Genomic DNA, 474,408 nt, shown 5'->3' with positions numbered 1-474,408 from the left:
GCTGGAGTGCAATGGCACAATCTCAGCTCACTGCAGCCTCTGCCTCCTGATTTCAAGCAATTCTCCTGCCTCAGCCTCCCAGGTAGCTGGGATTACTGGCATGCGCCACCACGCCCAGCTAATTTTGTAGTTTTAGTAGAGACGGGGTTTCTCCATATTGGTCAGGCTGGTCTTGAACTCCCAATCTCAGGTGATCCACCTGCCTCAGCCTCCCAAAGTGCTGGGATTATAGGTGTGAGCCAACACGTCCAGCCCAAGCTATAAGACTTTAACAGTGTTCTCAAATGCAGTTTTCTAATAGCTTTGAAAATTGTAACATTGGAATAGAGAAAAAATGTACAGGACTCGTAAAGAACTGACATGTTCACGAATATTAAGCAAAATGAATTAACTAAATGGACTGCACTCAGAAAGTTAAAGCAACCTTTTGACTTTTGCTTAGAATATTTCTGATCTTTGTTTTGTTTTTCAGCATCAAGGAAACTTATTTTGAACTATTTATGGTCTTTAATAATTGAGTAAGTTATACTCCTGTGAACAAAATTTGGAGCATGTTTGTTTCTCTCTGCCTGGTTCCTCTAGAATTTGGAAACTATCTGTGTGTTTGGCAACTATATTGCCAAACAACTTACGGTGATATAGTTGTTTGCATCAGTGCAATAAGAATCCATTTTTATTTTTTGACAGGCCACAATTGGAAAAATTGGTTATTTTATCCAGGCTTTGACTGGAAGGGTATGCTTCCCTTTAAGGAGTCAACCTCTACCTGCAGAGCTGATAAAAGCCCCATGGGGAGAACTGGCCTCATACCTTGTTTACACAGTCCTAAGTTTCCCTAGTGTGTGACAACAGACCCCAGGATACATTGTCAGGGTATGTACCCCAGACAATGTAGCTGCTTCACCAGTATATAAACTCCTAGGATCAAGGTTAAAGGGAACACTTGACCTCCAAAGTGCCCACTTTGGTCTCTTCCAAGCGTACTTTTCTTTCTTTCCTCCTCTAAAACTTTTTCATAAACTTCCACTCCTGCTCTGAAACTTGCCTCAGTCTCTTTTTCTATCTTGTGCCCCTCTGTCAAATTCTTTCTTTTGAAGAGGCAAGAATTTAGGTTCTGCATACTCGTTTGGATTTGCTTCCAGTAACTTGGATATTCACTACTCCTAACAATACTGGATCCTAGATCCCCAAAAGAGAAATGCTACAGAACAAGACAAATAAATGATTTCTTTTTGTTGTTGTTATTCTGAGACAGAGTCTCACTCTGTCACCTAGGCTGACGTGCAGTGGCACAACCTCTGCTCACTGCAACCTCCACCTCCCAAGTTCAAGCAATTTTTCTGCCTCAGCCTCCCAAGCAGCTGAGACTACAGGTGTGTGCCACCACGCCTGGCTAATTTTTTGTATTTTTAGTAGAGACACGGTTTCACTGTGTTCACTATGTTGGTCTCAAACTCCTGGTCTCAAGTGATCCACCTGTCTCGGTCTCCCAAAGTGCTGGAATTACAGAGGTGAGCCACCACGCCTAGCCAGAGCAATGGTTTTACTTTGCATTTCACTGGGATTACAGAGGTGAGCCACCACGCCTAGCCAGAGCAATGGTTTTACTTTGCATTTCACTGGGATTACAGAGGTGAGCCACCGCGCCTAGCCAGAGCAATGGTTTTACTTTGCATTTCACTGCAAAGCAACCCAAAGCCGATCAGCCCATTTTGTGATCAGCCCAGCTCCATGGGAGTCTTATCTCTCAGTAGGAGGTGGGGACATTTCCATACTTTCTACATGGCCAAGAGCATGCTTCTCTGATCAAAACATGCAAAGAGCTGAGTATTTCCCCATAACTGCCATTTGCCATCCCCAAAAATATATTTAGCCTTAGATTTTGAGAGGGATCTATGTGCTTTCAATTCCTGGGGTTTCATGAGGAAAACAAGTTTTTCCCATAACAGGGTCTGTGGCATCTCCTCTGTTTTTCCCCAGGGGTCCCAGGCTGTTAGAAGTTATGTTAGCTCTCCTCATGTGTGCATCAAGAGTGGTGAGAAGACAAAATGGAGAAATACAATTCAGTTGACTGAAAAGAAAAAACAAAACTTTTTTTTCCAGAAAAATAAGAATCAAGAAGAGGAAGAACTATAAAGGCCTTTTAAATATACTATGGTTTGACTATCTGCTTTTAACTAAGCTGACTTTTAACCAAATATCTTATTATGAAACTCTAGCCAGAACAAACAGCAAATATTTCTGGCTCTTGAACAAAGGTAAACTTTTCCTTTCAGAGAAAGGAAAATTCAAAATGGGAAGTCAAAAGTTGTTTATGGAGAAGAAGAGAATCAATAAGTGGCAAAACTCACACCAGATATCAAACCAAAAAGACTGATTCCCTAAGCCAGGAATTGAACCCTGACTGCCATTGTAAAAAGACAAAGCCTTACATGCTAAGCGACAGCATTGGGTGGTTTCATTGTTCTTCCCACAAGGAGCCTAGAGCAGTCAATTTTGAGCTTGCAATGGTTTTTAAATTTTCAAGATAATTTTTAGAGCTAACCATGATACCAACCCCAAAATTCCTGTTCCCTGGATGGCAAAGACCAAGAGAAAGTATGGCCATGTGGTTACAAGGTCAAGCTCCTACAGACATAAAACAAGTTGAGGGGGAAACCTCATCCAGTTTTGTTGTTTGTTTTGGAGACCTGCAGCAAAGTTTGTCACTGACCAGGCTAACTTGAACAGCAAGTTTATGGGGGTTCTAGGCCTGCATTCTATCACATGATATCACTTCTTATGACAGAACAATGCAGAAAGACAAATTCAAAGCACAAAGTACACCAGATTTGCCACAGCTTAAGACTAGCCTCGTGAATCCTTTGTTTTCATTAATTACAACTTTGTAGAGGAGACAGTGATTTTTGCCATTCCTACAACTAGTTTGCATAGAGAGAGAGAGGCCAGAAGTCTGACTGGTAAGAAATTCTTACCCTTTTGCCAGCATGTCAGGCTTCTGGGTTTCCTTTCCCTGAGCAGCCCTAGCCACCCTGCTTACTGCACGACAGCCCTGGGGGCCAATCCACATTACAAAGGAAACTTAACTTTTTTCCATTTCATGAAACCATAGGCAACACCTCTCAATTTTGCAAGATGGTGCCCAGAACTTGCATGGGGTTACCAAATAAACATTTTCCATTCTGGTCAGAGCAAAATTCATGTGACAAAACAGACATTAGCCACTCTGCTTAGCACCAGATATTGAACTGTCAAGGCTCAAACTTGTCCCTGGTTCGGCCCTGTCATCTTTGATCCATTCAAAGTTGATTATAGACGTTTCAACATGTGATCTCTGGGCAAGATGGTTGCTCTGAGTAACAGAAAAGAGAGGAAAGAGGAAGGAGAAAGAGAGAGAAAAGTGTTGCCTGTGCTGAGGTGAGGAAGGCTAGGAACTCAGGGAGGCCAGAGAAAGGCCAACCCCTTGCAGTGACACTGAATCAAATGTTCAGGCAGCCACTTGTCAGTCACGAAGTGATCTCTTAAAGCAGTCCCATGTTCCTGTACACACCTAATCCTGTCACCCACAGCCATCAGCAAAGAGTGCAATGCAGATTAAATTCAAAGAGATTAGTGGTTAACATTCTGTAGTGCCAAATCCATTTTTAACCATGAGAGACTTTACTGAGAGGCACCTCTAACCCCCTAAATCTTAGGAGGGACTCTAATCTTCCTAAGTTGGGCCTCAAACCCAATCCTATCCTTTACCGAGGTAAAATGTACCTCACTGCTTACCCAAAGTCAGCCAATTGGTGCCACAGTCTATTTCCTTTGGATGGGGATAGTAACTAAACCAAAAGTTTAGCAGATTTAAAATTTTAAATCAGTTAGTTGCTTAGGCTTTTTATTTACCTTTTGTAAAGTCTTCATTTATTTTTATTTTTAATTTTTGAGATGGAGTCTCACTCTGTCACCCAGGTTGGAGTACAGTGGCATGAACTTGGCTCACTGCAACCTCCACCCCCTGGGTTCAAGTGATTCTCCTGCCTCAGCCTCCCAGGTAGCTGGGACTGCAGGTGCCCGCCATCATGCCTGGTTGATTTTTGTATTTTTAGTAGAGATGGGATTTCGCCATATTGGCCAGGCTGGTCTCAAACTCCTGACCTCAGGTGATCCACCTACCTTGGCCTCCCAAAGTGCTGGGATTACAGGTGTGAGTCACTGCACCCAGCCTCATACAATTTTAAATGAAAATACTGATTTTTTTAAAGAAGCTTCTGTACATCAATAGGCATCCCTAGATGAGACTAATTTGGGAGCCCTTATTTTCAAATTCATTTCAGTACAGTGTTGTTTATTTGGAATGTTCCACTGTAAGTTATCTTTAGTAATATTTTGCCATTTCTGTAAAACTTTGCTGCTTCCAGAGAATAATACTTATGCATGTTTAAGCTGGAAGGAACTCAGTTCTTCAGAAATTAAGGATCTTGGCAGGTGTGTTGGCTCATGCCTGTAATCCCAGCATTTTGGGAGGCTGAGGTAGGTAAATAAATTGAAGCCAGGAGTTCAAGACCAGCCTGGCCAACATGGCAAAATCCATGTCTCCTCTAAAAATACAAAAATTAGCCTAGTGTTGTTTCACACTCCTGTAATCCCATCTACTTGGGAGGCTGACGCATGAGAATCTGTTGAACCCAGGAGGTGAAGTTTGCAGTGAGCCAAGATCATGCCACTGCACTCCAGCCTGGGTGATGAAGTGAGACTCTGTCTCAAAAAGCAAAACAAAACAAAACAAAACAACAACAACAAAAAAAAACTGAGAAAAAGAAATTAAGGATCTCATTTTTACCTCAAATATTGGCCTTGCTCTCAGGTTCCCTTGATCAACTTAGACAATAATTTTTTTTCTACATAATCGCACATGAAAAATGAAACAAATGTGTAGTACACAAAAGTCCATGAGAATTTCCAAAAGCCAAATTTTACATCCCCCGCAACATTGCCATTTACTACCAGTTTCTTTCTGACCCAGTTAGATGTAAGAGGCCTGTAACTGGATCCAAGATGATTAATTCCAGATCTAATCTGATCCTGAACTAAGTCCAGTTTCTGTCACAACTTCCAAATCCAGACTGAATCAGAAACTTGCTCAAAGAAACTCAGTTCAAAACAAATCCGTGGAGCTTCAGCATCTGAGAGAGACCTTACCATGATCCTCAACTACTCTGAGAGAGAAACTAACACAATGGGTCCAGCAGGTACCTTGCTTGGTCACTCAGCACTCCTGGGAGTCTCATTAGAGGCTCTCCTTCAGATCCCACTTCTGACACCATCTGATGAAAGAAAAACTTCAGCCAAATTAAATTTAAAGACATTTAATTGAACAATAAACAATTTGTGAATTAGGCAGTCTCTTGACCCAGAGTAGGCCCAAAGACTCCAGCACAGCCATGTGGTGAAAAAGATTTATTGACAGAAAAAGGAAAGTGATGTACAGAAAATGAAAGTGAGGAGCAGAAACAGCTGGACTGGTCACACCACTGCACTCCAGCCTGGGCGAAAGAGCAAGACTCCGTCTCAAAAACAAACAAACAAACAAAACAACAACAACAACAACAAAAAGAAACAGCTGGATTGGTTATAGCTCAGTGTTTGCCTTATTTGAACATGGTTTGAACAGTTGGCTACATTTGATTGGCAGAAACTCTGTGATTGACACAAGTGTAGGGTACAGTCTGTTTACACCTCCACTTGCAGCAGTTCATGATGTGCAGTAAAACCCTAAGGCCAAACTTAAAATATGTAAGGAGACAGCTTTAGGCTAAACTTGATTTAACAGTAGTGAACTATCACTTCCACACGACACATATAAGAATAGACCTATCACAGGCATGCAGAATACAAATGGCAGGTCCAAAAGATATTTAATTGCCTTGTTTTTTTAAAAAAATTCCTCTCTTACTTTAGATAATTAAAAGTTACAAGAGCCAACGAAAGATGAAGGCCTTTTCGAAAGAGAAAGACCTGAACTTTTGAGATATTAATCTGAAGACTTTCAAAGAGACAGATTATAGAATTTAAAAATTAAAAACGGCACAAGACAGGGATGCCCTCTCTCACCACTCCTATTCAACATAGTGCTGGAAGTTCTGGCCAGGGCAATCAGGCAGGAGAAGGAAATAAAGGGTATTCAATTAGGAAAAGAGGAAGTCAAATTGTCCCTGTTTGCAGATGACATGATTGTATATCTAGAAAACCCCATCGTCTCAGCCCAAAATCTCCTTAAGCTGATTAGCAACTTCAGCAAAGTCTCAGGATACAAAATCAATGTACAAAAATCACAAGCATTCGTGTACACCAATAACAGACAAACAGAGAGCCAAATCATGAGTGAACTCCCATTCACAATTGCTTCAAAGAGAATAAAATACCTAGAAATCCAACTTACAAGGGATGTAAAGGACCTCTTCAAGGAGAACTACAAACCACTGCTCAATGAAATAAAAGAGGATACAAACAAATGGAAGAACATTCCATGCTCATGGGTTGGAAGAATCAATATCGTGAAAATGGCCATACTATCCAAGGTAATTTATAGATTCAATGCCATCCCCATCAAGCTACCAATGACTTTCTTCACAGAATTGGAAAAAACTACTTTAAAGTTCATATGGAACCAAAAAAGAGCCCTCATCGCCAAGTCAATCCTAAGCCAAAAGAACAAAGCTGGAGGCATCACCCTACCTGACTTCAAGCTATACTACAAGGCTACAGTAACCAAAACAGCATGGTACTGGTGCCACAACAGAGACATAGATCAATGGAACAGAACAGAGCCCTCAGAAATGATGCTGCATATCTACAACTATCTGATCTTTGACAAACCTGACAAAAACAAGCAATGGGGAAAGGATTCCCTATTTAATAAATGGTGCTGGGAAAACTGGCTAGCCATATGTAGAAAGCTGAAACTGGATCCCTTCCTTACACCTTATACAAAAATTAATTCAAGATGGATTAAAGACTTAAATGTTAGACCTAAAACCATTAAAATCCTACAAGAAAACCTAGGCAATACCATTCAGGACATAGGCGTGGGCAAGGACTTCATGTCTGAAACACCAAAAGCAATGGCAACAAAAGCCAAAATTGACAAATGGGATCTAATTAAACTAAAGAGCTTCTGCACAGCAAAAGAAACTACCATCAGAGCGAACAGGCAACCTACAGAATGGCAGAAAATTTTTGCAACCTACTCATCTGACAAAGGGCTAATATCCAGAATCTACAATGAACTCAAACATATTTACAAGAAAAAAACAAACAACCCCATCAAAAAGTGGGCAAAGGACATGAACAGACACTTCTCAAAAGAAGACATTTATGCAGCCAAAAAACACATGAAGAAATGCTCCTCATCACTGGCCATCAGAGAAATGCAAATCAAAACCACAGTGAGATACCATCTCACACCAGTTAGAATGGCCATCATTAAAAAATCAGGAAACAACAGGTGCTGGAGAGGATGTGGAGAAATAGGAACACTTTTACACTGTTGGTGGGACTGTAAACTAGTTCAACCATTGTGGAAGTCAGTGTGGCGATTCCTCAGGGATCTAGAACTAGAAATACCATTTGACCCAGCCATCCCATTACTGGGTATATACCCAAAGGACTATAAATCATGCTGCTATAAAGACACATGCACACGTATGTTTATTGCGGCACTATTCACAATAGCAAAGAGTTGGAACCAACCCAAATGTCCAACAATGATAGACTGGATTAAGAAAATGTGGCACATATACACCATGGAATACTATGCAGCCATAAAAAAGGATGAGTTCATATCCTTTGTAGGGACATGGATGAAACTGGAAAACATCATTCTCAGTAAACTATCGCAAGGACAAAAAACCAAACACCACATGTTCTCACTCATAGGTGGGAATTGAACAATGAGAACTCATGGACACAGGAAGGGGAACATCACACTCCGGGGACTGTTGTGGGGTTGGGGGAGGGGGGAGGGACAGCATTAGGAGATATACCTAATGCTAAATGACGAGTTAATGGGTGCAGGAAATCAACGTGGCACATGGATACATATGTAACAAACCTGCACATTGTGCACATGTACCCTAAAACCTAAAGTATAATAAAAAAAAATAAAAAAAATAAAAAAATAAATAAAAATTAAAAACCTCTTGTATTAAGTCAATATTTTAATAAAATCTTGTTTTAACCAATTATTTAATTTTGTATTAGCATATTTTAAAATACCTAAGTTCAATTTTTAAAAACTATTATAATTTTCTGTAATTAAAACCAATTAATCACATAATACTTTTATAAGTTCCCTTTTTACTAACCTTATTACAACTTAGACCATTCACAACATACTTGGACCTTCTGGCTTGTCCTAAATATTTCACTTTCTTAAACAACCCCGTCATTTTATTTTAGAACAAAAATTCACTATGCAAGATTCTTTCTCATATAAAATTACTTTCCTTTTTGCCTTAACTACCAAAAATACCTCTTTATAATTTCCTTTACATCTCTTATTTCCTGCTTCCTTTTACCTTGTTTTATACATAACCTTTAAATAAGCTTTGAATTAAATAAACATATTGAACTTTTATAAGAACATTAAGAAAAGGTTTTCTGCTGGGCACGGTGGCTCACACCTGTAATCCCAGCACTTTGGGAGGCCTAGGTGGGCGGATCATGAGGTCAGGAGATCAAAACCATCCTGGCTAACATGGTGAAAACCCATCTCTACTAAAAATGCAAAAAAAAAAATTAGCCGGGTGTGGTGGCAGGTGCCTGTAGTCCCAGCTACTCAGGAGGCTGAGGCAGGAGAATGGTGTGAACCTGGGAGGCGGAGGTTACTTTTTTTCACTTAGCAGTGTTTTGAAGATCATTTAGGTTGATATGTGGACATTTAGTTCAGTAATCTCATTGCTGCCTAAGGAACCAGTTTGTCCTGACAGCACTGCAGGCCCCAAGGAACCCTTAGAGCATTATCTGTAAAGTCAGATGTTTGTGGGCCCCACAGCAGGTTAACTGGGTGGAGATGCAGGTAGTTGCAGCCATATAGCAATGCAGGACATGTTGCAAGATGACCAAATTCTTCAAGAGAGGCCAGGAATCAGGATTTTTGCAAGAAATCTTCTGATTTTTTGAATGTTGGAAGAACTGAAGGCCAAACAAAATATTTCTGCAAGCTCAATTTAACCATTTCCTGACCTTCACATTAAAACATTTGAATCAGAGAATGAGATCAGATTTGTGTTTCAAAAATTAAAGAAAAGATGGACTAGAATAGAACAGAGGAATCCAAAGATCATGAGTTGAGGTATAAATATGATTGAATTGAAGGGCCTATGGGCCATTAAGGTGAAGATTATTGGAAACACAGACCTATCTTCCTGAAAATGTTGTGAGGAATGGGGATTTTTTATGACATGAATCATTATTACATAGATTTGGGCATACTGTGATTCAAGTTATAATGTATAAATTGGCCGGGTACAGTGGCTCATGCTTGTAATCCCAACACTTTGGGAGGCTGACATGGGTGGATCACCTGAGGTCAGGAGTTTGAGATCAGCCAGACCAATATGGTGAAACCCCATCTCTACTAAAAAAAAAAAAAAAAATTTGCTGGGTGTGGTGGCATGCACCTGTAGTCCCAGCTACTCGGGAGGCTGAGACAGGAGAATTGCTTGAACCCAGGAGGCAAAGGTTGCAGTAAGCTGAGATTGCGCCACTGCACTCCAGTCTGGGTGACAGAGTGAGACTCTGCCTCAAAAATAATAATAATAATAATAATGTATAAGTCATAATGTTGACATTTTAAATATATTTAAAATATTATTTTATACATTAGTTCTTTCATTTAACAAAACATATCAGTAAAATTCTTACTCATAACTTTGCACGAGTGAAGTTCTATGCTTAGACACTTGGCACATTTTCTTTTGTAGTAGTTAAACTGTGGTTTGGTGTCAGACTACTAAGTTAAAATCTCTGAATTATTGGCTGTCTGTATATCCTTGGATAAGTTAGTTAATCTATCTTTGTTTTGGTTTTATCATCTGTAAAAAAAAGCTCTTTTATAAGCTGACTTCTCAGGCCAGCACAGTCACTCACACCTGTAATCCCAGCACTTTGGGAGGCTAAGGCGGGCGGATGTAGGCGGATCATTTGAGGTCAGGAGTTTGAGACCAACCTGGTCAACATGGTGAAACACCATCTCTACTAAAAATACACACACACACACATACACAAATTAGCCAGGTGTGGTGGCGCATACCTGTGGTCCCAGCTACTTGGGAGGCTGAGGCAGGAGAATTGCTTCAACCCAGGAAGCAGAGGTTGCAGCGAGCCGAGATCACTCCATTGCACTCCAGCCTGGGTGACAGAGCGAGATCCTGTCTTAAGAAAAAAAAATTAGGCTGGGCACAGTGGCTCAAGCCTGTAATCCCAGCACTTTGGGAGGCCAAGATAGGCAGATCACCTGAGGTCAGGAGTTTGAGACCAGCTTGGCCAACATGGCGAAACCCCGTCTCTACTAAAACTACAAAAATTAGCTTGCGCCGCTGTACTCCAGCCTGGGCAACAGAGCGAGACATCATCTCAAAAAAAAAAAAAAAAAAAAGTTACTTCTCATGGGACTAGCATAAAGACAGATATATAGACCAATGGAATAAAATAGAGTCTGAAAATAAACCCTTGCATGTAAGGTCAGATGACTTTCAACAAGGTACCAAGACCATTCAATGGGGTAAGAACAGTCTTTTCAACACATGAGGCTGGGAAAACTGAATATCCACATGCAAAAGAATGAAGCTGGACCTCTACTTGACACCATATACAGAAATTAAGTCAGGCCGGGTGGATTGGCTCACACCTGTAATCCCAGAAATTTGGTAGGCTGAGGCGGGTGGATGGCTCGAGCTCAGGAATTCGAGACCATCCTGGGAAACATGGCAAAACTCCATTTCCACACACACATGCACACACACACACACACAAATTAGCCAGGCATGGTGGTGTTCACCTGTAGTCCCAGCAACTCTTGAGGCTGAGGTGGGAAGATCGCTTGAGCCAGGGAGGCGGAGGTTGCAGTGAGCTGAGTTTGTGCCACTGCTCTCCAGCCTGGTTGACAGAATGACACCCTGTCTCAAAAAGAAAAAAAAAAAAGTCAAAGTGAACCAAATACCTAAATTTAAGGGTTCAAACTATAAAACTCTAAGAAGAAAACATAAAGTAAAAACTTCATGACATAGGATTCTACAATAATTTTTTAGATAAGACATGAAAAGCACAGGCAGCAGCAACAAAAATAGATAAATTACCCCGTCTCTATTAAGAAAAAATACAAAAAATTAGCCAGGCATGGTGTCGGGTGCCTATAGTCCCAGCTACTCAGGAGGCTGAGGCAGGAGAATGTTGTGAACCCGGAAGGCGGAGCTTGCAGTTAGCCGAGATCATGCCACTGCACTCCAGCCTGGGCAATAGAGCAAGACTCCATCTTAAAAAAAAAAAAAATAGGTAAATTGAACTACATGATAATTTAAGACTTGTGCATCAAAGAACACTATCAACAGAAAAGACAACCTATGGAATGAGAGAAAATATTTGCAAATCATGTGTCTGGTAAGGGGTTACTATCCAGAATACATAAAGAACTCTCACAACTTAACAACAAAAAACAAACCAGAGTAAAAAACGGTCAAATAACTTCAATAGACATTTCTTCAATAATGACCAATAAACACATGAAAAGATGCTCAACACTACTAATTATTAGAGAAATGCAAATTGAAACCACAATGAGTTACCACTTCACTCCCATTAGGATGGCTACTATATAGATAAACAACAATGACAACAACAAAAACAAAACAGAAAATGACAAACATTGACATGGATGTGGAGAAATTGGAACCCATGTACATTGCTGGTGGGAAGGTAAAATGGAGAAGCTATTGTAGAAAACACTATGGTGCTTCCTCAAAAAATTAAACATAGAATTACCGTATGATCCAGCAATTCTACTTTTAGGTGTATACCCAAAAAAGGGAAAGTAAGAATTCAAACAGATATTTGTGTCTGTTCATAGTAGCAGCATTATTCACAACAGCCAAAATGTGGAAACAACCCAAGTGTCCACTGACAATGAATAGAGAGATGAAATGTGGCACATACATGCAACAGAATATTATTCAAGGAATTAAAGCCTTTAATTTTTTTATTTTTATTTTTTTTTTTTATTAGAGACAGAGTCTTGCTCTGTCAAACGGGCTGGAGTGCAGTGGAAGAATCATGGCTCACTGGAACGTCGACCTCCTCGGCTTAGGCAATCTACCAGCCTCAGCCTCCTGAGTAGCTGGGACTAGAGGTGTGCACCACCACTTCCAGCTAATTTTTACATTTTTCTTTTGTAGAGACAGGGTTTTGCTATGTTGACCAGGCTGGTTTTGAACTTCTGACAGGTGGATCACTTGAGGCCAGGAGTTTGAGACCATCTTGGAAAACATGGCAAAACCCTGTCTCTACTAAAAATACAGAAAATGAGCCAGACGTGGAGGTGCATGGCTGTGGTCCCAGCTACTTGGAAGGCTGAGGCACAAGAATTGCTTGAACCCAGGAGTCATAGGTTACAGTGAGCTGAGATCGCACCACTGCAGTCCAGCCTGGGCAATGGAGCAAGACTCTGTCTCAAAAAAAAAAAAAAAAAGAAAAAGCAAAAGCAAAAAAAAAAGTTGAAATGTTCTTATTCAGGTAAAGAAATTCCAGAGGGAATCCCTCTCTGTGCTTGGGGCTGGAGGAACAAGAGACGGTTAGAAGGACTTTGATTCTGAAGCAGCTTCTAAGATCTTCTAATTTCTTTTGATTCAAAAGTGCTCAACTCCTTCCTTCCTTCCTTCCTTCCTTCCTTCCTTCCTTCCTTCCTTCCTTCCTTCCTTCCTTCCTTCCTTCCTTCCTTCCTTCTTTCTTTCTTTCTTTCTTTCTTTCTTTCTTTCTTTCTTTCTTTCTTTCTTTCTTTCTTTCTTTCTTTTCCCTCTCTGGCCCACGCTGCAATCTACTCGGCTTGCTGCTGCCCACGCCGCGGACTGCCTGGGACTGCCAGCGCGCGCCACCTTTTCTGCCTGCCTTTTCTCCTTTCCCTGCAGGCACGCGTTCGCCATCTTGGCCACGCTGGTCGCCAGCTCCTCACGCCGAGTGCTCGGCCCGCCTCAGCCTCCTGAGGTACTGGGACTGCAGACGGAGTCTCGCTCACCCAGTGCTCAGTGTTGCCCGGGCTGGAGTGCGGTGGCGTGGTCTGGCCTCGCGGCAGCCCCCGCCCCCCAGCCGCCTACCTTGGCCTACCAGGGTGCTGGGATTGCAGCCCCTGCCCGGCCGCCGCCCCATCTGGGAGGTGGGGAGCGCCTCTGCCCGGCCACCCCGTCTGGGAAGTGAGGAGCGCCTCTGCCCGGCCGCCCCGTCTGGGAAGTGAGGAGCGCCTCTGCCCGGCCACCCCGTCTGGGAAGTGAGGAGCGCCTCTGCCCGGCCACCCACCGTCTGGGAAGTGAGGAGCGCCTCTGCCCGGCCACCCACCGTCTGGGAAGTGAGGAGCGCCTCTGCCCGGCCACCCACCGTCTGGGAAGTGAGGAGCGCCTCTGCCCGGCCGCCCCGTCTGGGAAGTGAGGAGCGCCTCTGCCCGGCCGCCCCGTCTGGGAAGTGAGGAGCGCCTCTGCCCGGCCGCCCCGTCTGGGAAGTGAGGAGCGCCTCTGCCCGGCCGCCCCGTCTGGGAAGTGAGGAGCGCCTCTGCCCGGCCACCCACCGTCTGGGAAGTGAGGAGCGCCTCTGCCCGGCCACCCACCGTCTGGGAAGTGAGGAGCGCCTCTGCCCGGCCACCCACCGTCTGGGAAGTGAGGAGCGCCTCTGCCCGGCCACCCCGTCTGGGAAGTGAGGAGCGCCTCTGCCCAGCCACCCATCGTCTGGGAAGTGAGGAGCGCCTCTGCCCGGCCACCCATCGTCTGGGAAGTGAGGAGCACCTCTGCCCGGCCGCCCCGTCCGGGAAGAAGTGAGGAACGCCTCTGCCCGGCCGCCCCGTCCGGGAAGAAGTGAGGAGCGCCTCTGCCCGGCCGCCCCGTCCGGGAAGAAGTGAGGAGCGCCTCTGCCCGGCCGCCCCGTCTGGGAAGTGAGGAGCGCCTCTGCCCGGCCACCCATCGTCTGGGAAGTGAGGAGCGCCTCTGCCCGGCCACCCCGTCTGGGAAGTGAGGAGCGCCTCTGCCCGGCCACCCATCGTCTGGGAAGTGAGGAGCGCCTCTGCCCGGCCGCCCCGTCTGGGAAGTGAGGAGCGCCTCTGCCCGGCCGCCCCGTCTGGGAAGTGAGGAGCGCCTCTGCCCGGCCACCCATCATCTGGGAGGTGAGGATCGTCTCTGCCCGGCCACCCATCGTCTGGGAAGTGAGGAGCGCCTCTGCCCGGCCACCCCGTCTGGGAAGTGAGGAGCGCCTCTGCCCGGCCGCCCCGTCTGGGAAGTGAGGAGCGCCTCTGCCCGGCCACCCATCATCTGGGAGGTGAGGATCGCCTCTGCCCGGCCACCCATCGTCTGGGAAGTGAGGAGCGCCTCTGCCCGGCCACCCATCGTCTGGGAAGTGAGGAGCGCCTCTGCCCGGCCACCTATCGTCTGGGAAGAAGTGAGGAGCGTCTCTGCCTGGCCGCCCCGTCTGGGAAGTGAGGAGCTCCTCTGCCCGGCCGCCCCGTGTCTGGGTAGAAGTGAGGAGCTCCTCTGCCTGGCCGCTCCGTCTGGGAGGTCTACCACGGAGGCCAGAAGCAATGTGGGGGCTGGACGTGGTGGCTCACGCCTGTGGTCCCGGCACTCTGGGGGGTGAGGCGGGTTGATCACTTCGGGCTAGGAGTTCGAGACCAGTCTGGCCAACTTGGCGAAACATGAAGAATACAACAGACAAACCAACCAACCAACTCAGTGACAACAAAACAGGTCTACCCTGGAGTCATACTCTAATTTTTTCTATTTTCCTCCCTTTCTGATCCTTTATCCCACTTTCTTTTTCTTCCTCTTCCTTCTCCCTCTTCTTTGTCAAATAGAGGATTGAGTTATTATCACTGATCCATATAAAGTCCCTCTCTCATTTATTTTAACTCCCACCCCCCATTTCTATTCCCCGACTTCCCATGTGCAACCTTCCTAATATGTTTGATACGCATCTTTTTGTTTGTATGTATTTTTAGAAAATGTTTATTGTTTTTGTATGCAAAAAAAATTAATAATAAAAAAAAAAGTGCTCAACATACCAAAGCACCTGTGTTAGTCTGTTTTCACACTGCTATAAAGAAATACCTGAGAATGGGCAATTTATAAAGAGGTTCAGTTGACTCACAGTTCCAAATGGCTGAGAGGCCTCAGGAAACTTACAATCATGGTGGAAGGCAAAGGGGAAGCAAGGCAGGTTTTATATGGTGGCACGAGAGAGAGAGCGAGCACAGGGGAAACTGCCACTTTTGAACCATTAGATCTCCTGAGAACTCACGCACTATCTGAGAAAAGCAGGCAGGAAACCGCCCCCATGATCCAATCACCTCCCATCAGGTCCCTCCCTCAACACGTGGAGATTACAATTCGAGATGAGACTTGGGTGGGGACACAAAGCCAAACCATATCAGCACCATACTTTAGAATATTGTTTTATGAGTCCCGTACAATGGTCTAGAATTGGTGGAAACAGCAAGGCAAGGATTTTAAGAAGGATTTTTGTGTGTGTGTGTGATGGAGTCTTGCTCTGTCGCCCAGGCTGGAGTGCAGTGGTGTGATCTCGGCTCACTGCAACCTCTGCCTCCTGGGCTCAAGCAATTCTCCTGCCTCAGCTTCCCTAGTAGCTGGGATTACAGGCACCTGCCATCATGCCTGGCTAATTTTTGTATTTTTGTAGAGACGGGGTTTTACCATGTTGGCCAGGCTGGGCTTGAACTCCTGACCTCAGGCAATCCACCCACCTCAGCCTCCCAAAGTGCTGGGATTACAAGTGTGAGCCACCATGCCCGGCCTTAAGAAGGATTTAAAGAATACTTTTTCAAAAAATAACTTTGAGATGTAACTCACATACCATACAATTCACCCATCTACAGTATACAATTCAGTGGTTTTTAGTATATCCACAGAGTTGGGCAACAATCGCTATAATAAATTTGAGAACGTATTTTTCATGCCAAAAAGAAATCCCCTATATATTTGCAGTCACTCCCCCTTTACCCAAACCCTTCCCACGACCACTACCACTAGGCAGCCGCCAATCTACTTTCTTTCTTTTTTTTTTTTTGGATGGAGTTTCACTCTTGTTGCCCAGGCTGGAGTGCAATGGTGCGGTCTCAGCTCACTGCAACCTCTCCTTCCTGGATTCAAGTGATTATCCTGCCTCAGCCTCCTGAGTAGCTGGGATTACAGGTGTGTGCCACCATGCCCAGCTAATTTTTTTGTATTTTTAGTCGAGACGGGGTTTCACCATGTTGGCCAGACTGGTCTCAAACTCCTGACCTCAGGCGATCTGCCCACCTCAGCCTCCCAAAGTGTTGGGATTACAGCTGTGAGCCAACACATCTGGCCCTACTTTCTTTTTTAAATTAGAGACAGGGTCTAGCTATTTTGCTCTGGTTGGTCTCGAAGTTCTGGACTCAAGTGATTCTCGCACCTCAGCCTCCCAAGTAGCTGGGATTACAGGCGTGCACCTCTGCACACAATATATGGTCCTTTGTGGCTGGCTTCTTTCACTTAGCATAATGTTTTCATGGTCCATGCATGTTATATTATGTATCAGCACTTTATTCTTTTTTATTGCAAAATAATATAATTCAAAGAATTGTAAGGTGCAGGCTGTCTATTGATGCTTTTTTGATGCTTTCTGTTGAAGAGTTGATGGGTCTTTTGAGAAATTCCTGTAATGCAGAATCTAACCATTTGCTTGGGCAAGTCAGAAAAAGTATGAAATGCTAATAAAGTCAGTGAAGTAGCAGTCTTTTTTTTTCCTGTAGACCTCCTCTGTGCTCAGCAGAGTCTTTTTATCGTAGGCAGTCCAGTATGGTTTTGGTTCTCAGTGATCAGGCTGACGGAAAGAAGAGAGGATTGCTGTTCTCAGCATTCACTTCATAGGACTAATGCAAATAAAATATTTAAAATAGTGCCTGAAATATATAAATTACTGAGTAAATGTAAATAGTTATTACTATCCATATCTAACATTGAAAGGGAAATTTCTTTTGATGTGCTTTTTGATGTGTAGAGGCATAGCTGAAAACTAAAATGAGCCTGTGTTCAAACCTTTACTGAAATAAATGTTTACCCTCTCAATTTAACTGAGAAGGTTTGCAGTGCACTGGAAAAAGTCAAGGTCTAGAAGTGCTCCTTCTTCTTTTACCAGAAACAGAAAGTTAATAGTGTTAAAAGATGTTAAACAAAAATTATAGGAGGCTATCATTTTGGACTAAATTCCTCCACTAGGCCCCGGTAGACAAAACTAAAAATTAAAATGAAGTCATCTAAGCTCGCCAAACCAAAACTGACTTGTTATTTGGTCTTTAGAGAAACCAGGAGAAAAAAATTACAGACTAGTTTCCCAACAGGCCAGTTTCATTTAAAAAAATAAAATTTAAAAAAATTCTTGAGTTTATACTGGAGGAGAACCACCAGCAAAAGGCCAGTTTCCAGTTTCCATCTTCAGTACGCATGATAATGAAGTTCTCTGTGTGTTTTTGTTTTTGTTTTGTTTTATTTTGTTTTTTTTGAGACGGAGTTTCGCTCTTGTTGCCCAGGCCGGAGTGCAATGGCGTGATCTCAGCTCACCGCAACCTCTGCCTCCCGGGTTCAATAGATTCTCCTCCCTCAGCCTCCGAGTAGCTGGGATTACTGGCATGCGCCACCACGCCTGGCTAATTTTGTATTTTTAGTAGAAACGGGGTTTCTCCATGTTGGTCAGGATGGTCTTGATCTCCCGACCTCAGGTGATCCACCTGCCTCGGCCTCCCAAAGTGTTGGGATTACAGGCATGAGGCATTGTGCCCGGCCCCCTCTGTCTTAATTTTTACAAAAAAGAGTAAAGTGAAGTAACCTGATGTTAACCAGTCAATTATCTTTCTCTTTTGTCTCCCTGTCCCTGCCTTACAAGGAAAGTAACTTTGAAATGACCACTCCCCCCTTTTTTTTTTGAGACGGAGTCTCGCTCTGTTGCCCAGGCTGGAGTGCAGTGGTGCAATCTCCACTCACTACAAGCTCTGCCTCCCGGGTTCAGGCCATTCTACTGCCTCAGCCTCCCGAGTAGCTGGGACTACAGGCAGCCGCTACCACGCACGGCTAATTTTTTATATTTTTTAGTAGAGACGGGGGTTTCACTGTGTTAGCCAGGATGGTCTTGATATCCTGACCTCATGATCTGCCTGCCTCGGCCTCCCAAAGTGCTGGGATTACAGGCGTGAGCCACTGCACCTGGCCCTTTTTTTTTTTAATTTAGACAGAGTCTTGCTTTGTCACCAGGCTGGAGTGCAGTGGTGTGATCTCGGCTCACTTCAACCTCTACCTTCCACGTTCAAACGATTCTCCTGCCTCAGCCTCCTCAGTAGCTGGGACCACAGGCGTGAGACACCAGGACCAGCTAATTTATTGTATTTTTAGTAGTGATGGGGTTTCACCATGTTGGCCAAGATGGTCTCCATCTCTTGACCTCGTGATCCACCTGCCTTGGCCTCCCAAAGGGCTGAGATTACAAGCGTGAGCCAGCGCACTGGGCCTTGATCTTTGTTTTTGCTTTCTTCCGCCCTTTATTCTGTCTATAAAGTGAACCTCCTCTGCTCGACTCATTGGAACATTTATTCTACTTTATGGACTAATGTGTTGTCTGATTATAGAATTGCATACACCTAATTGAGATCTTTAAATTTGTTGTAATTTTCTCTCTTGACAAGAATAAATTTCAAAGAAGGTAAAATTGAACTATTGTACAGATAGTGAGGAACTCATTATGAAAAACAAAAGACATTCCTATCATTTAGGAAATGCCAAGAGTTTTGAGAGTTCTGTGCCAGGAGCTGGTGACAGAGACCGCATGTATCTGATACCTCACGTTTGCTCCAAACAATGGCTTGTTTTCCACTGAAGAAACCCAATTAGTCTCTTTTGCCTATTCCAAGATTTCTTCCATATGCTAACATAACTTATTTATTTATTTATTTTTGAGACAGAGTCTTGCTGTGTTGCCCAGGCTGGAGTGCAGTGGTGCAATCTTGGTTCACTGCAGCCTCTGCCTCCCAGGTTCAAGCAATTCTCCTGCCTCAGCCTCCCAGATATCTGGGATTACAGGCACGTGCCACCATGCTGGGCTAACTTTTGTATTTTAGTAGAGACGGGGTTTGAGGTTTCCCCACGTTGGCCAAACTGGTCTCGAACTCCTGACCTCAGGTGATCTGCCCACCTTGGCCTCCCAAAGTGTTGGGATTATAGGCGTGAGCCACCACGTCTGGCCTAGAACTTATATTTATTATTGTCCCCATTTAGATATGATGAAGTTGAAGCCAAAAAGTAATTGCTTCCCCAGGACAAATGGTATGATGTTGGGGGATTTCCCCCTCCATGAATGTTTAGGAAAGCAATCTCCCTTATCCCGCCCTTTATCTTGACAACATCCAGGAAATTAAAGAAGCAATACATTCATGGCAGAATTAAAAATAAAGGTTCTGGACTGAATTTGCTGAGCCCAAGAATTGGAAAAGGCTTAAAGGAATTTCTCGTTAGTTAATTACAGATTCAGGCTAATAGGCTTCATCTGACTTTTCATGTTAAGCTATTAGAGCCTTTAGAGTTCAATAATTTGCTGAGACCTAAATACGCCCTTTTAATTTTTTATTTTCAGTTTTTCAAAACAGCTTCGTTGAGATATAATTCACATTCTATACATTTCACCCACTAAAAGTGTATAATTCAGGCCAGGCACAGTGGTTCACTCTTGTAATCCCAGCACTTTGGAAAGCAGAAGGATTCCTTGAAGCCAGCAGTTTAAGACTGGCCTAGGTAACATAGTTAGACCCTGTTTCCACAAACAATAAAAAAAAAAAAAAAATTTAATGTATAATTCAATGGTTTTTGGCATATTCAAAGAGTTGTGCAATTATCACTATGATCTAGTTTTATTTTATTTTTAAAAATATGCATAAATACCTTTAATGATCTAATTTTAGATCATGTTTTTTGCCCCCAAAATAAACTGTGTTTCAAATAAAGGAAACTGTGTTTCAAAAATGGTGTTCTACAACTATGTGAGACAAACCAGTAACAACAAAAACTGTATATTTTAAAAAGAAGAAATAAATAATTTGATTTTGGAATTGTGAATGATTTTTCTTATTTACTTTATTTTATTTTTTATTTTGGAGACAAAGTTTTGCTTTTGTAGCCGAGGCTGGAGTGCAATAGCGTGATCTCGGCTCACTGCAACCTCTGCCTCCTGGGTTCAAGCGATTCTCCTGAGTAGCTGGGATTACAGGCATGTGCCACCACGCCCAACTAATTTTTGTGTTATTAGTAGCGACGGGGTTTCACCATTTTGGCCAGGCTGGTCTCAAACTCCTGACTTCAGATGATCCGCCTGTCTTGGCCTCCCAAAGTGCTGGGATTACAGGCGTGAGCCACCGTGCCTGGCTACTTTATTTTTTAATTGTACACTAACATATATTTGTTTATATTTGAGAAAAACGAACTGAGTTTAAAAAAAAAAAATGTGGCGTGGCCTAAGATAGTCTACCCAGGAAGAAACTCCAGCAGGAGAAAAGCAGTTTCTCTGACAAGATATCCCAATGAGGAGGCAGCAGGGCATGCCTTGCATTTTGCCAGTTTCCTTAATAGACAAAGAGCACAAATGTATTCGTGTATTTATGTATTAACATGATGCTCACAATGCGGTGTCTATGTGGACCCCATACTAGGCAAAACAATGGACTTGAACTAGTGCCAGGCACCTCTCTTCCTAGGTTTAGGGGAAGGAGAACTTGAATAGATGCAGCAGGATTTGGTTCAAGGTCCAGCCTGGAGATACCAGAGCGAACAAGATCCCTTTTGCAGGATCTCCTGGGCTAAGACCAACTCTGTCCCTCCCCTCCCTTTTTTTTTTTTTTTTTACTTTCCCTAGGAGCAATTTAGTTTCCCTTTCTCTTTTGGTAGATAAAAGCTGCCTGTGGGAATGCAGCAGCTCTTCCTAGTAACCATGAGAACCTTATTGGCATGGCAACCTGGCAGCCATAAGAAAGGCAGCTGGGGGGGCGGAGGGAAGGGAAGAGGGGGGAAGTAGTCCTTAGGAATAGGGGAGGGGGAAGCAGCCTTCCTTCCTGCAGAGGAGAGAAAAAGGAGGAAAGGAGGGCAGCTGGCCCCAAGGAGAATCCCCTGATGAGTTCAAACCTCACTCCTTAATTCAGCTGAGGTGGGCCTTAGAGCAGGGCTGGGAGCCAAATGTGGAACTAAGATCTAAACCCATTGATATTTTTCTGTTCTGAAGTATAACTCAGGAACACCAAGAAAAGAGTAGGGGCTGGAGGCACAGAGTAAAGGATCCTACAACACGTGTGCAGATTCTGACGTCAAGCTTTGGTTGCAGGCAAAATACCACCCAGAGCTTTTTTGGGCTCTGGAGCCCAATAACCTTTTATTAAAGATATCTAGGGACAAGGACATTTCCAAGCAGCACCTAAAGCAAGAAAAAAAAATCTTTGCAATAATGTTGAGAATGTCTGGGAATATAGTAAAAGCAGAAACAAACAAATGAAGGAACCAAGAAACCCTCAGAAAAATAAAAAGATTATTTTAAACTGAAAACATTTGAGCTACAGCAGATGCAGATAGAAATCATATCTGGACTTCCCTGATCTGACTAAAGTAGAGCCTCCCAAAATACAACTGCCATTAACTCCCCTTCAGGTTTGGGAGAATCCCCAGATTTGGTCTAATTCAGCTTCCAGCCAGGAAGAAGACTGTACATTAGCATCAGAATAAAAAAGCCCAATAGAGTCTTCCATACATTCCCACTGAAACCTTAACCACCATTCCCTTTTGTTAAACTGGTGCAGTCACACGTACCCCCGGCTATTTTTGCCAGGGATTACCCTTTACTGAGTACTCCCCCATGCATGCGTAAATAATCCTTGTCTTTTCTTCTGTGGATCTGTCTATCATCAATTAATTTGCAGTCCCCCAAGCCCCAAACACACACTACAACCTAGTTGGTGGAAGAAAAGACTTTCTTCCAACACAAACAAAAACCCATTAGGGAAAAATAACTATTGCAGAAGGAGTGAGCAGCAGGGTGGTTAGCAGAGCCCTGCCAGTACTTGTTTTAGACTCAGCTAAAATCCTTGTCAGCAATTTTTTTTTTTTTTTTTTTTTTTTGCATTGGAGTCTCGCTCTGTCACCCAGGCTGGAGTGCAGTGGTGCAGTCTCGGCTCACTGCATCCTCTGCCTCCCGGGTTCAAGCGATTCTCCTGCCTCAGCCTCCGAGTAGCTGGGATTACAGGCACCCGCTGCCACGCCCAGCTAATTTTTGTATTTTTAGTAGAGACAGGGTTTCACCATGTTGGTCAGGCTGGTCTCGAGCTCCTGACCTCTGATAATCTGTTCGCCTCGGCCTCCCAAAGTGCTGGGATTACAGGCGTGAGCCCCAGCACCCGGCTCATTCTTGTTTTTTTTGACAAACATAGTGGGAACGTGGCTATCCTGAACTTTGGAGTCAGATGCCTCTCTGGGTTAGAACTCCTGCCTTGCCCCTTCTTAGCTGTGTCAGCCTTGAACAAATTATCCCATCCCTGAGAGTCCGTTTTCTCATTTTCCCAAACAAAGGGTAATCATACATACTTTATAAGGTCATTGTGCAAATAAAATGAGATGAAAAGCTTAATAAACAGTGTTGTTAGGTAAAGCTCCTTACATAGTAAGCACATAAATGGCTGCTCTTGTTACACTGCTTGCTCTTTAGAAATGGATCTGTTTGGGTAGTTCTGTGGCATCACCTGAGATCTGACTAAGCTTTTGTTTGCTTATTTGTTTAAGATGCATTGACTTTTTAAAAATCACACCTTTACTGAGATATAATCACATACCATAAAATTTACCATTTCATTTATTATTTAGAGACAGGGTCTTGTTCTGCTGTGCAGGCTAGAGTGCAGTGGTGTGATCATAACTCACTGCAGCCTCTACCCCTTAGGCTCAAGTGATCCTCCTGCCTTAGTCTCCCAAGTAGCTGGGGCCACAGGCGTGTGCCACCCTACCCAGCTAATTAAAAAAAAAAACTTGTTTGTAGAGATGAGGTCTTGCTATGTTGGCCAGTCTGGTCTTAAACTCCAGGATTCAAGCAATCTTCCTGCTTTGGCATTCCAAAGTGCTAGGATTATAAGCATGAGCCACAGCATCCAGCCACCCTTTTTCTTTTTTTTTTTTTTTTTTGAGACGGAGTCTCGCTCTATTGCCCAGGCTGGAGTGCAGTGGCGCAATCTCGGCTCACTGCAAGCTCTGCCTCCCGGGTTCACGCCATTCTCCTGCCTCAGCCTCTCCGAGTAGCTGGGACTACAGGCGCCCGCCACCACACCCGGCTAATTTTTTTGTATTTTTAGTAGAGACGGGGTTTCACCGTGGTCTCGATCTCCTGACCTCATGATCCGCCCGCCTCGGCCTCCCAAAGTGCTGGGATTACAAGCGTGAGCCACTGCGCCTGGCCCAGCCACCCTTTTTCTTTTTTTTGAGATGGAGTTTTGCTCTTGTTGCCCAGGCTGGAGTGCAAGGGCGCAATCTTGGCTCACCACAACCTCCGCCTCCCAGGTTCAAGCGATTCTCCTGTCTCATCCTCCCAAATAGCTGGGATTACAGGCATGTGCCACCCCATCTGGCTAATTTTGTATTTTTAGTAGAGACAGGGTTTCTCCATGTTGGTCAGGCTGGTCTTGAACTCCCAGCCTCAGGTGATCCGCCTGCCTCGGCCTCCCAAAGTGCTGAGATTACAGGCGTGAGCCACCACACCCAGCTAGCCACCCTTTTAAAGTACACAATTCAGTGGCTTTTAGTATAGGCACAGAGTTGTGCAACAATCACTTAACTACTTACTTTTACTATCTACCACAATTTAATTTTAGTGCATTTTCATCATCCTGCCTGCCCCCGCCCCTGCCAAACTAAAGAAATCACACATCCATTAGCAGTCACTCTCCACGGCCCCTGGCAACCACCAATCTACTTTATGTTTCTATTGTGAAAAGAAATTACATTTTGAGACCCCAAAGTCATTTAGCCAAAAGGAAAAGTCGAAAATCAGATATGCATTTGTGTCTGGTAGGCCTGCACCTGTAAAGATAACCTATCAATTTGCATGCCATAGTGACGTTTTAACAGCTCACTGGGAATTTCCTTATGGGCAAAATATGGGGAAATTCCCAGTGAGCTGTTAAAATGTCACTATGGCAATGCAAATTGTTAGGTCATCTTTACAGGTGCAGGCCTTCCAGACACAAATGAATATCTGATTTTTCCCCTACCCCATTTTGTCTGTGTTATCTTATGTAAAATGCAGATTCCCCACATTTTTCCTCTGCCCCTTTTGCTTATGTGAAAACTGTGTGCTTCTCAATATCCCACCCTTTCCCCCTTAAATTTGGAGCCTCAAAATCATCTTCAGAGAAAGGCATAGACCTGTCTCCAGGATGCGTCCTTAACTTTGGCAAATAAATCTCCTAAAATGATTGAGACTTGTCTCATCATTTTCTTCAACTGACACTATGTAGATATTTCATGTACATGAAATTATGTAACATGTGCCTTTCTGTGTCTGCTATCTTTCACTCAACATAATGCTTTCAAGCTTATCTATGTTGTAGCATTGTATCAGTATTTTGTTCTTTTTATGGCTGAATAACATTTCATTGCATGGATATACCACAATTTGTTTATCCATTTATTCCTTGATGGACATTTGGGTTTGTAGGAATGAAAGGAACTTTCCTTCCACCCTCTAAAGGCTTGATAATCTCTGGAATAAACTTGACAGTAGACAGATTAACAGGAGAAAAGGCATACAAATTTATTACATGCATATGTATAGGAGTTCCACAAAATATGAGACACAAAGGAGGGCCAGATGGTTGAAGCTTAAATAGCATTGTGAGCTACAGAAAAAATTAGCTTGGCACGGTGGCTCACACCTGTAATCCTAGCACTTTGGGAGGCTGAGGTGGGAGGATGGCTTGAGCCCAGTAGTTCCAGATCAGCCTGGCCAATGTGGCAAAACCCTATCTCTACCCAAAATGCAAAACTTAGCTGGGTGTGGTGGCATGCCCCTGTAGTCCCAGCTACTCAGGTGGCTGAGGAAGGAGGATCACTTGAACCAGGGAGATCAAGGCTGCAGTGAGTACAGTGAGCTGTAATTGCACCCACTGCACCCCAACCTAGGCAACAGAGTGAGACCCTGTCTCAAAAAAAAAAAAAAAAAGTATTAGAAGCTTAGAGACTCCTGGAGGGTGGTGGCATCAAGCTATGGGGGAGTGAGGGGAGGAAGAGCACTGCAAGCAAAGGCTGTCTTATTATGCGGAAGAAGTCTCTCAGATAGCTCTCAGAAGCACAGGTGAAAACCCTGTCTGGGCATGATGTCCTAGATGTGGAGACATTTAGTCTCCTCTCTTATAGATCATGTAGATTCCAGGGAGTGGGTTCATGACACTTCATTTCTTCTGGAGGGACTTCTCTTATTCAGATAAAGGAAATGTCAGAGAAAGTGCTTCCCTATCTTTGGGAGAAAAAGAGAATCAAGTGGCCGGGCGCGGTGGCTCATGCCTGTAATCCTAGCACTTTGGGAGGCCGAGGCGGGTGGATCATGAGGTCAGGAGATCGAGACCATCCTGGCTAACATGGTGAAACCTCGTTTCTACTAAAAGTACAAACAAATTAGCTGGGCATGGTGGCAGGCGCCTGTAGTCCCACCTACTCTGGAGGCTGAGGCAGGAGAATGGCCTGAACCCAGGAGGCAGAGCTTGAAGTGAGCCGAGACTGCACCACTGTACTCCAGCCTGGGCTACAGAGCAAGACTCCATCTCAAAAAAAAAAAAAAAAAAAAAAAGAAAAAGAAAAAGAGAATCAAGAGATAGTAAGCAGGGAAAGGTCAGAGAGACCTTAGTTCTGAGGCCCCTTCCTTTTAAAAATTTTTTTTTTGCTTTTTTTTTTTTGTTATCGCTGTTTTTGTTGTTGTTGTTTGTTTTTTTGAGACAGGATCTCGCTCTGTCACCCAGGCTGGAGTGCGGTGGTACCATTACAGCTCACTGCAGCTTCACCCTCCCAGGCTCAAATGATTCTCCCACCTCAGCCCCCCAGGTAGCTGGGACCACAGGCATGTGCCACCATGTCCAGCTAATTTTTCAATTATTTTGTAGAGACAGGATCTCACTGTGTAGCCCAGGCTGGTCTGAGGCTCCTCGGCTCAAACAGTTCTTCCCACCTTGGCCTCCCAAAATGCTAGGATTACAGGTGTGAGCCATTGTACTCTGCCAGAGGCTGCTTCTTTAGTTCAAAGTACTCAGCATTTCAAAATGTCATGTTTTCTGACCCCCAAAAGGTTGTTTCAACTTTTTTGGTTATGTTGAATAAAGCTGCTATGTACATTTGTGTACACGTTTTTGTATGTATGTATTGATCAAGTTTTATTTAATGATTTATCAGGCCTCATGGCCTACATGATATGATCAGGTAAAGGAATGGGAAATATAAAAGAACAGCTGATGCTCTTTTGTTCTTGTGTTTCCAACTGGAGTGGTGAGCCACTCTCACCACCTCTAGTTTCTTTTTCTTAACCTACTTTGCAAGCCACTCTCATGTCCTGTGTCAGTTGGGGTGTGAGTTTTCATCCAAATTGGCGAGCCACTCTCGCTGCCCCAGCCCCTCTGGGTCAGATTGATAGTCACACCCCTGGAGACGATCAGGCTCCCCTTCTGGCCTTATGGGACAGGTCCTGCCTTGGGACTCAATACTTTACCGCGGTTCCTGAAGCGCGCTGTTTCTGGAATTGTCCTGTAGCCTCTCAAGTTTTGTTGTGCTGCTGGTTAGGGGTACCGGGTCACAGGAGAGCTGATTTCCTTTCTGGGCTGAAGTTCTCCTGGCAGCGCCTGGGGTCACAGGTTTCCTTTGACCTGGAGCTCCAGCCCCACAGGCAAAGGAGACAGTAAATCTGCCATCTCCACTCCTCCTGGCTGGCTCTCCAAGAAATGTTGTGGGACACAGAGGACTAGAGAGACTAGTATGGGTGAATACAGGAGGATATTTATTTTAAGGTACGCACTGGCTTAGCTTTTTAGATGTAAATCCACTGAGCCACTGTGTACCTTAAAATAAATATCCTCTTGTATTCACTCGTACTAGTCTCTCTAGTACTCTGCGTCCCGCAACAATTACTTCTTTAGAAATTTTCTGCTGGCTACACCTTCCTTTTTCTTCCTCCTATTTTCTTTTCTTTTCTTTTTTTTTTTTTTTTTGAGACAGAGTCTTGCTCTGTCACCCAAGCTGGAGTGCAGTGGGGCGATCTCGGCTCACTGCAAACTCTGCCTCCTGGTTTCAAGCAATTCTCCTGCCTTAGCTTCCTGAGTAGCTGGGACTGCAGGTGGCCGCCACCATGCCCAGCTAATTTTTATATTTTTAGTAGAGACGGGTTTTCACCATATTGGCCAGGTTAGTTCGAATTCCTGACCTTGTGATCCACCTGCCTCAGCCTCCCAAAATGCTGGGATTATAGGCGTGAGCCACTGTACTGGCCTCTTACTCCTATTTTCACTCTCCCTATAGAGCAGTTGGTTTCAGGGGATATCCAGATGTGACACTCTGAATGCTCACAGAAGATACTCTTAAAGTGTGGAGGAAAGGGAGAAGAAAGACAACAGCACATAAAATCAGACTTATTATTCAAAAATAATTAAAATATCATTTAGAAACATTCTTTCTTTCCTTTTTTTTTTTTTTAGATGGAGTCTTGCTCTTGTCACCCAGGCTGGAATGCAATGGCATGATCTCAGCTCACTGCAACCTCTGCCTCCTGGGTTCAGGCAATTCTCTGCCTCAGCTTCCCGAGTAGCTGGAATTACAGGCGCCTGCCACCACACCTGGCTAATTTTAGTATTTTTAGTAAAGATGGGATTTCACCACATTGGCCAGGCTGGTCTCAAACTCCTGACCTCAGGCGATCCACCCGCCTCGGCCTCCCAAAGTGCTGGGATTACAGGTGTGAGCCACTGTGCCCAGCCAGGAACATTGTTTTAAACTTTTTTTTTTTTTTTTTTTTTTTTAATTAACACAGGGTCTCACTCTATCGCCCAGGAGGGAGTACAGTGGTGTGATCTCAGCTCACTGCAACCTCTCCCTCCCAGGCTCAAGTGATCCTACCACCTTGGCCTCCTGAGTAGCTGGAACTACAGGTGTGCACCACCACACTCAGCTAATTCTTGTATTCTTTTTGTAGAGATGGGGTTTTGCCATGTCACTCAGGCTGATCTCAAATTCCTGAGCTTAAGTGATACACCCGCCTTGGCCTCCCAAAGTGTTGGGATTACAGGCGTGAGCCAGTGCACCTGGCCATGTTTCAAACTTTTTTACTGAGACAGAATATATATACTAAAAAGTACACAACTTAATTAATTATCACTGACACAAATTATTTGGGAATTGCATATCTCCACCAAGGTAAGGATAGGTAAAGGGTTACCAGTGCTAGGGCTCAGAAAATGATACTCCAAAATATGAAGCTTTGGCAGGCTGAGTGCTTTGAACAAAGGAGATTGAAAGGTCTTAGAAATAAGACTTAGAATAAAGCTCTCTCTGCAAACTTCTCCTTCCCTCTTTTCCCTTAGGAAGTACAGTGAGAGGTCATCTCTGAAATTCCTTTATCTGGCCAGGCGTGGTGGTTCACACCAGTAATCCCAGCACTTTGGGAGGCTGAGATGGGTGGATCACCTGAGGTCAGGAGTTCGAGACCAGCCTGGCCAACATGGTGAAACCCCCATCTCTCCTAAAAATACAAAAATTAGCTGGGTGTGGTGGCAGGTGCCTGTAACCTCACCTACTCAGGAAGTTGAGGCAGGAGAATTGCTTGAATCCAGGAGGCGGAGGTTTCAGTGAGCCGAGATCGGGACATTGCACTACAGCCTGGGCGACAAGAGCAAAACTCTGTCTCAAACAAAAACAAAAACAAACAAACAAAACGGCTGGGTGTGGTGGCTCACACCTGTAATCCCAGCACTTTGGGAGGCTGAGACAGGTCGATCATAAGGTCAGGAGTTCAAGACCAGTTTGGCCAACATGGTGAAACCCTGTCTCTACTAAAAATACAAAAATTAGCAGGGTGTGATGGCAGGCGCCTGTAATCTCACCTACTCAGGAGGCTGAGGCAGAGAATTGCTTGAACCAGACAGGTGGCGGTTGCAGTGAGCTGAGATCGTGCAACTGCACTCCAGCATGGGCAACAGAGTGAGACTGTGTCTCAAAAAAAAAAGAAATTCCCTTATCTGACTGAGGGGAGTTCATCCAGAAGGAATGCAACTGTCTTGGACCCTCTTCCTGGGATTTACATTAACTAGAGAAGATTAACTTGTATTGAAGGCAAGAAAGGTAAAACTTTCTATGCCCAGGACACCATCCTTTGACAGACTTTTCACCAATTCCTTCCACTTGTTCTTCCAAGGGCTAATCTGAGATATTTTATCTGCATAATAAGATAGCCTTTGTTCTCAGTACAGTTCTGCCACCAACCTTCCTGTAACTTGTTGACACTTTCACAAAGCCCAGCAGAGCTTTGTACTAGGCTATGGTCTGCTCTTTGGGCCCACTCAGTGCTCCTAAAAACTCATTTCTTCTTCCTCTAAAATTGCCTACATTCCTCTCTTCCCTCTCCCCTATGAAGAGGGTATTTAAGCTTCAACCATCTGGCCCTTCTTTGAATCTCATATTTTGTGGCTCCCATGCACAGTTATGCATTAATGAATTTGTATGCTTTTTTTCCCCTGTTAATATGTCTATTATTTCAGCAGAATTAAGGACTCAAACATTCAGAGGGGGAGGAAATAATTTTCTTTACCCCTACACCAGATAAAATAGAGATACAGCCTGCCAAGTTATATTTGAATTACATATAAACAATGAGTAATTTTTAGTATGAATCTGTCCTATGCAATATTTGTGTGATATTTATTTAAAAAAATTACTCATCACTTATCTGAAATTCAAATTTAACAGGGTGTCCCATATTTCTATTTGGCAAACCCAGCATCTGGAATGGGAAATTAAAGAATATCCAATGGATATAAGTCATGAACTTTTTCTTTTTATGACTAAGTAGCAATTGAGGTTTGGTTAGAGAAAATTTCTGAATAAAATGGAATTGAAGTTAATTCATAGATTTCACTTTCTTTGCTTTCTATCTAGGATTTTGTATAACTAAGTATTGTTTTATCTCACATTCTCACAATATCCCTATGAAATATATAGGAGTCTACAAATTGGAAAACAAAGGCAAAGATATTAAAAAACAATGTATGATACCTGAATGAATTTGGGGTCAATTTAAACAAAATTGGGGCAGTTTGGGGATCCGTTTTTAAAGAAAAGAGTTTAGATTCATGAAACTTATAACCAGGAAAGGATTTTATTGTAAGCCCTTTATATTATACCAGAGGAAACTGAGGTTTAGAAAACCTAAGTAATTTTCCCTGGTCACAAAGCTAGCTAATGGTAAAGTTGACACTTAAGTCCGAAACTCCTGACTCCTAGCCTATGGAGCTTTTCCCAGTTACCAAGGTCACGTATTCTTCTCCCTCTTCTCCCTGATCTTTAGTTTTCCTCTCTTTTAATGCACTAGATATTAGATCTGCCATAATCACACAATTATGTGGAACACTAAACTGGGAATTCTTTCTGGTCTTGCAAGTAGTAAGGACCTGGATTACTTAATGTGGATCAATTTTTTTCTGTTCTAAACAAGTTTACAAAAGGATTTAAGAATAATTTCTATTCATTTCTTTTAGCTATAAACAAAGGTGCCACTATCAGACTTTGGGATAATCTTTTCTTTTCTAATAGGTCATGAATGAGCTTTCTTTGATTTATACATTTTGCATTGCATTCACGTCCAACCACTATACCCAAAGAACAAATTCTTACCCTGGAAAGAATCTGGATTTATTTGACTCTGCCAGTCTACAAAATCAGCTGACTTTGATCATAGATGCCAAGCCTCTCAAAGCTTTTGGTTTTATGTTCATTCTCTGCCCAGTGGCTTTTCTAAGACAGTGGTAAGCACTCCATAGTTCACTTCTCATGTGCCCCTGAGTATCTGATCAATATCCAACAATGAATTTTTTTTCTCTCATAGCTTTCCAAAACCCAGTTTCAATGCCATACCATGTCAAGAGTTTTTCAGGATATCATTTCCTCTATGTAGTCTTTTTTTTTTTTTGATATGGATTCTTGCTCCGTCACCCAGGCTGGAGTGCAGTGGTGCAATCTCGGTTCACTGCAACCTCCACCTCTTGGGCTCAAGCGATTCTCCTGTCTCAGCCTACCAAGTAGCTGAGATTACAGGTGCCCACGACCACACCCAGCTAATTTTTGTATTTTTAGTAGAGACGGGTTTTCACTATGTTGGCCAGGATGGTCTCAAACTCCTGACCTTAGGTGATCTGCCCTCCTCAGCCTCAGAAAGTGTTGGGATTACAGGTGTGAGCCACCACACCTGGCCATTTCCTCTATATATTCTTTTTTTCTTTTTCTTTTTGAGATGGAGTCTCGTTCTGTTGCCCAGGCTGGAGTGCAATGGCGCGACCTTGGCTCACTGCAACCTCCGCCTCCCGAGTTCAAGCAATTCTCCTGCCTCAGCCTCCTGAGTAGCTGGGATTACAGGCATGTGCCACCATGCCTGGCTAATTTTTTTTTGTATTTTTAGTAGAGACGGGGTTTCACCATATTGGCCAGGCTGGTCTCAAACTGCTGACCTTGTGATCCACCCACCTCGGCCTCCCAAAGTGCTGGGATTACAGGCATGAGCCACTGTGCCCAGCCCTTCCTTTGTATATTCTTAAGGGAGCTGTTGAAGAAAAAATTATTCAATGATGCTTGTTTTTTTTTTTTTTTTTGAGACGGAATCTAGCTCTGTGGCCCAGGCTGGAGTGCAGTGGCGCAATCTTGGCTCACTGCAAGTTCTGCCTCCCGGGTTCACGCCATTCTCCTGCCTCAGCTTCCCAAGTAGCTGGGACTACAGGTGCCCGCCACCACGCCCAGCTAATATTTTTTGTATTTTTAGTAGAGACGGGGTTTCACCATGTTAGCCAGGATGGTCTCAATCTCCTGACCTCGTGATCTACCCGCCTTGGCCTCCCAAAGTGCTGGGATTACAGGTGTGAGCCACCACGCCCGGCCTCAATGATACTTGTTAAAGCACAGTAAAGTAAACTTTATTGAGGACCACTGCAATAAGCATAGGGACCACTGCAATTGGATTCTGCAGTGGGGGACAGAGATTGGGCTCAACTCTGAAACAGATGGACAAATGGGAATTTATAGCCAAAAACAGGACAAGGATCAGTGGATGAAAAATTGCTAGGTGGAAACATCAGGGATAAGGAGGATTCTGGCTAAAGCAACCTAACAGGATTTTTGCTGAAGATAGGCCAGGGTGGTCAGACATCACCTGGGAGATGGTAGAGGATGAGGACCCTGATCAGATATTGGGAGTAGAGGGTTCTTGCTAAACTTTCTTCACACGGTTCTTGCTGAAACTGGATTTTATAAGGAAGTGCATAGATCGACCTAGGGGAAGGTTCAGGAGCCCGACTAAAGATTGGTCAAGCAAAGAATCTTTGTCTCTTTGTCAGAGCAACCTGGCTCAGCACACCTCTTCTTTGGGACTTGGTGTTGCGTGTTGTTAGGCTCTCACCTTGTAGAATGTGACAACTAGAAGAGATTGGCTTATTTAAATCTTGGCTAAGTAAGACTTTGGGGAAAATGTGGGTTCTTTGCTCATCATGTTCACAGGGTTGAAAATGCAGTCATGGCTTAAAGTTGAGGCCTTAAAGAGGACAGAGGTGGCCCTGGGCAGTATTTGCATGGCTTGCTGGGCCCTGGGGTTTGCTGGTAGTGAAGTGATTTTTATGTGGCTGGACTGGTACAGTGAAATGCTAATGTTCTTTGGCATTTCTGTTTCCTCAAGGTCATTTCTGAATCACAATGATTACCAGGGCATCCTGGGGATAGCAGAAAATAGAGAAGATTAGTCTGAGATGGAGAGGAGTGGGAGTCAGTCCTCAGGGGTTTGCAGAGATAAAGTCCCTGCTTGAACTGGGGGGTCTTAAGAAGAATAAAAATCTAACTTAAAAGTGAGCTCACAGAGCTGAGCCATCTCAAGAGTGCTGCCCTCTGCCCCCTACCATGGCACTGTCGACTGGGCTCTATTTCCTATAGAGAGTAAGAGACAATAATAGCCTATGCCTTCCCTTATTCACCCAGGGCATATGCTGATCTGTGCTGATGAATCACTTGGTAGCCACAGGGAATTGAAGATTAATGATATGTTTGTTTGTTTGTTTTTCCTGGGCCACTGTAGATCTAAAAGCTTCCCACAGTGGGGACCTCATTTTCTATTCCTATTAAAATCTGTGGTTCTCCTTTCTTTTTTCTTTTTTCTATTGAACAGCCAGATTCCAGAGGGTCTCCTTTTTTGAAATATCCAGTTCTCTTCTTGTGTAGAAAAAACAATTGTCAACATATTTGCACTTATGGGAATTTCCAGTTCCTTCTTTTCTTCCTTCCTCTTTCTCATATATATATATATATATATATATATATATATATATATATTTTATTTATTTTTAAAAACTTTTTATAGAGATGCAGTCTCACTGTGTTGCCCAGGCTGGTATCAAACTCCTGGGCTGAAGCAATCCTCCTGTCTCGGCCTCGCAAAGTGCTGGGACTACAGGCATGAGCCACCACCCCTGGCCCTTTCTACCTCTTTTTCTTTTTGACAAGGTGCACTTATGGGAATTTCCAGTTTGTCCCTCCACTCCTTTCTCCTCTCCTCCATTCCCCTCTACTCCCAGCCTCCCCTCCCCGCCAACTCCCGCGCCAAGCCTTCCTTTCCTATTCAAAGACAAGGTCTCACTATGTTGCCCAAGCTGGAGTGGAGCTGGCATTCACAGGTAAGATCATAGCACACTGCAGCCTCAAACTACTGGGCTGAAGCAGTCTTCCCACCTCAGCCTGAAATTTCCAGTATCTTGAGTGATCTCATTCATTTACTCTATTTGTCAACTAGTTTGTGTATTTTGTGTTTTTATCAGGTAACAGAGGTGAGCATTCTGAAATTTATAATTATTCTTGGAGTTGATTTATTGTCCATTTTTATACTACTGCCCATTCTCTTTGATAGTAATATGATATTGTTCTTAGTGCATGTGGTAGGGAGTAATTACCTGCCGACTGGGTGGCTATGAATAGATTTTGAATCTTGGGGGAATATTCCATTTCCCTTGTGGAAACAAATCAGGGAGTTTAAGCAACCCTGGATATTAAGGATGGAAATGAATACAGGCTTGAATTAAGTGTTAGAGTTTGAGAACTACCAGTGATGGAAAAGCAGAGCAGTCTTAAAATGTTGGTAGGTATGAGCTCATCTTTATTTGCTGCACTGTGATTGACACAGGTTTTCAATAAAGCCTCGGCAGCTCATTTCCAGAGTCTCATGGAAAACTGGCTTCATCAAGAAGGATCTTTCTAAGGAAGATCAAATAGAATAACCACAATACATAGCACACTATCACCGAATTTCTAATCTTAAAAAGCCATTTCCAGACTTGAAAGCCATTTTTTAAAAAGGGTCTAGGTGACCCTATGAGGTAAATTTTCTCATCACTATAGGTGTGTTTCTATCCTCCCAGTCTGGGAGGGATATTGGTTTCCGCATCAGGTTGGTGATCAGGCTAGATGAGCTTTAAATACTCCATATGTTCTAAGGTTCTCTGATTCTATTATCAAGTTAATCAGAATGCCTTGAAATCAGCCCCTAGAGTGGTATTGATGGGATTCCTGGAATGATTTACTCTGTATCCCCAAAAAGCAGCAGTTTGTAGCTATGACTCAGCCTTAGTTTTGCTTGTGTGTGTGTGTGTGTATGTGTGTGTGTGTGTGTTTTAGACAAGATCTCATTTTTTTGTCCAGGCTTCTTTCTCTCTTTCTTTCCTTTTCTTTTTTTGGTAGAGACGGGGTCTTATTTTGTTGCCCTTTCTGGTTTCCAACTCCTGGCTTCAAGCAATCCTCCTGCCTCAGCCTCCCAAAGTGCTAGGGTTACATGGCACCAGTCCTCAGTTTTCCTTACTTAGCAAATAGTAGCTTGTTCCATTATTAGGCACTAACTAGATTCAAGGCACTCAGCTTGTATCTAAGGGTTTCAACACTCACAAAAACCCCAGCAAAAGAAAATATTAGAGAAGTTAACTCAGAAACCTAGCTAATGACTGTGGAATCAAGGTTTAAACCTAGTTATTCAGACCCCAGAGCCCAAATCTCCTTTTGCATGTTTTGGTTCATTCATTTGACAAACATTTACTCAATGTCCACTATCTTTTATTTCAATGCCTAAGTCATGCTGTCAAATAATCAGCTTCTCTGTGGATGTGGATTTTTTCTTTTTTTTATGTGTACACTTTCCCTTAGTATATTTTATTTATTTATTTATTTATTTATTTATTTATTTATTTATTTAATTTTGAGATGGAGTTTCACTCTGTCACCCAGGTTGGAGTGCAGTGGTGCAATTTCAGCTCACTTCAGTGTCCACTTCTCAGGCTCAAACAATCCTCCCGTCTCGGCCTCCCGAGTAGCTGGTACCACAGGTGTGCAACACCATGCCCAGCTAACTTTTTATTTTTATTTTTGGTAGAGACGAGGTTTTACCATGTTGCCCAGGCTAGTCTCGAACTCCTGAGCTCAGAAGATCCACCAGCCTTGACCTCCCAAAGTGCTGGGATTACAGGGGTGAGCCATCACATCCAGCTAGGTATTTATTTTTGAGACAGTGTCTGGCTCTGTGTCTCAGGCTGGAGTGCAGTGGAGCCATCTCAGCTCATTGCAACCTCCGCCTCTGAGGGCTTCAGTGATCCTCCCACCTTAGCCTCCAAAGTAGTTGGGACTACAGGAGTGTACCACCATGCCTGGCTAATTTTTACTTTTTAATTTTTAGTAGAGATGAGGTTTCACCATGGTGCTCAGGCTGGTCTCAAACTCCTGGGCTTAAGTGATCCTCCCTCCTCGACCTCCCAAGGTGCAGGGATTACAGGCATGAGCCACTGCACCCAGCTGAAACTTTGTAAAGCTCTAGAAACTTTTAGTATGTATAGAAATAAAATTGGACTAAGTCTGATTGAAGGGATAGGGAGGTGGGAATAGTTCTATCAGCTCTAAGGAGGATCCCTGAAACCCCTAATAACACACAGTCAGCACTTACTGAGCACATATTATATGCTAGGTCATGTGCCAGTGCATGAGTTATTTTCTTCATTGCTGCATCCTTAATTTTGGCAAGTGCTTTGTACACAGGAGGTATTAAAGTATGTTGAATATTGAATTACATCCTTAACTCTTTCTAGGGTTCCGTACTAGTTTTTTAGGACTGCCTTAACAATGACACCAAATAATTAGATTTCAAGACCACCCTAATCTAGTATGGTCTCGTTTTAACTAATTACATCTGCAAAGGCCCTATTTCCAAATAAAGTCATATACTGAAGTTTGGGGTGGATGTGTGTTTTTGGGGAACATTATCTATCCCAATACAATCTACCCTGTGGCTCCCCCAAAGTTCATGTCTACTCCTCATGCAAAATATATCGATCCCATCCCAACATTCTGGTTTTTTTTGTTTTGTTTTGTTTTGTTTTTGTTTTTGTTTTTAAGACAGGAGTCTCGCTCTGTTGTCCAGGCTGGAGTGCAGCAGCTCAATCTTAGCTCACTGCAACCTCTGCCTCCCAGGTTCAAGCAATTCTCCTGCCTCAGCCTCCCGAGTAGCTGGGATTACAGGCACACACCACCACACCAGGCTAGTTTTTTATATTTTTGGTAGGGACAGGGTTTCACCATGTTGGCCAGGCTGGTCTCGAACTCCTGACCTCAGGTGATCTGCCCATCTTGGCCTCCCACAGTGCTGGGATTACAGGTGTGAGCCACAGTACCTGGTCACATCCCAACATTCCTAAGGTTTAACCCGTTCCAGCATTAGCTCTAAATCTAAATCTCATCTCTTACAAATATAAAATCTAAAAGTTCCAAATCTCATCATTTAAATCAGGTATGGGTGAAACTCTAGGTGTGATACATTCTGGGGCAAAATTCCTCTCCCATTGTGGACCTGTGAAGTTAGAAATCAAATGATCTGTTTCCAAAATACAGTGGTAGAGCAGACATTGGATGGACATTCCCCTTGCAGAAGGGAGAAAATGAGAGCTGGGCACAGTGGCTCTTGCCTATAATCTTAGCTCTTTGGGAGGCTGATGTGGGAGGATCCCTTGAGGCTAAGAGTTTGAGACCAGCCTGGGCAACATAGTGAGACCCCATTTCTACAAAAAAAATTTAAAAAACATTTTTGAAAGAGAGAGAAAATGGAAGGAAAACAGGGGGGGGTCATTAGTCCAAAGCAAGCTTGTAGAACAGCAGGGGAAGTTCCATTAGGTTTCAAGGCCTGAGAAAAAATCCCTTGTGGTTTGATGCTCCATCCTCTGGATCCAGGGCAGTGGGCCCCATCCTAAGAGTTATTCTTTCTTTTTCTTGAAGGATAACCCATGTTTGCTGCCAAGAACATGCATCAGCCTATTTTTTGCCTGTGGAATTTCAGAGGTCTATGACTTGTCCTTCATTTTATCTCTGTCCTTTTCATTCTAGGCTGACAGTGTTTCTGTTGGTATAAAATTCTCAGAACCCATGTTGGTCTCCTCTGTAACTCGCTACTTAGGAGTGAAAGGGATCCACACCATCATTCCTCCTTGCATTTTACTATAAGCAGCAAGGAGAAACCTGGCCAAATCTCCTACACTTTGCCTGGAAATCTCAGCTAAATATACAAGTTCATTGCTTACAAGTTCTACTTGCCTTCCAAGAGCAGGACAAAATTCAGCCAAGTTCTCTGCCACTCTATAACACAGTTTGTCTTTTGTTCAGTTTCTAACAACAGTTCCTCATTTCCATCTTAGACCTTCCCAGAATCACCTTTAACATTCATATTCCTATTTTGTTATAATAATATATGTATCCTCTATGACCATAGAAACTTTCTCTACAGTCTCCTCACTTCTGAAGCCTCACTAAAATTGCCCTTAATATTCATAATTCTACCAACAGTCTCTTTGGGGCAATATAGGCTTTTTCTGTCATGTGTCTCAAACTTCTTCCAGCCTCTTTGCATTACCATGTGCCAAAGGCACTTCCACATTTTTAAGTATTTGTTGCAATAGCACCCTACTTTCTACTACCAAAATTTGTATTAGTTTCCTAGGCCTGCCATAACAACTGATCTTTAAATAGAAATTTATGGTTTCATGGTTCTAGAGGCTGGAAGTCCAAAATCAAGCTGTCAGCAGGGCCATGCTACCTACTGAAAGTCCTGGGGAAGAATCTTTTGTTGCCTCATTCTAGCTTTGGGTGGTTCCTGGCAAACCTTGGTGTCATTTGGCTTGTACCTGAATTACTGCAGTCTCTGCCTCCTTTCCTGCGCATGCTCTCCTTTCTTTTTTTTTTTTTTTTTTTTTTTTTGACATAGTCTTGATCTGTTATCTGGGCTGGAGTACAGTGGCACGATCTCAGCTTACTGTAACCTATGTCTCCTGGGTTCAAGCAATTCTCTTTCCTCTGCCTCCCAAGTAGCTGGGATTATAGGTGTGTGACACCACACCCTGCTAATTTTTTTTTTTATTATTTTTAGTAGAGATGGGGTTTCACCATGTTGTCCAGGCTGGTCTTGAACTCCCGACCACAGTTGATCTATCACCTCCCAAAGTGCTGGGATTACAGGCGTGAGCCACCACGCCCAGCCTCCTCTCCTCTTCTTATAAGGACACCAGTCATTGGATTTAGGGCCTACCCGAATCTAGTATTACCTCATCATAACTAATTACATCTGTAAAAGTCACATTCTGAGGTTCTGAGTAGACACAAATTTTAGGAAAACACCATTCAATCCACTGCAGGTTCTAAGCAGCAGAGTTTGGAAATCAACATACTAAACATGGAACCTCTTGAAAGCATGCCTTCATTTTTGGCTCCCCAGCTTCTAGCCTAGTTCATGGAATGCAATCAATGTTTGCTGGAATTTGTACACCGATGTTGACAGCAGCATTTTTTTTATTCTTTCTTTCTCACTCTAATTCCATGACAGATTAGTAGTATTATTCACAATAGTCAAAAGGTGGACACAATCCAAATGTCCATGGGCAGATGAATAGATAAACAAAATGTAGTATATACATACCATGGAATATTATTTACCTTAAAAAGAAAGGAAATTCTGACATTGTTGCAACATAGATGAACCTTGAAAACATTGTGCTAAGTGAAATAAGTCAGATACAAAAAACAAATATTGTATAATTACACTTATGTGAGGTACTTAGAATAGTTAAATTCTTAGAGACAAAATTAGTATAGTGGTTACCAGGGCCTGGGGAAGGGAGTACTGGGGAGTTAGTGTTTAATGGATACAGAGTTTCTGTTTGGATAACAAAATTTCTGTAGATGAATAGTGGTGGTTGTTACACAACAATGTGAATGTGTTTAATACCAGTGAATTGTACATTTAAAAATGGTTAAAATAGTAATTTTTATGTTATATATATCTTACTACAATAAAATAACTGTTTGCTGGAAGAATAACTGGGCTCATGTTGAAGGATTTCTCATCCCAGGTACCTAGCCTAGGCTACCTGTCCTCAGCTTTCAGTTTCTTCATAGCCTCACAAAAATACAACAGAATCCACTAATTGGTTACTTATTATATGCTAGGCACTGTGCTAAGCATTTTGCATGCATTATATTACTTAATATGCATGACAACAACCTTGTAGTAGATATTGGCATCCAACAGCAGATATTGGCATCTCCATTTTACAGATGAGAAAACTGAGGTACAGAGAGGATAACTAACAAGGTCACCAGCTCAAGACCAAGTTCTTTATCACTTTCAGTACTTCACAAGCTTCTCTCAAACCTGTTTGTCCCATGCTCTGAAGATCTAGACAAAAGATGGCTTCAAATTAGCCAAGACATATATATATATATACGTATACCTATATATGTATACATACGTATACATATATACACATATATATTATTATATATACACACATATTTATGGGACATATATACATATGTATGACATATATATGTGTGTGTATACATATGTACACACATACAGACATATAATGCCTTCTAATAAACCTGGAAGTACTTTACTTATATTCACTCCTTTAATCCCACAGCAGGCCACAATAGAGTGGGGCACTATTATTTTCTTTTTTTTTTGACTTGGAGTCTTGCTCTGTCGCCCAGGCTGGAGTGCAGTGGTACAATCTCGGCTCACTGCAAGCTCTGCCTCCCGGGTTCATGCCATTCTCCTGCCTCAGCCTCCCAAGTAGCTGGGACTACAGGCGCCCGCCACCACGCCTGGCTAATTTTTTGTATTTTTGGTGGAGATGGGGTTTCACTGTGTTAGCCAGGACTGTCTCGATCTCCTGACCTCGTGATCCGCCCGCCTCAGCCCCCCAAAGTGCTGGGATTACAGGCGTGAGCCACCGCGCCTGGCAGGCACTATTATTTTCTTCATGTTACAGATGAGGAAATGAGCCACAGGGAAGTTAACTAACCCAAGGTCACAGAACTGGGCACGATCCCAAGAAAGGAGATTTAGGGATCTTTTAACCAGCTACTCTTTGTGATTTATTTATTTATTTTTGAGACAAGGTCTTGCTGTCACCCAGGCTGGAGTGCAGCTTCAACCTCTTGGGCCCAAGCGATCCTCCCACCTCATCCTCCAGAGTAGCTGGGGCTACCAGGATGGGCCACCATGCCTGGCTAATTTTTTTTTAATAGAGATGGGGTCTCACTATGTTGCCTAGTCTGGTCTTGAACTCCTGGCCTCAAGTGATCCTCCTGCCTCAGCTTTCCAACATGTTGGGATTACAGGTGTCAGCCACCGTGCCTGGCCTTATGATTTCTTACAGGAAGACATCCTCTGTCTATTGCTCCCACAAAGGCAAATAGGCCAACTCTTCTTCTCATCTCATTGGGACATTATTCCTCTTTCCATCCTTCTCATGGTTGAAATGTCTGTGGAATGAATGCATAAACGAGCAAAAGAGAAGCTCCCTGCCCCTTCCAGTTGAAGTCCTCAGTTCAGCCCAGAGGTACTTTGCCATCAGACAAAAGTACTTGGGGTTTTCCAAGCCGACATGCTTTTTCCAGTGCCTTCCTTCGATAATTACAGTTCTTGTGCTCTTAGTTGTGTGTATTTATGAATTATTAGACTTTTATTGACAACTTCCATAAGCACAGGCCTATGCACAGTAGACAAGATAAATTAATAATTTTTCACAAGACTCCAGGGACCCTTCTTATTTCAGCCTCTTGAATTTTCCTGTATTATCTCAAGTCTTCCTGGGCCTGAAATCTTCTCACTCAGATTTTTCAGCTGGATCCGGCTCCCACCCAGCATCTTTGGGCGAGAAAAGCTCTCCTGCCGGCATCCTCACTTTTGGCTTGAGGTCTGAACCCAGTTGGGGCTGGGAGACGTCGCTGGGCCTACCCGCCTCAGCCTCCAGTAGAGGAGAATGGGAAACTCAGAAAGTCCAAGAGGGCCTTTGAGTGTGTCTGCCGGCATCCGCCAGCAGCCATCGCCTGCATTTTATCCAGAAGCTGGTGTCAGGCCCTGCGAGGTATCCATATTGGAAGTTATTGCACGCTTTCATCTTGGAGCTTCTGAATATTCATGAGGGAAGCAGAAAGGCCAATGTTAAAGAGGAGAGAAACAGAAATGCATAAATATTAATAAAGGCAGGCCCACGTGCTCGGAGGAAGGTTATGAATGTTAACGAGGGGATGACGTCCAGCTCCCGCGCGTGCCAGTTGGGCGAGTGCCCGAGCGCGGGCGCGCCCCCGGAGCCCGGGCACGAGCGCGGGGAGGGGGTGGGGTGGAGGCGGGAGCGGAGCCGGGCGCCGCCGGAGCTGCGGGGGGAGCGCTCGCTGGCTGGCTGGCTCTCCGCTGCGCTGCGCTGCGCTCCGGCCGCTCCCGCGGCCCGTGGATGGGGGTGTCCGGCTGAGCCCCGGGATCCGCCTCCCTCCGCCAGGACCCGCACAGGTGCCGTCGCGGGGGTCGACATTAGTTAGGACCCGACCCACTGCTGGGGGTGGGGTCTGGTGGGGGTGGTAAGGAGGCCCCGGGATTCTCTGACAGGACAGTCTGGGGTCGCCGCAGCTCCCCTCACCTTGTCCCATCCTGGGATTGGAAAGGAACAACAGGAGGCCGTCGCCTTCCTGCCCAGCCCTTCAGGGAGCGCAGCTGGGACGCCGCGCCAGGCCCTGGAGATGCGGGATGATGGGCACTTCCAGTATCATCTCAGCATCGGCCCTCCAGCCAGGCCTGGTGTGTGTGTGTGTGTGTGTCCGCGTGTGTGTGCCCGCGTGTGTGCGCGCGTGTGAAGGCAGGCGGCGAGGTATGGGGGCTGGGGAAGGAAGGGAACGCCGCCCGATCGCGCTGGGGCAGTGGGTTGGTACCTCGTCCTGGGACCGTTATCTGGTCCAGTCGCCGTAAACGCCCCAAGATCATCTTTGTCCCTAAAAACTTACCCCCGACCCCGCTCGTGCCCCTCCCCAGAGTGCGGAGCCTTCCCCAGACCGGGCATTCCTGTAGTGTCAGAACCGCTGGCAGCGGCCGCAGACGCCGGGAGAGCGATTATTTTACTACAGACGGACGGGAAAAGGGACCGGGGCGGCTGCGCGGTGGCGGGGCGCGCTGCCGTCGGGTGGGCCCCGGGCTCTGGAGCGCGGGGAGCCGTGTTTGACGGCGTCGAGGGGGTATCACAGCCCGCTATTCTTCCCTTTTGCCTATCCCTTCCCTCCCCGCTGCTAGACATCCCCGACTCCCATCCCTCTCCCGTGTCCGGGCTTGTTTGGCCAGAAGGGCAGTGGAGTGTGTATGCGGCCTGCACGGGATGAGTCCGGCTTCCTCAGAGTGCCAGCCATTGTGCTGCCTGGAGGATCCTTTCTTTACCCCATCGGACTGGGGGGAGGAGGAGGATCTGAGATGGAGGTGAATGGAGCAGCGGGAGGAGGAGGAGGGGAGCAAGCAGAACCGCGAAGGGGTTGCTGATCCATATGCAACGAAATACTTTTTCTGTCAAAATGTGCACAAACATGCACACTGGGTGGGTTCTGCGGAGGAGCAGTGGGAAATCTGAAGGTGGATCAGTGCAGGGTAGGTTTTAGGGACGGATATGAGGGACGAGGCACGGAATCAATTGATCTATGGAGCAAGTGATTGGAAGAAGGAGATGGAATGGGGCTTGTGTGGAGGTGCCGAGGCCCAGCGGGGTTAGCGTGGTGAAATCTCCACCGCTCCGCTCCACTCGGGTCAGCTCAGCAAAGCAGGGACTAAGCATTTGTACCGCAGCCCCGAGATGCAGCGAGTGCATCATTATGCTGCAAGGAAACGTTTATGCGTTTCCTACTGGGTCTCTGTTAAGCCCCGTGAGTGTCTTTTCTTTTCCAAATTACACCGTCTATTGGGAGTGAAAATAAATGGAATAGATTGTAGGACAATCAAACTATAGTCCTGCGCTCTGTTCTGTGGTAAAGAGAAAAAGAAAAGGTGACCCTCCCATGGTTCCTTCTTTCTGCCATTTTCATATATGTATGTATTTATTTTTGATCTTGGAAGTCTAAAGGGAATAAGCTATCACTTGTATTAATCCTACTTTAAGGAAAAGAAGGCTCCTACACGAGCTATGAATGAGGATGGCGCAAGCGTGCCAGGATGGAGGATAAGGTTGTTGCAGACATTTTAGTTGAAGGATGAAAGCATTCCGTGAAGAGAGGAGGGCGAAAGAAAGTGGGCTAAAGGAAGGAAGGCAGGGTCACCATCTAAGGAAGTGCTGCTAGCCCCAATCCACTGAGCCCTCCTGGAGGCTATAGTGGGGCCAGTCAGAACGCCTGACTTTCATCTCCTGTGCCACAGCCTGAGGTCTTTCCACAAATGCTGGATTCAGTTTGGGTGTTGAGTGACTAGTTTCCCAGCACTGGCTTTCACTTTAACTTCATCTCCAGATGGTCATTCATGCAGCACTTCTTGGCTCTTGGATAATGAGTTGACAAAAAACAATCAGTCTATATTATGGACTGTTTCAAATGAGCATGTGTCTGAGCCCTAGAGCTGTGATATTCATTTCGTCTTTTATAATTTTCTAGATGAATCCATTTTCTCTACACTCTGCCTGGGCTGAGGATAGGTGCTTTCAGCACACTCTTCCTGTTGCCAACACTCAAAACTCAGTCTTAGTCCTAGATTCTAGTTGGATTGGCCTCTTGTTGCTGGTTAATCATATAGACTGTGTCATTTCAAATCAGAAACCCCACTGGTGTCACCATCTGGTTCTGCCCTGTCATTCCCAGAGAAAAGAACAAATTTAAAGGCAGTGAACAAATGAATTGAAAAAAGAAGCCTTAGTAAAAAAGATGCTAAAATTCTTTCAGCAATAGTTCTCTTGTTTGATAAGCATATTGAAGCATTGCACAGAGAATATGATGGTAGGGATAATTTTTCTTTTACTTGAAGCACTCCCACATCACATTTCTTTCTTTTCTTTTCTTTTCTTTTTTTTTTTTTTTGAGATGGAGTTTCGCTCTTGTTGCCCAGGCTGGAGTGCAATGGCATGACCTCCGCTCACTGCAACCTCCGCCTCTTGGGCTCAAGCGATTCTCCTGCCTCAGCCTCCCAAGTAGCTGGGATTACAGGCACCTGCCACCATGCCCAGCTAATTTTTTTTTGTATTTTTAGTAGAGACAGGGTTTTGCCGTGTTGGCCAGGCTGGTCTTGAACTCCTGATCTCAAGTGATCCACGCACCTCGGCCTCCCAAAGTGCTGGGATTACAGGCATGAGCCACCGTGCCCAGCCCCCACATCACATTTCTATGTAAGTAAGCTATCCTGGTTTTCCTAGAATTATTTTTAACTTTTTTTTTTTTTTTTTTTTTTAAAGATAGGGTCTCACTTTGTCACCCAGGCTGGCATACAGTAGTGTGATCATAGCTCACTATAGCTTCAAAATCATGGGCTCACTCAACCAATCCTCCTGCCTCAGCCTCTCCAGTTGTTGGGATTACAGGTGTGAGCCACCGTGCCCAGCTTTGATTTTTCTAGAATGATTGATATTTATTGGATGCTTTCTATATTCTGCACATTGTGCTTAACACTTCAAAGATGATCTCATTTAGTCCAAAAAGTAATCTTCAAGGGAAGCACTGTTTTAAACTCCATTTTATAGATGATGAAATTGAGGCACAGTGAGGCTGATAACTTGCCCAAAGTCTCCCAGCTACGAGTGACAGGACCAGGACAGGAATCCGAAGCCTATGCTCTTAGCCATCACAGAGTACTGCCTTAATCAACATGAATCCCTGGGCTGTAAAACCTTTTTTACTGTCTACTGCATTCTGCCATCTTTTCTAATCTCACTTTTTTGTTGCTCAGGGATTCTTAATCTTTTTTGCACTATGACCTCCTTTGGTGGTGTGGAGAAGCCTGTGGGCTCCTTCTCCAAATAATGTTTTTAAATGCATAAAATAAAATACTTAGTCTTGTAAAGGAAACCAATTTCATTGAAATATAGTTACCTTCAAAGAGCCCACAGGGGTCTATGAACTGAAGATGAAGAACCCCTGACTGGCAATTACTTGTGTTTGCTTTAGAGCTGTGTTGTCCATTTCAGTAGCCACAGGCCACATTTGGCTGTTGAGCACTTGAAATGTGGCTAGTCCAAAGTGAGATGTACTGTAAATGGAAAATATACACTGGATTTCAAAGGACTTAGTATAAAAAAAGAATAAAAACTACCTCATTAGTTTTTTTGTGGATTACATTTTGAAATGGTAACACTTTGGATATATTGTATTAAATAAACACATTATTTCAATCAAAATGATTAATTAAATTATTGATTTATTAAAAATAACTCCTAAAGATGTTAACTCTATACCAACACCTTCCTCATAACAAATGAGGAAATCAGGACCAACGATGCTTGTCACTCAGCCAGCCATTGGCATATTTGTTGGCTCTTGAGTCTGTCTTCTTTCCAAGATATGGTACTACTTGTATATATTTTTGTATTCAAAGGTCCTATCATGTTGCCTTTGCAAACTGTAAATGCTCCAAATATGTTTTAAAGCAATGGTAATCAACTTGATCCCAGCAAAATCCCGGTACAAACTGGCAGTGTCCTTGCCTGGCATGTCCTTTGCCTTGCTTATTTAGAGTTTTAGTTTTGTAGGTAGAGATGGAGAATGGGCACTCTTAGGGCAAAATCCATGAATTTGGCTGTCTGGTTCTCCTCAGGAAGCGCCTCCAATTTGAGCACCTAACTATATCAATAACCCTATAGACCAAAGAGAAAAGCTTGGTTGCCTTTCTGTTGAGCATGTAGAGAAGGGTATGATAGTCAGCAATGCTTGTGCTGCCTGAAACTGAAAATGGAAAACTGTATGTGGGAGATAGATCATTTTTTCAAGGAGCACACATTGATTGACTGCCTAGCCGCAGGATAGGCAGTGTATATTTGGAGCCAGGGAAGATATCCAGAGGATTTCTGTGTCCTTGAGGAATTTAAGTTAAAATTGAATGGGGCCCAGATGTACACACAGATGGATAAATCACAGTTGGAAGCAGTGTATGAAGATGGCCTGATGAGGAGTAGAGGTCCCACAGTTGGTGGGAATTAAAGGGAGGTCTGTGTGTGCAGCGTTCCAGGGTGCAGTGCTCAAAATGGTTATGGAGTATGGCTTTGGAGCACATGGGTAGTTGGGTCTGTTTCTTACAGGATACAGGATAATAGATCATTTAGTATATTCCTCTGCTCCTAGGCATATGCTCTATGTGTGGGAAAACCTCGGGTGCTTGTCTGGGCACGGTGGCTCATGCCTGTAATCCCAGCACTTTGGGAGGCTGAGGCAAGTAGATCACCTGAGGTCAGAAGTTCGAGACCAGCCTGGCCAACATGGTAAAACCCCATCTCTACTAATAATACAAAAATTAGCTGGGTGTGGTGGCACACACAGCTACTTGGGAGGCCAAGGCATGAGGATTGGTTGAACCCAGAGGTGTAGGTTGCAGTGAGCTGAGATCACACCACTGCACTCCAGCCTGGGCCACAGAGTGAAGCTATGTCTCAAAAACAAAACAAAACAAAACAAAACAAAAACAACTCAGGCATTTATTGGAAAGTCTCTATTGATGTTTTATTAGTTTTTTAAAAAAAATAAAAAATAGAGATGGGACCTTACTATGTTGCCCAGGCTGGTCTTGAACTCCTGAGTGAGCTCAAATGATCCTCCCACCTCAACCTCCCAAAGTGCTGGGATTACAGGCATAAGCCACCACATCCAGGGAATGTTTTATTAGTTTCTATTATTTATTGATAAGGGTAGTGATATCTAGGTACACAAACCCTTATCCAAAACCCCTGGGGCCAGGCATTTTGAATTCAGATTATTTCAGATTTTGTAAGGTAGTAATAGAGTGTACATTCTGCATTTCATCCAGTGGGATCTGGGATAGCAATCTTTGTAATTAAAAAGTTAATATTTCTGCAGCAAAACACACAAAATGGGATAAATTAAAGCCATGAGCAGCTTTATATTCATGTTGGTCATGTTTAGTTGCCAGATGAGTTTAGATCATGTCACATTTTGCTGCCAAACAAGTCATGGAGAATTTTCAGCTTTCAGATCACATAGTTAAGGATGTGGATCTGTGGTAATAGTAATAGTAATAAAAATAATAATACTAAAACACCAACACAAAGTATTCAACAATATTGGGACTTATTATCTTCCAGGCACTGTTTTAAGCACTCACCTGTGTTTACTCCTTTAGTCTTCTAACAGCCCTTTGAGGTGGGTTCAGCATTATATCTGTCTTGAGAAGAATAAGAAGCATAGAGCAGTTAATCACTTGCCCAAGGTCACAGCTGGTAGGACAGAACAGAATGCAAACCCAGACGATCTTGTCCAGGAGCTTCGTACTTAACCAGTGCCTTGTTTTTTGGAGTAGGGAATTGGAAGCAGGTGTGTCTCTAAAGTTTATTATTTAGATTAGCCTGGTCTAAACTCATATTATGCTGTTCATTTCTTTTAGATAAACTCATCCTGAAAGTCGCTGTTGTTCTCCTGCTGAGCAAGAATGGAGGCCCCACTGGTGAGTCTGGATGAAGAGTTTGAGGACCTTCGACCCTGCTGCTCGGAGGACCCGGAGGAGAAGCCCCGGTGTTTCTATGGTTCATCTCCCCACCATCTCGAGGACCCCTCCCTCTCCGAGCTTGAGAATTTTTCTTCTGAAATAATCAGCTTCAAGTCCATGGAGGACCTCGTGAATGAATTTGATGAGAAGCTCAATGTCTGCTTTCGGAACTACAACGCCAAGACCGAGAACCTAGCTCCCGTGAAGAACCAGTTACAGATCCAAGAGGAGGAGGAGACCCTTCAGGACGAGGAGTAAGAAGTCTTAATTGCCCTCTCCTGCTTCAGTCGAGAGCCCTGTAGTCCTTGTCTCCTTGACATAGTGCTAGTTTCTGTCTATAGGTTTACGGCCTATTACTTTCATTTTCGTGTTGCCAGTGGAGCAGTGCCCTGGTACTTGCTGTCATAGCTCTATATATGTCCCTTTACAGTCCCCTGTGGAGAACTTTCTTAAATTGAAACCTTAGAGGAATGAAGGTTTTCCTAGATACAAAATGGAATTTCAGGAGCACGGTAAATTTCAGGGTCTGTCTATCTTAAGCTTTCTCTATATCAGTGGAAATCCAGCGAGATATTAGAAATAAAGGCCAGAAAAAATTAATTAACCATGATGGATGAATCTATGTTATTGGACTAATTTGCTTCAAGAAACACCAGAATTTTGAAAATCCCGAATTTTTGACAGCCCCTCAGGCCTGGAGAGTTATCTACAGATGTTAGGATATGTCCACATAAGAAAGCATCTACACTGAACTGAGGGCACAGGGGGCTACCCTGGACAAAGTAAAGGTGGAAACTAGGTGATGTGGCCTTTGAGTATGCAGATTCCTTGTATCACTTGCTAGCTAATTTCCAGGGTCTTAATAGTAGTCAAGAAAAGGGATCTGAGAAAAGTACTCTTTCAGGAGGGACTAGAAAGAGAAGGGGGTGATATGTTACACAAATTAAAGAAGGATGTTTTAGGCATTTAGTAAAAATTCAGTGGTTCCCCGCTATCCTCGGGGGATGTATTTTTTTTTTGAGATGGAGTTTCGTTCTATCGCCCAGGCTGGAGTGCAATGGCACGATTTCAGCTCACTGCAACCTCCACCTCCCAGGTTCAAGCAATTCTCCTGCCTCAGCCTCCTGAGTAGCTGGGACTACAGGTGTGCGCCACCACGCCTGACTAATTTTTGTATTTTGAGTAGAGATGGTGTTTCACCATGTTGCCCAGGCTGGTCTCGAACTCCTGACCTCGTGATCTGCCCGCTTTGGCCTCCCAAAGTGCTGGGATTACAGGTGTGAGTCACCACGCCTGGCCCATGGTGGGGGATATGTTTTAAGACCCCCAGTTAATGCCTGAAACCGCTGCTAGTACCAAACCCTAATGTTTTTTCCTGTATGTACGTACATATGATAAAGTTCAGTTTATAAGTTAGGCACAGTAAGAGACTAACAACAGCTCACAGCAAAATAGAGCAATTATAACAATATATTGTAATAAAAATTATGTGAATGTGGTCTCTCTTTCTCTCTCTTTCAAAATATTTCATTGTACTGTACAGCAGATAACCGAGCCCTGGGAAAGCAAAACCACAGATAAGGGGGGACTACTGTCTACATGAGTTCCCTGCAGAGATACAATATGCATCCATTGTTCCTTAGCTATCACACAAGAAATGTCAAAGGTCAGGGAAGTCTGAAGCACCTGTGCTTTTTTTTTCCCTTTTTGTGGATTTGAGTGGGAAGAATGGCCCACAGATAATGGGGTAAGAGGCATGTCCTAGAGGATTGGAACCTGACAGTATTTGGGAGAGGGTTGCTTATTTGATGACTACTGTAAGACTCTACCTCTACACGTAGAGGGGCCAAATATCTGTCTTATTCACTCTTACAGCCCCACTGTCTAATACAGTGCAATAAGCAAATAATATTTTTGAATGAAATATTGAATATTGAATAAACTAGATGAGTGATAATAGCTAGTAGCCTTGTATGTACATGTAATATATTTCTAAGCCCACACCATTTCCTTCTTTTCTTTTTAATTAATGCTGGCAGGAATGTATGATCACAGAGAACATTTCATTCTGCTGACTAGTCCTACAGCTGTGGGCTATGTGTTTAAATTTTAAGTTTCAAACAGATTCTTTTTAGATTCTGAGCCTGTTATCTGCTCAACATCTATAAGTCAAAAAAGAATGGCTCTGGGGCTTATTATGCAGAATATTTTTTCATTCGAGCGCACCAGCCAATGAACTAGAAACACAAAGACTATGAATTCTAATTTTGGTACTCTCTCTAACTCGCTGTGTGACCTTAGGCAAGTCACTTAACCCTGGTTGACTGTGTAGGTCCTCATCTATGAAACCTCCAGAGCTCAATCTTGATGAAGTGAGGCTAAGGACTTGTAAAGAACCTAATTTCTTACCTCACCCAGGATGTGCTCTGAAAGTGACATTTCAAGATGCGTCCCATTCCTTTTGCTTCCAACAAATCATTTCCCCCCATCAAAACCCCTCCTCTGCCTCATTAAGGATGAAGGCCCAATGAGCAGATTCTTACTGTCTTGTAGCACATTAGAAGAGGCTACTCAATGTTAATTACCATCACATGGGATTATTGGCCTTCTCAGCCTGATTTTTCTGACTTGACTGCCTCAGTTAAAAGACCAAAGATTGAATAATTCCTTCGAGATAAAGTATAATTTGGGGACAGTGTAGAGGGAGGAAGCTGGGAAGAGAAAAATTAACACAACACTTTCTGGGCATTCAGTTCTAACCCCTCTTTATAATTAAAAGTAAAAATCAGAATTCTGTTACACACTTTGTTTTATAGACACCATCCAGGTATTTCAGCTGTGAAATTATGGCTAAGTAAAGGAACAGGGTGATTTAATATCTCACCTGACTACACTTCTCCTGAACGTAGCGCTAATGTTATTGTTATAAACTTGTTCAGGTTTAGTATTTAGAGGGCTGTTTCATCCACAAATGAGTTAAAATTGCTGTGGATGGGTTGGAGGTAAATAATAGAAGCTTAAAACAAAAGCAGGGAAATACATGGTTAAACTGCCTTCTTAAAGACAGCACAAATCATAGAGCAAATGTAGTGATTCCCTTAGAAGCTTTCTTTAGTCTTCATTTGGAACTATTTAGCCAAGAAGGGAGTTGGCTAAGATTTATCAACTTATCTCTGATTTGTCAGGGCATGGAAGTTCTAGGCATTAAAGGAGAGTCAGATTTGAATACACATTTTTTGGTTTTGAATTCAAGAAATATCCCAGAATCTCTTCTTTGTGTATATGTGACCACCCTCTTCCTTTGCCATAAGAGATTGGGCCTGGGGGTCAGAGCCTCTTAGGGGCCACTACAAAATGGAAATGGATGGCCCTCAGCTTACCTCCTATGTCATTGGGGATCCCTATCAGCCCTCTTACGAGTACCCTGAAGACAGAGGGGCTAACCATGCAATGGCTGTTTCTTCAGATAGAATTGTTACAGGTGATGTTAAAAATAAAGTGCACACAATAAACTGCCTGTCATCAGATATACTACATGTTGAAGACAAGTAAATACCAAATAATCAGCTAGGGAAAACTACACATAATTGTGATTTTTAGAAAATTTAATTCTCTTTTTAGAGGTTATAGAAAGCAGATATAGTATTGATTCTATTTAAACATTTGAGGACATCTAGAAATTTGAGCAAACGCATTAATGTGCTGCTAATAATTTCTACTTTCTTTCTTTCTTTTTTTTTTTTTTTGAGACAGAGTCTCACTCTGTCGCCCAGGCTGGAGTGCAGTGGCGTGATCTCGGCTCGCTGCAACCTCCGCTTCCTGGTTTCAAGCAATTCTCCTGCCTCAGCCTCCCGAGTAGCTGGGATTACAGGCGAACGCCGCCACGCTGGACTAATTTTTTTTTGTATTTTAGTAGACATGGGGTTTCGCCATGTTGTCCAAGCTGGTCTCGAACTCCTGAGCTCAGGCAATCTGCCTGCCTCACCCTCCCAAAGTGCTAGGATTATAGGCGTGAGCCACCACGCCTGGCCACTAATTTCTACTTTCTAAACATAAAGTGCAAAAGTGTACTCAAATTAATACACATTTGGGTGTGGATATCGGCATGACTGCACACCGGAAAAACACTAGACAAGGGAAGTAGCCAGGCTTGAGGGAAATGTCAGCAAATTAGAATTCTAATAAGCCCTTTAAGCCGCCTGCCATATTGTCAGAAATAGGTATATAAGGGTTTGCATGTGCGTCAGGACTGAGAGAGCCCTGATGGCTATGTTGCCAGTTCCAGGCCCTGGAGCTCTTTGTACATGTGTCCTGGCACCCCCCAGTCTCCACCCTCCTCCACTGGGTTTGCTCTTACTCTGCCAGCAGGCCTTTCCCAAAGCCCCTGCTCTCTGTGGCGAAAGATACTTAAGTCAATTCTACAGGCACCTAAGCCCAAGCTATAAAATATGCATCTGAAAAAGCCTTTTCTGTTATACAGGGATGGAGAGAGCAAATTGAATCTCAGGTGTCATGGCAGCATAATGATAGGAACTGACGCAACCTGTTTAATCTTAGTTCTCTGATGAATGATAGAGGAGATAGCTTTCAAAGTCTTCTTTCCCCAAGGTAAGAGTAAATAGCAGGATGCTTCTCAGGGAAGTAAAACTTTACAGTCCACCTCCGAATACTCACAAAAGGGGCGATGCACACTCCCAAGAACCCTGCTTATGATGGGATATATGATGGGATAGACAGCACTTCCCTTTCTCTTCCTCACAGAAAGCTGTTTCCCCCCGCCCTGGCTGCATCGGCTCCTCTGTTGCTGAGGCTGCCAGCGTCTGCCTGTGCCTTCCTTGTGCCCTTCCCTGGGCTGGAGATCTACATAGAAAGTGGCCATGCACCCCTGCTATCTTTGTCATTCCTCCTTCTGTAGATCCATGAAAACACAATGTTCGGGATCATGGTACTCATGGGTTTCTCACACAAAGCAAGTTTCTTTTTTTTTTTCTTTTCTTTTTTTCTTTTTCAAGATGGAGTTTCACTCTTGTTGCCCAGGGTGGAGTGCAATGGCGCCATCTCGGCTCACTGCAACCTCTGCCTCCCGGGTTCAAGCGATTCTCCTGCCTCAGCCTCCCAAGTAGCTGAGATTACAGGTGTGTGCCACCACGCCCAGCTAATTTTCATGCAGAGCCAGTTTCTAAACTGCTCTCCTAGGTTATAATTAGGAACTTGGTATATTATTCTGATGCCCATGCCGATGCCAATTACATAATTCATAAAGACTTGGAATTGTTAAGTGGTTAGGAATATGGGCTCTGTAGTTGTGCTGCCTGAGTTCAAATCCCACTTTTACCATTACTGGCAGTGTGAGCTGAGACAAGTGAATTAACTTCACTATGTCTCAATTTTTTTCTCCTTAGCATCTGCCTTGTACAATTGTTGTGAAGAATGAATGAATTAATCCATGCTTAGAATCCGGTTTAGAGTACTACCTGGCTCATAGTAAGTGCTCAGCAAGTGTTGAATGCCATTGTTATTGTTAAATGGGCACTGGGTAAGTATGGAAAGGGTATGCAACTGATTATAAAGAGATGAAAGCTGCTTTATCTTAAAGCTTGTTTATAAACTTCAAAGGATAAAAAGTATGTCAGCAAGGAAAAAGGAAACCTGGACAAAATATGAAAGAGAATGAGGATGGCTTGAAATCCTGAGAAGATATAAGTTTAGGGAATTGTTGCTAAAAATGTAGAATCAGAAGATAAAATTCAAAGCTTATCAGCAAAGGCTCAGAGGAGAAAAGCAGGCACTCTAAATGATCCCGAGAGAGCCCCTGCTTATCACTTTAAGGATGTAAATAGTCTCAAGGTTATTGGAAAGTGTGTAGTTCGTTAAAGTTCTCAGCTTCCCTCTAGCCTGGGAGAGATACAAAAGGCTCCTGCCTATTTTGGGCTTTGCTGAATTTCATTTCTGCAGGCACTTCCTGCAGGGATGAATCTGAAGGTCAGTGCCTGTATGCATGTTCATTCTTGCAGCACAGAATGTAATGCAGTGATGTAAAGAGTAGTCCTACAGTGACCTTTCCAGCGGGTGTGGTGCCTTGGAGTTTTGTCTTGGAGAAAGCAAATCCTATTTGCTTCTTGGCTCTAGAATGCTAATGGCACTTGGATTTAGAATTAGCCTGGATTAATGCAGCTCTAATAGTGCCTGATGGAGATTAGGATATCACCCATGGTTTAAGAAGTCTGCTCTGAAATCCTGCTGAGTAGATGGCTAATGAGTACTTGATGAGTTCTCTTCAAAGTGTTTTCTTGTAACGGTAGGAAAATAATGAATAAGCAGATGCCTCAAGCACTGCCATTAAATGGTGTTTTCTTGGGTTCCTTTTATTTGTTCCATCACCAATTATATGCATTGTGCACTAAGAAAGTCTTTTTGCTTTTACACCCATATATCACGTCGCATTCCTGATATAAACAAAATCAGGAATGTGATGTGATATATGGGCATTTTGTTTAGTTAATAGTGCCCTCATTACTTTCTGATTTCAGGTGTCTGTGCGCTGGTGTATATATACATACTTGCTTATTTTTGAAATCTTGCTCTCACAGGTATCATTTGTGTTTGACATGCAGAGGCACCCGAAGGAGAGTGTAGCATAGAGCCCTAATTTATCATTATCTGATATTTCAGTGGTTTTATTTTTTTTTTTTTGAGACAGTGTCTTGCTCTGTCACCCAGGCTGTAGAGCAGTGACATAATCATGGCTCACTGAAGCCTCGACTTCCTAAGGTTCTTCCCACGGATCAGGCTATCCTCCCACTTCAAGCCTCTCAAGTAGCTGGGACTACAGGCCCATGCCACCATGCCCGGTTAATTTTTGTATTTTTTGTAGAGACAGGGTTTCACCATGTCGGCCAGTCTCGTCTCGAACTCCTGGAGTCAAGCAATCTGCCCATCTTTGCCTTCCAAAGTGCTGGGATTTCAGGTGTGAGCCATCGTGCCCGGCCTCATTAATATTAATTCAGGCGCCATTGGCTTCCATGGCGGTCATTGTCTTAAGGGCTTTGTTTACTGATTTACGTTAATCTCTTGGTGTTGAATAATTTATGTATCTTCCTGACGTGTGTTTGTGACTTTGAAATTTTCCTCAACCTCCCTCCTCTTTTTTTGTAAGAAATCTTTCTGAAATAAGTTAAGGAATAAGAATTGTAGAAATCCTTTCTTATAATGTACATATCAGAACTTTAAAAAGAAATGTAATAAATGTAGCTCCATCTTTCCCCACTAAAAACAAATTGTGTAGACAGAGGTGTATTTGTTGGTTTCTTTTATATACAGTATTTACCTTAGAGTGTCCGTGATGTTGGAATGATATAATGCAGGATTTAGATTCTACATTGCTAGAGGGCAGGATCTTGCAACCCGTGGGTTCGATAGAACATTTTGGATAGTAAGTAAGCACTCACTATATTGGCATTATTCCCTTACCTACATTAGATGTCAAGGAGGGAATTCCTGATCATTTAGATTGTAGGCCTCTGAAACTGAAACGGTTATAAACTAGATAATGATTCTGATCTTAATGAGATTTGGCCAGAAAAACTGCCCAAATTTCTCTGTCTCTGTGTTCCTCTCTCTCTCTCTCCCTTTCTCTGTCTCTCTCTCTCTGCCCATAGGAAAAGAAACATGGGCATCTCTTAGATTCAGAAACATGAGCTATTTGGATGAGGGGCAGATTTATTTTCAGAGCCAGAGGCGGTTTGATTATAGACGCTGCCATTTGTATCTCAATGGTAGGAAATTCCTCTTCCCTCAAGCAAACACCTTTCACACTGAAGCCCCTGGCCAGGCTCCATGCACTTTCTCCCCTGGATGTGCCTCTGATTCAGTTTTTAAGCTGCTTTGCCCCTGCATGCTGGAAGGCAGATGATCTCAGCCTGGCACACACAGAAGCCTCTCTCCTTTCCCGGCCCAGCTCTTCCTTCCTCCAGGCGGGGCCAGGCCACAGATGTGTGTTAATGAGAGCTTCTCTTTGTTTACAGGGTTTGGGATGCTCTGACAGACAATTACATCCCTTCACTCTCAGAAGACTGGAGGGATCCAAACATCGAGGCTCTGAATGGCAACTGCTCTGACACTGAGGTACCTCTCCGGGGCCCCTGGTTTAGCAGGGCTTGAGAAGATGTGGAATCCAGTTAGAAAAAACATTCAGTAACTCAATAGTCTTCCTCAAAATTGTTGATGGAGGCTCATGCCTGTAATCTCAGCTTTGGGAGACCGTGGTGGGTGATTGCTTGAGTTCAGTAATGTAAGACCAGCCTGGGCCACGTGGTGAAACCCCCGTCTCTACCAAAAATACAAAAAATTAGCCAGGCATGGTGGCGCATGCTTGTGGTCCCAGCTACTCAGGAGACTGAGGTGGGAGGATTGCTTGAGCCTAGGAGGCGGAGGTTGTAGTGAGACAAGATCATGCCACTGCCCTCCAACCTGAATGACAGAGTGAGACCCCATCTCAATTAAAAAAAAAGTATTGTTGGGAAGGAGGAGTTGTGGAGGAGGGTGAAAAATAAGGAAGACATCCAATATATCCGAAATGATAGGAATGGTCATCTATAGAAAAGCAGAAACACAGATCACTTCTATTAGGTTGGTGCAAAAGTAATTGTGGTTTTTGCCATTACTTTCCTTTTTTTTTGTTCTTTTTTTTTTTTTGAGATGGAGTCTTGCTCTGTTGCCCAGGCTGGAGTGCAGTGGTGCGATCTCGGTTCACTGCAACCTTTGCCTCCTGGGTTCAAGGAAGTCTCCTGCCTCAGCATCCCAAGTAGCTGGGACTACAGGTGCATGCCACTATGCCTGGCTAATTTTTTGTATTTTTAGTAGAGATGCGGTTTCACCGTGTTAGCCAGGTTGGTCTTGATCTCCTGACCTCGTGATCTGCCGGCCTTGGCCTTCCAAAGTGCTGGGATTACAGGCGTGAGCCACCACGCCCGGCCTGCCATTACTGTCAATATTTCTAACCTGTGTACTACAACATGAAAAATAAAGTGGCCTGAAATAAGAGGAGGAAACTGTCATGGGCTTCTCTTGGGTTCAAACAATGATGGTTTAAAAAAATTAGGTTTTCCCATCTTAAATGGACAGTTCAGGCCCACAAAAACAGTGCTGAGAACAAGTGCTGACGGATCTTGCACTTGACAATGGCCAGAGGTGGGGCCCAGATATTAGCAATGTGGCCACACAATGGGGAAGAAGTCTCTCTTTTTTTTTCAGACAGGGTCTCACTCTGTCGCCTAGGCTGGAGTGCAGTGGCGCAATCTCGGCTCACTATAGCCTTGACCTCCTTCAAAGGATAAAAAGTATGTCAGCAAGGAAAAAGGAAACCTAGACAAAATATGAAAGAGAATGAGGATGGCTTGAAATCCTGAGAAGATATAAGTTTAGGGAATTGTTGCTAAAAATGTAGAATCAGAAGATAAAATTCAAAGCTTATCAGCAAAGGCTCAGAGGAGAAAAGCGGGCACTCTAAATGATCCCAAGAATCAAGTGATTCTCCAGTCTTACCCACCACCCCCTCCCTGAGTAGCTGGGACTACAGGCGTACGCCACCATGCCCAGCTAATTTTTGTATTTTTTGTAGAGATGGGATTTTGCCATGTAACCAAGGCTGGTTTCAAACTCCTGAGCTCAAGCAATCCACCCAACTCGGACTCTCAAAGTGTTGGGATTACAGGCGTGAGCCACCATGCTGGCCTAGAATTGTTTATGAAACTCAACCAAGCGGACGTTTATGTGTCTGGACCAGAGTCACACTCCATGAGTTACTGACTCCAAGGAAGAAAGTAGCCTAGGGGCTTCTGAAAAATAAAGGTGATATTTATTTTGAGTTGATTTGCAAAGGCCATAAAGGGGGTGACCTTTCAGAAGATCCAAATTGCCCCTCCTATCTGAATCTACATATGGAATGGTTTCTTAGTCAGTTTGGGCTGCTATAACAGGATACGTTAGACTAAGTAATTTATAAACAACAGAAGTTGATTTTCACAGCTCTGGTGGCAGGGAAGTCCAAGATCGAGGCACTGGCAGATTCAGTATCTGGTGAGGACCTGCTTTCTGGTTCACAGACGGCACCTTCTCATTGTGTCCCCACATGGTAGAAGGATCTAAAGTGCTCCCTTGGGCCTCTTTTAGAAAGATACTTGTGGGCATCCCACCTCCATGATATCGTCACCTCCACAAGGTCTCACTGTCTAATACCATCACTTTGGGCAATAGGATTTTAGCATATAAATTTGGGGGGCGGGACATAAACATTCAGAGCACAGCAAAAGATAAAATCATTTAATGGCTCTATGTTAAAAGCCAATTTCTGCCTCACTTGGTTTTCTAGTTTCAGCTGTGAAGGAAAATTTGACAATTTATCGTCAGGAAGGGCTGTCACAGCCCTGCAGGCTCAGCAAGTGATAGAGTTGGATGGGTCTAATCTTTCTAAGTGTTTCAGAATTGAGTCCAAGTAAAAGAGCAAGAAACAGATTCCCCTTACTCGGCAATATATTTGTAGATTATTGCTCAAAATAGCACAGCAAAGAGATCAGCAGTTGACTGATTTGTTGAAAATGTAGCCATATATATCCTCCTCCATTTTTCTAGTAATTAGCAATCTAAGGTACTCAAAACCTCAAGGCTTCATTGACGGGAGCAAGTGAGATGATGACTTTGAGACTAAGATTTCCTGCAAGCCTCCTCAGCACAGACATAGGAGGCCGTGTCTCAGGTCCTGTTTTGAACTCTCGGCTGTGCATTTTCTCTTGTAATGCTTACAGGTATGGTGCTTAGTACTTACCCAAACCGCAAAGGAGATGGAGGCAATAATGGAATAAATCTAGTTACTGAAATTAAATCAGGTCCATCATGGTACAAAAGGCAGATTTTGCTTTGTTATCTCTTTTGACACCTTTCCAACTAATTTTGTGGATTAAGCCAAAGGATATATAAGATAGCCTGCCCTTCAAAAGGGCTTTAATTTATCCTCATTTCCAGATTTCCCTCAAGAGGGTTAATAGTTCAGGGCAAACTGAATGACCCTGAGAAGGATGATCTTCAGCTCTGTTCCTTGTAGTATTTCTTCTGTCTAACCCGTGGGAAATGGACAGGGTAGCAAAAGTAGATGGATTAAGGCTGTTTTATTTCATCCTCTTTTATTATCTGGATTAATTACAGTAGGAGCTCCATTAACTGCCCTAAATTTAAACGATTTACCAGATTAACCAGTGCTCTGTATTCCTTCTGTAAAACATACGACCAAAAGTGCTTGGCATGCTGAATGTGCACAGCTGTGAGGCTTCTCTCTAGTGAGCCCTCATACCTCCAATTAAGTGGTCCATTTAAAAAATTTTTTTTTAATTTTTTTGAGACGGTGTCTCTCTCTGTTGCCCAGGCTGGAGTGCAATGGCGCGATCTTGGCTCACTGCAAACTCTGCCTCCCAGGTTCAAGCAATTCTCCTGCCTCAGTTTCCTGAGTAGCTGGGATTACAGGCACCCGCCATCATGCTCAGCTAATTTTTGTATTTTTATAGAGATGGGGTTTCACTATGTTGCCCAGGCTGGTCTTGAACTCCCAACCTCAGGTGATCCACCCGCCTTGGCCTCCCAAAGTTCTGGGATTATAGGTGTGAGCTGCCACACCTGGCCAAGTGGTCCATTTTTAAGAATCAGTTGTTCCCAAACCTGTTTGTGCTGTCCTTGTGACTGCACTAAGAAATTTAATTAAATTTTGTACCAACTATTGAATTGTGACTGCAAAGAGTGTCATTTTTCGTTAAAATCAAAGTAACACATCTACATAGTTTAAAAAGTTAATTAACGCTTTGAAAGTAATGCACTGTAAGTACAAAACAACACCCAAAACAGTAGACCCCTGCCTTCTTGTCTTTCCCTACTCCATAGAGGCAACTGCTTACATTTCTTTCAGCTGACTTTTTTTTTTGCATATAGCTCCAGTTTTATAGTGGGGCCATGTGGGGCCACATGGGGAAGCTCCAGTGTCCCCTGGAGGCAGAAGGAGCCAGGCGAGAGCCAGGCCAGTGCCTCAGGAATGGCAAGATGAGGTAAACAGTTTAGGACTGGCTAGTTTGAGTAATTTCTGCAAGCTGTAAACACTAGGGATGGTCCTTAGTGGCTAGTGCCCTACCCTGGGATGACTAAGGAAGAGGACTCTGCCTCCTGGGATGTAGAGGTCAGGTAGAGGGGGCACGGCTCGGCTTTGGTTAGTTTGCATATAGAAGGCTTGCTGAGCCCTTTGCTACCTCTAAGAATTGGCTAATTTTTTTTTTTTTTTTTTTTTTTTTGTGACGGAGTCACACTCTGTCACCCAGGCTGGAGTGCAGTGGCAAGATCTCGGCTCACTGCAACATCCACCTCCCAGGTTCAAGTAATTCTCCTGCCCCACCCTCCCAAGTAGCTGGGATTACAGGAATGCGCCATGACACCCAGCTAATTTTTTTTTTTTTTTGTATTTTTGGTAGAAATAGGGTTTTGCATGTTGGCCAGGCTAGTCTTGAACTCCTGATCTCAAGTGAGCCGCCTGCCTTGGCCTCCCAAAGGGCTGGGATTACAGGTATGAGGCACTGCACCCAGCCAGAATTGGCTAATCTTGAAGGTACAGTCTATCCCCACCAGAAAGATCTTTAAAATGTTAAAAATCATAATTTTCAGAAAATTAAAAACTATAAATAACACAATGCTTAAAGAAATCAGATACTGTATTGTGTCAATTCCATGTTTTTTTCTTGAAAACATCCCAGTTAGTACCTTTCATCTTTCTGCTACGAACTGGTCTGGTCATTTGCTAGATCAGCTGCACAACTGCTGTCCAGAGAACGTCCTTCCCTTCATGCTGGGGATTCTTTTGTCTTCCTCTCCTGTCATCTGGTTACCATATTTTAAAAATCTTTCTAGATACAGTTCCTTGTTTTGGTGAAAAAAGCAACAACAAACCAAACTATTCAGCATATTTTTGAGAAAGGGGTACAGAGGAAATGGTTTTTAGGATATATAAGAATATTATTATTTAGCATTCTGAGGGCTTTGTTCTCTTCTAGCATTAGGTCGTGTTGAGAAACCCTAAATCTTTTCTGATTCCCAGTCCTTCTTTTTTGGCTGACTCTGTTCTCCATCTTTAGATTCCTGCTCCTTTATTATATGACTTTTTTGGTTCTCTCTGGAAGCTTTTAGGATGTTCTTTTCCTTTCTCATTTGAAATTTTACAACAATGTGCTTTAGAATGAAGTTTTTTTTTTTTCCTTCATTATGTTATCCTCAGTGAATCCTTTCAACCTAGAAGCTCATGACTTTAAATTGTGACGTTTTCTTATTATTTTTTCTGAAGATTTGTTATTTCTGTTTACTGCCTCTGTGGAGATGATTATATAGCTTTTCTCCTTTATGATGTTAATGTGGCGAATTTCATAAATTAATTTTCAAATGTCGACTCAACCATGCATTCTTGAGATATACACAACTTCATCATGATGTATTATCATTTTATTTTATTTTGTTTTTACCCCCAGATCTTTATTGAAAGGTAATGGCATATAATGAACTGCACGTATTAAAGTGAGCAATTTGGTAAATTTTGACATCTGCATGTGTCTGTAAAACCATCACCACAATCGAAATATTCAACATATTCATCATCCCCCTCTCACTGCCCAGTCTCTGGGCGACCACTTATCTGCTTTCTGTCATTGTAGATTAATTTTCATTTTCTAGAATTTTGCATGAATGGAATATGCAATATGTACATTTTCTTTTGTCTGGCTTATTAAACTCAGTGTAATTAGATATTCATCCATGTTTTTAAGTATAGCAACAGTTCATTTCTTTTTATTGTTGAGTAGTATTCTGTTGTATGGATATATCACCAGTGGCTTATTCATTCGCTTATAGATGAACAGTTTTTTTTTTCTACTTTTTGCATATCTCAAATGAAGCTGCTGTGAACATTCTTCTGTAGGTCTTTGTGTGAACATATGCTTCCATTTCTCTTGGATAAAAACCTATGTGTGGAATGGCTGAGTCATATGGTAGGTGTATGTTCAACTTTTTTTTTTTTAGCTTTTATTTTAAGTTCAGGGGTACATGTGCAGGTTTGTTACATATGTAAATTTGTGTCATGGGGGTTTGTTGTACAGATTATTTCATCACCCAGGTGTTAAACCTAGTATCCATTCGTTATTTTTCCTGATCCTCTCCCTCCTCCCACCCTTCATCCTCCAGTAGGGCCCAGTGTGTATTGTTCCCTTCTGTGTGTCCATTTGTTCTCATCATTTAACTCCCATGTCTAAATTTTTAAGGAACTACCAAACTGTTTCCCAGTTTGAGAGCTGTAATTGTCCCATATTCTCACTAACACTTGTTATGGACAATCTTTAAAATGTAGACATCTTCATGGGTAGTAACAAAATTGATACCTTATTTCAGTTCTAATTTGCTTTTCTCTAGTGACATAGAATATTGAGCATCTTTTCAAGTGGTTATTTACAGTGTGTGTGTGTGTGTGTGTGTGTGTGTGTGTGTATTTTTGAGACAGGGTCTTGCTGTGTTACCCAGTCTGGAGGGCAGTGGCTCAATCTCAGCTCACAGCAACCTGCACCTCCCAGGCTCAAGCAATCTTCCCACCTCAGCTCCCCAAGTAGCTGGGACCACAGGTGCACACCTCCACACCCAGATAATTTTTGTATTTTTAGTAAAGATGAGATTTCACCATGTTGCCTAGGATGGTCTTGAATTCCTGAGCTCAAGTGATCCACCTGCCTCGGCCTCCCAAAGTGCTGGGATTACAGGCGTGACTGTGCCCGGCCTGTATGTTTTCTTTGGTGAAATGCCTCTTCAAATCTTTTGTGCATTTTCTTAGTACATTGTTTGTGTTCTTGGTATTGAGTTGTAAGAGTTTCTTTTTTTCTTTGAGTCAGAGTCTTGCTCTGTCACCCAGGCTGGAGTGCAGTGGTGCAATCTCAGCTCACTGCAACCTCTGCCTCCCAGGTTCAAGCGATTCTCCTGCCTTAGCCTTCTGAGTAGCTGGGATTACAGATGCACACCACCATGGCTGGCTAATTTTTGTATTTTTAGTAGAGACGGGGTTTCACCATGTTGGTCAGGCTAGTCTCGAACTCCTGACCTTGTGATCCGCCTGCCTCGGCCTCCCAAAGTGCTGGGATTACAGGCATGAGCCACCATGCTTGGCCACAAAAGTTTCTTATAAATTCTAGATAAAAGTTATTTGTTGAATATATGTTTTACAGATATTTTCTCCTAGTCCATAGGTTGCCTTTTAATTTTCTTAACATTATCTTTTGAAGAGCAAATGTTTTTTAAATGTGATGAAGGCGGCTGTGGTGGCTCACGCCTGTAATCCCAGCATTTTGGGAGACTGAGGTGGGCAGATCGCTTGAGGCCAGGAGTTAAAGACCAGACTGGGCAACATAGTGAGATCCCCTCTCAAAAACAAAAATTAGGCCGGGCGTGGTAGCTCATGCCTGTAATCCCAGCACTTTGGGAGGCCGAGGCGGGTGGATCACGAGGTCAGGAGATTGAGACCATGCTGGCTAACATGGTGAAACCCTGTCTCTACAAAAATACACACACACACACAAAAAAATTAGCCTGGCATGGTGGCACATGCCTGTAATCCCAGCTACTAAGGAGGCTGAAGCAAGAGAATTGCTTGAACCCGGGAGGCGGAAGTTGCAGTGGGCTGAGATCGCACCATTGCACTCCAGTCTGGGCAACAGAGTGAGACTCCATCTCAAAAAAAAAAAAAAAAAGGAAAATTAAATGTGATGAAGTCCAATGTATTGATATTTTCCTTTGTATACTTTGTGTTTATGTTGTATTTAAGAAATCTTTGTTAAACCCAAGGTCACTAAGATTTTTTTCTTAAGTTTTCTTCTAGAAGTTTTATAATTTTAGCTCTTGTATTTAGGTCTATGATCCATCTCAAATTAGTTTCTTTCTTTCTTTCTTTCTTTTTGAAATGGAGTCTTGCTCTGTTGCCCAGGCTGGAGTGCAGTGACTCAATATTGGCTCACTGAAGCCTCCACCTCCCAGGTTCAAGTGATTCTTCTGTCTCTGCCTCCTCAATAGCTGGGATTACAGGTGCCCACAACCATGCCCAGCTAATTTTTGTATTTTTAGTAGAGATGGGGTTCTACTATTTTGGCCAGACTGGTCTTGAACTCCTGACCTCAAGTGATCCACCCGTCTTGGCCTCCCAAAGTGCTGGGATTACAGGTACGAGCCACTGTGCCCAGCCTTCAAATTAGTTTTGTACATAGTGTGAGGTCAGGGTCAGGTCTCATTTTTTTAAATTTTTGATATAAAGTCTTGCTGTTTCCCAGGTTGGTCTTGAGCTCCTTGGCTCAAGCCATCCTCCTGCTTCAGCCTCCCAAATTGCTGGGACTACCGAGGCACTCCACAGTGCTGGGCTTCAAGGTTTATTTTTCTGCATATGGCTATTCAATTATTCCAGTACCATTCATTGAAAATCTTATCCCTTCCCCATTAAATTGTTTTGGCATCTTTGTTGAAAATCAATTGATCACGTATGTGTGGATCTACTTCCAAATTCTTTATTCTGTTTCAATGATATATATATACATGTGTCTTTTTTTATCATCCCTAATTTATTTTAAAATGTGTCTATCTTTATGCCAATCCCACACTGTATTGATCACTGTAGCTTTATGGTAAGTCTTGAAATAAAGTAGTATAAGTTCTCCAACTGTGTCCTTTTTTTTCTTTCCAAATTTGTTTTAGTTATTTTAGGTTCTTTACATTTCCATATAAATCTTGGAATTAGTGGATGAATTTTTGCAAAAAATCTTGCTGGAAATTTGACTTTGATTGTGTAGAATCTACAGACCAATTTATATATGTAGATCAATTTATCATGTTAATGTGATGAATTACATTAATTGATTTTCAAATATTAAACCAGCATTTTATTTTAAAATAAACTCCACTTAGTTACGATATGTTATCTTTTTTATATAATGTGGGATTTGATTTGCCAATATTTTATTAAATATTTTTGCATCATGTTCTTTTTCTGAAATTTTATTTTGTTCGAATGTCATAAAATAAGTTGGAAATTATCCTCTCTATCTCTACTTTGTGAAAGAATTTGTATTACATTGGTATTATTTCTTCCTTGAATGTCTGATAGACTATACTAGTGAAAGCATCTGGACCTAGGGTTTTCTCTGTGGAAGATTTTCGGTTACAAGTTCAATTTTACTGAGTCAGGTTTGATAAGTTACATTTCTCAAGGAATTTATCTATTTAATCATTGAATGCATTGACCATGCATTTGTTTATAATTTTGTTTTGTTATTGAAAATGTCTGTAAGATTTGTAGTGATGTTCCCTTTTTTATTCCTGACATTGTTAATTTGTGTTCTCTCTCCCTCCACCCCTCTCTCACTCTCTCTTGTCAGCTGGTCTGTGGGATTATCACCTTTATTAATCTTTTCAGAGAACCACTTTTTATTTCTTTGATTTCCTTTATTGTTTGTTAACTTTTTAGTTTATTGATTCCCTCTCTTAGCTTTATTATTTCCTTCCTTCTACTTAGTAGGGGTTTAATTTGCCCTCATTTTTTTAGCTTCTTAAGGCAGGAAATTTGATTATATTTTAAACTTAAAAAAAAACTTAAAGCTATAAAATTCCTTTTAAGCACTGTTTTAGCTGAATTCTAATATTTTGATTGGGTATGTTTTCATCATTCAATTAAAAACATAGTTTCTAATTTTTTCTTGCAATTTCTTCTTTAACCCATAGGTTATTCGGAAGTTTGCCGCTTAATTTCAAAGTGATTGGGAGATTTTATAGCTATCTTGTTAAAAATTGATTTCTAATTTAATTTTGTCAGAGAACATACTTTGTATGACTTAAATCTTTTAAAATACGTTAAGACTGATTTAGGGTCCAGCATATGGTACATCTTAGTGAATGTAATATGTGTCATTGGAAATGATGCGCATTCTGCAATTGTTGGTTGCAATGTGCTATAAATGTCAACTAGGTTAACTAGGTTGATAGTATTGTTGAATTCCTCTGTGTTCCAAATGATATTTTTTGTCTGTTTATTCTATCAATTAATGAGAAAGGTTTATTAAAATCTCCAACCATTATTGTGCATTTCTTTCTATTTCTTCAGTTCTGTTGATTTTTGTTTTATATATTTTGAAGCTCTGAGTACATCTCCCTGATGAGTTGATCCTTTTATCCTTATGAAATATCAGTCTTTCTCTGTAATACTTATTTTAAAATCTACTTTGTCTGATACGAATGTAGCCACTCAAGCTTTCTTATGCATACTGTTTGCAAAGTGTGTGTGTGTGTGTTTGTGTGTGTGTGTGTGTATCTATCTCAATCCTTTTAGTTTCTGCCTATCTCTGTCTTTTTATTTAAAGTGTGTTTTTGCAGGTAGCATATAGTTGGATCTTGTTTTTATATTCAGTCTGACAATTTATGCTTCTTGATTATTGTGTTTAGTTTATGTGCATAGTGTGTAGTCCATTGACATTTGGCATAATATTGATAATTTGTGTTGAAGTGTATTGTCTTCATTTCTGATTGTCCCATCTAGTTTTGTTGCTGTTTTGTTGTTCCTCTGTTCCACACTTTTTGTCTTCTTTTGGGTTAATCAAATATTCTTTGGCTTTCCATCTTATGTCTTCTGTTGGATTTTTATCTATACCTCGTCGTATTTTTTTTTCGTGGTTTCGCTAGGGATTACACTATACATTATTAAGTTATCATAGTCCATTTAGAATTAATATTGTGCACTTTACATAAAATGTAAAACACTTGTCACAGTATAAAGTCTATTCCTTCCATCTTTTGTGCTATAATTGTCATATATTTTATTTCAATCTACATTATATATTCCACAACACAAAGTTATTATTTTTGCTTTAGACAGTTAGTTGTCTTTTAAGAAAATCAAAAGAAGGAAAAAAAAGATACTTTAAAAATATTTACCTACATATTTATCATTTCTGGCGTTCCTTATTTTTTCCTGAAGATTCTGATTTTCTATCATTTCCTTTCAACCCAAAATACGTTTTATAGCATTTCTTTTAGTGTAGAGCCACAGGTGACAGATTCCTTCAGCTTTCATTTATTTATTTCATTTATTTCATGTTTTTCCCTTCTTTCAAAACACACAGGCTTGCACTGCCTGTGTCCAGTGCCTGAAAACAATTGGCTCATAGATTTTGTCCAGCTTGTAGTTGTTTATGGTAGGAGGGGTAAGTCCAATACTAGTTACTCTGTCATGGCTGAAAGGGGCCATCTCTTCTGTTTTTCCTTTCTAGAATTCCTTTTATTCAAGTATTGGACTTCTGAAGCTGATCTTCTGAATATTTCCCCCCCACCCCCATATTCTATCTGCTTATTTTCTTTCACTCTCCAGGGGACTTCCTCAGCCTTCAGCTCGATGGAAAAGTCTAAATTTTCTATCATACCTTTAATTTCTAAGAGCCCTTTCCAGTTTTTACAAAATTTGTGTGTTTTTTAAAATTTTTTTTGGTCTTACTAAGTGTACATCTTTGTAGTTTTTAAATTAATTCTGATAAATAGGACACATTTGGGGGAAGCAAGGTGTTCTGTTATCCTTCTGAAGGCAGGTGTAGCAGTTTCTTAGAAGAGGTTTCTTCTGCTCTCTCTCTTGCTTTTGATTTCCCTCCTCTATACATTTTTGTCTTTCATGTTGGGGGTTATTCTCAAATGTCTGGCAATCCTTGAGCATCTTTTCATATTTAAAAGTGAGGCTTTATGGCCAGGCATGGTAGCTTACACCTATAATCCCAGGACTTTGGGAGGACAAGGCAGGAGGATCCCTTGAGCCTAGGAGTTTGTGAACAGCCCCATCTCTACAAGTCTACCAAAAAAAAAAAAAAAATGCAAAAAGGTAGCCAGGCATGGTGGATGGAGTGCACTTGTAGTCCCAACTACTTGGGAGGCCGAGGCAGGAGGATTACGTGAGTCCAGGATTTTCAAGACCAGCCTGGCCAACATAGTGAGACCCTGTCTCTACAAAAAGTAAAAAAAAAAAAGCATTAGCCGGGCCTGGTGGCATGCACCTGTAGTCCCAGCTACTTGGGAGGCTGAGGCTAGAGAATTGCTTGAGCTTAGGAGTTTGAGGCTACAGTGAGCTATGATTACACCATTGCACACCAGCCTGTGCAACAGAGCAAGCCCCTGTCTCTAAAAACATTAATTAAAAAAGAAAGTGGCTGGTGATAGCTCATGCCTGTAATCTCAACACTTTAGGAGGCCGAGGCGGGTGGATTGGTTGAACTTAGGAGTTTGAGACCAGCCTAGGAAACATGGCAAGTCCCCCATCTCTACAAAAAATACAAAAATTAGCTGGGCATGGTGGCATACGTCAGTAGTCCCAATTATTCAGGAGGCTGAGGTGGGAGGATTGCTTGAGCCCGGGAGGCAGAGGTTGCAGTGAGCTGAGATGGAGCCACTCCCCTTCAGCCTAGGTGACAGAGTGAAACCCTTGAAAAAAAAAAGTGAGGCCCTAGAAGGCTATGGGGTCAGGGCTTGTTTCCTGCTGGATCACAGTGCCAGTAAGGACCTATGCGTCTTGTTCAGAGATCTTGACAGTTGGCATGTATTTGTAGACTTATAGTATCCATAGAGAGGTGTCCTCCAATGGCTTGACGGACAGAATAAACCAGCTGCCAGTGTCCTTGGAGCCTAATCAGGGAAGGAGGCCAGAGGTCTGTCTGGTGAGTCATTCTGTAGAGTCTTACATCCTCTCTCTGTTTTCGGTAAGAACCCTCACCCTCACTTTTAGGTGGCCTGGTGCTCTGAGTCCAGAGCCTCCAGTTCAACCTGCTCAGAGTGAAGTCTACAGTCCTTTTGAGCTGAAAGGATGCAGTTCCCTTTCTATCGGGGTTGGAAGAAGACACTTCCACTATGTCGGGGTCTCACTATTCTTGATGAAGAATACCAGCAAATCTTCCTTACATAGCCCCACCATGCTGCCCCTCAGGGGTCTGCAATTCCTAAGCCATTCAGCATCTGCTGTGTGACCCCCTTTACCTTGGGCAGCCTCCTCTCGCCAAGTTTAACCCTGCTGAGCCTGCTAGGCCGGCGTCTGTTTTCTGGCATTTCTCTTGCTGTTGTCTTTTCTCCTGTTCACGTTGTCCCTTTTGGGTTATTCTTTTTTCATCCCTTGACTCTCATTTTAGTAGGGTTTGAGGAGGAAGGGCTGATAAATGTGTGCCCAATCTCCTGTGTACCCACCTTCTACTATAAAGAAATGGAAACAGGAAATCATTTTAAAAATTATGTTATGGGCTGGGTGTGGTGGCTCGCACCTGTAAGCACAGCACTTTGGGAGGCTGAAGTAGGAAGATCACTTGAGCCTAGGAGTTAGAAGCCAGCCTGGGTAAAGATAAAGAGGGAGTATTGGACTTAATCTTTACAAAAAAATGAAAAAGTTTGCCATGAGTGGGGGTGTGCATCTGTGTTCCTAGCTACTTGGGAGGCTGAGGTGGAAGAATTGCCTGAGCCCGGGAAGGGAAGGCTGCAGTGGACTTTGATCATTGATCATGTCATTGGACTCCAGCATGGGTGATATTGTGAGACTCTGTTTAAAAAAAAAAAAAAAGAAAGTTATTATGTGGATGATGCAAGAGAGACTGTGGAACTCTACTCAGAGTTTCCTTGTAAGCTTGGTCCTACACTAGGAACTTGGTGAATAAATAAATGTACATTTACATTTTTAGGTCAAAATAATTTGCTTGAGTTGATATGTCTGTAGGAGTCATTATTATTATTTTTTTCACAATTTACCACTTTTATTGGGGCTTTCAATTAAGCAATCTATTCTATTCCTGTGATGTAAAACACAGTTTCCTTTTACCTTATAACCTTTATTTGATAGCAGACAGTGGTTGTCTGGATAAGAGGAAATTGGAAGTCCAGGATAGTGAATTATGTCTTCCATATTTTTGAGACAGGATCTCACTATGTCACGTAGGCTACAGTACAGTGGCAACAGTCATGGCTTACTGCAGCCTCCACCTCCCTGGCTCAAGCAATCCTCCCACCTCAGTCTCCTGAGTAGCTGGGACTACAGGTATGCACCACCATGCCTGGCTAATTTTGTTCATTTTTTTTGTAGAGACAGAGTTTCACTATGTTGCCCAAGCTAGGCTCAAGTGACCCTCCCACCCTGGCCTCCCAAATTGCTGAGATTACAGGCATGAGATACCATGCCCAGTCACATCTTCCTCTTTTCCAGGTGACTAAATAGCTAAGTTACCTGTGGAAGTGGACTGAATCTAGATGATAGTACTGCTCTCAGTCCTCTCTTTTTCAATTGTTCATTAATTCTTTCAACAAATATGTGTTGGCTGCATGCCCTAGTGCATCTCCCTATGGGAATGCACAACCATTGACTTAATCCACACAGATGTTTCCTGGTTGTTCGTAAGCATAAAAGGGACATAGTTACCAGGCACAGTGGCTCACACCTGTAATCCCACTTGGGAGGCTGAGGTGGGAGGATTGCTTGAGGCCAGGAGTTTGAGACCAGCCTGGGCAACACAGTGAGACCCCTATCTCTAAAAAAATTCAAAACAAAAAAAATCTTAGTCAAGTGTGGTGGCACCTGCCTGTAGTCCCAGCTGCTTGGGAGGCTGAGGCAGGAGGATCACTCGAGCAAAGGAGTTAGAGGCTGCAGTGAACCATGATTGTGCCACTGCATTCCAGCTTGTGTGACACAGCGAGACCCTGTGTCTAAAAAAAAAAAAAATGGGACACAGTTGTGGTGAATTTCTTTTTTTTTTTTTACTTTTTGTCTGAAGATAAAAATGTATCTTTGTTCTCTTAATTTTTGTCAAGGGGGCAACCACTCATGTCAAACAATAGTGGTAAGGGGAGGAAAATATTATGCAAAGGGCTAAATATGCTGTAAAAATTACCTTTTCTATGAATGGGGTCATTTGAAACACTTTAATAAAATAAACTGGTTAATAGTCAGTATTGGAATCAAGGACTCCACATAATTTTAATCATCATTCAGAATATTTTACTGTGCAGCAAGATTTAGCAATGTTATAGGCCTCAGGGAAGGTTTTCTGTATTTCTTTTCAAGTTTCAAGCTTTCACGTTATAGTCCTGGAGGCACACTCTTCCCAAAAGCAGGAGGAAGAAACAGCTTGCTGAATAGTATGGCCAGACCCCTTTCTGGATTCAAATCTTCTCAATTCTGGGAAGAAGTCATTTGGAAGAGTGACTTTTCTTGGAAGAGCATAGTTCAGTTCAGTAGCATCCAAACAGCTAGCAAGTTTTTTTTTTTTTTTTTTTTTTTTTTTTAGGCAGGATCTCACTTTGTCATCCAGGCTGGAGTGCAGTGGCATAATCACGGCTCACTGCAGCCTCTATCTCCATGGCTCAATTGATCCTCCCACATCAGCCTCCTGAGTAGTTGGGACTACAGATGTGCCATCATGCCTGACTAATTTTTCTATTTTTTGTAGAGATGGAGTCTCGCCATGTTGCCCAGGTTGGTCTCGAACTCCTGGACTCAAGCAATCCTCTCATCTCGGCCTCCCAAAGTGCTGGGATTACAGGTGTGAGCCACCACACCTGGTAACAACTAGCAGTTTTAGCTGACAAAGAAATTCAGCCCTAAATGACCTGGCCTGAAGTTATTTTTGACATGTAGCTTCCCCACTGCTGCACAAGGGACTAAAGGAACTCTCTACCACAATTTCTATGTCAGTGTCTTATGCTAGAATTAAGAGTATTTATATGCACAAGGGCTGTCATTTTTCAAAAACCTTTCTTTCTTCCTCTTTCGTTGTTTCCCCTCCAGCTCTCCACCCTGTGCACAACATACTGTCCTGGTCAAGGAGGGGAGGGAGGGAGTCTGTAAACAGTGCTCGTAAAGAGGCAAGGGCTTGTGAAGTGATGGATGCTGTTGGAACAGAGCAAAGTCTGGCAGGATGGACAGAAAATGTGGGAACCAGGCCTAGGGAGGGTGGAAAGGGTGAGAGGATCAGAATCAAATGCTGGAGAGGGAGGTGAAGAGGCTGGGGCACGACGGAGGTGGGGAAGCCCAAGGTTTAGGGGGTAACCCGCACATAGAGGGAAGGAGCCAGGGTTTTCTTGGCAGTATTTTGTGTCTGCCTCTCCTTTTATTTTATTTTTTAGTGGCAGACTTCTGAGAGATAGGAAAATAAGGGATGAGTATGGTTCCCATAATAGTAGGAACTCACAGTACCTTTCATAAGCTTATAATTGATTTTCCCATCTCTGTTTTCCCAAGCCTGACAATTCAGACCTGGAGGCTTTGTGCCTGAGAGGGGGAGGGGAGAGAAGCTCTACTAGTGCATCATTCCGGCCACAGCCCAGGCTTATTAGCATTTGAGCAGCATGAAGGATCTATCCCTAGAAGCTTCCTTCCTGCCTTCTTCCTGGAACTCCCCAAGGAGTGAGGACCTTGGGGAGGGAGGAGATGGTGTAGTTGAAAGAAGCAATATTAACAGTCAGAGAGTTAAACCCAGTAAAATCAGCCACATTTCAGAAAATGTAAACATGCCATTTTTATATAGACTTAGTGCCCACCACCCCCTACCCCCTGCCAAATCCTGGTTATAGACTAACAGTTGCTGTTAGATGCTTATGAAAAATAACCCCATTTCCCAGGACGAGCCTAGCTTGGGCTCACACTAACTTGGGCTGGGTTCGTATTGATACATTTCTTCCTTTTTCTCCCCTAATTTTTGTCTAGAGGAAAAAATGTATCTTCGTTCTCTTAATTTTGGGCTAATTTCTACTGCAGGATTTTCTGGCCTGAAGAAAGTTCTTCCATATGAGTGTAGTTGTGAACAAAGTGTAGCTCCAGGAGTTTTGTTCTGCATAGTGGGGAGTGGTGGAAACCATGAGGCCCCCGCAGGTGGTGGACTTGGCAGAGAGAGGAGCATATGGATTTGACAGCGGAAATAGATGTCACCATCTGGTACCCGGGCCCTTCAGATGATTCCATTACCTCCCTGTTCTACCCCATATCTAGGTTGAGTGCGGATGGCATTTGAGATATATTTGCTTAATTTTTTTCTTTTTTAATGACATAGTCCTGGTTTTAAGCAAATGGAGATAAAAGGTGATGTGCTCTGTTAGGGATGTCTGCCAAGGCAAAGCTCACAGAAGACGAGAGAAGTTTCTGAGGATAGACTACCTCTGACATTATTGCTTGGGTTGGAGCTGGGCTGTTTCCTGTCAGAAAAGGCAGAATACAAGCCCCAGGGAAGGGGCCAATCAGTGTGCCAGCTACTGGAGCGCAAGGAGGATTCATTCCTGGATGAGAGATGACTCAGCAGAAAGATTTCCTAGAGACACCTCCTGCCTCTCCCTTGGATGACGTTCAAATCAGACTTCTAGACATACAGCTTGTTAGGTGTTTAGTGATTAATTTTTGTGTGGGACTTGAATGTAAATGCTAGACTATGGCAGTTTGGGATATGGTCAGTTAAGCCAGATATGCTTTGAGTATCTTGTTAGATTGAAACATCTAGAATTTTGATGGCTGTGAACTTTGAGAATCTTACTTGGGATTATGGAATTATAGAGACACAGGGCAAATGAGATAAATGGGGTTCTCTTTCGTAGTTTTGTTGTTTAGTTCATGTGGTCAGGTTATTCAGTGGCATGTCCCATGTAGATTTCTTACATCTGCCATCAGCTATGACATCACACCTGGATTCCAGTAACAGGATGGTATTTCATCAAATTCTGAAAGTCATCATTATTTGGACTAGAACAACCTATTCCTTAAAATGCCTAGTAAGACAAAATCTGGAAACAACCCCCCAGGTTGGAACTCCTTAACAAAATCAGGGCACCTTTGCTGCAGTTGGTTGCAGTGTCACTTACCTGGACAAGGTGCCTTGTTCACCCCAGGATGACCTGTCTGTGGGTTAAAAAACGGTGCTGTTTCCTTTGAGTCAGAATGGTGCTGGCCACTCCCCTATCGTCTTTTCCTGCCAAGTTGGATTCAGTGCTGCATGCTGGATTTCTGGCATGCTGGAGTTAGTGATGGGGCAAAGATATGTTTGGAATTGGATGAAACTCTGGACACCTCTTCAGCTCCACTGTTTAGACAGCAGCTGGCTGGAGTGGCCTCCCAGTCAGTATCATCCATTCTCGAAACTAGAGGCAATCCCACTTCTTCCGATGGTTACCCAGGATTCTGTTTCCCCACCTCCTCTCCAGATCCATGAGAAAGAAGAGGAAGAGTTCAATGAGAAGAGTGAAAATGATTCTGGTATCAACGAAGAGCCTCTGCTAACAGCAGATCAGGTATGAGAATCTCTCCAGGTTATTGGGACCTTTTGTTCTTTTGATGGAGAAAAGGTTCAAGAGAACACAGTTGCCACATCCATTTAAGGCAGAAGAAAGATATGTGGTCATGTGGTGCCTGTGCTCATGACTCAGAGTATTTTTTGTTTCTTTTTTTCTTTATACATATATATTTTTGAGACGGAGACTTGCTCTGTCGCCCAGGCTGGAGTGCAGTGGCGTGATCTTGGCTCACTGCAACCTCTGCCTCCCAGGTTCAAGTGATTCTCCTGCCTCAGCCTCCCGAGTAGCTGGGATTACAGGCATGCACCACCATGCCTGGCTAATTTTTATAAAAAATTTTTTGGTAGAGATGTGGTTTTACCATGTTGGCCAGGCTGGTCTCAAACTCCTAACCTCAAGTGATCTGCCCACCTCAACCTCCCAAAGTGCTGGGATTATAGGCATGAGCCACCGTGCCTGGCCTTTTTTTTTTTTTTTCATTTTGAGACAGGGTCTCACTTTGTCACCCAGGCCGGAGTGCAGTGGCACAGTCAGGGTTCACTGTAGCCTCAACCTCCTTAGCTCAAGTGATCCTCCTGCCTCAGGCCCCTAAGTAGCTGGGACTATAGGCATGCACCACTATGCCCAGCTAATTTTTTGTACTTTTAGTGGAGATGAGGTTTCACCATGCTGCCCAGGCTAGTCTCAAACTCCTGGACTCAAGCAATCCACCTGCCTTGGCCTCCCAAAGTCCTGGGATTACAGGCATGAGCCACGGTGCCTGTCCAACTCAGATTATTTTTGATAAGAGATTTCATTTCTCTTTCTGCATCAGGTTGCCCACCTGCAGTGAACATGAATGACACTCTTGACACTTGGGATAGTTGGGGTCAGTCTCTGACAGGAGCCAGAGACAGGCATAGTGTTTAGTAGCTATAATCCTGCTAAGCCTTCTTATTGAAATTCATTGTACTTGGAGTCAAGACACTTAAACAAGGGTCCCAAATACCTGTTTTTCCAAAAAGAGAAGTGACAGATGAGGCTTTTGTGTGATGGATATTTTCTTACATTTCATAGAACACTCAAAATTTTGGGCCTTCCGAAAGGAGTCTTAGAGCCACTTTGACTTTGTGAAAAAAGATAGAGTGCTTCACATTCAATTGAGATCATCATAGCTTTAATAATTTATTACTTAGAGAGGATAATGTTCAGTTTCTGGATTCCTTATTCAATGTTTTAGTCAACAAATATTTATGGGTGCTTACTTTGAGCTAAACACTACACAAGTTTCCACAAAGTCTTTCTGCAAAGCTCCACTGGCAGCCTTCAGTGCCAGAAAGTGCTTTTTAGCAGCAATGGTGCTTTTTCATATCTGTGATAAAAAGGTGGGAATTGAAACGTGAGGATGAGGAGACTGAAGAGAAGGAGATTTTTAAAAATAGGGGCTAATAGCTATTCTTGTGACTTGTAGGAGGAACTACAATTGAATGATATGAACTCAATTATAACTACTCATAGAGAAAAGGACATTCAGCCATAAGACCCTGACAGGGACTTGTGTCATTTGGTTGCATTCTGTAATATGGCTTTCAGTAGTCAAAGACTGGGTATTTCCTAAGTTTGTGAGTAGAGGTGAGAAGGTTTGGGAATAAGAATGGAAATTATTCTAAAGGAGGAGACCCTGAAGTCCCTTGCCTTTGGTCCAGCCCACTGTGAAGAAACCACCTCAAACATTACAATGCTGGCCTCGGTGACTTAGTCCATCCGTGGAGAACAGACAAAGGTGAAGGCTGTGACAAAGCTCATCTAAAGACCTGCTTTCAGCAGCAGTCTTCTTTATTTGTAAATAACTAATGTACAAAGTAATTCACTCTTTTTTTTTTTTTTTGAAACAGGATCTGGCTCTGTTGCCCAGGCTGGAGTCCAGTGGCCCAATCTCAGTTCACTACAACCTCCGCCTCCTGGGCTCATGCCATCCTGCCACCTCAGCCCCCCAAGTAGCGTGGACTACAGACACATGTCACCACAACTGGCTAATTTTTCTGTTTGTTGCAGAGATGGGGGTCTCACCATGTTGCTCAGGCTGGTCTTGAACTCCTGAGCTCAAATTATCCACCTGCATCGGCTTCCCAAAGTGCTGGGATTACAGGCATGAGACACCATGCCCAGCTAGTAATTCACTCTTGTTCCTTTTGGCAGATATCTAATTTTCCCTCCACTTCTGGGAGCTGGCTCCTGTCAATAGTCTAGATTAGAGCTGGGGTTCTCATCTATTTGCTGTTCTCTAGACTCCACCTATCCTTCTATTATTTCATTATCTCTATTTTCATTGTTGCTGGGCAGCTTCAGTTCCTGTCTAGGTGAATTCTGGAGAAATAGCTGTTTTCCTCCCCATTTTGTGTTGTTCTAGGAGCACGCTGTTTTTTACAGTCACATGTATTATGACAATTAATGGACTGGGTTTTGTGTTAAAGTCGGGTGAATGAAATATTTTCCCACTTAGGAATAGCTCAGCAAATTGAAGTAAATGTTCCCTTCCAGGCAGCTCTGCCTTGCTTCCTGAAAGAGTAGCTTATTTCCAATAAGTCATTTATCTAAATGGAGCTCTTGGAAGAGGTTTTACATTAAAGAGTGCCTTACATTAAAGAAAGAGTGTATGCAAGCCTTTGGTTGGAACTATTTTTATTATTCAGTATTTATTTAAAAACAATATTGCTTTAGAAATTTCCAGATAGCTAATTAGAAACATCCTTAAGTGATTAAAATTCAAGCCAGAATTCCCCTCTAGCAGAGAACAGAGTTAGCACTCTCTCATGTACCTTCTTCAGGTAATTGAGGAGATTGAGGAAATGATGCAGAACTCCCCAGACCCTGAGGAAGAAGAGGAGGTTCTGGAAGAAGAGGATGGAGGAGAAACTTCCTCCCAGGCAGACTCGGTCCTCCTGCAGGAGATGCAGGCGTTGACACAGACCTTCAACAACAACTGGTCCTACGAAGGTGAGGGCCCTGGGCGCTGGGCTGGTGGAGGAGTAAGCACCTGCTCGGGGCCAGGCTCTGGGCTGTGTGCTTTGTACATGGCTAACAGAACCCTGACTGCCTCAGAGCAGAGCCTTGCAGATCCAGGTGGTCAGCAATACCTTTCTTACTCAGCATCAGGAGAGAAGTTTGCATTTTTGAGAAAAGAATAAAGTAGTTGAGCAAAATTTAAATGTTAAAACTAACCAAAGAACAAGACTAAGGCAGAATAAGCAGAAGAAATCTGAACTACTATATAGAAGCAATGAATGATGCTACCAAAAAATCAATGAAAAAAAAGGTAATAGTAACAGCTCATATTTTTGAAGTGCTTTCTATGCACCAGACCTTATTCTAAGACTTTCTATCTTTCTTTTTTTTTTTTTTTTGAGACAGAGTCTCTCTCTGTCTGTCACCTAGGCTGGAGTGCAGTGGCATGGTCTTAGCTCACTGCAACCTCCACCTCCCAGGTTGAAGTGATTCTCAAGCCTCAGCCTCCTGAGAAGTTGGGACTATGGGCACATGCCACCACACCCTGCTAATTTTTGTATTTTTGTAGAGACGAGGTTTCACCATGTTGGCAAGGCTGGTCTCAAACTCCTGGCCTCAAGTGATCTGCCTGCCTCAGCCTCCCAAAGTGCTGGGATTACAAGTGTGAGCCACTGCTCCTGGCCGTATTCTAAGACTTTCTATGCCTAATCTCATTTCATCTTCACACCAACCCCAGTTGGATCAAGCTAACTGAGTCTTTCAGAGATTACATGACTTGTCCAAGGCCACTGTTAGGGAAATATGATTAGAAATGAGATTTCCTTCCTGTTCAGAAAACCTCTCCACAAAGACAGATGAGAAAGAAAACTATTTTATTACTATTTTTATTTATTTATTTATTTTTTAGAGAAAGAATCTCGCTCTGTCACCCAGGCTGGAGTGCAGTGGCATGATCTTGGCTCACTGCAGCCTCTGCCTCCCAGCTTCGCGCGATTCTCCTGCCTCAGCCTTCCGAGTAGCCGGGATTACAGGCATGCATCACCATGCCCAGCTAATTTTTGTATTTTTAGTAGAGACAGGGTTTCTCCATGTTGGCCAGGTTGGTCTCAAACTCCTGACCTCAGGTGATCCGCCCCTCTCAGCCTCCCAAAGTGCTGGCATTACAGGCGTGAGCCACCATGCCCAGCCTAGAAAACTATTTTATCATTGAATAAGCATTAAACCAGGATGGGAGCCACATCACAGATAACTCTCTAAAGAGACTGCAAAGACAGAAAGCAGTTTCACTCTTGTGTAGCTAAGTGGATAAATGGAACCCATTATATTGAGTAGGTTTTACAATTTGGAGTCAGAAGGGAGTAAGGCCCCCCTGCTCGGAACAATGAGAGATGATTATGTTTCTTTTTCTTTTCTTTCTTTCCTTCTTTTTTTTTTTTTTGAGACATAGTCTTGCTCTGTTGCCCAGGCTGGAGTGCAGTGGCATGATCTCTGCTCACTGCAACCTCCGCCTCCCGGGTTCAAACAGTTCTCCTGCCTCATCCTCCCAAGTAGTTGGGATTACAGGCATGTGCCACTAGGCCTGGCTACTAATTTTTGTATTCTTAGTAGAGATGAGGTTTCACCATTTTGGCCAAGGTGGTCTCGAACTCTTGACCTCATGATCTAACTGCCTCGGCCCCCCAAAGTGCTAGGATTACAGGCATGAGCCACTGCGCCCGGCCCGATTATTATATTTCAAAGCAGTAACCCCCAGGCCCTTGAAGAAACCATCCTGAATTATAAGAATGATAAGAGGCTTATTTAGCCATGACAATAATTTAATGTAAATGTAACATACGTTTATTTTAAAGATTTAATCTAAATCTTTGAGAGATTGAAAAGGATAGGTAGAAGAAATTCTGAAAGAAAAGGGAGGTGGGGGAGAGGAAAAGTCTCTTCCCTTATTTTCAACAGGGAGAATCAAGCCTCTAATTTAAAATTTGTATTTGCGCTTAGTCCATGCAGAAATCATAAGGGGTGAAGCCAACATTTGAAGCCAGGTAGGTTAACTCCGAGGCCATCCTCTTAACTCTCTGACACAGGTTTATAGTAATTATGACTGTGCACAAGAAACGGCTGGGTGAAGCATGAAATGAAAAAGTGTAACACAGCAAAGGCAGAACAATTCACCAGCCGTAGGGTATCAAATGCCCATGCTGCAGAAGGGGCTCCATCCTAGGAGTCAATACACCCGTGGGGAGATGAGAACTTAGAAACGGGGGGGGAGAAGGTGGGTTGGTCAGGGTTCAAAGGTCAACCGCGGGTTAGAAGTGGTGAAAGCAGAGGCAGAATCTGGAGGCCTGCATCCTGCAAGTCAGACTTTGGCTCTGAATAGCAGCGGCAGGAGGTGGCCGGCAGAGAGTCCACTCGGTGCTGAACTGGACTTGGCTGCCTCGTTGCATTCCCGACTGCCCTTGTCAGGCCTTTCCCAGCCACACAAAGGTCCCAAAGATAGACGGCGTTCAGCAAAAGACTTGTAAAAACAGCTGAAAGGCAGAGTGAAATGGCAAAAAAACAGAAGGGGGAGAGGGCAGCTCCAAAGAGCAGAATAAGGGGAAAGCCCAACCAAGTCAGCAAATATCCGGGCGAAGCAGAAACAAAGAGGAAGAGGAAAATGGATTCTGAGGTGAAAGTGAAGGACATCATTAGACGCTGTACATTTAAAAATAACTAAAAGAGTGTAATTGGATTGTTTGTGACATAAAGGAAAAATGCCTTAGGGAGTGGATACCTCATTCTCCATGATGTGATTATTACGCATTGCATGTCTGTATCGAAACATCTCATGTGCCCCATAAACACATACACCCACTATGTACCCGCAAAAATTAAAAATTAAAAATCAGTCAATCAATCAATTCTTCCTCCCCTGCCACAAAAAGATACCATTAGATGGAGACACATTTAAAAAGATGTTTCCCAAGTATATTTTATTTTTTCAAATATTTTTTCAAATAATATATATGTGTGTGTGTGTGTGTGTGTATATATATACATATATATATATATATATATATATATATTTTTTTTTTTTTTTTTAAGTAGAAACAGAGTTTCACCATGTTGGCCAGGCTGGTCTCAAACTCCTGGCCTCAGGTGACCCACCCACCTCAACCTCTCAGAGTACTGGGATTCCAGGTGTGAGCCACTGCACCTGGCCTAAAAATTTTTTTAAGTGTTTAAAAGAATTTTTAATCAGAAAATGCTTAAAAGATATAAAGTTTTTATTTATTTATTTATTTATTTTTATTTTAAGATAGAGTTTTGCTCTTGTTGCCCAGGCTAGAGTGCAGTGGCGTGATCTCTACTCACTGCAACCTCTGCCTCTCAGGTTCAAGCAGTTCTCCTGCCTCACCCTCCCGAATAGCTGGAATTATAGTCAGGCACCACCATGCCTGGCTAATTTTGTATTTTTAGTAGAGGCAGGGTTTCACCATGCTGGCCAGGCTGGTTTCAAACTCCTGACTTCAGGTGATCCGCCCATCTCGGCCTTCCAATATGCTGGGATTACAGGCATGAGCCACCGCTCCTGGCCTAAAGTGTATAAAGTTTTAAAGCATGATTTAGACCTGTATACAAGTATAATCTCAACTATGAAAATATATAATATGTAAACAGAAAAATTTGGAATAAAATATCCAAATCTATTTTAAATGAAAGAAGTCTTGGGAGACTTCTTAAAGTTATATGTTTCCCATGATCTCAGCTTCCCTTTTCTTTCCTCTGAGGGTAGCTGACTGCCGTATGCTGACCCGCTAGGCATTATTTTTTCGTGCATAGTCGCCAGTCTTCCAGGTTTCACATATTTTTGAATACATGTGCTGCGACACAGGAATAGAGATGTAAAGAAGGGCTCAGATGGTCGGCTTTTTTGTTGTTGTTGCCGTATGCTATATCTTGATCAGTTCTTGGGAATAAGCACCAACGTCTCTATTGCTCTTCAGTATGGATGACAAAAACCTCCCTCCCATCACTTTTCCATCCCCAATTCTTGACCCATTTCACACAAGGAATCTTATGGACACAGATAGAAAATAGAAGGAACAAAGGATCTGTCTGTCCATCCCCATTTTTGAGAATAGAGTCCACAGACTTCCTTGTGGGCTGTTTCTTCTTCCTCCTTTGTTTCCTGAGAGGGATGTTCTCTTCTGCAGTCAGTACACAGGCTCCTGCCTTCCTGGCGTGCCCCTAGATTGTGAAGGTCTTTCTTGGATCTTTAAGGAGTTGGAAGGGGGCTCCTCGGAGGGGCAGTCCCATCTTGATTGGTGGTGGCCCCAGGAGCCTCCCCAGCGGGCTCTGGTGTGGATGCAGGTGTTATGCGGGAGACGGTCTTCCCCTGCAGGGCTGAGGCACATGTCTGGGTCTGAGCTGACCGAGCTGCTGGACCAGGTGGAGGGTGCCATCCGCGACTTCTCGGAGGAGCTGGTGCAGCAGCTGGCCCGCCGGGACGAGCTGGAGTTTGAGAAGGAAGTGAAGAACTCCTTTATCACGGTGCTTATTGAGGTTCAGAACAAGCAGAAGGAGCAGCGAGAACTGATGAAAAAGAGGCGGAAAGAGAAAGGGCTGAGCCTGCAAAGCAGCCGGATAGAGAAGGGAAACCAGATGCCTCTTAAGGTAGGTGAACAACCAGGCGGAAGACTGGCTGCCTCCAACCTCCAACCCTGCCCGTTTCAGTGCCCTACCAACCCTGCAGGGGACTCATCAACGTTTACTGAGCAGTGGTGGTGAGCAGCACACTGTGACAGACAGGGGGTCGGAAAGGGGGAAGATATCACCTGTCTCCTCCACTCCCCCAAAGCACTCACAGTCTAACCCAGGAAGACAGTGTGTAAACATCAGGAAATAATTGAATTTGGCTTGTGTTCTCTGTAGGCAAGACCTTAAAGAAAGTGGAGTGAGGGCATTTCGTGTTGGGAGTCTTGAGATGGGCCTTGGAATTCTGGGTCCAAATCCCTCCTCGTGTCCCAGGTTCCAGTCCTGACTGGTCTCTTTAGGGTGTGCTAAGGTGTTTCAATGATTGAAAATGATCAGATGCCTTATTATTATTATTATTATTTTTTGAGACAGGGTCTCACTCTTTTGCCCAGGCTGGAGTGCAGTGGTACCATCTCGGCTCACTGCAACCTCTGCCTCCTGGGCTCAAGCGATTCTCCTATCTCAGCCTCCCTAGTAGCTGAGATTACAGGTTCATGCCACCACTCCCAGATTATTTTTGTATTTTTAGTAGAGATGGGGTTTCACCATGTTGGCCAGGCTGGTCTCAAACTCCTGACCTCAGGTGATTTGCCCATCTTGGCCTCCCAAAGTGTTGGGGTTACGGGTGTGAGCCACCACACCTGGCCCCAGATGCCTTACTGTTCTATTGACAAGATGCCCAAACCCGTGGTTCTCATGGTTCATTTTTTTTTTTTTTTTTTTGGTGAGATGGAGTCTCACTCTGTTGCCCAGGCTGGAGTGCAGTGGTGCGATCTTGGTTCACTGCAACCTCTGCTTCCCGGGTTCAAGCGATTCTCCTGCCTCAACCTCCTGAGTCGCCGGGATTACAGGTTCATGCCACCATGCCTGGCTAATTTTTGTATTTTTAGTAGAGACGGGGTTTCACCATGTTGATCAGGCTGGTCTCAAACTCCTCACCTTGTGATCTGCCCGCTTCAGCCTCCCAAAGTGCTGGGATTACAGGTGTGAGCCACTGCGCCTGGCCGCTTATGGTTCTTAATCAGGGGAGCTCAGTAGAATTATCTAAGGAGCTTTTTCAAAATGCCTTTCCCTAGGCACTATCACAGACCTATGGAATTAGTTCTCTGCATGTACATTTTGAAAAAAACTTCCCCCATCAGGACAGTTGCTTTAAGATAGGCTTTTCTGATAGCTGAACATTTTGTTTTCCCCTAAGATCTTTGCATCATGGTTCATCTAAGTTTGACTGAACTGCTTTATTTTTCTATTTGCATGATGGAGGATAAAAGGAGGAAAACCGGGGGATGCAGAGGGGTCTTGTAGCCCTGAGGGATTTACTAAGATAAGAGTTCTTGAGACTCTGTTTATTCTTGCAAAGCTCAGGCTTCAATTCTGGCCTGTCTCTGTAAGCCAATGTCTTACACTTACTGTCTAGTCACAGAACCCTGGGGCATTATCTGGGACAGCCTGGTAGCTGAGAGGTCCCTGGGTGTGGTGACGATGGAGCAAGAAGCATTTGCCCTTCTTGAGTGTCTCTCCCCCCCACAGCGCTTCAGCATGGAAGGCATCTCCAACATTCTGCAGAGTGGCATCCGCCAGACCTTTGGCTCCTCAGGAACTGACAAACAGGTACGCGCAGTCTCCCTGCTCCAAGCTCTCTTCCTAGACTCCTGCAGCTTGGCCTCCCCAACAACGCAGGGGACAGTGACTCACCAGAATTATCCCAGCATTTATTTAGGGGGCTAGGGGTCCTAACACTTTCTTCTCCTCTTAAGGAGGAACAGAGAATATCTTTTTAAAAGGCAAACTTTTTTTTTTGAGCTCTAGTGTTCTAGGACATGGGCAAGACTTAAAATTCAACACTGCTCGTAGGTCTAAGAATTAAGTTGTTTTAAGGATGAAATGCATTAAAAGGGAGTCCATTTGATGATGGATCCCATCCTGGAGTTTAATTAACTTTCCACCACACTGGATCATCCACCAAGCCATTCCCACTAAGACTGCCTCTGCAGCTGCCCAGCTCTGGTTGTAACCCATGCTGTGGCTTTTTGTTGGCTCAGTAATTTCCCTGTGACATAGCTTGCATTTCTGGTTATTAAGACAGCATTCACAACTTTTATCAAGCGCCTGCTATGTGCTAAGCTCTGTTGTTAGGCCCTCAGGTGCAAAGGTGAAAAGTCCTGACCCCTGTCCTCATGGAGTGTATAATCTAATAGACATGGCTGGCACGTGAACAGAAAGTTTGAGATGGTGGAATGAGTGCACGTGAAAGTATATATGTTTTAAACATATTTGTAGCTGAATTCTAAGTGCTAGAATTCTAGAACTCTAGATTTCTAGAGATTCTAGAGAAGGGGAAGAGATTTTAGCAGCACTGATCACAGTCTTCTTGTTTTATGGCAGTGAGAACTATGGCCCGGAGATTCAAGGCATTTTTCCAAAGCCACCCACACTGTCAGTGGCAGAGCCAAGACTAAAATGTGAGCTTCTGGCCGGGCGCGGTGGCTCACGCCTGTAATCCCAGCACTTTGGGAGGCTGAGGCGGGCAAATCACCCAAGGTCAGGAGTTCGAGACCAGCCTGGCCAACACGGTGAAACCTCATCTCTACTAAAAATACAAAAACTAGCCAGGCGTGCTGGCAGGCACCTGTAATCCCAGCTACTTGGGAGGCTGAGGCAGGAGAATCGCTTAAACCCGGGAGGTGGAGGTTGCAGTGAGCCGAGATCACGCCACTGCACTCCAGCCTGGGTGACGGAGCGAGACTCCGTCTCAAAAAAAAAGTGAGCTTCTTAGCTTTGTTCTAGAGCTCTGGCACTCACCACCTCAGGCTTCCTTGAGACTCCTTTGACAGCCCACTAGGCCCTGATGCTGGTTTTGTTGTAGGAGCACCTGACATCCAGCAGAGGGAGCAAATCTGACATCAGAGACCCCGGGTGGGGTTGAGGTTCTTTTGCGTATCTTTTTTGACAAAAGAGAAACAATTCCTTCCCAAATTGCACTGCAAAGAATAAGAAAATATAATCCCCTTGGAGATATTCTCTGCTCTCAGTCTGAAGGAGAAAAAGCTCCCCAGGATTCCTAAATAACAGAGAAGTTTGTAGTGTAGGAAGAATCTAGAAGTTGGGATGGAGAGAAGTTTTCCTGCCTAAATGTGGGAAAGTCCTACTTTTAAAGAGACATCCCCTAAAGATGGGGAAGAAGTTCTGAAACAGTGATGTACCAGTGACCATGAATGTTTCAGAGAAGGTCAGATTCGCAGAGTGTGTGTCTTAGAGAAAGGCTAAATCTCAACCCAGAGGAAGCATGTCTTCTGTCTCAAGCCCCCTGCGTGCTGTTTGTCTTGCAGTATCTGAACACAGTCATTCCTTACGAGAAGAAAGCCTCTCCTCCCTCAGTGGAAGACCTGCAGATGCTGACAAACAGTGAGTTCCTCTTGTTCTCAGCCAGATCAGGGCCTCCTTTTTCTCCCTTCCTGCCTATACGTTGTACCTCCGTGTCGCAGGCCCGAGACTCCTCAAAGCAGGTTTAGATGGGCCAAAATACCCTCCAAATTACTGCGTCACATCCTCCTGCACAGTGTAAAATTAAAATATTCTGCAGTGATAATCAGAGCTGTCTTTTCTTTCTCCTGGTTCCCATAAGGGAAGAGGCCTGCTGGGAAAAAAAAAATGAGCTGGTGAAAGAGGTTGGGGTGTTGTTGCAGGGGACTTTTTTGTTTTCCCCTGTAGTTCTCATCCTCTGCCTCCCTGCTTTCTCTCTCCCTGCAACTTGAGGTTGCCTGGTCGGCACTTGTGCCCCTTGAAGCAGGGCGCCCGGTCTGTGGGTCTGGCTCTATTTTTAATGAGAAGCAAGGTTTCTTGGGTGGGGTAAGGCTGACTGGAAAAAATAGAGTCTAGCTTTCCTTCCAGGAAGTGACTGCCTCCTCTCCTCCACTTTGCCCTATTGTCAAATATTAATAAACATTCTGAGCTATGAGGGAAAACAGTGTGCAACAAAGAGCCTTTTGTAGACAGTAACTGTTTATATACATCAAACGGTACGACCCCCAAAGGGCTGGGGGGCACATGGTGTTAGCCATCAGTGTCAGCTTGGCCCTCTTAGGACGAGAAAAATCCTAGGCTGAGATGTGGTGACAGGCCCAGAGGATCACGAGGGAAATTCCATTTCCTTGGCAACCGTGCCCTGCAGAGAGTGACAGCTAACGAGGCCCCGCCCACTGCAGCCTGTTCTGGTGGGAAGGGGCCAGTGCGGGGCTACTGGATACCCCAGGGGAAGGGAAGTTGAGCTTCTGTTCAGCTGAGGAGGATGGATACCTGCTGGGCCCTGGTGCTGAAGGTGACCAAACGTTTCATTTTTTTATCAATTTGGAGAATGAAAGCAGGAGGTTCTGGCAAACAGAGATCCTGCCTACATCATGCCTACATCAATAGACACTGTGTCCTTGAGAATCAGGAATTTTAAAATCAAAGTGCAGTGACTTGTCCTTAACTCATTGTAAACTCCTTTATTTGCATAAATATGCACTAAGTTTTTTTTTTAAGGGAGAAAATAGAGATGAACTGACATTTATAGATGTTTGTGTTTTCACACAAGTTACATTTGGAAAGTAATTTGGACAAATTATGAAGGTTGATATATGTAAAGTATTCTATCATAGCTCAAAAAAATAAATAGCTATTAATTTGTTGCAGATACCCATTCAGGAATTCAGTGTGAAATCTTTTCATTTTAATTAAGAACCAGACTTTTTTCTATTTTGAGTGGTTTTGTTTACATTTTTTAAGTTCATTAAAAAAATTATAGCTAGAGTGTATCCATCATTTAGACTACTTTGGAAATAAGGAAAAGCAAACAAAGAAGAATAAATAACTCATTGTCCATTCCACTATGGTTACTATTTTGGTGCTTTTCAGCCATAATATTTTGTATCTTTTCTATATAGTTGAGATTATACTGGCTATAAAATTTTGTGTCATGATTTTAGTCACATTAGTTAACACTTTGTTAATGTTCTTTTTATGGCTATCTCTTCTATCATGTGGATATACTACGTTCCAACATTTTATTGCTTTTAGAAAAAAAACTGCCATCTTTTCTGAATACCAATTCTCCTGTAGGTTATGAAGCCTTTCTTTTTTGGCAGATCCTCATATGAATTTGTGAACAATGCCTCTTCTCTCTTCTACTCTTTGAACTAAGTACATAGGCCAAAGACAAGCTCCTGCGACTAGCCAATCCTTGTAAATTTTAGATTTTGGAGATTAATTTAAATATGTATTGGCGAGAGCAATTATTGTATCTTTACGTGATCTTTGTGGTGTGGCATTTAGTCTGCTTATGCTCAGTTGCAAAGTATTCTTGACAACTAAGCTGAAATGAAAGCATGTCTAAAAAGACAGAAAAAAATAAAACAGGCCGAGTACGGTGGCTCACGCCTGTAATCTCAGCACTTTGGGAGGCCGAGGCGGGTGGATCACCTGAGGTCAGGAGTTCGAGACCAGCCTGGCCAACATGGTGAAACCCCCGTCTCTACTAAAAATACAAAAAATTAGCCAGATGTGTGGTGCACGCCTGTAATCCCAGCTACTTGGGAGGCGGAGGCAGGAGAATCGCTTGAACCTGGGAGGTGGAGGTTGCAGTGAGCCGAGATCGCACCATTGCACCCCAGCCTGGATGACAAGAGTGAAACTCCATCTCAAAAAGAACCCCAAAAAACCCAGAAGAAACCAGGACCCCCTAGAATCCACTTAAGCTGAGATGAATACATGTCTAAGGATACAGAAGAAATAAAACAGAAACAAACCAACCCCTCAGTGGCCTCAGGTTGAGTCTCTTTTTCTGGACCTGGCCACTGACTCATGCCACCATTGGATTTTCTTCCTCACTCACTCCTAATTCTTGGATTCAAGTTTCATTACCCTATCTTGAAACTAGGCAAGGTAATCAATGGAGGACAAGGATATCGAAATGAAGTGGGAATCCCACTGTTGCAGCTGCCTCCTGACTCTAGCTATCAGTGCCAGTTGATCTTTAGTGTTTTCTCGGCTTACAAAAGTAATACATGCTCATTGAGAAAAGCCAGACCCCACAGAAATGCAGCATAGAAAAGAACATCCCCTATTGTCTTACACTCAGAGATAACCACTTAATAGTTTCATGTATTATTATTCTAGATTTTTTTTCTATGAACATTAGCATTTAATTGTAAAGTTAATACATGTTCTGTAACCTTCTTTCTTCACTGATGACTATGTCTTGTACATCTAGCTCTCTCTTATTTTTCTTTTCTTCCTCTTTTTTTTTTTGTAGAGACAGAGTCTTGCTATGTTGTCCAGGCTGGTCTTTTTCTTGTTTTTGAGACAGTCTCACTCTGTTGCTCAGGTTGGAATGCAGTGGCATGATCATAGGTCACTTTGGGAGGCCAAGTGGGGAAGATTGCTTGAGCCCAGGAGTTCAAGACCAGCCTGGGCAACATGGCAAGACCTCATCTTTACTAAAAAAAAAAAAAAAAAGAATTAGCTGGGCATGGTGGCATGTGCCTGTAAGTCTCAGCTACTTGGGAGGCTGAGAGGGGGAGGATTACTTGAACCCAGGAGTTTGAGGCTGTAGTGAGCTGAGAACACGCCACTGCACTTCAGCCTGTGTGACAGGGCGAGATCCTGTCTCAAAAAGAAAAAAGAAAAGAAAGTCACCAATAGGTCCACTACCTAGAGACAAACACTGTGGCTCTTGCTGTGTTCTCCTCTATCACCATGTGCAGGTTTGTTACAGGGGTATATTGCATGATGCCTCTCAAGTAGTTTGGACTACAGGTATGTGCCACCATGCCCAGCTATCTTTTTTTTTTTATTTAGAAATGAGGTTCTGCCATGTTGCCCAGGCTGGTCTTGAACTCCTGGGCTCAAGGTCTGGGTTACGACTGAACCTAAACCTGTCACCCAGGTAGTGAACGTAGTACCGGCTAGGTAGTTTTTTAGCCCTTGCCCCCGAAATGCTGACCCTTGATAGAGGCTTCTAGACTTTTGCTCAATAGTCAATAAATGTCTGGTTCCTTTGAATCATTTCTCTCTCACTCTGGGCCGGTGGGTCATGTGGCCCTAGAAATAAGCCTCATGACCAGATGGTATCTTAGCTCCTCTCTCTCTCCTTTCCTAGTTCTCTTTGCCATGAAGGAGGATAATGAGAAGGTGCCTACTTTGCTAACGGACTACATTTTAAAAGGTAAGAGCAGCCCCAGGCTTCCTGGAGCAGAAGGGGTTCTCTGGAGCTCCTGCTCCAGTTAGGGAACCTTCCCAGCTTACCCATGCCAGACCAGACCAGGCAGGGGCCAGGGAAATCAGGGACAATTGTGAGGCTTTGCAGTAATAGGTTTTGCCTTTGGGTGTTGCCGGGAGGCGGCAGGAGGAGATTCCATCACCCCCGAGTCACCAGAGTGACTTTCCTTGGAGCGTCAAACCAACAAAGGACTTATTGTGAAAATTCTGCAGAGTTTGGGCTACTTAGTATTTAGCTGGGAAAAACAAAGCCTGATGATAATTTAATACTTTTCAAGCACTTGAAAGGAAGCTGGAGACATAATTGACTACACCCTTTCATAACTTTTTAACCTTTTCTTATGGAAACTGGTTGTACATACAAGAGTAGAGGAAATGGCATAGTACACTCTCAGGTACTGAAGAGCCGGCATCAACAGTTATTAAGTCCCGGCCAGACTTATTTCATTTACGCCTCTACCCAACTTCCCGTCCCATGTTATTTTAAAGCAAATCTCTGTCATAGTTTTTCATTCATAACCATTTCAGTATGCATTTCTAAAACATAGGAACTCTTGAGGAAAACATAGCCACAATACCATTTCACAACTAAAAAAAATTAAGAGTTTCTTTTTTTTTTTGAGATGGAGTCTCTCTCTGTCACCCAGTCTGGAGTTCAATGGTGCGATCTCAGCTCACTGCAACCTCTGCCTCCTGGATTCAAGCAATTCTCCTGCCTCAGCCTCCTAAGTAGCTGGGATTACAGGCGCCTGCCACCATGCTCAGCTAATTTTTGTATTTTTAGTAGAGACGGGGTTTCACCATGTTGGCCAGGCTGGTCTCAAACTCCTGACTTCAGGTGATCCACTCGCCTTGGCCTCCCAAAGTGCTGGGATTACAGGCATGAGCCACTGTGCCCAGCCAAGAGTTTCTTAGTACTGACTATCTAATCAGTATTCCTTGTTTTTCCCATAAAGTATTTTTCAGTTTATTTGTTTGAATCAGGGGCCAATAAAGATCAGTATGTTGCAATTAGATAATAATATGTCTCTTACATCTCTTTGATGTATATAGGTTCCCCTTTTCTTTCTCTCTTCCGTTTCTTGAAATGCATTTGTTGGAGAAACTAGGTTGTTTGTGCCATAGAATTTCCTCATTGTGGATTTTTGCTAATTTCATCCCCATGGTGTAATTTAATATGTTCTCCTGTCTTCTTTATCGCCTGTGAACTGATAAAAATGGAAGCCTGATCAGATTCAGCTTCAGATTTTTTGATAAGCACTACATTATAGGTGGTTATAGGTTTCCAGACTTCCATGGGGTGACATATATTGTCTGATTGTCTTTCTTTTTGTGATGTTAATAGTCATTGAGGATTGCTCACTGTCTAGATCTATTATTTTATTGTTTTTTGTCCTGCATGCACACAAAACTATGTACAGTTGCAGAGGGACCATATTTGTGGGACCTATAGTTAAGAAATCCTGAGATATATTGTTTCTATAAGGAACAGAAGGACTAACCTTAAATTTCAGCAGGAGGAACTTAGAGTAAACATTAAAAATAACTTGCCCAGCCTGGGCTACATGGTGAGACCTCGTCTCAATTAAAAAAAAAAAAATCAGCCAGGTGTAGTGGTGCGCGCCTGTAGTCCCAACTACTCAGGAGGCTGAGGTGAGAGAATTACTTGAACCCAGGAGCTGAGACTGCAGCGGGGGCTGTGATCACACCACTGCACTCCAGCCTGGGTGACACAGCAAGACCCTGTCTCAAAAAAAAAAAAAACACACACACACACACACAACAAAACAACAACAACAACAACAACAAAACACAAAAAACCGTAGAAAGGGTTTGTGACTCAAAGATTTTAAAAGAGCAGCACATTTCTCAAAGGAAGTTCTCAAAGGAGGATTATAGAAACAGGTTATATACATTTGGTAGTCTGAGGGCTCGACTTTACCCCTCATGATCCACTGAAATGTCAATGAATTTGTACAAGTAATTAATATTTACTAAGCACTTGCCACATGCCTCTCAACAACCCTGTGGGGTAGGCACAGGTACATTCTATTGTATTGATGAAACAAGCATGGAAAGGTGAAGTTAATCTCCCTAAGGTCACGTAGTTAGTAATGGCTGGATCCAGGATTTGAACTCAGGCCCTGGAGACTACACGCTTAGTTATTATAGCCAGCAACCACCTGCCATTGTCTCTCCCTTATTCGAGGCACTAAGTGGGGCTGTCGCCACTCAGGAGCTGGTGTGACTGCTCTCAGCTAGGGTTATCCTGGGCTCAGAGGCCCCGACCTGCAGCTGTGTTCTGACCACTCTCCCCTCCTCTCTTCTCGTTGCAGTGCTCTGCCCTACCTAACCTTGCCCTTTGGAGCAGCCTCGCTGCAGGAGGTCACTGAGCAAGAGTCATTCCATCACAGGGACTGCATGACACCACGTAACCTCCGACATGTATTTAAACGTGTATAGCTTAACCAGGATTAAACATGAGCAAGCGCGCGGGGTCCTTTGCCGTTGGCTTCTAGTGCTAGTAATCATTGGATGCATGATGGGGCAGGGCCGGTGATGGTGCCTCCTCCTTGCTGGTGTCAGGAGAGGGGAAGGCAGCCGCTTTCACCACTCATTATGTAGTCTGGCTCCAGCCCTCAAAAACAGCTTATACTCTAAGACTAATTTTGAAATAAAACCTTCATTTAATTAATATTCTTCATGTGCTTTGGAGTGTGATGTCCATTAGCCCTCTGCTCCAGACTCTAGAGATGGGCTGTATAGCATTCTTCACACGCTGGCCTGTGGCCTGTGGCAGCCAGTGCTGTGTTTAGGGACCGGGCGCATGCCCTGTTGTGGGTCGTGGTGGGATCCTGGGACACAGTGGGGCTGCATATGGTATAGGCAGAAGGAGACCCTCTGCGACCTCAGTTTTTGCTGCTCAGCCACGTTCAAGGGAGCTGCACCAGGGGCTGCAGAAAGGAGCTGGTCAGAGTGGGTGTGAGACCGGGGTGAGAGTGTGCAATTAGCAGATAGAAAGTGGGCCTCATGGAGGAGCCACACAGCTGCAGACCTGCTGGTGGGATGGCCAGGCTGGCCCTGGAGACCTTCCCCAGGCCCTCCACGGGGACGTGGAGGCTCAGGGCCTGCGGGGAGTGAGCTCTGCTGGGCTTTCCCAATGTAGGGGACTGCAACTTGTTTCCTGTACTTGACGAGACCACCACTCCCCGTTTGTCCCCAACGACCCCTGGCAACAGTGTCCTTTGACTTTGCAGTGCTGTCCCCCGCCCTTCCCACAGCCCTCCATGAACAGCAGCTCTGACTCCTCGCACTGTCTCCAGCATTGATGGCAGGCAGCTGCCAGCCTTGACCAACCAGCAGGCGAAGGTCTCCTCGTATCCCGGATGCTGGATCCATCTCACCACAATCTGAATTCTGTTGGCTTCCATCTTCTGGCTTGAAAGACATTGAGCCTGCCAATTCCCATATCCTCCTCTGAAAGCAAAAACTTGTACTGGGCACTTGTAGCCTGCACTGGCTTCATCGTGCATTAGCACACATCACAGCACCCCCACGTGTAAACAGGTACTAGTATGATCCTGATTTTGCAGAGGAGGAAACCAAGCAGCAGAGATGTTCAGTAGCTCGCCCAGGGCCGTGTAGGAAGTGGTAGAGTCAGGCTGGCATTTAGGTTTCTTATCCAGTGAGACATCCACTGATTCCCAGGAGTTTAGTGTCTGCTTGAACTAAGCATGCCACAGAGAAAGCCATACTTTATCACATCAACAGCTCCACAGAAGGCCACAGAATCCATCTAAGGGACACAGAAGGCATTCCCAGTGCCCTGCCTCCCTTCCTGGGCCTCTGCTTTTGTTTTCTTTTTTTTTGAGATGGAGTTTGACTCTTGTTGCTCAGGCTGGAGTACAATGGTGCGATCTCAGCTTGCCGCAAACTCTGCCTCCCACGTTCAAGCGATTCTCCTGCCTCAGTCTCCCGAGTAGCTGGGATTACAGGCATGCAGCACCACACCCAGCTAATTTTATATTTTTAGTAGAGATGAGGTTTCTACATGTTGGTCAGGCTGGTCTCGAACTCCCAACCTCAGGTGATCTGCCCTCCTCGGCTTCCCAAAGTGCTGGGATTATAGGCATGAGTCACCGTGCCTAGCTGGGCCTCTGCTTTTCCAGAAGCAGAACACTAGCAATCTTAGCTCGGGGTGACGGAGACTCATCCCACCCGGAAAACTGCTGCAATGCCTAAAGCTCTAGTCCAGGCATCTGCCCAGAGCAGAGCTTCTCCATAGATAGAGCCCTGGCTGCCACAGGAGCATGGAAGTGACCACTAGTCCTGTGACAAAAGGGCATGGATTCAGTTCTGCAGTTCACTGGTGCTAAGGCTGAACATGCCCGGGGTCATTAGTGGTGTGAGGTCATTAGCAAGTTTAGCACTCTGCCGGTGACGGGGTTTTTCACCAGCCTCAGCAAAGGGGAAGCAGCGAATTCCTGAGAGCTTTTCTTTCTGCCTTGGATTTGTCAGATCTGGGTCAGCCACTCCTTTCCCCCAATTTATCCTGCCAGCAGGTGTCTGAAGCGGCAGAGACAAGCTAATCAAAGCTGCTGGCAGTTAAAAATAAATCTCGAGTGTCAGGGATACGCTCTGGCTAGGAGGAGGTGAGCAGGGCAGGCTGAAAACAGTGGCTCCTCCTTTCTCTCTTGTTTGTCTGTCTATCTGGAGTTTAAGGGGAATATGAAATCAATTCCTCATGGTTTTACATTGCCCTTCCCTGTGTTCTTCCTACTCAAAGTGTGCTTTCCAGGCCAGCAGCACTGACCGCACTTAGAAGCTTGTTAGAAATGCAAAATCTCAGGCCCCACATCAGGCCTACTGAGTCAGAATTTGCATTTTAACAAGGTCTCCCTTTAAAAGGGAGGCAGCTCTTCTCTTAAAAGGAGTCTGGGTTTTGTGCCTTGAGTTCGAATGCAGCTCTACTACATATTACGCTAAATCTCCCTGCAACTTGTATTTGCATCAAGGATTGGAGAAGCTCTGCCCCAGGTTTTCAGAGTTGCTGAATCCTTGACTCTTCAATGCTGAACCTGGGGAATGTGTGGATCATGTGATTATCAGGTGAACCCAATTGTCTTCCCTCAGCTTTTCCCTCTTCTGGTCTTTCTGGATTGTAGAAACCTCAGGGAAAAGTCCCAAGAATTAACTGATTTTCAGGCCCGAGTCAATCTTGACTGCAAAACTCAAGTCCCGTCTAGGATGTCCGCACTCAGCAAAGTGTATCAGAGAGCCAAGGTCTGCAGGGAGCCCTCCAAGGTAGGTCAGAGGTCTGCCTGGCAAATACAGCCTATAAATAAGGTAAGTTCCCGTCAATTAAAGGATTTTGCTAGGCCTAGTCTGGTCAAGTTCTGGTAAGAAAACTCCACCATAGGGCCGGGCGTGGTGGCTCATGCCTGTAATCCCAGAACTTTGGGAGGCCGAGGTGGGCAGATCACCTGAGGTCAGGAGTTTGAGACCAGCCTGGCCAACTTGGTGAAACCCCCTCTCTACTAAAAATACAAAAATTAGCCAGCTATGGTGGTGCACACCTGTAGTCCCAGCTTACTTGGGAGGCTGAGGCAGGAGAATCACTTGAACCCAGGAGGCAGAAGTTGTAATGAGCTGAGATTGTGCCACTGCACTCCAGCGTGGGTGACAGAGCAAGACTTTATCTCAAAAGAACAAACAAACAAAAAAAAACACCATGGCACCAGAGGCCAGCCTTTATTTATGTGTAATTGAAACAAATGATCATGCGGGAAAAACTATTTTTCAAATGGAATATTCCAACAGTCTCTATCCTTTCATCCTACTTCAGGAGACCAATGTGATACTTCAGAAAGAAAACCCAAAGGGAGCATTTTGTGACCCTAAGTTTGTGGGACAAATTGGATTTTTAAAGTTAAATGAACCCTTTTCATACTTGCTGGACTAATGTCTGGAGAATGACTGTCTTCCACTGGTGGTCAGGGAAGAATGGATGGAGACCGTTAATGAGAAGAACTGGTCCTCCAGGTGTCTTAGGGTTAATTATAACCCAAGTCTTAATGGACTTCACCGAGTCCATGGCCAAGCCTCTTTTGAGCACCCACTATGTCCCAGGCACTCCCACCACAGCCCAGTCACTTAGAGGTTTAGGGGGCTCACCAGAGGTCAAAGGCAAAAAGCACCCCAGGACGCCCAGCTTTCTTTGCAGCAGAAGCAAGTAATGGGGAGTGGCAGCCTCGCTTCCAGGGAAGCCAGGAGAGGTGACTCTCATCACCCAGTCAGCCTCCGTAATTAGTATGCGTGGAGAGGAAAGTAATTAAATGCTACTCTTGGAGAAGAGATACTTGCATTCTTGATGGCGCCTGATTATTTATTTCCTTGAGAGGATGAGAGAATGGTCGTTAGGGTTTCTGTCTGAGCCTGAGGTTTGCTCTCTTCCCTTCATCGGGGAAGGGAAGCCGAGGCCACTCTGCTCGCTGGAAAAGTGCTTTGGTTTCTTACTAATGCCTTTCTTCTAAAAGAACAATGAGCCACCTTAGCCCACAGCCCAGCAGCTCTGCACCCCGCCCAAGCCCTCATGCATATTCATCCTGCTTCAAAGAGCACAGCATGGAATATGCAAATTAGCCAGGCAGGAGCTGGTTGGCATTTTGATAATAGCTTTGTCTGAAAAACCCCAGAGACACATGCACATCTAGTTTCTCTCTTTCTCCCTTTCTCTTTTCTCTACCCCTGTGTCCTGCTTCTCACTCTCTTCCACTCCCAGCCTCCCAGAGAACAGGAAAATGAATCACAGAACCAAAGAAGCAAGTTATGGAGGAGCCCGGTGTCGCTATTCCAGTCCAATGTATTTCCACTCCTGCCTCTCCTCTCTCCTCCTTCAACAGAGTCATTTTATTTTTTCCTACCAAAGTGTTGCCTGATCTGACAACATCCCAAGGTTTCCGGCTTGTCCTATGCTCTCCGTTGACTCCCCTGACTCTTGCCTGGGGACCCATTCTACGCCTGTCCCAGGGATTAACTTCCTTCCCTGTGTCTTTCTTCTTCCATCTTCCAATCTGTTTTGCCCTTACTCTCAGCAGTCAAGGCTAAGAAACTAAGAACCTAAGAACCTAGCCTTGCCTTCCAAGCAAGAAAGGAAAGGAATCAGCTGCACAGATCAGGAGAGAAGGTCTGGATATCAGCTGTCAGCACTGACAGGTCACTGGGACTCAACATGTCCTGACACACACCAATTTCCAAAACACATCTGCACAACCATCACCAACAGTGCGGACGGCGATGCTACTGCCCCCTCCTTTATCCCAGCAGCAGCGTCTCCTTCATGACTTGCTTCCTGACCCCCTCCCATAGCAGAGTACTTGAATAGTATGAAGAGGATTTCCTTAAGTTCAGATGACATGAGTCCTGCTCCTCCCCGAAATGCAGATGGTCAAGTCAGGAGCTGGTGGGTGACAGAGTAGGCGCTCTGCTGTGGGAGAAGCAGGCTGGGGTTTGAAGCCCACATCCCTGGATGCTGTTTCATCCGCGACCTTAGAGGAGAAAGGCATAGGCAGGTGCAGGGATACAAGCACCTCTTGGGATTTGAGGACAGAGGGGGCCTCTCTCCTTGACTCCAAAGGCCAGCCTGGGTCAGCCAATGATTGGGGAGGCAGCTTATCTCCTAAAAGTAGCATGGGCTTTGTGCCTTGAGTTCAAATCCAGCTCTAGATACATATTAAGCTAAATAATTTTTTAGAAAATTACTTAATTTCTCTGAGCCTTGGTTTCCTCATTTAAAAAATGGGAATACTAATATTAATAATACTAGTAATTCTCCCACAGTTGTTTTAAATAATCTTTAGTGCTCAATGAAATGTGACTTTTATTTTTTCCTAGTAAACTTTGAAAACCATAGAGAAAGTGCTGGTTCTGTTGCCTCTTTAGCCTTGGGGATGTGACCATTTTTTCAATTCAACAGGCACAAAAAACCCAAAAACAAAATCAAAACAAGACAAATACAGCCTGTTGCCCTAAAACGAGCTTTTTTTTTTTTTTTTTTTTTTTTTTCTGAGACGGGGTTTTGGAGTTTCGCTTGTCGCCCAGGCTGGAGTGCAATGGTGTGATCTCGGCTCACTGCAACCTCCGCCTCCAGGGTTCAAGTGATTCTCCTGCTTCAGCCTCTTGAGTAAGTGGGATTACAGCTGCTCGCTACCACGCCCTGCTAATTTTTAAAATATTTTTAGTAGAGACGGGGTTTCATCATGTTGGCCAGGCTGGTTTCGATCTCCTGACCTCAAGTGATCCACCAGCCTCGGCCTCCCAAAGTGCTGGGATTACAGGCATGAGCCACCATGCCCGGCCTAAAACCAGCTTTATACCTACGCTTTATGCTCATTAAATCCTGCTTAGTGGTAGCCCAGGGAGACCTGGTACTTGTGGATTCTGGAACTAGCGGCCTCCAAGTACATCTGGACAAGAAGACAAAGTGAAGAGGCAAGAGTGGGAGTGTATTCTGGCTTCTCAGCAGGTTCATTCAAGGGAAGGGGTGGAGGAGGGATAGTGAAAAGTCACATTTATTTTTGAGCTTAGAGAACAGACTCTATTTCCACTGGCAAAGAGATGGGTGGGTTCACAGAAGAGAAACACACAGACCACTGCAGACACGCTCAGGGAAGCCTCCTGTGCTTTAGGGATAGGCAAGACAGGTGGGAACATGAGGATTAGTTGAAGAGGTTGGAGAAAGGTCCTGTAGATCTCCTGAACTGCTGCTCCTACAAATTCCATAAGCCCTGAAGACCGCAAGTATGCAGTCTGGAGGGTTCCTACATATTCCCTCTGTCTGCAGAAGGCAGAGCTCAGATCACCGGGTGGAAGTTGGAGGGATCAGTTGGCTCTGTGTAACAATTTGGACTTCTTTGCCCTGGGAGGTAGTGGGCAGTGTAAGGTAAACAGAAATGACTTTTTTTTTTTTTTTTTTGAGACAGGGTTTTGCTCTGTCATCCAGGCTGGAGTGCAGTGATCATGGCTCACTGCAGCCTCAGCCTCCCGGGCTTAAGCAGTCCTCTCACCTCAGCCTCCTGGGTAGCTGGGACTACAGGCATGGGCAACCATGCCTGGCTATATATATTTTTACTTTTATTTTTGTAGATATGGTGGGGGGTCGGGTCTCACTATGTTGCCTAGGTTGGTCTCAAACTCCTGGGCTCAAGCAGTCCTCCTGCCTCGGCTTCCTAAAGTGCTGGGATTACAGGTGTGACCCACTGTGCCTGGCCAGGAGATGACAATTTAGTGTTCCGTGGGCAAGGTTCCTATATGACATGGGTGAGTTAGGATTACTGGCCCATAGTACCCTTTTCAGGGCTGAGAAATGATTTTTTTTTTTTTTTTAACTCTAGGCTTGGATTCTTGTTAAGACACAAATTCAGCTGAGACGAGCAATACTGAGAGCATCAGGTGTTTTCCGCTCAGAGCGACTCACTGCCGGTCCTTTTGTGGAATCAGGTTGAAAATCTCTGGGGTGCTATTAAAAATGCACCTCCCTGTGCCCCACCCTGTGAGTTTCTGATTCAGTAGATGGAGAATAGAACTTGGGCACCTGTAACTAAAGCTTGCTCAGCAATTCTACAGTGCACTCCAGCTGAGAAGCCCTGGGTTAGGGGTTGGAGGAGAGATGAAGACACCATTGGGTTGGGAGGTGGGGAAGATTCCCTCATAACAGAGCAGTTATTTAATATTTCACCTCCTTCCAAAATGTGTCCCCACATGATTCACAGTGTTCTCCAGTCGAAAAGGGAGCAAGACGTGTGAAGCTGTCTGGCTGTTGGAAGCTAGGCAATGATGTCAGTGTCAGCTTCTCCAGCAGGGTGGGTGGCTTCCAAGGAGAGCAGCTGCATTCCCAGGAGAAGCTGAGAAGCTGCTAAGCTGTCATACACAAGACTAGAGTTTCATAGACTATCAGTTGAAGGGGCTCCTAGTGCCGTCTCCTCTAATCCCCTCAATATGCAAGTGAGGGAAGTTGCTTCAGATGGTCCCTGTGTGTAAGGGAAAGTTACGGGCAGAATCTTAACTTCATCCAGGGGAGCCCAGTGTTCTTTCCTGTGCAAAGGGGTCAGGGAAGGTCCACAGATGGGCAGAGCTGGCCTTAAATGAATTTGGTAGAATAAAAATTTTGCAATACATCAGTGGAAACAGCTAGAATTTCTAGAACCTAGAAGTTCACAGGAATAACAGGTGGATGTGAGGTATACACACCTGTAGTAGATTCTCTGAATAATAAGATGAGAAAAATGTGAAAATGAAAAGGTATAATGAGATACACATAACTGAAGGGAATTGTCTTAAATGGCTGATTGTAATGAGATGTACATAAATTGTAAGGCTTGTAATGAAATGAAAAAAATCATATTCTTGCCTGATAATACTGGGTGTAATGTCTATACCAGAAATAAGTTGTCTCAGTGCGCTGAGTGTAATGAGATGCACATAATTTTAAAGAGCGTAATGAGATGAAAAATAAATCAAACACTTGTCTTAAAATGAAAGATGTACTAAGATGCACACACCTGAAGGGCATTGTCCTAAATGGGTTCGATTTAATGAGATGCATTTAATTTGCAAAGGGGCTAAATGAGATTGGCCCAGAGAGAGGCTGAGAAATAAAAAGTATAAGATACGCTGGAAAGTGGTATAATAAAATCTGCCTCATCTGTGGGATGCAAATAAGGTGCCAAAGTGGAAATGGAGCGTGTGAGGTGACCACCATTCTGTCAGTCTTTGGTGATCGGTCCCTTGGTCTGTGATGCTCTGCAAAGTTCATCATCCTTTGTCCCTCGTAGGTTACCAGGCACATAGTGGGCACCTGGGAATTTGTATTGAATGAATCACTGGCTTGAGGGTGGTAGTGTATCTGACTAAAGGAAGTTAAAGGAGCAGCTATAAAGCAAGGAGCTTCAAGAGACAATTGAAAATTCTTTTCTTTTTTTTTAAATTTTTATTTTTGAGACAGAGTCTCACTCTGTTGCCCAGGCTGGAGTGCAGTGGCGCTATCTCGGCTCACTGCAACTTCTGCCTCCCGAGTTCAAGCGATTCTCATGCCCCAGCCTCCCGAGTAGCTGGGACTACAGGTGCGTGCCACCACATTTGAGTAATTTTTTTATTTTTAGTAGAGACAGGGTTTCACCATGTTGGCCAGGCTGGTCTCAAACTCCTGACCTCAAGTGATCTGCCTGCCTCAGCTCCCAAAGTGCTGGGCATGAGCCACTGTGCCTGGCCGACAATTGAGAACTATTTTCTGAGAGCATTGTTCCTCCAAGTCTTTGGGCATCTTGCCTATAGCTATCTGGGGCAAACACCGGTTGTGGAACCTTCATTGTATCTATAACAAGCAACCCTGGTGATTTTTATGCCTCTAGCCTCATTGTTGCCTGGGGAGGCAGGGTAGGCAGAAAATGTATGAGTGAAGAGATCTGGATACGAGACACAGGTATACTTTGCAATGAAAGGTAGGAGTACCTTTATGCCCACAAACAAATACATTCTCTCCAATATTTTGTACCAAAGGCAGGGCCCTCCCTCTTGGACTATCTTGTTTTCTTACTCTTTTTTTTTTTTTTTTTTTGAGATGGAGTCTCGCCCTGTCACCCAGGCTGGAGTGCAGTGGCATGATCTCGGCTCACTGCAACCTCCGTCTCCCGGGTTCAAACGATTCTCCTGCCTCAGCCTCTACGCTCAGCTAATTTTTGCATTTTTAGCAGAGACGGGCTTTCACCATGTTGGCCAGGCTGGTCTCGAACTCCTGACCTCATGATCCACCCGCCTCGGCCTCCCAAAGTGCTGGGATTACAGGCGTGAGCCACCGCGCCTGGCCCTTCTTACTCTTGATGGACTAATGAGTAGAGATAAATATTTCCCTTCTTAAAAACAACCACTTAGATATTGCAGCAAAAGGGGGTTAAAAAAAGGGGCATGGGGGAAGCTTAACTAAGCTACCAGCCACCCAAATAGTGACAGCCAATAGTAAATGGGCAATGAACCCTCAGCCTCAGTGTTGGGGAGACCACAGGGGCTGCAAATGTCCTGATGACACAGAGAACGTGCCTTAGGGGGCAGCAGTTAATTCAACTACACTCAATCATGGCCAAGTGGGATTATATAGGTCCCAAGTTGCCTGATTGCCCGATTTTTCAGGAGAAGCCAGGAATCTGATTTTTTAATGTGTAACCTTCTTTTAAATGTTGGCACACAATTTTTAAAAAACAATATATGGCTCAAAACAGGACTGAAAATTGCGCTTAACCCGAACCTCACAGTGGAGCTGAAAGCTTCCTGCTTTGCAACTCTGAATGAAGAAGTTTGAGATCTCTGTGGTAAGGATGAGATCATAGTTATAGCCATTACAAGGATGCTAAGAGCACTCTTTCAGTCTCAATCTTTTTCTTTTTTCTCACGTATATTCATTTTAAAATAGTAGAGAATAGCGGGCGGGTGGGGGGTCTCACTATGTTTCCCAGACTGGTCTTAAAATCCTGGGCTCAGTGATCCTTCCACCTTGGACAACCAAAGTGTTGGGATTACAGGTGTGAGCCACCGCACCTGGCTCAGTCTCAGTTGTTTCTAGTAGAAGGTAAAGAACTCCGTCCTTGTTAGCCACAGGTGTATCCTTGTAAAACAGTGCCTGGGACAGAGTCAGGGCTCGATAAATGCGTGCTGAGATAATGAATGACTCATCAGGAATGAATTGAGAAGGCTGCAGTGTGGTGGTCACGCCCTCCTGGAGCCCCATGCAAGGCAGGAGAGGGGATCCTCGGTCAAGGAAGCTGAACTCTGGCCACCAATTCCCGTGAGCAGGATCTCTGAACTTGAAAGGTCTTTCCTGATGGGTCGGGGGGTGAGGGGCAGAAGACAGTCTGAGAGTTGCCAGAGCCCTGATATCAGAGTTCTACTTTGAGGTAAAGGAAACCTTCCCCTACCCCTCACACTGTCATCCATCTCTTGTATTTCCACAGGGATTATGGCGTGTCTTTTCCTTGGGTTGGGTAGCATTTGGGTCATGCACAGAGACAGGTTGTTGGCTCCTAAAAACACAGCTGCCTACATCTCAAGTGATTTCAGAAGCCCCTTTTCAGCCGGGAGTGGTGGCTCATGCCTGTAACCTCAGAACTTTGAGATGCTGAGGCAGGCAGATCTCTTGAGCTCAGGAGTTGGAGACCAGCCTGGGCAACATGACAAAACCCTATCTCTGCAAAAACAAAACAGAACAAAAAATTAGCTGGGCCTTGTGGTGCATGCCAGTAGTCCCAGCTACTCAGGAGGCCAGGGCAGGATAATCACTTGAGGCTGGGAGGCGGAGGTTGCAGTGAGCCAAAATTGTGCCGTGGTACTCCGGCCTGGGTGTTGGGAGTGAAACCCTGTCTCAAAAATAACTAAATAATAATAATAATTTTAAAAGGCTGGGCGCAGTGGCTCACGCCTGTAATCCCAGCACTTTCAGAGGCCGAGGCAGGTGAATCACCTGAGGTCTGGTGTTTGAGACCAGCTTGACCAACATGGAGAAACCCCGTCTCTACTAAAAATACAAAATTAGCAGGGTGTGTTGATTCAAGCTTGTAATCCTAGCTACTTGGGAGGCTGAGGCAGGAGAATGGCTTGAACCCGGGAGGCAGAGGTTGCGGTGAGCCGAGATCGTGCCATTGCACTCCAGCCTGGGCAACAAGAGCAAAACTCCGTCTCAAAAAAAAAAAAAAAAAACCCACTTTCAGCTGGCAGCGTGGTTGAAAAGATGGCTGGCAGAACTTGATAGAAAAACTTAGCGGGGGGAGTGCAGGACAGGCTACTCCGCAATTTCTTTAGAATAGTGTTCCCTGAAGTGTGTTTTGTGGAATATTGGTATAACTTGAATAGATATTACTTGAAAAAAAGGGAGGTGAAGCAAATCTGGGAACAATTGAAACAAAGTTAAACAGGTTTCTCTCCTGTAGGACTTTTCAGAGAGCCTTTAGTATAATAATGTGCGTGATGAAGCTCTACTAACAAAACAGAATACGCAGTTAATCTTAGGCTAATTTGGGCATGGATTTTTTTTTTTTTGGTAGCGTGTCTTTCAACAGTGTGTTCCTTAGAAACCACTGCCTTCCCAGCTCTGGAAGTGAGGTTCCAATCATCTTGTAGTTCTTAAGATTTTCTCCCTCTGCCCAGAGAGGCGGGGTTTCTGTAGAGTTTGCAGAACTCTCCCCAGGTGTGCGGAGGGGGAGGGAGGTTGGGCTCCCTGAGGGCAGTGATGCAGGGAACTCCACCAGAGCTGGTCGGAGCCCACTTTGCCTGTGTAATCAACCACTGGCTTCCCTATCTTCCACCTGGCCATGGGGTGATCCGCCAGTACGTGCAAACTCTCCAGCATTCCTGAACGTGAACAAGGCACTCCCCTTCTGCTTCTAAACAGATGCCACAGACCTCTCAGCAAGTGCGGCTAAGGAAGGTACCCTCACGTCTGGAGGTGACAAGAAGGCCTGCCTCTCACTTCTGTGGGGAGATCAGCTGCCCCTGAGTTTCTTCTTGCCTGGGGGATTATGGTGCTGACCCCTGGGATTCAAGGGTAGGCTCCCTGCTGGACACAGCTCCAGGGTGAAAGGCGGCAGCCAAGACTCTCTCTCCCGCTGCCTGGGACTTTCACCTGCTGATTGGGAAACAGTGGGCGCTCAAGGCTGGGTGTGGGGCCGTGGTGGCACCAGCTTCAATCATGAAATCCCTCGTGGGCCGAGGATGGAGATGGGAAAGCAGAAGGCTTTGAGGGAGGTGGAGTATGGTGGACAAGAGCGACCAGATTCATAGCTTCCGCTGCTGTGGGGAAAGCTGTCAGGAGAGGGCAGTGCAGAGCTTCCTTGCCTTCTCTCCCTAGCTCTGCCTTCCCACTGGCCGCACACAAGGTGAGTGTGCTGCACTTGGCTCTTCCTCCCCAGACAGGGCAGCTGAGCTCACGCAGGACGCACATCTACCTTGTCCCCTTCCCTGGGTAGTCAGGTGTGTACTGAGGCCTCCAAATTTTGTCTGGCCTCGGGTCCCATAAAAAGAGCAAAGGATTGCCACAGCAACCACAGAAAGAGAATTGTGCACCAGGGTTACGGTAGGTAATAAGATTTACTGAAAACGTCTCGGCCACATTCAGTACTGGTTTGGTGGATACATCAGAAGGAGGCTGCATAACATTAGGCAGGTGGAGGGGCTGGGAGGAAGAGATGTGGGCACCTGTGTGCCAGTGTGTCCGTGCTGGGGGACGCCTGTCCAGGTGGTGAGTGGAACGGTGTGTGTGTGTGTCTGTGTGCGCATGTTAACAAGAAAAACGAACCAGAAAAGGAAATGCATTTTATCCCACTGCACATTGCAAAAGTCTCACGCCGAAAAAAGCTAGACTTTCCTCTATGTATGGCATCAAAAGGGAGTAAAAAATGATTGGATCACCCAGATTATAAATAAGGTTATTTGTTTCTCAAAAATCCCTATTAAAACATTAAATATCAGCTCTTTTGGGGGAGAAATACATTCATTTCAGGGAGACCTTGGAAGAGTGACCATCCTTTTGCTCTACCCCAACCAGGTGGAGGAGGGGAAGCCCCAGAGGGCCCCGAGGGTCCCCTCCAGTTGAGCCAGGTAGCCACTCACATCCTGCCACGGAAGGAGATGGCTAATGCACAATTTACAAATGAAACTGCACGTCCATTAAATTAAACCCAATGGAAAACACGTGTGACCTGTCCTGTCATTCACAGCCATGGGGTGAGAGGGAACGGGAGAAGAGGGTGCCAACCAAGGGGGTCTGGAAGGTGGGTGGGAGGGTATGTGTTAGGGTGGACAGTGGAGAGCCTCCTCCTCCTTCCAGGAGCCCCAGTTCCTCCAGGGCTGTGGACAGCAGGGTTAGAACAGCAGGGTGGGTGGGGTGGGCATCCCCGCAGGCTCTTGGGTGCCATTCTCTGGGCCCTCCCCCACATTTAGGATTTTGATGGGAAGAGGGATATAGCACCTTCTCCAACCCCTGTCTTCCCACTGGACTAGATGCTTTCCAATGTTTCTTCTGCCTTCCCTGAAGGACAGAATGAAGAAAGGAAGCTGGAGGCTGATGGAGCCAGCCTGGGAGCAGAGGGATGGCCGTGGCGACCTGCGGGGTGGAAAGAGTCCCAGATAACCTGGTTTCACCTTCTCTGAAGGTCTATGGAGGGCGTGGAGCACTGAGGGTGGGAACATCTAGGGTAAAACACCATTGTCCTGTTGTTACAGGAGCTAAGTTCTGTGACCACCTAGGGACAGCTGTGGCCTCAAAGTCACCTTGATATGACTCCTAGCCCAGGGTCTGCCATCTCCTTGGCTCCTGGAGTCAACCCAGAAGGGACTCCTCTTAACCTCCCACAGGTTGAGCCCACCAGCTTACAATTTGTTTCCAGGACAGAGTGAAGGGCACTGTGGCTCCCATCCCTCTCTCCCATGTCCATGGTTGCTGTGTGCAGAGACAGGGCCTTGGAGGGATAAGCAGTGGATTCCACCCCATTCTGATCTGCAAGATGTGATGCCTCAGGCCCCCCCACTCCTCTGGCCACTGGTTATGCTTTGGGGCTCCCTCCTGCCCTTGAATGTCTGTCAAAGGAGCTGAGAACCTTCTGGGGATGAAACTCAGTCCCCCTTTGTCTCTCCCCTTCCTTCTAAGTCTGCCCCCGGGCAAAGGCCCACTCTGCGAACAGCACCAATCTGCCTCACAGTGCAGGGCTTGTAAACAATTCAAGTCCTTCCGTGGGTGGGGGCCATGGGTGCCATCTGTCCTCAGGGATTTGGTGAGACCAGATCTCACTCCTGTCTTTCCATACAGGCTGCTCGACTGGCCCCGCCAAACAGAGTCCTCCGCAGTTCCAGGGAAGTGGGGCTGGGGTCCTCATTGAAACTTGGTGGTTGGGAAGGAACAGGTGTCTCCTCTGCCTTTCTTCAAGCTACTGATTTGGGGAAGCTAGGGCCCAACTCCCTCGGTGCTTCCTGCCCATGTCCCCTTCCCCCCCACCCTGAAGGCCTCCCGGCGACACTCCTCTCCTGCTCGGTGATCAGTGCCATCTGGGCTGCCCGACTACTCCAGGGAGTCACTGTGTTCCAAGCCCAGGTCGCTGACATTCGTTGTCTGCAGCTCATCGACCTCCTCCTCCAGCTCCTCCTCCTCCTCCTCTTCCATCTCATCCTCATCCTCTTCTTCTGTCCCATCCAGTGAGTCATCGTGTGCAGCCATCATAGCCTGCTGCATGGCCATGGTGGCATTGTCTGAGGACAGGGACTGCAGGTTGTCCAAGTTGATGGAACCTGCGAGAGAAAGCAAGGGTCAGGACGGGGCAGGGGCTGCCGGTCAGGGCCAGCACCTCTGTGCTGGACAGGGTTTAATGGACTGGCTCATAGAGCAGTGAACTCGTTTTTAGGGCTGTCCAAGCCTGAGCTGGACAATGCCCTGGTATGAAGTCTCCCATCCATTCACTAGTCAGCTACTCCCTGCCCCGCCTCAGGAAGCAGCACTCCCAGCCACCATTCACTGCGCATTTTCTTTATGTGTTGGCCACTTTTGACTTTCTAACAATTCTGTAAGGCAGGTATTATTATCCCCATTCTGTCTCAGACAGTTAAGTCATTAGCTCAAGATGACATTGTCAGTGATGACAGAGCTGGAATTTTCTCCCAGGTTGGTCTAGCCCCCTAAATCTGTTTTTTTTTTCCCCATCATAACCCATAAGATGATGGCTCATCACAAAGGAACCTGTGTGCAACCACACACATACACGTGTGCATGAGGTTCTGTGTGCACACACGCACACCTACGCTCCACTCCCCATACAGAGCTATCTTCATGTGCCAAGCTATAAAATGCCTGGCTCATTGAATTATTCATTGTGCACTAGGCGACTGGCAATTAGAAAAGTGTATATGGAGGGTGTGATGGAGAGGCTGGGAAAACAGAGCTCTTCCTGGCCTCTGTTCACGAGCCAGCTGCCTGCCTTGATATTTATAGATGGCCTTTGCTCCTGAGGAGCTGTGCAGATACTGACTGGTGCTAAGGAACTCAGATGGGTGCGGACATGGGGGGTTCTGCTGAGCAGTCACTGACTTGCGTGACCACCACCTCCCGCTTTTCTTTGTGAGAGTGCATCTGGTCTGTTAAATTATGTACAAAAACATCCCCTTCTTTAGGGCTTTGGGGAGGGATAATCACTGTGACAGAGCAGCGATGGGAGCCCACGTAAGGAGATAGCCCTTGAATCTTTGCACAGCTTGACCTGAAGAAGCTCCAGGAGCACCCCCAACCCTTGTCTAGGGTGCACTCAGCCCCAGTTCTTACCATCGGGGTTTGTCCCTGGGGCAACGCCCTGCTGCTGCAGCACCCCTGCAGCGATGGAGTTGGGCCAGAATCTTTGGGTGGGCCGGTGCTGAGACTTGATCTTCTTGGCTTTGGGGGCAGGATCTGGGTTACTGGCATCAAGCATGGGCTGCAGGATGCGCCTCCGGGCATTGATGAACCTGCCCAGAGGTAAAGTGGAGACCTGGTTAGTCATCGGCCTGCATGGCCTTGGGGTGGGGGCAGGGACGGTGAAGCTGCCTTCAGACTCCATTACACAGAGCAGACCGGGGTTCCCATCCCGGATGTAAAGGTCCAGCAGGAAGAAGGGCCCTGGGTATTGAGAAGTTCATGAAATTTCCTGGGGCTTGGTAACTGCAAAGTTGTATGGGAAGAATGCATGGGGGGTCAGAAATCCCTGATCAAGACCTTCCAGGTTGAACAGAGCGGGGGAGCATGGTAGTCATAGGCACTAACCTCTGACTTCTCTCCAGAGAGCCAAGGGCTCGGATCAGGGCCCTCAACTCTGGGGTCTACTTCCATCCAGCCAGACCTTGCTCTCTGAGCTCCCCTGACAGCCCAGCCAGGCACAGAGACTGGGAAAGCCGAGATCCCTGTGGGGTCAGAATGGCTACTCCTCCTCCCTCTCCCCACTCCCAGCTTTGCAGCAAGTTTTAGTCTCAGTTCACATGGGGGTGGGGTAGACCAGATGACCACTGGCCTCCAGTGCACAGCTGCGGGCAATCCTGTCTGTCTCTGAAGTGCAGGTGGGCTGGGTGCTCAGGTGTGCGTGGGTTTGCTATTCCTCAAGAAGCGTCCAGGGATGTGCCTGACACAATGTCCCAGCAGAGGGCGCTGACAAGCTGCAGATGAAGCCACAGGTGCCAGTGTTGATTCTTGCTTTCTGCTTCTAGCCTAAATGCGGGGACTGGCATGGTAGCGGGGCTGAGATTGAGGCAGATCCTGGCATTCGAGTCTCTTTTCCCTGCTACACATTCCCCTGCCCAGAAGGTGGCCCCTGGATCTGGGAGCCTGTGTGCAGGTGATGCAAACTCACCAGTTGTTTACTTGCAGGAGGGTGAGGTTGGTCTGGGCTGCGATCTGCCTCTTCTCGTCCTCCGTGGGGTAGGGGTGCTGAAACAAGAGGTGGAGGCTAGTGAGGGCTGGGCACATGCTGATCTGGCCCCCCTGAGAGGCTGTGCCCACGCCATCGGCACTATCCTGGGCCAGGCAGCCTGAGTGGTTTGGGAACTAAAATTGGGGAAGTGTCATGTTTGCTCCCCACAGAGAATGGACCTAGGGCTTGGAGGAAGGCTGCCCCATGCCCAGGACTCCACATCCCAGGCTGGCCAGCCCTCAGCAGATCCCCCACAATGGGGAGCCAGGGAGGTTTCCCAAGACCAAGATTGCCCTCAGTACTGACAGCTTCCAAGGCACATCTTTCTCACTTGATCCTCACTGCCGCCCCCAGCAGACAGGGCAGGCATTGTCAGTGTTAGGGTTTCCAATGGCCTCAAATGCCCGTAGAAGGTGGTAAGCGGGGTGAATGGATCAATTTAACTGATATTTACTGAATATCTACTATGTGCCCAGATTTATGCTAGGCATTGCTAGGAGACAGAAGAGTACTACTTGTATAGTGCTTTATAACCTGTAAAATGCTTTCATGCATTTTGTTCATTAAAAAATCATCATTTAATAAAGCACATTATTAAAACTCTGAAAGGTAGGCAGGTTAGGTATTGTTATTCCCACTTTGCAGATGAAGAGATGGAATGACTTCTCCAGTGTCCCCCAGATGGTAGCACCAGCTCAGGTCTTCTGATTTGGGTCCAGTCTTTCTTCCATTGCTTCACGATGCCACTTTACAGGACTGAGTGGAGGTGAGAAAGAGAGCAGGGCAGGTGTCTCTCAGTCCCCCGCACGCGCATGCTGCAGCCCGTGCACTGACTACACATCTGTCTCCCTCTCTCAGACTGTGCTTCATGACGGCACCGGGATACTGAATGTATCCCCAGTGCCTTCCACATACAAATGACATACAAATGCCTGCTGAGGGAAGGAAAGCAAAAACACAGCACTCGATGCTGTGGTTTGGGTGATGAGCACTGCTGAGAAGGAGGAGAGAAATAGGTGCGGCCAGAGTGGCGGGGAAGACTGAACAAGTCACATTAAAGAATGGGAAGGCTCTGGGTGGCAGTGGGAAGAGAGTCCTGAGCCCCACTGGGAGGGAGGCCACATGATGGCTGAGTCGATGCATCCCTAGGACTTGTTCAGGCCACAGCCCAGTGCCTGGCACCCAGCAGGCGTGCAATTAAGGTGTGGCGAACGTCTGAATACGTCAGAGTTTTGTCCTGGAAGCTAGAGGAGGTTTGGGGGCTCTTATGGCAGAAGATCAAGCCATCCAGCATCCTCAGGCTAAAATCATTCCTTTTGATTGGAGTGGTATTAGAAAGTGGTGCTTGAGCTGTCTGAGGTCCCCGAGATAGGAGGTCTCAAAATCTGGCTCTATTATGACTAGCTATGAAATCTCAGGCATGTCACTTAACTACACATCATCAAGTCATCTAACAAATAAATGAAATTATACTTGTAAAATGCTCAATAAAAGGTACCAATACTGTTATTATCAGGGGCTGTTACAAGGTGCTTAAAACTTTCTGAGGGAAAAGGTTGTGGTCAGCAGCCTTGGTGGTACTCGCATTATCAGTGGAAAAGGAGGAGCAGCCTCTCCCCTACCTTAGCATCCCCCAGATGAAGCGATCAGGACCATGTGTTGCTTTAATTCAAACCTCTGACCCTGACCACCATGCCAAGGCAGCTGGGACTTGTGATTCATACAATATTAAGATTCTAACAAGAAAGATGGCACATCAGCATTACAGGAGCCAATTTTTATTCTAATTGGGAAGGAGTAGAGGGAGGATGGGAGGAGAGAGTGCAGACGGCCCCAGGGGGCAGAGAGGCAGGGACTGTGGGAGCTCTGACACCTTCTGGGGCTAAGCCCTAGTGCCTGGCTCCAACCTCCCTATTTGTGGGAAAGAGCCAAGCAGCCTCCCTGTCCATAGCCAGCCGGTCTGTAGACAAAATGCAGCAAAAATATGGTGATTTTTTGGCCTTCTGGGGTACAAGGGCCTTTCATGCCTCCATGCCTGCGCACGTGCTGGCCCTCCTCTGGAGGGCACTTCCTCCTGCCTGTCCTCACGTGCGTTTCTGAGCTTCCGTGGGGGCCTACCACAGATCACAGCCTCTGCAAGGCCCTTCCCGACTCCCTGAGGCAAAGCTGGTCACCGTGGCCTCTGAATGATTGCTTTTCGCCCACTAGATGGCAAGATATGTGTCCCCCACTAGGCCATGAGCTTCTCTCAGGCAGGGACCCCATCTTATTAGACATTGTTTATTTCCAGTGTGCAGACAGGCAAAGAGGCCAGTGTTGAAGGATTGTGTAGGGAACTGAGGAATGAACTAGCATGATAAGGAGATGCAGACTTGTTTCTTGAGCAGAGCTAGTGGCCGTGCTGGCTGTGCCGGTTCACCAGCCCACAACTGTTCGGCATCTGCTGCATCCTGGGTGCTGGCAAGCAAAAGGTATCTGAAGTTAAGAACTCACAGACTAGATGGAAGGAAAAAAAGGAAAAAGCCTCTCTATTGATGGGAAGTCTGTGCTAAGTACCCCTCTGGTGACAAAAGAAGAAAGTCCTTAGGGAAGGGGATTTCAGTTGGACTTTGAAGAATGGCAAAGCCATTCTAGTAGAGGAGAGGATGCTATTCCAGGCAGGAGCCTTGCACTAGGACTTAGATTTAAGGCAGTGGGATGAAAGGTTCTTCTACTGTTAACAGCCTCCAGAGAAGGAAATCCTCCAGCCTTCCTTGTAAGAATAATGTTTGCTGTCTCTAAGGAGGCTTCTGTTGTCGGGCCCCCATTCTGAGAGAATGTCACAAATACACAGATTAACAGGCTCCAGTCCAGTGGGGAGCTATGAGAAGCAGTGCCACCCAAAACTGGCTGGTTGCTGTCTTATGAATGAGGATAGAAAGCCCCTAAGCACCCCCCGGTGCAAGTCCTCACCACCTATCCCTCCTGGAACCAATATCTCAGGACGCACGCTGTGGGGGCTGTAGGGTAAGTAGCAGCGTTTAGCAGCTTTGGGGACAGGTGTGTCAGCCAGAACATTCCTGGCACCACATCTGAGTGGTCATGGGAGCAGTCCAGCTTGTACACGCCTCAGACCACATGATTCCTGAGGACAGAGTCAAAATAGTTCTGGCCTCTGGACAGACCACGATTGGGTCAGCGCTACTTTTAGCACAACTGGCCAGGCTTGGGGCCAAGGACGGGAAGAAGAATCAAATGAGATCACGGCAAACCATCAAGCCACAGTGGCTGCTCTCTGATCATTATTGGAGGGAACTCCCTGGAGTTGGAAGAGAAGGGCCCAGACAGTAGCTCTCTGGAAGCAGACAATCCTTCCTTGAAAAAGAAGTATATACAGCTCATGAAAAGCAAGGAAAAAAGAAAAAGAGGTACAGAACAGACTAGAAGATGACAGAGCCTTCTCAGGGACAGCTGGAGCCTCACACGACTGGGCAGTGCTGCCAGGGAGTAAAGGACCTTCAGAGATGGGATCAAGTCCTGACCCACCCCTTAGCACTGTGTGACCTTGGCACACGCAAGTGACCTTTGTTTTATGTCTTCCATCCTTAGATGGAAATAGCAAAACAGAGACTACCTCTTGGATGTGGGGATGATTTAATGAGATGGTGCAGGGTAAGCCTGGGCGATGCACTGAAGCCTCCCGGCATCATCTAGTTGAATACTCAAGGACTCTAGAGAAGGGAATTATGGTATTTACACCAAGTAGGTGTCTCACGGCACTGTAGTTGCCACCAGGAAGTTCCTCTGGAATCTGACCTCAACTCTTTCCCACCTCTCTGATACCTCCCTTTATAGCCCCATAACGTAACTCTCCTCTGGACTAAACTGACGCCAAAAGCATCTTCCAATTGAAAGACTGAGTTCTGCCCAGGGGCTGGTTCAGGAGGAAGCTAAGCCAGCTCTGATTCACACGTCCCTGGACATTTCTCTCATGCATAGCCCATTGGCAATTGTCGTTCCACCTCCTAGCCACGTAGATCTCACCACGAGGTGAGCCAGGTCACCAAGGGACACAGCAGACGGGAAGCCGCGGCCTGTCAGTGTCAATGGACATTGAGCTGCTGGTGGGGCGGGGCATGGAGCCTGATGCGGATCAGCGAGCTTCCATTCGCTTTCCTGCCATCAGCAGCGCTGCACCAGAGCCCACCACACGCTTTTCCCCTTCCTCTCCCTCTTGACAGCTGTGGGGCCATGGGCTGCTGCCAGCCACCACTCGGGGGTGGTTCCACTTTAGGAGGGCCGGAGACCCAGAGGAAGGCAGCCAGGATAGTGGGGGCCCCAAAACGACCACATTCCATCACATCTAAGAGGCCACTGATGGTGGGATGTACCCAATTTCAGAGATGTTAAAACGGAAAAAAAAAAAAAAAAGCCTTTTAGAATAAAGAGAAGCACAATAAGTCACCCAAGAAACTTCTCTTTCTGTAGTCATTGCCCTTGTTCAGGCTTTCCGTTCTTTTATTTTTGCTCTCGTTTTTATCCCTGCTCCCCTTAAAACTGTGAACACTCAGAAAAGTACGAAGAAAAGCAAACACTCATGTAACCACCCCCCAGGTCAAAAAAATAGGACACGACCAGCACCCCACTAACCCCTCCTGTCCCCCCAAACACCTCTCCAAAGATCTCCTGACTCTTACAGTAACCACTTTCTTGCTTTTCTTTATAGTTTTGCTATCTGTGTTACATCCTAAACATGATGGCCTAGTTGACATCAGGTTTTTGAACCTGACGTAAATGGAATCATTCATGCACGCTGGCTCTGTTTAACTGTAATTGTTCATTTTAATCACAGTGTAGTTTTCCACTGTGAAAATACACTGTTGTCCCATTCTTTACCTTCCTGCAATCTCAAAACTCTGCAATCTCAAATTTCTTTCCCTCTGGTTTCTGTGTCAATCTATCCTTCACAATGCCAGCAAGATGGGTCCTTCTTAACCTCCTCCCCATCCCCATCCCTGATAAGTGAAGCCCTCTCGGATGCCCCTTCTATGAGCTCTGAGCGCTTGCCCTATCTAGGGTTCTTCCTACTACAAGGGCTTTGGATCTGCGTAGTTACCCGTCACCCCAAGGGGCAGGCTGCAAGTGTTTTGAGAAAGGGACCATGTCTTTCTTTTCAACCCTACCTCACTAGCACCAAGGAAAAATGTGTGGCATGTAGTAAGTGTTCAGTACGCGTCTATTGAATGAACGAACACGGGGCCTTCGGAGTAACTGGTACTTCTCACCATTTCCTGTGGGCATCTGCTGGTTAAAGGTGAGTGGGGAAAGCACCAGTGATCGGACCCCTCAGGAGCTCCACCTAGAGGCAGGTTGCTCTACTTACTAATAATGCTGCTTTTTCAATTATTGTTGAACGTATATTCAGGGAGGATGTGGAAGAGAAAAAGGGGAGTACATAAGAGTCCATTAAAGCACACTGGTCACCTCTCTAAAGAAGACTTGGAGGCAGTACTGTTAGAAGTAGGTGAGAACACGGACTCTAGAGTCAGACTGCCCAGGTTTGAATCCTTGTCTTGTCTCTAACCAGCGTGAGACCTTGGGCAAATTATTAGTTTCTTCTTCTGTAAAATGGGAGAAATAATTCCATCTGCTTCAAGGTTGTTATAAGAATTAAATGTGTATATATGTATATATGTATGTGTATATATATGTGTGTGTGTAGCTAAACTGATCAGTACCAGTAAGTGAGTTAATATATGAAAGCTATTTAGAACAGTGCTTAGTGTACTCTGAGTGTTTGTTAAATAAATAACAAATAAAATAAATCTGTGGCTTGACGCATGTGGCTGTGTCTCTGAAGAAGCCACAGGTTGTTTCCTGGCAGATGGCAGGAGCCTCCCAGCAGCCCCTTCTGTGAGCGTACAAATACACTCATTTTTTCGAATGGGGTTTATTTCCTGCATGCCCCAGCCCGTGTACTATGATGGGGACATTTTATCCTAACCTGGGTCTTAAGCTTCTTGGGGAATGCTGTGAGGTTGTAAATCTCCTGCAGCCATTTTTCAGGTGGGCTCTCTTAGAGCCGCAGCCCTCTGGGGTGTCCTGGGGCTCAGTGCAACCCAGGAGTCTCCTGCACACCTTCCCTTTTCAGCTCCTCCATGCAGCCCTGCAGCCGACTTGCCTGTTGTCGACAAGGCTCAGTCTTGGATGGAGAAGCATCAATCCAATTCTTCCTTCCCTGGGGACTCACTGCCAGTGGGGCACACACCCTGGGACAGCGCTACATCAGGGGATGCCTCCGACAGTCAGACATCACTCCTGGGAAGTTGGAGGGCAGCTTCTCTCTAGATCCTTACAGTGAAGGATGGGTGGAGAAAACACTCTCGCCCCACAGGCAGGAGTCTGAGGTCTAAGATTTCTCCGGGACAAAGAGAGAAATGTAACCAAGAACCCAGCTGGCCTGACCTCCTTCCTCCTGGTAGCCTTACACTAAAGGCAGGCACAGATGCCTGAACAGCACCTAGAATGAAAACAGTCGTGGCTGGGGTAAGGGGCCACAGTGTTCCCAGGCTTCAAGAGTGAGAATAAGGAGTGAAGAGGATTTGATGACCACAACAACTTGGAGCGAGGGGTCACTCCCTTTGGCCAGTACGAATCATAGTGGCATTGATGATTATCTAAGAGATAATTGGCATCCAAAATGACCCCTCCTTTTTCTCTTCCTACCCAATCCTAAATCCTAGCCATCCTTCATAAGGCCCAGCCCAAATGCCAGCTTCTCCAACCAAACCCTGTTAACCAACATCTCAAGATTACACAGAGCTCTCAGGGTCTCTGTGTCCAGCTTCTCCCACAGGGCAGGAGCCCTTTACACTTGCCCTTTCCGGCCAGCATACCCCAATAAGATATAAGTGTGCAGACAGCGATGTCCTCAGCCCCCGGTGTGGTTTGCAGAGTCTGGAGCAGCAAGGGCTCCCCAGCTGGTCTCCGGGCATAAGCAGCCTAGTGGGTTTACTATCATTTTCTATGCATGCTGACATAAAAACAACTGTGAGACGCTGGCCTGCAAGGCCACCATCGCTCAGTGCAGAGCCCTTTGCTCTGATGGGTCGGAAGGCCTTTTGCTGAACACATGGCCATCCGCCAGACACTGTGTTTTCTAACTATTATCAATCCTATTCATCATAGGTAGCATTTCTATCTCCATTTTGTAAAGAGGAAAGCAATATCAAGAAGTTCATTAACCTGTTCCAGATCACACAGTAAGTAAAATTAGAACTTGGACCAACTTCAAGCCTATCTGCCTCCAAAGCCCTTGCTCCTTGCGCTACACTACGCTGCCACAAAGGAACAGGCTGCCCAAGTCTTCTTTTCTGCTGGCAAAATATCCCCAGACCCCTCAGCCGCTCCTCACGTGACATGCTTCCTGTTAGAGTTACTGGAACAAACATCTCCCCATCCTGCCTGCCCCCTCTGAAGATGGTTGTCAAAGAACCTTTTGCAACCTGATTCTAGGGCCTGGACACGTTCTTCTGGCTCTTGAGCCACCAAGTGTCCGTGCTTGTGTCACAGCACTTGATTACATCATGGGTTGACCTCTCCTGGCTTATGTCTATCATTTATTTCCCCAATTACACGATCAACCCCCTTAGTGCTGAAATCACGTCTCATACCTGAAATTTGGGTGTTCGTGAAGAGATATGTTATTTGGAACTTAGATCATGTTTTTTTCATAGACAGAAGTTATTCTAAAAACAGGCAGTTTTCCTGCCTAATCCTAAAAGCCACTTTGATTAAAGATCTGTGTTCAAGTGGGGAGGGGTCCATGGGCTTCAGGAAGGACAGGCGAGAGACTGCTGTCTGCTTTCAGGGTCAGAACTAGACTGGGGAAGACTCCATGATTGATGCATGTGAACCTTCAGCGTCTCCTTTTTGTGCCCTATTGACACGATGCCCCAGTTGCTTTTCTCAGAAGCCCCTGCGTTGTGTCACCCTACAATCAGCATGATGAATCTCAGGCCTTTGGGCCCCCCGACTTCAGGGTCAAATGCCCTGAAACTATGTTCACGATTATCTAAATAAGCTTTCATCAGATCCTCAAAAGATAGAGAGGCTTAGAGAGGTTGAGAGAAATTGCTAGAAACTTCTCCTCTGGCACCCCATTCTGGCTTGGCTCCTTAAAACCCTGTTAGAAAGTGTTCTAACCTTCATCTTCTACCATCAACAAGCACTAGCATTCTTCCTATTCTTTTTTTTTTTTTTTTTTTGAGATGGAGTCTTGCTCTGTCACCCAGGCTGGAGTGCAGTGGCACAATCTCAGCTCACTGCAAGCTCCACCTCCCAGGTTCACGCCATTCTCCTGCCTCAGCCACTGAGTAGCTGGGACTACAGGTGCCCGCCACCACACCCGGCTAAGTTTTTGTATTTTTAGTAGAGACGGGGTTTCGTCGTGTTAGCCAGGATAGTCTCAATCTCCTGACCTCGTGATCTGCCCACCTCGGCCTCCCAAAGTGCTGGGATTACAGGCGTGAGCCACCGCATCTGGCCCCCGCACCCTTTTTTTTTTAACAAAAAACTCAGCTTTTTTGGGGGAAAGGTGGGGGGGAACAGGGTCTTACTCTGTTGTCCAGGCTGGAGTGCAGTGGCACAAGCAGGGCTCACTGCAGCCTTGACCTCCTGGGCTCAAATGATCCTCCTACCTCAGGCCCACGAATAGCTGGGACTACAGGTACCCACCACCATGCCTGGCTATTTTTTTGTATTTTTAGTAGAGACGGGGTTTTGCCATGTTGCCCAGGCTGGTCTCGAACTCTTAGACTCAGGCTATCCACCCACCTCAGCCTCCCAAAGTGCTGGCATGATTACAGGTGTGAGCCACTGCACCTTGCTTTTTTTTTTTAATTTTTTCTTTTTTAAACAGATGAGGTCTCGCTATGTTGCTCAGGCTGGTCTCGAACTCCCAGGCTCAAGCCATCCTCCCGCCTTGGCCTCCTGAAGTGCTGGGATTACCACTGTGCCTGGCCCCATTCTACCCCTGAAGCTGATCTTAGCTGAGTAGGAATAAGTAAAGCAAGCTTTTGAACTAATTCATATTAAGATGTGAGTAAATGATGGCCTCACAGCCTTTCATAGTCATTGCTTTTTACAGGGATTGGATAGTTTAAAATGGGTCTCTAATAGTGGAATTTCATTAAAAAATTAATCCTTAATATGTATGCAAGTGGAATTTCAGACACTATGAGGAAGTTAAAGGAAAAGGTAGCAGACAAGATATTCTGGAACAAAAATGGGCCTCCCTAAACCATTTTTTTGTTTTTTTTTTCAGGGGTTCTTGCTTTCCTCCACAGGTTCCCCAAAAGTTTTGTAGTTTCTCTCAGCATTTTTCAAGGCAAGGCCAATTATGGGAACTCCCAAGGTGAGACTGGAGGCATTTGTAGCAGTAGCGGTGCCTGTATCGGGACAGAGAACCTTCATGCCCATTTGCTTATTCTATTCTCACAACAACCTATGAGCTGGATATTGCAGCTCCTGTTTTACAGCAGGGGAAACGGAGGCTTAGCGAGGTCAATCACCCAAGCTTGCCAAGCTAGGTAGAAGGGGTGGTGAAAACTCAACCCAGGTCCTGCCCCAGGTGCCATGTCCTTTCACAGGCTATGTGGTCTCTAAGAAACATTGCCATTCCTATGTCAGGTGTGTGGATGGGTCCTGTAGGTGGGCCTTTGACAGGGATACAGCTAGATGCAGTCAACCCCCAGCATCCGTGGGGGACTGTTTCCAGGACCCCTGGTGAATATCAAAATTCATGGCTGCTCGAGTCCCTGATATAACATGGTATAGTATTTGCATATAACCTACAAACATCCTCCCATATACTTTAAAACATTTCCAGATTACCTACAATAACGAATACAATGTAAATGCTACATAAATAGTTATTATACTGTGTTTAGGAAATAATGACAAGAAAAAAGGCGATACATGTTCAGGACAGATGCAACCATCCACTTAAAAATATATTTTCAATCCAAGGTTGGTTGAATCCAGGGATTCAGAACCCATAGACACAGAGGGCTGACTTTAATCCCTTCAAGACTTAACGCAATGCTCTGCGCAGGGGAGGTAGCGAGGCATGCAAAGGATGTGGAGTGACCAAAGGCACCACCGAGGCACAGAGGCAACTGGCTGTGCTTCACCTCCACGTGGCCTCCTTGTCCAGGAGCTCTGTGCAGTGCACATGCTCTTCCTGGGGTGCAGCCGCTCTGCCTCCCCACAGCCAGAATGAGCCTGGCATGTGAGTTTCTCAGGTTGGGGGAAGGATAGCCGGGCATCTGACAAAGTCTAAGAGAACAACAGGCACAGAATCATGCAGAATATACCCGTCATGGCAGCAGGACTTATGAGCCAAGAAGTGAAAGCAACCCCAAAGTCCATCAACTGATAAATAAACAAAATGTGGTACATCTGTACCATGGAATATTCTTCAACCACAACATGGAATGAAATACTGATACATTGTCTTAAGTAAAAGAAGTTAGACATGAGAATCCCACAATTCCATTTATGTGAAATGTCCAGAATAGGCAAACGCATAGAGGCAGAAAGTGAATTTGTGGTTTCCAGGGGCTGGGGAGTGATGGCTAATGGGTACAGCCCTTCTTTTTGGGGTGATGAAAATATTCTGGAATTAGATGGTGGTGATAATTGCACAACTCTGTAAAGATATTAAAAGCCACTGAATTTCAGTTTAAAAGGGTACATTTTATGGTACGTGAATTATGTTTCGATTTAAAAAGTCACACAGAGAAGGCCCTGGGTGTTCTTTGTGCACTCAGCTTTTGTGACCACAGCAGAGTTCACAGGAGGGCCCTGAGAAATATGTTGCCTTCTTCGAGTGTCAGTTTTGTCACTGGTAAAATGAGGCGAATCGTATTACCTCCTCCTAGGGTGGTTGTGTGGGTTAAATGAGATGATGCGTTAAAGTGTTTAGTGCAGAACCTGGCACGCTGCAGTGGTCAATGCAGAAGCGGCTCCTCTGGTGGATGGCAGGGCCTGCTGGGGCCTGGTCTCTAGGACCTCCCCGCACACAGAGCATATTCTGAAAAGCTGCTCATGTGCTTGGCTGGCAGCAGCACAGACAGATGTCATATTTTGGGATGGAAAGGAGCAGAATCACATGGCAGGTCAGGAAGACTCCAGGATCTGGAGCAGAAGGGATGGAGTAGAAGCTAGGGACGGGGAACAGTGCCTACCTCTCCACCCTCCAAGAGGAGGACTGTCTGCCATGGGCTCTCGGCTGACCTGAGTCTGCTATGGAATGATCGCTTCCGGCAGGAGTGTGGCCTCTTGCAGCCAAATGCAAGAGCAAGAAAATGCCACCGGATTCTTCAGGGACTCAGAGGCGAGCAGCTAACGGATGAAACCATCCCAATCTCCCTGCAGCCTAACAGCAAAAAGGCTCTGGGATTTCACCTCCATCTCAGGAGCCTTCTATCATCTGAATACTTTTCTGCAGAACGGTAGAAATGACAAGAAGCCCCAGACATAAGACAAAGGGAACCGAAGAATACAAACTTATACCCCACGGAAAGAAGACAACAGGAACAACCAGTATTTACTACAGATGTTCTCACAACCAATCCCTATTTAGCGAAGTTTGTGGATTAATCAATGCTGTCTCCACTTCTTCTGTAAATCATTAGAACTGCTGTCCCCAGCACTCTGAATGCTTGAGATGAGTAGGCTGTTTTGTAGAATGTCTGTTAGCCACACTATCTGCTTATCTGAAAGTCAGCAGTGCTCGTATGCAGACTGGTTTATGCCAATTCTATGTATTATTAATGAAGTATGTGAATTTCTGTAATGTAACAAACTCTTCTGTAAGCCAATGAAATATGAGTGCAAAAAGAGTCGCTGTTGATAGGTAGAAAGCTTTCAAAAGTCTTGAGGCCCAAATTTGCTTACAAATGCTGAATAGTTAAGATCAGATGAGACAAACATAAAGGATTGGAATACATAATAAAAATCTGGAAAGATCTTGTGGACAGATTAGTTCCCAAACGTCAAAGTTGTGATTCCACTTTCTATTGAGGTGGAATTTATAGATGTTACAGCATAGGAGAGGTTTATGCAAGCAAGATGACTGACAGTCAGAAAAAGACCTTAGTCCTGTATCAAAAGATTAGCAAATGAATGTACACGGTATGTCCATCTTTTAAATTAAAGTATCTCTTTTGAATGGTTGTTTCTTTTTTAAACTAATTTTTTCAATCAACAACAAATCAGTTGTCCCAACTGCCCTGGATGTGAGAACATCGATGGTATATTTAGGTCTGTCCTTACTTCATACCCTTTCTGCTCTTCTTTCCTAAAGCTGAGCAGCTCCTATCGGCCTGACACAGTGTCTCCCTAGAGTTGCGTTTTTCAAGAATTAGTCTCAGAGTTGTTCCTCAGAGCAACAGTGAAAACACCAAGGGGGATAAAAAGTGTTCACATAAGTTTGGGAGAAACTTTGAACCTTACCCCTCTTGCAAATTCACCATGCCCCTTCGTCCTGTAAGAATAAAAAAAATACACTATGGCAGGCCAAGGTGGGTAGATCACTTGAGGTTGAGTTCGAGACCAGACTGGCCAACATGGTAAAACCCCACCTCTACTAAAAATATAAAAATTAGCCAAGCGTGGTGGTAGACGCCTGTAATCCCAGCTACATGAGAAGCTGAGGCAGGAGAATCGCTTGAACTTGAACTTGAACCAGGAGAGTTATTCCAACCCCTCCTCTCCAAATTAGCTTCCTCATCTGGAAACTGTACGTGTTCAGACTACACAGACTAGTCAGTGCTTTCAAAATGTACTCACTCAGCAAACCACTGGGGCAGCCCCACGCCCCCAGAGGCAAGGGAACACTTTCGGGGAGATGCCGAGCTCCGGCTCTCGTCTCTCACTAGAAGGTAATCCTTCCAGTCTCTTGGGTGCACAGGAAGGTCCAGCACTTCCAAATCAGAGCCCCCAAGACCCAGTCAGTCTTCTGCTGCCACTAAAGTCTGACTAAAGTGAGCCAAGATCGTGCCACTGCATTCCAGCCTGGGCAACAGAGTGAGACTCTGTACCCCACCACCAAAAAAAAAAAAAAAAAAAAAGCCAAACTTTGTATAACTCAGATTGGCCCAAACTTATTTCACCATGGAACCTCTTTTGGGGTGCAAGACCTCATAAATCCTGTAAAGCTCCATACCTTGGGAATTAATGCTGTAGGGGTCCTAGAAAAACAGAATGTATGATTCTTATTTCCGAGAAATTTACAACAGAGTCAGAGATGCAAGAGAGGTACACACAACTATCCAAAGAACGGGCAAATCACTGTACTGTCCGTTACTCTTAGGGTCAAATGATAGTAAAATCAGTAGGTGTTATAGATGAAAACAACAAATCAGCCATCTACCTCTGATTAATATTCACAGATTTTGGGTCTTCAGCCTCCAAAACTTGCTCTTGGTCCATTGTTCTAAAAAATTCAAAGGGAACTTATTTCTTAAGTGCTATGTGCTAGGCCTGGCTCTTTATATACGTTTTCTCATTGAATTTTCACAATCATGGGAAATAAGTATTACCTTTTTTTTTTTTCAAAGAAATAGAATCAGCGTAATCACACTGCTAGTGGGAGAGCCTCAATTCATGCCTCGATCTGTCTAGCTTCAAATCCTGTCTTCTTTCTACTGCGCCTAGTTATGAAGAGCCTTTATAGCCTCTTTCCCGAAGCAGCTGAGGTTTGGGGAGGGTGTGTCCACATGTGCATGGCTGTGTGGCCCAGGTGTGGCCTGCCAAGGACAGCTGGGTCTGCTTGTTTCCCTAGAGCAGCCTAGACTTCTCATTCTCTTCCTCCCCCTCAGTCCCAAAGTTCTGAGCTCTGACTTTAGAGGACCAGTGGCCACTCCCCTTGCCTCTCTAGAGGCCACTGTGATGAACTGGGGGAGGACTCTGCCAATGTTAAGCGCGTCATGAATGGCACCTGCACCTGTGCATACTGCCAGGCTGGAGAGGGCAACAGGGGTAGGTGGGAAAGTGTGGCAGAAAGCCCCTCCTCATGCATTTCAGCAAGTCCTCTACCCCATCCCTTGGTGCTTTCTGTAGACGCCAGCCTGGGTCCTGCCTCATTCTGTGCTCAGCTACTACCTCCTCTCTTCTCCATCTCCCCTTCCTCTGCCTTCCCAAGTCTGGGTGGAAGTGACCATGGAGTGGAAAGACAGGACCCTGGGCTCTGCAGGGAGGTTCACAAGGAAGGAGATGAGAGGGCGGGGCATGAACTGAGGTCCCAGGTGAGAGGCCAGGCACGACCAGGAGGGACAGAGATGGGTGACCCTCCAGTCTCAGGCTAACAACTCCCAGGGGTAAGTTGCAAGTGGGGAGTGGAAAGTAGTGAAGGGGAAGGCCACAGATAGGGTGATGGGAGTCAGTGGGCAGGTGCTGGCCTGGACACCTGGGCTCCTGGGTGGGGGAATCTGCCTTGCAACTTCCTCTCTCTCCTCTTGCCTTTCTCCCCCTTCAGAAGTGAGGTTGTAGGTATGTTCACAACAGTCTTCGAAAATGCATGGGGGTGGAAGATGGGGAAGGAAACGGAGCATTTATTAAGCCATTCAGTGTGCCAGGGTCCTGGCAATCTTTCATTACTTCATCACAGTCTTCCTAAGAGGCGAGCGTGACCAAATTGCAGGGTAAAAGGTAACACTGAGATTTGAACCCAGGTTCAGCTGCCTCAAAAGCCCATAAGCTTTCTAGCATACCTGTGACCCTGCATCGTATGTCACCCACCACAACGAATGGAGCCAGATTTAGCTCCACTAGCAGTTGGGAGAGGGCGGTGCTTTCATTTCGGTTGTGCCAGGTCAGTGCACAGAAGACGCGTCCTTCCCTAGGGAGCCCCTCCTCCCACAGGTAGTTCTGGGAGCTGTGGCATGGACACTGGACCCACAGGTCACTGAGTCCATCTGAGCGCCCTGGCTCTCAGGCAATTTGGAAAACCAGAAAGGCAAGAGACCTGGGCATTCCCCCTGTGCACTCCAGCCACTGAATCAGAGCTGCTCCTTAGAGGCACGAGGCTGGACCTGCTGCGGGGCCTCTGGCCTCATCACCTAGGCATAGGGGTCCCTCCAGCCTCCTCTCCTCACCTTAACGCCAGCATTCCAGCCCCTCCTCGCCAAATTAGCTTTCTCATCTGGAAACTGTAGCTGTTCAGACTAGTCAGTGCTTTCAAAATGTACTCACTCAGCAAACCACTGGGGCAGCCCCACACCCCCAGAGGCGAGGGACCACGTTTGGGGAGATGCCGAGCTCCGGCTCTCGTCTCTCGCTAGGAGGTAATCCTTCCAGTCTCTTGGGTGCACAGGAAGGTCCAGCACTTCCAAATCAGAGCCCCCAAGACCCAGTCAGTCTTCTGCTGCCACTAAAGCCTGAGAACCACTGAGGCCTGGTCTCCATGGCTTCTGCAGGCTCTCCCATTTCAGATAAAGGGCTGTTGATGGACTCATTAGCCCACGGCCCATTTGATTTTTCTCCTCCCTGGAGAAGGATTTCCTCTTCCTCCTGGGTCTTCCCACAGTTCTCCAGCCAATGGATCCTCAGTCCCTTGGAATTTGTCTTGTATCTGTGTCTGTCTGTCCTGACATGCCAGGGCAGGAGCTCGTAGACTAATGGAAGCCCACCTGTGGTCGCAGCATCTACCTCCCCATCCCAGAACACACACACACCAGCGCATACACACTCAGCACAGTCACTGGCCTTTATTTACTGCCACAGCCCTTGAAAGTGGTGTTAGGAGATTGCAATTTTGAGTCTTTCCTGACATTCCACCAAAGGCTTGTCTTTTGCAACTAATGCTGCACACAAACACACAGCAACCATCACACATATGCACTCTATTACACTCCACTGTAACTCAAGGTAGTGTGCCATTTTATAAAAGGAGCTGCTGCAGCTTATGAAAGAAATAGTGCTGTGTCCTGGAGCTGAGCTGTGACATGAGGAGCCAGGATTCCAGCCTTGGCGCCCATCTCCACCACAGAGCGCTTGGCTCGCCCAGCGGGGAGGACTCAGGAGTCCTGGCAGAGTCAACACGTTCTTCATGGGAGAGGGGCACGGTGAGCGTGGCTGCGGCAGGGGGAGGGCTCTGGACCAGAAACCAGCCACTCCCCCCCGTGACCCTCTCTCTGTTCATGAAACAGTGTGACACACTTGCCCAGTACTTGAGCATGCGCTTGTCCCCGTTACCCCATGTGTTGCCACATTTTTCCAGATAGCAACAGCAGCAGGTACTAGAGAAGGTCTCCAGCTTTAGGCCCCACCTGAGCCCCCCTGGCCTGGTGTCCAGATATCATTCCTATCAGAGAGTTCTCCCCGAGGCCGCGCCCTCTATCTGTGGGTTTGGAGCCGACAGCAGAGTCTGGTACCCACACGGTGGGTTATTCATACCCCATGCCGTGACTCCACACCCCCAAGACACACACACTCACCATGAGATGCTGGAAGAGCCAAGAACGCATTATATTGGTGGCATGCTTGGGCAACACTCCTCGTTTGTTCTTGGACTTCTTATCCTCATTGTCCAGGAGGGAGGTGAGGTCAAGGTTAACCTTCAGGGCACGTGGAGAGAAAATCAGCATCAGCAGCCTGTGAGGCCAGCGGCTGGGGACCTGTTGCCACAGCGACGGCAGGCTCTGCTGCCAGCCCCTTTCCCGGCTCATTCCTAGGGCCCTGGGGAGGTCACCTTTCCCTCTCACCCCACGCCAGCCCCTCAGAGAGTGGAGGTGAGGCTTGGGTGATGGGAGAAGGGAAGAAGGACAAGGAGGAAGAGATGGGGAAGGGGGAGAGGGAGGGAGGGAGGGAGAGAGAGAGAGAGAGCGAGAGAGAGAGAGAGAGAGAGAAAGACAGAGGAAACAGGGCCATGCAGAGAGAACAGTAGAAGATATGAATTTGCCATAAGCTGTCAAGTAGTTATCAGCATTTCTGTGGTAATTTTCAGTTTGCAAAGCACTTTCCTATCCATTGTCGTGGTTCATTCTCACAGCAGCCCTGTAGGTTGGCTAGGCTGTGTGCAGTTGCTATTAATCCCCCTTTTATCAATAAGAAGTCTGAGGCTCAGAGAGGTTAGGTGACTTATCCGAGAACCCAGAGTTAATGTCAGATCCCAGACTCTGACTTCCAATCTTTCTACTCTTCCTTTGTGTGTGCACTCTCTACCACTGAGGGACACAGCGGCTCAGTCTGCAGACAGGAATAGGAAGTGCAGGATCCTTTGATGTAACCCCAGGAGGGAGGCAGCAAAATCCCAGGAGTTGATAAAACCTTTCCAAGACCCAGCTTCTTATCTGTAAAGTAGGGGTAATGATACTTCCTAGAGGATGATGAGGATTCAATGAGTCACTCGTGTAAACTGCCTGGCAGATAAGAAGCGATTACAGGTGCCCTAGCCCACACCATGCACATGTGCACACACCTACACACACTCACCTGTGTGTTCTGGATCTGGATGGCTCCCTGGGGGATTGCTTGGGTGACCACCTGACCCTGGGAGGTTACCATGGTAACCGGTTGGTATAAGGCTCCACCTGAGGAGACAACCAGTTTTGGGGTCCCCTGCCATGGGAGTGGGTAGGAGCAAGGGCAAGCAGGGTTCCCAGTTCATTTGGCACTCACGTGTAAAGACCCTCTACTTTGGAGCCCTTGGGTAGCGAGCTACGGCTCTTCTGCTTTATGGGTGGGTGGGGGATAGTATCTAGGGCCTAGGGCAGAGCCTCTGGTGGGAGGTGCTTCCGGAAAGGGACAACAGCCTTACTTGGTCCCCTCAGGGGCTCATGAGATTTTGACCCAAATTTGTTCTAAGCCATCACAATTGGGTCTTGGTGCTAACCGTCTATAAACTTACAGAAAACTTTAGTCAAGAAACTGAGCTGGGAGCCCCTCCCTCGGTGGAGGACAACCCCCACCCCTGGAACCACCTCGGGGCCACCCTTTCTCCTCCCAGGGAATTCCCACAATCCCCCTTCCCGGTCTTTGCACCGACCTGACACGACTTGTGAGTTGACGGTTGTCATGGCGATGTTGCCCTGCTGCAGCGCTGAGGCTGGGACCACAATCCCCTGGGGATTACTGGAGACTGCAGACATGGAATTGGGGGAATTCTGCAGGAGGTCCTGGCAGTGAGGGAGGCGTGGTTTGTGACAAGGACACTGAGAGCTTAGACCCTACAGCCCCAGAGTCCTCTTCTGTCCTTTCCCCTTCCTGCCTGCCCCCCTCCCTCCTTCTAGCTCCTCCCCAGACCCAGGTCCAGAAGGCAATTCTCTTGGTTTCCTAGAAAGAGTGAATAAGAGGGCTCAATTAAAAAAAAAAAAACCCAAAAGAGTCACCCATTTAACCATTCCATTACCCTGAAAACCTAAGGCACAAATTATCTGATAACCCCATGGTCTCCTCCTTGGCTATACTTTGAAATCTCCAGTAATGATGCTTGGGTTCCAATCTCAGAGAGTCTCGTTTAATTGGTCAGGAGTGTGTCCTGGGCTCTGGATTTTTTCTTGATCAGATCCATCATATTCAATGGGCTGTGGGTTATTAAAAGCTCCCCAGGTGATTCCACTGTCAGCCGGGTCTGAGAAACTGGCTTCACCTGGTCGGCACCTGCTCATCCTTCAGCCACACTTGTCTCCTGATGCTTTCCCGTCCCCCGGCTCCTCTCCACCCACCTCCATCACAGGCCTGTCACACTAGGCTGCACACACAGAGCAGCCTCCAGTTCTCACCTTTGTATCCTTAGCACCTAGCTCAGGATACTAAAATGCATGTTAAATAAGCAAATGAAAGCCGCCCTAGCCTTCCCATAACCTTTCTTCTAAGGGTGTCTCATATGAGCCTCAGCCACCTTTGGCACATGGCATCGATTCTGTTCTCTTCCTCAGGCTCCCCACAGGATTCCACTGGAAACAGACTCTCGTCTCCCCACACTGCCGACCAGCACAGAACCTTTGCCGCTTTTCTTTGCGTTAGCCCAGGCAGGTAAGACATGTTTTCCTGGCCCTCCGCTCCCCTCACCATTCCCGGTTAACAGCTGGGTAAAGAAGTCCTTGGACTTGCTGTGGAGCCCTCCCTGCTCTCTGGAGAGCCTGCACTGGGAGGCTGGGTGCTTGGAGAGAATTTGTGAGGAAGGAATAGGATGTGGGAGAGGTTAGGGTCTCTAGGTTTGGAGAAGACAAAAAAGGCAGCGAGTGAAGTGTGGGGGCCTCAGGAGGCCAGCCTGGGTCTCTTAGCTCCTCCTAGCCACGGTTCCTCATCTGAAGACAGGGCTTGAACCAGTCAACAGGGCCAATGGCCATTTAGGTGACATTCCCACGCTCAAATGCTGGAATCGTAAGGCGTGAACTGCAAGGATTTAGAGACAGGTAAATGGTCAAGGAAATAGACAAAATGGGGGGAAAAAGAAGGCCCCAGCTTCCCAGTTTTTGTTTTAGGGCGTGAAGAAGCTTGGGTCTTCAGCCTCCAGGGCAAGTCTAGGGTTTTGAGCCCAGAAATCTGTGTTTGGAGGAAACCTCGAGCCAGTGACTGCCTACCTGTAGCAACAGACGAAGGGAAAGTGTTACAGCCCAGGGGACAGCCATGGCGAATCTCCTCCCAGACCCTGACAACACAGAAACTGGCAGAGCCTGTCAGGAAGTGGAAGTCGGCACTGATTTATACATCTCACTCGATTCAGCTGATTAAATCCCCCTTGGCGTCTCCTCCAGAGCTGCCTTTTTTACTCTCCTGGGTTGTCTCTGGCCCAAGAGCTGGAGGAGTACTGCCTATAAATAAGCAGCGCCAGGAGGAGAGGAGCCAAGCACGCCCTCCTCCCACCCACCTGCCGCACACACGGGCCTCCTGGTCTAGCTCCTCCGGGTGGGTGGGGCGATGGAGGCCTTGCTTCTATTCTGAGCTCACCTCTGCTGCTGTGACCTTGGGAAACAGAGGGGGCAGCTCTTGCCCTGGCTTCCCCTTCCTGGGGCCCCGCGGGAGCCTCGAAGCCCCTGAAGTTTATACTTTGAGCAGAGCTCTTGGCCTTCCTGTTCCTGCAGTCGCGGTCTAGAATGGAGTCTGCCATGCAGAAGCCTAGAAACTGGAAGAGCCCCTGGAAGCCACACATTTCCCCTCCCTGAAGTACAAATAAGGCACTGAGGTTTAGAGATGGCCAGGACTTCCCAAGGCCACACAGCCGGTTAGCAGCCAGAGGACCAGAACACAGATCTCCTTCACCCACAAATGCCCCCTACACAGGTTCTGGGCTGCAAATGCTCCTTGAATCCTGCGGGTCAACCAATCATCATTGCAGGCAAGGTGAACAGATAAAAACTAAAACTCGGAAGTCCAGAAGCAGCGTGGGCACTGGAGGAAAGGCAATCACGTCACCACCCTTCTGTGGGCCTCATCTCCTTATGTATACAGTGCATGTGACACCAGGACCCTCAACACCTGGGTTTTCAGTGATGAGACTGCTCTGAGTTTGAGTTCTCCTTGTTTCAACATCCCAGCCTGCCATTCTCATGGCATGTAAACCGTGCTGACACTATATTTGAAGCTGACGCAAACTCGGAAGGTAAATTTACTTTTTTTTTTTTTTTTTTGAGACAGGGTAGAGAGTCTTGCTATGTTGCCCAGGCTTGTCTCAAACTTCTGGGGTCATGTAACCCTCCCACCTGAGCCTCCTGAGTCATTGGGATTACAGGTGTGAGCCACCACACCAGGCTTGAAGGTAAATTTAATGGGGGAGTGGGTACCTCCATGCCATTCACCTTAAAACCAGTGGAAGTGACTTATCAATCTCTTGTTTGGAATCACCCATGCTAGCTTGTGCCTCTTCTGGTAGGGATATTTGAGAATTTCAAACATAAAAGGTTGTCCCAGACTTTCTTCACCCCCCAAAAAGTACCCAACAAGGTTAGAAAAATACAAGCAAAGTCAGTAAAATAAATACAAGATGTGTCCCTTGGGATTCGACCAACACACATTGTTTCCTAGCCAAAGGCAGAAGGTGAGCCACCACCTGGATGCTTCGTCTGCTTACTCAGACCCTGGCTGCTTCTCCACCTTGTGGCTTGGATACCCTCCATGCCAATTTACCCAGTTTGGGTAACTAAAGGCAATTTATGCATTGGATCAGAGCCTTCTATTTCCTACCCTGCTCTCCCTTCTCTGGGTCTTTGGCTGGAAGGTGCTGAGAGGCAGCCAGATTCTATCAGTGAAGGAATAAAATAAAAACCTTCAGAGATAGAGTCCAAGGGCAGGGCTGGGACTGGCAACGTTTTAGGTGGGGCAGGGAAGAGGAAGCAAAATTTTGGCATCCCGGAGGTCTGGGGAAATGATATTCATCCCTTACATCTGTAAACATGAGCTGCTTCACAAACCTGCCTTGAGCGTGTTTTTTTTTTTGTTTTTTTGTTTTTTTTTGTTTGTTTGTTTTAAGACATAGGTTCTCAGGGCCACTGGATCAAGACCCTCACCCATCATCTAGCAATCTATATTTTTAAAAACCTCCTTGTGATGGTCCCAAAAATCAGATGGGTCTGAAAACGACCCATTTACCATATACACTGAGTATTAGCATTCTTTCACCACGCTATTCCATTTTAATGTCACCATCACCCCATGGGGTCAGCAGGACAGACTGTCCTATTTGCCTGAAGAGAGATTGAGGTCCAGAGAGGATGGAAGTGACTTCCCAGAGTCAAGTAAGTGTGCCTCCAGCCTAAGGCCTCTGGCTCTGAGTGTAGGACAAGTGCTCACACAGAGAGGATATGTGCTTCCGGGTCAGACAGACAGGCTCCAATGCAAGCACAGTGCCTGGCACATTTAGCCATCCAATAGTTTATTTCCCACTTCCCTTGGCTAAGGTCACTCAACTAGGGAGTGGCACAGTTGGGATTTAAAAACCTGTCCTAGAAGCCTTCAAGTCACTTGAGTTCTTTACTTAGCAACCGAAGGGGTTCAGCTGGGGTTGCGCACGCAGGCAGAGTTGTGCAAACCTTGCTACATGTCTCCCTGTCTGAGATGTTCCCGGGCAATGGTCTAGTCCCAGGATCCTAAGCATCATCTCTGACTAGCCCCACAACTCCACTTGGCTGCGATTTCCAGTCGAGGCTTAGTCTCTAGCGCTGTAGAATGGAGACAAGGGGGCTCTGACTCTCTTTTCTGAGGGAGGAACTTCCAGAGCAGCAGTGGGAACCCCGTGGGGAGTGTATGTTAGCTAAGCGCACGGTATTATTAGCTTTTTGACAGCTTCCCCTCAGGACTTATCAGACTCCAAACGCAGGTAGGTGCCACTGTGTCTAGACACACAGTTGCTCCCCTCTAGGCTCCTTAGCACCCAGATGGAGGTGAGAAGAGCGTTTGGTACGGTTCTAGTTACGTTTTTCAGCACCCAAAGCCTCACATCCCTGCTGGAATTATCCAGGAACCTGGGGATGACAGCTGGTTATCCAGCCCAAGAATTCTGTTTGTTTTGTTCCACTAGGAACACAGCCGTGGTGTCCCCAAGCCTCTGGGAACTGCCTGAAGCCTGGGAATCAGATGAAAACCAACACGCTGGGCTCCACGGGCACCCCCGGAAGTGGTCCCACTCCTGTTCCTTGTGTGCTGTTGATTGAGACTCAGAAGCAAAGAGCCTCTCAGGAGGGGCAGAGCAAGGCAGGGCTTTGGTTTTGGAATGGCAGAGTTTGGAATGGCAGAGAACTGGTGCCTTCCGAGCACTATCCTCTGGGCCAGCTGCAACACGCTGGAACTGCAGCTGCCACTCATTCTTCACAGACCTCAGTGGTCACCAGGGGAGTTTTACTCCAAATTGCATTTGGAACAGCAGAAAGATGACTTGTTCCAAAGGAAGGCCTTACTAAGAAACGATGAGAAGCTGTGGAATGACTTTTGGAAGTGGGGGCTGCAGAGGGCCACATGAATGGACAGTGGTCTGACGTCAGCCCAGGAAGAGCTGTCTGTCCCTGTGAGCCACTGTGCTTCATTGTTAACAGAGAAAGGGCTTGAGCTGCCCTGGGAGACTCAAGGAAGACTTCATTTCCACTCAAGGAAGGAATTCCTGGAAGAAACCAGAACGGGACAAAGACATGAAGGAGTGAAGGAAATAAATGACAGAAAAGTTTCTGTTTAAGCTGTTTCGAAATAGATGGAATTTTTATCTTACTTGGATGCCTGTGAAACAGGGGAATGAACGGGATGGCCTGGCAAAGATCCTTCCAGCTGAGGATTGTAAAAGAGCCAATGCCATTTCCTAAGGATTGTGTGGGAGGGTGAGGGACGGTGAGTCGGTGGCCGGAGTGGGGTGCAGTGTGGAGCCAGCCCCAGCCACCTGCCATCCTCCCCCTGGCCACTAGAGGTCTCTGCTGATCCACTGGCTCAGACCACACTCACCAAAGCCTCCCAGAAGGCCCGCGCTGGCGGCTCCCCTGCCTGGGCTGGGGGCGGGTGGGGCTCGGTTCTGAATGTCTCCTTTCCGCTGGAAAGCTTGTCCTGACCTCCCCAGGGCACAGCCGCGGCCCGTCCTCTGGACTCTTCAAAGCCTCCCATCTGCCTTACATACTGGACACAACAGAATGGTTCTCTCTAATGCAGGCGTCCTCTTTCCCTAGCTTGGTGGCAGTCTTTTTGAGAGAAGGAGGGGTCTTTCTCTGAATTCCCAGAAACTGCTTAGCATAATGTTAAGTGCATGGTACATGCTAGATACATGTGTGGTCTGACTTTGGCCTAAGGCTGTGGGTGTATTCCTGTGTGTGGTGGGATGTGTGTGTGTGGGATGTGTGTGAGTGTGTGTATGTGATGTGTGTGTTTGTGTGTGCCTGTGCAAATGTGCCTTAGGAGGGTGGAAAGGTTGTCCTTGTCCCCAGACACCCTTTCCCGGCAGCATCCCTCCGTTATGGCAGAGCCAGGGCCCTGTCTTAGACCAAGAAAAGCCAGATTCCCACACTCGGGAAAGCCAAGCACATGTAAACAAGCCACCTAATCCTGTTCTTGTTCCACTCCTGTTGGGGGCCTTGGTCTCAAGGGAAAGGCAGCTCTGGCCTGTGGGGACAAGCAGCAGCTGCTGCTCTTAAGGAACATTCCTTCTCAGGCGGGAGAAGCGCTCAGGTTTCACTAGCCTGGCAGCAAAGGCCACCTTCTGGTCTCCGGGCTCCATGGCTGCAGGGCTAGGGGTGAGGAACCGGCAGAAGAGACAGCTTTAATGCCTGTGACAGGCAGTGTGGCTCATTTTATCCCACTTCAGTCTAGGGATGCCCCTGTCCATCTAAGTAGTGATCTTTCCAGGGCAGATCGCCCCCCTACCCCAGCCCCATCCAGTCTTCTCCCTGGTCCTGTCCTCAGGATGCTTAGCCACTGGGCAGAACCTCTAGGGTCCTGGCTGAGGTGATGGCCCCCTACCCCTTCGGCCCCCTGCCAATCTGGAAAATCCAAAATTCCTTGGAGGTCAATAGGCGAGTGCCACCCTTCCCAGGTAGGGATGTATTGATTAGCCCCCTTCCTCTTCTGCTGGGGAGGTGTAGAGCTGCAGAGTTGCATCTGGCAGCTGGGCCTAGCATCTCAGAATGTCCTCAACTTTGCACCTCTCATTTCCCTACTTCCAGTCTACTAGCAAATCCAAATCCTTGCTTCGTAGCAATTGGCTTCTTCCTCTGTAGTCCCTAACCCCCTGACCAATAGCTAGGTAGGGTCATCCCTCCCCACCCAGGTCCCAGGACCCCTGATTCTTCTCCCCATGTGTCACAAAAACATATCCCCATGTAGCAAGAAGAACATGGACTCTGGAATAGCCCATCCTGGACTCCACCACTTGCTAGGTGTGTGACTTTGAGCCAGGGTCTTCACTTCTCTCAGCTTCTCTTTTCTTGGATGTAAAATGGAGAAAATCATGTGTACCTTGCAGCCTGTCATGTAGAGTAAATTAGATAATCTGTGGAAGGCACCTAGTACACACCATGTTTGAGACAGAGGGGAGCTTAATAAATGGTCACCATCTCCCCTCTTCTGCCAGCTCTTCTTGCACCAATACAAGATGTGGCTAATCAATTGATTTCTCTCCAGCGTGTCTCCAGCCCTGACCCTGTTGCCTACATTTTCCACTACGTTTAAAGTCTTTAGCAGTCGGCCACCACTATCAGCCCCCAAACAGAACTCCCACACATTTGGCTTCAAGGTACTCCATCATTACACTTGGAGACCTGGGACTGTGTCACATCCATTTTTATATCCCCAGAACTCAGTAGGCTCCAGAGGTGCCTGAATGGATGCAGGATGCATGAATGAATGAGCCCCCTCCACCCCATCTCCTCTCTAGGGATTCTGATTGGCTCTCTCTGTTTCTCGCCTTCTTCCAGACTTCTTGCGATTTTGGAAACACTCACCTTTATAAAGATTGCCAAATAGGCTACCAACTCTCACCAAGCCTGCCTGAAATGCCACCTCATCCAGGAAGCCCTCCCAAGGCCAATGAATCTGTAACTTCTCCAATCACAATGGGCAAAGTCCTCCTGTTGGCCTCTCCACTCTGTCCTGAGGTTTGTTTATCCTATTGTGGTGCAGGAACAAACTGTCCATGAAGGTGTGAGGGCTGGGTCTGGGACTTGGTCCCTCTCTGAGGAAGGATGAAGGATGCTGAGTAGAGACTGGGGCAACCTCAAGCCACATGTGTGGATCGCCCAGTCCAGAATCCCTGCCTGCAGCTCCTCTCCCCATCTCTTTGGCTGCTCCTTTCCTCTATACTCTTGACCCCGAGCATTTCACGGCTGACATGATTTATCTAGATCCTCATTGCGATTCATGGCTCTCTCTCCCTGAGACTGGGAGCTCCTCTTGGACAATGGCTTGTGCCTGTTCTCACAGGACCTAGCACAGTACATACAGTGAGTGCCCCCCAAATGCTTGGCAATTGAATGAGAACCATGATTCAATCCAATTTGCCTGCAATAGAGCAGAGGCTTAAATCTCCACAGAGAAAAAAGGATGAATTTCAGGTCAAACTAATACTTGAGTGAGGTGGGAGTTAAGGTCTCTCTAGTGGAATGGTTCCATTTGTGCCCTCTAGGAAGGACAAGAGAACCCAGAGTCGGGTCTAGAACCAGTCTCCTTACAGAGGATGCCCCCCACCAAGAAACCTGGGCTCTGAGGAGTAGGAAGCCTAGGTGTCATTGGGTGCCTGCAGCACAGGATGGGTTCCTAGGGAGGGGGAAAATCTAGCTGTGGCCCAGGTCTTTGAAAGTCTGCTTTAGTCCCCTGCTTGGTAGAACAGTCTCCCTTACTTCCCGTCTCCACTCTGCCCAGCAGAGAAGACTCACACAGAGGAATCGAAGGCTGAGCAGGAAAACGCTCAATCCATCGATCTGGATGGAGGACACGGCATAGCATCTGGGAGTGGGGGTACCAAGTTGAAAACAAAAATGTCTCCCGCTTTGCAACACAAGGCTGGATGATTAGCACACAGGGAAAACCATGAGCCAGCAGTTTGCAACAAAGCTGGCAGGCGGCTGGAATGTTGATCCAGAGGATCATGTTCCAGAGGGGAGACACCCCTCCCCAGGCCAGGCTGGTGCTCAGTGAGGCTATTTCAGGCCGGGGGGATTAAGGGTGAACCATGACGACTGCATGTGCCTGCGTGTGCACACACATACACACACACACACACTCACAAGCTCCTTTTCTCTCTCCTCTCCCATAGAGGCTCCTGCGTCTTGAACCCAAGACCTGCCTCCTGCACTGAAAGTCTCTGGTCCCCGATTCTTAGCAGCCCCGGGGCCTCTCCTTCCTGGGAGAACCCATGCAAGCCCCGCCCCTACCTTAGGGCAACAATGACAGGGCCCTGTCCTGGGAAGGCTTAAGAGATGTGTGAGTGTGTAGGTGGGCCAAGGGATGGCCAGAGAAGGCAGGAGAGCAGGTTACAAAGCTCCTGCCATAGCCTGTGTGTAATTACAGTATTTACCCCCGAAGCCTGAGCAAAGCAGGCAGTGGCAGTCAGAGAAAATGCAGGGGCAAGTTGGAGTAATACAATAGGAGCAGCACATAGCACATCCTCCTGACTTTCCTGCCTCCTCGTACCCTGGCTGCGCACTGAGCCACATCCATTGTCCTTTCACTTGCTTTCACTCTTGCTGCCATTCCTCTCTCCATCTGTCCTTCTGCCCCGTCGTTCTCTGTATCATCTCCCTTTTCCTGCGTTTGTGTGCCTCCCTGTCTCTCTCTGTTGCTCTTTTCCTCCAATTCTTCAGCCTGTCTCTGCCTCCCTCCTGAATGTTGACCCTGCATATTTGGCTTTCTTTCCCTTTATTTTTCTTCCTATTTCTCCTTTCCTCCTTTGGCTTCCCCTTGCCCCTGCCCCCCCCAATTTTCTTTCTCTCATTCCATTATTTCTTTCAGTAAATACTTTCCGGCCATCTATCTTGCACAAGACCTTGTGGTAGCCACTGCTGGGGTCACAGGGAGAGTACACGAGGAATCTGAATCGATGAGTCTACTTCAAGAGAGTATCAGCAGGCAGAGGCTGGGAATGGCTGTTTTTGGTCTATAATAAGGTGATTGGGTGATTTCAAACATGTAAAATACTGTCACAGCTCAAAAAGTGTTATCTGGGATAGGAGATGACATGAACACAAGCATCTATAATATAAAGTCAGAGCGACTTGTGCCATATTGATGGCTCAGCAAACTCCAGCGGTTAGTGGAGGGCAGGAAGCGTCCATTCTGGATGGGGCGTCAGGGAGTCCTTCTGGGTGAGCAGCCTTGTTCCCACCCTTGGGGAAGAAGCTGGGTTTGGTTATGCAGAGATGATGGGGTTGGGAGGGAGGTCTCACCCGAACAGACAGGCATGGAATGATGGTTACAGCACCCCGAACAGTCAGATTGGCCCAGCCAGGAAGGCTGAAGCCTGACCTAGGAGGGCCTTGAATGTCAGGTGAACAGATGTGAAAGCCCTCCCTTCCACCCCCAGGGGCATGGCAAGCAGGGTTTCTGAGCAGGAGAATGACAAGAGCAAAGTTAGAAAGATGAATCCAGCAGCAGAAGCTTAAGAGATGCGTGGGTGTGCAGGTGGGCTGAGGGATGGCCCGGAGAGCAGGTTAGGAAGCTCCTGCTGTAGCCTATGTGTAATCACCGTATTTACCCCGAAGCCAGAACAAAGCAGGTGGTGGCAGTCAGAGAAAATGCAGGGACAAGTTGGAGTAATACCAAGTAGGAATACCTCACTAAGTGTCTTTTCTCTTAGTGCCTCGCTGGCATCCCCCCTCCCCCACACCCACGCCCAGTTGTCTGTTTCCTCTTTCCCAGCTGATCAATGGCCTTTCTGCAGTGGCCACCCCGGGGCCAGCTTGACTTCCAGGCAGAGATCTGATGCTTCCAGTGATAGGAATCAAAATTCCTCCCTCTTCCCTCAAACTCAGAAGGCTGAGTGCTGGGATTCTCCAGGGGGACTGATTTTTGCAGGTGACAGCATCTCTGAGACCTTAACCATCCAGAGCCCACGTTATCCTTTTCTGCAAACCCCACTTCTCCAGTGACCCTGTTTCTGCAAACTGACTTGTCAGTCTCAGACCTCCAACCCTGCGGGGGCTGAGGTGGCTGCTAAGCCCTCTGCCTCTCCTTCCTTCCCCCACTACCCTGGTGCACCCCCAGCTCCAGAGCTCGAGGTGGAGTTGGAGGGCCCAGGAGGGGAAATCCAGTGCCTCTCCAAGGACCTGATTACTTCCAAAGACTCGTGCTAATTTTCTGATATGATCCTCACATCTCTGTGAGGCACTAAATCCTCATTACTTTTCCTGACCGATGCATTCTAATTAGATCAACACTTAAAAAAAATTCACAATAGCCACAGGATGGCTTTCCATCTCATTAACTCCTCACTTATTATTTTCATGAAAATTACTGATAAAAATGTGCATCTCCATTTGGCGAGGCCTCACAGCCTGCTCAGCTCCTATCTTGCATCTCTCCCATCACCGGGACTGTGCAGCGTCACCATGGTAACCCACAATAATAGAAACTAATAAATTACAAACGAGATGCTCGTTGAGCAATTATTGTCCTCTTTTATGCAAGTTTCTTGCTAATTTTGATCATAAGGGAAAGTACAATAAGACTCTGAAGGAATGAGTCTATTTCAAGAGAATATTAGCAGGCAGAAGCCCGGGCGGGTGTTTTTAGATCTGTAATAAAGTGACTTGGTGATTTCAAGCGAGAGGAAGAGGAAGTAAACTTCTTGCCCTATGTCCTGGGCAGTACTCACTACTGAGTCGCACAAAGAGCCCACTGGGGTGGGTTGGATGTGATACCGAGTGTATCTTTTGTGCTTGTTGTCAAAATGTGCAAAGTGAGGCTGGCCTTCTAGAAGTCAGCCTGTCCCCTCCCCTGACTCCACCAATCTGGGGAGACAGAGTACATGGGTGGTTCCTTAGGGGTCTAGGGACAAAAATGGCACAGCCTTTCTTTGGTACTACTTCCAGCACCTCTCGGCACTCACTCCTAGAAAGTTTACCTGCATCCCCATGCCTGATTGTTTAACGAGAAGAGGCTACGGAGGACTCCTTGGGGACTCTTCAGGTGTCTTCCAGGACTCAGGGGCTCAGTGGAAGGAGAACAAAGTCTCAAGCCTGTGGCTTATGCAGATGCCTGTGAGTTGGGTGGGAAGGTATTGCCAGGCAGCGTTCTCCGTTTGTAGGTTTGGGGAAAATATGCCGCCCTGGAGGGGAAAGCCCATTCTTGCCCAAAGCGTGTAGTCAGCATTTCTGCATTTCCCAGGTCTCAGGAAGGAGGTGGCAGGGGAACCTGGGAACAGGGTGGTTTGAGGTGACATTGACCATGGCCCTGAACCTTAGGGGGACAGAGATGCCAGAGTAGCGTGAGTGCCTGGAGAATGATTAGGGAGCAGCAGGCCCATGGGAAGCTGGCTTCACCCATTAGGTGGGCAGGATTCAGGGAATGACTGCTTTCCCCAGATGCCCTTTCCCAGAAACGCAGATGGCTCAGCAAGCCGCAGCCTCTTAAGAAGCCTGTGGGGCTGGGATATCTGAGCCCAGTCCCAGCTCATCCTCCAGGAGAGCTTTCCATCTCCTTAGCTCTGGTGCCCACTCTGGGGGATACTTTGGGCCAGGAAGCCAGGAATGGTTTTGGACATTGTCCCTCTCCGATCTGGTCATTTTCAAGGGAATACTAATGCCCTGGCAGGGCAGGGTGTGTGTAAAAAAGGGATGGGATGACCTAACAGATATGAAGAGGAGTGCATCAGAGGAGGGCCCTCATGGCAAAGGAACCCAGTGGGTCTAACCCAATGAAGGTCACCAGGGGACCTTCCTCCACGCCTGGCTCCAGAGCTGGGCTTAGGAGCCTGGCTTAAGAGATGGGACCCAGCTCTGGGTGTTACCTGTGAGTGGAGGTTGATGGAGGGCTGGTTGGGGGAGTAGGGCCCCCCTAGATCATTCCTGAGCAGGTTATCACTGTGCATCTTGGTTTTGAGGCAGGTGATGTAACGGTTACAAAAGTCCTTGCAGAGTTCATTGACTTTCTCCAGCTCCAGCAGGTGGATTCTCAGGACCTGGATTGCCTTCACCATCTGCGGAGAGGGAGGAGAGGTGAGCCCAGGTGTCTGCATCCTATTCCCCTCACTGCCTGGACCCCCAGCCCCCAGCACCCCAGGGGAGGGGAGCCTACACCCTGCCCTAGCTCATGCTTCCTACACTTGATCTTGGCCAAAAGGCCCAGAAGTGGTGGGCGGTGCCTTCTCATCCCCTTGACTTCAGTTCTAATGATGGCTCTCTGCTAATTATTCCTTTGCTCTGAGCCCTCTGTTATCACAGCTGTTCTTGAGGCAGTTGTGATATTCTGAGAACAGCATTGGCCTTAGCGATGGAAGGCCAGGTCCAAGCCCCGGGCCTGTCATTTACTATCTGTGTGAGCTTGGGCAAGTTGCTCAAGCTCTCTGTGCCTTAGTGGCTAACAAATGGGGATAATTATATTCTCCCTGACAAGTTTACAGGTTTGTTGCGAGTGTTGTATGAGGGCGTATACACGGTAGCACATTGTGAGGTGTGAAGGACCAGGCAAGCATGAAGAAGACGGAGATCAGAATTTCTTATAAGTGCCTCTAGAGCTCAGGGACTGTCTATTCTTAAACAAGCATTCTGAGTGCCTCATGGGATACCGGTTACCTTGTGGACACTCTGTGGATACTCGCTGACGGACTGAATAATCCAGCATGACTTAGCTGGGCACCAGCTACCTCACTGTCTGCTGTGGCCTTTTCCATGCCCTTTGGATTGCTGTATGGGAGCCTGCTGCCTCTTCAAATGGACATTCTTAACCTTTTCATGGCAAGAAGCTATTTTGCAATTGAAGCTTTGCTCTTTACTGCTGTTATTATCATAAAAAGAAAATACTATGGAAGGTATGGAAAGCAGGGTGAAAAAAACCTGTCTTTGATCCAATTGCCCTACAGAATGATGATTTTTTTCCCACACGCATATATTTTAACATAGTTTCAATAACCTTATGCATGCAATTTTGTTTTCTGTTTTTTCCCTCTAGTTTAGCAAATCTGTTTTTCTAAGTGCCAGAATTGTTTTCTCTATCCTCTCTTCTAGACTATGAGCTTTGAGAAGAAAGGGGTGATGTCTAATTTGCTCACCATATTATCTTCAGCACCAACACATATGGATATGGAGTAAACATTTGCTGAATGGATGAAAGTTATTGAGTAAATGTATTTTTAAATGTTGCATATTATTTCATGTATGTGCCATACTTAACCAGTCCCCTATTAGGTATTTAGATTACTTCTAATTTTTCAATTTTATAAAAAATGTTACAGTGAATATTTTCTAAGCTTATAGGTTTTTTTTTATAAAAAATGTTTCTGCATTATTTCTTTAGGATGAATTCCCAGAACTGACAGGAAAAAAAGCTATGAATGTTCTTGTGGATTATGATAAATATTGCCAAATTGCTTTTCAATAGGGGGTTGTTCAAATGGTGCTAGAACAATTAGACATCCATATGCAACAAAAACTGAATCTTGATTTAAACCTCATACCGTAGATGAGATTAACTCAAAATGGATCAAAGACATAAATGTAAGACATAAAACTATAAACCTCTTAAAAAAAACAGGAAAAAATCTTCAGGATCTAGGGTGAGGCAAAGAGATCTTAGAGTTGACACCAAAAGCATGATCCAGGCCAGGCACAGTGGCTCATGCCTGTAATCCCAGCATTTTGGGACATCGAGGCAGGAGGATCACTTGAGGTCAGGAGTTTGAGACCAACCTGGCCAACATGGCGAAACCCCATATCTACTAAAAATACAAAAATTAGCCAGTGGTGGTTGTGCATGCCTGAAGTCCCAGCTACTTGGGAGGCTGAGGCAGGAAAATCGCTTGAACCTAGGAGGTGGACATTACAGTGGGCCGAGATCGAGCCACTGCACTCCAGCTTGTGCGACAGAACGCAACTCTGTCTCAAAAAAAAAAAAAAAAAAAAAAAAAAAAGATGATCCAGTGAGGAACTGGACCTTGTCAAAATTAAAAATGTTTACTCTTCAAAAGACCTTGTGAAGATGAAAAGACTACATACTGGAGGAGAATATTTGCAAACCAAAAATCTGACAAAGGACTTGTATCTAGGATATATGAAGAACCCTCAAAACAAAACAGTAAAATAACAAGCAACCCAATTAGAACATGGTCATAAGACATGATTAGACATTTCACTGAAGAGGATATACAGATGGCAAATAAGCACATGAAAAGATATTCAATGTCATTAGTCACTAGGGAAATGCAAATTAAAACCGCAATGAGATATCACTACACACCTATTGGTATGGTTAAAATAAAAGAAATAAATATGACAACACCAAATGCTGGTGAGGAACTGGAGACTAGAACACTCAGACATTGCTGGTAAGAGTGTAAAATGGTACAGCCACTCTGGAAAACAGTATGACAATTTCTTACAAAACTAAATATGTGCGCACTATATGACCCAGCAATTGTACTCTTGGGCATTTATCCCAGAGAAATAAAAACCTATGTTCTTACAAAAACCTGTATACAAATTGTTCAAAGCAGCTTTACTTCTAATAGTCAAAAATGGGAAACAACTCAAATGTACTTCAATGGGTGAGTGGATGAAGAAACTGTAATTCATCCATATCATGGAATATAACTCAGCAATAAAAAAGAATGAGCTATTGATATGCCCAACAATGTGGATAGATTGCAAGGGAATTTTGCTGAGAGACAAAAGCCAGTCTCAAAGGATTATATACTATATGATGCCATTTACATAACATTTTTGAAATGACAAAATTATAGAGATGGAAGACAGATTAGTGGTTGACAGCGGTGGAGTGGAGGAGGGAGGAAGGAACTGTTCTGTACCTTGCTATAACAATGTTTATGTAGATCTAAGTATATGATAAAATTGCACAGAACTAATTACATGTACACACACACACACACACACACGAGGGCATGTAAAACTGGTGAAATCTGAATACAGTTGGTGGATTGTTCCTGGCTGTGAAATTGTGCTATGGTTATACAAGATGTGAATCAGGAGCTCTCTGTATGAGTTCTTATAACTGCATGTGAATCTACATTTATATCAAAATTAAAAGAAAAAAATGCTAGGAGCGAGCGATGCTTATTGCTTTTCCAGATCCATTTATGTTGACGCAAGCAATATATGGGATCTCTATTTAATCCCACCCTCCTAGTTTTTGGCTAGCTCCTGGGTGCCTAGAGGAGAGTTTGGACAATATAAAAAGGGATGGAAACAAGGAAGGAAATCTCTCCCAGAGAATTGTGACTGTGAGGTGTGTGTAGAGCAGTGTGGCTTGAAGCCAGCATTACACCCTTCTCTGAGCCTCATTGGCATTTCAAGTGGGGAGCCCACATTCCCTGGGCTAGGCTTGTGGCTTGTCTGATGAGCAGGGATTGTGCTCAACTAATTAAGGGTTTTTGGAGTACTAAATTAGACCAAGTGTCACTCAAAGACAGAAAGCAGCGATTGTGTGTCATCATGCAGGGCTCAGTCACAAGGTCTCCTCCTAAGTGCCACCTCCGTGGGGCTGAGACTGAGGGAGACTGAGCCATCCTAAGCAAAGAGGAAAATGGTGACTTTAGAATGGATCATTTGGACCCCAAAGTGGAGTTAAGTACTTAATAAAGATTTATTCTTGCCTAATGTTCTACTTGACTTTGGCCATGAAAATCTTGGTCTATGTCTCTCTGTGTAATGAGCACAGGATAAGGTACTTAACAGATATGTGTTGCTGGATTGATAATAATACCCAAATGTTTCTTATTCAGACTATGTCTCAGGCACTGTGTTAAGCCCATTCCAGGCCTTATTTATTCCACACAACCATCTCATTAAGTAGGTGCCGTTATTGCTCATATTTTGCATTTGAAGAAAATAAAATCCAAAAATATTATGTTTCCTTGCTTAGAGTCACACAACTGGTGAGTGATATGAAGCCAGGTTGCCCCATTCCCGACCTGTGTGCCTTGTCTTTCAATATGGACTCTCAGAATTATGTAGGTAGAGGAAGTGGCAGTATAATGAGTACATGGTTTGAGAGAAAGTGGCTCAGTGACAGCAAGTATGGGGTTCTAGAAAGCCAAATAGCTTTTGAGACATTAAAATTTAGGATTTCCAGAACCCTTCCTGGTAATGTGCCTTTTCTTGGCTGCTCTGATCTCCCATCTCTCACTCCTGGCACAGCCCCCCGGGGTCCGAACACCTCACCAACACAGGTGCCTGCTTCTCCATGTGCACACGGAGAGGGCTGGACTGTCAGGTCCCTTACGTTTTCTGACTCTCTGAACATTACCAGGACTTCTGCCCTCAATTCACGCCTAATGGTGTTAGAATGAATCCCACACGATGACCTGGACCAGCCTCTAGGTGGCTGCACAGTCCAAACTCATCAGGACACAGGCTGCATCTTCTCCTCCAGCCTCTCCTGGTCACTGGGTGATGACTTTATTGCCTCAGACCATCTCCATATTCTCTCAATCTGCTGATTAAGAAGCTTTTCCTTATATTCAATCAAAATCTCTCCCGCCTTAATGTAAAGTGCCTTCTGTAGGTACCAAGAACATCAAGGAACTTCTAGGACCTCTATCAACGCAACTTCTTTTTAATTTAATTTTATTCATTCAGCAAGTATTGAGTCTTACTATATGCCACATATTGGACCAGGCATCTGACTTGAACAAGTTGTTCAATTAACTTTCTCTTCTCTCTCTTTTTTTTTTTGAGACGGAGTCTTGCTCTGTCGCCCAGGCTGGAGTGCAGTGGTGTGATCTCAACTCACTGCAAGCTCCACCTCCTGGTTCACGCCGTTCTCCTGCCTCAGCCTCCCAAGTAGCTGGGACCACAGGTGCCTGCCACCACACCCGGCTAATTTTTTTTTTTTTGTATTTTTAGTAGAGACGGGGTTTCACCATGTTTGCCAGGATAGTCTCGATCTCCTGACCTCATGATCCGCCCGCCTCGGCCTCCCAAAGTACTGGGATTACAGGTGTGAGCCACCATGCCCGGCCTAACTTTCTCTTTTCTAGACAAAAACGATCGTCATTCCTTAAACCTTTCTTCTCTTTCCCTTCCCCCCTTCCTTCTTTCCTCCCTCCTTTCCTTTTCTTTTTTCCTTCTTTCTCACACACATACATATATTCACACATACACAGAGAAGAGTGCACATATCTATTCATTTATTTTAAATATATAACTAATTTATACTTACTTTATAAAACCAGAAAATACAGGTAAGTAAAACAAAAGTAAAATATACTCAGAAGAGCTTTGCTCAAATAAAATACACGCATAGCATGTTTAAACCAGGTCTGGTGCACAGTGACCAAAAGTGGACCTATCCTTTGGACTAATAAAGTGCAGCTGAAGGATTACTTTTTTATGGGCTAATGGAATTGGTTTAAAGATTTAAGGAGGTAGAGTAAATCATAATGGTATTCTGAGGCAATGAATATGTAGGACCTGTTCAATATTAGAAAGGTAGGCAACACCATCAAGGTTAGGGGGCTGCCTGGCAGGGCAGGAACACTGTGGGTTCATTGTCATGCAGCCTGAATTTGCGTCCGAGCCCGCTCTCTGTTAATTGGGTGCCGTTGGGCAAATTCCGTGATTTCTCTGAGCCTCAGTGTCTTTACGTGTAAAATGGGGATAATGTTCATCTCTAACTCACAAGATTTGAAAGGGGCTAAAGGAGAGAATGATGTAAACATGCTTTATAAACCACAGTAAACCAAATGCATGCAAGTTGTAAAAATAATCTCTTCTAATAATGTCTGATATCCCATTGGCTTTTCTACTGCTATTCTATGTCCAGCCAGTGACAAAATAGTAACTCCCAGGCTCTTTTCTACTCCCATATTTGTGTTTAGTAAATCATCCTCTATCCTGTGTTTACAATTTTGGATTTTTGTCTCTAAGTTAGAAAATTCTGATTTATTAAACTATTTTTCTAAATGATCGGGGTCATGTGAAAATTTATTCCAAGTCTTCTAGAGCAATAACAATGCCACTTAATTTAACATCACCGCCAAATGCGGTGAATGCATCCTTAAATCCTTTCCCCAGGTGTTGCTCCGTCTTTCAGCTTCTTTCCCTCTCTTCTCTTTCAAAATAATGATTCAGCCCTCTTTTTCTAAGAAGTCTGTATCAAAAAGGCAAAACAAACACAACCTCACATTTTCGTCTCCTACCACTGTACACAAGTCTCACAGTCCCAGGAAAGTACACAAAAACAGGGCTTCTTATTTTCTATAAAGCCATATGGTCTGATGTCCCACACTGATTATTTTCTGCCTGGGTATTTTGAACAAGTAGTTTAAACTTTATCTGCAAAATTTAGGATGACAATAATACCTACACTTTAGAGTTGTTGTGAAAACTGAATAAGATCATGTATGCAAATGTGTTGGGCATATAGCGGCCATTCAAGAAATGTCAATTCCTCATACCAATGTGGTCCCCCCTCCATCATCAAATGCCTCTCTCAGTGGTTGCCTCTCTTGTAGGATCATGGCCTTTCCACTTGATAATAATAATTTCTTGCCTTTCAAAACATTTGTATACACAGCACTTTACAATTTACAAAATGCTTTCTCTCCATTATCTCATTTGAGTCTCGTCACCGCAGGGACACAGGCAATATTATCTCCCCTAGAGATAAGGAAATTGAGGCTCAGAGATTACGGAACCCATTCAGCTCCATGCAGGAATTAGGGAGGCATCTTTGTTTTGCAGGCACATTCCTTTCACCCTCTCCTTCCTTTTTGCAAATTGGGAAGCTGGAACTATTCTCCCTCACGGACAGAAGAAGGAATTTATAAACACACATTCCTTAACGTGCTATGATATTTCCTGTGGGTCACTGTGGCTGCCAACGCTCAAATCTAATCAGGAATTTTTCCAGACCAGGCCAGCTTGGCCTGATCATTTGGAAGTGTGGGGTCACTAGAACAAGAAATGGGACATGAGAAAAAGGTGAATACCAGTGACTGGAGAACTGCCTGATGATTCGGGGACAAAACAAATATTTTGTGGAAACCATCACGCAGGACAAGTTAAATCATTTTGGAGTCAATAACCTGGCACTCTCCTTCTGATGGCCTCAGAATTTGGGAAAGCAGTGGTACCGAGGAAGGAGGGTGGGCTTCGGGAGTTAGATCCACTTGGTTCAAATCCCAGCTATGTAATTTATTGGCTATAGGGTTCTTAGTCCTTGATTTCTTCCTCTGTCAAATGGGGATAATAACAACTACTTCACAGGGCTCTTGTGAGAATTAAACAGCAAAGAAGACACTCAGGGCTTTAGGTCTCGGGTGTCTTGGGTCTTCCACCTATGGTGAGACCCTGAACAATTTACATAATCTCTAAGCTGTAGTTTCCTCACCTGGAAAATAAGATAATAATAGTGACTCCTCAGAGTTGCACTGTGGGTTAAATGAGATGTGGCTAGAAGAAAATGAAAAACAAGACCTGGCCCAGAGAAAGATGGAAGAAGATATTAGCTCCGGAGCTGCTTTGGGTGTGGTCACTGGAGTGCGAGTCTTGCACTGTATTTGATTCCTGCCTGGGCCATGGACCAGCTGCGTGATGGTGACTGCATCTCTTGTCTCAATTGCCTCCTCTTAAAATGGGGATAATAGTAACATGTGCCTTGTGGGTTTAGAAAGAGGATTAAATAAGATAATATATGTAAAACAGTTGGAACGGTACCCAGCACCTGGTAAGTGCTCTATAAATGTTCATTATTACCAGCGTTGATGATTCCCATTTCCTTTCTCTTTCTTGGTGTCTGTGGGATTTTCTGCTCCTGTCTAGGCAAAGAGAGCCTGGACTGAAGGCCAAAGTGGCTAAGTCTCTGAATGCCGCTGGCCTGAGCCCTCTGGGCCCAGAGCTCTGGCCTGATTCCTTCACGTGCCTGCTTATCCACAGCCTCCGGCCTCTGGCCCTGCCTCTTCAGAGTGGGCCCAGGGGCCTGGGGGGCCCCATTTTAGAGCTGGCTTTGCGGTCAGGCAGCCGTAATCTGTCCCTCGAGCCACACCAGAGTCTCATTAAAACGTGCCCCATAAATGTTAAAAAATTTACACATAAAAAAATTCCATGCATGAAACTGAAACCGTACGTTTTACAGCCACGGTTTGAAATCTTGCATAATATATAAAACCTTGGCCCTGCACTGGGGGCCCGTAAATCAGATTTTATAAAACAAAAGCTTTTACCTTTCAAAGGGTTTTGGGGAACTTGCAAATTTTACAAACTTTACCAACTGCCAGTCAGAGGCTGGTGGGCCCAAGGAGGGGATCTGTGGGCCCAGCTTAGGAATCGTCCTGGTGAGCCCCTGCGGCTGTGGGGATTGGAGTAGAGGGAGTGAAGGATGAAGCCGGCCTTTCCCAGGGGAGCCAGCCAGGGGCATTGCAGCTTGACCACCATGAGGGTGGAAAGCCACCCTCGTCCCCTGGAAATGGGGAGGTAGAGTGTGGGTGCAGGGAAAGAGATATCGGGGGCACTTTTATTTGCAAGTGAAGGAGGAGTGGTGGTGTGATGTTGTGGGCAGAGGGGAGGGTCAGGAGTCAGCTGACCTGGGTTCTGGTCCTGGTAAGTAACTTCCTTCTGTGAACTTACATCCCAGGCTATAAAAGGAGATAGGGTGTGCTTCTCCCTAGGGTTGTTTGTTTGTTTTTGAGATGGAGTCTCACTTTGTTGCCCAGGCTGGAGTGCAGTGGCATGATCTCGGCTCACTGCAACCTCTGCCTCCTGGGCTTAGGCAATTCTCATGCCTCAGCCTCCCGAGGAGCTGTGACTACAGACATGTACCACCACACCTGGCTAATTTTTGTATCTTTAGTAGAGACGACGTTTCGCCATGTTGGCCAGGCTGGTCTCGAACTCCTAGCCTCATGTGATCTGCCCGCCTCGGCCTCCCAAACTGCTGGGATTACAGGCGTGAGCCACTGTGCCCGGCCCTCTCTAGGGCTTTTCCCTCTAATGGTTTATGAATCTGTTTCTTCTCTGGTAGAGGTACTGTGGGAGCAGGTGGCTAATGCAGGGAGGGAAGTTCCCGCTGAAATCTACAATCTGGGAACCTCTCTGATCTTCGGGGCAGCCCAGGGTGACTGTGGGACACAGGGGAGTGTGGTACAGGGCAACTTGCTTGGGGGACGGGGGGCAGCCAGCTGGGGATGGGGAGGATTTGAGTTCAAATGGGGGGCTGGTGGGGCTGGAGACCACAGGCTTACAGGGCCTGGGAGAAAGCAGGGCCCAAGTGGGGCTTGAGGACCCTGGGGGAGAGAGGAACTTCCAAGGGACAAAGTTTTTGGGGACCCAAGTGCCCTCCTGACAATCCCTATGAAAGTCAATATTCAAGGGCAAAGGAAAGCCGCCCGGACACACACATATATAAAAAATAAATCTCTCAATTATCTCAGCTCATTTGCTTGGGGTCTCTCATTTTATGTCCCCGCTCGGCTGCGCAGTATATCTGTCCGGATAAAGAGTTACAGTCCGTCGGGCTACGTGTGCAGGGTTGTAAAAAATACAGATGCCAAATTAACTGGCTGTGGCACTCGGCAGCTGATTGAGCTGATAATGATGCGATCTGACCTTTTTCTAATTTCTAATTATGTGCATCTCGGCTGTGCTGGCTACATGATTCTTGTTCTAATGATGGCTCCGGTGGTTGGCCTCTTTATCTCCCCCTTCCTGACACAGGACCAGGGGTGGGGGTGACAAGGGGCACTGCTTGACTCCCCACATCAAGTTTCAGGGTCCTGGCTGCAAGGTCTCTTTGGTGGCCAGGATATGAGGTTGAGGAACTGGAGCACCTTGTCGGAGGGGCCCTGCACTTGAGATTAACCTTCCAGATGCCAGGCATTTTTAAAGGCCATTTCCCAGCGCCATCTCATTAATTTTGTATGACCATCACACGAGACAGGTGTGTTAGATCTACAGATGAGGAAACCGAGCTTCAAAGGAGTTAAGTCATCCAAATCACACAGATAGTAGTGGTGAGGCTTGGATAGCGCTCTTTCAAATATCTCCATTTACATCATCAGCCAATCAACCAGTCATTGACCATGGCTAACTCAACTAGAGAAATCAGGTGCACCCAAGTAGATGGAATGTCCAAGGATTGCTCCAATGGCTGTACACTCCCAGCCCAGTGCCTGAGATGGAAGACCAGGGAACGCTGGCAGTGTGGGGCCACCAGGGCAGCTTCCACAGCATCCACGTCCCTGGGTCAGGCCTGGCATGTGGCAAACACGCAACCAAGTTCTGTTGGATTGATTCTAAATATGATTCTTTGAGTGAACAGAACCCTGGGGAACCTACATCATGTTGGCCAGGAGAGAGCATGGAGGTGGCCACCTGGGCGTTTTCCAGGCTGAGCTAGGATGGGAGGCTGTTCTTGGTGGGTCTTCCAGAGCTCACCTGGCAGGTAGTGATGGACAGGACATGAGGAATTTGTTCCCCCAGAACTCCTCCCTCTTAAGAAGGTATCAGTTGTTTCACATTAGCTACCCAGTTTACTTTTCGATATTTCCTTACCAACTTAGGCCTCAGTTTCTTTTTGAGCCAAATGAAGGGAGTGGGCCCTGCCCCCCAGGTCCATCCCAGCTCCTACAGAAATGGCTGTGGCATCTCCTGGCCCCCTGGCTGCCATGGGTCTAGGTTGTGAGGATCTGCTCCCCAACTGCAGTCTATGGTTCTGATCAGCCAGAGCACAGGGCAGCGCAAAACCAGCCTGCAACTGGAGCACCTGCACAGGGCAGCTTTCCCGTGGGACCTGAGAGACAATGGCCCGCCTCCCGGGAAGGGGGCTGCCAATCCCAGGCAGGGAAAGGGATGCCCCAGGATGAGAAAAGGTGGCTTTGGGGCTCTCAGATGCCTTCACTGACCCTCCCGACAGCAAGTGAGCCCTTATCCTCTGGCAGGGCCTCCTCTGCTCTTCAAACACTCCACCCATCATGACACTTCACAAAGCTTCAGGCCAGGGTGGGCTCTCCTGGCAGCTCTTCTGGACTCCATACAGTCACATATTCAGCTCTTGAGAGAGGCAGTGGTGTGGATAATTCACAGCACAGAATACCAAAGCCAGTTACACCTGTTCTGCAGATGCAGTGTGTGTGTGTGTGTGTGTGTGTGCGCGCGCATATGTGTGTGTGTGTGTGTTCTTTTTCTTCCTTTCTGGAACCACCTTTTCTTTTCTAATTCTGTTTCCCTTTTGGAAGTAGGTACCAGTTAAACTCTAAATGCAAGAGGACAGCACTATCATTAATCAATTTGTGGGGGAGAGTTTTCCAGAGTTTCCAAATTCACTGTGCATAACCTGGGTAATCCACCCACAAAAATAAAGAATTGTGGTTAATAATTCCAAGATGACTAGTTAGAGTAATGGACAAACAGAGCAACCTCTCTACTGCTCTCTCCGCAGAATTCCCAGAACTACACAAGAATTCAGATGTCATCCAACTCAGTGGTTACCAAACCTAATGACAATTGCAACTGCCCAGGAAACTTTTTAAAATGTAGATTCACAGGCTCCCACCAAACTCACTGAATCACAATTCCGAGGTGGTGTGGCCTAGAAATATGTATTTTTATAAAACTGTAGTTATGCTCTAGTTGACAAATTAGGTTTGGGAACCTGATCTACCCTGTCCCCAGAATGAACGGGTCCTCCACTGGTCTCCTCAGCACATCGATGTCAGGTCTTTCTCTCGATTAATATGCTCCAACATCAGTTACCTTCATCCTCCATACAGTAGCACATCAACTATTAGCTCCTCTCTGGACAGCCCAAGACAGATTTGCTAACATGCCAGGACTCCAGGACTCAGAACAGCTACCCCAGATGTTCTGGCTGCTACAACCCTTCTTTCCTCCTGTCTGCACTGTAAAAGGGTGGGTGCTAAGATGCTAGTGCCACCCTCAGCATAGATGGGCAGAACTTTGGCAGCAAAACCTGTGCATGGAACTCTTGGCTTAAGGCACTTAGAAATGGTTCTTGGCTGCAAGACTGGTGCATCTAGTGCATGACTCATGGTGGGCACTCAAAACCTTTTGTTGGTAAATTAAAGGATTATTTCTAGGGCATTTTGAAGGGGGTCAGAGGGTAGGAAGACTCTAGCCAGGGTAGAGGGTGGAGGGTCTTTACCAGATTGTCCAGTTCTGGGTCATCGCTGAAGAAGGGTTTGTGCTCCTGTTCCTGCTGGTGGACAAAGTTCTCGATGTCCACATCAAAGCTGGCGGAGGTGATGCACTCAGAGCCCTGGGTGGCCTGTTCACATTTCTCAAACAGCAGCGTCAGGAGCGGGAAAAGAGGGTGCCTGCGGGGACATCAAGAGCTCACACATGCGCACACACAGAGACCGTGCTGCTACCTGTGCTCAGAAGCTACCAGGCTCCCCTGCCCACGTTCCCGTCACTTCTCCCAAGGTCCCACTCCTTGATAACATCCCCAGTCCCTATGGTCAATCTAGATGGCAGCACTTTGTGCCTTGGCAAGGAGGGTCCACTCTTCCAGCTTGTGGGCTTCAGAGGCTCCTGTCCCTATCCACTGGTCGCCTACCTTTTCTCTTTGGTCAGATAAACTGCATGAATATTTGGGGAGGGATGATGGATTATAAACCTTCCAAGAAGTGGGTGTCCATTTCTGGCTGAGAGTCAACCTAGAAAGGAAATGTGGGGAGTGTCCAGAGAAGTCCTGGAGGTGAACATTCGTGGTAGGTCATAGATCCATTCTTGGCTTTCTGGAGCCAGCTAAGGGTGGCAGATGTGCACAAACACTTGTGTGCTTGCAAGTGCATGCAGGAGACATATGTGAGCCTGAAGACTCATCCACACATGGTGGGCAGATGTCTCCACCTGTCCTGAGTCTTGGTAGACTCAGTGTGTTAGGTCATCACACAATGATGCAATGATTATTTACATCACTACGTGATGCAAATCATTTGCTCACTGTTTTCCTCCAAGACTCTACCTGACTTAGTGATCCTGATATCCCTAAGACCTTGGCATGCATGCTCATAGCAGACACTTAATAAATATTTGGTGAATGCAGGAATCAATGAGTGAAGAGGGTGTGTGTGGTGGTCGGGGTGGGGGGTTCTATGACATCTAGATGTGAGCCAAAGTGTTTACCGAAATGGCTCTATGGATCTTTTTTTTTTTTTTTTTTGAGACGGAGTCTTGCTCTGTCGCCCAGGCTGGGGTGCAGTGGCGAGAACTCGGCTCACTGCAAGCTCCACCTCCCTGTGTTCATGCCATTCTTCTGTCTCAGCCTCCCAAGTAGCTAGGACTACAGGTGCCCACCACCAGGCCCGGCTAATTTTTGTATTTTTAGTAGAGACGGGGTTTCACCATGTTAGCCAGGATGGTCTCGATCTCCTGACCTCATGATCCGCCTGTCTTGGCCTCCCAAAATGCTGGGATTACAGGCGTGAGCCACCGCACCCGGCCTGGCTCTGTGGATTTTATCTTGGAGATCAGCAACTCTTGAAAGCTTTTCTGACTCCTGACCCCCATTCCCTCACCGCCAAACCTACACTGATAGTCCCTGAGTTGTTTGTTTTATTGTCTGCCTTCCTCACTAGACTGTGAGTTACGTGAGGGCAGGAATCTAGCTCACTTTATTTATCACTGTATGTCCAAAGTCTAGTTAGATGTATGTGGATCTCAAAAAGTATTTGGTAAATATATATATTATATGTGTATAGGCGTATTTGCATGTATAAGTCCACAGCACCTTTATTTCCACAGTATGTGTGCATGTGAGTGCACGGGTTGTTGACGCTGGACTCCAGAGAGTCCCATTCCCTTCCACTGCAGTTCCAAAAATGCATCTGCACATCCCTCTCTGGTCTGTCTCTCCAGACTCCTGGGACTATGCAATGTAGGTTTTTTTTTTTTTTTTTTTTTTGAGGTAATCCCATTTGCTGGGCAAGGAGGAGGAATGTGTGTTGGACCTGGACCTGGCCCCCATGCCTCTGCCCAAGGGGATGGTCTAGCCAGCGCCGTGCAACAGAACTTTCTGCAATGGTGGGAATATTCTGCAATCTCCACTGCCCCATATGGCAGCCACTAACCCCAGGAGGCCAATGGATACTTGAAATATGGCTACTGTAACTAGGACTCTGAAATTTTAATTTTACTTAATTTTAGTTACTTTAAATTTAAGAGGTTACATGTGGCTAGTGGCTACCATACTGAAACAGTAAGCCATTTTTTTTTTTTTTTTGACAGAGTCTTGCTCTGTCATCCAGGCCGGAGTGCAGTGGCATGATCTTGGCTCACTGCAACCTCTGCCTCCAGGGTTCAAGTGATTCTCTTGCCTCAGCCTCCCAAGTAGCTGGGATTACAGGTGCCCGCCATCATGCCCAAATAATTTTTTTTTTTTTTTTTTTTTTTTTTTTTTTTTTTAGCAGAGAGGGGATTTCACCACTTTAGCCAGGCTGGTCTAAACTTTTGATGTCAAGTGATCTGCCTGCCTTGGCCTCCCAAAGTGCTGAGATTACAGGTGTGAGCCACCGCGTCCTACCGAGAACACCGTAAGTAAGGCAAACAGACCATGGTCTCCCCTGCAGCACACCGTGACCAAGCACACAGAGAAGGACTGAATATCTAGCTTCTATGGTATTTGTACGTGGGTGGGGGAACCCCTAGGAGCCTATCCATCTTGGAATTTTAACAATTTTGGACAAAAAGACAGAAAGTGCGTACCCACATCTACACTCACACTCGCATTTTATGGGTCTTTCTACTCAGACTCAGGGGTAGTGGGGGAGGAAAAGAGAAATTCCTGCTCCAGAGGAGCTGCTGGGCTTGGCAGAGCCTGTGCCTGCATACTTTCTCCCCAACCCTCGCTTTGGAAGCTGATGCCTAAACTGCTGGGCCCCAGGGCTGCAGACTGGGTGTGCAGTCTGCAGAAAAAAAGGGTCAGTATTTAAGGGTGGCCTATTTGCTGCTCCAAATTGCCAGAAGATCCATTGGGAAAGATCTACCAGGAAGCTGGTAGGGAAAACAATGGGTTAGCTTAGCCATTCGGCTGAAGACAAAGAGAAAACCAGGTGAAGGGGTTAAACTCCAGTATAAGTCTTCATTTGCAGCCACTAATACTGCAGCATATTATAGTCTAATCTAACCTGATCCCAGTTTAATGCAAGATTCTCCTGGCCCTGAGTGGAATACCAAAGAAAGCCTCAGTGGCTGTAATTTAAGCAGAGCCCTGCAGTGGTTTAGCTGAGGGACATGAAAGGCAAATTCCAGACGGTGTTATGAATTATTGCGCCTTATGAACCTCCCTACTCTCAACAGATGCCTGCTGCCATTTAAACAGCCACTAGATCAATTAGGAATGAAAGGCACAAATCGACTCTGTACAAGGGCACTAAATTACCAGGAACTAATAATCCGCAGCATCGTGCCAGGTGGTGGGGGTGCAGCCCCCGCCCCAACCCCATGGCAGCTGTGGTCACCGCACATTCCTTTCTCACTGGTTAGTTGGAGGGAGGGGACAAAGTGTGTGTGTGCGTGTGTGTGTGTGCACGTGCATATGCATGTGTGTGCACCAAGGTTGTATGCAGGTTGTCAATGAGAACAAGTGTTATGTGGGGTCCTGTGTGTTTTCATTGTGTGCACACACAGTGTTGTGCTAATGCTGTATATATGCACAGATGGGTAGTGTATGTAACTGGGGTGCTGATTTTGTGTGCTGTGAGCACAGTGTGCACGTTCTCTGTGCTGTTTGTATGCAATATGTGTGTATGTGTACAGGGATGGTGTGTTCTATGTACACAGTGTGAGTGGCATGTGGGGTAAGGAAGAGAGATCTGCCACGACTGTGTCCCCCAGCTACTAGCACTAGGCTTTCGGTAGGGAGAGGAGGGTGATCTCTGCTTCTGTCCTTGCTTCTGCAGGGAGGAGCAGCTTTTCTTAGAGTGGTCAGGGAGGGCCTCTCTGCGGAGGTGACATTTAAGTTAAGCCTTGGATGATGAGACGTAGTCACGCAAAGAGCTAAGGGATTGGCGTTCCAGCAGGAGAAAAAGCAAGGCATTTGAGACAGGAATGAGCTTGCATGTTTCTGGAACAAAATGTAGCCGAGTGTGGCTGGAGCCAGGTAGGCAGGTGGGGAATGGAGGGAGATGAAGTTGAAAAGGCAGCAGGAGTCAGATAATGAGGTGCCTCGTGACAGAGCTGGGCTTGCAGGGATCGGGTGGGAGGTATTGTCACATACAGCAGGGAACATGCACCTCCTCTGCAGAACCACAGCCAGGGTCTTCTAAACCTCCTTCACTTCCGGGTGTCAGATCTCCCCAGAATGGCTATGTGTATGGATGTGGGGGCATATCTGGGGGTGTCTTCTGTGGCTCCTGCTGTCTCAGAAGAAAGGAACATGCTGCCCATCCTTCCCTCCAAGTTAACTAAGAGTCCATGGAGCATAGGGCAGACTTCACAGGTACTAGCCTGGCACCCTCTCTCCAGCTGCTCTGCAACCTGAGGACTGAGCAGTCAGGGTTGGAGGGCAGACAGCAGTACTGTCAGCCCCCAGATCCTCTCTTCTCCTACCCCAGCCTCCCCAGGCTCCAGCGTCTGGCTCCTCCCACCCCATCCCAGAGCCCTGTTGCTCTCTCAGAGCTCAGATGGCATCTGAGATCACCCACAGCTTTTCCTGTGATCCATGGTCGTGGTCAGTGGGGCGCCTGTGGCTCCCATGCTCCATCCACCTGGCTCACTTGATAAACACAGACACTACCTTCTACCTTATGCACGGGGATCCCTGAGACACTGCACTGCCCACTGAGAGACAGGCTCAGTTTCCCAGCGACTCCATGGGTTTTGTGGCTGCAGCATGGTCCTGGGCTTCTTGCGAGCTGTTCCCAACACGGTTATGGGAGAGTCACCTCCCCTTCCCCAGGTGCCCAGCCTGTACCAGCCTAAAGGCTGACCTATATTTTCTAAGCTACCCTCCAACATCACCCCCTAAAGCATGAGAGGAGGCTGGCAGCCACTTTGGAAAAGTTTTTCCCAGCAGTCTCAGCTGTAGGCTTGGGGGTCCACCCTGAGGGCAGGGCCCATGAGAGCTGCCATCAAAGCCACCTGCAATACAAATGGCCCTGTGTGAGCCAGGGATGGGTGGGGAGAAGGATTCCCAGTTAGAGGAGAGACTTTGGCCTTCCCTGAGCCTCAGTGTGTCCCACTACAAAATGGTTTTTCAGGAGTGCTTCTTCCCGTTGTCCAGATATCTTCCACTGTGGGTCCATATCCTCCATGGGCTAGAAGCAGAGATGTGGACACTTGGTCTCCAGTGCCGAGTGTCGATGACGATGAGTGGGATATGAGGAATGGTCATTAGACTTTATATCCAAAGAGCTGAGGACATGTGACCTCCATAAGAGCTCACCTTCTCCCTCCCAGACCCCTTCTTCGCTCTTCTCCCCCCATGTCACCTCCCTCCCGACCGCCCCCTCCACCCCAATCTCTCTTAAGCCGTTCAAAATTTGGAGGAAATAAATCTCTCTGCACTAATTCAGTGAGAGTTTGAGCCTCGTCAGTGCAGAACAAATAAAAGGAGTGAACTGGCATGACATTTTACTGCAGAAGAGAGGTCGTTTCCAGCCACTAATAAAAAGGATTTGACACAGACTAATAAAGAGAAATGAATTTCTCTAATGGCCTAATTTAGCACATTCAGCACTGCGCCTCCGCCTGGGTGCTGGGAGGGCGGGCGCCTTCACCAGGAGTGCGGACAGAGGCAGGCAGGAGGGAGACGCAGCTCAGCTCAGGGAGAGGGGAAGAAGAGATGATCGCGAATAACATTTTATCATTTCTTTTCTCTTTTCTGAGTCCATCCCACCCCCCACCCCCTACCCTCATCACCTCTCCCCAGGAGCATCTGAACTAAAATCAAACTCAAGATATGCAGTTCTTGTTAACGATCCAAAGAAAGAAAGAACCCCTCTCCACAGAATTGCAGTCTTGTGCTAGCTTAAGAAGGTGATTAAACCGGATGTGTTGATTTCTACAGGGGTTTAAGCCATCGTTTGGTTTAATTACTTCTGACATTTCTGCCTTCGTGTTTTTTACATCACCCAAATTTGCTGGTCTGGAATGCCCAGTTTGAGGCCAAGGTGTGTGCAGCTGTCCCCGGGAGAGGTGATTAGAGACAGGGCAGTATGTTGGCCGCAGCCCTGTGCAGAGGTTAGCACCACCCTCTCTCTTAGCAACAGAGAGGCTGAGACCCCTCAATCAACACCAAAGCTTCGGAGAGCATCATGGGGCAGGCAAGATTCAACAAAGCCCACGTATTCCTCCCCACCTCAGGACAGAAATTCTTAACATAAATTGGGCTGACAGGTTGCCCTAACATTTTTAAAGGCCTTCAGGAATGGACCCCGCAACTTCCTTGGTAACTCTTATGCTCATATATAACTTAAAGTTTCCCTATGTGGCTGTGGCTAATTTCTTTTTATTAAAAGGACTCCAAAAAAGATGGCTGGGTCCTTGGCTGGGCGTGGTGGCTCACGCCTGTAATCCCAGTGCTTTGGGAGGCTGAGGCGGGTGGATTACCTTATGTCATGATTTTGAGACCAGCCTGGCCAACATGATGAAACCCTGTCTCTACTAAAAATACAAAAAATTAGCCAGGCATGGTGGCATGTGCCTTTAATCCCAGCTACTCGGGAGGCTGAGCAGGAGAATTGCTTGAACCCAGGAGGTGGAGGTCGCAGTGAGCCAAGATTGCGTCACTGAACTCCAGCCTGGGCGACAGATTGAGACGCTGTCTCAAAAAAAAAAAAAAAGAAAGAAAAGAAAAAGGAAAAAAAAGGTAGTTGGGTCCTTTTTCATTTCTCTTTCTTTCTTTTTGGACCACCTGGTTTGTTTTAAAAAATAAAACATTTCTTCCTTCTTAGGGGAGGAGTGAAAACAGAAGCAGAGACAGAAAAGAAGATAGAAAGAATGCAAAAATACAGAGCTTCAGAGAGGCGAAGATGCAAAACACAAGGGAGCCAGAGAGCGGATATGCAGACAGAAACCGCACCAGCCATGAGTGGGGGCGAGGGTGGTCACCGGCAAGGGGAGACGTGAATGCTGAGTTCTCTTTCTGGGTGATAAACTTTGTGATTCACAGTCATGCCACTCTGTCCCTTCTAAGCCTCTCAGCCGTCCCTTCCCTTGTGACCTTGGCCAGGACTGCAGACCTCAATTATGGGTCCAGCCAAGTGTGTGGCTGCCTGCCTGGGCCATCCACCTCCTTTCCTGTGACTGACATTGGAGCCCCCCGGCTCCCTCTGCACCTTCCTTACAGCCATTCTCACCCTCTTGGAGGTGGGAAGAGGGAAGCCCAGGGTCAGTGCCCACCCCATCCCTGAACCCCCACTGCTTCTTCCAATGAGGACGGGGGAGACAGAGCCTCTGTTTCTTCCCGTTGGGCCAAGGATGGATGATCCAGAGGTGGAATGCATGGGAGAACAAGATTTTTTGGTGGACATCTTCAGGCTTGGGCCAGCAGGACCAGAGGCCTGGCCAGGGTCCCACTGCTCAGAGGACGCAAGGCTGTTGGCTGGTGGGGTGGGGTGAGGTGGGGCACGCAGGGATCGGTGGCGTTCCGGCTACCAACCTACGCCCTACCAACACACAGTGGCTGTCAAGTTGCCAAAAGCTCGCCTTTCCAGAAACTCTGCCTGAGGACTGGCGTTTTGAGCCTTTATTTCTTAGTGCCCAGGCCAGAGACCACTGGGATCTCAGAACCAGAGAGTATCCTAGAAACCACTTTCCCAAACAGACCCCTAACCCCTTCCTGGGGCATCTGTTCACTGCAGAAGGCCCACAACAAGTGCCCTTTCAGGGGAGTGCAGTAAATTTTCTCCTGGATGCCGGTGAAATGAAGCCAGTGCTCGCAGATGGGCGCTCCAGGCTCTTCATCATGTGGCCTCAGCCTCTTTTCAGTGTCTCTCCTAGACCAAGCTTGTTCAGCCCATGGCCCATGGGTGGCATGGAGCCTAGAATGGCTTTAAATGTGGCCCAATGCAAATTCGTGAACTTTCTTAAAACATTATGAGATTTTTTCTTTTGCTTTGTTGTTGTTGTTGTTGTTTTGTTGTTTTGTTTGTTTGTTTTTGCTCATCAGCTATTGTTAGTATTAGTATATTTTATGTGTGGCTCAAGCCAATTCTTCTTCCAATATGGCTCAAGGAAGCCAAAAGATTGGACACCCCTGTAGACAGACTCAGCAGAGAAAGGTGGTGGCTGGAAGGAGAGGGCAGGCACACCCTGGTCCCTGGAATGGTCACTACTCTCCTTCAGCAGCCTGTGGAAAGCAAACTTCTGCGCCTTCCTATGCCCATCTTTGCCCTTTGCTTTCGTGTGCCCATGACTTTCTTCCCGCTGCTCCTTCCACCTGAATTCCCTGCTCCTGTGTCTCTTCATGTCCCCTCCAACGACCTCAGCATCCAGGCCAACATGCCTTCTGTGCAGGCTCCCCTCATGGGTCTCTCCTGCAAGAGAAACTATTGCCTCCTCTGAGCCCTCACAGCAAATGCTAGGGGTTCTTTCCTTGACCTCACTCACAATTTAGGATGGGAAGCTGGGTGGTCTGAAATAAGCTACACTTTGGGTAAGTTACTGAATTTTTGGAGCCTCAGTGTCCTCTTTCATCAAGGATAACACCTCCCATGCAGGTTCCTGTAAGAATTAAATGAAGAAACATGGAGAGTGTCTGGCACTTAGTAAACTATCAATTAATGCCTGCTCCATTTCCCTGGAATGGTGCGTGGGCACTTTTTAAATTCAGGGCAACATTGACACCATCCACTCCAATAAATGTATATTCCCATCTCCACTGACTCATTTGGCTGGGAAAACAAACCCACATGCCAATTCAAATAGAGGCCCAGAAAGAGGAGGGGGAGAGACATCTTACAATTTATCAGAACTTCGAACCTCATTTTCTTTTAACCGAAAAAGGACTGCCAATAGAAATTTATTTTTATTTATTTTATGACACTTCTTAAACTCTACTAAGCACAGTCGTTTGAGCACAGGTCTGTCTTCCTCACGGCATGGTGGGCTCCTCCAGTTGTTGACCACATTTTCTCTCTCTCTGAACTCCCAAGGGTTAGGCACAGTGTATGGCACACAGCAGAGGATCAATACATTTTGACGAATCAGTGAATGGGAATGAGTGAATGAATGAGTGGAGTAAGCAATGACTATTGGAATGAAGGTTCTGAGATACAATCCTCAAGTTCTTTCAGGCTCAGAATCCATCCATACTAGGGGGACTTGGAACAGATTTTGCCATCTGGCAGCTTCTAGCCACAGTTGCTACGAAAGGACCTTCCTTCTTTGGGGCTCTGCTGGGGGCTGCCTGCGGAGAGGGTGGTGAGGTCTTAGAGGGAGGGGAGGGAGAAGGGAGGAAGGTGCTTGTCCAGCCCTCTGCTTCTCCTCCCCTTGAAGGCACCAGATGGAGAGAACAGAGGGGGGTGGGAGCGAGCCAGCGGCCCCTGGTTGGATGTATTTTTACTTCAGGTGTGACGTTGAAACCATGCGGGTGTATTTTTAGTCCTGCCCAGTGGGCGGTGTGTTCGCCTGGGTTGCCTTGGAGAGGACTTCTTTGAGTTGCTAAATTGGAGCTGCATCTGTCAGGGCTCCTGGGCTCCAGCCCAGCTCTCCTCCCCCAGGTGGGTGGACAGGTCCATTCCCAGCAAGTGTGGGGCCCAGGGCAGGTTGAAGTCTGCTCAGCCCTCCTCCCTTCAGACACATGCATGCACACACTCCTCCCGGCACATTAAACACATCTATGTGAAATCTCAACACAGTGAAAGTTAAAACTGCTCTGCGAGGGCAAAAATACAAAGAGCCTGATACATGAGACCTGGTGGGGATGTCACGTCCAGCCCCTTCAGAACAAGGCGAGGTGACTCTGGCAGTGAAAAGAGAAGTGCAACAGCCCCCGTGACACGAGTTTACCTATATAACAAACCTGCACCTGCACCCCGAACCTAAAATAAAAGTTATAAACAAAAGAGAAAAGATAAGTGTCTTTCCTGAAATTAGGCAGCTAGTGAAAGGCGGTCAGAGATTCCATCCAACTCACCAGAAATTCAGCCAGTCCCCCTAGAGAAAGAACTTCAAGGGGAAGAGATGCTGTGAGGAGGTGAGCCCTAACCATGTTGTCTTGGTCACAGTCAAGGACTAAACACGCACCCACACACACTTGGTGGCACTTTGTAAAGTGCTCTTATATGTACTTATTACATTTTGGTACCCCAACGGGCTTCTCATTTCCATTTCAGTCATTAGCAAACGGATGTGCTGTGTGGTTAAATGATTGCATCAGGCTATGCAGTAACTGAGTTGAGATTTAAAATCCGGGTATTCAAACTCCAAATCGTGTGCTCTCCCCTCTCTCCCATGTACTACTTGTGAGCAGTGACTGGACTCACTTCATCTGCCTTCCCCCTTTTCTCTACGATTCTTGAGTCATACACATCCTGGGGTCCAAGAACTGAGCTTCCAGGATTACCCTGGGAGCCACGAGACTGTTGCTGTATGAGAGAATCTCTGCTTTATCCGGTGAGTTTCCGAAAGAACCTCCTGTTGTAATAATACTTGTGTGTGTTTGGAGAGGCCTTAACAGTTCTGCAGATCTCTCCTTTCCTCGTTTGATGCCTACCCTGTGGGGTAGGAAAGCTTATCTAAGGAAGTTAAATGATTTGCCTGATGGTAGAGTCAGAATGCAAACTAAATTTTCAGTTCAGGTTCTTTCCACTCAACCATGAAATGGATCAGTGCCCAGGAAAAGCAGAAAGTGGCACTATGGTTAAAAGATGGGCAAGCTGGCTTAGCTCAGGCCCGGTGAGAAGCCACTGGCCATATGAACCTTCATGGCCCCAGCTTTCTGTTCTCCTCCCACCCCACCGCACCCCACATCATTTGCACTAGCAGGAGGCCCAATTGCTGGTTGTCTTCCTTCTTGTAAGGGGGACAGACCCAGTGTAGTCCTTCTTCATGAATGTAGCTACCATTCACCAAGAGCCTTCTGTGTGCCAAGCACTGCCAGCTGTTAGCATTGGTTATCTCACTGAATCCTAATATAACCTTGTGAGGATAAATTCATCAGATGTCAGGACTCCTGGATCTCTTGTCTTGGTGGGGACCCTGGATAATGGAGCTCTACCTAGACCAGGCCGGTGAGCCGCGGGAGCAGCAGGACCCACACTCCTGAGCACACCTGCTCCCTGAGCAAGACAGCTGCAGCCTCTGGGCCTGTCAGCAGCAGTTGTAAGGCTGGGCTTGGCACGGGAGGCCTTATGATCCCGTAGAAAGGGCAGGGAATGGGCTTTGCCTGGTACAGAGGAAATCTGAGCATGGTTTCACTTTTCAGATTATGGCTCCAGCAGGATCACCCCCCTGACTATAGTCAGCAGCTTAGATGTTACCTCAGGTGCCAGTGAACCCAGCTGCTTCAAAAAGCAGGGACTATCTGCTAGAACCCCCATCCCACAAAGCCCAGCCAAGGACACAGCCTGGAACATCTGCCCACAGCACCTAGTAGTCCAGAGGCCCTGGCACAAAGCATCCGGTCCTAACTTTTCTGCTTGGAATGGCTGCATGTCTCCCACACCATTCTCAGGCCACCTCACCCAGCACATTCCAGGAATGACCAAGCCCAATGCCAGGGAAGGCAGAGGGTTAAGCCCCAGGGTCAACTTCACTGGAGCCAGGACACTCTTTGGTCACAGGGTGGAAGAGTTCTCTCAAAGACACTTCATTAGGAAATGCCAGTTCCCAGGGTCCTGACCAGGCAGCTGCTACAGAGGACAGTCACACAGGACCCAGCCTATCTGTGTAGCCTCAAACCTGGAGAGATTCCTCCCACCCCATCCATCAGCCCAGCCCCAGGATTGGTAGCGTGGCTGTCATTCGCTCGGGGCTTACCTCCCTTGGGAAAAGCAGTGCAACTCTCCCACGCTACACTGCGGGCCTGAAGCTCTGTGGTCAAATCCACAAATATTTTTTGAGCCCATGCTGGGTGCCAAGTTTATGTCACAGCTACTTTCTACGCCTATCTTTCCCTCTGTCCCTGCACAGGACCCCTTTCCGAATTTACCACAATGCCTTACCCATGCTGGAGCTCAGTTAATAATTAATTGAATTGTAGAGTGAAGACCACTTGACTGGAAACCTTTGGCAGCCCTGCCTCTTGCTGTGCCGCCTCAGCATTTACCTCCTGGCTCACAAGCTCCTGCCTGACACCAATACATCCAACAGCGGCTGACACCCACAGAATGTGGACCACCTGCCAGGTTCTTTACCAAACACATTACCTGCGTTATCTCATTTAAACCTCATGACAATCTAGATGAGGAGATGGTACTATTTTTAGCCCCATTTTACAGATGAGGAAACTGAGGCACAGAAAGTTTTAGTGTCCAGTGATGGAGCCAGAGTGTGAACCAGGCTGTGCTCGTAACCCTGATCCTGCCCCCCGGCGAATGTACCAGACTTCACATCCTGAATGGGCCAAAGCAACATATGCGGGCTCCTCTGTTTAAAATACCCCAGTCTACCAAACACTGATCTGTAGGCCATTTATTATCTTATTGTATTCGAGCTATTATCATTTTTCTTTTTGATAGTTGAGAAAACAGAGCCCAGAGAGATGAGCTAGCCCATGGTGACAAAGCTAGTTCTCACCAAGTCTATTTCTAGAGCATGATTCTATTTCCCACTGCCCAACACGGGGCCATGGCTGCATTTGCACCTCTAGCTATAGGGCTGTCAGGATCATGCCGGAAACTTCCATGACCTTTAGGATAGTCTCAAGGGAGTGATCTGAATACTGCCTACTGTCCTGCTCTGTTCCTTCCCCACACAAGTGTGGATTCTGCCATCCAGTCTGCATGAGACAGAAACAAGTGCGTTATAAACAGGGCTCACATTGCTTTTATTGAACTAGAGCTGGACTTGAGCATGAGCTCTCTGGTGGTCCCATGTGGGTAGAAGTTCTGAGCTTGTGATGTGTGGGAGATGAGACTGACAGAATGAACTAGACACATGGTGTGGAAAGTGCAAGATTCTCAGAGCTAAGAAACTAAAGAGGAGGCAGAAGAATGGTTTGAGGCAGGGTTTCTGGAGCTGCGAGGAAGGATATCATTCGCTGATAGACCAGGAAAGGCTTGGAAGCCACTTGGAAAAGATGGAGAAGTTTGGAGTGAAGGTGGGGCTCTGCTGAAGCAGATGGAAAGAGACAGACTGCTTTGGCATTCAGGTGGAAAATCATCACTGCAGACACTTATAAAACACCTATCCACACCAGGTGCTGTTCCAAAAGTTCATTGATTAAGAGAGAACATTTCAAATTTAGAACCCAAGAGTGGACCAGATAGGACAGTGAGGACCAAGAATGTAGGATTGCAGCGAAAAGTATCAGTAACACCATTCTAAAGAACTGGCCTGTAAGATGGGCTTACACGTGTAAATCTAGAGACTGTGCGCCTGGAACCTGGCTCCCTAGGTGTTTGGGCTTTGAGGCCAGCGAGAGCCCGCCCTGCTCATGTCTTCCCTACTGCTCGGTGGTATCAGGTGGGCGGTTTGGGATGGGCCATGGTATGAGTATTTACATTACGGGGATCAGCAAATGCTACAAATCAGAGCTGCTCCCCTTCCCCACCTCGAGAGACATTTGCCAGCACATCAACCTAGAACTATGGTATATTTATGGGGTGCTCCCTAACCTATTTAATGAAGCCATCCAACAAGCTTTGATGCAGTAGCTACTTCGTCTAAGCTGCTGACTCTAAGGTATCATGTAAGGTGCTGGGGATAAAGCAATGAGCAAGACAGACGCAGACCCTGTCCTCTGGAGTTCACAGTATAGCGGGGGAAGCAGAAATAAAGTTGACACAAATGCTAACACAGTTAATTCAATTGTGAGTAATGCTGCAAAGGAGACAGGCAGGGTCCGCAAGCTACCTCACCCTCTATCCCTGACCCACAGCTCCGCTCTCTGGGTTCTTAATGGAAAGGCAAAGCACCACTGCCCTCACTGTCTTCTCACTGCTCATGCCTCCAGCCCAGCTTTTCCTTATCAATAATGGGCAACAACTTTAGCACCTCCGAGTCCCTGGTTCTCAGAGAGGTTTTCAGCCTTAGGGAAGCGAGCCAACACCCTAGCAGAGCAGTCTTCGCAAAGCCAACCTCCTCCCCCACCAGCACCTGGCCAGGCCTAGCTCCTGCCCCTCTTCCATTCCTCAGGACACCATGGTTTCCATGGGAACCCACTCACTTCAAAGGGGAATGCAGGAGACTGGAGGGGAGGAGGGGGAGGGAAAGCTGGATTAACCTCACCCTCTTGGCCCTGCCTCTGCACGCTGCTGGCAACCTCATCCCTCGATTTAGGCAGCCCTTAACATCGGACCCATCACCAGCATGGGTGGGTGGGTGTTGTGGTTCAAGCTAAGCTTGAACTTCTTTGGGAGAAAACCCCAGGGTTGAGGTGGGAGCTGGGGGAGGAGAGAACTGAGCTGGGTCCAAACCTGTGGTCCCTCACTCCACCGGCCTCCCCTCTTTGGACCCCCTCTCAGTGCTGCTCCTGGGCCACAAACACAATTACCCTCGATGTGCATCCAATCATGGGATCTGTTCGGATTAGACTCAAATCATTAATCTGAGCCGGAGCCCCTGGTTGCTTTGCTGATTAGTCCAGATGATGCACTGGTATGATCCAATTAAAGACAGACGCTGCCCTCCGTCCCCCACCCCACAGTTTCCACATCAGAAGGGAACCAGTACATTTCATTAACACATCCTCATACACAAATAAAACCTCCCGGGCACTGGCAGGCTCCCTCCCCTTTGTCACACTGCCCCTCTGCCACCCAGCGGGATCCTAGGCAGGGAGGGGCCACACACACACCCTTCCTTCATCTGTGGTTCTAGCAGGGGCCATAATGGGGGCTCCCAAAAGCCGGTGTGGGGCACTCATCTGAATGGAAAGGGTCTGGTTACATTTTTTGACATGAAATGCCGACTCCCTGATGTGCTTTGGAGCAGCCACGCTGCCCCAGGCAGGCAAATCTAATTAAAATTACCTGACCCTACAGGAGGCTGAGCTCCCTGCCCGGTCGTCCCTGGGCAATGGCTGCAGGGAGGGCGGCTGGTACTAATGGGTGAGGTGTGGTTGTAGGAGACAACCCTGGGGCTGCCAGGCCAGGAGGCAGCAGCAGGACTGGAGAGATGGGAAGCCAGCATGGTGCTGCTGTCAGCTCGGTGTCCTGAGGTGCTGGGGCAGCCGCATTTGCCTGGGATTCCCTCTTCCAGGTCAGATAGCTGCAGACATACTTTGGGCAAACACCAAGGGTTTCGGGTGGTCAGCCCGGTGGGAGAAGATAAAGCCCAGGAGGGAAGGGGAGTAGGAAGAAGTGTTAACTGCAGAAAGGTCTAGGCCATTCTTCAAGTGACATCCATGTGGTGGCTCCCATGGGGGCGGTGACCCACCTCTCCTGCAGGTTGGCCTGGGTAGGGTACGAGCCTGGGATTGTGAGAAGGGCTTTGGAACCCATGGTTCCCATTGGTGGGACCGAGTAAACTCTCTGTTTGGTGCCAGATGCGGGGCCAGGTGCCTCCGTGGGCCGTCTCATTGATTCTTATCAAGTCTGCTGCTTAGGTTCCATTGGGACATGAAAGCTCAGAGAAGCTAGGACACAGTGGAGGTGGGACTCAAACCTAGGTTTCCAAAAACTGTTCGTTACACCACTCATCTGAGAGTCTTTCTAGACCATGATCTATGCTCACTACAGGCCCCTGACCCAGGGGTCTGAGCAGCTGCGCGGTGAGTCTTCAGTATGCATAGGAATCCCCCGGGATCTTGTGAAAATGCAGATTGTGAGTCCTTAGGCCTGAGTGAGCCTTAAGAGCCTGCATTTCTCATCTGCTCCCAGGTGATATGATGCTGCCAGTCCACAGGCCATACTTTGAGTAGCAATGCTCCAAATAGAGTATGACAAACATATGTCATCAGGCTGTCGGGGAGTTTTCAGAGGCCACGTTACTCCCTTCCCTCCTTATGCTCCCCACAAAAGCACAAGCCCACTGCACCTTGCCCAGGTTAATTACCGGTGTCTGTGCAGTCTCATCTCCCCGTTCCCAGCTTCTCCGGCCACTGGCTGGTCCTGGAAGGTCCTCTCCTACCCCATTTCTCCACCTAGTGGGGTCTTTTACTCAACCTTTAGGACTAAACTCAAATATTGCCTCCTCTGTGAAGCCTTCCCTGTTGCTCTGACCATGTAGCTCTTGTTTCTTGTTTGTACATCTATCGGTGCCTGGAGAGATGGAGGGAAGAGCCTATACACTGACCCTCCTTCCACTGGAGTCTAGCACAGCCCTCACATAGGAGTAGTAAGGATTCAATAAGAGACTGTAAAGACAGAAGGGCGGAGGGAAGGAGGCCCATCCCACACTGGGGTGGCTAGCTTGACCTTTCTTAGAGTCTCCCTGACAGGTACTGTGAACAGGTCCTGGAGTTCTTTGGGGCCCAAGCCAGAGCTCTCCACCAGCAGGCAGCTGGGCCTGGCCTGTGTGTTTCACAGGGCAGGGCACAGGTGCTGTGTTTTGTCCCTCTGCTGGGCCTGGGAAGCCCCCAGTGCCAGGATCCCTGATCAGAGAGGCCACTGCTCTGGACTCCCAACTGTTGGTATTAAAGGCATTCGGCTTATCTGAGGAACTAAAAATAATGCCGATGAGAATGAGAATAACAGCCCTAATTACCACCATTACCATAAAGGCACTGTCATTGGGGTGGTGGGGGAGGATTCAGAAAGAAATCAATCTTCCTTTTCATTAGTCTTGGGTGAATCATTCCACGTGTTACTGGCATTCGCACCTGCTGCAGTGTGTGCCCAGCCAGAGGCGAGCCACACTTGCTGATGCATGTGAACATATAAGCTCCCACAAGGGAATGTGAGCAAGGGTCCAGCCTCAATACTGAGTGCAGACTTGGGCACCTCTTCTTAGTTGTTAATGATAACTAAAGTCCCTGTAGGAGCCTCATTCAGGCCTGTTCTCAGATGACAGCATCTTCCTCCCCAACTATGTACAAGAATGGGAGTTCATCAAGGAGACAGGCATTTCCCTGAGCCCCATCCCACCCTCTGCAACATTCAAGACTCAGCCCTGGATGCATGGGGCAGATGCAGAACAAGACAAAACAAGCTGCCTGCCCTCAGCAAACTCCGCTTCTTGCGGAAAAGTGCCAGAACCTACAGTCACACGCAATACCTATTGTTTAAAAACAAAGACTACCATGAATCCAAGTGTGGTCCAATAACCAGCTGCATCAGATTCACCTGGAATGCTTTAAAAAATGCATATCCCTCTTCCTATAGCTTGATTTACTGATTTGTCGTCTTTGAGGACAGAGCCCAGAACCATGTGTTTTAACAAGCTCTCCCTGTGATTTTCATGCCTCCTAAAGTTTGTGGACTGCCAAGTCCTAGAGGGTGCGGTCAGAGGTCCAGTGCTCTGGCGGACTTGATGGAGGGAAAGCAACAACAGGGCACAGGGCGAGGAGAGGGTCCTGAGGCAGCTGCCTGTTTGGCTGAGCGGAGGGTTTCTGATACCCATTGGGGTCATCTCCCTGGTTGAGATAGGAAGTGCTGCTCTTGGAAGATGCTGCCTAGGCCTCCATATCCCTCCCTAGACATTTCCAGAAAGCTAGAGTCACTGTGGCCAGCTGAGGGGTTTCTGGATTGACTAGAGAGAGAAGGAGGCCGAGGGAGAATAGCTATTGGCCGTCATCTCTGTCGAGCCCACCCTTTGGCCTGCATTCTCATCCCTCACAGGTGAGCTGGACCTGAAGCTGGTTGAGGGCTGTAGACACAGCTGAAGTGTCTCCTACCTGTACACAGCTCGCTTGTCAGCCTCCAGCTGGGCCTGGGGGTCGATGGGGGCACTGGGTACAGGTGTGCTGGCAGCAGCTGAGGGGGCAGAGATGTGGACAGCCTGGGCCTTGGAGGGTGGCTGGGTGGTTGCCGTCATCTGCAGAGAGAAGAAAGGGGAGGTGGTGGGTTAGCATGGCCAGAGTGCTGGTCTCCAGGCTGTAGTGTGAGGTCTGCCTTGGCCTGTGCTGTGCCCAGAGGAGAGCATGTGGCCAAGAGAACTGTGAGCACACAATGAGCATCCATTCATACGTGTGCTACAGTGGGAAGAAAAGCAGGCTTTCTTCAAATGAGCATGTTCTAGAAAACAATTTCAGGCCATCCAAAACCAGGAGATGCCCAGCACACTCTGAAAAGAGATGACTCAGTGCAAATATGGTAACCCTTGCCCAGAAGTAGAAAAAACAATAGGATGAACTCTTTAAATTGTGCTTATGAGTCGTTTGGACCATCATACAGTTGATTTGATGACGTTGAAAAGCAGGAAAACAGGAGCTGAATCAGCTGTTGTTTGGACACAGGTTTATTTATTCCCTTTAATGCAAGCCACAGGCAATGGTCCCAGTGGCTTTGACTGATGACTGAATGGCTCTCCAAATTTGGTTTACCTGGCCACTTCAAGATAAGCAGGCTTTAGTGGGCAATGAACAGATTCTTGTTCTTGGCCATAACAAATATTTAGGGCAGGGGTTTTCATAATCTGTGACATGTTTTTGAAAGTGTCCCGAGGCTGGCAATTTTGTACCAACCAGAGCAACTCCTTTTAATATTATCTATTAGATTTTCTATCTAAGGTTTTGTTTAAAGAAATGGTTCAATGGTTTAAATTTTTTTTAAACCATCATTATGGAGTTTCATGCTTTTTTATTTCCTTCAGTCAAAGAAATCTCTAAAAGTGTGAATGATGATAAGCCTCAACTGTTCTCTTACATCACCCTGTCCATAGCACGATGGTAGCTCTCCCCACATGTGGTGTTGGGCTTCATGTACTTGTCTGTCTTCTCCTCTGAGGCCTTGGTCACTCCTTCATCGCCAGCTTCCAACTAGCACATACTTAGTAAAAAGGTTTGATGCTTAATAAAAATACTTGTGGAGAAAATGAGTGAGTGAATAAGCGAATGAACATGCCTTGAAAGAATCAGATATTTTATAGTTGCAAAGTTCATCATATGAATCTAGGTCCCTGCTTTCTGGAAGAAAAAGTATTATACTTCCGTGAATACAAGCATTGCTGGTGCATATATCCCCAAGACATTTGCATGTCTTCATTTAGATCTTCTCTTCATTTAGATCTCCGCTCAGATGCCACCTCTTTGGAGTACCATACAGCCCCTCTGCCTTTTGCTTTATTTTTCTTCATAGCCCTTACCATGATCATATTCTATATTTATGTGCTTATTGATTTTCTCTTCACTGCCAGCTGAAACGCAAGCCTATGGAGTGATCGTAACAGTTGTGTTCCTAGGGCCCAGAATAGCCTGGCACTAGTAGGTGTTCAATAAATATTTGTTGAATCAATGAATAGATGAATGATGGGTGGTGAATGAGGTTGAGACTATAAAAGAAATGTACCTGCTTTCCTAGATTGCATCATTTATTAGGCAGAAATACCCTTGCCACTGTTGGCTGATCTGGGGGAGCCTTTCCAATCTCAGTGGGTAAGAGGCTAGACATAGCATCATGGTGCCTGGAAGCCAGAAGACAATTGCTTGAGTCCTACCGTCTTCCCCTATCAGCCTTTGACCTTGGGCAAATTCTTTAACTTTCCTAAGCTCCTATTTTCTCATCAGTAAGCAAATTGGTGACCTTTTGGAATTCATGAGTATTAAGGAGGTGCTGTAAGAAAGAAAGTAGAAGCAAATGCTGTTCCAATTTTCAAAATAGAGAAATAAGGTGAATTCTGAAAAAAACTAAAACTCAGTAATCTTCACACTTATCTGGGCCAGATTCATTCCTTCATTCACTAATGCAACTGATCATTTCTTCAGATATTTCTTGAGTGCCTTCCATGTACCAGGCACCATGCTGGGCACTGGGGTGACAAAGATGAGAGGCTGCTGTCAGAAAGCTCAGCTCGTGGATCTGACATGATCATTCAGCTGGCAGATCAGGAAAACATGGTGTAAGCGACCTCAGCAAGGTGTTTCCCGTGACAGCCTGGCAGAAAATGTGGAGAGACGCAGCCTGGTGGACAATTGCATGGATTAGAAAACTACACCCAAGGGATGACAATTAAAGGATAAATGTCAGTTTGGGGCGGGTTTCCAAACGAGTGTCACATACTTCCTCCTTATCCTCTTATTCAGCACTTTAATCAGTGATTTAGAGAACATCTAAAAAAAAATGCTCAACAAATTTATGAATGCTGTGAAACTGGGATCCAAAAGATCTTTACAGATTTTGGCAAGGGGCTAAATCTGATAAGATTACTCTTCATCTAATAAGTTAAAATTTAACACTTCTAACATTTGGGCCAAGAAAAATCAATATTGAAGTGCAGGGAAGGAGAGACATGGCTTAGTAGCCGTGTTTTAGTTGACAGCTGGCTCAATATATCAAAAGTGTCTGTCAAAAAAAAATCCAACCTAAACTAATCCTAGCTGAGGATGCATTAACAGAGGCATTGCTCACAGCACACAGAAACTTCTGGTCTTGCACTACTCTGATTAAACAAGTACATGAAAGTACATTCAAAGCAGGGTTGGCCAGGATGGTAAAGGGGTTCGGTACTTCATTGTATGAGGAATATTTGAAGGAACGTGGGATATATAGGCAAGATTTGGGGGGTAGGGGAGAAGGGGAAACATGAGAGCCCCCTTTGAATATCCGAATGAGATTTGATTATATCAGTTCTGTATGACTTGAAGGGCCAAACTACAAGCAATGCATTTGATCTATAACAAGGAGACAACCTAAATAATACCTTTTCAATCCCCCAACTCTTTAAGGCTGGAATGGGCTGCCTCCCTTTCCAGGTGAATTTCCTGCCACTGCAGAGGCCAAGCAGAGTTGGACTGACCAGCTGGGCCACCGCGGAAAAGATGGGAGCTTCAGCTGGGTGGCTGGGTTACATGATATCTGAAGCCTCTCCAACTCTGACAGGCTCAGACACCATGAGAGTGTTTTAATAATCACCACCCACCACACAGCGCTGGTGTGAGGCTCGGATTTGACGATGTGTAGTATGTAAAAGTGCTTTGGAAACTCTAGAGCGCTTCACAGATGGAGGAGAGGTTGTTATTATTAAACACGAGATTTCCGGAATGTACTTCTGCCATAAAGCAAGGCATAGCTACATCTGAGGGTGACATGTAGGGGGAGCAGTGTGCTCTGCTCTGCCCACTAGGAGTGAGTTTCCTTGTGTCCTTGAAGGAATCCACAAGCGGCTTCTGTTAGCTGAGCTCCTGGGATGAAGAGGGATGAAGGAGCATGAAGTCCCCCTCCTAGGCAGGACTTCGGGGAAAGGTGTTGGGGGAAGGCCCTGGAGGGAAGCTCAGAATAAAATGTAAATCAAAAGCGGTCACTCGCCAGTGTCCCAAGAGGCTCCAGCTGAGAGGCTGTGACTGGCGGAAGTATGGAAAGAAGACAGCAGAGCTGGTCTGAGGAGGACGATGACTCAAATTTATATAGCTCATGGGGGCCAAGTCAGCAAACTCTGCATTTCCTGCAGGTTTGGAGAATGAGTGTTTATCCCCAAATAGGTTTCTTTTTCTAGCCAGAGACATCCACTTCCCAAGAACTGGAGCTCAAAGGGAGAGGACCTGCAGCTGTCCACAGGGCTTGGGGGCCAGGAGGATGGGGATAACTTGAAGTCAGTTTTTTAGGGGGAAGTTACTGGGCAGCACAGCCTAAAGAGTAGGCTCAGGTGTGGACCAGGGGCAGGGTGTGGCTATTAAGCAGTGGGCTGAAACTGCCTTGTTCTGGCCTGTGAAAGCCAATTGTTAAATTTTCAGAAATTTTGCAAATTCTCTGACATCACATTGAGAGCTTGAAATTGGCCATGGTGGGAGCATTTACACCATGGAAATTGGCAAATGCTGCAAATCAGGGCTTGCCCCTGCCCTCCACACCCCCACTCCCAGAGAGTTAAGTTGTTAAATATTTACTAGCACACCTCTAATTTCAGTTTTTCCCCAAGTAGCTTTCTTCCATTCTTTTTGGTCTGGCACGGGAAGAAACTCGTCTTACCCACTCCAGGAGGCCACTTGGTGCATTCACAGCTGGTCTCAGAACTTGCCACTCCAGATTTGGAGCTTTTCTCCAAGGAGCCCTCACAGCACTCTGGAGACCCTGCCTTGGCAGCCCGCTAGGGACAGGGACAGGTAGGCCATCAGCGTAGGCATGGAGGACTGTCCCTTTTCAACCAGGGTAAGCTAAGGCACAGAGGAGAGGCAAGGTTGAACAATGTCCTGAGAACTGCCTGGGAGATCAGAAAAGCCTCAGAGAATGGAAAGAGCAGAGGATCCGGCCCTGGGTTTGATGCTCCTCTGCCAATTACTAGCTATGTGTTTTGGGACAAGTTTCCTGATCTCTTTGGTTTCCTAATCTGTCAAATGCAGGAGATAATACTCACTCTGCAGGTTGTGCAGATTAATCAAGAGAACCAGACAATGGCTACTGACGGGGCAGGAGGCAGCATGCCCTGGGGAGGCCCCTATGAGATGTGACACTGCGCCAGCACCTACACACGTGCTAATAAAATATTTCTGGGGTGGGTGCAGTGGTTCACACCTGTAATCCCAGTGCTTTGGGAGGCTGAAGCTGGTTCTGCTCTTCCCATGTCCTCTCTTGGCCTAGGGTTCTTTCTTGGGGCATAAGACCCTGGGGCCATCACCTCCATGCACTTCCCTCCTGTAGATGCTATAACCACTGGACTTCTCTCTGCCATCTAGCCAGAACCAGTTCTGCCTTAAGCTTGCAGCTAAGGAAACCCTGCCCAGATTCTTGGTTTGAAGGTTCCTTCTTTTCCCATTCTAAAAAGGAATGGGAAGAGTCAGGGGTTGTCAGATGTATATGCAGGTTTGTAAAATCTGGGTGGGGCTGAGATCCAGCCACGCTGGCAGTCTGGCCTTCTACTCATGAAAATGAGTAGGAGATGCTCCCTGGTGTGTTTTAAGGGGTACTAAGAAGCATCTTACTTGCCCTCACTGACACCCAAAGCCCCCACAGATGCTTCTTTTCTGTTAAGCACCATCTTTTTCCAATTGTAGGGGAAGAGTGACATGTTTTGTTCTAATAAGCTAATAAAATATTTCTGGGCTGGGTGCAGAGGCTTACGCCTATAATCTCAGTGCTCTGGGAGGCTGAAGTGGGAGGATTGCTTGAAGCCAGGAGTTCAAGACCAGCCTGGACAACAAAACAAGAACTCATCTCTGCAAAAAGTAAAATAAATTGGCTGGATGCAGTGGTATGTGCCTGTAGTCTCAGCTACTCTAGAGGCTGAGGCAGGAGGATTGCTTGAGTCCAGAAAGTCGAGGCTGCAGTGAACTATGGTCGTACCACTGTGCTCCAGCCTGGGAGACAGAGCGAGACCCTGTCCCTAAAAAACAAAAAAAGAAAAAGAAAGAAGCCGTGTGGGCTTTCATGTTTCACAATAATCCTGTGCAGTAGGTTATCATCATCTCCATTTCACAGATGAGAAAACAGAAGCCCACAGAGGGCCTTCTGACTAATCGCACTACATGAATTGGAGCATTTAATTACTTTTCCTTGAAGAGGAGAATGGGAAGACATTTCCCCCTCTGTGAAAAAAGAGGCAGGAGGTGTAGGGGGGCTCAAATTAGAATGAAACTTCACTCCCCCTCTGCACGTGTTCTAAGTCTCTATCTAGTCCACCCCATCCTCACTGCTGGTCCCAGTTTGTCCCTCTCCCTCAACAAACCTCTCCCCTACGAGTTCAAATCATTCTCCCAACAATGATCGTGCCAGAAACAGTTCTCCCACGTGGAACCCAAGTAGGAAGGCACAGCTGGTTTATTAATCGAAGGTGGCTCACTGCTGGGTCAACTTCCCTCCGAGGCTACGAGGAGCCTGGAGGCCGAGAGCCCAGAGGAAACCTGCCTGCAGGGGCTTCAAGCCTTCTGGAGCCCGGAGGCCTGAGTTGCGTTCAGCTGCTGCCTCCTGCCAACTTCCCTTCAGACTTCCTCTCTTGCTCATGGGAGGTGGGAGCAGATGGTTTAGAAGTGGGGCTGACACCAAGGTCTTTCTAGCACCCATAGAAGATGGGGTGGGGGGAGGGGGAGGGATAGCATTAGGAGACATACCTAATGTAAATGATGAGTTAATGGGTGCAGCGCACCAACATGGCACATGTATACATATGTAACAAACCTGCACGTTGTGCACATGTGCCCTAGAACTTAAAGTATAATAGAATAAATAAATAAAGTCAAAAAATAAAAATAAAATAAAAAAAAAGAAGATGGTTGGCGTTAGGGAGAGCAGAAGCTTGGGTTTCAGATAGAACTAGTTTTGAATCCCACTCTTACCACTTACAGCCTTAAAGATGGAACTTTACTTTCTGGGGTTTTAGGTTCCTCATCTGAAAAATAGGCGAGGTGCTCCCTACCTCCCACCGCCATGATGGGGGTGGCTGTCTCCTCCAGTGGATGATGGCAGAGCATCCAGAACCGGATCAGGCTCCTCTGCCCCAGGCCTGCATGGCCCTCAGCATGCTGCTGCGACCTGTCTGCTCACTCGCCTCCCTCCCTCACTAGACTGTAGGATCCTTGAGGACAGGACCAGGGCTGTTCTGTTTATTGTCATAGCCTCAGTGTCTGGTAGAGAGAGTATCTGAAATATCTGTTGAATCAGGAATGACTGGTATGGAGTGGGCAGGTCCGATTGAATGCTACCATTTTAGCTGCAGATTTACCTCCTTGATCCTGAATCCTCAGGCCACAAAAGAGAAGTCTACAGTTCCTGACCACATAACTGACTGGGGGGAATTGGGTATCCAGCCCAGAGCTGGAGACAGTGGGATAGAGCATGATGTGCTGGGATGAATCTCTACTTTGTATTTGGCTCTCTGTGCCTGTGTGATTTGGGCAAGTTACTCAACCTTTTTCAACCAGGGTCCTCATCTATAAAATGGGAATAATTACACTCAAGGTACAGGGTGTTCAGAATTAAATGAGACAATTATATGCAAAGTAGCTGGCCCTCAGTCGCTATTCAGCATATGGCGGTTATTGTTAATATAATCCACACACCCTACAGCCCACACCCTGAGAGCTGGCTGCTGTTGTTTCTCTCATGTGGGCTACCCTGGGGGTCCTACCAGTATGGGTGCCACCCCTGCTGAAGGAACCCATTCTGCATAAGCTCCCTGGGAGGTAGGCAAGTGTGAGTTCAAGTGCAGGAACAAGGGGCCCCTGGTGTCACAGAAGGTTACATTATGCGTCACCAGCTTGGAATTGAGTGGCATGCCCAAGGCAAGGACTCAGTTCCTCTGAGCCTCAGTTTCCCCATCAGGTAAAAATGGAGCTATTAATATCTCTTCCCAGGGCTACTGTGAGACCATATGTGAGGGTGCATTGCAAGCAGCAGATGCCCCGCAAACCTTGGTTTCTAAGCAATTCTAACGCTTCCTTTTGCTAGATTTCTCCTCTGAATCAAATCCAAATCCCACCCCCTGTCCAGATCCGGCCCCAGTGCCCCCACACCTCCTATGCCCCCCACCCCACCTCCTCTGCATACAGTCTTGCTTGTTATGACTATTAAACCCCCACACACCTCCCACAGGGCCTCTTTGTGAAAACGCTGAACACCCAAACCTTCACCTTCTCAGCACAGACACTCCTTTTTTTCCTTTTTCTTTTTTCTTTTTGAGATGGAGTTTCGCTCTTGTTGCCTAGGCTGGAGTGCAGTGGCACCATCTCGGCTCACCGCAACCTCCGCTTCCTGGATTCAAGCGATTCTCCTGCTTCAGCCTCCTGAATAGCTGGGATTACACCGGGCACAGTGGCTCACGCCTGTAATCCCAGGACTTTGGGAGGCCGAGGCGGGCACATCACCCGAGGTCAGGAATTCCAGACCAGCCTGACCAACACGGAGAAACTCCATCTCTACTAAAAATATAAAAAAAGCACAGATACTCCTTCTAAGAGGACATCCCCTCTTTCAAGCCCTCCACCTGACATGGCAGAGTGGGTGCCAGCCAGCCCCAGGAGGGCCCCTTTAGGCTGCCAAAACCTTGTGTTCTGGCCCCCTGGGGCTGCCCAGGCCTAGCCCTCAAGGGGCCACTGAGGCTTCAGGCAGGCCCGGCAGGGCTGGCACTCCCTCCAGTTCGGGGCAAGCCGGGTATGGGATCAGTTTCCTGGCAACCAGGAAAGAAGCCAAGGACCCGGGAAGAGGTCAAGGGTTGAAGTCACTTGGTAAACATCAAGTTTGGCCTTAACAGGTAGGAGGCAACAGGGGACATGAACAATGTTGCGGGGCACAGAGTCCAGGGCGCTCCAGACTTGGGCCTACTCAGGCGAGTTGGAGTACGGGGATATGTCCAGTTTAAAGACATGGGTGGCCTGAGCAGGCAGAGAGAGAGGTCACTGTGCACAAAGAGAAGAAAGGCCCAGCAGAAAACAAAAAAGAAAGAGAAGAGTCTGTTTTGATGAGTCAAAGCAAGGGAAGGTGGGTCCCCATATGGTCCCTGGAGTGTAAGCAGAGGGACCCTTGACTTACAGTCACAGAAAAAGCTTAGGGGAACTTTCAAAGCTACTGAAGGCTGCCCACGGATCTGCAGCCTTGTCACCTGCACAGCCCTCCTCCCCTTACCCTATTGCCTCACACCTACCCTTGGTTGCCTGAGCGCACCCGATGGTGTCCACCTTCCTGCCTTTGCTCCCACAGCTGCCTCAGCAAGGACTGTCCTTATGTCCCCCACAGCCTGCCTCCCACCCAGCTGCAGCTTCAACTCTTCCAAGAAGCCTTTCCTGCTTCTCCTCCCTCCCCAGGCCCCAGAAGACTGGACTCCTGCCTCATCTGAACAGACCCCAACACCAGCAACACCAGGCCCTTTGCCCGTCTCATGAGCATGCTGGCCTCCCAGCTCCCATGCCTGCCCACGGTGCACTCCCACGTGTTAAATGACTGAAGGATGACCCGAAGGAGGCAATGACTGAGTGATGTGTTAAAGGCCTCAGGGATCCCAAAGCCTGGGAGAGGCCAAAGAAGGCCCCTTAAAATATTCCTCAACCCAGTTAGCCCAGGGAGAGGAAGGGCCGGCATCAGAGCCAGACAGCCCAACGTAGCTCAAAGAGGCTCTCGGAAGAGTGGGCCTCGGTCACCTCCATTCTGATCCCAGGCCAAGTGGATAGAACCGGCCACAGAAGAGTTACTCAGTGGTGTACAATGGGGGTTTCAGTTAGTTAATTAATTTTAAAAGGGTTTGTAAGTGGTGGTTCACACAATGTGACTCATGGAACATTCACCGCCCCTAACTGCATTTCCTAGGCTGTCACTGACAGGAGGCTAAGAAGAGGAAAGCTGTGGACTCCACTTCCCAGCTTTGTGCATTTTCCTGGGAACTGATGGCCCCCTGCCCATCCCATCGCTTCCCTCTGGAAGATCCTTCCCTTTTTTAATAGTCCCAAACCAGTGATTTCCAATAGGTCCTTCAGAGGGCACACCAGAATCCCAGTGTGTGCACATCTCTGTGTGTGCGTGTGTGTAAGGGGGTGTTCATAGCTGGTAAAACCTATTTGACATGCCTATTATGTTCCTAATAAAAAGTAATTAAGGTTCAATCCCATCTTGGCTGCTGGAGATGTGCAGGTGATCGAGTGAAGAATGAAGCTGGGGTGCGGGTGAAAAGGGGCCGAGGAACACCACTGTACTTTTTGTTCCCACACTCTCAACAGCCTCATGAGGCAGGGAAGGCAGAATTATTCTCATTTTACGAATGCAGAAACTAATGCCCCACATGGACTGTAAGCTCCAAGAGGACAGGAACTCCGTTGATTTTGCACCCCAGTACACAGCACAATGTCCGCATGGCCCACAGGACACACTCAATGTTTATCGAATGGATGAGTGAATGAAAGAAACAGCTCTGAAATTACTTGCCTAAATTTGTATAATTCATCAGCAGTGGAGCTGATAAATTATACAAATTCTTATTACAAGTCCTGATTTCTGAATTTCTATGAGGTTGAGTCATTCCATCTTCCTCTTCAGACCACAGACTTCAAGAACAGCAAGCATCCTGGGGCCCTAACTCACCTACCTGCCTCCTGCCAGGCCGCACAGACACCAAAGCTTTCCGAAGACCAACTAAGACCGACGGCGCAGGAAAGGGAGGTGGAGCATGTAAGGTCCTCCCCAGACCCGCTGCTGACTTGGATCACCTGTCCCCTGAGTTATTTTAGGCTTTGTATCCCATGGCCATTAACTATTTTTGTAGCTGTTTAGGGCATTCCTTCTGCTTGGAGACAAGGGAGTACACAATAAAATCTCTGTTTTTGGTAAATATCAGAATATAGTAAGTTCATCAAATAAAATACCTAGACCAGGCCAGTAGAGTGTTTATTCCCAAGCTTTAAAGCCATGCTGACAGCCCACCATCTCCTACATGGGCATAAAGGCCCCACGGTTGGACCTGGAGGCTGTTTTTGCCTTTTACACAATGAAGAGTACAGGTCTTGAGTGAGTTGGAGTTCAGGGATATGTCCAGCTTAAAGACATTGGTGGCCCAAGCAGGCAGAGAGAGAGGTCACTGCGCACGAAGAGAAGAAAGGCCCAGCAGAAAAGAAAAAAGAAAGAGAAGAGTCTGTTTTGGTGAGTCGAAGCAAGGGAAAGTGGGTCCTCATATGGTCCCTGGGGTGTTGCCCCCAGGGGCAGAGGGAGCCATCAATCACCATCACAGAAAAGGCTTAGGGGAACTTTCAAAGCTGCTGAATTAACTCTATTGCTGCAAAGCAAATGTGTTTCACAGGCAGCTGAGCAGAGGGCCCTGCAAGGCAGGGGGCTCCAGCCCTTAAAGAGATGAGAGGAATGTAAAGCGAGTGTGAAAACATCTGAACCCACTTCTGCCTGTCACAGCTGCATGGCCTGGATGGAGGCCATTCACAGCCAGGGGCCCCAGCCACCCCCTTTTGCCTCCAGTTAATTAAACCAGCATGGGGATCCTAATGACTGATCAAAGCCCATCCAGCTTCCCCAGGATATCTGCCTACCCTGGCCCCACCTGGAGTGGGGATGGTGTGAGGACAGGGAGGGAAAGAAGGTGCCCAGAGAGACAGGTCTGGCTTCCTCAGTGTGGCTGGCCCAGCCTTAGCCTTCCCCTTGCAGGGTAAGTGAGACAATGTTGTCTTGACCCCAGATCTCTGAGTGCCATGTCCTGGAGTCCCAGACACCATTCTCCCCACTCTGAGGGATGCTGGAGGATTGGGGTGAGGGGAATGGGAGGGATGCAACTTTTGCAAAGGGGCCTCAAGCAAACACTTGACTTCCTTCCGAAGTGAGCCTCACAAACCAGACCTCAACTACGAGTTCTAATTGCCTGTCTTTTCTCTCTCTGTTCAAAAATGAGGCTGCATCCTTAGTGAACTTCTCAAACCCTTTCAATGCCACTCATCATCAAGTCATGCTACGTAAGCCCCTAGCTACCTACCCATCAGTTTATTCCTAAACTATCCATTGAGTTTAGTTCCACATTGACAGGGGCTGTGCCTAGTGGGTCAGACTAGGATCTACCAGGATTTCTGCTTTCTAGTCCAATGTTCATGCAGCTGACATGCCAGGGACACGCAGACTGAAGCATACTAAAAATTGAATACATACTCAAATAGACCAGATACAATATTTATCTTGCTAATAAGCCAAGGGCAAAGATATTTGTGGAACGGTAGGTATGTGTCTGTGTTTGAGGAAAAGTTGTCGGCGGGGGAGTGCTGATAGTGAGAGTGTATTTTGTGTGGGAAGGTGAGGGGAGTGAAGTGGTTGCCTTTGCTAGTGAATCCGGATGGCTCCCTGGAGTGGCTGATGGAGCTATAGAAGTGAGAACTTCGCTTGGTGGGTGATGTTGCATATGGGTGTTACAGGAAGGTCTCGAGTGACATTTCTGAGAGTATACGAATGAGAGGTATTTGCCTAGAAGGAGTGACAGGGTGGTTGTGTGTTCCCAAGAAAATTCTGGGAGGGAGGCTGGAGTGACACTTGCTGGGATTCTAAGCAAGGCAGGAGAGGAGAGAAATAGTAGCAAATGGAAGGGTCAGTGGGGATGCTGGGGCAGTGGGAGGAGGGGGCTGTGAAAGTCCAGCTGACAGCCAGGCCCACTATGGCAGAGATACAGAACAGAAGCGGGGTGATGTTGGAATCAACACAGCACACTGAACTGAGGATCACACACCTAGTTCACATCCAGGTCTCTCTAGAGACAGTGTGGTCATTAGGCAATCATTGTAGAATTCCACTACCCAATGACTTACCCCTACCTCTTCAGGGCATAAAGTGAGGGTCTGCATCAAGGACCCAGTTACAGCATGCTGGAATTGGGGTCCTGTAGTTAAGACAGTAGAGGGCGCTGCTACTCTGGCAGAATTTAGCAGGAAGCCACCAGAAAGAGGAAGTAGGTCACAGGGAGGGTTCCACTGGGTTGTTGCTTTTGCTCTTTCTTTCTTTCTTTCTTTCTTTATTTTTTTTTTTTGAGATAGAGTCTTACTCTGTTGCCCAGGCTGGAGTGCAGTGGCGCAATCTTGGCTCACTGCAAACTCCGCCTCCCGGGTTCAAGCCATTCTCTTGACTCAGCCTCCCAAGTAGCTGGGACTACAGGCATGTGCCACCATGTCTACTTTTTGTATTTTTAGTAGAGACAGAGTTTCACTGTGTTGGCCAAGCTGGTCTCGAACTCCTGACCTCAGGCAATCTGCCCACCTCAGCCTCCCAAAGTGCTGGTATTACAGGCATGAGCCACCGTGCCCAGCCCGCTTTTGCACTTTCTAAACATATAGTCATCCTTCAGTGTATAATCAACAGAGAGTGGCGGCCTTACAAGCAATCACAAAGTTTCTCCAGGATGGACTGCAGCAGAACTGAGGGGCTAGAAGCCGCTTAGCCATCGTATCACTTGGCTTGTGCCCAAATAGCACGAGGCCAAAACAGTGAATGCTTCTCTACGAAAATGGGAAGAAAAAAATGCCTCCCTCATTTTTAATAACTTTATTCCCCAAACTTCAAAAATGAAATTGCCAAGTTAAGAACTTGCCTTGAAAAAAAATTCTAATTTATTATAAAGAAGGTCCGGGGCTTGGGAATTTTTTAATGCAGATTCCTAATTTTCCAAAGTGAGATTCTCCTGTGCATTTGAATAGATTATGCTCGGTATTGCTAGCCCTTAGCACAATGGGAACATTATTAAAACGATCGCATGGGTCTCAGAGGACGGGCTCTGCGTCTCGCTTCCTTTTTCATTTGGGAGACTTCATATCAGAGACTGTCCATTTGTTGCCTGTGGAAGAAACTGGGTTTCTGAAGAGGTGATGGAGAGGTGTGCTCAGCTACCCAGGTTGTGAGGAAACAAGTCATACGTGGTCCAAAAGTAATGAGATTAGACCTAAAGGAATGAGGAGGGCGTGGGCCTTGTTTCCTGAGAGCTCTGTTTTGGACAGGATTCCCTGATGTGCCTGACCCATGTTCCCATCAGGCCCTGCTTCCCTGAAGATGTGGAGTCTCAGAGAGCGGCTGGTTCTTGGGGATATGAGCATTCTGAAGGGAAATGCAGCAGTCTCCCCCTAGGAAGCTGGGGTCCATATCTCGAAAAGATAAAGGGAAGAAGTCAGGGGTCCAATGCAAGTTTGCAGAAAGTGCCAGCAGCCAGGCATGCGTGGAAGAGCTGTTCCTAAAAGGGAGTCCCTCCTAGAAGCCCGAAAGAGTGGGCAGAAGGCCCTCAAATACCAGCACTCTCTGGAGAGAACAGCCTTTTCCCCAGAGTCAGAAGCCTTTGTTCTGGGGGCATCCCCCAGCTCCCCCATCCCTCCCACTCCACCCCTGCCCTAGCTCCTCTCCCTTAGCCCCGCATCCTGCTCAGTTTCCTTGGGAAACAGCTCAGCTTGGGGAAGGCCAATGGCAATTTGGGCATAGCCCAGTGGCTTCGTCAAGGCCATAAAGACCCTGACACCTTGACCTGGTCAGTTCACCATGGACACTGATGCTTCTCATCAGACATTTCACTCGTGGATTACCAGGGTTATAAATAGATGGCAGCTTCCCCAGGGCAAATTATTCCTTTGCTCTAAATGTGAAGATTTTAAATGGTGACATTCTGGCGGATCCTCAGAGAGGAGAGCCTTCGGGCAGTCCCTGTATCTGGCTTCTGTCTGAGACCTCAGATATGGAAGTGGAGCCCTTCTTCCTCACAAAGGCTGGAGCAGCTCAGTGGTGACTTCTGAGGGGCTGAGCACCTTAGGGCTGCAGCCCACCTCCATCTGTCCCTTGGCAGCTGGGATTTATTAATCCAGCTGTATGCTGATCATTAAATTAGGCTTCTGGATCAGCATTCAACACAGGCCCTTGCTGCAGCTCTCCTGCTAATCCCTGCCAAACCAAAACTTCTCTCAGCTCCCCAGGCAGTCAAAACAGGGAGGGGTGGGTGAGAGGGAAGCAGCCGCCATCAGTCATGCCAACACAGTGTTCTCTGACCTCTCAGCCCTGCCCTGGTCTATCCTTGAGTCTTGGGTATGGAGGTGTGGGCTTTGGCAGCTACCACCTGCTAAATACAGGAAGGGTCTCCATCTCTGTTCCCCATTCTGACTGGAGAGGGAATCCAGTCACAAAACAAGTGGGGCCCATGTTCCCACCACTTAATCGATATGTGGGCATCGATGCGTGCTGGCTGAGCGGAGTGGGAATGGGTCTGCTGCTATCGAAGAAGGATGATCTTGCCCCTATTCTGGACCCTAGCTTCTCCTTCTCTCACTTCTTTCTTGGGAGGCAAAAGGTTCCCATCAGTTGAGGGCTCCTTCTGAACTTTGTCTCTGGAGCTGAAACTACAGAGGGAAGGGACTTGACATAGTGTTGGATGTCTGGAAGCTTTCAAATACAAGAGCCCTGTAAAGGCCAAGTTCAACCCTGTGGCTTATTCATGGAAGCTACTGGCATGAGCAGAGGGCTCGCTGAGGATGGGGTTAGGCTGGGAGAGCTGGGGAAGTAATACGATTTGGTATGTGGGAGCGGGGCCGTAGACACGTGCTCAGAGATCGGTGAAGGACCAGGGCTTTCGGACCTTCCAGGGCAGAGCAGTCAAAGGTGTTCCATATGCTGGGTACTCTAGAAAGAGGCCCCATGGCATCCGGTAATCTCCCGGAGGATGACAGTGATGTATAAAGCAGCCACTATATGCTCCCACTAGGCTGGAGGCATCAGGGTCATAGCGAGCACAAGCCTGGCATCTGCATCTTAAGACCCCTTTCATGCTGCACAGATCTTCCGTGTGGCCCACGAGAACCACTGTGTTTGAAAATGCCAATGAGTGAGGGATGGCAGAGGAGGGCAGAGAGTGACTGCTGGAGGAGTGCAGATGGTAGCCTGCCCACAGCACCCGGCGGGCACCTGCTGCACATGGGCGAATGTGTGGATGGACATTCTAGCTGGGTGCATTTCACATCACAGGTGCCCAATAAATAATTATCGAATTCATATTGACAGGAGAGTGTGAAGCGAAGGGTCAGAGAATGAAGGCTTCTGTGAAAGCACAGACACAAAACTCAAAGTTTCCAAAGAACCAAGGGTGGACCAGAGGAACACCTGGGGGAAGCAAAAAGGAAAAGCGGCTGGTCTAAAGGATGTAGGAGGGCAGCCCCCACAAGCTGGGCAGGCTTCCAGGAGGAGAAGGGCAGACAGCATGAAGACAGCAGGAAGGCACTGCTGAGGAGGGGCCTGTTGCAGGAGTGGCAATCGGGGTGGGGAGTGCAGAAGATCTTGGGGGGTGGCTGTGTCTGAGCTGAGGGATGGAAGCAGGGGACCAGAAGGAAGGGGTTGTGGGGTGTACAGAAAGAATCTTGGCTTTTTAAAAGTAGAAGCCCAGAAGAGTTCTGAAGAGAACAGAGATTCTCCCGATAGGCAGGCAGAGGAGGACAAAAGGGCCCAAGTGACCCGAGAATGGGGGGCCTGGCACTCAGAAGCCGCTGAGTGTGAAGTTTCTCAAACACTCAGAGGGCAGTTCCGCTCACATCTGGTAGCTGGGTCTCCCCAACTGCGGATTTTGCCCCAGTCACAACAAAGGGGCTTGGCTGTGCTTATCTGCTGTCTGATGGATGGGGTGGGGCACAGGACTGTGACCACTAATCTAGCTTCCAGTCCTAGGTCCTGGGGTCTGAACCTGGTGACTCCCCTCGGGGTCTGTTTGCAGGGCTCTCGCTCCCCAGGCTGACGGGAAGGAGCCCGGAGTGCCGCCAGGACATGATTGCAGGAGGCCTGGCCCAGCCCGTCGGCCCCTGGAATATCCCAGCCTGCAGCTGGGGCTCTAAGGCCACCACACTCCCTCCCCCGTGGTGGGAGGCAGCGGCCCCTGCGCACTCACCTGTGGGCTGTCCTGGTAGGGTGGGGGCGGGACATTCTGCGTGGCCATCATCGTCAGAGCGGGGGCTGGGGAGGCATGTTGCATCATGGGATTGATTCACATGGAGGACCTGTGGGCAGGAGAAAGGGGGCCGCACCGTTAACACCGCTGAGCAGGCCCGCCCTGGGCACCCAGCAGCCCCTGTGTCCCCCGCTGGGCCACCTGGGCCGGCTGGATGCAGCAAGGGTTGCACGCCCTTCAGGGCAACAAATGAGAGCTAAGGAAGAGGCCTGGGTGGGGAGGGGCTTGCTGTGCTATTTTGACTTGAAAGAAATAATATTCAAATCATATGTAAAACAACCGGTACCCCTGCAGAGGCGCTTTGTTCAGCATCAGCTCCGGGCTGTTGTACGTGTGGGGAGGTGGCACGAAGAGGGAGGGGGCCTGCCTGGTAGCAGCACCGGGAGACGAGGCCATTTGGATACCCCTCCTTCCCCAGGAGGGCCCTGAGTCCCAACCTGATAAGGGTGCCCCTGGCCCCGCTGTTTCCCAGGCTTTCTGGAGCAGCCACAGCGCGCACAGGGGCAGGAGGGCCTCAGGCCAGCTACTGGGCTCCAGGGTCCCCAAGCGCCAAGCTCGCCCCTCCCCAGGGCTCACCACACCCCCTAGTGGTGGCAAGGACACGGGGGCCCGGACCCGTCCTCAGACTGTAGCCCTAGGGTGGCTGCCTGGAGGCCTTGGGGAAGGGAAAGAGTCAGGGAATGACAGTCCACTCCTGTACTTTTCCAGGCGCGGGCTTGTGACTATGGGCGTGTCCACAGATGTGCCTGCATATCCTATTAAGGAGGACTTTCCTCAGCCTTGGTTCAGTACGGTCACCGGAATGTGGGGGTGCCAGAAGACCTATCAGAGCCAAATGGGCTACCTGCCTCTTTGCCTGGTAGAAGACAGAGGCCAAAGGTGACTTGTGCATGGGACAGCGGGGGTTGGGGGACTTGTTAGTGAAGCTAGCATGGAAGCAGCACCTCCAGATTCCCAGCTCTGGGTCTGCTCCACTGATCCCCCCATCATTTCCCCATCACCAGTAAGCAGGCAAGTTGCCCCCATGAAGCCTCAAGATTTCCTCTTGAACTAGGATGTGGTGCCATAAGTGGAGACAGCCCGGCTGTGCCACCCAAGGAAACAGAATGCCCAGAGAGCTGTTGTGCTGCAGTAGATGCTCTGAAATATTTAGATCTAGAAGCCACAGGCTAGTTGCCTGATACAGGGCTGTCCATTGTAGGGTAGGAGGTTGCTAAGAGCCTCTGTGGAGGGCAGGACGCGTCCTTCTCCTGGGTGGAGGGCACTGTTGGTCTAGAAACCTTTGTGAGCACAGCACTCACACCCTCCGTCTCCTCTCCCTGAGGCACCTAGGGCTTCATCGTCTTCCAGCCTGGCCCTTCCCAGGGTCTTCCAAAATGTTCACAGACCTGAATTCTGTGGGAATTTGAGAATGCTTTGGAGCTGCTGTCAACTAAAGGGGCTGGCCTCCGGGGCCGTGTGTGTGTGTGTGTGTGTGTGTGTGTGTGTGTGTGTGTATGATTCTTTTGGTTCTTTTTCAGGAAGTGGAAGTAAGATCTACTCTGACCTGACCTGAGTCTCCAAGGTACCAAGTACGCTTTGACCTGCTGCAAAAAGCACTGGAAAGGCCTGTTTCACTCAATAGATGTCTACCATCTACCAACTCTGTGCAGAGAACAGTGTAAGGAGTGTGGTTGGGACAGATGAATGAGGCATGGCTAGGAGAGGGAGGTCATCGTCCTAAAGGAAGGAAGAAAGTGAGGTGGAGGTGGGTGGAGAATGCACAGGGAGGGATGGCTTCTCCGGTGCTAAAAATGCCGACTTCAGGCAGGTTCCGTCGGCCTCACTGCCTGTCACTCGCCCCCGCCTGGCCTCCTTCAGAAGACAGACCACCAGGATATCTTCACAACAGCATGCAGGGCCTCACCCATCTCACACACCGCTGGTCCCTGAGATCCAATTTCCTTTTGCAAAGCGACGCAGGAGGGGGCTTTGGGGGAGACTCTCTCTTCAGGCAGGGGAACCAAGGCCTCTGTTCACAGCTGGATCTTTGTCTGGGTGGTGGTCAGCATCCCAGAGTGAGCAGAGTGAGGGTTGTAGAGGGAAAAAAGGTGGGGGGGAGATATAGACTCTTCGAGACATCAGAAGGAACTTCCAGAATTAAGACTTTTGAGACATTAAAGTGGGTGGAATTTCTCTTTTTTGGATCCCGAAAAAATAAAGGAAATAGGAATGTTTCAGGGGCCTATTAAACATAGCCTTCCCTGGAACTCTGGCAGAGAAGGCGACTTTGGATAGGGCCCAAGGGCCAGGATGGTGGGATCTGTTCCCGGGAGCATCAATCACAGGTGCTCATCTGCCGGGAAAAAAGTGAAGGGCCATAGCACTGTAGTGCCTGCAGCCTCCAGAAGAGGGAGCCTGGGGGCAGAGTCAGGGTGGGAGCCGCCTCAGGAAGAAGGGCTTTCTCCCCCTCTTAGGGGCAACTAGTTCTCTTTAACCTCGGGCTTGGGTCTTTTGGTAACCTCATTCCATGGATTAGAAAGTCATAATGAAGGCAAAACAAAGGAAGCTCAACGAGGAGGGCATAGGCTACAGAGAGGCGCCTTTCATTCACATTCTTTTGTTCACCGTCCAGTGAATGGAAGGCAGGCTCATTTTAGAGGTGCTGTCCCTAGAAATACTTGTAGCTGCAGGACGGCTGCCTTGTCTGGGGGTAAGGAGGGATGGTTAAGAGTAGTCTGCGCCCAGAGACAACCACCCATGAGGCTGAGACCAGACTGTTCAGTCCTGAGCCCACCAGGCTGTGCGGCAGGGCCAGACCCGCCTCAGAAGACGACACAGGAACAATATTCTGAGGACCCAGATGGCCCTGGTCCCTCCCCCTCCTTGGGGTCACCACAGGCCACTAGGCCACTGCCCCATTACCCTCTGGGGGCTTCTCCTGCAAGAGAACAGGAGGCCTTTTCATCAGAGGCTTAAGTTTCCTTCTCTGCTTGCTCAGGCACAGAAGCCTCTGGCAACTTGACACTCTGGGAGCTCAGCTGCTGCAGACCCTGCACCCATGTCCGGAAGCTGGCTCTTTTCCTCACACCTCTCCACCCACACATGCACTTCCCCGGTTCCTGAGGGGCCACGTGCAACCATCCTGGAGAGGAATTTGGGGATCTGACTCGCCTTATCTGACTTGGCTGGGACTTTGCAGTGGGGTGTGGGGGAACTCCTTGAGCCACAGCAGGGGTCCCGGCCCTTTGGGGGAAGCCTGCCCTTTTTGCATTTTCTTTGGGAGAGGGAGGGGAGCAGCAGGCCTGAGCCCCTGCAAACCCAGCCCCGGGCTTCGGAACTTTTGTCAAGGACTCTGAGAGGCTGCTTGGCCCTGTCCAGAGGCCCCAGTGCTCTGTCACCAGACACCTGGGCATTCAAGGGGGCACAGTCAAGACTGCAAGTGGAGGACAGACGAGGAGCATCTCTCATGGAGAGATTTCCCATCGTGAACAGGCTCACAGGGAAAGGTTGCTTTTTGATTTGTTTTGTTTTGTTCAATGTTGAAAACCTTTATGAAGTGACATCTAGGAGGGAAAAATTCTAATGCAACACTCGACCCCACAGTGATATCCACGAAGAAATCATTTGTGTCTCTGATATCATCAGAAGAAACTAAAATGCCATTTTAGAGAGCCCAGGAGCCGGCAAGGCAGGGTCAGTGGATGCAGAGTCATAAAAGCACATCCCTTTAGGAAATGGGATAGGCAGTCCCGGGCACCCACCTCCCTCAGCCTCCTCAACCCATGCCTCCCACAGCCCTGCACCACCAGGTCGGCAGTCTGGAGCCCCAAATCCAGAGTGTTGACAAACAGGCTCAGAAAAAAATACCAAGCTAATTAGGAAGGAGCTCATTAGGACTTGTTGACATGAAACCCATTAGACCAATTAACATTCCATTAACAGCCTGGGGCACCAAGGGGTTAATGCTGCCAGGCAGTAATTGGGCCAGGGTGCTGGGGTTGGGGGCTCAGGGCCTTAAGGATGAGACACAAAGTCTAATTGGGAACTCTCTGGCCAGCTGGCCTGACAGCATTTGTTCCTGGCCCCTGACCCTAGCTGAGATAAATTGATGGGGGAGAGGGAAAGTAGGGCCAGCTCGCTTGCCCCTCACTGTCCCACCCACCTGCCCCAAACTGGTGACAGGGCCCATGGCTGGCACAAGGACAAGGGGGAGGGGACACTCCCACCCTCCTGGACTCTGACAGTCCTGTTTTCTTCCTTCACGCCCTTCCCCCCACTCCCTCTGGTCAAGTTTCTTTCTCAGCCCCGGGGAAGTGAGTCCCTTTTCCCAGGAATTGCTTTTCAGTGATGCTACCCTCTTAGAAGAACTCTTTGGAGAAGCTGGAATCCTTCAGGCCCAGAGCCCCATTCATCTGAAGAGTGCTGGAGTTCAGAGAGAGGGATGGAGGGGAGGGTGGCCCGGGTCTGCCTGCCTTCTGGCCCCTGACCTCCTCCCCTCCTTCCTCCCTTTCTCCCTTCCTTCCCTCCTTCCAATCTTCTTCCCTCCCTCCCATCCTTCTTCCCTCCCTCCCTTCCTTCCTCCCTTCCTGTCCCTTCTTCCCTCCCTCCCTTCTTCCTTCCTTCCTTTCTTCCTTCCTTCCTTCCTCCCTTTCTTCCTGCCTTCCTTCCATAGCAGCTAAGAGGCACTCATGAGGGCCCCTAGGAATGCTTCTTTTCTGTCCTCTGACACGCACAAGCAGCATGTTCATGATTTTCATTCCCTTGAGACAAGTAGGGGCTGTGGAAGTCCCATTCTCTGTCTGGGTCTCAATTTCCCCATCTGTAAACTTTGTGACTGGATGAGGGAATTCACAGGGCTACCCCTCAGTTCTCAGTTACCATGATCTAAGCCTGGCCTTGGGGTAAAAAAGTCTGGATTCCACATCCAGTGGAATCTACCACTTATTCTGTAGCCTGTACAAGTCACTTTCCCTCTCGGACTGCAAAATTAAGGGATTTCCCCAGAACATTCGGGAAACCTTTGCCCAGGATTTGCACTGCACACATGCTTGTTGAATGGAACGGAAAGGGTTGGATTGTAGCTTCTTTCTAAAGGCCAGCCAGCACCCGACTTCTCTTCCTCTCGTCTAGTTGGAGAGTGGGAAGGAGGCCCCTGAGGTCAGCGAGCCAGGAGCCGTCAATTCCTTCAGCCCAGACGCCCCTAGGTTACCCCTCCACCCCCACCCCCAAACCGTCCCCTCTGAGCAGCTGCCCAGGCCTGGATTCTGACGTCTAGACAGATTTGCAGGAGGCTGAAATAACACAGTGAACTCAGCAGGAGGGACCGAAAAGCTGCATTGGTAACCTTGCTGGCTTCAACATCTCCCTCTGGGGCAGCCTCCTCAACCCTGGCGCAATCCGTCTCTTTTTCCCTCAGCCCCAGCACCGCGTCCAAAATGATCTTCTCTGGCCCAGCTCCCTTCCCAGAAGTGGCCTGTAGGTGGCGTCGCAGGGCCCGCTTTAATTGCATTATATAATATAACCTGTTTACTAAATCATGTAATCAGTCGCCTTAGGATTTGCAGCTTGGGATGTGTATGGAGAATTGGACTTTGAGTCAAATTTAAAAACAAATAAAAATGAGAGGCAGCTGTTGCTGATAGTGTGATATTCATCTTTTGGAAACAAATTCACCCCAGTGCTATAAATTATGCCTGGAAAAAAAAGTGTTGCTGGTGGAACGGAGTTGGCTAGGTCTCCTCTGCTGGCAACTCATAGCGATGAATCTTGAAATAACGGTGTCAACCTGTCACTGATTTCATGTGACTCTGTGGATTTATCTAAAGAAGCGAAGGCGTGTGGGTGCACACGAGCACACACACATAGAAACACACACACGCACCGGGTCTCTCTGCAAAACCCAGTAAGGGCTAGAAGTGACAAGCTGCAGGCGGGGTGTCTGCCGGAGCTCGGTGGTCCCTGAGGCTTGGTGGATGGAGTTGGCACCGAGAACTGAGCAGTGACAAGTGTGAGGTCAATTTGTGGTGGCAGAGGAGGACAGAAGGGAGAGAGAAGACGCACCGTGGGCTGGGAAGCTTGACCATGTGAGCAGGGGTTTGTCACCTCCAAATCAGTTGTCGTGTTGAAATGTTTCAAAAGAGGGAGAAGTAGAGGCTCCTGGAGGGGAGGACTAAGGAATTTGGGAAGAGGGGCAAGCTCCCCAGAGCCTGCCCCACCTTACAGCACAGCAAACACCCTCGCCTACCTCTTCACCCCAGGGGCTGTGGGCACTGAGAGGAAGCTGGAGACCCTGAGGATTCAGGCAGCAGGAATGTGGGGCTGAGTGGGTCCTGCTTTCTGCCTGTCTTTCTGATCCTGGGCTGATGGGGGGAAATGGAGATCCTCCAGTGTGATGAGGTCAGGCTCGGAGTGGGGGCTGGGAGCCAGGCAGGGAGGCTGTACATATCTATGTTACTGAAGGAGGGACAGGTGCAGAGGAACTGAGTGGGATTTGCACTCAGGTCTCACATCCTTGGTTCGCTCTGTGTCCTGAAGGCCAGCTAAGAGGTCAAAAATAAGCTGCGACTCCACAATGACCCAGGTCCCAGGGCACACTGCACCCGGCACAGAGCCCAAGTCCTTGCAGAATGTCACAGCCAGAACACCTGCTTCCCTACTGCTCCTCCGGGTCCTCCTTTGAATACTCAGTGGGGAGGCAAAGATGACAACCAAGACAAGCAGACGCTTTGGCCACCCATAGCTCTCCATACTAATTGTCATTTGCCACCCTTCTGGGAAGCCAACTTGGGAGGTGGTGCCAGGTCATGCCCTAATATCATGATGCTGGTGTCCAGGGAACAGAGTGGGGACAGAGCTGAAGCCAGCATGAGATTTGGCTAGGACTGCCTGCTTCTGACTTCCTAAGAGATGTGCAAATCTTTCTCTCTCAATCCTCCTTCAGCCCTTAAATGCCACATGGAGTGAATGCTTTGGAAAAGGTAAGAGCCTTCTGTGAGACCAGAAAATCCAGAGACCCTTCCCACCCAACCCCCAGTTTCCGTCCCAAGAAGCGTGGCCTCCCCCTAATGGCCTGTGATCCTACTTTCAAGGGCCTCAACCTCGTCTCCCGTCTCCACTCCCAAGACCATTTTACTGTTTGTTCTTTATTTGGAGTAACAATATGTCCCCAGTGTTGTCGGGCCAACAGATCACTTATGCACTCACTGACCCCAGCCTAGAGATGAGCAGAAGCTTACATTGGAGACCCACCCTGGAGAAGAGGGTGCCGGGTCCCTCTGTGTCCACGGTTCACTATGGGAAGGATTAGTGGGCACACAAGCAGCATGACAAAGCAGTGTTTGGGGACAGGCCCCAGCACTGGGTCCATCACCCTCCTCAGCCACTCCCTCCTCCATGGACAGGACTTGCCTTCCTTGAACTCCAGCCCGACCAGGTTTCCCAGAGAGGAGCCCCACCGTCCTGCCCTTTGCTGATGGCCATGCCCCTCTGACTCACACAGAAGCCAGAGTTCCAGGCCTGCAGCCTCTCCTCCTTGAGTCCCCAGTTCAGCTATTTTTTTAACTGGGCTTCACAACACGGAGCAGGAGAGTCAGAGGAGCAACACCCGCCCTACTCCCGGGCCCTCTTCCTGGTCTTGCTCCCGCCTCTCCACGCCAGGAACGAGAGTGCTGGAGCCCCACCGCCCTCCCTGCCTCGCTGTCACACCTTTTCTGGCTTCAAAAAGTCGCTGATATATTTTACAAACTGAAACAGCAATTTAATTCCCCCTGATAGCGGCAATTGTCCATTAGATCTTCCTACCGAGGAGCTTAACAATAATTCCTTTCATCCAACTGCTTGCTTCTTCTTGATCTGAGAATCAATCCCATAAATAGCAGGCAAGAGTTCTCACATTACTCTCCCCTCCAGCTTTTAGCATTTTGATGAAGATTCTCATCTCCTCTTTAAGCACTTTACAACTTGGCAATTTTCCCCCCTTTGGTTCCTTTAAACAAAATAAAACAAAAAACAGAAAAAAAAAAAAAAGCGTGCCGGCTGGAATGGGGAGCACAGCCCTTGCATTCTGCTCATGGAAGTGGTGTGCACCTTTTCCTACCTGGAGGCAGGGGGATGGTTGCAATGACCTCTGGTGGGTCCTGTCTGCTGGAAAGTGGGTGCTGCTCTGCCCCAGAGGGCCATCACTATTGCGTCCCCAAAATTCACACTCACCACACCTGGGTCCTGCTTTTGCCAGTGATGCTCAACTTAGGGTACCTCTCCCATTCCAGGAGCCCCTTCCCCTATTATTCACCCCCAGGAATGGAGGCGGGAGGGAGGCCACAGCTGCTGCCCTGGGGTGGTCTAAGCCAACTCCCTCCCCCAGCCTGTGGCCCCCTTGGAACCTTCTAACCTAGAGAGGGGATTCGGCCCTTTTGTTTTCCTCTCCAGCCCCTCCATCTCTAGCCAAACAACAAGAGTGGGAGAGGTGGGGAGGCCCAGGAAAAGGAGAGAGCTTGAAGCCTTTTATTCAATTCTTTTCTTTTTTCTTTTTTTTCAACCTGCAGTCAGCTCCAGGGATCGGGACAGTGGAGAGCCCTCCAGCTCCTCCACGGTGGTGGCTAGGGTGGAGTGTCAGGGCACCTGGGAGCCCCGGCCCTCCCCTCCCCTGGAGACTCTATCATGTGCTCTCTTGTCTGCACACACTCACAGAGAAACATATCTAAAAATGAACCTGGGACCGAAGTCCCCCTCGACAAACCTGATTCCCAGGTTTATTATTATTTGTCAAGAGCTGACAGCAGCCGCTACTCAGGAACCGAGCTGAGAAAACAACACAGGCCCGGCCCCTGAGACCCACAACTCAACAGAGACAGACAAACAGCTCCAGCGCTGGGATCCCAGGTGGAAAAGCGCAGAGCCACCTCCGGCAGCCCTCTCCGGCTCCCTCCGTTTCATAAGTCTCTCTTCTCTGAGGCAGTCAGGAGGGCCCTGACACTCCCTGGGAGCTGGGGAGAGGAGGAAAGCAGGCATGGGGACCAGTAAGGTGTGGGCAGGGTGGCTGGAGCGGGGGCTGGTGGGGGAAGGAGAGCATGGAGGTGAGGGACCTGAAGCCTATGCATTCCATCCTTGGTGCAACCTCAGATTCTCCTGGAGCCAGAGGAGCTAAAAGGGTCAGTCAGGCCACTTTTCTCTCTGAGGACTGTACCATATCCTCTGGCTAGATGATTCCTTTTTCCAATTTTTAAAACTTGCCTTTAGGAAAAAAAAAAGTCCAGAGTCAGGGTTGTGGAAGCAAGTGGCACTGTGCATTCAATTTATCATTGAAAGGCCACCAATTCCTGACACGCCCATAACCAGCCAACGTGTGTTCTTCCTGCACCTTCGTGTTGGCCCAGGAAGAGCTCACAATAAACAAGAGCTCTAAATAGAGCCCACGGCAATGGGATCGGCTAGAGGAGGAAAGGCTGCCCAGCCAGGCTGCCCCACCCTTGGTCCTCACTACCCCCTTGGAAGGAGGGCGGGTACACTGGCTCTGTGTTCCTGAGCTGCAGGAAAGCCAGCCCTGGGGAAGGGAAGATGACAGCCATGATGCGAGAGGACGTGGCTCGGCCACCCAGACTCACACCCCAGCAGACACTCCCTCCATCGCCCAACCTAAGATGCTCTCGTGCCTTTTGCTGTGTTTCTTGCCCGCCAGCAAGGTGTTCTGTATTTCACAGCCATGCCCTTCCCTTCATCAACACTGGGCTCCAAAGCCTACTGTTCCATGAAGGCTTCCTTCCCTTTCCACTCCAGGACTACACATGGGAAATCATGGCGGGAAAAATCATCATGCATGTTTCTGTGTTATGGAAAATCTGCTCCTCACCCGCATGTCCCATCTTGCCCACTGGCCCCTGTTCCCCCAGCAGACAAGATGATGGCTCTGCCTTGCATGTTCACTGGGGGAGAAGGGGCAGCCTATGCAATATGACTCCACAAAGTCCACCTCCTTATGGAGCCTCAATATATATACATGGTTATAGTTTAACTGCTTTGGCTTAACCCTTTTTTTTTCTTTCTTTCTTTTTCTTTTTCTTTTTTTTTTTTTTTTGAGACAGAATCTTGCTCTGTCACCAAGCTGGAGTGCAGTGGCACGATCTCGGCTCACTGCAACCTCTGCCTCCTGGGTTCAAGCGAGTCTCCTGCCCCAGCCTCCCAAGTAGCTGGGACTACAGGCATGCACCACCACACCCAGCTAATTTTTGTATTTTTAGTAGAGATGGGGTTTCACCATGTTGGCCAGGCTAGTCTCGGTCTCTTGATGTGATCTGCCTGCCTTGGCCTCCCAAACTGGGATTACAGACATTAGTCACTGTGCCTGGCCGCCTTACTTTTTTTTTTTTTTTTTTGAGATGGAGTCTTGCTCTGTTGCCCAGGCTGGAGTACAGTGGCGTGATCTTGGCTCACTGCAACCTCTGCCTCCCGGGTTCAGGCAATTCTCCTGCCTCAGTCTCCTGAGTAGCTGGAACTACTGGCGCCTGCCACCACACCTGGGTAATTTTTGTATTTTTAGTAGAGATGGGGTTTCACCATATTGGCCAGGCTGGTCTCGAACTCCCGACCTTGTGATCCACCCACCTCAGCCACCCAAAGTGCTGGGATTACAGGCATGAGCCACCGCACCTGGCCTGGCTTGCTCTTAAAATGTAAAACAAGCCAATCCAAGAAGCATAACCCTTTACGTCCCAGCAGCCATTTAGACAGCAGTGAGAATAAGTTTGTTAGTTCCTAAAGCCAATTTGGCTATGAGTGAGATGATAATATATAATTAATAACAACTGCCACTTATTGAGCCCTCCCTGTGTCCCAGGCATGACACTAACAGCAGATACGGATCACCTGGTCTCTTTTTCTTAACAACCAGATGGTGTTGGCATTACAGTTGTTCCCATTCGTGGGTGAGCAAACTGGGGCTTTGAGGAAGTTTCCAGATGTTACACACAGTCTGATCCCAGAGTCTGCAGGGTTAACTGGAAGTCTCAGGGTGAGGGCAGGAAATAGCAGGGAAGGACTGAGACTACTAGAAACTGGAGAAGTGCAGGAAAGGTGAGGCTGATTATAAAACCAAGCTGCCAGTTTAGAGTTGGGCCCTCGAATGCTGGCTGTCCTTTGACTTTCCTCTGCCCTGATTTTCCAAGCATCACGTTATACTGACACCACTAAACGTCTTCTGTGTTGCCGAGCCTGGGCTTTTGTACATCAGTTAATGGACACACACTCCGTGCCTTCCCACGGTGGGGAAGTTCCTTCCATCGGCCCTGTCATCCTGCTACAGCAGTGTGTGTACACATTTTGTTAAATATTTCATTGCATTTTGCTCTTATTATTTTATAAAAATGAGCGGGAGATGGGAAAATGAAAGTGCTGATCCCAGCGATAAGAAGCAGGGGTCTCGTAAACATAATACGACTGAGACGAAGATGGAAAACGTGAAGCGAGCTGAAAGCGGCAAATCTTGAGCCTTCATCGTGGACTCATTGGACTGTGTTCAATTAGGAGGAGAAGGAACAAAATTAAAGAACACAAAATGATGGAAATACATGGCTGAAGGCTGCATCTCAGAGGCGATGTATAATTGGAATCTGATAATGTGTCGTAGCTGTCTGGGAGCAGAGCTCCGGGAACGCGTGGGGCAAGTACGAAAGCCAGGCTGCCTGTGCCTCACCCTGCTCTTGGCGGCTCTGGGGCCAGGGCTCTGAATCACATGGACTGGGATTCTGTCAGCGTCTCTGTCTTGTCATACTGGACTGAGGGGCCCTGCTGGGGTCCAGGAGGAGTGAAGTGGGGTAGAAGGGGGCATGCAGTCAGCCTGCTCTCTGTGACGGTCTCCACTTGGCCTTTCCCCACACACCCTTGGCTTTCCAGGGACCACCCACAGCTGTAAAGAAGTCCCTGTTCTGGAATGAAATCTGTCCATGACGCACAGGCTAAGAAGCAGCTGGCTGTATCTTGGGAAAGCGTGTCCAGTGGAGCAGTATTAGTGTTTGCAAGTCAGGGCACCCCATCGTTGGGGGCATCCCCTCTCTTATCATATCTCCCTGAGTCCAAGATTTATCATCTTGCCAAAGAAGCCCCTTCCTGTTCACTTCAGAGTCTTCTCTTCCGCTCTCAGCCCAGAGAGATTCCAGGCAGCAGTCTGAATGGGCAGCCAGTGAGCCAGCAGCAGGGTTATTGCCCACATCCTCTGAGGCAGGCAGCTATTAAACAGAAGTGCAAGGACGGAGCTGTGTTCTACCTCCCACTGGCTTGGGCTGTTCTCTGCCAGGTCCCATCCCCTTCAACCTCCAGCCTTGGAAAGGGGCTGTGGTTCTCTGGCTCCTAAGAGGGAAAACTTTAGTCATGTGCTGGCCCTTTCAGCTGCTCTCAGACACAGAGGAGGAGTGTTTCATATTAGCAACAGAGTCTTTGAATACTAGGAATGGGTCTGAAAATTATAACTCGCAGTGAAGCTTAATTTTGACTTTTGCAGCGCAACCCATTTCCTATCATTATGGTCTGGGTGGAAAGAAAGAGTCCTGCCTTTAGCACAGAATCTTTGTAGTCTCGATGTTCAAGATCATGCCTTCACTTTGCCCTCTTCTTTCTCCAGTGAGATGGACACCATTTCTCATGCTAGGGCAAGGACCAGGGAATGGAAGAAGAGGAGGAGAAGAAGGCAGTTTTGCACAGTGGACTCTGGCCCTCAGGGACAAATTGGGATGCTTAGAACAGTTACTAATCCCCTGGGATCTGAGCATTTGTTAGTCTGGGTCTTCCAGGGTCAAGCCTGTCCAGGGAAAAGGAACAAAGTGTCTCTACTTCCAGATCAGGAGGTTCTGTCCAGAGCAGGTTGATCAGAGCAGGCAGGGTGCTGCATGTGAGATGTCTGCTCCCAGAGCCAGGCTCTGGGATGGGAAGAAGTAAACGGGGCTACTCTTCTAAGATGACTCCCCAAGGGCACAAGTTTGCCTGGGGCTGGGGACGATCCTTGCTGTCTGCAGCCCCCTCGGAGCTTTCTTCTCTGTTTAGGGCCTGGCTGTCTCCAGTGAGAGCCTGTGCTTTGTGGCACTGGGAAGAGCAGTCTGCTGTCTCTTTGTCCTGCAGTTCATAAACGTGAGAAAAAGAGCTCACTTAATGAGGCACTTGCCACGGTCAGGGATGATTTCACTAGCAGAAGCTGGGTGCATGTGAGCTGCGGAAGTGTGGGGAGTAGGGGAGATGGGCAGAGGGAGACAGGGAGGTGAGGAAGCCCATTTCAGAATGATGGGGAAGGTCAGGCAGAGAGCTCCCCAAGGGGGACAGAGAGCGGATGCTGGGGAGATGGAGGGTCCAAAGGAGCTGCCCACAGTGAGAAGCCAGCTGCTGCGGCTGCCCTGAAACCCAGCCTCAGCCTTTTCTTCACTCCTCAGGAAATGAACGCTTCTTCTCCAATTCTGGAAGCAGTGGGAACTCCAGGCACTAGGGCAGACTGTCAGATGACCAACAGTGGTGGAAGGGTCCTGAGTCGTCATGAGGTCTGACTTCTTCCCGAGACAAATAAGGAAACTTGCCCAAGTCCATGCATCAAGTTGGAGATAGGGCCCTAATTAGAACCCAGGTCCCAAGTAGCAAATCCAGGCCTCATTTATTGAGCACCTATTCTGTGTTGGGCACCGTGCAGGGCAATAGACGTCCCAGAAGGAGAAAACAGAGACGACAAAGGAAAAGAAATGAAGACGTAGCAAAATGGAAATTTCCTTGTGCTGAAGCAGACAGGTGACTTCAGACTTAAAAGATCCCAGCGCTAAGAAAGGAGAAGAGAAAAGCAGACCTCAAGCCCCAACACACGCTGGTGAAATCAGAACTTTAATGGGAAAAGAAGAGAGAACCACACGTTCCCACGGATCCTCATTGCAAGATCGGAAACAAGGAGACAGTGCAGCCATGTCAGCAAGTTCTAGGAGAAAAAGATTTTGAACCTGGGATTCTGAGCGCAGTCCGATTATCAGTCAAGTGTGAAGACAAAGCCAGTGTTGGACATGTGAGAACTTGGAGTTTATTTCCCATTCATTGATATTAACAATAACTAGAGGTTGTAGCCCAGCAAATGAAGAAATCTGAAGAGGCGGAGAACACTGGACAAGAAAGAGTGGCTGCTCAGGGCACCAGTCACAGCACCACAGGGCTCAGAAGGTTCTTCCACAGCAGCCACGTTGTAACGACCCTTCCACGGGCCACTCACACTGCTTAGTTCTGCAGTTGAATAATATTGCCATGCCCACAGTGGTTTTAATGCTTTTAAACAGACTTCCATCTTATAATCACCTATAGAATGCAGAGGTAAACTACAGCAATGTAACAGTATAAATCTTCTAAATCTTAGCAATGTAAAAATCATAGATAATTTATTGTTATGCAAAATATAATATGTAGTACTATATATAGTATATTATATACAGTATAAAGGTATATGGTATACTATAGATCCTATGTATTATATCATATATAATTATATATTATAGTACATAGCATACATATGTATTATAGTACATAGCACATAATATACCTCATATGATTATATACACTAATATATAATATTACATATTATATAATGTATATTATAATATACTATTTATTATATGTGATTTAAAAATACTGCATATATTATATAGTATACTATATAATATAGTGTATAGTAGTATATATTATATATCATGTATACAGTATTATGATATATAATGCTATATACTATATTATATAGAGAATATATTACAGAGTATATATTATATATTATTTAGTATTATATATAATATGTAGTACTACACTATATAATACATAATCTCTATAGTATATATAATGCTATATGGTATGTGTTATTTAGTATATTACTATTATTTTACATTATTAAGATTTAGAAGATTTATACTTATCTTAATATATAGTATATATTATATACGGTGTATATATGTTATATAGTATATATAATGCTATGAACTAAAAATAGATAATATCAACTGTAATTTGATAAAAACTTATCAAACTAATACAAATTGGAGGGGGAGGATGTATGCTAATTTCCTCAACTTTGATAGCAGACAGTTAATGGATAAATAGATAAACTGAGAAAAAAGGACTTAAGCGTATTATCTAATATAATAAATGTTGGCCATCAAATATCTAAAGCCAGAAGCTGTTGTGGTTGACTTTGGATCATGAGCCTTGTGGGGAGAGGTGAGGGTAGGAAGGGAGAGTTTTTATTTTGTATCTTTTACACTGTTTGCTTTCTCCTCTCACACATACTTGTAATTTAAAAAATAACTACAATAAATAAATAATTATACATCTATATAATAGAAAACTATGCAGCGGTTAAAAGTAATGGAGTAGATCTATTTGTTTTGACCCAGAAAGCTATCAATCATATAACCTATGTTTAAAAAGCAAGGTTTTAGAACAATATTTAAAACATAACATTTAACTGTGTTATAATAAAGAGCAAAACCGATAAGATGTAGTCCCTACCTTCAAGGAGCTTTCTGATCATGCACCCACTTCTGTGTCCTCTGCCCTGGGCCATCTGGCCTGCTTGAGACCTCTTCCCTTTGTAAGTTGCATGCCTCTTATTTGCCTGCTTATTTGTTTTTTAGAGACAGGGATCTCCCTCTGTCACCCAGCCTGGAGTACAATGGAGCAATCATAGCTCACCGCAGCCTCAACCTACTGGCTTCAAGCAATCCTCCCTCCCCAGCCTCCTGAGTAGCTGAACTACAAGTGTGCATCACCATGCCTGGCTAATTTTTTAAAAATTAATACCTCTTTTTTGCAGTAGATAAGAACTATTTTGTGCATATTTCAAGTAACAACTCTAAGTTCTTGAGTATAAGTGCTCAGTCCAAAGACTGGCCTGGATGAAGCTGCACAAGAGATGAACAGCTTTCTACACAAATATCTGGTGGAGGGAAGCAGAGAGGGGAGTGAGAATCCAAGGACTACAGGATGTCAGGCCTGAAAGACTCCTCAGAGAGCCTCTAGTCCTCCTCCCTCATTCACAGAGAAGGAACACATGTGGGGCCCAGAGAGGGGCAGTGGCCAATAAAAGGTCACGCGGTTGAATTATGATGTCCAGAAAAGACAGAACTGGGCTTTGTGAACAGCCAGAGTCAGGAAACAGCAGACAAGCTGAAGGCTGACCTGCGAGCCTAAAACCATGGCCTGCAGAGAATCCTACAGGGAGTTCAGAGGGGGCCCGTTCAGGAGCTGCTCAGAATGCAGATGGCTTGACTTTGAGGGGAGGCCTGCACAAATCAGACCACATCGCCCTTCCCTAGTATCCATGGTAGTGGGAAAGAAGCAGTTTTAATGTAAGTAGAAGGCAGCGCTTTGGGGCTCAAGGGGAGGGGCCTGCACAGGAACTGGCATTTTCTGAGCATTTCTGATGCACCAGACATTGTGTGAGGTGCATTCTTGTGCATTCTCTCATTTAATCTGCACAGAAGCCCCATGAGGTAAATATGATTACCACAATTACAGAAAGACAATGATGGTAAGAAAACTTAAGTGTCTGGGTGCAGTGGCTCATGCCTGTAATCACAGCACTTTGGGAGGCCGAGGCAGGCAGATCAGTTGGACTCAGGAGTTAGAGACCAGGCTGGAGAACATGAGAAAACACCATCTCTTTAAAAAAAAAAATACAAAACTCAGTCAAGCATGGAGGTGTGCACCTGTTGCCCCAGCTACTCAGGAAACTGAGGCAGGAGGATCATGTGAGCCTGGGAGGCAGAGGTTGCAGTGAGCCGAGACTGTGCCACTGCACTCCAGCCTGGGTGACAGAGGGAGACCCTGTCTCAAAAAAAAAGAAAAAAAAAAAAAAAAGAAAACTTAAGTTATGTAACTTGCCCCAAATCTCACAGGCAGCAAATGGCAGAGCTAGAATTGGAGTCTAGGTTGGTCTGGTTCCAAAGCCTAAGTTTCCTCAAGGAACCAGAGGACTCCAATAACTATGTGTTCACCAACTGAGAAGAGGAGATATGTCTCTCCTAAATGGGGATACAACAAATGCTGTTCCCTTCCTGAACCCTGAGTATGGAATCAGCTCCTTTACCCAATCCATGACTATCCAGGTACACTGGCTGGCTCTTGAGAACTAAGGTTTATGTTTGCCCAACAGGACTTTGAAAATCCCCACCACAGAGGATATCAGCATTTGGGGCTCCCTTTCTCCCTAGCAGAGTTCCTACAGTGCCAGGCTCAGAAGAAGATGGGCTAGGACCTAGCGTGAGTGCAGGGAGGAGAAGGAGCTGGAGTCCAGAACTCTTGATTTCCAACTTTTCAGTCCTGAATCTGTCCTGTACCAACCTCAAAGGCATATGACCTTCTCTTGCCACCCCTCAGACACCGGCCCCCAGCCTCCTCCTATGTCTCCCTAGGCACCTCTGCCTCCACTGAGCCCTGACTCTGGGGGAGGCAGGCAGGCCCAGGAGAGTATATATGTCAGTTAAGGTTTGTCGTTTACACGTGGAGATCATTAACGAGACTTATTTTTAAATTGTAATTGCAAAATGTAAATGCTCCCCAAACCGATGTGTAATTGCTACCCCCTCCACCCCAGCCCTTCCCCTCTGGTGCCAGCTTTGCAAGGAGAGAATTAGAAAATAAAAAGGGGGTGGATTATGTAAGCAAAACGATTTTAAAAAAAGAGAGCGAGAGAGCTAAGAATTTAAGTGAGACAGCTGGCAGCTTCTCTGATTGCCACACTTCCAGCATTAGCTGCAAAAATTGTCCTTGCCAGTTGCACCCATCCAAGCAATAGTGTCAACTGTATTTAGTCCCTAGAACAGACCATACTGCCACTCACTTGGCAAGACGGTTCAGTGGTTAGTGTGTGTGTGTGTGAGTGTGTGTGTGTGTGTGTGTGTGAGTGTGTGTGTGTGTGTGTGTCTCGGGAGTGAGAGGGCAAAGGTCAGGGGTGATATTTGAGGTTGCCTCTACCCCATCTGTGGAAGCCTTCCATTCTACAGCAAGACGTAATTCACAGCAGGATTAGCAGTCCATCAACCCTGTTACCCATATTCTACCATGCAGGTGATGGAAGGAACACTTTCATTCTCCCAGGCTCAGACTGGCTTGTTTGGACTCCAGCATCCGCAGCCTCAGCCTACAGAGAAATAGGACTCTACAGGAGAGTTCAGCAGGAAGAGCCTCAGTTCTATTTTCAGTCCCAGAGAAAGCCACTGAACTTGGGCATCAGCACACTTCACACGGATTCACCAGGTGTAGAACCCTTGTCCCTTTTGTGTACCTTCTTCCCATCTTCTTCAAGCCCTGCCCACAGCTGCTGTCTACAGTGAACTCCTTGTGACAACACTCTGCACACAGACTCCAAATGTTGAAAAGGCTCAACTTGCCCCCGAAACGGGCATCCCCCAACCCACACTCAGCAAAGACTTGACCTGCATAGATACCCTCCCCTCAGCTTCCACCACGAGGAGCCACAGCTCTCCCATGCCGCCCACCCCTCGTTGTACCTAGAACACAGAGCTCCCCAGACAGGAAGAAGGACGAGCATTGTTGCCAGTCTATCCTCAGACATGTGGTCCTCTGAATAGACTAACTAGCTGCTTGGGGAGCTGGGCAAAGGGACTTTCATCTTTGTGATTAACTCTCCCTCGTTCCCTCTCTCCAAGGAAACCAGCTTTGTGAGGAATTTGGCAACGATTTCTGCTGCCAAAATGGAGACTGATGAACTGTAAGATCATGGTGGCCCTAAGACATCAGGGAAACTTACAAAATCCTGGGCAAGGTCCTTTGGAGCTGGGGCCCAATCTCACCATAACAGATCCAGCCCTTATCATGGCATACTGGAAAGAGAAAAGGGTTGTTTTGGATAACCGGGTTTCTAAATCCCTGCCTATATTGATACTTACATCTGTGGGATCATGAAGTTACTTAAGGGGATTTAAAAAACGCTATCTGATAAGAGGATTAAATGAGATTCTCTATTCAAAATGCTTTATACATTCAAAAGAACCATTTCTCAGAGTTCATCAGAAACACCTGGAATGCAGTTTCCATACATCAGAAAGATTTGGGGTGCAGGTTCCTGAGTCCTAATCCTGACTCAAAGCATCAGAAGCTTTGGCTCTGGGGTCCTGGAACTGCATTTTTAAGGAAGCCCCCAACCCCGCCCCGCCACCACCAGGTCATTCATGGGTGATCATGTTTGCTCCAGAGAGTGGTACAAATGCAATCATCACCATGATACTAAGCAAGGCCCCACCCATCGGCATCAACAACCATTTATTGTTCACAGAATACGTAGATGAAAAGAGACAGGAATAAGACCCAGCCCTCCTCTTCAAGGAGCTAAGGAGGTGACATAAAGACATGAGAATAATCATACAATGATTGCCTTTCAAAGTTGTTCATGTTAAGTGTCAGCTCATGTTCTGAGCTCATTCTAGAGGCCTTCAGAAGAAAAGATAACCTGCTTGGGGAGTGTAACTATATGTTAAAGGACAGAAGGGCATTTCTTACTGTTCGGGTGATCCCGGGGGCCTCTGAGATGGTCCTCAGGAGACTCACTCCCCTCTTTCTACTTCCAGCTGGGCCAGAATTTCTTCCTGTCTGCTAGAGCCAAAGCACCTGCAAAAAAGGGTAGAGCAGCTCTCAGCAGGGAAGGCAAGAAGTGCAGGGGCAGTCAGAGAAGAGGGGCTTCCGGGCCCTGTTCTCCCCTCTCCAGGCCTCTCCAGCATGTCCTCTATTCTGTAATTTCCCTTGCAGCCATTTCTCCTGTATTTGCCGTTCAACTTTCTCTCAATGTGGTCAGTGAGGCCCATGGAGCCACGGTAGCCATGCCCTGGTCACTGTCGAACACGCCCTATTGTTGCCCGTCTGGCTTCCTGACACCAGGAGTGCCTGCGGCCCTCTCCCCCAAGTGCGGACAGATGCCTGTGAGTGATTTCTGTGGTGCTGGGAAGACCATAGCTGACATCTTGTATTAAGGCTGTGGGGAAACTCAGAGGAAGGGGGGGACAGTGGTAGATTTGTCAGGCGTGCGGATAAGTTGCAGATCCAAATGATAGCAGGCTTCGACTGGGGTCTGGAGAGACACTGAGGGGTTAGGGTGGGTGGGGAGGTGCCCAGGGCAGCAGGGAGGAAGAGTCGGAGGGGAATGGACCTAAAGCGGCACTTAGCAGTAAAGGACAACCTGTGGCCTCAAGCTGGTTTTGGCTGCATGACTTATTTTTATTTTTAGATTAAAGTGAATTAATTTTGTTTCTCAATATTTGAAATGGACCATGGTGTTGGCAAATGGAGGCTGGATGGTCAGCACGGCCATAAGGTCTGGCTGGACACTCCTCAAACAGTCCCATCAATTTCTCCTTGTGGATGAGTTGCTAATTGGACTTCAGTGAGGCTGTGCTTGGAGCCAGGATGGCAGGGTCAGGGGAGGGGCTGCTCTGAGGCCTGGGCGGCACTTTCAGAGCAGGATTGGGAGAACTGCTGGCCAGGAGGGCCTGCCCTACACCAGAGGTAAATGCATCTTTAACATTAACAGTTCCTTCCTAGTTAACACCATCTTACTCTCTCTGTAAAAACACATTTGCACCTCAGTAAAGAATGTAATTAACTGGTGACATGACAACAGGAGGAGCTAAACAGTGGCCCAGGCCGGGAGCTGCAAGGGGTGGTGGTGGTGAGGTGGTGGAAATTTAGACATTTGCCTGAACAATGAGACTTTCTCACCTCCCTTCTGGTGTGTGTGTGTATGTGTGTGTGTGTTTGTGTGTGTGCACTGCCGGGAGGTGAGGGTGGCAGAGAGACAGCATCCGGGATCCTGAGGGAGGTTTGAATTCCTGGTGGCAGAAGAGAGGAAGCCAAGGGTGCTGGGAGGTGGGATGAGCCGAAGGAAGCAAGGATAAGCAGGGTGGTTTGTGAATTTCCATTAACAAAAGCTCTCTGGATTAAAACAAAAACCCCTCCCTTCTTTGCACCCCAGGCTCCTCCCAAGAAGAAATAAGAGATACCAGCCACTGCCTGCCTTGGGCAGCCCCTAGGAAGAGCCCAAGAGACCAGGACCAGCTCACAGGCATCATCATGGTCCAGTTACTCCTAGCTTGTTCCCTGCACCAGGCTTCTCCTCCATGTGACCTTGTCTGTGAACTCTGTGACCGACTCCCAGTTCTGTGGCCACCCCAGCAGCAAACCTGGGAGATATGCCTGATTCCTCCCTCCTCCAAGCCTCATCTCCATTTCACTCCCCCATCACTATCCCACTTCTCATCCTCTTCCAGTCAGGCCTGAAGATATCTTCCCTCCTTTCCATCCCCAACTGCACAAGCTACAAAGGGCCTTTCTCCCCGCCATGCTCCTCCTTCCCACCATCGGCCCCACAGCGCACCCCTGCACTGCTGCTTCCACGCAGAGCTACTGGGACAGGCGACTTCATTCATGCTCTTCAAGGTCTCGTCCACGCTAGGCACTGCCGACACAGCCGTGAGTGCCTCATGCCTGTGATGGGCTTACAGCTGTGGCACCACCTCCTCCAGAAGTACAATGACTTCCTGCTCAGAGAAGGCCTTCAACACACATCTGCTCATTGTCTAGAAAGCAGCTGGCCCTGACTGCCTTTCTAGACTCATCTTCCACCCTGCACCAGTGGCTCTCTACTCTCCAACAGCTCACAACACTTACCATTCTCCAAACCTGTCCACAACTTCCCACTCCCCTCAAAGCCCGATTCCATATTTCTATCTGATCAGATATTTCTACCTGAATCATTCCTCAGTGTTCACGCAAACATTCTGGCCGCTACCTCCATAGCCAGAAGTAATTTTTCCTCCTCTGTGCTTCCAAATAACATGCTGCTTGTCATTCTCTGAAAGCTCTAGTCACATCCTGTCTCATGCTATGGTTATCTTAGATATCTTTCATCTCCTTCCAAACTATAAGCTTCTCATGGGCAGAAGTCCTATCTTAAATCTGTATAATTTTTTCAGTTCACAAAGCACTTTCTTGTGTAATATCTTCTTTAACTATTAAAGCAAACTTTAAAAGTAGACGTTTTAATATGATAATTTTGTTACCTTTAAAAAATAGCAAATGCTTCTTGTAAAAAATAGATAATAAGAGGAAAAATGTTAGTAGCAATCCTACAATACAAATATAAGCTACAGTTAATATTTGGAGTAAAATGCTTCTTTTTTAAAAGCAGTATCATATTTTCATACTGTTCACTAAATAGCCTTTTATATTTAACAACACATCATAAACACCTTTTCATGTAAGAGGAAAATATAATTTTAATGATTATGGCATTCCATTTATGGTTATACTATAATTACTCAGACAAATTCTTCACATTTGTTGTTTAGATTATTTCCAGTTTTTGCTATTATAAACATATAATGACTATTCTTGCAGTGGACTCTTGCCCCAGACTTGATCATTTTCTTAGGATAAGGTTCTGGATGTGGAATTGCCAAGTCCAAAGGTGTGTTCATCTTAAGGAATTTTTACAAATTACTTGCAGGAAGGTCACACCCATTTACATCCTATCAGCAGTGTATGAGAGACGCCTTTCCCTCGCCAGGTGGTTGCTCTTATTTTGTAGGTGTGGAAAATGAGGCTTAGGAAAGTCAAGAACAGGGCTTGCCTAAGAAAACAGCCAGCAAGTGGTGTGCCTTCTGACTCCAGACATTTTGTTCTCCCAAGCTCTCTGCTTCTCTTTGCCCTTCTATTTCTTACCAATCCAAAGACAGTGCTTGCAGTAGTAAGTGCTAAATTAATGTTGCACTCCCGGAAGGAGAGGCAGAGGCGGCTGTGCCCTGAGTGGTGGGGTGGGCCAATCCTGGAAGCTTTGCTAACATCAGCCTTTTCCAGGTGTCTGAGGCTGACTTGGCAAATGACAGATCTGTTCTTCGGTAGCTTTTTACTACTCCCTCCTGCCCTGTTCTGGGAAGGTACAAATTGCTTCAATTTAGTCCCCATACATTAAGAATCTACCTTATGCTGGGGCCTGGGCATCAAAGACACAACACACACACTATCTGTCTCTGTCTCTGTCTCTCTCACTCACTCTCTTTCTCTCTCTCTTTCTCCCCTGCTCTCTCCTTGTCTTCTAGGTGCTTACAGTCTAGTGGGCAAAATAGGAGGTAAAGAAATAATTGTCACCTACAATGTGTGTGTGATGCTGCTTCTGACTGTCAGCCTCCGGATCCCACATGGCCAGAGCAGGGTTCAGGGCCAGGGTCAAGGCTGGGGAGGGGAGGAAGCTCTGCCTGCCTGGTGTGGCCTCCAGCCTGTCTCTTTCATTGTGTCCCTCCTGGCACTGGGGTTCCAGGGCTCCCTCCGACATCCTGCCATAGCCACGTGTTCCTTGTCTTTCTGCTCTAGCTGAGCCTCTGCTGCCCCAACCCCACGACGACACAGAGGAGCTACAACTCAGAGAGGAATCACTCCAATATTAGGGAAAGAAGCTGACCCTGTTCTCCACTCAGGGATTAAAACACACATTTGAGAGAGGGAATAAAACACACATTTGAGAGAGGAAGGATGATCAGAGGTGACACCAGCATGCCCCCACACAGGGCACCGCTTCAGGGCTACAATACACTTGGAATTCTCCTTCCCAGAACTGACAACTGCCGAGTTCCATTTGTTTCCCAACAGCCTACAGAAAGCTACAAGGCATAAATACAGTCTGTAATCTCCTTCCTGTCACTGTCAGCAATTCCACCAAGCACAAGGGGGACCACTCACATGACAGAGAGCCAGGATGGCAGGGAGGAGGAGACCCCTGATGGCCACGGCCATCCTCCCAGCCAACCCGCCTCTTACCCTCCACACTCAAGCTATGTGCCCCTTTCTAGACTGCAGGCAGAGGGACACAACACTCCCCTTTTTGTCACCATGCAGAGCTCTTCCTCTCTGAAAGCTAATAAGCAGCACAGCAGGCAGGGCCAAGCCACAGATGCAGACAGAAAGTCAGAGAGAAATGGAGGGATGGGTAGACACGGGGCTGTGTGACCCAATGGCCCAGATGGTTCAGGGGACAAGAAAGGAAGCAAGAGCTTCAGATTAAAGACAAAGTTCCTCTGTCCTCACGACCTCTCCACCTCCAGCAGTATAGCTCCCACAGGCCTCTCTCTGCCTATCCAAGTTCATTCTACTGGACCCATCTACGGACATGGGCTGGCTTCCCCACAGATCACCGTTGCCTATTTTGCCAACTTGTGCTTAGGCTTTTTGTAGATGAGTTGGAGAGGTGAAGACCGAGCCTCTGGAATCTGTGGCCAGAGACCCAAACCAAAGGCTTGTCCCCTGTCCACTCTGGGAAGGTTACCCCACTCTGGTATCTATCTCAGGAGCATAAAACACCAAGGTTTTTGTCCCAGTTGGCCCAAGAGCCTAAAAAAGCATCTGTTCTCACTCTGGAGCCCACCGGGGACCTCTTCTTCCATGAGTGCAGTGATGAAAGTGTGGTTTGCCTACACGGACACCCCAGCAATCTCTAATAGCTGATGTTTGTGAATCCTCAGGCTTCACCTCCCTGCTGGCGAGGGTGAGCTATGGAGGCGTGGCAGCCAGGACCAGCTTCACCACACGTTTGCTCTGTGATGTTGGATGAAGTATGCCACCGGTTTAAATTCTGTTTCCTCCTCATCATTACTGGTTTTCATCATTGCCATCTATAAATAAGGGGCTGGACCTGACAGTGTGACATTCTTTGATCTCATTCTCTGATGACGCTTGATCGGCTGTTAAACTCAACTGTCATCCCAGGGAAAGCCTCAAATTTCACCAAAGCAATGAGGCTGATCTCAAAGAGACCAGATGCCAGTCCTCTAGAAAGACAGGTGCTCTTTGGAAGCTAAAATAATTCATCGACCTGTTTATGGTGTTTCTCCTCTGCTCAAAAGTCTGTAATGGCTTGCCAGGGCCTAAAAGACAAAATTGAGATTTCTTAGCTTCCATTCTTCCCCTTCATAATCAGCCTGACCCTACCAATCTTACCTAATCCCCCACTACTTTCAAATCTGAACCTTTTCTCCAGCCAGGCCAGGCTGCTGCTGCCTCACAGCCAAGCACACCCCCTGTGTGAGCTCCCTGGCCCTCCTGGCCCACCTGCCACACTTCCCTTTCCTCTGTTGTCCAGGTCCCATCCAACCTGCAAAGACCAGCTCAAGTCGTGCCTTTCTGCAGCCGAACGAACTCAGCCTCTTGCCCTCCTCACCCTATTACTGACCGTTGATCTTACTCAATTTTGCAAGCCCCTGCTCTGTGCGTGAATCTTAATCTCCCCTCAATGTCATCATAAGCTTTTGACTGTGAGACTTTCATATTTCTCTTATTCCTTCCATACACACCTAGGTGAGTACCGTGCTCACGGAGATCATGGAAAGTATTGTTCCTGTCACGCGAAGAAGAGCCGCTGCTTGAAAATATTAAATCAGATCAATGCTGAACCAGTTCAGTTGATGGTTTGCTTAGTTATTATTATTCATTGCCAAAGGTATTACAGTTCTTTATATTTCAGTGTGTTCTTGAATTGAGAGCTGTTGACTAAACTATGTATTATTTTGCATGCTTCCTGCAGTAATACTAAGTGAATGGGGGAGAGAGAATACAATGGGTGGAAAGGTGAAGTCAGACAACCTTGAATTCCAATCCTAGGTTTCCGTTTTCCTAGCTGTGTAAGTCACGGTTTTCCTACCTCTGTAAAATGGTTACAATAATACCCAACCCACAGGATGCTTCCTGGGATTTGATGGTATTACATTAGATGTGTGATATGCTTAGCAGATAGCAGAGGGCTTGGCAGTGACGTAGACTAAGCCTTTCATAAATGATGACTATTGTCATTAGTGACAATAATGGCAATAATAACTTGTTTAGATCTCATCTAGCAGAATCTTACTCATCCTCTGAGACTCAGCTCTGTTAGATTTTCTCTCATGGCCACTGAGCCCCAAACAGGGTATCTGTCATTCCTTTCTTTCTGCTCCCCTAATACCTGGGACCATATCTCCAAGACAAAGTCCAAAGTCCTTAGCCATGAACTCCGGGTTGTATCACTGAATTATCTGTTCCTAGGTGTGTCCCTCCCAATAAGCTCTGAGTTTCCAGAGAACAGGGACTCTGTATTCCTCACTGTGCACTTCCAGCCCTGGCCTAGCATCAGGCTCAACATGCATCTATTAAATGAGGGAAAGAATGGATAAGCAGGAATGCCAGAAGCAGTCAAGAGACCTGGGCAGAGTTTGGCCAGTCACAAATTTTCTTTCTGGAGAAAAGGGCCTGGGGGAGAGATTGGTAATTGGGAATGCATCATGAAAAGCAAATGTCCGCTTTAATTCAGCTAAGACCAGCCCTTTTGAAAGGGACTTTAGAAAAAGCCTTTCACTCGCCCAGCAGGATTTTCTTATTTGGGGAACCTTCAGCCCCATCAGAGGACTTTGACATTGAACACCCCTGCAAGGCTCTGCCTGTCTCTACTTTCCTTACCAAACTCAGCCTGGCCTCCTTCTCTCACTCCTCCCCACCCATCCCTTTCCCCAGTGGTCAGACCCTCAGCCTCTGAGTCCTTGCTGTCTCCCCAAGCGAGTCTGCTTGATGACTCTGGGTTCCAAGGCAGGCTCCCCAGCTCCAATGGCTCTCTCCAGAAGCAGGTGAAGGTAAGTACATCTTGGTCTGCCATCAGATAGAGTGAGCTACATTTTCTTCCTTTTCCATCTCCACGGCCACATCTCAGCTCAGCAATTCCCTCCTGATCCATCTCTCTGGGGGCTGCTGCATCCTCCACAGGCTGCACAAGGACCATTCCAGCTGCTTACAGCATCCTATGCACAGTTCTCTTCACACTTAGCCAGCCACATTGTGATCATCTGGGTACCACTCTGCCACCCCACTCGACTATATAATCCTAAATGGAATCTCAAGCCTATAGAGCTCCCCAGAGCCTAAGATGTATTTTGTACATATAAGGTGTTCAGCATATTTGCTGGATAAAGGAGTAAATACATGCATATATTCAGCAGAGGACATGCGGAGTGTATAACACACCACATGCTGATCTCCTTTACAAAGAACTATATTATCCGATTTATTATTTAAGCCTTGCAGCAACTTTGGAAAGTAGTTATTATTAGTCCTATTTTTAAAAAGGGAAAACTGAGGTTAGAAAGTTAAGTGACTAGCCCAGAGAAAACTGGTTAAGGGCTGAAGGGAAAGGGTGGAGTCCACCTGCCCGTCTAGTCCAGGAAAAGCTATAAAGAGGGTGAGCTGCTTCTGTTCTGCCTCTCTTGGGAAATAAACAAGGAGAATTCTTCTTCTCATCATTTGGTGAGTCGGTGACATTTCATTTGACAAAGAATCTAGGAAAAGCCTCTCTTGGGACTAGTTTTGGGACCAGGCTCTGATAATATTGCTTTATTGAAAAAGGATGCTAGGAACTGAGCTCCGGATGGCCTTTTACATGGAGTAATTTATGCAGGAAATGAGAAATATATTTTTTTAAAGAAACACACATTGATCTACACAGTCACAAAGACAGCAGTGACAACACACACACACACACACAAAACCCCAGAAACACTGTCACAGACACACAAAGGCACAGATTCCAGTTCAGGGTCATGCCACACACAGTAAGCAGCCAGAAGACTCCAAGTCAATTGGATACAGAGCCCTAGGCTCACACCCACTTGCGAAACAGTCGGAAGGCTCTCTCTGACTTTCCCTTCCATGCCTTCCAGGAGAAATTGCCATTTTCCCCACACATGTAAATTTTCGTTATTAAGGAATGCAGAGGAAGCATGACATTGAAGAAATTAATCTCTCTGTGCCTCCCTGCCCTTCTCAGGGCTCTATTTCCTCCTGTGATGACCACACCGCTTATGGAGATGGTGCCAATCCGATGACCTGCACCCCAGGGCACGCTCCCATTCAGGGAAGATTTACACCTTGTGCCTTGCAGAGGTTTCAGTCATAACCAGCTCCTGGAGGACAGCAAAGGAAGGCAACAAGGAAGGGAAATGAAATGTCTGTAAAATTCTCATTCAGATACTGCTGAGAAATGAATTTCAGAAGTGGAAGTGATGGTAAAAAGCATTTTATTTAAAATGCCTTTCTCCCTAGGCTGTTTGTGAAGAGTTGGGATTTGAAAGGATATCTGAAAGTTAGGACTTCCCTTCCAGCCATGGTGATTTTCACCTGGGCTCAAAGCAGAGCCCAGGATCCCTGTACTTACAAAATTGGCACCGAGAAACTCACGGATGCTGGAAACACACTGGGAGCGAAGATACCTGGCCTCTATCCATAACTCTCTTGCATCAGCACATCACTGCTCTGGGCCTCAGTTTCTCCACTGCAAAGTGAGGTTAGGACCAGATGGTCCCTTCCACCATGGTCTGCATCAGGGGACTCCTTGCTCTGCCTTGGTCCAGCGTTAATAAGACTTTACATACTGGGGTTATCTGCAAGATGATGTATAGAACCCAAAGCATGTCCAATCCCATCCATTAACTTTTTGTTTATGCTTCACTGTAACTTTGTGAGGTTGGTAGTGCTGGTATCAATATACCCATTTTACAGACAGAATAAGCAAAACTGAGATTTAACTGTCTTGGCTAAGGTCACAAAAATAATCAATATTGAAATCTCAAGTTGATCTATTGGGATATTCAATGGAAAGGTGACCTGCACACTCTGGGGGATCTGGGGAACACAGGGGTGATGGCAGATCACCCTCTTCCAGCTCTGCAGCCAAGCATCTGCCACAGTGATTCAGCAGTGAGGGTGTCATCATCCGTGGGGGGTTCTGGGCGTGATGCTGCCCAGGAGCAAACCCCCATGACAGGATTAAACCCCCATGACAGCAGCGCCATCCTGGGTGGGGCGGGGAAGGTGGTCATTAATGGGCGTCACTCCATGGAAAACGCAGAGGACAGCACCTTGTGACTGTGTCTGTATAAGAGAGGACAAAGTCCCTCAGCACTCTCATAATGATGAAGAGGACGGGGAATGGAGGGGGCTGTAGAACAGAAGGGGAGAGTCTGGAGGGATGGCTACTGGCACTTGGATATGCTTCCCAAAGCTTGGCCTTTTTCTGCACTGCTGTTCCCCATTTTTCTCCAGTACCCTCTAAACTCTGACAATAAACCCTAGGACCTCAGATCACCCATTCCTATGCTCGAAAACATATATATATAATTTTTTTTTTTTTTAAATAAGACACATCTTTAGTGCAGGTATTCGAGAACTTTCATGATGTGGCTCCTACCTAACTTGCAGCCTATGACTCTCCTTCAAGGACGCTAGGTCAGGGGCTGGCAAACCACACCCTATGGTCTGAATGTGCCTCTCCAAAATTTGCATGGAAACCTGATCCCCATTGTGCTGCTATTAAGAGATGGGGCCTTTTGGGAAGTGATTAATTTATGAGGGCTCTGCCCTCATCAGTGGGATTAGCGCCCTTATAAAAAAAGGCTCGAGTGAGCTCCTTTTGCCCGCCCTCTGTGTGAGGACACATAGAAGGTTCCATCTATGAGAAAGGAGCCCTCACTAAACACTGAATCTGCTGATGCCTTGATCTTACAGTTCAAATCTCCAGAACTGTGAGAAATAAATTCTAGTGTTATATATATTACCCAGTCTAAGGTATTTTGTGATAGCAGCCCAAAAGGACTAAGATATAAACTCAAAAGCCAAATACTGAGGCTGCCTGTTTTTGTAATTAAAGTTTTATTGGAACACAGCCACGCCCATTTGTTTACTATTATCTATGGCTGTTTCCCACTGTGATGACAGCGTTGAACATGGTCAGCCCTCCATATCTGTGGGTTTCACATCCGTGGATTCAACCAACTGCGGCTAGAAAATATTTGGGAAAAAAATTTAATCTGTACTGAACATGTGCAGACTTTTTTCTTGTCATTATTCCCTAAACAATACAGTTGGACAACTATTTATATAGCATTTACATTGTATTAGGTATTATAAGTAATCTAGAGATTTAAAGTATACAGGAGTATATGAGTAGGTTATATGCAAATACTACGCCATTTTATATAAGGGACTTGAGCATCTGTGAATTTTGGTATCCGTGGGTGGTCTTGAAATCAGTCCCCCACAGATACGAGGGATGATTGCAGTTGCAACACAAGACCTGAACTATTTACTGTTCGAAATTTTACAGAAAAAGTTTGCTGATCTCTGCTCTGGGTTATAGGTAAACTATACTCACCCTCTCCTATGCAGATTCCACTTTTAGATACCTCCAGGCCTTTGCTTGTTCCAAGACTGGGATGGCCTCTTTCCATACTCTAATAGTTGAAATACAGCTCTTCCTCAAGGACTCAGCTCAAGTATTATTTATTCTGTGATGCTTCCTGAATTGCTACAAATAATTGCTCATAGCTCTTAACAGCCATGGCACATTGTTAGGATGACCCCACAATATATCATCCAAACTGGAGTAATTTTGAGAGTGAAAGAGAGCACAATGACTAATTACACAGCAACTACAGGTTGCAACTGAGACCATGCCAGGCAAAGCGGGTTGTGTGGTTGCCGGCATGGAGTGCTTCTGTCATCCTGCCTCCTAAGGGTTAACTGTTTACATATCCAGCTCCCTCCAGGAGGCAGCACGCTTAAGGGCAAGGGCAGTGTGGGGATATTTTTAACCCTCAGAGCATCTTTACACAGCAAATGTGATCAATTCATATTTGTTGAGATGAAAGAAAGAAGGGCTCTGGTCCTAAGCTAGACACAAGCAGTTTCTTTCAGAGTAGCAAGCTGGAATAACAGAGGACAGAGGAGCCATCAGCTAAATGGGGAGGAGGTGCTTGCAGCCAATGGAGGTTGCAGGCTTGTGTGTCTCATGGAGCCTGTATGCCTAGCTTGACAGGGCATTTCAGTACCTGGAACACCAGAAGTCACCTCACCTTTCTGCATCTCTGGCTCCCCTGCAGCCCACCCTCCTGTTCCTCCAAGTCCAGCCCATTCATCCTCTCAGCTCCTACTTTCCCTCCTGACATCTGGTCTCACAGATCCTGGGGTGTATCTTTTGTTCTACAGGGTACCATGTACATCTCAGTCCTGGGTCTATAATGATCAAAGTGGTCGTAACCTCCTGAATCTCTGCTGCATTAGAAAAGGAGGGGTGCTAATTCAAGGGCTATAGCTTATTTCTGTGGGTTCCTAGATTCCCACTTTAGGCTGAATACTGGGTAACCAGAATTTAAATATGCATCTCCTTTCATAAAGCACCAAAACATTCTATAGACTTCTGCTCACTAAAATGGGAGACAGGAAACAGCAAGGGATATGAGGACCCATTTAACATTCTTGACACTCTCCATCTGTTTTCCTCTAAACAGCTAGAAAGATCTTTTTGAAGGTGCAAATATTCTACTACATGGTTATACCTCCCTTGTTTCAAGCACAATATGGCTTTCCCATTCTTGAGATCAACGTCAAAATCTTTACCATGGTCTAGAAGGTCAGTCTGGCCCTTCCCACCTTTCCAGCCTCATCTAGCTTGCTGTTTGGCCTCCATCCACCCAGGCCTTTGTTCCCTCAAACAAGCCATGCTTCTTCCCACCACAGGGCCTTTGCACAAGCTACCCATGTTCCTGGAAGGTGCTCTTTCTTCATTCCCTTTTAACTAGTAATAGCCTGCTTTGCTTTCACATCTCAACTCAAGAGTCACTTCCTCAGGGGAGCTACAGTGACCTCTCAGGTAAGCCTCCTTTGTTATATGCATTTCTTAATTCAGTTTGAGAATTTAATTAATGTTGTAATTATATATTATTTGTGATTATTTGAGTAATGCCTGTTTTCTCCATTAGGCTATAAACTCCATGTGGACAAGGGTCCAGGCTTGTTTTGCTCCTCTTGAAACCCTAGCACCTGGTAGCACTTAAAAATATTACAGACACATCTCATTTTATTGCACTTCACTTTGGTGTGCTTTGCAGATATTGCATTTTTTACAAATTGAAGGTTCATGGCAACACTGCATTGAGCAAGTTTATCAGTACAATTTTTCCAACAGCAGGTACTCACTTCATGTCTCTGTGTCACGTTTTGGTAATTCTCACAATATTTCAGACTTTCTCATTATTATATATGTTATGGTGATCTGTGATGAGTGATCTTTGATGTTATTATTGTAATTATTTTGGGATGCCATAAAATGTACCCCTATAAGATGGTGAACTTAATCAATAAATGTCATGTGTGTGAGAAACAATATTAAAATTAGGTCAATTAATAACCCTACAGTGACCTCTAAGTGTTCTAATGAAAGGAGTCCCATGTTTCTCACTTTAAATCAAAAGTTAGAAATGATTAAGCTTAGTGAGGGAGGCATGTCAAAAACTGAGTGTATTAGTCTGTTTTCACATTGCTATAAAGAAATACCTGATCCTGGGTAATTTATGAACAAAAGAGGTTTAACCAACTCACAATTCAGCATGACTAGGGAGGCCTCAGGAAACTTACAATCATGGTGGAAGGGGAAGGGGAAGCAAGGCACGTCTTACATAACAGCAGGAGAAAAGGGTGAGGGGAACTGCCAGACACTTATAAACCATCAGATCTCATGAAAACTCACTCACTTTCACAAGAACAGCATGGGAGAAACTCACCCATGATCCAATCACCTCCACCAGGTCCCTCCCTCAACAGGCAGGGATTACAATTTGAAATGAGATTTGGGTAGGGACAAAGAGCCGAACCATATCATTGAGATAGGGCAAAAGTTAGGCCTTTGTGTCAAAGAGCCAAGTTGTGAATTCAAAGGAAAAGTTCTTGAGAGAAGTTTAAAGTGCTACTCCAGTGAACACATGATAGAGAAGTGAGTGAGACAGTCTTATTGCTGACATGGAAAAAGTTTGAATGGTCTGGATAGAAGATCAAACCAAACACAATATTCTCTAAAGCCGAAGCCTAATCCAGAGCAAGGCCATAACTCTCTTCAATTCTATGAAGGCTGAGAGAGGTGAGAAAGCTGCAGAAGAAAAGTTGGGGCAAGGCACGGTGGCTCGCACCTGTAATCCCAGCACTTTTGGAGGCCAAGGTGGGTGGAGGATCACCTGAGGTCAGGAGTTTGAGACCAACCTGGGCAGCATGGTAAAACCTTGTCTCTACTAAAAGCACACACACAAAAAAAAAGAGTTAGCCAGGAATGATGGTGGGTGCCTGTAATCCCAGCTACTGAGGAGGCTGAGGCAGGATAATCACTTGAACCCAGGGGGCAGAAGTTGCAGTGAGCCAAGATTGCACCATTGCATTCCAGCCTGGGTGACAGAGCAAGACTCTGTCTCCAAAAAAACAAAAAAATAAAAGTTGGAAGATAGCAGAGGTTGGTTTATGAGGTTTAAAGAAAGAAACTATCTCTATAACATAAAAGTGCAAGGTGAAGCAGCAAGTGCTGATGTATTATAGAAGCTGCATCAAGTTATCCAGAAGACCTAGCTAAGATCATTGATGGAGCTGCATCAAGTTATCCAGAAGACCTAGCTAAGATCACTGATGAAGGCTACAGTAAACAACAAATTTTTTCAGTGTAGACAAAATAGCCTTATGTTGAAAGAATATGCCATCCAGGACTTTCATAGCTAGAAAGGAGGAGTCAATGTCTGGCTTCAAATCCACAAAAAAACAGGTTGGCTTTTTTTATTACTGGCCAGTGCAGCTGGTGACTTTAAGTTGAAGCCACGGCTCATTTACCATTCCAAAAGTCCTAGGACCCTTAAGAATGATGCTAAATCTGCTCTGCCTGCACTCTATAAATGGAACAACAAAGCCTGGGTGACAGCCCATCTGTTTACAGCATGGTTTACTGAATATTTTAAGCCCAACGTTGAGACCTACTGCTCAGAAACAAAGATTCCTTTCAAAATGTTACCAGTCATTGACAATGCACGTGATTACCCAAGAACTCTGATGGAGATGTACAAGGAGATTAATGTAGTTTACGTGCCTGCTAACACAACATCCATTCTGCAGCCCGCAGATCAAGGAGTACTTTTGAGTTTCATGTCTTATTATTTAAGAGTACATTTTGTTAAGGCTCTTGCTGCCATAGATAGCAATTCCTCTGGTGGATCTGAGAAAAGAAAATTTAAAACTTTCTGGAAAGGATTCACCATTCTAGTGCCATTAAGAGCATTCACGATTCATGGGAGGAGGTCAAAATATCAACATTAACAGGGATTTAGAAGAAGTAGATTTCAAGCCTCATAGATGACATTGAGGGGTTCAAGATTTCAGTGGGAGGAATAGCTGCAGGTGTGGTGGAAATAGCAAGAGAACTAGAATGAGAAGTGGAGTCTGAAGATGTGACTGAACTGCTGCAATCTCATGGTCAAACTTGAATGGATGAGAAATTGCTTCTTATGGATGAACAAAGAACGCAGTTTTCTGAGATGGCATCTCCTCCTGGTGAAGATGCTGTGCACATTGTTACAACAAGGGATTTAGAATATCACATGCACTAAGTTGATTAAGCAGCAGCAAAGTTAGAGAGAATTGACTCCAATTTTGAAAAAAGTTCTATTGTGGGTAAAATGCTATCAAACAACATCACATGCTACAGAGAAATCTTTTGTGAGAGGATGAGTCTGTCGATACAGCAAGCTTCATTGTTGTCTTATTTTAAGAAATTGCCACAGCCACCCCAGCCTTCAGCAACTACCCACCTAATCAGCCAGCAGCCGTCAACACTGAGGGAAAACCCTCCAGCAGCAAAAAAAATTATGACCCGCTGAAGGCTCAGATTATCGTCAACATTTTTTAAGCAATAAAGTATTTTTAAATTAAGGTATGTATGTTGTTTTTTAAGGCATAATGCTTTTCCACACTTAATAGACTGCAGTATAGTGTAAACATAACTGTTATATGCCCTGGGAAACCAAAGATTCATGTGACTTGCTTTATTACCATATTGTCTTTATTGTCATGGTCTGGAATCCAACCTGCGATGTCTTCCAGGTTATGCCCGGAATGGAATGATCATCCTCAGGAACTGAGTCAAAGATTGAGAAGGCTACCTCTGATCATTTCTCGATGCAGTAAGTGAAGGTGATTTCAAGATGAAGCTAGGGATTAAATTCCTCTTTCTTCTTACCCTGCGCTTTCAGCTTCTTCTCCATGCAAAGCTGTCTTTAGGGGCCCAATGCATAGAAGGCCACATAAGAGAGTTCACACAGGCCCCGGCACTGGATGGGGGTTCTCAGGTCAAAGCAGGCAACAGATGTGGATAAGTCCATATTGGGGCAGGTGGATGGACGACCACTAAAGAGGGGTGAGTCAGTACCAATTGGCTGGGAATGAGGGGTTCACAGTGGGTCTCATTCCCTCCATGCATCCTTCGCACACCATCGTGGGCTCCATGAGAACCCAGAGGAGCCTTTTGCACTCCCCGGGTCCATCCTCTGTCCTTCCCTTGCTGTTGTCTTGGTGTCGTCTTATGTATGGACGTCTTTGCCTCCACTCCAGCACAGCCTCCGGGAGGACAGAGACTGCGCCTTACATGTCCTTGAATCCTCACAGCTCCTGGTACGAGGCCAGGCACAAGATAAATATTTGTGGATTCCTGCTCTTACACAGGGGGTATAAATGTGAGGGTACCTGCTTGTAGTGTAGAGCCAGAGAACAGCTTTAAGCCCTGGGTAGGGGGTGGCACTGGGGAGGCCATGGTGGCACTGTGGTCGAGGGTGTGCAGAAAGAGTCAGCACTTGAGCCAAACACTAACGCTTTTCTAGCCCAGCCACCACTGGACTGAGAAGCTGCCCTCTCCCAGGCTGGCTCATCGGAAGCATGGAGCGGGTCACTACCCCCTCAGATCTTGTGAGAGACACACCATTAGCTGCCATGCACTCAGCCCTCCCAGCACTGCAAGGCAGCCTGGCAGCTGCACTCTGGGGTGGGGTTGAGCAAAGGCCTCCCACCGGCCAGGCCAGGGAGAAAACAAAACAGCTGCCTCTGTGCTGGCACCAAGCCCACTCCCTGCGAGAAGGCCTCTCTGCACTGGGCCAATAAATAACAGAAAGTCCAAGCGGTCCAAGGTAGCAGACCCCATGGGCTTGGCCTCGGGCGGGAGGCAGAGCCGCCCACCGGTTTGGGAGCACAAGGATTAATAACGCATCAATTTTAATGCAGAGAGAGGTGGCTTTTTTTTTTTTTTTTTTTTTTCTGCTTCACAAACAGCAAAGTGAATGTTTGAGCATCCTGGCAGGGGGTTAATGAGGACTCTGATTAGTTATTCGGATTTCTCCACACTGCCTCCATCTATCCTACTAGGGAGGAGAAAAGGAAGGAGGTGGGGAGAGGGGGATGCTGTGGAGAGCAGGGGTGGGCCCATGTGAACCTCCTGTCTCCCTCTGAGCAGGCTTCAGCCAGAGGGTAACTGCAGCCCACCCTGTGGTAGAACCAAGGGCAGGAGAGGGCCTTAGAGATGACCCTGTCTGGCTCCTGGTTGGGAAGACCAGAGGGGCATGACTTGCTGGCCACACAGGGGAGCAGTGAGAGCCTCTGGCCAGAACCCAGCCTGCCTGGGGCTTCTGCTGCATGAAAATTCCCTTCCCCAACTCTCTTTCCTGACCCAAAGTGAATATTCTCCTTTTCCCTTAAGGAGGCTGCTGCTCAGGGGTAATCCAGTGTCCAGCCAGGGCTGCCCTGGGGCTGGGTCCAAGGAGCATCCTCATCGGAACATCTCTGCCAGGCTTGTTGTCCTCTCGGGGGCAGGGCAGGGCAGGGCAGGGCTGGGGAAGCAGTAGGCAAGGTGAGAGTTTCTGGGATGGCACGTGCCAAGGGGAAGCCTCTCTGCAGCACAGCCAGAGCTGGGGGATGCACTGCCTCCTCTGCTCCCAGCTGTGGGCATCTAGCCCGGCTCTGGGGGAGCTGAAGTACGAAGCCCTTGTCCCCTCCCCACTGACTGCAGGTCAGTGATGGATCCTGCCCATTTGGCCCCTGACATGCAGAGCACACCAGAGGAGCAAAAGCATGCAGGGAAGCAGCATGCTCCCAGGAAGAGAAACTGCCGGGCCATCTGGACGCAAGCTCTGAGTCTTCCCCACCATTAAGATGCAGATGGACTTCTGAGCAAGGGCTCCCCTCCCTGGCCCACCCTGGCTCCCAATCCATCTGCTGCCGCCCAGGACCCAGAGCAGATCCAAACTGGCCATGGTGACGTTGCGAGCAAGTGATGTAGCAGTGAGGTCACCCCACTGCAGGTGATCTGAGATCACTGAAATCCCCCAGGTGCCTCTCTCTGGTGATTCATGACGAGCTGGCCATGACATCAACCCCAAATTCTCCAACTGCAAGGTGAAGCCCCTTCATCAACTTCGGTCCCCAGAGTCAGGGTGGGTCTCCTCTGCACACCCACAGGGCTCCGCAGCCCTGCATCCTCAAGGAGAGTCTTGGATGCTGCTACGGCAGCCCAGGGCCTCAGCTATTTCCTCTAATTCATTCAGTATAATAATGGCCAGTGCTTACTGGGGGTCTCTTGTGTGCCTGGCATTGTGCCCAGTGCTTCACACACAGAACTCACAGGCCCGCACTCCGTCCTGTGAAGTACGTACTAACATCCAATTGCATCTTAGCCCGGCGCTTTCCAATAGAACTCTCTGTGGCGATGGAAATGCTCTCTGTCTGTATTTTCCAACACTGTGGACACCGTGTGGCTACTGAGCACTGACTCAAACCTGGTGTGACTTAGTCACTGAATGCTTAATTTCATTTCATTTTTATTTTTATTTGAATAGACACACGTGGCTCGTGGCTACCAGCTGCCACGTTAGACAGCATAGATCTGAAGAGGCCCTGCGATGTGCTCAACATCACAGCTAGGAAAGGGCATGGACAGGACTCAAGTCAGGGTTGTCTGCCTCCTGGGCACATGTGCTTTTCCAGGATGCTGTCCTTTGAAGCTTTATCTTCAAGTGCACAAGGAAACCAAGGTAAAGAAGTGGAGTGGCATTAGCAAGTCCGTGCAGTGCTCACAGCCAGCAGGAGCTCTGTGAGGATTCCAGGAACCCCTTGAGGGGAACAAAGATGAGTCAGACCTAGTTTCTGCCCTCAAGGCGCTCCCAATTCAGTTGAAAGAGAAAATTCTACTTGAGACAGGAGAGTTCAGATGCAGAACTGAATGAGGTAGGATGTCACCTGGATATCCCACAGCAACCTCCCCAAACTCACCAGGCCCCATTAGGGACTCCAGCAGCTCCCTCCTGCCCACCCTCCATCTGCTCCTTTCTTCCATGTTCCTCAGTTTGGATGAATGGCACTGTCATTGTAGACATTCAAGAAACAAACCTGGGGGTGCCCTCGACTTCTCCTTCCCCTTTCTCCCTTCTTTCACCTTCTACTTTCAAAGACACACGGATAGTTCTTCTTAAGTGCACCGTAAATACTCTCTGCTTCCCATCCCTGCTGTCTAAGCTCCCTGTTGCCCTCGGTGGAAGGCGATAGCATGACACGGGCCTCCAGTGGGCTTGGCCTCCTCCGCAGCCTCCCCCCTGCCTCTCACACTGCACACGAGCGAAGGCCTGCTTTATGCCTCTGTTCATCTGCAGATGCTGTTTTCTCTGTTCAAAACGCCCTTTCCTACCTTACCTACTTGGGCCACTGCATATTGTTAAGGCTCACGTCAGGGTATCTTCCCTAGGAAACCTTGTCTGAGCATCCTGGCCCCTCTGGCGGACAGTAATTTCTGCCTCTGTGCTCCCAACACCTGAGCACACCTGTATGGTGCTGCTGAGCCTGCTGAATTGGCATTTTGGGCACATGCGTCTCCTCCATTCCATGGAGCTCCTCGAGGTGGGTGGTTTTGTCTCTGTGCTCAGAGTGCCTTCCGTGCATGACACTCGGGCGGCAGCAGGCAGGGTGTGGTGGGTCTGCCCCTGCAGTCATCCACAGAGCCACAGCACCCGCTGGCCCAGCCCTCCTACCTCAACACACCACATATCACCTGATGGAATATTCCTGATTCACCTCACAGCCTGCCTGCTCTCCTGGGGCACAGCAGGGTGACTTCCCACAGAACCTGGTGCTCAGTGTGAACTCAGACAGCTTTGAAGAGAGTCTCAAAATCATCCAGCTTCAGCCCCAACTCAGATGGGCTTGGATCTGTGGCCTTCACACTCTCCTTTTGCCTCTTACCTGCCTGGTCCTCCTCTCCACCAGGCATTTTTTTGATAGTGAGCTTCAGGAAACTTCAGTTTCATCCAAAAGAATTTTTTACTGTGTGGTGCACAGATCTGGGGACCCAATCATACTGAACATCCTTCTTACCCCCATACAGCATTCCATCCCTTACAAAGCAGTGCCCTCGTGTAGCTCTCATTTAATCATCATAACTCCCCTTTATAGGAGGAAAGTTAGGCACTGTTTTTTCCCATTTTACAGATGAAGAAATAGAGGCTCAGAGAACCTAAAGGACTTGCCCAATCTAAAGTGCTGGATCTGAGGTCCAAATTCAGATTTTTTTTTTTTTTTGAGACAGAGTCTCACTCTGTCACCCAAGCTGGAGTGCAGTGGTGTGATCTCGCTCACTGTAACCTCCACCTCCCGGGTTCAAGCGCAAATTCAGATGTTTTGATTATAAGCTCAGTGTTCAATTCACTGGGAGGACAGTAATGTCAAAAATTTTAAAAAAATGTTTTTTTAAGGATCACAGAGGAAGAATAGGCTTGGAGGAGGTGCTGATGAGTTTATTTGAGGGCCCTGTGCTCAAGGCTTTGATAGGACGCTGGGTAGAACAGAAAGTTTGACATGAGTGTTCAGGGCTACGTTCTACCCCTAGTCCACCGTACAATCACCACACAAAGCTCTCTGCTGTTCCCCAAACACCATCTTGCATCTTTACCTTTGTGTCCTCCATAAGGAATTTATAGCCTTCTCTGCATCTCTGATGCACAACTGCTTAAAATGTCACCCCCCTTCATGTCTCTTTCTTGCATCTTCCCAGGGAGACACGGGCTCTCCTTCTGGGGGGCTTTCACAGCACTTTGCATACACCAGAATTCTAACCCTTGTCCCTTCTACCCAGGGCTATAGCAACTTGTGTGTCTGCCTCCTCCATGGTGTCTAAGGCGGGGACAATTCTTGTTCCCTTTTGTATCCCTCGCAGTATCTAGCACTGTGCCTTGGGCATAAGAGGTGATCAAAAAAACATTGGTGGGGTTGGATTTCCTTGCTAATGCTATTTCTAAGGAGTGTTGGCAAAAGAGGGCAAGGTCTAACCCATGTCTTTCTAATGGGGAATGTGAAATATAATGGACATCACATCTTAGCCCAAATTTTCAAATCTGAGTTCTGTGATGATTTAAAAGTACATGTACAAAAGATGGAACAAGGCATGGATGAGTAAAAAACAACACAAAAGAGTAGGCTGGGCCTGTGAGAAGTGTGCTAGGAAGGTCAAAGACCAGAGTGAACTGGAGTCTAAAAACACCTTCCCCCACCAGACTCCCCCATACCACACACATTCTCTCCCTGTTCTCTTAAAAAGCAATACTTGAAACAAAATGGAAAGCAAAAAAAAATAAGGGATTGAGGCAGCTATATCTCGGGGCAGACATATGAGGTTACCAGATGACAGAAGGAAAGCAAACGATTGAACTCCCACTCGGCTTTGTTTTTTTCAAGGACAACAATCATCAAACCAGAAAGATGATTTTAAAAGGGTTCAAGTTTGAGATAGGTGAGGAGATGGTAAACTAGCATCTCATAGCTTTAAATGAACTCAAGGCTGTGGACAATGGCAAATTATATCTTGGAGTATGGAAAGAACAAGATTGCAAAACCACTGGTAGCTGTTTTTGAACTGATGAAAACAAATAGCTTTTAGAGACGGAAAGAGGCAAATGTTGTGCCTCTTTTCAAAAAGTGGCAAGCATCAGGGTTCTGGAAGCTATGTAACAGTACGTTTGGCATTACTTGTTAATGAAAATTCTAAATAGGATTATTTATTTATATATTATTATTATTATTATTATTGAGACAGTCTTGCTCTGTCTCCCAGGCTGGAGTGCAGTGGTAGGATTTTGGCTCACTGCAACCTCTGCCTCCTGGGTTCAAGCAATTCTCCTGCCTCAGCCTCCTGAGTAGCTGGGATTACAGGCACGCACCACCATGCCTGGTTAATTTTTGTATTTTTAGTAGAGACATGGTTTCACCATGTTGGTCAGGCTGGTCTCAAACTCCTGACCTTGTGATCCGCCCGCCTCAGCCTCCCAAAGTGCTGGGATTACAGGTCTGAGCCACCACGCCCGGCCTAATAGGATTATTTATGAAAGAAAGAAGAGATGACCAAGAACCAGAATGGCTACACTGAAAAATAGTCATGTCAAACTAACTTTGCTGCCCTTTAAAAAAACACACACACAGAATTCCTAGGCTGGCATAAGGAAAATTCTGAAAAATATCTTGATTTCAGTAAGCAGTATGACAAAGTCTTCCATGATATCCTTCTGGGTAAGATGAAGAAGAGTAGCTTGAATGGGGGAACCGGAGGAGTTTTTAGCTAGGTGAGTGATTGTCTCCAGTCAATGTTGGTTAGTACAATTCAGTCTGGAAGGAGCTGTTTCATGCTGAAGTAACCAGCTTTATACTGTTGAGAATTTTTGCCAAAGATTTGCATGACACTATAGAAGGTGCGCTGATCGTTCCACACACTGAAAGAAATAGTTAATGTGTTTACAGAGAGAATTAAGATTGAGAAAGAGCTCATAAGGCAGAAATTACAGGCTGAAAGCAAGAAGATGATGTTGAGTAGACAGAAATATAAATTGGTACTGTTAGAGGCTGGGCGCAGTGGCTCATGCCTGTAATCTCAGCACTTTGGGAGGCCAAGGCGGGCGGATCACCTGAGGTCAGGAGTTTGATACCAGCCTGGCCAACATGGTGAAACCCCGTCTCTACCAAAAAATGCAAAAATTAGCCGGCGTGGTGGCAGGTGCCTTAATCCCAGCTACTTAGGAGGCAGAGGCAGGAGAATCGTTTGAATCCCGGAGGTGGAGTTTGCAGTGAGCTGAGATTGAGCCATTGCACTTAAGCCTGGGGGACAAGAGTGAGACTTCTCTCAAAAAAAAAAAAAAAATTGGTACTGTTAGAGTAAAATGCAAACTGTATGGGTGAGGGAGATGGAATTCGAAAGCACGTCATGTGGGAAAAAAAAATAAAGGGATGTTGGAATGAAAATTCAGTAGGTACCAGTGTTGTGATGTGCAAGGAAGGAAGGAAGAAAGAGAGAGATAAAGGGAGGGAGGGAGGGAGGAAGGAAGGAAGGAAGGAAGGAAGGAAGGAAGGAAGGAAGGAAGAAAGAAAGAAAGAGAGGATAAAGGGAGGGAGGGAGGAAGGAAGGAAGGAAGGAAGGAAGGAAGGAAGGAAGGAAGAAAGAAAGAGAGGATAAAGGGAGGAAGGAAGGAAGGAAGGAAGGAAGGAAGGAGGTAATTGTGATCTCAGGCTGAATGACTACAGGATGACTGCAGACTGGTGTCCAGACGAAGGAGTCAATGGTTCAGACCACACAGAAGGAGCGTGTTTCTCCATACGAGGAACATTGGTAATATGGAGTGCATCTGTGGAGGAAGGCTAGGATGCTGAAGAAAGGAACATACTTCCAGAACAGAAGATCTTGGAGGGACGTGACTGTTACCTTCCATATTTAAAGAACTACCATGCAGAAGACGGTTGGTCTTACACTGTGCAGGCGAGAGCGCTGAACTAGGACAGAGGGTGGAAAGGACGGAGAGACCAATTTCCCCTTTACGTGAGGGAGTCCTACTAGTGAGAACCGACCCAGAATGGGAAAGCTGCCGTCAGCAGGAGTTGTTAGGAGAGAAGAAAAGCCTCCCTAATCAGAGATGCCATCATAGCACGGCAGGTTAAACCAGGTGATCTCCACGGCCCCTTCCAGCTCTAGGTTATTTTGAAACTCCTGAATGGGGAAGATATTTCTGATTGGGGCAAAGCCTCCCCTGAGTCCTGTGAACACATTGTGGAGGTCACCATCTCCTTTGCTGATGTAATAAATCTGGCCCTGCATTCCGGGGAGCTGCTCTTGGGAGAGATCATGGTGGCCATGACATGTGGCATTTGGAAAAGAGCCAGTATCTTCTCTTGTGCTTCTTCTAACATCCCTTCTGGAGGAATGCAGCTCCCACTGAGTCTTCCCCAGAGCATGAGCAGGACTGAGCAGAGGTGGGAAAGGAAAGCCCTAGGGTTGGGGGTGCTGCCATTCTTGGGGGTGGTTCCTCCTGAGCTCCGAGGCAGCTGGCTGGGCAGTGCTGAGGCTGGCCAGGCCCAGCCCACACGTTAGCCAAGGAGCTACCCATCGTGGCCAAGGGCATGATCCACAAGCTGAAACTCGGCAGGAAGGGGCAGCAAGAAGCAGTAATAGGGCACATTCTAAGGAAGCCTATCCCAGTGGCCAAGGGTCTCCCAGGACCATACGCTCAACACCTGCTGATACTGCACAAATTAAATACCTGTGGGAAATTCTCATCTCCAGTCATCTCTGTGCCTTTGCCCACACTGCCTCCTCTGTCTCAAATGTTCCCCTTCCCCTCCCCTCCATGTTTGCCTTTTTGGGTCTTGCTCATCCTCCAAGGCCCATAGCCTTGGCAGTGCTTTTTTTGTTTCCAAATTGAAGACATTTCCCATGGCAGCACTCATTGTAATCTACCTAGACTATGGTGAGCTGTATTCGTGCTGATGTGTTTCCTCCACTAGGGAGCAAACTCCTTGAGGGTAGAAAGAGTTCCTTTGCATAGGATTAGCTTTGCAAATTAGCGGCAAGGTGGCAGCTGGTAGAGCATTAAACTGGTGGCCCACAGTTCTAGTCCTGGCCTAGTCACCAACATCTCTAGGCCTCTTTTTCTTAAAGAGCAAAGTGAATACAGTGGCAGATCCCTAAGGCACATTTCAGGATCAAACACTTATGATTTCACTCAATAAATGTTTCAGGGTATGACCCCCTTTATTGTTTTTTGTTGTTATAGTTTGTTTTTTTGAGACAGAGTTTCACTCTTTTTGCCCAGGCTGAAGTGCAATGGCACAATCTCGGCTCACTGCAACCTCTACCTCCCAGGTTCAAGCGATTCTCCTGCCTCAGCCTCCTGAGTAGCTGGGATTACAGGTGCGCACCACCACGCCTGGCTAATTTTGTATTTTTAGTAGACACAGGGTTTCACCATGTTGGCCAGGCTGGTCTCGAACTCCTGACCTCAGGTGATCTGCCCGCCTTTGCCTCCTGAGATGCTGGGATTATGGGTGTGAGCCACCACACCCGGCCTCCCTTTATTGTTAATGTCAAGTCCTGTCCATCTTCTGGTCTGCTTGCATTTCTGTAACTTTTTCTGCTGTTGTCACTCAGACAACTATCCATCCGTCCATCTGTCCATTCATCCATCCTTATTTCCAACAAATGAATATCTGCTTTGTGCTAGGTCACCAAGAAGACTACGATGTACAAACTGCTCTTAAGGAGGGCACAGGTATGTCAAGGGACACAGAAACGAAAAACAAATAGTAAAAAGACAAGGTGAGAAGTGCCGTAGCAGAGGTGACTGTAAAGTGTGCTGGGCCCACAGAGAAGGAGAAACAGGGAGGAAGAGGCTGGTTAAGATGCCAAAGCTCTTCTTCACCCTCTCAGCCCTACTGGGAACCCTGTGGCCTTGAATCCATTCTCTTGGCAAATTCTCCAAATGCAACCCTGGGAAGAAAGATGTGATTTGTGTGAAATGAAAATGGGGGAGGGGTAGTGGGGCCTGGTCTCTCAGTCCCCAGAGAGCCCATGGTCCGACCTAGAATGAGTCCCAGACCCCTCCACAGCTGTGCCAGGGTCTCTAGGGTCCAGAGTCTGCATTTTCAAGCTGTTCACCTCTCCTCCACCCCCACTGCCACAGCACACTCAGCAAGTCATTTATTCCTCCATAACATTTGCTCGAAGGAACGTTACCGCTGAATTATAGCTGGGACCATTATCTCACAATAACTGTCTGGGAAATGTTAATGTTAATGCATGGATCATGCAGAATGCCACATTAGGGGTTTTATGGTGGACATAACATTTTTATGAACTTTTTCTCTGGTAGCACCAGCCTTTGATGGAAAGAAAAGAAAGAAAGGACAGAGTGGGAAGGCAGAAAGAAAAGCCAGCCCAAGAGAAGCAGGCCTGGGAGTAGACGGGGACTTCAATGGCACCTAAACCTGCATCAGTGAGCACCCTGGGGGGTGGGGGGCTGCCCTGGCGGCGCTCCAGTGGGTGGAATATCTTTAGCGTTAGGTATTTGCAAGTGGGGAGCAACCGACCAAATTGGCAAGCGGTGGGAGACAGGGCCTACTGGGGCAGACCCATAAAACTTCCCAGCCTTTTCAGCCACCTGCCGCCAGGCGGGTATTCAGTGCCAGTGGCGGGGAGGGAGGGGTGGGAAGGGGTGTGAGAGACTTGGTGAATGGCCACCATGCCTCCTGGGTGAGGGGAGAGGCCCCTGGTAGAGCCGCTTTTGGGGCTCACCTTGGGGAGGGATGGCTAATGGCTTAAGGAGATTTTAATTTCTGCCATTAAAGAAAAAAAAAAGGAAAAACACAATCTTGGGAATGGCAGTATTTTACACCTGGCTTTTAAAAAGGACTAATAAAGGCAGTGTTTAGCATTTTATATCCTTGCTCAAAAATGACGATCTTTGGTTCTCATCTCAGACTATTTTAAGTGAGCCTGTGTCTCCTGCCTCCGGAATATTCTTTCAGGAGGCTGGATTTATAGCTCTGTTCTTTACCTGCCCTGGGATCCAATTTAAGTGTCATAACCACCACACTTCGGTCGGTTTGCCTCTTCTCTCCCCTCCCTTCCACCTTTGCAGTCGTTCCCGATGCTGTTACTGCAATTTTTCTTCCAGACAGGGCGCTGGTTAGCTCCTGACCCTGCAAGACACCTGACACCTGTTTACAGCCATTTCTTTGAGCACATTAAAATGTGAGCTGGAGTGGGTGCCGTGCACTGAGTGGCTCCCCTCCAGCTATGCCGGATCACTGCCTGGGGTGGGGGTGCCCAAGAACCAGCCACTGTCTAGACTGCAAGTGCCTCTGACCTGGGGCAGGTAGGGGGTGCTGGAGGGTGTATGCGTGCTCTCTGAAGCATGAAGGGGTTCAGGGAGTTCGCAGCAGGCTGGATCTTTTGAGAGAGCCACTTGTGGTCTTGCTGAGAGCCCTAAGCAGGTCAGTGTGGTTGGGTAGAAAGGACCCTTGCCTGCAAGTCGGGCCTCCAGGTATCAGTTCTATAATAGTTTGCCTGGCTGTGTGACCTTACACATGTCGCTAGACACAGCTCCAGAGGTTGTGACTCCACTGTAAAAGGCTGAAGCCAGAGTGGCAGTCTCTTAAGAGCTCTTTCTGCTCTGGAGCCTCTGATTCTACTGCCCACCGAGACCATCTGGAGTGGTAAACTGGAGCTTGCTCAGGTGGGTGTCTTGCCCATCTTCAAGACAAGGTGAGTGCGTGGCATTGGGCCAGATGGGTTCGAATCCAGATCCCACCACTTACTAGCTCGGAGAACTTGAACATGCTTTTTAGATACTCTTTTGGTTTTCGTTTCCTTGCGTGTAAGGAGGAAATCACAATACTACCTCACAGGCTGACTTCACGAGGCTAACTCCTGCTAAGACCCTCAACAGTTTACTTATGTATTATGTTTATTGTCTGACGCTCCATGTGGCAGGGATCTTGGTTTGTTTTCTTCACAAACAAACATGTATCTCTAATGCCCAGGACAGTAATTGGCACATAGTAGGCCCTCAGTCAATATTTAGTGAATAAATGAATGCCCAAGAGTGTCTAGAGAGACATCAGTTCCTCAGTACCTCCACCCGCATCCTGTGAAGACCCCTGGGTATTTGCCCTGAAGCTCTCCAGAGAAGGACATTGCTGAGGGCTTAAGGGCTTTTCAAGTCTCTTGATATAAAATGCTGATTTAGGGGACGTTTAATGCATCTATGACCTGAGATGCATAAGGAATTCACACCAGCCCTTGGTTCTGTTCCCTCCAGGATTAAAAGCAGATGTACCTGGACCAGGCAGCAGGCTGGGAGCCCTCCCCTTCCCACCTGCCCCTTCCCGTGCCTCTCAGGCTGCTCCCCTCCTTCTTGGGCTGCCACACGCTGGCTCCTGGGGACCCCCTCTGCCATATGTTCCATCCAGCTCCAAACTGCATGCTAATTGTTCTGAATGAACAGCTCCAGCTGGAAAAGCAGGCAGGCCGTTTATAGACCTTAAGATAACACCCAGCTTCCCGTAAGTGAGGAGGTTTCCAGGGAAGGGGAATGGAAAGTCTTTTCAGGGCCAGAGCTGGGAGAGATGGGCCCCTGGGGCTGGGGCTGCAGTTCAGGACATCATCTCTTCTTGGTCTCCACCTAAGTGGGTCAATTTCCAAGAAGCCCCCTCCCCACCAACAGCCTTTTCTATGGAGGCCCTGAGGTGTTTCCTGGATCCATCAGGCCAAGCTCCCTGCAGGTATCAGAGGGTCCCTGCCAACCACGTCCCTTGTGGTGTCCAGATCCCAACAACATCCCTGCATTCCTAAAGAAGCCTTTTGAGGTTGGCCTAGAGGAAGCCAGTAACTGCCTCCTAGCTCAGGCCGGCCATGCATCTAGCTGGGGGAAGCAGAGAAGAGAATGTTTGCTGATGGAAGGAGATGGTTTTGCAATGCACATGGAAACATAAGCCTCCCTCTATTTTCTTAGCCTACATAGGACTGCCTGGCAACCTGTCTCTCCCCTTAGATGACACATCCTTCATTGGTAAGGGGGAGTGCCCTCTTTTTTTATGTCACTTTCTAGTGCCTGTCCCTCTGTGTAAGCCCAGTTCCTTCTCCAGTTCTACAATGCTGATACAGCTTTGTCCTCCATTTCTGCCAGCATTTCCCAAAAATGGAAAGAGAAATGTTGAAGGGTGGGTTTCTTGATAAGGAGGAGGGCAAGTGTGATGGAGTCATGGAGCCGGGGAACACTGGGGTTGACAGGAATCTCCAAGGCCACGAGTTTGAACTCCCTGATCCACAGGGGAAGAGGCCCAGGCAGCGCCGGAGAGCTCACCATCCTCATATCTAGACCCACCCTGCACCCCACATCCTTTCCCGAGCCTGGGGCCCACCTGGGAATGTGGCAGGGGGCCTGGGGCTGTGACCAGAAGCTTGGAGACTGGGCCCAGTGCCAGCTCTGCCACCAATTAGCTGTGTGGCCCCAGGCACATTCCTCAGCCTGTACCCCGGTTTGCTCATCTGTAAAAGTGAGGGTGATGCAACACTTGCCTGCATCCCTTCGGGGTGGTTGGAGGCCATAAGAAAAATAAATGTGAAAAGGCTATGGAAACTGAAAAGCAAAATTCAAAAGTACGAGATTTAGGTTATGTTTATTTCTGTGGCCTGGGGTCCCAGCTGCGGGTCAGGTTTTGGAGGGTGTGGAGACACAGTGGTCTGTGTGATGGGAATTTTCCCACCTGGCTCTCAGCACCCAGCATGGGAGCAGCAAGAAGAGCTCCTGGGGACATGGAGGAATAGAGGCACTGTGGCTTCTGGCCTTCTAGAGGGCTGGGGCTGCTGGGGCCCTAAGCTCTCAGGAAGCAAAAGGAAGAACAGACTAGCCATGAGATGGTCTGCCGTGTGGAGCAGCGAGCCAGGGTGGAGCTGCACACCACTGCACTGGATGGTTCTGCCGCCTCCAAGGATTCTCCCAGCTCAGGTATTCCCTGACTGCCCTCTGAGGCTGTAGTGGGAAAAGAGGTGAAGAGGGCATGGAGGAAGGAACACAGAGCCTCCCTTTGAGGGGTGTCCAGCCAGAAGAGGAAAAACTGGGGACTCAGGGCTGGCGGCAGGGCCTGCTCTCTGCTTCCCTGTTAGGTATGGGATGCACATGAGGCTGATGACTCCTGGCAATGGGGTGGAACTGGGGACAGTCTTGTTTTAAACACCCCCAATACTCTGGAGGGCCTGACTCAATCCCCTTGGCTGCATGGCCCCACCAGTACATGGGGGTGGCCGAGAGCTTCCTGACAGCCAGAGGCCGGCTTCCTCTCTAGAAGCCTGTGAGCCCAGCAGCAGGTGAGCTGGGCCAGCCGGCTAAAGGCAGTGAGTGAGGGGTAGTGTGCAGCCTGAAGGTGGGAAATTGCACCCATCAGCATCAGGGGAGAGTGTGCATAGCAGATCGTGGACTAGATGTGGCCTCAGTCACTCACTTGATTGTCAGGGGCTGGTCAGATCATGGCTGGTCAGTGCATGGCCGGAGAGGAAGCTCCTGTCCTCTCCACCTCTCCAGGCCCAACTTCTAGGTCCAGGCTGAATGTGGCCTTTCAATTTACATCACCCACGCTGTTCTCTTTGCCTGCGATGCTGCCGCTCCCATCCTCTGTGGGAGTCCACTCATCCTTCCAGGCCCCACCCAGATGTCCCCTTCTCTGTGAGGCCTCTCTGGACCTCCTCCAGGCAGCATGGCCCCTCCACGGGCTCTGGATTCTCCAGGCAGCTGGGGAAAATGCGTCTGAGATGCCATGGCCACTCTTAGCCCCAGTCAGACACGCGCTGGCCCTGAACTCCTCGCAGCGATGCTCTCTCTAACACACACTGGGATCTCCAGAGGAATCATGCCCCGAACTTTGCACACAGTAGGTGCCTAGTAAATGTTGGCCAAAATGACAGTCTGGGCAAATGTATAAGAGCACGCTTTTCCTGGCTTAAATTACATCTGCGAAATCAACACCCAGAAAGGGAGAATTAGAAAGATGGCTTTGCCTCTGGAAGGTTGCCCTGAAAAATCACTTCTGTCTCCTCCCCACTGGCCTGGCACCACCTGCCTTGTGCCCAAGCTGAGTCCACCAAACCCAAACTGTTCTTTTTTATTTTTTATTTTTAATGAAACAATAGATGATCTTTTGACATTTCCAGGGTTGTTTGGAAGAAGGAAAGATAATATGTAACAAATTCATATACTTGTGTTTCTTGGCTCTGGTAGCTAAAATTTCCATCTCTTTATGCAGGAGTCCTGGGGAGCTGAAATCCTTGATAATGCCAAACAATTCAACACTTTATTCTCTCTTTACTCTGTCTACACCACGGAAAAATATCGATTTGACGCTGCCAGCTGTGGGAAGTGAAAGCAGATACTACACTCTTTCTTGCAAGAAGAAGTCTACCCTGCTTGGGATGCCTTTCTCTACCCAAGAGTCTTTGGGTAGAGTTCTATCCAAGGCAAAGGACAGCCTGGCTTTACTTGCCCCCGAGATCCCCGGAGGATCTCGAACACCTGAGGTGTTCAGGGTGGGCCCAGATAGTTTCTGTCTGTCCTTCTGTCCCTACTGCCTGGAGTCCTTTCCTAGGCAGTCCCAGCAGTGGATTGGCAGCATCTGATCTGAGCTCTAAACAGTGCTCCCTGAACCAGAGCCAGCCCAGAGCCCTGGAAGTTAGCAGAGCCAGTGACACCTTCAAGCTCAGATTCTCGACTTGTACAGCACATTTTGACCTGGGGCTGAGATAAGCATCTATTACCAGCCCTTTCATTTCCTGGAGGGGGATACAGCACAAGACTTGCCCAGGGCCACACACTGCAATCTCCCTAGAGCTTAAGAACGCCTCTCCTGACACCTAGGTCAGAAGTGTATTCATTTGTCCATCCATCCTCTGAGTCATCTAAAAAATATTAAATGCCTGCAACGTGCCAAGTAGTGTGTTCTGGCTCCAAGTAGCTTTTCCTGAGTCTGGGAGCTTAGCTTTCAGGTTTCCCTATAGAGGAAAAAATGCAGGGCTCTGCCTGTTGGGATCTGGGGAGAGTTTATTGGGATAAACAATACGTAGTTTCAGAAGCAGGTATTTTCAACTTTCCCTCCCTCCCCTCTCCTGCACCCAACTCTCTCTCTCTCTGTCTCTCTCTGTTTCTCTGTCTCTGTCTCTCTCTTTCTGTCTCTCTCTGTCTCTCTTTTTCTCTCTCTCTGTGCACGTACACACCTTTCCTCCTTTTCATGTAATGGTGATTAAGAGTCTGGACTTGGGAACCAAAATGCCAGGGCTTAAATCTTGGTTCTATTACTTGCCAGCTGGAGAACTGTGGCAAGCTGCTTAACCTCTCTCTATCTCAATGGCCTCATCTGTAAAATGGGGATAATAATATCCCTAGAGAGGATTAAATAGAATAATACATGTAATGTGTTTAACACAGTGCCAAGCACATAGTATTCAAAAACTGCCAGCTGCTACTGCTATTAGTAGTAGTAGTGGTCATTGCCTGGTAGGGAGGGGTCAAAAGAGAGATAAAGAGGGTAGAAAAAGAGAAGTCTCCAGCCTTGGGCTCAGCCACCTTTGCTCTTTCAAAAGCAGACTCTCCAAAGAAGCCACTCCAAAATCAGGATGGGAGCCCTCATTTCAGCTCCTTGGTCCCCTCTCCCACCGCTCACACGGCCCTGAAGGCCAGACAGGTGCAGGATGCCGGTTGACAGGCCGGTGACTCCACCCCTGGACAACCAGCCAGGGTTAACCACGTGCCAACCATTTGTGGAGAAGGAGAGTCATCCGCCCACAGGCCCAAGGCTCACCTTCTATCAAGCACAGCCCTGCCATGAGGGGCAGCAGACAGGGTGTCTCAGAAACAGATGGTGAGATGGGGAAGAGACCAGGCTGCTTTTGGTTTGTTCCACATCTTTTGGGAAGCCCAACGGTCACTTCTGGCCCAGAACCGAGGCCCAGGAAAGCAGAGCAGCCCGGTGGGGGGATGTGAGGGGATCCAGCCCTATCCTCAACTCTCACCCTCTCCAAATCGGGTAAGAAGGAGGACCCCAGGAAAACAACTTCAGGCATCTGTAAGTTTGTGAAACACACATCCTTTAATTTTTCCCAACAGTCTTTGAGACCAACATGGCAGATACAATTAACCCCATTTAACCAACAAGTATGTTGAGGCTCAGAGATGCTCATGGCTTGTCTAAGGTCAGGAGTAGTAGCATTGCCAGTGTCCAAACCCACCTCTCCTGATGCTCAGTAGAGCACAGCTTCCTCTGCCACCCCGCCCTTCCCTGGCCCCGGTCAGCTCTCCATTTCTCCACCGAGGCAGCTGAGAGGCTCATGTAGCCGGCTCCTCGTCTTGTGCCCAGGGAGGGGAGGCAGGAAACCAGAGTTACACACTCAGACCACAGCTGGGTTTAGGGTGTGACCTAGTTTGGATGTTTGTCCCCTTCAAATCTCATGTTGAAATGTAACCCCAGTGTCGGAGGTGGGGCCAGGCGGTAGGTGTTCAGGTCGTGGAGGTGGATTCCTCATGAATGGCTTGGTGCTCTCCCCATGGGCATGAGTGAGTTTCTTGCTCTGGTAGTTCACTCAAGAGCTGCTTGTGTAAAAGTGTGTGGCACCTCCCTGATCTCTCTTGCTCCTGCTCTTGCCAGGTGACATGCCTGCTCCCCTTTGCCTTCCACCAAGAGTAAAAGCTCCCGGAGGCCTCCCCAAAGCCGAGCAGATGCTGGCACCGTGCTTGTACAGCCTGCGGAACTATGAGCCAAATACACCTCTTTCTTTATAAATTACCCAGCCTTAGGTACTTCTTGATAGCAATGCAAGAATAGCCTAACACAGGGCATGATCTGGAGAAAGGTAACAGGTGTCTCTTAGACTCCTGACACGATAACCAATGGTCAGGTAAGAACAAGAAAGGGACGAAGAAGGCCTGCCCTACAAATGTGCCACATGGGTTGTGGAGACCCTGGGAATACGTCGAGGTCAGGAGCCAAAGTCTGAGGCCACAGTTTGGCTTCTTCTGACAGTCTTGCAGTGTAGGCTTCATTCATTCTTTCATCCATCCATCCATCCATCAATTCATTCATTCATTCATCCCAAGTATTTGTCTGGTCCCTGGTACTGTGCTAAGGGCTGGCCTTTCAGTTGCTCAGAACTGGGGACCTGGAGGCCTGTCTGTACACAACTCAGGCTAAATAAATGCTCCTGGGGAGCTGAGGGAACAGAGGGAAGCTGAGGTTCTACTTTACCCACCCCAGAGTCAGGGCTGTTGCTTTGGAGCTCAGTCCAGTTTTAGAAAGCCCTCCACTCTGGTGGCCAGGCTGAGGGCTGAGCCAGCCCAGGCGTGCAGGGAGGGAGCAGGTAAGGCTCCCACAAACCTGTGACAAACGTGCCGCTTCCAGGGTACCCTGTGTGGGCCTCTATCCCTGGTGACGCATACACAAGGTGGTCCACAAAGGTTGTCAGCCAGTGGGATGCTTGACTTTTCCAGGTCTCCAATGCCCAGCTTTAAGAGCATCCTATGAAAGGCCCTTCATCTACTCCTGTCTGAACCTCCACAGCCCCAGGGGTAACCAACAGCCTCTGCCTGTTTCCTTAACGCCACGTTCTAAGGGACCCAGAGCCCTCACTCCAGCTTATTCAGCCTGGCCTACTCAAGCGACTGCTCGCCCAGTGCCCTCACTGTGCCTGGGTCTTCCCAAGCTCCGAAAGTCCTCTTCTCCTCCCTAGCACAGGCGCAGTTTAGGCCATCAGTTGTATGTTCTTTGTTCATTATATGACAGGTCTCATGATGTCACCCATCAGCAAGAACAAAGGTGATTAAGACTGTCCTCAGAAGGGTTATGGTTTCCAGGGAGTTATGGAAATGTGACAATGAGCTAATCTATGGGAAGGGTGATACGGGGCTCAAAGATGGGCACCAGGCTCATCGTGTGGAGGAGATGACGCTGAGCTGAGCCTCAAGGAATAAAAATAGTGTGCGGGGAGAGAGACTGTGTTCCAGACAGAGGAAACAGCATTTGCAAGGGCAGGAGACAGCCTAATGCATGCAGGATGTAATGAGAAGTCTGTGTTTATGATGAAGGGCTGGCCATAGATGAGGCTGGTGAGGAAGGTGGAGGGCCTATACACCAAGCACAAGAGCTTAGTCTTCATCCTTCCAGGAACAGCTAATTTCCTTAAATGCACAGAACTCATTTGCAAAGAGTCATCTCAAATGTCACCTCCTCCAGGAAGCCTTCTCTGACTTCTCCAGAATGAAGCACTTTCCTACTCGTGCTCTCAGACTAATGAGTTCCTACTTCTAGTCTACCGCACATGGCTCTAAGCTTTGGTTTAAATTGCTGTTGCCACCAATAGACTGGAGATCAAGAATTATTTTCTATTCAATTGTAGATCCCCAGAAATTAGCAGAAGGCCTGGCATACTCAGGTGGTTAATAAATATTTTATGGCTCAGTGAATGAGAACAAACTGAGGTCAAATGATTTACTCACTCCCTGCTATCTGCCTCCATTCTGAACTCTCAGTTTAAATACGTAAATATTGATCTATATCTCTATTTATTAGTTTCCTCATCTGTATAATGGGAAGAATAATACTCTATGGATTATTGTGAAAAGTAAATGACATAAGTGCAGATGCTACGGCACAACTTAGCATGTAAGCATCCTGTAAATGTTAGTTTCTTTTCTCTTTCAATTAACTCATATTTATTCATCACCTGCTATGTGCCAGGCATTGTTGTAGGCACTGGGTTTAAAGCAGTGAACAAAACAAATTCCCTGTCTTCATAGGACAACTTCTCATTGGGCGAGATAGATAATAAATAAATGGCTGGGCGCCATGGCTCGCCCCTGTAATCCCAGCACTTTGGGAGGCGGAGGCGGGTGGATCACATGGTCAAGAGATCGAGACCATCCTGGCTAACATGGTGAAACCCCGTCTCTACTAAAAATACAAAAATTATCTGGGCTTGGTGGCGCACGCCTGTAGTCCCAGCTACTTGGGAGGCTGAGGCAGGAGAATCGCTTGAACCCGGGAGACAGAGGTTGCAGTGAGGCAAGATCGCGCCACTGCACTCCAGCCTGGCGACAGAGTGAGACTCTGTCTCAAAAAATACAAATAAATAAATAAATAAGTACATGCATAGCATGCTGGATGGAGATGAGACACATGGAGAACAATAAGCCAGAATTAAAAGGATCAAGAGCACCAGGAATCAGGGAGGGAGAGGGGCTCGCTCTTTTGTGTAAGGTAGTCGTCAGGTGACCTTGATGATGAGATGACAGTTGAACAGAGACTTGAGGCGACCAATGTGGGCACATGGAGGAAGAGTGTCCCAGGCGGGATCATGTGTTGAGTGCACAGCAAGGAGGCCAGTGTGGCTGGAACAGAGTGAGCAGGAGACGTGGCTGAACTGGCAGGGATCTGGATTGGGTAGGGCCATCAGACTATGGAGTAGACTTTGAGTGTTCATTCTGAATGACAGGGAAAGACACTGGCGGCTTTTGAGCACAGAAGTGGCATGATCTGATTTTCATTTTAAATGGAAACTGGCTGCTGGGTTGAGGACAGACTGAAAAAAAAAAAAAAAGGGTGGGAAGAAGGGAAGAAGTCGGGAGACTCTTGCAATAATCCAGGCAGGAGACAGTGGGACTGGGGCCAGGGTGGAAACACTGAAGAGGAAATAAGCTGGGTCTGGCAAGGTTTCGGAAGACACCATGGGTGGAGAGTGTGAGGGAAAGAGAGGAGTCAGGGGGACCCCACCTTATTTAACGGGAACAACTGGAAGTATGGATTTGCCCTTTACTGAGATGGAAAGGCTGCCTTCCACGTGCTGTGGCGCAGAGAGAACAGAAGAACATTCTTGAAGAGCTTTTAACATATTGAACGGGGGCGAGCTACCGGCGGTACAGAAGGAGGGAAGACAGAAGATAGCCGTCTATGAAGGAATAAACCAGCAGATGACGAAATGATACAGACGAGAAAGGCTATGGGTGGTCAGGATGGGGGCAGTCCATGCGAGCCCCAGTTCTGAAACTGCCCTCTTCGAAGTCCACCTCCTTGCCAAATCCAGTGACCCTGTCTCAGGCCTCCTTGTCCTTTCACTGAAGATCACATCTGACACTAGGGTCTACCCTATTCTGGTGACACCCCCAAGCTTCCTTGCTGCTTCCCTCCTCTCCCAGTGTGTCCTCCAGTTCACTGTGCCCTCATCCTTCAACCACAGGAATCCAGCAAAGGCCGCTCCTGAGCCCTCACTCTGCTCTCTGGCTCTGAGAGCAGTGCATATGCACAGGCACACACACACATGCATAGGAACACACAGGCATACACGTGACATGCTCACACACACACATGTGCACATACATGGATTTGATCCACATGAATGCTTGACTCTCAAATCTATATCCCTAGAGCTGACCGCTCTCCCAAGGACTTTGATCTCAACTGGACATTTTCTTTGGACGTCCAGCTGTCATCTCATGTTCAAACTGTGCCAATACCTTCCCCCTCCTTCAACTTTTCATGCTGCCTTGTTCATTGTTGTCAGGGGCATCATGGTTGTCCTAGCACTCTGATTCATCTTTGGTTCATCTTTGGTTCGTTCCTCCTCTCATATATGTGTGTGTATATATGAAATGTTCCTTTATGTCCCATGGCTGAATGTCTGCAGTACCACACCGTGGCCCTGTCTCTAGCTTCACTGTCTGGCCAGCCGTCCAGAAGGCCACCACCAAACTGACCTAGCTAAAGCATGACCCTGACTAGTTCACTTTCCTGTTCAAAAACTCCAAGTGGGTTCTCATGTCTGACGAGGCAGAGTTCCTGTTCCTCTGCCTGGTGTTTACTCCTCTGCACAGTCATGCCTCACCCTTCACTCTCAGAGAGCCCCAATACTCCATGCGAGGCAGGTGGTGAAGGGATCTAGCAATTGTTGGCATCTAGTTTGTGCTGTTTTTTATCTCATGTAATCTGCACAACAGCCTTGCACGGTAGATATTAACCTGTTCATATTGTAGATGAAGAAGTGGACTCTTCATAAGCCTGACTACTGGAAGTCACAGAGCTAGAGAGGAGCAGACTGGGGGCTGATGCTCAGGCCTTTCTTACTTCCAAGCCCACATCTTTTCCATCTCACCACAGTGTCCCTGTGCACACTAATCTTTCCACTGTGGAGGGCTGACTCATGTTTTCTACTCACTGGCAATGCCCTGCCATGCTGCCTCTCCACCCAACCCTGTCCCCTAACCTCCGCCTCCCTAAATCCTCTACAACCCAATTCCAAGCTCTCCTTTCTCCTCCAAGCCTGACTTCTCCCAGCTTCTCTACTCAGTACTGACTTCTCCTTTCTTTTCATGCTGAATTGGGTTCCTCTCTGTACCTCTCTTCTGGCCACCTAGCTATAGAATGTCTTCTCCAGCTCTGGTTCATGCCTTTTTGCCAAGCTCCATAAGATGGGGAGGTTTATCTCAGGCTTCTGGGTGTCCCAAAGGAGATACCCCCTAAATACTTGTGGAAATGAAAACACAATAACAACGGCTTCCTTAACAGGAATATCAAAAACAACTTCAAGCAGGAATCATTTGTGTTTCTGCTTAATGTGTTAATTTCCTGTAGTTAACATGGAAATAATAGTCTGAAATGACAAGTTAAATAGAATAGTGATGTTAGGAAGTTTTGTTATTTGAGTAAAATATTATTATAACATTAGTGGCAGTCTACAACAGAGTTCAGTTGAGACTTCCTTCCTAACACAGTTTTTCATTGCTCAAAATTGTTCCAAAGCATTCTGGATTTTTTTCCTCCTTCAATCAATGTTGGGAGAAATAAGATTAAAGGTAATATCTACAGCCATTTTGAAGACATTTGAGTAAGCGGTAAGAGGGAGATGGGAGATGTTCCATTTCTCCAGGGATAAAGTGGGTGTGTGAGTGTGAGTGTGTAAGCGTGTGTGAGTGTGTGAGCGTGTCTATGTGTGTGTGAGTGTGTGTGTGAGTGTGTGTGAGAGTATGGGTGTGTGAGTATGTGTGAGTGTGTGTGTGTGTGTGTGTGAGTGTCAACTACTCCAAAAAAAAAAGGAACTTCACATGAGGCTGATCATCAATGCGGCCTGATTCTTCCCTGAGTTTAAAGAGACAAGATTTGCAAAAGACAAACAGGGATGTCTTCTGGAGAGTCTTAAGCAATAACAACTTAGATGCCCAGAGGGTTAGATGGCAAGGCTGCCAGATGCGAGACGTGGGGTGTCTGTCAAGCCAGACAAAGAACAAGGAAACAGACTGTTGAGAAAGGAAGATCTCTTCCCAAGAAAGAAATTCAAGTAACATCTAACATTGTGGTGAGCTCCCCAGGGACAGGAGAGACACTCTCTGCTTCTCCAAACTCCTTCTGAAAAACACTAAGAGGAATCAGAGGTGGGGAGAGCTGCATTTCACCCGCTTGCCCCATTAGTCATCCACCTGCCCACATACATGGGTTTGCCTAAAAAAATTACAATTTGTTCTGTAATTAAGTAATTAAAAGCATATGGTACAGAATTTAAGCAATAGGGATTATATATGTCTATATTTGTGTGTGTGTGTAAATATTTCTACTTCTGACTCTGAATCCCCTATTAGTCCACCCCACCCCCAGAGGCAATTACTGTTATAATTTGTACATCTGCCTCCCAGGGAGATTCTATGCATATACAAGCATGTGTGGTTTTGACATAAATGGCAGCACACTCTACCACGCTGTCCAGCATCTTGCTTTTTCCCTTTGGAGTTGGCCTGTGAACAAGGTTAGGTGGTCCAGGCTGACTGCAACGCTCCCTGCAAAACACCAAGCCAAATAACATGCATAGTCTCCCACTTTGGGGGTTCTGGTTCTCCGAGACCCGCACTTCCACACCGTACGTGCACATCAAGAGGGGATGAATATCTCCGGTCTTGAAAGGTGGTACTTCCTCTCTTTTAGGGCAAGCACTTCTCAGGTATACGGCAATGTGGACATGGTCTGAGGGAAACCTCAGCCTTCTCTCTAGGACTACAACGTTCCCGATAAACAGCAAAGGGAAGAGAGAAAGGAAGAGGTGGCTGCGGCCAGCCTCGTGAGTGAAAGCTGCCTTCCCACAAATGGCTAGACCTGCTCTGTTCCATCAGTCTTCAATGCAGCGCCCACTAGGAACCCAGCCTTGTAGCAGGAGCCGAGGATACACAAATGGATCTTGCCTTTGAAGGAAACAGAGGCAGCGCCCCCAGAACCCAGAATCAACATTAATTCCAGAAAGAATTCCCCGAACCTGGACCAGATAGGGTCAGCCCCCTCACTCCCACCCCACCCAGCATCACACCAGCGGGAACCCAGTGAGGGCTGGCACTGGCTTGTCTCCTGCTGCTGCCACTGCCACTCCAAAAAGACTGTCATTAAAGCTTTGTCCCTGACTTTCTGATTTACATGTACAAATAATCGCTGTCAGGGGCACAAGCCCCAGAGAGCAATAATAGATTCTGGTGGTAGCAGATGCAGATGCAGGAAATAAAAACAAAAATGAAACACACCAGTCTGGCAGAACTCACTGCTGAGAGACGACCTAAGCCGGGGAGAAAGGCCTGCTGGGGAGGCGGACGGGAGAGGGGTTATCAGATGAAGTATGATTGGTGGGTCTTCTGCACAAGCTAACCTAGGATTTTAAAAAATTGTGGTAACATGTCCATGACATAAAATATGCCATTTTAACCATTAAATGTACAATTCAGTGCCATAATTACATTCAGACTATTATGCAACCATCACCACTATCTCTTCTCAAAATGTTTCCATCACCCCAAACAGAAACTCTGCACCATTTAAATCAGTAATTCCCCATCTCTACCTCCTCTCAGCCCTTAGTAACCTTAATCTACATTCTCCTCTATGAATTTGTCTACTCTAGATATTTCATATAAGTGGAGTCATACAGTATTTGTCCTTTTTTGTCTGTTCTCTTCCACTTAACACAAGTTTTTAAGGTTCATCCATGCTGTAGCATATTTCAAAACTCTCTTCCTTTTGATGGTTGAGTAATATTCCGCTGTATGGATATACCTCATTTCCTTTACCCATTCATCAGTTGATAAGTACTTGAGGTGTTTTTGCCTTTTGGCTACCATGAATAATGATGCTATGAATATGAGTGTACAAATATCTGTTTGTGTCCCTAGTTTTGATTCTTTGGGGATTATATGTAGGAGTGAAATTGCTGGCTCAAATGGTAATTCTATGTTTCAATCTGGAGGAACCACTAAGCTGTTTGGCACAGTGGCTAGCCTAAGATTTAAGAAGATGACTCAATCTGTGCTCTAGAAGACAGAGTTCTGTGCACTTTTGTCCTGGGAGCTCACATAGCACACTCGGGCCTGCCTGCTCAGCCTGGACTGGAAAGAAGGTGATGAGTCCAGAGCTGAGGAGCATTAGAATAAAGTCTAGTGGGACTGGCTCTCCATACCACTCCCCATGGTACCCAGCCAGCTGCTGAGAGAAGGACCATTGTATACCTGCAGCATGGGGAGCACTGATTCTTAGGGTCTACTCATCTGCCTCCAACTTTACATGCAAGGAAAGTGAGGCCCAGAGAGCGATGACAATTGATTGAAGTCTTTTGACCCTGTCCCCTATTCTTTCTGCAGGACCAGCCTGCCAGATCTGGGTCTGGGAAAAATGGGGCAGCTCAGGGCAAGAAGTGGGAAGAGACCCCCTTTGTGCTCTGCCTCTACCATTGCCATGACATGGTATCGGGGTGTAGTCTTGCGTCTGTCTCGGCTCCCTCTGCCGGAAACACCCTTCTCCCATCAGCTTCTCCTGGTTAACTCCTACTCATCCTTCTAGGGTCAGCTCAGGTGTCATATCTGCATCCCCCATATGACACCCTGCTCTGTCTCCTCAGTGGAGGTGGGTGCCCTCCTCTGGCTCCCACAGAACCTCAGGCATCCACTGTCAAGGCTGTTACCACAGGCATCTTGTTATGTTTAAGTTACTGACCCATTTCTCCCCCACACTGTGAGCATCCTGAGGGCAGAGAATGAGCATTTTATCTCTATTCCTGACACTAGGACAAGGCCCAGGACCTAGTGTTTGTTGAATGAATGTATGACTGAGACTAAAGAATGAATGAACAGCACGCTCCTCATTACCATGCTGCATAATGAATGTTTACTGATTGACCGAATGAGCAAGTGAATGGTGTCCCATGGCCTGAATCAAGCTTGTGGAGTAGACTCTTGGATCACGGTCGAGCCCTCACTCACTCACCCATTTATTCATTCCCTTATTATAGTCACTACTGTGTCTGATCTAGAAGGTACTCTGATTCAGATGCAAAAAAACCCTCAGTCTCTGTCTTCAGGAAGCCCACAGAAGAGTAGAGGGAGACAGAAGTAAACAAAAAGTGTGCTTCAAGCCACTCCATTTCCCCAAAGCACACAGAACTTGCATCACATCAAAAACCTGACCAAGGCCGGCTCCACTCCACCAGTTGCTGGGCAGAGCTGGCTTTGGGAGGGGCGGCCAATTAGCATGCTGCAACACCTGTCGGCGGCTGCTCCAAGGATCCAGGGGCTGGAGAATTAACAACCGGGAGGATCTGGAGCTCCCAGAACCCAGTCCAGCTCACATCAGAGACCTCATTCCCCTTTAGGGATTCATTCACTCAGCCCAGCTGGTTAATTTTTCATCAGGAGGTGGGGGTGGGGCCGGGAAGGAGCTCTGATCCTCCACTCTTTCATGCTGGGGTGGGAGTGAATACAACATCCTATCCATTTTATTTTTTTTTTAGATGAAATAGAAACAGATTGTGGTTGCCAGGAATGACCCAGCCCTCAAGGGCTGGTGCTGCTACTGTGGGCTGATTAACAGTTATTGGGCAAAGGATGAAGCCTCCAGGCTGCACGGGCCTCCGGTGAAGGTGCTTACACAGTTAATGAGCACCGAGTGACACGCCAGTGGTGAGCAGCAATTTTTTTTTTAGAACGGTGATTTAAGGCGCTAGTCTTCTGTCCCACCTTTATCTCCTTTTCCATCAGGTCCTGGCTGGGCTATACCCCTGCTCTGGCCTGGGTAACATTTGGTTTTTCATTTGTTTGTTTTTAGGAGCAATCTCTTCCTCCACAGAGACTCCAGCTGCAACTCCAGGGGCAACTGTTTGGTCAAATCTGAGCCAGAGCCTGAAAGCTCAGGGATGAGAGTGAAGTCTCTGTTTGCTCACCCAAAAAACTGGAAAGGGAAGAATAAGAAAATGACCTGATATATAAATAAGGCTAGAGGTAGCAAAGTGCATCCATGATCTCGCTTGATCCACATTCAAAGCATTTACTGAATACCTTCTAGATGCCCAAAATTCAAAATGACCTCAGAAGATTCGTGGAGTAGACACTGTCATTCCCATTTTGGAGAAAACTGAAGGACAACATTGCATTGTCTGCCCGGATCACTGGTGGAGGTGGGAAGAGAGCAGTATCCTACTATAGCACGTGGCATGGAGTCAGTCATGAGGGGAGGCTCATCTCCTTCTCCCCATTTTGTGTCTCATTCCACTGTGGAGTCTCCCACCTGGGAGCTAAGAGATTTCCCCTGGTCAACAGGGCCCCAGTCTGCTATGGGTTCTGCTTGGAAGCTGAGGATTTCCTGCCACTGCCCATCCTCTGGAGATCTCTACACTGCAGCAGCTAGGAGAGACTGTCTCAGGCCAATGAAATGGTAAAAGGCACCTGCTATGTGCTTTGCACTGTGCTATGTTGTCATGTGTTATGTGCAAGACACATAAGACATGGTCCCCTTTCTCAAGAAGAAGGCAATTTTACCATGGAGACGGAATCTACACAAATGAATCTGATAGAGTGTGTGTGTTTCACAACAAATATCAGTGCTTCTCCATCTGAGAAATACGTACAAAGCACCTGCGGATCTCACTAAAATGCAGATTCAGATTCAGGGGGTCTGGGTTGAGTGGAGACATGCTAAGGCATTTCTCACAATCTTTCTGATGATATGGGTCCCACTGGTCCTCAGGCCACACTTGGAGTAGCAAGGCTGGGGATGGTGCACAACGTGAGAAGCCAGAGTCGCTGCGGTGGTCAGCAGTGCTTCCTACAGGAGACGCGCCTCTGCCAGTTCCAAGGAGGGGAAGGCTTCAAATTGGCAAGGAAAATTGAGAAGGCAGACATAAAAGGGTGACTAAGATGTTTAATTGGCACTTTGCAGGGCCGATGGGCCATGAGGACTCGAAAGAATGTGTGGGAGAATGAGCTGTAGCTGGGAGCTGGAGACAGGGTCTTCAGTTCTGACTGTGTGACCTCGGGTTCACCACGGCCTCAATCAGGAAGCATTTGTGATGGAGAAGAGTTCAGTGGTTCTCAACCTGGGCAGCACATCAGAACATCTGGGAGGCTTTTAAAAGAAAGCGCCTGGACCCCTTCCCAAGCGATTTTTATGTAGTGATCTCGGGTAGGCTCAGGCCCAGGTAGTTTTCAAAAGCTCCTCAGTGATTCTCATGTGCAGCCTGGGTTGAGAACCCTCACATGGTGCAAGCTCTAAGGCCCCTCCTAATTTCCTCATCTTTTCATTTGGACAGAAAGGTCCAGGACTCCCGGCTTCTGTTCCCGGGCATGTGGCCTGGAGCAAAAAAACAGTCTCAGAGAACTCCTAAGAAAAGCTTCAGCACAATGCCAGAAATCTGAGCGTTTCTCCGGTGGAGGCCAGGTGGAGGGGCTGTCCTGCCCATCTGGTTCCCATTAATACCAGAGCATGTTTCACATCCCTGGCAGGTACTTGGAGCTGGGAGCAACTCTCTGCCCCCTGGGTGGCCCTCAGCAGGGGCCTTTCAAGCCAAGCCCTGCTGACAGGCTGCAGGGCTCTGTGGGGCCCCCCTGGCTTCCAAGTCGCTTGCCCCCACTTGGGGATAGAATCTCTGGACAAATTAGAAACCAAAGAAGGCAGACGCAGAAGCCTGGCCTCTCTTTCATTAGCAGTCTGTCACAAAGCGTGAAGGGCTTCCATAAATTCTGCAGCTCAGCAGCTGCCGAGGAGACCTGGGAGGAAGAAGATTCGTTTGTTCCCCAGAAGACTGAGTCTTCAGGAATTTCCAGCCCCTTTCCTCCCCCACCCACTCAGCCGGGAACTAGCCCAACACCATGTGTTGCTCCAGGGTCTGCCTGTAGCCTGAGCTTTGGAAGGAGCTGGGAGGGAGTGACTGCCCCAGCTAAAGACGGAAGAGGAAATGGTGAGGCCCTAGACACCCCTTCCTCCCCGCCACATGGGACAGAGAGTCAGGCTCTGTTTCCAGAAGGGCCTTAGAGCATTTGGCTGCTAGCACACCCTTTCCCCAGGCTGCAGCCGCTGTGGCTCTGTGAAGGGGCTTGGTCTTTGCCGTGAGTTTCCCAGAGTTGCTAAGTCAGGCTAGTGGAGCTGGGGTTCACCTGAATCCTCCCCAAAGTGTTGCTACTTTTCTTTCCAATGGCTACCTTCTAAACAGCACTGTGTTGTGGTTCAGCCAGCGCTCTGGGGTCAGACAGCTCTAGAGCTGAGCCTCAGTTCTACCACTTACCAGCTACACAACCCTAAGCAAGCTGAGGAACCTCTTTGTGCCTCAGTTGCCTCATCTACAAAATGGGGATAATAAAATATGTACCTGATGAGGATTAATGTCGTCAGACTGTCAACAGCAAATGCCTGAGAAAGAGAAAGGTCAGAGACAAAGAGGGCCTCCTCAGCAGGGAAATTCACAGGCCTCAGAGACCTCAGAAGCTGGAGGATCAAGTGAGCTGCAGGATCTCACGTGCAGCACATGTTTTCTGGGTGAAAGGATCAGCAACGCTTTCCCTCTTGAGAAGGCCAAGAAGAACCTAAGGCAATACACTGCCTGCGCACTCACAACATACGCTGTTCTTCCCTGCACGTTCTGACCAAGTCAGACCTGGGAGACTCTGGCCAAACGGCAGTGCCAGGCCCTGAAACAAGAAGAGGCCAAGGTCCACAGCTGCAGATGTCCCTCCCAGTCAGAACCCAAGCCCAGATTCACAAGGAACTTTGGGGCAAGGGAGGAAGAACAGGCTGCAAAGCACTGCTCTGTCCATTGCTCCACCCAGCCCAGCAGGCTACACAGCTGGGGGCCAGCAGGCTACACCAGGCCTGGCAGTGGGGAGGAGGGCTCATCACCCCTTCTCCCTGCAACCTCAGTGGGTGGCGAAGGGGTGGCATAGAGCCAAGGGAGTGGACAGAGGTTGCACTGTGCCCACATCAGGCACAATAGGCTTACGTAGGCTAGCAAAACTTACTTTGAAGAAATCAGGCAAAAATCCATTTTTACCCCAAATTCACTTTGTCGGAGAGGAAGTGTTTATGTTCCAAAAGGATTCTTTTCTCTACAATATTATTTACCATGGGATTTTTCAGTGAGAGCTTCCTAATACCTTTAGGATATGATTCGATTTTTTAAACCTTTGTTGACATGCAAGTTTTCAGGAATTCAAATTTGTGAAGCCCTCTTATTTCCTTTAGTTACGATTGTGCCGTTTTTAGGCTACCTGTGAGCCTCCATGCCCTGGCCCCAGATCTGTTTTTTTTTCCCATTCCTTCCTTCCCGTGCATCCACAAGTACCTCCATCATGAACGGAGTGTGCACTCTGTGTTCTGCCCTGAGCTGGGGCCTTTCTTACGGTCCTTCAGGCAGCCTCACACTGCCCCATCTCTCACTTACGCTCTACGCACCAGGACCCGTAGTATGCTGGTAAATATTTAACAGCTGACTTTCTGGAATAATATTCCCACCATGGCCAGTTTCAAGCTACCGATGTGAAGTTTCTGAATGTGAAGGGGGAAGAGATGCAAAGCAGCACACCATCGCCCAGGATTTCCACCCTCAAGGTCATGGATGGTAGTGAAGTGCTTAGGAAGCTGTGAGCTTGGAGTATTTATTACCTGTGTTTTTAATAGAATTTATTTAATGCAAATTTGTGTAATTTAATGTTAATAATGGCTATGTTTAACCATTGGCTTGCAAAATTTCTGAAAATTTAACAATCAGCTCTTGCAAGCTGGTACCAGCCGGCTGCAGCACACTACTGCCTAGAATCTAGCTGCAGTCACCTCTACCACTGTCGTTACTGCATTTACTCACAGTTAATAGGAATGATAGGAAGCTCAGCATTTTAAATGCAGCTTTCAGTTAAGCCTCACAGCAAATCTAGAGGTTAGGCCATTTATTATCCCCATTTTACAGATGAAGATACAGCTGAGGCTACCCTGAAGCTTGAGAGAAGTTAAATGATGTATAGCCCGATATTAGATCAAATCTAAACTCTTCAACTTAACTGTCAAGACTCTATGAACTGGGTCTTCTCTATTTATTCTATTTCATGTCTAATACCCTTCAATATCCTTATTCTCAATGAAGCTTCAGCAGAGAACTGGGAATCTGGGGTGTGTTTTCTCAACATTCCTTCTCAGTTTAGCACCAGAGCCCTTTTCAAAGCAGCAGACCATGTGTAGGAGCACCAGCCTGAGATCTGGTTCAGGCTCTGTCTCTGCGATATTGGACAGATCACCCCCCTAGCCTTGAGTTCTCAGCTAAAGGATAAGAAGAGCAAGTCTCCATGGCTTGATTGCTTTAGGCGCCACGATGCTATGGGACAGCATTTCTGCCTAATGGCCCACAGAAAGGGCCAGGGAAGCCCAGATCCCCTTCTCTGCTATGTGGCAACTTGCTCCCAGATGGGGCTCTTTCTGCTGCTCTCAAGGTAGAACAAAGCCTCCGACCCAATCAGTCCCCAAGAAAGCAGAAGCTTATTAGGTATCCAAAAAGGTGGATCAAGAGGTGCCCCCATAGAAGCCAGGGAACCTCAGTAGGGAAACAGCCAGAAATCAAGAATGGTTTAGGAAAGGCTGCTCAGAGCTGGGGGTGGAGGACAGAAAGGGGCCCCAATGACCTCCAGAAGTCCCTAGTGTCCTCTCTGAGGAGGCTGGTCTTGTGGGTTTCCTAAGCTAAATTGATTCCAGGCCTGGAATTCATCATTCCCTTCATAATACAAATAATCACCAAATGCGCTCAAGCACTCGGTAGCCTGGATATTCACTCTAGCAATTCTCCGTGTGGACGGTGATTAGACCATCATTATCTTAATGCTTCTTAATTTATCTTTCTGATTAGCAACTTACCATTTTATTTGCAAAAAATAGCCTTCTGCTGGGTGGAAGCCAGCCGAGCACAGCAGCTGTCATTTTCTCTGTACTAAATCAGGCCAGGCTTAAGTTGGTTCTCTGGCGATGCTATTTCTTGTGTCTTGGCGCTAACACGCACCACAGTCTGTCCTGGTTGTTGTTGTGGAGTAAAGGCGCACCCCTGAGGAGCAGCGGGCTGAGAGGTCACCTCTACCTTGGCAAAGGGTCCAGGATAAGACACTCTCAGGGAAGGGCTCCCAGAGGCAGAGCCCTCCTACTGCCCTAATGGGACAGCCCATGGGGGTACTTGCTGCAGAGACTAGGAGGGAAGTCAGTGGTGTATGAACCATAATAAGAGATGATGGCTGCTACAAAGCTCTTGCCATGTGCCAGGCATTACATGAAGCACTTGAGATCCACTATCTCATTAATTCTCAAAACAACCCTTCAGGTGTGTTCGATTACTATTTCCATCTACAGATGGAGAGACCAAGGCTAGAGAGGTTACATCATTTGCCTGAGGTTCTACAGCTTGTAAGTGGCACAGCTAATTTTGAGCCACATCTTAGTGACTCTCGGAACCAATGATCTTAACTGCTATGTTATATCACTTTCCCAAGCGAAGTAGGCCCGGTGTGAGATGAGACATTTTAGAGCAAACACTGTCAGAGTGACTGTTGAATAGTATTATAATACTTGACTCATTTCCCACTTTCGGAAATACCTCTAATTAGCAAGCACCTTTCTATCCTGGACACAAACATGGTTGCCTTCTTCCCCACTCCCCACCACCTGAAGGAATGAGTTCCCCTCTTTCAAATTGTCCCTATCTTGTCTTGGGTCAAAAGTTTTCTTTTTAACTGACACTTCTTTTCTTCCACTTCCAATCCAGAACAAATCACGCTGCTCTCTGATTTCTCCTTCCTTCCAAACATCTTTATTTATTGCATCCTGAAAACACACAGGCCATGGCCCTGGCACATCTCCACCCTGCCACTGTCCCTAAGAGGTCCATCACTGTTTATTCCACTTGGATGTTCAAACCCTATGCGTCATATATTTCAATTGTTTCTGCCTCTTCCAGAGAGCAGTATACCTAGATATCGAAGTACAGGAGAGGAGGAGGAGGCTTCAACTTGGCTCCTAAATTCTCCAGAGAAGGTCTCAGGTAGAGGGAACACACTGAAGGGGCTGGTGGCTGCAATGTTTGTCTTGACCCCAATCTCCATTCTTGAGGTGTCAGCTGCTTACCCATTCATTTCCCTGGTTAATAGTTACGCCTTCACTAAGCCCTATCTGTGAGAATCTTGTCTGTGCTATCTGGTGATAGGCCTTAGCTGCAGGTGGCTATATGGCATTTATTTATTTTTATTTATTTATTTATTTATTTATTGAGATGGAGTCTCCTTCTGTTGCCCAGGCTGGAGTACAGTGGTGTGATTTCAGCTCATGGCAACCTCAGCCTCCCGGGCTCAAGCGATTCTCCTGCCTCAGCCTCGCAAGTAGCTGGGATTATAGGCACATGCCACCACACCCAGCTAATTTTTGTATTTTTAGTAGAGATGGGGTTTTGCCCTGTTGCCCTGGCTGGTCTTGAATTCCTGACCTCAAGTGATCCACCCGCCTCAGCACCCCAAAGTGCTGGGATTACAGGCATGGGCCAGCGTGCCCGGCTGGCTATGTGAAATTTAAATGTAAAATTCATTCCTTCAGCTGTACGCATTTTAAGTGTTCAATTGCTACATGTGAATAGTGACTAGCAAATTGGCCAGCACAGACATAGAACAATTCCATCATTGCAAAACGTTTTACCGGACAGCACTAGTCTAAATTTGGTCCTCTACACCCACTTGGAAGCTTTGGTAAACAAAGCCGGATACCTATAAAGCTCAAATGTCATGGATCTTGGTCAAATATTTCCCTCATTGGATGACAGAGACCAGTGCTTTTCAACGTGTGGTCCCTGTACCAGCAGCATCACCTGGGAGCATGTTCGAAATGGAAATTCCAAGGCTCCATTTCAGACCTGTTGAATCAGAAACCCCAGAGGGAGGGCCCAGCAATCTGTGCTTTAACAAGCCCTCCAGGTGACTCAGATGCCTGCCACCCACTGGTCTCGATATAATCATGACACCACAGATTGAGAGACTAGGACGTGCCAGTCCTGGTGGTGAACACTTTATGAGTATTATCTCATTTAAACCTGTCAACGACACTGTGAGATAAACAGAATATTCACATTTTACAGCCAGGAACTAAGATTCTTAGTAGGAAGTAACCAACCCAAGGCCATGCAGCTAAAAATTGGCAGAGGTCAGTTTCAAACCCAATTTTGTTTAACTCCAAAGCTTATGCACTAACACTGCCTGGCTTGGAGCTGACAGACAGCTTTTCTTTGCCAAGTGTCTTCTGAAGGTACTTGGGAGATCTTATCTGACAAGCTGAGCAGTGGCACCCCAGAGAAGAAAAGCGGCACGGCTAAAGCCCTGCTCAGTGACAGACACCACAACAGCACTGGCAAGGCAGCAGCTGCACCTTGTCCTAAAAGGGAAATAAGCCGGATTTGAGTAACTCGAATGTCAGCCCTCTCCACTTGGAATGATGGTCTTTTCCTAGGTCTTTCCAGTTTGGCTAGGCACTTGGGGATCTTCTTTTAAGGGTTCATGTGAGTTCAGAGGGCTGAGTTGATCTAAAAATAAAAGTCTTCCCTGGATAACGGTAGATTTGCTTTTCTTAAGAGTTCAAGAAAACCTCCAGTGATTGTATTAGGGGATTAGAGCTAGAAATTGCTGTTCCTTCTTTAAGCTCTGTGGTTGTCCCCCGGCTGGCAAGCAGGATTTTACAAGAAAGGAAACACATGGTTTGTTTTGTATAAAAGTCATGTTTCTGAAATACAGTATTCAGCAAACATCAACTGAGCACCTACGTTATCCGGCTACATTCTCTCAGGTCATTTCATTCAATCTTCAGAAGAACCCTGTAGGACCTCTTATTTAAGACAGTAGCTATTATTATCCCCACTTGATAAATGAGGAAAGAGAGGCAATCAAGGGGTAAGTGGCAGCCAGAATTCAAATCCAGGCCTGCCTATCATGCAAGTTCCTCCCTCTTTGCTGCACCACACAAGCCCACCTTGTCTAGCACTGGGATAAATTAAGAGAAGAGCCTGGAGTCTGGGGATCTGAGGACAGAAAGGGAAAGACATTTCATTTGATGGCAGGTCAGCCACCAGGAAGGCATTGAAGGAACATTTCTAAGAGTATTTGTGTTAGCTGGGCCTGCTCTACACATGGCCATATCACACATATACGTTCCAGGAGTCCAATCTCTTTCCTCCTGCGGTGGCTGAGCTGGTGCTGGCCACCAGCTCTTGCAGGCCCAGAGGGGAGGCATGGCCCTAGCAAGTGGCCTGAGCTCCAGACAAAGCTGAGCCTCATGAAACCCTGACATGAGAGCTGTCAGCCCTGCCCAGCAAATTCTGGATTGTCTTTGGAGTGTGATCCACCTTTGGTTCCAGAGAAGCTGTCCATCTGGTGCCCAGGAAGCCAGCACGGTCACTCAGGTCACCAGTTTCCTGTTTCCCCATATATCTGAACCCTCCACCTGGACACCCTCAGACTCTTGGCCTCCTGGAAAGCAGGCAGAACGAGGGGGTGACTGGGAAGGGGGCAGACATACTCCTTATACACCTCAGCCACAGATGTCCATCACCCTGGCACCGTGACAGCCAGAGCCCTGCCACGCCTGTGCCATTGCTGGGCAGGCTGGGCAGACCATGCAGGGCCCTGTGAATGTATGAAACTAGAGCCTCTTTCTTGGGGTAACTTCACGCCGGGTATTGATGGAGAGCACTGAACAGTAACATGCATCGCCCCTCACCCTGCCTGTGACACTCACAAAGGAACCCACGCCAGGCTGCCCACTTTCACTCAAATCCGGTAAGGGTTTCCTGGAGATATTCCAGTTCCTCTCACAGGAAACGCTAGAGAAGACCTCCGCATTCTCTTTCTGAGTTAGACTGGCTGTGTTCATCCTTCCCTGACAGTTTGGATTCTCAAGTCCAGTGGAGAACCCCTGAGTGCCAGAGATGAACTTTTTAGAGAAGGTGCAGCCTCTCCTTGCCCCTGGGCAGATGACCAGGGCTCCCACCTCCCCCAGCCTACACTTCCCATTCAAGGTCCCCAACACTGTTCCCCAGATGCACACAGGTTGAGAGGGGTGGTTATAAGCTGAGCTTCAAGAAGCCCCATGAGTCTGGGTGCAGGTTCAGGCTGTCACGAGGTGCATATCAAAGCCGGAGTTTAAAAACTGTACTGGGAATAGTGCAATTATCTCGCTTCACCACATTTCTCAGCCCCGACTGAGGTTTAATTAAAGCCAAGTAAAAACAGAGTCGCCATTTCAGATATCACCCCACTGCATGCTGTTTGAAAAAAAAAAAAAGGAAAAAAAATCCTTTATCGGGGACTTAAAATTTTTTCTGTGGGTATCTTCCAGCTCAGTTGGATATTATTTCTTCGTAACAGTTCCTTTAAAGGAAAAAAATATATATTAATATCTATGTATAAAATGAGTTAATCCTCCATAATCTCCTTGAGTTGTACCTAAAACACAGTTTCTTGCAGGTGACCTTTTCAGAAGAGGCTGTTGCTATGGCAACCGCATTGTTTGATTTAGTCAAGAGAAAAATGCTGCATGGAAATGTATTTAATTTTGCTTAATTTGATGCTGTATTTAACACTTGCGCAGGCTGAAAGGAGAGAAGGGCTGAAAGGAGAGAAGGGCTGAAAGGCAGGAGCCAGCTCACTGGGGCTACGTTCACTGGCATCCTATTCTGGGTGGCAAAAGGTGCCCCCAGATACCACCATAGACTGGGTGCCTGGCTGTTGGCCTAGGAGTTGGGGCCAGGACTCCCCTGCGTTCCGCTTCTGAGGTGCTCTGTAGGAAGAGGCCTGGAAGGGCCCACCAGATGCCCCTCAGATGCTGGGAGCACGGGGCAGACACTGCAAGTTGAATGGCAAGGTGAGGCACACCAGCCACAGCTTCAGACCGGGAGTTCACAGCCGGGGTAAAGCTCTCACTCTGCTGCTGCCATAGCCTCATTTTCCTCATCTGACATGTGAGGCCAGTGAATTAAAACACTTCTCGGGTCTCCTTTATTAGCTTGTGAGTCTCCAGATCCAGTCTGATGTTCCCCACTAGGTTTTGAGCTTCATGGAAGCAGGGCTGAGTGCAGGGTAGATACTCGGTAAATGATTCGATCATTCGGTCAGACAGAAGCCCCTCCAGGAGATACCACAGCCCATTTCTGAGAGGTCCAGGCACAACCTTGCTCACTGCACTTCACAGGCCATGGCACCTACATGTTGCCACACAGGCATGCCCACAAGCACAGAGGAGATGTGAAAACCAGATGAGCCAGGGCACTTGACCAAGGTGCCACAGGGATGACAGGGATGGAATCTAAGCTCTCTGGTTTCCAATAGTCCCGCCAAGCCAGGCACATGGCCCTGTTGGGGGCAAACATGGTGACCACGAGGAGAGAATAGGTACAGCCAGACCATAGTGGTCTCCCGGCTCAGCCAGGCTGGGAAAATGGACATCCGCCAGCCTCCTGTGCCTCCACCCAGCCTTAGGCCGGCAGCGTCCACAAACTCTATGCCTGCCTCTGTTCTGAATAAATTCTAATCCCACTCATTGGCGTGATGACCTTGGACAAGTTATGTGACCTCTCTGGGCCTCAGTTTCTTCATCTGAAAAATAAGAGCTAGCGAGGGATATCTAAATGCCTTTCTTACTTTGACATTCCCTGTGATATGATTCTCACCTGCCATTACTGGATGCCAACAGCCAAACACCTCCGGGGTGGGCTGTGTCCACCACTCCGATATTCACTCATCAATTGTACTAATCCAGCAAGTCGGCCCCCTCCCTCGGTCTTCAACTGAAGGCACCACATCTCCGTCGCAAGCCGAGACCCAGCCATCCCAAGGTCCTCAGTCCCAGACTGCTGTGCCCTCCAGGACCACGCTCATCAGACTTCCCATTCGCCTGAGCTGTCATCGGGAGTCTGAGGGTCCTAGCTGATGCACTGCTGGGTAGACACTGAGCGCCAGGCTGCTCCCACTGCCTTTGGCCATGCCCTCTGGAGATCCCAGTCTCTCTGACTGGCTCCTTCACTTTCTTGCTTTAAGGGAAACCCAGACTTCTCCACAAGGACCTGTTTCCTCAGAAGCCCTTTCTGTTGGGGACAGTTTTGTCTCTTATGTCTCATATACTTCAGAAGTGGGAGATGGGTGTGTCTTCCCTGCTTCCCACTACAGTTTTTTTTTTTTTTTTTTTTTTTTTTTTTTAGACAGGGTCTTACTCTGTCACCCAAGTGGGCATGCAGTGGTGCAATCACAGCTCACTGCAGCCTCCACCTCCTGGACTCAAGTGATCCTCCCACCTCAGCCTCCTGAGTAGCTGAGACTATAGGCATGGGCCACCATACCTGGCTAATTTTTTTTTGTATTTTTGTAGAGATGGGGTTTTGCCATGTTGCCCAGGCTGGTCTCAAATTTCTGAGCTCAAGCGATCCTCCCACCTCAGCCTCCAAAAGTGTTGTGATTATAGGCATGAGCAACTACACCCAGCTAGTTTCCTTAAAAAAAAAATTGCACTGATACATAATAGCTGTATATTTGATACATAATAGCTGTATATTTGATACATAATAGCTGTATATTTGCATTGATACATAATAGCTGTATATCCATCACCTCAAACATTTATCTTTCCTTTCTGTTGGGAACGCTGTAATTCTTCTCTCCTAGCTATTTTGAAATTTACAATAATTTATTGTTAACTATAATTTCCCTACTGTACTATCGAACACTAGAACTTATTCCTTCTATCTAATTGTATTTTTATACAAAATATGGAATGCTTCATGAATTTGCGTGTCATCCTTGTGCAGGGCCATGCTAATCTTCTCTGTGTCACTCCCGTTTTGGTCTGTTTGCTGCTGAAGCGAGCACCCCACTGCAGCTTCTAAACCATCTCTCTTTCTTCTTTCAAAAACCCAAGCTCACTTACTTGAAGCACCTGTCATCAGACCTCATGCCTCCTCCTACGTATGAAATGCTGTCAGTCTACCAACCTCCTGGACATTCCCCCTCATTCATGGATGACTTTAGCACTCGGGTCGCTGACCCCTTCTCCGTTATTATTTCTGCCAGCATCATTGGAGACTCCAAAAATCCATGAAGATGACCTGTCTGATACTCTGGCCTCTAGCTGGCTGTCCTTCCTAGCTTCAATGAGCCTTTATTATTATTGTTTTTTCTTCCCACTGTGATTGGCATCCCATGAGCTTTTGCTCTGCTCACGTGGCCATTTCCTAGACTTCGGCACACCACTAACTGAATCACCCACGAAATGTACATTGCCAACTTCCCACTTTCTGACCATTGCCACCCGAGCTTACTCTGACACCCCTACTTACTCCAGCAATTCTCCAATCCTACTTCATTAAAAACATTTTTTTATGATCTGTTTCCATCACTCCCTGCATGTGTTCACTTCCCTCTTTGCCCCGCTCTGATTCCACCATCCAACACTTCCGCTACTGCCAAGCTGATCACCTGGGCTTCTTGCAGCTCTCCTTGCGTTGTCTTGGTCTAGCAGAATTCCTGCCCTGGTATCCTACCCACTTATTCTGCCTGCACCAGAGCAGCTGGACATTACTGGAGAAAAATGATACAAATTTCCTGACTAGACTCGCTTCAAACATGACCACAAATCTCACTCAACACTGTCAGAAAAAACTACCACATGTCCCTAGAAAATTCAATTTCCCAGTCTCTGGGGAAACCTCATACTTCCTTCTCTCCCCAGGTCTCCAACACTCCCTCCCCATCCCATTCTCAGTTGATGACCTTGCAGTATATTTCATACAGAAAACAGATTTCTATAAGACGAAATCTTCCCATCAACAAGCCCTTTATTGTGTCTGTCTCAGATCTAAAATACTCAGGCCATGCTATCCTGCAATTACCATAGAAAAAGAGTCCTGGCTCCCATCCAAGGTCAATACCTTCACTGGGCTCTGAACCCATTCTCCCGTGCCATTTCAAGGACTTTTCTCCCGCTTTAACTGGATCACTTCCACTGGCATATAAACAGACCTCCATATCATCCTCCTTTAAATAAACTCTCCCTTGACCCAAGTCCCTCCTCCATTTTCCACCTCTTTTGGAGCTCCCCTTCACAGTAAATCTATTCAAAGGAGTCATCTATACTCACTGTCACTCTTTCCCATCTTCCATTCTCTCCTCAACCTGCCCCAATCAGGCTTTATTACCCACCGCTCCACTGATGACTAATTACCAAGATTACTAAGGACCATATCTTGCCAAAGTAAATGGTCAATTCTTTGTCCTCATTTTGACTTCCCAGCAGCATTTGGCACAGCAGGTCAATTGCTGATCTCAAAAAACTTTCTCCTCCAGGCCCTGACACTTCACTCCTCTGGTTTTTCCCGTACTTTGCAAGCACTCCTTCTCAGCCTCCTCTGTTGGCATTTCCTAAAAATACTGGAGCATCTCCTTCACTCTCCCTTTCTGTATCCTTTCTGTCTCCCTGTGTGATCTTTTCCCATTGCTTTAAGGACCTTCTTACACACGCAGGTCTCTCACATCCCCATCTCCAGCTGAACCTCTTTTCAGACAACCAGACATCTGCATTCAACTGTCTACTTAACACCTCTACTTCAGTGTCTCAAAGGCATCCTGAGCTTGGCATATTCAAAACAGATCTCTTAACTTCTCCCCTCAGATCCTACACCCCCTTCTGCCAAGCCTCCTCCATCTAAGTAAAACTCTCCATTTAGGTGCCAAAAATCTAGAAATCAGTCTTGGTTCCTTTCTTTACTCAACTACATTCAATCCATCAAGAAGTCCTCAACCACCTGAATCCCACAGCTCTGCTCCATCTCCACTGCCATGGCCAAGACTAAGCCAACAAAGCCTCCACCAGCCCCTTTTACTCCCTCAGCAACCTGAGTGGTCTTTCTAAAACACACTCAGCTCTCCTCTCATTCTCCCTGTTACAGTCCTCATGGCTTATCCAAGACAGGTAAGACCCAAATGCCTTTATGTGGCCTCCTAAGACCCTCTTTGCCTCCCTGACCTCCTTTCTCTTCATCCTCCCTCTTGTCTACTCATTCCCCAGGCACACTGGCTCAGGTCCACCCCAGAGACTTGGCTTTTGCTTTTCCTTCTGCTTGAGATGCTCTCCCTCCCATCTACCCATGGCTGTCACTTTCTCAACCATCAGATTCAGTACAAATATCCCATCCTTAGAGAGCCTTCCCCAACACCCAGACCAGACACTCTCCCACCAGAGCCTGCTTTACCTTCTCCTCAGCATTCGTCAGGACCTAATGTTTTCTTATTTCCATGGTTGCTTCCTTGTTTATTCACTCTCCTCCTCCCTACTTAGAATATGAAATCCTTGATGGCAGGGACCCTTGTCTTGTTCAGCACTATTCTCTGAACCTACAGTAAAGCCTTGTACACAGTAGGCATCTAGCATTTGTTGACTGCCTGCCTGAAGGAAGCGATTTATGGCTAGATGTGCTGTCTTATCTCTGCGCCCCGAGACTGGGCCTGCTGCCACACTAGGCTCATAATCAGCACATAATAGAAGCACATGGATGTGTAGCATCTTGGAGTTGGGTGTTATCCTAGCGCCCCTAATCTGACTTTCCACCTACAGCAGGAGCTCCCATTTATTCCAACATTCCTCACAGGTGGTCATTCAGCCTTCTAAGGTCCTAGAATATTTTATGAGGAAGCTTAGCAACTAAGAGAGTAGACAAAGGCCATGGCATAGCGTCCTGGCCTGGGCCTGCTCCAGCCCCCAGCCTCAGGTCAAGTCCTCCTAGCTGCAGCCGACATGTTCCATCCCCATGTGTTCCTTATTCGCGCATCCTTGCCTGCCCTCTTGGCACTATGGTTGCTGCACAGTTTGCTCTCTAGTTTATAAAAGGTGAAAAACAAAACAAAACAAAACAAAACAAAAGGCCATGGTTTCATGAGTTGCTGTCTGAGACGAGCTGGCAGGGCTCCTCTGCACAGGGCTGGCACCACAGAGGCAATGGATTCATATATAGGGACTCCGTTCTGTGCTCTGCAGAGGGAACACAACCCCTCAGGGAGCTGGGATGTGGGGCTCGACATCCCTTACCCTTTAGCCTCATCGTGTCTTTCCCTGAGACCATAAAGTTCTGAAAGTATATGTGGTGCAGTGGTCAGGAGTGTGGACCCCCTGCAGCATTCAGGCCTGGGTGACATCTAGGTTATGTGACCACGGGCAAGTTACTCTACTGCTCTGAGGCATAAGAGTAGGATAGTAATAAGCCTTAGCTCAAAGCATTGGTATAAAAGTAAATGAGAGAATAAATGCAAAGTGCTTAGCACAGCTTTAGACACAGAATACACACTAAGTAATAAATATGAGGTCCTCCAACTCTAACCTGTGGTTCCAGAGCCAGTGTGATGCTACCTTCACCACTGTTGGCAGGAAGCTATGTTTTTGGCCCCAGCCTGGCCTCGTTCACAATATCCAAGAAGATTCTTATTCTGCTGGTTCCTGCTCACATGACCATCCGTGTCCATGTGCCTCGGAAGATAAGCTTCCTAAGGCGGTTAGCACAGCTCAATAGTAGTCAAATATGTATCCAAGTCTTTGTCAATTACAGTAAAAGCAAAACACAGAACAAAACAAAACGAAAACTATAGAATGTTAGAGCTAAAAGATCCCCCTGACGTGATCTAGTCAAACTTTCTCATTTTGCCAATAAGGAAACTGTACTCACAAACATGGGGTATTGCCCAAGGTCACACCATGGCAGCTGGGTCTGGAACCCAGGCCTCCTAACTCCTAGGAAGGCAAAGTGCCCAGACCTACCCTCACTTCCAACTTCCCTTCACTGCAGAAAAATACCATAGAACTCACAAGACCACAAGGCATTTTCCCCCAAGAAGTCTCTCCATCCAGCCCAAAGTTGAGAACTTTTTTCTTGGCACTGCTTTCCTCACCCCATAGGGAGGTGGGTGGCAGAGGGATCTCCAGGACAGAAGACAAGCCAGAGCCCTCGCTCTGACCCGCCTCCTCCTGCCCCTCGGTCCACCTTCTCTCCTTCTCCTATCTGCCCATCCTCCTTTTGCATTCTCCCCTTTTCTTGTTTTGCTGCCTGCCTTTTCAGCTGTTTGCTCAGAAGCTGGGCTCTGTTTGCTGAGCCTTCATTCATTTTCATATAACCTGGGATATTTTCAGCTGCTCCTCTGGGTTCTTAGGAGAATTTCAAGTGGCGAGAAGCACAGTGGACTGCAAAGGTAAACACCCATCCCTGAACTCTGAGCCTGCCTGGGGAGTGTGCTCATTTACAGGCTGCCTTCCTGACCAGCACAGCCATTCTCTCCGGGCCTGACAAGCAGCTTCTCACCCTGGACTGGGCGGGCTTTTAGGCAGGCAGACTGCAAGTTTTCTTCAACCCAAGACTGGTGCAGGAAGCTGGCTGCTTAAGCTCTTGAGTGATGGGCAGTGACAGTAGGGGCTTTGGCTGCCTCCCTTTGCAGGCCGTTCTCCCTACGCTTCAGCCAGACCTGACAGTCAGTGCTCAACGCTGCTTCTGTCACTGTCTGAAACAAGGTATGGTGAGGCAGGGGGAGAAGTCAATTCTCTCACTTCTGGAAAACAGCTTCAAAAAAGCACTGATTCATTGCTACTCCTCTCCTGTTCACACCAGGACCTGCGCTGAAGGCACTGGGAGTCCATGGGAAAAATAAAGAAGGGGAAACCCCACAAAGAAGGAGGCTGTTCCTCTTGGAGGAAGTGGGGGAGCTGTCCCTGTGCCCTCTTTACTCAACAAGATCAAAGCGTAAAGAACACCTCTTTAATCCTTACTCCAGGTGCTGGGTAGAACAAGGCCCAAATCCTCCATGTTATGGAGGGAGAAGGGGAGAGAGGGCACGGAAGGAAACGGAAAGTCAAAGGAACACAGGATACAAAATCAAGATCTGAGCTTGGGCCCCAGTTGTCCCATATTAATCATGTGACCTTAACAAGTCAAACCTTCTGCATCTCTTCCTCTCAATTGTAAAACTGGGACAAGAGTATTCATCTCAGGGTTGATGTGAGCATTAAATGAGATAATATGTGTGCCTATGCTTAGCAATTGGTAAAGGGCTTCACAAATGCCATTTATCATGATTCATCGAGAGCCAGACATTCCACCAGTGAATCAATTACCTAAGGATTCAGGATCAGTCATGCTGAGACAGACTTATGGAAAAACACCTGGAGAGCTTTCCTCACACCCCCACTGCCCTTCGCAGCCAGGAGCACTGTCATCACCAGCTCTAGTTCCCATTTGAAACACTCTTCCCTCCAAGCCTCCACGTAATTTGTATCAAATGATGTAGGAGAGTAGGCATGAGGCCAGGGCTATTGGATATTTGTCAGGTTTAATAAAAGGCATCGAGTGGCTCTGGGATTATAGTGTTCTGTGATTTGTCACTGTAGCGTTGAGAGGTCTATGGCCCTGCCACTGCAGGCACAGGGCATTAGGAAAGCAAGGGCAGGTTTTATTAACGGAGCCAAGGGACTCGATGATGCATCTGTCACAGGGGGCGGGCAAAGGTGGCTTCTGGCTCATCAATGGCTCCAAATGGAGTCACATCATTTCTGGGTACCATGGGCTGAGCAGAGCCAGGAAAAACATCTGGGTTATGAGCTGGAGCAAGGCCCAAGGAGGAGGTGCTCCTTACGGACCTTGGGGGGTTTTTTTTTTTTCTTGACAAAGTCATCAATTTGCTACTCTCCTTCCCTCAACTCTGCTATTTTCATGACAGGACACACATTGAAGGTCTAGACAGAACTGAAATCAGTGTCTTCTGGAACACAGGAACTGAGACTCCTCTGAAAACCAAGTGAGCAGAGTGCTCTGAGATACAGTGCCAGCATGGCACATACTGAATGAACAAATGAAGATAGGAGTGGGGCTGAGAGCTGACCCAAATACACACTCTGCCTTGGGATGGAGGTAGGGAAGAAACCCTGGTGCAAATTATGGGAGAAGGTCTATTCAAGAAAGGAGAGCATGGAACACTGTATTCAGGGAGCATTCAGCAACGGAGATGTCCAGAAAGAGATTATGAGTGTCTTGTCAGATTGACACGGTGTACAAATGGAAATTTGGTATTACTAAGATGAAGGCCCATTTTCTAAAAGCAGAGCAAAATGGCAAAGCTGGACTTGTAGTAAAGTTTGAAAACTAACTCAGAGCTCCTTCAATCCTTCCTGAGAAGGAAGGCCAGAGTATATACTAGAGTCTGGGTAGAATTCTGTCCCGTGGCTATCCCAGCAGAGAGGACGGGATGGTGGGACAGGGAACTGTGAAATCATTCAAACACCTTCCCTTCAAATCCACAGACAGGATCATCAGCCCCCATGAAAGACAAAGAAGTCGAGTCACAGGGGTTCGTCCTGCAGAACTTCTTGTGTCACCCCCCAAGGCAGCTAAGGTTTAGCATCTTTGGTCCCAGCCAATCAAGAGCCTCTGAGATGTCTGAAAACTCCTCCCATAGGCCTTTCAAGTCAGACAGATCTCCACCTCCTGAATCAGCCCATGCCTGATACAGGCCCTGGTCTAGGAGCCTGAGTCAGGGGAGAAGAGCAGGGTGCTGGTGATGATTTCCAAGTTTCCTCCTGCCATCCTATCCTGGGAAACATGAAATGCAGAGTGCATCAGAGCCTCTCTGGGAAGGTGGGCTGGGTCCTGGGTGCCAATTGTTTAAATTTTCTCCTCAGTGGAATTACAGGCTGAGGAGTCCACACTGGCTTTCCAAACAAAGAGTGGCAAATTGCTAACTACAAAATCAATTTTTTTTTAGTGCATTAGCTGTCCCCTCATTATTCTCCACCCCATGAAAGAATTAATGAGAGCCTGAGCCACAAGTGAATGAGGGCTTTTTAGCTTGGGAACACACACTGAATGGCGCCAGGCGTGGGACAATTACGGAAGATATTCAATAGGGGGAAAGGCTGACAAATGCCACATGAAAGCTGAAATTCAAACCTCCAACGCTTCAGCCCCAAGTCTGGGCCCTTGAGATGACACACAGAGGCAGGATCAGCAGTGCAAGACACCATGTCATGGCAGGACCTGCAGTCTCCCGAAAGAGCCATTCACCCACCTGCAGAGGGAAGACCACACCGGGAGTCCAGGAGAAAGGAATGCCGATGCCAGTCATTCGGTTTGTAGGATTCATCCCAGGGGAGAGAGGGCTGGTGGGAGTTGCAATCTTGCTTGCGAGGTTGTGCTAAACTCACAGGAATTGGTAAATCCAGCAACACTGAGTTATTCAAATACTAGCCAAGAGTTCTTAAAACCTGAGGGAGGAGTGGCTCTGATAGATGGATTCCTTAAGATAGCCAGAAAGGCCATTGAACAGAAAAAGGAATGAGCAGAGGCCATGGTAGAATATTCAGAAACTGGATATTCTCATCTTCATTTCTTGTGGTAGTCACTGTTGTATCTCCAGTGCCCACAACAACACCTGGCACATATGAAGCACTCAATAAATATTTGTTAAATTAATGCATGCATAAAACCCAACTTCCAGGAAACTCTTTGCTACTGTGCCCCAAGCCAATCCTTGTGAGAACTCCCCAAAAGTCCAAGGACAACCGCCCCCCACCCCAAGAAGATGTACCAAATGTCCTACATCGAAATGTCCCAGCATCCTTTTGGATGAACGCTACCAAGTGCGCTTGAAGAGACCTGGACCAGCCTCACCCCACTCTATTGAAGATAGGAGTGAGTTTCCTGTTTCATTTCCAGACTCACTCTCAGCCTCGCCCTGGACAGTGGGCACCATCTCCATCCATCAACCAAAAGCACACAAAGAAGAGACAGCTGAGGGTCCAAGAGGGCCTCAGTCTGGGAGACTTGGTCGTGCCTCTGCCAGTGTCAGCAGTCAGGCTGGATTCCTCAGCCCTGGCATTAATTGTAGCCCATGCGCTATGATTACAAAATGGAATTAAATGACATGCCAAATTAAAGAGTTATTTTTTCTAATATATATTTTGCATAGGATGTGTTTATAACCGCATTAATTATTTACACCGCCATAGAGAGAAAGCATAAATATAAAGAGAGAGATCAGACAGTTCCTGTAGGAGAAACAAAATGAGCATTTCCATCAGGATGATGAATACCTGTGGTCTCACTTTGGGGCTGGGCCTGGGGGGAGGTGGAGAGAGGGGGACATCTTGAGAACAAATCTGACAAGCGTTATTGAGGTTTTTGAGGAAGGAATATGTTAAAAATGAAAGTGAGTACAGAAAGTTTAAATATTTAATACCTGTATTAATTCTAATTCACACTTTATTTTTCAGATTAAAAATTTACAAGAATTCCCATCTCTCATTCTTCTTCCTCCCATGAGACATTTTGTGGTCACTGTTCCAGGGACCACCTTTGGCAGCATCTAGGTAAAAAGGGGCATGAGAACAGCAGCCCCCCTGCCCTCCACCCCACCCCCATGGCACCCTCCCGCCATGGGCATCTCCCCCAACTCCCCTATGAGAAGCCACTGCTGTCGGGCTGCTGGCGCCAGAATGACTAATGGGACCAGAGCCATTTCCTGGCCTCCTCAGCCCCCACTCTAGAAAGGGTCACGGAATTCTCAGAGATGATGCAGCCTACTTGTGGGTTTAAAGTGCTTGTCCGAGCCCAGGTCTCACAGGGACAGGCAGAATACCACCACTGAACTGATGTCTCCTTGAAACAAGATACTTCTGTCACACACAGCCCCAGGCCCCCCTGCCCTTCAGAAGCTTTTATTCTAAGGCCAACCAGACCAGCTTTATATGCTTTCAATAATATCACTGAAAGCCAGCACTGATTGACTTGGAAGCAAGGGAGAACTAACTTCCCGAAGTCACCAACACCAGCTCCCAGCTTCAGCGCTGCCCTAACCCCAGCATTAAGCAGGTGAGCAAACTGCTCTCCTACTAAGAACAGCTTATACATCTGAATTCCCTTACAAAGCACTTTCCCATGCCACGTTTGACCCCAGAGTCCTGTGAAGTGGTCAAGGAGCTGTTATCAGCCTTCATTTTATACAGGAGAACACCCAGGTCATGTGACAGACCTAAGGTCTCCCCATTTAATTAAAATGTTTCCACTGTTAAAATGCAGCTTCTACAGCACGCGGTTCCGAAAATACTGCATGTGAAAGGAGAAGGGAACATTGGGTTGAGAGATGCTTTTAACCCCACTCCCTGGTTTCCGAGTGGCCTGTCTGCGTTGGCGGCCGACGTTTTTGGAGATGAGAGCAGGGAGGGGCAGGTGGGCCAAAGGACTGCATCTGCTCCCACGAGGGCCTGCTGTGTCCTTGCTCCTGTTTTCCCTCTGAGATTCTCAGTGACCTCAAGCCAGAGACCCTCACAGGAGAGTTGTTGGCAAAGTTTTCTCAAAGCCCCAACATTTCTATGACTCCCTGAGTTTTAAGTTGTCAGATACTGTGGCATTTTTCCCCTTCTTCTCACACCCTACCATCCTCCCATCACTTGCCACAAATTCCTGCACAAAACACCTTCCTAAATAGTGTTGATGAGCGCTTGTTCTCATCAGGCCTCTGATCGAAGACAATTCCCTGACTCCAGTCCTACTCTTCCTCACAGATCTATCAACCCAAAAAGTGCCCGTAAATCAGCAGAGAAAACACACACACACATGCACACACACACGCACACACATGCACAGCACTTGCACACACACACGTGCATACACAAACACACAGGCTTCCTCCATCAGAAAGCTGAGCAGGAAATCTCGCCTGTGGTAGAAATCTCCCAGTCTGCTGCTGGGAGATGTTTGGGGTTGTTTGTTGTTTTTACCTCCAGATACCTGCTGGAGTCAGGCCATCCCTTTAAATGAGAACAGCAGAGCTAGAAAGCGCCCCAGCTTCAGGCCTGGAGAGCAGAATCCCTCTAAGCAGTAGCTTCTTTCTCTCCCTCACATAATTCCACAGCCTCTTACTGAAAGGGCAAGGAAAGAGATGGCCCAGCCAGGCAGAGGGAACACCTGAATGAGCTCAGGAGGAGCAGCTACAATGATAGCTCCTCTCTCTACAAGCCTCTAGGACAAGCACATCCTTCCTGACGCTTCCATTCACTCCAGATACGAGCATTATCCCAGGACAGGACTTAGATCCACGTAAGTACGGGAGCACACACATGAGCACGGGGGGAGGAGTTTGGTAGAACTGTCGTTGCAGCTTGACCAAACATCTACCTATGCTTCCCAACCTCACAGGTTGTGAAATTTTCAAATGATGGAGGGAGGAAAGGAGACAGCAGAAGAGAAGGTGAGTTAGCCAAATGGAGATACCGATCAGGGTCCATGCTTTGGCTGGTGACGGAAACAGACAATCATAGCAGGGACAAAACCCCTCCCTCCCATGGCCTCTAAACAGCCTGTCTCACCCACCGAAAAATCAAAAGGGAGATAAAGTGTTCGCTGAAGGCACATTCCTAAGGCCCTAGCACAATGTGGAGCACATGGTAGGCATGCTTGTTCTTTCTCCTCATATCCCCCGTTCTTTCCTCATTTCCTTGTGCTAAATAAAATGATTTTAGAACCTGGGTGGGAAGTAGGGAGGAAGCCGTGAGTCCTGTCCTGACCTCCAGGCCTTGCATGTGGATTGGTTTTGCTGCTGTAAGGAAAGGGCTCAAGGACAGCAGCTCAGCATCCTGTGGCTGCACATGCAGAGTGAGAGGGACCTGGTGGCAGGGCCTGTTGAGGGTCTGCATGGCCAGGAACGAGGAGGTAAGGAGAAAACTTTCTCCCTTCTTACTGGGAGGAGCTCTTTGCAAACTGAAATGAGATTGTCTTAGTGCAGAAGCCTACTTTTATTTTTGAAAAGCTATTTTCACAAGAATTAATACCCCCTTCCTGCCTCCACACATCCATAACCCCACCCCTTCAAAAAAGCAGGGCTGTCTTCCAGCCTCTGTCTGGCAGGCATTTTACTAGTGGGGAGGATGAAAAGTTCAAGAATCAAGGGCATCACACTTGCTAAATGCCCCCAAAAGTCAGTGTAACATCTCCCATCTCAGAGGCATCTCTCTGGAAATGAAGCAAAGCGGGAAGGCAAAGGACTGGGGGTGACTGCCTGTGTGACCTTGGGCAAGTGACTTAACTTGTCTGAGCCTCAGTTTTCTCTCTCCTAAAATGAGAGAAATCTTACCTCTGACGGGGGAGAGGGTGGTGAATTCCTCTCTGCTCGTGCTTTCTGAGCTACTCTTCCATGCCAGCCGTTGTCACATTTATCATATCATTCAACTCTGATGAGAACCCAGTGAGAAAGGAACTAACTATTCCTTTCTTTGAGAAATTTGGTAAGTGTGCATAGGGGTGAAGTGACCTGCCTCCGGGCAGAGACCTGGCCAGTTATGGAGCTGGGGGCCCAGGTTTCCTCTATGGCTGACACGCTTTCCACCACACCACAGCTGTCTCCTGATGGGCGGGCGTAACGCACACTGAGGACCTTTGGGAAGTTTGAGGGTTGCGGAATGTGAGGTGTGACTTCTCTGAGAGTTTAGACGGTGAGGAGAGGAAAGCCTATTCCTCTTTAAGCTTCCCCCTTCAGGATCCTCCTGATGAGATCCTTGGCGGCCAGAATTTTCTTCTCTCCTTGCTCTAGAGCCTTTACCCGACCCTGTGAAGCAGAAAAGCCATAGATGACCCACAACCCTCTGGGGACCATTGGGGTGGGGGCTGAGCTGAGGGGCTTAGACCCCTCAGAAACCTGGGTAACACCCCCACACTGCCCCTGCCTCTGTTCGGGCTCTCTGAAGGTCTGGGATGGAGAAGACCCAAGCACAACTGAGCAGCCAGCAGGGTGAGGTTGCAGCGGAGGCCATGGGGCAGAGAACAGTGTCAGGGATGCGTCCACCAGAGGAGGAGCGGGTCAGGTGTGTGGCAGGAATTGGCGTGAGCATCCTGGGTGCTGAAGAGGAACCTCAGAGAGAGAAAGGCCTTGGAACCTCTTGCAGAGGCCAGTGTTTGCCAGGGAGGTTTGTTCATAGAATCGGAAATCAGTATGCCTTGATCATACAGGTTTAGGAAGCCCTAGGTTAAAGTCTTTAAACTTGTAATGAGCCCTGTAACTTTTTTTTTTTTTTTTTTTTTTGAGACGGAGTCTCGCTCTGTTGCTCAGGGTGGAGTGCAGTGGTGCAATCTCGGCCCACTGCAAGCTCCACCTCCTGGGTTCACGGCAGTCTCCTGCCTCAGCCTCCCGCGTAGCTGGGACAACAGGCGCCCACCACCACGCCTGGCTAATTTTTGTATTTTTGGTACAGACGGGGTTTCACCATATTAGCCAGGATGGTCTCGATCTTCTGACCTCGTGATCCGCCTGCCTTGGCCTCCCAGAGTGCTGGGATTACAGGCTTGAGCCACCGCGCCCGGCCATAAGCCCTGTAACTGTTTTAAGACAAGGGGTTCACACAGGCTTTCCCAAGCTGGCTTAGCTTTAGAACTTTCTTTACGCCCCCAGAGCCCACTCTGCGAAGTGCTTACCTAGAGCAGTCCTCCCATTTCACAGATGGGGCCAGGGGAGGATGGGAACCCATGCAGCTTCTAAAATTGGCCGCCTTCTCGAGTCCCCCACATCCCTAGGGGGCTTAGAACTATTCCACACCTGTTCCCAGGGCTTAGAGAAATTGTGTCTGGCTGCAGCTGTGATGTGTGGAAGAAAAGACATCTGTCTCCTCCTTTCAGGGAATGGGGGTAAATGGAATGGGGGGTGGGGAAGGGAGAACTAGGCCCCTTGAAAGTGAGGAATAATTTCACGGAGTAGAAGATCAAGACAGCTGGGCAGCCCCCCGGCCCCACCACCCCACCCAAGAATGCTCTGTGCCTCCCAGGTCTTAGCAGGGACCACCCAGGTGACCTCTCAGGAAGCCAAGTCCCAGCCCTAACGTCCAATCCTTATTAGGCCTAAAGAGACACTGTCCCTGACCTCAGTTTCCCAATTTGCAAATGGCTCCTTTCTGAAAATGAAATCCCTTCCAGTGACAAACTCCCCAGGACCCCAGGCCCACCATAGCCTGAGCTGCATTCCAAGGGATCTGGGGAAGGAGCTCTAGCACCATCCAGTTTCCTGGAGACATACGGTGAGCTCAGTCCAGGAGAGGAGAGGGGTTGGGAAGCAGCTGCCCTCTGCCCCCTACCCACCCTGGCCCCCAGGCAATCCATTTTCCACTGGGTCCCGGTTCCTTATCCAGAAAATGGATCGAGGTCCCTTGTAGCTCCCATAATGGATCTTCACCTCTAAGGATTCTCTTTTACTAACAGTGTCAGGGATGGCACCAACTTGCTCAGATTCAGGGAGTTAACTCCTGTAGGGGCTTGAGAAAGGTGATCCTCTCCCACCCTCTAAATGTGGGGGAGGACTGATTAGCGCCCCCATCCCCTGAGGTCACTGGGATTCCCATGGTCCTGCAAGAGCTGGATGGAAGGGTGCGGAGAAGGAAGCCAGGAAAAGCCCCCTCCCTGCATCTTCTTACACGCCATTCCAGGACTTTTGTCCTCCCAGCTCTGAACTCAGCCAAGGCAGCTGTTCTCCAAATTCAGACAAAGACCTGACACTTCTTCCAACCGGGCCAAGCTGGGCAGCCTGTGGACGGGTGGTTGGGGGCGGCGTGGCACAGAGAGAGGCCAGGGAGAGCCAGCGCCGGAAGAGTCTGCAGGGCTCATCCTTGGCTCCACGCCTTCCGTGCGAAGAACCGGACTGAGATAGCCACGTTCTGTGGGGCCCAGTCTGGCCCTCGGCAGCTCTCCCCCTCCCGCGCTGCTCCTCAGCCACATGCCCTTGGGCTGAGCTAAGTCCAGAACCCGGCTGAGTAGGGGAATTGTTCTGAGAAAGTGGCCCGTTGGCTGGTTGCTATGGAAACCGACATACCACAGTGCTGACCCCGGAGAGGTTTAGCACGCTCCCCCAGCAGGGATGCCAGCAGCTGGACTGCAGCTGTTACCGCGGGAGTGGGGGCTGGAGCCGTTGCCAGCAGTCCCTGCTGTTTGCCTAAACTAGGCCCGCCAGCAGATCCCCTCCATTTGCTCCCACCCCGCTCCTCCTCATGCGGCCTCCCCCACTGCTAGGGACGGGAAGGGAGCGGCTGAGCCTGCCCTGGCAGGATGGGGGTGGGGTGGGGGAGCTTGGCTCTAGAGAGAGGAGGTCTCCTTTATGAACCAAGGCATGTCCTTGAAGGGTAGGGCAATGTCCTCCCCATTGCATTTCTGGGGAAACTGAGGCCCAAGGAAAAATAGGAATTGGTCCCCAGTCACACAACCAGGGCATGCTAGAGCTGGGGCTGGCACCCAACTGAGTCTAGAAGCACCACACCACTGGCTCTGGCCCTCTGTGCTGTGCTCTTGGCCCTCCTTGCAGCAAATCAGCACACACTACAGAGCCTGCCCTGTGCAGACAGCAGCATTTAACCAGCATTACTCCCGACACAACCTCGGGGAGGGAGGGGGTGCCGATGACTGAACAAAAGAAGCACCAGGAAACGGATCATAGAAATAGAAAGAGGGACACAGAGAGGAAAAGGAGGGAATGTGAGTCGGGGAGCAGGAGGGAACGCATGGGAGAGGGAAACAGAGAGGTAAGGAGAGGCAGAGAAAGTTAGAGAAAGAAAAGAGAGAGGTGATGAGGTGCCCAGAATGAGTGGAAAGAAAGGACAAGATCACCCCCCTCCCCCAGCTAGGTCCAAGCCCCTCCCAGCACAGACAAAGCCTATGGGGTAGAGAGAAGATTGCATCAGAAAGGACAGGGAGCGGGGGAAGGGTGGGAGGGCTGCTTGGGGAGCAGGGCAAAGGTGGGGCGGGCATTAAAATCGGTTTCTGGGAGGCATCTCCTGCCATCCCACAATGCCTCAAGCTCCCTGAGTGGCCCAGTGCAAACACACCAGCCTGCCTCCCACCATGATGAGGCACTTCTAGACTCAAGTGGGCTAATCTGCGACGGGATGCTAAGCAAACACCCCCTCAGCCAGAGAGATGAGATAGCACTCCCTCCCCAGTGCCTGACCAGTCCTCCGTCCTCACACGTGGCTGCCAGAACACAAGCATCCTTTCATTCCTCATGGTCTGTTCTGACCCTCGTCCCCACCTCTCCCGAGTCATCACTCCTTCCGGCCCAAGGGGACACGCAGCTGCGTAAAGAACCCGCCGCCGCCTCCACTGTCTCACTGTCTGGCCCCAACTCTTCAGCACTTCTTCATCTAGAGCTGGATCTGACACCAAAGGGGTCTGGTGAACAGGTGGGCCCACTTCTCCCCTCCAGTGTCCCATCACGGCTCATTATGAATTAACACCCTTCTTAGTGCTCTTCCCCTCCAGCTGCCCTAAAATAGTTGGTTGCAGGGGACTGGAGGGCTGCTCTGCATCCCCGCACCCTCCTGGGCTGTTGGGAAGTTGCTCTGTCTGTGAAGCCTTGGCTCCAGGGACACCAAGGGACTCAGGGAACAGTTCAGAATGTGCCAACACCATTATACGCTGTAATTTAAGACCTGGCTCTGCAATGGGCCAGCAGATTGCTTTTGCACTTACACCACCTTTTTCACAAAAATTTGGTGTCTCAGGCCAGTTAATTCTATTGTGTTTGCAGATTGGAAAGAGCGGCATTGGAGCTGATGCTCTGCTTCCTCTGGCCATGCACTCCCTTTTGAGCAAGACCAGCTGGTCAGTTGCAGACACTTAGCCTTGACTTGGGGGTGAGATGCCCTGCTGAGAGTATCACTGGGGCTCCTGCTTCTGGCCAGTGAGGTCACCGAAAGGCAGTTCTTGAACAAACGACCAACCCTGAGCCTACCACTGTGAGTGTGGTGGTGAGGAGGGAGCATGTGGAAGAAGTCTCCACAAGGACCCCTGTCCAGAAGTCTGCACTCTTAAAGAAGACAGGGCTGACCTACCACATGCAACAGAGACAAATCAGTGCTTAGCTGCAGGGCACCCTGAATTGCACATTGCCTCAACTTGAGCTCATTTCTTAAGGCAAAGTGCAGGCACTCGCTTGGCAGTCATGGTCTTCTATGGTGGTAAGTTTGAAACCAGATTTCTGAAACCATCCCAGTGGTGAACTCCAGCCAGAGCCCTTTCTCTGTTTCTCCTCTTTGGAAAAGACAGACATAAATATCTGACTCCAGGAAGCAGCAACATCCCATCCTGACAGCAGACATCCCTTTACCCCTTCACCAGCCCTTCCAAGACAAGAAATAGGCTATAACCCAGGACCCACGATCCAAATCGCTTTGGAACTTGGTCACTTTCCACCTGAAAAATGACCAGCATTTACAGTTTCCAGGTCATTACCACAATCAGTATCTCATTTAAATCCCTATCACCTACTGTGCCATAGGTAATTATTATTATCATTTTATAGACGGGGAAAAAGTGGCCCAGGAAGGTGAGATGCTTACCCGAGGCCACACAGCAGAAAGTAGCAAAGTCAGAAATTCACCAAGGCCTTCCACTGTGGGCCAGCTTCCTTTCCACCTCTCCACAAGGCCTCTTTGCTAGTTTCTCCTGTTTCTCACAGAATCTAGCATATGGTGTTTGTTCAGTAAACATCTCTTGTACAGCAGGAAAACGTAAAGTTGTCCTCAAAGCCACAGAGAGACGTCCTCAGCCGTGTGTGTGTGTGTGCATGGAGAGGTGGGGGTGGCAGAAGTTGTGGTCTTAAAGGAAAATAGGGCTGACCTACCACATGCAACTCACGAAAGCCTGCAGCTACTAGGGAGACGTCACTCCCAAGCACTGAGCTGCTATTTTGAAGAGATGGTGGCAAAGGCAATGGAACTCATCTTTACTTGAATTAACTTCTGAAACATCCTCAAAACTCCCAACCTATGTGAGCATCAAACAACTTTCTGATTAAAAAAAAAAAACATAGGCCAGGCGCGGTGGCTCACGCCTGTAATCCCAGCACTTTGGGAGGCCGAGGCGGGCGGATCACGAGGTCAGGAGATCGAGACCATCCTGGCTGACACGGTGAAACCTCGTCTCTACTAAAAATACAAAAAATTAGCTGGGCACGGTGGTGGGCGCCTGTAGTCCCAGCTACTCAGGAGGCTGAGGCAGGAGAATGGTGTGAACCCGGGAGGCGGAGGTTGCAGTGAGCCGAGATTGGGCCACTATACTCCAGCCTGGGTGACAGAGGAAGACTCCGTCTCAAAAACAAACAAACAAACAAACAAAAAAACAACATAAAACAGGCTAGGCATGGTGGCTCACGCCTGTAATCCCAGCACTTTGGGAGGCCGAGGCGGGCGGATCATGAGGTCAGGAGATCAAGATCATCCTGCCCAACATGGTGAAACCCCATCTCTACTAAAAATACAAAAATTAGCTGGATGTGGTGGCACGTGCCTGTAGTCCCAGCTACTCAGGAGGCTGAGACAGGAGAATCACTTGAACCCGGGAGGTGGAGATTGCAGTGAGCTGAGATCATGCCACTACACTCCAGCCTAGGTGACAGAGCGAGACTTCATCTCACAAAACAAGCAAACAAACAAACCATAAAACAAAAATTGGGCCAGGCATCATGGCTCACACCCATAATCCCAGCACTTTGGGAGGCTGAGGCAGGAGGATCACTTGAGGCCAGGAATTCAAAACCAGCCTGAGCAGCATAGCAAGGCCCCATCTCTACAAAAAACAAACAAACAAAAAATAGCTGGGCATGGTGATGTGCTTGTCGGGGAGAGTGAGGCAGGAGGATCGCTTGATCCCAGGAGCTGGAAGGTACAATGAGCTGTGATTGTGCCACTGCACTCCAGATTGGGCAACAGAGCAAGGCCCTGTCTCTTAAAAAAAAAAAAAAAAAAAAAAAAAATTAAAAAAAAAAAGAATGGGGGTGGGATGGGAGAGTTAGGACGGGCTTGGGACAGTCAACAGAAAGCAGGCTGCGTGGTGAGGCACAGTGGGTCAGTAAGTAGACAACATGTGAAGCCATAGCAGACCCCCGGCCAGCCTGCCCATAGCTGAGTCCATGGCCCAGTGTGGGCCAGGCCTTCAAAGCCAAGGCAGGTGGGCCATCCCCAGGATCCCAAAGGAAGACATGCCAAGGATGCCCTTCAGCTGGAGGCAAAGGTAAAGGGCCACGCAGAAGTCCACAGGTCAGCCTCAGTGTGGGGAGCAGGGATAAAAGGCCTCACTGGTGTGGATGCCTGGGACTGCTGATATGCAGGGGGGCCAGGGTACAACAGAGGTACTTAGGGTACCTAAAGAGAGCCAACTTTAAAATCACTCGGGGAGTGATTTTAGAACCAGAGCCACAAGCTGTAACAAAAACCTCACTTTATTGGTCACTTATTACAGAATAAAAAAAATTGTCAGAGCTGGCAGGAATCTTAGGGATTACCTTATACATGTCCTGGCTCAGTGTCTAGAACACAGTGGGTGTCCAACATGTGTCTTAAATGAGTGAATGAATGAATGCATGAATGAATGTATCCTCTCATTTTAGAGATAAGCAAAACTCTGGGACCTAGAATTGATACTCACAATGATGTGCAAAGACTCTAGGATTTTGAAGAACCTCCTGAATCATCCAGGAAAAATTCATGCTCTGTACACTTGTTAATTGCCTTTCAGTGTCATGACCGAGAATGAATACTCTGGATGTGGTGGCTGGCTCCTTGTGAGGAAGAATTCAATCAGATTCCATTTGATTAACCTGCATTGAGATCCTAGTATATGTCCGACACTATGCAGAAATACTTCACTCCCTCTTCCACGGCAGACCATGATGAACTACGGTTTGCTGTTTTCACGGCTTCTGTCACTATTGGAGCTGAGGCTGAGGCTGCAGCAGGAGCTCCTCTGGCCCTGAGGCAAGAGGCATCTTCTCTGCATCCCCAGGGGACCCAAAGCAACTTCTGGTTTGGGTTAAAGAGGACTTGGGTAACCCCACCCTGCCAGTCATCCACCCTCTGGCAGCCAGGGGGGCAGCAGGGGAGGGGGCAGGAGGCTGCCACAGTGCTTCTCTCCCCTGCCATTTCCTCTGCAGCTCCCTCTCTGGCCCTGTTTTTCAGACCTCTAGTAATAAAAACAAGCCAATAAAATGAACATGAAAATATATTCATTAGGATTTATAATGCTCATTAAAACTGCCTGTGTACGAAAGCATGACTTAGCTTCATATAAGTGGGAAAAAAATGCAAATTATACTGCATGCAAAGAAGATATTTCCCTAATCGTCCAATCAAATGCCAGCCCAATTATCTGTGGCCAACCCAATGGGTTAAAATTATACTCTCTTTCCTTGGACACAGTGAGGCGCCTGAAAGTGTTTCATTTTAATAAAAATGAAATCTGGACCCTGCAGAAAACCAGCTTCACTAATGACGTGTTTACACAGAGAAAGACAATTTCTAGTTAATGGTGATTACTACCGAGAACAAATTAAACTTCCCGGAGTATATGGGTTAGAGATAATGGGAAAGAGGGGGAAAAAGTTATGGTTTTAGTATGTGCATGGTGCTTGAGGGGACAGGGTGACAGGAAGAAAGAAGCTAAGGAAAGTCTATGAGGAAGCTGAGGTTGCAGGGGTGCTGGGGTGGGTGTGGCGGGAGAAAGCTTTGGTGACCGGCTGCACTGGTTCTGCCAGGGTTGGGGCCTGACAATAAGGCAGTAGGGGGCTGGCAGCTGGCTCTGGGGTCCTAAAACCCCAGGGAAGGCCATCTTCAACTGGGGCAGGGCTGAATTCTTTCTGCAAGCTCAGGTGCCATGAAGCCTGCCACTTTTCCTTCTTGGGAAGACAGGTTAACAAATTCCTGCCATTAGCAGTCACTAAGGCCATAGGGAAAGTGCTTCCTACTCCACGCCACTGGCTTAGTGATGAGACCAGAGGCAGGCCTGAGCCTTCAAGCTCTCATGCAAAGCCTAAGTGAGCAGACAAGCTTCAGATGGGCAGCAAAATGGAAACAAAACAGACAGGAGACAGAATGGTAGAGTGACAATGACGATGGAAACGGCAACCTAAATTTACCTGCCCTTTACTAAGTCCTTGCCATGTGGCAGGCAATATTCTAAAATATCATCCCTTTTCATCCTTAACTGTGGGCAGGATCGTCAGCTGCTGCTTCTTCATTTTTACAGCGGGGAAACTGAGGCTGAGAGAAGTTACTAACTGCCCAATGTCAGATTCTTAGTAAATGAAGAAGTTGGATTTCAAATCCAGATTTGTTAGATTCCGAAGCCCGTACTCCTAACCATTGCTGGAATAAACATGGAGGTATCCTATTGGGATCCTGCAGGACTTGAAAACAGCCTCCAGCTCACTAGCCGGCCCCTGCACTCGGCTTCTTTGGCCACTGAAGGCGGGTTTGACCACTGGAGGCCATGAAGATGTTCTTTCAACAGCACAATCTCACAAAGTACCAGATGGCTCCTGCTTCCCCTCTCCCCTCTCCCCAACCTCTGACGAGCAGGTGAGCCAGCTGGGGACAGCGAGGAGGAAAAGGAGCAGGGATTCCTCTAGTGCTGAGTTTTAATGTATGTTCTTTTGTAAACAAGAACAATCATTTGTGAACAGGCCCAGATGCAAACAGTCCCCAAATCAGGAATTCCAGCTCAGAGGCACAGAATAATACAGCTTTGGGGAAGATTTAATAATAGTAAAATTAAAATTGTAACTGAAGCATAATGAAGAATGTGGTACAAACAGGCACTGCAAAGAAGGAAAAAAAAAAAAACCCTACACAGATTAGCCCCTATGGAATAGTGATTGGTTGAGAGCAACAGTAAACAATGCACAGAAATGCAACTTAATTATCCCGCAATTCTCAACATTCTACCAAAGCCACAAGGAAAGCTTTGATGTTGGCAGCCGAGACAGAGGTGGCTGCAGCGGAAGCAGAAGCCTCTCTCTCCCCTGCTCCTGGAGGAAGATCATTACTAAGAAATCTGCAGCCACTACAGCAGCTGAGCCAGAGAAGAGCAGCAGGATTGATCTGCTGAGAAACCAGGAAGTGGCTATCTGGAAAAAAAGTATCTCTCAGGGGGCTGCCAAGTCAGGGGGTTGGTGAACAAAAACGGAGCTCTGAGGATCAGGGGCTCAAGGATGAGGACTGGCAGGGGGAGGCACCGCTGACCACCAATCCCCAGAGATAAGTGGGAACCTGGGGCCTGGCACCCCCAGCACTGGCTTGGCAGCACCAGGTACTCGCTGGATGGAGTCTGGGTGCCCTCCCCCGGCCCCAAACGCACATAGTGGGTACTACCTGGTCAGGAAAACCTCCCTTCTTCCTGGTTTTCACCTGAGGTGTCTGCCCGGGGTTTAGGGTGGTGGGGAACAGTCCCAGAGGAAGGAGGATACTTGATTCTGAAGACTTCTGAAGAGACAGACTCAGTGGGCACCCATATACAGAAACCCAGTCCCTGAAGCCCTTTTTATCTCTGCTTGTCTGATGTCCTAGGCAGGCTCCTGGCTTTGTTTAGTTGGGCCCTGAAGTGCCTTGGAAACTGTGTCTTGGATCTTCCCCTGTTCATGGAATGGGGAGGCTGTTGTAGTTCCCCAGCAGTTGCCACTGCCCTGGAATAAAACATTTTCTGTGGCTTCTCAGTTCTGGAAGTTTCACCCTGACGTTCTGGGAATCAGCCTGGAGTCCATCCCCACCGTCTTCCCAGCAGGCTAAGTTCCCTCATTTCCTGAGATTGGAGAACTCAGGCCCGAGGAACATCAGAGGAACAGTCCTGGTCTTTCTGTATTTCTTTCACTCCTGATTCCACATTTTGATGAAGGGAGGTCATGGAGCCCTCCAAGGGGATATTGATGAAAACTGAGGTAGCCTATACTAGATGCACGACTTCCAGCTGTGGGCCAGGGGCTGGGAAGGGTAGAGACCATCTCAGTATAGCTGACCTTTATTTGGAATGCTGAGCTTGGGAGACTCTGGTGTGTTATGCTGGGCAGAGTCTCTCCAGAACCCTGCTCATTTGGCAGGGCGACTTCCAGAAGTGAACAAAGCCCGTGCCCCACCTTGCCCCCCACCTCCACCACCTTCAAACAACCACCCTGTTACTCTCTAGTACATCACCCTGCATGTGACTTGGACAGCTCTTGTCTCATTCTGAAAATATAGTTTATTTATTTATAGTTGATTGTCCAATCCCCTTCCCCACTAACACAGAAATTTCTTGAGGGCTGGGGCCTTGTTTGTGCCATTCAGCAATGTAGCCCCAGTGCCTAGCACGGGGCAAGCTCTCCATAAGCATTGGTTGAATGAAAGAACAAAATGCGCAGGTTGCTGCCATCAGAGCCAGGGTCAAGGGTCTCAGGAGCCACTGTTATCCATGTCCTGCCTTTGTCAGTCTCATCCTGGGGGTGGGCTGGGCTCATTTCAAATGCCCAACCTCATGATATGAGCGAGGCTAGAGCTCAGGGCAATGAGGGGTCTTGTGGCATCACGGAAATGCTCCTGGAGTCTGGAGATGTCATGGAGACACATAGAGAACACTCACTGGGTGGTTCCAGGCACGGCTCTGAGTCCTGGGTGTGCATTCGCTCGTTTCATCTTCACAATGCAGCTTTTTGATCCTGCTAAGGCCACTAACCAGCCATGTGGCCAGGATAGTCACTTTCCCTCCTGGGCAGCCTTATTTTTTCATCTATAAAATGGTGGTAAATGGGCATTAATCTGGAATACCTGCTAGACAGCAAACTCTGAAAGGACAGGGACTGTGTATCATTCACTGTTGCATCTTCAATATCTAGCACAATGCTGGGTGTGTGGTAAGTCTTTAATACATGTTTAGGAAGTGCGTAAAGTGATTTTCCATTTAGCTCCATTCCAGGATTCTAAGACTTCTTACCCTAAACCATCCACTGTTCGGCAGTGTGCAGGCCACTTTCCATCCCCATCTGCTGCTTCCAAGAGCCCCTTGGGACCGCAGACTTAGGATTCACCTGGACACTGTCATCAGTGTTACAGAAGGTGAGGCGGGAACAGGGATCAGCTCTGGAGCAGGAGGAAAAGAAGGTTGGCTAGAGCAGGCAGGGGACGCCATGTTACTCACCTGCACCTGGGGCTCAGCTTTGACCCAGCTTGGATGACAGGCAGTGTCACAATGCGGTTGTGATCCCCTACACCTGTGCAGGGTACAGGTATTCAAAATAAGCCATGAGTTAGGCGGGTCAGAACTGATTGTTCTCTTCATTGTGCAGATGTGAAACTGAGGCTCAGAATGGGTAAGCCACTTGCCCAAGGTCACACAGCCATTTAGTGATCAGGCCTCAAGACCAGGACTCCTGGCTCGGACCTGGGACTGCGTTCCCTTTTTTTCTCCCCTTGCTGCCCTCAGGCTGATCCCACTGGGTGAGGAGGGAGCTGCTGAGGAGATGGCACCAGCCCCGTGGCCAGGAGGTGGGGTGGGTAGAACCTCCAGGAACCCCATCACCCCTTTGCAGCCCTGGCAAATGGTCATCAGTGCACCATCTGAGATTCAGGGAGATGGAAACCATTGGTGCATTTTCACACTTGGAATATATAAAGAGACATTTTTTTCTTTGTAAAAAGCGGTTTGGAAATTGCCCTGGTGCTAAATTTTTGCTGAGGACGTCAGATGTGTACACCTCTTCCCTTCAGTTGTCTAATGGCACAAGTGGTTCGCATCTCCATTTGTTTGTTTCCTTGGTGTGCGCGCTCTTCAGTCCCTGGGAGCTGGAGGAAGCCTGATGTTACATAAGCACCTCATCAGGATAAACATCCAGCCAGACACGGCTGCCTTCGATGCTCCCATCCAGCAGGAGCACTTATCCCAACCCCCACATTTCCCCAGAGTGCAGAGAGAGATTTGTGTTCCTGACAACTGCCCCCTTATTACCAAGTGGGCCCCTGGGAAAAGCTGAGTCCAATATGGGGCATATCTAGACGCCTTGCTGCTCCTGTGATGAAGGGAATCAGGGGGTCCTCTTTGACTCCGACCTCCAGGGTCCCTCCTGAGCATCCTGGCCTCCCTAATAGCATTTATTTCTTCATAGAAAGCCTACTGGGTGCCAGGCTCTGTGCTGGGTGCCAATGATAGAGAGGAGTGAGCCAGGATCCTTCCTTGGGAAAACCCAAGGTAGAAATGAGGTGACAGCCATGCCAAGGAATCATGACAAATCAGCGGTGCTATCACTGAGAAATGTATGAAGTCTGGGAACCAGGGAGGAAGGAAGTCCTAGCTCTGCCTGGGACCGTCAGTGGCATTTGCACGGGACCCTGAAGGACACATGCACATGAGGAGCAGCAGAACAGCAAGCGGAGGGCAGGGCTGAGCCACCCTCCTCTCCTCCTCACTCATACCCAAACAGGCTCTTGTCAGCAGGACTCTCTCCTTCCTTCTTTCATTCTGAGAAGGAAACTGCCACAGGGAAGGCCCAGTAGCCTGCGTACTTCTCCCTGTGCCTCTGTTTCCTCCTCTTTATGACAGAAAAAATGATAATATCTACATGATAGGACTGAGAGGCTATCATGCAAGTGCTTCAAAGAGTATCTGGGACAAGAGTAGGCCCTGATAAATGTGAAAAACTTTTATTACGATTTTTATTGCTATCACCACCAGTGTTGCGGGCAAGCTTCCAGGGACCCTAAGCAAATGCCTCAGAAGCATAAAGATATTTTTGGTTGTACTTAAATTCTTCACTTCCAACCCAAACATATCAGGAAGGGCCTTCCTACTCGTTCTTGACTGTGCAATGACAACTCCCTTAGAAGAGGCAGCCTTTGACCCTGGGAGCTGCTGGTGAACAGCCGAAGGCCTTGGTATGAGTTGTTGTTGCCTGGGACAGAAGTTGGAGCCAATCGGTGACCTGCTCAGCTGACAGCTCACAGCATCCAGGTGCTTTTAAGAACTTGACAGATACAGCTGTCTATGACCCCCTGAAGGAGTGAGCTGATGCCATCTGCAACCCTGATGACATCTGCAACCCAAAGGCTGGGTTGGTAGAGGTCCTGTGGTGACAGTGACCAAGGTGGCCAGCATCTGCTGGGATTTGTGCCTGGTCATCCCGCAGCCCGGGGGAGCTACATGGACCTCTCATTGGGTACCATGCCTTGTCCTCGTTTTCAGGACCCCACCACTCAACATTCACCAGTTGCCCAAGCCAGAAACCTAGAGCCCATCCTTAGCGCCTCCTCTACCTCCCGCCACACCCCCTTCTGAGCCTGCCATTTCTCCATCTGAAACACCTCATAAAGGTACGCAGGTCTCTCTCTCCACTGCCTCTGGCTTCAGGCAGGTCATCATAATCTCTGGCAACAGCTTCCTGCAAGGCCTCCTTCCCTTGTTTCTTTTTTTGCCTTCCTCCAACCTATTCCACATATTGAAGCAGGGGTCACCTTTCCAAAACACAGATCTGGCCAAATCAATCTCCTGCTTAAAACTCTTCCACATCCTTCAAGACTCTCCAGAGTCTCCAGCCCCGGCTTTCCCCACAGCCTTTGTCCCACATGATGCTCCTGACAGGTGGGAAATTTTGCATTTCACCTCATCAGCCAAGCCCACTCTGGCTACCAGGATGTGATTCACCAAGCTCCCTCTGCCTGGAGTACTTCCACTCACTCCCTGGCCACTTCAGGTATCAGCCCTGATCCCACAAGGTTTCATGAGGTGCCCTCCTCACCGCTTGAGGAGTGCTGTGGCCTTGCCTGATGGAGGCACTTAACATATTGTGCTAGAGGTGCCTGCTTACTTGTCAGCTGTCTCTCTTTGCTACTGTTCTATAAGCTCCAAAAGGCGTATCTCTAACCTGAATAATGCCTGAACAGAGTGGGCAATGGACAGGTGTTGAATGAATGACAATAGAACAAATGAATGAACAATGAAGAGACAGGATATACGAACTAAAAAAAAAAAAAACTTGATTGATACAAAATAACATCACTGAGGCCATCACCACAGTGGAATCTGAGCATAAAATGAGGAGGTAGAGACACAGGATGGAGGCATGAATCCATTTGGGGGTTGAGCCAGCAGGAATGGAGGAAGAGAGGATGGGTTGGGAACCAGCAAAAAGGCAGGCGGACCTCAGAATCAACTGCCCCTTCCCCTTCTGCTCCCCTTCACCCCATCTGTGTAGATCTCAGCTCCCTGAGAACAGAGTCTCATCAATAAAGGGACTTACACTATTTCATAAACTTTCTTTAAATTAAAATCCAGGCAACGCACACACATACACATATACCCCACAGACATCTTTGTCGCTGAAAAGTTGCTCCCTATAAAATAAAAGAAGCTGTTTAAATGTCTTCCTTCGAAGCTAGCCCCACAGAGCTGGAGCTGAGAATACATTAGCCTTTAATGAAGTGAGACTCTCATCTTCCAGGAGACACCTCATTTAGCGCAATTGTTTCAGAGCCATTACAGAAAGACAATTACAAGGAAGCGGGGAGAGTAATTGGAAATGCTGGCAGGAGTTGGGCGAAATGATAATAAATAAAAATATTCAACCTAATAAGCTTCCAGGAGGGGGTGGGATGAAGAAAATCAACATAATTAGAACTGAACCTTAGCAAGGAAAAACAGACAGCAGGGTGGCAAGTGCTCAACTTGCACAGGAAGAAAGAAGAAGTCACATGCCTCCCGTGATGACTTGGGGGCTACAGGCCGCTGGCCCCCTCCAGAAGCTGCCGGGGGGCGGAGGGGTGCCCGCAGCCCAGAGCCTGTTGGGCGATCAGCGTTATGCTGTTCCTAGCCACAGAAACCCGGGTGTGTGAAAAAGGCAAGCCCAGCCTGGCATGGTGGGGGGTCCCCCATATGCTGAGGGGAGGCAGAGGGAGGAACCTGGGCCCAGCCCCATTCTGCTCTGCCAATCTCCAGTTGTGCAGCTGTGGGGAGGAGGCCTCAGCTTTCTGAGCCTCAGTTTCCCCATTGTGGGATGAGGGAAGCGGACTGTGAGAGGTGTAAGTGTTCCATCTATGTGGTGTGAAAGCCTGCAGTCTCCTCCGACAGGTGTGTCTTCCTCTCATATTCAGTCCTTATCTGGCAGGTCACCTCTGTCGTTCTGAAATTTCAACACAGGAGCCTAGAAGTTAAGCCTAGCGACTCAGCCTAGACACCCTCGATATGAAAATCATTCCTGACCTCTCTCTGCTTTCCCCAGGGAGTAGTGATCCCTCCAGACTAGCGCTAGGCCCAGGTCTTGCTGGTGGGGTCTGGCACAGCTCCTGCAACACAGCAGCATTTGTTGAGAAGTCTGCCTCTCTCTAAAAGGCTGTGCGCACCGGAGCTCTTGCAGAGGAGATGATACAAGGCCTGGGACTTGTTTCCAAAGAACCCCACCAAAGAGGGAGGGCTGATAGTTGCTGAAGCGGGGTAATGAGTACATGGAGTTTGTGATCTACTGCTTGTTCTCTTTTTTGAAATCTGTTTGAAAATTTACATTACAAAAATTTCTTGTTTAGTTATTTTTGTTTTTGAAAAAAAGGAATATATGTAACTTGAGGTGAAGGACCTCAAATTTATCACCCCAAGCTGGGCGTGGTGGCATGCACCTGTAGTCCCAGCTACTCAGGAGGCTGAGGTGGGAGGGTCATTTGAGGCTAAGAGTTCGAGTCTAGCCTGGGCAACATAGTGAGACTCCCATGTCTAAATTTTTGTTTGTTTGTTTGTTTTGTTTATTTGAGACAGAGTTTTGCTCTTGTTGCCCAGGCTGGAGTGCAATGGTGCGATCTCTGCTCACTACAACCTCTGCCTCCTGGGTACAAGCGATTCTCTTGCCTCAGCCTCCCGAGTAGCTGGGATTGCAGGCATGCGCCATCACGCCTGGCTAATTTTGTATTTTTAGTAGAGATGGGGGTTTCAGCATGTTGATCAAGCTGGTCTTGAACTCCCAACCTGAGGTGATCTGCCCACCTTGGCCTCCCAAAGTGCTGGGATTACAGGCGTGAGCCACTGCGCCCAGCCAAAAATTTTTTATTTTAATTTTGTCACCCCAGTTCCTATCTTAGAACCTGGTACACAGTAGGCACATACAGTTGTTTTTTGGTATCTGCGTGGGATTGGTTCCAGGATCCCACTTGGATACCAAAATCCATGGATGCTCGAATCCGTGATATGAAATGGTGTTGTATTTGCATATAACCTACACATATTCTCCCATATACTTTAAATCATCTCCAGATTACCCATAATACCTGATACAATGCAAATGCTGTGTAAATAGTTGTAATACTATATTGTTTAGGAAATAATGACAAGAAAAAAGTCTGCACATGCTCAGTGCAGATGCAGCCATCCATTTCTCTTTTCTCCAAATATTTTTCATCTGCTGTTGATTGAATTCGTGGATATGGAACCTATGGATACAGAGGGCTGACTATTCTTGTTTATTTGCTGCACCATGATTCTCTAGGTATACTATTTAGAAGTAAATCATTGAGGACCAAATCAAAGTCAAATTTTAAAACTTTAAAAGATTCTCCAATAGTATCCATTAGTATCCAATAGTATCCATTTAAATCAGTATGAGTCCAGCCACACATATTTGCAAGTGTCTGCCATGTCCTAGGACCTGGAGATTCCCAGGGGAATAGGATCCCCAGATGTTTACAAAACTCTACCAGTAAAAATTTATAATGCACCCTCAAGATGCACACATATAAACATGTGTGTGGGTATATATGTGTTATATATATTATGTATAATGTATAGGTTGCATGTTATATATACCATATATTATATGTTATATATACATATATGTATGTATGTATATATACATAAATTATATATGTATATATACACCATATATATGGTATATATACCATATATTTGTTATATAATAAACCATATATTATATATGTTATATAATAAACCATATATTATATATATGGTATATATATACACCATATACAATATATGGTGTATATATACACCATATATACAATATATGGTGTATATATACACCATATATACAATATATGGTGTATATATACACCATATATACAATATATGGTGTATATATACACCATATATACAATATATGGTGTATATATACACCATATATACAATATATGGTGTATATATACACCATATATACAATATATGGTGTATATATATACCATATATACAATATATGGTGTATATATACCTATGTACAATATAGGTATATATGCATATATACCTATATACATATGTTATATATACATATCTACATATGTTATCTATACATATATACATACATACATGTGATATATACATATATGCATGTGATATATATACATATATACACACATGTTATATATACATATCTACATATGTTATCTATACATATATACATACATACATGTGATATATACATATATACATATATGCATGTGATATATATACATATATACATATATGCATGTGATATATATACATATATACACATATGTTATATATACATATATACATATATACACATATATGTTATATACACATATATACACATATGTTATATACACATATATACACATATGTTATATATACGTATATACACATAGACGTTATATATACGTGTGGACATATATACACATGTTATATATACATGTATACACGTATATGTTATATATACATATATACACGTATATGTTATATATACACATATATATGTTATATGGACAGAGGATCACTTGAAGGCAATTCAAGCCTACCCTGGGCAACATAGTGAGACCCATCATATAGGACACACCATATACTGGTACAGTAGTGTGGCTTGTATAAAATGTATATATTATAACATATAAATGTATTATATATGTTATATATAACACGTTATATATAACATGTATAATATATAACATGTTATATATAACATGTATTCTATATAACACATCATATATGTATATGTGTTGTATATAATATATGTCGTATATATCATATATATCATATATAATACATCTACATTATATGTTACAATATATACATTGTATGTAAGCCACACTACTCTACCAGTATATGATGTGTCTTATAAAACACATTTCAAAAATAGAAATCTAAGTAAAATAAGATTCTATAAAAATACAAATAAGTGAAGTTGCAAGATTTTCTTCCTTATTCCAATGGCCCATCTTGCTTACTCTGTTTTGGAGGCTTTGCCTCTAGAGTATCAGTGTCCTGGGACCTGACAGAGCTGCTGTGCAAAAGTAATTCCAGTCTGCTCAGTATACCAAGCAGAATTTAACACCCGTTTTTCTTTTGCTGGCCATAACATCTAGTTTCCAGTAACTAGTGACAAATTGCCTTCAGGTTCATTAGAACCCTGGAGCAGAAAACTCCAAGCAGTAGATGAGAGAAAAACCCAGACACCTCCCTCTGAGACAAACAAGAAATAGTCCTGTTCATTTGGGAAGCATCTATTGCAAATTCAGCACTTGCCAAGAGCCAGGCCAGGCGGAGTGAGGGCTACAGAAGCATCAGCCATGGACTCAGGACTGACATGGCCCAGGGGAAAAGGACAGACACAGACATACCTGGGATGGTCAGTGGCAGGAGGTTCAGGCCAGGGGCTCTGGGAGGAAGAAATTGCTTTCCCCTGAAGGATCTTCTTAAGAAGACTTTGTGGAAGAGTTGGAGAGCAGCTAGGGAGATGGGAAGAATTTGGCCATGTGGAGAGCAAAAAAAGACTTTGGGAAAAGGAAATGTCCTTGGCAAAGATACAGGGGCAATACATTAAGGGTCATTCTTCTCTGCCTATCCTGCGCACCTCTGGAGATCCCATATCCTGAGGCTAGGTGGGGAGAAAGCAAATCCTTACTAGAATTGCAAGTAACAGAGACGTGGAAGGGCTCTCAGATTGAACACCCTGGAAACTAGAAGGGAGGCTGCTGCTTTGACAACCTTTCCTTAAGCATACCAGTGAAGGAGGCTGCTGAAGTTGTCCAACAAAACAAGCATTTATTGAGTGCAAAAGGCTAACGAGAGGGGAAGGCATTCCAATAACCCAGCATTCTCTTCTGCTGTGGAGGGACTGGGCATAATCTGCCCTGCAGGCAAGGCAGAAGAGATGACCCCAGGGCCTGTGCTGGCTCTAGGACATCATACTTTGGCCTCTAGTGCCCTTCACTAGAGCTAGGCACCTCTGGTAGAGACAGTATAGAAACCCAGGGTGAGGAAGAGTCCCAGGAGGATGCTCAGTGGGCACTGTGAGCTCAAGGAAGATGAGCCCAGCACAGATGTTGTCACAGAGGCACTCCTCATCAAGAAACTGGGTTCCAACCAGGTAAACATGGGGTGTAGAGGGCATTCTAGGCAAAGAGGACCTCATGTGGATAAGCAGAGAGGAACAAAGAGGTACAGAAGTCCAAAATCCTGCCGGGAAAGGCAGATGGTTCTGGGATCTGCCAATTCCAGAGAAAGCAGAAACTGCTGGGGTCTGGGAGGAGACAAGAGGCCCTGGGGGTCGCTTGCAGGCTGACCCTGCTGTGCCTAGCACTGGGTACTACACACAGACAGTGCTTAATAAATGCGTTTTTATTGTAGATTGTCATTTCTAGGAAGTAAGGGCTGGGATAAGCAATTTATTCTTATAAAGCCCCAGGCAGTGCCACATGCTGAGACGCATTTATTAAAGTCTTTTGGTGAGAGAGGGAGGAGAGAGAATGGGAAAGTGAGGAGGATGAGCTGAAGCAGCGTTGCCCATCCTCATCTCCACAGCCTCCCTAATGCCCAGGATCAAAGCACAGGGCCTAAGAGGGAAAAGTAGAGAGGAGCTGTGGAAGAAAAAGCAAAATGCACAGTGATGTCTTGAGTCCCCATCTAGGGTCAAGCATGCCTAATATTTCCCTTAATATTCCCAACAATCCTGTGGGGTGAGATCATTATTATTCTTTAATAGATGGAGAAACCAAGGCTAAGATATGGTCATAGGGAGGAAGTGGGAGAGCAGACATTTGAGCTCAAATTCAATGTCCCTCCATTGTACCATCTTCCTCCAGATGCTGTGGTCCTTCCCAGACCACGGGGCAAACTGGGGAAAGGGAAGGCAGAGATGAGCACCAGTAGGGTGTCCCAGGAATATTCTTGCTATGGTTTGAACACTTGTCTCTTCCAAAACTCATGTTGAAATTTAATTGCCATTATGACTATATTGGAAGGCAGGGCCTTTAAGAGGTGCTTAGGTCATGAGTGTGCCACCTTTATCACAGGAGTGGGTTTGCTATTGCAGGAGTGTGCCCCAGTCCCTCTTGCTGTCTCTCTCTGGCCCTCTCTTTTGTCCTTCTGCCATGTGATGCCTCCTGCCATGTTATGACACAGCAAGAAGGCCCCTGCCAGATGCCAGCACCTTAATCCTGGACTTCCCAGCCTCCAGAACTGTGAGAAATAAATTCTTGTTTACTATAAATTATCCCATCTCAGGTATTCTGTTACAGTAGCACAAAACAGACGAAGACACCTCCTGGCTATTCTTCCTGTTCCCTGGACATCTCTAGGTAGAACCCCGGGAATTGGTGAGGTTCTTCTTCCTGAGGTCTGGAGTCCACAGTAGCCTCCTATCCCCTTTCCACCCTGGTTTCTTGCTCCAATCTTATTTTACATTTTGCATCTAGAAAGATAGCACTCACCCTTAAAAACAAAACAAAACAAAACCTCGGGACTTTCCCAGGCCTTGGCATCACTTCCCTCCCAGTAGTTGGGAGTCCTAAGGTTCCAGTTCAGCCTGAATTTCAGTTTCCTCACTTAGTACTGAGAAACTCAATAACCATTAATGTCCCTTCAGCAACCTATGAGCCTCTCCTTCACTCCTCAAACTTCTTTTCCTTTTGCTCCCTGCCCCATCCCTCAGAAGCCAGGGTTCCCCTTTTCCTGGTGAGTCAGCAGCAGTCTGAGCTTACCCATCATAGGTCCCCAGAAGTCCCAGGATAAGCCATCCTAATGGGGGCAGGCTAGGACCAGGGCCTCTGTACAACCCGGCCAGGGCATGCTGGTCAGGGGATTTGAGGAGGCAGCACCATTCCTGGTTCAAAGTCAAGTCCAATTGCTTCATTTGAGAGAGACCTCCAAGTGCAGTGGAAAGTAGATAGTCTTTGGCGTCATGCAGACCCAGGTCTGAATCCCAGTGGCTCTGCTTTTTAGCAGTGGAACCATGAATGTGTTGCTTGGCCTTTCTGAGCTCCAGTCCCTGGTTCGTCCTAACTCAGAGGGCTGGTGGAGGGTGACTACAGATAGTGGATGTGAAGCACTTGGCACAGGCCTGTCACACAGCAGAAACTATTCTCTGATGCCTCCTAGACTGGTATATTAGTAGGACTCCTAAAGTATAACACTTGACAGTCATGGGGATCACATGGCATAAGGGAAGAGAAGCTGCCAGCCATGCTTAGCCAGCCACCAAGACTGAGTAGTTTCAGAATAAATCACACACCTTCCAGCATGGAAGGGCTCCCCCAGGGAGAGTCCCAGGTGGGTCACTTGATACACTTTTTAAAAAATTGGGTTTAAAGTTATAAAACAGCAACAGTGAACTTCTCCTGCCTCTGCAGTTACGTGGTCCCAGGTGGGGAGTGGCAGCATTAATTAAATTCACCCAGTCTCCCCCATGAGACCAGGTGGTCTCAAGCCCAGACACCACCCACCATGTGGTCTCCTGCACCAGGAAGTGGGTCCTCACAAGTCCCAGCCTGGAAAATGATCCACTTTCTAGACCAGTCTCACAAGCACCCTGCCCTCCCCCAGATGCCCACCCCAACCTAGCCTAATTTGGTCCTAAGTATTCCTAAGGTGCCTTCCAATTTCCCGCGGTAATAAATGGCACAGAATGCAAATGGAGGTGGATGTGGGACACAGATGTTTGCACTAATTTAATTGAGGGAACACCTTGGATTAAACACTTTGCAAAACACTCACAAATAGGTTCAGTGCATTTGGTAATGAAAAGCCTCCCAGCCCCCTGGCACTTTGCTGAGGCTGCCTGGGGCTGGGAGTGGGAGGGCAATGTGGGGAGAGGCCCAGGGCAGGCAAGACACAAGATGCCTCCAACTCAGGGGAAAGGCGAGGGAGCCAGGTCCCTGAGAAGGTTCATAGCAGATTCTTTGCCAGCTGGGGCCAACCCCACCAAGAGACAGATCTGGAAGGGTTGGGGATAAGGAGAGGCAGCGTCTGCATCCCACGTGGAGGACTGCTCACCTCTAGAGGTCGGCAACAGGCAGATGTCTCTCCATCCTCAGGATGCAGCCCCAGCATGTAGGCCTCACTGCCAGCTGGCTGAGGGCCAGGCACCCACCTACAGGGGACTGGGGTCCCCAGACCTTGTGACCCCAAGGAAGATCAGCCTTGCTGACATTTGGAGCATGAGGTTGGCTGGGAAATATCTCAGAAATGTGGGGGTGATTTGCAAGGCAGTCCTGATCTCTCTGCAGCTTCTTCTTCCTTGCCTTCCCCTGTAGCTCAGGGTGCTTCAGAAGCTCCAATCTTGTGCAGCTACCAAGCTGCACCCTTCCCTTCATCTTTCATCCTTCCATCCATTCATCCACTTGGCTCTGGGGCTCCAGCGATGAGTGAAGCCCAGTACTTCCCCTGGCAGCGCACACTGATAAGGGAGGCAGGCATTAAGAGTCCCAGGTACAGGCCAGGCGTGGTGGCTCACGCCTGTAATATCAGCACTTTGGGAGGCCGAGGCGGGCGGATCACGAGGTCAGGAGATTGAGACCATCCTGGCTAACACAGTGAAACCCTGTCTCTACTAAAAATGCAAAAAATTAGCCGGGCATGGTGGTGGGCGCCTGTAGTCCCAGCTATTTGGGAATCTGAAGCAGAAGAACGGTGTGAACCCAAGAGGCAGGGCTTGCAGGGAGCCGAGATCACGCCACTGCACTCCAGCCTGGGCGACACAGCGAGACTCCGTCTCAAAAAAAAAAAGTCCCAGGTACACTGTGATGGATTCCCTCATGGCAGTAAACTTGGTAACCTGGGTGCCTGGAAACAGTGCAGCAACTATGGCACAGGAGGTGAAAAGACCAGTGGAGAAAAGGGCGAAAAGCGTCTTTGGCAGAGGGAACAGCATATGCAAAGATAACGAGACATGGAGTCCAGACAATGGCAGAGATTCGGGAACACCGTCTCCATGGGCCCACTTTGGAGACAGCTGGCTTAACCGAAGATGGCCTACCTTCTCAGACTCATCCTCCCACCCCAGGGACAGTCCACCAGCAAGGGGAGAGGGCAAAGGCCTCTGGGCTGAGCCTCCAGGCCCTGAAAGCTCCCACTGTTGGCCGAATCTAGAATCAGTTCCTATAACCATTGCTCTACAAGTCTCAGAGTTCAAATCAGGCCTAGATGATTTTACATTCCTGAAAACAGAGTCCCTAATTTTCAAACACAGTGATCACTTCAAGTGTGATAACCATTACAGCAATAGCCTCTTGTATTTGTGCAGTGCTTTATAGTTTATAAAACACTTTCACATATCTCTTTAAATCCTCCACCAACAACCCTTCGAGAAAGAATAGGAAATATTATTATTCTTGCTTTCTAGATGAGAAAATTAAATCCCAAGTTCCTAGCTAATAACAGAACCCAAGTCTGTCTGACACCAAAATGCACATTTGTTCCATCCTTCACTTATGCATTGCATTCGCTGAGCACTTGCTGAGCACCTACTGTGTACCTAGAAACACTACAGGCTCAGCAGAGCATGATGGGGACGTTAGGATGATTGCAAGCCTAGATGAAGAGATAGGCCATGGACAGACGTGCCCTGACAAAGAACAACAAGCAGGGCACTAAAACTCAGGAGCCAAGAAGGACACAAAGCCACTCTCCTGAAAGACTGCCTTGCTCACACACTCACACACAACCTGCCCTCCCGCCATCCCTGCCCCGCATTGCACAGGAAGACCTGAGCCATTTCCCCTGGGCTGCTCCATCCCCAGCATGGAATGCAGACTCCTCCACCCCTGATATTCCCCCACCAGCTGGGCAGCAGTCCAGAACCAGTAACCAGAGGCCACCCTGCAGGACCTGTGCACCATGCAGGCCCCCAGCACATGCAGACACACACATGCAGGTACATGCAGGCATCCCAGAATGTGTATGAACCCTGGTGTTGTGGGGAGAGAGAGTAGGGCAAACTCCCAGGGCGGCTTAGCTTCCAGTAAGGATGGATGGGTGGATGGGCAGGTGGGAGTATGAAGAGGGGAGACTGGGAAGCATAGGAGCTTTTACCTCCCTACAGGTAGATGCTCCTAGGGTTCCCCAGTGGGCCCAATTACAGATCAACACTGCCTTGTCCTCTGATGACAACAGGCGAGTCTCAGTTCCCTCTGCAAAAATAGTACCCACCTCACATGTGAGCATGTGTGAAATGAGACGTGACACACCAAGCACAGGGCCCCCACATAGACGGGGAACCACAGATGAAGTGCCCCTCCTCACCTTGTGAAATGAAGGTGACGAATGGATAGGCAGCTACCTCTGTATGGTCTCAGCAGAAATCAGTCTCCTGCCCCACCCCCCCATCCCCCTCCATCTTCACTATCCATACAGGAGCTTGGGGGCTTAACTGGAGAGTGCCTCTCCATCACTCCACCCTCTTCACCTTGAATCATACATTCATCCTTCATCCTCTCTCTCTCTCTTTTTTTTTTGTTTGATTTTTTGTTTGTTTGTTTGTTTTTTGATGAAGTCTCGCTCTGTCACCTAGGCTGGAGTGCAGTGGCATGATCTCAGCTCACTGCAACCTCCACCTCCCGGGTTCAAGCGATTCTCCTGCCTCAGCCTCCTGAGTAACTGGGATTACAGGCACGCGCCACCACGTCTGGCTAATTTTTGTATTTTTAGTAGAGATGGGGTTTCACCATGTTGGTCAGTCTGGTCTCAAACTCCTGACCTCGTGATCTGACTGCCTTGGCCTCCCAAAGTGCTGGGATTACAGGCGTGAGCCACCGCGCCAGTCCCATCCTTTCTCTTAATCAGTCTTGTAGGGTGCCTGTTATGACCAGGAATGATTCAAGATATTGGGATTGAAAGAAGAATGGGGTTCAATGGTTCACATGGATAGATAGACTAATAATTGTGTTTGAGTCTTATGATGGTCTACAGGCAAAGGAACACAGCAGCATAGGGATGGGGAAGGCAGGGAAGGCCTGTAAGGAGGAAGTCACAGAGGAGATAAACGAGCAAGGGCCGCCCAGGCTGAGGATAGTCCAGATAAGCAGCATGTGCAAAGGCACCAAGGCACAAAAGTACACAGAGTATTTGTCGCGGGAGATTGAGCAATATGGCATACTTGGGGTATCAGCTGTAGTAGTGTGCCTGTGCATCTGAGTGTCTGTATTTACAGGGATGGGGAGCCGCTGCAGGGTGAGAGATGAAGTTAGAAAAGTAGACCATGGTTGAACTGTGAAGCCCATGGTCAGCCAGGCCAAGAAAGCTGAACTTCAACCTGTGGATAGCAAAGAACTACTGGAGGTAGTCCAGCATGGGGATGGCATGGACGCATATCACAGCAGCATCAATTAGGCTCCAGCTATCGCAAGCACAGTGCTAGCCTCCTCCAGATGCAGGAGGCTCTCCTTGGCTAGCTCTGATGATAAATGGGTCTAATGAGGTATTTTCCTCTTTGATTCATGCAACTATTCCTGGAGAAAAGGCTAGCTTTGGAGCAATTTTTCCTCTCTGAAGAGCCAGCTTGGCTGGCTAACTGCAAAGGCAAGAGGAGGGGATCCTACACCATCACTAGCCCCCCCACAGCCAGGGATACTGGGAGCAGCACTTAGTAACCCTTCAGAACCTCCTTATAAGCCTCCCGGTTCTCCCTCTGAGGATTTGAGAAGAACCTGAGAATGGGTAATGGTGGAAGTGACAGGCACCACAGAGAAAGAAAAAAGAGGGAAATCCTTTCAGGCTGGACAAGGATTTAGAACTGCATTTCAGTGGATGAAGAAAGGCGATTTGGGTGGTGGCAGCCACCTTGCAGCTTCCAAACTCTGCTCAAAGCCTCTTGCCCTGCTTGCAGCGGGAAAGGGTCTCTCTTCCTTTCCACCTCTTCTCTCTCCTCCCTCCCATCCCTCCTTCCCAGCTCCTCTCCAGAAAGGTTTATGGAGAAGACTCCAAATAGCCCCCTCTCCTGCAGGCATAGTCACACCAACTGAAAGGAGATTTAATTAGCAAAATCTCGTTAGGCAAACGAAATTATCCGTAAGACAATACTCTTCTGGACAGGGGGTATGATTAAACAAAACCATTAATTGAGAGAGTCGCCTTGGCAGCTCCCTGATGCGTTCATCTCTGGGCCAGCTCCACTCGGCCTCCTTGGGCCAGGGGAACAGACTCTTTGCCTCCTCCCCTGCCCGGTCCACCCCCTCCCCACTCCATCTCACTCTTCCAGGGTGCCTCCAGTTGGGGCTGCAGACCTCGGCATCTCATCAATCGGCCTCTCTGCCGCCAGATTCCTGCTAAAGTGCCTTGATTGCATAATGTCTATTTGCATAATGTAAATTGCAATCTCCTAGCTCAGGAGGCAGGAATCACAGAACAGCCATTATTTTTTACCACTCCACAAAAATTCTACATTTAGAAAGCAGATTTGCAGTTCGGAAAGCCTGAATCTGAATCCTCCAGAAACGCCATTAAATCACACCAATTAAGCCGGACCAACGAAAAGCCCCTGTCACTGCTCTCTGCACACTCAAGGACTACCAGCCTAGATGGAGGCCATGAGAACCTGGAGGCTGGGGCCAGGGAGCTGGCTGCAAAGCCGGAAGAGGCAGGAAATTCTATCTTATAAACCTTAGCACACACCCTTCGAGCATAGGTTCCCATCAAGATCTGGTCGAGCGGGGTGGATCGAGTCTGTTGTTTTTACGCTCATTGCCTGATTTCTTGTGGGCACACTGTCTGACTGTCTGTAGATGCAATCTATGGAGGAAAGAGTATGTGAAGAAGAAACCTCCACCTTTCGCAAAGGTAATGGGAAAATCCAAAGTGTTTCACATGGGGTAAAACATCCACCCTTTTAGTGGTTCTTTAATGACTTTTTCTCTCTCCTTTCAAGTCCCCTCCAGCCACTGAAATAAACAATGAAGACAAACCCTACTCAGGCCAGGCTGGGCAGGCTGGATTCTGAGCTGTTTTTGAGAGCTGTTTCCTTAGGGGTCACTGGGGTGAGGGGTGAGTTACAAGGTCTCTGGAAAGGGGGCATTCCCTTGGACCGCCAGCCAGGATTCTAGCTTCTCTGCAGCGGTATACCTGGCTAGTGCTTTGCCTCTTTATTGCTCATTCAATATTCATTTGTCAAAGGGCAAGACGCTAATGTGTATTATTAAAATATCAATAGTTTATGAGTGAACTTTTATGGAGAGTACAGTTAAAGGCAAGATTCTTGACCGTCTCTGTCAGAAGCAATGGAAAGGAATAGCCTTTCTTTCCAACTCCACCTTTTATTTATTTACTGGGCAAGTGAATGGCTGGAGCCTTAGTGAGTACCTATTGTATGCCAAGAATGGCTCTAGGTACGTGCACATGCTGGACTGCAGTGAGTCCTCACAGCAGTCCTGGGAAGTATATACAACCCCATTTCCATTCCAGAGATGAGGAAGCCAAAGGCCAAAGAGATGTGCCCAGGATCACAGCGGTGCTAAGGCTGGGCTTCAAATCTGATCTTTGTACTTCAAATCCAACATTCTTCTCCCAAGCTGCAGCCTCGAAAATCTAAATGACCTTTATGTTTGTATCCATCTGTTTCCTTCATGTGCCCAAATTAAATGTTAGTTTCCTGACCTAAGTTTCACAAAAGGGGAGAGAACAGGAAATCATTCCATACTTTCACCTAGACTCACCTCCATGAAGTAGGCCCGCTTAGATATATCTAAGCAAGTTCCCAAAATCTTATCTGCACATTTAGAATCTTAGAAATGATGGTAGCACTGGGGATGATGCCATCAGACATTTCCATTTACAGAGGAGTCAACCAAGTGTCATACAAGAAAATAGTGTAAGTCTCAAGTTGAATTTCAATTATGTTACTTTCTAGGGTATTCCTCTTGCTCTCTAAGCCTCCTCTCCTCTTCTGTAATAGAGATAATAATAGCATCCCATAACATAGTGTGAAGGTTCAGTGAGAAAACGCACCCTAAGTGCTTAGCATAATGCCTAGCATGTAGTAAGTGCCCAATAAGTGGAAGAATCCAAGACTCTCCCTCCAAACTCCAGCACTTTTTATCAAGACCAAGTCCACTCACCCCTCTCGTCCCTGCCCCCTCCCCTTTGGTGTTAGCCATTCTTAGCTCTCAGCCCTTTGGGGATACGGGCTGGTTGTTTCTACTCTTTGGTTCCTTGGGCTTTTTTTCTATCCCCTTAAGTCACAACAAGGCACCCAAGACACTCAAATCCTCTTCCAGGATTTAGCTGCATCCAGGTCAGAAAAATGGCAAAGGAAAGAGACTATAGTTCTTGAAGGGCACAGTGTCCTCAGGACATAGTATGTGGCAGAGGGGAAGGAAGGAGAGCAGGGGACGTGGGGTCAGGGAAGAAGGTCCGCCCAGAATTCCCCAGCTACAGCACAGCCCCTTGTAGCATCTTAAATCCTAATCTTTGTGTGAAACCTATCCCAGCTTAGAAGTCCATGGGGATGGAGGTCCAGGGAGCCCTGGATGTGAATGAAGGTCTTAAGGCTTGTGGAGTCCTAGCTCACAGTCTAGGACTCCTCCAGACCTGACACTTGAAGCTGTGGGTTTCCGCTGAGATGGACCCTGAGGTTGAAGTTTCTGCTAGCTGCAGGATCTACTAACACCAGCATGGCCTGCCCAGGAAGGAATCCTTGCCTGGCCTCTGAGGGCCCTTTCGACTCAAACATTCTGTGAATTAAGGGACAGTTTAATTTATCTAAGGCAGGGGGTTCTTTAGCCTGTCTTTCTAGGGAGAACAAATCACCCCCAAAGAAGGGTTCTTTTTATTCTTTCTGGGAAATAGATGAGGCTGTGCTGTCCCAGACCACCAACTTGATGAGTACCAATTGTGGTAGACTGTATTCTCTAAAGACAACTGCAACAAGATACATCCCTATTCCTCATCCTGTTCTTTCAAGTGATGTTGATACTCCTTGGAGAGATGGAGAAGGGGGTTATTTATGTTCCCTTCTCTTAAACCTAGGTGGACCTTTGCAACTGCCCCAGTTGAGAGAATGCAGTGGCCATGATGCTGCCTGCCTTTGAAGGGCAGGTAATAAAAGGCAATACAGCTTCCACTTGGCTTTTGCTATCTCTTAGATGCTCACCCTTGGAATCAAGCCGCCATATTGTGAGGAAGCTCAGGCTACATGGAGCTGTCACATGGGTCTGGCCAAGACAGTCCAGCCAACCTCTCAGCCAACAGCTAGCATCAAAGCCCAGAATGATGAGGGAGCAAGCCTTTGGATGATTCCAGCATCTGGCTTTTGAGCTGCCCCCACTGAGATTCCATGGTGGCACCTGGTGGCACAGAGACAAGCTGCCCCACCACACCCTTTCTGAATTCCTGACCTGAAGAATAAATGATGTTAAGCCATTCTGTTATGGGTGATTTGTTACATAGCCTAGAAATGGGACACAACTGGAATTAACTTGGGCTATTTGCTGTTTCCCTCTCAAATCCAGCCCTCACTGGCCCTGTCTCTGAAACTTCAGACTTTTAGACCCTTCCCTCCTCAACTAGGCCCTATCACCCTGAGCCTGCCTCCCCCTCTCCTCTTTTTCCTTTCCCTCCAAAAGGCAGGTTCCCCATGCCTGAGGCCACCCTGGTAAACCACTCCCTGCAAGGTCATTTGAATCTTTCCATTTCAGAGGCCTGGGACCTGAAGAAACCTGTGTTTGCTGCTTCCTCTCTGTAGGCCCAAGGCTGTGTCCCTGCCAGGGAGCTGTCCTGGGTGTGGTGGCCAGAGCCAAGGTGCCCGGCTTCCCTCAGAGATCAGCGGGGGTGGGGGGGGGGGTGGGGATGCGCAGGCCTATTTCCCCCCACGCTCTCAGCTCTCATTAAGGTTCACGCTCAGCTTGCTCCTCATACTTGACTTATGAGGTCCCTCTAACCTCCGATGCGAGGAGACATCGATTCTCACAAAGGTCATTATCTTCTAGTCTGCCCCTCCACCCACCCCCACCCCACCTCCTAGGCAGGCTTTCCTGGAACAGGATGGAGGGAGGTACCCTTCCCCTCAACCCCCCAGCCTGGAGATCCGACTGCTCCTGAGCAGGGCTGCAGAGGAAGTGCCCTGGGAGCCCAGGCCCGTCAATCACAGAGGCGACCGGTGCTGAATCGCAGGCCATTAGGCGGGAGGGCCGGCGCCCTGCTCACTCACCGGGCAGCCATCGGCAGGATGTTAGCCGATCGCAGGGCGGCCATTCTTATGATTTATTCAAATACTCATTACAGTCAATCTATTTTTACACAGAGGTGAAGATGTGCGCTGATAATTGTTAATCATTTATAATTCCATGGACTGGTTGGAAGCCAATGTACTATCAAAGTCACAGCAGCAACAGCTCAGCCTCAGGTAGCCCCATAAGCAGCGTCGGGAAACTATGCCTGCCCAGGGCAACTCAGTCATCCAGGTAACACTTACTAAAGAGCGACTAGGCTGACGGTGCAGTGGGCAGACTGAGAAGTAGGAATCCCAGACTTTACCCCCCAGGAGCTCACGGCCTTGCTGGAGAGGGCATGGTAATGTGACAGCCAGAGGTGGGGACAGACACAGGGGACACAGGCAGGGGCAGCGTGTGTGAATGCTGCAGAATTTCAGAAGGGGAAGAGATCGCTTCCAGCTGGCATTACCAAGGAAGGCTCCATGGAGCAGGCTGGACTTAGGCCGGGTCCCACAGGTGGGTAGACTTTTGCCAAGTGGGGAGAACCAATATGAGCAAATAAGCCTAAGTAAGAGGTCAAGCTATTACTGGGCTGATGGAAGGGAAGCGGTCAGCAGCATTTCCTTTTTCCTCCCTCATGCCTCCCCAGAAATAACCAGATGTAAAAGCAAGTGCAGGCTATAAACTTGGCCCAGTTTAAGAACTGATGTTGCCACTTCCTCCTCTCGCTGCCTCCCAGGCTTAGCCCACAGGCGATAGTGGCTGGGGTCTGGGTTGGCCTTGCAGACTCAAGAGCTTCCTTCTCCGGCACTCATGACACATGTAACACATCAAGTCCACCTTAATGCACAATCAATATAGTCTAATTAAATAGGATGTCATATTACAGGGCCTCTTTGTCACATTCAGACATAATCTAATTAGAATTCCACTGTATTTTACATTCTGACTAGCTCTTTGTTGAGTGTTTCTCTTGCACAATGCATGGCTGTTAAAGATCAGGTTCAGGGCTGGTCTTTAACCCCTAACCTTATTGAGTCAGCATGGAAAACGCCAATCAAAGTTACTTACAGTTCACAGCCCCTTTTCTAGTGAGCAGCATGGAGGATAGAAAGCCTCAGAAGTCCTGCTCCAGACTTCACCTGCCAATGAAAGAAAACATCTTTATAGACTGTGTAAGATGCTGCAGAAGTGAAAGCCAGGGTGGGGAAGGGGGTAAACCCAGAGGTGGGTATGGCTCAGGAAAAAGGCCAGGGCTGGCAGCCAGGTGCCCACAGTGCTGAGTGAGAAAGCTTCCTAGCAAGAGACTCCTTGTGCAAAACCATTATTGTTTAGAGACCTAATCAGGGCAGAGCGAGAGGTTCATGCCCTCCTCTACCTGCTTGATGCCTCCATTTCATAGGACTTGTATTCCCCTTCCCTATAGGACTACCAGAGGAGAAAAAAGGCTCATGGTTGTCAAGTGCCCTGAGCTGACCAAGGTAATAATCATTTACTGGTGCCTCCTACCTACTGGAAGACCCCATGAAGGGGAACAGAGCAGCAGGGCCCCTGTGAAACTTTGCAATCTAGACAGGGAAGGCTGCAAAAGGCGAGCAAACAACACTGATCCTGTTGTCTACCGCAGGAATATGGAAGTCTTGCTGCAGATGAGAACTTGCAAGTAAAGGTGAAGAGTCCAATTGGGCAGGAAGAAAAATGTGCACAGAGAAGAATGATGGGGCAGGACTGGAAAGATAAAAAAACTGCCTGCTTTTAATTCTGTTTCTGGGAAAAAACAATTTTGTAAAAATAAAAACAGTCAACACATATGTATCAGTTGTCTGCTCTGTGATCTACACATGCTGTCCTGTTATACAAGCACTGCCTCCACATTGCTGGGGAAGGGAGATCACCCATATACAAGAACTCCCAATAAGGCCAGACTGTATATGAAGTTGTGCTAAAGTGTGCAGAAGTGATGCCTATTCTCTCTCCACAGAGACACAAAGTCTGCAAGAGTTGTGGCACTCAAGGGAGTTTTCATGAGGAGGTGGAATTTGAATGGGATCTTGGTGGACTGGACAGACAAGAATTGGCTGGTGGGAGGAAGGGAGAGGGCATTCCAAAGAAGGGGGCTATCTGAGCAAGAGCCAAGATGCAGAAGAGCATGGAGGGTCCTGGGATGACACAGAGACTGGTCTGCCTGAAAGACACTAGAGGAAAGACTAGTGCCAGCTCAGCAAGGTAGGGCCAGAGCATCCAGGGATTTCGGTGTCAGGCAATAGAGGGCAGGCTAGCCTGTGGGATCACAGAGACACTGAAGGTTGTTCAAAAAGGACTTGACATAATGTAAACCCTCACATGTCCCTGCCATCTTTAGTACTTTCCCTTTAATTAAGACAAGCAAGCCTTTTTGGAAGGTGGAATTTCAGTTAGAAGATTCAGGCATGGGGTGTAGTGAGATGTGCTGAGGAAATCAAATTTTCTCTCTTGTTCATGATGACTTCCTTGAGGCAAAGGCATTTCCTCAGGGGCTGTCTCCTTACACCTGCATGATCAAGGCTCATGGCTCATGGAGGTGCCTCAGAGGCGGAACCAGACCACTGGACTACAAACCATCGAGGAAATGGACCATGTCTTATGCATCTTTATATCCCCAGAACCTAGCAGAGTGCCCAGCCTGTGCTGGGTTCTCAGTAAATATCTGCTGAAATGTTGAATGGTGGACTCTCATCATTCCAACCAGAGTCCACCACCAGCAGCTCAGAACCAACCCTTGGCTGGCAATGGGTTCCAACTTGTGTTATTCTAAACTACTTACATATTACTACTGAGCATGATATGAACTTGGCACATGAAATCTCTAGATTAAATTACATGGAGCTGTATGCTCTATCCCTGCCCTCTGGGACTGTCTGTCTGAGACACCTGTGACTTGAAAGAAGATATAGCCGACTTTCCAGGTGCACATGATGCAAAGCTGAGAAAAGCAGCTACTGTGCTGGAGGGATAGATTCAAGATTGTTATAAAACTTTTAGCAGGCTGAAAGAACAGGCCAAAAGTTAAAAGTTCATTTTTCCTTTACCGGTTTTTATTTCTTGCCCAATAACATCATGACAACTGCAAATGAAATAATTTTGAAAACAAAGAAAAAATGCCCACAATCTCATTACTCTAAACCATCAAATTAGTATATCCTACATCCACATGCAAACCCACTTTTTTTTCACAGACTCTTGTAGAAAAGATTTGACAGGAATATATATACCAAATCCCACTCTTACATTAAAAAGTATTGCAAAAACAACAAACAAAACAAACAAACAAAAAACAGAATGGGATGACCCAGTTTGGAAAAAAAAAAAAAAAAGACTTGGACTATTTGATTTAAATCCAAGCTCAAAATGAGCCCAGGATATGATATTGTTGCCAAACTCACTAAATGTGATCATAGGTTGCAGTAATAGCCATATGGTATCCAGCTGAGGGTTGAATGATCTCCTCCATTCTGAACTTACCAGTTCGTATTAGTTCTATATGTAGTTTCAGCATCATATTTTAGGAACTTTGACAATGATGAATAGAAAAGAGAGGAGAGAGAAGATGTCTAGTGGTTAAATTGTGGGTTAGAAGTCTAGTGGTTCAAAGGGTAGGCTCTGGAATCACACTGGATAGGTTTCGATTCTGGCTTGACCATGGGCAAGTTACTTAATGTCCCCGTGCCTGTTTTTCATCTATAAGATAGGGCTAATGCTAACTCCTCCTCTGAGGGTGGTGGTGAGGATGAATGACTTAATATACCGAAAGGTTCTTAGAACACTGCCTTACACAAAATAAGCACTCGCTGAATGTTAGCTATCTTTGCTGTTGTGGCTGTTTTCAGTATTATTAGGAGGCTATGAGGCAGAAGATATGGTAGAAAAAACTAGACATGTATCTTCCTTGTCTCTTTCTAAAATTATCCACTGGTCCTTGCTCTAGTGACTAAAGCAATACAATCCTTCTCCCACATGGTAGTCCTCCAAATATTTGAAGAAACTATGTGAGACGGGGACTGTGTTGCTCTAGATGATAGGATTAGGACTAACTTTAGATGTTAGCGGAAGCCAATCTGCAGTTCAACATAAGAAAGAATTCTCTGGCAATGAGAACCATCCAGAAATGAGCGAGGCTTCCTTGGAAGGTAGTGAACTCCCAACACTGAGAGGAGAATCCTGCACTGGGTGAGAAACTGCTCAAAGCATGTTTCCCTGATTTGGGTTTCAGCCATCAGTAAAGTGTTGAACAGCATTCGAAGGCTGATAGTGTTGACAAACTTGTATTTTGATAAAACATTAATAGTGTCTTCTCTCACCATCAATTCATGAAATAATTCATCTCCCCCAAAATAAAGAGTGCAAAAATCTCGCAATAAAGGGCCATCTTTTGAGAAACAGAGCATCATTTTCTCTCTCTCTCTCTACACACACACACACACACACACACACACACACACACACACACCTGTGTGTGTATGCACATGCAGTCTCTACACACTGTACTTATGTTTCACTCATCAGTATGCACCACTGAAAAAATCTTCCTGGACTGGCACTACCCCATGGATGCCTGTTGGGGAACCATCCATGTGCCTGATGTTTTAGGGCCTTCCAAAGCCAGCTGTCTGTGATCCTAGCAGGCAAATAATCATGGCAAAGGCTTTCAGCCATGCAATAATCAACCAGAATTTGAACTCAGGCTTGTCTTATTCATCATGAAAATAAAATAGAATCATAAATGAGATTGGCGATTCACATTTATAGATATGAGGGAATTTATGAAATGGTAAACGAGGAGGGAGTTGAATGGTCATGCTTATTTGGAAAACAGGCGGGGAGAGGGATAGAAGAAAGCTTCCCATAGGAGGTAGCATGATAGAACTTGTCTCTGCATCCTCAAGGATAGCTGTGCAGGCATCTATGACACATACCCAGGTAAAGAGGAAGATGAGCTGGGGGTTTAGCAAAGCCATAGGTCTGACACAGAGAGCACGAGACCGAGCGGTCAGCCAGACATGGGTTCATGCCCTGACTCTGTTATTAACTTACTGTTTGATCTTGGACAAGGAACTTTAATCACTGTATGCCTCAGTTTCCTCATCTGCAAAGTGATAGAGTTAAACTACTAGACCTTTAAAATAAAACTCCATCTGACAATCTCTGAGGTTGCCCAAACCAATCCTCCAGGGAGGGCGCTAAGTCTCTTGCTAGCACGGTGTATCATTGAGGTTAAGAGTAAAGATGCTGGAGTCAAACAGTTTCAGGTTTAAGCCAGGGCCCATCATTTACCTAACCTTAGCTTCTATGAACCTCAATTTTCTCATCTTTAAAAGCCTGCTAACAGTAGCACCTTTAAATGAGATGGTTCATGTACCATCTCATTTGTGCAATGCCTAGGACATATTAATAACTTAATTAAAAAATGGCTGCAACAGAATAGGAAAAAGAGAGGCAAATCCAGAAGACTGAGGACTTCTGCATTCATCCTGCTGCCCATGACAAGTTTTCCTATTCTTGCCCAAGCCAGACCTTGGGGATTAGGACCAAATTGTGACAACTCCTTCTTGAACACTAAGAGTCTCTCTGGATGCTCCTGTCCTCTGCGAAGCCCTCCGTAGGCCTATAAGCCAAGCTTCCAGAAGAGAAACAAAACTTTGGTGGAAAAATCTGATTGAGATAGGCCATTCCAGGAGCAAACACCTGATGGACCACTCGTCCCTCCAACAGCGTATCCACAGCTCCCACCATATCTCACTGAGTCCCTGCTCTGTTCCACCCATGCACCCTCATCACCTGATAATGTTTTGCAGTTGCTTACACTTGTTCCATGAGGTTGTCAGTCAGGCACTGTGACCCCTGACCAGCAGGCTCTAAATGACACAATAGCTGTGTAATTAAATAGATATAATTACCTAGTGCTAACTTGTTGGCTCTGAGACTCTTATGCATCCAGCACTGAGGGTACTGCACAGACTTCCTCAAAGCCCACTGGGCCTGGATGCTAATTCCACACTAGTCCTCAGCCCCCTGGGCCACAGGCAGTGCTGGGCACCCAGTTGCAAAGGACCTGGAGAGGGTTCCTCTGTGACACTCCTCAGGCCCTGCCCAGGCCAAGCCTCGACTCTTGGGCCTGGACCTGTCAGTATAGGTATGCATATGAAGTTATCTTAGGAATGTTGGCACTGGTGGGTTAACCCTAATATTTATCCCATATGGGAGAAAGAACTGGACATACTTATGACCTTTCTACACCGGACAGAAGCAAGCAATTTACCCTCCAAGCCTGGGATGGGAAGACTCACATACACTGGGTGGTGTGGGCTCACAGAGTGGCTTGGTCTCAGCAGAGGTAAACCCTCGAGCATGAGGGTGGGCCTGCTCACAAGCAAGCCTCCCTGGCCCCATGGACATTCTCTGTAGTGCCGAAACACCAAGACCCAAGACTTACTAATTCTCCCTCACAAGCATCGCTGCTCTTCTACCCATCCCATTGTCATTAACCCAACTCTCCTTGTCTCCAGCCTCACCCTGCTTTTGTGCATTCACCCTACCAACCCTGCCCTGGGAATCTTCCTAAAACACAATTTTCATCTGTCCATGTCTCCTTTAATACCCTTCCACGACTCCTTATTGACTGGCAGAGGTTGCCAACTAGCAGCCCCAAGGTTGACTCTTGCCTGTCCAGTGTTTTTATATCTGCCAACATCTAAACCTTGCAAAATTTCACATTGAGAAATCTGGATTCCTAACTTTTCTCCAGAAATTGTATGACCTAAACATGCCAATTCTGCATTTCCACATGTCGATCATTGGATGATGTAGAGTATCGGCCGTTTCCTTTTAAATGGGCACATGTCCTCCTGTTTGCCCCATAGAGAGAAGGCAGGTGTTGCCCCAGAAGTCTCCCCCGTCATGGGGCCGGGCACCTAGAGGCTGACTCATGCTGCCTGCTGAGCAGTATCAGGTTCAAGGTGATAGTGTGGGGGTGGTGGGGGTGTCACATTATGTTCTCAGCTGTGCCGTACTCAGCTGCAGGCTGGAGGAGGAGGGCCAGGAAATGCCAGCACCGCTCCCACGTGGACACACCAAGTGTCCCTCCCTCTCACCTGGGCAACTCCTCCACTCCTAGTCGGGAAAGAGCTGGGGAAAGGTCTTACTGCAGTTTCCCAGGAATGCCAGTGGCCAGAAGGCAGGTGCCGAAGGCTTCCCTTCATTGTGGGCACTTTCCCCACCCCCAACTCTGTAGCGGTTGCACCCCCTCCCTTTATTTCCATCCCATTCCTCCTATCAAAGCCCTAACAGCACATATTTTGTTAATTGTACAAACCTAATGGGGGAATGCATTGGCAAAAAAGGGTAATGACCATCAGACCAGCAATAAAACAAAATTAATGGCCCATAGGAAGAAATCATGTCCACTTAATCCTGGCTCTGAAACTCTAATAGAATAATGGAATACCAACCGAGGGTTTTTTCTCTCTATGCAGATTGCTTACACCATGTTAATCACTTGCAAAGCAGGCCACATACCACTCCGGCTCACATGACCCTCCAGGGAAGGTAGCAGACCAGAAACATTCAGTGCAAGGCTCGTTACTGACGTGCACCATGCAGCAACACCTTCCCTCCCTCCCCCAGGTGACTCTGGGACAGCCAGGGTGGGGTGGCATTGAGAGCCATCAGGTGTGGTGGGCCGGAAAGCAAGACACATAAGGCCTAGTAATAGCAAACATTTATTGAGTGCTTACTATGTGCCAGACTCTGGGCTTGCTGAGCCCCTTCTATGGACTACATGACTGCCACTCGTTTTCATCCTCCATAGCTGCATGGTGCAATAAGGTAGCCAATGGCCATGTGTGACTTTTAAAATTCAAATTCTTATTAATTAAAATGAAATGAAATGTAAAATTCAGTCCTCCTTCTCACTCACCACATTTCAAGTGCTCAACAGCACATGTAGCTAGTGGCTGTCATACCGGACGGCTCAGACGGAGCACGTTTCTGTCATTGTGGAAGGTTGTGCAGGACTGAGTTGCTCTAGAATGTTGAGGCTATTGTATCTTTTTTGTTTCACTGATTTTTAAGTAAACGAGGGGAGAGGAGAAGTACACTACCCAAGGTCATGCCATGCCACTGATACACGGCTGAGCTGGGTTCTAACCCTCGTCTAACCCAGCCTTGCTCCAGCCAGGACCAGCAGTGGAGGCAGCAGGGGGCCTCCTGAGCCTTTCAAGTCTGGTAGAAAGTCTCTTCTGTTCTCTGTGGCTCCTCCGGGGCTCTCTGAGAAAGTGCCTCTTGCGGCAGGTGCCACAGACCCAGTGAGGTCAGTAGTTGCTCAAATGGCTTTAATGAAGAAAATGAATATTGACTTAAGGGACAGCAGAAAATAATTAAGACACCTTAAAAACGTGCCTCCACTTTTTACATACTATATACCCAAAGGAAGCAAAAGTGGTGACTAAAGCAGATACTTGTACACTTGTGTTCATAGCAGCTTTATTCACAGCAGCCAAAAGTGGGAGCAACCTAGTATCCATCAACAGATGAGTGGACAGACACAATGTGGCATGCATGCATCTAAATCCAATGGAATATGATTCAGCCTTAAGAAGGAAGGAAATTCTCACACATGCTACAACACGGATGAACCTCGACGACACTATTCTAGGTGACGTAAGCCAGTCACAAAAAGACAAATACTGTATGACTCTACCTGTACAAGGTACTGAGAGTGTCAAACTCACAGAGATAGAAAGTAGACTAGTGGTTTCCAGAGGCTGAGGTGGAGGATGAGGGACTGGGGAGTTGTTGCTTACTGAGTATGGAGTTTCAGTTTTGCAAGAGGAAAGGCGTTCTGTGAATGGATGGCAGTGATGGTTGCACAACAGTGCGAATATACTTAATGTCATCAAACACTAAGGCAAATTACTGACATGCACCATCTAGCAACCCCTTCCCTCCCTCCCCCAGGTGACTCCAGGACAGCCAGCGCAGGGTGTCATTGAGAGCTATCAGGGGTGCTTAAAAATGTTTAAGATGGCAAATTTTATGTGATGTATGTTTTACCACAATTTAAAAATATGTATATATGCCACCATTAATGTCTCCCAATTTCTATCAAGAATAATAAAAAATAAAGAGCCTGAGATCTTTAGGAGTAGGGGAAGGAGCAGCTCATCAGTCCAAGGAGAGGATAAGGGAGCCAAGGCCTGACAGAGAGTGCAACGAACCCAGAGCCTCCCAGCCCCAGCGGGGAGAAGTCAGGGGAGAGGCTGCCAGGGAGGAGGGACTACGTTCCTGAGGATGGGGCGGATGGGCCAGCCTCCGACAGGGAAGGCAACTCCAGAAGGCTGATGCTGGAAAAATGAGCAATGATTTAGGATTTAGAAAAAAAAAAAAAGGCCTCATGAGGGTAGGCGAGGGGGCCACTTAGGAGTGTAGGAGAGTATCTGCGCTCCTAGTTGTACCGTCTAGGAGTACATCCACAGCAATAAAACGATAAGCAAGAAATCTAAAAGAAGAGGGGAATAGGAGAAACAGAAACAGATGAGAGGATTTGGGCACCTAATGTGATGCAGCAGTAATGGTTTGGCGTGTTGGAAGGGTGTAGACAGGATCTAGGAGATGGCCCTTGTCCTCATAGTGTTATGGCTCTGTGCACATTGCCCTAACTCTCTGGGCCTCAACTTCCTCATCTATTCAACCCAGTGGCTGTACCAGAGCAAGAAGAACCTTAAAGTGGTAGCAGTCCACAAATCCCTGAAAATTTTATCCAGAATAGTATTTGTGTGTAAGTTTTTCCGGGGAGAGGTTTACAGATTTCACCAAGATTTCAAGGCTGTCCACATCCCCTGAGAGGTTGAAAATCAGTGGAGAAGACACTCACTAGGCTCACATTCAGCCAGAGAGTCCTAAAATTCCAAGAAATCTTGGACCAGACACCAATAAATCTTTGGAGGGGTTCAATAAATCCAGATGTCTATTCCTGCCTTGCCTGCAACACAGACATATTGTAAAAATGAAATGAAATAATTACATACTTTGAAAAGTTAATATTACGTGTCTTGTGCAAGTAAACATTGCTGTTGTTGGTTCACAGGAAGCAAGAGAAATTCTGCAGCAGGCAGAAAGGAGGAGGCAAGATGCCACACCTCTGCTTTCCTGAACAAAGGCAGTATGATGAAGGGATATGGATGGGCCACACGTTGATCCCTGGGCTTTCCTCATTTGGTTGGAAATGAAGAGGCCTTTAATTCCCCTTGTGGAGAAGGGCCTAGCTCAGAGAAAAAAAGAAATACAGCCTACCCAGGAAGTGCAGCCCAGGGCAGAACACACGCATCTCTTTGTGCTAACAAGTCCTCATTTTGCATCCGACTTTACTTTGGAGGAAATTTTCAACTGTGTGACTGAGAAAAGTGACAGACTGAAGATGCATCAGGGGAAAACAGCACAGGCAGAGGACAGTATTTGGCATCAGAGAGCCAGCCCCAGACTGGAAACACTGCATAATGACTAAGCCAGGGTCGCCAGGCCAGAGGGGACATTGCTACCATGGGCTGTGCCCTCCAGGAGTAAGCCAGCCCAGAGGCAGTGGGTGGGGGAGCTGGAGTCTGGGGCAGCTCAGTGCAGAAGTCAGTGCTAGAAGTGAGAGGGATGGACCTGGGCAGACTCTTAGAGATCATCTATCTTGACCTCCGCATTTCACATTTGAAGAAACAGTTGAGAGTGGTGGAAACTTATCTAGAGAAGTCCAAGATTGGAAGCCATGCCAGTAATTCCCTTGATTCATTTACAAAATGGTCTAAGCATCAGACCCTTCACTAGGCTGGGAATCGATGATGAACAACGATTCCAGTTCCCTGCCCTCAAGGAGCCCACAGTCTAATGAGGGGACAGACAACCAGCTGACTAGGGAGTTAAGTATGATCCAGCAGCTATATAGGTCCTGCAGGGTGAGTTCTCCCCACCAGGCATTTCAGAACCTTCTATTAACTCCCCTTTGGGGCAGGTACATCCAGAAAGGGCCATGTTGGGGTAGGCCACACTTTCTCAGACCAGTGCTGGAGGGAGTAGAAAGAATTTCACTATCAAATCCAAGCCAAGCTAACAGTCATCGGCATCTCAGAAAAGGTGCCATCCAGGCAGCCATCCGAAGGCCGCTGGAGGGAGCACCCAGCCCCTGGGGGAGGGAGATGGTCCCCACTCCAGCAGGCCTGCCACAGGCCTCTCCAAAGGGCACCACGGCACTTCGCATTCATTATTCCCTAACTTGCCTCCGGGGGGCGGTCCTGAATATTGTTTCATAAATAACTTAACAGGGCTCCAGCTTGTTTCACTGAGGTTAGGCAGATGTGTACGGTGCTGGCTGATTATGAGGGAGTTTGGCTGTGCTGAATGGTTCTGGGATGCTGATTCTCTGCGGAGGGGTGGCTCAGTGGAGAAGACAGCCACGGCTGGTGTCCCCACCTGGATCTGGGATCACAGCAGGATGCTGAAAGAGCATTTGTTTCCAATTGTTCTTAGCCACTAATTTGGCTCCAGGGTATAACACCAATCTGAGAACAAACGGAGTAGGAAAACTGCCTTTCTGAGGGAGGCCTGATTTCACCATAAACAGGCGAGGGGCGGGAGATTTCCTGAGTTCACAGCATAGGCCTCGGCCTCCCAGGCAGGCAAGGCCGGCAGCTTCGATCTCCAACCCGGAGTCAGAGTCACCCTGACTGCACGGCCATCTGCCTGCCTCACCTGCACATGGCTCCTCCGAGGGGCTCAGCAGAGGACAGATTACTCTGATGGCAGGTAGATAAAATGGGATCCCTTGCTAGCAGTAACTACCCTGAACAATCTCTCTCCTGAGCAGCTGACAGTCTCCACCTGGCACCTGCCAGCCACAGAGCTTGCAGGTGGCACTGGCTGGATGGGCTGGCCTGGGCGACTCCCCAGGCACGGAGAGGCCGGGGAAGGCCCTGTTGAGGCAGGACTTGCTGGAAGAGCCCTCTATTGGGCTGCAGGAAGGTCTGCCTGAGACAGTCATCAGTAGAAGACACAAAGGCAGCTGTGTTTCTGGCGGACTGAAGAGCTAGCAGCGTCCAGGGGCAAAGGGGAAAAGCTGTGTGAGCAAGGCCGCAGCAGCCGCTGGCTTCTCAAGACTCATGTGCAAGATCGCCAGTAACAAGAGGCCCTTCTTGTTGCAAAATTGCCTTCTTGCGTCTTAAAATAACTGAATCAGCGAACTTTCAGTGTGACCCTCTTGAAAGCCAACTAGGAGATACCATGCCTTTACCAACCCTCGTGGCCTTCACTTACAGCCTCCCAGCGGCAATGTCATCATTTCTAAGCCAAAAATGCCTTCCTCACTAGCATGTGATTTAGCTATTCAATAGCTTCATAGATCCAACATAGTATAAAAATACTGGAGGAAAGAGGACGGTTTTTTTTTTTTTAAATCTTCTGGAAGTCAAAGTACATGCCACGAAATCTTTGCATTAAAGTTTATGAATCTTGTTCAAAAGGAAAACTCTTAGGCCCTTACTGACGGCTTCGTTACTCTGGTTTTATACATATTTCTAACAGACTAAGTTACCTGGTACCTTGAGCCTCAGCTGATTAGAAGTATTAAAAGAGAGCCGGGCGTGGTGGCTCACGCCTATAATCCCAACACTTTGGGAGGCCGAGGCAGGTGAATCACTTGAGTCCAAGAGTTTGACACTAACCTGGCCAACATGGCAAAACTCATCTTTACTAAAAATAGAAAAAGTTAGCTGGGCGTGGTGGCGGGTGCCTCTAATCCCAGCTGCTCAGGATGCTGAGGCAGGAGAATCACTTAAACCAGGGAGGCGGAGGTTGCAGTGAGCCAAGATTGAGCCATTGCATTCCAGCTTAGATGAGAGAGTAAGACTCTGTCTCAAAAAAAAAAAAAAAAAAAAAAAAAAGACTAAAAGAGGAAGAGTGTGGGCTTCCTCAGAAGGTAAACTGAGGCATGGAGGGTTGGCCAAGGAGAGAGCTAAAGGGCAAGTCAATGTGTCATTAAATGAGGCTCAATCATGTTCTGGATAATTTACTCAAGAAGACAGGGGGGATGTCCGCTTGTAATATTTACAACACCCTCAGGGTACTTGAAGACGCAAACCGTTAGCCATCCAGAAAATCCCAGATGAGAATCTTTCATGGTTCCAGGCTGCCGGGCTCTTCCTGTAGGTTGTCTGGTGTGTTCAGATACTGCTTGCATTCACTCCTAACTAGGCTCGTTCATTCACTCAACATTCATGGACTCCTCCAGTTGCTGGGTCACCCCAACAATGCAGAAAGCAAGATGAAAGATGAAAGCAGAGACACCCTTTGATGCAACACACACACACACACACACACACACACACACACACACACATACCAGGAGCACCTATTACACATTAGGTGCTTGACAGATGCACATTGTACAGATGTTAGAAAAGGCATCTGGAAAAAGCAGAGGCAAGCCAGTCAGACTGTTCTTTAACCCAGTGCCTAGGTACTTAGGTGAGAATTTTTGTGAGAAGGGGCTATAATCATTCAGGGTTCAAATAAAAATATCACATTATGAAAACATCAAACTGCTCCACCAAGAAAAACAAAAAGACAACATAGCCTCAACCCTGAAAAAAATGTGGAGAAGATCCCCCCCCAGTGCACCTCAGAAAAAGGTTGAAGGAAAGGCATCCGTGTCAGCCCCAGAAAAAAATCCCAACTGGAAGAGAGCAAGGAGTGTGGCTCAGGATGAGGAAGGACCCATCACCATGGCCCCAAGCCAGTTGTCACCCCTCTTTGGGCTCAGCTTCCTCATTCAGATGAGGAACAGTTTGGGGCCATCAGTGTCTGAAGTGCTTCTGGCTTCCAGGTCAACAGGTTCCCAGCTTTGTTCAAGGGCTGATTCTCCTTGCCCCCTGATTTATTTTCACTGCAGCTTTGAAAGGCATGATTCTCATCAACAGTTCCTCTCCAGGCACCAGCCAATCACCCAAAAATACGCATTTGATTTCTTCCTGTGTTAGGGCTCTGCCTCAGGTACCCGACCAGGTGACAGCAAGTGATTCTTCTTCCCCTCCCCAGCCGGGCAGGCAGTGGGCTGTAGGTCATGGCACTACTGTCATTTTGGGGACAGGAAGTTTTTATGAGACTCACAGTGGGTGGTCGGGGAGGAGGAGGGATTTCAACAATCTACCTTGAAGAATGCAGGTTAATAATTTATATGTGCATTTAAAAAAAAACCTACTGAAACAAATTGCATACAAATTGTGTGACAGTCGAAGGAAATGTGCCAATGTTGCTCAGTGAAGCGTAATAAATATATGCAGCCCATAATAACAAGTTACTTAAACTCAGGGCACTATATGATTTATTAATTGTTTTCTAATCCTTTCCAGCTACAACTAAAACCAAGAGTGTGGCTGTATCTCACATACTGACTTACACGCCTCCAACACTAAACAGTGTGGCTGCCATTAGCTCTCAGGTCCATTTTTCATTCTGGCCCCCAACTCTGCAGACAGGCCTGGAGCAGGGTGGGCTGCTTCGCGGACTGCTGTTCTCACCAAAGGAGGCAGATGTGCCCCAAACACACTGCACTTATCACATGGATGCCACACACTTCATGCTCATTTTGCCTAGAGGTCCCCTCACCTGGCTTCCCTTTCCCATCCACCTCTCCCACTGTCACCAGTACCAAGGTGCCGCTGGGTGGACACTAACCCCAGTAGAACATAGTCCACTGTCTCCTGGGATGCCCCAGTGCCAGGCTCACAGCCCCAGAGTCCACTCCAGCAGCAGTTGCAGAGCCAATTAGATGGTGAGAATTTTTGGGTTTTTTTTTTTTTTTTTTTTTAGACAGAGTCTCACTCTGTCACCCAGGCTGGAGAGCAGTGGCGCGATCTTGGCTCACTGCAACCTCCACCTCCCAGGTTCAAGCAATTCTCCTGCCTCTGCCTCCCAAGTAGCTGGGATTACAAGTGCCCGCCAATACATCCAGCTAATTTTTTGTATTTCTAGTACAGTCGGGGTTTCACCATGTTGGCCAGGCTGTGATTCACCCGCCTCAGCCTCTCAAAGTGCTGGGATTAGAATTAGAACAGAAATGGGAGCAGAACACAAAGTCCTGCCCTTTCTCGGGGACGCACTGACCCAGCAGCGAATGTAGGATTTCGCTGTTGTGTCTACCGGTTGGGCCTCCGCCCTGTCCCTAATGCTACAGATGCTGGCTTTGAAACTTTGGAGGAATGTCCCCTCTGCTTTTGTAGTCAGAAATACTGCTTCGGTGTATGGATGGATGGATGGGGAAATAAAACAAGGTCGGATCCTAGGCAAGGTGTGATGGGAGAATTGCAGAGACTGGGTTCAAGAGGTGAAATGATTCTCCAGGGCCGATTGACCCAGTGACCTGCCATTGTTTCCTTTTCCCCCAACATGCTTCTCTCTGGCCTTCCCATCTCACAATGGTGCCACCTTCCACCAGGTACCCACGTCTGGAGCCATCTCCGATGCTGCCTCTGCCTTCTCTGTCAATCCCACACCCAACCTGTGGGGATTCCATGCCTAAAAAAGACTTCTCAAATCTATCCCTTCTGTCTCCACTGCCACTGTATAATTTGGAGCCCAGGGATTGGAAATCAGCCGCTCTTGGCAGAACGCAGCCCCAGACATTTTGTGGGATTTGCACAGTGTTTTGTGTTGTGTTTTGTTTTGCTTTTAAAAAGGTAATATGGAACATGGCTCAAAAATCAAAAAGTGTAAGAAGGTAAACACTGCAATATTTCCCTCCCATTCCTGTCTCCCACCTGTCCAAGCAAATACAAATATAGATTCTTGTTTTTCCCTTTTTATACACACTTTTTTTGAAATTTGGTGGGTTATCTTTTTTCCTTTTTACACATATTTTGGAGATCTTTATCAGTACAAAGAAAACTTTCTCATTTCTCTTTTTAAATGAATAGTATTCCATTGTCAGGAAATTCCATCATTTAATAAATTGGTCTTCAACTGATGGATATTTGGGTTCTTTCCAATCTTTTGCTATTACAAATAATGTTACAAAGAAGGTACTTAGACATATGTCATTTCCTATAGGTACAAGAATGTCTTTAGGATCATTCCCCAACATGAAATTGTTGGGTCAAAGGCATATGATTTATCATTTTGATGATATTCGAAATGGCCCTTCAAAGGGGTTGTGCAGATTTACACCGTAAGACAGTCTGTTTCCCCAGGGCCTTGCCAATAGAATGCGATATCAATTTTTTTGGCTTTTTGCCCATTTAAAAGATAAATGAATAATGGTATTCCAGGACAGTTTTAATTTGCATTTCTCTTACCATGTGCAAGGTTGATCATGCTCTCATACATTAAAAGCTATTTGTATTTTCTTTTCTGTGAATAGTCTGTTCATATTCTTTGCCCATTATTTTTTCTATTGGGTTGTGTTTTTGTTGTTGTTAATTTTTAGGAGCTCTTCATATATTAGGGAGAATAGCCCTGTGATATGAGTTGTAAAAATTTTTCCGCAGGTTGTCATTTTCTCTTAGCTTTGCTTACAATTCTTTTTTTTTTTTTTGAGATAGAGTTTCGTTCTTGTTGCCCAGGCTGGAATGCAGTGGTGTGATCTTGGCTCACTGCAACCTCTGCTTCCCAGGTTCAAGAGATTCTCCTGCCTTAGCCTACAAAGTAGCTGGGATTACAGGTGTGCGCCACCACCTCCAGCTAATTTTTTTTGTATTATTAGTAAAGACAGGGTTTCACCATGTTAGCCAGGCTGGTCTGGAACTCCTAACCTCAGGTTATCTGCCTGCCTTGGCCTCCCTAAGTGCTGGGATTACAGGCAAGAGCCACCATGCCTGGGCTACTTATAATTTTTGATGGTAGTTTAAAAATTTTTAGTTTGAATGCTAACAGGTTGAGACCCAACACCCTCCCACTGGCTGCAGCCCCCACTGCTCCCTACAATTTTGCAGTTGACATGCTTTACCCTTTTTGATTGCCAGCCTGAACATGGGTGTGCTGCCTGGAACTGCCACTACCATCTTGTGACCCAGAGGAAAGCCAGTTGGAAAACAGAGCTAACATCCAGAGGATGACAAAGAACCTGGGTGCTTGTGGATGTCATGGAGCCCCTGAATTTCTCCAACCCTAGAGCAGTCCTGGTACTGAACTTCATAACACATAAGAAACTAAATGCCTCACTCTTTAAGCCTTTTGGGGTTGGATTTGCTGCTACTTACAGTCTAAGGCTTTCTAACTGATACACATCTTGACTGCTCTTCTTACAAAGGTCTGGTCCCCTCTAATCCATGCACACTGCTGCTCAGGCCAACATTCTAAAATATAAACCTGACAGTGCCACTCCCCATCTAAATACATGCACTAGCTCCCCATCTCCTGCAAGATACCATCCAAGTGCCTTAGCTCTCACCCTGTCCCTGCCTACACCTCCCAGCCTTGCTCACACCTCCGTGCTTTTGCTCAGCCTGTCCCTCCTGCCCTGAGTGCCCTTTTCTTCTTTCTGCTGTCTAATTCCCAGGACAGTCTATTCTGGCACCACCTCCTACCAGCAAATTTTGGAACAAGTTCCTGTCCCCGCCCCATCACTGCCATGCAGCACGCAGAGTCTTCTCTACGGCTGCACAAACCCCAGTGTCTATGCATGTTTTTACATGGCCGAGCCTCCATCCCACTCACTTCCCCATGAGTTCCTTGAAGGCAGGGACAAGGTCTTATTCACTTCTGCATCCCCAGTACCTAGCTCTGGGGCCAGCGTGAGGTGGTATTCATGGCATTTGCAAACCTGAATGGAGCTCCCCCCTTTCATCCTGTTTGTTCCCACAGATGCCCCCTCAGGCCTTCTGCATCCAGCTCCTCAGAACCAAAGCCTTCCCACCCAAGTCCACAACACTTTAAAGAGCAGCTAGAAGAAAGGCCCTATCTAAATCTGCCTGCTGTAAGAGGAGAAACAGATGACCTGTTGAATCACCAGATCAAGCAGGGCCATCTGTCTCTGCATGGGCTCATGCCAGGGTCCCCAGTGCTACAGCAAATCATCTAGTGCAACAGAAAGTTGAGGTTAGGAGCTGGGTTCCTAGCCACTTACTAGCTCATGAATTCAGACAAATTACTTAACCCCTCTTCAGTTCGGTTTCCTTATTTGTGATGGAGGAATCACGAGGCCGTTGTGAAGATGAAACGAGTATAATTATCTCACGTAGAAATTGCTCAGTAAATGATAGCTGTAATATTCCCCCTCCTAGGCTCAAAACCACCCCCTAGGTAAATGAGGAAAAGTCCATGCAAAGTAGACCCCAAACACTTCCCTAGGGTGGGTCTCTTTTCCAGCTCAAACAGCAGTATGGGGACCACACAGCAGAAATATATTCATGGGGCAATCACGCAGAGGAGAGAGCCGATGTGCACTGACACTTCCTGTGTTCCCGCCTGCGCTAGGTGGCTTCTACCTGTTTCCGTGCACATTCCCCACAACAACTCTGCAAGGAAGTATTTGTAGCTGGCCTTGCAGTGAGGCTTAGAGTTAACAACTGCCTAGTGTGAATGTCCATGGCCATGATCCTGGCTACGTAGAAGCGTGAAGATCTGAACCCAGCCCCACTGGGCTCCCGCCTGAGTTCTTTTCCTTGTCTCGTGTTGCCTGCAAACTACATGGAGTGAGAGCTGGTCTGGCAAATCTAGGACTTGTGATCCCTGCTGATTAAGCCTAATAAGGTGTCCAGAGAGGAGTGTGGAAGGAGAGAGATCCAGGAGTGGGAAAGGAGGGGGATGGAAGAGTGGAGAGAGAAGCTCCTAGAAAAGGCTTCTCTCATATCACCAGCGTGCTGTTGTCTGGAGGGTCGTGTGTTCACATGCGTGTGTGTGTGACTTCATGGGTGGGTGTTCATGCATGTGTGTGAGTGTGACTCTGTATGACTGGGTGTGACTTTGTGTGTGTGTGAGAGACTGCGTGTGTGTGTGTGTGTGTGTGTGTGTTTTGAGGGGATGGGGAGTCTTTCACAGCCTGGCCTCCTGCCTACTTTCACGCACATGCACATCCTGGCCATACCGAGCCTGAACATGCCCCAAGTGAACTCCACGTGTGGTCAACAGTGGGAGTCTTCACCTATTAATACGCCCTTAACAAGGCCCCCTGTTGCAGGCTGTTCAGGCCAGCCATGTGACCTCAGTGGTACCAGCTCTGTTACTAGCCCCTGACTGACCTGGCTAGACTGCTGAAGGGACAGTGGAGGGGAGGAGGGAAGAGGGGGGGAGGAGGGAAGAGGGGGGGAGGAGGGAAGAGGGGGGGAGGAGGGAAGAGGGGGGGAGGAGGGAAGAGGGGGGGAGGAGGGAAGAGGGGGGGAGGAGGGAAGAGGGGGGGAGGAGGGAAGAGGGAGGGAGGAAGCACCTTCAGAAATGCAGTGGGCTTCCCTGGACAGGCCTTCCCAAATCCAGAGCGCTGGGGCAGAGAGAACTCTGAGAAAGGCACCTCTGCCCGGGTGTCTCTCAGTTTTCACAGATGTCCAGAGCACAGGGGAAAACACACACCCCTTCTCATAGGAGCAACCCTTTTGAAGAAGAGAGAAAGGGGTGGGAAGGGAACGAGTGGAGAAGGGGCAGGCTGGGTTCTCAGCCTCGCTTCCTCCCCAGGCAGGTTTCTCAGGCCCCCTCAGCACCTGCAGGGACTCACCCCCCTACCAGGACTGCCCTGAGTTTATCTGTCCTCTTCCTGCTGGGTGGAGGCAAGAGCAACTTACCCCATCTGGCACTGTCTATGGGAAGGAAAACGGGGCTCAGAGAGGGGCCCAGGGACACAATGTGGCCTGTCAGGAGTAGACAGACTCGAAACCACAACTCGGACCCCTCCCTGCCTCAGTCCTCTGGCTACTCATGGCTCTGAAGTCCTCTGAGCCCTGGTAGACAACAGCTGTAGCTAAGGATTTTCTCCTTGAGCAGGACAAAAAGAGACAATCTCATGGGACCTGACCCAAGGTGAAAAATAGGTATCGTTGTTTAATGTAAAAACATCTCTGCAGCTAGGGTAAGCCTCATTTTCTGCATTCTTTAAAGCTTTTGAGGACCTAGTGTTCTGAAATCAATCTAGAGAAGCAATGAAGTTGGGCAATTCAAGTCAGCAGCAAGCATGGACTGCAAGGCCCTTCTTTAACCATTCCCTGGCTTCTCTGATGTTGGCAAAACCAGATGCAGAGAATAAATGACTGAGTGCTGTAAGTGACCACCTAGCCCTCAAGAAGAGGTAATCATCCAGTCCTCCTGGGGCCTTTGATGTCTTCAAAGACCCTTTCACTTCCAGCCTCTGCTTTTCACTTATGAGGGTAATGGGAAATAGTTAGTTTAGTTAGTTAGTTAGTTAGTTAGTTAATTTTGAGACAGAGTCTTGCTCTGTTGCCCAGGTTAGAGTGCAATGGCGTGATCTTGGCTCACTGCAACCTCTGCCTCCCACGTTCAAGTGATTCTCCTGCCTCAGCTTCCCGAGTAGCTGGGATTACTGGTGCATGCCACTACACCTGGCGAATTTTTGTATTTTTAGTAGAGCCGGGGTTTCGCCGTGTTGGTCAGGCTGGTCTTGAACTCCTGACCTCAGGTGATCCGCCCGCTTCAGCCTCCCAAAATGCTGGGATTACAGGCATGAGCCACCGCCCCCAGCATGGAAATAGCAGTTTATATCCTGGGCCTGCTCCTGCTTTTCTAGCTGAATGACCTTGGGCAAGTTATGCTCGTTTTACAGGCGAGAAAAGTAAGGCATGAAGGGATCTCAGGTTGGCCTGGGTCATGGAACTGTAACACACACAGTGCTGATTCTCCTAACTCACAGTCCTGAGCCCTCTTCATGGCCCCCGGCCTTTCTTTCAGCCATTCTAGCCTTGATTAGAAAACCAGTGATGACTGCGCTAACTCCCAAGCCCTGTCTTCCCGGTGGGGGAAGAACAGCCTTCTTGCAGCAAGCTGATATTTGGACAATCCGAGAGCCTCCCAACTGCTCCGGAAGACACCGCCTTCCCCTCCCAGGACCCAGCAACGCTGCCAAAACAAGAGGAGAAAGCTTCCAACAAAAGTTTGTTTTCATGGAGATTTTATGTCCTTTGCAGAGGCTCTCCCACCACAGATTTCTCTTTGTTGGAGCTTGCATTCAGAAGTCACCAGATACACAGCCCCTGACCCCGCAGGCCCTCGGGGGATCTCACGCCTTTATCTCTCCTCCCAGGCACACAGGCTGCCTGCTTCCCCACTCGAAAAGCCCTTTGAGCCACTATGGATAGAGAGGGGTTCTCGGAGTGGACAGAAGCCTTGGAGGGGCTGAGCTGTCCACATCAAGGTGGGGAGGGGAGGGAAGAGAGAGAAAAAGAGGAGGGTGGAGAGGGAAGGACTCTGTGTCTAAGGGTTGGCAAGGAGATGGAGAGGCTGCACCCCATCCCCTCCACCCCTCAGGCAGGGGCTGTGTTGCCTGATTGATGGTGCAGATGCTAACTAGGGGGTGCTGACAGCAGGACGCAGACCTCAGAGGCTGGCCCCAGGGTATGGCTCAGCTTGCACCTAGGCAGGGCCAGCCCAGGCAAAACTCAGAAGGGGATAAGATTTGTCTTAGGTGGAGGAGCCTTTCCTTTTTTCCCTTTTCAGGATCAGGATCCTCCCAGGTACGTAATTTAGACCTCTTACTCTGGCTGTCACTCTTAGCCAGGAAGAAAAGGGGCTGAGAGCACGAATCCATGCTCCAGAGCAACCCCTCCTGAGCAGGGCATTCAAAAGAGGCGGACAGAAAGGGAGTAAGAGCGAGAGCAAGAGCGAATCAGAAGAGGAAATGCTAGCTCTGAGGAACAAACTGGGAATGGTGGAATTTCACGTTCAAGGGTAGGTGGGGCTGGGAGGTGGCCGCTCATGGAGCCCACTTGGATGACAGCCTAGCTCTCTTCCAAGCCACCCTCCAAGAGGCGGGTCCTGACATGGGATGGCACAGCGTGGACATTGGGGCCAGGCAGAACTGGGTTTGATTCCCCAGAACTGGGTTTGATTCCCCTTGTGATCTTGGACAAGTGACATAACCTCTTTGGGTCCCATTCCTGTCATTTGCCCACATGGAGATAACATCTCCAGGTTTTGTGAGGAAGTGAGATAGCCGAGCCAAAAGGCCAAGCCAGGCACCTGGCATGCAGTAGGTGCTGGAAACCGCTCCCTGGCCCTCCTTCTGCGAGAACTGAGGTCGGGGTGGCACAGGCAGTCGTTGTCTTTACTTTCCACACACGTGGTTTGGGGCTTTTTTCCTCTGTGCGCACCATCTCACTCCCCTCCCAGAATTGCGGTAGAATTTGAAATATTCACATTTTAAGTGTTTTTTTTAACTTTTGGGCCAGGCACAGTGGCTCACACCTGTAATCCCAGCACTTTGGGAGGCCGTGGCGGGCAGATCACTTGAGCCCAAGAGTTCAAGACCAGCCTGGGCAACATAGGGAGGCCTTGTCTCTATAAAAATTACAAAAATTAGCTGGGCGTGGTGGCATGTGCCTGTAGTCCCAGCTACTCAGGAGGCTGAGGTGGGAGGATCACTTGATCCTAGGGGGCAGAGGCTTCAGTGAGCCCTGACTGTGCACTGTACTCCAGCCTGGGTGACAGAGTGAGAGATCCTGTCTCAAATAACAACAACAAAATATTTTGTCCTGAGGAGACAATGAGCACTGACAGTTTACAAAGCATTTTTCAAAACCAGCATCTTATTTGTTCCTCAAATGGTCTTATTCCCATTTAACAGATGAGGGAAGTGAGAGTCAGGGATCCAAAGCCATCCCATAGGTAAACAGCAAAGGTAAGATGAGAGCCAAGGCTTGTCTAATGTCTGATGCAGACACGAGCTCCACACTCTCTGCAAAGGGCAGGGAGAGGTGACAGATGTGAAGAAAGTTGGGGCTTAGACACAAAGGGATGCCACAAAGGATGACAGCATTTTGAAGATGGGGGAGAATAAAATTTTAGAGCCTGGATTTAAAAGCCAGGGGGCTGAAGGCATCTCAGAGGAGTGCCTGTGGGCCAAGGAGGCCGAGAGAGAGGACAACTTCACACAATTTCAGTAGTGAGGCTAGGAGTTCAGGGAAAATTGTCCTATTTCATCTCTGACCCAAAGATCTGGGGAAGAGAGCCCTGGGCCAGATGGTGGTGCAAGAGGCTACATATGGGGTAGACACGGAATCTGTTGAAGTCTTACTTCCCAGGTTGGCCTGGGCCAAGTCAAAGTGAGTTCTGAGCCTAGACCCTTAATTGCCATCTACCTACAAGATCTCCACCAAACAACTACACAAAGGATGTGGGAGCAACTAGGGAAGGCCGTTGGTCCTAACTGTAGAACCAGCCAAGAGGACCTCCAGCCTGGGGGCTGGCTCTATGGATCATGGATCCTGCCGTCTCTCCACAGGAACCACCAACAGCCCAGGGATATAAAAAGCCCAGCTGTGAAGTTCCTTTTCCCTCTCCTCTCTTCCCTCCCTGTTCAGTGTAGTCCCCTGGCAACACTGAGCTCTGACAGGCTCTTTAAGAATCCCCTCCTGGAATCGCTTGAACCCGGGAGGTGGAAGTTGCAGTGAGCCGTGATCGAGCCACTGCACTCCACCCTGGGCGACAGAGCAAGACTCCGTCTAAAAAAAAAAAAAAAAAGAATCCCCTCATATTCTCCTGTCCAGTGGTGACCTGTCAGGGCCACATCAGGTACAATGTCAGGTACAACCACACCTGGGTGGGAAGGAGAGGACCAGAAGGATTAGTCCTGGAGGACACTCCTGCCTGGAGATTTCCAGGGTCTCAAATCCACCATTACCAGCTCCAGAAATAATGCTCCCCTCTACCTCGTTCAGCACACATAAGACTGGTTACATGTTTCTAGACTGATCTCCTGCTTAACCAGCTGCAAAGGAACGCTTTCAAAGGGAAGATGAGGAATCCCTCCTGGGTCCAGAGAAGCTGTGAGTCTATATTGTGAAGCAATTTCAGACAGTCTCCTCTTGCTTTCAAATGTACTTAATCAACATGAAAAGGATTGCAAGGGCTGGAGCTCTTACAGGTAGAACGGAGAAGAATAATGCTCATAAATCATTTAGCATACAATCCAAACAGAGGTGTATTTTTTTTCTTAAAGGAAAAGGCAATGCCAAAGAAATAGAGCCATATAGGAAACCAAATACATCGTGACTTGTCCCCACATGTAGTGTGTCTCCAAGTAGGGCAGGGCAGCCTGTTTACATCATTGTCATCTGCAATCTGACCCTCAATACTGATTCTCCAGCTTGGCTTCCTCCCCGATTCCCAAAGCTCAGATCAGCAGAGGAGTCAGCACCAAGGAAGGACAACTGATAAAAACAGCTGCATTCCCACCTCCCCCTGCAGCCCAAAGCAGGCACCAGCTCTCTCCCGAGCAGCCGGCTCCACCCCGGGCAGCTGGGCCTGAGCTGGAAGCGGCAGGGACCAGGAAGGCAGGCCCAGAAGACCCAGGCTGCATTCTTCCAGGGCTCAGCTCAGAGAGGCCTTCCCTGACCACCCCAATAGAATAATGCCCAGGCCCCAGTCACTCTCTGCCAGAGACCTGCTTTGTTTTCCCTTCAAAGTAATTATCACTAGTTTACATTATATTATATAGATGTTTATTATATGTCTCCAACCAGGATCTAAAATTTATGAGGGCAGAATATTTACATGTGTGTCAACAGTTGTATTCCCAGCACCCAGAACAGCACCTGATACATAGTAGGTACTCAGTAAATATTTGTGGAATGAATGAATGACTGAACAAATAAAGGAATACATAAAAATACATCCTTCTCTCTCTTCCAGGTAATGTTCCAGATTGAGAAACCCTTGCCCACTCCAAAGTAGGAAGCTGCAGTTGGGAGTGAGAAGTCTGTTAGGGGTCTCTGCTTCTAATTGCCATTTTGACCCAGAGGAAGCTATCCCTGCTCACTAGCCTCACCCTCTCCATCTGCAGAATGGGAATCACTCCAGTGCAAGGAAGGAGAGGGAGGAATCAGGGGAACTGACGTTCACTGTCTTCTCCAAGTGCTGTGCACTGTGCTAGGCACCTGACCGACAAGCATCGTCTCATTCATTCCATACACAACTTTCGTTCAAGATTAACATTATTATTCACATTTTACAGATAAGGACACTGAGGCCCAGAAATAGAAAGTAACTCACTCAAACTTGCACATATAGATAGGAGATTTCGACCCAGATCCTGAAGCCACTTCTACACAACAGGACGCCCCAGTGCAGTTTATCCTTTTACCCCTGTAAAGAACACATCACTCCAGAAGAAAATTCAGACTCTGCCCAGTGGAATTTGAAGATCCTGAACTCTGCACTTTCCCAGAAGTAGGAGGCGGGACAGTGAGGGTGACAACTCGTCTTGGTGTGTCTGAAACTTTCCGGGTTTTAGCACCAAATTCCTGTGTTCCAGGAAACCCCTCAGTCCCAGGCGAACAGAAACAGTTGACCTCCCTAAGTGAATGCAGCCATAGCCAGAGACCCTGAAAACTCTGAACCAAACACCACGGGGTTTTCTCAGAGGGAGCACATTCTTCACATCTTCCCACAGGCACTGAAGGGAGGGCCTCGCTGTGCTGCACCCCGTGCACACATCATCCAACACTGCACCTGCACCCACATTTGTGCCCACAGCAGAGGGAAGAGCAGGAACCTTCAAGGCATCATTGCCTTCCTGTGCCCTGAATGCAGGCTTTGGCCTCAGAACAAGAAAAGCATGGGCTCCTTCCCTAAAGGGCAAGATGACATCCTCAAAGAGAGGGCAGCAGATTCCTGGAATTCCAGTCAGTGCAGCTTTGGTTTTAGACAGACTCCCTCCGACACAAAGAGCAAAATTCAGGACTGCCAATAAGTTCCTAAGAACCACTGGCCCATGGGATGCACACTCCAGGACTCCCAGATCAAAGGATTCAGAGGGAAAGGTCACCTCTGTGGGATCCTCTTTCTGCACAAGAAGCTGTCCTTCTATTCTCCAGCCAGAGGTTGGCGGAACCTTTACTGCATAGCTTCATTCTCCTGCTGCCAGAGAGATGACCTGTCCAGGGCTCAGTTCCCCACACCACCACTACCTTGCTTCACCTCCAGTGATGGTCAGCATGCATCCTGGTCCACCTCTGACCTCGAGCATGTGCTGATCTGGTCTTTCTTCTGGAACCAGCGATAAAATAAGAGCAATACCAGCCCAGAACTGCAGCAGAGACCAAGTGGAGGTGAGGGTGGGGGTGAAGAATGACACCAGGGTGGGTATAAGGGTTGCACAGGACACGACTCCCTCCTGCTTTTGAGGTTTCTATTTTCAGGGCCTTGGGAGAGGTGCCCTTTTGCCTCTTTGTTTTTCCACAATAAAGATGGCTCTGATCTATATCTTGCAGCCCTCCCTTGTCGTCATCCTCCTCCCCCTCCAGCCTGCCCCATCTATTACTGTGTTGTTGCTTTATGAATGTTCTTCAACTTTTTCATTTGTGTTTTCTGTAGTCATTGGTTCTGTGCCTTCTGAGTTTTCCTAATTTTCTTTCCTTCTTCCTCAGCATGCTATATCTTTAACCTCCCTCTTCTTTCCTACTACCCCAAAAGCAGAACCCTCCTTCTCCTTCCCAAGCTGACCCCACCTGGTCTCTGACCCTCCATCCCATAGTGATGCCCATCAATTGTGAGTGTGTGTGCACGCACATGTGTATGTGTGTGTACCTTCAATCTCCTACTTGGGCTACCGACCTTGATTTACAAACATACAAAGTCTACTCAGACCCATAGGCATTATACTGAAGTGGAAAGAACACTGGCCCAGCACGCAGGATCTCACCTGTGACACCTCTTGGCCCTGCCTATTTCAGAGACTTGGCTTCTTCACCTGTAAAGTGGATTTAAAGCCTCCCCACCCTGACTCCCTTAAGTGTTGTGAGGACTAGGTAAGACAAGAGATTTGAAGTGCTTTGTAATTCATAAGATGGATTTAAAGAATTATGTAATTTTTAAATTATTTTCTTAGCCCTCTGGAATTACATTCCTCCCATCTCTCTCTTCTCTTTCACCACCAAACTTGTGAAAGAGCGATTTGCGCTCACAGCTGCCACTTCCTCACTTCCCGTTCTCTCCTGAGACCCTGAAACCCAGATACTGGCCCCGCAACTCCAGTGCGGCTGCCATTGAGGTGGCCAGGTACTCCCATCCACCCAAGAAGTGACCATTTCTCAGTCACATCCCTCCTACACTCAATACGTCCACAGAATGCAGCACACATCCCCTCTCGCTCCCCAAACCTGCTCATCTTTGAGTCTTTACTATTTCTGTTTTTTTCCAACCACCCAAGCTGTACGAATCTTGGAATTCTTATTGATTTATCCCTCATGACCATTCAAACTCTCTCCTACCTCTCACTTTAACCTGCAAACAACCCAGACCGCACACGTTCCCACATAGGCACATTTTAAGCCCTAACTGGCCCAATTTCCACATATGTCTCTCATATTCACTTTCTCCTGTCCCATTACCAACATGCTTGCTAAATCCTTCATTACTTCTCACTCCCAGACCATCACATTAGTCTCCTAACTCACTCCTCTCTGCTCTGATCTGCCTTACACATTAGTGTCAGCAAGATTTTTTCTAGTGCAAAGTCTTCTCTTGTTACTCCTTATATCAAAAACTTGCAATGGCTCCTTGTGGGCTATGGAATAAAGTGCAAATTCCTACACCTGGCATAGAAAACCTCCCAAGACATGGTCCCAATCTAACTTTCCAGGCTCAACTTACAATCTACTGCTGTGCTGTGGTCACACTCCCAGTAAATTAGTGTATTTCAGGTCCCATGACTATGCTCTAAATTTACCTGCCTCAGGGCCTTTGCATATCCCTTCTATCTGCTGGAATGCCTGTTTTCCACTGATGCCTATTAGAACTCTACTCCTCCTTCAAGCCCAGCTCCAAAGTGATACTCATCCATGAATCATTCCCTGGTCACCCCAAGGAGAAGCAATGTTTCCTCATCCAAACTCATAGCATGTTGCCTAAGATACCTTTCATCTTTGCATTACAGCTACTTACATTTGTCCTATCTCCTCTATCAGGCACATTCATTACAGAATTCCATTCAGTACATTTTAAAATCCATAGTAGTTATGCAATCAATATTTGTTGAATTAAAAAAATGGATGACTAAATTAAGTCTCCCTGGCAGTTTTCAATCCAAGGACCACATGGAAGCTTTGCTTACTGATGGCTGACAACCAGAGGCCTCCTCCTCCATTCAAGAGTCATTTGGCACAGCCAGGTCCACAGCCAGCCATGCCCCCCACACACTTATTCCCACCTCTTCCTCACCTCCCAACCACCCATACCCATCTCCAATCTCTTCCACCCTGACTTGCCACTAAAACCTCTCTCCCCAGGTGCCAGTAGCTTTCATGCTGACGAGCGAAGGAATAGTCTCTTACTGTTTCCCTTACTGGAGAGTTTGGTCCTTGTTTCAGCTGACTCTTATTCTCATCACCAAGCTTTCTACTCCTTTGGTTCAGTAATGCCACCCTTTCCTGATTCTCCTCCTAACTCTCCTACCCTCTCTGTGTCTCTTGTGGTTTCTCTCGCATCATGTTTTAAACACTGTGTTCCTCTGGACTCTGCTTTTGCCCACTGCTCCTCCCGCTCTGCACATGCTCCCTGGGAGAGCTTATGCACCCGTCATGGGCTAATGGCACTCACATTTCTGTCTCCAGCCATATTCTTGAATGTGTGTATTCAATTTCCTGCTAGACGTCTCCAGCTATATGTTCCATAGATGTTAGAACTCAATATGAAAAGAAGACAGAAAAAGAAAAAAAGAAAAACAAAGAAGGGAGGAAAGGAAGGGAGGAGGGAGGGAGGAAGGGAAAGAGAGAGAGAAGAATCTATCTTCCAGAAGACCTATTTTTCCTCTTATGTTTCCTGTGACAGTTGTTGAACCACCACCCCCCTAGAATGAGGTCAAAACTTGGAGGTCTCCCTGGAGTCCTTCCTTTCTCTTACTCTCCCACATACAGATCAGTCCCCCACCCCCTCACCCCCGCCACCTGAAGATTTTTCCTTCTACCTAGTTCTGGAACCCAGCCCCTCCCTCTCTCACAGCACCACCCCTCACTCCAGGCCCCCAGGCTCACTTGCCTGCAATACTGCAGTAGGTCTCTGACTGGCTTCCTGGTCTTGCCCACGTTCATCCTGCCTTCTTATACTGCCAACGTGATCCTTCTAAAACACAACCTGTCTAAGTCACTCACCTGAAATCCCTTCATGCTAATACTGGCTGCAGTTTACTGAGCGCTGTCTGTGCTCCAAGATGGCTGTTAGCTTGTTATGCTGATTAGCTCACTCAGTCCTCACAACACCTCAGTGAGGTAAGTACTATGATTTTACCCTCTTAACAGATTAGGAAATTGAGGCACCAAGAGATGACGTTTTTCGCTCAAGATCACCAGCTCGCAAGTAGCAAAGCAGGGCACCTGGCTGCTTCTCAGCTGCTATTTCATGCTGCCTCTTCAGGGGACACTGCTGGCGAGATAAGAACTCTACACTCCTTAGCAAGGCATCCGAGGCTCTCTGTGACCTGGCCCTGCCTGCTTTCCCGCTCATCTCTTGCCACTCCTTGGACCAGAATCCAGACTTGTTTACTTTTTGCACACACACCAAGCTGGTTCAGGCCTCCATGCGTTTGTGCAGAGTAATCTCTCTGCTTAACACCCCCTCCTCTACATTTTGACCTAACTACTCTCTGCTCAAGTCAGGTTAGACGGCACCAGGGCTGGTTCCTGCCAACCTCCCGAACAGCATCAGCCTGAGCCGACTATCCCTCTCCAGTGTGCCCACAGTCCTTGCCCTTGAAGTTTCCTTCTTGGTTCCCCCCACCCCCTCACTAAAGAGTAGGCTCCTCGAGGGTGGGGACTCTGTCTCCTTCGTCTCTGCGCCTGCAGAGTATGACACAGTGCCTGGAACACAGTGAGTGCCCCATAAATATGCACTGAGCTGAGCTCCATCCCACCCAACCAAGGCCCTGGTCATTTCAGATCCCAGATCACCCCGGTGCACAGCCATCTCTTTCTTCCTGGAATTCTCTCAGCACATAGAATCTGTGCCACTCATTCAGTGATTAATTAATCCTATTTCATCAGGTGACATCTCCTGCATTGTAATCTTCATTATTATTTAACTTTTATTGTTACTTTTCTTTTCATAAATTGCCTTTCCATTTAGAGGGTAAAGTCCTTGAAGATGGAAGTTAGGGGTTAGGTTACATGCGTATTTTCATCTTTTTAAGTATCTTGTAGATCTTAAGTGCCCAATAAATGTGCAGTGATTTAATTTAACACAGTCTGGGGAAGTTGAGATTGGGCTGCAGTATATGTTTAGGGCAAGGCGTGGCATGAGAGAGAAGCGGGGAGGCATATTTTAAAACAGGGGCTACTTAGAGTATTTGGGCTGAAAGGGTTATAACCCAGTCTCTGCTTATCCTGTCTCCACCCCTAGCAAGAGAGTCACCTGATGGCTTTGAAATGAATTTTTACTTGGATGTAATAAAATACAGAGTTACAATTATGAATTCAGAAACAGAGGTCACAAAGTATGCATAAATGCCAAAAGTATCTCTGCCCTCCATGATCAAGAAGCTGCCTGCCTGGCCTGCTAGACACTGAGGAATGTGCTGTGTGAAGAACGTGGTTGTGGGGAAAGAGCCCACCTGGGCCTGGGTTCAGACTTGGCCTTTCGCCAGCTCTCTCCCGCCCTCCACCGTCCTCCCTGGAAGGGACTCCACACCCAACAATACACTTCCATTAAAAAGAATGTCCAGCCCCATTATGTACCACACACGTAAGCAAAATAGACATAGAATGGATACAAAATAAATGCCAAGAACTCAGACCTGAAAAAGGATCCATGATTAAAATATGTATGGAGCACCTTCTAACTCACTCCTTTCTAGGAGTAACATGTAATGAACATGTAAGGGACACAAGCCCTGTGCTCAGCACGATGCTGAGTTCTGGGACTACGGTAGCAACAGCAAGAGTCCCTACCTTCCAAGGGCCAACAACCACTGTGCGCAAGGCACCATGGGGATACGAGGAAAGATCAGACATGGCGCTCATGCTCTGGGAGTGTACAGTCTAGTTTTGTGAGATGTGTACAGTGTTCTCTGAGAGCCAGTCACCCCAGACAGTCTCTGCTAGGCACCAAGAACAGGTATACCCCAGGAGCTCAGAGCAGGGTAAGGAAGGGGTAGATTCAGCCGGGCCTGGAGGAGTGGGAGAGAGGATCACAGCGGGAGAAAAGGAGTCAGCAGAGGGAGGAGAAGGACAATAGAACGCAAACCTTAGAATGTTGCAAAGAGCTGTCTCTGACTGGGAATGTGGCCAATTCACAATGGAAATGGGAGCGATGTGACAGGGGAAGGACCCATGGCAAGATAGGCGAGCTCCTTTAAGGCAGGTAGGCTTGGAAGAGAGGTCTGGAATTAGAGCCATCAACTTCTCCAGAACTCACATCGATAAAACCAAGAGAGTCCCAGGCAAACTGGGATGCGTCGTTCAACCTGTGACAATGGGATTAAACTGGGAGCTTGAGCCACAGGCCATGGATGACTTTTTACTGAGCGAGCACAGCACTGCTAAATCCACTAGCCATGTGCCACTCACAATGTGGCCAGGGACCAGCAGCATCGATGTCACCAGGAGCCTGTTCAACACAGAATCTCAGCCCCACACAGACCTGTTGATTCCGAATCTGCATCTTAACACAGTGCCCAGGTGATTCCTTTGTATTGTACCTTAACGTTTGAGAAACACAGCTTTACTCACCCCTTCTCCCCAGGGACTTAACTCCAAAACCAAGGCCCTGCTACACAACTTGCCACCGAGCCATGAACTACACTTCCTCTTCCAGCAAAGGAGCAGGCCTTTGCTTCTCACCCTGTTCACCTGGTCACTGGGATTCTTTCCAGCTCTGATGTCTCTGGGATTCTAACAGCTCTGAGAAGGAAATTTGCTCTCTAGGTCGAACCTCTCTCCCTGCCTTCCCCCTCTCCACACATCTCTGGGGAAGGCAATTCCAGGAGCCCCAAACAAAGGGCACCATGCCCCACCCTCTGAGCAGAGGAACACAGAGGGTTGTACTTCTCTCTACTCAGATGGCGAAAGTGAAGCATGGTTTGGGGAAATGAAGCTTGGGAAGAATGAGCTAATACAAGACTCCCCCAGAGATGACACAGAGATTCTGGAGCCCTGAGTTTTACCTATTGCTTCAGGGTACATGGGCACACATGGACACACTCTCCAGGCACCATGCAGTGAGTTAAATTGAACAGTTTGCTGACCCAAGGCACCCATGACTCCAGGCATTTTGCTGGTTGGCTAGTGGAATACCACCCTGTCCAGGGCTCAGCCTGGCCTGACTCTGCTCCCAAAAGCCCCTAGAGAGAGGGCATTTGGGTTTGTGGTTTAAAACTGTGGACCTCTTTCTGTAGTTGAGAGGGGAAGAATGTACTCTAAGGAGGGAGAGCAAAAACTGAGGCCTTGTAGTCCCGTCCCCAAAGAACACTGTACAGCTCTGCCCATCGCCTGGCTCTGCTGCCTTCCTTGAAGGGCCAAGGAAGGGAGAGCTACAGGAAGGAAGCGGGGCCACTTGTAATTCTCCTGATGTCCAGACAAAGCAAGATAAGTAAATATTCAAAGTCAGGCGTGCTGGCTCACGCCTATAATCCCCGTACTTGGGAGGCTAGGCAGGAGGATCGCTTGAGCCCAGGAGTTCAAGACCAGCCTGGCCAACATAGCGAGACCTTGTCTCTACCAAAAACTTTTATATTAGTGCACTTGTGGTCTTAGCTACTCGGGAGTCTGAGGTGGGAGGATTGCTTGGACCCAGCTGGTTGAGGCTGCAGTGAGCCATGATCACCTGACTACACTCCAGCCTGTCTCATGTAAATAAATATTTAGAGGCTGGAGGTGAGGTCCCAGCCTGAACTCTGTACCTCTTGGTTAGATTTGGGGATTTTCTGAGCAGCATAGTCGGAAGGCCTAGCACCATGGTCCCCAGATACCAGAGATTCCAGTAAGAATTAAAATGAAGAGCACATAAGGAAAAATTTACCACGGTGAAATTCTATTCCGAGGGCCATATATTCAGGGACTGCAAATATTTTACTTCATAATGAAAGGTTTTTTAAACTCTAAAAATACCTGCCAGCTGGGGGTAGAGAGGAAAGGTGGGAGAATAGTGAGTAAATTTGCCCATCTCTAAAAAGAAAAAAATAATTGTTTAAATAATATAAACAAAGCTTTAAAAATGCTCTGTGGAGCCTAAAGGGGTGTTGAAATTATCTGTCCCAGAGCACTAGCCCCGCCCCACCCACAGCCTCCCCAGAGCCCTAAGAGCACATTCCACGGCTCCTTCCCCTGCACTCCAGAGGGCTCCAATGAAGGTGGGATGGAGGATGCCGGATGTCCCTCGGTGTCCCCTGCCAGTGCTCAGAGCTCTGTCGGCCTGGACACCTTGGTGCCAGCTTCAGCCCTTCTCCCTCTGTGCCTGGACTTCTCCATGGTACACCTGCCAACTGCCCAGGCCTCTTTGGGGACAGACACTTCACCCACGTGGCAGTGCAGCCACCTCATCCCTGGAGGGTGTGGGGTCTGAGGGGAGAGATAAAGAGGAAGAATGGGCTCTAGAAGCCAGTGGTCACCATTCCTTGCCCACCCCATCAGCATTAACATTCCTCCAGGACCCACAGCCATCAGGGATAAGGCCCCTTGGTGAGGGGTGCAGGGGGCAGGGCAAGCAAAGGGGCAAGGAGAGTCCCAGCTGCAGCCTGGCTGGCCCCTGGCCCCCAGCATGCCTACAGCAAGATGGGGGGCTCTCTTAGGGATGCCATTCAGGCTGTGTCTTTTGCAGGAGGGGAAGCCAAAGAAAAACATGTATTTATAACATGAACTTTCCCCCTCTCCTTCCCCTCAGCTAACTGATTAATTAAATGAATACAAAGGCCGTCTTGTTGGGAGCCCCAGCCGCACGGACCCTCTGTGTTTTCTTTAAGCCGGCCTAGCAAACAGGAAACAAAAGGCTTAATTCTGTCTGGCTTCATGAAGGGGGCTGTATGTCACAGCCAGAGTCTGGGGCTCCGCCAGACCCCATGGAGCAGCCACAAGGCAGCTCGCGACCCCCAGCCTCCCAGCCGAGCCCACATTCTTCCTCAACCTGGGCTGATGCTAAACTCGCTGGGCTCTTGGGGAAATGCCTACCCAGCAGGAAAGAAACTAAAAGGAGCCAGGAGCGCCTGAGATAAGGCTCTGGAAGAAAACCTTGAAGGAAGTGAGGCTGAGGAATTTGGTCCACATGCCCATTAATAACAGGAGAGAGGGAGGGGGTGAAGTCTGGGGCTTTCCTGATGGTGTCGGATGAAAAATCACCATTTTCCAGCTGGCACACTTCCTGCTTCCAGTGAATCTGTCAGATACTCCTTAGCTTGGCAGCCACACAGGTGGCGCAATCTCCCTTTCACAGGTGGAAACTCCGGCTCAGAGAGGGACACAGGCAGCAAATCACACAGCGCCAGGCACCTTCTCCAGTCAGCCTTGTCTCTCTCTCCAGGGCTTTGCCTGCTCTTCTGTGCCCATTCCTTGTGGACATTTTCCATATCGTCTGGGAGTCCCCAGAACTTTGGAGGGAGGCTGCTTTTTTTTTCTACCAAGGAAGAAAGCAATATCTGAGAAGGATGAAGTTCCAGAGGTCACAGAGGTTCTGAAGAGCTCATCGGGCCGAAGGCTCTAGGCATCAGCAGTGAGGGGGCTTCACTCAGAGCCCCTGCATGTCTCCTCCAGCTCCCAAACCCCACTAGAAACTGGAAAGGAAGACCTCGCTTCCTCCTGGGGGTAGAATGGCCATAACCAAGCAGCAATCTGGGTTCAGCCCCAGCCTAAGCTCTCAGGTCAGGAAGGGTTCATGGAAACCAAGGCCCTGGGAGACCAGTGAGAGGAGCTAAAATGAGCAATGATGGCACAGAGAAGGTGGCCCCAGGATGAATCTGAGGACGGTGGTCTGCATTAAAGGATCCCCATCAAGTTCTCTACTTCAGAGACTCACGATTCATTCACCAAAGCTTTACCAAGTCCCTCGATGTGCAGTGTACAAAAGGCAGAGACCCCCTGCCCAAGAGGATCACACGGTCTAGAGGGGGAGTCCCTTTGGAAGAGAGGCAAGAGACAGCAAGTAAACAAGGGCCCTGCCTGGGTCATTCACTCAGTTGCTCAACTGTTCCTCATCAAGGGCACTGGGGATGCAGTGATGGTCAACCCAGGCCCTGCCCTTGATGCCCTGGAGCATGTCTCATGGGCAAGTCAGACAATAAACTCCACATCACATAAATAAATATGTGACTGCAGACTGTGGTGGCCTTGGTGCAGGAGAAACATGGGCATGGGTGATGGCTGTGGCTTCAGCACAGAGAAGAGACAGAGGGCCAGGGGGAGGTTGGGAACTGGCGGGAGGCACTGCAATGAGCCAGGCAAGCGGTGGCAGAGACTTGGGCTCAGGGGGTGGCACGGGGCATGGAGAGCCATGGTTGGGCCAAGATTCACACCTTACATGACAGGTGGAATTCACAGAACCTATCACTGGGCTACGAGGAAACAAGGGAGGGTCAAAGTCAAGGCCAGTGCCCAGGTTTTTGACTGCAGAAACTTGGTGAATTCTGCTACTATTCGGTGACATTGGGCAGGTTGGGGAGGCACAAGTTAAGGTGTAGGCGGAGGAGATCAAGCTGGCCTGGTCCTTTCTACTCCCTCCCCTGCCTCTAACCCTTGGGAGGGACTCTCTGCTCATCCTTTTGCCTTATTTCTTCATGGGACTAATAGCTGTGACCATGGAGCACAAAATGCTTTGGCAGGGGGACCCTCTGGTCCCTGCTCCAGTTACCATCTGGGGGAAAGGCCAGCAGCCAGGCTCTGACGATGTACACTGAAGGCAAGACAAGGTGCTCTCAGCATAGACAGCCCTAAGAGGCCACTGGTGTCACTGTCTATAGATGGGAAAGTGGAATCACAGAGGAGAGGAGACACCTGCCCAAGCTTCTCAGCCATGGGTGATGGACTGAGGTGGTCTGGCTCCAAGACCAGGGTTATTCAATGAGTAGATGTTGCTTCTGTCTTGTCCAGTCCATACGCATAGCAAGGAGAGGCCCAGTAAGTTTTGTTTTGTTTGTTTGTTTGTTTTGTTTTTTTGAGACAGAGTCTTGCTCTGTCACCCAGGCTGGAGTGAAGTGGCACAATCTTGGCTCACTGCAACCTCCACCTCCTGGGTTCAAGTGATTTCTCCTGCCTCAGCCTCCTGAGTAGCTGGGATTACAGGCACCCGCCACCACATCCGGCTAATTTTCTTGTATTTTTAGTAGAGATGGCGTTTTACCATGTTGGCCAGGCTGGTCTCGAACTCCTGACCTCAAGTGATCCACCGGCCTTGGCCTCCCAAAGTACTGGGATTACAGGTGTGAGCCACAGCGCCTGGCCAACCCAGGATATCTTAAGCAGCCCAGGAGCCCACATTGCTGACCTGGGAGAGTAAAATATGCCACACTGTTTTCTTTTGGAATAACTTATTTAACTTCCTGAGTTGGTTTTTCTTAGATGGATAACATATTTAATTAGCACTGAACGCGTGTGCAGGGCTGGCAGGAGCACCTGGACCTCAGTGAAGGTGAGAACCGAGGAATGTTTTGCCACAAGAACGGGGTACCTGGGCAATGGTGGGAGCAGCCGTTCTCCCCACTCACTGAAGCTGACCTCCTCAGAGCAGTCTAGGAGCTTGGGGAGCTCTCAGAGGGACTGGGGCTGGTCAGCAGGGCACAAGGGCAATAACATGCCACCTGGGGCTGGGCTGGGGCAACAGGTGAGATCAACTACCAAAGAGGAGGAAAAAAAGGGAAGAAGCCTGGGCATGGGGGCTCAAGCCAGGAATCCCAGCACTTTGGGAGGCCGAGGAGGGCAGATCACTTGAGGCTAGGAGTTTGAGACCAGCCCGGCCAACATGACAAAACCCTGTCCCTACCAAAAATGCAAAAATTAGCCAGGCACAGTGGTGGGTGCCTGTAACCCCAGCTACTCAGGAGGCTGAGACAGGAGAATAGCTTAAACCTGGGAGGCGGAGGTTGCAGTGAGCCAAGATCGCGCCACTGCACTCCAGCCTAGGCAACAAGAGTGAGATTCTGTATCAAAAAAAAAAAAAAAAAAAAAAAAGAAGAAGAAGAAGGAAGAGGAGGAGGAGGAGGGGGATGAGACAAGTGAGGGAGTAGAATCTGCAAAAGAACAAAAAATCAGAGGAGGAGCAGTTGGCAATAAGGGAGGGCATCCATGTGTGAGGGGCTCATAGGTCAGATCTATAGCATTGGGACCACCGATCGTCTTAGAGCAGGTCCCTGTTATCACAGGTCAGAAACTCGAGGAAGTGTACATAAGAATTAGCCTGCACTGATTATTTTACTGCCCTGTGAAAAGCCTGTCTTCCAAATTCACTTGTACTGAAGGAAAATACAGTGAGACACTCAAATTACCTCACTACCATGGAGGGGGAATGAAGATACCGACGGAGAACCTGAAAGCAAGTTTCAAAGGGAGAAATTGTCCCATGCGCCGTCCTTCTTACCCTCAGGTAAAGAGGAGATCCACGGCTGAAACTGATTGATGGGGTATGGTGTCATATCACCCTCTACCCCCACTTTTGCCTTCTGGCCTTTCTATCCAAAAAGCTGATGGGAGCAACCCATCTAGACACAGAATTCCTTGTCTTGTTCGGGGGGAAAATCAGCTATAGAAATGATGGTGGAACATTTGACTTCCTCCATGTGAGGATTCCATGCTAGGCTCCTGACTCAACTCATCTCTCTGCTGCTCTCTTTTCTGGTCAGTAGATGTGACAGCCCCAACAAGTCCCAAGAGGATGGGCTACCAGGCCCACCCCAGACTGTGGTGCTGGGAAACACAGACAAGGGACCATCAGCCCTTTTCAAGCTTCTCTCCACCAAAGGCCTTGCCTCTGAGGGCTGCCTGAAAGCCCAGCTGCTTCCCCGCATTGGTCCTGCAAGGACAAGGATTATGCTGCTAATGTGGTTTGCAGGGAGTGACCGCCAGCTTCCCTAGGGCCTCTAATCTGCAACCCCTGGCTGCAGCTGTGGCCCAAAGAGGTGGCCGCAGCACGTCTGTGTGAAGGGCAGAGTGGAGCAGATACCGAGATTACCCACCCTGAGATCACCAGGACGCCATTCCAGGAGTCCCACCAGCCCTGCACCAGCAGCTGCACCCAGGACCCTGGGGGATGTGTGTCTTCCCCTTGGAGACTCTCCAGCTAACCCCTACGGCAGCCCTGGAAGAGCCTCAGCTGTAGGTTTTTTGTTTTTTTGTTTTGTTTTGTTTTGTTTTGCCTCTGCTTTGGGGCAGGGAAGGGGTCTGAGGCAGAGCTGTGTTGTTATGGGGTCCCCAGCGTGGGACCCTCCCAGCTAAAGCCCCAGGAGAGCCTTGACAGGCAGCTGAGGACTCCTACCAAAGGCCACGGCAGAGCCTCTCTTAGGCGGCTGTTGGGCTGAATAGCTGAATAATAGGTTTCTGTGGGTCCCCAGACAAGTGGGAGTTCAGAAAGAGAGATCCCCACTCAGGGTAGGGGTGGCTTGATCCTTGGCTTCAAGGACCTTGTGGGGAGGCTGAGAGGACCTGGGTGGGCAGTCCCGGGGCACAAGCAGCAGTCTCTGGGTTCACTGCTCAGCCACCCCCTAAGCCTGGGCAGTAATTAAATGACTCTGAGGGTCACAGTGGCTGAATTCATTGAGAAATGTCAGCTCCCTCCCATCTCAGATGCAATGAATTACACAGGACCAAGGTATCCGTGAGAGTCATCACTCAGCTACTCCAAACACAAACCTGCCCCAACTAAGCAAGATCTCTGTCCCCTCAGAGAAGCAGTCGGCTGGGGCCGACTCCGACAGCAGCATTCTCTGCAGCGATGCTGACCCCTGAAATGTGGATAGTGAGACTGAGGAGCTGACTTTCTGATGTGAGTTCATTTAATGCCTTTAAATTTAAGTAGCCACATCGCTTATGGCTTTACCCAATAGGGTAAAATCCAGTGATGCCAGGGAAGTACCTTCTTCATACCCGCATACCATGCACTACTACAAAGGCCTCTTCTCAAAGTATAAAGCACCAGGGCCCCTGCTCAGGAGGAGAGGCCCCTTCTATCTTCGCAAATCATCAGGGTTATTGCATTCCCTGTAGCCACTACAGGAAAGCTGTGGTTCTCTACCAATACTTAGAATCATGGAAAATTAACAAGGATGAGACCTTGGACATGATGGAATCCAATGCCTTTGTTCTAATGATGAGGAAATTCAGGCCCAGAGAGGTGAGGCAGCTTGCCCAAGGTCACAGGTGCAATTGGAGCAGGGTTTGACCCAGGTTTGGCTTCATGGCTGTCAGATCTTCCTCCTCCCCTGCACTGCCTCTGAATACCAGCACTCTCTGTGACAGTGGCCTTTCCACCCTTGTCCCATAAAAGCCTGGTTAGCAACACACAGCATGAAGCTTCTCGGTGAGGATGTTTGGGAGCCCCCATGATGGAAAGGCTTCCGACCACTTGGGATCTGGTGTATGGGGACAGAAAGTGGGCTCAACAGAAGACGGTGTCCCGGGCTCAGGCCTTGTTCCAGGCACTATCCTAAGCTATAGGCCTCAGAGAGCCCTAGAGAAACCAGCAAAATGCGCAGCCCAGCCCCAGACACAGTCAGCACGCACAAGAGTCAGTGACTGAGAGAAAAGATGCACACACCTCACAGCCCCTTCTCGGGTGCCACAGGAATACACAAGCTCCGGGAAAATGACCATGCTGACACTCCTGCAGGCTCAGGATCCGAGAGGAAATCCCACCTGTACTGTTGCCAGCTCCATGCTTTGTGTGCAAAAGTCGCCCCTTTAAGGATCTTGGCACAGATCCCCATGCCCAATGCCTAAAGACAAAGCCAAGCCATGCAGAATGCTGGTTCCCCAGCTTCCCAAGCAGACCCAGAGGCCACCAAAGTTGTGGGGGAGGAGGTCAGCATGAGGCTGTAAACCCAGCATCCTTAACCTGGAGTTTCTGTGTCTGGGATATTGTCAATGAATTGTGTGTTTGTGTGTGTGTGTGTGTGTACGTATTCCTTGGGAGAGAATTCATCATTTCATCAGATCCTCAAGGAGGCCATGGCACAAACACTTTATGAACCCTGACATTCAAAACCAGTGTTGGAGTTGGAGAAATTATCAGGCATTGCCATCTGCTGACAGGACTCCCCCACTGGCCATTTCCCTGGCATCTCAAACTCAGTGTTGTAGAAAGGAGACCCTTGCCCCACGAGAACTTCACTCTCATTTTCATGAGTAGTATGTCCGCTCACCAAGTCTTCAGGGTGTAGATTTCCCCCTAAACCAGATTTCCAATACCTACTCCATCACCGGGTTATTTTGGTTCTTCAGAACAGCTCTCAAACCTCTCCTCTTTTGGCCTTGACCGTCTCCAGGACGTTGCCACCTCCCCACTCACTGCTGACTGCTGAAAGGCTTCACCCCTCCTCCTGCTTCCCAGGCCTCCCAGCTCCAAGCCATCGTCATGTTCCTAAAAACTTTTAGTTTTATAATATCACCTACTTGCTTAAAAGATTATGAACTGAGGGTAGGAAAAACGCGTGTCTTGAACCAGTAAGCAAGAGGATAAAGGCCTAACAGAAAGACCAGATGCTTTGGAGCAGACCAGCCTGGGTTCAAATTCTGGCTCAGCTTCTTTCTAGCCTGAGAATCAGTGTTTATATCTAAAGGTAAAGTTTAGGTGGGGTACAATTAAAACACGGTAATAATGAATGCCCTCCTTGAAGAAGCCATGTTTCTTGTGGGGTGGTTAAGAGTTCAGACATGGAAACAAGACTCCCTGGGTGCTAATCCCGTCTTCCCAAATGCCTGGTTGTGTGATGTTGGATGGGTTCCTTAAGTGTTCCATGCCTCCATTTTCCTGTCTATAATTCAAAAGAGGATAACCATAGAGCCCGCCTCCGAAGAGCGTCAGGAAGGTAGGACCTACATAAAGAGCTCAAAGTCATGACTGGCATGTTGGAAGTGCTGCATACAGGTTAGTTATTATTATCTGGAGGGTTTGTGGTGAGAATTAAATTAGCTGGAGCATACACAGCACCTTGCCCGCAGCCTGGCATATAGTAGGTGCTCAATAGACGGCAGCATCTTTCCCATCACTAAAAATGTGTTGAATGAGTCTGTTTTAACTCGTGGCATTTTACATTCATGGCAAAATATCCAAGTGGGAGCACTGCAGCAGCAAGCAGTTTAAGAGGAGGGATGAGGCCCAGGGGACATCGAAGCAAGAGTGGGCCTTTGGGGTCCTCTCCAGTGAGGGGCTCACCAAAACCCCAGGAGAGGCTGAGTGCCCCTCTCTGTCAGCCAGTGTGATCCCAACTCGGGGGTAGGAGGGCCAAGTTCCCCAGCTGTAAGGGTCCTGCTGTGAGGACACAGGGTGAGGACCCTCCTGTGAAGCAGGGTGGGGGTGGGGGACTGGGAGCTACAAACCTCCTTGCCTGTGGATCCCCCAGCACCTGCTCAATATCTTCGAGGTTCTCAGGAGACCCTGAAAAGACTCGGTGTGTTATCTTCTGATGAGAAGCATCAGCAAAGACCAGGAGAGGATTAATGCTCTCAAGAAAGGCTGCAGTGGGAGCCAGCCTGCGGTGGGGAAGGGGATGCCAACTGCTCTTAGCAAGGGATGAGAGCTCTTTCCAGCCCAGAGGGCCCTACTGGAAAAGGAGAAGCATGTGCAGAGCTCTCCCGCCCTGCGCTACACAACCGCTCCCCACACAGGGCTCAGCAGGGACCAGGGAGGAAGGGCTCGCACAAAGGCATCTAGGTTTGACTTTGGAAAGCCCAGAGACACCACATTGCTCTTGGTCATCGCCCCTCCTATGGGGCCCTGCCGGCAGCTCAGAGCTTGGAATAACTCCCAACCAGCCCTTCCATATGGTCTTAGCTGAGGAAGGGCCCCTGCAGTCATTAGCACACTTGGTACCCACAACACTGTGGTGAGAAATTTGTAACCCTACCCCCATCCTGAAAATGGGGAAACTGAGGCTTGGAAAGCTTACATGGCTTGCCCAAGGCAACACTTCTGGAATGTGCTCCATTCCATCCTTACATCCTTGTCCCCTGCTCTGAACCTCTTATGACTGCACCCCACCATACTGCCTCTCATCAAGCCCCACGTCTTACTGGTGAGGACACTGGGCCTTGGTTCACATGGTGAGTCCCATCAACTCCTGTTCCTAGGTCAATGCCCCTCTCTGCACTGAGGCTACTTTGTCCCTGGGTTTGAGGCAGGGTGGGGTCCAGGTTATCCCACGCATGGGACAAAGCATCCATGCCTCTTGTAATAGGAAGAGTGGCTCTGTATTTCATGCAGACATTTGTAAGTTATAAGCCTTACACAGAGAGAAAGAGGCACATAAATTAAAGTGGCCAACTTGTATGCACACATGCACACTGGCACGGACAGAAGGCTCGCTTTAAATGGAAAAAATTAGCAGCTTGAAACAGTAAAAAACCTCAACTTTGCCTCAGAAAGATGCAGGGCAACTTCACAGAGTTTTATGTGGCCCATAAATTAGAGCCGAGAAAGGGCCTCTGCAGCATTCCTCTGTAGAGAGGGGGCTTTCTGCCACGCAGATACGCTGTGTGGCAGCATTACAAATGTCCCAAGCAGTTTATATACAACAGCACAGCATGAGTTTGCTGGGGGATATTGGAGCTGGTAATTGCTATTCTAAAACTGGCCTTGTAAGCTTGGAGAAATGTTTTGAGGGGGGAAAAGAGCCAATTTAAGAGCTTTATAAAGCTATAAATGCCTTCTGAGCAAACCAAATGTAATCTATCTAGAGAGACAGGTCGTCCCTCAAACTCAATGGCAGAGCCCACAGTGCTGCACAGCTGACAGAAGTGACCCTGAGGGTCCCACCTGGCAAGTGGTTCACCTGTGTGGAGGCGAGGGACTGTCCCAGATGACCCCAGGACTGCCTTCAGGTCACCTCAGGGCAGTCTTTGCTGCATGCAAACAGCTCCTCGCTCACTGAGAGCTCACAGCTGGTTTCCCTGCCAGCTTCTTTTGATTTCTTTCCCTCAAAAAAGCAAAACCAAGCCCCCTCGACCGGCTGGCCATGATTTCCTGGGTGCCACCCAGATGTCCTTTCCTCCCTGTGGCCTCTGAAACAGGGAGGCTGAGACTTGGGGGACAAGGCAGACAGTCCTCCCACCTGGCCTGGGTTCCCCATCCAGAAAATGGGCGAATACCTCCCTTCCAGGGCTGCTGAAAGAATTAAGAAAATGCATGTAAGTACCTGCCACCCCACACTCAATAAAGGGTGGCTGTTCCTCTTTCATTGTTGTTATTACTTGTGGGAGGAACAAGTGTACTCTAAGCAGAAGGCACTTTTGCAGGTCTCCACCTTCCCCAGACCCAGCTCCTGCCAGGCTCCCCCAGCGTCAGGTTAAAGGACATCATTTATGAATTCCCGCCAGCAGGACATAGGATGGACGCTGGCCCAGCTTTCCCCAGGAAACAACTGCAATGCCTGTTTCCTGACTTAATTTGCCCTTATCTTCCCAAGCTGCCTTCAGACACATTCTTTAGCCGCAGCGCCTGTGAATGAGCGCACAGCTCTGCCTTGGCTTTGCACGGCTCTGCTGGGACCCTGGAGCCTTCTGCCAACCCTGGTGACCAGCTCAGAGCCTCTTCACATCAGTGAGATGTATGAATTTCCCCACGTTTATGGTGAGAAGAAGCGAGACTCAGAGAGACCTGCTGGAATTGGAATAGAAGACAGATTCCTGCTCCCTCTACCTCTGCCCTCAGCCCTCCCCCCACCGCAAGTCCCCAGCCTGCCCCTCACATCTCTTCACAGTGCCCTGTGCCACAATAATCCCTCTCTCTGCTCAGATGTCGATATTTCATCACGGAAAACAAAAGCCATATAAGGCACAATTACCCACTTTCCATTGTGTTTTAACAGCTCTATTGACAGTGCGAAGAACCACACTGGAGCAGTAGAAAGGGATTCAAGATCAAGCTTCCGGTGAAATGTGGTTTTAGTTATATGTATTTTTGTAGTTTTTGCAACACCTTATTAAAGTTGAAAGGGATATATAACATCATTACCAGTGATGCTTTTCAACGCCAGTGCAGTCAGGTTTCAACACAACCCAAAGCAAGTACGTCCCAGCCACCTCTGAGAAGGCGTTTCCTATGTCCTCGTCCAGCCCTCCTGAGCTGGCCACCTCCACTCCACATGCCACCTAAAACATACACCCCACCCCAACACACGCCCCACCACAACTTCCCAACAGTGGAATCTAGTGATGAGATGCTCACCAGAGGCACTGGCAGGTGACTGCACTGTGACGTCTACTGCTCAATCCCCAAATCATGGGACTGTGGTCTTCCCTGACCCGCCGCCCCCACCACTTTCTTAGAGTGAAATTATGGTGGCCTAATTGCTGTGGCACCAGAGTTATGCCACATAAGTTTGCACCTCTTGGACGTTGCTGAGGCTGTGCCGCACTCCTGGCTTGCTCGCTTTGGTTTCTTCTGCTTTCTAAATTCCTACACACCCTTGAAAATGAATGCAACCCACTCACAAAATAAAATCAACACACAGGCAGTAGCCTGTGGTGACTGGAGAGTGTCCTGGACTTAGAATGACAAGATCTGTGCTTGAATCCTGCCTCTGCCATCTGCATTAGCTGGGTCTCTTTGGGCAAGTCTCTTGACTTCTTTTCTCTTCATTTTTTTTGTTGTTGTTTATCTACAAAATTAAAGTTTAAGCTATGCTATTATAAGATTCTTTCCAGTCCCAAGATTCTTAAATGAATACCTCTTAAGATTTTCTGGGAAGTATTTATGTTATACCTACTAGGCACTTGGTGCCATAAGGAATGAAAAGATGAAAAAGATGCAGCTCCTGTCCTCAAGGAACCTGCAATTTCACTGTGGAGACAGGCATATGAGAACAAAAAGTGAAATTGCAGCAAATAATTCCAGCCCTAGTTCAAGAAACAATATATGAAAAGTCATGAGGCAGTACATGATTAGATGCCAAATGAATTGTGCAGACAATAATTGCTGTAGGCCAAGGAGTTCAGAGGAGGAGAGGGTGCTGAGGGATGGGCTGGTCACAGAGCGCTGTATTTAAAAATGGGAATCCCTGCTGGGCTTGAAGGATGCAGGCACGGATTTGCATCTGTGGGAACGGCCAGAGTGAGAGCCCAGGTAAGTGGACCTTCGAGAGCAAATGTTCACAGGTGGCCATCACAGGGCAGGGTCAGGGGACAGAGTATCAACCAGTTAGAATGGAAATGAGACTTCATGCTGAGAAACCGAAAGAGGGAGACCAAAGCAGAAGCTGGGCTGTAAAGGGTTTTAAGTGCCAGACTAAGATGTTTGATTTGTATCCCATACATAAGGAACCAAGAGGGTGAGCAGCAGAGTACCGTATTCTGAGAGAATTAATCAGGCCATGATCTGCAGAATGAATCGGAAGTGGCACAAGTATGGACGTCAGAGAAAAGGCACTCTCAGGGAGCCAGCAAGAGGTGACAGCATCTCAGCTAGGCTGGTGGCACTGCGAAGGCGGTGACATGCTGGGCAAGGATAGGAGGACAGCTTCAGCCTCTGATAGGTGATAGTTTGGTTCACCATTTAATTTATTCCCCAAATTGAGACACTTTTGAGAATGAAAAGAGAAGGCCGGATGCAGTGGCTCATGCTTGTAATCCCAGCACTTTGGAAAACCAAGGCGGGCCATCCTGGCCAACATGGTGAAACCCCACCTCTACTAAAAATAAAAAAATTAGCTGGGCATGGTGGCATGCACCTGTAGTCCCAGCTGCTTGGGAGGCTGAGGCAGGAGAATCGCTTGAACCCAGGAGGCGGAGGTTGCAGTAAGCCAAGGTCGCGCCACTGCACTCCAGCCTGGCGACAGAGCAAGACTCCGTCTCAAAAAAAAAAAAAAAAAAAAAAAGAATGAAATGATAGCTACCAACAGTTATACTAAGACAACATATTTAAACCAGAACCATCCAGGGAAAGCAGGGATGTATGGTTATTATATAGACCAGGGAAGGAAGGAGAGGGAGGGGAAAGAGGGACTGCAAGATTTCAAGCCTAGAAGACAGAAAAAATTTTGGAGTTGACAGGGGCAGGTGGGAGGTGGAAGAAAGTGGCATAGAGTGCAGAGAAAGAAGGATGAAAGGAGTTTGTTTCTGAAAGGAGTTTGCTCCAGTTGCGTGGCCAAGCAGACGTTTATTTCATTGAAGAGAAGACCTGCATCTTATCTAAATTATTACACAGATATTTGTTAAATTGAATTGAGACAACAAAGGCCTTCTGAGTTTAATCTAAAGAGGACTGATTGTTAAGTGATGGGGCAGGGCTACCGCTCTCTCCTTGGTTTTGATATATATATAACATATATATACTTAGAATTTCAATAGAAGTGTCTCTTGGTAGGCTTGTTCCTATCCCCTGGGCCATCTGCAGCCCAGAAAGTCTCATCATGAACCAATAACTCCAATGTGGGCTGAAAACATAAATGTGGCACCAAATGGCCAGACTGGCAGAGGAAACTCAGTGAACCCTGCTCCAAGCTGGATGGAAGAAGCAGGGAACTTAATTCACCTATACCCCTCTTCCTGACCATAGCGTAGCAGATGAGAACAAAAGGAAGAGGAAAGTCAACCCCAAAATATCAAGAGAGCAAAAATGCAGCCTTCTCTTGCCCTAAGTTGATTGGGACTTTTGTGCTTAGGTGTTTTCCAATCAGACCATCAGCAGCAACTCCTGCTGTGTCCTGTCCACACTGGGAATTAGCAGCAGCACAGGACTCAGAAAACCTCAGGACTTTCCTGTAGGGTGCCACATCCTTTCATGGGGACTCTGTTCCGGGCTCATGCTCACACTTAAAAAAAAAAGGGGGGGGTGGTGCATGAGGAGGAATGTACAGGCCACTAGCTGGGTCTCATATCACTGTCCAGAATAGGATCTTACACAGCTCCAGTGACCCAGAAATTTGAGGCAGAAACTAACCATTGGCTATGAATTATCCAAGTACTTGAGGCTGCAGTTACTTGATAAAGCTAATCTCCCTGAGAGTGTTGATTACCATCGAGTTAACAGCATGGGGGTTTGGGATAGGACAAAAGTTGCTGGGCCAGAAGTTCTCCTTGAGCTGCAAACAATTTGCTCCCAATCCTCAGAAAGAGTTACCTCTTGGAACCTTCTGATAGAATCAACTCTACATGTCTCTCAGACTCATCTGTTAACACCAACATCACAAAACAAAGAAGATGCTATAGTTTGCAGTGGCTCACAACCTTTTTACCATGGCACACTCATGAAGGTTGCAGCAAGCTCTTGTCAGTCACAGTGAATCCTTGCAGCAATGAATTTCTAATGGGGTGAAAGGCTCCAGAAGACATGATCTATCAGAACAGGCTGAGAGGTGCAGTACCTTTGAGAAAGCCTTCCCCAGTCCTCCAACCCACCCCCAGGGAGGTTCTCATTCACTCCACAAAGGAGTCCTTTCTCCCCTTGAGAATGACTGGATAGAAAACAAGTCCACTTACAAATCATAAAACTTACCACATACACCTAACTAACTTCCTATGAACACTTACCAGCTGTATGAATCACCTCACTCTCTCAGCATTCATTTCCTCACCTCTAAAATGGGGGTGGTAATAATAAAAAGCTTGTCTCCAAGGGCTGTTTTAGAATCAAATGAGGTAATAAAAGTGCCTGCAGCATAGTAGGAGCTTAATAAATGTTTGGGTTTCAGTTCAGCTGACATTTTAACAGTGTGATTAGTGCTCCCATGAAGTTGGTATTTTCTGATTAGTGGGTATTTGCTCGAGCAAGACTCTAAATATGATTCTCCATCAGGAGAAACCCATTTGTTGGGTAATAAATCAGATGGGTGCCCCCATTCCCACCTGGCCCAGGCCACTAGGAGTGACCCATCATCAAAAGGGCGGTAGACAGCTAACATCATACTCAGTGGTGAGACAGAAAGCTTTCCTCCTAAGATCAGGAATAAGACAGGATGCCTCTTTCACCTGCTATTCGATATTGGCTGGAAGTGCTAGCCAGAGTAATTAGGGAAAAAATAAATAAATAAATAAAAGGCATCCAAATTGAAAAGGAAAAAGTAAAACTGTTTCTACTCATAGATGACATGACCCTGTATATAGAAAATCCAAAATAATCCATAAGAAAGTTACTAAAACTAATAAGCATTCAGCAAAGCATACAGTTTGTGTTTCTATATACTAGCAATGAACAAGCCGAAGAAAAAATTAAAAATACAATTCTATTTAAAATAGCATATTTTTAAAAATCTAGAAATAAATTCAACCAAGGAGATGAAAGACTTATATACTGAAAACTACAAAACATTGCTGAAATTAGATTTAAAGAAATGAAATGACATACCATGTTCATGGACAGAAAGACTTAATATTGCTTAGATGGAGATGTCAATACATCTAACAAACAATCTGCAGATTCAAAGAAATCCCTATCAGAATTCCACAGTCTCTTGAAAAAAATGGAAAAGTTAATCTCAACTTCAAATGGAATTGCAAGGGGCCCTGAATAGCCAAAATAATCTTGAAAAAGAGGAACAAAGTTGGAAATCTCATACTTCCCAACTTTAAATTTTACTTTAAATCTACAGTAATCAAAACAACATATACTGGTATGGGGATGAACATTTAGACTGGTGGAATTGAGTAGAGTCCAGAAATAAAGCCAAACGGCTATGGCCCCATTGATCTTCGGCAAGGATGGCAAGTCCGTTCAATGGGGAAAGAACAATCTCTTCAATAAATGGTGCTGAGAAAACTGATTTCCGTATGCAAAAGAATAAAGTTGGACCCCTACCTCACACCCCATGCAAAAATAATTCAAAATGGATCAACAACCTAAATATAAGAGTTAAAGCTGTAATACTCTTAGGAGAAAATAAAAGTGATAAATCTTCATGACCTTGGATTTGACAGTGATTCTTAGTTATGTCACCAAAAGCATAAGCAACAAAAGAAAAATATATAAATTAGACTTCATCAAAATTAAAAACTTCTGTGCCTCAAAGGACAATTATCTATTTGTTTTTGTTTGTTTGTTTTTTTGAGACCAGGTCTCTTTCTGCCACTCAGGCTGGAGTTCAGTGGTGCAATCACAGCTCAATGTAGCCTTAAACTCCTGGACACAATCTATCCTCCCACCTCAACCTCCTGAGTAGCTGGGACTACAGGCATATGCCACTGTGCCCAGCTAATTTTTTATTTTTTGGTAGAGACAGAGTCTCACCATGTTGCCCAGACTGGTCTCAAACTCCTGGGCTCAAGTGATCTGCCCACCTCAGCCTCTCAAAGTTCTGGGATTACAGGCATGAGCCACTGTGCCTGTCCCAAAGGACATTATCATGAAGTAAAAAAGAAACCTCCAGAATGGGAGGAAATATTTGCATATTTTCCATGATAAGGGTTTAATATCCAGAGTATATAAAGAAGTCCTACGATTCAACAACAAAACATAAACAACCTAAATTTTAAAATGGGCATAGAATTCAACTGTTTCTCCAAAAAAGATATACAAATGTCCAATAATGAAAAGGCGTTCAACATCATTTGACATTAGGAAAATGAAAATCAAAACCATAACGAGATACCACTTCACATTCTATCTTCAGAAAAAAACAGAAAATAACAAATGTTGGTCAGCATGTGAAAAAATTGAGATTCTTGTGCATTGCTGGTGGGAATGTAAAATGGTGCAGCTGTTGTGGAAAACAGTTTGGTGGTTCCTCAAAAAGTTAAACATAGAATTACCTAGAATATGACCCAGCAATTCCACTACTAGGTATATGTCCAAAAGAACTGAAAACAGGGACTCAAATGATACTTGCATATCAATGTAAGTATTGATATGCAATACTTGCAGCATTACTCACGATAGCCAGAAAGTGGAAACAACCCACATGTCTATTAACAGATGAATGGATGAAAAAAATGTGGTATCTACATTCAATGAAATATTATTCATCTATAAATAGGAATGAAATTCTGATATATGTTAATGGCACAGATGAATCTTAAAAACATTATGCTAAGTGAAACAACCATACACAAAAGGACAAATAAATTATGATTCTGCTTATATGAAGCATATATAATAGTCAAATTCATAGAGACAGAAAGTGAATGAGAGGTTACCAGGGCAGAATGCAGAGTTATTGCTTAATAGGTACAGAGTTTCTGTCTGAAGTGATAAAATGTTTTGGAAATATATATGGTGAAGTTTGCACAACTGTGTGAATGTAATGCCACTGAATTGCACACTTGAAAATGGTTAAAATGGCAAATTTTATGTTATGCATGTTTCACCACCAAGAAAAGGACAATAGAAAAGGTAGAGTGTAATTAATTATGTGATTTCTTACGTAAAATGAATTGAACTCAGAGAGCCCAACCAAACAAATGAAACCAGACTTCTTTCAAGCTCAAACTCAGTAGCTGTAAATGTACACAGGTTTTGCAACAGCCTCGACTCGGGCTGAGGCATGAAGCCACTGGGCACAGAGCTGCAGGGCAATGAAGAAATGCCAGGAGGCAACGGTCAGGGATGCTGCATGCTTTCTGCAGAGGTGCTGGAATCAGGTACCTGCAAACAGGGTGGGACTCAATGCATGTGTATTGAGCACCTATTATGTGCCAGGTACCATACACAAAATGGTAAACAGTGAGTAACCTGCCTGGGGCACTTGTCCTTGGCCTGTCCTCTGAGGGTTGAGCAGAAGTCCCTTGAGCCCTGGATCTTGCCTACCCATCATGATGTCTTTCTTCATGGTTTGTGGTTTCAAGCGTAAAGACTGTGTAGATGGAAAAGTATTCTACAGATGCAGGATGGTGTTGCTGTCATTCCTATTATCACTAGGGATTTACTAGGTCTTCTTGGGAGACAGATGCCAGCCTAGTCAGCCTCCAACGCAAGGCCAGGAAAGTAATCAGAGGCTCCTGGGTGTGAGAAGAGGTTCTGAGGAGAGGGCAGGGAATGGCAGTCAGCACAGGCAGGTTCCAGAGGCTCCAGCCTCTACCCAGCAAGGAGCCCAGGGCTGCGGGCTATGCTCCCCTAGAGCACGCTGCTTTCTTCTTTCCACATTAGTGGGCTCAATGCCCCACCACGCAGTAGGGTCTTTGCTCATTATCTTCCTCACACACACTCTTGTTTATGGCTCCCCTCTCTCTATCTATTCAATCCCACCCAACCTTCAAAGCCTGGCTCATGGGAGACAGGGTTTCTAATGGAAAAAGTTTAGATGCAGATGGGTCCGGATTCCAAATCTCAATTTACCAGCTGTGTGGCTTAGGCCTTTGACATATGTGAAAATGGGGATAGTCATCCCCACATTCCAAGCCTGCTGAAGGGGAATGTGTGTCAAGGGTCTGCCACACCATCCACCTGTTCCAGAAGTCTCCCCTATCCTTGCAGTCCACTCAGTCTGTCCTGCTTCTGAGAGCATCACTCTTATTAGTGTTGCTCATTTGGCAATGAGTCTTCTCTGTCCTGTAACATCTCATGATGACCCGCCCTCAGGTATTGTGATGTAACTCATTTAATATCATAAACTTTCCATGGTTTCCATGCTTCTCTCCCCACTCAAACTGTCTGCTCCTTCACGTAGAGACCAAATCTTGTCATCTTTTATCTCCCTCCATGGTGGCTAGAACACAGTGGGTGCTAAATAAATTGAAAATATATTTGAGGCAAATGGAGGGTCCACAGGCAACAGAAGAAACCCCACAGGAAACAGATCACATTTGCTCAGAGTAATAGCCCATTCATGTTCTCCACTCTGGATGTAACCGTTCCCTGCCCACACTGGCACTGAATGAACACTCCATTCATTGAGCACATGAAATCTGCTGATGCCCTCAGCTCAGTAAGGTCAACTGTAGTGGCTAATCCAGAAAAATATTCTCTCTGAAAAAAAATCACCTCTTTTTGTGAATTTCAGAATGTCTTTAGAAATGGTGTTTATCTTCTTAGTTTAGTGTGACCATTTAAAAGAGCCAATGTAAAAAAAAAGTTAATAAAAAAAGAGTCAGTGTCTTATGAGCATAGCTCACCCTCCATTAGAGAGAGGTGGCTCAGAGAGTGTGCTAAAGTGGCAGAGGGTAACTGGCCAGGGATTTAATATGTGTCACCAACAATCCACAAAGCAGGCAAGCTACTGTCAGAAAAAGGATTCATTGCATGCTACAGCCACCATGTGCCTTGTCCCTTGGAGCTTAAAGGACTTCCCCAGCCTATTGAACCAGGAGGTCCCCTGGGCTAGGGGCTGGGAAAGCCTGGGTGCTGATCAGCAGTGGAGCTTCGGATGAGTTACCACCTCCCTGGGCGTCAAGGTCCTCTTATCAGAGAAGGCCAAATTAAACCAGAGGCTCTCCATGGTCCCTCTTGCAAGTCTCATTGATTCCAAACAGTAATGAGCCTTCCTATTTTCCAGAAAGTCAATAAGCCAGGGAAAGGGGAAAAAGACACACTTAAAGCCCCAGGATTCTGGCCCTCAGCCTCAGCCTTGAGGGCAGGGACAACAGCAGTTCTCCTATCTTTAGCTCTCTCCCCACAAAAAATCCAAGGGTCCTTCCCCAGGCCCTTCTCTGTAGCTGCTGGCAGGCCAGGACAGTGCTGTGCAATGGGCCAGGTGCCATGAATTTGGAGAAGCTGGGGAGGCCAGTTTCACAACCCAGCTTTCCTAAGAGAAAGAGGCTATTTCTTCCCATCCAAACCCAACACTGGGAATAAATGTAATGGCTCAGATGGCTTAGCCTGTTGTATGTAACATCTGTAATATGCCAGGTACTTTATTTGCCTTGGGCCATTCGAGTCCCAAAACAGCACCATGACATAGTTATTACAGTCCCCACATTTACAAATGAGGACACTGAGGCTCAAGTTAAGACATCTGGCCAAAGTCGAGGTGATAGTACACAGCCAATGAGAGATTTGAACCCTGGCCCGTCAAAAGCCAAAGCCCTTTACCTTCCAGCTAGATCTTCCGTAGACATCTATCTGCCTATCTCTGGGGGATTCAGCCACATAGAAGGAGCAATGGGATAGCCTTTAGTGGGTGCATGAGCCTTCAGTTCCACGACATTCTCTCCCTCTCTCCTGACTCATAGGGCAATCAACTGCCTGCCCAGGTTACCTGGGACTGGGGGGATCCCAGAAACAGACTTTCAGTGTGAAAGCCATTACAATCCTAGACAAACTGGGGTGGTTAGACAAACTTCGACTGAGACTTCTTTGTGCTTTATGGCTCCAAAAGAAAGCAAACGTATTTTTAGAATGCAAACATAATTGAGGGACGTTATCAGTAATTCCGCTGAGGACAGCAGCTTCAGGCCTGTCCCCTAGCGCAGCCCCAAAAAGCCAGGTCACACAATCAAAGAAACCTCTCTGTGTCCCAGCTCTAAGCTAAGACTGAGGGTAGCCAGTCTGGGTTGAACTGGGGACTGCGGGACGTGGACAGAGAAAGGAAGTCGTCTGTAACTGAAGCCAAATGGGCCAGATTCCTTAAAAACATTGAGCCATGAAATGCTGATTGCACCCCCATAGCATGGGGTTACTGGCCCATTTTACAGATGGAGCAGCCATCTTGGCATCTTGGAGACCATTTAAAGGATCTTCTCTGAATCTCCCAAACATTTAAGAAGGCTAGATCCTGAGGGGCTCACCAAGAGACTCCTCTCCCAAACTAGGCAAAGCCCCCATGACACAAGCCCATGTGGAACTATTTCTATGAGAGAGAGAGGCCAGGCCAGTGCCAAGTCCTGCTCCCAGCCCTCACTGGGCAGCTGGTAAACGACCTTGTTCAGATCTGTTGCTCCCAAATATATGTATTAAGGGAGGAGACTCCTCCCTACCACAAGTCCCTCATCAGATACTCCTAACCACTGTTCCCTTCCACCTAAGGATGGAAAACCAAGAGGGCAAGGCCTCTCTCCTGCTATCCAAACATTCTGCTTCCTTCAGGCAGCACTTCCTCCAGGAAGCCATCCCAGACTACTACAGCCTGCAGTGTAACCTCCTCCCTTGACCTCACTCTACTGCCTCATAATGCATCTCACATTCTTGTCTTGTGCTATTATTTCACTTAATGTATAAGAGGATGAGTGTTGGTGAGAGATCACCTGGGTTCAAATCCTGGCTTCTCTTACTAGCCGTGTGGCTTTGAACAAGTTGCTAAACCTCTCTGTGCCTCAGGTGACTTAAATGTGAAAGAGGTATGGCAACATCCCCATAGAGTCATAGTGAGAACTGAAAGTTAATAGGCATAAAGTTTTCAGAACAGTGCCTGGTATGTGGTAAGCACTAGTTAATGTTTGCTAGCTTTATTTTAATGTTAATATCGGTGTTAGTAAGCATTGTCTCCCTAGCTAAACTAGAAGTTCCTGAAGTGCAAGACTAGAATCTGATACTTCTTGCATTCTCCACCTTAGGCAGACTCCACCAAGTCAGAGCTAAATAATCATTTCCTGTGGATTGACCTTGACAGAAAACATTCATTTTACCTCCTGGGAGAGAAGTATGTCTGCCTGTCAGTTGCCAATAGCTGCCTTTACCAACATCCCACAAGGTGGCCCAAGGAGCAGCACCAGAGATCTTGGAATGAAATTACAGCCCCTCAGGCCATGTGTCCCCAGGAGCAGAACACCAGGAAGCCAGAGACCGCAGAGCAAACCCCGTTTTTCCCCAGGAGCTGTGTCATGCAAAAAAGCCAAAGCTTCGTGAAGAGTCCTGGAGTAAATCCCAGAGGCTTTGGTTCTCATTCTGGCTCCGAGCTCTGTGACCTTTCACAAGCTCCTGAAGTACCTCCCTGGGCCTCTGTTTACTCAGTTGTTAAATGAGAGAGTTGCTCAAAGACCAATGACTTAGTTCCTTCCAATTCTGACATTCCATGAGTCAATTTCAGAGTAAGGGAAAAAGCATCTTTGAATGAACCTGACACATCATTTCACGAACAAACAGCTCTCCCCATTCATTCACTCATTCATTCATTCCACAAACATTGCCTGGGCTTTTACTACAGCCAAGTACTATTCCGGATTAGAGCAGAGGGGAAAAAAAAGAGACAGAATCCAACAATGGCTCTAAAGAAAAATAAAGATGAAAAGGGAGAGCCAGGGAGGGGACAAAAGGGATTTCATTTTAGATGGGAAATGAGGAAAGCCTCATTGAGATGATATTGGAGGGGAAACCTGAAAAAGCAAGCAAGCTAGCAAGCCACGCAGATATCCAGGGAAAGATGCTCCCGGCAGAAGGACCAGTACATGCAGGGGTCCTCAGGCAGGAGCATGCGTGGCTGTTTCAGTTACAACAGGGACATCTAGAAGACCTGTGTGCCTGGAGTGAGCAGGACAGTGACAGGACATGAATTGGGGAGGTGGAGATTCAGTCATGGGGAGGACTTTGGCTTTTATTCAATTACAAACCCAGATCATCTAAGCTTTAACGTCAATGAATTTGATGCCATTCACATATATGCTGAGGGCAAAATACCTAATGATTTGTTCATTTTTACCTCCACCCCCACCATCATGGATCTGCAATCTATTTATAATTTTTATTGTCATTATGTTCATTTCGGGGCAGAAAAACTGAGGCTTGGAAACATCTGTCTCTCTGTCCAGGACTATAGCCAAATGTTGGCCTGGTCTCCATTTCAGAATATCAGACTCGGTTTACCCACCTCTCCCCGCACGTGCAGCCCTGCTTCAGAGTCAGACTCCAGGGGTTCTCTCGCAAGCTCCTCTGAGGCACAGCTCAGTGACTCGCATCTGACCCGCCACTGTGCCCCAGCACCCCGGCTGCCTGTCAGCCCTTGCAGGCACAGCCCTTCCTCCGTGCTGGGGGCCTTCGACTCTATGCTCCCCCTGCCTGGGACGTGATTTTTCTTCCGTCTTTTCTCAGTTTTGCCTTATCTCCCTTCAGGCTCACCTCAAACATCACTCCCCTGGGAGGCCCTGCCCTGCTGTCTCCAGATAAAATCTTCCTGTTGAAGAATGCTCCCACAGCATTCCCACTCTTCTCCTCAAAGCCATATGTCACTCATATTCTCACATTTATTCGTGTGATTTTTACAAAGTAACGTCTCTGTTCGCCATCTAACTGTGAACCGTATCAGGATAGAAGCCACCTGAATTTGCTCACCTTTCTATCCCTGGCACCAAGATAATGCTGGGCACATGCTCAGGATACCTAATAAATACTTGAGGAATAAGTGAATGAAAGAATGAATAACTCCTCAGGCCTTCTGCTCATTAAGCCCAGGGGACACACGGTGGGACAAACACAGGATTCATTGGTTGGTTCTACGGGTGTGGCCAGAGCCATGAAACACATGGGAGAGGGCAAGGCTTGAAGGGGAAGGACCTGTGCCATCCAAGCACGACACCACACCGTGCACTTTACACGGGCTATCTCCTTTCATTGTCCCAGCTGCCACCTGAGTTGAGAATTACTGTACCAACTTACAGATAAGAGAACTGAGGCTCAGGAGGTAAGTTTTCCTGGGTCATATCGCAAGTGTTTCTATAGTTAAGCCCAGTCTTTGATTCTAAGGTCTATGCTCTTTCTGCTCTGCCCCAACTGCCCTGCCCTCGGCAGTTTTCTCTTTTCTTTTCTTTTCTTTTCTTTCTTTCTTTCTCTTTCTTCTTTTTTTTGAGACAGAGTTTCGCTCTGTTGCCCAGGCTAGAGTGTAATGGCACGATCTCTGCTCACCGCAACCTCTACCTCCCAGGTTCAAGCAATTCTCCTGCCTCAGCCTCCCGAGTAGCTGGGATTACAGCATGTGCCACAATGCCTGGCTAATTTTGTATTTTTAGTAGAGACGGGATTTCTCCATGTTGGTCAGGCTGGTCTCGATCTCCCAACCTGAGATGATCCGCCCACCTAGGGATCCCAAAGTGCTGGGATTACAGGCGTAAGCCACCACGTGCCCTGGGCAGTTTCTAACCCTCTGCCACTGATATCCTGTGTGACCTTAGGTAAGTTACTGTCCTTCTCTGAGCTTCAGTTTCCCCATATATAAAATACAGTGGTTGGGATGGATGGATGGATGGATGGATGGATGGATGGATGGATGGATGGTTTCATGTGTCCTTTCTAGTTCTGAGATGTTCTGACTTGAAGATTCTATGCTTCTAAATTTATAAAATCAAAAAATGAGCATTAAAGTACCTTGCTCAATGTCAAAACACAGTAGACAATTCATAAATGTTCATTTCCTCCCTCTCTCCCTCCCTTCCTTCCTACTCCCTATTACAAAGATTCTCTGCTTCACAGCCCTCCTTGAGGCCACCTATGCTGTCTGGTTCTTCCAAGACACCCAGAGCACTGCTTCCCCTGCTTCTGCAAAGCCTCCCCAGGCTCTGACATTGCTGTCCCAGCCAGCTGAGGATCCTTGGTCAGCCGCTCTAGCTGTGCTTCCCAGAGAGGCCCACAGCCCACAGCCTTCCTGCTTGCACTCCCTCCTGCCTCCTGCCTCCTGCCTCCTGCCTCCTGCCTCCTGTCTCTGAAGGGGTACCTGGGTCCCGTGCAGCACTGTGGGGAGACAGAAGGAAGTGACGGGAAAGGAACTCACGCATATGAGAACCTTCTGAGGCCAGGACTGGAGCAAGATCTTTGCTGTTACCTTACTGAATCCCCTGCACAGGGACATTGTTACTCTCATTTCACAAAAGGGAAGAAATTAAGGCTCAAACAGGTTAAGAAGTTGCCCAGGATCACATAGCCAGGACGCAGCAGAAGCTGGGCTTTAACCCCTGCCTGCCTGACCCCAAAGCATGTACCTTTTGCTAACTCTGAGGATGCCTGAACCCTAGGCAGGAGGCCACTGGCTTTCCTTTTCACATCTGTGTAACTGGATTTATAGCCCTTGTCCCTTAAGCTCATCAGTCTCTCTCTAACCTCCACCTGCTGCCTCTCCTCGTTGCCCCCCTCCAAATTACAAGACTGCAAAATATTCACAAATTTTCCTCAGTGTTTCCAAAGGGAAGATACAGCCCTGGTCCCTGCACCAAGTCCTCAAAAGACATTGTCAAGTGGACTCCCTCCCATGTAGGGGAAGAGGCCAGATCTGCCAAAGGCTTTTGGTAATAAATATAGTCCCCCCGTGGCTGGTGCTGAGCAAAATGGGCTGAGTCAGTTCTACCCCTGTCACAGTTGCTGCCCATGAGGGCTTTCCAGAAATCAGACTCAGGTAAGACGTGAACATGAACATTGCAAGGAAGCCCTAGGGTATCACCAGGGCCCTAACTGGGGCTGTAGGAATAATGCGGAAGGGATGCCTGCATTTTCTAAAAGCTCCCCTGAAAACCATGTCCTCAAGGAGCACAGGATGGCAGAGGAGGGGGACAGGGGATGTGGGAATTGCATCCTGCTCTGTGATGCAGCCGACAGGGAGGCTCAGATGAGAGCAGAATCCCTGGCAGCATTCTCCTGGTGCCCAGCTGTCTTCCTCTCACCTTGTTCTGCCCTTGCCTGGGATGGAAAAGAAGATGCTGGGGAAGAAGGGGTTGGTCAACTCTCTCCCCAGGAAGGGCCCCACAGGAGGGACAAAACTCAGCATGAGGTCAGGCCAGGCCAGCCCCAAGGTGACTAGAGTTCATGGGCCTACTCTTACCTAGTTCACGGCAAGTCTCCTGTCATGCCTTAGCTTAAAGCTTACTTCCTCCAGGATGTGCTCCAAGATCCTCCCAGACCCCCACAGTAGGTCATGCTCCCTGCCGAGGCCCTCATGGCTTCCTGGACTTCTGGATGGCTCTTGTGGTTTAACTAATTACCCACGGAACTTGAACGTCTTCCTCTCCCATGATCTGTGAGCCCTCCCGGCAGGAACCCATCTGTCTAGTTCACGGTCATATCCCTAGCACCTCCGCAGGGTCTGACACATAGAAGACACTCAGTAAAAATCTATCTAGTGAATGTGACTAGCAAGGAGGGAGCCAAGGCCTGCTTCAAGCCAACAGGACCTGGCAGAGGCCAACCCCCTCCTCACCCCAGACCCCTGACAGCCTCCCACACTGGATTAGATGGGAAAACCTACTCGAGAACAACCACAAGCACTTTGGAGGCCCCAACTCCGGTTGGTTGACTCAGCTTGAATTGGCAAAACCACCGGGTGCTCAGGAATCCCAGGGGGACTCATGCCTGCCCCAGCCATAAGGAAGTCATGGAAAGCCACCCTGCCAGCTTTGAATCATCTAAACATGGTTGTCATCACGCTGTGAGTGAGTATGAGAAGGCGTGTGAATTTGTGTGTATACTCTATTTTAAACTAATAAGAAATATACAGTCTGTGCCAACCAATTTTCTCCCCCACGTATTACATGCAAGGCACGGTGTAGGCGCTGTCATTTATGTTTATACAACATGTATAACACATCCACATACATTAACTCACTTAATCTTCCCCACAGCCCTGACAGTAGGTGTTATTGCCACTAGTTGACTGATGGGGAAAGTGAGGCCAGCTCTGACAGTCCCACAGTGAGCAGAGGGCTCTACCAAGGCCCACACCCATACCTGCTGCTTGTTCTACACTGGCCTGCCTCACTCACAGCTGGGTGACCTTGGGCAAATTCTCTTACCTTCTCTGAGCCTCACTTTCCTTCTTGGGTCTACATCGATGACTCAACAAAATAGTGGTGACAGCCCCCAGCACAGGGCCCAGCACAGAGCCTACCACATAGCAAAGGAGCCTCCACTTATCTGTGGCCTTCATGCTGGAGGTCTTGCACAGCTACCCAGAAATCACAGAGCTCAGGGAACATCCTTCTCCTGCCTTTACCTGCAAACTAGCTGTGGCAGCCTGTCTCCCCAGAGCTCAGTTCCACCACGGCCATGCCAGGGCCACCAGAACCAGGACTCTGTGCAGCAGAAATGCTGGGAAGTTCCCATCGCCCCTGCCAGCAGCCAATGGTGCTCCATGGAGGACTGCCTGGGACTGAAGCTCTCCTTCCTTCCTTCCTTCCTTCCTTCCTTCCTTCCTTCTCCTCAAACCCAGTGGAAATGACTTTGAAAAGTATTCCAGGAGACCAGATGTCCAGCTTGGAAAGGGGCTCCCTCTACAATCTAGAAGTCAGCAAGAGTTAGCAGTCCCCCATCCTGCTGCCACTAAGGGCTCTCATGAATGGAGGTGACTTCTCAAGGGGTGCTATGCCAGTGCCGGAGACTAAGTCAGGTTCCTTGGAAACAGGCTTCGGGGAAGGCTGGAGGAATACTTTTGAGCTCCTTGACTTTCCTCCAGAATCTGTCTCACAAGTCAAGAGGGCCCCAGGGGACCGCTGCCCTACTATGAAACCAGTGGTCTCCTCCTAGAGCTGGAGGGTGGGGGGCAGAATGGGAGAGGGGCTGGGAGAGGAGCTCCTTCCACCACCGCTATGTGGGCCACAGGGGAGCAGCGGTCTTGAGTTCCCACTCTGCCAGGCTCTCCTGCCTGATTTCTGTCCCCATGACCCTCCTGGAAGCTGGGGGACTCTGCAGGGTCCCTCTCAACAAGCACTCTCCCAGCCCCTGCAGACAAATAAATGAGGCCAGCTACCTCTGCAATAGATCTTCCCACCCGCCCACCTGCCTGGAGGTAGACAGGCCTTCCCACTGCTGGGCTAGGTGTCCTCTGGTGTCCTATCGCCTTCTACAAACTCATGGTGCCTGATGGACCTCGCATGTACAGCCCATACAGTCGAAGAATAGACTCGAAATGGGCCTTGAAGGGGTGAAGGATAACCTGCTCGTTGTATAAAATGACGGTTCTGAAATCCAGAGAAGCTCAGAGATGAGTCAAAGTCGCATAGCTTGTTCTCAATTTCACGTGCGTTTTGTTTGGTCTCCTCGTCAAAAATATGTAGTTCCTAGAGGACGAGGCCACTGAGTGTTCCCCACAGCATACTAATGGGCACTAATTAAATAGTGGGTTCAGGCCACACCTGTTGACAGGTGGATTCTTAGGAAGGAAATGAGAATGAGAACAAGCACCTGTTGCCCCTGGACCTGGGGCATACACTTGACTCTCTGGGTGTCTGTCTCCCTGCCCTGGACCTGGAGATAGAACTGACAATCTCCACAGAGGAACGTCTCTTGGGAAGAAGGCAGGACAGCTCCTCAGAAGGAGGGGTCACATCACATTCAGACCTAGCACAGGACTTGGAACAGAGGAGCATCCACTCCTTAACAATGCACTGTGGACTGAGGACCGTGAGGGGAAGCTCTGGGGTAGGGCTCACTCGCCACTACTCCAGCACAGACCCATTGTGCTACACTGGAACCCAGAGAGACTGTGCCCTCCCCTTACCTAATGGGAATTAGACAGATGCTACCACTAACGGGAAAACTCCCCTTGGTGTCTGTCGGGCTTGACATCTGTCTGGATTGTGAGCTGATGACCACAGGCATGAGACCCCGAGGGAATTCTTTCCACCCAGGGGTCCAGCTTACGCCCCACCTGAGACTGAAGACTTCGTGGAAGTAAAAAACAGATCTTCTAGACTTTGGTTTTCACAACAGTAGCTCTTCCCAGCATTTGCCAAAGACTTGAGTAATGGAGGAGATGAGTTTAGCTGGTTCTTTTATGAAAGATCTCGGGAGAGGAATAGGTAGGGCTCAGGAGTGGCTTGTGTTGTCTCCAGAAGGCTAAAGGAAGAACCATCATTGTAGAAGATAGACCTGGGCTACCCTAAATAATGTGCTCCATTGCTACACACAGATACATCTGCACCCACTTCCTGGACCTGCCACTTTAGCCACTCTCTGAGCCCCAGTTTCTCTTACCTATAAAATGATACGATGCCCATTTTACCTGCTTCACAAGGCTAAGAGGATCACACAAGGGCATGTGAGAATGAGCTTTATTAGGAGAGAAGACTAATATTTATTCACCATGAGCTCGCCATGTGCCAACCACTTACAGATGTTTTCTTCCAGAGTTTTCACAGCAGTCTTAAATATGCTTGGTAGTATTATTATCCTCACCTATAAAGCCAAGAAAACGGAGGCTCAGAGAGGTTAAGCAATGTTCACACTGCTTAGCTGTAGTAGAACCAGGGTCAGAACCCAGAATCTGACTCCAAAGCCTGTGTTCCTTCCCCTAGCCCCATGCTATCTCAACAAGAAAACGTTGCTTTTTATGAAGAAGCCAGTGAGTCTTCAGACTGAAATTGCTGCCTCATGGAGCCAACCCCCATTGCTAGGACACATCCATTTGTCCAAGGCAGGCCATCAGAAGGGTCAGAACCAACCCCCAGCCCCGCACTGTCCTTAAGACTCTATACCACAGGGGCCAAGCCCCTGCAGTCTGTTGAGTGTCGTCATGATTCTTTGCTTGGATTTGTGGCTGTGGCGGTGGTTTTAATGATTGCCTAGCCATGAAGCCATGAAGCAATCCAATTGGGAGGAAACACAGAATCATGGAACTTTGAGTAGATGGGGACCTCTGAGAGCAAGTTCAGGCTCCTCATTGGATAAGTGAGGATGCTGACATCCAGAGAAGGTAAGTCCCTTGTTGAAGGTCACACAGTCAGTCAGTGGCTGAGTCCACAGTGGAATCCACCATCCTCAGACTATCAGTCCCTACCCCATTCTCTCCACCATCCCAATCACCCTGATATCAATCAGCTTCATGGTTCCTGAGACAGAAGAGGGCTGGATGTGGGCCTATAGTCTCTGCTCTCTCTGCTTAGGGAAAAGGGGGATCTTAGATAAGACAGCCATGTTGCAACCAGGAGTGAAGCGAGTTTGTGTGTCTCTTGCACCAGCTCATTAGTCTAAGTTCTACCCATTGAGAAGCCAACATGGAAAGGTCTGCTCAGAAATCCCTCAGTGTGTAAGGGAAACTGGACCCCAACAAGGAGGCCTACCTGGTGCTCCTGGGGCAGGGACAGCCCACTTCTGGCCACCTGGGATAGGCAGAGGGGGCTGAGCTCCTCCTTCTAGTCCAGGCTGCTCCCTTGCAGTCCCCAGGACAGCGCAGAGCCCTATGATCTAGGAGGCTGATGTTTCACTCCCTCGCTGGCCAGCTGCACAGCCAGTCCTCCTCTAACACTCTGCAGAGGCTCCCTTCCTCCCATAAGTCTACCCTGTGACTCCACTCTGTCCTGGTCACTCCACATCCTGCCCCACTGTTGCCTCCTGTGGTTAACACCTGGTTGGTGGCTTTTTCCACGTCACCTCTCTGTCCATCATCTCTCATGTCTATGTGTTATATGTGCCCCCTCTACTGTTAACCCCAAACAGCCCTCATCCCCAAAGTGTCCTCAGGGTCTGTGTACCTGTTTTCTATTGCAGCCTCTGCCAGGGTTGTGCACAGCGGGCAGCACCAGGCCACAACATTGACTGGCTATTTGTGCAACGCTGGTTGAAGGTGCCAGTGACCTGGGAAAGGGCCCAAGCCAGGTTCTGGGGAAGCAAAAGGAAAAGGAAAGGGATAATCCTCCAACTGGATCATCAGCTCCAAAATAACACGACAGAGGAGAGTAAACCATGATTGAGCCTCTCTTCTGTGCCAGACACGGTGCTAGGGACTTAACAGATGCCCTCTCAACAGTCCTACGAGCTATGTGCTTTTACTTCCCAATTTACAAATGGGGTAACTGAATTGAAGATGTTAAGCAACTTGTCTAGATCCGTATGACAGGTAAAGAGCAGGGCTAGGCTCTAAACGAAGTTTTGCCTGATGCTAAATAAAGCCCATACTCAACACTGCCCCCACCACAAGCAAGCTCCTTGAGGACAGGCTTCAAGTCAATGTCTTGGCTTTGTTTTTGCTGCTGTCTCCTCAATGCCTAGGACTGTGCCGGGGACATAGGAGATGCTCTATAAATATTTGCTGAATGGAAGAACAAAGGGAATGGGTGAATGCCATGCTGCCCCTCCCCAGCAAGGCAGGAGGACACCTGCCCATGATGCCAGATTACTGGGTTCTATTTCCAAGAATCTTCAACAACTATTTGTTCCCTCTCTACTAGGTTTGGGATGGCGGTGTGAGTAGAGGCATAAATTGAACACAAAAGACTACGTCCTAATGAGGTGGAGGATTTACAAGCCTCAGTGCCCTGTGACCTGCTGCTTCTGTGACCGCTTTCTGGCCCATCTGGATCTGGCCCCTCCTCCACCCCAGCCTCCCCCCTCCCCCACTGGGCACCCCCACTGCCTTGACTGAGCTGTACTCAAATTGGCCACGTTCCTACTAAGCAGAGAACTAACAGTTACGCCACCCACCCCGGCCCTATCCGAACTCTCCAGAGTCTGCTCTGGGCCCCAGGGCCAGCTGCTTTTCTCCACATTCCAGCCAAAAATAATACAAGAACGAAGCTGTTTGGTGGAGACTTAATCTAATCTTCATTGCTTCAGTTTTAAAATATCCTGCCTGGTTTAGGGTTTCTTATTACACACAGGGATGTGTTTTTAGTGAGATAGGTCTTAGCAGAAACGTCCTTCTCGTAATTAGAAACCCAGGCAGGCCAGGCCTGCAGTGAGGCATCCAAGCCAAACAGCAGATCCCCTTGAAGACAACGCGTTTGCAGCAAGCTCTTCTCAAGCTCTGCTTGACCGCGTGAGATGAACTGAGCTGTCCTGGGCTTGCTTCTCCCTCTCTCCTGGGGGTTCTGGATGGGAGGAAAAGCTGGAGTTCAGGTAGAAAGACTGTGCCCTCCAACTGTTGCTCCCTCAACCCCCAGCGCTGTCTCCCACCCCCAATCAAAATGGAGACTAAGATGTTGCCTGTGATTGGCTGAGAAGGATATGAGGAGGAAAATTACCCCAAGGAATCCCCAAAGACTAGGGAGTATTAAAGACAAGCATTCCACCCGAGCCGCGTCTCCAGGATCAGAGCTAGCTTTTACAAATCAGACACCGGAACAGAAGGAGTCTACGAGCGCGCACACGGTTTTGTGTAAGTGCCGGGTGTAACTTCTTGGGCTTTCTGGCCCAGAATCTGCTTTGATCTGCCAGCAGAGACTGCTAAGAGAGGTTCAGGCCGTGGCTAGCTCCAGACCAGCACCCAAACCCCGCAGCCGACCAGACGTCACACACACCAGTCAGGGCTCAGGCCTTGCCTCCCCAGTGGAATAAAGAGAAGGGGCTGCATTTCTGCTAAGTCAGATTCTGCATTCATCTGATGCATGAAAGCTATTCCAGGTAACCATTCGGAAGAAGCGGGCTGGATCCCCCAACTCAGCCAAAATTGCCCCTCTTGGTAAAGTGTAGATGGTTTTTGGAATCACAGCAGGCCTTTCAAATTCTAGGATGTAATGCAAGGCAGGAATGCAGCCCCTTTACTATAGCATAAGAACTCCTGAGAGTTGTGGGGAAGGCCCTGGAGCCAGGTGAGGAAAGAAAACACACCGCAGAATGTGACTTTGCTGCTGAGAAGCCTCTATCTCCCATTTTCCTTACTCAGAGCGCAGCCTGTGCTTGATCCAAACCCGTCCTCTCACCCTAGTGAGAACTGTGTGTGATACATTCCACTTTACGGATGAAGAAACCAAGGCCCAGAAGCCAGATGACCCACTGGAGTCATGCAGGCCAGGCAATAACAGAGTCAAAAGAGACCAGGCCACTGAATTTCAGCCTAAACACTAGCTCAGCATGCTGACCTGCCAACCTTGATTATCTGCCCACCACTTCCCTCCCTCCTTCCTCCCTTTCCCACCAGGTATTAGATTTAATTAAATTAGCAGATCCCCATCGCAACAATCCTGGCCATGCTGCCTGGATAGAACCCAGCCCGTGGAGCTCCTCCCTCTAAATTCTGCTTCTCAATATATAATTCAATCTTCAATAAGTCACGGATCTCACGTGAAGTGTTTTATACAAAGCATGGTGTGTTGGCTAGACTCAGGCTAACGGTGGTTCATGATGATTTCATTTTCCATTAGAACTTCCTCAGTTTTTCCTCTGCAGCATCATTTTCACCCTCTCCATACTCAGATCTGCGTTTTGTTTGATCCAGACACTTGGCTTCACATGCCGTCACCTCCAGCAATTGCATCACACGTTTATATATATCTTACAGCATCGCAGCCTTGTGCCACACAGCGTAGGAAAAAGGAAAACTCATAACAGCCTTTCTCACCCTCCTCGAACTAATTTAGAAAATGTGCTCCAGATTAAATAAATCGGGAACAAAAGTCTGAGATTAGAGATAGAATTTCAGAAAGGAGGGAGGGGGAAGCTAAATAAATAGCAAGGAAATCTTGCAACATGTTGGAAGCCTATAAATTTTATTGGTTGTTTCTTTAATAAAAACAAATTCAATTGCTAACAACACAGTATTATTAAGCCTCTAACATTTAAACATCTAATTTCCCCCTGCTCTGCTGCTGTTTACATTGCACGTTGGATTCACGGAAGGTAAGGAAGTCAGGTCCATCGGTTTGGTTTGATTCCTAAACCAAGCTAATAGAGACCCCTTTAAAATCCAGCCGTTTTGCTTTCTAGGCATGCCTTGGTCTGTAATGAGTTACAGCCCAGGTTGAAGATGGACATGGCAGAAAGAAATTTAACACACACTCTGGTGCACCCATAAACTTCAAGGCCAAGGGAGAGGAGGTATGTTTCCAGTTAAGCTAGAACTCCATGAATTCAGGATTCTCCACTCACAAGACAGTAATTCTCCTTATTTCATCACTAACTTACTTCAAATGTGTTTATACAATTTATTGCTACTGAACTTCCAGGCAACTGGTGTAGAGTTAATGAAACCCAGCTTGGAGAAGCTTTGAGCTTTGAACAACTAACCACAGTTTAAATGGTTATGACATGCGGTCAAAGCCACAGCCTGAGCCCACTGCAGTTTCTGTGTTAGGACCTAGTCAAAATCCTTGTCATCTCACCTTTTGTGCCAAACAGATTGAAAAAGCAAAAAGCACTGAAAAACAGCCTGCCTTGTTCCTTCTCAAGGTTCCCAGCCATTTAAACACATTTATCTTACTAAATGCGAGGCAAAGCCCCTCCCCCAGTCCCAAGTAAATATTTTAGTTGCAGTTTGAATTGGCAGCTGGGCTGAAATCCTGAAATCCAGTTTGGGTTTAACTGAACAGGGGTCAGGCCTACCTAAAGCAATGCTGGGAGAGGCTGCTAGGGAGGCACCAAGCAACATTTAAAGGCAGACTCAGTGAAAGCCCAAAGGCAACACGAGAATGAACAGATGAAACCGGACTGGAAAAGAAGCAAACTCGTCTTTCAGAATCACTTGGACATTAACTTTTATTAATTCTCATTGTCACATGGCGCCCTCCCCCAAGCTCTGTCCATGTGGGAACTCCAGCAAGCTCCCTCTTTTTAAACAGGCCCGTTTTGGAAGAGTAAAGGGGAGGTACTGGATTTGCCACTGCCGCACAATAAAAGCCCCTTTTGAAAGCAGCACTTTCATTAACTTAAAGCAATCTATAGACTTAAAAGCAGAGAGCAGTAAACTCCCAGAAAGGATCATAAAACAGCCAGTCTCAAGTTGGGTATACTTCAGTGCAATTCGCACGAGGCATTTTACTGTGAGCGGTGGTCGGGCCCATCTCCCTCCGGTAACCCCCTGCCCCTTATTCTGAGCAGCCTCTCTTTCTCTTGGCTTTCAAGCCTTTCCCGCTCACAAAGGGGAGGCGGTGACCAGGGAGTCTCCGTGGGGTCACGGCTCCCTCCCCCCTCGGGCTCTCAGCGGGAGAGAGCTCTCACGAATTCCAAGCCTACAAAACAACAGCCTTGGAGCTCCACGGCGGCAGTCGCCGCGCCCCGGGCCGCCGAGGCCACTCGTGGGTTGTGGGTCGTGCGTCTTCCGTGCCCTGTAAGGACTGTCTGGCTCTCCCTGCCAGGGGTGCAGGGGGCTGGGATGGTGGATTTAATACTAACAGGAGGAAATCTCAAATCTTCCTCCCCTCAATGCCCTCCTCCCCCCGCTCCCACCCCCCCCCCTCCCCACACACACACTCTTTCTCTAGATGCCCAGAGAGTAACCTACCTCCCTGGTCGGGACCCCTTCCCACCCCACACCCCAGAGCTAGGCCCAAGCTATGGGGATGCAGCCTGAGTGGGAGATTATGAGACCAGAAACGGGACCCTCCCTCCCCGCTTCCACCAAGGTCCTGGGGCCTCCGAAGGCCAGAACGGCAGAGAGAGCAGGAGGGCAGGGGCAGGGGCTTTCGGTAATAAACCGTGTTATGTTTGAACACCATCATTCTCAGATTTGGGGCGGGGAGGATTGTCTAATCTGCCTAAAATGCGAAGCTTTTGGCTGCCACCAGTTATAGAGCATTTGAAACCCGAAAAGCTAACATCCTGAAGTCTCCGGACAGGAGAGATGACAGTAGGGCTCTCCAAGCTTCCTCCTCTCCCCGGCGCACCAAAGGCCGGGTTTGTGGGCTTCTCAGTCCGGCGCTGGTAAGCACAGGAAGCTGCTCCAATCAGGGCACTGGAGTTCGAGCCGGTCCTACCCAGGGCCACAGCCAGACTCCTCGGCCCACTGTGGCACCTCGCTGCTAGCTCTGCCCCCCTCCCTTCATCGCAGGCCGCGGCCCCTGCGGGCCACCGCTCCCGCCCTGCCGCGCTGCGCCCGCAGACCCAAGTGGCTCCTGGAGCACTCCAAGCCGCCTGGGTCGGGTCCTCCGATCCACTCCCAGCCCCGCGAGGCTGCCCTGCCGCTTCGCCCAGAAGGTCTCTTCGATCTGTCCTCTTCCATGAATCGCTCTCCTACGACAGGGTCCTGTGTGGCCCAAGTCCTCTCCTCCTAAAGAAACACTTTCGGGGGGAAGCAGCAAAAATTCGGGGCTCCCCTGCCATGGCTCAGATCAACTACTTTCATCGCCTACCTAAACGCTTTTTCACACGCGGAGCTGCAGGACCCCTCGTGCGACCCTCCCCAAATTCCAATAGCTTCCGCCACAAGAAAAAGCTGTGATCCTGTTACTGAATCCTAAAAACGCCACCCGTTCCTCCAGCCCCCAACTCCGACCTCCAGCCCTCTGCTCTGGCCGACGTGTAAACTACCTATCGGCCCTTCAATCCCGATTCCGTAAACAGTCTGGATCCTATAAACCAAACTCTCGACTGGTCCTAAAACCCAGCCCTAATTCAGGCCGATCCACAAGCCCCTACCCCTCAATTCCCAACCCGAGTCTCCCCACCGCGCAGAAACCCCCGGCTCCCCCGTGAAGAGCCCCGGGAAAGGGCGGCCCATTTCGCTCGTTTCTTCCTGGGGATCGGGAGCCAGGAAAGCCCCGTCACCTAATCCGAAAGAAATGCAAACTTTGAGCGGCAGATTCTGGACCCTGCACCATCCCCCTCAGCTCTCCGCTCTCGACCGCTTTCCGTCCCCTCTTTTACGAACTCATCCCCTAGTTCTCGAGCCAGAAGGGCTCCCGATTCCCAAGCCTCGCGCGGGCCCCTACGCCCGCCTCACCAAAGATCCCCAACAATCATGGAAAGCCGGTGACCCTACACATTCTCGCTCCTCCCTGGGTGAGGGTCCCTGCGCGTAGTCCCTCGGATCCTGGCTTCCCGGACCCCGCCGGTGTTCCCCTGTCTCCACTGATCCGTCTGCAAACCCCCATTCGCCCTGCCTCCCCAGGCCGCGGCCGCGGCTCCTAGACTCCTCCGGTCACCTGGCCCCAGCCTGGGACCGCTCCCGCCTCCAGCCGCTGGAAAGCAGCTCCAGGCTGGTGGCGCCGAGTAAGCGCCGGCCCCAAGGACGCCCGAAGCCGGGAGAAAGAGAACCTGGAGCCTGCCCGCGGTTTCCAGCCTCGCCCCGCGGAGCGCCCGGCCGGGAGCCTTCTGCACACGGGCTCCGGCCGGCGTGCCTGTTCCTATTCTCGGGTCCCCTGGCGCTCCCGGCGCACAGCTCCCCGCCCGCCCGCTATGGGGTTGGGCCCGCGGCGATCCGAGTCCGCAGCCTAGCTCCTTGCACCCGCGGACAATGCGCGGCCGGCCATGGGCCCAAGCGCGGCGAGGCGGCGGCGGCGGCGGGGCTGAGCGCTGGCCGGGCAGGGGAGCGGGCGGCCCGCGGGGCTCTCGCAGCCTCGGTGCCCGGCCTCGCCGCCCCTCGCGCTGCTCCGCTCCGCGCTCTCCCGGCGCTTCCCCAGCTTCTCTCTGCACGCTCCCGCGGTCCCTCGCTGCTCCCTGCCTCCCTCCTCCCTGCTGCCTCCCTCTCTCTCCTCCCTGCTGCCTCCCTCTCTCCCTCTCTCCTCCTTGCCCTGTCGCAATGAATAATACTCTGGCTTGGGGACTGGAATAAAACACACGCGCTCTGAGGCAGCCGCCCGCAGCAGCAGCCGCCGCCGCGCCGCCGCCGCCGCCTGCAAAAGCGTCTCTGACATGGAAATGAATGACAGCTTACCTGATGCCAATCTTCATCAGACTGACACCGGCGTGACAACACAGCCTATACTTCCCAGCACTGCTCGGGACGTCAGCGGCACAGGGACCCGCCCCCCGGACCCCCCCTTCACACACCTCCCCTCTCCCCACTCCCCCTTTCTCCCCACCCCCCATCACCCCCACCCACTCCCGGCCGGGCCGCTGCCAAGTCGGAGGAGCCGCTGGAGTGTCTCCCTCTACTGGAGGCTCTTGGGCGGCGGGCGCGGGCCTGCTCCTGCGGCGGGGAGGCGGGCGGCCTGGAGAAGCGGCTCCACTAGCGAGAAGCCTCGGATGGGGAGCGCGGTGTACCCCCAGGAACTCAGGAGCACCCTCCCTCCCCCAAGCCAAGTCCTCCTTAGCGAATAACCGGGGCCGAGTTCCAAGATATCACCGGTGCTGAGGGGACCGAGATGAGGTGAGATTTTCTGTGGACCCCAAGAGAACTCCCCAGAAATGATGAAACTTAAAACGGGCAAGAAATCCTTCCTTCCACCAGCACTCCCCCTCCCCCTTTTCCTGCCTGGCTGGCCTCATTTTTGTGATTGCATTTGAATAATTCTCATTACCCTGGCCCCAGAAAAGGTGTTCAGATGACACTCTGGTTAGTTATTCCTGGTCTCAAGAGCTTTTTCTGCTGTGGGCTTCCCGGGGTGTCTGGTTCAAGGTGGGGCAGAGGGAGAGAGGAAAGAGTGGAGAGGCTTTGTCAGTAAAGCACTTCTTTGCAAATGTCAAGCAAGCCTGTTCTAAGCCACTGCTATTTTCATTCTAATAAAAAGTCCTCAAGAAATTCAGTGAGTTCCCAGACTTCTAGGGGCTGGGGTGCAGTCATATAAAGGGAAAGACCAGCTGGGCTGTTTCAGCCTGGGCCTGCTGGGGTGGCTTCATCTACATCAGGGAGGAAATGGGCTCCTTAGGTGCCATCTACAGTGGAAGACAAAAGCAGGCATGTGTAGACCCACAAGTGCCTCCATTCACTCAACGGAGATCACAGTCCTACTAAGAGCCACACACTGGAGCACGCATGCTTGCTTCCACAACTTAGCACATGGCCCTCCACATAAAGGGACGAGAGAACCCCTTCTGCCTCTGGAAGTTTGCTTCTTGCTCCCCATAAAGGAGCCCTTTCAGCCAGTCAGGCAGCCATTGATCCTCTGACCCCAGGCCAGGCAGGGGGCCTGGATGAAGCCCAGACAAAGACACCGACATAAGCGGGAAAGCAGAAAGTGAAACCCAGCCGCCGGGTTTTCAGTAAAAAATCTGACCCAAGGAGTCGAAGGCTGCCCCTGAGCTCTTCTCAGGCCTCTGGGTCGCCACTCACCTGCCTCCGTCATGGGCAAGGATGAGAGCTGTTAGCATTGCCTGGCTCAGGGGAGGCAATTGAGACCCTTCTTATGTCACATCCCAGATATACACACTACTGTTTGTCCAGATCCTCCCAGTACCCTCAAATCCACCCTCCAATGTTGCTTGTGGGAGAAACTCTTCAGTGGTAGCCCCCATTATAGACAGATTAGAATCCTCTCACCTTCACACAGAACCTCCAAAAACTTCACTAGGTGGATTTATGTCACCCTAGCCTCTGATCTGCGGTCAGAGTCTCTGGCTGCTGACAGCATAATCGCTATTATATATTATACATTGTATAATAATATAATAATAATGAATGCACTTGCCCTTTTTATGTGGTACAGAAGCGGCCAGATTCTCCAACCCAGAGGCTGGAGGTCAGGCTGCCATAAACTCTCAGAGGGGAAGCCCTCTTCAGATAAGGGAGGGGGAGGGGAGATCCATTTGTCTCTGCCCAGGACCCCTGGAGGGAGGGGTTTCTCTCTTTCCCATGGCTCTCAGTGAGTCGCTACAGCCTGCAGAGTCAGAGGGGAAAATCAGGCTGAATTCACCTCTTCAGAGAGGTGTCAGTGAGCCATAAATAGGACCGCAGGCAACAGCCTTGCATCACTGATTTACACCTGTCACATCTCTCGTTTTCTGAAATCTAGTTCAATGCCCAACACTTTCCTGATATGGGAGATCCATTGCCATGAGCTATTCATTTTTGGAGTCTTTGAATACTATGATTTTCACTGATACCTTTTTGGTGCTTTAAACTGTACATCATAGTTTTAAGTAAATATATCTTGCTTTGACTATTTTTGTCATTTGCAAGAGCTTAAACAATGATTATCCAAAATATAACCATCGTTTTTATAATCACTGAAGGCAAATATTTTCTCTGCACCCACCAGAAGCTCTACTGTGTGTAGCACTAAGAATAAAGAGCAGAAGCAAAGAGGCTCAGGTTATGGCTCCTGTCCTCAAGAAGCATTCATTTGTTGAAGAAGACAAAGTGCCAATATGTAAAACATTAAGTAGCAATAATACAGGAATCAACAGAAGACACAAGCTAATAAATAATTAATGAACAATTGAGTTGTCAATATGTCAAATTCCATGAGTTCCACATCTCAATTTTGGCTCTGTCAATGAGTAGAGAAAGGATAGAGTAGAAATAAAGAATTCACTACAGATACTCTACAATTTCTTCCCCATCATCCCTCTGAGGATGAAGAAGAGAATGGAGAGGAATGTACATGTCGTATTGTATAAGCCATCAACACACTGACATTATAGCCAAATAGAAGTTTCTACAAATCCTAGTTATCAGTCCTAAATTTTGGAGTTCCTGTTTGGTTCTGGGCCCTCTTCTCACTCTACCTGCACTTTGTCTGTGGTATAAGCAGCCCACACCAGCCCAGGCTGCCTCCTCCAAGCTTCCATTATGGGTGATCAATGGCCCAACTGGATTCTGCCGATGTCACAATATGAACAAAAATTTAAGACCTGTCTGTATTAGTTTGCTCAAACTGCCATAACAAAATGCCACACACTGGATGGATTCAACAAGAGACACTGATTTTCTTACAGTTGTGGAGGCTGGAAGTTCAAGATCAAGGTGCCAGCAGAGCTGGTTTCTGGAGAGGCCTCTCCTCCTAGCTTGTAGATGGCACCTTCTCACTGTGCCCTCGCATGGCCTCTCCTCTGTGTACACAGGCAGTGAGACAGCTCTGGTGGTCTCTCCCTCGTGTTATAAAGACAGTCCTGTTGGATTGTGGCCTACCCTTATGACCTCGCTTAACCACCCCTAAAGGCCCTGTCTTCATATACAGTCACATTGGGGGTTAGGGTGTCAACATATTAATTTGGGTGGCAGGCACAATTTAGTCCATAATACCACCCAACTACCAGTTCCCTTCACTCTCAACTTAATTATTTTTAATGAATATTGATAGACTGCGAATTCCCTGAGGATGGGGACAATATCTTATTTCATCTTAGGATCCCTAAAACCTGGTCCAGTGCCCAATCTAGAAAACATATTAAAGAAATGCTTGTTGGATTGAACTGAATGAAATGTATTTTTCCATCATTGTTCCAGTCCTAGTTGACAGACTTATCACCAGTCACCTGGAATATTCTGATAATTTTCTAACTGGTCTAAATGCCTCCAGTGTCTCCAATCCCTCCTATACACTTGCACATGGATGTTCTTCCTAAAACAAAGGTTGGATGACACCTTGGATTCCCCTGAAAATCATCAGTAGCTTTCCATTGCTTATAAGGGATTTAGCCTAAAAAGTTACTAGGCCTTATAATAAAAAGAAGGACCTTGAATGCTACACTGCTTAGCATGACCTTCAAGTTCGTCCTCCTCATCTGGCCCTGATTCCCTTTCAGGCTAATCTGCTGCATTCCTGCCAACACCTCCCCAACTCCACTGTCTAGTGATTTCCAGTGCTTCCTGATGCATCAGAACACCCACCCCAACCCCCGAGAGAACTTCTTTATAATTCAGCGTTCCAGGTTCCACCCCTAGAGAAATCAGTCTGGAGAAAGGCCTAGGAGCCCATATTTTAAAAGCCACTGCAGTTGTGAGGTTTGGGAACTTCCATCCTACCCAGCACTCCTGCTCCAGCTCATGGGCCCCAGAATACATTCTGGATTCTGGGCCTTTCCTGTACTTGCTCACACTCTTCCTTCAGCCCTGGGTTTTCATTTCCCCTTTTTCTACCTTCCAAATCTTATCTGCTTGTAAGCTTTCATAGGAACATCGCCTGTCTTCAAAGGATCCTTGGATCCCCCAAAAGAGAACACCAGCTCTGGAATCACCAGGCCCTGGCTCAGCTCTCCACCCTGTAATGAAATGGCCAGCTATCTGGGACATTACTGGCGAGTGCCAAGTCTCAGTTTCTGTGTTTGTGAAATGAGGATGATAATAGAATCCAACTCATGAGACTATGGGGATTAAATAAAGTCGCAAATGTAATGAGCTTAGCACAGTCCCTGGCACATGGGAGGCTCTTCAATAAATGAATGGCAGCATTAGGTTTAATAGCCCTTTACCCAGAGCTGCCCAGTGCTTTGCATTTGCCTTTGCCTTTGCCTTTATTATAGTGCTTATTTAATTGGCCTGAGGAAGGGAGATATTGTTTACGGAGAAAGCTGCCACAGGCCCTGAGGGCTGCAACATGGATAATGGGAGCAAGGAAATGAGGGCAGGGGGACGCTTCTCTCTACCTAAGACCTCCTTCCTGACCCTGGATCCAGGTGGGGCTGTGGTGAGGGGAGCCAGGGCCAAGTGAGGAAGACTCCGTTCCTGATGAAATAATGCAGGAAGGGCACATCCTTTGGAGAAAGGGGTGGGCAGACAAGGGGAGACCTGAGAGGTATAAAAACTCAGATGCTAGAAACCCTCCAAAAGGGAGTGTGGGTCCGGGATTTTGCTCTGAGCTGAAAGCTGGGATGTCCAGGCCCCTTGCCCATCTCTGATTTTTTTTTTTTTTTTGACCCTGGGAAAGCCTCTCAGCTCCCTCATCCCACTCCCACCCTCTGAAGCAGGGGGATGAAGCCTGTCCTCTGGGCACACGATAGGCAATTAATTGGGTCATGCCTTTAACCAGCTCCTCTAATATAGGAGCAATATAATCCCCAAAGCTTTTTAAAAACTCATCTTCTTTATGGTCCTGATGCACTTTGGGGAAGTTTCTTCAAGCACTGTCTCCTTCCCATCCCTTACTTAACCCAAGCATCTCCCCACCCCACCCCAAATCCACACACACACACACACACACACACAAACACACACACACACACATACACACACACACACAGACATACACACATACACAAACACACACACATACACACATACACACACACAAACACACACACACATACACACACACACAGACATACACATACACACACATAGACATACACACATACACAAACACACACACATACACACATACACACACACAAACACACACACACACATACACACACACACACACACACACACACACACAGATACCAGCTCTCAGGTGGGAGCTGTCCTGGCCTTAGCTCCAGATAAGAGGATCTGTGGGTGGCAGGAAAGGAAAAAGAAGATTTCTGAGTAATTTCAAAGTTCTTTCTAGGTTCTAGCAAGGGGTGGGAAGGATCACAGCCAGCTTGAAAGAACTGAGAAAAAGAGAGATTGGAAGAGAGAATATTTAGACTATATTTAGGAAGAGAAGAGAGAATGTTATGACGACTTCCAAAAAGAGCCATTTCTGGGAAATGCCATCCCAAAAGTTTGGCCAAAAAAATTTAGAAAGAAGGATTTAAACCTGTGCTGTCCACTACAGCAGCCACTAACCACATGCAGGCCCCGAGCGCTTGAAAGGTGGCTAGTCCTAACTGTGATGTGCTGTGTGTATAATAAATTTAGAAGATTTCATCTATAAAAAAGAATGTGAAACATTTCATTAAGAATTATTTTATATGTATTACATATTAAAATAGTAATATTTTGGATACATGGAGTTAAATAAAAATATAATAGGCCATTAAAAATATCTTCACCTGTTTCTTTTTAGTTTTTCAGTGCGGCCACTAGCAAATTTAAAATTACTATGTGACTTGCATTCAATTTGTTGAAGCCTCCCTTCCGGGCTTCATTTTTGTTCTGGTAGAAGCTATGTTTGGATGCTGAAACCTTTATTATTTATCATGTATCACTCCAGCTCTCCAGCTCTTCCATCTCTTCTGCTTCTGCCAACCCCACAGAGGACCAGCATGAAAGGAGATCATTAGGCTATTCAGGGCCTCCTTCAGACTGCAGAGGTGGCTAAGAACTCCCCGACCCCAACCCCTGCCCAGGGTTACATGGAGTTTTGAAAGCATTATTCTCCCCAAGCAAAAACCACCTCTCCCATTTGGACTGAAGGATCCATCCCTGAGCCCCTTGTCTCCTATCTCCTTTTCAGTACCCTCCTCACCATCAGAACTGTCACTCCTGCTGCCATCATCCTCTCCTTCAGCCCCATCTCCATTCTCATCACTCGCATCACCACCACCTCACACAGAACCATCTGCATCCGTCTGCTCACCCAGTGGACCCTCTCCTCCCTATACCCAGAGGGGAACCCTATCAGCATCTGCTGCCTTTGATGCTGCATCCAACTCTAAGCCCTCCTGAGCTGAGCATTTTGCATGGCTGGGCTCCCAACTTTCTTTTGGCGGCCAGGCCCCATGGCAGCCAGACTGCAGGGCTCAGAGAAACAACCAACAACCCTGGGAAGGGGTGAAGGCCACATGCCCTGCAGAATATGGTCCTGTCTTATCGCATTAGAAAGGGACAGTGAAGAAGAGTGACCAAATGAGGGAGCAAGAAACCCCCAGCTTATCTCACATAGGGACCACGGTTTACTTAGCAAGGAAGAACAAAACACAACAACAGCAATAATAATAGCTAATATGTATTGCTTATTTGCTGGGTGCCAGACTCCATGCTGAGTGCCGAACATGCATTATTCATCAGATCTCCACAGCACCCCTATGAGGCTTAGGTAAGTGAAGGAACTTGTCGCCAGGTGTGAACTCAGACAGGCTGCCATCAGAACCCACACTCCAAACCACCATTCTGAATTGCTCCTTCATAAAACATCGACGTTCACTCCCTTGCCCCCCACATTCATTCATTTATTTGCTGATTCACTCATTCAGCATGCATACACTGACAGCCTCTAAGAAACTTACCAGCTCATTGGTTCCCATTCGGCATCTAGGCTGTCCAGGCACATAGAAGGCACTGGGCTACGAAGATGAATAAATCAGAATCCCTGAACTCCCAGAAATCTTAAAGGTTTTCAGGGGCCATGAGAGATGTGGAAAAGCCTAATTCTGCCTTCAGATCACACCCATATTTTACAGCAGAGAAACTGAGGCCTAGTAGGAGGGACATGGAAAGGGTGTTCAAATCTCTCCCGATTTAACAGTCAAGTAAGAGTCCACTTGGATTCTCAACACAAACCAGGGTTTATCTTCCAGCCTCACCCATCTCCGGAGATTTTGCATATATATTGTGTCACTGCCTGGCTGTGTGGTCCTTTTGACAGACTCAGTAAGTCTCTTTCTGCCTTTATTCCCACTGGCTACTTTCACAATACCCAGCAGTAATGTCCACACCCAAATCAAAACTCATCCACTCCAGAAACTACATAATTCAGGACACCTATGTCCTGTATCCCCAGAGCTTATGTGTTCACAATCCCATCATAGTAGTATATATTTGTATGTTCCTTTGTACATGTTCTTAAATTTCAAATACGTATGCATTAGTTCAAGCAGCTTTTGAACTTCATGAAGGCAAGGACTTAGTGTTTCTTTTATATCCTACCTTCTCCTTCCCAATCTCTCAGTCTCTCAGCATCTGGTAACAATCTCAGCCTATTCAAATTAACTAATAAATGCAAATTTCTTGACCTTCTATGCAGACATAATCTGTGTGTGCATAAGTGTGTGTGTGTGTCTGCCTCAGTAGTAACTTGAACCAGTGCAGATAGCAGGGGTGTTTGTGTATACAAAGTGTCAGTGTAAGCATATGTACGTGTGTGTGTGTGTGTGTGTGTGTATGAATTCTCCAGCTATTAGAGTTAGGGAAGCTTAGACACACATCAGCACAATCCATCAATTTTCAGACATTATCTCTCATGATAATTTCCTGCCAAATCTTTGAGTTGCAATTAAGAAAGTAGATAATTTGAAACATTTTCCTCTGCATGTTGAGATGGATTATAATCCTAATTTGATAAAGACTCTTAATGACTCATTAGCCGCCCTTGGCTTCTCCTCAGGTCAGCCAACTTCCCAGGCGCTGGAGGCAGCTGGCAGCAGAAAGGCAGTGACGCTCAGGTCATTACATGTTATTGCTTCAGCAGCACTAAAAGAAAAAGACACAACAAAGACACAACCGCACCACAGCCCTGGAATTCTCTTTTCTTCAGCTCCTGGATTTGGGCATCAATTTTTTTTCTTGGCTTTGAACAAAGCCTCTAATTTCCTGACAACCAAAATGCTGTCTCCAGGGTATGTGCACCCTGCCAGAGTGGCAGACAATGCATCACAGCCTTCCCTCTGCACAGGTGGGGGTACAGGGACTCGCTGTTCTCACAGCTCTGGGCCCTATTCCCACCACAATTTTTTTTCCCTGGGATGGGCTCCCCAACCCAAAGGGTGGGGACTCCTAGAAAGAATGGCAATTTCAAGTTGTTTACAATCACCACATAACAACTTCCTCTCTGCCTTGTGTGAGCAAGGTCAGAAAGCACAGAAGACCATGTACAGGGTCCCAGTTCCTTTCCTCCTGGCTGGGTGGCATCTCTTCAGCCCCAGGCTTAGAGCATTGAATTATTCACAGAAGCCAAAGTCATGGCTTCCCTTGGGTCACCTACTCAAGAACGTAAACCCCTGACTCTCAGAAAGGTCTTACTTATTGCTTGGACTCCTGTGGACCTGTGTGCAGCTGCAAACACATGCATGGCATGCACTCATCACATACGGACAGGTAGAACATAGACACACAGTCACACTGACATGTGTTCACATAGAAACACAGTCACAAATTCACATGGAAACACTGACACATGGTCACACAGTCACACAATCACACAGACACATGGTCTCACAGAAACACAGTCACAGTCACACTGACACATGTTCACACAGAAATACAGTCACAAGTTCACATGGAAACACTGATACATGATCACACAGTCACACAATCACACAGACACACAGTCACAATGACACATGGTTATGCAGAAACAGACATATAGTCACACAGTCACACAGAAACAGTCAGTCACGAGGTCACATGGAGACACTGACACATGGTCACACAGTCATGCAATCACATAGAAACACAGTCACACTGACTGTTCACACTGACACACAGACGCAGTCACACACAATCACATAGAAACACAGTCACAAGTTCACATGGAAACACTGACACATGATCACGCAGTCACAAAATCACATAGACATACAGTCACACTGACACATGGTCACATAGAAACACAGACACATAGTCTCACAAACATGCAGTCACACAGAAACATTACACAGTGACAAGGTCACATGGAGACGTTGATACATGGTCACATAGACACAGTCACACTGGCACACAGTCACACAATCATACTAACACAATCACACAGAAACATTCACAAGTTCACATGGAAACACTGGTACATGATCACATGGTCACACAATCACATAGACACACAGTCACACTAACACATGGTCACACAGAAACAGACAAATAGTCACACAAACACACAGCCATACAGAAGCACTACACAATCACGAGGTCACATGGAGATGCTGATACATGGTCACATGGTCACACAGACACACAGTCACACTGACACACATTCACACAGAACACAGACACAGTCACACAGTCACAAGGTTACATGAAAACACTGACACATTATCACACACACAATCATAAGGTCACACAGAAACATTGACACACAGTCACACAGTAACAAAGTCACACAGACACAAAGTCACAAAGTCACATGGAAACACTGACACATTATCATACGACCACACAGTCACAGAGTCACACAGGTACACAGTCACAGGGACACACAAGCACACAGTCACACAGTGTGTAAGGACTTCTCCGAATGGCTTTGATCCCAAGGCCAGGTGAGAGATTAAGGGGGAAAGGGGATGTAGTCAGTGAGTGAACACCTATCTGTGTGGCATGCCTGCTGATGCTGGGGACTATGCTGCACAGGGAGGGTGGGGAAGCTGGTGTTGACCCAGGCAGTTGCTGCATTCTGAGCTGGAGCAGGCGTGGGGGCAGCATCCTTAGTAGGGATCAGCCTTTGAGCTCTAATTCTCTTCCTGCACCCACCCCCACCCCCACCCCCAGGTGTATTCTTACCCCTGTCCCAGGCTCACTCCATCCTGGCTGTCACAGGGCAGGCTTAGGGTGAAATAAAAAGCCTCCACTGTCCCCACCCAACCCCCGCCCTGTGCATTCCATCAATGTGACAAATGCTCTCTGGGCAGGACCCCTGAGGCTGTCTTCTCTGCCACCAACCCCTCCTTGCTTCCCAGTGAGTCCGGAGAGACATGAGCAGAGGGGTGATGGATAGCCCTGTCTTATTGTTCCAGACTCCGAATCCAACAGGGGCCTGGGAGAGCTGTATAAATCATAGCCTGGGCTGGGCCCTCACCAGCGCAGCTTGACAAGAGGAATGGAGGGCGAGGGACTATAAAAGTGTCTATGGGCTAAGTTGTTTCATTTCAAGCCAGGGCCAGGGAGAGAAAATGTTTGGTTCTTGGGAGACAGACTCATTTGAATAGGATGGATAAGCTGCTGCAGTTCTGCACGTGTGGGTGCTCAGAGAGACCGAGAAAGGCTGGTCTCACAAGAGGACAGTGGATGAGTCCAGTGGCCCCTCATCTCTGGTACCTCATTCCCACAATACAAGAGGGGTAGGGGCTCATGTCCCAAATTATGAGAATGTTTGGAAAAATTAGCCTCTAGTGAGGAGCGAAGATTCTCATCCCAGCTGGCTGATAAATTATACTTTTCCCTTCTCTGAAGTAGGAACAGCTGGGCAGGCTCTGGCCATCAGACTGTGATCAGGTAAAACAGGAGCCATTCCCATTTCATTTGCTCAGACATTTAGTGAGCAGCTACTGTGTGCTAGGGGCTGTGCCAGGTGCTAGGGGCACAGGGCTAAAAAGAACAGAATCATGTGGCCTTGCTCTTGAGGCTCTCATGATCTAGTGCAGCAGACTCATAAATCCATGCTTGTAATTCAGGATTGCTTATTTCACATTTCTTTATCACCTTTAGCATCTATGACAAATTCTTGTATTTATTGGCTTGTTTACTTTTCTCCCCTCATCAGACTGGGAACTCCTTAAAGGGAGAAAAGAAAGGGAACCAACATTCGAGTGCCAATTACGTGCTGTCACTGGGTGCTTTGCAGTCATTTCACCACCATAGCAGTTCATCGTAGGTTCCACTATTCTTATTTCACAGATGAGAAGATTGAGGCTCAGAGAGGTTAATTCATTTGCTTATGGCCAAAGCTAGCATGTGGTGGAGCTGGGACTCAACCTGAACTGGTGTGGCCCCAAAGTTCAGGCTTGTTCTCCACATACTGCTCAAGGGGTACCTTCAGCACCTGAAGCAGCGCCTACCTCAGGGAGCGGTTGATTACACAAAGTAAGGAAGGAGTACAGAAGAGTGTGGGGTTAATGCTGAGAGGGAAGGGGGTTAGGGAAGACTGCACAGGAAGGGATTATGGAACAGTTTCGCGGAATAAATGGAATTTGCCAAAATGACAAGGAACGGAACGTCCAGTCTACAGCCATCCCACTCCGAATGCACCCGATCTCATCTGGAACGTCCATCTAGGTGGAAATGCCATGGAGACATCAAACAGTGTTGTGTGTTCTGGCCACCTACTCAAAAGCTCCCTGCTTCCTCCATGACTTCCCCTACTCCTCCCATTCCTGTCTTCAGAAATAGGAGCTCAAGCATTGGATGAGAACCACATGGGGCCAGGAACAGTGGCTTATGCCTGTAATCCCAGCACTTTAGGATTGCTTGAGGCCAGGAGTTCAAGAGCAGCCTGGGCAACTTAGCAAGGCCCCATCTCTACCAAAAAAATTGTTTTTTTAATTGACCAAACATGCTGGTGTGCATCTGTAGTCCCAGCTACTCGAGAGGCTGAGACAGGAGGATCACTTGAGCTTGTGAGGTTGAGGCTGCAGTGAGCTATGATCATACTACTGTACTCCAGCCTGGGAGATAGGAAAACACCCTGTCTCAAAAAAAAAAAAAAAAAAAAAAAAAACCACCAGGACACACAGATGGTAGAGTGACCCCAGTGGGGCCACTATATGATGGAGTAGAGTGTTTTTGTTTTATCATTATTGTTATCTTTTCTGAAACTAGATTATAACTTCTATGAAGGTAAGATCCAGTCTGCTTTGCTCACAAGTATGATTTCAACACCAAGAGCAGTGTCTGATTAATTTTGGAATCAGTGAACAGAACTGGACCAGGAAAAGGGGCATTCTCTACCTCTCTGCCCTCCCAGGAGACTGGTGTAATTGGGCCAAACTGGAAGCCCCTCCTGTTTGGGGTCATGGAAACCAAATCCAGACAAGCACCAGGTGGGGCCCAAAGGAGGTGAGGCCCTGAGTCCTTGAGCAGCTGCTGCCATCCAGCTCTGCTTTCTCTGTCTTCTCTGCCTCCTCCTGTCTAATTCAGGAGCCAACAACAGGACATGCACTCAGAGAAAGGGGCCCAAGCAGGTTTCAGCTCATGCAAAAGGTGCAAGAGTCCATATGGGGCAGGAGCCTGAGGAACACCAATACTGAAGGGACAACTCAAAGAAGAGGAGCCCACCAAGGGGACTGAGGAGTGCCCAGAGTGCTGTGACACCCAGAATGGCGCTGATCACCCCCCACCTTCTTCTCTGGCATTGTGGCTATCATCCCAGAGAAGCCTGTGAATTACCAGCTCAACCTCTGGAAACAGCAAAGGTAATAACCAAGGGCAACAGGAATGGGAGAGGAAAGAATAAACATAAAAACAGTAGACGAGAGAGTTCCACCATTGTTTTTCTGAAAAAAAAAAAAAAAAAAAAAAAAAAAAACAAAGAAGGAAGAATGGTAACTGGCTCCACAGAGAGAATTCACAAGCCCAGAGCCTGTGGTGGGGCTGAGCTACTCTGCAGAACCCTGAGGGGTGGAGCCCTCTGAGGCACCAAGCGCAGTGGCCTGGGGTCAGGCTCCTGGCTGGACAGTGGACAATGGTGGGAAGCCGGTTTTTAAAAGAGGGCTCCACGCACCCCACACAGCCACTCAGCTAGTCCCCTCTGTCTCCAGAAAATGAACTTTTTTCCTTTAAAAAACTGAATAAGAACAATACTGGATTTGGGAACACCAAGTATGGTGGAAAGTGAAAAGAATTAGGGAGAGGTCTGCATGCTCAACTGTGTGACCTTCTGTCCTTTCCCCAGCCTTGCTAGTAACTCCCCAACACCACCAACCTTAGCCAGTAGATTGCAAGGGTTGAACAGCCCCAGAGGGAACTGCAGTTACTGGTATCGAAGGCACCTCAATAAAAAGGTTGGCTTGTGACCCAATAACCTACAGGAAGCCCACTGGTCAACAAACTGCCCAGTTACATCCCAAGCTCCCCAAATCAACTTTTAGTGCCTCTTTCTCAAATATGAACAACAGAGGATCGCCAGATATTTAAAGAAATTTGCAAACATGGAAAAGGGAAACTGAAACAGAAAAAAAAAGGAGGAGGAATGGAGCAATAGAGCTCTTGCAAGGAATAAAAGAAACTTTCAAAAGAGCAGTAATGCTTCAAAAACACTCTCAAAAAGAGGAAAGGATGTATTCACAAAACAAGAAGAGATTGCATGAAAAGAGAAAATTTTAATTTTAAAAGCCTCTTTGAAATTAAAAATATAACTAAAAATTTTTCAAAAATTGAATATAAGGTTTAGAAGATAAAGTTGAAGAAATATTTCAAAGAGTGAAACAAAACGGTAGAGCTGGATAATAGGAGAGAAAAAAAAAGACATTAGTCTCCTAATGAGCCCAGCACAAAGAATAGGAAAGATATATACCAATGCCCACCACCTTCATTATCATGACATTTTAGAACATAAAGCATTTTAAAAGTCCTAAAACACAGGTAAAAGAAACAAGCATAAAAACATCAAACTTTCGGCTGGGCGCTGTGGCTTATGCCTGTAATCCCAGCACTTTGGGAGGCCGAGGCAGGTGGATTACGAGGTCAGGAGATTGAGATCATCCTGGCTAACATGGTGAAACTCCATCTCTACTAAAGAATACAAAAAATTAGCCGGGCGTGGTGGTGGGCGCCTGTAGTCCCAGCTACTCAGGAGACTGAGGCAAGAGAATGGCGTGAACCCGGGAGGCAGAGCTTGCAGTAAGCTGAGATTGCGCCACTGCATTCCAGCCTGGGTGACACAGCGAGACTCTGTCTCAAAAAAAAAAAAAAAAAAAAAAAAATCAAACTTAAAAAGAGCGACCTCAGATGTTAAAAGATATCAGAGAAATGCTTTTTACATTCTGAAAGAAACTGTTCTTTAATCTAAAATTTGATACCCAAATAATCAGTCACGTATCACAGTAGTCTAGAGATATTTTCAGATATTCAATGACTCAAGAAAATGACCTCCTAGGCACCCTATCTTAGGAAGTTATTGGAGGATGGGGTTTAATAAAGTTAGACTATAGGGCAACATAGAATACATGGAATTCAGGAAATATGGTATTTACCACAGGAAGACAATAAAGGAAAAATTCCAAATGATGGTAAATTGAAGCCTCTGGATGACAGTTAAACAGCATTCCTATAAAGCAGCTAATCCAGATTGAAACAGAAAAACACAAGATTCTTGGAGGGATTACTATAGGAGGAAAAAGTAAAACAGATGAGCTTGAATGCATAGAAAGTAAATTCCAGGAAAAACAATGGATTGTACGAAAAAGGACACAAGGTCACATTGTACTACTTGACTTGGTAGCAAATTATATTTGCATAGTCATTAGCATAGAAACATCAAATAGTGATTGAACTAAAAACTAAGTTTATGTTGAAGAGATAGGAGGAGGGGAAGAACAAGGATGGAGTTGGGAGACAACACCATGAGAGAATTAAGTTCTCTACATGGCAGTAAATCAATACATAATTCCTAAAATTGGTCAATTAAGCAGTAACAATATAAGCATATTATTTAGAAACACAGCGATATGCATAAAAAAGAAATGAGATGTAAGAGTTGATGGTGACTGCCTTGGGGCAGGACTTGGGAGCGTGGAGAGGTAAGGCAAGGCCACTGTTGATTTCCTAACTATGTATATATATTCTTTGATGAATAAAAATTAAACTTTTATAAAAGAGTCCACATGACTTGCATACATCCCAGCTCAGCTTTTCAGGGTGTGGGATCAGATGAGGATTTGTGGTCAAAGCTCTGACCAAAATAAACAACGCGTCTTTATCCGTGTTTCTGCAGATACCCCTTGGGGACACGACACAGTGGTTGGAGGCCAGTAGGCTACAAAGATAAAGAAACCTGACCCTGGCCTACAGCTGTGGAGGGTACAGGCAATTCTCAAATATGCTGTGATATTTCATGTCTGTGCATGTTGGTCTCTCTGATGAGACTGCTTCAATAAATAAAGCTCTCATCACCTAATGTGGTGGACATCTCTTCAACCTTTAAACACCTCCAATCTATCTCCTCTCCTAGAAAGCCTTTCCTGATCCCTCCTTCCCAAAGAGAGAGTTATTCCCTCTTTTCATCTATTTTTGAATCTTCTGTGGATGCATCTAGCAAAGCATCCATCACCCTGTGTTTCGGATGTAAATAAACCGTCTCTCCAACTGATTTGTGATTCTCTCTGTGGCCATCAGCTTATGCTGGTTATGCTGCGGGATAAACAACCATAAAATCACAGCGGCTCACCATGCAAAGGTTTATCTCTCATTATGTTACACGTCGGCTGTGGCAATGGCATTCCATGTCTTCTCTTCATTGTGGGACCCAGCTAGAGAGGCCTGGCCCTATTCTGGACATGCCACTCTTCTAGAAGATAAAAAAGAGAAAATGCAGTGGGACCACAAAATGTCCCTGAAACCTCCTGCTCAGGCTTTGAGGAGAAAGCTTCTGCTCAAATTTCATTGGCCAAAGCAAGCCACATGACCAGGTCTGACATCAGTATAAGCCTTTCACAGGGCAAGGCAGCAAATAATTGGGCACACTAATACCGTCTATTAGAGTCTCCTTGGTAGGTTCCACATCTTATTTTGATATACTGGCCCTAACACAATGCTTGGCACCAAGTCAAGTACTCAGAGCATCTTCATAGACTTGAACTGATTATCAGGTAATAACTTAGCCTGATACAGAAACCTAAGGTCAGAAGGTGATTTGAAGAAGGCAAACAGCCTGCTGCGCAGCCGGGAGGCATTAACAACAGGCTCACAGCACGGGAAATAGCACCATGCTCGGAATCAAGAGGCCCGGGTTCCAATTCAGCTGTGAAAAGCCATTCCACCACCCTGGGCTCAGCTTTCAAATGAAAGGGATGACCTCAATAATCCCTGGGGCTCCTTCCAGTTCTCACTTCTCAGGAGCATGTCGTGAAACCCGTCAACCTGGGTCCCTTGGTACTCACTTGCCAATCTGCCAGCTGCCATTAGTCATGGCATCCAACTCTATGATTAGAAAGAAAATAAGCCCCAAAGTCACTTCATGTGCTAAAATGAATTTCTAAAAACAGCATTCACCCGTGTCAATAGAAGAAAATACAACTATACTTCAAAAATGAATATGTTGTCAACAAAAATGTTATGTGGCAAATGCTCCTTAAACCATTTTCCATTTTGAGCATGTTGCTCTGACAGAGGGATCTCCAGTTACGTGAAAACTACTTATGACGTTGCAGAGGGTTGTGATTACATATCTGAATGTATCTGCACGAAGTTCAGGTTCACGGATGGAAACCATCACATCAGTTGAAACTTAGCAGGAGTTTGGTGTTTGTTAAATGAATGAATATCTGTCTTAATTGTACATCTTGACACTGAAACTATCATTCCCAATCCAAATTATTCCTATTTTTCTGCTATTTTTGAAAGCTTTTAGGAAAAAGTATTAGTCTAAAAGGGTTGAGAAATCCTGTAGCTAATAGGCTGATGTACTAAGAGAATTATTTAGCAGATGCCAAGTCCTGAGCCTTGTGTTCTCAGCACCAGAAGGCAAAGGCTGTGATGACCCTGTTTGATTAGAGAAACTTGTGCCTTTAAGTTTCCACCCATAAATCATGGATGCCAGCCTGGGTGTTCACCACCATCAGATAATAATAGCAACATGTATTAATACATAGCATTTCCTTTATGCCAGGGCCCTTCCAAGTCCTTTACATGCATTAACTCTCATCACTATCACAGCAACCCTAGGAAATAGGTACTGTTGTCATCTCCATTTTACTGATGGGAGAATCCAGGTACAAGGAAGGTGAGTTAACCCATCTAACGTCGCACAGTAAGCGGAGGGCCGGCTTTGAATGCAGGCAAGCTGGCTCCAGAGTCTGTGCTGAAGTCACCTCTACATTATACGGCCTGAGCAGCAGCATGCTGCCAAGTGAGTTGGAGTCATTCCTGGATATAGATGTAACCTGGAACCCTTAAGCATTTCATCACCTCTTCACCCTTAAAGACTCTTCCCACCCTGTCCTGCAGCAGCCCCGGAGACTACGATTTCTGCGCTCTAACTGAGGGTGCAAGGGGAGAGGTGAGTGTGACTTTGGCTCTCCCAAACACCAGCATGGCTCATTTTTTTAGGTGGATGCCGATGTATCCTTATCCATCTCCAAGTTTCTGGATGCCATGCCATCCTGCCTGGCAGGGGAAGGAGGGGGTATAAGGAAAGTCACCTTTCCCTGATTCCACAAGGTCCTGTTTCTTGTGGCCACAGCACTGCAATCACCCGGCAAGGCTCTTTCCTGTAAAGATCAATCAATACTGCCCCCATCCCATATTCCCACCCTTTCCTGCTCCTCGGCCTACAAGTGCTATCGATTACAGCAGAGCAGGGAAGCAAATGCCAAAATATATCAATCAATCACCAAGGTGGCCAAGAGACTTTATTAAAACCACTATGCCTTCTTCTATTTTCCTGCCCACCCCAGCTTCCTCGGCCCAGTGGCCATTTCTTTTGGAAGGTTTCCAAGAACTTTGCAGACATGATCTGATGGCTGGTGGAATTTCCTCTATTTGGGGAAAATTTAGACCCAGAGAAGGAGCAAGAACAAGTCCCATAGTGAGAAGATGGAAACCAGGTGTGTGAAAATATGTGCAAGTGTCTGTGCAGTACATATATGAAAATGTGCAAGTATGTGTGTTTGTTTAAAGAAAAACCTAGAACTTAGTCACATTTCAGAGACATTTGGTAATTATCGCTGAAGTTTTTACAAATCAATTCCTTCTGGTCGCTTAATGTCCTTCACTAAGTGGTTTAATTGTGAAATTTCACTTTATAATTGGGTTCATTTTAATGCAGAAAGAGGTAGATTTGCATAAGCAAATGACAAACAGTTAACAAAACCCATTAGCAGAGAGGCAGGAATCTAAAGAGCCGCATACCTGGGTAGTCAGCTCAGAATCAAAGCCTGTGGCAAGGAAATCCCTGCCCTCGCCCAGACCAAATTCCAGGCCTCTAACAAGAGGGGAAGGAGGACACACATTTCAAGTGCCTTAACAGATTGCTTAGTCCTAGCAGACTAAGTTGCTAGGATGAGAGGAGACCCTCAGAGAGACAGTTTCATTTGATTTGCTTGTCAATGAAAAACCAAAGACTTTTCTTTCTTTTTTCTTTCTCTTTTTCCTTTTTCTTTTTTGAGATGGAGTCTCACTGTCACCCAGGCTGGAGTGCAATGGCACGATCTTGGCTCACTGCAACCTCTGCCTCCCGGGTTCAAGTGATTCTCCTGCCTCAGCCTCCCCAGTAGCTGGAATTACAGGTGCCCGCCACCACGCCTGGCAAATTTTTGTATTTTTAGTAGAGACGGGGTTTCACCATGTTGGCAAGGCTGGTCTCGAACTCCTGACCTCAGTGATCCTCCCACCTCGGCCTCCCAAAGTGCTGGGATTACAGGCATGAGCCACCACACCCAGCCCAAAGACTTTTTTGTCTAAGGAAACTCTGGACAAGGTTTTTTTTTTTTTTTTTTTAACTGGCAGTTTTATACAGCTATCTGACAATTCTTGGTCCAGATGAAAAAAGCATGGACTCAGAGTAGCGGGGGGACAGAGAATCTGACTGCCAGCTCTCATTCTGCCACGAACTAGCAAGGATCCTCATGCCTCAGTTTCCTCTTCTGTAAAAAGACAACCTAAAACTAGATTATAAGTTCTTATGTTTCCCAAACTCCTGCTGTCATCACAAGTAATTGACTCATTCATTCATTCACCCAACAGATATTTATTGCACCCTTGCTATGAGCAGGCTCTGCAGAAATTAGAGAATTACCAGGAGACAGGGTGAGGCCTCAGTGCTGGGGAACACATAGCCATAGACAAGGCCCTACCCTCATGGAATTTATCTTCTAATGGGGTGTTATGGATTGAATTGCATCCCCCACCAAATTAGTATGTTGAAACCTTAACCACTAATATGACTGTATTTAGAGATAAGGCTTCTTCTTTTTTTTTTTTTTTTTTTTGATGGAGTTTCACTCTTGTTGCCCAGGCTGGAGTGCAATGGTGTGATCTCGGCCCACTGCAACCTCCACCTCCCTGGTTCAAGTGACTCTCCTGTCTCAGCCTCCCGAGTAATTGGGATTACAGGCATCCGCCACCACACCCGGCTAATTTTGTGTTTTTAGTAGAGATGAGGTTTCACCAAGTTGGCCAGCCTGGTCTCAAACTCCTGACCTCAAGTGATCTGCCTGCCTCAGCCTCCCAAAGTGCTAGGATTACAGGCATGAGCCACCGTGCCCCACAGAGATAGGGTCTTTAAGGAAGTAATTAAGGTTAAAAAAGTCACAAGGGTGGGGCCCTAATCCAATAGGACTGGTGTCCTTATAAAAAGAGAAAAAACAGAGATTCCCTCCTCCTCATTCTCCCAACCTGTGCACAAAGAGGTCATGGGAGGGCATAGGGAGAAGGCAGCCACCTACAAGCCAAATAGAGAGGCTTCTCCGGAAACCAACCTTGCTAGCACCTTGATCTTGAACATCCAGCCTCCAGAACTGTGAGAAAATAAATGTCTGTTGTTTAAGCCCCGCAGTCTGTGGTATTTTGCTACACAGCTGGAGCTGACTGATACAAGGGTAAGCAGGGAAGGGCTTACCCTTGTATCAGTTATGGGAGCCCAGATTAGGGCTGCCCCACCCAGGCTACAGGGGGAGGGAAGGTTTTCCAGAGAACCTGCCATCCAAATATAGACCTGGAGGGAGGATTAACAGGTGCAAACAGGTAACAGTACTCAGGGCAGGATGCCCACACGTGTGAAGACCCTGAGGGAAGAGGAGCAAGTTCTGTCAGAGGACCTGAACACGTTTCTTTATGGATGGAGCCTGGAGGGTGAGAGGAAGAGGGGGTGGAATGAGGCTGAGGAGGTTGGGGGAGCCAGCGTGGCTGACATTTCATAAGCAAACACCCTGAAGATCCCAGAGAACAAGCTGCTCCACCTTTCAACACTTCGGACTCACCTCATTGATGCTTCTGATTCTGCTGGAAAAAATGCCAACTTAGGCTCTGCAGGTTCCAAGAAGTCGTGAGCTTTTCCTTGCCACCTGGTTGGCTGCATCTTTCCTCAGCATCACTGCGTGTGTTCCTTGTGGAAATGCTTTGCTTGTTCATCCATAAGCTCCCTCCTTACCTTTCAAAGCCTCTTCTGGGACTGCCTCTTCTGGTGCTCACCTTCAGTTCTATAAAATTCTTTTGCTTTTTATTAATAATTGCTAGTGTTTATTGCATTAGTTAATACTAACCAAGTCCCAGGCATTGTTTTAGGGGCTTTATGTGTGTTAGCTCTTTTAATCCTCACAACAACACTATGAAGTCGATTCTATTAATTCTAGTTTATAGATGAGGAAACTGAAGCACAGAGAGATTAAACAGTCACTTGCCCAGGGCCGCTTGGCTAACAAACGGAGGAGGCAGGATTAAAACCCAGGCAGTTGGCTGGGGGCAGTGGCGCACACCTGTGATCCCAGCACTTTGAGTGGCCAAGACTGCCTGATCTCAGAAGTTCGAGACCATCCTGGGCAACATGGTGAAACTTCGTCTCTACCAAAATACAAAAAACTAGCCAGGTGTGGTGGTGGGCGCCTGTAGTCCCAGTTACTTGGGAGGCTAAGGCAGGAGAATCGCTTGAACCCAGAAGGTGGAGGTTGCAGTGAGCCAAGATTGCACCATGGCACTCCAGCCTGGGTGACAGAGGGAGACCCTGTCTCAAACAACAACAACAACAACAACAACAACAACAACAAAACAAAAAAACCCCGGGCAGTCTAGCTTGGGTGTCTATGCTCTTAACCACTATGCTGTGCTGTCCAAAAAAAAAAAAAAAAAAAAAGATGGAAACTGAGGCTTGGCTAGGTTCCCCTGGCTAGGTTAAGCATGGGTGCCAGGACTAGAACTGAGGTCTTCCTGATCCCATGTTCTCTGCTGTTCACACTTAGCGGGGCTGCGTCTGGAGGGAAAGGAGGAGAAGCAGATGAGTTTGAGGACCACTTAGGAGGTAGACAAGCTAGGACTATCATGGGGGTAATCGAAGAATAAGGGATACAATAGGAAGCCAAGGGCAAAGCCAGGTTTCTAGGTCAACTGTGCAGCCAAACCTTCATCATTTTATGCCACTTTATTTTATTTATTTATTTATTTTATTTATTTATTTTTTTTGAGACAGAGTCTCACTCTGTCACCCAGGCTGGAGTGCAGTGGTGCAATCTCGGCTCACTGCAACCTCAGCCTCCCAGGTTCAAGCGATTCTCCTGCCTCAGCCTCCCAAGTAGCTGGGACTACAGGTGCGTGCCACCACGCCCATCTAATTTTTATGTTTTTAGTAGAGATGAGGTTTCACCATTTTAGCCAGGATGGTCTCGATCTCCTGACCTCGTGATCCACCCGCCTCGGCCTCCGAAAATGCTGGGATTACAGGCGTAAGCCACCGCGCCCGGCCTGCCACTTTATTCTTTATTCATTCATTCTTTTGTTCATTTGACACATACTGTGTTTCAGGCGCTGGCTGGGAAAAGCAGGAATTGGCGAGCGGGTAGATACTGAGATTGGCCATGACACTCACCAGGCCTTACTCCTTCCCCTTGTCCATGGAGCTCAAGGACTTTGCATTCTAGGGGATGGGGTTGATAAACAAATTATTACAGTGTGATTATATCAATATATCTACATCTATCTGTCTACCTATCTACCTACCTATAAAAGGAGTGCAAGGAAGACAGCCCATCTCTGCCTAAAGAAGTCAGGGGAAGCCTCACTCTAGAGAGGGTACCACTGGAGCCAGCGCTGAAGGGTATGATGGGAATATCCTAGGAGAGTATCGGGGATCCTCGGAGCTTCCCTGGAAAGTCTGTGATTGATGCCTGAGCTCTTGGACCAGAGTCATCAAATTCAGATATTCACTCTGAAAGGAGCTTCAGAGGCCCTCTCTATCCACAGGTGAGCCGACTGAGCAGGGCCAGGCCTGGGGTGAAGCGGAATTTCAGGAAGCACCCCCTCTCCAGCCACACAGGCGCCAACCCGCCAGCACCATCCTGCAAGCAAGGCCTCACCCTGGTCTCAGGCACAGCTCTCTCCAAGGGTCACACAGCACAGCCAACAGTGCCATGCAAGAACCTCTGCTGCCTGCACTCCAGTCTTCTGCGTTTTGCGATTATGGAGAGCAAGGGAGAGGGAGAAGGAAAAGAAGGGGAAGAAGAGTCAAGAAATGCACCGCAGTCTCCTGTTCCTGCAACTGAAAAGACAGCTCTGAATCTCTATATCCACCCACTTCAAGTTCCCGCCTTCCTTCCTCAAGCCTTACGTTTAGAAATGAGGATCTCTTCCCCACAGAGCCCTTCCCTCCCCTCTCTCTACTACCTGCTCTTCCAATTCCACACCTTTTCAACATTTATTTCAGCTGCAGATTGTCTTTCAAAAGCTGGCGGGGCGAGCCCTGCAGGGCCCCCCACCGCGGCCAGAGGGTTGTAGTTCTACAGTCAGCCAGCAGGGGGCAGGCCTGCTCCGAGTCTCCGTCCTGCCCTGACCATCCCAGCCCCCAGCCCAGTCACAACTCCTTAGAGATGCAAATTGAGAGGCAGCCTTCCTAACCCGAGAGGGCTGCTAATTCTCTGACAGTATGCAGATTTCCATCTTGCCTTTGCCTGGGTTTATTTGTTTTACTTTGCAATAAATTTAATACAGACTCCCTGAAGCAGAGAGGCAGATGGACTATAAAGTGCATTTTGAGCAGCTTTAGTTACTAGGTTAGTGTGGGTTTTGATCCCTGCTTAAATTATATCTATGAAATTTGACATGGATTTGGGCCTGGGGTTTGCTGGCTCCTTGGTGCTCTGGAGCGGCTTTTAGAGCATTTACAAGGGTTGATTTGATTATTGGGGCTTTAATTTCTCACAGAGGCTAACGAGGAGGCTGGGAAGCCTGGCCGGGGCCTGGCAGGAAGATGGAAAAGCTGGGATAAGTTGGGTTTCTACCTGCCCCAGTGTTGACGGTATCAAATCGTTTTCTCATGCCCCTAGAGGGGCCCTAAGTCACTCTCAGCAAAGAGCTGCATGCGGAAAACTGTTCTGATTCCCGGGGTAGTTGTGCAGCAAGGAGCTAGCTCAGAGTCTACGAAAAAAGTCAGACGCACATATGGGACAGACATAACTAAAACATCTATAAAGAAACATTAACAAGAATGGTACAAATCAGCATTGTATAACAATGTAAATTGGATGTGAGGGGACTTGGCAGAAGGACAAAAGTCAACGCACTCCTGTTAACCCCTTTGCCTTGTGCCGGAGTGTGCAGCCTCCCACTTCCCTACTTCCTTCCAGCAGACCCCTGAAGAAAGGAGGCGGAAGGAACAAGGAATGGGATGAGTTGGGTTCTTGTCCTAGCTCCACCGATTACTTCTTTTTTCAGATATTTGGGTAATATATTTAATTTCTGCAGGCTTCAGTTTCCCTCTGCACAGTTGGAATTTCATTATCATGAGGACCGAGTAAGAGATCTTTGGGGAAAATGTGTGTAGGCTGTAAAGGACCGGACCATAAAAAGTGAGTACATGGACAGATGTCATTCCCCAGTTGTGAAATGGTCATTGATGGATGAGGGTAGCAAGGCTTCAAGGCCAGAGGGGAGCTATTAATGGAATTTCCAAAGCCAGTCCATGAGGCGACATTGGTGGAATGACTTGGGTTTCACAAACTAGCCAAGGTGTGAGACGGCCAGCTTTCTCACTGGTGGTGAGTTCTGCTCACCTGTATGTGAAGCCTGCCTGCCAGCAGAGGACACCCTGAGAAGGTTCCAGCAGCAGCAGCAGCAGCAGCAGCAGATGCCGAGGATTGTCCCGCAGAGCCCTGATGGCTTGGCCACCCTGGCTGTGGGAGACGGGCAGGGGCTGGTGCTGCAGATTCATCTTCTCCCGCGTGAACCCGAGTGCAGGCAGAGCCTGGAGACAGAGGAGGGAAGGGAGGGAAGGGAGGGAGGACCCCTTGGCAAGAACCCAACTCATCCCATTCCTAGTTCCTTCCGCCTCTTTTCTTCAAGGGTCTGCTGGAAGGAAGTAGGGAAGTGGGAGGCCCGTCCCTCCTGCCTCCCTCCTCTGCATCTTCACATCTCTTAGGCCAGAGACTGGAGCAGGAAAGGGAGTTTGAGGGGGAACTGAGAGGAATGTGTTTGAAGAGCCAAGAAGAGCAAAGATTTGGGAGCCACCAGAGAAAAGGGGTAGAGAGTAGAAAGAGGCAGGTCGGGGAGAAAGGAAGGAACAATGACACGTTGATATTTACTCCTGAAACTTTGAAGAGGATTGTGAACTGCTGGGGGAAGGGGAGAGAAATGAGAGAAGAGAAAGGAAATAACCAGCTCCACATGAAGGAGGGGGTGGGGTACAGGGGAGGTGGAGGCTGAGATTAAATGGAAATGAGGGGCTTGGTCACCATGGAGAAAGAAGCTGGAAGCTTTGGCAGCAATTTGTCTATTAGGAGGAAAGGCGGGGATCAAAGAAGCTGTGGTGTGTCTATACACACAACCGGATTGGAAAATAACTAGCTGAATTCTGCCCAAAGCAGGAGGGAGGGGGAAGGGAGTGAAAACTGGTTGAATTCTTTCCAAAATAACAATGGCTCGCCCCACGCTCATTTCTCCCTTCTATCTGTTTCTCTGTCGCCTTAAGAACACACTAAACTGAAACTGTTGGGTTGTAAAGATTTTGTTAAATTTGGTGACTTCCCCTCCGCCCCAGTGACCTGTGTGTTCAAGGGAATGGAAACCCTACATCCTGTCCCAGATAGAGGAAGGGAGGTGGTAGCTGAGGTGGGGAAGGAGGGCGAAAGGAGGGACGCAGCAGTGAGGGTAAACAAGCTGATCCCTTGGTCTTCACAGGAACCTCTGAAAGAGAATGAAGAAATCCAGAAGCAGTGGCCACTGGCCAAAAAAATGGCCACACAGGCTCTCCAGGACTGCAGCAGGGGCTGCAGTACTGCGACCCACGCTGGGTCTCTGCCTGACCCTGTGCTTTTCAGAGAGCTCACAAAAGCTCTTCTCCAGGAACACCCTCCCTGTTCCAGACCACACGGCAGGTGCGCAGGCAGGCCAAGGGACAGCTGTCTGGGTGAAGGTGGGGGTGGAGTGTGGAAAGATCTAAGACCAAGGCCCACAGGCTCCTCAAACACAGAACAGCGCTGGGGCCAAGAACTGGAGTGGGGCAGGGGGCCTGAGGCCAGGGCCTCCACATGGACCCTTCCCCTAGACTGTAGGTATGAGCAGCGGGGTGCGGCGGGGGGCCTGAGGCCAGGGCCTCCACGTGGACCCTTCCCCTAGCCTGTAAGCATCAGCAGCAGTGCTGAGCAGGGGGAGCCTGGCTTCCCGGCTGGAGGCAAGGAGACTGAAGGAGGAAGGAATCAAGGTTGCTGAAGGTTAGAGGCTTTAAGGGAAAATGGAGCAGGGGGCAAGCCTCTGACTTTGAGTGTGTGTGCAGAGCAGGGTGGAGAGGAAGAGAGCCATACATCTGTCTCTTGCAATCTTCGGGATACACTATACTAACATTTTAAAAATCATTCATCATTTATCTGAAATTCAAGTTTGACTGGCTAGCATGTATTTTGTCTGGCATCCCTATCCCTGGGTCCAAGGGATTGGACTGATGACCACAAGGCTTATGTCACAAACTGGGTGAGGCCAGGGAACCCTTATGGACCTCAGAGGTTGGAGACTTACAACATACCATGGAGCTTTACCCATGCCCGGTTCCGATCAGTGTGTCCCAGCCGTAGCTGGGGTTAGGAGAGCAGCATCATTTGCAGGCACCCTGGGCCATGGGGAGCTTGGCCAAAACTTTATCTCTGCCAGTGCCTTTAGGAGTGAACCGGAATCCGACAAGATCACAGCGACTCCCCCAGAGGGAAAAACTGCGTTTTTTCTACATCCACGGGAGTCTCCGAGGCTAGCGAGGCCTAAACCAAACCAATAAGAATTTTCTCCCTGGGGAGAGCAGCTTGCCTCGGTCCTTCTGAGGAGTGTAGCTAACACTCTTCTCCAGTTCTTCCCAGTTCACACAACTCTAAACAATCCTTCCCTAACCTAAAACTCTCCTCCTGCAGAGGATGATCTTTCAAATTCTATTCAGAATCCAGCCCCTAACATGCTACATTCCAAGAGGAAAGAAAATAAATAAATACATAAATCAATAATAATCCTACATTAATTTCAAACTCAGTTATGAACACAGAAGCCAAAAAATCAATGGTGGCCTAATGAAAAAGGGTAGACTGAAAGATTTCTTAATCCAGAAAACTTTTATAATGATATGACATAGAGAACAAAATAAAATTAAAACAATAAAAAAAGGTACACCCAGCAAGCAGTGTCCTGTTAAATAATTGGATGAGATTCATCAGAGTAGCAACTGGCGCTGAGCATTTTTTAATTTTCTCCCTGCTGGAGCCTCTCCTCTCACAGTATCAACAAACAGATTAACTGCTTGTCAGAGACGAGGCCTTCACACAGCAAAATTGAATTCTTCAGTATTTATCTTCCCCCTTTACACCCCCTGCCCAAAGAGGAACATCTGATCACTTTTTTAAAAAAGACCCCAAATCTAGAAATGATTAATTCTGTCCCATGATGCAAAGTTCCACCATGGTTCATGAAGGAAAGCCAGGTTTAATAAGAATTGCTAATTGCCTTTTCCTTAGGAAGGAATGAACTTTGAAAGGGCAAAAGACAGAGGCAGCTTCACCCCTTCAGTGATGTGTTTGTGGCAAGGGCAGGCCCGCCGGTGTCATGGTGTGTTAGAGAAAGGACGGTTCTGCAGGAGTTGGACTAGGGAAGAATGGCGAGTCCACGGAGGCACGGCCTGCCACAGAGCAGTCATGGCCACGGGCCTGTCCACAGCAATGCTTTCGTTTCAGGAAGACAACTGGTTCAAATTGGACTAATACTGTTAACTTAATTTTTTTTGCTTTAGAATTTTGTTAGTATTCAATTAATTCTTAGTTATAATGGAGCTACAAACATTGGGAAGTTATGCCTATTTTTGGTTTGTACTTTTTAGGTTACACTATGATATAAATAACGTAGGTCAATATTAGATGTCTGGGGAAATATTCTTCCTTTTTTAAAAACGATGTGAACGTTAATCAAATATGAGAAACAATGGGAGGCTGGAAGCACTCAGCCAAAAGGTCCGAATGCTCAGAGGCCTAATCCTCACATAATTCACTAGGTAGTGTGGGCAAGGCTGTGACTTACTCATTGCCAACTTGAAAACAGGGATTATAGGCCTGTCATGGTGGCTCACATCTGTAATCCCCAGCACTTTGGGAGGCTGAAGCAGGTGGATCATTTGAGGCCAGGTGTTTGAGACCAGCTTGGCCAACATGACAAAACCCCATCTCTACTAAAAATACAAAAATTAGCCAAGTGTGGTGGCCAGTGCCTATAGTCCCAGCTACTCAAGAGGCTGAGGCAGGAGAATCACTTGAACCCCGAAGGTGGAGGTTACAGTGAGCTGAGATCATGCCATTGCACTCCCAGGACCCCCTTCTGAGTTAGTTTGAGAAATGAGACAGAAATGATATCACTTAATGGGGAAGACACTTGTCAGTTTTTCCTGCTCTGGCCTGGCCCAACTTTCTAATCAGCAGTTTTGCATTCAAGGTTGGACACACTTAAGTAAAGCTCAGGCAGGCACAATTCAATCAGACGTTTCAGGGGCTGAGTTCTCTGAAGGAGTGGAAGCAGAAGTACAGAGGACTGGGGTGTGCATTGGTGCCAAGTAAGCATGTTTTGAAAAAATAGCATGGAAATATAAATTAGTGACATCTTAGGAGGCAATTCAGACACTTGTTATTCCCAGACCACAGCAGCAATTTCAGAGTAGTTGGTTTTTTGACATCAAAAGGTAAGAGGCTGCTCAACTATTGGGTTATTTTGGTATTCTACAGCCTAGTGCATGAAATATCAAACTATCTTACCAATAGAGAATGAAATACAATCCTTTTTTACAAGTAAAGACAAATTAAAGATTCAATGTAAAATAGCATATCATTTACAATAGCAACAAAATTGTAAAGCATATGAGAAGTAGTCTAACAAATAATATATATAACTTTTTATGGAGAAAGATTTTAAACCCTACTAGAGAACATAAAAGAAAACCTGAATAAATGAAAGAATCTTTCATAATTATGAAAGGGATGACTTTATACAATGCCAATTCCCCCAAAACAGCCTGTAAATTTAATTCATTCCAATAAGAATCCCAGTAGACTGTGTAGAGGGGGATGAATTTGACAATCATTTAAAAATTGGTGATGAAGAATACAAGTCAATTAATGCTAAGGTGTTTTTTTTAAAAAAAAAAAGAAGAAGAGCAAAAAGAAGGATCAGACTATACCAGATACTAAGAAATATCACAAGAACAGAGTTATTGAAAGAGTGTGGTAGGCACAGAACAGATAAACGGGCTGTACAATGTGCAAGTCCAGATAGACTTAGGTGTGCATGAAAACCTGGCATATCATGAATCTGGCATCATAAATCAAAGGGTGAAAAGATGAAGTATTTTATAAGTGATGAAATAAATTCGAAATCTATCTTATTACTAGATATGAAAATAAACCTTATATGGATTCAATACCTAAATATGAAAGGCAAAGCCATAAACTAACAGAAGAAAATATATGATAGTATATTGTGACCTTGAAGCAGGAAAAGATTTTTTAAACAAGATCCAAAAGCAAAACCATAAAGAGAAAAATGGATGAATTTTACACCCAAATTAAGGATTTCTGTTCAGTGAAGTACACCATCAACAGAGTTAACAGATGGGTAATGCCTGGAAGAAGACATTTGCAAATAACAATTGTTCAGGGAATCCCAACAAATTAGAAAAAAAAAAAAAGGACAGGAAACAATTGAAAAATGGGCAAAGTATATGATTAGGTAGTTCATAGAAAGAGAAGTCTTAAAGCCTAATAAGTATTTGAAGTGATGCTTAATTTCACAAGTAATATGAAGAACACAAAACAAAAATAAGATCCCACTTTACATCTAACAAATTAGTAAACATTAGAAAGCCTGATAATGCCAAGTGCTAGCAAAGATGTTCACCAGGAACAGCTGATGAAGGTGAACGCTGGAGCAGTTGTTTAGGAGCACCGTTTGGTAGAACGTAGTGGAAGGAGAAATGCAGATAGCCTATGACCCAGCATTGCCTCTTGGTGGGTTTATACGCCCTGGAGAAACTGGCACAGAAGCACAAAAATGTTCATCCCTCACTGATGGTGGTAGCAAAGTATTGGTGGCAACCTGGGTGCTCTTCACCAGCGGAATGGAAGGGTGAATTGCAGTAAACAGAAATGATGAAACACTGTGCAGTGGTATGAAGGAATGTGATAGATCCATGTACAGCAACGTGGATAGGGCTCCAAATCAGAGTTGGGAGGAAGGGGGAGTAAGAATAAATTTATAGCACGATACCAGTTATGTAATTTTTTTAAGACACAAAGCAGCAGTATACATATCTCAAGAATAAACTTAAAGAAGGTGGATCAGAAGGACATACATTACAGTGGATGAGGTGGTGCTCACCCACAGCCCCGCTTCAGGCCCATCCACCTGAATCCTTGGCTGCTGGGAATATTTGCACTGAGGTGCAAGGGAGTGTCCCTAAGGGGAATTGCTTGGCCACAAGGAACTGCTTCGCCTAAGGTTATGCTTCTCCTAGGGAAAGGCCAGTGGTCACTGGCTGATTCCAAGATATAAAACACTGATCCCCTTTGCTTCAGTTTGCAAAAACGATGAAGGGCTCAGCTCAGCTGCAACCACAGAGGGATCCCCTTCCCCTCCAGTGCAATCCGACCTTCCTTATTTCCCTACAAGTTTATCTCCTGAGGGCACTCATGAATAAATCTGCATGTCACTCCCATCTCAGAACTTGATTCCAGAGAGCCCCATCTAAAAGACACATTAAATCATCAAGAGTGAGAGCCTTTAGTGGGGAAAGGAGAACCGAAATGGGATGGGGAAAATAAGAACTCGGGAAAACAAGAATTCAGTAAATTATCAACAATGATGACAACACACCATCAAATGAGGAGTATGATCAACTCTATTACGTGCCCCCAAGTCTAAAATGTAAAATAAAAAGATGGGAAACATAACATCTGCCAGTGACTGTATGCAAGGTGTCCCTCCCTTGTTCACTTTGTAGATCAACGTCAGTTAATCTTCTGCCCACACGCCAGTGGTGATGAAGTAACAGACTTGGAAACAAGTGATGGTCAAGGACTCATGTTTTTCGTCCTTGTAACTGGGGGCATCTTCAAGAATCAGGGGATTGGGGGGTGGTTCTCCTTTGGCCCTAGTCTATTCTTGCTGCAAGGAGCTGTGTGAGATGGTTCCATCCTGCCCAGCCAGGGAAGGAGGAAGCAAAAGGGTGTGGGGTATTTGTGGTGGGTAGAGGGGTGTGTGTGTTGGGATGTGTGTGTGTAAGAAAGAGAGACAGAGAACATGTCTCCACCTCAGGCAGGGAACAGCCTCAGATTCAGCAGAGACAGAGATCCTTGTCTTGCTATTGGCTGCAGCACCATAGGAGCAGGACTGGCACTTTCCAACACTTGTGGGGACCAGCTCCTCACATCCGGGGTGCAGCTTGTTCTGCCTCACAGAGCTGGACGTCAGGCCCTGCCTTCCACACCCTGTGCATCCTGCCTCTTCCCTCTGCTCACTCTCAGGTGTCATGGGTTCCATATTCTTCTGTGATGGAGACATGTTCACTTTCTTGGGCCCTAACTCAGCCCATCTCCTCTCCACTCCCCCAACCCCACCTCCAGAGTCCTTCACCCTCTTCAGGGTTTCCGAGAGTCTTGGTGAGCTCACACACCCAGGCAGTGAAGCGGACGAGGCTGCGGAGAGAAGTCCTGTGCCTCCGGAGAGGCCGAGTGATCTATGGGAATGGCTCACCACAGGCTGGAGTGCCCAGAATTCTTTCTCTCCTTAATTTAAAGAAGTATAGAGGAGCATGTTTGAAGGAGCATAAAAAAATTATAATGTGAACTCACCGACTCACTCTTTCAACAAAAATGTGTGGAGCTCCTGCTATGCAGCACATAAGGCAGGGGCTTCCACAATAAGTAAGACAATCTCTGGTCTCCAGGAGCTTGCAGCCTGCTAGAAAGGTAAGGCTTGCACACAGTACCTACGACGGAAGTGTAGCGTGATGACAGCAATAAGAAGGTCACTCCCCAGATGCTTTGGGTGTCAGAGTAAGGAAATTCACTCCAGAGGGAAGAATCAAAGAAGGCTTCCAGGGCCCTACAGCTTTTGAAATGAATTGCAACTGAGAGCTAGTATTTGTTGTTGATTTTTAAGTTAATTTTAATATATTTGGGAAATACATTGACCAGCATAAAAAATAAGAGCATCAACAATTGTACTGCCTTTTAAAAAATATATAAAGTAAGATATCAGTATTCCCCTTCACCCATCCCATTCCATCCCCCAAAGTAACTACTGTAACAGTTTGGTATGTATCATCAGCCCTTGTCTTTTGATGGAAATGATTTTAGCAGGAAGAGATGAGAGGGGTATCCCAGGAAAAGAACAGGATGTAAACAAAGATGAGAAAAGGCAAGTTTTTGTCTGGAGTGCATGGCAAAAGTAGAAGATGAGAGACGATGTCATAAGAGGAAGCTGGAGTCATATCACAGAGGGTCCTAAATGTAGGAGTGTGGTTATTTTGGACATTATCCAATTAGCAATGCCAGATAAAAAATGACTGAAGGAATTTGGGATTTTTGCTAGAAGAAGAGAATATCCAGGGAGCACACAGTAGCATTAATTCAATTGTAAAACGTGCTATCATAAGGAAGAGGGATTCAACTTTTAATCTGAAGATCACAGGTCAAAAGTTGGGTCAATAGTTGGAAGTTTCAAGAGTGGTATTTCAGTGCCATATAGGAAAGGACCTTCTAACAAACAGACCTGTGCAATAATAGAATGGGTGAGCTGGTGAGGAAGTAAGCTCTTCACTGGAAATGTCCAAACAAATTTACAAGAAAAAAACAACCCCATCAAAAAGTGGGCGAAGGATATGAACAGACCCTTCTCAAAAGAAGACATTTATGCAGCCAACAGACACGTGAAAAGATGCTCATCATCACTGGCCATCAGAGAAATGCAAATCAAAACCACAATGAGATACCATCTCACACCAGTTTAAAAAGTCAGGAAACAACAGGTGCTGGAGATGATGTGGAGAAACAGGAACACTTTTACACTGTTGGTGGGACTGTAAACTAGTTCAACCATTGTGGAAGTCAGTGTGGCGATTCCTCAGGGATCTAGAACTAGAAATAGCATTTGACCCAGCCATCCCATTACTGGGTATATACCCAAAGGATTATAAATCACGCTGCTATAAAGACACATGTACATGCATGTTTACTGCGGCACTATTCACAATAGCAAAGACTTGGAACCAACCCAAATGTCCATCAATGATAGACTGGATTAAGAAAATGTGGCACATATACACCATGGAATACTATGCAGCCATAAAAAAGGATGAGTTCATGTCCTTTGTAGGGACATGGATGAAGCTGGAAACCATCATTCTCAGCAAACTATTGCAAGGACAAAAAACCAAACACTGCATGTTCTCACTCATAGGTGGGAATTGAACAATGAGAACACATGGACACAGGAAGGGGAACATTACACACCGGGGCCTGTTGTGGGGTGGGGGGAGTGGGGAGGGATAGCATTAGGAGATATACCTAATGTAAATGACGAGTTAATGGGTGCAGCACACCAACATGGCACGTGTATACATATGTAACAAACCTGCACGTTGTGCACATGTACCCTAGAACTTAAAGTATAATAAAAATACATAAATAAACTAAGGAAATGAACAAAGAACCAATATTAACTAAAAAAAAAAAGAAAACATACAAGAAAGGAAATGTAATCACAGTCTACCACATGACTTACTTATAAGCAATATTTCCATAGTCACAATACTGTGAATACTGAATACCAATTTGACTAAAAATTATAGAGTAACTAAATTAGGAGGATTGAGGGAGAAGTATATATACGTGTGTATTTGTTATATGTGTATATATGCATGTATTTTATGTGTATATATGTATGTGTTATATGTTTATATATGTATTATATGTGTATGTATGTATTATGTGTATATATTTATGTATATGTATATATATGCATGTATTATATGTGTATATATGTATTACATGTGTATATGTTTTATGTGTATGTATGTATTTATTATATGTGTGTATATGTATGTTATATGCATATATGTATGTATTATATGTGTATATAGGTATGTGTTATGTGTATGTATTATATGAGTATATATGTATTATATGTGTATGTATTTGTTATATGTGTATATATGTGTATGTGTTGTGTATGTATATGTGCCTGTATACGTGTTATATGCATATATGTATGTGTTTCTTATATGTGCATATATGTGTGTGTTATGCGTGTATATATGTGTATGTGTTATATGCGTATATATATATATGTGTATGTGTCATGTGTGTTAGAGAGTTAAATTATCATCTTCCAGAGGAAGAAGGTAACGATAATGTCGAAGTTGGGGGGTGGAAATCAACAATTAGAAGCAAAATTTTTTTTAGAAAATATGGAGTTAAATGCTGTAAGAAAAAATTAATTTTAAAAGGGTAATAAGGAGCCCTGGGTTAGAATAATGGCTGCCGGAGATGAAAATCAGGAGACGGAGTTCAAACATGCTCTGGAAGCTGGATTTGGGGGCTGATTACGTGGACAGCAAGGGAAAGGGAAGCATAAAACACACATAAACAAAGGAAATCACTCTATGGTTTTCAGCCTGTGTTTGAATAATGACAGTGGTCGGGGCAAAAAGCAAAGCTTGAGAATGTTAGAGGCTTGCACGGAAGATCTAGATAAAGGTCACCTCAGCAGTGCCCGGTGGCGGTGGCGCCCCTCTGCCCGCCCCTTTCCTGGGCCTCTGGGGTTCTGAAGTACGGTATTCTGAGTGCAGCTGTCCGGCAAACAGAAACCGAGAGGCTTTTAAATGTATAGCATTCAGGCACCAAAGGAGGTCTTAGAAATCACTTACTTAAATTAAATCCTCCAACTTTAATTGGATTCAATTGAATCCCACAGAAATTAAAATCCCAGGGAAGAAACAGTTTCAACCAAGGGGTGGTCAACAGTGTTAAGAGCTTTAGAGACGGTAAAGAAGCGATGACCGAGAAAAGGCCGTCGGATTGGGCGGTTCGGTGATCATTGAGAAAGTAACCGTGCTGGGCAAGAGTGGAAAGCCAGTTAAGGCAGAAGTCAAGATACCGCGCGGGCTGAGGCGGCTGCACCTCCCTGACCACACCTGCACATTGTAAGTGCGCCAAAAACACCAGCTGTTGCTGATGTTTAGTTTTCAGAGAAACATGATGATTAAATGGGGGAAAAAAAGGCTAGTAGCTTAATGAAGATAACTAAAGGTCTTAAAGGTGTTTGGGAAAAAAAAGCGGAAATGGTGTCTAGACTGAAGTGAAGGCTCAGCAAAGCCAGATGACTAAGAAGCAGAGAAGCACTGTTAACTGACAGCGGGAGGCCAGCATGGCTGGGATGGACTTTCATGAAAGATGTACCTGCGGTGATTCGTCTTGAAAAAAAGGGCAATTCTAGACTAAAGGAGAAGAGGAAGGGATGCGTGATTATCTGGAAGAATTTTGAATGGGAAGAAAGGGATATTTTTAAAACTAGATCAGATGACGTCTTTTTAAGGAAAACAGGAGACATAATTATCAACCGAGGTGGGTTTCTGAAGGTGAGATTGCAAGCTTGAAGAAGAAGAAAAATAGTGCGTCTCAACCAGGGGTGATTTTGCCGCCTGCCCCCAAGAGATGTTTGGCAATGTCTGGAGACATGTCTGGTTGTCACGAAGGAACATGGCATCTGGTAAGCAGAGGCTAGGGATTCTGCTAAACACCCTACAATACAGAATACAGTACAGCCTTCCCTTCCCCAGTTTCACTTTCCACGGTTTCCATTACCCACGGTCAACTGTGGTCCAGAAATATTAAACGAAAAATTCCAAAAATAAACAATTCAAAAGTTTTAAATTGCCAGCTGTTCTGAGTAGCACGATGAAATCTTGCACCAACCCACTCCATCCTGCCAGAGACATGAATCATCCTTTTTTTCAGTGTATCTAGCTGTATCCGCTGCTGGCCCATTAGTCACTTAGTAGCCGTCTTAGTTAACAGATTGAAAAAAACATAGTATATATAGGGGTTGGTACTGTCTGTGGCTTCAGGCATCCATTGGGGGTCTTGGACCATATCCTCTGCAACTAAGGGAGAGAACACTGTACACAGAAAAACCCCCACAACAAAGAAGTATTCCACCCAACATGTTAATAGTGCCAAGGTTGAGAAACCATGCTTTAGATGAACAATTATTAAGGGAATTGCACTAAAAGTCAACAAGAAATAGGTAGAAGAATTTTCCAGCAGCTGTATAGCCTGCCCCTCAAGCTTAAATAGCATAAATGTGCAGTCAATCTAATTGGTATGTTTTTTTGAAGTTTTCTAGTTACACTAAGCAGAGAGAGCTCATATAAATAGAATGGTTCATTTTGAGGAGCTTTGCAAACATTTGCCATGAGTCAATCACTGAAGGTGTTAATATCTAATATTTACTTTCTTAAACTAACCTTTGAGGTAGGTAACTTTCTTCTAGTTTTCCAGATGAAGAAACAGAAACACAGAGAGGTAAAGTAAAATCACACAGCCAGTAAGGGGTAGAGCCAGGATTCCAACCTAAGCAGTTGGACAAGAGTACCTGTATTATTATTAGGATGCCATGCTGCCTTTAAGGGACCTCTAAAAGTTGCTTCTTTTCTCGTTTTGACAGTCTTCAAATTACCTTCCCATTCTGGAGTGTTGTGTCCCAGCAGAGGCTTTTTTTTTTTGACAGTCTTGTACTGCACATATCTCCTCCCCTTCATACACGATATCCAGTCTTGATTTCAATAATCCATACCCTTGATGCCAAGGAGTAGGGAGGTGATCAAGCTTTCCTTAAAGAAAAACTACAGTACTTGATCTATGACCTCTAAGACAACTAGTTTTAATGAAGATCATTAAAACCACTTAGAAATTCTGCAAATGGCCAGTCTGTTTTATGAACCAATGCATTACCCATGTCCCTTTCTGAGATGGCAGAATAAGTGAATGCCTCTGAGCACTATTCATTCTATCCATAAAGGCCTTTTTGACTACTGATCCCTGATCATGTGCTCTGCTCAGCTTAGGTTTGGAATTACCAACCTCCTAGGATTGAGTTTATCAGGACTTTGCAGAGGTGCTGCTAAGGCACTACATTTCATGTGCATCAAAGCAAGGAGAACTCTGGGAATCCTGATGACTGGGAATCCTGATGACTGGCCCATGATTCATGCTGTCATGAGAAATGACTGAGAAACATACAGGAATTAGACATCTTAATTCATCCACAGAACCTGCATGACTTTTGACCCAACTCTGGCACCCAACAGCAAGAGGGCTGTAGGCTTGAGATCTCTTGCCTGTGTGGTAGCTGGCCAAGGTAAAGCTGCTGGAATAGGAAATGGAGAAGCAAACCACTGACCTAAAGGACATTAAGATGGGAAGCAACTGGGAGAGTGCCAACGGACCAGGCTGCCCTGCAGAAAGAGCTTGCACCCTTGCTCTGGTCTCCTCATTCCTCTCTTCAGCCTTTGGCAGCTCTGCCTCTAGGGTCAAGGGACTCACAGAAGTCCCCAGGGCTTTCATCTGCCAGCTCCCTCCTTTCTCTCCAATTCTTCTCATAGCTCCTTTATCTGCTGCTTATGTTCCCTGATCCCCAGTGGCCTTGTACTCTGCTCCATCCTAGATGCCTTAGGTTCAATCTGCATCCACCAAGTTACCTGTTTCCTTGGATATTCACTCTTGGAAAGTCTTTCTTGATTACGTATGGACAAATGAGAAAGACAGGACCAGGACTGGAGAACATTTTTATTCTAATTATGAACATATTTGGTTTTATTTTTTATTTTTTCCGATCTTGAGTCTGGTTCTTGCTTAAGTACATAATTGATAGAGCTTATTCCTCAAATCGCTTTTTATATTTCCCCAGTAATTTGAAGCTAATGATTTCCATCACTTTAACTACAGTAAAATCAAAGTTTTTGACATTAGCAGCTTTGGGAGATCCTCACCGATATTTGGGATTTTGAGGCTAGAGCACTATGAGGGAATTACATATCATCCAGGGTACGTGGTCCAATTTACTAGTCTTATATCCCTTACCATCAGAAGAGTCTTGCTTTGTCTTACTTAAATGTACCATCCTCCTGGGCCGTCCATTCCATGAGGAATACAGATGTTCATCACAGCCCCCCCCCTGGAGACTTTCTCACAGCCCTTTAAAATAGTCCCTATCCCACCCTTCTCATACTGCAGTAAGGGGACCTGGGATGGGGAGTAAAATTCATTATCCCTTCTTATAGATGAGAAAACTAATGCCAAAGGGGAGAAGGGGCTGTATTAGAGTCATGAACTTGAGAGAAAAGGCCAAGAATAGAGCCCAGATGCTCTGATCCCCAAACCATTGTAGCTCCAACAAGAGAGCCTCCATTTTGGAGGCTCCAATGAGAACCTCCATGTTGGTCTCTTGACCATTGTCAAATGTCACTCTCTCTCTGCAACCTACCTGCTCTGGTATCTCCATCAGTGAATTTGGTGTTAGCTAGCAGGTTTAGTTTGAGTCTTTGATTCTAACTACTTGTTATCGGCCCTGCCTATATCCGTCTCTTAACCAAGAGACCAGCTTTCACTCAGCATCTCATGTTGGTTGATTTCTGAGAAGGATGTAGTACTCCTGTCTGAAGCTGCCCTGTATCCTGATTTCCTGCCAGGATGATCAGAATTGATTTCTACCAGAAGCTCAAGAGGGATAATCCAGCCAGGGCTCTTCTGGGGCGGAAGACAGAGTTACCACGGGGCCACTATACTCTTTTTTAAGATTATTTGGGGCCAGGCATGGTGGCTTACGCCTGTAATCCCAGCACTTTGGGAGGTAGAGGCAGGTGGATTGCTTGAGGCCAGGAGTTCAAGACCAGCCTGGCCAACATGGCAAAATCCCATTGCTACTAAAAATAGAAAAATTAGCCGGGTGTGGTGGCGCACATCTATAATCCCAGCTACTCCAGAGGCTGAGGCACGAGAAACACCTGAACCTGGGAGGGGGAGGTTGCTGTGAGCCAAGATTGTGCCACTGCACTCCAGCCTGGGCGACAGAGGGAGAATCAATCTCAAAAAAAAAAAAAAAAAAAAAAAGATTATTTGGAACTAGTGATCTGCTCAAACAGAGACCCTTAGACTAATAAAGTGATGAAGGGTAGAATGTCTGATGCACTTTGTTCCTTCTATGAGCTCCTTAAGGAGACGAAAAATACATAGTCTATCTGACCCACTGTTCCAGCAAGCTGGAGAAGAGGTGTCATCTGCCATGTCAGTCTCTCATCTGGCTATCATGCTGGGCTTCTTGGAACACTTCTGACCCCAAACAGGACCTAGAACAATGGATGCACATGGAAAGTGCCCAATAAATATTCGTCAACTTTAATGAAAAAGTAGTTTTAGCATTCTACAGTATCTCTGCGGTATTCAGAGAACTCTTGCTCTGGTGTAGAGGCTAAAAGACACAGAAAAGGAACTAAAATGAGTTTGGCACTAAGAGAGAGTAAAGAAGTGTCTATAGCCTGGTGTGGTGGCACATGCCTGTAGTCCCAGCTACTCGGGAGGCTGAGGCAGGAGAATTGCTTGAACCTAGGAGGTGGAGGTTGCAGTGAGCCGAGATCATGCCACTGCACTCTAGCCTGGGTGACAGTGCAAGACCCCGTCTCAAAAAAAAAAAAAAAAAAAGAAGTGTCTAAACATGAGCTAGAGATCATGTCTTCCTGTAACATCCCAGATTCTCCACATGCAATGACTCAGGAGCTAATGTTGGCAGACAGAAGAGAATGAAAACTTATTTCTAAGACTCTCAAATCAGTGGAAGTGCTCCATCTCTATGATCCAAGGAACACCCAGGCCTATTTCTGACAAAGAGAAAAAAGGAAATAAAAATTCTTGCTCAGGAAACTAAAAAATTTCTGCAGAGCTGAAGAACTTGCTGTTTCATAGCTTTAGCTAAACACGTCTAGCTTGATTATCAAATATTAGAATTGGGAGAAACAAGCACTGATGCAAGTAAAAGAATATTCTGCTGCTGATTTAAAGACAAGTGAATCGCTAAATATTTTTATTAGCAGCAAATTTGCTGCTTGCTGGAACTAATTTCACACCCCATAGATACGGTGCTTAAGTTGGAAATGGCGTTAAATTGCTCTCTCCTTGAGGCTGGTAGGATTTCTGGTGGCAGCAGCCACTAGATGGCACTGACAAGGTAGCTCCTCAAAGATAGGCAGCTTTGGAACCAATGATAGGAAAGTCCAGAGGAAGTCCTGCCTTACATTTCCCTTTCTCCTTCCAAAGAAATGCCCATGCTCCAGATATCAAAATCTTTCAGAAAGGAAGTTGCCTAGAAAGGAACATTCCTCCTAAGGGTCTTGAATTTCCCAGTTCAGTCTTTTCTCTAAGCTTGCATAACACTTTTAGTTAGCAGGTCCAATTTGGCAATCAGTTAGAATTTATAATTTCTTGCATGTTAGCACTATCTCTTCAACCACACCACAGCTTCTAGAAAGGACAGGTTACATTTTATTGCCAGTACTGGAGCCCAGGTGAGCAAACAGTGTGTATAACTTGCAGGCCAGGGAGCTAGACTAGAAGAACTGAGGCAGAGACAGCAACACAAAGGATGAGACCAGATTAGATCCAAGGCAGGACAGAATGCAGAGGTCACAGCAGAATTGGGCAACTGAAATCAGGTGGGAATTCCAAAGCAGAGGCAAGTCCAGGACTGAGGTCAAGGAATTGCCGTGGCTCAGAATCCAGTAAGTGAGCCAAAGTCAGAGGACACGTTAAATAATAAAGGTCAGAGCAAGATGTGGGTGGACAAATAAACCAAGGGAATGCAGAACCCAGATGCCTAAGGGAAAAATAAAGCCAAGAGGCCAACAGGTCAAAGTGAAAGTCAGGAAAAACATAATAGCAGGGCAAAACACACACAAAAAGTTTGATGTACTCATTAATCAGATGTTTAGTGGTCAATTCATGCTAGAACCAAAGTAGGTTCACTAAGAATAAGTTTTGCTAAATTGAACTTATTTCCATGTGCAATAGAGTTATGAAGTTGATAAATCTGATCGTGTTATTTACTCTCCTGCTTAAATACTTCTGACTTAGCTAAACCCTTCACCTACAGGATAAAGCCAAAATTCCTTATCTTAGCATTCAAGACCCTTCACACACTTTCTCAGCTCTTGACACTCATTTCCCTGAACCTGGTACTTAACTCACACTAGAATATTTGCTATTTCTGAATCATGCCAAAGACATTCATTCTTCCATGCTTTGCTTCTCCTATTTCTCCACTCTGGAATTTCTTCCTATCTCCATTCTCTACTTATCTCACAAAAACCCAGTGTATTTTCTTTTCTTTCCCTTTCTTTTTTTTTTTTGATTCAGGGTCTCACCCTGTCACCCAGGCTGGAGTGCAGTGGTGTGATGTTAGCTCACTGCAACCTCTCCCTCCTGGGTTCAAGCGATTATCATGCTTCAGCCTCCGAGTAGCTGGGATTATAGGCACATGCCACCATACCTGGCTCTTTTTTGTGTTTTTAGTAGAGACAGGGTTTCACTATGTTGGCCAGGCTGGTCTTGAACTCTTGACCTCAAATGATCCACCTGCCTCCCAAAGTGCTGGGATTACAGTCATGACCCACTACGCCTGGCCTAAAAAATACTCTGTATTTTCAAGGCTCAGTCAAATGTCACTTTTTTTTGTGAAGCCCTCCTTTCTCTTTCTCCACCATGAAGAATTAATCTCCTCTTTCTCTAGGTTTTCAATATACTTTGTTTACACTGCTACTGTATAATATAATACATATGAGATGTTACATTATCTATTATATTGTATATTTCTATCTATCATCTATATCTATCCCTTTAATGCATATTAGAGGTAACACATACATTAATTATACCTGTATTAATTTGAATCTGGTGTTTATATGTCTGTCGCCTCTGCTAGATGTCATCTCTTTAAGACAAAACTAATATCTTGGTCATGTTTGTTTCCACAACACCTAACAAAGAACCTAGAAGATAGGAGATCAACCAATATATGTTTATTGATGTGAATGAGAGGAAATACCAAATATAGTGTAACTTCATTTAAACAGAATATTTAATAAATCTCTCAGGATTTCAACAGAATGTTTACTAAATCTTCAACTTTGTGAATAATGTTGTACAGTGGGTCATTAGGAAAATTGAAGCTGCCTGAACACATACTGGGAGGAGGTCTCCAATGCTACCAAGTTCTATCCAAGGCAGCATTTTTATTAGTGACTTGGATTAAAGCATACAAAGAATTTTTATCAGATGTGAAATGAGACATACTGATATCATAGGAAAGAAAAATAAGACTTTAAAAATGAGTCTAACTGCCTCAAATGTTGGGCTCCAATTGACAAGGTAAAATTTAAATAAGTGTAAAGGCCTATATGTAAATTTAAAAAATAAATTGCACATACCAAGTATGGTGGAGATTTGACATGGCAGCAATTAATGTGCAGAAGAGTTAGATGCTTTGGTTAATCAAAAGCTTTAAAAGCAGTGAGATGTGACCAGTAACAATCTAAGGACATTGGAATCACTAATGGTCATAGGCGTCCAGCTCAGAAGAAGCATCGTAGTAGCATCACTGCACTTCCTGCCTTTCAGGGATGATTTAAAGTATTATGAGCAATCCTAGCACAAGATTCTAAAAGATACATTAATAAAGCACAGTTCATCCAGAAAACTGTGACCAGAATGGTAAAGGAGTCTAGAAACAATGAAATAGACAAAGAATGAGAGAGCTCTGTGGAAACCTGGACACTTGAAAAACTGAAAACTAAGGGAAGGTTTGAGAGGCATCTTCATGTATTTTTAAATGGCCTTTTATGTGTTGCTACAAATGGTAAAACTAGACAGGAAGAGTAGGAATTGTGAGGAGACAGAGTTTGGCTCAGTGTAAGAAAGAACTTTCTAAAATTTCTGGTCAGCCAACAGTGAAGTGGGCAGCTTTGAGAGGTTGGGAGCTCCCCAACCTTGAACATGCTCAAGCAGAGGCCAAAGACTAGATAAGCAATTCATGGAAAAAGAGGTTTTTTTGTTGTTTTGTTTTGTTTTGTTTTATGAAGCATAAATACCCTCCTTTGTAAAATCTTTCAGTGGCTCAACAGAATCTGCAGGATAATGTCTAAATTCCTTATCCTGTCATTTAAGCTGTTGTGATCCAGATCCCAACGACCTCCTGCCTGGTCATCTGCCTCTACTGCCTCCCCTGCTTTCAGTCCCAGTATGCCCCATACCAAACACATTCCACACTGCTTGCCCAGCACCTGTTCTGCCATGCTCTCTCACGCCACTCAGTGTTGGCACACGCTATTCCTTGTGCCCGGAACCTTTTCCCACTTGTTCACTTTGGCTAATACGCATTCATCCAGAGAGGCTGTGTCACCTTGGAAATGTCACCTTGGAAGCCATCTCCAAGTCCTCTAGTTTCCTCCTTGTATCTAGGACGCACCCTCAATTTGCTACCTCTTGGTTTTTCTTGTTTGCGTCACACAGTGGAATGTGAACAATGTGAAGAAAGGGGCTGTGTCTTATCTCCCTATCCCCCATTTCTAGAATCTGCCTGATGGATGGGAGAATGCTCAGCTTTTGAAGTGAATTGCATCAGGCCTTTATTCCTTAGGTCAAAACATGACCAAGGGATCAGGCAGAATCTGGAGTCTACCCAGTGGGCAATGACCTTCAGAAATAGAGGGTGTGGGAAATTTTGAGCAGTTGAAGCCATGAGGATCTCTCTCAACCACGTACCACCTAAAGGACTGCACACTGGGCTTCCTTTTTTCTTTAGGGGGTTTGGCTTCATTCTCTTCACTGCTCAAGTCTCCTGCCCTTTGTCACTCCCCTCCTTTCTTCTCCCTGTACCCTGCTTACATGCTGGCTAATGCCCCCGACTGTCTCAACCTGGGGGCCTTGCTGGCTATGTAATCAAAGCAGTGAGTCCATGTATCATCATTTATTAATTTGAATCACATCTACTGCCTTCAGGGCCTCTGAGTTTTTGTAGCAACTCGTAATGTCAATATTTTCCATTGAGAATTGTTTGGCATGGTGCCACAGAGGTTAGCAAAACAGGGTTCTGGGACAGAAAGTCTCAGAACTGAAATCTTCAAGGCTTCTTCTCTTCCTTATGGACAGTGCCACTCACCAAAAAAAAAAAAAAAAAAAAAAGAAAGAAAAGAAAAAAAAAGTGGAATATTTGTGAGACTACACTCCCAAGCTGGGCCACACCTAGGTATTTGTGAGCTTCTGACAATATTCTATTCCTAATCCTGATTTAGCTCTTAGATCTCCATCCCAATTATTTGGACTTTCAGTCCTAGAGTACAGCACTGATCTGTAAAAAAGCTTTTCAATTTGAGCAGCTGAGAGCTCAAATAAGATTTGTCCCCATATTTTAAAATCTCTCAGTTCTGAGTCTGGCCATGTCCTCTTACTCAGAGCTCAAAAACACTGGTCACACTACTCACAGCTTCAGCTTGACCTTGTTCTGAAATGCCTTTCTGTCAGATAGAACAGATAGAAAGTAGTCATTGGTGTGAACCCACCTGAACGGGAATACTTTCCAGCTACACAGTGAACTTCAGACTTCATAAGGAAGTGTGGGCTCAGCCTTGTCATGGGCTATAACGATGCCTCAAGACATCTGCTGATACAGAAACTCTGTGGTTCTTCTAATACTCTTACACTTTCCCATAAAGTATCATGAGTTTCCTAACCCCCACCACCAAATGTTTCTCTATAGGCTCCATCCGAGTTTGCAATATAGATCCTCCTAGCTGTTGCCTGGTATTTTGCCACTCAGGCATAGGTCCTCTCCTTGGCAAGAGCTGAAGGGATCAGAACTCACAGAATCTTCCTCTGGCCAGCCAGTTGATATCTGCTGCCTAGAAAAGATGCCCAGATGGCAAACCCAGTGGCTGGGCAGGGCCAATGGGGACAGATTCTCTCTCTTGATGTTTGATGGCTTTATATCCTCCTCGTATTCTATGGAACAAAGGGACATTAACCCCAGATTATCATCACCCTTGGCACTCTCCAGGAAAGGATGTCATTTTACAGATAACAGAGAAATCCTACCCGCCCTGCAGAGGAGAACTGAAATGAGCCTGCCCATTCCACATACTGGGAGGAATCATCCAAGGGCTTGGTATTGTGGGAACTAGGCCCCCCTGACCATAGACTGCATTAACTGTTATTGGACTTTACATTTTCTTTTTGGTTTTTGGTAAGTCAGATATTGTCACACCATTGCTCAAAACTCCTTCAACTTCCCATCTTACTCAGAAGAAAGTTCAAGCTACCTCAATGGCCCACAAGGCCCTCTATGGAGATCCTCCCCCAACTTTGCAGTTCTTGGAGTATACCCAGCGCCTGCCTGTCTCAGGGCCTCGTATGCCTGCTTGACCCTTAGGTCTTCCCCAAATAGCTGCCAGCTCACTCACTTCCTTCAGGTCACTGCTAAGATGTCACCTTATCAGAGAGGTCTGCCTTGACTACCTTATATAAAATGGTGCCCTCCCACCCTACATGCTCCTTCATCACTCTTTGTTCTTTTTCCTCACTTTACTTCTTCATAGCACTGAAAACCAGCAGATGGCTGATACATTTATTTGTTGATTATCTGCCTTCTCCCACTAGAATGTAAGTTCCATGAGAGCAGGACTTGGTTTTGTTTATTCTTTATTCCCATTTTCCAGAACAGTTCAAAGTGCATGGTAACACTCAATAAATATTTGTCAAATGAATGGACACACAGTGAATGAAGGGCCCTCCTCTTATGCATCTATACTAATGCACATACTGTTACTTGCCTGGTGCCTGGCCAAGAAATATGGCCCACTGCCCTCCATTATGCTGTCAGGAAAACAGAGGACTAAAAATTGAACCTAAAATTCACGTAAAGTAGCTACTCTCCCATTTACCAGAACTCCAGCTTTTCAAATGATGCCAAGCTTAGAGTTCAACTCCGTCTCTGTCCATCAGTCTTTTCCTACTCTTTAGCTTAAGAAACAGTCCTTAGGGCTGGGTGCATTGGCTCATGCCTGTAATCCCAGCACTTTGGGAGGCCGAGGTGGGTGGATCACCTGAGGTCAGGAGTTCGAGACCAGCCTGGCCAACATGGTAAAACCCTGTCTCTACTAAAAATACAAAAATTAGTCAGGCACGGTGGTGCATGCCTGTAATCCCAGCTACTTTGGAGGCTGAGGCAGGAGAATGTCTTGAACCCGGGAGGCACAGGTTGCAGTGAGCTGAGAATACGCCACTGCACTCCAGCCTGGGCAATAGAGCAAGACTCCAACTCAAAATAAATAAATAAATAAATAAATAAAAGAAATAGACCTTAGAACTCTTTCCCACAGTGAGCCTCTTTCCCACAGTGAGCCACCTTCCCAGCTACCCGATAAGCCAAATGAACCCAATCCTCTGGCTGCTGAGCGCCCTAAAACATATAATTTGGCACTTCATAAAGTTAAGGCAAACCAAGCTCCTCGTCTGAAACAGCCTTTTCAGGGAATAGACAAAATATCTGGCACTCAGTTGTTGAGCCAAAAGGTTGAATTTTCTCTGAAAACCATTCTGATTTCTCTGAAAACCATTCAAGAAATGGCAAATAATTCAGAAATTAAAAGTCTGTTACTTGTCTCATCCATCTCTGAGTCCCACCAAAGAGAGAATCCTCCCCCTTCTCCAACACCAGAGGGGGGCAAAGGCTTTTCAGAAAGTACAATACTGCATTAAAACTGAAGGAAGCTTTCCAGGTTTGCTTTCCGTTCTATTGTCTTATTCTGTCAGCTCCCACACCTCCCAAAATCCAGGCTTAATAATTTACAGCGGAAAGACATTTAATAAATAAGCGGCAAGACTGGAGCTGTCAGCTCCATACAATGGGGTTGTTTGCATCTTCCTGCTTGGCATCAGCTCCTGCTCTCCCGCTTGCTTCAATGAAACAATCCCATTTGCTATTTTCATAAAATTAGTTCCTCTGCAGTTTCTATTAATCAGAACCTTCTTTGGAAAGAATTATACTGAGATTTCATCACCATCTGAGTTCAATCATTCTGTGAATCTGATGAATTTTTATCATCTCTATATGTGGCAGAAAAGGTAAGACTTGGATAGGCTGATGTAAGTGGGCGGAGAGCTCTCCCCTCACATTGGGTGAGGTCCGACAGTCCTGGGAACCTGGATCGATCTCCACCACCACACATCTGGGCGGCTTTCTCCTCAAAATATATCTCCTTTACATCTACAGTTCCAAATCTTATTTGGGTCATGGACTCTTTTACAAATCTTATGTAAGCTATGAATACTCTCCCTGGAAAAGCCCATATATGCTCATGTACACTACACACACCAGTTTAGGACACTCCCTCTCCTCTCCACATATATGGCCCATCGTGGATTCCAGTGTCAAAACTAGGTGCCCTCTTTTTTTTCTAACTATCCTCACTTCCTTTAAGAACTTTAGGCTGGAATAGAAATTCAGTCACCCCCAAAATCCTTTGTAAAAGGAGAAAGAGAAAAAAATTTTTTAAAGAGAGAAAGAGCATAAAAGTGAGAAAGTTTCTTTATGATGGCCATATACTTTCTGAGAAGAAAAATGGAAAACAGAAGGCAGTTCAAATGAGCTGAAATAAATAATGAAAGCCCAAGGATCCATAAACTGATGCATGCTGCACTGCAGTTGTGTGAATGAGACATGAGATCAAAACTTGGAAAAATTTTGATGAATTCTCCTTGCTTCCAGCCTACGTAACACCTATCCCATCATAAAATAAAATACATGAGGAAAGACGAAGTCTGGAGGAAAAAAACCTGGGACCAGGGGAACTGGGGTTCTAGTATTAATACCACCTCCGTCTGCTGACTATGTGATTTTAGGCAAGAGGTAACATAGCTCTACCAATGTGAGATCTTTAAATTAACACTAAATGATTTCCAAAGTTTGTTTCAATTCCAACAGTTTATCAGACATGATTTATTAGGAATCTCTAAGGTAGTAAGAATTAAAACCTTTACTTAAAGGGCCTAATAGTAAATATTTTAGGCTATGGGCCATATAGTCTTTGTGGTAACTAGTCAATTCTGCTGTTACAAAGCAAAAGGAGAAATAAACAACACACAAACAAATGAGCATGCCTGGATTCCAGTCAAATTCTACTTATGGAAATCAAAATTTAGATTTGATATCATTTTCATATGTCACAAAGCGTTTTTTCTTCTTTTTTTTTTCAAGCATCTAAAAATGTAAATATCATTCTTAGCTTGCAGGTTGTACAAGCTAAGATTAAGCCCACAGGCCATATAGTTTGCCAACTCTTGGTCTATAACATCAGATGAATATTATGATCCAGAAAATCATGGCGATAATTCTGGGTGGCCTTGGAAGGTCAGTAATTTGACTTCAACTACTGACAATAGTAGTTGAGGATATTTTTGTTTACTTGGTTTCTCAATTAGCAAAATTGAGAATTAGCAAAATTAGTAGTTTTGGAGCCTCAGCCAATAACCAACAATTACTTCAGTTTTTGCTACATATTCAGACCTGTAGAAATGCTAATGTAATCACACAAGAAATTGCGTACAAAAAATTCAGGGCTCACTGGCAGAAAAAGTTTTGATAACTATAAAATGAGCAAGAAAGCTTTACATCTTCTCTTGAAATCATTCCATGCCCTTGCTAACCCTAGTGGCCTCTTTGTACTCTTCCCCTGTACTAGGCAGCATAACAAGTGATTTTACACATTTGAGGAGGAAATGAAACACTGGCTTTTGTCATTATTGCTTTGACTTTTTTGTTTGTTTATGACAGAAGAAAATAAGTTAACAAAATGGCATGCATTCATATATGGCACCTATGTGCATTCTACAAGTACAGTATGAGGAATACATATACAGTAGAGATGTGGAGCAATGCGTAGAGGTGCTGTATAACATGGCATGCAGAAAAAAATTTTTTTTTTTTTTTGAGATGGAGTTTCACTCTGTCACCCAGGCTAGAGTGCAGTGGTGCCATCTTGGCTCACTGCAACCTCCAGCTTCCTAGGTTCAAGAGATTCTCCTGCCTCAGCCTCCCCAGTAGCTGGGAATACAGGTGTGCACCACCACGCCCGGCTAATTTTTGTATTTTTAGTAGAGACGGGGTTTCACCATGTTGGCCAGCCTGGTCTCAAACTCCTGACCTCAGGTGATCCACCTGCCTCGGCCTCCCAAAGTGCTGGGATTACAGGCGTGAGCCACCATGCCTGGCCAGGGAAGACAATTTTTTAAAAAAGAAAAATTAGATGATCAAATAATCAGTCTTTTTTAGGGTGAGGGACACAGTTTTGATTCTGAGACAGCAAAGATGAAGCACCATGATGACGGCACTTCTCTCAATCTCATTGAGAGGATATGATATCATTTACTCAGAAAACTATTAATAACACCCCTCTCCTAGTTAAGGGGTGCATTTGGGGAGTACTTGGGAGGTGCGTCCCCTCTTAAGAGGGAGAAAACCTAATAATGTTATATCCATTCAGGAAGACGTAAAAAACTTTGGAGTACCTCCCCATTCATGTACCTTCTTTTACTTACTTATCAGTTGATTTTTGACATCCAATGACTTCTGAACTTTTTATTGGCTTCCTGCTCCCCAAAGGGTACACTGCTTCTGCTGGCCCAGCGCCTCAGAACTTTGGTGCTGTTGATCTCAGACACCACTTTGTCATCCACTATCCTGGACAGTCTTTTGGATAGTTTGCATAGAGTTGCTGTTGTCCAGGGCATCACCACAATTGAAGTCCTTCCCATCTTCCAGCAGGCGGCAGTAGGTGGCAATCTCAGCCTCCCGCTTGACCTTGATGTTCAGCAGGGCCTCATACTTCTGGGCCTGGCGCTGCCCCTCTGCCTGGGCCTGTGCCAGCTCTGAATCCAGGTGCAGCACGGCCCCACTGAGCTGCTCCATTTGCATGGCATAGCAGGCCTGTACCCCTCCTCAGTCTGTTCTCCAAGCTGGCCTTCAGATTTCTCATCGAGTCTAGGTTGATCTCTAAGGACTGAACTATGCATCTCAGCTACATGAATGTCATCTCAGCAGCTCCTATTTTGGTGGACTGCGTGGTGACCACTGTGGTGTGGTCCTCAGTCTTCTGGGACCAGTACTTGTCCAGCTCTTCTCAGTTCTTCTGAGCCAGCTCATCATACTGGGCTGGGAGGTCTGCCATGATCTTGCTGAGGTACTGAGATTTGGGGGCATTTACCTCCATGGTCAACTCAGAGCTGGCAATCAGGGCTTGTAGACCTTTTACTTCCTTCTCTTGGTTCTTCTTCATGAAGAGCAGCTCCTCCTTGAGAGCCTCCATCTCTGTCTCCAGCTGTAGCCGAGTGACATTGGTGTCATCAGTGACCTTGTGGAGTCCATGGATGTTGCTCTCCACAGACTGGCATATGGCCAGCTCCATCTTATACTTGACTCTAAAGTCATCAGCAGCAAGACGGGCATTGTCAATCTGTAGGACAACACAAGCATTGTCCACAGAATTTGCAAATATATGAGCCCTCAAGTCCTTGATGGTCATGAAGTCATGCCCCCAGGCTCTGACGTGGGATCTCTTCTTCTCCAAGTGCTCTCAGATTTTGCTCACCAGCCTCTGACTTTCAGTCACCAGAGTCCTCACTTTGTCCAGGTAGGAAAGCCAGGCAATCATTCAGGCCTTGTATGGTATCCTTCTCATTCTGGATGTCCCCCATTCCTTCCAGACCCCCGGCATCCCTGCAGCCAGGCCTCCAGACCCCCAGCCACCCCAGAAGCTGGTGGAGAAGGACACTGAGGTCCAGGAGCCCAAGCCCCTGAGGCCTGCATAGACTTTGGCTGTGCTGCTGATGAACCGGACGCTGTGGCTGTGTGGCTGGATGGAGTGCAGGGACTGGTAGCTGGTGGAGGTGGTAGAGCAAATGGTGAGGCTCATGCCGCCTAAGGAGAAAAGTGTGGGGACAGGACTCAAGTTCTGTCGAGCCATGCCTATTTTTAATTTATAGCTTAACTGAAGCCAGTATGACCATAAGAAGTGTAAGGAAGTTAACTTTTCCAGTCTCAAACTTTGAACTTTTGACCACTTTCCTCCAAAATATTAAGGTCTCAGAGCCAGTTCTGACCAGCTTGTCTACACATTACTTTCCATCATTTGTCTCCATATTATTCTCCAGATACTCAGTCCATATTATTCTCCAGATACTCAGTACTCATTCTTGCCTTGGCGTCTGCTCAAACTACTTTCTCTCGCTGGATTCTGTTCCACCTTTCCTGTTCCTACTCATATGCTACGACCCAGCATTAGTTCTAGCTCTATGATAAAGACATACACATTAATTCCAGCCATAACAAAATATCCCCCAATTAATACAAGGGAAGAAGTGCTCTGGAAACCATGAAATGTTCTGCAAATATGAAGTATTATTATATTTTGGAGAAATTAATTGTACAATAGGGTTGGCCCATTGTTATATCTTGCTTTAAAGTGTTTCCTAGTTGTTTCATGTGTTGTTGACCTAACATTACAAAACCACAGGCTATTAACACAGGAGTCACATCTCATTTCTTGTATATCTTCACAGTTCCTAACAGAACATAGCTGCAGTCAACACTCAATTCCAGTGAAATGAATTAATCAAAATAAAGGATTTCTTAGCCACAGAGCTTCTCACTGGGCCAAGTAATGTTAAGTTGCTAAACACACAAGAAATCATTGCTTACTTTATGTGACTGCAAATGAAGACTTGAAAGTAGAATAAATTTGAGACGTGCAGTTGATGAAATTCAAGCATCTTTTTTTGGTTCATAAAGCTGTGATTCAGGAGAATTCCTTAAATCAGAGATTCAGTGCTCTAAGATTGAACAGTTTGCTTCATGATATTTCTGAATTTTGTTTAAGGTCAAAGGTTCAAACAGTGCAGCTCTCCAATTTGGTATTGATTATTGTTTGTTTTCCCTTCTTGATTCAGTGGTGGAGCACGCAGCCTCTGTCCTACTTCCTTTGGTTGTCCTGATTGATGCGTCTTTTGGTCTAACAGGCCATAGCCTCAAAGCAAAGTCATGGCAAGCTTTAGTTGGCAGTTAAGTAACAGTAGTCTGCCAGTAGCGTGGGCCAGCTCCAGTTCCAGCAGCCTGGGGGCAGAGGGTTTACTTGATGGACCCTGGGCCACTTCCCCAGTCTGTCCCGTGGGTAGAATGATCCTTGCCTTTGTCTGTTTTGCAAGGCTAATGGGAGAATGCCAAATAAAACAAGTCGAGATAAAGATAAATGAAGCGTGCCGTTATTACAACTGGCGCTTCGTCCTCAGTTCCCTCCAGGAGGGTTGTTGGGGACACTTAATGACCGGGCCTGAGCTGACTTGTCCGCCACATCTTGCGCCCCACTCGAGCCGGTGGGTTGGGGAGTGAGATGTTCGTCAGACTCCGGAAAAGGCACTGATGTCTAGGTGACTGTGCAGCTCTCTGGAGTTCGAGATCTGAGCTGCCTGGCCCTGCTGCTTCGCTGCCTGGATGGGCAATCTCTGTGGTGACAGCGGGTGAGGCCGGAAGAAGCCTCTCTCTTCCGCCCAACAACCCGCCCTCAGGCTAGACTGACCAATGGCCCAATGAGTTACGGAGAGATGATGTGATTGACAGTGGAGAGGCGGGGGAGTGCAGCTCGGACCGCTCTACCCAACCGAGCTGAGGTCGGTCCAAAGGCTGACAGGCACTGACCAATCGGAGGGCGTAACGAAGGGTGACGAGCCAACCCACCGCGCTCGGCGTTGCCGGGAGCCGCGCTAGGCGTAAGCTAATGAGGAAGAAGTTGGCCGTTGAAAGAGCGACGCTGATTAGTGGATCTTAAATCACCTAAATGAAAGCCCACTTGTGATTCGTCCTAAGTAAACCAGAGCCCGGTGAGCTGGAACGGGCCAGAATCTGAGGTGTGAGTAGAGCCTGGGGGAGAGTGGATCCAGGTGAAGAGGGCAGAGGTGAGGAAAGCGGGGCGGCTGCGGGGAAGGGAGAAAAGTGGAGGGTCGGGCTGAGGTGGTTGGAAGAAGGCGTGGGCGGACGGCGGTGCACGGACCTCGCAGACAACCCTTACCGCTGATCTGGACCCAAGGCCCGGCTAATAAATACTTAATTGGAGGCAGAGAAGGAAGGACTGTTTTATTTTTCATGCTCTTAAGAAAAGGAAGTGTCAGTGCCTGATTCAGATCTCTTATGACCGAGACCTTAATCCCTCTCCAGCTCCTGGGAGGTGGCCAGGTGCACATTCTGAAGACGAGACATGGGGGGCATTGTTTTCCTGTCGCTAGTTTGAATCTGCAACAGGGTTGGGGAGAAGCTGAGAGTTCAAGTGGGGTGTTCCCAGGCTGCAGTGCTGTGAGATGCAGAGAGCGGATAGACCGAGGCTCTGCAGCGCTTCCAACCTACAACACCGTCCAGGAGAGGGATGCAAGGAAGAGACCTAGGTTTTACTGATTCTCTTTTCTATCAACGTGTTAACAGCAGATGCTACATCGGTGGCATTTTGGGAGCTTGGCAACTGATTTTTTCCCCAGGCTTGCATTTTATCTAATTACAAAGTAGAGGCGTTATTCTAATATTTTAGAATTCAAAAGATAGTGAAGTGTTTAAAGTAGAAACATAAAAGTGTGAAAGTAACCCCCCAGTTATTTTTGAAGGTTTGGAAAACAGCTATAAAGCAAAGTGAAAAGGACTCTTCCAGAGGAGCACTTCACTCCTGTAACCCACTGTTTTCTGTTGATTTCAAGGGCTTGAGTCAGTGTGAAAATCGGGGGATGGGTGAGATATCTCCCTCCAGCAGCAGCACTTAGGCCACATTACCCTCTGAGGAATCCACATTTGTCTTAGATAGTAAGTCATCTTATAATGGCCGTTAGTATTCTCACTCATGATGATCAGCCTGGTGATGAGTACTGTATTTTTAATCCATTAGGTTACCTGTGCAGGGATCAGTCCATTTATTCCTCTCTATTTTCTCTGACAGCTGGATGAAAGGGTATGTAGAAACAACCATTAATTAAATGAACACACACATCTAAAAGGTTTTGGACAAACTCTTTCAGAGAAAAACCTCACAGCATTGAGCACAGAAGGAAAACCTTGGCCCTATAGTTGCTCTTGTTGTCAGCTGCTGAACTGTTCAAATTTAAATTATTTTTTTCCACTCCAATCTACCTGCTTTAAATGCCACAGACATTAAGTAAATGGACTTACCCTTGAAATCGGGTTGGCCAAGCCATCACTTCTCAAAGAAGGTTTAATAACGGCGTGAACCCGTTTTTATATTTTATTGTTTGTACTCAATAACAATAATTTAGCTATTCTAATATGAGAAATTATCACAGATATTATTCTCACATTTAAATAAGATAAAAATGACTAGATGTTCTCTCTTCCCCTATAGCAGCATTCTATACTATACCCAGCCCTTCTTTTCTATGCTTAGTAAGAAAATGTATAGTTTGCTTATAAAATTATGAGCTCCATTCTTAAAAGAGCTTGGGAATATTTATTTATTACTTTAAAGCCATACCATATATAAATCCAATGTCTCACGAACTCTTAATCTACTAAGGGGAATTGAAGGGCAACATTTCTAATGGTGCCAGCCAGCTTCAACTACCGTTTGCCCTCTATTCTGTTAGAGTTGGTCCAAGTCCTCTAGGTTATTTGTGTAATATCCAGAATAGCACAAATTAAATTTAAATAGTTGTTTTCTTAAGGGCAGTACCATCAGCTCAGTCAACTAAGCTAGAAACTTGTGTCATTTCTAACACCTTCTCCCTTGACACAGCTGACTGGAGTTCAGACCCTCATCATCTCTTATCTGGAGAATTGCAATAGTTTCCTAACTGGTCACCCAATTCATATGCATCCTGCTGCCCATTACCTTTTTAAAAATTAAAAATTATCACGAAAAATTTAAAAACAGAAAATAGCACATTGGGTAGTATAATATCTATGTTCCACCAATCAGATTAATCAATATTAACATTTTGGCACACCAGCTCAAGTTTTTTATTTTAAATAAATAAAACATCACAGATTTAGTTCAGATCCCTTTTATTTCCACTCCCAACCCCATTCCCTTTCCTTTCTCCCTCTCCAGAGGCAAATAGTCTTTTGAGATTGTCATATATCATTTATGCCCATGTTTTATACTTTTGCTGTATATATGTTCGTCAGAAACTACATATTACTGTTTAGATTGTATTTAATTTTAAAAATACAAGTAGTGTCATACTGTGGGTTCCATCTTGCAACTTGTTTTTGTCACTCAATATTGTTTTTGATATATATTCACATCAATACATATAGATCAATTTCATTCATTTTAAGTATTCATTATGAGTATATAATATTGTATCTGTTCCCTGATTGATGGACATTTAGGTTTTTTCCTGATGTTTTGCTATTGTAAACAAAACTGCAATAAACACCTTGTACATGTCTCTTTATGCAAGAGTTTTTCTAGAACAGTGGTTCCCCAAAGAGATGTTGCTGCCCCTTTTAGGGTGTTTTGGAATTTGTGAAGATGTATTTTGTTATTCTTTGATTGGAGGCACTACTGGGGTTTACAGATCAGAACTGTGGATACTGGATGTTCTGTAATGTATGGGACAGTCCTCACAACGAAGAATTGTCCTGCATCCTGTGCAACTTTTGAGTATCCCACAGGATACTCATTTATAATTATCTGAGTCTAGAGCCTAACTCCGGTTTTTGTATAAACATAATGTATTTTTTGGCACAGTTTAATATAGTAAAATTTCCAAGAATGCAACTCTAATGTAAATCTGAGGAAAATTATACTTATTTGTGGTTTGGAACTTTAACAAGAGTTGTTCATCACTCTAGCAAATCACATAACTAAAGGCAGCACAGCTCGTGGTATTTGAGTTGCCAGAACAACACACCTGCATAGTCTGCATTTGAAGCCTTTGCGTTCGTGGTGATTCTAAGTTTAGGTGCAAGCATCTGACTACTGTACTTCATTATGTATTCTAGTATAGTCAGCCTGAACATTTGTATATTTAAACATATGCTATTTCATTACGAATTACTTTCCACTTAAAATCGACTTCTGTATATCATATAGAGATCTAGTTTTATTATTTTCCCATTGGAGAATCGTTTGTCCCAACACTATCTATGAAGTTCTTTACCCACTGAGTCATAAAGCCAACTCTGTGCTGTAGGAAGTTCTCACAAATGCATGGATCTGTTTATGGGTTCTCGATTTTATACCACTGGGCCATGTGTTTTTGTGCCACTATCACACTGTTTTAATTACTTTGGTTTTTTAATGTGTCTTGCGGCAGTTGGTAACAAGAAAGGCAAGTTGCCATCCTAGTTCTCAAAATTGTTTTGGCTATTCTTGGGTTTTTGCTCTTCCATATGAATTTAGGATCCGTTTTCAAGTTCCACAAAAAATTGTTTTTAGACTTTGGTTAGAATTGCATTGAATTTATAGGTTAGGGAAAATTGAGATTTTTTAATTGAACCATACCATCCGGGAACACAGGTTATTCTCTGTTCAGGTCTGCTTTATTTCTCTATTCAGGTCTCTCTCTCTCTTTTTTTTTTGTCTTTGAATAAAGTTTTATAATTTTAGCTATACAAATCTTACTCATCTTTTGTTATATTCATATTTATGCAGATACATATATATCCACATCTTTTTGTTATGAAAGTTTCAAATATATTCAGAAGTATAGAAAATAGGATAGCAAACATCTACACACTCATCACCCAGCTTCAACAACTAGCTCATGACCAGTCTTGTTTCATGTCAGCCCCTTCACCTCCTTTCACTCAGATAATAGAAAGCTCCTAGAAACCCTTTTCTGTTATCTGTAATGTGCTACATGTGTGTATGCATATATCTTTATCATAAATAATCTTTTAACAATATAATAATACCATCTTTTTCAATAATGTTGTTTCACTGAAAATACAAACAGTAATTTCCTAATATTATCAAATATCTGGATATTCTTCAGATTTCCCCAATCATTTCATAAAAGGTTTTTGCAATGCTTTGTTTGAATCAGCACCAAATAAGGGTCCATATACTATACTTGGCTGATACATCTCTTAATATTCTTTCTGTAAAGTAAACATTTTAGTGAAGGGTAATACACATACAGAAAAGTATATAAATCCTAAGTGCATGGTTAGATACAACATCACTGTATGAACAAAGCCAGGTGACCAAACCCAGATCAAGAAACAGAATGTTATCAGTATCTCCCTGAACCTCCTACAGTCACTATGTTTCACAAGCCAACCATACCCCTGACCTCTAGCCCCTAAAATTAGTTTGACCTGTTTTGAACATTATATAAATGGAATCATATACTATGAACTCTTTAGCCTCTAGCTTTTTTTCATTCAATATTTGTGAAATTCATCCACATTGTTGAGTATAGTTGTAGTGTGTTCTTTCTTATTGCTTTATACTATTCCCATTGCTTTATACTACATAATGCTTTATACACTGTATGAATGAATAGATTGTAGAGTACTATATCCACTCGGTAGATATTTGGATTGTTTAAGGTTTTAGCTGTTTCAAGTAGGGCTGCAATGTCTTTTGTTTGAACTTAGGTGCGCATTTCTGTTGGGAATACATCTAAGAATAGAAGAGCTGGATGTAGGGTGCATTTATATTTAGCTTTATTAGATACTGTCAATAGTCTCCGAAGCAGTGGTTAACAAATTATGGCCCTTGCCAGCCATGTATGCGGGTTCCAGTTACTCCATATCTTTGTCAACGCTTGGTGTTGTCTGTCGTTTTCATGTTAGCCATTCTGGTGGATATATGAAGGTACTGAATTTGGTTTTCATTTGCAATTTCTGGATGACTAATGAAGTTGAGCACCTTTTTACATATTTATTCTCATTCAGGTATCCTCTTTCTCAAGTGTTTATTCTTTTTTATCTGCTTGATCTATCAGTTTCTGAGACATATATGAAAATCTCCCACTAAATTAGTGGTTTTATCCATTTATTGTAGTACTTCTGTCAGTTTTGGCTTTATGTATTTGGAGGTTTTGTTGTTAGGTTCACATTTGTTTCAGGTTGTATCTTTTTACTGAATTGTTCCTTTTGTCACTGTTCTTATTAATATTTTTCAGAGCTTTACATCTATTTTGCTTGGTACTAATATTGCTTCAGTAGCTTATATTTTATTTTGTTTCACTTGTTTTTTTTCAACTGTGCCTTAAAAAAAAAACAAAAACAAAAACAAAAAAACATAAAATTTCCTGTCCTAACCATTTTTAAGAGTGCAGATCAGCAGTGTTAAGTATATTCACAGTGTTGTGAAACAGAGCTCCAGAACGTTTTCATCTTGCAAAACTGAAAACTCTATACTCATTCACCATCTCCCTATTCCCTCCTTCCCTGGTTTTTGTCTTGTTAATATTTGCTTTGCATGTCTTTCTGAATCTCTTTATTTTCAGCCTCTCATTGTACTTTCTGTAGAGCTTTTGTACACAGCTATTTTAAAAAAGAAAAATCTAAGAGAATTTCTTTTAGTAGTCAAATATAATGTTTCCATGTACTATGATTACTGTTGTATTTGGGTTTATTTTTACAAACTTATTTTGTATTTTCCATTTTCCTTGCTTATTCTTTGTTCTGCTACCTACCTCACTCCCACTGACCCTTGCCCCTCTTTCTGTTTTCTTTATTTTTTTTTTCACTTTACTAGTATAGAAGCTATTTTTTCTATTTCTGTTGCTTGCTGTTTACCTATATGTTTTTTTAACTTGTGTACTTAGCTTAAAAAAGTATACCTCCTCCAAAACAAAATAACTGTAGAATGCTTTAACTTTGAACTATCTTTTTCCATCTACCATATAACTGTTGAGTAATATTTAGTTCTGCTGATTTTTAACCCCTCAAAAATTGTCATTATTACAGAAATCTTTACTGTCAATATTTCTTGGTATTTTTCTCACCATGCTTCCTATATCTCATACCTCCTTTCTTGGTTCATTTTCCTTCTTGCTGAAGTATGCCTCTGAGTAGCTCTTTCACTGAGGATCCATGAGAGGTGTACTACATTTCACCCTTTGTATGTCCGAAAACATCTTTATTTTACACTTACTCTTGAGGGAGTCTTGCATTCCAGCCTGTGGGTTTAGTTTTGTCTCTGCTGGGACCCAGTGGGTTCTCACTTTTAGTCTAGTTTTCATGTTAATCTTTCTATTTGGGATTCCCATATCACATTGGTAGTACTGAATCTCACACATGGATATGATGTGAGGTGGGGATTCAGATTTCTCTTGGGCTGTTGTTTTTTGACCTGTGGGCTGAAGCACTCAGCCAGCTTTCTTCCAACTAAGTCAGTAGCAGATTGTTTAGACCCTATTTCAAAAACTGGTCAGCCCTGTGAGGGCCCAGCTTCCTGCATTGTTCTCATTGCTAGTTCTTTGCCATCATGGGCTTGAGACCTTATCTGCCCTGAAGAGAATCACCCTGAAGGTCTGTATCAGGCACCAGTACCCTCATAGACTTTCAGGCTCAGCTCAGGCCTTGAGTTACATTTTTTTATAGCACTTAATGATTTTTCTTTATTGCTTTCGAGCTCTGCTATATACTAAATTCTTCTTATTCTATTTTATTGAACATTTCTGTGTTTGCTGTTTGTTATATGAGGCACTTCCTTTGTTAACTTCCATCCAGCATATTGACCAGAGGTTACAGTCATCTTTCTGAAACTCCATATGATCCTTTCACTCCCTCACCTGATGTTTGTGGACTTGTTAGCACTGTGTCATTTATTCCTCCCACAGATACTTGTTGTGCATAATCTCTGTGCTAAGAACTGGGGTTACCACAGTGAGAAAGATACCAGGTCTCTGCCTTCGTGGAGTTTACTATTCTAGTTGGAGAGACAGAAAATAAACTTGTAAACAAATAAATGAAAATATTAACTAGTTTTGTGAAAAGCACTCTGAAGGAAATAGAGTGATGGAGAGTCAGTGTTTGAGGGGTTACTTTAGAGAAGATACTCAGGGAAGACCTCACTGAAGAGTGACATTTAAGCAGAAATCAGAAGGCTGAGGAAAGCCAGTCCTACGAATAGTAGCAGGAGTGCTTGGGGTTGAGGGCTAGTTCCAGGCAGTGGAAACAGCAAGTACAAAGACCCAGAGATGGGGAAACCCCAGTCATGTTAGAGTGACCAAGATGGCGCCCATGTGGCCCTAATGAGGGCAGACTGCTCCCCAGAGAAGTCAGGCATGTAGGTGGGCCGCAGGTCCCATCTCCCCTCACTCTGTCATCTTTTCACTCTGATTCTTTCCTAAACATGCCTGTGTGGAGTACTTCCTTTGTAAAGCTCCTCTCACTATTGCAGTTCCCACTGCCCTTCACTTTTACTGTTAATCAGAATGTAATATGGACACTTGTTTTCAGGACAATGTTCTCCAATAGACCTTGAGCTTCTGTCAGAAGATATCTTATTCACCTTTGGCATCCCCAGCTTATAGCGCAGTGCTTTACATGGCGGGCACATCATAAATGTTGAGTCAATAAATGTATTTTTTTTTAGCAGTTCATGCTTAGACCCTCCTTTCCAATAACTTTATAACTTCTCATAGCTAATATTTTCATGGTATTTAAACCATGAGGGTAAAGAAAATCAGCAACCTAGAGGAATGTGTTTGCTTAAGACTTGTCTCCGATGCTGAAAAGGAAAACCAGGAGAGGTAGTGTGGTGTGCTGTTCCTCAGCCGTGAGTTGAATGGTGGTCCCCAAAAATATATGTCCACATCCTCACCCCCGGAATCTGTGACCGTGACCTTGTTTGACAAAAGGGTCTTTGCAGATTTAATTAAGTCAAGCATCTCAAGATAATACTAGATTCTTTGTACAGACCCTAAATCCAATGACAAGTACCCTTACAAGAGACAGAAAAGGTGAAGACAGACACAGGAGAATGCCATGGGAAGATGGAGGCAGAGACCGGAGTTGTGAGTTAAAAGCCAATGAATGGTGCCTGGAGCTACCAGAAGCTGGAAGAGGCAGGGAAGGGTTATCCCCTAGAGCAGCCATCCCCAATCTTTTTGGTACCAGGGACTGGTTTCATGGAAAACAATTTTTCCACAGGGGGATGCAGGGGGGTGGTTTCACTTAGATGCCTTGCACTTGCAGTTCACAATAGGGTTCGTGCTCCTGTGAGAACCTAATGCCGCCACCACTAATATGACAGGAGGCGAAGCTCAGGCAGTAACACTGGCTTGCCTGCTGCTCACCTCCTGCTGTGCGGCCCATTTCCTAAAAGGCCATGGACCAGTACCAGTCCATGGCCCAGGGGTTGGGGACCCCTGCCCTAGAGCCTTTGGAGGGAGTACAGCCCTGCCGACACCTTTATTTTGGATTGCTGGCCTGTGAGAAAATAAATTTCTATTTTGAGCCGCTAATTAGGAAACTAATAGATACCCCATCGCGCTTATATCTCACTTACCTATTCTGTAACATGGCTATAGTAATACGTTTCTCAGAAACTTCGTGCCAGGATTAAATCAGATATGTTTGTACGGCACTTAGCACACAGTAAATGTTCAAAAATAGTGATGGCTGTTCCTCTTCTTTAAGGACTGAGAGTTTTCGTCCTCTTGAATAAGAACTCAACAATAGAGTGGGAACTTTCTGTCTTGTGATCGATTGCCTGGTGAGTCAAAGCTCACACCATGGATTTAACCTGAGAGCTTCAACTTCTGCTTTGGCCCTGGAGTTCCCATGCCCTGCTGTCTTCTACCAGTTCCTAGGTAGGGTTTTGTATCAAGAGAGGGTTCAGCTTTCTCCCGTGGGCTGGGGGAAGAGGTCAAAGTAGAACTCGGGTACCAAATTTGAAGGGAAACACTCAGAAAAAACCTTGGAGAGCAGAGCGGAAAACACCCTCTCAGTCCCCACCAAAGAGAAAAGCTTTGGGTTCTAAATTTCCAGTTTCCATTAAGGGACTCTGGGACTGGACATTTCTGAAAATTAATGACCTGTACTGAGTAATCCTCCTAACACACTGATCATCAAAAAATAACCTGTAATGAGTTTAGGCTTTCTGTATTTGTCTGAATGCCTTCATGGGAGTGTGCGGCAGGAAGGCGGCGCTGGAGCACAGAGGACACTTGATCGTGTGGTGCGCAGGGCGGGGGGCCGCCGCTGCCTCCCCACGGGATGGCTGGCACTGTGCTCGGAGTCGGTGCGGGCGTGTTCATCTTAGCCCTGCTCTGGGTGGCAGTGCTGCTGCTGTGTGTGCTGCTGTCCAGAGCCTCCGGGGTGGTGAGGTAAGGCATTCTTTCCAACTGGGAGTCCTAGGTAAAGCAATTAGAGGCAAAATCGCTGATGCTCACTAAACATTTAGAATTTAAGAGATCAGTTTTGTAATCACTGGCAGTTTGAATGAGTTGCATTTTAACCTCTTTTTATAAACACGAACTGTGTTATTTATGCTCTGGAGCAGAGATGGGAGGAGAAGGAAGTGTTCTTGAGTTCTAACTGGGGCAAGAAATTCTGCTTTCACTGCTTATTGAATTTCTCGAGGTTGTACGTGTATGTGTTTATGAATTGTTCAGATTTATGGCAGATGCTTGGTCCAGTCCCCGAGGCTCTAGCCCTGGGCCCAGGAAAATGAAAGCAACAATGAAAGCAACATTTGATGAGTTGGGCCTGCTTTCTCTATCAGGCGTTGCCTTCAGAACAGGGTTAGGCCACAAACCGACTCTGAAAACACTATAGAGTTGCACTCTGGCAAGATAGTTTTAGTACGAAGCAGAGAGAGGTAGAATTTTCTAAAGTCTTTTGTTCTAAAAACAACAGAAGTGGAGGTGGAGAGGGGATGCTTTGGTTTTTCTTGATTATGACTTTGATAGTAAAAATAAAAACTACACATTTCCATTCTTAGGAATTGGGAATTACCAAGAATAAATGGGAATGCACCCAGCTGGTACCTGTCTAGGAGGAAGGACTTTGGGATGAAGAGGTTGTTGACAGCAGGCCTCTGGACATTGTTAAGGGACTGAAACATAGAATATTGGCTCCAAGGAAGAGACTGTCCAGACCTAACTGAGCAGAGAAGAAATTGTAAACAGTGATTTTAATAATTTGTCTTTTTGACCCCAGGTTCTCTGTCATTTTTTTATTCTTCGGTGCTGTGATCATCACATCAGTTCTGTTGCTTTTCCCACGAGCTGGTGAATTCCCAGCCCCAGAGGTGGAAGTTAAGGTAAAGCTGTTGGTTTCATTTTGCCTCCTGAGCTGTGATTCTTATTTCTCTTGGTCTGCACATCCATCCTGCCCTTGATGTTCCCTGACATCGGGTTGCCCGAGATGTCAGAATTGTAAAGTTCAACCAATGACGGGGAAAGTTCAGAGGGAGTTTTAAGTTTCCCTGCCCCTTCACTCAGGAAAAGAATCTTACTCTGAATTCCATCTACAACCCCACCAGGCAGTTATTTGCCTGATTTGGTCTCATCTTCAGTTTGCATCAGGTTGAAAACAGCCTGTTGGAAAGCCACCTCGTACCATGGGGACAGAAAAAAAAGAAAATGAAATAGAGATGAAGTGTTCCCATTCCTGGCAGCCTGGGCTCCTAACCACAGATCCTGGGCTGAAATTGATGTGGTGCCCTGAGGGTGCTGAGGACATGCTTCTCCAACTGCATGTGCTAGAATTTTCCTCACAGTTTTCTGGGAGTTCTTTGGTCCTCATGCTTGGGACCATACCTGCCAGCACCCACATCTTTAAATGGATTTTTATCATCTCTCTCAGAATCCTTCTCTGGAGTTCTTTACCATGGCTTTACCATGCATGGCTGGTCTCAGACCCATGGGACCTTGACAATGGCATTGACCTCTTCTGTCCCATTACTCCTTCTCACAGCTTTCCTCTCAACCCTCATTTTGATGTTTTAAGTGATAGTCATGAAAATAGCTAACATTCTTTAAGGGATTTCTGTGTGCCAGGTCCTGTGCCAAACACTTTGTTTGCACTGTCTCATTTAAACCTCAGGACAGCCCCAAGTAGTATGACATAGCTACCATTATTATCCCCATTTTATAGGTAAGAACACTGAGTCTGCCAGAGGTTAAGGTAACTTGCCCAAGGTCACATAGCAAGAGGCAGAACAGGGATTCAAGCTGAGGTCCGTCTTCAAAATCTTCATTGTTGAGAACTTAACAGAATATCCAGGGCAGTCCTAGAGAGCTCGTGGGTTAGCATTTTGACACTAGACAACAACAGTACACAAGATTATACGTGTAACTTTTGAACTAAAGTTGACACTGTAGGATTAACTATGGCATGAGGAAGGAAATTAAACTCCAAGGGAAATAGTAGTTACCACATACACTTAAGGAATTATTTCCATGGGCACCAGTTTGTTGTCAATATTTGGAAAACACTCTGGAGGTGTGGGTACCACATGCGTGAGCCAGGGCAAATTCCCACCTCACTTATTTATTTATTTTTTTTTTTTTTTGAGACAGTCTCACTCTGTCAGCCAGGCTGGAGTGCAGTGGCATGATCTTAGCACACTGCAACCTCCGTCTCCCGGGCTCAAGCAATTCTCCTACCTCAGCCTCCTGAATAGCTGAGATTATAGGCATGTGCCACCACACCCAGCTAATTTTTGTATTTTTGGTAGAGATAGGGTTTCACCATGTTGCCCAGGCTGGTCTCGAACTGCTGACCTCAGGTGATCCACTCGCCTCAGCCTCCCAGAGTGCTGGGATTACAGACGTGAGCCACCGCACCCGGCTGCTTTCCTTGTCTTTTAAGGGGAAGAGTGAGGTGGGCTGCCACATTTCTGGATGTTGCAGATGTAAACATTGGGAGAAGGGCACAGGGTAAACACATTTTTGAAATCAATCCCTCGATTGTCTGTCATATGAGTTTCAGACCCAGGAGACAAGAATGGGGTTTGAGCAAAATACTTTTGTCAGCATGGCCGGCAGAATTGGAGTTCTCATTTTCAGGTTTTGAGAGCTGGCCTCTGCAGCAGCCTGGCTCAATGCTGTATCAATAATACATGGCCTGGGCCTTCTGCACCCAAGGCCTGCTAATTGGCTAATTAAAAGTGAAACGTGTCGAACGAGCAAATATGTGGCCCGCAAGAGACTTGTTCAGTACCGGAGCCAAGGTCAAAGTTATGTTAAAGCTGTTTTATCGGCCGGGCGCGGTGGCTCACGCTTGTAATCCCAGCACTTTGGGAGGCCGAGGCTGGCGGATCACGAGGTCAGGAGATCGAGACCACAGTGAAACCCCGTCTCCACTAAAAAAATACAAAAAATTAGCCGGGCGTGGTGGCGGGCGCCTGTAGTCCCAGCTACTCGGAGAGGCTGAGGCAGGAGAATGGCGTGAACCCGGGAGGCGGAGCTTGCAGTGAGCCGAGATTGCGCCACTGCACTCCAGCCTGGGCGACAGAGCAAGACTCCGTCTCAAAAAAAAAAAAAAAAAAAAAAAAAAAAAAAAAAAAAAAAAAAAGCTGTTTTATCAAACTGACCTTTGTTGTAAGTTGACTGTTGGGGTAATCTCTGGAGCAGCTGACGTGTCTTTGGATCTCAGTGATCCTACTAGGGCTCGGGTCTGAGAGGTACTTTGCGTATGGCCGCTGTGTTAGTTTTCTGTTGCTGCTGTAACAAATGATGTGAACTAATGGCTCACAACACAGATGTATTATCTTTCAGTTCTGTAGGTTAGAGTCTAAAATCAGTCTCACTGGGCTAAAACCAAGGAGTTGGCAGGGCAGCATTCCTTTCTGGAGGTTCCAGGGGAGAATCCATTTCCTTATCCTTTCCAGCTTCTAGAGGCTGCTCGTATTCCTTGGCTGACAGCCCCCTTCCTCCATCTTCAGAGCCAGTGACATCACGCCTCACTGACACTTCCATCCTTACCTCTCTTTCTCTGACCCTCTCTCCCACCTCCCTATTCAACTTAGAAGGATCCTGTGATTAGATTGGGTCCACCTGGATTGGATAATCCAGATTAATCCCCCTTATTTTAAGAGCAGCTGATTGGCAATCTTAATTCTCCTTTAACATATAATCTAACATATTCACAATTTCTGGGGATTAGGATGTGGTTATCTTTGGGCCATTATTCTGTCTGCCACAGTTGCCTTTCAGGTGTTTTGGATTCTCCTAGGTACTGGGATTTCAAGGCTTCTGTGAAGTCAGTCAGCCACTTTGGTTGGTGGTGTTGCTCCACTAGGTCTATAGATTAAATTGCTTTTTCCTGCCCAAATTTAAGCACCACCATTTGGATCTGGGGAGAGTGGAGCTTTGGAAGGGGACAGTGGACAAGTGGGTAGAGCCAACACCAATTATAGGGTTTTGACAGCAAAGACCAACATCTTTGGGGCCTCAAGTGTAAGGCCAGGCAGCCCACTGTCTGCTTTGGGGCAAGTTACCTATCCTCTTAGTGTTTTAGTATCTCAGGTAAATGGCCATTTTCCCTGCCCCGTGGCATGGGACTCTTCCACTGATAGCTTTAAAGAGTCACCTTTCATTTTGAAAATGAACTCTCCTGAAATGGCAATGGATTGATGATTTTGGGGGTTGGGTCTTAGATACATGGGAGTTTATTATACTATTGCATTTTTATGTATGTTTAAAATTCTCTGTAATAAAATGTATTTTAGCAACAACAAAAATGAGCCTTTCTAGGACCAAGCAAAAGCTTCGCATTAACTCTTTCAGGTAACAGATTTCAGAATATAAAAGAATTCATCCAGGGACTTCAAAGTGTTGACCAACCTCCTAAATTGAGCCATTTGTTCCCTGTACCTCATTAATCCCTTCTTGACTTGTGTCTCCTGCTCAGGGAGTTGAGGAAAAGATTCTTTTTTCTCCATGTACAGAGGAGACTCAGGGCAGGATGTTACTGGAAGTTATACACATGAACTAACTCTTGGCCCACTCATCATGGAGTTCAGATTAACCCAGCCAGGGTGCCTAACTGGTAGTAATTTCATTTTGATGTTTTCTTTCTCCAGATCGTGGATGACTTTTTCATTGGCCGCTATGTCCTGCTGGCTTTCCTTAGCGCCATCTTCCTTGGAGGCCTCTTCTTGGTTTTACTCCATCATGTTCTCGAGCCGATCTATGCCAAACCACTGCGCTCCTACTGACCACCCTTCAGGAAAACGAAAACCTGTTCTCTCCTTCATTGTGATGACACTGATGAGCAGGAAGTCACTATTCAGAGCCTTGTTTTGACAGCCCTCATGCCTTAAGGTTAGAGGAGTATCCGTCCATCACTAAGACAAATCTCTTGAGTCCTGGCTTCCAGAAACAGGATTGCTAAATTGTCCCTGTGGGGCTAGATTCTTACCAGCTTAAGAAGGATATTGCTATCTTCTTAGTACCCGTACCTTAGGATTTCCAACTGTTTTGAAAGGGAAATAGTAACAGTGATCTGCTTAGAGTGGATTTTCACTCAAGTCCTTAGTAAGTGGATTTTGGGGAAAAGAGCACATAGGCTTCTGGTTCTTTTTGATAATATATAAAATTCTTCTTTATGAGGTTGCAGTCGTTTGCAAAGGAGAGGCACTCAAATTTGAAAGGTTATTTTAATGTGATAATTTGGAAGACTTACTCAGATGTTGGTCATGGACCACTCTGCATATATTTCTGCAGAGCTCTATGAAGGCAATGAGTGTCACTTCCCTCTGCTCTAATGAAGCAATAAATAATAGCTAAAGGGCTACTTTCACTTCGAACTCTTGGCCACGGCTTTTTGAATCAATTATCTTTAGATTTCCTTGGGATTAGAGGAAAGGTATGGAAATACTGTTTTTTGTTTTTTGTCTTGCCATGTATCTGTAGGTTTTTTTCTTCCACGATGTGGTGGGCTCCGTGTGCCTTATTTAATTACTATGAGTCCATTTTGGGGTGTCTTCTCTTTTCATCTTTGTAGCCCTTTCTCCAAAGCTAGTGAGGAAAGTATATTCTCAACATCAGATAAAGCTCTATACCTGTCTGATCTCCCAGACCAAATGAAATTTGCATTAAATGGAGGGGCTCTGGTCAGGTTCCACTTTGGAAGTCTGATCCTGACTCCCCAGAGCCATTTGAAAAAGAATCTTCTGGCTTAAAATTAAGAACCAAGAAAACAAGTTGGAAAGAGATCACTGATGGAGTACATGCTCTATGCCAGTAGCACACTAATTCCTTTGAGGTTTAAATTTATTTAATTTTTACAACGGTCTCATTTTTATCATCCCCACTTTAAAGTAGAAAAAATGGAAGCTTAAAGAGATCAACTGACTTGCCCAACCTTCACCTAACAGCCAGTGTGCAAACCCAGGTGTGGTAGGCCCCAGGGCTTGTCTCAGAAAGAAAACACACTGGGCTTTGTGGAACTCTGATTGAGAGCTTGAGGTAGGGTAAGGCCACTGTTCCTTCACTTTCTCTCCTCAATTCTGTTTTCAGGGTAGAGAAGGTACCCAGTCCTGCCACCCCAGAGGCAACTAAGCTCTAAATTCCAAGAAGAGAGAACAGGTACCCATTGAGAGTCATGGGCTGGTGAGGGCCAGGTATAGTTATCCCTACATTGAACCATTTCCTTTATCTTACTTAGTTTGGAAAAACTTTGCAGATAAGGCTTTGTACAGAAAACTTCAAAGGAAATAGTTTCCTAATCTGGCCTAGGGCACACAGGTAAGAAAGGAAGAAACATCCTCTAAGCAGATTGAGGGAGAGAAAAAAGAATGCTAAGTCTTGAGGGAATTGAGACAAGCTGGGGGCCTCATGCTATTGTGCTACTCTGTGAGTCTCCCTGCAGCCCAAGTGGAAGCTTGGCTCCTGACAAACACAAGCTGCCAATTGTCACCTTCTTCTGAGAGCCTTGCTAAAAAAGTAACTCTGGGAAAACTCTTATAGGTTCCTGACCATAAATCCATCTTTTTTATTCCCCCCAAAAGTTATTCAACTATTAGATCAATGGATAATAACTATGAGGTTTTGGGTGACTATTTAGATGGAAGAAAGTGTATTAAGGTTGGAAACTAAATTCTATCCTTAATACTACTGTTTTCTAATTTTTGTTTTTTTGCCTGATGTAAATGACAGGCTTATATGTTAAAGATTGGCTTTAGGCAAAAAAAAAAAAAAAAAAAAAAAAAAAATTCTGTGCAAAGTTTATTTCAGCTTGACTTGACCTACAGTCTACAGACCTGGAGTCTATAATTACCAGCTGTGGTGAAATGAATGATAGATTTCTTTCTACCTGCATACTCAATGCAGTTATGCAAAAAAAGCCCCGCGGGGTTGGGATAAGACGTAGAAGGCTGAGAGGGCTCAAAATGAATTTCACTGAGAGTTTGGCATGAGATAACCCTATAGTCAGTGCCTGTTATGGTACCCTGTATGCTCGTGGCCTTCTTGGAGACAGGGCTCAGAGGTCATTCCTTAAATACAGACAGAAGTCATCTTAGTGTTCAGAACCATTCTGTGATCAGTGGCCTTAGAACGTGTTCCCTCCTATACTGTTCCCTACCCAGAGGGGATCCTGTGGCAGACTGGTGATCCCCACTGTTTAGAAGGTGGAGAGGGAGAGTAAATCTGGGTTTCTATATAAGAAAATAGGTTATTTCGTAGCGTCTTAAAATTGTATCCTGACAAAAGCTGAATTAGCAAGATACCACCCTATCCCAGTGGAGATCACAGTGGGTAATTTGTTGATAAGCTCCTTCAATTTTTCACTTTTAAAAATGGAAGTAAAGCTACCATTCTTTGTGTACAATGTAAATTTAATGTAAAACTGCATCAGAATTACCATACCAATGTCCAGGGACTAGGAAGTACGTAGCCATTCATTCTCGCATCCTGCCGTTCATTCAGCATGTATCATGTGCCCATAGGGTGTAAAGCACTAGTCCTGGTGCAGTAAGTCCATCAGAGAACTAGGCTGTGAGGTGTCTAGACTGTCTTCCTCACTCCATCCTGGAAGGAGGGCATCCCATTTATTTTTAAATGTTTTTATTCTAACACAAAGCAATCCATTTTTTGTTCTGTTATTTAACAGAAACTTTAGTATCAACTCTATTTCATGGTTGTTGCAGTTGAAGTGTTTCTGGTTTATTTTTTGCTCAATGTGTAAAGAAACCTGCTGTGATTATTTTACAGATGAGAAACAGGCAGAGAGGACAAGGGATTTAGAAAGTTTCACAGTTAATTAGAAGTGGGGTCCAACTTGACATCAGGAGTCCTGACATCTCATTTCTCAAATAGTTTAAAGATCACTTTTGGCTTTCAAGTAACTCCTTATTTTTACATTGGTTAATACTGTTTCTTAGCTATTTGTACCTGACATTTTCCTAACACATATCCAAAAAGGTAAAAGTTTCATTAAAAGATTCTAATGATCATTTTAGTATGAATAACAAACTTCAATCATAATTCCTTTGCTTAAACCTTTAAGTATCTGGCTGTTACATAGAAATGAATTTCCAGATGTGAGAATCAGAACCGTATGGAAACGAATCTGGAAAAGTGTTGATTATCCTCATAGGAGCATAAGAACTCAGGATTGGAAGAGATTTTATAGTTCATAAAGTTCAACCTTTAATCTCTATTTCCATCCCAATACTTGGAAATAAGTCTAGGGTTCCACATGTCAAAATAACAATTTTTGTTACATTTAGCAAACATGTGCTGGGCATTTTTCTAAGTGTGTTGTAAGCATTATGTCTTCCTCATATTGGCCCTATGAAGTAGGTACTCTTAGTATCCCCATTTCACAGATGGGGAACAGGCACAGGCTGGTAGGGGTAAACAGGAGTCAGGATCCGAAGTCAGGCAGTTTGGCTGTAGAGTCTAAGAGCCTGACTACTTTCTGTTATGGGGCGTTGCTCCATAAGATAAACTCGAAGGAAAAGGAGGGGCAAGGGCAGGCAGTGCAAATCCACTTGACAGAAATACCAAGGAAAAGTAGCTGAGTCTGGTGGAAAAACCAGAATCTTAGGAATTGAGCAGGAGTCTGGGGAAAAGCGTGAACAGGCATGCAGGCCTCAGAGATAGCTTCACCCGTTAGCCCAGTGTTTCTGGCAGGCCTCTGCTGTTAGACTTTGGTTGTCCCCTTGCTCAGAGATACTAAACAGCTGAGCTGCTAGTAGACTAGGTTTTCAAGTTTCGAGAACCCTGCCACCTCTCTTGTAAGCACCGTCCAGCTGGAATGTTGAGACTTGGGCCGGTTTTCAGAGGTGCCAATGGCAGAATCAAAGCCACACACCAGGAATTTTTGTTTTGTTTTGTTTTCTACTTGATCTCTGTCCCTAGCAGATTATTGGTGGTGACTGTTTATGCAAAAAAAAAAAAAAAAAAAAAAAAAAATTTCTGAGTCCCTACCCCCACCCTCTTTTCTCAGTTTCCTGCCACCAAACAAATGAGAGCTGGGATTGAAATCAGGCTCAGTGCCACACAGACAGAATGAGAAAGTGTGTTTTTAATGGTTTACATCACATCATGCTGGGGATGATACTGTCTGTGCATTTAGCCCAAGTCCTGCCCTCGGAGAACTCTTGGGTGAGGTGGTCACATGGTAGCCCTTATGCTGTGCCTAAATGCTATGAGGCCAGCCCTTTCACTTGTTTTAAGCTTTGGGGATTTCTTTTGTTTGCCTGTGGTTATTTTCCTGCCGTTAAATTGGTCATACCCCAGTTTTACACTGGGAATATTATCAATTTCCTATTACTGTTGTAGCAGATTGCCATAGACTTACTGGTTTCGAACAATTCATTTATCGCTCCGGGGGTCAGAAACCAGAAATGGGTTTCAGGGGGTAAAGGAAAGGCTTTGGAGCCTCGAGAGAACCCATTTCCTTGCCTTTTCCACCTTCTAGAGGCCGCCCCCGTCGCCCTGGCTGGTGGACCCTTCCTCAGTCTTCAAGGTCAGCAGAGCAGCATCTGCCAATCGCCAACACTCCTGCCTCCCTCTGTGATTCATCCAGAGCCCTGTGATTCCACTGGGTCCACCCCATCAGTCTTTCCATCTCAAGATCCTTAATCACATATGCAAAATCTCATTTGCCATGTAAGGTAACATTCACTGGTTCTGAAAATTAGGATGTGGACATCTTATGGGGGCACATTGTACCTGTCACAGAATATAGGGCCCCTTCTCCCCTAAGCATTGCCTCCTTCCACCCCCATCTGCCATCCTCCCTACCCCACACCTTTCAGTAGGAGCTATGCTCCTTTGTCACTTCTCAGGATTCCCAACAGCGACTCTCCCACCCCCACTCAGACACTCAGATGTGTTGAGTTCCTCCTGCCAGCCTCAGTCTTAGTGGCGGCCTCATGGTGCTAGGACCGACCAAGAGCTTCTTTCCTTTTCTTTTCTTTGCCTCTTGCCTCCTCCTCCTCCTCCCCGAGCCACCCCACACACTCTCGCCCAGCCTCCCAGTGGATCTCTAAGGGAGAAACGCAAAGAGTTATTGCTTTTTAATTACAAGTGCTATTGTAGCATCTATAAGGAAGAACATTTTAAGCTTAATTGAGACCAAATGTGAAGTTAAATTAAATGAATAACTAATTAACGTAATACTCCTACATTAGCCCTGTGTGAGTGAGTGCTGAGGCCCAGGGAGAAGGCAGGTACCAGGCCTCTGGTGAACAGGCCGTGCCCAGAGCTGCCCCAACAGGGCCAGGAACCTGGGACCTGGGAGATGGGTGCAGACAGGCAGATCTCAGTGCTGGGGTTCCCCCAACCTTCAGTATTTTTTCCAACTCCTTACCCACAGCCTAAGTCCTCATTTCTGAGGCCAGACCCTGAGCTCCCACAATGCCTTTTGCATGTGTCTAGTGCCACACTTACCTGCTGGTAGGAGCCAATGCCATTTGTTCAGTTTTCAGTCTCTAAGGCCTAACATCCTAGGAGTTGGATAAGTATTCATGTTAACTTCCTCCCTCTTCCACTGCCCCTCACTACCTTATCAAATGAATCATCCAAGTCCTGAGAATTCTGCCTTCATAAGGAAGAAGGACTCTTCCCATTGCCCCTGGAATCGCCCTTCTGCCAGCCATGTTCCTGCGTGGCTGGACTAATGAACAGCATAGCTCTCACCTGGAGTCGCTGTCTCCGTGTGTTTTCCTATTTCTCCCCTAACTAGACAAGTTCTTCAAGGGCAGGAGTGTGTTGAGTTTGTGTCTCCCTTCATACCAATCCTATGAGGTAGGTAATGTCACCATTTTCCTGATGATGAAACAGGCTTAAAGTTAGTAAGCAGTGCAGCTGGGGAAGAGAAGACCTCGAGAGACCCATTCCTCTTCCCCTGCCCTCTGAAGCAGAAAGCAAGCTGAAAGTCTGAAAAGTCAAGAGGCTCCTGCTCATGTCTCTCTTCAGGAAAGCAGGATGGAACCACAGCCCACCCTGGGGCTGTATGATGGGATTGGGTCACCATCTAGTGGCTCATATAAGCAACACAGCTTCTCCTTAAACTCCTTAATTATAAGTGTGCTATTGGAGCATCTATAAGGAAGAACATTTTAAGCTTAATTGAGACCAATGTGAAGTTAAATGAATAACTAATTTCATTTCATTCTCAATGTCAAAGAGCAGCAGAGAGCAGCTTTCCTGAATGCTGAACATAAGACCAGAGTATAGCTCTTGCCCCTGTGGGCCCTGAGGACTTGGAGGTCCCTGGCTGACTCCTACGCTCAGAGCTGAAGTGACTGCAGGCAGGAGGAGCCTTCCTTGTTTGTTGCCATTGGCGCCTGTGCAGCCTGCTTCAGTGTGGAAGGGTGTGTATCTGGCTAATGCATCAGCCCACAACGTCCCAGGAAATGCAAGGCTTTTATCTTGTGTGGCACTCTAAGCTCCCAGTTTGCCCACACATCGTCAGTGTCATGAGCATCCCCTTCAGGAATGCCCACTGTCATCAGCTTTAAACTACCCACCTGATGGTCCTGGGACCCCACTTCAGCACCCTATGCCAGCCCCGCTCACTGCCAAGCCAAGCCCTGACAAGGATGAGCATGGGAGCAGCAGGTCAAAGGGAATCTATTGGTGCCAGTGGGCAACTTTAGGCTCAGATGGAGATGCCAAGAGCTAGCCAGAAGATAGCGAGTGATCTGGGACTTGGGGTGGAAGGAGGACATAGAAAAGTGGAAAAGGGAGCGGCAGATGGCACCAGGCGACCACACCTGCAGCAGCTGCCTGAATGAACCATTCATGCCCTCACGTCTTGCCAGTCTTGTCACCGTTGGCACCTGTGTTCAGGGCATAAGTCCTTCTTGTGTCTATTGTCTACTCCATTCCTAGAGCAGAGCTGGCATACAGTAGGCACTCCTTGGCATTTCATTCTCAAAATACTTAATACACATACTGGTATTTTTAGTCAGGCCAACTCCTCTTTCTACTCTCCCCACAGCACTGGCCCCCAGTCACCTTCCACTGAGGACATTATGGGGCCGGGATCAGAGTGAGGCAAGGGAGGCACTCAGGGCCGGCATGTGCCCAAGAGGGAGTGCCCCCTCAAATTATGTACCGAAGGCAGCTCCCCTGCCTCGCCCGAGTGCTGGCCCTGGAGGAACAGCAGTGATGGATGGGTAATGGAGTTATCAACAGGCCTAAATGGAGGGTAGAAGAGGGCCCAGCTTGGGGAAATGCAGAGAAGACTGTTTCATGGACAGAGGGACAAAGAGAGGCTGGGCTCCGTTGACGGAGTGAGATGCCTACCTATAGATATAGGCAGATTACAGAGATTAAAATTTAACATGGGAAGGAGAGACGCACATTTTCCAGGCCTTGGCCTTGTGAAACCTTCTGTCTTGGAATCTGAACAAGCAGGAGTCTGAGCATATCCTTCCCTTATCAAAATGGAGACACAACTCAGCCCCAGTCCCATCCCTTTTGCTTGCAGCTTCCAGAGCACAGGCCCCTGAATCTTCTATTTCCTCATGCTTGGCAGTCCCCTTCCCATGGAGAATCTCTGTGTCCTTAGGCAGCCCTGGGTCTGGGCTGGGCTGGCTGATGTTCAATAAAGAGGGTTTGCCTCCCCTACTTGTGGAAGTTTCCATTGTCTTGCCCATGGGGAGCACGTTGGGGACCCAACTGGCACCTTCCATGATGCTGTTCCAATTGGGGCCTCATATTTCTTTATACCTGCATGAAGAGGAGAGAGGGGACAGAAGAGAAAGTGAGATGACTTCATAAGCTCCTGCTGAGTGGGGAGAGGAAAGGCAGGATCCCAGGGTCCCTTCATCATTGCTTTCATCTCAGTTCTCTGTAATTAGGCCTCCCTTTCACCTCTCAGGCAGGAAATAGCAAGCCAGATTAATATTTAAAACCTGGCCAGGCGCAGTGGCTCACACCTGTAATCCCAGCACTTTGGGAGGCCGAGGCGGGTGGGTCACCTGAGGTCGGGAGTTCGAGACCAGCCTGACCAACATGGAGAAACCCTGTCTCTACTAAAAATACAAAATTAGCTGGGCATGGTGGTGCATGCCTGTGGTCCCAGCTATTCGGGAGGCTGAGGCAAGAGAATCACTTGAACCTGGGAGGCGGAGGTTGCAGTGAGCTGAGATCGCACCACTGCACTCCAGCCTGGACAATAAGAGCAAAACTCTGCCTCAAAAAAAAAAAAAAAAAAGAAAGAAAGAAAGAAAGAAAAAAGAAATTAAATAAAACCTTACAATGTTCATGCCACATTTGACAGCTTTACAAAGCAATATCACATATCCCATCTTATCTCAGCCTCAGGTCAGTTCTGCCAGGTATTCAGGGATAAGCATTCCTATTCATACATAAAGATGTGGCGGTTCAGAGAATCTGGGCGCTATGCCCAAAGTCTCATGGAGTGAGTGGAGAAAGCAGGACTGTCCAGGGGTTTTTGGATTCCAAGCCCAGTGCTCTGTCTGCTCTGACAAATCACTGCACACCTCACACACAGGCCTCCCATGGAGAAGGACCAGCCTGGGACAGTGGTGGCAGTCCAGAGAAAAGCAAACAACCCCCAGGCCCAGTTTCAGTGTTAGGCTGTGCCCGAGCTCTGAGCCTCTGTCTCTCACCGTCAATGAGAGGCTGCTGCAAGGCAAGCTCACACGTCTAAAGCCAGACACAATTCAGGCACAGAGCAGTTGCTCACTAAATCCTCCTCCCTTTCTGCTGCTCTTCTTCCCTTCCCACCCTCAGGCCTGGCTCCAAGGAGCACAGGCACAGGAACTTTGGGTCATGCAGTCCAGTCCCCTGCTCCCCTCTTCCAGGGCAGGGCAGGACAGGGCAGGACACGACAGGTGCTCTGCGTGCTTCCTGTGTTGTGTGTCTTCCTGCTCTCACTTTCTCTCCCCTGGGTGGTGTCTTCCTTAGGTGGAAGTGTGTCCCCAGATGCGTGCTGATTACCATGACCCAGGGGGTTCCTCCTCACATTTGCCATCCAGCCCAGGTCCACAGCTCCGGCCAGCTCGTTAGCGGCCTCCTTGTTAGCACGAGGCTCCTGCTCAGGACGGCCAGCGAGAGAGGGTCGCCCGACCATCAGACCACCAGCACTGTGCAGCCTCAGCCACTGACCTACTGGTGCCACCACCACATCCACCACCACCAGACAGTAGGCAGAGAGCACACCAGGCCAGCCACCCATGCTTGATTCACATTTGTTTCAGAGACTTTGATTGGTAGTTGCTTTTTTTGCATACCCCAGGCAGAGGGGCCAGATGACCTTGGTTTCTGAACTTCAGGAGGCACTTGCAGCTCAGTCTCAGCTCAGAGGGAAACTGGTTTCCCTATTTCTGCCTCCTCTGTCCCCGGAGGGCATGTCCAAACTTCTAACACTGTCCCTCAGGGAAGAGGCCACCAACCTCTGTGGCATCTCAGACCCCTTGGAAAACAGTTCCCAAGCACCACGCTCTGCTGAGGTTGAAAGTCTTTACAACTGGCCCACAAGAAAAAAGAGGAAGTTGGAAAAAGTCATACTGCAGGACAGAGGATTTGCATGCAGCCCCCACTCAAATGGCACTTGAGTCACAGACTCGAAGTAAATACTCACAAAAGTCATGGGACTTGAGGAAAATACTATCGCTGGTGGGTTAGGACCATACTAGAGCTATAGAGATACACGGTACAACAGAGGACAGGTTAGCAGGGTGAGGGCCACCCAGGGACTGGCTCAGTGCTCCTCAGGTCTGGGCTGGTCGAGCCTCAGCCTGTGTTTGGAGAAACTGAGCACTGGGCTGATTCCCATGAGAAATGAGTTTGGTAGAGGGGCAGCTTCAGCTCCCCAGACTCACCCGCTGCCTCTGCTCAGGGACACCTTCCAGGCCAAGATCTCTTTGTACACTAACCGGCAAAGGAGCTGTGAGCACAAGGCACATAGGAAAGGGAGGGCACTGTTAGCATTGAGCACTGAGTGCCCAGCACCAGGGTAACCCGTGGACTGGCAGTGGAGAAGGGGGAGAGACACACTCCCATTTGGTAAGGGGTCACTCGGGGGAGGGAGAGTGCTTCTGAGCAAAGGGCAGCTGCTCTCATTGCCCCAGAACCCCAAATGGCCAATGCTTTGGACCTCCAGGGTTCCAGTCTGGCAGGACAGAGCATCCCTCAATACCTATTTGTGTACCCCAAGACTCTTACCAAGCAGGCTAGGACATCAGCAGAGATGAGCATGTAGAAGACATTGTTCCAGCCCGTGGGAGAGAGAAGCCCAGCCAGCAGAGGCCCCAGAGCCGCGCCTGAATGGAGCACAGCCTTGTGAGCAGGGGTCCTGCACCTCCCCTGCCCGCCGGAGGGCACTATGCCCGGGGGCCGGCCCACAACAGAGCTAGTCACAGACCTACAGAGCCAGTGCCGTCAATGATGGCCGTGACCGTGGACAGGGCTTTGGCATTGCCCTTCAGGCTCTTGTGAGTCCCCTGGAGAGAGACAGTAGAGTGGGGAGGCCCAGCTGAGCGGCAGCAGGAGCGGAACCAGGACAGGAGAGGGGCTGACTCAGGGAAGGTGGTGACTGGGGTTTGGGTTTGAGAGGAGAGGGGCCCATGGTGCATTCTGAAGGACTTTGACGGTTTCTCCTCTGCGGGATGGGAGACAGGGAGAAATGGACCTGGAGATGGTGGCCCTGACCAAGCCCCCAGAGCGGTCCCTGGCCCTCGGGAGGTGGCCCCACTTACCAGGTCAGCAGAGACAGCAGTGGTGATGAGCGCATATGGGCCATTGACCAGGCCCCCGCAGATGATCAGCATCACTGGGACAGCACAGAGATAGCCAGTCAGAGAAGCAGCACCACCCGCAGCCCCAACCCCAAGGCAGGAGCCCTCCCAGCCCCTCCACCTGCCAGTGCCCCCCGTGGGCCAGCCTCATGGGTCCCCTGGCCTGGCAGGACTTGCAACCTCCTCCTCACCTATGGAGCTGGTAATCCCATCCTGGCCAATGTAGTTGTACAGGAACATCTGAGAGAGGAGAGGGGAGAGGCAGAGTCACCCGGAATCCCTTTGCCGGCCTGGAGCCCTGAGGTCTGGAACAACCTTCTCCTGCCCTGAAACCCCATAGGGCATCCTATTCCTTTCCCCTGCCCACCCAGATCTCTCTGGTCTTTAAATGTCCCAGGGATGGACGGTCTAAAACGTGGTACTCTATCATCTCCCTTTCTCCAAACAGTCTTCTCTCAGATTCAACCTCAGTCTCTTCTTTCCTTGATCAAGAAGTTTAGGAGGCGGTCTCCTTCTCTACCAAGGCCAAACAGTCATGAATCCCCCTCTAAAGTCTGCAGTCTGGCTCTTTTTCCAAGGTGCCTCTGCTGACCCTCGCTTCTCCTACCCCGTGTGTGCACAATGATGCACGTGCACGCGTACATGGAGACATCAATGTGTGTATCATGTGGACGTGCACACAGGCCAGAGGCCCACGCAGGCTCCTGCTCACATGCATTCGCACTTTACCCTCGAGGTTATACGCACCATGGGGGCAGCCAAGATGAGCATGACGCAGCAAGTGGTGGCCCTGCCATTGGTGTAGTCAGAGATGAGCCCTGCCATGATGCCGCCTGGAACACACACCCACTCACACACTGACTCCCAGACGGGACCATGCCATCCCCTCGCCTGGCACCCCAGCTGTGCCCCAGTGCTGGCCTGGGCCTGTCAGCAAGAACCAGCAGAGCTGCTTTTTCCACAGCCCTCCTCTTCCTGTAGTGCCCATCACTACTGGAGACCAAACAAAAGGGCATCTTTCTTAGGCCCACCCAGCCAGGCAGGAGCAGAACTGAGAATAAACCCAGGAGCCATTTTTCCTCTGGTGCCACCTACCCAGGTCATAGCCCATTGGACCTGTCCCTTCTTCCTGCACCCCACAAGAAAAGAGGGGAAGGGAGCCTGCTGGCAGAGCAGGGCAAGGCCTCACCTATGATGCCACCGACATCGAAGAGTGTAGACAGGTCCCCAGCCTCCTTGGCACTAAAGTGAGCTGTGGAAAACACAGGAATGTGGTCAGACCTGGGGTTCGGAGCAAACATCCTGGAGTGTCACAGCTAGAAGCCCTGCAGAGCATGATCCAGGCCACTGCCCCCTTTTCCGAGGAAGAGCTGGGGACCTGTGGAGCAGGCTGGCCAGGGCCACAGGGTGAGAGTGCAGCAGTTTGGACAGACGCCCTCCTGGTCCTGTCCTGTATTGCCCTCTTCCCCTGCAGGATGACCTTCACCTCTCAGAACAAGCCCTCCCTGGCAAGCTCTGGGATCTGGCCCCCGAGCCTGCTGTCCCGTGGCCACCTTTCCCCTGGAGCGCAACCTGAAGCTCAGCCCAGCCCTTTCTCTGCTTCACTCTGGCCCTAGCAGCACTAGGAGCTCTTCCCGTTTACCTTAGGCTGTGCTCATACACAGAGCCAGGAAGAGACTCGCAGGGACACAGGGGCCTCAGGTCACAGGCCTTGGATCCATGTTTTAAAAAAGGAATGTCCAGAAGCTGAGATTGTAGCCCCACCCTCGAGGTTGCCTCATACTCTGAAGTCAGCACCAAGGCCACAAAACAAAGAGTCACGGTGTCCACGAAGCTGCCCTAGCGCTCCACACTGTCACAGAGAGAGGCCCCGACAGAGCTGCAGGGCAAGCTACAGCTTGAGACTTGGCCATGACTAACGCCTACAGTATCCTGTTCAGAGCCAGCACAATGTGTGGCAAGGCACTGTTGTTCCTCCCAGGGCTGGGAGGGAGGGGAGCAGCACTGGGTGAGAGGTCCTCAGCCCTGGTGGAGCTTGGAGGCTCCTGGGGGCTGGGCAGGGTGGGGTGGGCTGCTGTTTGGTAGAGCAGCCCGACCTATGGAAAAGCAGAGACCCAGGCCAGGTGGACATGAAACATCCTTTTTCAAGTGAGCTCTTCTCATCTGTACATCCCTGGGCAGGGGCAGAGGAGAGTAGGTCCATGAGACAGGGCAGAACATCAGTGCAGCCCAGCAGATCCAGGTACAGGGGCATCAATCCCATTAGGTCCCACTGGGAGAAGAACACCAGGGTCACCACCAGGCTACAAGGAGTGGGGTCACTCACCAGGCCCTCTTCTTGGGCTGGGGGAGAGATCCAGCAGGCAGGCCTTTCCTAGCACCTCCCAATCCTACCACCTATGAGCCAAGCAGCCTGGAGGGGGTTTCTCCTACACTAACGGCTAGAGAAGAAGACAGCAAGAACTGCAGAACAGAGCTCTGAGTTCCTAATCCTCAGCTCAGTTCCAAGGGAGAGAAGGTGGCTGGAGTCAGGGTCTAGGGGGTAGTGTGCTGGGTTTAGCTTTCATTTAAGTAAAGAACTAAATCAAGCTCCTTTCACTGTAGGAGAAGTTCAGCAGGAATTCTGCCTATATACTGGAATCACAGGCATCACCACGACGGGCTTCCTCTCCCACTAGAGGCAGCCTTGGCCTCCTCAGAGACCCCTTCATTCCCCTTCTCTTGGACTTACCCACATTGGCGATGTAGAGGGGCAGCCAGTAGAGGAAGGTGTAACTGACCAGCTTGGCAAACAGCAGACACAGAGAGAACTCGACCACGCCCTGGGGAGTGCAACAGGGGAAGGGGTCCCAGAGGTCCTGGGTTCAGTGGTGGCCCCGAGGGGTGCTCAGCAGCACCCTAGTACTCTCCATCACCTGTCACACAAGGCAGCCTCCAACACATCCAGTTCCAATAAAAGCAACGTGACCACTGTGCAAGGTTGTTTCGAGACAAATCTCCCACGCTGCCCTCCCCAAGCAGGCTGCCCAACTTACACCTCCCCTATAAAGAAGTTCTAGAAAAATAGATCACCCAAGCACCCCATCTCCTCATCACCAGCAAAAAAATCTGGAAAGCCCCTCTCTTTCCTCCATTCCACAAACTTCTTACTGGGATCCGGAGTGCCCCAAAGAAGCTGATGGCAGCAGGCTCTTCGCATGGCCCCTTGGAGCATTTGGCCACAGTCTCAAGGCCGCTCTCCCTGACAGAGCAGGGACTATTCCCAGGGTCCTCAGGGTTGTCCTGGTTCTCAGCTGGCTCACCCTGAGCAGAGGAGATGAGCCCTGCTGTGGGTGTGTCCATGTGCTGCCTCCCACCAGCTGAAGGTGCAGCCCAGGCAAGAGACACTAGCTCCCAGGATGGGGAGGCACATGTTCGTCTCGGGCTGGACTGATCTGCCAGACTCATCAGGCTGTAGGGCCAACTCATGGGCCTAGCACTGGGTCCGTGAGGTCAGTGAGGGCCAGCTCTAGCTCCCCAGGCCTCTCTGGGTCCAGCCCTCTGGATGGAGTTGGAAGGCAGGCATAGGGCTGGGAGGGCTCACACTCACGTGGTGCTGAGGAGGGGCGCAGTCCACATCTTCTGGGTCTGGGAAAAAATTGCTTTCTAAGAAGTTTTCCAACCCCCCTGCAATCCCAAGGTGATTGCCAGGCCCTCATCTTGCATTGGACCTAAGCCATCCTGGGAACCGGCCCCACCTCCAACTCCTAAGGTGGCCAGTGTGTGTCCCAGCAGGAGGGAGCGGGGCCTGGGGCTCAGGAGACAACTTTCTAGGCCTGGCTTTCCTAACAACCAGTGGTGTCACTACTGCCTCTTGGACTTTAGTACTCTTAGCTATACAGTGGCTCTCATACCTGGCCTGGCTACTGCACAAGGCCACCTGCAGCAACTGGAGAGCCTGGTCACTGTAAAAATGTCCCTTCAACTCCACCTTCCCTGATCACACCTCTCAGATTCAACCAATGCTTGCCAAGCACCTCCTGTGGGCCTGGCATTTTAACTATGGTGTCTCAGTTAAACCTGCAGAAATCCTACGAAATAGACATTATTATTACTATTATTATTTTACAAACGAGAAAATAAAGGCTCTGAGAGTTTGTCCAAAGTCACATGGCTGGTCCTCCCACTCTGTCACTAGCAATCTTTCCAGTAGATCCAGTTGCCTTCTCCCAGAAACCGAGAACTTCTAGGCTCACTTGTGGGGAGTGAGGGGACCACTCACGTTCGATGAGGAATAGGAAGGTGACGATGCCCATGATGGCAGTAATGATGCCAGGCACAATGAACGACAGGCCCCACTGCCCGTTCACCCAGATGCCGGCAATCAGGGAGCCCAGGATGTTGCCCACAGATGTGTGGGAATTCCAGATGCCCATGATGAGCCCCCGCCTGTAAGGGAGGGAGAGAAGGGAAGAAGGTAGAAGAACAAAAAAGCAAAGCACATTGTCCACAGCAACTGCCCCAGCCAAGCTCTAAATCTGGGCTGACTGCAGCTTTCCCAAGTCACCAAAGACTGAGCCCCAAAGCCCCAAGTCAGCAAGGAGTGGGAGACCTTGGGTGGTGTCAAGCAGGTGGCTGCAGGGCCTGGGGTGTCGCTCCCTCTGCCCAGCTCCCTGAGTGAGTGCTGATGGGAGCTCTAGCCACACTGAGGGCCTGGGGGCCCTGCCCTCGTTCTCTTCTGTCCCACAGTCTCACTCTAAAGCACTGTCCTCAACCAGGGGTGATCCTACCCCCAAGGGACATCTGCTAACAGCTAGAGATTTTTGGTGGTCACAACTCAGGGTGTGCTATGGCATCCAGTGAGCAGATGCCAGGAAGGCTACTACTAAACAGCCTACAGTGGTAGGACAGTCCCCAAACAAGGGTCCAATAGCCCAGAAAGTCAGTAGTGCCAAGGGTGAGAACCTCTTCTCCAAAGCAACTTTGTTTTGCACACAAGCCAATTCAACGGGGGGAAAAAAGTTTTATAGGCTTCTTTCTGTCTTCGTTGAAAACAGAAATTCATCTATTATTAGAAAAAACATAACTAAGGTTGCCTGCTCTATGGGTTAAAGCCTCATCAGTGAGAAAATCAGCACTGCTTTTAGCCACTTATAAGCATGTGAACAGCAATGCAGAGGCCGCTTTCTGACCCTTCCCTCTGAAATTAAATCAGAGGCCACGGTGACCAGCTCGGGACCCCCAGCCCTCCCAATCCTTCCCACTCCTCCTCCCTTGTCACACTCACTTCCCCTTCCCGAACCAGTTGCCAACGCAGGTCACCACAGAGGGCCAGCCTGTGGTCTGGACGAGTCCATTACAGACCTGCAGGGAGAGGGAAGGGAGGGTGGGAATAGGCCTGGGCTGTGCAACTGGCTCCCTGCTCTGACCGCCCTGGGCTGAGGAGGCTAAATTTCCTGGCCGAGAAGCCCTCCATACCCCACACTACAAACTTCACCCTTCCCTTACACACACGCCACACCTCCCCAATGGCATGAGCTGGCTTCTCTCGCTCAAGATTGTTCAAGCAGAGACCAAGCCTCTCGTGCATCAGAAGTGACCACAGCGTTGTGCTCAAGGCCAACTCTCTGAGTGAATAAATGCAGGGGCAGTGGGGCCAGGGGGTGGAACCCAGTGCAGTGTAATAGAGCGCACTGGACAGGGAACCAGGAACACAGGCGCCCATCCGCTGTGAGCTGCGGTCTCCCAGGTCCTTCCCAAGACAGCAACATAGGCCCAAGTGCAAGATGGTGATTCATACCTGGATGACCACAAAGTACCAGAGCTCGTGGATGTTCCAGAAATATCCCAGGCCAAAGAGCGAGGTGAAAAGGCCACTGAGCAGCATTCCAGCTGAGAGGTAGTAACGGAGCGGAAGCCGCTCCCCAAAAACCCCACTGGGGAAGAGAAAGTTGGGTCTGCGGTTAAGCTCCTCTGTGTCCACCTCAAGTCCCTACCACGTTTCTGCCCCCACCACGCTAGGAAGTGGTTCTGGCCAAGGTCCCACCGATGACTTCTGTGTTGCCATGTGACGGGGCCAACCTCTGTCCCCCACTGCTTCTGTGACACCTGGCCATGCTCCATGAATTTAGCTTGCCTATCTTCCTCCACTTGGCCAGCCACTCCGTGTGGTGTATTTTCCTCTCAGAGCAGTCTTTTGTATCACTTTTACCATTGTAACAACCACCCATAGGCTAAATAGCTCCACATGCATATCTTCAGGCCTGATCTGTCTCCCAGAGCTTCACAGTAGCAGACAGGTGGGTCCTGGACATCTTTATTCAGATGCCCCCGGGGCATTTGAAACCCAGTGCTCTTAAGCTGAATTCCTCTTCCTCCTCCCGCCAACCGCCCTGACGCCTTCATCATCCTGCTATCCTCATCTGAGTGAATGCCACCCTTTGGGCACTCAAGCCAGGCTCAGAGCTCCCTCATCCTCCCACCTCTCCTCCCCACCCCTCACATTCAGTCTCCAAGACTCACCGGGCTACCTCTTAGCTAGTGCTCCAGTACATCGCCTCTTTCCCCCTCTATCACCACTGTAGTAACGTAAGCTCAACAGCTTGGGCTATTGTCAAATTGGTCACTCTGTGTGACCAGTCTCATCCACCTCAGCATCACTCTCAGAGTGAGCTCTCAGAAATGCCCATCTGGATGGGACGCCCTGGCGAAAACCCTTCCACGCGTCTCTGCCCATGGGCCTCATGTGCAAATGACCTCAGCCCTCAGCCCTGCTGCTACCTTCCTTACACTGTCATTCCCTCCATACACCTGCCCGCAGTTCCTCCCATAGATCATGCTGCTTCTTCACATTTGCCCTGCTTGCTCGTGCTATTCCTTCTGCCCAGGTCCCCCTCTGCACCGCCGCACCCAAGTCCCTTGCATCAGGTCAGGCACCATCTCATCCAAGAAGCCTTCCCCGACCCCTCTGCTCTAGCTCAGCTTGGACTGAGTCATGACCTTGGAGCTCCCAGAACACCTGATGGCCACCTCTGTCATGGAGCCGCCACAGTTTTAGCACCAGCTGCCGACGCATCCATTGCCCCCGCTAGCCTGTGAGCTCTTTGGAGGCAGTATGCAGCCTTATTGATCGTGGATTTCTGGCAAGGAACAGCATGCTTCCCGTGCTGGTTTGCACGCAGCAGAGGATGGGGATTCTCCCAGCTGTATGTGCACGCAGGGCCATTCTTAAAGGGTCCTAGTCCATACCCACCAACTGTGATATCTGAGTGAATAGACTCAAAAGCAGCATCCAGGAGAACATTTCCAGGCAAAAGAGCTGCTACCAGTGGGAGTCTACCAGGCGAAGGAGCAGTCTCTGCGACCGCAGTAAGGCAAGGAGGATGGCTGTGGGTGGATTGTACATGCAGCATCCCTGGTCTCATTCCCACATGGGGGAGCCATCACTCCCTGGTGGGAGTTTGCTTCAACCCAGCTGCCCCCAGGTTCCTTAAGGGGAGGTAGCAGCTCTAAACCATCCTCCTCTTGGTCACAGGCTCAGCCTCTGTCCTTACCTGACGAACATGCCGATGGCATAGGCGACAAGGAAGGCGTTGTCCACGCCCCCCAGTAACTCCTTGTAGTTGTCCTTGTCTGAAAGCAGATGGGAGAAACAGAAAGCTGACTGCGTGGATGCCCCTGCAGGAAGCCCTCCCTGGACAGCCCCTTCTTGAGGAAGAGGGAATGGGGAATGGGCAGAGCAACTTGCCCTGTTCTTACCAAATGGGGCCCAGTTGCACCACATGGTGTCATTGAGACTGTGAGTATCATTGATGGGTTTGATCTGCTCCGAGCAGTTCTGGTGCAGACGGCTCTGGATAGGCAATGGGACATACAGGTCAGGGGTTGACCCAGAGGGGAGCGAGCAACCACCTGCCCCAACCATACCGGAGACACTGCCTCCTACCAGATTCCACGTCCCCCCTACTGGCACCTCCTCCTGCAGGAACTGGCTGCAGGGGAAAGCGGCCACATCAGACCCATGAGCAGCATCCACATAGCCCAGGGACCCTGCACGCTTATTCCATCCAGAGCCACCGACACAGCTGTCTTGGGGAATAAACTCAAAAGGAGCTCCTGGGGAAGACAGCCACTGAGAGTGGGAGCCTGCCAGGTGAAGGTGCAACCTCACCGACCATGGGAAGGGGTAAGGATGGTTACGACAGTGAGCTTCTGCACTCTTCCTTGCTGCCAGCCAGCCTCACCTTGACGACACTGATAGGCTTCCTGGACATGTGATAGCAGGTGTAAATTAGGAAGGTCAGCAGCAGGATGAAGCCTCGGAACCTGTGAGAAGGGACAACATCTGCATTAGTGGGAAGTCAGTCCCAGCTGGAAGTTCTGGGCCGGCATCCCCAACCTGTGTCCCCTCTGGCAGTCCCAGGGCCTGAGCACCACCAACTCTTTCCTTCTTGGTGCAGAGACCAAGGGGAGGCTGAGGAAAAATGCCCAGAGGCCAGGGTGCTCAGGGGTACCTGTCTCCCTGTTCCCAACTCCTGAGGCCTCTGTTGGAGCCGGCTCGGCCCCAGCCCACAGGAAGCACCTCCACCTGCTCTGACCAGCTGGCAGCACCTCTGCTTTTCGTCGAGCTCCCTGGGGTCAGGGCGCCTGTGTGTGTGCATGTGTGTGGCAGAGGTGGGGGCAGGGAGTTTGAGTGGTTTTCACATGTCTGAAATGATGGGGATAGGGGGGAGACAGTCGGGAAAAGGGTCTGTTTTTAAAGTGAGGTCGATACTCCTCTGAAGCTTCGAACAGGGCAGACACAGCACCTCCTTCAGCCAGGCAGTAGTTGGAAAGGAGGTGGCAGTGGGACAGCTGTTGACAGACCCAAGCCCTCTTCTTAGTCCCAGTCTGTCCATCCCACTGGACAGAGCCTATTCTTTCCATCTGTGGCTCACACGCATGTGCTCTTTCTCACCCTCATGTCTCATCCCATGCCCTGACCTGGGATGGAAAGAACAGTCCATTCGGGTGGCACTCAGCGTTTCCACTGCGTCTCGGCTGCTCCCCGAGCCTGAGGCCTGGGGAAGGGCCCCAGAGCCCTGCTGAGTCACTGCCTGCTTCCTCGCTGCAGCCAGGAGCCAGGATATGCAGGGAAAATAGGCCTCAGAGTGGAGCCCCAGTCCAGGAGAAGGGGCCAGGAGTTAGGCGAGACCCAGGGCTCACGGAAGACTTCATGGAGAAGGGTCAGGAAAAAGGGTGGGAGGGCTCCTGAAGCCCTTTCTGTCCTGGCCCCAGGAGCCCAAGTGCAGGACACTGGATGCTCCCTCTGCCTAGGAATCCTCCTCCACATCCCAAACCCACTTCCCCCAAATGTGGCATGAAGCAGCACCCACTACCACTTGGGAAACAAAGGGGCATTTCAGCGAAGCCTGAATTGGGCTTGGGCTACAAGGCTCCTTCTCACTTTGCCCCTGGATCGAGCTTCCTACCTGTCTGTCTTCTTGAGAGACTGAAGTTGCTCATGCCCCTCCACAGCTCTGCTTAAATGCTTTCAGTGCCTTTCCATCCCATCCGGCATGAAGGTGCAACAGTGTAGTCTGGAATGCAGGCGGCTCCACGCCCTGGCCTCTCTGGCCACCGGTTCCCAAAGACACACATGTGGGTCACAGAGGTCCTCTAAGGACTCAAGTTGTCCAGGGAAGCTGGGGCTACTCCAAGTGCCTGTCACAGTGACTGACCTAGGCAAGCTTGTGGCAACAATGTTTTCCGGGTTCCACCTATTGCCATATGGCTCATGACTCTTAGTTCAGGGACTTCCAGAATCTGAGGAAAATCCTCTGAGAGACTTTGAAGAGGGTGCCCAGCTGGCCTTCTGCAAAGAGCAATGGATGGAAGAACCCTGCAGCCCTACAGATAGCACCTACCATGCCCCGCCTGGGACGCAGCTGGTTCAGGGAGAGGCAGGAAGGTTTGCATGGCACCTCCCACTAATTGCCTGTGTAAACTCCCGTGAATCCCTAAGCCTTTTATTTGCCTCTGGTTTCCTCATCAGTTACACACTGCACTAGCATCAATCCCAGCTGTCCCACAAGATAAGAGAACACAGCATGACTCTCCCTCCGTCCCCAGGTCCCTGGTTATACTGCCGGTAAGGCCCCCCAGTCAGCAGGACCAGCCTTCATGACCACTTGGATGTGCCAGGGCCTCTGCCAAGATGTTTGGCCACTGACCATGGTGACAAATCAGATCCTTTCAGTGTCTGAAAGATTCCTGGGGACCCAAGGCCCCACTGGGGCCCCAGCTATGACTGTTCTTTCATCGCAGGCTCGGCAGTGAAGCCCTTGCTGGCTACGTAGCCTGGTGTTGACTAGGAAGCCAGACTGTACCTCCACACTCAGGCTGAGCCCTCCCAGGCCTGGTCAGAGCCAGTGGGGGCCCAGACGCACAGCCTGCGGCCAGCACCCTTTCCCCTCCCACCCCACTCCCCCAACTGCACTGTGTCAACTCCAGCCTGCCCTCCCCGACTCCCCTGCTTGTGGCCCCAGGTGTTCTTCCTTATCTGCTCCATGGCCCTTTTGTCTGGAGTCCTGTCCCCAGCAACCTCAGTAGGAGGAGCTGTGCCCATTTCTAACATCTTGATTCCCTTCGGCTGAAGTGAGGCTGCTCTCCCATGCATCCCTGTGCCCATCCTGCAACAGGCACCATGCTACAATCCAGCACTAGCAAGAGAATCCGTGAGCAGGATCTCCACCTGCCTGGGTGCACAGGTCAGCAGGGAGACAGTTAGACCTGGTGTGACGGTTCTCTCTTATAGAGATGCCACAGAGGAGAGACTCCGAGCCAGCAGGAGGGAGCAGTGTCAGGAAAGGATTCCTGGAGCTGAGGCTTCAAAAACAAGCAGGACGAGGCCAAGTCAACCACAGCTGGGGCAGGGAGGACTGCCAGGGAGAGGAAGCAGCGTGCACAAAGGCACGGAGGCGTGAAATGACACTACCTGTTTGGGGAACTCTGCCTCGGTGGGGATATCTGGAGGGTGAAACTGAGATAAGCAGAGAAGCAGAGGTGGCTGGGAAGGGCAGGGGCCTCAGGTGCCAAGCTGTGGCATTTAGGCTATCTCTGGAGGTGATGGGAAGCCACTGAAGAGAGCGGGAGTTCCCAGGTCAGCAGCTCTGAACCCCAGCCAGCCTAAGCCAGGTGAAGACCCAGGGCTGTGCCCTGTAGGTTTTGGTGGGAAGCGCGGACAGGCTTCCTCACTGAGGCTCAAGGCCAGTTCCCTGGGCCTTTTTCATCCTGCCAGCCACTCCCAGGCACATAGCAGCACCACGGGGGACCCCAGCTGGTAGATGTCAGGGAGTTGATGTCTATAAGAGAAAAGAGCAAGGACTTGGGAATCAGGCAAAAGCTGGTTTCATTCCTTATATCTTTTTGCTCATCGGAAAAGCAGAGTCTATCACCTTTCTCAGACCTACTGATGGGTTAGTGAGATGCACCTAATGGGTCTGAAATTGTTCCTGATGCCCAGAGGGCACTTAGATGACAGCTAGTGTGCTTCCAATTTTCAGACAAGGAACAAGGGCTGGAGGGGTGGAGGTGGCCCACACTGCTCTGTTAGGGGAGCCGAGTGGGGTCAGGGGCTGAACCACACTCTTCTGGGAAGTGGAGGTTCCAGGCCCTGGATTTACCTGGAAGGCAGAGATGTGGCTGCCAGCCTGTCCCCCTCCACCCCGCCGCCCGCTGTGCATAGCTGGGTCTAGATGAACATAAGGATCCCCTGAAGCTCCTAGAGCGCTGGCCTTGCCTGTGATGAGCCCTAGGGCTTCTTGGGGAGCCTACAGTGGGACACAGGAGAGACTCCAGCCCCAGGGCCCTCCCACCTGCTCCCACGGGCAGACAGGAAGGTCAGTAGGGGTCCCCACTTGCATCCTGACCTGGTAGGTTCCAAGATTCCAGCCCTGCCCTCCTCCAGGTGGTGGCCTGATGTCCCTGCCAGCTCTGACCCCAACTCCCTGAAATCCACCACCTGGAGTCGCCCATGATGCTGCCAGTAGAAAACCTGACACCCAAGATAGCAGGAGAGTCATGAGTCTCGAGGGTACGGGGTGGGGCGGGGGCGTCCACAGCTGTGTTGTGTGACACTAGGCCTGGCCTCTTCTGGGCCTTCCTTCCTGGCCTCCAGAGGGATGGAGGGATGAGCTCAAAGCCACACCACTCTCTGGGCATGGCATAGTTGGAGCTGGGCCTCCTGAGTCTGGTGCTCTATCCATTCCCCACTGTCAGGTGTTCTAAGAGAAAGATCAAGGTGCCGTGGGTCACAGGAGACTGGGAACTTCGGTCAGGTTAAGGGCTAGGCTAGACGGAGGCCAAGACTGCCAAGCTCGCACTAGCTTCAGGAAGGCAGCCAACGCACTCCTTCCATGTTTAGAACCCGCAGGTTTCACTTCTCCTCTCACCAGTCCTTCTCTCGTGAATCAAGAGGTCCCAGAAGAGAAGCAGGGCACAGAATATGCACAGCCAGGCCTTGCCTAGCTGGCCCCAGGGTGGCTGTGACAGGGAGGATGGCAGCCCAGGGGCTGGGCCAGGCTGGGCAAGTAGGCCAAGGACCAAAGGACAGAGGGGAAGGCCCCCGGCTGCTCCAGATGGGGCAGCTGTCCCATGACCCTCAAAGACCTTATTAGCAAGAGGTGGCACTTTTCAGAATCCCACCTCCCCCCACCGGATACTGGTTACTGAATAACCAAGTTAGATAGAGACGTCGACTAGCTATCTCTTAACTATTAGCTGACAGTCCAACCTACTCTTTTGATGGAGCCTGATAATAACTTTATTGACCTTGTTGAGACTTTGCACTAGGAATGCTTCTGGAGTAAAAATCAAGAAATGGCATGTCCCAAAGCAACAACAGATTAGAAACAAACAAACAAAACCCCCAAAAGACCGACTGCCACCACCACTGCAACAGCAAAAACCAAGAAACAGCCCAGCAGAGGGATGCTGCCCCCGAGAGATGTCAGAAACAGCCCCGGTTCCCCAGTGGCTCCCTAGTCACTCCCCAGTCTCAGGCTAGGCTGGCTGTGGCTGCAGGTGACTTTGGCACTTGTCCTGAGAAAATGGATTCAGTGGCGCCTCTTCTCGGATGTGACTGTTTTGAGACTAAGCAGATCTGAAAAGGATAGAGGGCTGGGCACAGTAAGAACCAAGCTAGGCTCAATGGTGATGGTGCCCACCCCCCGCCCCCACAAGCCCTCCACCAGCACTGTGAGATACCCTGCGAGGAAAAGGCCAGCCAGGAACAGATACCACAGGGGCAGAGCCCTGAGCCAGGTCTTTAGCACACAAGACAGGACAAGGCCCTCTCTGGGAGGCGCAAAGCTCTCCCAGGGCAGCAGCCAGCCCCTCAGGGAATCCTCTGTTTGCTGTCCTTCCTCCAGCTGGGACGTGGGCCTATGCTCAGAGAGATTGAGTTGACTCGGGGCTTGCCCTGAGAGCCTTCCCAGAGAAAGAAGCCATTGGCCAGGAGCCACGAGGAACTCAGGACATTTGAGAAGAGATTGGTGGTTCAGATGACAATCTGTTTTAGGAAAGAGGAAAATACAGGATAGATTGTTTTGCTTTGGGAAGAAGGCTGAGTGGGGGACCCTGAATGGTCAGGCAGAATGAAGACAGGCTTCATGCTGCAGCAGGGGCTCCGATCAGCAGCCAGAATAACAGGGAGGGTGGGAGTGCTGGTGGGGCTAGGAAGAGGCAGCCAACAGGTTTTAAGTTGGTGTCTCTTCTGAAGAAAGGTTATGTAAATAGCACTGATGGAAGCGTGTTGATGATGGCAGAGCTGCAGTCCTGCTTAGATGGGGAGGAGGATGGCCTTCCTTCTCCTGAGCGAGAAGGGTCCAGGGGACAAGACCTGAGCCAGAAGCCAACAGGAGAGCAGTGACACTGCCCCCCACCCCCCACACACACCAACTTAGTGTCTGTTAGTGACTCAGATAGGAGGTCCTGGGCTTCAGGGACTCTACCCCTGGTGTCTGTCCTCAATTCTGCTGTTACTTTGGGACTGTCAACCCCGACCCTAGCTCTCAGTTGATACAGAAGCTTGAATGGAAAAAACAAGGCCTTGGCCAACCATACAGACTATTTCGAAACCTTGCTGCTACCTTCTAGACCAGCCCACAAGGCCTGAGTCAGACAGCCCCACCCGAGGTCAGTGAGGTGCATGCCAGTCCACTGTAGGGAGGGAAAGAGGAAACAGCAGGGTGGAAGAGGAAGCCCAAAAGGCAGCTGTGGGAGAAGCTGCTGTCACGAGGGGTGGGGGATGGGACCTCCACAGGCTCACATGCCCCTTCTGGGGGGCCACAGTAGGGATCATGGGCTGAGCCTCCAGGTTCTCCCCAGGAGCCCTCATTTCCTTTTCCAAGCAGCCTCTTCCCATCAAAGCTCATTTTAAACAGCCCTTTCTGCTGCCCTTACCATGCACCTCTTTGCAGTCAACAGGAAAGTAAGATTTGAGAGAGCTAGCCCATAGGACAGGGAAACAGACATCAGACTTCGAGCAAAATCGGCTGAATCCTAATTTCTGGTTCTGCCACTTAATGTGACCTTGGGCAAGTTGTTGTACGTCTCTAAGCCTCAGTTTGATCTGCCTTTAAATAAGATCATACACCCCTGCTGCGCGAGAGTGTTATAAAGATTAAATGAGATATCCCGGATGTGAAAGTGTCTGGCACACAGCAGGTTTTCTCTCGGTATGAATTTGAATGTCTTTCCTCTGTGTCCTCCTCAGAGTGGGCACCAGGATCCGGCAGTGAAAGCCCTTAGCTAACTCCACAGGGCAGAACCATCCATCCTAGCTCAGCTGTGGCCTTTTCCAGCTCACAGGGGAAGATCGAGGTGTGGGGAAAATGGCGCCATGGGAGCTCACAGCTCCTGCTCTTCCTGCCTGCCCAATTCACCTTCCTGCCCATTCCTGCTCATCCAGCTGTGGTCACCCTGGTATTTCCTCCCACAGGCTTTTCTTCTGCACGTTCTGGGCCGTCCCCCTCAGAGAGCCCCAGGAAATGGGCCCAACCCCATAAGCACCAGCCACAGTCATCTCCCATGCTGCCAGCTGCCCCCAGACGCACCCACACAGACACTGGCACAAAAGGCAGGAACCAGCCAGGCTCCGGGCTGGGGAACCTCTGGGTGCTCTGCGGCTCTGAAACGCCATGGACAAGCCATTCATCGTCATCCTGATGAGGAAGGCCTAACAGGAGGAGGAGAGCAACATCTTCCTGGGCAGAAACTCCGCCATCTCTGACTCTTGCTTGGATGTCTGCAGCTGTCTGCACACACCTGGCGCCATATGACTCCCAGCCTCCTGTCCAAGGGCACCCTTTGTTCCTGCCAGCTGGAGCTACATGTTACTACTTCATAGACAGGGGACGAGCCATGTCTCCACTTGCAAGCCTTTGCCGGCTCTGTGACCTCTGCTCAGAACACCTCCAGATCCAAGTCAAAGACTTCCTTCTTCTCCTAATGGAGATGATTCTCTCCCTCCACAGAAATTTGTAAGCACCTAGCCAATACCAAGTATGCTAGACACTGGGCTAAGTGCTTTAAGCAGTTTCTCGTTTAATTTCACCAAAAACCCATGATATAGGTACATCACTTTTTCCATTTCACAGATAAGGAAATTGAGCCTTGGAGATGTTAAGTAATTTGTCCAAGGCCAAATGGCCATGTAATCTTTTCCCCACCCAACACTATCATTAGGAAGGCAGCGGAAAGACCATGGGCTTACGAGTCAGACTAATCTTGATTCCAACTCCAGCTCAGTCATTTATCAGCTGTGTGGTGTTGGACAGGCTTACATAACTGCTCTGTGCCTCATTATACTCATATGTTCCACAGGGAAGCTAACATTCACCTTGCAGTTCCACAAGAATTACAAATAAACAATGCCTGGCACAAAGTAGTAGGAAAAACAAATAGAATATAGTCAATCATTAGTGTTTACTCAGTGCTTCATATCAGCCTGGCACTGACCTAAGTACCTTACACGTAGTACCTCATTTAAACCTCAAAACACTCATATGATACAGGCATTATTATTATCCTCATTTTACAGAGGAGGAGTCCAAGGCCCAGGGCCAGTCCACTTTCAGCTTCCTATTCTGTCTTCTTCACTTGTTAAATGCCCTCCTTGGGGACATGTGAAAGCAGTTAAATGTGACAGATATTTGATTTCTCATTTTCAGACTATAAGTCTTTATTCTTATTTGTCTGCACCCTGTATTTTGTTTAGCACAAGAAAGGTGAATTGGGTTAATATGTATCTGTAATAATAACATCATCATCACTAATAATGATAGTAAAGGCCGCCATGTATTCCATGCTTCCTGTATGCCAGGCAATGTATACATATAATCTCTAACTTTTTATGTGTTAAATGCTCAACAAGTCAGTTTTCTTCAAAATCTCCCCAACCGACTTCTGCATTCCCCTCGCTGGTCCTCTGAACAACACAGCACATGGAAAATGTCATCCTTTGCCACTCAATAAGTAGAGCAGGGCCTTCTAAAATTGCTGACTATGTGTACACAGCCCCTCTCTGGCTTGATTCTTAGTTCCAGGAAGGTAGAACCCTGTCTTGATTGTCTTTGCAGGCCTCAGAGCTCAGCATAATAATGTACCTACAGAAGAACTACGTCACATTTAGTGTTTGATAGGAATCCAAATCTAAACTTATCTGGAAGGAAGTAAAATGATACCTGTTGATTACCCTCCAGCAGCCACAAGACATCAAGAATGTTTCCTTATATTATCGCATTTATCCTCAAGAACCCATCTGACTTTTAATGATGAGGAAACTGGGGCTCAGCAAAGTCAAGGCTCATGGTGGTGAAAGGATTTCAACCAAGGTCTGTCTTAAATCCCAGAGATGTTGGGGAATACAGTACCTGAATTCACACCTTGAGAAGTGTGAAAGTGAAGAGTGTTGGAGGCTGGAGAAAGTCATGATATGCTATTACTGAGCCCTTCTAGAATGCTAATGTGTTCTAGATGGTTTATAATGATCCATCCTCCCCACTCCCCATTCTCTCTGAAATGTTAGTTACTTTGGTTAAAAGATATAACTAATATACATGAATGAGACTCTACTAGGAACAATCATGGCAGAGAGGTATGACTTTGTATACATGGTATGGAAACCTGTTTTTGTTTATTAAAAGGAAAAATATTACACAGAAGAAAAATGACCGGTTGTTCCAGAATAAGAAAGAAAACAGTGAAGGTCAAATCTGAATGCATACATTTGTAGGTTTGTAGAAAGGAAATTCGATTTGTCTTGGATTATAGTACATGCAAACAATAAGTCTGAAAATAAGCAATTAAATGTGTTAAAATTTTGCCAAGTTGGCAAAATCTTGATGAGTTTGTAAATATTTAATTTAAAAAGAGGGAGGGCTCCTGGAAAACCACAAAGATTTGTTCTTTCATCTTTTAAAAAGAGAGGTGCTAGAAATAATTAGATTTATTTAATATGTTAACATTGATCAATTGCTTGGAAATAATTGTCAAGTCAGAAGAGATGCTCAGTCTTCTCTAGGTTAAATTTATATTGGTAAAATATTATTATTTATCTAAATATTTGAGAAATTATATGCTATATAAGAGTTGTGCAGACTTCTCAATGCCCTCTCTGTACATGACATGTTTCTATTTATCAGCACCCTGATGGTGCCTTCCCTGATGACAACAGTATACGTGTTACTAGTCACAATTTCAATTATTATTTAAAATGTTACTGGAGGCTGGGCATGGTGGCTCATGCCTGCAATCCTGGCGCTTTGGGAGGATGAGGTGGGAGGATGAGGTAGGAGGATGGCTTTAGGCCAGGAGTTTGAGACCAGCCTGGGCAACATAGCAAGACCCTGTCTCTACAAAAATAAAAAACTTAGCTGGGTGTGGTGGTGCATGCCTGTAGTCTCAGCTACTTAGGGGGCTGAGGCAAGAGGATCCCTTGAACCCAGGAGTTTGAGGCTGCAGCAAGCTATGATCGTGCCACTGCACTACAATCTGGGTAACAGAGCAAGACTCTGTCTCGAAAAAATAACATAACATAACATAACATAACATAACATAACATATATAAAATAAAATATAAAATAAAATAAAATAAAATATAAAATATAAAATAAAATAAAATAAGTTACCAGGCTGCAACTTTCCTTCTTTAATTTAAATGTAGCATCTTCCAGGTCACTGGTTTTCAACTGGAGATGTACGTCAGCCTTTCCTATGCAGTTTCATTAAAATACAGATATTTAGGACTTACGTTAAGCTTACTGAATATCTTTAGCTGATATTCTTGGCATTTTATGTAAATTATATCTCAGAATTTTTATATGTTATATCTTAAGATTTTTTCTCTGTAAAAATCATGTTCATTTTTATAAATTAATGTCATGTTCATTGTGTTTTTTGAAATTAGCCTTATATTTTTAGACACTGTCCAGATTTTTTTTTGTTTGGATTGGCATCTTTTTGTTTTGCATACCTCAGAAGCAACCAAATTTCCTTGTCAGTTGCATTATTCTTGGCATGAATTCTCATCAGATCATTCATTCTTGAAAATTATCAGTAATAAGTTAAATCAACAATTTTTAAGTCTCTGTCACCTACAGATAGTTTTTATTTTACTTTGATGCTTCTTAAAGGCTCTGTAATCAGTTATACAATAGAGTGGGAGTTTTTTTGTTTTTTTGAGAGATGGGATCTTGCTGTGTTGCCCAAACTGGAGTGCATTGGCTTTTCACAGGCATGATCATGGTGCACTATAGTCCCACACTATTGGGCTTAAGGGATCCTCCCACCTCAGCCTCTTGAGTAGCTGGGACTGTAATCATGCCACTGAGCCTGGCAGGCCAGAGTTTTTATCTTTAACAACCAAATGCTGTCTCAGAAAAGCACTGTAATGAGTAATTGCTCTTGGATATAGGTTTCTGATGGAACCACTTAGACAACATTAAGAATGTACTAGTGGACTGAGTCAGGAATTCCAGAACTCTAGTCAAGAAGCAGATAGGTTTTTGAGATTGCTAACCCAAGATTCAGAGGAACAGAATTAATCACACAGGACTGCATGAACTGGGGATGGATGACTGTCTTCTATGTTCAGAGTATTGTTGATGTTGATATAGTGTTCTATTTTCTGGACGTATAAGGAAGACCTTTCTCTTTCTTCTTAGGCTATAGTAACCCATAAGAACTTAGTAGATTATGCTTTCATAAACTGAAATGAAACACTTATAAATATCTTTTTCTCCCTACCTGACTCCTCAGAATTCAGAAACTCTTATGGAATCTTCTTGCTTTTCATGGCAATATGGTTATTTGCACAGGTTCAGTAAGAATTTTTTTTTTTACCAGTACGTAATTAGAAAAATTGGTTATGCAACCAAGACCTTGCCTGGATGTTGTATTTGATCAGGATGCCTATTTAATCAGATACAAACAGCCTCCTTTAAAAACTGAGGTTCACTCTATGGAGCCAATACTAAGAAAATCCTCCCAAGAAAATGGGCTTACTGGGTTTCCGGGTTTACAAGCCAAAAGGAAGGTCACTCTCTGGCTAGCCCAGAAACTTTAGGATATTTTGGGGACCCTGAGAAGAGGAATTTGCCCAAATACATCAGTACAGTAGGTAAAACCTGGTGGAGACGGTTTCTTGACTCAGCTTACTAATGTCAGGACAATAAATAATTAAAGGCTTTAAAAAATCTAATCTAGGATTCCTTATGAAAACTTCCAGCTAAGTTTATTAACTTAACAAGGGCTATATGGTAAACTTGTCATAATCAAGTCAAATCCAATGAGATCAGCTTTATTTTGTGATCAAGAATAATCTTTCTAAGAATGTTTTTAAAAATTAAAACAGGAGAGACTGTAGAAAAACAATGTATTTCCATGGAAAACTATGCCTTGTCTAGCGGATAGTCCTCCAGGTTATCAGATTCCAGCTTTTAATTGACCTTGAGCTATTTTAAAATTTTTTGAAGTGGTAGGTAACTGAGAAGTCACGCAAAATATACCTATGAAGATAATTTCAGTAGTCTTCCCTCACAACCTCTAGAAGATCAGTTTGGTCTCAATATTCCTAACCTATAAATGAATATGTTCTTTAGATTCTCTTTTTAAAATTGTGGTAAAATATATATAACATAAATTTTGCCATTCTAACCATTTTTAGTCTACGTTTAGGTGGCATTAAGTGTGTTCACATTGTCTCTCAACCATCACCATCATCCATTTCCAGACCTTTTTCATGTTCCCAAACTGAAACTCCATACTCATTAAATAATAATTCCTCAATCCCCCTCTCTAGATTCTCTTTTGAACCGATTATAACATCTTCTGGCTCCTTTATTATGAGTAAAAGAAAATCTTTAACATGGGTTCATTCTTATGTCTTTGTGAGAGTCAGGATTTTAATCTTTTTCTGAAAAATATCTTTTAACAGTCTCCAACTCAAGAAAGACTAGGTAAATAATCTAAACGAGTGAAGAAGGTTAGAACTGATGAGAGCTCTCCACAATTAAAAAGTGTGTAGGGTAGCCAATTGTCTCATTTTGCCCACGATTGAGAGGGTTGCTGACCAAAGACTATTTCAAAACCAGGACAAATTGGCCACTTTAATAGCACCTGCCCTATCTAAAGGGGACTCCTCAATCCTATTCATTTAATTTGGAAATTTAGGCCCAGTATTGCTACATCATCCATTTTTCTTTTCCTTCCTTTTTTACTTCTAGAGACAGGGAGGGGTGTGAGGGGGGAATGGAGGGGGGGGGGTGGTCTCACGATGTTGGCCAGGCTGGTCTCGAACTCCTGGCCTCATGCAATTCTCCCATCTTGGCCTCCCAAAGTGGTGGGATTACAAGCATGAACCACCATGCCCAGTCCACGTCGTCTATTTTTCAAGAGAAGTCTGGAATCTAGCTATTTTTGTTAAATTTTATGATTTGTAAATAATGGCAACTAACACAATATTTTAAAAACTGTGCAGACCAAACGGACTGCTCCAATGGTTGACCACCTCTAAGGAAGAGTGGCTGAAACCCCTCCACCCCACCTTGCAGCCCAACATGTGGTCCCTGCGGTCAGGAAGAGAACCACTGTGAAGCCCTTCGCCCACTGCTGAGGGGCTGCCCGGCTCTGCTCTGAGAGCTGTGCCTTTTCCAGGTGCTGAAAGGCCTCGAGACGAGCTCCCAGGACCACTGAGTTCCGGCCTTGGTGTTCGAGGGCTAAAGGAGACCAAGAGGGACACTCACAAACCCCAGTAGCCACCTCTTTCCTCTACCATCCCCTGGCCTCGGTTCCCCAGCCTGCGAGCCCAGGTTCCCCAGCTGCTCAACGACAGAAAGGCGCTCTGAAGGCGCCCCGGGTGTGTATTAGGGAGGATGGAAACGAGAAATGATGGAGACCCTCCCTGGCAGCCTGTTCTTCCCCAATGTCACAGAGCCAGCGTCGCGGGGTCTTGGGGAGCGCGGGCGGAGTTGGGCAGGGAGGGTTATCAACCTCCGAGGCAGGCGCCACTGGAGGAGCTCGGGACCAAGTCCCCCCAGCACCCCTGGCCGGCGCCGGGGCCGATCTGGGGTGATCTCCGAGGCCCCCCGCGTCCCCTGCAAGCCCCGAGCCCGGGAGGTCCCGGCACGCCTCCCTCCCCTGCCCCGCTCACCAGCTGTCCCTGGAGAAGGCCCGGAAGAACCAGACTCCCGGAGCCAGAGAGGACCGCATTTTGCCTGACCGGTACCTAAGGCTGAGTCGATGCAGGAGGCTACGGAGCTGGGCGCGTGTCCCGGGCTGGACTGGCTGTCAGCGGGGTTTAAATGCCCCGCCGGCCGGCCCGCCCTGGCCCCGCGGCCGGAGTACGGCAGCACCCGCCCCCTTGCGCCTGACCGCCCTCGGGGTCCGGTCCGGCGCAAACCCGCCAGTCATCCCTAGCCCGGCCGCTGGCACCACAGCGCTCCTGTGCTTTGCTTCCTGGCCACTGCCCGACAGCTCTGAGGTGCTGGGGCTCCTCTTTCCGCCCTGCACTTTCTGCCTCACCGCCCGCCGGGGAACCGAAAGCAGCAATCTCGACGCTGTCCGGTGTGACGTGCCTGCCTGCCCGCACTACCCCGCAGCGCTTCCTGTCCTAAAAAGCCATGGGCTCCGACACAGGCGGGGCACGAGACGCTGGAGGGCTGGAAGTCACACTCAGCGGCCCCGCATGACACTAATCTCGGTACTCGCACCTTCTGGGAGCGCAGGAGTTTTTTTCGTGGGCGGGGGCGGGGGCGGAGGGGGGGGGGAACAATATTTGGCCCCAAACACACCACAGGCTCAGGCTGGGGCTTCCTGCCCTGCTCATATTCCACAGGACCCCACTCCTCCCCCACTTCACAGACACTGGCCGCCACGCGCTCCCGCCATGACAATGTGGTAGTCACTCCTGCTCTCCCTTCTGGAGGCAAGCAGCCACCAGGCAGGGACTTCTGTGGTCCTGAAAGTGACTGCCTCTAGCCTGAAGATTTCAGGGTATGTTTCCACTGATAATTGTGAGATCCTTGTACATGAATCGAAGGGTGAAATACAGAGGGCTGCAAAGGGCAGTATTCCTCTGAGGAATAAAGTTACTAGAACATAAAATAGGAGTGTCCGTGCAAATGGGTTTCAGCCCTAACTCCACCCTGCCCCTAATTCCTAGGAGTGCCCAGGCCCTAGTGCGAGGTCAGAGAAGTGGAGTAACAACTCCACCAAACAGATTAGGACCCAGAATAATGGGCTTGGCTGGTACCAGCCCTAGAATCAAGAAAAAGAGGGTAAGCAGAGTTGTAAAAGCCTCTGTTAATCCCAGGCAGTCAGGGGGCATAGGTCTAGTGGCAGAAATGAAGACGGTAACACGCCAACGACGAAAGGTAAAGGAATAGAGAAAAGAAGAAAGGCAATAAG

General features: G+C 47.2%; 5 protein-coding genes, 1 non-coding gene and 1 pseudogene across 29 annotated transcripts; 2 read left to right on the top strand and 5 right to left on the bottom strand.

Annotated features, from left to right (window-relative positions):
* Nucleotides 1–40,999: 40,999 nt before the first annotated feature.
* On the bottom strand, nt 41,000–43,215 carry LOC129479835 (putative uncharacterized protein MGC39545). Its single transcript, XM_055273631.2, has 2 exons — nt 42,915–43,215; nt 41,000–42,047 (listed from the first exon to the last, which is right to left on the bottom strand). The coding sequence occupies exons 1-2, from the start codon at nt 43,199–43,201 to the stop codon at nt 41,909–41,911; spliced, it is 426 nt and encodes a 141-aa protein (XP_055129606.1). The 5' UTR covers nt 43,202–43,215; the 3' UTR covers nt 41,000–41,908.
* On the top strand, nt 42,243–92,622 carry FEZ1 (fasciculation and elongation protein zeta 1). Of its 3 annotated transcripts, none has more exons than XM_055273630.2 (10): nt 42,243–42,711; nt 48,475–48,830; nt 56,601–56,700; nt 74,860–74,946; nt 77,757–77,925; nt 82,316–82,587; nt 84,199–84,279; nt 85,998–86,073; nt 89,807–89,872; nt 92,262–92,622. In XM_055273630.2, the coding sequence occupies exons 2-10, from the start codon at nt 48,520–48,522 to the stop codon at nt 92,276–92,278; spliced, it is 1,179 nt and encodes a 392-aa protein (XP_055129605.1). In that variant the 5' UTR covers nt 42,243–42,711; nt 48,475–48,519; the 3' UTR covers nt 92,279–92,622. The 3 variants fall into 3 exon arrangements, with proteins under 3 accessions (XP_055129605.1, XP_055129604.1, XP_063491691.1); XM_055273629.2 differs by having other exon boundaries at nt 42,245–42,426; XM_063635621.1 differs by lacking the exon at nt 89,807–89,872 and having other exon boundaries at nt 42,245–42,426.
* A 12,413-nt stretch (nt 92,623–105,035) lies between these two features.
* On the bottom strand, nt 105,036–395,575 carry PKNOX2 (PBX/knotted 1 homeobox 2). 6 transcript variants are annotated; one of them, XM_063635619.1, is made up of 13 exons: nt 395,557–395,575; nt 303,809–303,879; nt 205,955–206,062; nt 186,401–186,509; nt 169,848–169,987; nt 152,106–152,277; nt 139,783–139,971; nt 127,417–127,546; nt 126,864–126,961; nt 125,867–125,986; nt 109,326–109,402; nt 108,272–108,450; nt 105,036–107,247 (listed from the first exon to the last, which is right to left on the bottom strand). In XM_063635619.1, the coding sequence occupies exons 4-13, from the start codon at nt 186,485–186,487 to the stop codon at nt 107,021–107,023; spliced, it is 1,419 nt and encodes a 472-aa protein (XP_063491689.1). In that variant the 5' UTR covers nt 186,488–186,509; nt 205,955–206,062; nt 303,809–303,879; nt 395,557–395,575; the 3' UTR covers nt 105,036–107,020. The 6 variants fall into 6 exon arrangements, with proteins under 6 accessions (XP_063491689.1, XP_055129597.1, XP_055129600.1 ...); XM_055273622.2 differs by lacking the exon at nt 395,557–395,575 and adding an exon at nt 373,311–373,414; XM_055273625.2 differs by lacking the exon at nt 395,557–395,575 and adding an exon at nt 351,359–351,377.
* Nucleotides 260,292–260,393, bottom strand: LOC129479912 (U6 spliceosomal RNA). Its single transcript, XR_008656841.1, has one exon. It is a non-coding gene; the product is annotated as a U6 spliceosomal RNA (small nuclear RNA).
* A 2,179-nt stretch (nt 395,576–397,754) lies between the features above and the next one.
* Nucleotides 397,755–425,872, bottom strand: LOC129479832 (keratin, type I cytoskeletal 18-like; annotated as a pseudogene).
* Nucleotides 425,873–426,187: 315 nt separating this feature from the next.
* On the top strand, nt 426,188–448,345 carry TMEM218 (transmembrane protein 218). 15 transcript variants are annotated; one of them, XM_063635625.1, is made up of 8 exons: nt 426,203–426,295; nt 427,082–427,184; nt 427,267–427,329; nt 434,943–435,018; nt 435,401–435,631; nt 436,249–436,326; nt 436,467–436,569; nt 440,338–448,345. In XM_063635625.1, exons 5-8 carry the CDS (start codon nt 435,522–435,524, stop codon nt 440,470–440,472), a joined length of 426 nt encoding a protein of 141 aa, XP_063491695.1. In that variant the 5' UTR covers nt 426,203–426,295; nt 427,082–427,184; nt 427,267–427,329; nt 434,943–435,018; nt 435,401–435,521; the 3' UTR covers nt 440,473–448,345. The 15 variants fall into 15 exon arrangements, 12 of the variants coding, with proteins under 12 accessions (XP_063491698.1, XP_055129591.1, XP_055129592.1 ...); XM_063635626.1 differs by lacking the exon at nt 436,249–436,326 and having other exon boundaries at nt 426,207–426,295; nt 435,435–435,631; XR_010119885.1 differs by lacking the exons at nt 427,082–427,184; nt 427,267–427,329; nt 436,249–436,326 and having other exon boundaries at nt 426,188–426,295; nt 434,943–435,115; nt 440,338–440,578; nt 446,903–448,345.
* On the bottom strand, nt 444,771–473,584 carry SLC37A2 (solute carrier family 37 member 2). Of its 3 annotated transcripts, none has more exons than XM_055273612.2 (18): nt 473,153–473,584; nt 459,705–459,786; nt 459,220–459,313; nt 459,015–459,093; nt 457,262–457,397; nt 456,749–456,825; nt 455,744–455,910; nt 455,072–455,109; nt 454,633–454,785; nt 454,214–454,304; nt 452,672–452,734; nt 452,230–452,315; nt 451,674–451,722; nt 451,444–451,517; nt 451,110–451,188; nt 450,911–451,008; nt 450,568–450,632; nt 444,771–450,383 (listed from the first exon to the last, which is right to left on the bottom strand). In XM_055273612.2, exons 1-18 carry the CDS (start codon nt 473,209–473,211, stop codon nt 450,353–450,355), a joined length of 1,521 nt encoding a protein of 506 aa, XP_055129587.1. In that variant the 5' UTR covers nt 473,212–473,584; the 3' UTR covers nt 444,771–450,352. The 3 variants fall into 3 exon arrangements, 2 of the variants coding, with proteins under 2 accessions (XP_055129587.1, XP_055129588.1); XM_055273613.2 differs by having other exon boundaries at nt 444,771–448,447; XR_010119882.1 differs by lacking the exon at nt 451,110–451,188 and having other exon boundaries at nt 444,771–448,447.
* Nucleotides 473,585–474,408: the final 824 nt, after the last annotated feature.

This window comes from Symphalangus syndactylus, chromosome 3, assembly GCF_028878055.3.
Source record: "Symphalangus syndactylus isolate Jambi chromosome 3, NHGRI_mSymSyn1-v2.1_pri, whole genome shotgun sequence".
Lineage (NCBI taxonomy): Eukaryota > Metazoa > Chordata > Mammalia > Primates > Hylobatidae > Symphalangus > Symphalangus syndactylus.
The sequence above is the reverse complement of the archived record's forward strand: the minus strand, read 5'-3'. Positions and strand labels throughout refer to the sequence as shown.

Bases quoted from the DNA above. Each gene is read 5' to 3' on its own strand.
- LOC129479835 (XM_055273631.2), bottom strand. From the start codon at position 43,201: ATGTCTAGCAGCGGGGAGGGAAGGGATAGGCAAAAGGGAAGAATAGCG. The intron at 42,048-42,914 runs GTAAGTTTTTAG...ATGAATATTCAG, and splicing joins GGGCACGAGCGGGGTCGGGG to AAGCTCCAAGATGAAAGCGT.
- FEZ1 (XM_055273630.2), top strand. From the start codon at position 48,520: ATGGAGGCCCCACTGGTGAGTCTGGATGAAGAGTTTGAGGACCTTCGA. The intron at 74,947-77,756 runs GTATGAGAATCT...TACCTTCTTCAG, and splicing joins CTCTGCTAACAGCAGATCAG to GTAATTGAGGAGATTGAGGA. The intron at 84,280-85,997 runs GTACGCGCAGTC...TTTGTCTTGCAG, and splicing joins CCTCAGGAACTGACAAACAG to TATCTGAACACAGTCATTCC.
- PKNOX2 (XM_063635619.1), bottom strand. From the start codon at position 186,487: ATGATGCAACATGCCTCCCCAGCCCCCGCTCTGACGATGATGGCCACG. The intron at 126,962-127,416 runs GTCGGTGCAAAG...TTGTCTCCTCAG, and splicing joins CAACTCACAAGTCGTGTCAG to GTGGAGCCTTATACCAACCG. The intron at 107,248-108,271 runs GTAAGAACTGGG...TTTCTCTCGCAG, and splicing joins CCCAGGGACAAACCCCGATG to GTTCCATCAACTTGGACAAC.
- TMEM218 (XM_063635625.1), top strand. From the start codon at position 435,522: ATGGCTGGCACTGTGCTCGGAGTCGGTGCGGGCGTGTTCATCTTAGCC. The intron at 436,327-436,466 runs GTTGTTGACAGC...TTTTGACCCCAG, and splicing joins AAGGACTTTGGGATGAAGAG to GTTCTCTGTCATTTTTTTAT. The intron at 436,570-440,337 runs GTAAAGCTGTTG...TTCTTTCTCCAG, and splicing joins CCCCAGAGGTGGAAGTTAAG to ATCGTGGATGACTTTTTCAT.
- SLC37A2 (XM_055273612.2), bottom strand. From the start codon at position 473,211: ATGCGGTCCTCTCTGGCTCCGGGAGTCTGGTTCTTCCGGGCCTTCTCC. The intron at 454,786-455,071 runs GTGAGTGTGAGC...TCCTCTGCTCAG, and splicing joins GCGCCCCTCCTCAGCACCAC to GGTGAGCCAGCTGAGAACCA. The intron at 451,518-451,673 runs GTGAGGAGGAGG...GTGCTGTCCCAG, and splicing joins TGGGATTACCAGCTCCATAG to TGATGCTGATCATCTGCGGG.